Source organism: Ptychodera flava, chromosome 19 (assembly GCF_041260155.1).
Source record: "Ptychodera flava strain L36383 chromosome 19, AS_Pfla_20210202, whole genome shotgun sequence".
Lineage (NCBI taxonomy): Eukaryota > Metazoa > Hemichordata > Enteropneusta > Ptychoderidae > Ptychodera > Ptychodera flava.
The window spans coordinates 30,945,620-31,395,619 of record NC_091946.1 but is presented as its reverse complement, the minus strand read 5'-3'; the positions used below and the strand labels follow the sequence as shown (position 1 = coordinate 31,395,619).

The following is a 450,000-nucleotide window of genomic DNA, read 5'->3' as shown; positions in this document are numbered from 1 at the left end:
CCCCTGCTGCTGTTGGAGCTTTTGAAAAATAGAGATTAAAATGGTGTTATTTGGTGGCACTTGGGGAGTATTTTTGCGGGGGGTGGTCAGGAGGGGTGTCCCCCTCCTGCCGTTGGAGCTTTTGAAAAATAGAGATTAAAATGGTGTTATTTGGTGGCACTTGGGGAGTATTTTTGCCGGGGGTGGTCAGGAGGGGGTGTCCCCCTCCTGCCGTTGGAGCTTTTGAAAAATAGAGATTAAAATGGTGTTATTTGGTGGCACTTGGGGAGTATTTTTGCCGGGGGAGGTCAGGAGGGGGGTGTCCCCCCTGCTGCCGTTGGAGCTTTTGAAAAATAGAGATAAAAATGGTGTTATTTGGTGGCACTTTGGGAGCATTTTTTTCGGATTACACATCTTCCTCTGAAACATGGTCTTCTTGCTCCTCAGTAGCTTCCTATAGTTTTGAAAATTGACTATTTTGGTTTCCTGGCTTCCCTTTCTACTGCGTGGTGAAATGCCTACATTCACCCCACCAAACATCATGCATATCTCATGATTTACAATTGATTTTGACAAGCTGAGAAGCTAAAATAAGCTAAATAATATAGTGAAATTTGCATATTTGTGTTTTTAGAGCAATTGTTGCCCTTTTTTGATCAAAACATCTATTTCTCTGTAGCAGCATGTCCAAATTGATTGGATGTGTACAGATGTGTTGAAATTTCAATATTTGTCTTTTTGGGCAATTTATGCCATTCATGGTCAAAAAATCTGTATTCTCTGAAAGGGCTTGTCCAATTTCTTTGAAATTTGCTACACAAAAACGATTAACCATGCAGATTTATTCAGTATTTGCTATCGAGAAACTTTCAAAGTTCAACCCTTTTATGTGTTTTTGTGTTGGGATTTGTTGGATAGATGGCATTCTACGTAGTGTATTGTTGAATGTTAAAACATGTGTTGCTGTTGTTTTTTGAGGCTGTTTTTTTGAGAAAAAAGAATTGAAAATGCCTTTTTAAAAGCAAAATAATACATAATGACTTGATATGTTGTTTCATCATTATTGACGTGTTTCTACTTGTTCACCCATTCTTGCATTCATCATTGTAATAAAATGCTGTGAAAAAATGAAACTGATGTGGCCTGCATCTGTTTACCTTGATCTTAAAAGGCAAATACAACTTTCTGTCTTGACAACCATACCATAGTTTCAATGTTTTACCTAGTGTACCTGCTTGGTTTGTACGCAGGAAACAAGTAGAAAACAGGCTCTATAATTTCATAATTTTCAAGTGATCAGAATACAAAAGTCCTGAAAAGATAAGATAATCACAACTTCCAGTATAAGGGATACAGTCACTCTAAATGTATAAATTAAAATTAAAAATGTGCCGGGAGGATGTATTAAAAATACAGAAAGTTGCTTACTGTCGGTAAAATCTAAAAAAAATTCAAAATTTTAAAGACTTTTGCAGATTTTTTTTTTTACGCCTTTGTCTTCTTATTTATTTTTTTTTATTTTGCAAACTAGTTTGAAGATTTTTTTTTCCTAACTTTCTGCTCTGAAAATTTTTTTTTTCTGTTTTTGACCACCCCCCTCCCAAGATCTAATGGTCCGTCCCTTACAACAGAAAATGCATCATTAAATCGGCGTGCATGATGTCAACACGCAGTCTTTTTCGGAATTTTCGACTGAAGCGGACACACATTTATTATTTCGGATAAGAAGAGCATGGATGCATGAGCTTACTCTTATTTTTCAGAATAATGCACCTCCCATTTTTAATACAGGAAGTTGAGGAACGTGAAATTTCGGAAAAGCAAGGGCTGATTTTTTTCCAACGCTCCAGATCCGCAGGTTTTTATTACGTTTGAATGTTCCGTTCCAAAATGTAGAGTCCATTCCTACAAACTTCGTTCAAAATAGTTTCGTGTACGCTACACCGATTTCTGCGGTCAGTTTCGACTGTCCACTTCGCTGATGTCTACAGCTCGAGCTCAGTTGTGGCCAAAGGCCTTCAGGGTTGAAATTGGTGCAATTTTCATTATTGTTGTTGTTCGCTTCATTAAAAGAAATAACTCGCTCAAACATTTCGGACAAATTTTCATTTTTTGCATAGTAACGTTAGAACTATCCAAGTCACTGGCATTATCCACATCGCATCCTTTTCGTCGCTTCTGGCTCTCTCACAACCACAAGTTTTACAGTAGGCCTAACAGGTGGAAACCAGATTGCGCCCTCAGAGATGTGTAGTACCAAAACTGTGAGTCTTTTCGAAACGGACACCTTCAACGTTAATCAAACAGGAATAGTATAAAACTCTTACTGTCCCTTGAATGTTTCAAAAACTTGAAATACAATTTTTGTTCCATAGTTGATGGAAATGGACCAAAGACGTACACAATCCCTCAAGGTCACCGCTATCTGACCTTTGACCTCAGAGATCATTCCTACTCTGGAAATGAAACGAATGGCGTCTTGAGCGAGGGAGTTGGACAGCTGACGGATGGAGTCGTTGCCAACGGCAGCAGTAACTGCACAGACTTCGGGTTTGGTACCTGGGTGGGTTGGAACATGACCCAACTTGGCGGTGATTTGGTAATGACCTTCGACTTCGGCGTTGTTCGAGCGTTTGGCACTGTGGACTTCTATTTCTGTTTCAGGTACTGTACTGAAATTGTGATTTAACACATTCATTGTTGTAGTGTACATTCAAAAAGTTCCTTCAGCAAGCAGTGTATTATTTGATGGATTGTTGCAGACTGATTGTTATACATGTAGCTAGATTTTCTCACAGAACGCGAACCGAGTGTGACTCGAAGATGTTCTGTCAACTTCAGAAAAGAAAATTCCTAGATGATGAGAGTTCATTCAATCATGGATGTATGCTATTTTTACCTCCCATTTGCCATACATATATGGCAATGGGAGGTTATATGGTTGAAAAAAGTCTGTATGTGAGATGTCTGTCTGTATGTATGTATGTATGTATGTATGTATGTATGTATGGATGTCTGTCCGTCCAACGCAAAAACTCAAAAACCGCTGCACGTATTGAGCTGATATTTGGTGTAGTGATGCCATATATGATGTAGATGTGCCGTTGTTAAAATGAACTTTTTAGGCCGATAGATATGCTAATGAGGTACAAAAAAAAGCAAAAATGGTCAAAAATCAATAACTCAGGAACTACTCATCTGATCATTGTCATATTTGGGTTTTAGGTACCTTGGGCCCAACTCATTTAAATATATAGATTTGATGTCAATATTTGATGCTTTCTATTTTTAATGATTTTTTTTTCTTTTTTTGGCATTTTAGTAAAAAATCTTTTCCTCTTAAACCAATGGTTGGATCACTTTAAAATTTGGCGTGCTGGTACCTTGTGAAAACTGAAAATAGAATTCATCAAAATTATGGCACAATTTGCATATTTGTATTTTTGGGCAATTTTTGCCATATTTTGTTGAAAAAATCTTCTTTGAAACTGTGTATGCCATTACTTTCTAATTGGGTGTGCAGGTTCCTTGAAGTGACCTGAAGATGACTCTGTGAACTCAAGCTGAAATTTGCAAATTTTGTGGTACTTTTTGTCATGCTTTCAAGTTTGGTACACAGGTGAAATGTACCGGTATTAGGTCATTCATTCAAAGTCAAGTACTGCCTGTGTGTGAATGAGCAGATTATGATTGTGCTGTTCCAGGCTGAGGTGCTATTTATAGGAATGATGCAATGTTAGACGGTAATTGATGTTTTAACTGAATTTGACTTACATTGTATGTAACTCTTGTACTGTATAAACCCTATCAATTCACCCAGAAAAAAATAATTAATATGATTTTAAATAATTGAATTAATGAGGATATCAACAAAGTCAAAATAATTTTAGTGTAGAATTATTAGAATGTTCAACTTTTTTGACAGTTTATGGTGAAATGCTGACCATCTTGGAGGATTAAAACATGTAAAGGCAACTTTCCTGAATCCCAACTTTGACATATTGTGAACCATCATATATTGTGCTCTGTATGTTATCTAAAAGAAATTGCTCATAATAGTTTGTCATGATAGGTTGGTCAAATAAATAGAGATAGAGAAAGTTCCAATTTCCATTTATGGTTGACTTGGTAAGGATAAAATAAAATTACTTTTTGAGGAAAAAAATAGAGTGGTCAATTAAAAGAGTGGTCAAAGTGATACTGTTTTTATGGTAAAGCTGGACTGTAAGCTTCCTCATGTACTATTTATAGCAATTATGCAATCTGTGTAAACAGTGCAATGAAAGTGTAACATGATTCCTTATCATGCTTTTGATGACCTTGAACTTCTTAAGTTGCAAACATTTGTCTCTTCAGTGTGCTTTCTCTGAGTACTTACAGTCTCAACTTATTCAACAGAACTTACTTGAAATGTTAATTTGAAAGTTAAAATGTGCTTGGTTAATAGGATGAAATACTGATAAAGATAACCAGCTGAAGATTCTTTATAACCTGACAGATATGCTGTTTTTTTATGACGTAAATGTTGATAAGCAAGTCTTGTTTACTTTAATTAGAATGTAATTAACTCTCATTTATATTATTATAAGTAGTAGTATCAAGTTGATCAAGCTAATATTGACAAGTTGGTAGGCTGTTGGAGGGTAAAAGCTGTAAAAATAAATGTATGCATGTCTATCTGTTTGTCTGTCTGTCTGTCTGTAGACCCGCGTTTTTTGGAGGGTCTATGATCTGTCTGTATGTATGTATGTATGTATGTATGTATGTATGTATGTATGTTAGTTATTATGTGCGGATGTATGTCTGTCAACATTAAAAACTCCTAAATCGCAGCACCTAACATCTTAGTATTTGGTGGACAGGTGCATCGAGGGGTGGAGATGTTTGTTGAAATAAACATGTCAAAGTCAAAAATATGCAAATGAAGGGGAAAAAAGGAAAAATCCTGCAAATTGCTAAAATTTTGTAACCACTGGCCAGATTTGGTTGAAACTTGGTATGCAGGCTCTTTATAGTGACTTAAGTTACATTTCTTCAAATTGTGGTGAAATTTTGAAAGTTGTATTTTTTGGGCGATTTTCCCGTTTTTTTGTCAAAAAATCTTTTCTGAAAGCACTCATCCCATTGCCTTGAAAACTTGTATGTATGATCCTAGGGTTGACCTTTGTCAGATTTGTTCAAATTGTGGTGAAATTTTCATATTTGTATTTTTGGGGCAATATTTCCCATTTTTTGTCAAAAATCATTTTCTCCCAAAGTATTTGTTGGATTGCTGTAAAAACATGATAGTCTTGATCCTAGGGTTGTTTTCTGTCAGACGTGTAAAAGTCATTATGAGATGGAGCATTTCATATTGCTGGGGTATAAGATTAATTTGGACTTGCAATGGATTTTCTTAGTCAACCTGTAAGAATGCAATGTCATGTGTGTACTAGTAGTTAGTATCGCTGCAAAATGGAGGACAGTGTCATTGACACTATTTTTTACATCCATGATTCAATCATCTTCTGGTACCTCCATGATTCAATCAAGTAGCAGTGCTCTGGTAAATCTCCTTGCACTAGTATGATGACACAGTCCTTGATATGGTTGCATCTGCATAAATGTCATAAGGGACCCCTTTTGCTTTATTTCCAGTGAGTTCATCTTCAGCGGAGGTTTTTGGGTGTCGTTCAGTGAAGACAATGACAATTTCACCACCCCGATATCGATCGACAGGAACGAGCTAAACGAGAACCAAATCCGAGACAACACGAACAGGTCGTCGTCGTTACGATTTGATGGTAGCGGACATATAGGGCGCTACGTCAAAGTTGAGCTGTCAACTGGCCAAGAATCTGTTGTTGTTTTTCTCAGTGAAGTTTCCTTCGAGTCAGGTATAAGTTATTTTATTATTTTATTAGTTATAATTCAAATTGTCTGCATGTGTTTGCAATAGAATGCGTTCCATGCTTGTATAGATGCATGCATAGCAAGGATATGTACAACACAAAGCCCCAGAAATCAAAGCAAACAAACAAACAAACAAAACCAAACAAACAAACATAAAAACAACCCAAAAAACCAAACAGCCAACCAATCAAACAAAAACAAGTAATAACTAAATAACAAATAAATAAACACAAAAACAAACAAATAAACAAACATAAATAAATGAATTAATTAATCCATCAATTAATTAATATGAAAGAAATCACTACATCGAATAAGAATTGAAATAATTGATCTGAACAACACATGCAATATATTCAAAATGCTGCATTTTTGGGCCAGGCATGTCTGAGATATCTGCCTGGACGGACGGACAGATGGACAGAAGGAGGCTAATCTATAAGGCCACCGGACTTCGTCTGCAGCAATTAAATAGCATACCATATAATATTGATCATGATTAGAATACACACTGGATAGTAAAGGCCAAATGAAAAAAATCATGACCTATGCTACAACCAACCTCGCCTATCTCCTGAAGATGTATGAAGATCATATTTTTGGTCTGAAAATTTTGCCGTTATTATCAATTTTGTTGTAAGGCTTCAGAAGCAATTGAGCGTCACTTGGTGTTTGTCAATTGTCCAGCATACCATAGACACAGGCACAACTTGACCTGAGATAACCTTGTGGTCCCTTTCCCTGGACATTAGCATATCAAAAGGTCAATTCTTGAGTGTCTGGGGTCAAGAGTATCTGGTCAGAGGGTCACTTAGGGTCAACAGGTGAATTTGTCACTACTTGAAAAGTTGGAGTGTCAAGCCTTACTGACAAAATCCTTCATGACATAATGTGTAGATTTGTCTTGAAAGAAATTTTTTAAAAGATTATATAAGTCGACCACTAAAATACTACTACTTTATTAATCATATTTGGTAGTACTAGAGAATATCAGTGATGCCTAAAATAATTTTTTTATCACTAGGTTGTATGGTGTCCCTTGGCATTGCAAATGAAGTCATTACACCAAGTCAGATCACCTACTCTACAGTGGTGAATCCTGGTGGACGACTCAACAAGTATTATGGTAAGTTAGTCAAGTTCAAATCATTATCTGTTGGAATCAAATTATCAAAACATATTAATGTTTATTTTATATTTGTCACAACTGGATAAGATAAAACTAATTCTCTTGACTGATAGATGTAACATACAGCAAAGTTGTTGGATATGCTGTCTCAAAGTTGACAGAAAGGTTGGCCTTTACTGGAGCACAGTTGGTTGATAATAGAAGCTCACTTCCAAAACCTGCTTTTATGCAGGTTGATATGAACTTACAGAAAGTATGTTACAATGCTTTATGAAATCAATTTTGCAATGAAGACTACAGTTTGATTGGAGGGAGTGGAAAGGAATCAGCATTGCAAGGAATGCCTGGGTGATGTTTTCATGAAGTGTTTGACTGACAATCAAAGGAAGGCATTAAACTCAAAAAATGGCAGCAATGCCTTTGTTGCAAGCAGACCTGGAAGTGTCAAGATTTTTGTGTTGCCAAACCCACCAAGGCAGTGCTAGTTGTATTGCCACTCCTGATTGATCCTTGCTGTTTGAAAACTGTTAGCGAAACATTGTGCACAAAACTGAAGGCTTTTCATGCATTGTTTGGTTAGGCAGTCTGTGCTATGTCAACCTAAGAAAGTCACTGGACTATGCCACGTGTGATGAATGGGCAAATTTAATATTTTATTTGACTGAACGTCCATGTTTGTTTGAAAGTCTTTCGCAATTGTCAGATCAATTTAATTGGATTGTAACCTTCAGGTATATATAGGAAATGATGTCATTCTAATTAAATAGTAGCGCAGATAACCACCAATTGTTTTTGATACATGACAATTGGTTTATTACAGGTGCATGGGTGCCGGATTCCTTTGATCCTTCACCATACATCCTGGTTGACCTCCAGCATGAGTTCACGATCACCCAAGTAGCTGTGCAAGGAGCAGGTGTCTACGGTGAATACTGGATAGAGAGCTACCAGCTGCACTACAGCTCAGACAAGATCACATGGCTGTCATACGGAGAACCCAACTCTGAGGGCATCATCTATGAAGGAGAATTGATCAACGGCAACGCTGATGCTGATTCTGTTGTAGAAACTGTGTTGGCAAATAATTTTACAGTGAGTATCTTTCAGTCGCTAGAGGGCGCTCTTCATGCTGTGTTCAAAAAGAAAAAACATTTGGGGAAAACAAATTTCCATTTGCATCTATTAATCTTTACGGCCCTGATACGGCTTTTGCGGCCCGAGGTCGTACGGCAGAAGGGCCCGAGCGTGCGAGGGCCCGTACGCCGTACGACCAAGGGCCGCAAAAGCCGTATCAGGGCCGTAAAGGTTTTATCATATACCTTATGGAATGATAAATATGTAGTTTACATAATATTCAACATTGTTGAGGAGATAAAAATGCGTGTGATATCAATAATTCAACGCCATTTGTGTCAGTTTTTCATAAATACGATGGCCGCTTCCCGTCGCGGATTGACATACATAATGACATCATTTGTTTACCTGCAGAATTCTAGAACGCGCAAAGCAACATATCCGTACTGTACTTGACCAACAGAGATCGAGGCTGAAATCGAGGTGTAAGAAGGACAAAAGCGTGATGTCAGTTTCTGGTAATTTATACTGAACAGGCACGCATTAGGATACACAGGATTTCACTACAATTTAGAAATAAAAGCCGATGTCACCGGCGCGGGCTCCAATGTCGCCGCGCGCAGCTACGATCTGAGCGAGCAGGCGTTTTCCAAATCTCGCGCTGGCTTTGTGTACGAATGGAACGTTTGCGGATAGCAACGCGCGCAGTAACCAGACTCAAGACAGTTCAGAAATGCACGAGATTGCCCATATTTGGGCACCGGGCCGGGGCGTGATACGTAAAAAAAATGCACGGATCTGAGGGCGCTTTCTCCCATAGATTTACACAGGCACTTGAATGTAGGTATATGATATGAGGCTAAATTGACTCAAGGCAACACTGATGTGGATTCTGTTGTAGAAATTACTATTGCACCAGTAGCTTCATATTGAGTACCTTTAAATCTGTAGAGGGCGCTCTTCATACTGGTGCTATAATACTCTCTAAAGAAAATAGAGAAACATGCCAATGATGAACAAGGATTTCTGTTGCTGTAACTTGACCAGGTTGTTGTTGATGTAAATCGAGTGGAAAAGAACCTGTTTGAACTTTTAGTCAGAATCAAAGGTCTATTGATTTATGGTGTTTATGTTCTTTCATCTTGAAAAGATGGCTTGTTCGACCTGAGGGAAAACTTCTCTGTGTATTCAATGAGGTATGGAAGTTCAGACTCATAGTATGCTCTAATGACCTTTGAAATCTCTCCTTATCCAAGTGAAAACATTGCACAAAGCTCTTACCCTGTTCAGATAAACACCTGTATGAGTCCCAGTGTGTACTTATCGGGGTTTTTAATTTTTAAAGTTTCATTGCATGGTGTTTCTACTTTCCCTTGTTTTAAGAAGTAATAATGCATTTTATGTGAGCATTTATTTTATCACTTCATTGTTTTCTGAAATTGAATTCTGTGTTTTTATTTCAATAATAATGTATTCAAAAGTAAATGTTTCTTGAAAAATGCATATTTCAGTAAACAGTGTTTAAATGATATTTTCCAGGCTCAGTATGTTGTTATCAATGCAGCGTCTTGGAATGAACTGGCAGGACTACGAATGGAATTGTACGGATGTCTAGTAACTAATCCTACACAAGCAAACAACTACACAACAGTCACTGAAAATATTCAGGTATGAACTGCAAATTATTGCTCCTTGAAATGTCAAAACTTTCAATGGTCTTGAATACTACATCAATAAATCTTCTTTGTATTATATGAAGTGTTGAATATCTCACATCTATTTCAATGCGCAGCAGAAAGGAAATTTGTGAATAGATGAGATTCAAGAACATTCCTGATTTCTTGAAGTAAGTTCTTGAGAATCTCAGACTGTGTGTTCACTGTTGGGGCTCCACTCTGAAAAAACAGAACTGCAAATCTCAGCGCAGCTTTATGCATGTATTCCCAATATATACTATGAGAAATCCCAACGATATATGACATATTCCTTTTCAATCTTGTTTTCAAAGAAAACATTGGTTGCCACGAAACATAAAACTCACAGCATTTTGTTAAAGTAGAAGTGTTGTTTAGGTGTTGTGATTCAAGAACACATCACAGTGTACTGCATTGAATGTGTCTTCACAGTCAGCTGGCCTATAAGGTGTATTAAAAAGCTAATCAAGATCGACGAAGATTCAAGATATTTTGAAAGAAAATGATATCCATTCATCTAAGTTGGTGTACACTGTCTTCTTCTCTTTCTCTGCATCTTTCTGTATTCCTTTACTTGTGCTTTTGCAAATCCCACCAAAGTGTCCTGAGTTTTTTATAATATTAATGTCAAATCTAATTATTATTTTCTGGAGTGTTATGGTACCTATAGGTAAGTATGCTTTGACAGAGATATAATATTAGAGCATAGAAATTATCTAAGAATGTAACAAAGTCTGAAGATGTTAATTAGTGTTGTTCAAATGGCTTACTGAAGATTACATGTCTCTTCCCTAGGACGATACTGTCTGGACACTTGAAGGAAGTCCTTACCTAGTTAATACCAAGATTCTGATTGGAGCGTCAGCTACTCTCACCATTAAACCTGGAGTCAAAGTGATTTTCACCACAGAGGAGGCTGCATTAGCTATCCATGGTGAGGACACTGATAGTTTAAAGCCCCAGCTACTGATCCCAGTGTTCAGGAGTGATTGATAGCTTTTAAAAGTGAATGTGTGTGCAGCTAGGTCCTAATTTTCAAATGGTGTTTATGATAATTCTGATCCTTGCTGATAGTGATGATGATGATGATGATAATGATGATGATGATAATCATCATTTTTGCTTGTAAAACATACTGTACATTTTGTTGCCTGAGATGTATTTTGTATTTATTTGATCACAGGAAGTCTGTTAGCGGAGGGTTTACCAGACCAAAGGATTGATTTTACTTCAGATGAAATTCCATCCAATGAGTTTGCTGACAATTGGTCTGGACTACAGTTTGAAAGTGGATGTAAGTTATACATACCAGCCACAGTACAATAAATTACCCACAATACTCTTTGATTTGTATCCTTGAAGGTTACTTTTCTAAAAACTTTTTCAGTTCTGCATGTAAGCACTAGTGCGCAGCATCCGAATAATTTTTAAATAATATCTAGTATAAGTATGTTTAGATATTTCAGTGAAAGTTTGAAAATAACCACTAAACAACCATAAAAGTCACATTCTGCAGGTACTACAAATGCCATACTTTTTAGGCAGCAAGTTATGACGAATTGAAGGGGTCATTCTCTGAGAAAACACATGGGAGACATAGTAGACTTCACTCAGGTATCTCCGAGGATACAAATCGCAATGAATTATGGGAAATCTACAGTACTGTGCCAGCATCCTCAGTATTATTTCTCATTAGATTGTTATTAATGAAATTAATGTTAAATACTATTTCTGGTTGTTGTTTGAAATGCAGAGTACATAAATGAGCACTTTATGGAAATCCAGCGATACCCATATTACTTTATTTAGCAGGGGTCAAAGGTAACCCCACCTTCTTTGTTATTAATGCCAGTTACCAATTAGTTTGGATAATTACTTTCCTTGATATCATTTCATTAGCCCTAGTCCATATGATCTTTATGAGATCTCAATATGATTTTTGCAAATAAACAGAGCCACAATGTGAGACGTACAAAAACAGGCACTTGAAATCATATGATTGCAATGAATTAACTTACATTTTTCATTAAACTTTCAGACTCAAAGTTGTCTTACATTGATGTCCATCGAGCATCGACTTGCATCACAGCAGCATCTGCAGACTTTCTGGAGATATCCCATGCTAATATTTATGACTGTGGTTCTGATGGTGTAGTCTACGACACTGGAAGCTCCAATGAAAACACAACTGTTATATCACATAGCTCTGTCGTCCATAATGGCCGCAGTGGTATAGTTCTGTCTGGTTCACAAGATCAGCCTTACTTCAAGGTGGAAGAGGTGATCAGTTCTTACAATGGACTGTACGGAATTGAAATGCAAAATGAAATCAATGTACAGATATCCGGAGGTGTTTATTCCAATAACATCGATTCTGGAATTGTGATTACGCCGAAGAGTCAATGTCGTGTCTTCATGAGTGACATGGTTGTCACTGATAACAGAGAAGACGGTATTTCGTATCAGACTACCAGGGCTTTTGGAAACCACGAAATACAAATCAAAAGCTCAAACATTTCCAGCAACGCACTTCACGGAGTGTTCATCAATTTGATAAAACCGGACAAAACGATGACTTTGGCTTCTGTCATCATGGACAGTTATTTTGCTTTGAATAGCAAAGAAGATCTGAAGATCTTTACAGACAATCAACGAGACGCCTTCACTGCTGTCACTGTAGAAGGCAACACCTTTCACAGCAACCAGGGGGCTACGTCTTATTCTTGTCTCCTTGAGCGGCTGTCTGGTCAAGTTCTTCTGAGAAGAAACACATTCAGTCTTGGGAGTGGGGCATTGGAAATTCAGCGATACCAATCATTGTATTTTCCCGCTCAAGGCATAACTAGTAATGCGACAGTTGAGGGAAATCGGTTTTATGGAAACAACTACCCAAGAATTATCAACCTGGAAACTGATAATGAAGGAATTATTGAATTTATTGAAAATACACTTACTGATAACGTGGCTGCCCAGGTTATTCATGTCAATGCTTACTCTATCAAAATATCCCGCAACATTTTTAACAACTCACTTTCAACATACGACTTGTACGTCAGCGCGCCATTTGCTGAAGATAGATACATTGATGCGACTTTGAACTTTTGGGGACAGCCGTACGAAGACGGACACATGGACGACACACAGACGTACCAGCATTTATACACGCGAGTGTGCGATTTCTTCTGTAACATGGGCCTAGGCAGGGCCCTCATCGTACCGTTCTTTGCCGATGAGGAACAAACTGACGCCGTGAATGAAACCAGAAGTACCGTCAGAAACTTCTTCCAGTACGACAATACGATCATCGGCGGTCAAATCACGGAAGAAACCCTGGTATTCAACAACACTGGTACCGTCTACCTGGTGGATCGGTCAATCATGATTCCTGAGAACAAAAAACTTGTGATAGAGCATGGAGTTGTCATGAAGTTTTTAAGAGACAGGGGCATATATGTAAAAGGTGAGAAGGTCACTTTTCAAGGTTATTTGGAAGATCAATGTAAGTAGGGTTACTTTTACAGTTTGGATCTGTCATATAAATGCCAATTCTTGTATTCCCTGTCGTGTGATGGCTTTTTTGTAGAACATTTTGTCATTATAGACTTATTCTGGCTGATGGAATAAAGTTATTACCTATTTCCTTTGACAGCATTAGTACAAATTCTTGCGTTTTAGCGACGAAGTTACGTAACTGAGGAAGCTTATAGAGTTGGGAGAGGCAAAGTTGACGTCATTTCCGTCAACAACTTCCGTAAAACTATTTTGTCACACCACGTGATCAGTGTTATCTAACGACTAAAGCATACCATTCGCGCTGCACTCTCACTATCAGCGAAAATAGTATCGTGTTGGATTGATTGACATTATAATTGAACTTAGAGTGTACGTGTGAGTGTATTGGCTTACATGAAAATGCGATAGACAATGATGCATTTACGTTAGAACGTCCATGCTCGATCAAATTGTTTTTGTTCTGTTCTGAGATTGGGGCAGCCTACTACCTCCATGGTCTGACATGCATGTCGTTTCGATCTCCTTTTTACTGTGCAGGGGAGAATGAATTACGTTCCTCATGGGTTTCAAATATGTCAAAAAAAAAAAAAGTTTTGAGTGGATTTACGATTTCGTTTGCAAAATTACGAGCGAAAATTTAAGCTTCCCATTTCATCGGCGCGACCGTGCAAGAAACCTCAGTCTCCTACTACCTCCATGATCACATGTTGTACCACACGAACATGAAAGGCCTCTGAAACACTCAGTGTGTAAGCCTGTGGAAATTTTCGTAGTGTTTTTTCTCATTTAATTTGGCAAATTATCAGCAAAAACCTCAATAATTCAAGGTAACCCTTTCTTCTCAATCGCTTCCTCAGTGGAGTTTCATAGTGATACCAACGAAAATGAGTGAAAAATTTCGGTGCAAAAATCGTGCATCGGCGAGAGTAGAGACTAAGAGTATTCATACAGAAATAGCCCATGATTCGAGCTTGGTTTTCGTTTGAATTTTGGCCAAATAGTCGCTTTTTAGCGGGTTTTGAAATTTTTAAAGCATCTAAAAACATTAAAATGACTTTTCATTAACAAACGAAATAAAAAACTGAGAAATTTAATTATTTATCTACAAAATAAAAATATTTTTGGCAAGTGAATCATGCAGCTAAAAAGTGAACAATCAATGTTTTGGACGAGTACGTAGTGTGAGCGATTTTCGTGGGGATTCCCCGACCGTTCGTTCATTGCTGTGGCGCTCGAATACGCAGTCAGTTTCTGTGAAACGGCAGGGCTCCCGATACCCGATCGCCAATTAGCCAAATGCTACAAAAAATTAAAAATGGCTACAAAAATTCCAGTTTGGCGAATGTAGTGGCGATTGATTTTCTAGACAGTGCCCCTCAACAGAAAACTACAGCAAACAATCGAAAGTTGTAAGATGTTGAAACATTTTACCCTCCTTCCTACAAAGTTGCAATGTATTGAAACAGTTTACTCTCATTTCTACAAAGTTACAAATTCCCTGGTACGTGAAGCAAACATTGTTGCTGTTCGATACTACAGGGTACAGTACACAGGCTTTGCTTTGGGCTTGCTTTGCCGCTGTACTGTGAGCCCCGTCCATCCTGGAGTCTATCAAAAGTTTTACATACTTTGCTTGAATCAACGTTTGGCCTGCAACTACTCAGTTTGACAGTAAAAACCATAATTTCAAAGGAAACTTTCACAAACGGAGTCATAATACAAAGGAAAAGGAGAAAAACCGAGGTTTTCTGAAAGGTCAAGTCAAGGTCATCTCATCATGTGATGTATTGGATGAAGACCCCTTAAGTACACAATTATGGTTCACAAGAAACCACCTAGGGTGGGCCAATAGCTGAAAGGTAATTTCTGTTGCCTTCCAATTGAAATGGCATTGAGCTTGACCGTCAGTTTTAAATTAAATTTTATTAAGAGTCATGGCAAAGGGAAATTGTCAACAGTAATTGCAGTAAGCATATCCATTTTCATATCATAAAGTTTGTGAATTAAAATTTTGCATGTTAACATTAAAGCAACAATTCAAAAGTAGAACTACTACAATTGTCCATTCGGCCTATTTCAAACTGTTATAACTTATACAAGAAATTATGTGATTCTGAATTATTTTAATATTTTTTGCAGATACCTCCAGTTTAATGATGTAGAAGTGAACATCAAACATTTCTTGATCATATCAAAATATGAAATGAAAATATATCTGAGCTAAAATGTTATCATAATCATTAAAACAATGAATACTCTCAAACATTGAGTAATTTAAATGAACATATATATATCATTGTGTCATTGTGTCTTGTGTTTTACAAGAGTTGTGTTTGGCCCAACCCTTTTTGTCTCAAGAAAAATACATATACTCATGTATATGTGTACAAGCATGTGTACTTGGCTGGACCGATCAAGTTTCTGCAAAAAATCGTTTCACTGTCAATGACAAGCTAAAGTGACGTCTTTAATAAATGTGTCCATTCAATATCCAAAGAAAATCAAGGCTATCAATGACACGAAGAAAGTTTGTCAGTCCCCACGGACGAAGTCTGGGGGGACTTATAGATTGGGTCATGTCCGTCTATCCGTGCGTGCGTCCGTCCGTCCGTTCACGCAGACATGCCCTGGTCAATTTCTTTCAAACTTTGCACAAGGATAGTACCCTACCCCATACAGATGCACGTCGATTTGTTTCACAATGCAATCAAATTTGGCCGTGTTAGACTTGGAGGACTTTTTAGTTTACACCTCCATAGACTCCATGTATAAGGCAGTTCTCCATAGACTCCCATGTATAAGTCAGTTCTCCCTAGACGCTCATGTATAAGGCCAAGAAAAATAAAATTTAGTTTCTCATAGTATTCTAGTGCAAAAAGGATGCAGTGACACAGTTTTTAGTCCCCACGGATGAAGTCCAGGGGGCTTATAGATTGGGTCATGGTGTCCGGGTCATTGTGTCCGTTCGTCCATCCTTTCACACAGATATCTCAGACATTTTGACAAATGTCACGTGACTTCGGTGACCTTTGACCTCAAATATACCACAGGTGTACGGATTTGCCGGTGTACATGCATAGAGAGAATGGGAAGGTTTGACACGATTTTGCCCTCCGGAATCCTGTAGACAATAAAAATCCACGTATATCACCGCATGCAGTCAAAAAACTACTTCCTCCGACAGATAAATACCTTTGACGTTTAATGTCCAACCCTGAGACGTGTTAATTGTATTTAGTCTCTCTTTTGGCCCTAAATTCCTGGTTACGTACATCCTCAGGCTGTTACGTACGTCAGCCATTTTTAACGGGACAAATTACCCATGGTTCAGCGCGCATAAGTGATGAACTCGTGACCTTTGCACGATCAAAACAAACGTAACAATGGTAAACTTTCCCATGACTTGAGTTTGTGCAAAACGCAAAGCTGGACGTTGTGTGCACCAATACTTGTAGCCCGTTTGATAGTGGATTTAAATTTAGCGGTTGCGGGGTCACGGGTTCATGTCGAATGCTAATGACCCGCACTGCACTATGGGAAAGAATCTGGTTATTAAAATGGCTGCCGTACGTAACAGCCTGATGTACGGGGTTACCAGAGAGTTTTGGGCCGATATTGAGACTAAATGCTAGTTTGCCCACTTGAAACTTGAGCGTTAAAGGCAAGAGGTATTTAGCTATCGGCGTAGACCTTTTATTTGACTCTAAACTCCTTATTTGTTTGGATTCACGGTCCGGCGGGCAAAATCGTGTCAAACCTTCCCATTCTCTCTATGCATGTACACCGGCAACTCCGTACACCTGTGAAATATACTATTTGTCCATAACTCAGTAACCACAAGTGCTACACCCTTCATATATGGTATGATTGGATGACGCCACATATTATACCTCATTAATGCACATATCTAATTTTGAGCGAGCCAATAGAGCTAGAGGTCTGATTTTTGGTATATAGGGATAACTTAGCAAAACAATTTTTTTTGACAATATGTCACGTGACCTCAATGACCTTTGACCTCAAATATACATATTTGTCCATAACTCAGTAACCACAAGTGCCACACCCTTCATATCTGGTATGATGGGAGACCTTATGTCGCCACACACTGTACCTCATTAATTATGTGCATATCTAATGGTTCTGAGCAAGCCAATACAGCTGGATGTATGATTTTTCGTATATAGGGATAACTATAGGATAGAAAATTTTTGACAAAATGTCATGTGAACTTGATTTTTTACCTAAAATATACGTTTATGTCAATAAATAATTACCACAAGTGCTATGCCCTTTATATTTAGTAGGATGGGAGACCTTATGACAACACACGCTTTACCTCATTTATTATGCACATATCTAATTCTGGGCAAGCGAATAGAGGTAGAGGTCTAATTTTTGGCATTTAGGGATTTATTAGCAATACATGTTTTTTTTTTTCAAAATGTCATGTGACCTCAATGACCTTTGACCTTGATTATACCTATATATGCATATCTCAGTAACCACAATTTCTATACCCTTCAATTTTGATAGGATATTAGAAATTAAAATGTCACATCTTGTACCTCATTTATTATGCGCATATGTATTTCTTGGCTGGCCAATACAGCTACAGGTCTGATCTTTTTTCCCAATTTAGAACCATAACTTAGACATGCCTCATATGTTTCAAATTAGGAACAACAACATAGACCTATGTGCCCATAGATCTCAACATATCAATCCAGTGATACTTCTTAATGACCACATTTCCCTGCCCCATCAAGACTAATACTCCTATTACTATGTCATTGTCAATGACTTGTTTAGAATTATATTTTCGTTTTAAACTACAGTTCTTTGATGCAGTGTTGTCGTCTGGCAATCCATCATCACGGCAGATGTAGTGCATGCAATACACAGTCCACACTGTCGTCCAATCATGCGTGCATGTTTTCCTGTTATATTCAATTGGGTCAGAATTTTGTAGCAAGGAACATACAAAATCTTGCAGATAAATCAATTTGGATGATCTATGTACATGTATGCAAATTCCAAGTTTGGTGGACATGTGAAAATTATGTTTTTTGCCTTCATGTACAAGATGGCATGTTTACCAAGCTGGACGCTCACTGCTATAAAATCAATAAGGTTTTATTACAGTTTCACATTTCAACCCTTTCTGTTGCATCTTTCTCAGCAACATTCCCCAAACCTCTCTCCTTGCATCCCTACCGCTAAATGCACTGAGGAGCACAGTGTCATCATTGACGCTAGCGTTTTTAAAATGAGAAATTGTAATGAAATATTGTCAAGTGTCACAATTATTGTCCTAAAAGGTATACAGTCACCTGTAATCTAAATATGCCCATATATGGTCAAAGGGGCATTCCTTGGTATTCAAAATGCCCATGTGAGGGCGCTGTTTTTTAAAAGCAGCCTACCGCTTAAAATCTGTGATTGGTTAGATTTTCTCTTTCCATGGTAACTGTGGCAAAATTGGAACAGGTGACAGTATACCTTTAAGTGGAACATCATCATCATTTACAATGTATCTTCTACTGTCACTGCATCATCAGATTTGCTCATCATTAAATATTCCAGGCAGCTCTTCTGTAAGTTCAGTAAATTTTTGCCTCTGTTAACCATCACTGTGACATTGCTATCACTCTATAGGAGTGTTTTCTTGACAAAGCAGCAATTCAACTTTATTATTTTCATCCCAGGTGAATTGATGAACCTTGGTTCAGTGAGTGGAAAAATCACCCTTAGCAACAAGGAGGACGGTGGCTGGTATGGCATTGTTGTCAACTCTAATGAAGGTAAGTGAAAGTATTTTATAAATCTGACGTCACAAAAAAGAAAAAAGAAGCGATCTATTTACCAAAAAATAAAAGTCTGAAAAGACACCAGAGGAAGACACACTGTAGAGTACATGTAATAAAAGTAAATTTGTTGCTCAGTGAAATTTGCATAGCACACAGTGAAATGTTTTGACCACACATCACAGATTAGCAAACCCATTTCCCTTCGTGGATATTTTGTCCAGAGCAGTGACTTTGCCATTGCAATGGTCTGCTGGACAGTGGCTGCTGATTTCGATGTCATATAAAATTATATACAGTAAACTAGATTGAAGGACTTCTATAATATGTTTTTATACTGGTCATTGGACCACAAAACTTGCATAGATTTGCTCTCTTGATGAATGAGAAATGTACAGCAATAACTTGATAAGGTCAAACATCCAACGTGCAAGGTTTGACAATATTGTTTTATCAAACTGGAAAACTAATTTGTATTTTACTTTTGATGTATTCTTTCAGCACTTTTGTTCTGTTTAATAGTTTCTTATTCTACACCCCAATTCGTGTCTGAATACACTGTACCTGGAATTCAACTTGTCAAAACAGTCTGTTATTTCTGTAATGTTCAGTATAATTGTCGTTTAGTAAGAAGAATAAGGAAAATAGTGATATGATGTATCAAAATTGTTTCATTGAACAACAATAATCATAGCAATATTATCAAAAAGTTGCATCTGTTTTTCCTTTAATATTTAATTTTGTAATTATGAAATTCAGTTAATGTAGCATCATATGGTAGATTGAATTTTATTGTTTCAGGTGTTTTATTGACTGGTTATGAGATAACAGCAGCCACGACTGCCATTGATATCAGAAATGCTCAAGACACTCTGGACATTAAAGACATTACCATCCGTGATTCTCGGGCTGGTCTCATTGCCACAGTGGTGAGTGATACCGTCGTGAACATTTCTGGCTGTGTTGTCAGCGACTGTGGCTCCGATGGCATGTGGGTGACGTTTCATGAAGACACGAGCAGCGTGGAAGTGCACGTGTCAGGCACTTCCATCTCCCGAAATCAAGGGTACGGTCTGAACATTGAAGCTGAGGAACGAAATGGTAGTCCGAGACGATATGCGATTGTAAAAGTGACGGATACGGTTCTTGACAATAACGAGCGAACTGGAATCTCGCTATCTCTTGTGGAAATGAATTCGCAGATTTCGGTGGCAACATCGACGCTCGACACCAATGACTATGGGGTGTTCATTGACATCAAGTCTGGCATCGTCAACATCAGAGATTCTTTCTTCCAGTCAAACCAAAAGTACGCAACTTACGTGTCGTTTGAATCGTATGATGGTTATTCCTACAGCAGTGAGTTTAGAAATGTCTCCGTCGCAAGTTGCCGCTATGAAGACAACAATGTCAACCAGAATATCTACATTACAGCAAAGAACTGGGATTACACAGCCGCCCAGTCTTCTCTCCTCTTCACTGAAAATGTTTTCACTCATTCAGGGCGTGACGAAGGCATAGAGCTCCGTAACGTACGGCATTACGAGACAGTCAAAATCACAAATAATCAGTTTAACATTCAAAGTGGTACATCATGTTTCTTGGACATTCTCAATGATGTCGGAGATCTGGTCATTGACAGTAACACCTTCAACCAAGGTTCAACTCAGCTCAACGTAAGAATGGATTCTTCTGCCAATACGCGCACCGCTATAACCAACAATGATTTCCTCAAAAACAGTGGCAGTAGCGCTATTGTTCTACAACCAAATCCCTCCAGTACTTCACCTTTTCTGTTTCATTACAACAAACTCTCTCAAACTGAAAATACTGTTGTGCTCCTGGAAAATATATGCGATGGGTTGTCCTTACAGTACAACTTGTTTGACAATGCGGACAGTCAGTACAATGTCAAGGTGACATCCGGTGACTCGACGGCAGAAGTGAATGCGACTTTCAATTGGTGGGGAACTGCAATATTGCGAGAAATCAGACCAAAGATATACGACCAAGCTTTTGATTTGGCACTTCCCGTCGTGGTGATCTCACCGTTCCTGAAGTCTGAAAACTTTTCTGACATTGCCTACGATGACACGTTATTTTTCAACATCAATGGGGATATCGGAGGGGAGATAATCGGAAATGAAACATTGACGCTGGCAGGCAGTCCGTACCACGTCATTGCGAGCATTATTGTGAAGGACACTGGAATTCTGGTAATTGAAGCTGGTGTACAGTTCCTCTATAATGAAGAATTAAGGTTATATGTTGATGGTATGTAATCTCATCAGATTTTTGAACGTATGCTTGTACTATTTGAAATCCTTCCAACATGAGGTACAAAGTTATGTGCACAAGAGTATACGCTGATATCAAGAATTCACCCGGTGAGCATTGATATTTGTAATGACTCAAAAAGGTGCAAAATGGATGAACAGTTTTTTCTGATGATTTTACTGATTTTTCGAGCTTGATTTTAGAAACTTTGTCAGTTCCTGTTTCTTGAACCTAGCCCCGGCTCGTTCCTCCAACATCAGCTGAGTAAGCAAAATGCGACACACAAGTTGAGTTAGTAGATAAACAATTGCCATCCTTAGTGCCTGCGTATCTAATGATATGATATCTAACTCCAGATGTCTAACCAGATATCTAACTCCAGGGTGTATTTTCGTTATTTTTTAGGTCTGTTGTTTGCCCAAGGTACCGAGGATCAGCCTATCAACATGACATCATATGTGGATGGACAGAGATGGAATGGGCTGCATGTAGCAAGCACACAGGGTGAGAGTGGTTCATATTTTGATGGTTTTATGGTTGTCAAGTTCATACTGGGGTGTATGATGCATCTGTCATGTTAATTTGTGAATTTGGCACCATTGAAAGACCTAGTATGCCAAACTTGAAATGACTTTTATTAGGACTTTAAAATCTTTGCATTGACAGTGTCGTGGACAAAGTTCAAATGGTTGAATCTTAAGGGAATTATATAAATAGGTGACAATATAATATTTTTTTATTCCACAGTGACAATGTCAGTTTTGTCCCACATTGCTATGTACCACACAAATAATGGCCTGCTTGTCGAGGGATCCAACGTGCAGTTACAAGGCATAACATCCATTGACTCATCAACTAACGGTATCACCATCCATGGAAACGAAGTCACAAATCACAACGCCAGCCAAAACTTCATAGAGGGCTGCTTGGTGATGGAGACAGGCTCCCATGGTATAGAAGTCAACTTCAATGGACCAAGTCTGACATCTTTTCAAGTTGTGGACTGCCATATCTCCTATGTTGATGATCGCGCAGTGAATGTCCTTGGCGATGGGTCATTTGAAATTCTCAATTCATCGGTTACGCACTCCCAGTACGGACTGTATTCACAGCTGGAAGGTGGACTCTTGAAAATGGATACAGTTAGTGTAGAATTCAACATCCAAAATGGCTTCTACTCTTTCAGAACCCTCGATGTCTACCACATGCTCCAAGTTGACATTGTGAATTGTGTTTTCAGCAACCACCGTTACCCTCAAGGGGACACCATCTATATCTACGACACAGTTGGCAAACAAAGCAAGTACTCCCTCACAAGCAACACCATTGTCGATGGTGCCGGTTACGGCATCAGCTTCCACGCTGAGAAGTCGGTGATCTTTGAACTTTTCCAAAACACTTTTTCAAGGATGTCATCGAATGTCGTCTTCATTAACAGTGTTTACAACAGCCCTGTGAGTATATCCGGCAACACGTTTATGAACAACTATCTGAACAGCTCTGATAAAGACACTACCGCTGCAGTCAGAATTAACACAATGGTGGAAGATGTCAACGTAGTTGTTGAAAAAAACATTTTCATTTTGAATACCGCAGTGAGTGCATTGTTTGTGGATGGCGGTTCAAGAACACTGACATCCGAGGGTCTGAACATTAATGAGAATGTCTTTGTTAACAACTCCGTCGTTTACACCGTTAAATTGAATGTTTACGAAGCAGAGGTCCATTATAATGACTTCGACAACCCAGGCAGCATCTGTGAACTCCGCGTACCGGTCTTCAGTATTGACTCAGCAGTCAATGCGACTCACAACTACTGGGGCCCGTACAGCTACAATGACATCACATCCAGAATATGTTCCTTCTATCAGGACATGGCATTCTCCTTTGTCCACTACTTTCCATACCTTTCTTCCCTGGGATCTGTTGAGGTAGCCCCTCCGGTATCAGATCCATTCATCCATGATGGACAGACAGGTGGACTACTTCAGAGAAATGTCACCCTGACCCTGGAGAACAGTCCGTATCTGGTGTCAAGGTCAATTTTCATAACGTAAGTATGGGCCATGTCACACAATGTAAAGATACAGCATAAATTCTTACCATGTGCAACATTTGCCTTCTCAATCTGCCATATTATTTGCACCACCAGTAGAGGAAAAAAATTAAATTCCCACTTTTGCATAAAAGTTTGGGAGTTCCCTGCCGTAACATTCTACCTTTGGGCCGTGTTTCAACCATCCTCTTTCAAAATCAAGAATAAAAATTGGGGGTCACTGTGCAAAGTTTGGAACTAGAGAAGCAAACTACCCAACAGTAACTGATATTTGAAATTCAAAATGGCTGCCATCCCTCTGTTATCTCTATAGGGCAAAATAAAATTCCTCATTTTCACAAAACTAAGTTGATGAAAAGTTTTAATTACTCCATAAGCTTCAAAATGAGCCCCCACAAGTAGTAGGCCACAAGAATATTTGAAAAGTTTTAGAGTCTGAATTATCTGTTAATTATATATAAACAATTAGAGCTCTGTGAAAAAAATCTCAAACTCATTGCTGTCTTTAAAAATTGACTTAGAAAAGCTTAAATTTCACCTGCCATTGTTTATCGTTAATGACACAAGCCATCATGTAGCATGTATCAGGATTGAGTCCAGTAATTATATGGCATTTTGCAATTAAAATATTACATGGTAGTGATGCCATTGTGTACTCAACTCTGATACATGCTACATAGGGCGTGTCCCCTAAGAATATTGCATCACTGCCATGTAATATTTTAATTGTTCAATCAATGTGCAACATTTCTTGCGTGACGTCTTGTTGTAACTATTCACATATTGCATGGCAGTAACACCATCATATGCCTTGCAATGCACCAGCCTGGTACCAATGACATGACTCTACCCTTCAGATCTAGATCCTCATTGGTCATTGAAGCAGGTGTCACTTTACTCTTCCAAGAGGGTCGTGGAATCTTCTGTGAAGGTAAGAAAAGTTTGTTTTGTACAAGAACTGAAAAAATATTTACAGCTTCGTCTTTCAACTGTGCTAAGCTTTTGTACTTATGATTTGACATTGTGAGTAGAATAGATCTTTTCTTAATTCCAACTTCAAAACAGAATTATAAAGATTCGGGGAGAAGAGAAAAAACTAACAATTTAAACAATTTTTGATTAACACAAATTATACAATTTCATAAGTACGCAGTATGTTCAATTTTGATGACTTATGCCAAAAGAAATACGGTATTTTCTGTAAAAAGTCGAATGATCATCGGGTCACAACCCTCCATAGCTGAACAGGTTTGACCTCAACTTCTTATGAACAAGACTTTTTAACCTTTGTTTCTACATCCACCAGGTACTTTGGAAACGTTGGGCAGTGATACATCGCTGGTTCACCTTGTTCCAAACAATGGTGATCGATGGGCTGGTATTACATTCAAACAGTCAAGCTTGTTTACAAGTGAGTTTTACGCACAAGTCTTCTTAATTTTTTTATCATTAATGATTTCTATGCATTGAATTGTTTGGCATTTTGCTCTAGATACAGAAATGCTTCGATGAGCTCTTTGCATGTCAAGGGAATTGCATTGATTTTTCAGGACACCCACAAGATAGCATTTAGGTAGCCACATGTGCCAAGTCAGTGAAATCAGTAATGGCGACATCATAAGATAGTCAGCTTAGTTCAGTGATGCATACCATGTTTAAACATAGACCTGAGGGTCTATGGTTTAGATGGACTTTGGTTCTCAAATCACCAAGCTGAGAACAGTTAGCTACATTTCCTGAAACATGCCAAGTTGGTGAAACAAGGTTGTTGCTCATTACCGTTTTTTACTGCCTAGGCAGGATGGTGGCTTACAGGCATGTCATCTCAAAGGGGTTAACTTGGCAGTGGTATTTGATTGTATTTTTCAGAACCCGAAGATCCCATGGTGTATTCTACCTGCAACGATGTCTCTCTGTCTTTGATGATGGACATCCCATTGTACATTGAGTTGCCTGCCTATCCGGGCCGTTATCCAGTGGAAGATGCCATGGATTGCAAGTGGATTGTCCACGCTGATGAGTCAGCGAAGATCAAGTTGACCTTCATGGTGTTTTCAACCGACCTTGGTGATATTTTCAGTTACGGCGAAGGGGATGGCAACAATGCCATCGGTGGCCGTGTAACGGTGTCTGGAAACAAGATCCCAGTCAGTTACTTAAGTGAGAGGTCGGTTGTGTGGTTCAGGTTTCAGAAGTCGGCAAACTCATCCAGTGGTAGATTCCAGGTCAAACTGGAGGCAGTAACATCACTAGCAGATGGTATGTTACCTGAGAAATGTAATGTCCACATCCGGTGGTGAAGTGGTTTTGTAAAATTTTGTAAATATTGACTAACATGGCAGAAAAAGAGGCAATCGGGGTTCACCATGGATTGAAAAAATTACAGGGGCAATTAATTTGATCATTTGTGTGTGTACAATTTTTCGGATATTGACATTATGTGAATAATTAGAAATTTTCAAGCAACATTTTAAAGTTTAGTTTTTTTGAAAATCTTAGGCAGCTTACAAAGAGTGACAAAAGCCATTATTCAAGTTCTCAGAAAGATTTTCTTACCTTCTTCATAAAGAAAATGGTCTCAAGCAATAAAACACGTCATTGTCAAATCAAGTAGACGCTTACCCAGAATGAACCATTATTGCTTTTCTGTACTTTTATGTAATTGTTGATTTGATACTTCTCTTTTAGCATCTTCAGATCTTCGTCACGGAATTCTCAGACAAACTAATATCACTGGAGCAAGAACTGGTGTGAGTTGGACGATTCTCGTCTGTCTGTCGAGCAGTGCATCATATCAGAAATGTCTGGAGATGGTATCGAGATTGGGTCCAACTACAATGACTACCTCCTCGATTTGGACGGAACCATCATTGAAAGAAACGAGCAGTTTGGATTGGTTATTGAGACTGAATCTACTCTTTCATTAGACGTCAAAAATGCTGTGATCAGAGACAACAAGCAAGGCGGTGCGTCTGTCGTAGCAAGGGGTCACATCACCCGGATGAATGTTGAGAGTGTAAGCTTCAGTAGAAATGCAGAGACGTCATTGAATGTTGATTTTCGGAGCAGTCGTACAAAACAGCAAAATCTGATCGTGAAAAACTGTGACTTTGTCGATGATAACGGCGTTTCCATAGATACTGCATATCCTGGTGAGGACTCGCTGATTGAAATAACAGGTAACACGTTTGTTTCCATGACAGCCAAAGCATTAGAGGTCAAAGTTGAAAACAGTGCAGCTCCGTCTGCCATGGTCAGTATCACTGAAAACAAGTTTCAGTCAAACGAAGATGTCTCTTGCTATGTCAGCGTAGATCGCAATTATGTTCAGCTGGATATCGTAGATAATACATTTGTTGGTAACGAGAAAACAGACTTAGAAATCAGTCTTGATAACAGCCGTGTGGCAGACGAAAACACCCAAGTTACAGTCGTTGGAAACACGTTTACTGCAAACACTGGGGAGTCAAGTTTAGTTCTGAAGGCCGACTCAGCTGATGTGGAGATTCAAGGAGTCATCTCGGACAATGAGTTTTCAGAATGTGAATCGACGCGATCGGTTATCTATGCGGAAACAGGTGCCTTTAACATTACCTACAATTTCTTGGAAAATTCTCTGGCTCTTTATGAACTCAGTGTTGGTTACCAAAGTGATAAGGCATTGAATGCAGAGAATAATTGGTGGGGAAGTAACGTGGAAGAAGATGTCGCAAACAGGATCTACGACCGTGAAGACCGATCTTCAGTCGCTGAGGTTGATTACACACCTTTCTTAGACGATGATCACTTTGATTGCTCTCTTTTATTAAACTGTAGTGGAAACGGAGAGTGTGTCCGAGAAAACCAGTGTCTGTGTTACCCAGGATGGGCCGGCATAGACTGCTCTAATCAAACGTGCTTTGAAGTCGCGAACTGTTCAGCCCATGGTGACTGTATCGGACCGAATCAGTGTTGGTGTTATGAGGGTTGGAGAGGTACAACTTGCGACATACCAACATGCTACAATGTCAACCAATGCAGTGGTCATGGCAACTGCATCCAACCTGACACATGTCAGTGTTATCCGGAATTTACATCAGATAATTGCTCGCAGTGCCAGCCAGGAAGATGGGGCGAATATTGTAAACTTTGCCCTCCCTGCGTTAATGGAGTGTGTAGTGTTGTAACAGGTAAGGGAAACATGCACGTCTCAATGCCTTTCAGTACATGTACCATTCCGTCTGTTTGGTGTACGATGATGATTATTGCAATATAACATCAATGTCAAGTTGGTGATATTGTATTACCATCACACCTGCAGTTAATATCAAAGCACAGAAATCTATCCTGGGATTGGTCTACTTCGGAATACAAAGGATGCACAATTTTCTACAGACTCTGTACGTCCAAGAAATCATGTGATGGTGGTACAAACAAACTCACATGTACAAACACCTAGGGAAATATACTCAGATATTTCTATGCACATTTCGGTGTATTGTTTCATTTGTACCATGCTCCATTTATATCCCTGGTTTAACTCACTGTGCTCACTAAGGTTTGACATAATATTTTGATATCCAGGTGATATTTTCTTCATATCTCTTAGCCTGTTCACCCCCAATTCCCTGTGTACAGGTCCATTAATTCTCACCATCAATAACAATTGGTTTTTGGCCCAACTATGGTGGTGAAAGAGGTATAAAACATGTTGTCTTCATACTTCCGGGTAATTATATACAATCAATATTTGACCTGCAATTACATGCGAACTGGGGAAAAACTAAGAAAAGCATGGCTATATTTTGGACAAGTTTGCAATTCAATGTCGGAGTGGATCCTATCTTCTGAAGATCAAACAGTCATGGCCATCCCTCTCATAAGCCCAGGTAGAGGGGTCAGACACACTGAAAAAAAAATGGATTGCAGCGTAGCACAGTGTACAGGCAAATGTCTACTTTTACATATGGACATTTTCCTAACTTTATTTTGACTCTCTTTGAATGATACTGCCCCTTCACAGCATGTCTGATTGAAATGGGGAAAGTTCTTCAAACATAATCATTGAGTTCCAGGAGTAAAGCATGTAAACCCATCCATTTCTCAATTACATGTGATCCAGTCACAATCACAGGGTTAAATACTGAATGGTGGTGTTTAGATAAGAAGCATAAAGAGTGTTACAAAATGAAAATAGCAATTTTAAGCTGGTGTCCGACTACATCATTGTACATATTCATGATTGAAACTTTTTGTAGTTGTTGATATCTTGATGGATAATTTGTATTGACTAGGTCAGTGTATATGTAATGGTAGCAACTGGGATGGCATGCTGTGTGATGCCTGTGCGGACACTTTCTATGGCCCAGAGTGTCTTCCAATTGCAACGGTACTCAAAGTTGTGCCATCAAGAGGTTCGGTTGATGGGCAACAGCTTGTGCAAGTCAAGGGACATAATTTCAAGAACTCATCAGATGGTGCTTATAAGTGCATCTTTGGAAACGTGACTTCAGATGGTATTTGGACGTCAAGTGAAATAGTGGTTTGTGTATCGCCGCCTCATTCAGCTGGTACTGTAACTGTTGAAGTGGGAGTAACTGTGAATGAGTTTACATCAAGTGGGGTGAGTAATTTTGAATCATATTGGTATTGATAAAATCAGTAGTTCATATCTACAGTGCAAATTTCAATAGTTGTTTGGGTAAACTTTCGAATTTTCTCCGCAGAATAGTGTACCATCAAAATAAATGCTTTGCCAAGCATCAGTAGGCTGAAGAAACTCACCAAGTTCCACAGGGTGATAGAAGGTGCAATTGTGGATAATTTACAAGAGTTTCAAGGGGTAGAAATGAAGGAAGTTAACTTTTATGATGGTGTAAATTTAAGAAGTGGTTTCCCCATGAAAACTACAAAGAGATTTAACAAAGTATGTTTTTAATTTGGTGTGACATCTTTAGAAGGGCTCTCCATGAAAAAGTATTGAATTAAAAAGGGTACATACGAAAGGTTTTCTGAGTCCAATTTTTAAAAATGTACTCATTGCATTGTTGCCTTGCCATTTGTAAATCCTTCAAGTGTCTTTACACTGGCACTGATCAGGCAATAGCCTGATAAGCTGTCACCCCCAAGAATAATAATCCTGCCCAGACTGGTTGGTAGGCTGTGATTGGCTTGCTATGATACACTACCTGGTCGCCTAGATGAAAGACAATCTATGTTGCTGCACTTTTGAAAGAAAATCATTCAGATGTGTATTCGGAGCCACTAATAACTACACTTTGATATATTATGGAAATAACGGGCGACGCGCTGACCATTAACGTTATTTGTGGCAAGGGCGAGAGGAAGCCAAAAATTAACGGGCGAGGCTTGCCGAGCCCGTTATTTGGCTTTCCTCGAGCCCGCGCCCACAAATAAACGTTAATGGTCAGAGCGGAGTCTGTTATTTCCATTATATTATCAGCGAACCCGAGAAAACCGTCAAAATTTGCGAAAATTCCGGAGCGAACGACAACTGGGCCCCAGAAACTGAGCAATACGCGATGCACTGTCACGCGTGCTGTAAAAATTGGCAAATCCGGAGATGTTTTCAGAAAAAAGTATCTCAACTTGACCTACAAGTGCTCCATTTTATTTTGTGATTGATTATGATTTACGTTTGAGCTGTAAAGTTACGATACTTTGAGTTGTTAATCTTATTATTCATATTCACGGGCATGTAACAACACATTACTGTGTATTTGTGGTCAGTCACCGGGTTCAGCTCGACCAATCAAAATGCGACGGGCAGGGCATGGTAATATAATAACTTTTATACTCATAAAACTTGATTGATTGATTGATTGATTGTTTGATTGATTGATTGATTGATTGACTATGTTGAAATGTATTTTTGTGATGGGCTTGTTGAAATTCTGTACTGTACTGTTATGTTATGTTATATTTATTTATTAAAGTGTCATGTGTGGTCTTAAACAGCTTGGTTGCCACACCCAGCCCCAAGGCGTTACAAGACACTGAAACAGTAATAAAGTACATAGATATGAATAGCTCGGAATGTAACTTAAGTATAAGAAGCTTCTTGTCTCATTGAAAATGCATGATAGACATAGAATGCCAATCGGGATGGCATGTCGCTCATTAGTAATTTGAGTTTCTGTTGTACATCAAATGAATCAAATACAGAGCACAAGTTTCTGGCTTTAGAGAACAATTGTTTCCTAATAACATTGTAAAGTGTGCAATCAAAAATAAAATGGAGCTCATCTTCTACTACATTTGGACAAAAATCACATAGTCTTTTCCTCTTTAGGCACATTAGTGTAACGCCCAGTTTCAATTTTCAGAGGTAAGATACCAACCCTCAATTGTGCTAAAAGTGATCTTTTTGATCTAGAAATGGGAAACTGTAAATATTTCTCCATTCCATATTCCGTCTTAAACATCAAATATGTTGTACTCTAGGTTACTTTTGAATTCTATGAAGAATGTTCTGTAGATGCATGTGGACAGGACAATGACCCGCCACATGGTGTGTGCGTTGAAGGCCAGTGCTCATGTTCGTTGCCATGGTACGGTGATGACTGTATGGACAGGATGGAAGAACCAAGCATTGCACTTGTGAATGATACCATTCTGAGAGAAGGATTTCCCTATGAAATTACTCTGGAGTTGACTCAGGTAGGAAGAATCGTTGAAATACAGAATGAAGACAATTACTGAAATATATCAAGCTGCAAACAAAAAATTATCATATTCATAATCATCTCTTACGGCAATACTAATGTTTTTTAGCGATGATAGTCTATAGAAGCTATTGGGATGGGTATCCGTCCGGCGTCAGTCTGTATGTATGTATGTATGTATGTCCGTTTGTGAGGTGTCCGTCCACTCAAATATCTTGAGAACCGCTGTACTTACTGATTTGATATTTGTTGTGTAGATGCAAAATATGATTATGAGAAACTTTTGTTTTTAATTATTTGATATTGTTGAAAATAGGCAAATTAGCGCAAAAAAAGTCATTTTTGGTAAAAAATCTTCTTCGTAACTGCTGGTCAGACAGCTTTAACGTTTGGTATATAGGTCCCAAAGGATAACCCAACTTGGATTTGTTCAAATTGTGATGAAATATGCAAATCTGTATTTTTAAGGAATTTTTTTGTCATTTTCTGTCAAAAATTTATTTCATTAAAACCGCTATACAGGTTCCTAGGGTTTATCTTAATGTAATATATTGAAATTATGATGCAATCTTCAATTTTGACCTTTTTTTGCAGCTAATTTTACCATTTTTGGTCGGACCATCCTGAAATGAGCTATCAAAGATACCCACCTTCGTCATCAACACGTGTCACAAAAAGTTATTCTCTACATAACAGCGGAGCTCTGTTGACTATTAGGTTGCTTGTTTTTTCAAAACCGCTGGTCAGACAGCTTTAATATTTGGTTTACAAGTCCCTAGGATGATCTTAGTGAGATAATTTCATACAGACAGGAAATACTCAATTTTGTATCCATGTCTATAGTAGCTTCAGGGACATTGGTCCCATGTTTTATCTTTCATATCAAGTGTTGATAGGGAAAAGCTGTTTTAACCGTGACTGAGTGCTGTAAGTTTTCCCACCAAAATTTTAGTGCAACATTTTGCCAAATTTAATACATTTTTCTACAAGTTGTTTGACAATTTTGGACCAAACAGATATCACATTTCATTGGCTGAAACTTTTCATCAAAATTTTTGCAAAAATCTGAAAAAAATTAACTGCGATATATTTTATAGAGGCAACAAAAATTGACTTTGGCATTCAAAGGGTTAAGATATTTCAAAACTACGATTTTTCTTTTCTATAAATCATACCCTGATGAATCGTTTGCATCATATCAGTCTACCAATTAAATTCAGTTGTCTCCTACCCACAATGCATATAAAAATCATGTCACTGAGTTGACTCACATACAGCACCTACAAAGGGCCGTGCCATGTAATGCAACACCATAGTTTGATGCTAATATTTTGTGATTTTCCTTTAACGTACTAGGGAAGTCTACCTGTGTCTTGGACTTTGGTGTCCGGACCAGAGGGTATGGAACTGGATCAAAGGTCTGGCTTGCTGCATTGGAGGAAAGCAATTGCAAGCAAACAATTGTATAATATCAGGGTGACTTGTACCAATGCCATAGGGTCTGACACAGTCACGTGGACCCTAGATGTGCCATTGTCATACAATGTAACCATTGACTACATTTCAGCTGTGACGCCATTACCATATCCACAGCCTGTGCTGATATCTGGTCATGTGACATTCTTTGAAGGCCTTGAGTATGCAAATGAAAGTGTGGAGGTCCATATAAGGTAAATGACAAAACAAAGTGTATCCAGTAGATTTGGAAAACAAATCCGCTAAAATCATTGCATGATGTCAGGGAATCTTTGTATATAATAGACATATGAACCAATAGAGTAACTGCCAATCATGATCAACAGTGTCAGGTCATGTGATAATTATCGGCCAATCAGGTTTGGTGGTGCAAAGACTTCAAGCCATGACTGTTATCATGGCCTATGTTGTCAAAACAAATTACCCTGGAGAGCAACAGATCAATAATGTCAGCATATACCATCCTTGGATCCAAGATATAATGAGCCAAAATAACTTTAAAATTGTGGATCAATTGGCTTATGTAAGCCATTGATGCTTACATGCATACTGTGGACTCATAAATGCATTTATAAAGGGGATTATTTTGTAGTAATGGATTTTAAAAATTGCAAATTTGCAAGTCTCTCACTTTAAATTTTCAGTTACACAGCTCCACATCGTAAAATGTGCAAACGTGTTTAAATGCAACACAACACTGTTATTCACAACCCATTCAAGTGCGTCATTTTTTTTTGGAAAAAGTAATACTTTTCATTAGATCAAAGTTCAGGAAAAGTTTAAAGGCGCCCTTCTCAATCCCAAGGTTCTCGCATTAGTGAATGTGTCAACAGCCCTTAACAGTTTGTTTTCCATTGAATATTTTATCAAGTAATAATATTTATATTCGATAAATCTGATAATTGAGTGGGGGCTTTAAGTATCAAGTGTTATCTTATGTTTATGTGACTTACATTTCAAGAAGATTTCCAAATATATCATTTCTTTTACAGGGTTACAATCAATGAGAGACTCTATGTTTTGTCAGTAATGACAGATTCTACAAACCCAACAGCATTCCAACTGACGTATTTCCCAACTGCTAATGAATATGGAGAATTTAATTTGGTGAGTGTTTTTTGGCAAGAAGTATTTTACTCATGATAAAAAATCTAAAGGTAAATTTACTGATATCAAGAATAAATTGATGGTAAATTATGCTTGGCACTTTCTTCTCTCTGAATATTTTGACTACGAGTGAAAACAACTGAGATGGTTAGTTTCTGGTTATAATTTGAATGGTGGTCCTTAGTCATCTACCATACTGCAAAATATGTCACCTTCAATTTGTTAAGACAAGAAAATATTTGAGTGTGTAATATGTTACTATGTTCCATATGGATGTTAAACTGTTGAGATGATAAGATTATTTTGACGTTACCTTGTGATGCCAGCTCTTCTGTCATGTGGCATCAAATACTATGTCATGTTTAATCCCACTCTGTCATGTTACACCCACGCTGTCATATGATGTGCACCTCGTGGTCACGTGATTGCAAATTTCGATGTCATGTGACATCTACTTCTTAATCATGTGGTGCCATTTTATCTTCACTCCATGGTCAATCAGATAGTGGCATCTTCAGGCACAGAGGGACAACTATCATATCATGTACAACTCTGGGATGTCAAATATCATGTCATCTGTCTTCTCATGTTTTTTCCTTTGTAGGCTGCTGTCCATCCAGCAGACGACATTTATATCACTCAGATGCAGTGGACTGTGAAAGGAATGCAAGTCAACCCAATGTCAGTGTCATACGAGCGTAACCTAGGCAATGCGAGCTTTGAAAACGTGGCAGTTCTTGTCAATGATGGACCAGTGTCATTGGAAAATATCACATACAGGGTGTGTTGACATCAATTATTCCCCCCCCCCAAAAAAAAATAATACCACTATTTTGTACAATTTGGTTTTGAGTTTCTTGAATTTTATTTTCCTATCAAAAAATGTGACATAACATGATGATGTAATATGATAATATGATAATGTAATATGATAATATGATAATGTAATATGATAACATGATAATGTAATATGATAATATGATAATGTAATATGATAGTGTAATATGATATGCAGTGCCACCAGTTATGCAGTGTACTGGTTGTAATCCCCAGTAATTGCTACAATGTGTTATATGGTACTCCAGTTTTGAAGTAAGGATTTGAACATTGTACCAGAAAACGTTTACTCCAAGATTTTATCTGTATAACTGTACAGCATTATTCAGTAGTCTATTTTTTGTTCTTTTGACTTTTGTACAGACTTCATGGATGCATGATCAGTAAGGTTGAAAGTAATGTCTGTCATTACTTTTGCATTGTGGATATTTGGAAACTATTAAACAAAAAAATATACATGAAAATGTATGCATCACAGTGCTTGTTGATTCAATGTAAAGATCATAGATTTGCAGAAAATTTTATATATTCCAGAGTCAGCTTTATTCAGCAATTGTCTTCCGTGGAGCACAAAAGTTTGGTAAACTTTCTTTCAAAATCAACTATGGTATCGTTAAATTTTTTCAGACATAGACTTTAATTTCTTTTGACTGAGCTGTGTGTATAATTTCATGAAAATGACAATGGCAGAACCAGTTTTTATCGTAAAGGTAGAATCAAATTATCTGATATAGTGCGCATTCATCCTTTAGTCTGGAATATACGTACAATAATGTCTGAAATAAACACCATTATAATGATATGATATGACTTTCTTCACATTGATAGGTGCAGAGTGAACATCTTCCAGCACAAGATATCGTTGTCTTTGCATGCAACATCAGTGAGTCATCAGCTTTCTTCATCGACACACTGGAGGTCGGACAACAAGTTCAAATTTGCATCAATGTTACGTCTGCCAGTCCAGTCGATGATACTCTGATCATTGTCTTCTCAACATCAGAGGGAACGAGGGCATCACTGCGTTTCAAGTTGAAGCTGAATTCACTTCAACCTCTGCTGGTTGCTGAACCATCAGATTTGATTGACACAGTAAAGAAAGGAAGTCTGAAATTATTTGAGGTCAGTATAAGGGTGCCCTTCATTTAGTTTCCAAACTGGTTATATACTTTCTTTCATTGTCTCTAACCAAATGCTTTGTCTATTTTCTGTGTGTCCATATGTTTTCCCATCTATTTGTCTTTATAATACTATTCCTCTTTCCATGGAAAATCACATGGTCAGTGTTAAGAGGCAGAGGATGAGCAAAGCCAATATCATTAACCCTTTCACCACCATGGTTTGGCCCAAACCCATTTTTCTCAATGACAAGTGTGGACCAGTTTAAAGGAAATTAGGGGCGAACAGGTTAAACATATGTATGTGCATCAGGGACAGATATTTAGATTCTCAAAGTTTTACAATACTTTGCATTATGCTACATGTCAGGAATTGTTTCGAAGTTTATTGAGTAAATGAAGTTTTCATGCACTGTCTTTTTTCTGAAAATTGAAAATTTAATTTTTCCAGATAAACGTAACAAAGGGGTAGCAGCCATGTTGAATTTCAAATGTTGGTAAATCTTAGGTCATTTGTTGCTTTAGTAGCAAAATTTGAATGGTACCCCCTGCATCTTTTTCTTAATTTTGAAATAAAATGATTCAAATGGTTTGAAGTTTGAATGAAAGTTTAATCTGTCAGTTATAAGGCAAGTATAACCTGAAATGGGAGTCCCAGCTATCAAGATTAAAATCTAGTGGGACTGCAGCCTATTGTAATTGCAGGTTCCGTGTTCCGTACTGAACAATTGCAGCAGTGTTCACTGTTTTGTCAGACTACCAGAATCTGCTGGTCTGAGAATTTCACTTGGTGAACCTGGACTTTGGATCTGTAGCTTTGCTCATCATTTCACCACAATGCTTCAGCCCAAAGCATTGTTGTCCGACAATGGTGATTGTGGACCTGTCTACAGGGAATTAGGGTGCCGATGAAAAGGTGAAATGTGTAAATCTTTGTGAAATGAAAATACACGTGATAAAATTTTTGAAACTTCTCCACCAACAGATCATCATCAAGAATATTGGCCTCAGTGCGGCAACAGGGGTCACTGCTACCATACACGACATGGCAGAAATATCAATTGTGTCATTTGAACTGACCAGTCCAGCAGTAACAGCTGGCATGGCAGCTGGACAGACGGCCAAATTAGTCATCTCGGTGGTCATCCAAGAAGACACAACCAAGGATGAGTTAACCGGTGAAATTATCATCACCACGGCAGAGTCTGTCAATGTGACCATCAACCTCAACATCACCATCACAGGGTCAGACAAACTTGACTTTGTTGTTTCTGTCAAAGACGAATACAGCTGTTTCAAGGAAGACATGCCCGGTGTCACCAATGCCACCATAGTTTTGAGTAATTCTCAAAGTGATGTCCGTGTCATGGCTGTAACAAATGCACAAGGTGAGTCAGACTTGCATATTTTATACTCAGTATTTCTAGAGGGGTATGAGGGGCAAGAGACTCAAGCTCATCGTTCGTCCACATAGATTGATTCAGGCTATAAAAAAATTCTTTAATTAACAAAGTCTGAGTGTATTTAATAAGGCAGAGATCCTAAGTAAAGAATAGCTAAGCTACATCTTCTACTGGTATACTGAATTGTCATGATAACAAAATTTTTTCTTTGTTTCAGGCTCTGTTACATTTGAAGACTTACTTGAGGGGTATTACAACATGAAAGTCTCTGCGTCTGGCCATTCCATGTACTCCAGCGTAGTTTCTGCATCCCACAGCTCTGGAGATGTGACTGTGTTCTTGCATAGAATTGCTGTTGAGTACACATTGACAGTAACTCAGTCATCATCCAGGGATGAGTACATGTTTTCAATGGAAACATCATATGACAGTGAAGTAAGTGTTCTACATACGCTTTACATGACTGTATGAAAAGTATATGTATCGCTGTTTTTAGATAGAATAGATTTGTAAACTATCTTTTGTAACTTTATAATCAATAGAAAACTCTATTTTATATAGTTTGAATACTGATCTGACATTCAAAGCCAGTTGTTACGTTTTATCACCTGAGTTGGTGATTGCTTTTCAAGAATGGCAGAAACATTTGTCACTCTGTGTTTAAATGCTCAATGCTTTGGTTCTTTCAGCCACATAAACAGTTTCATATAACAATGCTGAGTGTGGCATGCTTTTTAGTGTGTTCATTTTAGGCAGACGCTGGACAAATTGACAACTTATTCACATTTTTGGCCAGCTATTTCCTCATCAAAAATGTTGTCATCCATAATAGCCCAATCCAACATCTGGCCACGGTCCCTTGATCTATCACTGTATCCTGGTCCATTGTTTTTCTACAGTAAAGCTGGACATCTACAGAGGGAACTGGGGTCAAAGGGCATACTTCTTCTGTAAACTCTCCCAAATCCCTTTTCAGGTGTCATGGAAAGATGCCCTTGTTTGGGAAAATTTATGACAGCCTGGGTTTTCCAAGGAAATGCTCAGTTTTTAAGGTAGCTACATACCTTTTAGACACTTTCAGATTTATTTTTTTCTCAATTGAACACGTCCCAAACCCCAATAAAGTATACATTTTCTGAAAGCCCTGATATAGAGCTATCCGACCGTGCACAGTACACGGTCATTATTTGCATAAGAGTCACGTGACAAGCGTTTTGCTGAACCTTCCAAAAACCGGTTTTCCCGCCTTATGCGAACACGCTGCAAGATTTCCGGTTGGAATTTCTTCATTGACAGCCTTGACAATATCCTTCAAAACCGTGTCTGGGATTTTCTTTATATGCCTTTGCTTTTTTTTAATGCGCTCTTAAAGATGTTAATGAAGGTGATTTTCAAGGAATTTTAATTATCACGCCATATAATTTGAATGGAGCCTCCGGGAAAAAATCGCAGACACGGTTTTAAAGGATATTGTCAAGCTTGTCAATGAAGAAATTCAAACCGAAATCTTGCAGCGTGTTTGCATAGGCCGGGAAAAGCGTTTTTGGAAGGTTCAGCAAAACGCTTGTCACGTGACTCTTATGCAATAATGACCGTGTACTGTGCTTGGCCGGATAGCTCTATATCAGGGCTTTCAGAAATGTATACTTATTGGGGTTTGGGACGTGTTCATTGAGAAAAAAATAAAAATCTGAATGTGGCTAAAAGGTATTTAGCTACCTTAAACTTTGGGAGTGATCTGTTGGGTCAGATACCTTGCAATTGGAAAATCATGATATTGTGTTCTGATAATCTTCCGTTTGTGATGTCTTTGATAGGTTTCAATGCCAGTGGTCACAATAGAGCCAGCGTATATTGATCTGATATCTCTAGAAGGCGGCAGAATTGAGTTTAAAATCACCAACCATGGTCTTGTGACTGCAGAAGATCTTGTACTGACTTTGCCCACTCAACATCCAACACATGAATTTGTCAATGTAAGTCAAATTCATTATTATTGATATACGGTACATGTAAATATCTGTACGCTGCACAAGATTTCTTTCACTTTCCAAAGGTCAGGAAATTTGCTTGTTCCAAGATAATACAAGTTGCTTGACCCAAGATACTACTGACTTGTCAGTCACCATTATCTCAAGTAAGTCTTTCCAGATGCCGGTCATTTCAGAAAAGTGCAAAAAATATTTGTGAAAATTGAGTTACTAAATTATAGGAGTTTGATTAGCAAACTTGTTGGACATTTGCCATATAAAATGCCACTCGGTTTCTTAAAAAAATTTAAGTGATGCAGACACAAGAGTTTTTCTTTAGCATATTAGAATTTTTTAAGTTTACAGAGTGTTTTTGTATTGGAAAATAGAAGGTACTACGAAGATTGACAAATTTTAGTCAATTTTTATCTCAAATACAAATTGTTAAGTTTAATGAACATTCAGCAGGGTCTTTGTTTTGTTAAAAGTATGATAAAGTCACCTGTTTTTGCAAATTTTCCTTGATTTTTGTGCTTAACTACCAACTGTTTGTTACAGCTTGATGAATACATTGGTGATTTGGCAGCAGCGAGTACCACAGTGGTTCGTGTCGATATTCAAGAAAGGGCGGAACGTCTTGAAGGAGATACAACATGTTTCCATGCAGTGTTTGATTACAGCTATGTTTGCGGACAGAAAAGAATCATCTCAACTCCTGTACATTTCATCGGCTCAGACCTGAGTTGTCTGTCCAGTCCTGTTGTAGATACAACACAAGGTACTGTATGTGTCTCATGTGAAAACTTCATAATCTTTCATGTAGTATTCCAGGTTTTGCAGCCTTTATACAGAATTTGAGTCCAAGGAGCTAGCATAGCCTAATGCATTTGTTTCCCCTTGCCCATCAAACTTGCCTGTTTTCAAGAAAGTTTTTGAAATATAGAAACATCACAGCAGTAAATGTTGTAAAAGAATTTTGTAAGATGATCAAGTTGTTTACAGTTTTAGTGAAATGAATACAGGGAACCGTTTTTAATAAATGAACTCTTTCCTGCAGAAACGTGTATTGTGAATTTTACTCTTTGGTACATTGCTGTTATGCAACATAATTATGAGCCATGCTTTTGGAACTTTGCTCTGTTGAAACTTTTTACGAACATTACATATTGATTAGTTCAGTGTGACATAGCTTTTGATGTTTTTTTATCACATGAATAATTTTATAATGTTACAATTGACAAGAGATGTTGCAGAAAATAGTTTAAGTAAATTTAAGAAAAACCTTTGGTATTACAAGGATTTTGACATTCCAACTTTTTAAATTTTTGAAAAAATGTTGATAAATAATGTTGTGGTGTGGAAGTGTTAACAAAAGTTCATTGTTTGCTCATTTTCAGACACAACATGCACTGACTGTTTGCCCATGGCACCAAGGTACATTGTACCGGTGACCTTTAACCCTGTGACCCAGGTCACATGTGACAGTGCAGAGATCTATGTAGACAGCTGTTTAGCTGATTATCCTGACGGTGTTTCACTATGCACTCTGGGTGTGATTGACGGCTCTGCTGATGATGTGTCATTGAGTAAGGCAGTGGATTTTGCCATGACTTGTATTGGCAGACAAGATAAATGGCCGGGCGATGTCATCAGGTGAAAATTTCTTTGCATATTCTGACGGATTACGATAATTTGATACCATGGAATTTCTGTGGATTTTTACTTGATGCATAATCATGGAGCTATATTCAAAATTACTATTGAAAGCTTTCAAATGCCCAAGGTGAGTCCCACTGGATATCTGTGGGACTTTAGCCCTAAGGATCAATGTGGGATATATTTAAGGGAATTTGTTGACACTTATAGCATTTTGCTTGCAACAATAACATCTGCTCTGATTTTATTGACTTTACAAGAGATAGTGCTGTCAAAGACTGAATGTAACCATAAGAAAAAAACCAAACCAAGTTCAGTATCTTGCATCTTGACTCCATACTATGGCTGAAATGTCCAGCTTTTGAAATATGAGACATTAATGACATGAAATATGCTTGGAATAATGATTACCGCTCAGCTTGTTGCTTTAACAATATTGTATTTTGTGGTATTGTTTACAACTTAAGAGTCCTTTTGAAGTAATATAATGACTAAGTATTGAAGTGATGGTGAAAGATGGGAGATGATAATATCGGATTTTTTATGCATCACTTGATGATAATATTCTGTCATGATTTCAGATGCTTGAGTCAGACAGACCTTTCTCTGTCTCAAGAGAAGATGGAGAATGACATCATAGAAAATCTTGTCAATGTCAGCGTTGGTGTGCTCAATTACCAACAGCTTGTTGTGGAAGTGTTTGGATCTGAAGACATGTGAGTTCACCATGCTTGTCTCTTATGCAAATAGGATAGTTTTACATGTTTTAGAAATCCAGTGGTAATGCTTCTGTTTCCAAATTAATTAACCCGATATACAAAAAAGAAATCTAATTATTAAAATGACTTTGTTAGCCCAGTAATACTTACCTGCATGCATGCCATTGCAATAAAACAAATGAATGTAAAAGTTTCTTATGAAATTAACATTTCACACATTTTCCTCTTCAGTGTAAATTATCATGGCTAATATGAAGCAACGTTTCATTTAATTTTCAGAGATTTGTCAGTTATTTGTCTAGTCAGGTGCATAAATAAGATAACCTATGAGATAGGCCCCTCCAGGTTGCTGCACACTTACCTCATAAACTATTTTAAATTTCACCCTCCTTTGTTAATTGCATGAAACAAAAAATGTACTTTGACTACATGTGTAAGAAAACTGTTTGAACACATCTCTTGGTTTTGCCTATAGGTTTAGTGTGCCTGACACTTCTTGGTACAAAGATTTCAAGAACTTCATCAGTGACAACAGCATTGATGGGAAGTATTTATCACTTGAAGAACACGAAAACATCACTGCTTTTTTTGCTGACGACAGTGAAAGTCAGGAAATAGTCTCAAGTTTCCTACATCGATGGAATAATACAGTCCTTTGGTATGACCTGGCTGTGTTTGAAAGACAAAATGAGGAAAACTTTATATCATATTCCAATTTTCAACTTCTTGGTGAAAAGCTTTTGATGGATTTACAAGCGGCTGAAGCGGTAAGTGCTGTTTTGCATTCTCTCACTTCCTGTTTGGTTTGGTGTGGTAAACAGTTTTGAACAAAATTTACTTTGAATGAACACAGGATCGTTTGATTTTTGTTGGTAACTGCAGTTTCATTTCATCAAGTTTTCAAAAAGTGATTATACAAGTTACATGTAGGCATTCTGACAGTATATTTATTTTATAATCATCCTTTTTGCTTCCATTGATTTTCTTTAACAGATCGAAAATGGAAATCAATTTGATCAGTTTAATGCTGCGGTAAATAATTATGTGGAATCAAAACGTGATAGGGTAAGTGAGATATTGTTTTCTGGCTTTGCTTTTTTGTGTTCAGTAAGTAGTTTGCTCATCAAAGCGCCCTCATGTGTTCCACTCCTTTTGATGTTCAATAGTTAAGGATCTGGACAGGATGATGGAGTACTGTGTTGTGATGACTAAGTATCAAATGATGATTCATTGTTTGAAAATCTGTGATGAGGCAATGATATATCAATAAATAAATTGTAAATATCATCGAAAACAATATCAGGAGACAGCAACGTAACATTTGTTACCCAACATGACTTGCATAAACAGTTCATGTTAGATGGAGTGAGAAAAACCTCTGGATCGTCTTTTTGTTTGCAGGCAATGTGCGCAAAAGTTGAGCTGGCTGTACTAGAAGATGTCGTTTTCACGGGAGAGAGTTTTCATGTTAGACTGTCCATTGAAAATGGTCCCTTGCAAGACTTGCACAACATCAACGTGTCACTTCAGATCCATCTAAATGAAGATACACAGAAGGAACCACAAAATCAGTTGTTCACATTCAGTAAGTGTTACGGTGTGATCTATGATGGAACAGAAACAAACCTACTCTGCTAATAGCTAGTGAATAATAAGTGGTTCCAGAAAGTTTGTAAAACAGTTAGAACACTGACAAGATTGACCTTCTAATGAAGAGTTTTTAAATGCTTTGTTCGATCCAAAAGATTTTGTATTTAGAATTAACATTTCCATGATTTGAATCTGGGAGGGATAGAGAAATATCTAACTAAACTTGAGGAGCAAAGATTTTGGTTGTACATATCACATATTCATTGGGATCTTGGCATTCTGTTTGAAGAGCCATTGGTTCATCAGTCATTTCAATGATAACTAAGATTGATGATGATAATAATAATAATAATAATATTTTAACAAATTAGTTGTTGTAATACTACTACTACTACATTTTGAATTTGGTCAATTTTTCCTGGTTTTCAGATGATGTTGTTGATCATGAATTTTTGAAATAATCATATTGATGGAGCATTGAGTAGTTGTCAAAAATGTTCATAATTGCAGGTGAAGCTGAGATATCAGGCATGACGGAGATCGATGGGAATGGACAGCTGAGCATTGGAGTGACTGGTTTGGCTGAGTGGGTGCTAGTCCCACAGAGATCAGCAGCAAAATCTGATGTCACAGTGTACGCAGTTGGTGGTACAATGACATTTTATTCAGATGGTACACTGATAACTCTTCCATTACTTCCGGACGCCGTCAAAGTTGTGGAAATGGCTCGCATAAATGTGCACTATTTCCGTGAGCAAGAAATTATGGATTCTGTACCCTTCAGTGTAGTCATTATGGTTTCCAGTAAATCCTACAGCACTATACATGAGTTGTCGATAATTTCTTCTGAAATTCAAATCATGGACTTGAGTGGAGCAATTGCTGCTTTCAGGATTGTGGAGACACAATCTGGAAACACATCAGTGCCAAGGTCATTACAACTTCCATTTGGTGATGTTTCTGCATGGGAAACCAAGAGAGTTATTTTGTCTCTTGTCAGCGCGGTAAATGGAACCTTTGCAAACGTATCCTCAGTGTTTGAGTATGTCACTCCCCTAGGGGATGTTCAGCTACCCTACATTGAACTGACGGAAGTTCATAACGTTGTACATCTCGTCAGAATGACCTTCCCCAGCGATGATGGCCACACGGACTTCCTAGTTGATGACACTACAGATGATCAAAACCTGCCTGACCATGTTTATGACAGTCAAACTGCAGAAGCACATGAAGTGACAGTCTTAGAAACACAAATTAGCAACAGCTATAGTATAAATAGTTATATTGTCGTGGAATTGTCCACAAGCACTGCTGTAGGCGAATGGGTGTACACAAGGATTGACAACAGCAGATTTGATAGCCAGTTCCCTCTTGTACTTGCAGCCCGAGGAATTAATTCCACACTTTTGATAGATTACAATGTATGGATTACTGCCAAGTCAAATGATACCATGACTTATCATATTTTTGATTATCTGGACATAACCAAGATAAACACTTCAGTAACTGTCAACTACACTTTGATATTTGGCCCTGAAAACAGGCACACACCAGTGTTCAATACCAACAGATATGAGGCTGAAATTTCTTTATCAACAGCCATTGAAACGGTCATAGTCACGGTCAATGCTACAGATGAAGATGAAGGAGATCCTGGAAGTCTGTATTATGTAATATTACACAACGGTACTTTTAGCATTGATAAAACCACTGGCGAAGTTAGTCTCAGCAGAAATCTGACAACTGATGATATCACAAATTTTCCATACACCATTATCATATTGGCAATTGATGAAGGACTGCCCATGAAAGTTGGATACACTCAACTGGTTGTGTACTTACAAGAAGAGACAACAGAAAGCATGACAACAATGCAATCAACGACTGAAGAGCCCACAACTGAACAAGGAACGACAACTGGTGAATATGAATCCTTTTCAACGACAATGATTCAAGAATCTACCGACATGGAAGACTGGACATCAGAGGAGTATGAATCCTATGTTACAACTACGATTCAAGAATTCACCGACATTGAACAAAGCACAATGATGTCATCTGCAAGGTCAACCTCTGATGTGACATATGGTTCAACAACAATGTCAGGCACTGTCATGTCATCCCAGATGACATCTACAGGACCTGCATCAGGCATGACTGATGCCCTGACAACAGATTCATATTCTCCAATGGAATCTGAAACATCTACAAGACTTGGAGTGACAGATGCTCAAACAACAGATTTAGATTATACAATGGAATCTGAAGTATCTTCTACAAGACTTGGCTTGACAGATGCTACAGTATCAACAGATTCAGATTACCCAATGGAATCTGAAATGTCATCTACAAGACTTGGCATGACTGATGCACTTACAAAAGATTCAGGTACTCAAATGACACCTGGCTCTACAATCATGCCTGGTTCAACGACATCTCCAGAAGCTCAAACTGTATCCAGCATGTCATCAATGCAACTTGAATCAAGGATAACAGATGCCCCAACATCAGTTTCAGGAACACCAGTAGCATCTTCCTCCGGAATCTCCTCCGGAATAACAGATAGTCCATCAACACTTTCAGAAACTCAAACGGCATCCGATATGCTATCTACGAAACTTTCATCTGACATGAGTGATGGCCCAGCATCAGTTTCAGGCACACCAATGACACCTTCCTCAGGAATGACAGATAGTCCAACAGCATCTGGAGAAACTCCATTTGCATCTGGCTTCCCATCCACAATACCAGCATCCAGGGTAACAGATGATCTGGTATCGGTTTCAGGCACTCCAGAGGCACACACCTCCAGAATGACAGATGGTCAAACAACAAAATCTCCACTTGCATCCAAAATGTCATCTTCAACAATTGCATCCGCCATGACTGATGCTCCAGAATCAGTTTCAGGCACTCAAATGACGTCTTCCTCCAAAATGACGGACGGACCAACAACAACTTCAGGAGACCAAGTGGCATCAGACATGTCATCAGGATTTGCATCAGGCCTGACTGATATTGTCACATCCGAGAGTCAAACAACTGCCTCAGGTGCCCCATTGACATCCGGCATGCTGTCTACAAGACCTGCCTCTGGAAAGACTGATGCTCCAACAACAGTTGCAGGTACTCAGACAGTCTCAACTGTATCATCTTCAAGACCCAGCACTGGAATGACAGATGGTCCCAACACAGCCTCTAGTACATCAATGGTTTCACATGTGCCATCTATGAGAAGTACTCCTGATGAACCGACCGTGGAAACAATATCGGCAAATTTGCCAAATGTTACAGATGTAACATCTTTTACTAAGACTGCAGCAGTTCCAAGTCCAAAGGCAACATCACCTGAACCTCCAGTTTTATCAGATTTGACCTCTACAGCATCAATATCTGATAAACCAGCACAAAATACCGCCACTCAACTTTCGTCGATGGCAAGCGCCACGTCTTCACAACTCACCCCAGTTGTTTTATCAGTCATCCCAACGAGAGGCTCTGAAAGTGGCGGTACTTTGATTCGTGTCCAAGGCATTCACTTTGCGGCTGTTCAAGGCAACAAATACCACTGCAGGTTTGGATCCAATGTGACTGATGGAATACGGGTGTCCTCAGAATTGATCATTTGCATCACACCACCTCATTCTGTTGGTTTTGTCAGCGTTGAGATATCCATAACAAGCGCAATTGAATTCACCTCAAATAATGTGAGTCCTATAATTTCATATTTAGTTAAATTTCTCGTATATCTGTCTCCTAAAACTATGTTGAGAGAGCGTTCCTTGGTTCACTACTGGTCTTCAGCAGTAGATGACACATCAATGAGAATAACATCCATCCTCTCACATTGACCATTTTTATCATGTTACTGTCTGCTTTGTAAATACATGGAACAATTTTGTGTAAGGGCCAGACTAGTATATAGCTGAACCTTTTGATGATTTTTCTTCTATTCTTGTTTTGTATGTCAATTGCAAGTTCTTGTTCTACTTCCCGAAGCAAGGTGAAAAACCTGCCATTTAGCTTGTCAATACAGCATCTGTACATATGTTAAATGCCCTGCCATTGTTTCCATTTGAATTCTAGTCCGGCTCAGAATGCACTGTACACAATGAAAATGCTGTCTACACATATACAGGCTGAGTTGACAAGCTGAATACTGTGTCTCAACATGCTTTGGGGAGTATAACAGGGACTGTAGTTGACATTAAAAACAAAAATAGTGAAAAAATCACGCAAGTTACAATTACTGGACCTTAAAACTCGTTTGTTTGGTACACGGGAGAATATATGGTTTTCAATGTAAATGTTAATATCTCCCAATTCATTTTCAGAATTATCCAGCCACGTTAGGTGGCTGGAAAGGCTATTTTTGCACCAATTCTTTTCTCAGAGTTAATATCAAGTTTCAAGTGTTAGAATCAAGATGTTTAGTTCAAATTTCCAAGATAACTCCCTTAGTTAATACTTTCTCCAAAGAATATGAAAATTGTATATTTGCAGCCATGATTTTGAAATATGACACTAGTAAATATTAAATTTAATTTTTCATTTTTTTTTACATATTTGAATTTGATAATAATTGGATAGTATTAATATTAACAAATTAGTTATAAATATGTTGACACCATTTATTGTAAGATTTGTACGGCAGGATTTGTAAATAAAATTTGTTTTTATGATTTTACATGGATTTACATATCAAAAAATTATTAAAATTCTTTCAAATTTCAAAATGTGATTTTCAAAAAGTACTTCAAATACAGGAAAATTGTGCCATACAAATCTTATCTGTAACCTTGTTAATAGGCTGTAAAATTCCATGTCCATATCTCATTTCTAAGGTTGGATTGATTGGTATACAATTATGTAGGAAAACTGTTGTTCTGTCAAAAATGTTGAAAAGAAGCCATATTTGCACCCCTCTTTTGAAGTCGCAGAGCAGTTTTTTTTGTTAATCTCACTTTTGACACCTCTTTGACACTCAAAGAATCTAAAAATGCATTTACAATAGCAGTCACTCACTCTGAATGCCAGCACCACCGCCTTGTCAAACTTTCCTGAATTGAACAGCAAATAATGACTTTCCCTTTTTTCCCCTGCTAGGGGACCTCTACCATAGTTAATACACTAAGGACTCCCCAACTTCTTCTTATTTGGTCAGTTTTTCAGAAGTTTCAACAGGCAGATTTGAAGACAAATTGTTTGTAAATTGTACGACCTTGAACGTACTGCAGAAATTTTTGTGAAAGGCTACAGAAATTTAATAGGAAGAAATCAAGCAATACTTAGATATTTTGACTTTTTTCACTCACATATTGTTAATTATCACTGTTTTGGCATGGTATTTGTTTCAATCTATTGATGACAATGAACTATTTTACAGGTCCAGTTTGAGTTTTATGCAGATTGCGCTGTGGATCAATGTGGCAGCAATTACACAGAAGCACACGGTGTCTGTGTGTTTGGATTGTGTTCTTGTATTCCTCCATGGTCTGGCACAGAGTGCAGGAACATGCTGATGGCACCAAGGATTACGCAAGTCAGTCACATGGCCATCTCTGAGAGGGTATCATTCACATTTAATCTTACCACTGAGCAGGTAGGTATATATACATTACAGTATGAGAGGAAATTACAAAAAAAGAATTGCAGAAGTGTTGACACTAGGTTGTATTATTACCCTTGAGCACCATGGTTCGGCCCAAACCCATTAATACCAATGATTAGTATAGACTTGGTGACGAGGAATTTGGGATGAATAGGTTAAGGAAAAGTGAATATAGCGTAATGATAGTTAATATAACAAGGTAGATTGTTTCATGCTAGAGAGAAACAAACACAGGAAAATGACAAAAAGGCAAAAGCAGAAACAATAAACCATAACAATAAACGTTCAAAGCTTTGCTACGTTAGTATCACTGTGATGGCAGTAGCTTCCATGGTGACAATTTGTGCAATATTTTGAATCATCTCAAACGGTAGCCAATGCAATAATTGCCTCCCAATTTATATATCACATAATTTCTGCACCCCCCATCTTCAGGAGGATGACCTCCCACAGACATGGCTTCTTCTGGAAGGACCCGATGGACTGACAGTTGACCCAGAGACGGGAGTGCTAGAGTGGGCAGAGCCTATAGCGAGCTATGAGCCACACAGCATCACTGTCAGCTGCAGTAACGCCATTGGAGAAGCTGTCGTGAACTGGACACTGACCGTTGCCCATGCGTACAATGTTACTCTCAACTATTTGTCAGCAAGCTCATTACCATTTGCTCAGCCAGTGCAAATTTCTGGATATGTTACATTCTTTGGTGTAACACAGACATCTCTTACGGTTTCTATCTGGTATGTGTATGTTTTACCTATGTTGCATCCCAAGTACAATACATCACTTTGAGGTGTGACAAATATTTTGTTTTTTTCCTGGATATTTTGATATATATATCATAGCCCAAATATCTGTGACTTTTTACAATATTTTTATTTCCAAAGTAGTGTGAAATCATTCTGTGATATTATTAAGGGATTTGTGTATATGCTTGGTGTTTCTGTTGTAAAAGTAATGAATGGCAAAATTTGAAGGTACACAAATAATATCTCGGGGTGTGCCCTAGAATATGGCCACTAATGTACATCTTCACTCAACATGAAAAGTATACTATCAAAGACAACGACAAAAACTTGTTTTTTCTGAAATAGTGAAACTTGTTTTAATCCGTTCTAGGATATCTAATAATGGCAGAATCCAAACATTTGATATGTGGGCCGAGAGTGATGGCAGTTTCAGCATGGTGTACTATCCAACATTTGGAGAATACGGTGTATTCTCTGTGGTAAGTTGTGTGTGTTATATAGCAGAGTGTACACACAGTTTGATAGTGTCGAACATCATTTGCCCTTCATCTGTACATTCATGAAATCAATGAGGTTTACCCCATATGAATAATGTTCCGTGGACTTCATCAGAAATCTGTGGGAGCTTGAATTTCTATAGAATTCTGTTGAAAATTATTCCCAAAAATCAATGAATTTCCAAAGAACATCTATAGATATCTATAGAATTTCTATAAGAATAACTATAGAATATCTATAGGCTATGAAGCTCTATAGAATTCTATAGAGTCTTTTCCATAAGGGAAATCAAAGAGAGTGATTGTTCATAAATGACAAATGCTGGTACAATTGAAATAACCATTAAATTTGAAGGAATATAATGCAGTAATCCAGATTTTGGACATGCTGCCAAGCACAAGTGACAAACACGCTGGTATCCAAGCAACTCCACTGCATCCTAACCTAAAAAATTAAGAGTTTTTAAATAACCTGGCAGACTTCTGGCAATTTTTATAATGACCCCTCCACACAGATAGAGTTCAATGAAGCACACACATCTATTAGCGCACATCACGAACATAAAATTCTAACTGTGTTTATACATACCGTACATTGTGTGTTCAGGACCAGTAGCTAATGAGACTGGATGATATTTTTATGCGTAAGTTCATAATACAACACCCAAATGTTGACTGGTATTGGAGTCACATTCTAGTTGGAGATAATTTGATCATCTGTGCCAATTTTATTTTTCCACAAAGGATGCAAGACACCCGGGAGATGTTGACGACTTCCAAGCTACAATGTCATGGACGGTCAGTGCCATGGCCGTTATTCCATCATTTGTGACATATCAACGTGACATCAGTGATGGATATTTTTCAAATGTTGCTACATTACACAACATTGGACCAGACGACCTGTTTGACATTCAAGTCCAGGTAAAGGATTTTCTTATTTTCCACAAAATTTTCCTACGCTTATTAACACTTTGAGTGCCATAGTCCATTTTGTGGCCTTTATAAAATGTAACCAAAAAATGTTTTTCAGGGCCAAACAATTTTAGCTCCACTGTCAGCAACACGGAGCTTATCTTCTCGGTGGATGTGTGGTGTTGCTGTTGTCTGGCGTATGTCAATTTTTTACATTCAAAGCTTCTTCAAAACGGCCGATCTGATTCCTCTAACATTTTGAGTACTGGTCTCCAGGGACAACCTTAATCAGAGTTGTTCAAATTATAATGAAATATGCAAGTTGCTGTTTTAAAGGCTAATTTTGCTATTTTGGGGCAAAAATCTTCTCCTTTACAGCTGATCCAACGCAATATTTAATATATAGGTCCCAAGGGTTGACCTTATTCAGATTTGTCCAAATTGTAATGACATATGCAAATTTTTATTTTTAAGGCAATTTTTGTCATTTTTTGTCAAAAAATCTTTAAAAATCTTCGTCAAAAATCTTCTTTAAAACTGCAAATCAGACAGCTTTGATATTTGGGATATAGGTCCCTCAGATGACCAATTTTTGTCACTTTTTGTCAACGTTTTATTTCTCCAAAACCAGCTGTCTGATAGCTTTGATATTTGGTATACAGCTTCGTAGGGATGATCAAAATGTGATATAAAATATGATGAAATCTGCCATTTTGTGTTTTTGGAGCAATTTTTGCCATTTTGGTCAAAAAATTTGTTTTTCAAAAACTACTCGTCTGACAGTACGTGTGTATGCAAAGCTGTTTTTGGCTCTGCCCAGCTGTGTTGACAGTACAAGACACAAAATTGATTTTTTCAAAAGTATTTCGTCTTGTTTTTGTGAAGTCAGGGAAGTTATATCCTTTATTCCCACAAAATATCTTTTTTCTTATTAAGGCAGTATAGGCCTTGAAAGTGAAAGACTTAAACTTTAATCCAAACTTTCATCAATGAAACATTCAAACCATTCTCTTATCAATAAAAAACAGCGTTCATTTTGCAAAGTTTGGTGGTAGAGAAAAAAAATACCTAACATTTACCAATTATCAAATTCAAAATTACCACCATCCCTGTCCTAACTCTATTGAGAAAAATCTAATTTTCAATTGAAAAAAAACTATGATGGTAAAAATTTTTCTTTCTCCAAGAGCTTAAGATTGAATCCCCAAAAATTTGAGTCTGAATATCAGTTTCCAATGCACATTTCACCTTTAACTCTTCACCCCTATGGGATGAAAATTTGCATACATGTCACAGGTCAACAGGGATCAAGGTTCAAAGGGTACAGGTAAAAATAATTGATTCATTTTACAGGAGTCAAGGGTTCTAAAACGTACTTTATGAATTTTTACAGGTTGACAAACATGGCCTGCCCATCGACAGTGTTGATGTCTTTCCATGTGGTCAAAATGCAACGAGCAATCTCTTCCTAAACTCCCTCAGGACACAAACAGAAAAGAGTGTTTGTGTAAACATAACAGCATCATCACCCTTTGATGGCAGTGTGGACATAATGTTTTCTTCATCAAATGGGACATCTACTACTCTAGAATTCAACCTAGAATTCAAAAGCAGGGAAGCAGTGTTTGTTATTTCACCCAGCAGTTTTGAAGCTAGAGTTCAACTCGGCACCCAGCAAGTCTATCAGGTTTGTGTGAGTTCTTAATAGGATTCAAATGTACATTTTATCTAAAATAGTTTTCCAATTCCTTCCTGAATTAATTACTTTCAACAATCCAGAATAGCTGCATCAGCTGTATTTTCACATTCACTCCACAAAGAACAATGACAGTTTGCTGCGTGTGACAGAAAATGTAACATTATTATCCGCTGGATAACCTGCATGCACTGTACTGTTCAGAAGAATAAAGTTATCACCGTTATCATGATGGATGTCAGAATTACTGTTTTGTTGTTTTCATATTTGCAGTTGGATTTTGTGAGCTCTAAAAATGCAATGAAATTTTAAAATGTGTCACTAGAGAACAAGGATAAGAAACAATTTCTTGTCATTTTTGCCTAAACTAAACACAAGAAATGGATGTCTTTTCAGTGATACTGATTATGTTCACACTGGTTGCATGAACAAACCTGTAAGAAACAGTGTTTCCAATATGACAGCCAAAGTTTTCCAAAATGAATAAGTCAGTCTACCATGGACTTCCTATATAGTGATCAAATCTGTAAACAGGAAGAGCAATTTTTACTGAATAATCAAATGATTATGGAGATATTGTGGAGATATTGGTATACTTAGCCTATATTCCTGTTAAAGGTATACAGTCACCTGTAATCTAAATATGCCCATATATGGTCAAAGGGGCGTTCCTTGGTATTCAAAATGCCTATGTGAGGGCGCTGTTTTTAAAAAGCGGCCACCCGCCTAAAATCTGTGATTGGTTAGATTTTCATTTCCATGGTAACTGTGGTAAAATTGGAACAGGTGACAGTATACCTTTAACGTAGCTTGCGGGTAACGCGAATATTCGTACTGCGCATCGTATCTGCGCACGCGTACGAACGTTCTTTCCTCGAGCGTTCTTTCCGGAAGTGGTCTTCTGTCGCGATATAGCATACAATTACTTTGCGGTCCGACTTTCAAATCTGGTTTGTCAAAACAGTTCACACCAAGATAGCAAACTCTGTGTAACAGGCCCGTTTTAAGTGTGACAAATGTGGGATTATTTGCAGTATTTAAGTGAACTAAACTTTATTTAATACCTATTAAAAAAGTTTCGAATATATCAAACTAAACAGGGATCTGTCGCTAGAGGGCGCTTCAGTGTAGCATTTTTTGTATTAAAAATGCCCATATCTTAAAAAATTGTGCGGTGACCCCCATTTTTTTCGTTTGATTCGAAATCTATATATTGTTGGGCTTAATTTACGAGAGTTTAAAGAAAACGCAGATTTCAGATCATGACATTTGTAATGAAAATATCAAAATTTGGCCAAACTTTGCTCTTTTTATAAATGCACTATTCATGAAAACGTTGCTATATTTTCTGATATTTTCAAAAGTAGACCACAAAACTAATGTATTACAATAAGGGGACTTGTGTTGTATAAAATCTGTCAAATTGTTTTTACTTTACTTCAGTTTTATTATTCAATAACACTAGTTAATCGAATAATTCAACATTTTAACCAATTTCAGCTAAATGTTTTCGCGGGACAATATAGAGGGCGCCATATCTCCAAAATTTGCATGGGGACCATATTTTTTTATTTTACTATTTAACATATCTACCCCGGCTTAACATCTGTACAAAGTTTCAGAAAAATCCTGATTTCATTTTTTCTTACCAGCAAGCCACCTTAATGATTGCAAATCCGTTTTTGAAACAAACATTTATCTCAGAGTTCCATTTTGATTTAGACTCCTTACTTGAAGGAAAACATGCTCTGGGGCAGTAGATTATTTACAGGAGGACAATGATATCAATACAAGTTACAACTGAGATCAAGACATCTTAACGACATCATTGGTTCCCAACCTTTGTCTCAATGACAACATTACCTACCAACTCTGATCTTGATGACATCATCAGTTTTTGTGTGGGATGTCATTTAGTCATGACTCCACCATTTTGACAAAAACTGAAATGGCAACACAGTCAGTGATGATAAACAATCCTCGTAAAAATTGTTAAGTTGGCAAAAACAATTAAAAACTGATTAAATCATATTCCTTAAAATGGACCAGATTTTTAGGTTATACTAAAATCATTTCCTCTGCTTCTTCTTCTAATTCTTCCTCAGTTTGTTTTGTCAAACTATGGTGATGAAACATTAGAGGATGTACAGGTACACCTTCCAGAAAACACCACTGCCCTCTCCATAGTCTCATTACATTCTGATGATAGCACCAGCGAGGGCGCTGTTAGTATAGCAGCTGGCAGTTCGGCAACACTGATTTTGCTTCTGAGTCCCTCACCAGATGCAACTCTTAGTGAGTTTAGAGGACTAATTCGTATTACAGCAGGACAGACGGAAATTACAATGGAATATGTTGTTTTCATCACTGAAAGTTCAGAATTTGACCTTATAATAGACATCAAGGATGAGTACAGCTACTTCCACTCGGAGAAACCGCTTGTAGAGGGCGCTGTATTCACACTCACCAATCCACAAGAGGAACTGGAATATAGTGCAGTCTCAAATTCTTCAGGTAAGTTGTTTCTTTTTTAAGTTGTCAATGATATGTTGCCTATCATATTTTTACTGCAAGGTCAAACACTGTAGTCTTAACTGTAAAAGTTTGTATTTTAACAACTTGAGAGACATTTGCATTTTACGCAAGGCCAGAAAGTTAACTATAATCAAAGTATTCTTGTAGGAACCAGCTTTAACATCATTGGATTGTAGGTAAAGATGTTAGATGATATTTACCCATTTAGAGTAATATTATAGACAGACTTGATAGAGTTTACTCTGTATGTGAATATATTCAGTGTTGACATGTCAACAGTGATTCAGTTTTATTGCAACCAGCTTTTTATATGGCAATGTGACTGTTATGCCCATTACCTACAGACTTATTTCCAATTCGCCATTGCAGGGAGAGTTGTGATTTTCAATGTCTCAGCGACAGTTTACACCCTCCGTGTCAGCTCTCCAGACCATGCACCGTATTCCAGGACCATCGGAGTATCATGGCAGACTTCCAGGGAACCAGTAACCATATTTCTCATCAGGACACCGGTAAAATACTCATGGACTGTCACACAAACAGTACCACAGAAGGATTATTCCATCTCCATGGAACCTACGTACGAGGCAGATGTAAGTAGAGTATGCGATATGTTCTCTGTCTTTGAACAAAGATCTGTGGACACTTTGATGTACTGTTCAACATCACCATGATTTTGCCTTCTTTGGGGACAAATCATGTATCCTTTACAGTAATACATGCACCAAAGCAGAAATTTTTTGAATTTTTGGTCAAACTACCATCAAGGACAGATCAAACCATTCTCTTCCATAAACAAGAATAAAAATCAGGGTTCACTTTTAAAGTTTGGGATTGGAGAAACAAGCTACCCAAAATCATAGACCAACAGTAGAGTTTTTCTACTGTCTGTGCTAGAGTTTACTGACATTTGAAACTCATGATGGTCACCACTATCCATGTGTTAACGCTATGGGGAAAAAATAAATTTGATGAAATTTTTCACAATCACAAGAGGACTGGGAAAACTTCATTTAGTCCGCAGGCTTCAAAATGAGTCCATGGAAATGGAAGACCAGCAAAGTATTGCAAAATTTTAGTGTCCTAAAAACTGTCCCCAGGGGGCATTTATGCAACAGTGGTTACAGATTAGTGTGCCTTACTTGAACTGTCCAGTAAAGCTTAATACAATGTCTGTGCAAAACTGTCAACATTCAGAACCTTGTTTGCACTTCTACATGATTTCCATGTCTCTGATGTAAGGCAGAATTTTCTTTTAAGGATAATGACTGTTGAAATTTAATAATTAAAAGTAAACAATTATTGTGTTTATTAAACTAGCAACTATCTGGTATATCCATCAATAAAACATTGCAACACTCCACATGTATGTGATATTGAAATCTTTGTGGCTTGAAAGATGCCATGCAACCATATCTGAATTACACAGAACATATAGTGCAGATGGAAGAAAAGAATTCTGGGATTGATCAGCTGATAATTACTTTTCCAATTCAGGTTGCCATGCCAGTTGTTGTCATAGAACCAGCAGTGGTTGATCTCAGTGTCTATGAACAAAGTGAGAATGATGACGATTATATTCCCTTCAAGATTACTAATTATGGAAACATAACTGCTAAGAGTGTAGATCTCATTCTACCGACTGGTCATCCGACACTAGATTTTGTCAAGGTAAGCTGTGATTCAATCAGGGTTTTCAGTAGAATTTTTTCAAGTAGAGAAATGTACATCATACATGTAAGTAAAGGAAAGGCCTGGTTAACATGGTTGGGGAGCATATGAGAAGTAAAGGGAATGTTCCCATGTGTTGTATGACAGTGTTCAAACAACTGTACTCTGTCAATCATGTTCAAACAACTGTACTCTGTCAATCTCAACAACGAAGCACAATTGCTTACATCGTAACTTTTTGGTCTCCATCTATTGTGACATTGTCATATACTGACTAAAATGTATTTGGATTAGGCAAAATATACCCTATGATATCATCGCTCACAAAAGACTGACCTACTTTCAACAACTGATATAACACGTATGGCTACAGTACTACACTGCACTCATATGAAGTGACATTATCTACAACTTTATAAAAGATGCTGTTTTTGTCGCGCCCAAATATCAGCATTTACGTTTACCTCCTTATGTCTGGCAATAATGTGTGACGATACTATCAATTTCCGTGCTGTTTAATATATTTCTCCTAAGTCCTAGTCAGTGAAAAATGTAACTGCCGTCCAGTTCTGCCAGGTGCCGGCTTGTAATGAAAACACTGGCAGTCTCATCTTTCATGAATGATTTTGGACTCTGAAGTGTAGGGTACTTAGCTACTAGTATCACTATAATCACTTTGTTTCATGTTACCTTAAAAATTTTGCAGTACAATACACTAACATTCCTGTTATAGACTGTGGCAAGTTCTTTCACCGTTTTCTGTATGTTATTTATTGAAGTGTGTCAGCAGCCTTTGATCTCTTTCATTAAAGCTATCAACTGCCAAATTCAAGTAATCGATTTTTCTGCATTTCTGTTAAATTCCCTTTCCAGCCGGAAAATTTTCCTGCCACTCATTTACCAGGCAACACTACAATGACACTACAAGTTAACTTGCGTCGTAAGAACCGACGTCGACGGCAGGTGTCTGATACAGCTTGTTACACCGGTCGTCTTGACTACCACTATGAAACAGACGCACCAAAGAAGATTAGTTTTAGAGTCTATTACGTCCGTTCAACCTTAGACTGTATTCCAGAATCCAGTAAGTTTGAAAGAACTGCTCTAGTCTCACGTTTTTTTCATATCTGTACTTTTGGTTTTGTCGATTTTTCAAAACAGCTGAACCCTGTACCACTCTTGTTATTCATTTATAGGTCAGTAATTTGCAACTTTTTCTTAATGTGTTGCCCATTTTAGAGCTTTGATATTTTTATCCACCATGAAGGTATCTAAATTAATGATATTTGTTCAGATTGCTGTGGTGATCAAATATTTTTATTTTTATTTAATTATGTATATCTATTTATCAAGCTTTCTATCGATTACTATCTTCATTAATCTACAGACTTTAGTCAAATTGTTCAATTTTATTGAAACCAAATAATTACTGTAACAGTTAATTCAGTGTTTTGTCATTCTTTGACATAATCACTCCATTTTACTTTTGAAAAACAGCCCTTACGAAAAATGTTCCATAGACTTCTACAGAATTCTGTTGAATCTTATTTTTCCATAGAATGCCAAAGACAATGGTGCGAGAACTCTATAAACTTCTATAGATATCTATAGAATATCTATAAGGGAGAGAACTCTACAGAATTTCATAGAGTCCTTTTCATAAGGGAAATATTGAGATTGCACCGTCATTTTGCATTTCTGGCTGAGATAGTGGTAATATAATCAACTTACAGTTTCTTTGAAAGCTTTTATTAATCCTTGAGTGAAATATTTTCAGTGTAGGCAACTGAATTGAGATAATTGCTTCGACAGTTTGTTAATTTGGTAGGTTTTTCATGGATTCCAAGCATATTTGGCTCCAAAAAAAAGGCTGCTTCTGTATCAAATCCTATTTTTGTGATGAGTAGCCACATATGGAAAATCAAACATGAACATAAAGTACCTGTTTGGTTAGTTTGAACGTAATGTTTCTATGTCGTGCATTCTTTTCAGACCCAGCAGATGACACAGATACCACATTGACACCTGGCAGTCAACTGTACATACCAATAGAATACAACCCTACCACATACATCCACTGTGACTGCGCTGAAGCTGTGGCAGATGTTTGCGTCAGACAGGAGCTGCCGACGCCTCTCAGCTGTATGCCCGCTGATTCCATTTGGTCGGAGTCGTTGCTGGTTTATACGGATAGCGTCATGCGATGCGCAGGTGATGTCATCGGTGGAAAGCAGCTGGAGGATGATCCTGAAAAACTTGACAAACTGAAAGCTTTGTGGACCACTGCAGGGTACGAACTTTTTACTCAACTTTAACCCTTTCACCACCATGGTTTGTCCCAAATCCATTGTTTTCTATGGTAAAGTTGGACCTGTATACAGGGAACTGGGGGTGAAAGGGTTAAACAATATGGACATGAATTTGATTTGTTGTAGGTGACTTTGAGGTAGTCCCCGCTTCAAAAATAAATGACTTATCTTTTGCTCAAACTTTCTTCAATACTTTCCACTGTTCTCTTTCAAAGTCAAGAATAAGAATAAGGGTCACAGGACAAATTTTGGTACTCGAGAAACAAATAACCCAACTTTTACTGATATTTAAAATTCAAAATGGCCGCCATCCCTGTGTAATCACTATCAGGGCAAACAAAATACCAGATTTTCACAAAACTGTGCTGTACTCCATTAGCTTCAAAATGAGCCCCCAACAAGTGGTAGGCCAAAAGAATGATGTAAAAGTTTTAGAGTCTAAATATCTATCCCTGAGACGCATTCTACCTTAAGTTCTGATAATCAATCATGGACTAACTTCCTGCTGAAACTTGCACCAATTGGCAATGAGGATAAACAAACTGAAAGAGTCTTTTCTAGGAAGTCTGAACCCAAAAAGTCAACTCCATCGAAACTCTTTAAATTTATGGCATTTGACTCCTTCCTATTTGATCCAATGCTCTTAATACTGGCCCTGTTCAGTATTTAATTTTGATCTAAGGTTTAAAGCTATCTATTACAGTTGCTGTATGAAAATGCCTAGGATTTCATCTGTCTGCTGGAAAATGTAATGCTATTATAGTGCAAAGAAGTTTGATGTTAAAAATTTATAAAATTTAGCAATGTGAGATCATGTAAACTACCAAATTATTCTGCACTTCAATTTCTTTCCTTGGGTCTTACATTATCAATATTCCGATAATTACAGACAGTTGAGTGAATAAGGCAAAGTTTTTGGTTTATCTTAGTGATCCAAACTGTTTTCTAAGAAGCTTGATATTTGAACAAAATTGCCCCAAAAAAGATTCAGAAATATTTGAACAGTATGAGACAGCTGGTCATGATGAAAAAAATGTAATTTCTCAAAACACTGTACTGCAAAAAATAACCGATTATGCTTACACCTCAGACGATATAACTTAGTTTTTCTTTATGCTGAGTACACTAATGAACCTTTTATTTATTTGTTACATAGTTGTCTGTGGGAGTCGGCAGATACTTGTGGACAAAGAGAACCTGACAAGAATCAAGATGTGGCCATGAACTTGCTGGATTCCAGCCGTGCTTTACAAAATTACCATGAATTAACTGTGGAGATATTCGGCAGTGACCAGGTGTAAGTAGGCAAATTTGTTTCCAAAATTTTCCTTTGAGCAAAATTCACCAAATGTGTCATCTGTTCTCATCAATGTCCTCATGGATCTTTTGTCTCCACGTAGGCTGTTTTTGACATCGAACACATGGTATTCAACATTCAAACTGGCCATTGATGACCTGAGTGACGACGGCCGGCTTTTGACAACTGGGGAAGCCATGACGGTCATGAATGCTGCCCTCAACCAGAATGATGAACAAGAAACTATCAGGGAGTTCATACTACGATGGAACACAACAGTCAACTCCTGGAGTAACGGTGTATATGAAGGCAATAATGAGTCAGATATCATCTCTTACTCCACGTCAAAGAATTTAGCATTGATGCACGACAAGTACACTGAGGAATCTAAGATAGTAAGTAAATGCCAGTGGATAACATTTAACTCTTTCACCACCGTGCTTTGAACCAAAAACATTGTTTTTTATTGTACAGATGGACCTTTAGAGAGGCAAATGTGAGTGAAAGGGTTAAGTCAAGGCGTTTTGACTGTGTATTTGCACTCAGTGGTATCACCATCAGCACTGCCCTTTTATTTGTTTCAAAAAAATTTGAACCTGATGATAATTTTGAAAAGCAACAGGCTAGTGTTATCAATAAGAACAGTTAACTGCAGACATTGTTTACATTACAGGCAGCAAGTCAGATAAATCTTGTAAGTGCTCATTGTACAGAGTCAGGGTTCTCCCAACAATTCAATGGGTGGTGTTCAACAGCGCCATCTTGTGGCAGCTATCTTTGGCTTTGATAGGAAGCTTATTCTTAGACTAGCTATAGAGCATAGCCATCGTGTGACTTATTATGCAATTAATATTCATGGACAAGATACTATCTATTCTCACCAAAAAACAGAATTTTCTTTTTTTTTTCAGACAAGTATTTTCAAGGCTCATTTTCAGTGTTAGGTAACCGTGATGATATTTTAGAATCTCTCCGTGAAACAGATGTTGTTAGCTTTTCAAAATTTTGTAATAAATTCTTTAACGACATGGTCTCAATCAAAGAACATTGTTTTTAACCAACAGGATGGCTACAATGATCCGTTTGGAAGATTTGATTCCATGTTCCGTGATTATGTTGAAGCCAATCAGATGGAGGTAAGTTGGAATAAGGCATAATTCTTTGTGTAGACTTTTCCTTTCAAATTGCAATTCCATTCAGAATTTAGCCATCCCAAGGACTGGTATAAAGATCAAGGAAGGGTTTCAGCAACATTATGTGGTGGTCTTGTATTCAATCTGTTAATCTTGAACTTTACTCATTGACAAGAATGTCTTTTTTGACAGCACTTGCAAAGAGGGGCAGGCACCATCCAAAGACAATAGATGCTCCTCTATTTTCACATTATACAGTGTTACTATGATATTAAGGATGGTTATAGTTTTAGTCCGATAGACACTCAGACACTCTCTTATGGCTCTGACCAGGACTTCCTGTAGAACTGCTCCTGTAAACTTTGTTTCATTGCAGACATAGCTTTTGTCCAGATGGAACTTGACAGTTGCAAAAAGGGAAGCTGTTGACAAAGTGCTCATGTTGTGTCTGTACGACATAGTTCCAGAAACATCCATATACTGTTCAAATATAATTTCAACAGCAGGAAAATATCACCAAGAAAACTTAAGAAATTTCCATTCTCTATTAGAAGTCATAAAACTGTATTTTGAATGTGTTTACTTTTTTTCTTCGTTACAATGAGCATATGCAATAGTTTCAAACCATTAACAGAAGAAAACTTAAGTTACAAATGAGCAAACATCCAAAACTAAGCAACATTAGACACTGAAATTTCATAAATTTTATTTCTCAAATTTTAATCTGCAAGGTTACCCGTGGCTGTGCAAAAGTCCAGTTCCAAGTTCAAGAGAGTGTGGTATTCACAAGAGATGTATTTCATATCAAGATCATTATTGAAAATTATGAATCAGTTCAGTTGACTGGCATTGACCTACAGCTCAAAATATGGCGACATGGTGACCTAGATCAGGAGGATATGACTCAGCATTTCTCAATCAGTAAGTTAATGTACACATTGCTAATAGCAACTTCCTGTATGACCTATGAACTGCCTGTTTGAACGAATATATAAAAACCAACAATTTTGTCCAATTCAACAACAAACAGGATATAGGTAGCAACAAAGGGGAGATTCAAAGACTTTTTAAAAAAGTCCTATTGCTACATGGTATTATTTCTTCAACTAGTTACCCAATGGTTTTTGCAATTACTTTTACAGTGCTTTAAATGCAAATCACTTTAATTTCCTGTGCTGAAAGTAGAAAGAATTTAGCATATTCAACAATGCATACCACTTAATGTTACAATGCATACAACATAAAAAATATTAGTACTAATACCCAAATGATAATAAACAAATAAAATGCCAGAGTACGGTAGTCTGTCAGAAAAAAATTTATGTGTACCTTCAAAACATTTTACCTTGAAATCTTGAATTTTTTGTGAAGGTCAACTGTTATGAACCATCAACTGATCCTTCTGCAATCTTCACCAGCATAGTAAATGCTCAGATGGCTCACTTCTCTGATATCTATCATTGCAGGTGATCCAAGGTCAACTGTTATGAACCATCAACTGATCCTTCTGCAATCTTCACCAGCATAGTTAATGCTCAGATGGCTCACTTCTATGATATCTATCATTGCAGGTGATCCAAATCTGGTTGGAATAACGTCAATTGATGGCAATGGTACACTGCAGATGAATAGTTCTGCATCTATTGAGTGGTCAGTTGGTGTTCTCAGATCTACCGCGGAGATGACTAGTATGGTGTACGCCGTAGGTGGAAATTTAACATACAACCTGAGTGACACCATGTGGACGGTATCTCTCTTACCGGATTTAATCACCATCAGACCAGACTATCGACTTTATGTGCATTATTTCATGACACAGGAAATCACTGTATATGAATCGACATCTGAGCAGGAGTACATGCCATTCAATTTAGCTGTTTTGATCAAAAATGATGGTTATGATGACGCCAAGAACCTCAAGATATCTTCTTCCCGACCAGAAATTTTGAGCAAAGAAAACATGCAGCTGATACAATTTGAGATAGTTTCCACTATGGTTGGTGCCGAGTTGACTGTGCCATCATTTGTGATCAGCTTTGGTGATTTACAAAGCAGGGATGCTGTCACAGCCTTGTGGTGGCTGTCCGCCAATGAAACTGGGATCTTTGCAAACTTCTCAGCGACTTTTGAAAACGATGATGAAATGGGTAATTCCGAAGTGTCCACCATTGAACTGATAGAGAGACATGACCTTGTACACCTTGTCAAGATTGACATTTCTGAAGATGATGATGACTTGCCTGATTTCTTAGTGAATGATGTTGAAGATGAAAATCATCATCCGGACTATCTGTACAGTTCAGACACCGGAACAAGACAGACTGTTAACCTTCTTGAGACCGCAACATCTGACATCAAACATGAGCAGATGTCGGAGTATGAGATTGTGACAATTTCAACAAATCTACAAGAACAAACTGGTTGGACATACACTTCCTTTGAGATACCGGAATCAATAGCAAACAAAACAATGGCATTGGTTTCAAGGAGATGGGCGTGAAATCATCATCGAATACAATGTATGGATGAGCAAATCTGATGACAAAACAACGATTCATATTTTTGATCACTTTACTGTTGAAACCACAGCAGCATTTGTAAACTATACATTGGTCTTTGGTCCGATCAACGACGAAGAGCCAGCCTTCCCAGATGTAATGCCTGAACCGGAAGTCGAGGTGGACACTCCAGTGAATACTGTCATTTTTGTCGCCAGTGCAAGTGACGGTGATGATGGAGATGCAGGCAAAATAAAGTACATCCTTGAAGGCACAATGGATGACCTACCATTCGTCATTGACAGTATATCAGGAAATATCACAACTTCTAGGAACCTTACTGATGATGATGTACGCATGTCACCTTTTATTGTTGCCATAGTTGCAGTGGATGCAGGCATTCCACAGAAAAACAGTACCACAACCCTGAAAATCTACATCACCGATGGCCCTGTCAATAAAGAGGCCCCGCACTTCAATCGTTCTCTGTATGAGCCGTTGGTTGATGTACATGTACCAGTAGCCACGGTCTTTTTTGCTGTGTCTGCCGAAGACACAGACAGTGGAAATGCTGGCAATGTGTCCTACTATCTCCAAAATAACACCGGTGAAGGGTTTCCTTTCGTAATCGATGCAGCATCGGGGAACTTATCCACGACCAGAAACCTGACATATGAGGATATTGTATCATCACCTTTTATCTTTGAAGTGTGGAGTGTTGATGCCGGAGTGCCTGCAAAGAGTGGATCAACAGTGTTTTCAATCTATGTCACTGATGGCCCAGTCAACAAAGAAAACCCAACTTTTGAAGAAGATCTTTATGAACCTCACGTTGACATCAGTGCAGAAATTGGGGCTACTGTATTTGTTGTTCAAGCAAATGACAGTGACATTGGCGTTGCAGGGAATTTATCTTATTTCATACATAACCCAAGTAACGAAAAATTTCCGTTTGTCATTGATGCAGTAACAGGCACGATTTCGACGACTAGAAATCTTACCCTGGAAGATGTCATATCGTCACCGTTTGAGCTTGAAGTATGGGCTGTTGATGGAGGTGTACCACAGAGAAATGGAAGTACCACCATACAAATCTATGTCAGCAAAGGCCCTCCGAACAGGGAAGCCCCAAGCTTTGAAGATCTGTCAGTTGTTCCTCCAGTTGACATCGATACTCCCGTTGACTCCGTCATCTTTGTTGTCAGCGCTGTCGATGAGGATGAAGGAATTGCTGGACAAATATCGTATTTCCTTCAAGGCGTAAATGGTACTGACACACCGTTTGTCATTGATGAAGACTCTGGCCGTATTTCAGTCAGCAGAAACCTCACCTATGAAGATGCGCTCAACTCTCCATTCTTTGTAGATGTCGTAGCAGTGGACGGTGGTTTCCCACCGAAAAACAGCTCCACAGTGTTAATGATATCTGTCACGGCAAACCTAGATACACCAACATTCAATGATACACTGTCTGAACCTGAGGTTGATTACAAAGCACCAATCGGGACCATCTTTTTTGTGGCACAAGCTAAAGATGGAGACATTGGCAATGCAGGTGATGTGTCTTACCATCTGTACAACCCAAATGGTGGAGAATTACCCTTCACTATCGATGAAACTTCAGGAAACATTTCCACCACCATGAATCTCACCTTTGATGATATCTTATCCTCACCCTTTGTTGTGGAGGTACTTGCTGTGGATGGAGGTATTCCACCGAAAAATGGCACAGTTCGGTTGGAAATATATGTCACCGACGGGCCGCCAATAAAAATTCACCCACTTTTGATGAACCTGTCATTGTGCCAGATGTTGCCCTTGACACCCCTCGAGACACGGTTATCTTCGTGCTCAAGGCGGACGATGCAGATGATGGCAATGCTGGAGAAATCACATACAAGTTCAGAAATCCTGCTGTCAATCTTCCCTTTGTTATTGACCCCACATCAGGCAACATCTCCACAAACAGAGATCTTGTTTACAACGATACAATTTCATCACCTTTCTCTGTTGAAGTGTTGGCCATTGATAAAGGCATTCCAGCGAGAAACAGCAGAATCGTACTGAGCATCTTTATTGTAAGTAGTGGACCGCCAAATGAAAATGAACCAGTCTTTGAAAAGTCTGTCTATGAACCCTTCATTGACATAAACACTGCAAGAGACAGCGTAGTGCTTATAGTGACTGCCCGTGATGATGATGATGGCATTGCGGGAGAATTAACATACTTCATGAAGGGCATCAACTCAACTGATCCACCTTTTGTTATCAACAGCACCACCGGGAGTATACTGACCAGTCGAGACCTCACCAGAGATGATTTGCTACTTTCTCCCATCTTTCTAGAAATTTTAGCCGTTGATGCTGGTGTGCCAGAGAAGAACAGCACGACCAGAGTAATCATATATCTGGTCGATACAGCTGACAGTTCAACAGCGATTACTCCGTCTTCAAGTGAGACAGCGGCAGTCTCAGAGTCTCCATCCGCGGCACCATCATCTCAGACTCAACAGGTGTCTACAGTTGGTGATACAGTTACGCCAAAGATACCACAGACTGTAACTGTTCCATCGTCGTCAGATGGTGCAGTGACATCAGCATCCAGCATGAAACCAACCAGACCACCTACTCATGGTGTATCACCATCAACATCCAGCGTCAAACTGACCACATCATCCACACCTGTCAGACAGCCATCAACAGGCAGCATGTTACCAAAACAGTCCACTGCGGCAACAGAAGTACCATCACAGTCGATCATGCCCAGTAGAATCACAGCTGCAAGGACACCAGAATCACTGACAACTGACAGACAAGTTTCACCCAATGTACCCAGTGGAACAGAATTCACGCCACCTGGAGTTTCACAGCAAATGGCGCTGATCATAGCAGCGGCAGTAGCTGTCGCCATTGCTGCTGTATTATGCCTCGGTATCATCATCTGGATCTGCTGTCTCAGATCCTCATCGAGTTTACCTTTAAAATTGGACCCATATGATGAATAGGGTGCCTACACTGTACAGAGAATCCCCTGACTTTTTTTTAAATGATATGTTTTAGGGGAAACAGCAGGGGAAACAAAATGGTTATTGAGCTAGAAGCATAAAAGAAACAGTCTGAAAAGTAGCCGGTGCCCTTAACCCTTTGAGGGCAGTAATTTTTTTCCCACCAAAATTTCAGTGCAACAGTTTTACCAAGTTTTATAAATTTTTCTGGAATTGGTTTATATTTTTGGACCAAATAAATATAACTTTCCATTGGCTATAGTTTTGGACCAAAAATTCTGCAAAAATCTGAAAAAAATTGTGTAGATCTGAAAATATTGTTAGCGTTATATTTTTATAAAGGGAACAAAAATTGACGTAGGCACTCAAAGGGTTAAATATTGAAGCAAACATTGATCCTAGAAATTTATCATACAATGTAATGTCTCAAGATGCAGAAAGGTACACAAGCTAATTATTGTGTACATTACATCGTAGTAATATCGCATTAACTTCCTATTCATTATTGTTAACTGACATTCATATTGTATGCAGGACACATCTACATTACATGACACCTTTGCTGCTGTTTCTCCTACACTTCTTGAAGATCCAGGGAAGCAGTAACAAGTTCTTATGAACCACAAAGTTCTGAGGTATTCCAGTTTTCAGTAAAGATGGAACCTCAAAACATAAAGTGTACAAGTTTTAAGAAGGGGCAATAATGCAATTAATATAATTAATTATTGCAACAGTTACTGTACAAGAAGAAGAGATAATCATAAAAATTTTGATTTTTCTTGATGTAATATTTTTAAGGGTTTCTCTATTGTAAATATGGAATGTGTAATTTTTTGACATTAGATTTCATATTTATTATAACATTTATTTCATCATTATATACTAACCAGATGTATATCAGGGTTACAGAATCAGGTGAATTTTATCTTGTGTAAAATGGTTGTAAGATAGACATTTGGACAGTTTTAGTTTTGACCTCTGAACTCTTCACTCTTCCATTTGAATTCCCTTTTGATCCCACACAGTTGGAAAAAATGCATTTTTAGAATTTAATATTTTCGTAGTATAGCTCATAGTTGTGAAATTTACATAGTCATTATGTGGGGGATTCAACTAAAAAATTTCATTTAAAAGAATGATAAGTATTAACCAATTTTCATGAAAAAATAACCAACTTTTATTTACAGATTTTCACTGTTCACTCAAAAGCACATTCTTGTATTATCCATTATAACATTATCTTATCCATTTCATAAATAAAAGTGATTCTAGTCAGCAATTACTGCCTTTAAGGTAATACATACCCAAACACTTTGGCTTGAAATTTTGTTAAAATGTTCCTTTAGGAAACTGTAAACTATTCCCTTCCAAAATCAAAAATAAAAACGGAGTCACCATGCAAAATTTGGTATCTGAGAACAAAGTTACTTGTATATTTGCCAACACTTGAAATTCAAAATGGCCGCCATCCCTGTGAGAACACTTGGGTGAAATATTACATTTTCAACAAAAGTAAGATGCCAGAAACTTAATTTATGCCATGAACTTCAAAATAAGCCTGTACAAGGGGAAGGTTTTGTAAAGAGGAAGGTATTGAAAAAGCGTGATAGTCTAAATTTTTGTCCCCAAGATGCATTTTGCAATAAGAAAAATGCAAATCTCGTGGTATTGTGTAAATGTTTACAAGAATGACAACGATCAAAAACCCTACAATAATGAGATTCTTCATAGTGAGTTATAGTACAAAGTGTTGCACAATGGAAGTCCATGTGTTGCACAATGGAAGTCCATAGCAATACCAGTGTATGACTCAATATCCATGTATTTTAATGTATCCATATTATTTCTGTATTTGAAGTAAAATGAGTAAATTTCAGTGATTCTGTCCCAAATTATTGGATAATTCAGTTTACCCATGTGCATGACTCCTGTACAAGACAATAATATGAGTATCATATGATATATTTGTAAACCTTCACATGTTATAAAAAGTAGTATAATTATTTCATCTGTGGTTTTGGTTTGTTTGTTTGTTTTTTCGTTCATTTACATTTACTCCAACCAATGTTAGGATACTTCACCTACATATACTGAGACTGTTTTGGTTTGTTTGTTTGTTTGTTTTTTCATTCGTTTACATTTACTCCAACCAATGTTAGTATACTTCACCTACTGAGACTGTTTACAAAACATAACATTATTCTACAGGGGGATTTTATTGTATGATAATTATAAATTTCGATGTAATGTCTTGGAATTTCATGGTGTATATACATTCAAAATCATATGCAATTTTTTGGAAAATAAAACACATTTGATTTGTTTGTTGAAATTCTAGAATGGATGTCAATTTCATCAGCATTACCATATCAACAATGGTCTGTGCAGAACTGCTCATAAACATTGTTGTGGGTCTGCCATAGATGCTCTGAAATTATCAGGGGTGATCACATGGTATTAATGCAGTGTTGATGACTTTAAAACTCTCATCCTATCAACTGGGGTCAAATTCTGCCCTTTGGGAATTCTTTATCCAGTATATATGCAGGAATTGTTCATCCAATGCATATGCAAGGCTATTCTTGATAAAACTTTTGGTCTATAAAAACGTGTCAGTGGTTGTAATTATTTTCAATGTTTGCAGTGGTTCCACTTGGACCCTAGAAGGGTACATGCATACTTTACATTACATTGTAATGATATGCCCAAGATTTGGCATTTTCACGGGTTGTGTTCATTTCCTGTTAAGATCTAAAGAAGGCAATGTTATAAGATGAAACATTTTAAATTTATGAATTTTATAATTATTTTGTCATAAAATATCAACTTAAAAATGAGAGACCTGATGAACATACTGAGAGGAAACTATGTTGCTGTGTTTGGATCCAAATGGACCGCAGTTGGTAAGATTTAGGTGTGAACTATGTTGGTAGGATGAAGATTAAAGGGCTCATAAAATGGTCTCCCCTTTTTTATGTGTCTGGCTAACTTTATTGGGGATATTCACCATGGCGTTCTGGCCAAATAGCAGAATCAACGATTTGTAGTTGACACGAGCGTTTGTGCTGTCAGGTCTAGCATCAGTCAAGGCACTGTTGGTGATACAGTGGACGCTATTCTGGGATAGCAAATCTTAAACTACTATAGTATAGGTGCTAATGTGTAGCTGCATGACCAATGCATCCATTACCGATCTCTTGAGCCAAAGAAACCTTGCCGACTCAAAGTTTGTGCGATTTTTTTACACTATGACTCTGAACAGTTCTTCTGATTATGGTTAGTTTTATGTGGCAAAGACTAAGATAGTTTTCCTGAGAACAAGCTTTAGATGGTTTTCATAAAAACACAGATTTTTATGCAAAAAACAGCAAAACAAAAGTCTTTTTGAACATGATTGACATACAAAGCTTATAAATACGTTCACCTACAGAATATCATTCCTACATTTCAAATTCTCAAAAGGAATAAAAAAATAGCAAAAGACTATTCAGCTCTCCAAAGATACTGTGATCAACATTTTCCTGTTAAAATTTGTATGTAAATTTTGCATTTAATGTTATTTGGCCTTTTGTGTTTGTTTGTTTAGTTTTTCAAACTCTATTATCTTATTGGTGCATGACAGTAGCTTGCTCTTCCCCTTACTGTGGGGAGCAGCGCATGTTTGACGATAAAGTAGAGCTTGATATTGATAAGGTTGTAGTATATTACCTACTTTGTTCCTAAATGTACACCACTTGTTTCACTTATTGCTTCACTAGCGGCAGGTCCTCAAAGACAAAAATAATAAAAAACTACAAACTCTAATCACACTGAACAACCAGTCACATACTACGGAAAGGACAAAATTCCTCCAAGTGCGCTGGTCATTTGCTTAAATGAAAAGTCATCTTGTCATAAATAATAATAATGGAAATAAAGTGTTAATGACGCAAGACTGTCATCTCATGATCAGCGTCCCTAATCGACATCTCTGTGAGCGCCAATTAAAAACACGCTATTAATTACTTTACTAATCTGTGATACTTATTGCTACCCTCTTAGTTATAATTACTTTATTGACCGTTGAATAATTGATAGCGACGGTATGGAATGCCAACCTGTGGTGTAATTTTCCAAGTGGTATTCCCATGGAGCAAATATTTTCAATTTACATCAGCGATTGAATTTGACGTCTTGTGTAATCTTTCGATGACTTTCTATTGTTCATTACTTAAGGTATAGCAAGCGCTTAGTCGACAGTTTTCAAACTCTCAAATTTTTACAAGTCTTTTTTGGTCTACAACTTGTGTTGGTTCATTTCAAAGCTCTCGGTAACAAGTGTTTTCACCGTCTTAGTTTTTCGCAAAATTTATTTTCCCCCGTATAGTTAACACAGAAATAGTGGCCATTTTGAATTTCAAATATCGGTAAATGTTGGTTACTTTTCCTCTATAGCCAAAATTTTCACGACGCCCCCTGAATTTTATTCTTGATTTCGTAAGAGAATGATTGAAAGTTTCATTGATGGCGGTTTGAGAATAAGTTTAGGGCTTTCATTTTCTAGGCGCGTACTACCTTAAAGGGGCAGTCGTCAATCCCTGGTTCTCGCATTTGTGGTTGTTTACATTGACTGTTTATCTGATTTTAGCCCTTTGTCCTCCTTTGTAAGTTGTGCACTGTTACTCAATTTGCTCAGAGGTACAGCTGATGAAAACTTGCACCTTTAATGAATGTCAATCACCATCAATTTTCAATGAATTGCGGCATACTTTCAATATAATATTTACTAAATAAAGCAATCATTAAATTTCACATATTGTAACACAACTTCGAAAAACAAAAGCAAGATTTGGTAAGAATTTCACTGAACCTATTCTAGCCATTAAATTTACGTAAACGTCACACAGCATGCGAAATTGTGCAAAATTCTGTCAGTTTGTACACGTATCGATATAATTTTCACGTTACCTTGTTATTATTCTGTTTAACACATCGCTTTGTCTTGTCAAACTCAAATTGTTATTATAAAAATATCAAGAAAAGAATTCAAAGTTTTGCAGGCAAGAGTAAGAGATAGACTGTAAAGCCCAGTCGTGGGCGGGCGCTCCGTACCTCCGCCCCAAAAAACACTTCGGGTGCGGAGGTACACGACTGAGCTTTACAGTCCAGAGTAAAAGAGTAACAAATATGCGCATGTATTGCACTTAAAAGAAGTGTTTGTACGTCATTCCAAGGACAAATCATCGATAGCAACATCGCTTTCTCAGTCTGTCTCTACGGTGTGATATTTTCCCCATATGGTCACAGTGACGTGCTTTTCATGTCTGCTCCGCTTTTCTAAGCTTATCGAGAGAACATCTAAACCATTTATTGGAGATTTCAGTAAATGTGACTCGGTTGAGCGAGACAGACCTGTTGCATGTGTGTTATAACATAGACAGTAGAGGGGGGAACGGGGAAGTGCCTTGCTTTTTCTGTGAAATCATTTCAGTAAAGTTGACTTGAGATATGAAATACGTTATCAGTTCGAGCCACGTCAAATTCAACATTTTATTTTTTCGAATCTACTTGTCAACAATGATTATACAAAAGTTAAACTGCACTCGATGTGTTTTTATCGACGGATCTCACAACTAAGCTCCGCAGCAATATCGAACACGTGATCTACTTCCGATCGGAATTTTTTTTGATCCTCGGGAAAATGTTTAATTTGTGCTACCATAGTGCAGTTCTCGTACCGTCTTTATAAAAACGATTTTTAAACCAAAATAATAATAAAGAGGAGTAGATCGAATTATACAACAATAGTGTATCACTGTGAAAATTATGTTTTCATATTATAGGGCTATATCTGCAATGTTCATTCTCATTGTCGTTAAATTGGTTAAAATATACAAGTCCGTGCAAACTACAAATTATAAAATGTGCATTTGATGGAATCCTTTATAATACCTAACCTGAACTTAACGGACATGTTCAATTTAAATGTAACTTTTTACTAGTATTGAATACCGCGAAATGGCAAAATTATAAGATTAGAAAACATTCCAGAAAGTGATCCTTGAAAAGCCAAGCTTGACGATTGCGGCATGGTTACAGCACGGTGATGCCAGTCCGGAATGAGGTTCCGTGTCGTTCAGATTGTGTGAGTTGTAATTCACATCAGGCAGTTTGCTTACCACGCAATCAATTATAGAGACAGCATTCTGCCAAAAGGCAATTGTCGAGCTCATATTTATTAATTCAAGTTTTATTTTAAATTTCTAGGCAAAAAGTCATTTATTCAACAACGTCATTATGTTCACGATGACAACCTGCTGTCTCGGTACGGAGCAGGGTCCTATACGGCAACGTCAAGCAATGTGAATAGCGTGACTATAAATTAAGTTTCATTTCATTGTAATGGCGCTACATAGGGAGGTAATTGATCAGCGGTATTAATGCTGTAATTATGTGATTATTTTGTAAGCACTATCTCCCGTAGAGTCTTTCATGATCTGCGGCGTGAATGCGACCATTGTCCGAACGTTTTCCGAAGACATCTCTTAATTTACACATAAGCGGCCATTTAATTTCCGCCCAGCGGAGACCAGTTTTATGCTATGTCGACTGCCCAATTACCAAACCCTATAGATTGGAGCCCAGCAAAACTGGAAGAAGTTTTGAATTCAGGTACTCTGGATTGGAAAAAATGTATAAACTAATGCTGAAGATGACCATCGACAGCAATATGAGGGAATTCCAATTTAAATTACTACATAATATTCTTTATACTAATGAAAAACTTCACAAACTAAATCCCAAGAAAATGTCCAACCCCTCTGTGTACATACTGCATGAACGAAGTTGAAAGTTATGAACATTTATTTTATGCATGCTCATTTTCAGTGTCCCTTTGGAGGAATCTATTACTTTATTGGGGAGACTCTCTAGAGTTGAGTTCACCACCAAACGAACTCTGCTTGGTTATTTCAGATCCGAATGAATCTCTGTTAGTTAACTTTATTAGTTTACTTGTGAGAAAACACACCTATTGCTGTAAAATGAACGGTGCTAAGCCAAGTTTTGCAGGATTGGTGTCTTTCATACGACAGATATATCAGATAGAGAACTTCATTGCAAAAAAGAACAACAAGATGACAGTGCACTTGGAAAAGTGGTCTCCTATATTATTATTTGTGCGAAAATTGATGTATTTACAGAGAAAAACTAGTACACTAGCATAAAGAATTGTAACATTTTAAGGAAAATACCCAATTAAAAAAAAACTATAGATTGAAGGGCCCAGGCAATAGATACAACTTGTCAGGGACTCCACAAAGTATGTTGAGGTGCAAAGTATGTAACTTCTCAGCACATCTTGTACTCGCGTACACTTCATCATGCTAATAAGCCAGACTGGCATACGGTTCAATAAAGATCTATTCTATTCTATTCTACTTCTATTCTAATCTTGATTGTTGAAAGAATTGTCACAGTGGTCAATTCTAAAGAACAGTGCAATTGCACTGACAGATGGAATTTTTACAAGCTAGATAGAGGGTGTGTCAACGTGCTTTGAGAAGTAGAATCAGAACTTGCAAATGACATGCAAAACAAAAACATTCACCAATAGTTAAGCTACTGTCTTCCTAAAAGTGGAAAATGTCGCTCATCGGCATAAACTTGTGTTAAGTCCTTAAATTCTCCGCTAGAGTGCATTGCTAGTTTGTACTATTTAGAAATCAAAGAAACACCTTCCATCTACTATGTAAAAGTCTTCAAAGTCAGTTGGCAGTACGTTTATTTCTTTTTTACGCAATATACTCTCCACACTGTTTGATATTTCGTGTTGAAAACAAAGCAGATAACAGGCATCAATTCCCTCCGTTACTCTGACAGATTATTTATCTGGAATAGTAAAACAGAGTCAAAAGTTTCATAGCTGGTTGTGTATCAGTCCTTGAATATTATTTGCGAACAATATGATGTCATTTAGAATGGTGGAATTTCGATGACTTCTTTTTTGATCGCATAGATTTTCTGCAAGAACAACATATATACTGCGTAAGCGCTGGTTGATATGTACAGCAGGGACGATGAGGGCGTAATGACATTGTTCTCACAACAAGAAATTGGTGGTATTCTAAAGACTCTTGTTCCCACAACCACAACATAGCGGATGCAATACACGTAGTTGGAAAATCTTATTTATTTTATTATTACTTTTTGCGTATGAATACAGTGTCTGACTGACATTTATGTGATATCATTATTGTAGTTTTTGTAATAGACATGCATGTATCCGCCCACTATTGAGATCGTAGGCCTAAACTACTTTGATGATCTCAATAAAAACTTGTTAAAAAAAAAACCAAAAAAAAAACATAGTTCTTCGGTTCCGGGCACAACATCGTTGCTTTGTGACTAGCAATTGACAAAACGTTTGTGAATATATTCATCCAATACACTTTTCACACTCACGTATTGATCTCGCGAGACTTAGAAAGTCAATTTACCTGTCGGTTGCCAAAACATGTGAAGAAAGTCAAGTTTCTTTTCTGGATGAAGTATCTGTATGATATGGCTCAAATTCAAAGTCTCCGACTCTCAAGGCTATTACCAATTATCATGTACTTTATACCAATGCATTTTGTTCGATGCCCCAGCCATATAATACAACGACAAGTCTCGCTGAGCACAAGAAGTTTCTGATTTTCGAAGAAATCTCGAAATTTTCAGACAGTTGAGAGACCGAATAAAGTATACCTTCATGAAAACTCAATTGAACGTACGTCAGTGATTGATATTTACGACTTGACTTGCTTTCAGAGCGGGTTTCAGAGACACGTTCATGACGAAAATGCAACGAATATTTTGTTTCGTGATTGCTAGCCACGTATATCTACAAGACAAGTTATCACCCTCGATAAAATTGGGCAAAGTTGCAGGGTAACTTTACTTTGTGGACGCGAGATCCCACCGCGAGCAGATAATGAGATTATGAAACGGTTAGATATTTAAAGCAATTAAGCCAGTAATTAAATGTAATGACTGAGCAATAATTATACAATCATACTATACGAGCACAAACTGTAAAGGGTTTTAATAAACAATTTACCCCATGCCATGTCATAATGGAGGCGAAAAGGCAATGTAATTACTGGTAAGAATTATATAAAGAGCACTGTCCTACCCTTACAGCCATAGCGTGTCGAACTGACCTGAACGCAAGCTGAAGATTTGACAGAGGCAGCAAGATAGCGTCTGTGATACAGTCTGTGTGAGTAGATATCAGAGGTAAGAACACCTTCTCTCCATTGCTGTGCATAGATGAGCCTTCTCGGAGGTTCACCTTGACTGTTACAATTGACGTGACAAAAAGTCCTTGCCTTAAAGCTTATTGAACCATATTTTCAATGTTATCAGATTTTTCCGCTTATGTAACATAGTTTTATGTATTTTACTAAAGCAAAATAATGAAAGGTTCTCCAATGCAGTTCGCAATAATGAATCATCTTCAGTTTGGAATATACATCAGTCGTTCTTAAAATGACGATACATGATTGTCGCATTTATTCAAACGCTAATATTGGCAAATTTTATGTACCTAGTCCAACTCTCAGTAACGATTTATAAGTTGGATATAACGGAATTGTGAGGTGATTCGCTGTCCTGAACGAATGTATCAGTCAGTAGCTAAGATTGATAAAACACGTTTTTTCGTGCTAACTTCTGTAGTGTTTGTTTGTGTAGACTTTTTCGCAGGGCTATGCCCTAAATTGCAAACGCAGTGTCGTAGTATAAACCTTATTTTACCAATTCGACGTAAAGAGTAAATTCTTCTCTTCCATGGGAGTAGAAATTGTTTGCAGTCGAGTAAAGGTTTGACTCACTGCACAGGACTCAATCCGGGGTACTGAATTAAACAAATTTTCCTCCATCGTACTTTATTGTTGAACCGTCGACTTTTTTTGTGTTCGACATCAATGACAAGGTGGCGCCTATCGACACGATCATCGTGTCGATAGCGACAACGCAATGACAAACGTTACAGTAAATGAAAAATATCGCCAATATTTTATTGCTACAGCAGTTACCACAGTGACAAGCTAGCTCACTGCCATGGGTAGCTTGACGTACTTGACGATCGTAGCCTGTGCGTTGGCGATTCTGCTGGCGCACAGTTCGGCTTTTCCGAGGTTCAAGACCAAAAAGTCATTAGGAGAGAAGGTTAAGGCGAAGGAAAACGTCAATTCCAATAAGATGAGGTACGTATTGAAAGAGAAAAAAGAACTGACCCGAAAAGCCCGTGAGTTACGTCCCAGCTTCGTAAAGCGTAACACTCAAGCCCCTCTCCTCCATGCTGGTAACGAGAAGATTGAGGAAGAGTACATCGTAAAACTTAAGGTAAGTTAATTCTCTTCAATATTATGAATATCCAAATCTTCGAACCATAATTTTCATCGAAGATTTCCGAACTGAGCATTCATATCTTGCCTTCTCCGTTATAAGGACGACCTTACGGTCGAAGAACTTGCAGCATTCGAGGAAAGACTTCAGGCTTTGTGTGAGGAGAAGGGATTACACGTCGAATTTCATCTCAACATTACCGCCTTGATGAAAGGGTTTGTTGCAAAGGTTACTGGAGAAGCTCTTGACATAGTAAGTAAACTATGTATGTATGTATGTATGTATGTATGTATGTATGTATGTATGTATGTATGTATGTATGTATGTATGTATGTATGTATGTATGTATGTATGTATGTATGTATGTATGTATGTATGCATGTATGTACATACGTTCGTACGTACTTATGTATGTATGTATGTATTTTTGTATGTATGTATGTATGTACGTACGTTCGTATGTATGTATGTATGTATGTATGTATGTATGTATGTATGTATGTATGTATGTATGTATGCATGTATGTACATACGTACGTACGTACTTATGTATGTATGTATGTATTTTTGTATGTATGTATGTATGTACGTACGTTCGTATGTATGTATGTATGTATGTATGTATGTATGTATGTATGTATGTATGTATGTATGTATGTATGTATGTATGTATGTACGTACGTATGTATGTATGTATGTATGTATGTATGTATGTATGTATGTATGTATGTATGTATGTATGTATGTATGTATGTATGTATGTATGTATGTATGTATGTATGTATGTATGTATGTATGTATGTATGTATGTATGTATGTATGTATGTATGTATGTATGTATGTATGTATGTGTGTGTGTGTGTATGTATGTATGTATGTATGTATGTATGTATGTATGTATGTATGTATGTATGTATGTATGTATGTATGTATGTATGTATGTATGTATGTATGTATGTATGTATGTATGTACATACGTACGTACGTACTTATGTATGTATGTATGTATTTTTGTATGTATGTATGTATGTACGTACGTTCGTATGTATGTATGTATGTATGTATGTATGTATGTATGTATGTATGTATGTATGTATGTATGTATGTATGTATGTATGTATGCATGTATGTACATACGTACGTACGTACTTATGTATGTATGTATGTATTTTTGTATGTATGTATGTATGTACGTACGTTCGTATGTATGTATGTATGTATGTATGTATGTATGTATGTATGTATGTATGTATGTATGTACGTACGTACGTATGTATGTATGTATGTATGTATGTATGTATGTATGTGTGTGTGTGTGTATGTATGTATGTATGTATGTATGTATGTATCTATCTATCTATCTATCTATCTATCTATCTATCTATCTATCTATCTATCTATATTCACTTGGATGAAATTCAATATATCTTTGCATGAGTAAATGAAGTACACAAATAAACTTTGTACATACACGCAAAGATCATAAGAGTTTGAGTGACCGCGAAAGGCTTGTAGTTTTTTCCTGCATCCTCGTCTTCTCTATCTACATTCGGCACCAAGTGTGAATAGTAACTGTTCTGTACAATTTCAATTTGTAGCTTCGCTGGATGGACGAGGTGGAATACGTTGAAGAGGACGAGGTTATTCATGCAACGACCACTTGGGGATTGGACAGAATCGACCAAGCAGATCTCCCTTTGGACGACGTATATTCTTCCTCCCCACTTGGTATGTATTGTGAGACAAACAGCAACTTAAAGGGGGGAGGGTGGACGTCGGAACTCTGCCCAAAGGTTGCCAGGGACCCCCACGACCGATGTAAATACTGTATCTAGGGTACGTTGGCGATTGATGAAAGTTGAAACATACTTGTTAACAATGAATATCGTAAACTTTATTTGTTGCAGCTATGTTGAAGTGATGCATATAGATATCATGCATGAAATATATTGCTTACAAACAAGAAAGTCGCACACGCGCAGTTCCGACGACCACCCCTTTACAATGTGCAGTAATCGTTTTCGAAATGAGAAAAAAATTGAAAGTATAAGATTTTATTAACTAAAGAATTAAAACGCGTACAATGAACACAACATTCAAATAGTTATTAGTGTGGTGTTTGTCTCGATATCTTAGTTCCATGTCATCTCCTAAATATGATATATGGCGCAAGGTATTCAACTGTCCTTTCTTTCTCTACCAGGGGACGGTAGTGGAGTCAGCGTGTTTGTGCTCGATACCGGCATACGCTACTCTCACGTGGAGTTTGGACAGAGGGCCAAGTTTTTCTACGATGCTTTTAATGACGGCTATGATGTAGGTGGTGAATTTCATGATAATAGACAACACGTATACCGATATGTTTAATCAGAATGGCCAAGCTGTAGCTGGCACATGCGAGATCATCTCGGGGGAACTCAGTCTCCGATGTTTTCGTCTTGTTTGCTTTGTTTGTTTGTTTGTTTACGAGTGCATAATTAAGTAAATAACAGCATAGCTGAAACATGGAGCGGTAGGTTTGCTCGAATAAAGCAATAAACAAAATTATTTAAATGTAAAAGAACTTCACTGCGGACATCAACAATCAACATTCATAACAGGTCACGTGATTGGTTTCTTTGGAATTACTACCCAACGATATCGCAGGAAAACATACCGGTACCCCTCGTGATGTTTGGTTGGAAACGTTGAAAAACCGGTCGAAAATCGCCGTTTTTCGGCATTGTGGAAGAATGATAGATAAATAGGGGTTCATAATATGAGTGTACTTACTGATAGTTCACACCACGCTAATTTTTTCGGGAGTACGGGTTGTTTTCTTGAGATGAAATTTATGTGTATGACCTAGAATGTAAACATAATTTACACCCTTACTGAGCATATGGACAAATATGTTTGTGATTTCACTTGCGAATCTGATAATGATGATGAACTGTTTCAATGTAAATGAGAACATTATCTCACCTGCATGCTAATATGCTTCAAGCAGTCGTTGGCAAGGGAACATTTCGGACGACCCTTGAGATGTGAGATGACATTACAGTTTACCAACAAATTAACGCGTCATTTCATGAGAAAATTTAAACATTCAGTAACACGGACCAGAATGTTTCAGAGGTCGAAATAGACGCACGCTACGATACTGACAAAACATTACTGTATAATATGTCCACCATGAAAGCATATGTGAAGATGTTATGCTTGAAACTTCCTTGTTAAACATTTTGCAGGGGTATGATTGCCAAGGGCATGGAACTCACTGCGCAGGTACTGTTGGTGGGAATACAGTTGGAGTAGCGCCTGGCGCTACCCTGTACGCAGGCCGTGTTTTAAGCTGTCAAGGTAGCGGATCTACTAGTGGTATTATTGGAGGTGAGCTAAATCCCTATGAGCTGTATCTTCTTACATTTTTTTTTGATAGAATGGTTTTAAAACAAATGGGATAAAGCCTCATTTAGCTGTATCTTTTTGCAGTTTTTTCGAGACGACTTTGTGAAATCAAATGTAACTTGCGTGAAAGTGACCATGTAAGGGTTTGCAAACATTGACGATGACTGCACAACCACGGTTACCCTGGGGTAACAACTGAAATTTTTAGCAACTAAATAATTTTTTGAGTTGCAACTCAAATATGGCGCTGCAAATACACGCGTGTTGAGCGCCTGAATTTAATCGACCAAATCCACCACCAAGTATCGAAATACTGACATTTTCAAAGACAATATGGCTGAATAAACGCAATTCAAAACATGCCCGAAGATTGGATGATATATTTTGGTAAGCAAAGTGCAGAAAGATACAGATATAGTGGAGCTTTAAATTGACGAAAACAGATATTACAATAATGATCGTTTCAAAGACGGTGGGTAGAGGGACTGTGGATCAAGCAAAATAATACCTTCCTAAACCTAAAACTTAAGTTTGAAGCTATCTATAGGAACTGTTCGCCCGTAATATCCTGCAGCTTGTACTTCGAGGTCAAATATTGTGATATGGTAAATTATGATACGTATAGTTGACGTCTTTATTGCATGTTTTAAGATACTGATCGATATGGATGCTTACATCCTTTTATTTATGATGGAACGTCGACGAAAAGTATAAAAAATAGGGCACTGTCAGTTGAAGGTCTCTTGTTGTTCATCTCCTTTCCACATTTATCAACATGACTAAAATAATCTGCTATGAAAGCATCACTAAAAGTTGATAATAATCGGGTTGTTTACGCTCATATACTCCTGGTAGTTGGACGCGTCAATGAGATCCAAACGCTTAACGTGTTTCTGTTTTTCTCATTCAACTAAAGGAATGGATGCGGTCGCTGCGTCCGGAATAAAACCAGGAGTGGTTTCCATGTCGCTTGGTGGCGGGTTCTCCGTGTCTCTGAACGATGCTGTAAAGAAGCTGACCGAGCTGGATACCCTGTCATCGCAGCTGCAGGAAATGAAAATACTGATGCATGTTCCAGGTCACCAGCATCAGCTCCCGAGGTATTGATATTAGTGATGTAGATTATGGGATTGTGAGCTTATGCATCTTATGATATAAAGCTACTTCGCCTCTTGAAAATGAAAGACATACCTTTGCTCACTCTAACTTCAAGTAAACGTTCAACAATTCTCTTCCAAAGTCAAAAACAAAAATCCGGGGTATACGGTACAAAGTTTGGTCCAAGACCAACACATCACCCAATATTTACCAACATTTGAAATTCAAAATGGCCGCCATCCCTGCGTTATCGCTATGATGGAAAATAAAATTCCTAATTTTTCACAAAACTGACCCGTTGAAAACTTAGCGTACTCCATGAACTTCAAAATGAGCCCCCACAAGTGGTAGACCAAAATAATATTGTAAAAGTTTGAAGCCCGAATCTGTCTGAGAGGCGCATTTTACCTTTAATCAGAAGTGAATATCACAATATATTGTTGTGAAGTTAACCCTTTGAGCGCCAAAGTCAACTTTTGTCACCTTTAGAAAATATGTTCCAGTCAATTTTTTCCCAGATTTTGTCAAAATTTTGATAACAAACTGTAGCCGATGAAATATGATGTCCATTTGATCCAAAATTATAAATAAAATTACAGAAAAATTCATAAAAAGTGGTAAAAATGTTTCACTAAAATTTTGGTGGGAAAAATTACAGCACTCAAAGGGTTAACAAAACATTTCTCAGATGAGGTAATGTCACTTGCATAATGGTATTTTTTATGAAATGTAACAGGACTTTGTCAAAAGACATATTTGAAAAAAACCGTAAAAATATTGAAAATCTGCTCACAGCTGCATATTCCACACTAGCAATATTCCGTCTCAGAAGTAGCTGAACCTCATAAGCTTGCAAGGAAAGCACAAAATATCCATGAAATTGTAATTCCAGTTAAGATATGGGGAAAAGGGTTTCACAGTGAGTTGTGTTACAGTCCAGTATAATCCTAGAGACTAACGTTTAAGTTTTTAATGAAGGACTGCAAACAAGCTTAGAGGTATAAATACGAAATCGGCCTCGCGGTTAGGTGCGCCTGACCATACTGGCCAGAATATTTCCGCCATTACCACTTTTTGTCTGTCAAAATGCACTTGCTATTAGTGTAAGAGAAGTTGCCATTCTTATATTTTTTGTAATGAATTCGGGAGTTCTCAAAATAAGTTAAGAGCCCAAAATACAGTTCATCTTGCATCGAGTGAGCATCGAATAGAGCCTCGCTTTGCTGTTACGGTAGCTCATCGAATAGAGCCTCGCTTTGCTGTAACGACATCTCATCATCCGTTGATATTTCTGGTAAGGATCATATGCCACTTTATAGTAAGGCAGAATGCACCTCGTCAAAAATGCTGTATTAAGGCAAAGAGCTGTCTCATTCACAGTGTCGCTCGTATTAAGATTTCATTACGTGTTTTAGACTATATATTTTGGGTTTCGCTCATTCAGTTTTTGCTGAGTCATCACAGTCAAAATTCGATTATATTAAAGAGGAGATGAATAAAAGCATTGCAGCACGGGTACACCTAGCGATAAGTCAAGCAAATATATCGTTAAAAGGTTATTTTACATTATTTGTCTTTTGAAATCATTATTTGTCTTTTGTAATCAACAATTCAGCAAAAAGTAAATGAGCCAAACCTAAAATACTTGAGCGGGGTGCTATGCGCAGAATCAGGTCTCTGAGTATGAAATATAGATAAAGTAATCATCATTTCTATCTCTGTATATTCATTTTTGGCCAGGCAATAACAGTTGGTGCAACCACGTCTTCGGACACTCTCGCTAGCTATTCAAACTATGGTAGCTGTGTCGATATCCTTGCGCCTGGCTCTAGCGTCTACAGTTCCGTGAACACTGGAGACAATGACTACGATAGCTTCAGTGGAACCTCGATGGCAACGCCTCATGTAGCTGGTCAGTATACAATCAGGAAATAATATAATATATATAGCTCATCGGAAAACCTGCCTTTGCCTCTTCAGCAATGCTGACAGCAATGATTATGATAATCACACTATATTTCAAGTTCTGTGCTAATAGAAAACAAAAATATCGGGTGAAGTACTTAGCTTTTTAACAACACATTAATGCATAGGGCACATTAAAAATGAACTTGAGCTTTGAGTATTTAGTGTATCGAGTATAAAATACTTGCGTTCCTTCTGTTTGTAAAAATATATACAACTGTTTTAATATTTTATGGTTGATATTTACATGACAATGAAAATCTCCTTGTTGTATTATCACCACCCACCTCAAACTTGTTAAATATCAGAATGAGGCAGCTCATACATAAAGTAGCAGTTTTCTTTGCATCACAAACATGTGTGTATGTATGTATGTATGTATGTATATATATATATATATATATATATATATATATATATATATATATATATATATATATATATATATATGTGTGTGTGTGTGTGTGTGTGTGTGTGATTATAAATAGTATGTATGTATGTATGTATGTATGTATGTATGTATGTATGTATGTATGTATGTATGTATGTATGTATAACTTGCATATTATATAACATTTCCAGGTGTTGCTGCGTTAATTCTTCAACAAAATCCTTCTTTGACGCCGGGCCAGGTAGCATCGGTTCTGAGATCTGCAGCTCAGTCCGGAAAAATCAGTCAGATTCCTGACAGTTCCACACCCAACAAACTATTGCATATTCCAGATGATGTTAACCCACCCCCTGCAACTGCAGCCCCTCCAACTGATGCACCAACAGATGGTAAGTCTGTGTGGAAAATATTGATATCTTTACTCCAGTCAAACTGTTACTCTATAATTCGACAATGTTCCAAAACTTTCACTGCTCTGAAAGAATGCAGCAAAAAAAGCACAGACACACACTCTCTCTCTCTCTCTCTCTCTCTCTCTCTCTCTCTCTCTCTCTCTCTCTCTCATTCATAGGCTTTTAGGTACAATTACACGATTAACAATAAAGATGTCAGTTGTATTATTCCATGATCTGTTGTAGCCATCATGCCGTGTAACACGATTTGTACTTCACCACACTTTAACCACAGTCCGTCTGCATGTGGAGGGACTGTGCTTTAACCCTTTCACCCCCAGTTCCCTGTATACAGGTCCAACTTTACCATAGAAAACAATGGATTTGGGACAAACCATGGTGGTGAAAGGATTAACGCAGGACCGGCGTTACACCTGCTTTTTGAAAGGACATCATCGTAGCCATGTGATAAATTAAACACATTAACATCACCCTATTGCTTAAAGTGCAGTGGCGTTCCTCGTCGAGATGTATACGCCTTTCTCCTTCATTATTCGTCAAATGTCATCACGTATTGGCTATTTCCCAAGTACGCTTGCAACTAGCTTGGGGATTTAAAAAAACAAAGGGTTGTTAATCTTCGCGTACAATTTTGCGAACATCGGTTTGAAGACGAGAGACAAGGCACAGGGACATTTTGTTTCAGTAAATACAGTAATAGTATATTTAAAAATGATTCTTATCGTCAATACGTTGCGCTGAAGTCCTGCTTTTTTGTATATCCTGAAAAAGGTGAAAGTTGCGAAAATGCATTTTGAATACCGAGGAACGCCCCTTTGACCATATATGGGCATAATTAGATTACAGGTGACTGTATACCTTTAAGGGTCTTGGAATAAGAAATAATTTCACCGTCTTTTTTTTGAAAATCGAATGTTTTATTCATTTCCATTGAGTAAACGGGGATGGTGGCCATTTTGAATGTCAAATATCAGTAAATGTTGAGTAATTTGTTTCTTTGCACGGTGACCCCAGATTGTTTATTTTTGATTCGGTGAAGCAATAATTAACAGTTTCATTGAGGAAAGCTTTAGCAAACGTATTCTCTTTTGAGCGCTGACTACCTTAACGCTTGTAATTCCATTGTCTTGATTTTAATACAAATATCGATGTTTGAAAGAATAATTCGATACGTACAGCAAGCAAGATTTACCCACAGTCACCTGTGGTCTATTCCGCTCTGCTATAGACGTGTCTACATATACCTGTCTTCTTATCAGGCATATGTACACACACGTCTATGGAAAAGCGGAATAGATCACAGGTGACTGGTTTACCCGCTTCAAAATATTAATTTGTATTGTCAATGGTATCATTTCCCTTTCTGCAGGTATATGCGAAAATACTTGCCAATACGCCCACGATGGGGAATGCGACGATGGAGGACCAGGGTCGGCCTATGATGTGTGTGATCTCGGCACTGACTGTGGTGATTGTGGACCTCGTCCTCCACCAGGTATATGCGAAAATACTTGCCAATACGCCAACGACGGGGAATGTGACGATGGAGGACCAGGGTCAGCCTATGATGTGTGTGACTACGGTACCGACTGTGGTGATTGTGGACCTCGAGATCCTCCTACAGATACCCCTACAGACGCTCCGCCCTGTGGTAGGTACTCTCTAAGATTCACAGTTTTTGGTCTACCACATGCGGGGAGCTCATTTTGCAGCTTATGCAGTAAACGAAGATTTCACTGACTTAGTTTTGTGAAAATCAGGAATTTTATTCCCCTCCTCCCCATTGAGGTAACACAGGGATAGCGGCCATTGGAGTTTTTGCAAAATATTTAATCCGAGGCTAAAAATAAATGAGCTGTCGCCTACCGCAGTCTTTTTCTACCACTACTCAAAATATCTTACACTGAAAACATTACACTCCTATGCTATGCTACCATTGAGATTGCGCCCTAGTTGTTACAAACTCTCTCGCTTTGACAACCAAATGTATCAGAGAGCATATAATATTCTACAATCATAGTAGTATATAAGTGGAAATTTTGAAAACATAGTTAAGCTTGACACCAACAAATACAACAAATTACTTTAAAAGAAAAACGATTAAGAATCGGTGTACTCAGTGATCAAACTAGACTGAAAGATCCGTCGCTCCCAGGGCACTCTCTGCGCCCCCCCCCCCCCCCAGGAGAAGCGCAGAGAGCGCCCTCGAGCGACGGATCTTTCAGTACACGATCAAACATCTGCCCCAAAAGAACCGAGCCAATGACACCGATAAGGAAAGGATTTTCTTTTTGTATACTCTTTTCACCACTTCGTTCTCTCTTACGTCTTTTTGGTCTGACTCGATGCTACTGCTTCCTTGCAGCCCAAGTAAAATGTGAGAATACCTGCAGTTACAGTGGAGATGGCGAATGCGATGACGGTGGACCGGGCTCGCAGTACAACGTCTGCGAGTTGGGGACAGACTGTGAAGACTGTGGACCCCGTGTAGTGACGTAAATGATGACGAAAAGGCAGAAATAGCCCGATGTCTTCCAGAAAACCTGATTCCTTTCAATGTAGACATAAATCGTCGTGATTGACACCGTTGATTTATGTGTTTAGCTTAAAAAATAAAAATATTAATTATTATTGCACTTGAATTATCTCTTCGGTCCTCTTTCTGTTCCATGATGCTTTTCGCCAGTGCGAGTAACGTACTGCATTTGTGGCTGTTGCTACACGTCGTCACCAATCGAAACACAACTTATGCACAAAACTGCATTTGGCATTATGAATTATATATAACTTGACACAATAAGTAAACGACAAAAAACGATGATGTATTATTTCAATATAATGTTTCGTATAAAGAGTTTTAAACGGCGGAAGCAACGCATTGTAACAAGAAAAAGGTCTACGCTTAAGTCTTGTTCTTCATGTTCGTGGGGTGAAACTAAAACGAAGGACAGTGAAGGACTACGAAGGACGATACTTCTGGGTACAGAAAATGATGAGAACATCTTCAGAGCAGAATCGATTGAAGGACGGCAAAACATCTCAAGAGTATAGGGTGATGAACGGTGTCATGAGTACAAAATGGATCTAAGGCTAGCATTTTCTCTACTCAATAGAACGAAGGGCAGTATTTTACTGTACACAGTTAACATTTTACGGTCTGCACCAAACATGATATGGATAATATCTTTTTTCTCGTCAAACAGTTACTCTTTAATTCAACAATATTCCAAAACTTTCACTGGTCTAAACGAATGTAGCAAAAGCACAGATATGAGACTAGTCTTTCGTAGAGCTCTCTCTCTCTCTCTCTCTCTCTCTCTCTCTCTCTCTCTCTCTCTCTCTGCCCGTTGGTTGTTAGATACGATTATATGATTAACAGTAATGATAGTAACACTATTGCATGGTCTGTTGTATTTAATTGGCAATCTATCGTGCGGTATTTCCATTCTCGCGAGCCAGAGCAATAATTTCCGCTCCGCTGACCTACGCAAGTCTCTTGACGGGTAGCGCAGAGCTGTTGCCGTAAAGAGGCGCGTTGTTTACGACGATGGGTATTTCGTGATGTATACTTTATTCACTCTGTAGCACATGATCGGTGTTACAGCTCATCAGCATGCATGGCCAGGGGATAAAATGAACATATTGACATGGACATACAAATTTTTATTGACAAAAGGAAGAACAAGAGGCGTAAAGCAAGAAAAACCGGAAAAGAAAAGGAGAAAACAAACAAAACAAAAAGAGAGGGTTTCAAGAAAGCATGATCAGTTGAAACCTTCATAGCATCCCATTTGTCGTGAAAAAAATTCATTTTCCCTTTCCTCTTGGCCATATCTTTTTCTGTAAAAAATTTAATCCTTAACTTTTTCAAGAACTACAGTAAGAGATGGCTTTCTACTAAAAATAGAATAGAGCACAGGTGATATTTTGCTATATATGGCCATACTACTAGTGTGAAAGCGCAGTGGCATTCTCCGTTGAGATGTAGACGACTGTCTCGTGAATTGTGTGTCAAATGTCATCACGTGTTGGCTATTTCCAAAGTACGCTTGCAACTAGCTTGGGGAAGAAAAAACAACACAGGGTTGCTACATTAATTACCTCACTTTTACACATCCGTTGAAGCATTAAACTCTTTTATCAAGTATCCTTAACATCGTTATATCAAGTTTAACAAGAATGTCTGCATGTCCGGAACATTCAAGCTCAGGCACTACTTTCGTTACGGACTATCTTCGTGGCTAACCAAAGCACTCCGGATGACATGTACAGACAACAAATCTCCACGAAGGTTCCGCCGATATATTGTAAAACGTTTAGACAGGCACAAAATAAAACAAAACAACAAACAAATGTATGCAATTTGGATTGACATGGGGTCACTCAGGGTCATTAATCTTACAAGTTCATAGGAGGGTGATGAACAGTGGTATGTGGTACAAAATGGATTGAACGCTAGAATTTTCTCACCTCAGTAGAACGAAGGACAGTATTTTTACTGTAAAATAGGATGAAGCACAATGTTGGTTTATGCAGAGTATGGTTAAGGGCATTAGTTGCATCAGAGCGCAGGTTGAAGGACCATTTTCACTACATCATGGGGTGAAAGACAGTATTTTTATGACAGAATAGGTTGAAGGACAGTATTTTCACTGCAAACTAGTGCGTCGGAAGGACATGTTAATAGTGCAATATATAGGTAAGGGACAAAGTAGTGGGCTTTAGAATTTTTTCATGAATTTTGTTTGATATGAAAAATAGTTTGGTTGACTTCGTGAAATGTATAAATGCTGGTGAACTGCATGTGTACAACCTCATCTCTGCTTCAGTCTGACAAGATTGATCATTCAGAAACATTTTACGATCTGAACCAAAAAATCAAGTTTTAAGTGTACAATTCTCACCATGCATGGCTGAAAATACACTGTCATGAACGAATTTAAATCATGTGTTTTCTCCATTCCACAAAGGAGTATTTTATGACACTTTTGCAGTTATTTACCATCGTAACTTTGTACACCGAGTGGCTGTGCAAGTATTCAAAGTTTTTTTGATACAACTCGACGGATACAACGAAACGAAAACAACACCACTTTTCATATCAAACAAAATTCATAAAAAAGGTCAAAAAAGAGCGACTTTGTCCCTTCCATTTGTGAGTGCCGCCACCAGCTAGCTAGTCCAAAGAGTCGATAGTTTTTCTTTCATAGCATCTAACATTTATCTCTTTTGTGTAAGATACTTCTGTTTGATTCAAACAGTCAATAAAAGTCGCATCTCAGACCAAGGCCGACCACCAGTGACAAGCTTTAAAGTACAGGATTTGAGATCCAGATTAAATGATGTTACTGTCTTCTATTATGCGAACGTTTTATCCAAAGCCTCTTGCATCGATCTAATCATAAATTGCATAGCGATGACAGTAGGATACAATCGGGAATGTTCGGATCTGATAATATAATTACTATCGCTATGTATCGAGCGCCGCTGTTGTGCACAGAGAATTTACAGGTATTTTTAAATGTGCACAAGAAGGGAAAACGATAGAAGGGCGTGTTTGAAACAGTAACCAGCTCCTAAAAATTGATGCTATGAGTAAGCTTAAGATACACACTTTGGTGTAGAACGTGCCAAGAAGAACCTGACAAAATAGTCTCAAGATGAATGTATATTCAGTTTACAGAAGTGGTCTTACACAAAAGAGACTAATGTTAGATACTATGAAAAAAACGTATTGACTTACTAGACTAGCTAGGTAGGGAGAGGGTAGACTGAAATATCCGTCGCTTTCTACGCTCCCCTCGAGCGCCCTCGAGCGACGGATCTTGCAATCTAGGGGAGAGCGTAGAAAGGCGCTTTAAGAATCTTTTTGCAGCTAAACTATATAATCGTTTTACTCTCTACTTCGTATTCTTATTGATGGAGACACCGTACTTCAGCTTTGATCATCGCAGTATTCCCACTATAGCCTCCTCATTCAAGCAACAAAGGGTCGACAAGCCACCGTCTCGCCCATGAAAAATGTCACGAAACTGCAAATTCGATGCCGATTTTTGTTTTGCCTATAGACAGCTAATACGCAATTCAAGGAATGTTAATATATTCATAAGATTGAGGTAGTATACGCCGCGAAGGTGAAAGACAAACTTTTGCTCAAACTTTTCTTAAGGAATCTTTCAGCCGTCCTCTTTCAAAATCAAGAATAAAAATTAGGGGTCCCCGTGCAAATTTTTAGTACTAGAGAAACAAACTACCCAAGATTTACCGATATTTAAAATTCAAAATGGCTGCCATCCCTGTGTTAACTTTATGGAGAAAAAATGAAATTTTCGAAAACTAAGCCAGTGAAAGTTTTTCTTTCTCCAAGATCTTCAAAATGAGCCCCAAAAAGTGGTAGATAAGAAAAGAATTGCAAAATTTTGAGTCTGAATATCTGTCCCCGAGGTGCGATCTACCTTAAACTACACTACCGTCACAAATGATAGTGTCCAGGGCTGTGGTGCAAATGCTGAAGTGACAGCATGGTGATCTTCTTAACAATATTTGGTTTCCTTTGATGTCATGAATTTTTGAAAAGAAAAACTATCATTGTATGCACAGGATGTACGACCTTGAACTTTGATAGAGTCTATACAAGGTGTTCATAGGTTAGGTGTTATTTTAAATCTACCGCCATTATGCAGGTGTATGTTGAAGTATAATGTTCAGTGTTGAATGTTGTAGAAGAAAGACCAAATATTTGTAATTTTAACATAATTATATTTCGCACTGTTCCTTGTGCCCAAAGTCATTCCCCTAGCTTGTCATTGCAACACCCATTTGGCAGCTTTTGCACCCACATAACAAGTGGAAGACTCTTGACCCCACCCCCCTCCATTTAAAGGGAAACAGTCGTCAGAACTGTGCCTGAGCAAGTTTCTTGTTTATAAACAATGCATTTTGTGCACGATATCTGGATGCACCTCATCATCATAACTACAGTATTTAAATTATACAATGCAGATTATGACACAGGTTTTAACTTTCGTCAATTACATTGTACCTTGGATATAGTGTTTACATTGGTGGTATGGGTCCTGTACAACCTTTGAGTGCAGTTCCGAAGACTGTATCCCTTTAACCTAGGGTAAAAGTTAAGTGACAGAAGATAAGAGTCGATCTGTTGAGGGGAGAGGGAAGACCTATAATGGATTTTGGTAGGTACCTACCTGCACTAGCACCCCTCATTATAACAAGTCATTGACAATGACATAGTCCCCACTTGTAATAGGAGTATTAGTCTTGATGGGGCAGGAAAATGTGGTCATTAAAAAGTATCACTGGAGTGTATATGTTCAGATCTATGGACACATAGGTCTATGTCATTGTTCCCAATTTGAAACAAGAGGCATGTCTAAGTTATGGTTCTAAATCGGGAAAAAAGATCAGACCTCTAGCTGTATTGGCCAGCCAAGAAATACATATGTGCATAATAAATGAGGTACAAGATGTGACATCTTAAGGTCTATTATCCTATCAAAATTGAAGCGTAAAGAACTTGTGGTTACTGAGTTATGCATATATATGCATATTCAAGGTCAAACGTCATCAAGGTCACATGACATTTTGAAAAAAAAACATTGTATTGCTAATTAATCCATATATGCCAAAATTCAGACCTCTAGCTCTATTGGCTTGCCCACAATTATATATGGGCATAATTAACGAGGTAAAGCATGTGTTGTCATAAGGTCTCCCACCCTACTAAATATAAAGGACATAGCACTTGTGGTTACTTATTTATTGACATAATCGTGTATTTTAGGTAAAAGGTTATCGAGGTCACATGACATTTTGTCAAAAAATTTCTATCCTATAGTCTATCCCTATATACTAAAAATCATACATTTACCTCTATTGGCTTGCTCAAAATTAGATATGCACATAATTAATGAGGTATAATATGTGGCGTCATAAGGTGTCCCATCATACCATACATGAAGGGTGTAGCACTTGTGGTTCCTGAGTTATGCACAAATATGTATATTTGAGGTCAAAGGTCACCGAGGTCAGGTGACATTTTGTCAAAAAAATGGTATTGCTAAGTTATCCCTACATACCAAAAATCAGACCTCTAGCTCTGTTGGCTCGCTCAAAATTAGATATGCACATAATTAATGAGGAACAATATGTGGCATCATAAGGTGTCCCATCATACCATTATGAAGGGTGTAGCACTTGTGGTTACTGAGTTATGGACAAATATGTATATTTGAGGTCAAAGGTCACCAAGGTCACATGACATTTTGTCAAAAAAATTGTATTGCTAAGTTATCCCTATATACCAAAAATCAGACCTCTAGCTCTATTGGCTGGCTCAAAATTAGATATGTGCATAATTAATGAGGTACAATATGTGGCGTCATAAGGTGTCCCACCATACCAAATATGAAGAGTGTAGCACTTGTGGTTACTGAGTTATGCACAAATATGTATATTTGAGGTCAAAGGTCATTGAGGTCACGTGACATTTTGTCAAAAAAATTGTATTGCTAAGTTATCCCTACATACCAAAAATCAGACCTCTGGCTCTATTGGCTCGCTCAAAATTAGATATGCACATAATTAATGAGGAACAATATGTGGCATCGTAAGGTGTCCCATCATACCAAATATGAAGGGTGTAGCACTTGTGGTTACTGAGTTATGGGTAAATATGTATATTTGAGGTCAAAGGTCACCAAGGTCACATGACATTTTGTCAAAGTGTCTGAGATATCTGCGTGAACGGATGGACTCACATGGATGGACTCACGGACTGACATGACCCAATCTATGAGCCCCCTGGACTTTATCTGTGGGACTAAAAACTGTGTCACTGCATCCTTTTTGCAATATGAATACGATGAGAAACTAAATTTTTATTTTTCTTGGCCTTATACATGGGAGACTATGGACTGCCTTATACATGGGAGTCTATGGACTGCCTTATACATGGGAGTCTATGGACTTCCTTATACATGGGAGTCTATGGACTTCCTTATACATGGGAGTCTATGGACTAGACTGCCTTATACATGGGAGTCTATGGAGGTGAAAACTAAAAAGTCCTCTAACACGGCCAAATTTGATTGCATTGTGAAACAAATCGACGTGCATCTGTATGAGGTAGGGTACTATCCTTGTACCAAGTTTGAACGAAATCGCTCCAGGCGTCTCTGAGATATCTGCGTGAACGGACGGACGCACGGACGGACGCACGCACGCACGGATGCACGGACATGACCAAACCTATAAGTCCCCCCGGACGGTGTCCGTGGGGACTAAAAATCTCAGCCATCATTGAACCAACATTTTAGTTGTTTCTGACCATCTACCTGTCTGTAAATCACCACCAAATCAATTGATACCATGCTGAACCCTATATCTTCTGAACACTAGGCTATATTGCTACCATCTTCTAGGCTGACAGTTTGATGAATAATTCCTGATCTTCTAAGTCACTGGAAATGTGTGTCAGTGCATGGTTGAGTAGACTGAAGTACGCACTGTGCGTATGCTCGCAGGTACGCCCAGGGGCCTGCACAGAGCTGACTCATTCAGTCCACATAGTTTCACAATACGACATAGTTTTGACAATTTACTGCTGCATTTTGGAGTAACATTGACTTCAACAGTATTATTAACGGTACAAAAGAATATATTTTCACTACAAAAGAATATTCAAATTATGCATTGTCATGTAAATTACATGCCTGCCATTTTCAAGTCTGGGGAGAACACTGATGAAATATGAAACTCACCATTCCATATTCCCTTTGGAAAACTTTATTTTTCAATTGTCATAAATTTGTATTAAACTTAAAAGACGAGAGTGAAAATATACTCTTCTGTCACAATGATAAATATAATTTACATGATGATTATAGTACCATAACTGCTCATTGTAGAATTTACAAAGACAGCTATAGAAGACATAACATTTTCTCTGAATTTGAAGGAATCGTTCAACTGTGGACTATTTTTACATGATGAAGACAACCTAAAGATCTAAGAATTATTGAATATGTCAATGAATCTCACATCAAATTGCTCTCATACTACGGTGAGCATGGAAGTGTTGTGTGGTCAGATTGTTAAACATTTGAACAGCGTTTTTGTAATAACAGCGGCTTTCTTGTTTAAAGTTCAGTTTCATGACTTTAATAAGAGCAAATGATTGTAGCAGTTACGATCTTGACAACTGTCAGTCCATTTTTCAATAAATTTGAATGTTCATTAGCTGACTTGGTATCATTGAACCAGGTGCTTCTGGACTGGTGTTTCCTCCTAGGGAAGTTTGATTTGCGCAGAACATGCGTAGTACCCATCCGTACCTGTGGAGTACCTCTGAGATATGTGCAAGCTTTGGAAGTGATGCACTCCAAATTTAAAATCTTCAAATGTCTGCAAAAAATAGACAAACATCACATTTACAAATAAGACATATTAAAGTATTACCATAGTAGGTCTCTTCAGGTAACAGGGTGCCTTTTAGGTAGTATGTGCCTCGAAAAGTGAAAGAGTTAAACTTTGTTCAAACTTGAAACTTTCAACCATTCTCTTTCCAAATGGAGAATAAAAATCTGGGGTCACCATGCAAGTTGAAAGAGAAACAAATTACTTAAGATTTCCTAATATTTGAAATTATTCAAAATGGCCACCATCCCTGTTTTATCTCTATGGGGAAACTATAAATTTAAATTTCAGAAAACTACGACTTTCACACAACTCTCATGAAAGATCCAAGGGACTATGTCATGTTTTTTTTTAATTTACTTAGTGAAAGGCAAACATCTGACATGTTTAACCCTTGCACCCCCATTTCCCTGTCTAAAGATCCAACTTTACCATAGAAAACAATGGGATTGGTTCAAACCACGGTGGTGAAAGGGTTTTAAAGCTCTGAAAATGACAATGTTACTAATGTAACGCTGTTACAGGTGCACGAGGTAAGAACATTTATGTCGATAGCCACTTCGTGATCCTCTGTAAAGAATTTACACACACAAAATTATTAAACAAGAACTATTAGTGCAAGATATGGGCAGATTAGTATTAATTTATGCAAATTATATTAATGAGCATTGTTTCGGTATTGAAATTATATGCTAATGATTCTTTTTCAATATAGGATATTCATCTGCCCCAATTGTGCATGATATATACCAGAACTCACAGATAAGATTTTCCTGGCGTCAAAGGACTCTCTCTCTTTCATGTCTCTCTGTCCGTGGCTTTTACTTCCATGCACGCCACCAGCAGCTGGATCCTTCCGGAATAGTGTGTTCATCACAGTGCAGTGTAGTTTAACTTTCTCATATTCTTTCTGCATCAATCCTGAAGACACAAACTTCTCGACAAGATTGTCAGCTATCACCTGCAATCTACAACACAGAAGTCAATCTTGTTTACTGTGTTGAATTACTATTAGCCCTTTGAGCGTCAAAGTCAATTTTTGTTGCCCATATCAAAATATACACCAGTCAACATTTTTTTCAAAATTTTGTAAAAATTATGATAAAAATCTGAAGCCAATAAAATGTGATGTTCATTTGGTCCAAAATTGTTAAAATTACAGAAAAATTCACAAAATTGGTAAAATGTTGCACACTATAATTTTGGTGGGAAAATTGCAGCGCTCAAAGGATTAAAGGGACATAAGCTGTAACTTGTGGCAAGTTTTTCAGTATTCTGCTTCTGTATATCATCTACCATGTCTGACCCTAATCCATTTATCATGCTGAAATTTCAAGTATTCTTTTTGTCAACACAGCTTGCATGTGTGTAGTGATCATTGTTTATTGTTTATAAATGAATTCTAGTCCGGACTTGAAAACAATTTTCAACAATAACAATGTAGATTATACTCATATAGGTTGTGTTGATATGCTAAATACTTGGCATTAAATTACAGTTAAGGGATTCAATGCAGAAAGTGTAGGGAAACCACAAAACAAAAGTTCTGAAAAAATAGACAAAAGATACAGCCTATGGAGCTTTAAGGTAGAATGCGCCCCAAGGACAGATATTTTGACTGTAACATTTTTACAATTTTTTTCTTGCCTACCATGTATGGAGGCTTATCTTAATGGTCGTCTCTTAAAGTAAGAAAAAATATTCACCATCTTAGTTTTTCAAAAATCAAAAAATTTATTCCCTCCCCCACCCCTGAGTTAAAACAGGGATGGCAGCCACAATACCTATGTATCAATCAAGTTCCACTGGATACTATATGATAAAATTGTCTTGTCTCTGTGACAAAATTGCATCATTGTCCGCTGAAAATACCAATGTCTCATACTTAAGAAAAAAGTGCCCAAATGTGTCTCCTATAATACACCTTAGCTAAATTGCATCTCTTTGGGTCAATCTTGATGGGTGTAGCATGCGAACTTGGTACACTTACCCATTGCTGAAACCTGCTTCCACCACTAAACAGTGCTTCAAGATGACTCTATTGTTATAGTCATTTACTATTTGTTCCTTGGACTTTGCTAAATTATTTATTTACTTTGAATGACACTCATTATGGGACATGTTTTAATAAATAATTTCAAAGTACGTAAACAAAACAACAACAGGATTATTTGTTTTGAGCTGCAACATATATTGCCACACCATGTATCTGAAAATAATAGATTTACACCAGAGTTTTTATGAGTCATTTCGTTACGTCAAGTTCATGAACCACACATCCTGGGAAATGTAAATCTACAACAGTCAAACGAGGTTTGTGGAGATGGATGTTAGCAGGTTTGTGATTCTGCAGCTTTCTGTTGTTTTTTTTTCAATTTTTTACTGCAACTTAGGAGTGTGTAATTCTATTGGTCAAGAGGATCAGATTGATTCTTGCAAAACTGACTGACAAAGAGTTAATACATGACAACTTGACCTGCTTGTACACAGACAAGATTCTCTTTGATATTTGTCATGAAAACTACTGACTTCGACCAGCACTGAAAAATGAGTTCAGGAGATGTGCTATAGAGCTGTTTGCAGTTTCAGGTTAATAGTAAATATAACTGCACGTAAACGACATCTGACACTACTGCTTGAAATTCGGACATATTTTATCGTTGCATGCATGGCTGTTGTTGCAGCTTGTAGTCTGAGCCATAAATTATTAGTGTAGTGTGACCTTTAGTATCCATCTTAACACTAGCAGGTTTAATTTTCTTCGTTCTTGCAGAAAATAGGGACAAATATCATTTTTGCATATATTAGTGAAAGAAAAACAAGCGACCTAGCGGCCGATATAGCTCCGCTGTGTTTATGTAGAGAATAACTATTTTTGTCACATGTTGATGAAGAAGCTGGAAATCTTTGATAGCTTAATGCAGTGGCCAGAAAAAAATTGGCTAAAATAGCTGCGAAATACACATTGAAGATTTCATCATACTTTGAATATATCACATAGGGTCATCCCTAAGTACATGTCAACCAAAGCTATCTGATGAGTAGTTTTTTGAGAATAAAATTTTCAGACGAAAAATGGCAACAATTGCCCCCAAAATAAAAATTGCAGATTTGATCATAATTTCAAAAGATCAGATATTAGTAGAAACCTGTATACCAAATTTCAAAGCTATAAGACCAGTACTTTTTGAGAAACACATTTTTTGACCAAAAATGGAAAAAAATTGCACCCAAAGTTCAAAATTGCAGATTTCATAATAATTTCAATAAATATTATGTAGTTCATCTATAGAAACCTGTATACCAAATTTCAAAGCTATCAGATGAGTAGTTTTGGAAATACACATTTTTTGACCAAAAATCGCAAAAATTGCCCAAAAAATACAAAATTACAGATTTCATCAGAAATTTAATATATATTACTTAACTCATCTGTAGAAACCTGTATACCAAATTTCAAAGCTATCAGACCAGTACTTTTTGAGAAACACATTTTTTGACCAAAAATGGCAAAAATTGCCCCAAAAATACAAAATTACAGATTTCATCAGAAATTCAATATATATTACTTAGTTCATCTATAGAAGCATGTATACCAAATTTCAAAGCTATCAGACGAGTACTTTTTGAGAAATACATTTTTTGACTAAAATTGGCAAAAATTGCCTTAAAAATGCAAATTTGCATATTTCTGCACAATTTGAAAAATCTGAAACAGATCATCCCTAGGGACATATGTACCAAATATCAAAGCAATCTGACTGGTAGTTTTGAAGAAGAAGATTTTTAAAGATTTTTTTACCAAAAATGACAAAAATTGCCTTAAAAATACTAATATGCAAATTTCACCACGATTTGAACAAATCTGACTGAAGTCACCCTAAGTAAACTGCATATCAAATTTAAAAGCAATCGGACAAGCGGTTTCAGAGAAGAAGATTTTTTTACCAAAACACCAAAAAATGCCCCAAAAATACAAATATGCAAATTTCACCACGATTTGAACAAACTTGAGTGAGGTCACTCCTATGAACCTCCATACCAAATTTCAAAGAAATCTGACTTGCGATTTCAGAGAAGAAGACCATTGTTGACAGACAGACGGACGGACAGACGACGACGGACAATCAGCCTATCGGATAAGCTCCGTGTCTCTGACAGCGGAGCTAATGATGCCATTTGCGAACAGCACTATTGGATTATGCAATAACCTACAGACACAGAGTCTCTTGACAAAGAAGCACTCACTTATCTGAACCGTCCTGTGGTCTGATTTGTGCATAGAGTACGTCAACCTCACTTGGATCATCGTTCATATACTCAATCCCTTCAACATCTAGCAACAGAGGTTCGTCTTTGAGAAGAGGCCTGCAATGGGTGTGGAATGCGACCGTAAGTTGAAATCAGAATCAAAGAATGGACGCTCACTGAATTCAATAACATTACTGTGTTTATGGCTGGATGCTTTCATCTGTTTAACAACATACTTAGCAAATTCAAAAGCAGACATTGGGCTGGGGGCTTTTTAGAATCGGCTACATCTACTGAGACATTTGTACCCTAAGCTGATGATCTACAGTGAAACACTTCATACACATTCACGTACTGATACGATAAAACCCTTATAATTCAACCACTCCATTAATTTTACCACCCATACTTCTTTGGAAAAGTAATTTTCATTTTACCTACGATAATTATATTTAGTTAGTAAATGAGCAATTTTTCAAGATCTTCCAATTAATTCAGTGGTTTCAAATCATAACTGTTTTTTCTGGTCGAATTATTAGAGTTTACCTGATCATTTCCTCTTCAAACTCCTTCAACATTGCACCAGCCTTGGCCTTAGTGGAAGAGAAAACAAGACTTTGAAAGTTGAATGGCTGTTATGAATCAAAGACTTTATTCGGATTCAGAAAACATAATTTTTCTTTACTTGAATAGTGATTATCTTGTTCATGACTGTATTGACATTAACAAAATTCTACCCAATCATATCATAAACCCTTCCCACCCGTGGTTTGGCCCAAACCAATCGTTATCAATGGTGATTCTAGACCTGTTCACTGAGAACTGGGGGTGAACAAGTTAAACGGAACAAGCAAGCTCACCCTGTAGGTAGTGAAGACATATACGTACAAAGTAGGAATGGCTGCAAACTTACCACTTCTTTTGAATTAAGTAACACCAATGTACCAAATGTGAGATGTAACTTCAGTGGGTTTTGGAATAAACTCTCTTCAATGCCCTGCAACTGAAAATTGTACAAACAGGCGTAAGAAAAAGGTTAAGGTTCCTTTTGGAATTCTTTAATTATCTAAAAAAAACACATTTTGATACTCAAGTTACACTATCCTTACACTGTTGGCAAATTCGACCCTCATACATGTACTGTATGAACACTCATTAAAAGGTTCACTGATTGAAGGGATAATTATGGTAACCTTTGAAAATATTTCCTAAAATTTTTGTCCTATACAAGTACAGTTTCTTCTTCATGCCTTTAAAGTACTTATGTTGATTAGACTTGCCAACACAAGGAATGACAAATGTAGGTACTATATGCAACAAATTCAGTATTCAAGAAACAAATTGGGTACAATATGCAACAAATTGGGTACAAAATGTAACAAATTGGGAACAGATTGTGGGTACAATATACAAAGTTATTGTTGATTACTTCATCTGGACCAGAATTTAGTTTTAAACTATAACATTTTGCCACTAACACATGTAAGCCTGGTTGACAAGTTGAAAGTTGTTAGGCATTTTGACATGGATTTTGAAGAAGAAATTGGATTTTAGAGAAAATTTGAGAACAAGTGTAGTCTTTTTCACTTGGGTACTACACACTTAACAGTACCAGAAGTATTTGCTTACCCCATGGCATTGTCTGAGCACATCCAATCGAAACTCTTCAAACCCATTCTTGATTTCGTCAGTGCATAAAGGTACTGATACAAAATGTGTAAATGGCTGCCTTTGTCTTGCTGAGTCAACAAGAACATCAATTCTTGTCTTGGCTGAAATAATTCCCTTCCTTTCGTTGCCTGTAATCACTGAATTCAAGTGAGAGAAAAAATTTAGATAGATATTGAAAGATATTATCGAAGATTGTACATACCAATCAGAGTGCAATAAATAGTGATGTGTCTCGAATGCTGGATTTGTAAATACAGGTGAACACACTTGAGCAAAGGCTGTACCCTAAACCAAATTATTAAACTTTGCTTACAAATAATACACTTAATCACATGCAGTGAATTTTTCAACACTGCAGAGGTGCAAATGAGTAGGGGAATTACTGTACTCTATTGCCAAGTGGGCATAAGTCATGATGGTAAAGTGTAAATTTTGTTACGGTTAGTGGTCAAGAGAGTGAGTGGGCAGCATAATGACTGGTATTGTGAACAATTAAAAATTGTTAAAAAAACACAACACTGACCTTAGAATTACATATCAATATTGACCTGTGCATTACATATCAATATTGACCTGTACATTACATACCAATATTGACCTGTGCATTACATACCAATATTGACCTGTGCATCATATACCAATATTGACCTGTGCATCACATACCAATATGACCTGTGCATTACATACCAATATTGACCTGTGCATTACATACCAATATTGACAAGTCATCAATTTGAAGTGAACTTTGTGAGCTTACCTATATCTCCTTCCTTTCCAATTTTTGGTATGTGTATTTGTGTTCTGGTTTCTCGTTCTATCCTGTCTTTTGTTTGTCCTTTTCTGCCAATGATATAACTAAAGAAAGCGCTGGGGATATCAATGGCCAGTCGAAACCCTCTCTTTGTTTCCTCAATTGGCAACATGTCACAACCTTCATCCATGTATGCATCCGCATCATTATCCGGAACTAAATTTGATGTCAAAACAAAATATTGCAAAAATACAATTGATAATTTCAATCTTTCAATCTCTTCACTTTTTTATTCCAATTCATGTATACATATATCTAGTACATCCTTTGAAGGCCAGTTCAATTCCACTGTTTCCATTCCTGCATGGCTATGTTCTGATATAATTTGTATTGTACACGAATAATCATTTTACATTTGTTATACTTTCATAAAGCATTTCACTTTCATAAACTAATTTGATTGAAATATTTGATGAAATAAATTATACAAATTTCTGATTGTCTCTGATAATTTGTGGTGGTTTTGTAAAGTTTTTGACATATTGTTAACACATACTGTAGAAATCTTCTTCATCTTCTTCTGGCCGGTGGGTTGACATCTCAACCGGATTTTTACGATAGATCTGTCCATCGATGCAAATAAGAGTTGGTCTGAGGATATCCATGTTTACTGTGGTATATCAAGCAAAAGCTACACTCTCAGGGATCTGCTCACACCAATAATGGTCACCGATGATGAAAACTCACAAGAATTGCCTGTGTAATATGCAAAAAAGAGGAAATGTATGAACTACCATATGGTAATTTGCAAACATGTTTCACAAAAATTTTGCTTGTAATGCAGAATGGCTATGCATACACGGCACGGACAAGCATCAACATTCAGTATAGAATAGAATATTGTGACGAGAATACTAGTACATGCATTACAAACATGCATCACTGCCCTTGGCAACTTGCCCCGCAGACAGCTCTCTCACTCTGTCAAGGCGGCAAACTGCTTGTTTGTTCACATCAGACACAAAGGCATGTATGAATGGTCCGATGTTGCTTATTCTGGCGACGAAAGCCTAATGATGCATATACAACAACAGCCTGGAAGACCAGGTATCTGTTGGTTTACAAGTTACGCGGTCTCCAACCGGAAACAAGCAGAGCTACGTACGTGCGTGTACATGCTACACTAAATTGCGCAGGCATCAGTGGGCTGGGTAGTCGGCTCGATCAATCGATCGCCTGCTCAGTGCTCCACCCTCTAACGCAACTCGGCAGGTGGATAGTCTGGGAAGAGCACTGGGCAGGCGATCGATTGATCGAGCACACTACCCAGCCCTGTGCTACAATACATCAACACTGGACATATGACAGTGGATACTACCTCCATGGGATACTGAAGTTTCACTTGGTAAACAACCCGAGTAAGAAGTGTCGTTTTCGTCATGTTTGACGTTACTTTGTGGATGGAAAGAGAGCGAGTGGAACATAGACCATTGATAGATATCACAAACCTTTCGCAATGCGCTGTAAAACTCCTCACAACCCTTCCATTATTTAACACCACTGAAATGTAGTTTGAGGATATCCAAGGAACGTTACTTCACATGGGGGCAGCCATTTTGGCAATGGAGGCGCCCTTTATCATTTTACGGCCAGTCTCGTTAGGGGCGCACTTCATCTCGAAAAGCCATGACCAAACGCATCTAAGGGAGCCGTCATTATTTACAGCCGGGGGGGGGGGTCGGAGGAATGTCGAGTACCCCCCCTACCAACCCTGATGAATTTGAGTAATCTCCTCTCTAACACAGAAATTTTGACTGCCCCCCGCCCCACTTAGAAAAGTTAAATAACAAGACATGTATTTGTAAATTTTACAAAAATACAGCAATGGTAAACACCTTTCATATCCTGGTGTACCCTGCTAGATTATCATCAGGTATCTCATGATGGTTGAAGAAGATGAAACCAACAAAATGAAATTCAAAGTCATTAAAGTCATTATAAACTGTAGATATCCAGTAATCTGCCATATAGTATTGTTTAATTTGGATGGGTATCATGACAAGGTTTTCACTAAGATATCTGACAAGGCAGAATAGGGCCGTTCACAGTGTACGTCACTGTTCTCTCATTAATATGCAAAAATAAATATTTGTCCGCATTTTTAGATTATGCTTTTGAAAATTACGCATGCAAGAACGACGAAAATACATCTCAGTGGGCGACTGCTAGTGTAACACTGAATACTAAATAACATATTCACGACTCAGAGTACAAGCTGCAAAACCAGCCACGCATGCAACATTCATAAAATTTGTCCGCATTTCAAGCTGTGTGTCCGATGTCGCGCGCGTACAGCTATATTTAGTAACAAACCTGTAACCGTGAACAGCGCTATTTGAAAGTACAGCAAAAGGACACATGGGAGACTTAGGGAGAAAGTGTCAGAGGAGGTTGTACTCTCTCTTGTGTGAAAAAACTTGAGAAATTGATGTGTGCAACTGTACAGTCTGGTGCAATATGAGAGGTGTTTCAATTTGTAATTTTACTAGGTAAAACTCTGAGAACATTGCCCCAAGGGGGGAGCACATACCCCTCTCGCGCATCGAAAATTTTGAGAAATTAATGTGTGAAATGGTGCAATCTGAGAGGAGTTTCATTTCAGTTTGCACCAAAAAATTTAGTAACCCCCCTTCTTTCTCTCCACATTTTGAGCAACCACCCCTTGTAATTTTCAATTTTTTGAGTAACCCCCCTCACATTCTTTGGACCCCCAGGCCGTAAATAATGATGGCTCCCTAACAAATCATTATAGAGTTCTGAAAGCAATATAAAGTATGTATTGTAATAATTTGGAAACTGTACATAAAACATCAAGGGACACAAAATAATCTTTCAAATTAGCGGGTACCAACACACCATGCCATACCCAGGCACAGGGTCTATAAATATATATGTGCGTTGTGAGTATGTAATTGTGGTACCCTTCTATGCTATTAAATTTTGCACTACTATCAGTGGCTTTGTAACCTGGTGTCTTTTTTTGAGACCTTACCAGCATAGAAGAATAAAGAAAATTGGAAACAACAGTTGTACAGAGTAAACGGTTCAATTTCAGTCCTCACCTTAAGTAATATGTGCATCATTAACTCATGCTTCACACAGCAGTACATAATTGATAACATTACAGAAAGGATTGTTAGACACTTTGAGATTCATCAGCTATGATAATCTGTAATGTGTTCACAGGTGTAATGATCATTTAATAAATGGCTTTTGTTTTCATGTGACTTTTGATTGTTATAAACCCTACGCTCACTAACACAGCACTTGGTATAAATCACAAATACACCAGTTAGACTCAAGTTTGAACTCCTTTTCAGCAGGAGTCACTGTTTGATGTCATAGGTCACCATGAGGTCAAGGTTCAAGGTATTAATGACATCCCAATTTGCATAATCTGCTTCTGCTTCATGTAACATGTAAAAGTAATGACAACATATTGCCATTCACAACATCTGTTTATTTCTTTCATTGTTCATGGACTGACATAAATAATACGGCACATGACCGATATAGGCCGGAATGAATCTATACGTACAGAAGTATTATCTGTGTGTATTATTCATTAAAGAGATACAGTCAAATTTGTCCTCAGTGGTCACCCATACTGAGTGGTCATCTCATAACAGTGGTCACTTTCAGGAAGTCCTGTGACATTTCATGTTTTAGTGACCCTTTAACAACTTGCGACCACCACTCCTATGTATTCAGTGGCCGCCTGTACATGGTCTGATTCAGTAGTAGATTGTAATACCTATGCATTATTTATCAATTTATCAATTAATAAATATTCTGAAATACTTTGAAGTACAGGATTATTTTTATTTTGGTAGGTGTAATGTTTTTATATGTTTGTGGTTTTAGAAATTAAATGTCATTTGTAGTTATCAAAGTGTTTTCCCATGTTCACCATTCAGTGCATAGCCTACCAAAAAGGTAGTGCCACATCAACATCTATCCAGACAAGACAAATCCACAGTGGTCTCTTTTTCTTGGTCCCTTGGCTGGCAAAAGACGGAGAACTGACTGCAATTATATTGCAATTATATTAATCACATACAATCATAAAAGACATGAGAGATTTTTGAGACTTGTTGAAAGTATCATCAAGAAATCCATGAAAAAGACTGATTTAAAACACGTGAGAAGTCTTTGTTGAATGGTTTGTAATACTCTGCTAAGGCATTGAAAGCGTTTTTATCAATGTCAGGGTGAGTGCGACCTTTGTTTTTGCCGAGACAATACCTTTCAGGTCTCTTTAAACAGAAAAACCCCTTCTCTTTATCGAAATAAAAGCTATCTTCAAAGAAGAAGGGCTCAATGTCTAGAAAAGACTGTAATTTCACCATTTCTCTTGCTGGATTAGATTTAAATATTTCTCCGTCGACGACATGGATTTGCGTCAGAGGAAAAACATTCAGCCAATTACGTAGATATTTCACATAAATGCCATTTTCTACAACAGCGCTATTCTCGTTGATGTTCCCATTTGCGTCTAAGATCGTGGACTCAAACGTGTCATTCACCAGATATCCTGCTTTGAAATATCGTTCAAGTCTTGTTTTTTCTTTCTGGTATTTTTCTGAATTGTGTGCTTTCCTCTGTATTGTCCTTTCAGCGTTGATTGTATGCTTGTAAGTGTGAACATAATCAGAGATGGCCCGTTTTGTAGGCTCGCATGCGACGATGATTATTTTAGTTTTCGGTGAAAATTCCTTGTAAATCTTCCCTGGAACGTCTGGTTCTACAAAGTATCTTGGTGTTTTTTCAACAGTGATCTGGTCATCCCGAGCTGGTGGCATCTGTTGTATGTACCAGTCAATTCCGTTGGCGTAGTAGCGATCAAAATAGTGGACTTCTAAATCCCTGGCTACCACCGATGGATGGAAATTCAGGAATGAACGAAGCGGTCCTGTTCCACACTTCTTGATGCCAACAATCATAGCCTGGGGAATGTGTCTTTTGAGCTTGTCGTTTTGATTGTAAACGCGGCCAACTTTACCAAACTTATTGACTGAGACGGAACTGCCTTCTCGACCTCCATTCATCTTTGATTCAGATCTATGGCTTGTAAATGACAGAGGTCGTCCGATGGGAATTAAAGTAAAATACACAAATATGGCTATGGCGAGTGATACCAGGACAAAACCAATGCTTTTTAAAGTGAGCTGGGATACCATGATGACCTCCCTTGCGAAAGGAGGCGATGACAAGGTAGAAATGAAGTGGAATGAGTGCTGTGTCACATCAAGTGTGTTCTTGATCCCTGTAATTCTGTAACCTTGCTATTCAACATCTTTTCATCTGTAAGTATTTCCCACATTGAGGTTTGAAAAATACTATCCGGTACCTGAAAAAAAAATGTGATAAAATAAGTAAAACAGAGAAAGTGAATACTTATTAGTCGTCACTTGGATAAACTTAACTTCATTGGATTAAATTAATTGTTCCAATAATCAAAGATCTGTTAATGACCCTTACAGAATCTGTTTGCTACAATGTAAACAATCATGCCGAGTCTCAACACTACTTCAGTTATCACAAAAACAAAAGTACGTCATCATTTGCCCTTGAGGGTGCTGTAACAAAGTTTGCACTACCATATGAATGTTTTCAATGTAAGTGCAGAAGACAGTAAAAATAGGCATGCAAAACTGTAAGGACTGTAGTTAGACAATGTTTTATTATATACAATTGCTACTTCCTTTCTGAGTTGAGAATGATTTTCTAAATAATTCAAAATCAGAAATGAGAAAAGCACTTTCTTAAGGATACTTTTTTGAAAATCTTCTAACAAGTCAAGGAGTTTCTCTATTCAAAGGGATATGCCTGGCTTTATTTTGGAATCCCTGATTGTATAAGTCTAGAGGAAATTATGTGATATCTATAGTTTTTGTGGCAGCTATCAAAAGGAAATGCGAAAAAATTAATTAAACATGATTGCAAGACTGACTATACTCTTCTAAAATAACATTTACTAAATGGTGCGGATGTCAGAGCATGCTGTGTTTAGTGCAGAGGGTTTAACTCAAGCATGGGTAGGTTTGATGGAATACAAATATCAAATGTGTTTTTGTCAATTTTATTTACACTACAGTGCTCACATAGAGCTTTTCAGGTAGAATGTGCATCGGGACAAAAATTTGACTCAGACTTCTACAATATTATTTTGGCCAACCAGTTGTGGGGGCTTGTTTTGAAGCTTATGGAGTAAATAAGGATTTAAACAGCCTGGCTTTGAGAACATCTTGAACACCCCCCCCCCCACACACACACACCCCCCAAGAGATAACACAGGGATGGTGGCCATTTTGAATTTCAAATATTGGTAATTATTTTACCATGCCCTGTCCATTGCGTTTAATTGGTCGAGCTGAACCACGTGACTGCCCACAAATACACAGTAATGGTTTGTTTTCATGTCCATGAATATGAATAATTTTGTAAACATAGTAACTTTACGGTTAAAACGAAAATTGTGATTTGTGCAAAATTCATAATCAACCACGAAATAAAATGAAACATTTGTGGGCCAAGTTTTTTTTCAAAAAAATCTCCTGTTTGCAAAATTTTTGCAGCACGCGCACTACTCAATGACAGGTTCTGGGGCCCTGTTGTCATTCGCATGGGAATTTTCGCAAATTTTGATGGTTTTTCGGCATTCCTTGATAATAGAATTGAAATAACAGACTCCGCACTGACCATTAACATTTATTTATGGGCGCGGGCGAGAGGAAAGCCAAATTAATGGGCTCGGCAAGCCTCGCTCGTTAATTTTTGGCTTTCCTCTCGCCCTTGCCCTTTATTTCTATAATATTGGGTAATCTCTCTACTATGAGTACCAAAATTTTCATCGTAACCCTCAATCATTATTCTTTGAAGGAGAATGGTTGACAGTTTGCTTAAGGAAAGTCTGAACAATAGTTTTAAGTCTTTCATTTTCGAGGCATGACCTACCCGGATGATTTCATTGGCATCTTTCCTTACTCCTATGTTTCTTGTTGCTAATCTCAGGTGACAGGTTACAAGGATTGAATTAAATGTATGCCAAATGATTTCATCCAGACAGATATTAGATAAACAAAAAAACTTTTTTTCAGATTTTTCTGGTAAAGCAGTAGAGGTGACAGTTGATTTTTTTAAAAATTATACCCAGAACTGAGTAACATTGTGTATCTCCATGGACAAACAAACAATAAGTAATGTCTAATACACATGATTGCATATACAGGTACCATTTACATTTGTAAATGAAGCTTTTCAGAGTAGAACACGAAAATGTTAAAAATAACATGCTTGACAAAAGTGCTGACCCTGAACTGTATACTTACACTTTTCAGCACTGTTGTCCAGCATATTTTTTTTAACATTTTCATGTTCTACTCCAAAAAGCTTCATTTACTAATAAATATGCTACCCAGCTAGTGGGACCTAATGGTTCAGCCTTTTCATTTTACTTTTCTCCATGTTTTGGTTTCTTTGCCAGTATCCCGACACATTTCACGCAATGGTCTGACAACTTTGATCTGTGTAATATTGTACCGTAATTATCAAGTAGATTGTCTTGCACTTTAAAATAGAAACGACATGTTACAATGAACAACACATTTGTTATACTGTAGGGAATCGTCCTAAAAGTTGGAAGATCGTCTATGCAGCCGACACGAACATGAACTGTCTGATACCGGTTACCAAATACTATGAAAAATAGTAAAGAATGAGCTACAAAATCACTATCAGTTTTAAGTTGCTGGTAGAGTAAGTCAGTGACTTATTATAAAATACTATAAAAATAGTAGAAAGTGAGCAACCAGCGGCTGAAAGTTAGTCGAGGAAACCTTAAACTTGTACACTATGCATATCATTAGCATCTCATTGTCGGCTACATGGACAGTGTGCCCGGCAGGTTACATGGAGTATTCAGAGTGCAGTCATAATCCTTCCACTGTGATGGAGGGACTGTGGCGATGACCCCAATGACCCGAGCGCGTTCGATACACCCCACAAGTGCCGCTGCGATATCACAGCTAGTTGTTTAGATGTGTAGATAGTTCAGCTTTGCTGCAATCCCATAGCCCAAACTTTCCTCGATGATTTTATTGGGGATGTTGTATGATTGGGAATGGGCCATACAAAATCGTTGGGAAGAGTTGCGGACCACAGTCTACACTTTCCGTAGCTGCAGTACAGTAGCTCGAGGTTTTGCCTGGGTATTTGGGTCGGACGGCAAAAACAGGCAAAACCTCGAGCTACTGTACTGCAGCTACACTTTCCGGTGTTCACATGGATATACTCTAAATATAGGGCTACACCGGACGTTGTCCAGAATATGTCCGCACGTACTTTTGATATGATACCGTATACAAACGCTGCATTACGGCTGTAGAGTATTGCCTGGACGACAATACATCCCTAGACCCTTCCTACCTCCATGCCTTGTCCCAGAGTTGGCTACTAGACTGAGTACGACATTGTTTACTCAAAATTGAAGTGTAAATGTTTACGTGCTATAAAGGTACAGGGAGGGATGTTTATGCATGACTATCCGTTCCGTTGTCGTCTGATTTCATCTTCAATACTATTTACCTTTCGATCTGTCGAATTTTGAGAAATATGATCACACTACGGTTGTAAGGAACGCATCATTGTTCATGATGGGAAGGCTTCCTCCCAAACTGCTGACTGTCTCGAGTTTTCCATGCCATGCATGCTGTGAACCAGGGTCCCTGCCACTCACCAGTCCGGGTCAGCTCCAAAATTGGAGACGCTATACCATAATATTTCCCCCCCTCTCATTAGCCAATCAGCGACCAGCGCGCCATCAGTAAAAATTATATTTCCTGGCAACCTCCACATGCGTCCTTCGTTACGTACGCCATACTGTGTCGAACTCCCGCGTTCAGAATACCCCATTTGTATCGGAGATGGCAGCGATACAAATTCTACCGTATGGGGAACAGTTGTGTGGCCACTCTGTCGACACATTTTCAAAATCGCGTACCATTTTTAGTCTGCGTTTGACAACTACAAAACAGGTATCGTTTTAAAGCTCTGACATTGCTCTTCTTTCTTGCAAAATGTTATACGCGTACCTACACAAATAACCTTTATAACAGTATTTCTAATAGAGATGACGAACATCGACAAAATGATTCTCGGTACTTGAGCGAAATCGATAAACTGGGGGTAGAAATGAATCGTCAATATTTCGAATATTTGTTCACTAATCGGACTCCTTGTTGGACATGACCTTCTGCAGAACACGTGGATTATGTTGACTGTCGAAATTCGTCGAAATTCACAAGACAGGGGCTTAATAAGCGGCCCAAAACTGCCGATCACACTTGGTGGGTAATTTGTGACCCAGCGTGACCTGTACTTTATTAATGATGTAATCTGGTCGATGATTGGCTGAATGCCGGAATACATTATCATAATGAGTAATAGTCTCGGTTACCCAGACTCCTCTGCGCTACCGGCGAGAAGAGAGTCTGGGGAAATGCTATGGCACGGTTTGTAACACAAAATGGCCGCTGACAGAATTACGGACAGACGCTGATTGGCTTATCCGTCAGTATGACCCTGGGTCACTGCAACTCGACTGAAAACATGGAGACGACGCAGCGGAGACGACACATGCTGTAAGTGACTCTCGGCAATGTCTGTGTGTGTGATTTGTTGTCTTTTCATAAGAGACCGTAGCTGCAGTACAGTAGCTCGAGGTTTTGCCCGGGTATTTGGGTCGGGCGGCAAAACCAGATGGTTTTGCAGTCCGACCCAAATACCCAGGCAAAACCTCGAGTCGAGCTACTGTACTGCAGCTAGGAGAGTTTGTGCAATTGTGGAAAAGATCGCAAAAAATTGAGAGATTGGCGACTAGAAAAAAAAGAATGTTTCCATGTACACCAAATGCGGTATGTATGCAATATACGGTGGTTTCAACTGGGTTCGAACTCACAACGTACGGTACCCAGTCTCCTATATAGCGGAGATATATCTTTAATAGCTATCGATACTAATCACTACCGACCACATACATGTCATCTGTCTTTCCTTCTACCTCCATGATCTGTCTAATGAGTGTTGCCATAAACAGTGAACCACAGTCCCTCTATGGGACTGTGAGCGAACCCATACTTTTGCAAGTTAATTACGTTGCCTACACACTTCTGAAACTTGACCGGAAAAAACTTCCAAACACCTCGCGCAGGAAAATATCACCACAAAGATATTTTTCAAACTTCCCAAAGTCTTACATAACGAGAGGTTGATAGTGCTACTAAGCACGTTTTTTTCAAACACTGTCATGATTGTTCGCCCTATTCTGTGCATCTATATCACAAGACTCAGAAACTACCATGTGGCCCTCAACTGTCTAAGTGCTGCCCTAAGCTTATGGCAGTGTGACCAAATGTTAAATGATATTCTACAGAGGAAACAAGATGAGGGAAAATCAAGCCAATTCACGTATCCAATTTTCATCAGAGTATGTGTTCATTTAGAGATAACTTGCCATATGTTTATGGATCCATTGCAGATCTCTCAAGTAACCACTTCCTGTATCACCCCAAGACAAGTTATGAAGTGAACAAAACAGACACTACAACACAAAAGGTATGTATATTTTCTGTTAAGTTTGATTTTCAAGGCTATTATACCTGCGGTATTGAAGACCATACAATTTTGTACATTTTATTTTTGCTATATCATATACACTTGTGATTCTGATGTGTCTGTACTCTAACCACTCAATTTTCAAAAAAAAAAGAATCGCCAAATGTGACACCACTCAAATTCTACATCTGATGTTATTTTGGACACTGTCTTACTACTTGCACTTTTAAGGTTCAGCTTGTGAATTTTAACCAAAATTGTTAAAACTGTGATCATAACAATTTTATTCTTATTAACTTTTAATGTGATAGAATCTTATAGAATACTATTTGTGCTTTTAATTACATTGTATATATTCAATAGATAGAAACCAATGTCTGTTTTTTTAATGTGATACAGGTAATAACAACTCCGACCCGTATTCCCAAGCCTGATATATCCTATGGTATGGAGAGAGATGCTTGAGGCATTGGAGATATGCTATGCTTGTCTATTATTCTAGTCACAAGATCAAGTATAGACTTGAGGGTTTTCTTCTCCAAGCAAGTACCGAAGCACTGTTGTCACCATGGCTCAGTCATCAAATAACCTGGAATAGGTTCATTAACTTATCGAGAGGAGAAGGAAATAATTTTGACGGTTACTATGTCATGGAACTCCCAAATAGACTTGCTGAGAAAAGAATGAAATCATTGGGACTAAATCACACCAGTGCTGCTGTTGCCAGGATCGGAAAGACTGTGTTGTACTGTGATGACATTGAGAACTTCAGAGAAGCATTAGCTTCAAGAACTCGATGTTGCATTTCAGTCAGGAACACATACAAAAGCTAGTGTTGATAGTGAACATATATGAGGAGTTGAAACATAAGTCAGGGAGGGCACATGATCATTTCCCAAACTTTATGCTGACATTTTCTGTAATATTGATCCCAAAGAATAACACAGGTGGATAAATGGAAAGTAAAAAGAATACTCAACTAGTAAATGGGCATTCTGAAAAAGTGCACTCACAGGCTGTTGTAATTGTGTGCATTTGTGAGATTTGAATTTTTTTGCTATCACAGAACATCTGTTTGAACATCGCATTGCAAATTACCACCAATTTCATTCCGCTCTAGAGATTTCATTGCTGAACATGGATTTTTGTGTGCTATCTTGACTGATTACTCTGATTACTTTTATTGGCATCTTGCAGACACCAACAAGGAACACAAGTGAGGAAACAAGATCCTTTCATTTTGATTCATGTGTTCCATTGTTAAACCCCATGCTAAAGTACAATGTAGGTCTGTGATGTAAACATACAGACATCAAGACAGGAACATTACAAGTCTTGACTTGTAAGGGAGTGTTAATTTTTTACATCTGGGGGAGGGGGATTTTGATTTTTTCCAGGATTATTTTTGGGTGACCCACCCTTCAAATTCTTGAGGAAAATACATGCGCCCCACCCCTGTCAATATGTATGTCATATTTATTGACATGGGTTAGTCAAAAGTAAATAAAGATTTCAAATATTCTCAATACATCTTCTGAGTTTTGTGTAAATCAATAACTTTTATTACAATATTGGAGGCCACCAGCCCAAAAGTGTACATGTCACATAATGAAGTTCAGGTATGGAGGGAGCAAAATCATCAATCACAAAATGAATAAATAAATAATACTGCCTTTAACAAAACACAGAGTAGTTCTCATGATACTCATTCAAATGCAGAGTTTGACCTTTCGAAAGCATGACACATAGACTTGGCTTAATTTTGAATGACTGTCTCATTCTGGTCTAGTAACAGTAAAGAAAACTTTGCACTGTAGGCAGTGTGTAATAGTATTTGGATAAATATTGGACTCTGAGATCACTATACAGTGGGGAGATCACAATACACTGGGAAGACCAAGCAAAATTGAAATTTGTTTTGAATATAACTACACAGTAAGGCCAGGGAAAAAAAATTGTTCATCCAAATCGCCACTTCTACTTTTGCAGATTTGGAATTTTATGTTTTTGAAATTTTGAAAATTTGTTTACTAGGTGGGCTTTTGAAGCTTGCCCCCTAGTGGATCTGCACAACTATTGCTTGTATCCACCATTTGTGTTTAATACATGTTTATTCTAGATCTGCTGCACTCCTGCATGCAATTCACTCTGTTATTGAAGAGTGTTGCAAAATCTTGACCAGGTTATCATTACCAGTGAAATTACTGGTAGATTTTGCTGGTTTGGAAAAAAAAAATTGCTAGCCGCTTCTGAAGCTTGGCGCAAAAAATCTGATGAACAAGAATTTTTTTCCCCTGGGCTAAAGATAGCTGCAGTCATAGCTCTCGTGGGTTGTACCGGAAAAAAACAAGCGCTACAGATCCTACCTATGCCAAAGTACATATTCTAAGCGAACGGAATTCCGTTTGCGCCTCTGCATGCTTTTCTCCCGCTCTGGTCTTATTTTCTTGGCTTTTTCACATTCAGACCAAATTTAGTACCTACCCTGACAAAACAGTCTTGCTGTTAGTACATCCAACTGGAGCACTGCAAAGTAAATCAAAGTTCTGTTGCTGTCTGTCGATGTCCATTAATCATCACAGGGCAAGCCAAGATGGCAATGTGTGAATGGATTAATGGACATCAACCAGTAAATTTTTGATTTACTCTTCTCTGCGCCTGTTGGATCTACTTACAGTAAAGACACTTTTTAGGGTAGGTACTAAATATGGTCCGAACAGTAAGTAAGCCAAGAAAATGAGACCATAGCTGGGAGAAAAAAACATGCAGAGGCACAAATGGAATTCTGTTTGCTTAGAGTAGGTACTTACACATGGGACATGGGTAGGATCTGTGGCTCTCGTTTTCTCATGCAGCTAGCCTAACACCAATCCTTTTGCTCTACAGCCCTCTAAGTCCAGCATTCCAGATCTTGTTCAGCATAGACATATTGAAAACCATGACACTTTTCTGAATGCAAGTATGTTAAGTTGTATGTAAATCCTAATAGTTTCACTCTAATTTTTCACTAATGATTTTCCACACCACTGAGGCAATATGTGAATCAAACACAAACTCTGTGAGTGTATCGTCCTTACAATGAATGTAGGGAATATTGTCTACAATATCAGAAATGACAGCATCTGTCAACCTAGTCATTACTATTGATGAAATCAAAGCCTAAGACATTTAATCTCTATATGTGGTCAGTTCTTGTTTGATGATCCGTTGTTGTTCGTCAGTAATACTACTAATCAGGTGCTCATGTTGTCTGGCATCCTTAGCAGCTGCACAAAGTTCCTCATTGTTAAGTCTCTCTGCGATCAAACCAGAACGTATAGGGCATTCCCCACAGTCACATTGCCCATAGCAAATGTCTGATTCCTGTACAAAGCCTTCAAAGGATCTAGAAGCTCCCCAATGAATGGACATGTAGACATCAGGGGCATCCACTCCATACTGAATGCAACAGTAGCTATGATTACTCTCAACTTAGATTCAGTCTTGCTGAATGATTTTCAACCAATCATGTTTCACTGGTGTGGAGTGGTGGTACATGGTAAACAGTGCATTCTGAAATGTTGGTGACCCAATCCATGATTCTTCATTTAATTCAATGATAAAATACTTGTAAAAATAAGCACAAGAATTGATATTTCTGCAGTAAATTATGTGGTTCTTAGTTAGCGTCTTCATGCATCTCAGAGATTCAAAAAGCCAAGAGAATGTGTCAGCAATTGATGTTGGAGCCTGTATTGTTTGGTAGAATATATTGTGGCGGTCAAGATCACATCTCACCAGCTCACATTTTTCCATGCATAACATTTTCTTTATTTCAGATCTGGAGTTGCTGTTACAGTGAGTGCTACCATGTTAGCTCTTGGAAGAAGACTCTGTAGTTCGCCAATGTGAGCATAGTATTTTACCCTGTACAAGTAAAAATAAAAATAGACATGTCAACATTTTTATGAGTGGGAGATCATAAAGCTGTGTGTGGTCATCTCTATCTCAGCAGGATTAGTAATATTTCATATCAATTTTCAAATTGAAGTGTTTTCTGTTTTCATTGTGCTGAATATGATGATTATCATTGCCACTTCACTCAATTCTCATGCAAAATTGGTGATTTTACCATTATACAATATTTCTTCAAAATACTGAAAAATCTGATGGCAGCTACATTCCTCACTCAGACATTCAATGTGATAAAAGTTTTGAAGTATAACTGAATAATTTATACTATGTATACACACACAACGTAGACATATATTTTTATATACACGTTATTAATTATTGACACATACCACTGAACAACACAGTGTGCTTCATCGACAACTATGGAAAGGTGTCTCTGTACTTTGATTGGCATAGATGATTTCTTCAATTACCACTAAATAGCATTTCTGGACTGAGTAGCATGATGGCACTATCTCTGTCTGTGAATGAAAAATATGTAATACTGTATTTATGAAGACTGCAGTTGAATATGTCATATTGGGAAAATACACATGTTATTTATAGAATGAAATGACAAATCGTATGTAGTTTTGCATTTTGTATTTTGTCCTTCAATAGTTGATACTGCCATTGATAATAACTGTTTTGCACACCCTTACATGTAACACCACACCATCGCAGTACTTGACAATATAACTGTACATGTCTGAGAAAGTTTCGAGTCATATTATTATATGCCAGCTTACACCCATATGGGATGCATGAAAACACTTATTGAGAGATAATATTTCATAAAAGTAATGCAGTTCAGTTTCTATTAAATACATCAAGGTAGTAGGTTTTAAATAACATATGGTCCCACAAGTCTTGATAATAGATTAGTGGATAGATAGTTGCAGCATTCTCAAATTAGGTGATATGATTTATTTGACATTACCATACATTTTACAAATAAAAAAATGGAATTACACATGATCATATAAACAAACCTGTAATAGAGCCTTGTCTTGATCACTCAGCTGTACTGTACGTTGAGACGCTTCACCTGGTCAGCCATAAGGGACACCAGTGTTGAGATCTAAAACAACCTTGTGGTTCATCAGAGGATTGTTGTGATATTCATTTAGTATGTTCAGTAACAAAGCATAGATGATAGTTTTTCAATAGCCGGTCAGCAATACTGCCATGACTTCACTGCCATTCACTAGATGCTTTAAGCACTCCACTTGTTTATCCTGATGGAAATGTATTTATAAAAAATACCAACAAGGTTTTAATAGGCTCTATGTTTAGTTATGAAAGCACAAGATTGATATAAAAGTCATCAATGTAGACAGGATTCTTGAGGCTTCAAGTATTGTCACTTTGTTTTTTTGGCTCTCTTACTTACACCATAGACCCATTACCCTTTGCTCCAGTGTATATGCTTACACACACACACACACACACACACACACACACACACATACACACACACACACACAAAACAACAACAACAACAACAACAACAACAATATAGCAGAAATAATTGAAGTATTTTTTTTGGTACATGGGGTTGTGCACATATCTACTTATGAAAAATGATCGTACAATTTTTGCAGCTAAAGCTTTATTTTTAAAATAACTGTGAACAGTCAGTGTCAAAAACAATGTGATTGGCACTGTTTTCTCCGCTCGATAATATGTATGGGTATGGGTGGTTTCAATGATCGTAGCGGAGGTTGCTCGTCTGGATTGACTTTGTACGCGACCTGGTAGCTGCAATGATTGTAGGGGGCGGGTTGTTCGTCTGGATTGACTTTGTACGCGACCTTGGGGTCGCGTACAAAGTCCAGACGAGCGACTCCTCCTGCAATCATTGCAGCTACGGTACAGGTAATCGAGATATGTAATCTAAGCAACTGATTCAGTTACTGAATTCCAATGCCTGTCTGAGTCTGTACATGGATGTAAAAAATAGACCTTACACCCATGGTCTGTACACCAGAGACCCTCGAGAAAAACTGGTACAACTATTCATTTGTGTGGCAACGAGAAGATGAAGTGTGGCATTGGCAAACGAGCTAGCATTTTGAGAAATTAAACTATGTGGTGATTAACTAGACCAAATAGAACGAGAAATTCCCACCTTTAACGTGTATGATATATCGTACAAGGTCAAAGACGCTTCAATTACAGCGTTCAATCGGTCTCCATCGATGGCTGTCCATGTTTTCAGTCGAGTTGCAGTGACCCAGGGTCATACTGACGGATAAGCCAATCAGCGTCTGTCCGTAATTCTGTCAGCGGCCATTTTGTGTTACAAACCGTGCCATAGCATTTCCCCAGACTCTCTTCTCGCCGGTAGCGCAGAGGAGTCTGGGTAACCGAGACTACGTCCAGGCCGGAAGTACGTCTGATGTAAAGTCTCGCGAGAATATGATAATGTCGCACAGCGTGACTAGATTTGACAATCACTAAAATTGATCAGATTTGATAAATGCGTCTGATTAAATTAAATATTGTGATAAAAGCAGGTCGTAACCTTGCTGTAGTTCCTAGCCCAAAAATGTCATCGGGCGGTGGTTGGGAAAGCGGGGGGGGGGGGGGGGGGGGGGGGAGTTGTACCCAACGACCCAAGGATCGCGTACATGGTTCACTTTTAGGCCTATATGCTGATGATTTGGTGGTTTTATCAGAAACTACCACAGGTTTACAAAACAGTATCAACAATCTCAAAAATTATTGTGAAAAATGGGGATTAGGCATAAACTATAACAAAACAAAAATAATGATATTTAACAAATCTGGCCATAAAATACATAAATACAAATTTTTCTATGATGATAAAGAATTGGAAATTGTTCAAAAATATAAATACTTAGGATTAACATTAACAAATAATGGTAAATTTAACTTAGCAATAAATGACCTCAGTTACAGAGCTCTTAAAGCAAACAACTATTAAGATCAGAAAATATTCTTCCAGTACGAACATTTTTAAAACTCTTGAAGCAGTTATTCAGCCAATTTTACTTTATTGTGCAGAAATATGGGGTCCACAGGTGACAAACTTAGAAGCTTTAAACTTAAACTCTAGTGTTTAAAAGACACAAACAAAAAATTTGAAGTCAGTCCTGCAGGTCCACTGCAAAACAACTAACATTGCTGTCTTGTTGGAAGTGGGTTGTTTACCATTGCAAGCTAAAATCGCACTTTCTATGTTAAAATATTGGGGGAAATTGTTTCAAGTCCTGAAACTAGTTTAATAAAAGAAACATACCAAAATGAACGGGAGTCAGAAACTACTCAGAACTGGGTGTTTACAGTCCATAAATTATTGTCAAGCTTTGGCTTTGAAAAAATTTGGAAAAATCAACATGTAGACAAAACAGATTTAAAAAACATAGGTTTCAAAATAGAAGAACATTTTAGACACAAAATACATAATGTATTATTTAATGATAATAAACAGGGCAATATGAAAAATAAATTAAGGACATACCGCTTATTCAAAACACACCAACATTATGAAACTTACTTAGATATTGTGAAAAATCCACGCACAATTACAAGGGCTTCTCTAACACAATTTAGACTAAGTGCACATCAACTTAACATAGAAACAGGTAGACATCGTTAAATGGGAGCAGAAAAACGTCTCTGCCCATGTTGCAAGAGTAACAAAATAGAAGATGAAATACACTTTTTACTCTTATGCCCATTATATAACAAAGAAAGAATACAAATCCTCCATTTAAAAGACAAGAAACAAAGCTTAACTGAAACATTTATTGAAATAATGACAAACAATAACACAGCTGTCTCTTTGGCAAAATTTATTCATTGTTGTTTTGAAAAGAGAAAATTTTATATTATTCCTGAGTGAATTTGGAAGTTTTTCTCTTTCTTTCTGACTTGTTCAACTTGAAGTTGAATATCTTTATTGTATGTGCTAATATGCCAGAATGGCATACGGTTCAATAAAGATCAATTCTATTCTATTCTACATGTGTGTATATTTAGCCACCCTCACAATTTCTATTACTGGATGATGCCGTACGCTCAGAATTGAAAACCGCAAATGCGAATGTCTACATACACAGATACAGCATACAAAGTTTGAGTAATCTAAATATGATTTTTAAAACTGATTTCTTTCCCTCTTCGCATATCTGAGTGAGCATTAAATAGTGCGGGCGTCACAAATACTAGATTTCACGATAACCAACTTCCAAATGGCAACTTTTGTGTGACGTTTTTCCGAATACACTGAGTTGATAATTCTAGCTCTGAACGGCGCGGCAGGGCTGTGTGTTGCCGGATGCCGGTCATTTGCTATTTTCCCTCCGGTTTAGGGAGCCTTCAGTAATTACAGGCGGTTAGGCGGGAAATTGGGCGTTCACTTTTTAGAAAACTGTCCAAGGGAGAGGGTCATTTTAATAAACTTATCTTGGGGAGGGTCACTTTTAACAGAAGACGATTTTACAGCAAAACCTTTTAATGTTTATTTGATATTTCCTGAATAGGAAATTGCCGACGAAATACGTTGATTCTAAAATACATACACATTATCGACAAGCTTCACAAGCAAAGAAGATGCAGTGGTATCCTACATTAAACACCTTGAACAGTGTTTCAACTAGACAGGGGATGGGGGATTCCCCTCTGTTGACATGTTGCAACCCCTAATAATGTGTCAAGGGGGCCGCCCCCGGTTCCCCCATTTAATGCATGTAATGGTGCCAGTCACTCCTTAGAGACACAAGTATATAGAACACATCTACTGGTGAAATCCCCCGTTAATTTTCTGGTAAAGGGGGAAAATCCCTCCTCCCCCCCCCTCGATGGGGCCTGATGATGCCATTCTGGATGAAACACTGCTTGAAAAGTTAAAACTGATGAAAGACAAGAGAATAAAAAAACATATGTGACCGATAGTATAAAGTGTATATCAATCATCAAAATCTATAAATGCACAGATGTTGTTGGTTTTATCTTTTATATTGCCAAAAAAAACCCATCATATTTCTCAACAGGCCAACTGAAAATTGATAGTTTAAAATATATTTTTTTCACACTTAAAAATAATAAATCGTAATTATGAAGTATTGATATCACATAACTGAGTTCCTATTTCATCCGGGTTGCGCTTCCTTTAGGAGGAGGAGAACTCGATAAAAACGCTGTATGTGTAATCGGCCGCCCGGCGCGGCGCACATGTCTTGCCCTGAGGCCGTCAGGCTAGCGGTGAGGTCTCCTCCTCCTAAAGAACGCAACCCAGATGAAATACTCGGTTATGTGATATCAATATTTCATAATTAAGATTTATTATTCTTAATCATTATGAAAAAATATGTTTGATAATTACGATTTATTATTTTCAATACTTATGAGAAAATATAATATTTTAAACTATTAATTTTCAGTTGGCCGGTGAGTTCTCTCATAGACAACAGTGTATTGTGAGTCAGCATTTCAGTGAAATTCAAAAATCCAATCTCTTGTCACAATCCTTTAATAACAACCCTAGTCTTATCAAATATTTTAATATAAATAATCAAGCATACATAAATCAGATATTTACCTTTTTTTGTATTGGAAAAAAATTATTCAAAGTTTCATCAAAGATTAATACTTTAATACTTTAAAAGTACATAAAGCTAGTTCCAGCTCACATAAATAGCCTGCGAGGTCAACGTTCCAAATCATACATTGTATCAAATTTCTTTTGTTCAGCGCAAACATTGTATCGATTCTGATACCTAAAATATTTCAAAATCAGACAGCGATCGACGATGTCTGTCTGAGCTGGCAATGCCTGAACCATCGAGTCTGGCAAAGCAATCGTAAATTGAAAATCGAGTCTACTGAGTGACTGGACGCATGAGACACGCGACCAGCCATGCGCCTCGTAATGCGTACTTTGCAATCACGCGCGCACGCGACGATTGTGATTCCCGGAACAGTGTTTCGATAACCTGTTCTACATAGGCCGTGAGCCAGAGGGAGTCTAAGTGCACCCCAACAGGATAACAAACCTGTATTTTTCAGAAGCCTTAGGATCCTTAGAATACGAAATGGAATTTTAACAGAAAAAATATAGGGATGCAATAGCTGTTACGGTCGTGCTTTGAAGGTAACTGCAAAATCACGATTTTGCGACTACATGCATTTCGTCAAATCTGTCTTCTTGTAGCCTAAATCATCTGGCCTACTGAGCTTATTTTTTATCATAACCTCACTTGTTTGGTATCATTAAAAAGGCAGTTTATTCTTCTTTAAGATAAAGTATTGTACTATGCAATGTCTGGTACAGTTTTCATGAAATATGACCAAAGCTTACCCCATACCCCAAAGTTTAACATCGCAAATTACAGTTAACCTCAAATTCTACAAAAATTTAGCGACACATAATAAAAAATGCAACGCTTTGTATAAAGTCTGTTTTATTTGGTACAAGTACATGTTAGAAATATGAAATAGACGTTTAACAGAAAAAAATTGGGATGTTATAGCTATAACAGTCATATTTTGAAGGGTACCGCAAAATCACCTTATTACCGACTCGCGTGCGTTTTTGTCAAAAGTCTTCATGTAAGTCATCCACTGAGCTTGTTTTTTTATATTTGTAACCTAGCTTGTTAGGTATCATTAAAAAGTAATTTACTAGTCTTTTAAATGACATAATGTAACATGCAATATCTTGTATAGTTTTCATTAAATATGACCAAAACTTACCGCATACCCCAATATTTATATAGAAAGTACTGTAAATGCTAACGTGATCAAATTCACCGAATGTTTTAGCTAGACATGATAAAAAGGGCAATGTTTGGTATGAAATCTGTTTTATTTGCTACAGAGACATACCAGAAATATAAAATAGACTTTTAACAGAAAAAACTATAGGGATTTTATAGCTTTAACAGCCATATTTTGAAGGGTAACGCAACTGCAGACTGGCATCTTTTTTTGTTAAATTATTCTTCTTGTAAGTCATCTGCTGAGCTTATCTTTTAATATAACCTGGTTTGCTTGGTAAGATTAGAAAGGCAATTGACTAGTCTTTAAAATGACATATTGTAATATCGTCTATACTTTTTCTAAAATTGGACAAACATTTACGACATACCCCAAAGCTTGTATCGGAAATTACTGTTAAAGCTAATCTCAAATTTACCAAAGTTTTACCCTTACATATTACAAAAGACAATACTTTGTATGAACTCTGCTTTCTTTGCTGCAGGGAAATGTCATAAATATATAAAGACTTTCAATACCAAACAAATTTGCTATGCAATGGCTGTTACGGTCATATTTTGCAAAATAACTGTATTGCCGACTTGCATGTGTTAACATTGTTAAACCTGTCTCCTTGTAGGTCATCTGCTGAGCTTATTTCGTTACATAACCTGGCTTCTTGGGTATCATTAGAAAGGCAATTTATTAGTCTTTACAACGACATATTGTAATATGCAATATATTCTATACCTTTTAAGGAAGAGGAACACGATTGGAACAAATTTGGGATGATTTGATTGTGAAGTAATGTCAATTTAATCTACAAATGTTACCTCATCTGCTTTTCTTTTACACACTTGTTTTTATGACTGATTTGCGATATTGCAACATTCAGCTATATGGCACTTAACACTTTTGAGAAATTTGCAAAAAATGAAAATCCAATTACCCTAAATTAGTTCCAATCGTGTTCAGGGCAAAATCTTACTCCATATATACACCGAAGATTACATAGCAGATTACCGCTAATCTCAAATTCTACCAGTTTTTCTCCTAGACATTATACAAATTGCAATGCTTTGCAAGAAATTTGTTTCATTTGCTACGAGGATATGTCACAAATATGATGTAGACTTTTAACAGAAAAAATATTGGGATGCAATAGCTGTTACAGTCAAGTTTTGAAGGGTACTGTAAAGTCACGATTTTGCGACCCACGAGGATTTTTGTTAAACCAGTCTTCTTGTCAGTCATCTACTTAGCCTAACTTATACATAACCTGGCTTGTGGGGTATCATTAGTAGGGCTATTTATTCTTCTTTAAGGAGACACATGGTAATATGCAATATTATTTATGGTGTTCATGAAATAGGGTCAAACTTTACCCCATACCCCAAAAGTTCAAATCGAAAATTACAGCTTATATATCTTAAATTCTACCATATTTTTGCTACACATAATACAAAATGCAATGCTTGTATGAAATTTGATTTGTTTGTAACAAAAGTGTGTCACATATATTAAATAAACTTTTAACGGGAAGATAATATGATTAAGTAGCCATTTGGATTATTTTTGGAGTGGTACCCATATGACAAATGTATGTATTTCAGCAAATCTGCCATGATACCCGGGTACCCTTCCAAATATGATCCAAATGGCTACTAAATCATGTTATATTCCTGTTAAAAGTTTTATTTCATATATGTGACATACTTCTGCAACAAAACCGCAGATTTCATACACCTTATAAACTTTGGGGTATGGGGTAAGTTTTGGTCATATTTTATGAAAAGTATACAAGATAACAAGATATTGAATAGTACAATACGTCATCTTAAAGAATGAATTAACTGCCTTTCTAATGATACCAAACAAGTGAGGTTATAATGAAAAATAAGCTCAGCAGGTGATTTACAAGAAGATAGATTTGACGAAAATGCATGTTGGTCGCGAAATCGTGATTTTGTGGAAACCTTTAAAACATGACAGTAACAGCTATTGCATCCCTGTATTTTTCTGTTAAAATTCCATTTCGTATTCTAGGGATCCCAAGGCTTCTGAAATATACAGGTTTGTTATCCTGTGAGGGGGTGCACGTAGACTTCCTCTAGCAACGAACTATTCTGTTGTATGCCAAAGCCTGTACGGCTAAACCAGCTGAGAATTGAAAACTTCAGCAGCAGGCGAGTCGCGTCGTGAGTGATGAAACCACTAAAAGTTGCAAGACTGGTACTTTTTTCTCTCGTTACGTAAATACATGTGAATATGTTGCATGAGCTGTTTAGTCATGTTAATCTTTTTTTTTTCAATGTGCTTTCTCATATACTCACAAACACACACACACACACACACACACACACACACACACACACACACACATATATATATATATACGTACATACAAGCATATATATTATATATATATATGTATATATGTAGATATATGTGTGTGTACGAGTGTATACATTTGTTATTTGTTTGTATTTTTGTGTTTATTCAACGTCCTATGATATGGTATGTTTGTTTGTTTATCCGTTTGTTTTTGTTTGTCTCTGTGTTTATTATTATTTTTTTATGTATTTGTATGCTTGTTTGGATGTTTATTTATTTGTTTCCCCCTCCGTGGTGTTAGCGGCAGAAACTTACACATTCTAAATCGCACACATACGGTGTTTGGCCGTGTACATCGAAGTTTCAACAGGATGATGTGTTGTTCGACTGTAGAATAAATTGTACGTTGTCTTAACACGCCGGCCGTAATGGCAGCCCACTATGATTTGCCGCTCCGCATTTTTACTGTTTTCACGACGTTGAGTTCTTGTCTTTTCGTTTTATTCTACCATTATCCACTCAACATAACCACGACGGAAATTACCAGCTGTATTTCAGATAGTTTCCACTCCAACTTTCACGAGAATTCACACATCGTGAGGTGTTCCACTCGTCACTCTGTCAAGCTCAAGATGGCCGCCAGTATTCACTACTGTAGAGAAGAATTGTTATAGCATTGCGGTACACAACTTCTCTGCAGAGTCAACAATGCACATATGCAAGACGAGCTTCACGTCGACTTCAGCAACTCATTCGTCGAAGAATACCCAGAGGAAAACGTGCTGGAAGGAGACATTACAAAATAAAACTGATTGTGAACTTTTTCCCGCGCCAGAACTTTTACGATTTTCACCATTGCTCATCTCCCTCGGTTACCAAGTCAAACCTCAGACAGGTGCGTATGATTTCGAGCACGAATTCCAAACGGCATTTATCTTGTACGTTATGGAATGCTCGCTCCATCGAAAAGAAACTCCCCGCAGTTGCTGACTCCATTTTGCAGAATAACACTGATCTTTTCCTTGTGACTGAAACCTGGTTCTTGATGACACCGTTAAAGCTCGTTTTCCTCGATTCTTCCCGGACACTCCATACACCAAGTACCTAGAACTCGTCACAAGGAAGGTGGTACTGCTGTCATAGGTAAGGCCAATCTTCAGGTCACTTTGAACAAGTCATCAACGTTTAAAACTTTCGAGATTCTCGATGCGAACGTTCGCCTTTCATCGGCAATGATTCGTCTAATTGTGATTTACCGTCCCCCGAACTCCTGCCAGCATACTGTGTTAGATTTTCTTAACGAATTCACTCATTTGCTGGAAGTTATTCTACATGCAAAAGGTAATCTAATTATCGTCGGGGATTTTAACATCCATGTTGATGACCCTCGTGATCGTGATGCCCTGAAATTCGTTGACTGTCTGGACTAGAACAACATGTCCAGTTTTCCACCCATGACAAAGAACGCACACTGGACCTCATCATCACCAGATCGTCGGACATTTTCATTTCAACAATCACAAATGACTGGCTGCTACCCTCAGATCACGCATCTCTACACTTCAATATCATGTCAAATGCACCGCCACCGTCTACAATTATGCGTACATCAAGAAGATTTCGCAATGTGAATTTAGACAACCTTAAGGAAATGCTATCGTCTTCATTATCTATATTGCCTTCAGATGATGAGAGTGCTGCTCGTACGGCTGAAAACTACAATTATTTAGGCCTACTTCGTGCTGCGATCGACAATCTTGCTCCTCCTGGATCCTGTTACCAAAGTTTTTATCAACAAGCCCCTTGGTACACTGTTGAGCTAATCGACGAACGGAAGAAACTGCGTAGGTTAGAAAGAAAATGGAAAACAACAGAACTTGTCGTACATAAGGACATCTTCAAAGCTGCTCGTTCTGTATACTCTGGTAAACCACATGAGATGCACGCTAAATACCATCGAGAAAGAATCCAGAATGCTGATCAGAAGCCTCTTTTTACTGTTATTGATGATATGATAGGAAATAAGAAGATTATCGCAAGAATGCTTCCTGACATTGACATTTCTGAGTTGCCTAATATTTTTGCAAAGTTTTTCCAGTCTAAGATTGCAGGAATATACGTCATGGTTTACCATCAGTCGTCCCTTCTGATTTTTGCAATTTAAATCACTGCCCTAGCTCTTTTACACCTGTGTCCATTGATTTTGTGTCAAAACTCATTAACACCTTGCCTCCCAAGTCTTGTGGGGCTGACCCATTGCTAGACTTGGTTCAAGCATGGATGTAAAAAATAGATCCATGGTTCAAGTCTGTGATTTGTGAATGTTTGAGTGGAGTGCGCAATGATCTGTATTTTGTTTTCGTGTGAAACGCACGCGTGAATTGAGTGGACACGATGAGTAGGGTGAACGCTATACAGGGGACTTTCACCCGGAATCAGAATCCGGCAGAAACTAACTCACTTCTGCGCAGACTCAAAGGTAACGCATTCAATTGCTGGGGAAATCTGGCCTGGGCTGCCAAATTCCGAATACGTTTGTACGAAATAGGAGAGACACATGAGAAACTATTATAAATGAGTTTATTTTTTAAAAATTCAGCGACTTGAACCAAGTCTAACTCATTACCAACCGGTTTATTGAAATCATGTTGTGAACAGGTGGTCCCGGCTATAACTCAAATAATCAATGTCTCTTCTTTCTGAAGATTTCCCAAAGTCTTGTAAATCTGCCATTGTTCGTCCTCTTCTCAAGAAATCTAACTTTGACCCAAATGTTCTGAAAAACTATCGCCCCGTGTCGAATTCGCCTTTCCTTTCAAAGCTTATTGAGCGCATTGTTTTCTGTCAATTGAATGCGTATTTATGCCATCACAATTTGTTTGCAAAATGTCAATCAGCATATCGAACAGGCTATAGCACATAAACTGCTCTTCTGAGAGTCCAGAACGATATTCTACGTGCTCTTGATAGACGCAAGGATGTTATATTAATTTTACTCGATTTATCTGCTGCCTTCGACACGATTGATCACAATATTTTATTACACAGGCTGTGTCATAGATTTGGTATCACGGGGACAGTGTTAAATTGGTGTAAATCCTATCGGCGGGGGCGAACGCATTCAGTGTGTGTTGGGTCAGTCGTGTCTGAGGCACAATCTCTCGATTGTGGTATACCTCAAGGTTCCGTTCTCGGACCAATTTTATTCAATCTGTACACAGCACCCTTAGGATATCATTTTCAAGCATAAGTTACATTACATGATGTATGCCGATGACACGCAATCGTATATCACTTGCAAGGCTGATCAAGTCTCGACAACTTCAATTGAGCCATGTGTTAATGAAGGGGATGGATGCGAGACAATTCTTGACCGCGGACATCCGGGAACTTGCGGATTTTTACCTTATTTTTGCGTCACACTGCCGTGAGAACAAATATTGAAGTGCGGATTTTTCAACATTTACAACAGTATTCAAAGTTTCAACATTATGTCAATGATAAACACTAAGTTCTGTACTTTGTCACATAATTTCTGCATTGTTCACTGTCCTGTATAGTCAAATCCCATTTCACCTCACTCGCGTGCGTGAGGTGAAAGTGACGTCACTCCGCGGTCAAGAATATGATATGCTTGCTCTAAATGATGGTAAAACCGAGGTCATTTATTTTTCTTCTAAATTTACAGGTGTAGGCTCGGTTCCTCGTTGTGATATTAGAATAGGTGATGTCTTTGTTCACCCATCTGACACTGTTCGCAATCTTGGTGTCACGATGGATTCTAGTGGCAGTATGTCAGCACATGTTATCAATATCATAGGGTCCTCTGGCTCTGATGGTGATGATCAGATGGTGATGATGATGATGATTAAATATTTAAAAATGAAGAAAAATAAAAATATATTCGGACTCAGTAAAGTTGTTGTTGTTGTTGTTGTTGTTGTTATTGTTATTGTTGTTGTTGATAGTATTTGTAGAAAAGAACAAAGTATGGGTTGCAAATTCAATACAGCCAAACTATACACATGCACTGCAAAATTCAATACAGCCTAACTTTACATACTAAAATTAATAAAATTAATAAAACATAATTTTGACCAGAACGGGCCCCCATACTAAATCGTGCCAGTGTCCCATGCGTGTCCCATGTGTCAGTCACCAGTTGTTTGCCATGCACACAGACTCGATATTCAGTTTGCGCTTGTTTCGGCAAAGACTTGATAGCGCTGATCGCAAATGACGTCACTGTTCTATCTCATTGATATGCATAAGTAAACATTTCTCCGCATTTTCCGCATAAACGACGAAAATAAAACCTGCGAGTGTTAGAATGGATATTTAGCACCACACTTATTCGTATGAATTGATGACTGAGACTACAAGCTGCAACAGCAGCCGCGCATGCAACAACAAAATTTGTCCGAATTCCAGCATATTTGTCCGAAAGTCGCGCGCGTGCAGCTATATTTAGTAACAAATCCGAAATCGCGATCAACGCTATTGTTCAGACATGCCAGACAGACATCACCGATCGCTCTCTGATTGTGAGATATTTTAGGTATCAAAACAGTTACATAGTTGCATTAAACAAAGCTTCGCAAAGGAAAATTGATACAATGTACGATTTGGAACGTTGACCTCGCTGTGTGATACCAGTTCTGCAGTCTTATTTATGCGAGCTCGAACCGGCTTTTGACGAAACTATAAATAATTGTTTCCAATACAAAAAAAGGTAAATCTGTGTTTTTATGTATGCTTGATTATTCATATTAACATATTTGATAAAACTAGGGTGGTTATTAAAGGATTGTGTGCAGGAAATTTGTTTTTGGAATTTCACTGAAATGCTGATTCACTATACATAGACGTCTATGAGAGAACTCACTTTAACATGGTCATCTATGAGAGAACTGTGATAAGGTTTTGGCAATATAAAACATAAAACCAAAACATTTGTGCATTTATAGACATTTGATAATTGATATACACTTTACAATCTGTCCCATATTTTTGTCTCTTGTCTTCCATCAGTTTTAACTGTTTAATGTGTTTAATGTGCATTAAAATGTGTCATTCGGTTACCGGTAATTACACCCCGCGATAGTGAGCCCTCTAGTGACGTCGACAGCCATAGTGTTCAGGTTTGCCATGCTCCTGTTGCCGTTCTTTTTTCGAAACTATTGACACGGCATTTCTACTCAGAGTTTGCCTAATACGCGATATACTATTTTCGTCCATCTCCGTTGTGTCTAATATTGACGTCCTTTGGTGATCTGTTTATATAGTGAAGATGACTCACCTCTTCCGCGCTCTACAAATGACTAGTAGCGCGGCCACCAGCAGCCTGAGCAGGCAATTGTTTTTCTCTCTCATTATCATAGTTTCATTTTCACATGTCCGGGATGCTTTTGCTGTGGTAAACTCCCTTTAATCTTGTGTTTGCCACAAACAATGCACTGAAGACGTTCAATGTAGCTTAAAGTTTGTCAAACTATAAATGTCAACCGTTAGTGACTCCACATCAGGTCATCACTGTTGTGATTAATTGCATTGCGTCTAATCATAGATACAGTATACCAACGTACCAGTGACTTCTATTATTTCGGGTAATTATTGTCTCCTTGTGCGGTATGTTTGGACGTTGAGTTGAGTAAGAGTGTTGAACTTGCCACATTCTCAAAGTTAATTAGCCACTCTTTTTTAGTTTTCACCTCGGGGGACAGATATTCGGACTCTCAAACTTTCACAATGCTTTTCTGATATACCCCTTGTGGGGTTCATTATACATGTATAAGCTCTTCGTGTAAGAAAACTTTTCACCGGCTTAGTTTTTCGAAATTCGAACATTCTATTTTTCTCCATAGCGTTAACACAGGGATGCGGCCATTTTGAATTTTAAGTATCGATAAATCCACAGTCGTTTGGAGAGCTATTCAGCGCTGGGACTATTCGCCCCATAGACGAGTAGCGAGAACTCGTCTATGGGGCGAATAGTCCCAGCGCTGAATAGCTCTCCAAACGACTGTGATAAATCTTGGGTAATTGTTTCTCTATTCCAAAATTTGCACGGTGATCCCCGATTTTTATTCTAGATTTTGCAAGGTAGAATGCGCCTCGTAGACAGCCATGCTGACTCTCAATATTGTACAATTATAACACTTTGGCCAACCACTTGTTCCAAATTTGCTCATTTCGAAGCAAATGGAGTAAATACAGTTTTCTATGGCTTATTTTGTGAAAATTGGGAATTTTATTTCACCCGGAGATAACACAGGGATGGCGGCCATCTGAATTTCAAATATCGGTAAATATTGGCTTATTTTATTTTCTGGTAACAACATTTGCACGATGACCTCCCCGAATTTTACTCTCTATATTTTGAAAGAGAATGATTGAAATTTTAGTGAGAAAACAGTTTGAGCAAAAGTTTATCTTTCATTTTCGAGGCGTATTCTACCTTAATGGTGTAAACTAGACAAAATATTCAGGTATCAATTGAAGATCTCACTTTATATGTCTATTATAAGATATTGGTGTAGACTGAACAGTTTGCCTTCAAATCACATTCTTAAAAAGCACTCACAGAAAACAGAAAAATTCAATCTCCTTGGGTGAAATTTATTAATCGCAATTTGGGGGATTGTAATCATATGCATGTTTTCAGTTCATTGGGAGTGAAATCATATTGTCAACTAAAGAAGAAAATAAAAGAAAATCTTACAAGTGAATATTTGGGTTCATGGAGGAGAAATCTGTTTGATGATGTATGAAAAAATGGAAATGGTAACAAATTACGTACATATGGAATTTTCAAAACTCAGTTTGTCTTCGAAAATTACTTAGAATGCTTGTCTGACTTTACACTCCGTAAACATTTGTCCAAATTCAGATTGAGTGACCATAACTTGGGTATTGAAATGGGAAGAAAAAGTAAACCTTGATTACCTTTGAGTGAAAGAATCTGTCAGAGATGTGATTATAATGAAATTGATGATGAGTTTCATTTATTATTTTCATGTAAAAATCATACTTCAGAAAGAATTTTATTGGGACAAAGTAGTGGTACAGATTTTTGTAAATGTTATAGTCTCTTAGAAAAAGAAGAAGTTGTCAAAAAGTTAATGGAACAAAATGTTCTTGATCTAGCTGTATTTCTAAAGAATACAAATGTATGCTGAACCCTCCAGCATGTCCAGCAGCTCCGGGCTGAAAAATGTCCTGGTAACTTTTGTTTATTTGTTGTTCAGACTTTTACTGTTTTCTTAAAGTACATGTTTATACTGAGCTCAAGCAGCTCCAATGAATGTAATTATTGCATGTTTGATTCGTATTACAGAGTTAAATAGTTGTTTTTTCTTTCTGTGTATTGTTCACTTACATTTGTAACACATCTTGATGCACCATACCATACTCTGTGTTAGTATGTGTCGAGTAAAATAAAGATTGATTGATTGAATGAATGACGCTGGCTACTTTTACTGTCAGAAACTTCATTTTCAATTGTCAACAGCCTCTCCGGTGCATTGTTGTTTGTCTGAGTTAGCTCATAATCGCAAGTAGGCCTTACTTAGTGACTTCTCTAATATTTCCGATTTCGCTTTGCAACACAGACTTTTCGATTCGCAGACGTCGACATTCATAGAGCCAGAAGGGCGAGCCAAAACCTGCGACTGAATAATGCAATTCGTGGATGGTACTATGCATTTTATACGATTGTAGACGGGTATGTCACGGTGAAAAAACGAACGAACGAACAAACAAAAACAAAGAAAAACAAACGAAGAAACCACAAAACAATGACCCCCCCACCCCCGTTCTGAGCATTTTCAAAACATGGTGAACCCCCATGCAAAACAGGGTACCCCCGGCCGAAGGAACTGACCTGTCCCTTACAGCTCGATTATCATGGTGTTCCTTTATATGTTTTTGCGACAATATCAAGATGATTGAAACAACAGTAATATCACATCAGTATTTTTCAACTTTATCAGTAAATAGCGATGCAAAGAAAAAAAACAGTAACCAGATTTCCAATGGCTATTTCTGGTGCATGGTGGAATTCCGAGCGATATAATCCCTGTCGGGTACTTTCGGATAACCTCGGAAAACCTGTTACGAAAGTACGCTATTAGAGATAGGAGGTAATGTCAAAACAGACGAAACAGGTAAGTTCGTTGTCCTAACCTACTCAGACTCGATAGCCCTAAAGCGGTCGTAAATACTGATTGCGGGGCGTGTACCCGTTTAGCGTTAAGACTTTCGCAGGTGTGACTTGGAGTTATTTGTACTGTGCACAGCGCAGTGCAGTGCAGTGCAGCAGAGTGGACGGCAGAAGTGGGTACGCGGCGGCGGCGCTGTCTTTGCACCGTATACAAGGTCATAAATGCTCGGAATCATGCATTGGAAACTGTAGCGCAATGATTTGTAATATTGTAAAACTGTCATCGCTTCATACATCTCAGTGATTGTCACATGTAGTGACTTACCAGATGAACGAAGGAATTAAGAGCGTGCATTTTACAGGATACAAAACGTAAGCGCAAGTCTATGTACATTTGTGTACCAGATTGATGTGTTAACGTGTTGTGGTAATAGTAGTCCACTCTGACTGTGGGTCATGTTACGTAAGTACCGTCAGCGAGTAGTATAACCATTCTTCCTGGGTCTACTTCAAATGGTGAGACAGAAAAATTGTAGGGCAAATTCTAATAAATCTACACATATGACAGGGACATTGGCGTGGAAGTTCTTTTAGGGAAAATTAACTCTGCACTTAGCTGTGGGTCCATAGCTGTGGTGTTTTCAGACGGGATTCCTGCCTTTTACGGGCTGGTTTTGACTTTTCCGATTTTTAAGTCAAAACCAGCCCGTAAAAGGCAGGAATCCCGTCTGAAAACACCACAGCTATGGACCCACAGCTACTCTGCACTATGCATGACGCGACGTCGGGTATAGCATGAGATGCGACCGTACTGGGAGTTGGAGGAACAGCGATCTGTCACTGGCAGAACTTCTCAGGTTGCAATCGCATATGGTTTTTTCCGATGTATTGTGGAGTAGAAATAAAACTCCAGCTCATGAAATGGATATTTTCTGAGCAGCCAGCAGAAAATTATGCTGCAGTCAATGTCAACCCCCTTCACCTTGGGGCATCATATAGTGGGGGATTCGGAAATTAGTCCTATGAACTTTGTCACATTACATTGACTGCTGCAATAGACTGATAGAAATTCATGTATCAGTTTCGATTAGAAAAGTTTGAACGGAATGGAAAAATATTAATTTGCAGGGTCTACTCATATGAAAAATTAGCGTAGCTATTTTCTTCAGTTTTAGAATGTTTTAGCAAAATTCAGTACCAAGCAATTTCTAAATCATATTATAAAAGAACTGGAGGTCTCAGTTCAAATCTCAGCTACCAATATTGCTGTTACAGCCATTCCATTTCGTTTGATGAAATGTTTTCTAATGAAAACACTGTATCAATGAGTGAAAAAGTCGATGAGAATGACAAATAGCCAATAGCAATTTCTCTGTTCTTTTCCAGGGTTCATTTGTAAGCATACAGAGATATCATCATTAGGTCCTGGTATATATTGCATTTGACTTTACCGCTTCGCTGGTGGAGAAAAAGTTTGTTTATAAATTGTTCTAGAATCAGCGTCATGGCAGAGCCACCACAGAAGAAAGTAAAGGCAGAGAATGGAGAGACAGTTCCTAGTGGAAACAGTGTGAAAGTTGAAAACGGCGGCATAGAAGATTTCATTGAGAAGATCGAAGCAAAACGGAGAGCCACCGCAGGATGTGTGAGCGATTTCCGGTTTAATAAGAAACGCATTCGTCTGTTGAGTGACGTGGGTCAAATGCCAGATACAAATAACGGCATTGTGTATTGGATGTCCCGTGACCAACGAGTGCAAGGTGAGACTATCCAGGAAATATCGAAGACCAATAATGAATATTGATAAGGAATGATTTCACTGATGATAGATAACAATGTATCAATGTAAACTTTTATGGTATATTGTATGGTATATCGTCACCTTTAATAAACATTTCAGAAGTGAAAATGTTTCAAAACCAAATGTTGCTCAGTACATTATGTGTGATATTGTCAGGGCTCTGTAGCTCAAGAACATGCATATTTTGATACCGATTTCATTTTAATCAGATCAAATCTTACACATTTTCAACAAAATGATACCTGGTTCCTTACATGCATCTGGTAATCAGTACACTTGTGAAAAGGTTTTCGCAAAGTTTGAAAAATGCTTGGTTAAAAAGAAACTACAAACAAATGTTACTTGACTATAAGCCCATATGTTTCATTACATCAGTGCCGTTAAAAAAACATATTTGGAACCATCCATCAAAGTATTAGAGTCAAATAATATTTCTTTTTTCCCTGCAGATAATTGGGCCTTACTGTATGCGCAGAGACTTGCCCTGAAGGAAAAGGTCCCTCTTCATGTGTGTTTCTGTCTTGTACCCAGCTTTCTCGAAGCAACCATCAGACAGTATGGATTCATGTTGAAAGGTCTTCAAGAAGTTGAAAATGTATGTTTTTTTATTTTTTATCCGATATGCAACACTTAGAGGTTATTACCCAATATCGCCTGTTCCTGTGTCGTATCAGCATGAGTGTCATTTGTGCTGCGTCAGACATGAGACGAAGTTGAGTGTCTGACGCAGCACAAATGACACGAATGCTGATACGACACAAGGAACAGGCGATATTGGGTATTATATCATACCAGTATATTGCAAATACAGCGATCTGATTGGTCCATGATTGGTCGAGACGCGAAAAGAACCATGGTATATTGGCGATATACCACAGCTAGCATGCGCACTAGCTCTCAGCTTGAGGAAAAGTCCTTTTATGATGTTCCCCGCCAGAATTTCAATATACTGTTATGATATAATAGCAATAAATCATACCCAGCGACGGTATACCACTCGATTTTGACCATTTCACTTCATATATTCACTTGCTATCACTCGTGCACATATGTCGTGAACTGGTCAAAATCTCGTGGTATGCCATCGCTGGGTGTGCTTTATTGCTTAAATAACCAGTTTATCATATACCCATGCCCATACTTTTACTAGTAGTATGAAAAACCTCAAATTTTGAGGCTTTACTTTATTACGCTTTGCGCATAAATATCGGAATATTTATGTGAACAGGCTTCATTCATAAAGTATACGACATGTTGACAAAGTCAACATCACGCGCGACATCGCTGCAAGTCCTCCATATCTCAATGACCCCAAAAAGAAAGACACCGGGATCCAAAAATTGTCCTACAGGAGGAACCTTTTAATTTAAGGTGCAATATGCTATTACAATTGTAACCGATCAAAAACTGTCCTTAGCTTTAAATCTATGCTGATTTCGATCGCGCTCGATCGTTGTACGGCATGGAGCTCACGCGGAGAGTGGTTGCCATTTTGTTTGTTTACCCTGAGAGTTGCCATGTCAACAGTCGTCACGCGTGCGACATCGCTGTCACTCCACGCTCTCACTACCTGTTCGGGGGTAGACTGTGCACAGTGCCGGCGCCGTGCGAACAACAGAATTTTTGCCAGAGCTTTGCAACAAAAATACGCGAACTTTAACAGGAAAACCATGGGAAAACATTACAAGACTAAACATGTAATTTCCGTATTAGGCAACTAGAACTACCTGTGTTCCTCGAAGCCCTTCAATTTTTTACGTCGGCGACATCGCTTCGCAGGCGTGGAGCGGCAGCCATTTTGTTTGTTTACGTTGTTTACAAACAAACTGCTAATGTAGTTTGGGAGAACTCTAAAACCGATGACCTTTATCGTGCATATCTCGATGTTTACCGTGAAATATCACGGCTGATATTTTACGGTGAACGTCACTAGGATGAAGCAATGTTTGCATGGGTATATGATAACATAGAATATCTACAAAAGTAGAAGGTTTAATTATCTTCACAACTTGTTGACTATAACTGGTCAGAGATTTCCTATATAGTGGAAAAAATTTAGTGTTTGCCAGATGTGATGAGGAAATTGTTTGTAGATGTGTTTTGAATGGGATAAACTTTTATTTTGGAACCTAATTATGCAAAAGATGAACCATATAAAAGTGGTTTGATGTTTTTTGTGCAGTTTCTGTTGTACACCCTCTAGTGGTGACAATAGAAGAACATGATGAAATCAGTGCAATTTTCTTCTCTTGTGATGGAAAGTTATTGTATCATACTCACTCTATTAATTGTTTTCATCAGTGAGCATGTGCAGTAATACGTACATATATTCTGTTTTCATCTTTCAAGTTGCTACTATTATCACAGAAGATGTCCCAGCTTTCTTACTTTAGCTGAGAAATACAATATTTAATCACAATATTTCTAATTATAAATATTTTCATTATTGCAGGAGCTGAACAAACTCGACATCACATTTCATCTGCTGATAGGCTATGCCAAGGACGTGTTACCAGAGTTTGTGAAATCCCAGGACATTGGTGGTGTCGTAACAGACTTTTCACCGCTACGAATACCGCTGAAGTGGGTGTCAGATGTGGCTAAGGAGTTGCCAGATGATGTACCTTTCTGTCAGGTAAACACAGAAATGTCTCTGTGTTTTACTACAGTAACAAACAAGACAACCATTTGTCGACTGACAGACATTCAATATTGAGAAATGAGATGGTAATGGTCAAAGATCAGTAATCAGTGGTCGTGGAAACATTGGATATAATTTCAAATAAGCTTTTATCAGAGATTGAGAGCCGGCATTCAGTCTCAGGTCTCTGAATATTCTGCATTGATAATGATTAATTATCATAAGATTTGCATACTGAAGCAATATCATAAGTACACTTTGCATGTACGAAAATCATGACTTTTGTGCCTTGACTATTCCATGTGACATTTTGTAGTTACTGTATTATTTACATTTAAATCATGAACAATGCTTAATCATCTCTTTTCAATTTAACAGCAATTATTTTTCAAGAGAAAACGTGATACATTACAGTGCCATATTGAAATGAAAAGTCACCATTTCACATTGTTTATAATTTGTCTTTGATAGATTGATGCCCACAATATTGTACCATGCTGGGAGGCCTCACCAAAACAAGAGTACAGTGCCAGGACCATCCGTTCCAAAATTCACAACCAACTGTCACCCTACCTTACCCAGTTCCCAGCTGTGTGTGTACATCCACACAAAGCAAAGACTAAGTCAGAGGTAATGTTGGCTCCAATTTAACCAAACTAACATGTTTATGACAGATAGATTTTGACACAAGACTACCTAAAACTATCTTAAGATTGCCAATGCAACAAGAACATCTATACTGCCAATCTAACACTGTAAAGGCAATGATATGAAATAGTAGCAGAAACAAAATACTGTAGTTGCTACAGTAATGTGGCGTGAAGTCCTTCCCCATGTATTTTGGGGGCACACAGTACATGAGGGTAAAACTGCAGGCTACATGTCTTCAGTAACTTAAGATGCAGATATTATGCATGAGACTGCAACATCTTCTAACTTTGTACAAAATAATACCTTTAAACCTACGGAATCTCAAGACTAGGTATGGTATGAGGGACTTTTTATTTTTTAATTCAGCCAAACAACACGATCTGTTGTTGGTTTAAGGTAGTGCATACCTGGAAATTGAAGGACTAAACGTTTGTGTGAACTTTCCGTAAAAGAACTTTATACCATCCCCTGTAAAAATCAAGAATAAAATTCAGGGGTCACTGTGCAATATGTCGTACAAGGAAAACAAATAACCCAATATTTTGGTACACTTGATATTCAAAATGGTTGCCATCCCTGTGGTTTACTAACTCCATGGGGACAAATTGAATTTTCAATTTTGAGAGCTTCAAAATTCGTGTCTACAAGTGGTAGATCAAAAAAGTATTTTTCAAAATTAGTGTCTAGAAGTGGTAGATAAAAAAAGTATTTTTAAAGTTTGAGAGTCAGTGTATATGTCCCTGAGGGGCATTCTTCCCTAGCCCTTTCATAGCAAGACTGGTACGTCTCCATTGTGTTCATGAAGCTGGGTGCATCCTATTATTGGGTCACGGGGGGAAAGGGTTGAAGGGAATGCTAGGAACAGGTAGAGGAATATTGGTACATCAACATTTTGATGAATGCATTCACAGATATCCAATATGGAATCTCATCTGTGTTAGTTATCAAAGTACAACTTTGCTCTCTATTTTAACTTGAAGCAAATTATTCCAATGCATAAATGTGTGCAAAATTGCTGGGATTAAGATATTTACCTGTTGTAACTAATCAACTGTGACAGGTAATCTACAAATTCAGCTGTGCGTAAATTTCACTGATCTGTGAAGCGTTTCAATGAAGTTAATGATGTGCTTATCCTTTGTTCATTGCAGACTAATCTAGGGAATGTACATCAGTCATAGCTTTGAAAAGGGCCGACATTAACTTTTTGTTGACATGAATTTTCCAGTGGAATCTTGAATGAAAAGAATAAATTCACAAATTCTGTGTTGTTTATTTTAGCCAATAGACTGGTCAGCTGCCAAGGCAAGCTTGGAGGTCGATCGAACTGTGGCTGAAGTCGACTGGGCAATGCCCGGCACCAGTGCTGGACTCAGAATGTTAGAATCATTTTGTAAACACCGGCTGAGATATTTCAACGCTGATAGAAACAATCCTAACAAAACTGCCCTCAGTAATATGTCTCCATGGTTTCATTTTGGTGAGTAACAAGTTACAGGGACAATAGCCATAAGTAGTATTTTCATTCATTTCTGGAAGAAATATACGTCCTCTTTCAAAAAATATACGTCATCTTCTTTCTGTGAAGTGTTTTGAAATGCAAAATACTACCTTGCAGACACAATATGCAATATTATAGGTGACAAGCTACTTCTGTAGCTGTTATATCAAAATTCAGGTGTCAACAATGACATTGAACTTCACATAATAGTGGTCTACATTGACAAGTTGAAAACTAGGCATTTCACCATGATTGTTTGAGTAAAGCTGTATTCTGCAAAATTAATGAACTTGCATAAAAATTACAGTAACTGAAGCTTTAAAATGCTCAGGCGGTAAATATACATGTCATTTTAGCAAAGTTTCTGTTTCAAAAGTTTGTAAATGGACAATGAAGATAAATACAATGTTTACCTGAAATGTGGACGTCTTGAATCAGTGCATTCACAAGATTTGTAAAATTTTCAAATAGGTAAAACATAAGTTCGCTTTATGAAAGCTGAACTGTTTATGTTCGTAATGAATTAGAATATAATGCTGAAATCAGCATTATGTTATCAGATAATACTTGCTTTGTAACTTGAAAATATTTAAGAAAACTTTTGTTGAAAAATAGGAAAATTTAGTTCTGTGTGTGTACATAATATTCAATGCAGCTTAAACATTCCTCTGGTGTTATCACATGACAAAAGCGTCAAAGTGAAATGTTTTTATTTTGAAAATTATGTAATTTATGAAAATTGAAGAATATTAATTGGCTACTGTGTCTTTTGATTTGCATATTAAGGTCAAGTATCTGTACAGCGAGCTATCTTAGAGGTCAGAGGTTATCGTAGCAAATACAAAGAATCTGTGGAAGGATATGTAGAGGAAGCAATTATACGACGAGAGTTGTCTGATAATTTCTGTTTCTACAACAAGAAATATGACTCTGTAGACGGTAAGTAAAACTTGTATATTTTTCAAATTGAAATAGTGCTGCTTCAGAATTATTCAGCATTTCTTTTGCAAATATTTCCACATGATCGGTAGGTTGTTCAGTTGCAACAAAATCATGGTTGGTGTAGGTAATTGCGTAGCCATCAGTCAAATATGTCAATCCTTACTTTGCAGTTATAAGTCTTTTCTAATTGTAGCATTCCCAATTAATGGCAAGGGAAAAATTTGTAAGTTCTTGAAAAGTTTGTGTAAAATTTTTTAAACCTGATCTTATGGAACAATTGTAGCATACCCAATTTGGGGAACTGTTATGCTATGTTAATGATGTCGGGTGAAAAAACCTGTAACTACATTCCTAGGTGCACATGATTGGGCCAAGAAAACACTCCAAGACCATGCCCAGGATAAAAGGGAATACGTGTACAGTCGAGATAAATTGGAAGAAGCAAAGACGCATGATGATTTGTGGAATGCAGCTCAGGTAGGTTGTTGTGTTAACATCTGTATCACTTGTTTTGATGCTGTTTGCTTGTTTGCTGTTACATGTATGGTTGGTTTACCATAATATGTGCAGTCAAATATACCATACACCTATCTGTGTGTAATTGTCATGTTTTATGGCTATAGTATTACAAGGTTGGCATGATAACTGACGCAGACATTCTAGCAGTACAGGGGTTTTCAAGCTCTTGTCAGAATGCTTGGTGATTTGTACCTATCAGCAGGGTGAGAACTTAGCAATTAGGAAATTGTTGAAATTACTTTGCACCTTACCTCTGTCATAATACATTTGGTAGCGTAGATACAGGAGGACTAATGTAGAGTGTTGACACGTGTTTCCAGTTAGTCAGCATTTTAGCTTTGTACCCATGTACCAACGTCATACTGCATTGTCACATATATCGCTGTGTCTGGCTTCTACATTTGGAATTCCTTAATGTTGGTTTCAAACCTTGAATTAGTGAAACTAATCATTATTATAATCATATACTGAATGAATTTTCTCAACCCTTCCCAGTCTGGTATTGAAGCATACCGACCTACTGCTCTAGAATGTTGAGAACTCTAGTGAACTTGGTAAAGAATAAAAAAGATGATTAACATCAGACATGGTATTTCAGATACAAATGGTCAATGAAGGCAAAATGCATGGATTTCTGAGGATGTACTGGGCCAAGAAGATACTGGAATGGACAGAATCACCGGAGCAGGCTCTGGAATTTGCCATCTATCTCAATGATAAATATGAACTGGATGGTAGAGATCCCAATGGCTATGTTGGTTAGTGTATTTTTATTTGGGCTTACGTAAGCTTTTGAAAGCCGTTTGCAGATATTATAAAATTGGTGCATGATGTCTTAGGTCATCTTGCAGGTCTGGTTGAAAAATTTAAAAAAATTGATTTTGTAGGTTTTGACAAATACTTTACTCGCACAAATTGCGTCTGCACACATGCATGTGCTCACACACCTAATGAAGCAGCAATGTCGTTTGACAAACATGTACATCGAGCAATGCCCAGCCCAGCCAAGACCTATCCAACAAACAGCGAAAAATCTTCATTTGTGAATTTCAAGTATTTTGGCAACTTTGCAAAGTAGATAATGATATTATCTAACCTATCAACTGTGCCATTACTTAAATGATATGTGTAAAACAACTATTTGTCAAAAAATGAAAGTGAGTTACCAGTAACCTAGCTGTCTGAAAGTCCTTGAATTTAAAGCCCCCTGGAAAGTCCTAGAAAAGTCCTGGAAAATTATATTGAGTCGTGGTAAGTCCTGAAAAATTGAAAATCCACCCACAATTTTCAAAAATTACTAGATAATCAGCCATGATAAAGCTCACAGCAAAACAGAATTTTAAAAGGAACTTGGCGTGGGTATTTTCAAAACATTCTTTCATTTGATGTGGTATATTTGAGGCATAGATTCCAATTAAAAATGTAGGTTTTTGACATGTGTGGAAAGCAGGCATTATCATCTTTAAAAGACTGCCCTCGTGTGGCCACTTGACACTATTCTAGTGGTCAACTATGAGTTTTGCAGGGTGGGTGATGGGATCCAGAGGTTAACTATTGGATTTTCCCCTTCCACTGCAGGTTTTTTATAGGTTTCCATCCCACGCTGTTTCTGTCTTACCCTTGATTATGGTGTATAATGTTATTTTCATGTAAATTTTCATAGGCTGCATGTGGTCCATCTGTGGAACCCATGACCAAGGTTGGGCTGAGAGGGCAGTCTTTGGCAAAATCCGATTCATGAACTACCAGGGATGCAAGAGAAAATTTGATGTGGCAGCATTTGTCAAGAAATATAGAGCCAAGAAATACTGAAACAACAAGATTTGTGAAAGAGATGAGAATTATTTCCAGTCATTTTTGTCCTTCACTGACAGTGAGAGAATTGACATGATGAAACTCAGGTCTACTATTGATGATGGAAGTGTAGTTTGTCTACTTAGAACTGTTCAGTAACTCGGAAGTTTGAACAGACCATTTTGAGCTCAAGTTTACATTGAGTTTTGGAAGTTTTCTGAGCTACACCATAGACCCCAGAGCAGTTAGGGTCTATGACTGCACCAACTTTCTCCTGCAAAAATTAAAGAATGTTTTGTTGTTTTCACTCTTTCATTTGAATTTAGAGTACATGAAATGCATTTCAAGAGAGATAGAGTTCAACAAGCGTCACTGCCATGTTACTTTGATATTTTATTAAGTCTTATTTTGATCATGTAAAGAAGAAATCATTCTAGATTTAGATTTTTGATGTTATCTTCTGAGTATATAGTTAATATTAAAAATTGGGAACTGTCATCTTTATGTGCGTTTACAGCCAAAGATTTCTTTATGTCATAACATTTGAGAACGTGCTGATCAAAAAATGGTATTCATTTTGCCAACTTAGTGTGAACGGAAGCAGCTTTCAGGAAGATTCCTGATGGATGGATATGATTTGATATCCAATAATAGTTTGATGTACTGTGCAAGGCATTCACAGCTTAAGCAGAGTAGGAAATAGCTGCCTGCTTAGCAGAATTTGGTAAATTTTTTTGATAGACTGGTGTAATTTTACACTTGCCTGCCTAATGGATAGGTGCAGGTAGATATACTGCCTGGCTTTGAGATCAAAGGCAAATATACTGAATACAGTGTCAGAGACAAAATATATCAGGGCAGGTGTCATTCTGCCCATGCAGAAAACTTTAAATCCGCCCAGATGCGAGGTGGTATTATCCATGAATTTCATACACTAGTTTGGAGTGTCATATTCTTCAAAAGTGACAGGCTCACTTCTTCAGAGGAAAGTATTATGTATAGTTTTGCATATTTATGGAAACATAAATTAAACATTATAGAGAGATTGTAGCTTTCCACCTTCATCAAAATGATGAAAACTAAGCTATGTGAATAAAAGACTTACCTACCTCTGACAGGAGATGTATGAATAAAACTTTCAACCACACATTTGTGCAATTTGAGTTTGTTGTGTACGCTTTGAGAAAAATCTCACGTCTGTGGAGTTGAGTGAATAGAAACAGTGGACCTTGCATATGATTTTTCAACAGTGAACATCAAAGTGTGCTGCCATTGCAGGAGACAGTACTGCAAGGGTGCTTGTTTATTCAGTTCTTGTTGTCTCAGTCTCTATGAATGGAGTGCCATAGGAGGTCGTTGACCTGGATTAATAATGATTGTCGACAAGTCCAATTTGTCTTGACAAAACTGATGTGCACCAGAGTCAGTGATTTGCAAATTAGACCAAAGTACACCTGTAGTTAGGCAGCTAACCTAAGATTTTTGTAAGAATTGTGCACATCACTAATTTGACCAAGTTATTTTGATACGGCTCCAAAGTAGAAGCGCCCTCTGGCGGTCTGAAACGTACAAACTTACCGCTGTTAATTACTGTATTTTCATTAGATATGATAATTATTAATGTTTAATAAATTTCATGTAAACTTATGTACCACATGATGTGAATTTGCACAGTTTCATAATGATTGTGAAATTTTATTTGTAAATCAACATAAATTGACCATATCAAGCCAAAAATAAAGTCAGAAAATAACTTTTCCTTTCTTAGTTACTAGAGGGCGCTGCTGACTTGGCTCCATATCTAAAATGTTCACTATAACTGAACCAAATTTCATTCTTTTAACCAAAAGTGCACAATTTCCATGTTATCTGCCTGACTACTGGTTTTCAAATGTAGACGGTCAGTTACCAAACCAGTCAGTCAATGAAATACTTGTCATCTGTAATTGGCCTTCAGCAGTCAATGGTGCACTAAAGTCACATGAGGGTGGTTCAAAGCAACCAGCCCTTCTGGCTGACACTGCAGCCTTTTCTTGGAATGTATAATCTTGCCATGTAACCTGTTCACCCCAATTCCCTGTAAACAGGTCCACAGCCACCATCATAACATTGAGTTTGGGCTAAACCATGGTGGTAAAAGGGTTACGGCTGGGGACAAGTTTGTTTGCTAATGGCAATGTGTCTGTCAGAGGGAACAACCTACATTTCTTCACTGGATCCAAAAATTACTGATACTGACAAATTTCTGAATGACTGTGTTCTAGAAAAGTACATACACTCGTGTAATTCTCTACACACACACTCACAAATGTGAAAAAAAACACCTGGTTTGTTAAGAATGGGTAATTTTTATTAACATTGTACCTAGAAGTGTAGCAGGCTAAATGTTCATACACCAAGATTATAGACAAAATCAACAATATGGTCAGTTTGGCACCAACTATCCAAAAATGCCAACTTTTTTTTAAAATGGAACCCTAATTTAGTACAAGTCGAGTACTTACACATCAGATGAATTCCCTAAAATACCTCTTACAAGGAGAAATAATATCTACTGCAGATACAAATACACTGACCAAGAAAGCTCATTATTTTCTGAAAGATCCTGAAATGACTTTCTGGCTTCAGGAAAGTTCCTCAGTCTGAGAGTGACGTTGGTGGCGCTCTTTTACTCTGATACAAAAGGAAAGTTCCTCAGTCTGAGTGACGTTGGTGGCGCTCTTTTACTCAGTTACAAAAGGGGACCTCCACAAAGTGTGGCCTGTTGTGTTTACATGGTATTTCTGTTTTGTCTTCACCACATGGTCTTTTGGCGTTTTTGTGAATTTACTTATCTGTTAAACTTCTTCACAAAAAAGCTACAATTGGCCAGTTTATGGTGAAAAGTTCTTCGTTGAACTGAAAGTCAAGTAATTTTTATCCGCCTCGTTGCACACTTTAGTAGCTTATTTCACTAAATTCAATTTTAGCCAAAAGTTGCAATCGAAAAAAATAATTCAGAAATTTATCTGCCATTGGTTGATCTCTTTAAAGACTACAAATTGCGATTTTTTTCATCAAAGTAAAATATTTTTCTGTGAACATATATTAACTATACGAGAACAATTGCCTGACTCCAAGGCGATATTAAACCCAAACTTTTGACAATTGGAAATTTGTAGTACATGTAATTGCTTGTCTCACATCATTCCAGACTAGGACAGATTTTCATTAATGATAGCGAAAAACTAACGTTGAGCGTCAATCTTGACGATCCCTGACCCCCCAGTTCCATCTTAAATTTTACAACTTGAAATCTTTCAATACTCATTGAACTAAATCAACATTAACATATTCAGAGGTCTTTTTCGTTTTAGTATTATGACCAATGACGCTATTCTTGCGTTAGATAGAATGCCAATCCGTTTCCAACTATAAGCATGCTAGCTTTACAGAACCCGTCTTTTCAGGTAGACTCCCAATTTCCAAGAATATAACCAACCTGCACACATATCACCTGTCCTAGCAAAGAGCTAGGGATAACAAAACACTGTGAAGAAAAACCATTTTTTTATCTACATTACAATAAAAAGCAATCAGATATAAGGACAGGGAAAACCTACAGCACCAGTGCATCTCTTTTTAAAAATTTAAACTCCATTTTGAAAGTAAAATTTGTGATACTTAATGTCTTGATTGTTTGAAGAAAAATTTGTGAGTGTTGAATCCCGATTGGTAATGCTCACTGAAACGAACACTCCTCAAATCAACCCAACCACCCCTGCATTGTGGTATCACCCCAAATCAATGCATTAGAAAGCTGGACTTTTCAATCGGTTCAGAGGGTGGGTTGCTGGTGTCAACTTGAAACCTAAGTGTGGCAGTGCAGTTTTCAAAAGTTGCAGCAATACGACATTTTTTGTTTCCTTGCGACAAATCCTAAATTCATTTGGTTTTTTCCTCCTCAGTCATCCCAGTCATTAAAACACAAACACTTCTTTTTCAATTTCTTAAAAATATTAAAGTAAATTTGCCCCCGATCTTTGACATTTGGTTCATAAATATGATGATTTGACCCAGGATGGTGTGAACTCTTTGCCTAGAGAAATGACCTTCAAATAATATGGTGCAACCTCGAGAACACTGAGCCCTATATGCCGTTTGAAAACGGTCAGGTATCCTAAAGGGCCTTCCACAGCACCGTGGAAACAGCTGGACCCCCTAGGAACATGTTGATTTGTAAACTTTGTGAAGCAGCAGGACCCCCTAGGAATATGCTGATTTGTAAAGTTTGTGAAGCAGCTGGACCCCTTAGGAATATGCTGATTTGTAAAGTTTGTGAAGCAGCTAGACCCTTTAGGAATATGCTGATTTGCAAAATTTTTCACTGTGGGCACAGTATTCTTTCGTCTTACCATAAAGGCTAACATCTACGAAAAACTCAAACACCAAAATGTCTCTGGCCTCACAAAGGATTGTGGGTGCTTGCGAAATTGATTTTGAGAGTGCATAAAACTGCTCTGGGGTTGTACATGAATTGTACATCGAGTCAACCTCATGAAATGTACTTATAATATTGAATTAATTGTGAAATCCCTTCTCTTGGCAAACACTAAAATATGTAAACATAGTGTATTAAATTTCAAATCTCTGAGATTTCCCTCTTGAAATGTCGTGTTTCCATGGTAACTGTCACACTTACAGTACACTAAGCACATATTGCATATGGCACTTTGATTATGAATTTCTAAAAAACAAAGGCTGTGTTTCAAACATGTCATGAAATGAGCTTACGACTACAGCTGATGTTTGGGTACGGTATAACCTAATCGAAACGATGACGGCACAAATGAAGGGAACCGGTGACTGCAAAATGACCACAATTTGAATTGTTAAAATAACTAATTACTGTTATCACAACAAATCCAACTGCCTAGAGTAGTCAGTCTGTGTTTTGTTCGATTAATATTTTACCTAAAATGCCATGTCAATTCTCAGAAAAATTACAATATTACATGGCTATGATGACCCCTATCATATAACATAGTAATAACCCATTTGATATCACATGACTATTACCCATGTAATATCACATTGCTACCATCCATACAATATTACATGGCTATAACCCATAAAAACCAAATTGTTGCAAATATTATAGATTGCCCTGATGGGCAGTCAAAGTTTCCTCCTAAGCCTTTTTTCAGTTTTTCCTACATTTTTCTTTTGAGGAGTTTGGTGAAACTGCTGAACGGATATTTATATCTTTTATGCACTTCTCACCTGAAGCACATTTTTTTCCTTTTTCAGTTGAATGTAACGATCAAAACTAAATCTCACAGCTGTCTAATCTGTACATAATGAGCCTACATGTGGCCTTTTTTTAAATTTCCTCTGCAAAACCAACTCTAACAAATCTGAAAACTGTGATCTCTCAACACTAGAGGGCGTGCTTCACTTGTCTCTCCTACACTACAGCCGAATCCATGGAATGTGGTTGGAAGCCATCGGTCACAACTTGAGTTCAAATACAGTAAGAAAAAAACACAGACCTGTGAAATGCATAGTTGATCAATTGTAGTTTCTTTATAATGAATGCTAGATATAAAATTGGGCTATCATATTGAGAATAATGAAAATAACGGAATTTAAAAGACATGAGTTTGGTGTTAACACTAAAAAGGTAGATTACAATGTTAAGCATATATAACATCAGGCCTGTGTTCAGGTTAAAGTTATTAATAGACCCAGCTGACAGGAACCCACTGGGGAGTGGTACAAATCTCATCTATTGCATTTTCCAGGGTTTTAATAGTCTCTTCGATGTCATTGTTGACGATGGTCAGGTCAAAATAGTGGCCGTACGCTTGACGCAACAGTTCCGACTCCTTTGCCAGTCTCTCCAAACTTCCATCCTATAATAATACAAAGAGGTCAAAATAAATAAATCTTGATTCAAAAAAATGTATTTTCCCCCATAGAGTTCATACAGGAATGGCGGCCATTTTGAATTCAAATATCAGTAAATGTAAGGTAATTTGTATCTCTGGTATTAAAACTTAGATTTTTACTCTTGGTTTGGCAAGAGTATCATGAAAGTTTCGTTGAGGAAAGTTTGAACTGGAGTTTAAGTCTTTTACATTGGAGGCGTATACTCTTAGGGTAATAGCATCATAGAAACCAGAATCTCCTCCGGGAGTCTTGAGAGAGGTGAGACTGTAGCTAAGTGGTTTTGATTGCTGACTTCTTTGCTAGCAGAGTAGGTAACTGGATAGAAAATTAATACATGCTCTAATTTGTTCTTTGCCAAACTCTACAAACAGATTTTTCCAATAGTATGTGAGAATATGACGTAAGAAAGCTTAGAAAATCTTAATCATTTTCATCTAATTAGTCTGAAAAAACTTTTCCTTTTCAAAAATTCTGAGAATTACTTCATGGTCACTTACATCGTTCATATGTGCAATCGTTGGTGCTGCGATGAAAACAACAAACGGTGCAAACTCTGCAGTACGTAGAACCTTTAAGGCCTGTCATGGATAAAAAAAGAAAGTAAAAATTAGACACATTTAACCCTTTTCCTGCCAAGTCCATATTTCACCATCAGGTCAAGATGATTAAAATTAATGAAACACATCATATTCCATATAGTGTATTTTAACATAATACTGTACATTTGAAGGCTGTTGAAAACATAAATACTGTAAACTTGATTTTTTTGGACTAAAGATGCTATAACATACCAAGCCAAGCGGGTCAAAATACGTCATGTTTTGGCTTAATACCGCTTTTTACTGACTTGGCTGATGGGGAAGTAATAGTCTTAGTACTGTCTGGCAGGAAAAGGGTTAAATAAAACATGCTGTAAATTTTCTGAACAATGGAACCTTATTGTGTAGTAGCGGTTTTCTATGGATCAAGTCTGATTATCTCTTTGATAGATTTTGAATCTTCTTCGGATCCATGTCTACTTATTTACTATTTCCATGGCTATTATTGTAGTATTTCAGCCTTTTTACTACTTGTTCATCTTGACTGGTGACTAAATTGTACAAGAGATGTAAAATAGTCACAATCAAAATGTTCATTCAAAGTAGATGCTGACAACATCCATGCAATACTGGACACACTTCACAAGAAACATGAAGCCTGATTCAGTGACAATACCAGTCGTCCAATATCTTTTGTCTATGGTGTGTTTTACTAACTCATTAAAACATGTCTCAGATCTTCATTCCAAAATTTTATACAATGCAAATTTTACTTGAAACTTTGTTACCAATATGTATTGTTATGCAAATACAAAGAATGACAGGATATCTCATTTGCTACAATGTAAAACCAATTGAGTTCAATTTTGTACAATGTTACCAATATTTTATGTAAATACACAGATATATGAGAGGCTGGTTTGCTACAATGTAACAATTTCAGATTATTGGACTTTTGATTTTGATGTCAGGCGAAAATCATGCATCAGTGCATTGGGAAAATACCGATTACAAAAACGTAACACAGCAAATAGGATAGGTAAGGTTGCAACACCTAGGTATACTTGGTGTTCATTCACCGTTACCTGTGGCTCCACGTCCAGTATTGCCATCAATCCTTCTTCATGTATTTTCCTTATTGTTTCTAACTTTGTGCCGTACATGGCGTCTTCATGTGTTCCGTATTCTAAATACTCGTTGGCCGCAATGTCTGCCATCATTTGTTCATGGGTTACGAAGTAGTAATTTTTTCCATTTTCTTCGTCTTTTCTCGCTGGTCTTGTTGTGTCTGGTGAAGAAAATTCATTCATGACAATTTCATATTCTGATATTTTGAAATGAAGTAGGAAAAAACATCCAATCAAATTATACTTGACGGTTGACTTAACCTTCAATACTTACAGTAATCATATTGTAAATATAAAAATACCTCTGACAGCCAACCAATAAGGTCATGTCTAGTTTGACCTCCATGATTTACATATAAAATTATCATGCCCATGTTCAAAAATTTTGCCTGTACGTAAAGAGAAAGGGAAATCTGACCATGCAATTCTTTGAATCTGACTTGTTAATACTTTCAAGGCACTGAACTTTGAACCCTGACCTTATGGTACACAATGACATCATGTAGAGATTTAAAATGGGCGCAGGGTGCAAGGGATTACGATCTGAAATGGCCAAGACAAATACAAACTATTGATAATTCATATGAAAAAACTAAAAATATTTAGATCCACACTGTTTGAGTGATCAATTAATATGCCATTTCATATTTTTTACAGTTACATTTGCAATATTGAACTACTCACGTGGGATTGGATATGCAAATCTTTCAGGATGTGTTGTGATCAGAGTGTTCTTAATATGTCTTCTACCAACACCATGTGCTCCTGTGGTGAACATGCAAATTAAGTAATATTTAATTGATTTAAATTAAATCAAACGCGGTAGAAAATACTGCTGGAAGTAAAACAATCACTGTTTCGTTAAGGAGGAGATTAACAATATAATGGGACCAGTTCCTAGATAAACCGTGATATTCATAACTGGGTTTCCAAATGTTTATATCTATCAACTGCACCACAGAAGAAACTCACAAAAAAATTGCATACCTTAATTTTTGCCCATATTTTGTAATCCATATATCAGTGTCAATTTTACAAAGTGTGACAAAATAAGAGTATCCAAAAGGTGACAAAGGACAGAATATTCTGTCTTGATTTACGTGTTGTTGTGAGATCTAACTGTTTGACTTGAAACTCTCAGATGGAAATTTGTTACTGGGATAGACCTGTCCATTGTAATTTTTCAAAATTTTCCATCAATTGAAAAAGTTTCCACAGTCTAAACCCAATGCTGAATCAGTACCGAACTTTTGTCCTTCAGGTGATAAATAGTCTGGTGAGAACAAAACCAAATAACTAACACAATAAATTATAAAATTTGTTACTGCTATTTTTATTCGCAATAAATTCAACAGAAACAGATTTGTCAAAACCAGAACAGACTTTCACTGTATAAATGATATATATGGACTTACCTAATAATACTAGTGTTTTCCTCATAAAAGCTGGCAGTCTAACCACTTCTTCATAAGTTACTAAATCTAACTGGTCGAACACTATCGAAAAATTGAGAAAAAACGTTACACCACATCCTGTTTTGCAGGACACTAAAGTGTATTAAGTGTTACATACAGCTATGATCAAAGGAAAAGACATTTACATACCGATCTTTAGTCTGAAATCTTAGCGTTAGCCCTATATTTACATATTCCCCCTCCATAAATGCAAACAATTAACAGACAATGTACAACATGCAACAGACAAACAACAGACAACAGCAACGGCCACCAGATTTGAGTTGTCCTGGGTTTGAGTTCTTCAAATATGTGTTATGAATAACATCCAGCCAAAAAGATGTTTTGAAACCTCTTAACATCACAATGTATACACCTAATGCACGATGAAATATAGTCACACTTTATTATCACTTTGAGTAGAAATTTTGTTTCATGAAATATTCACTACCCAGTACATCTCTATATTAGATTTGTCTGCATAGATTCCAGTAGTGTGGATGGTTCCATGTTAACAGAAATGGGGAGGAAAGCATCAGGGACAGCAAGTGACTAGGATAGACTATGGAATCTTACCAGCATTGTGTTTGGCTAGGTATTTGTCACGATACTGTTTCTTTTTCCGTCCAAACCATGTACACGTGGTGTGTTGATCCTTCTTGGCTTTCTCAATGGCAAGGCAGGCAACCCTCCTGTCAGGGGAAAAATGAAAGACTCAGTCAGAAACGTGCATATCATCTCCACTACAATAAAGATTTCCCGGCTGACCAAAAAATCAGAAAGAGTTTAACTCATGACTGCTTTTATAGATGGATATATTATTGAGATGGCAGATCTAGATTAATTTTGCTTCTACGGTCAACAATGTCATGACGGTGTGGACTTAATATGTTTAATGCAATGCAAATTTGTTGACAACGATTAATACACAAACTCCGGGTTGTTCTTCTGGATGTCAGGCAATGCACATGGCCAGCACTGTCTTGAAGCCAAGTGGCAGAAAAAACCTAAATCAAAGTATGTCATTATCAAGTGTGTAAAATATTCTGTAGCACATAACCAGATATTTATTCATGTTTTACAATTAAATGTGAAGTTTATTAACACATAATTCTGCATGTCACAACATGAAAACATATGGAAGTGGTTGGCAATTTACCTGCACGATATTTTACTACATCCCTGAGTAACCACAAGATGTCTTAGGTGATGACCTATGCAACAATTATGCGCATATTTAAAAACATGGAACTTCTTAGTGTTTAGGACCAATTTCACATCATATTTTTACAATTGCAGGGAGCAAGTTTACTAATTGCCTGCTTGCGAAAGCCATTATCATCACTAAAGGTTGAATCAAATGTTAATCTGTCTATAGAATTCAGGTGAACTTGATTTTTCAGTTGTGAAACTACCTCTAATTTCCTGTAGACTAGTCCACAATCACCACTGATAACCATGGTTTTGGGCCAAACCATTGTGGTGAAGGGGCTGAAGAGTTGATACATACCATTCTTGTAATTCAGGTGATGGAATCAGACCAGCAGTGCCGTTGAGCGGAGCGCCTTCTTTCCTTGCTTGCCACCAATTGTGGTCGTCTTTGCTAATGATCTGCAGAATGTCACCGCACTTGAAAGCTAAACCGGCCTGCTGACACGGCACCAGGTCATCCTGATATGGGTCATAATCGAATTGTGCCCGGCAATAAATCTGAAATTAAAGAAGGAATGAGTCTATGGCATCAAAAGAGTACAGTGCTCTGCACACAGAAAAAGCCACACTTGTCTTTTCTACAAAACTGTTTAACTGAAGTAACTTGAGGATGCAATCTACGATGGAAATTCTGTTAAAATGACATAAAACTTTTAGCTGAAATAGGTGCCAAAGTTAGCTTTTTGGGTGTATGTGAACATTAGGTCTAAGAGTTGCCAATCTATTAATCTATCTCGGGGGCTACTCTTCTATAAAAGAATTCACAGAACCAAAGGCAATGATACTGGGATCCGTTTACTGTAGAAGGGTTTAAAGTTTGTGAGTGGGTAAGTATAGGAGTGTGACACTACTACCGGTAATATTTGTTTCATAAATGGCGTCAGGTAAAACCTATCAGACACACAGACACATCGTGAAATATGCTGTTTTAACTCAATTTTGATGGGAAAATATCAAATTCCACATGACTTTTCAAACTATGATTCCCTGATTATTTATAGACAGTGATTAATATCCTTATTCAAGTTATTGTTTATAATATAAGTATGATTGATTTGGTTCATTACTGTACAATTATACAGTTCAGAATACCCAATAAAATATGCCACGACTAATTAGAAAACTACAATCACATTTCTGTCCAATTAATCTTTGTGACACAACCAGCACTGATATCTCTACATGAACCTCCACAACAATTGGAAAATAATAAAAAAGAAAAAAGTAATTTTCTCATACCAAGTCTTCATATTAAAAACAGTTTCTGTTCAGGTTTAGTCCAATTACCCACAATACAACATCTGTGACATCCTACAGATGTGTACTGCCCTACTGCATCATGGGAGAAGTACTCACAACTCCGGTAAAATCAGAGCAAAGGAGAGTGAACATCATTTACATTAAGAAAGACAGAAATATTCATCTGGTTTGATCAATGAAATTTCTCACTAAAATTGAACAGATTTAGGGTGTCCTATCACTTTGCCTATTGAGGCCAGAAAACTGAAAATAGGATTATTTTTTGGGGGTGATCTATTTTTGATAGACCTCCAACTTTAAAGTTTTTATTGAAAGTTATTGATTGTTCATAAGCATGACAGAGTTAATATTCTTGATTTCAGCATCCAAAAGACATAACCATTATTGATTACTGATTTGACTGTACCGAACCCCTTCAGTCATGACTCAAATTTCCCATCGTCCATCAAAGCTGCCCGTCCTTCATTCAGACCTGTGTTTTGTATTTCACTACATGGTTCACGGCCAGGACATTGCATCACACATATTGCCATTACTGGTTTTACGCATATTGGGCAACAGCAGAACAGTTTACAATGTCAGTAGATCGGAAACCATATGCTAACGTTCCAAACCCTCTGTACAAACTCTATGAAACTACCTATGAATATTTGTTCAACTGATATTATCAATCAAGCAAATTAAAAATTCATGATCTTTGTCTTCTGTAACAATGACATACTGTGGAGCTACCCCGCCCCCCCAAGTCATTTATAGACCTATTCTGCACATAAATCAGTACTTACATGATAAACACAAAACACTGCATAAAATTCATGCAATACAATCCTACATTATTTACTTGGTTGCATATTTTTCCTTCATCATGCATTAATTATCACTATTATTCACTTTATATTGCAATTAATTTAATATTCATTGAAAAGTCTTTTATTTGTTATTTCATAATTTTTTTCCCAAATCTATTAAAAATTTGAATGCATACTTCTGCTTTTGGTTGTCGGTTGTTGTTTTATTCTTACATTTATCCTTCAATCACCAGACATGACATGAAATTCACTCACCTGTGGATTAATTCTACCCTAGATACCTTCCAATATTCATTTAATTCTACAATACTCCAACTTTCAATCCATTCTAATCTAGGGTCATGTATAAATGCAGAACATGTACACACAGACACAAGATTCTCTTCGAATCAAACACAATGCTATGACTTAGTTGCCATAGCTACTTGGTATCGCAGTATTGTCAGTTCAGATTACCGAGTTCTGTCAAACATTCCAAATTCTTGGAATGATATGTTCATTGTTAACATTTTTTGCCAGAAAACATCGAAGTTGTTATGTATTTAGTCTGCAGCTGCAGACCAGTGAATGAATAAATAAACAGGCCGTAATTATTTGTCTGCTTTCCTGGGTTGTTGTACTCTCTTTCACCAGATTGTAAAATATTTTGAGGCAAATTTTTCCATTTTTGTGAAAAAAATCTGCTATGCGTCATTTCATATTGGTCTAAACACAAAAATAAACATGCTGGGAAATATCAACAAACATAGGGCCAAAGTCCCTGAAGCTACTATAGACATGGATACAAAATTAAGTATTTCCTGACTGTATGAAATTATCTCACTAAGGTCATCCTAGGGGCCTGTAAACCAAATATTAAAGCTGTCTGACTAGCGGTTTTGAAAAACAAGCGACCCAACAGTTGACAGAGCTCTGCTGTGTATGTAGAGAATAACCTTTTGTGACACATGTATTGATGAAGAAGGTGGATATTTGAGCTGGTTTATCTTTTAATATCAGTATTTTCATCCTATTAACCAAGCACATTTTAACTTTTAAATTAACATTGTAAGTAAGTTCTGTAAGTAGTCAGAGAAAGCACACTGAAGAGACAAATGTTTGAAACTTGAGAAGTTAAAGGTCATCAAAAGCATTATAAGGAATCAAGTAACACTTTCATTGCACTGTTTACACAGATTGCATAATTGCTATAAATAGCACATGAGGAATCTTACAGCCCAGCTTTACCATAAAAACCCTATCACTTTGACCACTCTTTTAATTGACCACTCTATTTTTTTCCTCAAAAAGTATTTATTTTATCCTTACCCAGTCAACCATAAATGGAAATTAGAACTTTCTCTATCTCTATTTATTTGACCACCTCTATCATGACAAACTATTAAGAGCAATTTCTTTTAGATAACATACAGGGCACACTAAATGCCGGTTGGGATTCAATTGGGATTCAGGAAAGTTGCCTTTACATGTTTTAATCCTCCAAGATGGTAAGCATTTCACTATGAACTGTCCAAAAAAGTTGACCTTTCTGATAATTCCACACTAAAATTATTTTGGCTTTGATGATTTCCTAATTAATTCAATTATTTAAAATCATATTAATTATTTTTTTCTGGGTGAATTGATAGGGTTTATACAGTACAAGAATTACTTACAATGTAAGTCAAATTTGACCAAAAATGACAAAAAAATTCCTTAAAAATACAGATTTGCATATTTCATCACAATTTGAACAAATCTAAGTTGGGTTATCCCTAGGGACCTGTATACCAAATAACAAAGCTGTCTGACCAGCGGTTATGAAGAAGAAGATTTTTACCAAAAACACCTTTTTTGGCATTAATTTGCTTATTTTCAACAATATCAAAAAATTAAAAAAAAACAGTTTCTCAAAATCATATTTTCATCAACACAACAAATATCAAATCAGTAAGTACTGCGGTTCTCAAGATATTTGAGTGGACGGACGCCTCACAAACGGACATACATACATACATACATACAGACTGACGACGGATGCGGACGGATACCCATCCCAATAGCTTCTATAGACTATAGTCTATAGTAGCTAAAAACACTTTTGAGCTAAAGACCATAACATTTGTCTCTAAAATTGGGCCAACTTGCAGCGATTTCGAAGCTGTTATCCAATTGGTTGGCAGAATCTTACCATTACAATTAAATAATACAAGTAAACTCCCTAAGTTGCTGTGAATAGTGACAATCGACCTATCAGATATAACCTTGCAAACACGCTGCGAGTCAGCCGCTAAAATTTGCTAAAAGTGCAGCTGTATAAAGCTAGAGGGAAAATTAATGTCTTGCATGATCTGTGTTGAGTAATCTCAGGATACTAGGATAGTTAAACAGTTAATGGATTAGAAAATGTACCTTCAGTGCTATCAAGATCTCTACAGTTAACCCCTTTTAGCATCTGAATTAGAAAATTGCAGACGATTCAACATTTACGTCTCTAAAATATGTAGTTATTCACTCTTGCGTTACATCAGATGTCAGCCATGCTTAGACAGCCTCATGGGTTGATTTATGACTTGCACTATCAAACTCATTTCACCATCAGCACAATAAACTATGAAAACTCACCTATTGTTTGTCTGCTGTAAGATCACAAGCTCCAAACAATCATTCTAATATGCAGACTATATGTCAGCAAAGACACACAGACATTTACGTTCACCTTTCTGTTGGCTTTGATGTCAATAGCAAAGCCATTTTTTAGGAATTACAATTTGACATGCTTTATGCCAACTGTGTGTTCACAATTTTATTTTTAATTTATTTTTTATTTACCTCTGGCATCATGTTATTTTCTTGGCTATGAAATGCAAAATTTTAATGAATCTTGTATTTCGCTAACTTTTTACGAGATGTGGCTGCTATTTGCATACTAAGCTTAAGTACCTATTTCTAAACTTGAGTATTACAGTAGCTTATGAATTAACTTTTACTTTTGGGTGGAAAAAAGCAGAAAATCAATGAAGCAGAAATTTATAATCTGTCTGCATGGTGGCAGTGACGGGGCTGAAATTTGTAATCTGTCTGCATTTATGGCAAAGAAAGAGTGAGGCAAAAAGAAATGGATGATAAGATTTTTCATGTTACTATGTTTAGATGCAAAATCTCTCCACAAAAATATTGCCGAAGTAAAAGCCTTTGATAATCTTGGTGAAGGCATGTATTTTTTTCAATGCAAGCATTATCTTGAAAAGGAGCTATCACCATAGAGACAGAAAGAGAGCTGCTTTGACAAGATTTTTCTCGTATGTTTTATGTGAAAGATCAGATATTCTATGAGACTGTGAGAAAAATATATCCAGGAAGATTGCAAAGGAATGGGTGTGGTTTGAGGAGAGTTAAGAAAAGTGAAAAACTGCGCTACATTTTGATTTCATGAAGTTGAGAAGAGCGTTAGTGTTTTTCATGCAATGGTTATCATGCACAGAGAGGGGAGAGTTTACAACAAAAGACAGATAGACAGGTTAGTGTGAGGAGAGAAAAAATCAGATTTATTTGGCAGACAGAGTACAATCATGCAGCCAAGAAAATCCAATGTACAACCTGAAAACAGCCTTGCAACAAAAGTCTTGCGATATGTTTTTGATTTGTGAAAACTGCAGGTGCTTTTTAACAAACTTTGTAACGTAATTCTCACTTCACTAACGCTGATCTAACTTTCTAGGCTAACTTTTCGATTGAATAATTTCATCTACTCAACAATTTCATCTATAAAACTCTAAGACAGCCAAGTTATGTTAAAGGTAAAACCCCTAACCCTGATCTGGAAATTTCCACTGCAAAGAAAAATATACGAATTTATATTTTTATGGTAAATAAAATGCACATGAAAATCTTTAGAAATGATTGCATATTTGATTTCTTCACAAAAAAGTTTATATGATACTCCCCTTCATCATAAAAAGCTCGCTTGCATTTCATTATGAATAATATGATATGAATAATTTTCAAACATGTTCATTGTTATGTAAATAATATCAGTTTCAGTATTTGAATAAAGTTGCCGGCACTGAAGTTAAACACATTTTCAATGTCCACTAAACATTACAAGCAGTTTTGAAAAACATTTGCTCCATGCTGATTCCAATAAACAAAAGAAATGCTCTTGACTTTGTTAGTTAAGGCAACAGCTCAATATGTGTTTGTTTTTTAACTTCTTGACTATTCAGAAAAAAATTTAGTAAACTTTCCTTCCTCATTGTCCCACAATCACAACCTGATTATTCTTACACACATCACATTTGTGGTTATCAATATAACCATAAAATTCAGGAACACAGTGGTATTCACACAAACTACCAAAAACTAGGGAGGACATACACCTCACAAATGATTATTGAACCTGACTCGTTGTAAATGTCTTCCATACAATGAATAACAACATTTCATTCCATCTAAAAAGAATGCAGGTCAAAGTTCAAATACAGCGTCATAGTCTGACGGAACAATCATTAATACACTCCTTTTTGAAATTACTCTATATTTTTTGCATAAATTAGCCTCCAACATCTGTTGAATTTGTAAATTAGGAATCCTGACCAATGGCAAAACTTCAGTTTTTATCAATTTGCATAAATTAACATAATTACAAAAGGCAATGATTCACCATGGTTGTAATATTACTGAACTGATAGAACATAAGTATTGAATCCAACAGAAAAATGGAAGGAATTAAATCTATTCAATGTATCTTGCTAAATTTTCATTGTGACTCTATAAAAAGATATGAAAATTATTACAAAAGATAGACAAACTTTGATGCCCAAGGACCACACATTAATGAAACTGTTGACCTAACTAAAAGAGAAAGATGTAGCATCATCAGCACTACACCTCAACCATACTACATGAAAGTTCAGCTGTAGTAAAAGTAGTGATAAATTGATAATTTTTGTTTTGTTTTTTTCAACAAAATTATTCATCACAAGCCGTGTTACTATATACCTTTTAAAACTAAGCTACCTACTGATAGCCTAAACCCATATATATGAGTAGCTCTGGTAAGTTATGAGAAACTCAGCCCTGAATGGGTTAAGTTTCTCCAACAATCATTATTCACCATCAACTCTATGTAATAAGGTTATTTCAGTGACATATTATACACAAGCATTTCCGACAGAAGTATCAGAAACTTGTCTGTCAAAAATTGCTTCCACTGTATCTCCCTCTGAACAATTATGGTTGTCAATAATTGCTTCCATTGTATCTCCTCCTGAACAATTATGGTATATCATTAATTTCTGTTTGGTACATTTTTCACCCATTCATGTTATGTCATTACTGTGAACAACTTGTAACATTAAATTCAAATGAAAAATATCGCTGTCTAGTGTCAACTTCAGAATCATTGGTAACTACTAACTGAGAAGTGTTAGCAAATCCCTCATCGCTATTATGGTGTACAGAGACGGTGGGATGGTAGGTGGGTTAAAATATAGCTTAATTAATCTTTTGTCTAAGTCTACACAATGCGGTAATTTTTTTTTCTTGACTCGAAAACTTGCAACCCATAGCATAAATTCACCAAATAAGAAGCAACCTCTGAACAAAGTAATAAGCTGGATCAGGAGTTCAGAGAGGTTCAGAGCTGAACACTGTATGATAATGTTGTAAGAATACTCTTTTTGTTTAATTTCTAACTAATCTGCAATAAACAATACTTGAATTGGGTAATTTTTAGCTGCATTGTTGCAATCTCCAATTGAGTAGAACCTCATAACAAAATACCAGAAATGGGCAATTTTAGCTACAATGATTCAATCTCCTATTGAGTGGAACCTCCTAACAAACAATATCTGAATTGAGTAATTTTAGCGACTATGTTGCAAGATCCTACTGAGTGGAAACTCTGTAACAAACAATATCTGAATTGGGCAATTTTAGCTACAATGTTGCAATATCCTATTGAGTGGAACCTTTGTAACAAACAATATCTGAATTGAGTAATTTTAGCTACAATGTTGCAAGCTCCTACTGAGTGGAAACTGTAGCAAACAATACTTGAATTGGGCAATTTTAGCTACAATGTTGCAATCTCTTATTTAGTGGACCCTCTGCAACTCTCATAGAGCAAAAAAGTACATATTTGCACTGTATGACAGCCACAAAAGAGTACATTTAGGCATGGGAGGTTGGTTAAAAACTATGATTATTCTGAAAGTTAGTATCTTCTATTACTTCTAGTATAAGTACTTTTTGGATGGTATACCTCGCAAGGCTGTGGAGCGCTTCGATAACTTGGCACAATCTTAAATGTGATGCTGCCTCGGGCGTCTCGTAAGATTTTCTGTAGCTGTTCCACTGACTGATTGCTAACACTAATTCCATTTATCTCACGGATTTCATCATTGACGTGTAACGTTGCCTGTCTGTGGATCATCCCGCCATGCATTATCCGGGCCACTATACATCGGCCATCATCGTTCATTTTCAGGGTAATTCCCTAGAAGACATGGATATTGAGTAAAAGATCAGTTTACGGTTGTGACGTGAATGTAACAAGATCCTTTTCACAATATGACAAAATCAATATGCTTTTATGACTATTATTTTCCAACCAACAACACTTTACGAGTATGAATACAATCACGATTTGTCATAGGAAAAGGTACATCTTGAAATATTCAATGCAAAGAAATCTCTTGATCACAATGGCACTTTATTTTGAAATTGTTGTGAGATTTTTAATAAATGAAGTTTAGTAAAGAAAGCCGGTCTTCAAAGATTTCCAGCAATCGTCATCTGAAATCCATCTTACTAATCAATTAGTCAAATTTGAATCTCATTTACATATTATTTTTATGTATTAATACTTTATGTGAACCACAAAATAGCAATAATATGCCTTTGTAAGAGTGTGCATAAGTCTTTGCTAACACCAATGTTCACAAATTTAAAATAGCTACAACATACAGAAATGCATAGTCTGACATTTCTAAATTTTGAAAATGTCAAATGTGCATTTTAATGACATATTCTGTTCACCTACCATTGGTTCATCTGTATTTTTCTGAAACTGAACTAAACGAACTCTTGTGACATTATCCATGGTGTCTAAATCTCCGTTGGGTCTGTCGTCATCATCACCATTCAAATACGGACTGGTTGGGGGAGGTGTTACCCGGATTGCGTTCTCTCCGTAAACCTCATGTGCTACAACATCATGGGTTTGGAGTAATGCCTAGAAATTGAAAGAAAGAAGAAAATTCAATAAACGCTATTGCACTGTGAAGGAAACAGTGTTACAAATTTGCTATAGCAACAGGAAAGAATGTTGCAAATGTGTTGTAACATTGTAACACAGGACAAAATGTTACAATGTTGTTTGAAAGTGTTACAAGATCTCATTATGCATGATGACCTCTTCTAATGACCTACTTGTTACATGATTTGTACTGACAGATTGCACTTTGACTGACAGTGGCAGTTGAAAGTATTTAAAACCTGATGGTTGATCCATAACATGAAATAATGCATCAGATTCCAAAGCAGTATCGAATGTAAGAACGACAGAGCAAGATTTCACTTTGACCAAACCATAGTGTGGTGGCAGTCGTTCAATGGAAGTGTTTGAAGATTGACATTGACAGTGACCCATGATTTGAAACGATACATCACAACTCTAAAGCAATATTGACCGTATGAACGACAAAGTATCTGCACACACCGATGTTAGAAGCTCCCTAACGAAATGATGTTACAAACAACATGCTGTCAAAACACTGAAGATGAATGTCCACTCAAACACATCGTTTGAAAAACTAATCACAAAGTAATTTCATACCACTTCATTTTAATGAGTGCCACATGCATAAAGAAAATTTGAATATCAATACCGAGAGATGCAAATGATGTCAATCAAGCATGTTCTCATCTTTCTGTTAGAGTTTCCAAATACTACTGATGAATAGATATATCGTCAAGAAATATTTTTGAACTGATACAAATTTGTCCACAGATTATTTGTCATTCAATTCATAAAACAACTGCCTCATTATGATACCAGAAGTATTGGCATTCTCACAAATGGAACAATATTGTGTGTCCAATGGTAAATGAAGAAAATTGCATTCAGACAGATGGGAGACACGAAGAAAGAAATATTGACTTGGCAATTTTCCAAGCTTTAGTTATCGATAGAAAGTTGGAATGTTATATGACAAGATGGGACCAACACAGCTGGGAATGAAACACACGCATGCATATATTGAGAAGCAGAACGTGTAACGCTGAAATGGTTATTTACAGACATCTGTGAAACTTGATAAATTGGACGGCACTACCATTGTCGCAAATCATTCCAGCATATAATAGCTTGGGTCTATGTCTAACAGACAGGCATAAATTCACGCTGGTAATTCACAATGTTATAAACGGACAAAAAATGACTGCCTCACCATAAAATGTGGTTGTGTTATAATAGCCTGGAGCTCTTCAACATCTTCACTGTCATGCGAATGAAGTCGTACACTGTCTAGCACCTACAAGAAACATAAAACCCGTTTCACTTTTAGTAGAGGAAATATTTTTTTTTGTAAAGCATCGAAGTGAGCAAGATGCATTACCAATATCAGGGCTGTGCAAATTGACAGCTGTTAAGGTGGCACTGTACTGTCTAAGCTTTATGGCCTCTATCAATGAATGAGCAATTCAAGTGACACTTTAAACCATTTTCTCTGTATTTTTGTATCAATTCTTCCACCTGGTGGACTCGACTAGCTTGCACACGGAATTTTAGTATGCTTTTACCGCAGACCTGAGTAATGCACCGAGGACAGATTGTCAGGTCAAAGGTAACGCTTGCAAAACACGGCAATCAAAGTCACTTGCATGGAATAATTCGATTTATGACAAGTAGCTCTAGGCGTGTTATGAAAGGACTGTGAGCAATCGAAAACCAGATTATCGAAATACCAGTCAGCTGCCTTATTACTGGGCTCGGTCGAGCATAATGGAACAGCATGAAAAATCTACACCACTTCTCCTCCCCAACATCTGCCTTAAAATCCACAAATGGGATTGGAATGACAGCGAACTTGAACTTTGGGATAAGGATCTTTCAGTGGAATTGCATGCTGAAATTTTTTTCTGATTTTTTTTAGTGGATGATTGGAGTGGCAATTTCATGGATTGCAAACTCTTGCTTGTTAGCGTTGTCTCCTGGGGGCAGTGCAGTTTGATTGGCTTAAAGAAATCATGTCTAGTCTGAGGTATTGACATACAGGTTTGAGCTTTATCGTCTTCAATTTTGCAAAGTTACCATATGCAACCTACAAATATTCCGTATCTATGACAATGTCACATGGACTTCTACATATTCCCAGGATAATCTGATGATTTCTCTTAGCTCTGATTTTTTGGTCATGGCCATCAGATCAACCAGTGCACAGTGAAAGACTATGAACACAAAATCAAACTGCAGAAGTCTCTACAACTGGTTCAAATCCGTTTCAGCTTGTTGCAGAAATTGTTAGAAAACATTACTCAAATTAACCTACTGAAAAACAAAACATTTCCTTCATAAATATGTTCAACTCAGAATGAAATTTAAATGCGGCATTAGAAATTCAAGAACGTAACCAACTTCAATGTTCGGGAGAATATTCCCACAGAAAAATTTACAGTAAAATTAATGATTTACAGTTGAGTTTCAATCTCATATCACAGTTTTCACCAATAAAAAGTATGTGTGACAGTTGTGAATATGGTCAACATGGGATAACTGCTAAAACAATAAATTCTCCAATGTGAATCCTTCTCCTCTGAGTGTAACATTGGTAAATTCTTTCATGATAAAATGAATTCCTCGGTGGTTAGTATTTAGGCTTATCATTGCAACTGCATTTCATTCAGCAACACTAAATATATGTTCAGTTTTACAAAAAAAATAGTGACAACATCACTGTTCGCTCCCATATAGTTATCAAAACAAGTCAACAATTGTATGAAACATGGACATACATACTGTATACAGACAGACTGACATACACAGACTGGCACAGAGTGATGACATTGACCCCAAGTGTGCCTTGGCCCATGGAGAGTGATAAAGATATAACAAACAGCTGTATGTAATGATAAAATAGTTAAGTGTAGGCCTATACAGGCACTAAGAGTGAATATCTTACAGCAATTTGATTAGTTTCTTTTCCTTTTCTACTTCTGTGATAATCTTTAAGACAATCAATCTGCAAGGCAGTATATGTATTGACAAATACGTTATCTTTTACAAGCACACAGTAAACTGTTCTTGATTTTTCATTTACAATATTTGACATATTAGACTGAAATACATAACATGCAACCAATGTTTACACTTTGCCCATACACCAGATACATGGAGAAATTTCAACATACAATCATCAACTCAGAAACTCTACAGGGAAAAGTAAACATTGTTTTCTTCCAGAACAGCTGGTGCATCCACATTTGGAACAACTTACAAACTTAACCAATTACACAAGGATGATGATACAAGAGATAAAGTTAAACTGTGGTGAACTTGACTATTCCTTTCAAATCTTTACCTAACTTGACATCTTAAACTAAAATACACTGCATGGTTAATTGCGCATTTGATAAGGGGTGGTGTCTGGAAGATCGATGAGGTACATTATCTTTTTTATCCGATCCATTGTACATTCTTTTTTCCCCACTCTCCCACCTTTTCTTTTTGTCAAACCTTCTCTGGCTGAATTTTTTATTGGCATTTGTTTGGAATTTTTTCAAAATCTGCCAGGATTTTTTTACTGCATTTCAACACCAAATACAGTTTACCATATCAAATGCTTACTAAATCACCACATTATATACTCTTAGTTCCAGTAGATATAAAATTACCAAAAAAAATCTTAAAAATACAAAATGAAAGATATCCCAGTAAAACTGACAGTTTCGCAAAGTTGCCCCAAAAATTCAAAATTCCAGATTTCAACTTAATTTCAATATATCTTATTAACAAAAACCCTAAGAACCGGTTTACTAAATATCAAAGCAATCAGACTGGTAAATTTTGAGAAACAAATTTTTGACCAAGGTGCTAAAAATTGACCCATTGGTGCCCCTCTCAAAATACAAATTGCAGATTTCATCCTAATTTGAATATATCTAATTTTAACATAAACCCTAGGAACCTGTACACTAGATATGAAAGCTACCAGATCAGAAGTTTTAGGAGAAAAATTTTTTGACCAAAAAAGGCAAAAATTGCCCCAAAAATAAAAAAAAATTGCCAGTTTCAACATACCTTCAATACATTATATTGAGATTAATCTTAGATACCTGTATACCAAATATCAAACCTATCAAATCAGTAGTTTTTGGATAAAAATTTTTTTTTATTAAAAATTGGGAAAATTGCCCCAAAATTACAAATATGACAATATCAATACAATTTGTACAAGCATGACTGAGGTCATCCTGAGGAACATGAATATCAAGTTTCATAGCAATCAGACGAGTGATTTCAGAGAACAAGATTTTTTGACTAAAAACGGAAAAAATACCCTAAAAATACAAACATGCAAATTTCATCCAAATTTTTGCACACATAATTTAGAATACCTAAAGAAATCAGATCTGCATACCAAGTTTCAACCAAATCTGACCAATGCTTACTGAGTTTTAGCCATTTGCAGGATTTTTCCTTTTTTTCCCCTCATTTGCATATTTTTGGCACTGACATGTTCATTTGAACAAATTCACATCTCCACCCCTAGGTGCACCTGTACACCAAATACTAAGACAGTAGGTGCTACGGTTTAGGAGTTTTTGATGTGGACGGACATACATACATACATACATACATACATACATACATACATACGTACATACATACATACATACAGACGACATTTTTCCACCTTATACGAATACCTCCCATTTGCATATATACATATGCATATATATATGGGAGCTAATAAGTAAAAATCAGGATAATCTAATGTTATACATTGATATCCAAAACTTTTGGACCCCCACAGCTCTGAATAGTTTTGCCCATTTCACAATAAGAATATCACATTGTACATGTATTTGAGGGATGATTGGTTGAGGTCAGGGTGAAAGCAATCAAATTTCCCTTGTCTACGGGAAAGGTCACATTACTATGCAACCTAAGGTAGAATGCCCCTCAGGGACAGATTTTTGGGACACTCAAATTTTTACAATGCTTTTCTGGTCTACTGCATGCATGGACCCATTTTAAAGCCTGTGAAATAGACAGAGATTTTATCGACCTGTTTTCGTGAAAATCAAAATTTACTTTCAGCCGGGTGGAGTTTCAAATATGGATAATTTAGGTGATTTGTTTCTTCAATCCAAATCTTTTGCATGGTAATCCTGAATTTTTCTTCGTGATTACAAAAGAAATTGGTGTCCTTGGGAAAAATTTGATCAACAGTCTATCCATAAAACTTTGTTTCAGGGCATGTATTATTGTAAAAGAAACACAGCAGAGTAAAAGTTGGAATCGAGAATACAAAGTCATACATCAAAGAGCTCTCACAGAAATCTACTGTGGCTTTCTATGAATGATCATGATTCGAACTTGTCACACATGCTGACACAGAACAATCAAATCATGAATAAGTCTGAATAAAGAGCACTGACAATGGATGAAACACTTGCTTACCTCTCGAGCTCTCTGTACTGAATCACTGGGTTGGTTTTTCTGAGCGTATGGCTGGTTTGTTGATTTTGTGTTTATCTTGTCATACAGCTGTAATAGACAAGATACAGAGTGAGGTCACGTTTCTTTTTAGTTATCATCTTTTTGCGGCAGAAATTGCACGGAGCCAGACTAAACAAAAGTGACATTCGACATAGAAAAAATAGGCGCTAACTATTCGACGTGCTTTGGTATGCAGTACAGTTTACCGGTACCACTGATCAGTTGTTGGTGGGTTGGACAATATCCAAAGATCTGACCATCAGCAGGCACAAAAATCTCCCTGTTGTCAGACCGGCGCGAAAAATACAGTCACACATCAGTACATGCCAGCCCTGCTGACCTTTGAACTCCAGAAGGGAACTGCCGGGGTGAATGAAAACATTTTCATCACTGACATTGACAGCTATATTCCTGGTATAGAAGCAGACTGTCGCACACAGGCTGGTTTTTATTAATGTGAGTGGGTGGGATGCATAAAGATAATCATATCTATCTTGTGTTTTTTTTACAGTGGATTAATATCAGACAGAATACCATTTGGTGCTGTGGCTGTACAAAGGCCTTGCTAATTTATCAGAACTCAGCAGTTTACCTCTAGAGGGCAGTACACTCCCCTCAGGTCAAAGTCTGGGCAAACTTAACAGTTGTAACTCATGGTGAAAGTACACATGCTTTTGACAGTTAATTACGTCCACAGGAATTACGGTATATAGTCTACAGTTCTTGTGTTTTCTTTGTGTGACAATTTTTGATTTTAAAGCATGATATCTTTATCGAAGAATAGCAACCATATTAACTCGTTCCTTCCCCTATTTTTTTTTCAAAAAAATCCAGTCATTTTCTTGTTAGAATAAAAGTATTATAAAACACTGTCGTAAAGATAATGGTTTTTGTTAATTTAATATGGAAACAGAAATGAATCAAATTTACAGTGTGAGCTACAGAAGGATGTTTTTGAAGACAAAAATGACAACACAAAGGAGCAGCAAAACTCTTGTGTACAGCTGAGGATTTACACATGTGTATTACAGATGGTGCATTTTGGACCTGTTGACCCCAATTCCCAGTTAACATGTCCACGATCACTATTGCTAACAATGGGTTTGGACTGAACCATAGAGGATGAAGGGTTGATATGTGCTTGCATGTTAAAGTGTGCTTGGTTAGAACGCATCTTCAAACCAAACCGATTAAGCGCTTTTATCGGATGAAGTATGCACTTTAGAAAGTACGTTGATCTCCTACAGCTTGAGAATTTTTCATTCAAAGATTCTGTCGGGCTTTTCGCTGCTGTCAACCTTAAGCTTGAGAATTTTTCATACATTAGCTTATTCAGGGCTTTTCACTGCTTCAAATGTTTGAGCAATCTTAAGGGAACGAGTTCTGATTCTGAATATTATTATAGATGAAATCAAGAGCAAGATTTGGATGACATTTATTCACTTCTTTTCCACATGACGACCCCCTTGCCACTTTTACATTCACAACTTCAAACTGTTTTAAACCACTATAAATTTTACGTTCAGAGGAGAGTATTGTGATGTTAATTTTCAAAGTATTTAAATTTGTTTTGGTAGCTGAATGAGTAAAGTATTAGAAGGCATCAAATAATGCTTTCTTGAACTTTTGGTAATTTTGCACTTTTATCAACAGCACAGAGAAATTCATTAAATATTTACAATACTTCATTTTCATGACCCCTACCTGACCTGGCATGCTTTCACTTTTAAGGTAGAATGCGCCTCAGGGACAGATTTTTGGACACTCAAATTTTTACAATACTTTTTCTTGTCTACCACTTAAAGCCCCAGTGCTGCTAATTTTCGATGGTTTTTTTCATTATTTTCATTTTATAAATCAATTGCAACTTCTTATTCTACTCCCCAAAGAATGTTGAAACACCCACTATTTAGCTTGTCAACTTAGTGTCTATATGTGTAAAATGCATGGTCATTGTTTACATTTGAATTCTAGTCCGGACCAGAAGTCAGTTTTCAACAATAAACAATGCACTTTACAACCATCGGGGCTGAGTTGACAAGCAGGATACTGTGTATATCAACATTCTTTCGGGAGAAGAACAAGGAATTATGGTTCACATTCAAAATAAAAATGGTGAAATTATCATCAAAAGTTAGCAGCATTGGGGCTTTAATGAGGTTCATTTTAAAGCCTTTGAGTAAGACAAATCTTCAGTGTCTTTGTTTCTTGAAAATTGAAATTTTATGTTTCTCCACAGGCAGGGCAGCCATTTTGAATTTCAAATGTTGGTAAATCTTAGGTAATTCGTTTCTCTGGTTCCAAAATTTGCACAGTGACACCAATTATTATTCGTGATTCTGAAAGAGAATAGTTTAAAGTTGTCTACGGCAAGTTTGAGCATAAGTTTAATTTTGTCAGTTTCGAGATGCATAATAATGCGAAGGGGTATTGAATCTTCAACATTTAGATGCATGAAAATATAAGTATTCTCCTAGACAACAGTTACACTTATACTACAGTGAATACAGCTAGTTATAATGGTGTGTTCAAACTTGTAGATCCACAGCAATATAAACATGTACATGTGAAATCATGCTTGGGTCCGGAAAATGCAAAACTGAAAAGAAAGATTAAGTGTAGAAAGGAAAACTTGCATTTTTGTAAAAAACAATTTCACAGAAAAACAAAAAATACTCAGAATTTGACATAAAGTGCAGGAAAGGGGCATCTATTTATGTTGCCATGGAAATTCAATAATATCCAGGTTAAATCTAGCTGGAGAAGCCTTACAAGAAGAATGTGAGTAAATGCCTCAAGCCAAGCTGCAACCTATCCTGAATGTGATCTGACTGACGGATTGGTAAAAAGTTACCAAGGCTCATACGTCAACAGAATCTGTTTGCAGAAGCTGTCTGTTCAAAATCACTCAGCTTGTAGACCTGGAGCATGTCACAAATACTGTGAGAGGGTCCCGGGGAGAGGGTGCCTATGTCAGTTTGATAAATACAGTACAAGAGTAAGGGTCTGGTTCAGGGGGTGAAGGTTATTCTCATGAAACACTGCGCAAATGAAATGATTGACACCACTGAATGGTGAAGACACTTAGCAGACTTCAAATGCTTTATCTCAACCTGAAAGGACTACAATTTATATACTTTGGTTCAAAGATTCTTTGTTCAGCAGCCAGTGACTTCACAGATAACTGAGATCAACAGAGCATTCTAATAATACCTTTATGTTTTTACTAATGGAATAAATTTTCTCCTTTCTTGAGATTTTACATTTTTTTATCACTCATTCATATTTAAAGAAAATTTACTATTTTCAATGGACTTTATGAGAGTGATATCACTTTAAGCCTACAAAAGTACAAGTAAATACAAATTCTCAATTAAGAAAGCGACAGTACATTGAATGGGATGTTGCTATTTGGTGCGCCCTCTAACACAAAGGATTTTTCCTTCCTTTATGGTAAATTTACGAATTTCCAAGTTTTTGTTAGTTATCTTGATAAAAAAAATACAACATGAAAGACTTTTATTCAATCAAATACAGCTACTGAGCATCCATGTTATATTATAGTGATCTGTACAACGTGTGGTCACAAGAAGTTACGTCGTATTTTCTGATTTGGATGTTGATAGTTTTGGAGTTGTTTATCTCTTCTACAAGAGAGTGGTGTAAATGTGCTGTTGACATGGAGACGGTGGCAGTTCACTGTGTTCTATATCACAGACGAGATCTTTAGCATACCAGAGATCTACGATTACACAAGACATAAGGTTACTCCAGGATTCAGACATGCTGCTTTCTGGGCTGACCAAACTATTGCTACTGGGAATAATTATTCTACAGAGCAACATAACAAAGTCTATGAATCACTTATTTTCCCTCTAAAAACTTTACATATATAAAGTAATATCCAATCATCAGCAAGCAGTGTTTTTCAAATATCTCTGTCAGTAGAGCTGAAATGATTCTTTTCACTCAGAGTCTGAATTGAGTTCTTGACACTGAAAATATTGAATGCAGATATCTCCACGAACGGGAACGGATTACGGGAGGTGGGCTAATTCCATGCCTTTTTGACAAATCTTTTTCATATGTTAATAACAACACAAAAGAACCATTTGCATATCATAATGATATGCAAATTATTCACCGTTATGTAAATTAACCCCTCTTCCACTTTTCCTAACTGTGGAGTACACTTGGATGACTTGATCTGTGCAGCTTTGGATCAATATTGACAGTAAAATGTAGTCGGGCATGAAAATGGGTTATCTTCTGGAATGGTAATGGATTCGGCAACCAATTCCAATCAATGAATGGATTGGTGCTTTCAAAACATTCCGTGGATTCTAGAATGTCTCTGTCAAATCATAGATCAGAAAGGATGATCCACTGTAACATTGGACTCGGCTAAATGATAGAATTGGAGGAGTTCTGTGAAGCACATCTCAGTAAATTAATGGGTATACATGTATTACCTTTTTCACTTATCATGTGTATTTGCAAAATGTCCTCAGCATTGGATCGTATTATTTGCTATCAAACTGTAGTAAGAACATTTCTGCTATAAACTTCAAACAGCATATAGATGTGTCTAATATCATACAGATAAAGCCAGCATTGCAAATTTTATTATTCTAGACTAGGAAGACATTTTTTTTTCAGCAATTGTACAGACTAGCATTACTCATCATTATACCATATAGGATCAGTACAGGTAACGTTATGAAAACAGTTTATGTGGAGAAGAAAATGTCAATTGTAAAAGGACACGCTACAGACTATCATAAAGTCATCTATGATGGGTTTCATTTCTACAGAGTTCATAATATCAGAAGGCAGTGTATAAATCGAAGATAATAATCTCCTCACTCCTACTATGCTATCAATGTCTGATGATCCTTCCGTGCTTTGAAGCTACTGACATTTGTTATAATCTTGCCTTCCACTGAAACAGAAATCTTGCATTACTGTGTCACTAATGCCTACTGGCAAAAACAACGCAAGAGGAATTAAAGATTAACATTCGGGAGCTCGCTGAGAAATTTAATTGAAACCTGGCACCACTGGGTTGCAATTTCTTATTTGCCTCTTTTACTTCCGTCATGGAACAGTGAAGAGCACGTAATACAGAAATCAAAAGCAAATTTTTAACAGTTGGGGCAAAATGCAATCCACAGATAAATTTTATTTTGGTTATTTTATGATGTAGTTTTTTTATATGGACTTATTTTGAGACTTGGAGAGAAATTACAGTTGTCTACATTGAACAAATTTCATTTTTCCCAAATGGTACATGTATATATAAACAGAATGGTGAAGATTTCAACTTTAAAATCGTGACAGAACTTGACATTTTCTACTCTAAAATTTACTTGGAGAACCTGGGTGTTTTATTCTTAATCTGTAGGGAATAGTTTGCAAAGTTGGTGTGTGAAGTACAAGCTGTGAGTTTGAAACTTTGATTTTCAATGTGTAAGCCTTCTTGCAACTATTAAAGCTGGAACAGTGAAAAGACAATGGGTACACATACACACTGGGTAAATGGTGTACTTTATCATGAACTTTCTTGAAATATGTGAAGACAACGAAATGTCACTTTTGATTAACCTTCTCTGGTGTACAACACAAGACAGATTAAAACCCTTTTGCATGACATTTGAATCTTGAAAGTACGTCAACCTTCACCTCAACTTGTAAAATAGATCCTGTTTATATAAACATATCTGTCATCCTTGATGATAGGGCCCAATGTACTGGTCAGCTGTAACCGAGTACAAGATACTTACATAGAGAAAGAAAATTCTCTTGCAATATAACACAACCAGCGAGTCAGACCAACCAGTTAAGTCCCCAAAAGATGTTATATATTATTGTATGCCAGGACAACAAGTATATTACTCGACAGAAACAAAGTTCGACTAAATACAGTTCCTGATAAATAAAATATATTCATGATGTAATGAAAGAAGACTTCATGATTTCTGATTCAGCACACAGAAAATGACTCTCTAGAAATTTCTATGGCTTTTCAAAAGAACTTCCAATAAAGCAGAAGTAAAATATGTCAAGGATAGGGAGTATTCTGTCAGTTTCCCTGACAAAACTCTCTTGACCAAAGTCAATGTATATAGCGCAGTGCCATGGTCACACCTCATATCCCTTGGGAATAACAGTGATCTTACTTGTTTAACAAGTACTCATAAATGGACATAAACTTGGCTGAAACCGAACACCGGTATTTGGTAAAGATGGTCAACTTCAAAGAGATACTGCAACATGACTAAACAGACAGAGTGGAGGCAAAGAAACAGTAACTTGACCAGACACACAAAGTTGAGACTTTAGATGTTTATGAAAACGTAGACATAATACCTCCGGGCTACTTTCGACATGTGCTTGAAGAGAGATGCAATCCACAGAACGAACCAGTCCCAGTATTAATATTAGTTGTCCAACTTCATAAGAAGTGATAACAAATATTTCTTTCAAAGAACTATCATTGAAATTCTCAACACAAACAAATGATAACAACATATGTAATTGGAATAAGTGGTAGGGAGAATTTCAGCCAGGGTTATCTCATTACAGCCTTTTGCTGCTATCTTTTGTACATTTGAAATTTTTTGAAAATGAAATGGATACAGTTGTCAAAAATTTTGTATATGCATCCAATAATTTTGCCAGTGAGCTTCACACCCTCAAAGTTTTTGTTTTGGAGAGACGTGGTGAAATTGGTGTGTCTAAATCTATTCTCTGGCAAGGGTTGACAACAAAGGAAGACAGTTCTAAACACTAGTCCGTTGTCACAGCAACTGATGACATAGATGAGTATGATCTATCCCAATTACCCAGTTATGTCAGTGAGCGTGTGCCATCATCTGTCAAATCTATTAACCCCAAAACCTTTTCTAAATCCACACGAAAGTTAACAAATCAGACACCGACATAGTATCGAATCACTCCTCGCTGACAGGACTGGGCCAGAAAACTAATGCTCTGTGTTTCATTGAACAGCTCAAGATTGTGAGTCATACGAGAACCAGCGGTAATTTACCCACCATCCAAAGGTTTCAGTCGACAATAAATGAAAGTTGAACTCACACAACTATAAGGGTTACACCCTATTCAATGCCTGAAGTTCAGCAGAGCTACTACAAATTTTGTTTTAATTTTCCTGAGGAATTCTGTCTACCTTCAACAACTGGTCTGAAACGGTGACTTCCACTGGAGACCACTGAAAACATGGGCAAGTGCATCACTGAAAGCAGTATCATTAATTTGATGTATATACTGTGAGAGAGAGCCTTGTGTAGACTGACAGCTTGTGTTGACATTCTTCTTTGAGACAACACTACTGTTCATGAGGCCCGTCATGTACAACACATCCACAGCTGTTACAAGTAAAATCGATCAGAGGGCAACAAAGTCATAAATCAAGTGGTTATGTAGTAATTACAAGGTAGGTGAGGAGCTCTTCAACAGATCCTACAAATTAAATTCATGTCTGTTTGAGGTCGCCTATATTTTGTTATTTTTGATTTTGTTAGTTTAAAAAGTAACAAATACCATACAATGTCATGGTGGGTTTTTTCTTGCAACTTTGTTGCCAGTTGGCATATTTGAATTGTGAGACATGGCACCATTAAAGACCTCTTTTCAGAAAGAATGCAAGTTGTTATGACCTGTGCAAATAAATTTTCAAGAACATCTGGCATAGCAGAAGTTCTTTTCTCGAGACAGTTAGACAGGCAATGGTATTGCATGATAAATAGTTCTTATCGGAATATTTCCAACAAAAACAATTTTTGCTCATCAAGACAACCCTTCATTTTCTGATGAACTTTATAAGTGAAAATGCCCTTTTCTTCGAAAAAGAAATTTGTGCTCCACTTGTGCTGTTCTGCACTGTCCAACATCAACAAGCGATGTGCATTCCTCGTCAATCAATTTTGATGATACGATAGGGGTCGACTGAAGTGCTAGTAGTGGTGGTGACAAATGATGACAAGAAGACAATGACAGTGATGACAATGCCAGTGACAACCATTACATAATGGTGCCTGTGATGAAGACAGTGACAATGACAATGAAGATGAACACAATGGAAACGATGACCAAGGTGATGATGATGATGATGATGCTGACAATGATGGTGACAGTGATGAAGACTGTGATGATGAGAATGATGATCATAATGGTGATGATGATGATGATGAGGAGGAGGAGGAGGAGGAGAGGGAGGAGGGAGATGATAATGGTGACGATGTGATGATGAAGATGATGGTGATGATGATGATAATAGTAATTATTATGATAATGATGATAATGGTGAAGATGATTATGATGATGATGATGATGATGATGATGATGATAACGATGACATCAATGATAACTTCAAGTAATGCATAAAACAAATGCCCTGTCACGAAAACTTCAAATTGCATTCTACAACATATATGACAAATTACAAACGGTGAAAGAGAGTGTCGGAAAGAAGATCACTCTAGTTAATTACTAGAGAACATAGACCAAGCAATGCCTCTCAAACATTAGCTTCAGCTTCAAGAAAAATTTGTCATAAACATAGACAATAATTTTGTAATATACCACAGGCCCTCTTGTCAATCACGTATCCAATGTTGTTAACAAACTCTGTAATTAACTGAGGGTTATTTCCTGAGCAAGGAGAGTTCCTGAGCACAGTAAAGTCCCTTCTACTCATGCCTGGAGTCACATCAAATGTACTATTGACATATGTCCTCCGATAATCATCTGACATGGCAATTAGGAAAAGGGAAAACAGACGATGGTCGAAAACACGATCGTAAAGTAAATACTTTGGAAAAATGCTGACAGAATGCAAATTGATGGCTGTAGTTGCTTTACTTTAAAAACCGCAACCAAATCCAAAGCAATATACATGAATGGAATATTGATTTTCTTCATGGTGTGGAAATAAAAACAAAGTAACTGCAGAAAGCAGTATTACATTTGCCCAGAGCAAGGCGTTCAAATTTCTTTAACAACATATGATCTATTTCTAGATTCCATTTATCCACTTTTATTTACTCGTCCATTACAAGTTGTGGTATTGACGTTTTCTCTCACTACTTAACATTCATCAGTACCACGTACTGTGTCGTCTAACAAGCCACAGAACTCTGTGCTTGCTACGAGCTGAGTGCTTCAAATAACACCTTGAAGAAATCTGTATTTGTTTTTGGTCAAATGTGCAAACAAAAATGGGAAACATTACAAAACTTCCTTCAATTCCCTGGGGAACATTGAGACTGTGAACTGTGATGCTTCCTTGGTAAATATATGGATATCGATTTGAATTACATTAAAGGAATTCAAATTTACCCAACATGAGGTTTGTGGCGGGTTAATCTATTTGGACAAAAGCCATTTCTGACTGAGAAGGTAACTTAACACTTTTGCTATGTTGCGAGGTGCTATCTTTCAACTCAGGTCACTTTCTTGACTCTGAAAATGGATACAGATAGTAATTATGAAACTGTCACTGGACAGAAGAGACGATCTCAACCATCTCTTCTCGATTGCAAAAAAATTAGAGCTTCAAACCAGGAGGTATGAAGACACAGCTCATACCAGCTGTGTTTGGTTTATGCCCACCAATTATCAAGGCAACAAATCCATTTCATAGATGCTGGCTTGATACGAATGAAATGTCAGACATACACACTGTAGGCTGAATCTGTGAATGTTGAACTCCCGTATTTCAGGCTAAAAGTTCCAAATCCACAAATAATTCAAGACAAGTATGGACGTTTCCTCCGGTATTATTTCCAAAGTCATAATTTTGCTAGGGATTTGTTTCAAGCAGCATGAATTTTTTAACAAAGCTGTGATTGGTTATTCCACAAAACATTCCATGGATTGCAAACGTTTACCCCAGTGACGTTCCGAACTCTCTGGCATTCAACTACCGTACAGCTTCCATCTCTGATCCTGTGCGAGTCATAAAAATCATCTCTCTAGCAGGCAGCTATTTAAAATCAACTCTCCCATCAAAACTGTGAAGGATTTGCAAGCTGCATCACAATGCAAAGCTAATGCTGAGGTGAAAAGTAAAGGACTGAGATTTTTATCTCTGTTTTACATGTTTCTTGAACACAGAATAGCATTTCAAAACAGACTGGAATGAAATGGAATGGACAGAATGGACTGAAAGGAAATGTACAGAGAATGGACTAAATTTAACTAAATAGTAAGATTTGTTGGTCAGTTTTCCTTTAGAAGTTCAAGGGCACTGATGAGAACTGTATGGCTTGTCTGTCATTCATTGATGAACCCCTGCAAGAATTGATAAATCATTTTATTAGAGTCACAGAATTAAGTTCTACCGATCAGTGAGCTAAGGTTTCACCTCACACTATAATAGAAAACAATACTGACACAGTTTCATTGAATAGAATTGTCACTGTCTAACTGAATCACATTGTGTTAATGAATTGTGATGTGACTGCTACAGAATAATGCTGTCACAATCATTGAATGACACTGCTACGGTCATTGAATAAGGCTGTCACGGTCACCCAATGAAGATTTCATATGGTGAGTAAGCAATTTATCACAGACTAATCAAATGATTTTGTCACAACCAAGTTATGCTATGGACTTTTAAGTGTCATAGTCATTTAATCAAGGTGTTTGAGACACTGTGTCAAGTTGTCACAGCCCTAATTAATCACTATGTCACTGAATTGAGCAGCCTGTAACTGAATTGAGCTTCCACATCCACGGAATAAATGTCTGGAACCAACATTTCATTCAGTTAACATACAAGCTTTAACAAAGCTATTGAATCATATTTTCAAATCTCAATGGTCACTTAGCAGTGTTGTCACACTGTCATTGAATCAAACTGTCACAGTGATGAACACTTACAGATCTGTTTGTTACCACCATTGATGAAGTTTGTCTAATAATTGTTGAATCTAAAGCCTTGTTCACATTGGCAACCCAACTGAAATTTGGGCCGACGCAAAATAATCCTCCTTTTGGGAACAGATTTGGTCCGTGTCTGCACTTACCGGTATGTGAGTTTTGCGCCGACGTAAATTTGCCGTCCTTTGTGACCTCTGACCTGTCAAGGTTCAAGATGGTGGATTTGAATACTGGCGCGCTGTTTCTACTGTTCACGATTTTTCCGGCGGTTTTTACGCACAAGAAGGGCAAATATGACTACCACTCATCATTTAACGTCTCCTCCGTGCTCCAGTTAGTCCCACGAACCGCCATACTCTACGCGCCAATGAACATGTGAGGACGTCAACTGGGACCAGGGCCAACGTAACGTGTCCACACAGGCGGTTTGCGTCGGCCCTGCGTCAGCCCTGAACTCCCCTTCTCACCGGGACCAAACTGTGTCGGCCCAAGGCCGACGCAGCATGTCCTCATTGGTTATTTTACGTCGGCCCCGGCCCAGCACCGGTGCTGCACCGATGCAAAGTGGTCAATCTGAACAAGGCATAAATGACTGAATGTTCCACGAATGATCACAGAGCTATTCAATGACAAATTTTGTTACATGAAAGTTACATTAATCATCGGATGACTCATTTGTTAAATGACAATTAAAGTAATCATTCAACGACTGATTTTGTAAAAGGAAAGTTTGAAGATTTGTTAACTGACATTTCAAGTAATCATTCAATGACAGATTTTGTTAAATGACAGATACAGTAATCATCCAATGACTGATTTGTTAAATGACAGTTGAAGTAATCATTCAATGACTGATTTTGTTAACTGAAAATTTGAATATCTTTCAATGGCTGATTTTCTCAAATGAAAGTTATAGTATCATTCTATGAATGACTTGTTGAATTAAAGTTGAGGCGAAAAAATATGACAGTACAATTAAATTGGCTATCAGAGTATGATTCAGTGACCTTGTTATGCATGGCTTAATTCTCATTGACTGTTTAATGGTTTGATTTAGTGGCTATGTGACATTACAGAGTTATTCTATACTCTATCCTACGCCCAGAGTAAAAATAGCTGCCAAACAACCCCTATGAACCTGGGCCAATTCAAGCCAAAAGAATGGAATGTAAAACTCCTGTTTCAAGTGTGGCCAGTGACGGGCAGGAAGAAATGGACGAAAGAAATATCCAGGCCACTTCTATCTTAATGGCTGGGCAAGAATTGCCTACACAATACTGAAATCTGAAAAGGTTGTATATAGCATCAAAACTGAAAACTTTCTCAATGCGACGATAAATAAAATAGTGTCACAACAAATCTGAATAATGTCACTATAGAAGAAAATGATATCCTCATCCTTTGGCTAATTTCATACAAGTAGAAGCCCTACGCGATGGCAAAATGTGTAGTGTGTCTGGTAAATTTTTAGCAGTCCTCTCGCTCTGAAGAAGGAGGAAGGAAAACCTTCATATTTTATTTTACTATCAAAGAATTGATGCATGGAAAGATTTTTCAAGAAACACCAAAGGTTTTAAAAATTTCACGCTTCTCTAAGAAGGTAGAGCAATGCAAACAAGCAAGTACTATTCATTAAAAGGAGAAGAAATCCTACGCTTCAAAACCTGGGATTTTGGTACATTTGTTGTGGACAAGCTAAATTTTATTTTGTAATTGAGATAAAAACATTTCAGCTTCCAACCCACCTTTATCACATTTACTGTCATCATATTTTAATGTTTTGGGTAAATTTGGAGTTATTTTGGCCACTGTAAACTTTCAGGTAAGGTTAATACATGTTCATTGATGTATCACAGGTTTGTTGTTTCATGATGTACACTCTCATTCCTGACTTTGAAGGAAGATAATGCAGAGATGCTGAAGGCTTGGCAGTCATGATTACCGAGCAATATCATTGACAATATTATATAGCAGACAGAAAATTACTTAAATGGATTTAAATTCAATAGAAAACAGTTTCCAAGGTGTTAGTTAAACAGTTACAAATGTGAAACACTTACAAAGTGCTGCACCTGAGGTTCGTTGATATTCTGTGCACAATGACTCATTATAGATGAATATGCACATTCATATATCACTCATTAATGTAGTTTCATAAACAAGTAGTAGAATGTCGTGGTCTGGGGATCGGATGAGAACAATGGGTGTATTGCGTCACGGATGTGTCCTAGAAATGGGTCGTTGATGTCATCACAGAAGGTTATATTGAATGACACTGTATGTGAAGAACCAATGATTATTTGATAAAATGGAGATTTGATCGATATCTCTAAATCTGTTGATCGGATTATTATGAGCTATAAAACAATAAATGGTTGTCTGCCTGACCAGGAGTTGTAAAATGATCGAGAGGATATTAGGATTGAAAAATAAAGTGCAAAATTCTGGGTCAAATAACCAGATGCTGTCAAACATTGTGTTGGCTTTTCTGAAATGTATTAAAACAAATTACATGGTCGATATTCATGACGCATATTCATACCTGATGATATTTGATCATCTGACACTTCAATGCAACATAATCTCAATAGGCCTTTCACTACATCCTGACATCACTTCAACAATGCCTTTGCAATACCTTGGAGACAAAGGTCTTACAGCGGAAGTGCCTTGCCTGGCTTCCTGAAAACGCCCCGGCAATACCTTGATAATGACCAGCATGCTATTCTTGTAGTAATTTGACATTATCCTGATATTAATATATGGTATGGATGATATCTTCATAATGGTAGATGTCTTTCAGCCGAAAGTACCCTGACAATGCATAGACAACACCACACCACCATGATAATGCCCTAACAGCACCATTACTATCCTGACAGCACAAGTATATGTTGATCAGACAAAAATATGATATTATTATTATTATTATAACTTTATTTCAGACTGGGAAAAACCGTCCAAAGAGAAACAAAAACAACTACAAAAACTCCAGTACACAACACAAACATCAAACTACAAAAAAACCCGACATAACAGTATAGTCATTAAGAATATACAGATTAAAATTTAAGGTACAGAAGCTGTCGCCATCGATCTTGTAATCAAAAGTAACGGACGTCAGATGTGAGTATATTCTTTAATAAAACATTTTCAGTTGTCTGGAGTCTCAAGATAAAACTATATGCCGATTTCCTTCTCAGTATAGAAAAGTTGTTGATGCCATTTTCAACAAAAGCCGATGAAATACTAGCATTTCGTGGTAAGACCAACAACCTGCGAAGCGAGTTATTATGGCAGATAATCAGTATATCAACCAGACCAAACATGATAATGCCCTGACAGCACCATATTGCCCTGACAGTACGAGTATATCAACCTGACAAAACCATGATAATGCCCTGACAGTACGAGTATATCAACCTGATAAAACCATGATAATGCCCTGACAGCACCATATTGCCCTGACAGCACCAGTATATCAACCAGACTCAACCATGATAATGCCCTGTCAGCACAGTATATCGACCAGGCAAAACCATGATATTAATGCCTTTGATGCCACCATTATCATCCTGACAGCACCATGATAACACCTTTAACACCCTAATATAATATATGATATCAGCCTTGGCATAACCACAGACAGCCCAACAACATTGATAACATACATGTACCATTATAACAATACTTTGTGAAAGCAACTAGACAATGTACTCTGAGCCAGTCTGAATACACCTGGTAATACCCTGATTACACCAAGTCAATATTGGAATATATTTGACCCCATTTGCAACATTGTATCAATAGCCAGTCTAGATAGGCATATGAACTTCTACACTTTATAATAACCAAACCTGCCCCACATGTGACAATGCTTTCCCACACTTACAATGTAACAAATATTTCAGGTATACACCTTTGACCATAGGAAAATATCTATTCTGATTACCAATGTACTTCAATAACTTTAGTGCAGCTCCAAGATTATGTGTGAAGCATAATACCTACTACAGACTGATGCAATTAAAATGTACATGCGGTATTTTTGGAATCAAATTGATTATAATTTTCATTTTCAAAGAGTGTGATATGATGACCATGATTAAATTTCCAATCCGAGGCCAATTTGACATCTGTTTGCCTCCTGATACAATGAGGATATTAAATCTGATATCAAATTCCATGCGGTGGGATTGTTTAGATCGAAACCTTCACACAACGGAAAATTAAATATCCGGCGACAAAACAATGGAAATTCTTCAGTCATAACGGTTTCAGTAAGTCACACATAACGATCGGGTGAGAAATACAATTTGCACAGTAAAAACACAGCATGGTAGAGAAATGCAATAATTGTTTTTTTCCACTTCAACAAAGTTTGATAAAGTTGATCGATAGATATCACAGAAAAAAAAAAGTCGAGGAGGACTTGGTTACTCAACGGTTTCTGAATGAAATGTTTGAATTGAAGATTATTTGTGAGTCCAACTTTGGCACAGTGACCCCCACGGTGAGATGACCATCACACACACACGCTGGTATTAATCATTTTACAGCACTGTTATATCAAATATAGAACTGGCACAAGGTAAATACACACAGAATTGAGTTACCATAAATACTTTGCCACTACTTGAAGCCAGTGAGAATGCACTTAACCGGTATGCTGACAGGTTTCTTATAAAGCTAAGACACTTATATCTTCATGGAAAAATCCCAATTTCTTGCGAATTATTTTTCAAATTTGCAAGTCAAGAACTTTGAAAACAGTAAGGGCAAAGTTACCGTAGAACTTTGGTCAATATATAAAAAGTACACAACCATTTATTTATTATCAATTCCAGTATTTTAATGGTAATGCCACGATTTGCCATTATGACAAAAAAGTTATGTGACTTAACATTTCGGTGAATTTATGACACAAAAGTTGATCACTATCTAACTTTCTGATAGCAAGAGGTCAACAAACCTTTGGGAGATAGTGAAAGCATAGAAAGCGACATGAATGCAACTACACTGGGACTTGAACTTTGCATCACTGTCACGACAGACAGACGTAACTTCCAAATTCACAGTGAGTTATAACAGCTGGGTCAGAAAAAAAAGGAAAGCTTACCCATTGTAAAAATGCTCCTTCTAAACACTGGTTGTTATTTTCCAGATCTGTTATTCCTTTCATCTTTGCGATTGACAAAATTGTGATCCTGTCCGGCCCGGAATATATATAACTTGCCAACGTAGCTTTACATTACCCAGGGACTGAACAAGAGGCCTTCACGACGGTATGAAACCAGCAGCACTCAGACACCACATCATCCTATCCTCAGTTTGTATGCATTCACAATGATTTGTTATGCGTATGTGTCTCCACTGACGATACCATTTCATACTCTAAACCATCGATGATTATTCTAAGCATACCAATAAAAGACCCCCTAGCTCGCCCACATTTATTCCACTGTCTCCATCTGCGTGTACCGGTACTGGTACTGTCCATGCATGCAAGATCAGCAGAAATTGCTACCCAACATCGCTCGGGGTTACACTCAGAAATTTTACAGCTTATACCCCACTGAATACAACTATTTTAAATGGTCAGATTTTTCTCTCATGAGTGGTACACCTGCAAAGTGTATGCCATGTGTAGCTACAGGGTATTTTATCAACGGCCTACACAGTCTGCCTTGATTGCAATATTTGCCCGACTATTACTTCACACGCACACGCTGTGTCTACATATCTATCTCTGATGTAATCTAACACCAACTTGTAATTTCTTCCACCTTGCCACACATGATATAGGTCTTTATTTCTATGTTTCTCATTTTTTGAGAATGTCTTGTCATCAATGTGATAACAATTTCCACACTGAAAACATAAATTGCCAAAAGTCTCCTGTAGCCTGTACATTCATAATTTTAACCTTCATATAAATAGCTCTGAGCGACACTACTGTTCATTAAAGACAGGTGAAATTCTAAAGAAATGGTGAGTGTTCAATGCTAGGCAACTTGTTCTAATGCTCATACTGATAATATTATGTTTTGAAATGATATTTTGGAAAACATATACTGGGTAAATATTAAAACTTCAGACACAATTTTCACTTTTTAACATCTTTCATAAAACACTGCCTAGGTCTTTCATTAGCAGTAGCCAATCCTCCAACCACACATGAATTTTCAGAGATATTCTGACTTCATTACAAGTGCCTTATAACTCTACAAAGAAATAAATTGAATGCTAGGTAGAATCAGAAACACACAACATACATTGATTGCCTACAGCTTCTACCTCTGTAATGACATCATAGATTTCAATCTCTCACAGACTACCTCTATTATTTATAATAGAAAGGCAGGCATACATTTTTCAGATATTAACAAGTATGCTTAAAAAAATTGGTGTACCCTGGATGCAAGGCTTATTTTTAGGTGGTTGGTAAATGGTTAAATTCTGAAAATTGTGGTAACACAACAGGGAGTTTGGAATCGTTCAATGAAACTCACTCGACAGCCTACATGATATTTTGCAACTAACCTTGGAATGGATAAAGAGTTCATGAAAGTAGCATATGCGCTGATAGAATCAGAGATACGACTCATTTCTGGCAGTATCATACTTATGTCAAGCAAACATAATGAATACACACTAGAGAATTGAATAAAGATGTATGCTGTGTGGGTTGGCTGTGCAGGAGACTGACAGTCATTGATGCTACCCAGTTAAATGTTGTTTCACACCAGATGTATTCAATATTGTTCAGCTTTTTGAAAACAGTCAAAACAGTTAACAATGTAGAATGTCTGCATGAAAGGAAAATATGCACACCAGTGAATTTGGTAACAAGAAAGTCTTATAGGAAAATATTACAAGATCAGAATCATAAAATCCAACTGTGTATGAAAATATCTGAATTATTCATTATATATATTTTGGATTTGTATCAAATTATCTGATTCACACATTTGTGGATAATCACAGTTCAGATTTACTGTTGCAAACTGAAGCAAAGTTAGTTACACTGTTGCAAATTATAGCTGCTGTGTTACAAATTATGGCTTCTTTGTTGCAAATAATGTATACACTGTAGCCAGTTAAAAACCTGCTTTGGATACATTGTTATAAATTGCAACACAGTTGTATATACATCCTTACAAGTTGAAACATCCTCCTATACAGTTGAAAACTGATATAGTAAGACATTGCAAACACTAAGAATGTAGGAGTGCCTGAATTAGGTCAGGTTCACATTGCTGTAAGCTTGGGAGGTGACCTCGTGTAACCTTTCTTGATCCCATGTCACACATGAACAAAGGGTATTGCTTCTTCACATTCCAATGGAAACCTTGAAAGTCTGAACCATGTCATTTCGCACATATCCTACTCAGTTGAAAACTGGAGACTGAAGTACCTCTCTAAGCTTTATGTCTGTAGCTGTTCCAGGATTTTGGGCAAAAGTAAATACATTCACACCGAAATATGGGGAACTGGAAGTGTATAAAATTGACATTAAATCTTTGACGATGGTACATTGGGATGGTACAATCTGGGCAGAGAATTAAAGCTCTAAGGTGCCATTATGTATATTGCACTGTACAAGTTTTATAATACCTCATCCATTCCTTGATGAAGGATGTTGAAAACTTATGCCTCTGTACTATACTCAAAGAATGCTAATTCAAGGCAACAAAATTTTGAAAAGATCCTATTGTTCTTGCACAATGCCACAATATGACTTATGTAATAATGAGAACCTTCCAAAAATACACTTGCACGCTGGGTGTCAAAGAGTTATGCTCTACCAGCACCAGTCATATCCGCCTTTGCTTCCTGTTCAGGAAGGCTATCTTTAAAAATTTTTAAATCTGACTGGTACAAGCGAATTATCCTCTTTCAGATATCAACTCAATGAGCCAGTCAAGCAAATTTGTTTCGCAAAGTTACCATGTTTCATTTTTAAATACAAATAATTGATTATATTAATGTTCAACAAGGGCAAGTTTGATATTCACACATCTGAAAGAACAGAATTTTGTATGAGAGGTGTATGTCAATATATAAAACAGAAACCTTGCTTTGGGTAAAGTACTGACAGTCATGCCCCTGTTTTGATTATTCAACCAGGGACACTAAATAAGCCTTATAAAAACGGTCGCTCTTTCAAAAATTATATATAATTGTTTTATATATTTTATATTTTTCATCATTGAAGAGTAATTTGGACTTTGAGAATATGTATTTAAATCAGCTAAAATTTATTCAGAGTTCGCTGCAGCAGTACTTCACCAAATCAACAAAAGTTATTTTTTTCTATTTCCCACATCGTAGAAGTCACACAGCAATACCATTACAAATCGAACTCAACAAAATTTCACATGACTTTCAGCCTCATTGTCCGAGAAGCAAAATACTTGACACTGATACCTTGGGAAACCACAATTTGCATACAGCTCATTGTTATCAGTGGCGTGGTTGTGCATTGTGGCCTTGTAGTTGGAAAACAGATTACGCTGATATTGGAGTTGAATGGGATAGAACGCATACTACTTTATAGACATAAATGCACATTTAAATTTGCCTATTAAATGTTTAATGGCACAACACTTCCATTCTTCATAGAGTTCTTTGTGGTTAACTTTATCATGTTTTTATCACGCGATGACACCACAACATCTGTCACGGCTAAAATGAAGCAATACCTACTTTGAATACAATGGAGAAAGTGGACAATGGGCGACATTCATTTATTTCAGAAGGTCAAACTTATTCCAAAATTTAAAAAAATTCTTATCCATATTGAATAATTCATGCAGTGGAAATTTTTAAATACAGCATACACAGACAACATTATTCCAAAACATAGAAATAAAGCCTTCCAAATGCCTTATTCGACAATTATTGATATATACAAATGCCACAGATAACCATGGCTTTGGTAAAGTGTTTGTCATCAAACATTTTATTTCTAAAATTGACCTCAACACACCAGATATCATATGATCTGATTATAGTTAAAGCCTTCCTAGCTACCCATTACAGCCTTCAAGTCCAACACACTATTGAAAACCTTTGGCGATCGAGATAAATTGCATAATAGGATGATTAAAGGGGAAATTTACCCAGACTTTCTTAGGTAATCAGGTCGTTATTTAGTGAAAAATAAACAAAATAGCGTTGGTTTCATTCACTTTCACTTGCGCGTATTAGCGCAGTGGCCACAAGCTGAACGCACGGAAACCGGAAGTGACGTATCAAACTTACTAGTCACAGCGGGTTCAAAGCGAGGTCACTTATGACCAAGCTCTTCTACGCCAAGTAGAGTACGCGTACGCGGTACGCAAACCTCAGCGCTCGACTAAAAAGCATAATGGCGAAGATAATCGGTAATAACTTCAAACCTGAACGAGCAATCGATGATCCAAGACTGACATCGTCAGAAAGTTACAGCGACTCGAGTTCGGAAAGTGACTATTCTAGCTCTGATGACGAAGTTCAAATTACTCTCGGCGATCAATCATGCCTGTCATTGTCAACCCAATCGCTGTGAAATCATGCCGACACCGAAGTAATGCCAATGCTCTAAAGAGATCGACATTAATTCTAAAAGTGCGAGCATTTTTAATGTGTTACAGAACACCTCGATGTAGCCATGATAAGTCTAGAACCAGCGGTCCTGTCTACAGCGTTCCGTTTCTAGTGCCTGAGCGTACGCACAGTCCCATATGTACAAGCAAAGCACTTGGGCTGGATATGCCCCGGGCAGTTTTCTTAGGCTAGTAGTTCAGTAGTTGGACTTGCAACTTTCGGTAAAAGCAGTCCTTCTCAAAGTGGTATTCGCAGAAAACTTTATTTCTGCTCGACTTAAACATCGACACCGAGTGCTTGGCCCCTATATTCTGTAGCCATTCTGTACACTGTAAGTGGAAAAGCTTACAGTTGCACACGTCGACTGCTTCAATGACCAAGTTTACGACGTCACTTCCGGTATTTTGTACACCGCTGTTTGTTAGCCAGTGAGTGAAAGTGAATAAAATCGACTCGAATGCCTTTAAATGACCATATCAGTTTAATATGCAAAATTAATTTTCAGGGTAAATTTCCCCTTTAAGGGTTTGAAGGCCCAAAGCAACTGCTTAACACTTTTGCTAGGTTGAAAACTAGTTTTCCTTTTTTTAAAATTGATAAATAAAGTTACTGTTGAAGTTATAGAGTTTGGAATCTCAAAATATTTGTCAGAGAAAGCTTGCATATCAACATTGGTGGATGATTATACTCTGGTCTCTGAGTAACAAATAATGTTCTCTTGTATCATTCTCTTGAAATAAAGAAGAATTTTCAAAATCTTCAGAGAAACACTGTACTTCTTATGGTAGTGAGAATATGTCTAGACTACATACTAGTACAAAAGAAGCTGTTGGGTGTTGCCAAGGCATTGGACCTGTTGACTGTTGCCATGGCACTGTCATGGCGATGGGCCTGTGTGTGATTGGACAATCAATCCTCAAAGTATCAATTTCCTAAACACCAAGGGCTTGTACTTTATCAACTTTGCAATGCTGGATCAAATTTCCTGTAACTTGACTTGGCTGACAGATTAGAGAAGTGCCCAGGAATCCTGAGTGAACATTAAGATATCAAAGTTGAAGTAAAAATCTGTCAATATAGATGAAAGACACGACTCAGTTTCAAACTCTATTGTGGCAAATCAACATCTACAATTCAGACGACCGTTACTGACCACTTTCAAAGTTTCACTGTGCACATTGTAATGCATTGAAACTTCCTCATATTGTTCTGTTGTTGTTCTTATTAAATAAATCAACTTCAATGTGATTGCAGTGGACTATGAATTGTGCATCTAATTACCAAGCTTATAGATACCTAATACTCATTATCCTTCCCTAACCCCCCACCCCCACCCCTACACTCCATTGTCTGTAGCCCAATGAATATCCAAGTTGGCAACAAGCTTTTGATGCTCCATTAAGTCATACAGCTCAGTTGCTATTTGCATAATTTTTATGTTTTGTTTCGTTTTGTTTTCTCAAAATTTCATGCAGGATGGTTTCATGTCCTGTTTATATAACATTACATGTTACTCACATGCTGCTGGTTCAATCCTCACATGATTCTCACACCTTTACATTTTATCAAACAACTGCTTCTGACGTTATTGTAAAATTGCAACATACACTGTACACTGTGATGTTGACACTTCTTGTATAAAAATTTAGACTTTTTTTGAGTTCTCAGTCAACATGGACTATTATAGTTGGGTAAAAAGTAAGAATCTGTCATCTGTTTACAAAATACAACCGCTTTGCTATTGAGGTACACAACACCTCCTATAATCCCTGCTTTCTGTTCAGTAAAACCCGACACACTGATCGATTCTGGGGAAATTGCAAACAGGGTCAAAGGTCACTTTTCCTGTCATGACATACAGAGATTATTGGAAAGCAATTTCCGATGAAGTGGCCCAACGAGAAACACTTAATACATCACCGCGATGTCTGTAATTACTGTCAATTACTATTCAATATCAGAATGAACAGAAAAACTAATGATGTCGCTTAATAAGACATCAAATCTCCGACAGGGTAATGGATTTGGAACGAAAAAAGGGCTAACTTAACTGATTGATTGCAATGTCTGTACATGTACCTGTGTGACTCATTGTCAAGTGCTTTCACCAGTAATGAAACATCCCTAGCCATATGCACATAAAAACGCAGAAGGTTAAACTTTTCTTCTTGTTTTTTTCAGTAATGCAAAACAAGTCAGTCTTACTGAATAATTGCTCATTGCGGAGGGTGACTGAAAACATATGCAGACCTCTGATTTTTTTAACAATTCATCTTCATTCAAAACTTTCTGTAAAATAATCTCTTAATCTAATGGCTTTCATGTGTCAGGCAACTGAAACGGTTGCTTTGGATAAAGTTTTCTTACTAAATATGCAAAAATTTCAAAAATGGGTGCCCTGGGTTGAAAACAGAAGGCAGCCATTAATGCAGCCACTGGAATAAGACACCGATGAGATTACGAATGACCAGTTGATATACCTCTTTTGTTGAAATTTTTGTTATTAATACCGATAAATCACAACTCTACTGTAAACGCTATGTTTTAATGTAAAACACTTGAAATGCCATGGCCCTCCTTTTGATGGAGTCAACATATACTTTTGAATACCTCTTGTAAACCATCCTCTGTAAACAGAATTTAAAACTCCTTGAATTGGGAGCGCCCGACTTTCTCAACAGCAAATGCCATGGTGAAATACATGATCATAACTCACAGTATGGGGTCAGAATTCATGCCAGGGTAATTCATTTAAGTCAAGTCAGTTAATTTCACTATCATTTTTCATATCACAATTTATGGGGTTTTTTTTACCTTTTCATCATGACTGAGATAGATTATCACGGATGCTAGAAATCAACTTGACCCTTTCACCAACATGGTTTGGCCCAGAACTCATTGTCATCAATAGTGAATGTGGACTTGTCTACAGGGAATTGGGGGTGAACAGGTTAAGATCCTGATGCTGGGAGTAATGATGACAAAAAACTAACTGTTCGATACACATACCATATCGATAGTAAAAATATATGTTCACCTGGCTACATGCGGTTGAGACACTCCTGGGCAACAAGATTGTCATGAATCACTAACTTGATTCATACAATGCCACCTGCTAACTAAGTGATAATTTTTCACAATTGAAAGTTTTGAAAAACTCTGAGAACTCGCCTACTTTTAATTCTGTGAAAAGTCTCACAGATATCCCAGATATGCAAAAGTTTGCACAATTTTATCATCTACTAAAATGACTACAAATCAACACACAATTGTGAGAGCACTTGGACTTTTACTGGTGACAGGACGACAGGAGCCCCTTGATTCATGTCTCTGACTGAAAAACTAGCTCCTCTAAAATATGGTATTTCAACATGGAATTACATGACTCATAAATCAACGCCGATTCTTGACACAAAGGCTAGGAATACACACTTGTTGAAATTAATCACAGCTGGAGTTCCGGGGTTCAAACCCGAAAAAATTTCTGCAACTGAATTTTCCGGACGACTGTCAGCAACATACTAATGAAAACAAACCACAAAATTTTACGCGAATTACCGTGTCTTACATTACAGTTTACAGAAAGTCACAAACACTTACAGGCTCATTGTACCTACCACAGATTTTCCATCAAGCATAATATTTGCTGTGATACAGGATGTGATAAATGGATATGCACTTGTGCAAAAATGCTGTGTGTGAAAAAATGAATTTTAGAATGTCCCCAAAAGCATATCTGGAAAAACCAAATGACCTTTCACCTCTTCCTCTAAAACCGTCTGACCTCGGTCATTTTCATCTTTCATACTGATACTGGGAAAAAGTTATCAGTTTCTGATGTTCAAAATATCAGATAACGTTTAGAAAGTGGTGATTAAAGCTCTAACCAGAAAGTTCACTGAGAATATAATGATTATGGCGTAGCTCTAACTTGAAACTTGTACATGGGGACAACTTTACAAATGGCTTTCACAAAGGAAGTGAAATATATACATTTAGAATTACACAGAACTTCTGGTATAAAGCTTTTCGGGGGAAATTACATGACAAGTGGGTATTTAGCAGTGCATTTGGCCTCAAGGGTATATCCAAAGGTTTCACACCTCACATTATTCATTGTAGAGTTGAATCATAGACTGTAGAAGCAAGACGAACTTCTACTGTCTAGGGTTATTAAATTGATGATGTTATAATGAGAGAGCTAAACGGGAATGATATTGAAGATTAATGAGGGGAGTCAAACACAAATAATGACATAAAAAACTCACAGAGTATGCTTGACAAGACAATTCTGGTTGTGTGTACCATCACATACCGATGTAAAGACAGTGAGAAGTCTAGTCAGTGTGGAATAACAGATACTTCAACAATGTATGGAATGTATTCCAAGGAGATGTGAAATGTTAGCAGTGAAGGCCAGTAAACAGTGATTGTATGGACTCGTCTCAACCCCCTCTGAGACAAACAACAGCTGTAAGCTTGCTTCTTCATGATTATGTTTGGCATTTTAAATATCAGGGCAGGTTCTGTGACCCCATGGTTCAAAAGTTGACATTTGACTGATGCTGGGTTAAAGGTCAAGGGTGATATGGATGCTTGGCAGGGTTGTAGGTGAAACCCTGGAGGTAAACATTAGAAGTCACCTTTGGAGTGACACTGGGTCACAGGTCATGCATGGCATTGATGCTTGCAGGTAACAGGTGAAGGCTACAAAGTAACAACTATCCCCCCCCCCCCCCAGTGACTGTTACAAAGTAACAAACGGGTAACATGGTTGTTACAATGTTACCAACATGGTTTGTAACATTGTAACAACCAGTGTATCAAATATGCATAAACTATATGCATGGTATGCTTTGATTATAATGTGCTATAGAAATTGTTCTAGGAAACAACACATTGCCAATGCCATGATATACAATAAAAGCATGATGGGATAATAGACATGCAGGTGACCTATCTGATTGCATAATAGTACACAACACTTCACAGCATTTCTAGATATGATACATACTTATAATTCTAGATACAAACTTGAAAACTCTCAGCATTGAGATAACAACTTGGCACATCCTCTTTACAATCAAATAGTCGAACCTATTTCATTAGCAAATACTAATTTCATTGATATCAGAATTTCAGGTTTAATCTTCACAAAGTTTGATGTCTACATTTTTAATTAATGGATTTAAGCTTGGAGTAAGGAGGCTTGTCTATCATTGGATACCTGTGACCTTTAACCTTTGGTGATAAAGTTACAGATCATGGAGACTATCCCTACATTTATATGAAACTCTTGTGGTTGAGTATTCAAAATCAGTCACTCACAAAAAGCTACTTGCGAATGTATTTCCCGAATGTATTTCCCGAAGTTATATTTTGGGAGTTTTGACGTCCTGAACTATCAACTCCACTGAATTTTTTGAGGTTGGGAAATGGACGCAATGAACGTTCAAAGAATCAACAGGTTGTGCACCTGGAATTTCTCAAGGTGTCATCTCCTAACTTTCCTGTTGGAATCTACACACAGTGGAAAGGTGTTGCCAGACTTTTCACCTTTGGAAACACACACATAGGGTGACCAACTGTCCAAGTCAAGAATACATGAAGTACTTTGAAAAGTGACCATAAACTTCTTGTGTATTTTACAACTAGTTTGTGAGAATGGCATTAATTGTTATGATTTTTACATGCTGTGTGTAATCAGCTGTGAGACATGATCAAAGTACGCACAATGAACATGATTCAGAAGTTAGTTTTCTTGTCATTCTTCTTGAGAGAGTCACTATATCATGATTATACTGGCCATACTTTGGGTAGCAATGCACTCAGGTAAAAGATTTTCTTTTTAAAGTCGGTTGTTTCACTTGTAACAAAGTAATATTCTCTTTGATAAAATTCACTGATAAAATATCTGTTTATAATGATGGAACAAATTAACAGTTTTTGTTATAAAATTCAAAAAAAAAGTTGACAATAATACTGCAATCTCTGTACTATAATTTTGTAGAGGCAAATACGATAATATATTCCTCAGAAAGTAGACATGATTGTCAATGTGATTTTCTCAATCTCTGTCAGGGTTACTCTGGGAAATGTGGGCAGGAACTTAACAGAGATCTTCCTTTGGATGAAGTAGCAGCAATGCAAGGCTGAAGGAAAGGGGAAATAGCTTTTGTCGCCTGTGGACAACATGACAAGTCCATTAGGTTCGGAGCGCTGCATGTACTGATGATACTGCACAATATAATAACATAAATAGTCTGAAACAGCCACAATAACTGCAATTACGGTAAAGAAAGTTACTCACGTCTAGTAGAGCGTGAAGCTGCGTATCTTCAAATATGCTGTGAAGAAAATCCACGTCTTTCTCTGTACCATCTGATAAGCACTGGATTTCCTCTAGGCTATCTAGGACTTGGGAAACTGCACCTGTGGAGAACAGCAAATAAATGACTCTCCGTTACTGGCTCCGAGTATTTTATCAGTCACTCAGAGCGGGTCAAATTGGCTTAATTGGACTTGTCCATCAAAGTTCCATTTCAATACTGACTTTCCATGCTTTATAGGAAAACCAGCAACATTCATGCCTCTTCTTTATAGAGTGACTGTGGATTGCATCCTTATTTTCAGATTCACACTTTTGATGAAATGCAAACTGTGAATTTGCAAATCGATCTGAGACTGACAGAAATTTACCCTGAATTCAATAATTTCAGCAAAGAATGTCATAGTGACATTGTGCCGAGGTCAGAGTCACAGGCTGGTGGAACTTTCTTATCGCCAATATAGCTGACAAGACCCTACAAGACTAGGTGTTTCTTATCGCAAATACAGCTGACAAGACGACAAGACGAGATGTTTCTCCCACAACGTAACTCGGTTATTGAACCATTCTTTTTGTCAGGGTGGGATTTTAGCCGAGCGATTTTGACTGCAATGTCTTCACTAGGTCAATGGTACCGTACATTGAGGGTTTGGATCTGATTGAGAATTTACCCAATTTTCATCTCTACAAACATTTTAATAAGTTCATGTCTGAATCTTTGGCAAGATCATATGAAACATTCTAAACGACATGAACACTGAGATTTGACCACTGAGGTAAAATAAAGGTACAAAAAATAATCTTTCACCTCTGAGTACCATTATGTAAATAATTCAATAATTGATACAGATTGTTCTCGGTCACACAGACTTACTAAAACATCTTGTTTTATACATATTCTACTGCTAAGATGAACAGAACCACGGTACGATGCACATAAATCAAAGAAATTGTTTTTTTATAATGTACTGAGAAAGATAAGACTTTTTTCCAAGCTGTCAATCTTGAGTGACATACAGATGTCATTCAAAGGCCATGAAAAAACTCCTGCTGATAAAAATTACATTTGTAAATAATGAAGTGATAAAGAAGCTGAAATCCTTAGACAAAACAAGAGATATGTGTTCATGTCAGATACAAAACTTGCAAAATCAGCTGCAATATGTGTAAATACCAACAGATCCTCAATCATATAAAACATCGTATCATAAGCTATGAAACATTTTCTGCAACGTCAGTAAAAATTTTGCAATGTCAGTCAAAATCTCTCTGACATGTCATACACTTACGTACACACGATTAGGCGCCACATTAACCCTCCACTGTCTGTACAGTGGCGATAAGAATGTAACAAATTGTCGTGATAGCAATCATGTATCACTGATGCTGTCAATCACACCATATTTTATAATTCTCAGAAGCAATGAGCGAAAGGTCACTTCAGGACACTGCTTGCCCAGGGTATATCAAGTAAAATAGATCTATTAAATTCTAAACATAAGAAATCCACATTGTCCACCATCTGCCAGCTACATAATACATACATCATCTTGCTTTCAAAATGTTATTTTAACCCAATATTACGCTTCCACCACCACGAAATTCAGCTTCACAACTTTCATATTGTAGTCAAAAAATTTTATATTTTAAGGTTTTGCTCGGGACTGTTTGCTTTTCATTGTGTAAGTCAACATACGATACCGGTAATTATTATGGATAGGGCACATTTTTACTTGTCATTTGAAGCCCCTCAGTTTAAACATTTCTGTTTGTAATTAATTATTGAAGTTCTGAAAAAGAATTATTTTAATGGGCAATCACAAATCAATCACTATATGCTGAATGACACACTCACACTGTAAACATAAAATACAGATCTAAACGACCAAACTACAGCGTACGTTTTTATGGTTATGCTACTATCATTGTGAAATTTATGTGACAATTCCACAACACTGCAAGGTTTCATGTGATTCTGAAATATTTATTTGCATCCTGTTGTTTCTTTCCAAGTTATGATTATTCAATCCTACAGAACATTTGAAAATTTCAGCGATTACCTTAAAGCCGATCAAACCATGAAGTAGAATAGCTTACTGCTTTCCTGAACGCATAAAATATTCACACACTTTTCCGCAAAGCAAACTTGAAATGCAATTTCTTTTATGAACTGGAGATTTCTCAGGCCAAATAATTTTATACCATCTGCTGTTCTGTCATTATTTTTAACCTTTGGCTTAAAATGTCTGGAAAAATATTTTTTCTCTTCATGCAAAAAAAATTTCTTTTCAACACAAATTTTTAGAAAGTAACTTGCATTTTCTGCTGTTTCATTTTTTGGTGATATTTCTTTTCCATGAGCAAATTATTTAGTTTTGTTTTTAAATTAGACCTTCAGAAAATTTTTTTTGGTCATCCTTCTTATTTAAAACCTTACAAAACACATTAGCATCAAGAATGAATCTTGCTGAAGTTGGTTCATGAACTTTTTAAAAAATTCTCTCACACAAGCTATACTTAGTCTATTATTTACCATTGGATTAAAGCTGCAGCCTAGGTTAATGCTGAAAAAAGCCGTTGAAATCTATACATAACATGCATTTTCCATAAAGAATTTTCAAGACACACACAGCTTCATGCTCTGTTGGGCATTAGAAAATCTGTAGCGTATGATAATTGGCATTATTGTCACTATTTGAAAATGCTTCAGTAATTTAAACTTGAAAATTCACTTAACAGTTTTGCATACTTCACTGACCTTGAATAAAATGAGGAGTGACAGTTTTAATATTTATGCATACAAGGAAGTATTGACTTGAAAAGAGGGTTTCAGCGGAATGTGTTTCCCACCTGTATCCCGTCTGGTTGAACTCATGCATTTTATTACATGGCAATTAACATTTTGTATTATTCATAAAATTGTCCCTTCTAAGTTGGTGATAGTTCACATGCTAAGATTTTGTCGAGTTGAAACATAAATGACTGGAATTGTACAAAACTGGTCAGGACCGGCTGTGTAACCAGAACCAATCAAAACAGAGGTAGGGTCGCCATACACAGGTGTGGTGAAAAATGACAAAAGGCAATTTCATCTAGGTGAAGGTTCAAAGTTGTAAAACTCTTGAACTCAGCCACTCTAGATAAATAATGTCTCATCAGAGATATGCCAGCCTTATTTGATCTCAATTGATTATGTCAACAAAACCCACCTAAAATGGGCTTCCGACACCTACAGTGGCTAGTTTCAGAGCTATCTGGTCAGGTATGATTACAACACAGCAGGTGACCCATGTACATACAGACACTGCCAAATTATGAGTCCCACATGACAGTATGTGCTACCTGACAAGCAGCACTGATTGACTGATCGACAGGAAAAAATTAATTTGAAAATTTTCATTCATAACAAATATACACAAACACTCTCCATACTTGACTCAAGAAAACCAATATAAAAAAGAATGAAAGTACAACCATCAGATCAAAAAAGATATTTCAAATTTTTTTTCTGTAAAAAGTATACAATCAGCAGCTGTGATTATTCACTTTTCCTCAAAATTTTGATAAGATGATTTTGCACACTGCTGACTTTTAAGATTATGAAACCAAATTTTTGAAGCAATTATTTCAAATCGAAAAAGAAATGTTTGGAAAATCTACAATTTAAAAGTGCTTCACATAACTGTAGATATCTCTGTAGAATTGTTGACATAGAGGGCGCTGGTCACAACTGCCATGCGAGCACAAAGCACGAGAAGTTGGAAACTATTACTTGAAGAATGATATTATCAGAAAAGTAATCGGCAAGTTTCAAAAGCACAAAATAGTTTGGACAGTGGTATGCCATCACATAGCACATTATCACTGTCAATTTGAAAAAGGTCAAAGGTCAGCAAATAAAAAAACACATCATCACAACTGTGGAAAACCTACCGACTTTATATTGTTATTTGTTTGTTGTTTAGACCAAAACTTAATTCTGTTTATTGTGTTACCGCGTTTATTTTGATTCCAGAAATTTGGCAAATATGACATACTACAGTCGATGCTTTGAACACATACTGCGCATGACATAAAAACTTTGCTCAACAGAGACTTTTCTAGAGCTTGGACACAGCTTTGAGAATCTATGTACAGGCGATGGCTGAACTTTGACCGAAATGCACATTTTTCAGGACACTCATCACTGTGCATGTACAATGATTTATTTGCGCGGACTGTGTTAACATGGACATATTTGTCACAAAGTTTCCGGCAACAGTTGCTTCATAGTTTAATTTATTCGTGTTATTTTGTCGTGATTCTGGGGTTAAATTCTCATTACTACCAGATTTTCCCATCATGCTTTTTAAAACCTACAATGGCAACGCACATGAATGCGACGTGCTGCTCTGTACTGTGAGTTTAAACGTAATAAACCAATGTTTTTGGTTGATCGAGAACTGTGAGTTTCTTCAGTGTCACTGGGAATGATCGGCGGCCAATATCTCTACACTAAATATTCCCCACACTGAACGGTGGCGACCACGACGGGAGAAAGATACTGGAAAGAGCGTGAGTACATCATATAGGACTAAGTGTTGTACACAGCATTGCATCATCAATCAAATTAGATGAAAGTTACCGTGGGAAAGCAGAACTGACGCAGTTGCTACGAGGTTTTGCAGTCGAATAACCGATTGATCGCAGTGCTTACAAACGTGCACAAAACATGGCATTTACCGAGGAGAGATTCAAACGACAGTTGGCAATTGCTGAAATCAAACTTGATGAAATTGCAGAGCTATCCAACAGTGATGACACGGTAGATATTACCACGGCATATGAACAAATAGGAGAGTTGATCAAGCGATTAGACAAATTAAAAGACGAGACAGCCGAATATATGTTGGAAGCAGAGTCAGACTTAGAACATGTGAAGGAGTGGACATCAACACAGAAAGTGTCCATCCAGGCATTTAGGGAGGCGCGGCAGCGTATCAGAAAACAGCTGGACGAAGCTGTGGAAAGAGACGTACAACTCAAGCTTGAAAAAGAGCTACATATCCAGCGCATGGTAAATGAGCAACAATCAAAATACAGAGCACAACAACAAATGGAAATTGAGATGGCAGCAACACGCCAACAAAAACGAGAGGAAGAGTGGTATAGACAGAAATTAGATTTCGAGAGACAGATTGATGCCAGCCGTGCTGAACGAGTTGACCACAGGGGGGAGCATGCATCTTCAACAGCGCCCTCAACACAAGCAGTGAAGCTTCAGAAATATACTATCACGCCATTCTCAGGTGACTACAAGGATTGGTTGCGCTTTTGGAATCAGTTTACCGTAGAGGTGGATGGTTCTAATCTCGCTGAAATCAGTAAGTTTAATTACTTACTAGAGCTAGTGAAAGACAAACCAAAGGAGGATATCCTGGGGCTACCACATACCTCAGAGGGATACCAGGAAGCCAAAAGAATACTAGTCGAGACATATGGGAAGGACATTAAGGTGCACAAAGCCTTGATAAAGGAACTTGAGGAACTACCGGTAGTGGCCAACATTCACAAGTTGCGTGACATTCATGACTTTTATAACAGGCTTGCCAGGATAGTTCGCACTCTCACAACAATGAGGAAACTGACTACTGCACAAAGCTCAGTCTACACTCTGATGGACAAGCTTGGCCCAGTTCGAGAAGTTCTTGTACAAAAGGACGATGATCGGGAAGAGGGGGGTTTGGAACAGCTTGTTGAAAATTTACGAAAGTATGTCGAGAGAAATCCCCTGAGAGTTAGTGACGACAGGGTTACCACAGGGAGAAGAGATGATACAGCAAGACACACGTCATGGAGGAAAAAAGAAGAAAAGTTACTTCTTGGCAGTAATGGAGAGTCTAAACAAGGTCGCAAAACTAAATGTGTGTATTGCAGTTCAGAAGATCATTCGAGTAATGGCTGTATGAAAGTACTGGATGTGGCCACCAAGAAAGCAATACTGAGAAGAAACAGGATGTGTTTCAACTGTACAGGATTTGGTCATCTTGCAGTCAACTGCAGATCCCGGGGATGCAAGAACTGTAAAGGAAAGCATCATACATTAATTTGTGACAAGAAGGGAAATCAACGCTGATGTGTCGGACAATACCAAAGTGGAAAAGGGATTGAGCTCAGTGATGGATCATGCCTCAGCATTACATGCCACTGTTATTGCCAAAGTGGGAAAGGAGAAAGTTCGAGTCATGTTTGACACAGGTGCAGGGAGTTCATACATATGTTCAGACTTGATCACAAAATTGCACTTGAAGCCAGCGAAGACAGAACAACGTTGTATTGAACAGATGTACGGCACTGTAAGGAAGATTGTTAAGGTTTACAGTATCACATTACAGTCCTTAGCAGTTGATGGTTTCTCAATCAATGCGGGGTGTGTGAATGCTGAGAAAGATATATTAACCCACCTGCCTAACCCACGCATTCCGGCATTGAAGAAACAACATAGACGACTCAGCCGGTAACATTTCAGCGAGGAAGAGACAACTGATGTTTCAATGCCAGTTCACATTATATTGGGAGTCGCAGACTACCAGAGGATTCGTACAACAGAACCTCTAGTCCTTGGAACCCACCCAGATAAGGATCCAGGAGCAGAGTTCACGATGCTGGGTTGGACAATTTCTGGACGGCAGTCAGGGAGAGAGAGTCAGACAGAGAAACAGTTCTTTTTGAGATCCAGCCAAGAAGAATTTGAGAAGCTGTGCTCACTGGATGTTCTTGGAATCAAAGACATAGATATAAAGGAAAGTGCAGCAATTCACGAAGAGTTCAAGAAACAGTTGACTAGGGCAGAGAGTGGATACTATGAAACAAAACTACCTTGGAAGGAAGATCATGTTCCACTTCCTACAAATAAGAGCTTGTGTACAGCTCGACTATACAGCACAACAAAGAGACTAGAGAGAATTGGGAGATTAGAAGAGTACGACAAAATCATGAGAGAACAAATCAACATGGGAGTGATTGAGCCTGTACCAGCCAATCAAACAGGGGAGACAGTACATTATGTCCCACATCAAGCCGTCATTCGAGATAAGGCAGAAACAACAAAGATGAGAATAGTGTATGACTGCTCAGCGAGAGCCAACGTGAGAAGCCCTTCACTCAACGACTGCCTAGAGACAGGGCCACCACTACAACCACTTTTGTTTGACATCATGGCAAGAAATCGCATGCAAAAGTTCTGTATCACAGGAGATATTCAGAAAGCTTTCCTGCAAATCAGAGTGCATGAACAAGACAGGGATGCACTGCGAGTATTGTGATACAACAATCTACAAGATCGTAAGGTGACAGAGTACAGATTCACACGAGTGATTTTTTGAGCGACATCAAGTCCATATATTCTTGGTGTAACATTGCAGAAGCACATTGAGGTCTATCAACAGGAATATCCAGCAACAGTACACAGCTTGCTGGAAGATACATATGTTGACGATATTCAAGGAGGTGGAAACAAAGAAGATGATGTTGCGACTTTCAAGGCGGAGTCCACCAAAATACTGTCAGAGGGTGGTTTCAATCTTCACAAATGGCATAGCAACATCGATCACCTCAGCGCAGAGAATGACAAGAAGGAAGAAGAAACTTACACAACAAAGTTTGTTGGCAACACATCTGGCAACGAGACAAAGATTTTAGGTATTCCATGGAACAAGGAGGAGGACACATTGACAATCAGTTTTGAATCATGTCAGAGGGGCAGTGAACCAATCACTAAAAGGAAGATGTTAGCTGATATCAACAGCATCTTTGACATACTTGGATGGAGTTCTCCAGTTACTATCACTGCGAAGTTGATCTTCAGTGAAGTGTGCCTTCTTCAGCTACATTGGGATGAGGAAATTCCAGATGAAATTCAACGGAAATGGCAGATGTGGATAAACAGCTTGCAGCGTACACCAACCATAACTGTACCACGCTGTGTGTTCACTGGCAACCCAACACATTATGAGATGCATGGATTTGCTGACGCAAGCAAGACTGCTGTTTGTGCTGCAATATACATCGTTGCGTATGAGAACTCAACACCGGTCAGCCAGAATCTACTCACAGCTAAAGCAAGAATCGCTCCTAAACACATAAGCATTCCAAGGTTGGAGTTGATTGCCGCACATACCCTAGCCAAACTACAGAATAACGTCAGCAAAGCTTTGTCCAATTTCCCCATCACAGCTTGTCACAGTTGGGTAGACAGCACCACTGTTTTATACTGGCTGATTAACCGTGGAGAGTGGTCAACATTTGTGCGCAATCGGGTCAAGAAGATTGACGAGCTGACAGAGTCCAAGTGGAGATATGTGCCAACAGCAGAAAATCCAAGCGACCTTGGAACTAGAGGGTCAGCACCAAGTCGACTCGGGACAATGTGGTTTCAAGGGCCAAGCTGGCTCTCAAGTGAAGGTGACAGACCAGTTCAACCAGAGATTTCCGAGTCAGAGGGAGCAAAGTCAGAGAAAAAGTCAACGAAGAAAAGAGAAGTGATGCTTCTACTGGAAGATGCAACTCAGAATGAGACGATAGCATGGTCACAAGAGCTTCTGAGCAAGTTCAAATTCTGGAAGCTTCTACGCATAACGTCATATATGAAGCGTTTCATAGATGGCTGTAAGGGGATGAGACGAGTGGGACCACTCACTAAATCAGAGATCACAGCATCAGAGAAGATATGGATCCACATAACACAGCAAACAAACGACATGACTTCAGATGTCATATTAGCAGCAGATGAAGATGGAATACTGAGGTGTCATGGCAGAGTGCCAGGCTACAACCCTATCTTCATCCCGAGAAGATCTGCCCTTGCGAGGCGTATCATTGAGCACTGCCATCTTCAGACATTACACGGGGGAGTTGCAACAACAATGAGTAAGGTCAGAGAGAAATACTGGATCCCAAAGCTACGATCCATAGTCAAATCTATACGACACGAATGCAGCTACTGTGCGAAGTATCGTGCAAAGGTGTTGGATGCTCCAGCTACATCGGCCTTGCCCACCTACAGAACGGAATTCACTGAGCCATTTGATGTGACAGGTGTGGACTTTGCAGGGCCACTCATGTACAAATCAGAAAAGCATGAGACCAGAAAGGCTTACATTGCCCTCTTCACGTGTGCCAGCACTAGAGCTGTGCATCTCAAGCTTTGCAGAGACCTGTCTGTGAATGAATTCAAGCGACAGTTGAAGGAGTTTGTTGCACGAAGAGGATCACCAAGAGTCATGGTGAACAACAACGCAAAGACCTTCATCGCGACCAAACGGTGGTTGTCGACGTTACAAAAGGATGAAGATTTGTTCAACTATTTGACAACACATAACATAGAGTGGAAGTTCAACATGTCACGTTCTCCATGGTGGGGTGGATTCTTTGAACGACTCATCGGCATCATGAAGAGAAGTCTGTCGAAAGCTATAGGAAGAGCGCTACTGAAATTTGAAGAGCTCGAGGAAGTTCTGCTCGATGTGGAGACGTTCATGAACAACAGACCATTGTGCTATATGGAAGAAGACTTCGAGCAAGTAGTGATCACCCCAAACCTGCTGTTGCGTGGACAACCAGCGCGGTTTCTGGAGGAGAGCATCGATGACATGGATGACTCGAGAGATGTGATGAGTAAGCGGCTGAAGTACTTACGATCCTGCAGAGAGAACGTTCGTAAACGTTGGTTGAATGAGTACCTTCACGCCTTGCAGGAACGTTGCAGTAAGAGAGCTGAGGACAAGGATCAGGAGTTACCAAGAAAGAACTCGATTGTTCTACTCAAGGACACGACCAAGAATCGAGCAAATTGGAAGATAGGACGGATTGTAGACAACATAGTGGGTAAGGATGGAGTGATAAGAGGATACAAGATCCGGACAGGTAGTGGCTATGTTGTTGAGAGGCCACTCCAGTTGGTGTGTGATCTGGAAGTCAGCGGAACTAACGACGCAACAGGGGTTGGCACTATAGCTGAACCAGAAGCTGACCCTGTGATTAACCAGACAGGCACTTCAGCTGACGAAGAGGAAAGAGATCAAACCAACCAAGAGTTTAGACGCCCTGCTCGTCGGGCAAAGACTGCTGCGGTAGATTGCCTTGTTGGTGTCATTGCTAACGAGAATGAGGACGATTAGGAAACCTCTATATTAAAGTTGAAGTAACTTTAATAGGGGGAGGGTGTGGAAAACCTACCGACTTTATTATTGTTATTTGTTGTTGTTTAGACCAAAACTTAATTTTGTTTATTGTTGTTTACCGCGTTTATCATGATTCCAGAAATTTGGCAAAATATGACATACTACAGTCGATGCTTTGAACACATACTGCGCATGACATAAAAACTTTGCTCAACAGAGACTTTTCTAGAGCTTGGACACAGCTTTGAGAATCTATGTACAGGCGATGGCTGAACTTTGACCGAAATGCACATTTTTCAGGACACTCATCACTGTGCATGTACAATGATTTATTTGCGCGGACTGTGTTAACATGGACATATTTGTCACAAAGTTTCCGGCAACAGTTGCTTCATAGTTTAATTTATTCGTGTTATTTTGTGTGATCTGGGGTTAAATTCTCATTACTACCAGATTTCCCATCATGCTTTTTAAAACCTACAATGGCAACGCACATGAATGCGACGTGCTGCTCTGTACTGTGAGTTTAAACGTAATAAACCAATGTTTTTGTTGATCGAGAACTGTGAGTTTCTTCAGTGTCACTGGGAATGATCGGCGGCCAATATCTCTACACTAAATATTCATCATCACAACTGAACAAATGCACACTTGTGTCAGAAATAACTTTCCACTGGCATACACAAATTCTTCTAGTTCTAACAAGATACAGACACAAGTTGTAAAGGTGGCTAAAATTCAAATAAGCGATGTCAATCCTCATCACACACAACAGGTAAAGAATACACTTTCTCTAACAGCTGTTCGTATTTTGACAAGTAGTAAGTTACTTGAGATGGAATGTTCACTTACCAGAAGATGTAGGGTCGTCTTCCATAAAATCATGTATATGAGACGTGTTTGGATCGCTGTAGAAATTCGTAAATTTATGGCTTGCTACAGCTGCCAGCACAGCACCCTGTAAACAACAATAAACAAAATTGTCAGTTTGCATACAGTCCTGTAAGATACAGCCACACGGGCTGCATAATGAAATTGAAAGTATTACATTGAAACAACAGACTGTATATTTCAGTACCTAATCGTCAGACAGAACATACAGGTATGTAACTTGCGCTTTCAATTTGTAACTGGAAACTGACTCAGGGAGGGGGGACAAAGAAGTGTCTGTTGCACAGAAGCTGTGTCAAACCGTCTGTCACAGTAACCATGGCGATGGGACTGGAGGGCAAACCACAAGAATTGAGGCATGTGTTTTGAATACAGGATGACAAGCCACTCTGTTCAAATGCATGGCCTTGAATACATAACATCCTAGTGTCCATTTTCAACAAGAGCAAGCTGTGAATTTTGGAAGCACTCTCCTTCAGTTGTAAGTCGCTGGAACCTTTCACCCCCAAAGTTTGGAACAACCCTACATATTCCTGTGGCAAAGTTGGACAATTATACAGCAAAGGAGGAGTTTATTAATTTTCTAGGTGTACGGCTACTCCCCAAGGCGTGCTGACTGCAGTGTTTCAATAATGGAAAATGCTCACAGTTACTTTATATCGTCCAAAACTTTTCTTTATATGCCCAAGCATGTTGTCTCTTTTAAAACATACCAGGAATCTTGAGAGAGAAAGATTCATAGGAAGCATGTGCCACTCATCTTGAAAGATTGTTTGATTTTGGTGCTAATTTTGAACATAGTCCTATGTGTGGCTCATTGTCTCTTAGAAATCCAACGGTAATCCTATTAAGTTTCCGGTCCCAAAGTAATCTTATAGGATTCCTTATTTGAAGTTGTAACACTGGGTGACTGACAATTCAGTTGTTATTTCACTAATTATGCCCACTGCACTTGTGTAGGACGAGTGTCAATCAGAAAAATTTGAAAACTTCTTGACCTATAAAGAGACACCGTACTTTGGGAGTTTGATAATTGGAACAAAAACGCTGAAAACACATACTAGATTACAGCTACCATGCCGTAAATAAATTAACAAATGGAACACATTGTAGAAACATGGATCTTTGAAGCATAAAAAAACACAAGGTGGAAACGTTTTTCGAAAAAATAAACTTGCCTGTAGGCATGTAAGGAGATATTTGTTGATATAAAACAACGCAATTACAAGGAAATGTATGACAGCTAGCTATCTCTATTTACAATTACTAGATCTACACCACTGAATGGTTCCAGACAGTAGGTGTATATACTGGGTACACACGTGCTTGAAAAGTAAACACAGACCAAACAAGGTCAGGAAAAGGTCATGTAAGGTCACAGGGTAAAGAGAGTGTGTCAACGATGGTACTACGAACAAATACAACTATTGTCCAAGGCATGGGTGTAATGTATGCCTGCAAGTGACTTCTATTTCCAACACGTTTCCAGTTTTAGGGATGGCTAGTCATGACCTGTTCTGAAAATCAAATGAATTTGCAAGGTTCACTAATTCCAACAATGTGACGTCAAAACTGGTATAACAATTTCTCCTACTCTAGGTAAAATACTGCCAGATCCGTGAAAGGCAATTATTTGTTACAAGATGAAGTAGGACCACCAGCAACCACAAACAGCAAATTGTGGTACCAGGTATACAGAGAGGGTCAGTGACCCTGCTAGCATGCTACACTTGCCCATCAGCCTCAGTCGATAATTGTCAAATTTGCTGGTGATGCAGCTAGTATCAAAAAAATCAGCGCATCAAGTCAAAATTAAACTTGTCGATACACAAACAGCTCATACAATTCCTTGAAGTCCTGTATACCAGAACAAAATTCAATGAAACTCACGGTCAGTGCAAGAAATAGTAAATTCTGTGATGAGAATTGTTGAATAAAGAATAACTTACACTTGCCTTTAACTTACGCCTTGCATTAAACTTCTTCAATTCTTCAACGCTCTCATGCAGGTGGAGCTTGGGGGCCATTCTCTCTCTTTCCTGATGAATAGAGAAAAAAACAACAACCCCTCTTTCAGAGATTTATCAAAAATTTTCATAAAAAGCGTACAAAACAATTCAGCAAAAGTGCGAAACGCTGGAGTGTTTGTTTCTGCTACAGGATGACCTTGCAGTTCACTGATTGGGCAATGCCACTTAATTTGTTCAGACACTTGAGATAACTCTGTCAAGGCTGTATTAACCCTTTGGGCGCCAAAGTCAATTTTTGTAACCTTTATAAGTTATACTCCAGTCAATTTTTTTCATATTTTTGCCAAAATTTTGATAAAAAACTTTAGCCAATGAAATATGATTTCACTTTGGTCCAAAATTATCCAAAAAATTACAGAAAAATTCATAAAAATTTGCGAAATGTTGCACTAAAATTTTGGTGGGAAAAACTGCGGCACTCAAAGGGTTAAAGTTGAAAGAACTTGTACCAGGTTCAGGAATATTCATTTTAATGTATTTATTTCTGAATGACTTTTGGTGGTACTGCACAAACTTTCAAAGGACTCGTTAACTTGGTACAAGGACAATGTACTATGACATACATTGTAATTGTACTAAGTACGAATTAAATTGGTTTACGTACGTCTTCGTAACGGCTCAGGACGTGAAAAAAAAACACAACAAAATGGCAGCCTGGTGACCACATTAGATTTACCACAGCATAAATTCACATGTATATGTATGTCATCATAGTTTTTTCTTGTACCATGTTTGAATTAAATTGGGGCAGGTATTTCTGTGATTTCTGTGTAACAGCTTCAGACTTTTAATAATCCTAACAAAATGGTTGTCTGACTGTCACATTGGATTACATCACAAAATAAATTTACACGTATATGCACCTCATAGCTCAAGATACAATGTTATTGTGCAAAGTTTGAATGCAATCAGTTCAAACATCTCTAAGTAAAGACTGCTGACAATCTGGACAGGTGGATGGATGGATGGACAGAGCCAACCCGATCCATCAGTCTCTGTGGACGGAAATCTCCATAAAGCCAAGAACCAAAGTTTCTGTTCGGTCCTTGACATTTGGCAAAAAGTGGCGCAGTAACATATTTTGATCTTTTTTCCTAACCATATTGTATGATACTATAACTATAATGGTTATCATTTTTTGACAGACTGAAAAAACACTGCTCTTCTTGTTTAGCATTTAACGGGTTTGGAGGGAAGGCAGCTCTACACATTGTGTTGATAGCGATAAAATATCGTGAATCGGATGGTCCCATGCCATGGGCTTGTTAGTGATACTATGGCACAGATTTTGTTGAATTCATGTATACCAATGAAGGGAAACAAAGACATGGCATGTACGTCTTGAAGTGATACAGGAAATAACTAGGAATCTGTCTAACTTTTGAAGGGGAGGCTCGTGAGTTGGCAGGGGCATTCAGATATGCAGGCCTGTGATTCAAATTTTAGTCCCTCGCACTATGATCTGACTGTCTTGTCACCAAATAACAGCTTCCTTGAGAGGGAAGGACAAATTTGCATTGTTTGAAACACCTGACATATCAACTTTCAAGATAAGAAGAGGCCACCTATCTTTAGTACAATCTCCAATCAAAGATGCATCCATTTAAAAAATAATTATTTTAATATAACTTTTAAGGAAAACATGAAGGAAGTCTATTACTTCTTAGCATGTCCAAAACAGAGCACGACAACAAAAGAATACAATTATTGTAACAAAGCCACCCTCATTTGCATACATATGACCACACACTTTTCATTACCATATAATGACAATTAACCCAATCAGGATTCACCCTTATTTGCATACAATAGTGTTCCATTTACATTGTTGCTAATGTACCTTATTTGCATGTAATGTTGCAAAAGTTAGAAACAGAATAACTACTCAGCCCTATTTGCATACAGTGCTGCTCAAGTCAGAAACGTTGTAACCAATTACATATATTTGCATACAACATTGTGCTCTACAAAGAGTCCACATTGGCAAGTGTTTTCTTGCAGGCTTGGGATGGGCAGAATGCTTCAAGTGCATTCAAGCTGAATTTGAAGATATAATAACATGCAAAGAGGGGGAAAAGGGAGAGATTCATGCATTCTCGAATAATACCTAAAAATAATCATAGATATACTGCTCTGGCCCAGCATTCTTTTGTCATACTTGACACAAGAATTCAAGCAAAATGAGCCTTGGTTGTACATTAAACTTACTATTTCCATGCAAAGCAAAAAGTGATATCAAGCAAGATATCTTAAGTTGCTCTGAAGAAAAGGATTTAAAAGGCAACCTAAATTACTCAGGACTATATTGAGATCAACTTACTCCGTACCTCGAAGCTGTAATGTATTCATATTTTTATTGATATTGAATTATGTAACGATGGCTACAAAATCACAGCAAAACATCTTTCACAAAAACTTTAGTAACTCTGGAGTCATTTTTTTTTAGGGATCCATGAAAAAATGTTAGAGACAGAACAGCTTCAAGTGAGAAAGTTTTTAAAATGTATGTACCCCCCTGAAACACACAGCACACCGCTACACCTGAACCCGCTCTGTGGAGAAATTTTTTAACATGTTGGCGCAAGGTGGTCATGTGTCAACTAAGTGGAAAAGTTTGTTGAAAAGTGGCTGATAAACTAGGTTAACCTTGATTAGCGTGGGTAGAATCGTGGTGACACAGCTGGCTTGAGATTGAAACCTTGATAATGCAAGTACCATCTCAGCGTTTATCGATGTCCAAGTTTGAATGTCAATGAGCATTTTCTCACGTTTAAACCCTATCACCACCATTGTTTGGCCAAACTCCTTGTTATCGATGGTGATTAGGGTGAACAAGCTTAAAAAAGTTATAATAAATAAAAATTCTGTGTTACCTGTGCTCTGAACATGCTTTTATTCCTACTATTGAGGTATCACAATAAATACACAATAAATAATCCTGGTCTTCAAAACTCATTATGAACATCATGTGATGCTTTGAGCTTAAGTAATGTAACGAAAGTGAAACCATCCTCTTTAACTTATTCAAACTTATTCATACCCACTTCCTTTATTATAAATTAAATTATAACATAGCAAACAATGGAGTTGAAGTGAAGTTTTAAATCAGATTTCGTATTATTTGCAACTAAGTAATAGGTAGTTCAAACGATATGTGAAGCTCTGAAATCAATTTGCGTTTTGAGGAGCTTCTCACTTTGGTCTCAAAACTTAAATTATCTTCCAAATTATCTTTGAAAGAAGTTAAGGTTTTGAAGTTAATTAGTAATGTTCAGATCATCTTACTTGACAATTAATTGTGATTTACATGTAAGCGAACCTTCAATCATTATGTCAGAAGGGTATGGTCGAGTTCCTCTTAAGCTCTGTTAAGGTAGAAGGCACCTCAATTTCAAAAGACGAAATTTTGCTCAAACTTTCCTCAAGGAAACTTTTCCCTTTTGAAATCAAGAATAACAATCAGGGGTCACTGTACAAAATTTGGTGCTAAAGAAACGAACCATTCAGCATTTACCAACAGTGGAAATTCACAATAGCTACTAAGTTAGTGTGAACTCTACTGGGTAAAATTTTGATTTTCACAAAAATAAACTTGTGCAAACTTTATTTACTAAATGAGCTTCAAAATGACCCCCCCTGAAAATTGGCAGACCAAACAGATTTTGTAAAAGTTTGAGTCTAAATTATGTCCCTGAGGTGCATTCAACCTTAACCCTTTCACCACTATGGTTTTACCCAAACCAATTGTTATCAATGGTGATCTTGGACCTGTCTACAGGGAACTGGGGGTGAATAGGTTAAAATACCAGGTGCTTTATCGAAGTCCGTACACGTCAAGTCAATAAGAAACAAGTGTGTAACGGTGGTAAAGTCGATGACACTTGCACTATCAAGGTGTTGTGGACTCCACTATTGTTATAATTGTTATTATTGAAGGAGCATACTACAACATAACCACACAAAGGGAATAATTCGATGGCCTACCTGATGGTCAGACTTTGACAACTAATAACCAAAAAGAGAAGAAACATTTAGTGATTATCAAATATATTCCACTCACAGCCGTCCTGTGCCCCCTTGTATTCTCTGTGAGATGGAACGACCCTCACTGACAACAGACAGGGCCATTCCATCCTGTTGAGATACTGGGGTGAACAGCTTATGACAAGGACGAAACATTATATGATTTGAATGCACTAGAGCTAATAACATACAAAAAGACAGAGTAAATTTGCATGCATTTAGAGCTGTTACACCACGATTATACCAGTAGTTTGGCACGGTTAGGGCACAGTAGCTTTACTTAATGACCTACCTGTAGCCATGGATGGCTTAGGGCACCTTCCACTGTAATTCTCTCCAGTGAATCAACACATAACATCTTCTGTAGCAGATCTTTGGCAGCTTCTGATATATGATCCCATTGTTTGGTCTTCATCTGTGAATACATTTGCATGTTAATTAGAAATTTGCATACTCATCACCGATTCAAATTCATGGGTACAAAATTCAGTCTTTGTGAATGTATTGATATAATAATGAGCATGTTTGTATGTTAAAATTGTGTCACATCATTTTCTTTTTTCCAAAGGGTCTCATATATGACCGACATGAATTTTGTTGGTTAAAACTGTAAATATTGATGAACATATTACTTTTTTATGATATAATCATAAAATGCTAATTTGATAGCTGCATATGAACAGGCACAAAAATAATATGATATGGAAGTAATTTCAATCTGTACTTTACAAAACGAACAAAAACAATAGAAAATACATCAACAGACATATCCAATAATGGTTTCATAAACCATATTCTATGTACTTGAGACATACAAACACCTCGTATGACTATGGCATTTACAGCCTAATATAGGACAATGTTTTTTCACGGGGCAAAGTGTTCGAGAATGCACAAAATTCCTCATCTCACTAATTTGTACAGACATATCACACATTACAAAGCTGAGCTTGATTCTGATGCCTGGCGACCAATCAGTTATATTAATATTTTAATCTCCCAAGATATCAAGACAATTATAAATATCATTTTTTGTGATTTAGGTAAACATGATAGAAAATATTCAAGCGCGGATATTGTAGTTTGCATACTGTCACCCTTTCACTCCCTTTTTCTATATTGGAGTTAAAATGGACGACTGTTCACAATAGGGCTAAGCCATACGGTTGCCAACAAGGAATGAAAGAACGGATCATCATCCATGTACTTACATGAAACCTTCCTTTCACTATGGTGTCAAATAACCGTTCTTTTGTTCCATAAAAGGGAAGATTTCCACTCAAGAGAATGTAAAACATAACTCCGCATCCCCAGATGTCGATTGGTTTACCGTACGGCTCTCTCTTGATCACCTCTGGAGCCATGAAATGAGGTGTACCAATGCGCCCTGATGAGATAACAATGTCTCATGAGTAAATAAATAACCAACCAACTCACGATCTTTTGGCACCATCATGTAAAACCCATAATCTGCTCTCCCTAGTGCAAGTGTCAAGTTATCTTTTGCCCATGCTGATATCAACGGATTACGCTGCCAATAATTTTTTAACTTTTAACAAAAATATCTTACAATTTTGTATTACATGATCAGCAGGCAGATTGGCTTTTATAACGCTGGCAAGATACAGCAAATCAGAAAAATCTTACGATCAATCAATCAATACTGTATTGTGTTTCAAGGCACCACTCTCACTGCAGATGCAGGTTGGGTTTCTGTCTGAAGTTCTATACATGAAGCTAATGGACACTAGAGGGCGCTGTTGACTTGCCTTCAGATCATCATAATCGAGTAGCTTACACTATATCCACTTGTAGTATTGCCAGGAGATATTACTTTTGAAGACGGTGAGTTTTGCTTATCAACAGCTAGAGAAAATTCCCGGCTCCATGGCAACGTCCCTCTGACCCTAAATAACCTTCGAGATTAGTCAAGCTTCCTTAGCAACAGAACTTCTAACACAACCACCATTTTTGTAGTAAGAAGGTTCAAATTTAACAGTTAGACGAACACACGAATGAGACTGATTTTAATCCATAACAGCTTCCTACGGAATTTCAATGTGGCGCAAGAAAATTACAATAAATTAATGAACCGCCAAAAGCAAATAATCAGAGTTTTGTAAAAATGGCACTAGCAGAAAATATTAACTCTTTTATGAAAAATGGACTGGCACCTAATAGTTAATGTTCAATCAATTATTCATCAGTATTGCTAATAACATAAATTATAGAGTACAATGCAAAGTTTGCAGAATTAATCAGTACTGTACTTTGATGCAAATTACTTTATAATCCGAATACTATACAAACAGAGCTGTGTTTTTAAAATGAAACGTGAAACGCTTAAAAAGATACAATTTTTAAAAATGTTTTATGGTTAAAATGATAAAAAGGTAGACTTCAAATTATACTTATGGAATTTAGCAACTCAATTCAAATGAAGGAGAATAAAATATCTGAAAGCTATTAATGGGCTTTATATCAAATGTAAACACATAATACTTTGGAATTTACTATTCATTTGGAATTACAAGAAGATCGTCATCAATTATCGTCTGCTAAAGTAGGAAAGCATACAAGTAATTTAGATTATTTCACCAACGTCAATGGAATCCGGTATAATGTAAGCATTCTTAATGCCAAAATTACTGAACGAATTATATTATTGAGGTAGAATACAGAATGGAGATCTGACATCATACTTAAAATAATCACTGTATTTACTTTTGTAATGAATTTTTTTTGTCAAAAATCCCATTCTCCTTAATGGTTTATAAAAAGATGCAACTCTCTGACTGTCAAAAGCATTAATAAGAAATATTTGATAAAAGCGGTAAAATGAAAAAAATTCTCTGATGCAAATCTTCATAAATGTCATATAAAATCAATGCTGCCACTGGGTATACAGCTTAGTAAAGAAAATGGAGAAATTGTGTCATAATCCACTGTTTCTCAATATCAGTTATAATAAAAGATAGTCGGAATTCAATGTAAACAGTCATTTAATCAAGTATTTGCACATTAAAAATTTAATATCATGAAAGACTAATATTCAAATAAATTTCTATCGAACATTTAACGTCAGCTTAGGGACGACCGCTCAGTGCATTATGATTAAAATGACAAATTATTGATCCATCTTTATCCAGACAAGCAAAACTAACGAATTCTGATGGCGGCAGTTGAACGAACGTGTCAAAGCAAAATTGGTTTTATCGAAAGAGGTTAATTTTTATGTTTCATTTTCAAGTAGTGCGCAAAAAAACATGCTGAGTGGACAAATTAACAAATAAAATACCGCCTAAGGCATTGTTTGTTTCAAGGTCATTTTCAATTGATATGTTATGATCAAAAATAGCCTATGGCTTACCCAGTGTCAAGGTCATTTCCTGTTACTGTGGAGGCACATTTTTACACAGCTGGTGACAACTGTACTGAGACAGTTTTTAATATTGGTTTGCTTCATTTGCAATGTAAAAACAACAAAATTCCTTAAAACATATTCAGTGTCACCACAATTCAAAATACAAGATCTTGGAAAGCTTTCTGTGAAATTCTGACATATGCAAAACGGTGAGATTTGTCACCAAACTGGATTGAGTGCCTCGATTTCCACATTTGAAAGTTTTGCAGATATCTTTTTTCTCCCCCTAAAGAAAGATGGGACAACATATGAACTTTGACCCACCTGACGTGATGTATCCAGTCTCTGGTAACTGTATGGCGATGCCAAATCCACCAAGTTTGACGGGAGCCGAATTCTCTTTGGTTGCCAGCAACACACAATGTGGCTGTAGAAGCAAGTGATCCAGAATAAAAAATTACTATCGCCACAAACAGTCAAAGGGTATAACAATATTTTCTGATGGATAATATGTATTTACGAGTTTAAATGCGCTAAGTTGGACATTATTTCAGTGGGTATTTTGTCACACATGAGTGATTACGTACGATATAAAGACATGTGTATCTTATTTATGTCTGAGCTGAGCACAGCTCTTATTTTGAAGTGAAACACTGCACAGTTATGAATCAGGGTATGATACAAGACAGCTTGCTGCACATTTGGTTTATAGTTTTTTTCATTTTTCTCAATTTCTTTTACAATTTTTGAGTTTTTTCTGGAGATATTACACCAAATCCAACCCTGCCAATGCTGGTTCACTGTTGTCCATCCTTTTTTCTGTATCTATCATTGCATTGTACTGGAAAATAGAACAAGCTGAAGTGAAGTGGTGCAGCTGATTCATCATCATCCATTTGAAAATTCTGTTCAGGGAGAGCATGACACTTGTCAATGAACTGCAGTTCCTGTTTGTGTGCATGTGTTGGTATGTCTTATGCAGATGACAGTTTTTGAGAAGCATAATGGTGTTTTAGAAAACTGTGAAAAACGACAAAAAACAGTAAAATCACAGGTAAAATAGCAGTTGAGAGAGCGCAAAGTAGAAAGGTTTTGCCTGAAGCTTGCTATTGTTAATGAGATGAAACCTCTCATAGGTATCGATAACGGCCTGAGGGTGACACCTTGTTTGTAAACTAAATAGCTTAATTTAGAGTTACTGTGCATGTACAGTTGTGATCAGAATTGCAAATTTTACCCACAATGCAACACTCTGCAGACTATCACATTGCAGAAGTGTGCAACCCTCCCCTGAATATACATTGTATATGCTACAATGTACTATGCGTAGGTTTAAACCTTTCATTACCAGGCTTTCACAAATTCCCATGGTTTTTCCATAGGGCAAGTGGAAGTGAAAACGATATGCAACACGGAAGAAAAAGAAGTTGAAAGTTCTACAACAATTGGATATAAACATTGTATTTTTAAACTGACACATTTCATCGCTAGGATAACTAAATTTTTGAAAATATGGTTTGAAACCATGAAATCAAATTGGACATGACTGAGGTCAACGATGGGGTCATATTTGATGTCATGGCCAAGGTCGTCCTTGGTCTCTTTGTGATAATGGTTCCAGGGATTATCTCACCTTCATATCTCTATGAATGATATCGTTGTCATGGCAGTAACTCAACGCTTCCAGTATCTGCCTCATATAATGACTGAAATGAAAAAATAAATTACATTGAAATATTACTCCTTTAATAAATCTGGTGTGTGGAAAATCTACAAGAAAAAGGCCAGGTTACCAGGCCAGCTACTTTTGCCTGAACCGACACATTGTACCATGCAGACCAGCACAACTGACTTGACTATAAAATTGTAATGTAGACCAGACCAAGTGAAAAGTTGATTGAATTTTGGGGATTACATGCCATACAAACTTGTACTCAACCTCACATTGGTTTGGCCAAAAAACTATTGTTATCAATGGTGATTGTGGACCTGCTTACAGTGAATTTGGGATGAAAGCTTAAATCCCTTCCACAATATCTTGGCTGCCACAAATCAACAAGAAGACTTGTTTGTTATTAGCACAGTCAAGGACTGATACACATCAAATGTATAGCACCATGAAAATTGCTACCTGAAGGCTATTTGATATGACATCAACCTTGGCGACATGTTTCATTTTGAACGAGGACAAACTCTGAATTTCACAGTACTGGACAGTGTCTTGAAAACTATTATGGCAGTGATCGAAATAATCGGTGGCAATGGTGGCATTTGCCACCAAAAACTGTCAATCTGCCACCAAAATTTTTTTCTGGTGGTACTTTTCTGCCACTAAATTTTGGGTCATCTTGTCATCGATCCTACAGCTTGAATGAAGGAACACTAGTCTGATGGAACACGCGTTGTCTGACGGCGGAAAAACTCATTAGTCAAAAAAAACCCCCAAACTAATTGCGACATTTTGGCATGAATGAAAACACAGCGTGAATCCAAACTTGTGATTGGCTAATCTCCATATCGATGACAGCAGCTTTTGTACACTGGACATGTTCTTGCCCTCTGTGATAGCCGCATATGCAGTTATACGACACAAGATAAAAGCATGTTGTAACATTTTGAAAACAAAGCCAAACTGCAGCCTGCATGAATTAAATAACAATAAATACTTGCAATTCATTAGCCAGTACAGGGCTCAAAAATTCCTATCGCCAAACGCCCGTGGCTAGTGAATTTTGCGTTCGGGCAAGTAAAATCAATATGCTTCCCGTCCGATGGGCAAGTGCACCAGCGGTTGAATTAACCATGAATTACTAACTAAGTTCTGGACAATTCAAGCTTGAAAACGTATTTCATTAGGTCTGTACATGCCTACAATCATTGTAAGTCCTTCAACTCTCAAAAGTTTTTTTCTGAAAACCCTTGAAAATCCGCCAGACATCGCAATATAATCGTTCTTGTTGTTGTAAAACACAAAAAGTCATAAAAATACAGTTTTGCGACATGTTCTCTCCGACGACATGGAGTGAACTCACTGTTTTGTATGTGTGCCGTAAAGTGGTATGCTCTTGACAGTGGTTGCCATTCTCTTTGTGCAAGTGCAGCATGAGTCGTATGACAGTCTATCGGCTTCACGCGATAGTGTAATTGCACCCTGTGCTTGGTAAATGGATATAAACTTATTTGAAGCCATGGATCTCGGCAATGCGTACTGTTCAACGTAAATCAACACCCAGATGAAAAAGTACAAGTTTACATCGTAGTCGAAACGGGCTCAGTCAACCAAGGAGGCCACATATTGCAGCTACGTAGTGCGTGAGATGCAGACAGTTTCAAATTACGTGACCTTGGTTGTTAGGGATCGGCTCTCACTTACAGAAAACAAATCTGCACTGAAGAGTAACGAAAACGAAACTTGAATCTGCTCTCTTGACGAATACATTTATCAAAATAAAACTTTGAAAGACGGCTGTGCTCAGTGAGTAAACATGTAAACAAAAAGGCTTGCAGATGTACATGTGCGTATGCATTGGCAGATACACACTAGCAGAGCAGTTGTTAGTGATCTCAGCTTGATAATAAAGAGCAGCAGCCAGCTATGCACATTGTAAATCACACAATCTTATTACTCTTATGCAAAGATTTTAATTTGAATTAGGTTGTGGAAAAATTCCAAATTCAAAGATGTTTTCTAGATGGCCAAATCTACAGAAAAAGTAAAGTATTCTCACATTTCTTCTGCGACATTTCAGATTTGGTAATAGTCCTTCATTTTAACAAGAATGTAGTTCATGTTTGAATCTGTTTTTTCCCTCTTTGAATTCACTTCATATGGCCAAACTCTTGCTTTCTGTTCAAATTACTAGTACAGTTATTAGAAATTTAGGGCAAGTAATTTTTCCTGTCGGGCAAGTAAAAATGAAATTCACGTGTCCCACGGTTGGTAAGTTTGAAAAAAAATTTCGAGGCCTGCAGTATGTGTTGATTTTTTGTGACGTGTACTCACCATATTTTCAAGAATTTATAAATTAGACTAAGTATGTGGCAATGACAAAATGTTGTATTATACCGATCACAAACTGCCACCAGATTTTTCATAATTGCCACCTGATTTTAAATCCGGTGGCAAACTTTTGCCACAAGAAATAAAAAATAGTGTCAATGACACTGTCCTCCCATTTTGCAGCGATACTAACTACTAGTACACACATGACATTGCATTCTTACAGGTTGACTAAGAAAATTCCATTGCAAGTCCAAATTAATCTTATACCCCAGCAATGTGAAATGCTCCATCTCATAATGACTTTTACACGTCTGACAGAAAACAACCCTAGGATCAAGACTATCATGTTTTACAGCAATCCAACTAATACTTTGGGAGAAAATGATTTTTTGACAAAAAATGGGAAAAATTGCCCCAAAAACACAAATATGAAAATTTCACCACAATTTGAACAAATCTGACAAAGGTCAACCCTAGGATCATACATACAAGTTTTCAAGGCAATGGGATGAGTGCTTTCAGAAAAGATTTTTTGACAAAAAACGGGAAAATCGCCCAAAAAATACAACTTTCAAAATTTCACCACAATTTGAAGAAATGTACCTTAAGTCACTATAAAGAGCCTGCATACCAAGTTTCAACCAAATCTGGCCAGTGGCTACAAAGTTTTAGCATTTTGCAGGATTTTTCCTTTTTTCCCCTTCCCCTTCGTTTCTTTCAACAAATTCACATCTCCACCCCTCGATGCACCTGTCCATCAAATACTAAGATGGTAGGTGCTGCAATTTAGGAGTTTTTAATGTTGACAGACATACATCCGCACATAATAACTAACATACATACATACATACATACATACATACATACATACATACAGACAGACCATAGACCCTCCAAAAAATGCGGGTCTATGGACAGACAGACAGACAGACAAACAGATAGACATGCATACATGCATACATTTATTTTTACAGCTTTTAACCTCCAACAGCCGACCAACTTGTCAATATTAGCTTGATCAACTTGATACTACTGCTTATAATAATATAAAGAGTTAATTACATTCTAATTAAAGTAAACAAGATTTGCTTATCAACATTTACGTCATAAAAAACAGCATATCTGTCAGGTTATAAAGAATCTTCAGCTGGTTATCTTTATCAGTATTTTCATCCTATTATAAACCAAGCACATTTTAACTTTCAAATTAACATTGCAAGTAAGTTCTGTTGAATAAGTTGAGCCTGTAGGTACTCAGAGAAAGCACACAGAAGAGACAAATGTTTGCAACTTAAGAAGTTCAAGGTCATCAAAAGCATTATAAGGAATCATGTAACACTTTCATTGCACTGTTTACACAGATTGCATAATTGCTATAAATAGCACATAAGGAATCTTACAGTCCAGCTTTACCATAAAAACCCTATCACTTTGACCACTCTTTAATTGATCACTCTATTTTTTCCTCAAAAAGTAATTTTATTTTATCCTTACCAAGTCAACCATAAATGGAAATTGGAACTTTCTCTATCTCTATTTATGTGACCAACCTATCATGACAAACTATTATGAGCAATTTCTTTTAGATAACATACAGAGCACAATATATGACGGTTCAGAATATGTCAAAGTTGGGATTCAGGAAAGTTGCCTTTACATGTTTTAATCCTCCAAGATGGTAAGCATTTCACCATGAACTGTCAAAAAAGTTGAACTTTCTAATAATTCTACACTAAAATTATTTTGGCTTTGTTGATATCCTCACTAATTCAATTATTTAAAATCATATTAATTATTTTTTCTGGGTAAATTGATAGGATTTATACAGTACAAGAGTTACTTACAATGTAGTCAAATTCAGTAAACATCAATTACCGTCTAACATTGCATCATTCCTATAAATAGCACCTCAGCCTGGAACAGCACAATCATAATCTGCTCATTCACACAGGCAGTACTTGACTTTGAATGAATGACCTACTACATTTCACCTATGTACCAAATTTGAAAGCATGACAAAAAGTACCACAAAATTTGCAAATTTCAGCTTGAGTTCAGAAAGTCATCTTCAGGTCACTCCTAGGAACCTGCACACCCAATTAGAAAGTAATGGCATACACAGTTTCAAAGAAGATTTTTTTAAACAAAAATGGCAAAAATTGCCCAAAAATACAAATTTGCAAGTTGTGTTATAATTTTGATGAATTCTATTTTGAGTTTTCACAAGGTACCTGCATGCCAAATTTTAAAGCAATCCAACCATTGGTTTAAGAGGAAAAGATTTTTTACTAAAATGGCAAAAAAAGAAAAAAAATTCATTAAAAATAGAAAGCATCAAACATTGACATCAAATCTATATGTTTAAATGAGTTGGACCCAAGGTACCTAAAACCCAAATATGACAATGATCAGATGAGTAGTTCCTGAGTTATTGATTTTTGACCATTTTCGCTTTTTTTTCTACCTCATTAGCATATCTATGGGACTAAAAAGTTCATTTTAACAACGGCACATCTACATCATATATGGCATCACTACACCAAAAATCAGCTCAATACGTGCAGCAGTTTTTGAGTTTTTGCGTTGGACGGACAGACATCCATACATACATACATACATACATACATACATACAGACAGACATCTCACATACAGACTTTTTTCAACCATATAACCTCCCAATTGCCATATATGTATGGCAAATGGGAGGTAAAAAGTATTTCTATCCCTGTATGGTATATCCAGCAATGTGAACAGTTACCTGCCGTGCAAAGTGAAAACATTACACCCACTGCAACCTTTACAACACAAAGACGTGAAATGAGTTTATTGAATATTGTAGCAGAATTTATATTTTGTTTGACTCAGTAAACCATACTGAATATCGGAATCAGTCCCACAACTAACAGCAGTGGTAAACTACATACATATATATACAGTGTCACAGAGTAACTTCTTGTTAAGCGGCTCCAAATGTTACAAATTTGACACTGTATTGACCCGTACTATGTAGGTTATGTTTGTAATGGTGTTTTTACTTCAGACTACTGCATAAGTTCTTATTTGACTTCAGACTACATATGTTGGTATTTTGACTTCAGACTATTGGCATATACATAAAAATTTAGTAAAGGCGATAAAATATGGTGTTTTGTTTTCAGAACAAAAAAATTTTAATTACATTTCATCCCATCTTGTATTTTTGAATTTCTCTGATAATTCGTGAGCAATAAAATGAATGCTATCGCTAAACACCAAGTCACAAAAAATGTATTGTACGTTGTAAAAACATGAGGCCTACAAAACATAGCTGAATTGGAGTATATAAAACCTAAAATGGGAAAAAAACTTGAATGTGTTCAGAGTATGCTAGGAATTTATGACAGTAAAAACAGATGTGATGTTTATACACAGCAGTGTAACTTGCTAGTTTGCGTATGCGATTAGGGCATATTTTGATACGCCTGGTGTTTGAATGCTTCACTGCCCTATTTTACCCCTTTTTATTGTCCCCGTCTTGATGGATGAAACTATTCAAAAATTCTGATCAAATGAACTTCTTTGAAGGGCATTCAAACATTCAGAAAGAACAAACAGTCGAACAAAGACAAACTGATATCGCATACATCATTGAAATATCACCCACCTACATACAACGTAATAATTGATACTTCAGTAACCGAAAAGCATGACAAAATCAAGCAATTATTACAAAAAAACATGAGACAAATGGGTAATCATCTTCTCCAGTGCGATGACAGTTTGAATTGGTTACATGTGGTGCGTGACCTAGATTGATGAGTGACTGTCTTTGTATCAATGTTTTCCACCAATCAGAAAGCAGTATTACGCGAAGCATATCAAACACATGATTGATTCCACAAAACCTGCAATTTCGGTTTCCAAAAACCAATCTCACTGGGAATGAAAACTACACTAACACTTCATAGTTCTTTTTGAAATGACAATATTTCCACATTTGTACATTTTAATTATCCTAACTTCAACATATCCCATAGTACATTTTTCAACAGCACATTGTTTTCATGTGGTATAATTGCGCATTGATCACTATCTCAAACAATGATGATAGAGTATGGTCACATATTTTTTTCTGGTGACATGGGAATATCTTTTCTGTGAGAGAATCCAGAACATCCTCACCTGTTATTAAAATTTCAAAAATCTTATCAGACTCATCAAGAAGCTTATCAGTGAGAGATAATAGCTATCCTTCTTTGTATTCAATAAACTCACTGCCTCTATGAAAAACAGCTACCACAGACATACAGTACAATCCCTGTGGATGGACTATTAGATAGGGATGGACCATTAGATCTGGGGGAGGGATAGGGATGAACCATTACTCAGCTGTGAGGGGAGACAGGGACTGACCATTCAATCTGGGGAGGGACAGGGATGGACAACTAGATCTGGGGAGGGATAGGGATGAACCATACGATGTTGGAGAGAGATACAGGGATTGACCATTCAATCTGGGGAGGGATAGGGGTGGACCATTAGATTGCAGGGTAGGATAGGGTTGGACCATTACATCTTGGGAGGGTCAGAATGTGGTAGAGTATTTGAATTTTCATTGGTAAAAGATGACCATGTATCAAATAAATTGAAATGTCAAGTTTTGTTTTATATAATGTTATAATTTTCTGGCAAATTTATCCTCCAAATTTGAAATGTATTATACAAGTATTTAGACATGCCCTTACAACACAGTGTTAGTATTTCAAACACGGCTCTAAACTAGTAACACATTTTTTATAATCATGATTTTTCATTTCATCAAAGAGCATTATACTACACAGAAACAGAGATTTCCTTTATTTCTATTTAACAAAATTCGATTTCCAACTCAACACATCAAACTGTCAGTATAAAATATTTTGCTGGTACAAGGACGGCACATTCAGCAATCTCAAGTACATATTATCTGATACCCATGACACACTACCATCTGCTAAATTTTTCGGTTTCAACAACAACATGTATATCCTTGGTTCACACTGTCTATCAACAAACTATTAGATTTTTCATTTCAACAATACATGTACATCCCACACACGGTCCATCAATAAACAGCATCTTTGCCAAATCAAGAACCTTACAAATTTTGATAGGATAAATTTAGCCATAGACCCTATGATTTCACCTCTTCACCATCATGGTTTGACCCAAACCCATTGTTATCAATGGTGATTGTGGATCTGTTTACAGGGAATTGGGGTGAAAAGGTTTATGTATGTAAGAGAAGCACTGAGCCAGGAACATCAAAGATTCGACATTTGACATTTCTAAGAGGATTAACAATGTTACAAAAGTTGAAGTGTTTGTGACATTTACGAGCAAGTTTGCGGAGGCAGATGTGCTAATAAAATGAAACGTGATAATTTTATCTCAATTATTAAAGATACATGTAATTGTTGATAATACTTTGCTAGATATTTTTTGCAGCAGTACGGTGTTATTGAATAAACCAGCCCACTCAGTCGTTTTTGTAGCACAATTCTGTCATCTATCTACTAAGAATACAACAAAAAATGCAGTTGTGAATGTTGATAACACTCGGCCAACGACAATTTTAAAATCTTTTCTTAGAGTTGAGAAAAAATAATACATTTATTTATAAATGGTTACTTTGCAAAACAAAATATGTTTCCTGGAGATATGCACTACAATGTAATGGATCGCGATCCCAGCCAGGCATCAACACCTGTACATCAGACACAAAACCAATTTGGCTTGCATTGGTTAAATAAAGTGAAAAGGGCTTCCTTCCTGTGGTTTGAGGTGGAAACGTGGCTTTCTGCTCGGAGGTTTCGAAGCCTGAAGCAGGCGTTTATCACACTGTCGTCTCTTTATGATGTTTGTCCGCTGAGACAAAGGTTAACACTTAAGGCTCCGGCACCTACGTGTCTGCGCATACGATTGTCATCGCCATGGTTTTTAACCGAGATGAGTATTTTAGAAGTACTGGCATCAGCTGCTTCATTACACCAAGGTTGCTGAACCATCTAATAGGTTTCCTGAAAAGTTCTTACCCAGGCAGTATCTCTTAAAGTACTCATATTAACAATTTAGAATGAGCGACGAGAAATACAAAACATGTCTTATCTGTCCGTCTTGCCAGCGTAACATACCTAACAGGTGTATCAAACTGCCCAAGTTTCTGTTGAAATGGATGGCATTTTTCCTCAAGGGGCCGTTCTACTCTGATTTGATTTGAGTGACGCCGCAACGTGAACGAATCTTGCACAGCTAATTAAATAACACTGAAGTACAAAATACGGATAAAATATTCATGAATCACATTTAAGGATGCACACCTCCATTATTTGTGAAGGAAATTTTCCTCAGAATGTACAGCGGTACATGGATAATCACAATGTTACCTGCATAAGGAGATTCTTCACTGGATTCAATGGAAAAACTGCCGGAGTGTAATGGACCAGAATATCGCTCTATGCACTTTTGATGACAGCAGTTACAGAAAATAATTACAGTACCATTTCCAAAAACAGTTTTGCAAATCTTTATGTCATTTGTCAATTTTGTCTTTAACCCTTTGACTTTAGAACCAAAGTCAATTTTTGTTGCCTTTACAAAATATACCCAGTAAAATTTTTCCTGATTTTTGCCTAAATTTTGAAAAAAACTAGTTAATCAAATGTGATGTCCATTAGCTACAAAATAAGCAAAACAAACATAAACAAATTGATATCAATTGGTAAAATGTTTGTAAATTTTTGTGGGAAAAATTGCAGAACTCAAAGGGTTAAGATTTTCTTCAATGAGAAATGCGATGAAACGATGACACTACAAAGTGTAAACGAAAGCTAGAATGCAGAGCATGTGTGCCAAAATAGACACAAAAAGTCTAGATTTATTACTTTCACTAAACCTACTTAATCATCCCAAATTACAACACAGTGAGAATGTCAAGGAATACATCACAGAGAAAAAAACACTTAGCCATCCCGTTTGTTTAATATGAAGTCTCTACTCTCCTGGTGTTTTCATCATCAAACAGAGATGCATTTTGCCCGCTAGGGTATATGCAAATAAGCAATGAAACATTATTTGATGATAAAAACCCCTTGCAGCAATCTCTGTGGCATATGTGTTTTTGCCTATCAAGGATGGAAAAATTTGATCCCTGGACACATTTGATGCAATTAGGTTAATAACACAATCAAGACACATTATATCAAACCAGGAGCCTTTAATAACAGTGTATTCAATGGATACTTGTTATTGTTTTAATATATGTGTCACGACAAATACCATTACAAACTAGGCTTTTTCTAACATTGCTATTTTCTCGTTGGAATTAACAGAGAGATTTTGCATAAATTCAAAATAATATAAAGTTATGTCGAAATAGGTTTACTTCAGCTAAGATGTTCATCTGCGTAAACTTCTCAATACACATGAAGCTTTCACATTCCTCAGGGCCAGCTGTGTCATTTTGTGACAAAAACATTGTAGTGTAGAAATGAAATTACTTAATTTTTACCAAACTGTATGACTGATACCTGGTAATGAGCAGTATCTTGGAAGGCTATATCTGATTGGTAGATTGTCATTTTTTTACAGCAACTTAAGGAGTCTGAAACTAGGGCTATTGAAAAGTGATTGGCTGTTCGGAAATAATTCAATAAAGACAATGAATTTGGGTCAATCAATTGGTTCAAATCTTCTGAGATGCTGCATAATAGCCCCTGGCTAAAAGAGCAGGAATGAAGTCAATAGGGTATGCGGATGATACTGAACAGAGCATCAATTACATCAAATAAGTTGACATGGTGTGCTTCCATGGCTTTGATACAGGTAGAGTGCCTTACATATATGATATGGATATGTAACGTGTGTAGCCATACCACATCACGCAAAATATAAAATGTCCAATTACTGCAGTTGACTTCATTAATCAGACAGAATGATGAATCTATTCAACATAGGAACACTGGCAGTACAGAACACTTATCCAATTCCTTGTCCCCTAGACACTGAGTGGAAATGACCTGACTGCATGGATTTTTGAACCTCAGTTCAACTGGTATCTGTTTACATTTCCCATCTCTAAATTTACACATACAAAGTACAAGTAACATAAATGATATACTACATCAGGAAGTGTAACATTCACAGAATCTCAAATAAAATTTTAGTTTTCTATTTTGATGACTCAGCTATGCTATATAACATTACGTACATGTATGTACTTATTTCTGGATTTAACTGATTCCCAGAAATGAATTTCCCATGAAAAAACATAATGCAGAGACATTTACCATAGCAAGATGACTAGTGACAGGACCACTGCAACTACTTCTGTCTAGTGGTAACACTAGAAGCACTACTTCTACTGGGACAACTAGTACTGCTACCACTACTCTTTTTAATCAAACAGTGTGTAATGATGAAACTATTAGCACAGGTGCAGCTACCACAGGTACTGCTAAAATTACCACAGCTGAAACTACTAGCCCTGCCGGAACCACCAGTGCCACTGAAACTACCAGAGTTATTGGAAGTACCTGCTAGAAGTGCTACAGGAACAAAGTGTTATGCTGATTTTTTTTGTACTACTGTAACTTTTGAAACTTAGTGTCCTAGATGGAATTATGCTAACATCACTGCAACTGCTGAAAATGCTTCAACGACACAAGCTGTTGAAATCAGTACCACTAGTACTGAGGCTTCTACAACTACTAGTTTTCCTCAAACCATCAATTCTATCAGAGCTAAAAATAAAACTGAGATAATTACGTACTGCATGAGTCACATTTCAATAAAATTTGTGAGCTATGTCTCTTAAATGACAGCTTTGTTACTGGATTATCAGTTCACATTTATGTTTCTTCAAGCCATCACAGCAACTCACTAAAATCCGGTCATTTTACCATTTAAATGATCTGTTACCAACCACTGTCACAAATCAATAAATTCTACGATAACTATATCTATTCAACTTTATAAAGGAAAACACTGATATGGTTTTCAAAAACTGATAACTTTTTAAACCTTTCAATGAGTGTTAGTGAGCTACCTGACAGGGTACTACCTGATAGGAGATACTATGTTTCTGCATGTTCTGCAATAAAAATCAGATTTATCTAGCTTTATTGTCCGTCTTTTTGCCCTTTGCATTTTCTCTTTAGCTGAAAATGCATGCCTTTCTTTAGCTTTCATGAAACTTAAAGACATGTATTATAACTAGTCTTTCATACAACACTCCCTGCGGACTCACCTGACAAAGCAGCACCAACACTAAGATCATTTATATGAATATAGTGCTTCTCTTTCAAACCAGATCGAAGGCACTATACATACACTCCCAATAGCCCACAAGCCAAGGAAAAATGTTGGAATTTACAAACAGTGGCAATTCGCATACTCAATTACGATTCTATACCACAGAGACGACTAATAAGATTAGCCGAGCCATTTAAATAAGCGTTGTCATTCTCGTTTTTCCATTCGCCATCTCCTAAGTTCATTTCAGAGCATTTGCTAATCTTCTTTAACTGACTGGAAAATCTACCTTTCATGACCTCACTACATTTTTAATACAGATCCCAGGCTAATTGATGAAATTCACTTCTATTTCAGACACACACAAAGAACAGAAGGTACATCTTCCTTGTGATGGCCGTCTTCTTGTCCAGGGGTGCCTTTTTTTACTAGTAATTAAATACAACAATACCCCTTAGGACAATTTTGAATTGTAAGACGGCTTGGCACAAACCCAGAACTTTTCAACCCTTTACCCCTATTTCTTATACATGCCTTCATTGAAAACATCTATTTCCACTTTCAATATTCTATGACTCTGCTAGTTTTTACTTTTCTCCAACACATCCCTTGTCATGATACAAGTACTGTAAGCTAGAAACCCGAAAGGATGGGTGTTGTTCTGAAGTTTCATTTCAAAAATGTTGACATTTATCCCTATGTTTGCTGGTCAACACCTCACCATTAAAACTGCCCTCAGCTACCTGTCCAATAATACTTCAGGTTCATGGGTCAGAAGATGCAGTTGCTGAAGTCAATTATCAGCATCTAATTATCAGCATCTTGAAAACCATGACGACAGAAGAAAACATATTTGTGTTTGCTACTTTTATTACCATGACAACAGAGCTCTTTTTAATTAGCGGCTACGGTGGCTGTATTCTGCTGGGACGTAGCAACTTTTACATGTGAAAGTTAAAAAAACGTACGATGACTCTGCCCCTTTTAGTTGGCAGTGATTTGCTCCAAGTTAGCAAACTTACCTTGCTACAGCCTCACTGTACACGAATCCAGCATTTGCTCTTTTCACGATTTCAAAACACAGGTCAGCTCCATCCATACTGAAATGACAAAAAATATCAAAGGTGAAAATCATGAAATTAGAGTTTATTCCTTGTGGCATCACTGTTCTGCCATCAACGTGCAAAAATGAATACTTGTCTAAAATTTTCGGCTAGACTTATGGTAATTAACAGTGAACTCTGCAGCGTATAAAATCAAAGGGTGACCAATTTACATAACATTGCATAATTTGCATATTCTTTGATATGGAAATGTTTAATGTGAATGATTATTGACATATGAGTAGATTGCTTGAAAGACTGTACGGTTGTCAGCCCTCAAAATCCACTTGTGGAGAGCCCTGATTATGCTGATCTGATTGCTAGAGGAACATTGTACAACTCAGATACTACCTATGCTATGATGAGTAGCAACATGGTCAAGGGATTCAACCATAGGAACAAAGCTGTGAAAACTTGTCCATGTTTCTGTCGGCTGCAAAATGTTGGAAATGCAATGCTCAATTTTCAACAGTAACACAAAAATTGTGATCAGTGGAGTGATACCAGTGTGTAGACTGTTACAATCCAAGCTATCATATATCTGTCCAAAAACACAAAGTAAAAGTCCTTAAATTTGATAATTTTATGTGCAGTTCAGGCTGATGGGGGGGGGGGGGGGGGGGGGGGTTGGATTTGGTTTGTGTATAAGGTTATTTTCAGGGCCAAAAGGATACATGTACATGTAGCTATGTCAGAAAATTTTCATCAGGTGATAAATACGTTATCAATTGACAACTGCAAAATGTCCTGTTCTTTTAATGGGGCAAGATACATGTACTTCAACAAGAGATAAAAGGTTATTACAACCACCGCCAATGATATTACCAGTGTCAAACTACTTCAGGGCACTTAGTAAGGCAGTTTTCTCTGATTTGTGGCAAATAAATGACACCGCCGTGGCGATCACAAAAACGGTACCTTTGGCAAAGTCATAATTATCATGGCACAAAGCTTTCCAATAAGCATCTCTTAAAATTCTACAAGGTTGCCATCAATGACCTCTGGAATATGGCAATTTAATCCCAACCCAGCCTACATGTAGAGTGTTTTTGTTAAGGCCGGTACCCCGGTAAATGTTACCGGGGTTCCCCAGTCATTTTACCGGGGTTCCCCTTGGTATATCAATGCAATCAGATTAGGGGACAGCAGCAATGTTACCGGGGTTCCCAAATCATTTACCGATATTCCCAAACCTTAGCAAAAACACTGATGTAGTAGTCCTGAAGCATAGCCCTGTATACTTTCAGGAAAACAGGGACCCAGCTCGGTAGTCCTTTAAACTACTATATCAGTATTGTATGGTGTACATATAAAATTGTGATGAAATCCTGTTTCTGCTAGTCTTAAATGTACAGTACAGGTACACTACATGATTCAAATTTAGTGGTACTGTAGTCTCTAGCCTGACTTAGTAGTCTTTCAATCAAGCCTAGTGGTCTTGTACGCTGCTATCTAGCCTGGCTGTCACCTCCAACCTTACCCAGTTTGTAGAGGAATTTAGCAGCATGTCCTCTGGCATGCAGTTTTCAGAATAATTTTATTATCCTCAGAGGATGGCGAGAAGCTTCAATTTGGCATTTTATGGTAGTAGTCCTGATGACTTCACTACTATTCATGCAGCTACTGTACGTGATCTAGCTTCACTGTTCTCCCAGATTTATTCAAGAGTGACTTAAAGGAAAGTGAGAAAGCTAGCAGTACTGCAAATTTTCCAAGTGTACCGCTGACCTTCACAGTGCTTGCAGATTCAAACACTAACAGCCTGCTGGCGACAAAAGTACAGTGACCCAGTCTGATTCACTATTTCCCCATCTTTGACAGTAGAAAATGTCACACGTATGGTACATCACTATCCGATGTGACGGACAGCATTGTACTCATTCTGTGATAGATGAGTGAACTCAAACAATAGTGTCAGAGAAAGTCAGCTCATTTTCACGGTTACATGATTGAACTCCAATAAATTGATGGATCTACCTGGTTGTGGATAAAACTCTGTTGAATCATACAATGAGAAACAAAAAAGGAAACAAACTAAAGAAGCACACTGACCGACGGTTTAACCCTTTTCCTGCGAGCGCCCCTGTCCGTTATCCTGCCAAGTCGGTCAAAACCGGCCCCCTTTTCCGTGTCTACAGAAGATAGGCTCTCCTGCACGCTTTCCTGCCAGGCATTTGGCGGGAAAATACCGCATTTTCGGGGTACGATTACCGACCATATACGTGTTAGACTTCAAAAATTTTTGCATGCCCGTATAGAGGGGCAACCGCTGATGAGGTTGTGTCCAGAAAATGACGAGGTCACGGGCGTTGTTTGCCCCGGGGGACGTGCACTTTTATGCCCTTTTCTAGCTTACTTTCGCGGAAGTAAAGCTCGTTCGCCGGCACGCACGGCCACACCGGGGAAACGTCACCTCTCTCGTGGGTTAGTAGAAGACCCAGGGGTTAGTGCTATGGGTGCGGCAGCACCCTCAAACCTGTCCTGTTTCCCCTGGGTTGTGTCACTTGGCCACGTACTTTGAACGACTTGGAAGAGTCGCACAGTGCAGTCTGCTTTGACGTAGTGTCAACGACATAGTTCCGCCATTGAAGGAAGGCGTGTACGTAGTTTGGCCAGTTCAGTGAACACTTAGCTCGTTAGTGTTACCGTTTCCTAACAGGTTAGTTGTGCAGTTGTTACTAAGGTGCAGTTTGTACCACCTTAGCTCTGGACAGTGCAACTGCTCTATGCACTAACCCCAACGACAGATGGTTGGTACAACGTCTACGTCGCACGAGCACAGCCTCCGTTGGGCTGTGCCCCTCCCACGTGATACAACGCACGTTCATCCATTACTATAGCGTCCTTACGGATCTGCCAAAAACGAAAGTGGGGGTAAAAACAAAACAAACGAAAATATGCGATCATAGATAGTATTTTATTCGGGAATAATTTACATTATGCCGAACAATAAATCTCGGAGTCTGTCTCGACGTCCGAGTGCATGGTCCGTGTTTCAAAAAATTACAATCGGGGTGGCAGATCCGTGTTTCAAAAATTATAATAGGGGGAATTGTACAAAATAATCCGTCTAAACAAAACAAACGAAAATATGCGATCCATAGATAGTATTTTATTCGGGAATAATTTACATTATGCCGAATAATAAATCTCAGAGTCTGTCTCGACGTCCGAGTGCATGGTCCGTGTTACAAAGATTACAATCGGGGGATTGTACAAAATAATCCGTGTTTCAATTACAATCAGCGGGATCGTAAAGCACAAACAAACGGCACAACCGTGCTCAAAATGTGATCATGGTCCGTGTTCAGAATACAGTCAAGCCACTGTTAGGCGAAGCTGTCCCCTGTCCGTTATTTACATCGGGTTCTCTTGCTGATGGGTGTCGTCGGGGCTGTGTGAGTAGAGGTCTGCACGCCAATGCTCCTCTTACCTCGTAGCATCATGCGATGATGAAAAGCCGCAAAACACTCGCCCTCGTGAAGATGAACCCCGCACAGACTACATCCTTTGGACGTCTCAGACAGTCGTCCGCTCGCAGTGGTCTTACCCTCTCTGCTGCATACTTTACAGCATTTCTGCCGCCCCTCCAAACGGCTGACAACGTGCATCGGCTGATTTTGTGGATTGATGTACGAGGCAAGAGAAACAGTGGCCTCGACCTCTCTCACACTGGGCTGCGATCGCCCACAATAACCGCCAATGAGTTGTTTCCCGACACGCAGATGAAACATCTTATGGGTCAGCTTACTATCAGGGTGTACATGCTTGAAGCATATATATGCATTTACCAGGGCAACATCAATCAGGTAACATGCCAGATATGTCCACCATCTGTGGTTCTTGCGCCCAGTGTGAAAGTACTTGCGCTTCTGGTTGGCTCGGTCGACGCCTCCCATGTACCGGCGATAATTATACAGCGACAGAGGCACTTGTCGCCGCTCGTCTCCCTCCCCCACTGGCACGCACTCCAAGGGTGGATAGACCGTATTCAAGATCAGCACCTGAGCGTTACTATCCTGATAAGCAGTGATGTTAAGACGAGAGTCCGTTCTGGTCGTGGCTTTCATATCCCCAACAGACAGAGAAGGCGCTTCCTCTTACCCGGCGGAATTAATTGAGGGGGCATGGTGCGACGATTACGGCGGTTAAAACTCCCGACCATGTAGATCCCGGTCTCCATCAGCTCTCTAGCAGTAACGACCGTGCTAAACAGGCTATCACAGAATAGGCTGTGATTATATCCACAGAATGGCTGGACCAGCTCCATCGTAATTCTTTTCACCACACCTCGCTCCTGCCGTCTCCCATCAGTCCGATCCCGAAATTTCACACCTAGGTACGGTGCAAAGTTAGCGATGTATGCAGTGGTGGAGTCGCACAGCTGCCATATCTTGAAACCGTCTCGATCAGGCTTATGCGGTAATCTCTGCTTAAATTTAGAACGGCCCTTAAATCGCACCATGCCCTCGTCGATGGAGATCTCTCTACCCATCTTATAATTATTTACGCACCGGTCAACTATGGGCTCCATCCATGGATTGATTTTATACAGGGGATCCTCCTGACACCGACGTCGGCGGCGTGCCTCATCAGGATCACGACGTGGATCGTTCTCTGGGTCTGCCAGATGAAAGTATCGCATAAGCTGCTGAAAGCGACTGCGGGTAATCACAGTAGAAATACCCTGGTTCTCAGAAAGGGATCGCTAGACCAATTATCCTCCACTGATGATTTACGGTCGACACCCATACAGACTAAGACGCCAATGAACGCCTGCACCTCTCGGTAGTCAGCGTTACGCCAGTATTTATCTATTTTCCTAGCGATATGTCGCTGGTGGAATTTGGCGTATTTATTAGTCTCGTCCTTGGCCAATCTGATCAGTGTAGCTGGAATAAACTTAAAAAAGTAATCGAGCTCACAGGAGTGGCTGGGCAAGGTGAAAGTCGGTCCTCTCTCATGGTCAAAATCGGTCTCCTCAAATATATTAGCATCGGTAGTCTCCGACATACGCCAGACAGGAGGGGTGTCGTCCTCCGCCAACACAGCAGCAACGTCATCATCGTCGTCAGAGCTTGCCTCACCTACATACTGCCTGTCATAAAAGTCATCGTCCTCTGCCGCATCCTCGTCAACCTCCAAGTCGGACTCAGCGGTGATATCACCGTCGTCTGGGCGTCTGGGCCTGAACTCGCCCGTAGCGGCATCAAGGATCATATCTGGCTCAAAATCAGGTGGGCTATCCTGATAACGAACCCTCCGCACTATCTTTTTCGGCGGGGACATCGCAGCACACGAAACTATGGCAGGAGCGGGCTGGGCAGCCTCTGCTGATGACGAGGACTCAAGCTCTTTCGCACTGGGCACAGGAACCTCTCCTGACGCAGGATGAGGGCTCATAGTAGCAACAGGTGGTGTCTCTCCCGGAGCAGCCGGGGGAGAACCAATGGCATCAGCCGTCTCGTTACTCACTGTCTCACTAGCAGCAGCAGACGTAGTCTGTGCAGGTGAAGTATCTCCCACAAGAGCAGATGTAGTCTCTGCAGGTGAAGTAGTCTCTCCCGGAGCAGCCGGGTGAGAACCACTGGCGACCGGTGACCCGTCATCATCCTCATCGCAGAACGATCGCTCTTACGTTTACGCTTACCACTGGGTTTTTCAGCCGGAGATAGCTTCGCCTTACGGGAGCGTTTCTTGCCCGACTTCTTAGAACGTTTACTAGGGACATCACAACGATCGCTACCACTACCGCCCGGAGACTCTGCATCTTTGAGCTTCAGTCGTCTGCTCGCCTTCAGAAAACTTTTGCGGTCCGTCAAGCTCATGTCTGGAACAGTGTCGACAGACTAGCAGGTCCCTCCCTTTTAAAGCCACAGGGAAACAAAGCCCTGGACATGATTGGACGCAGGGGTGTTAATATATGCATCCACCTGTTATTATAATGGACCTACGGCAATCAGTCCACCAACCGGCGCTGACATTCCTACCCGTCATGTAAATTGCCTGTCCGCACCATTTGATATGCTAATAATACTCATTTGCGATGCAAATCCCTCGAGCACTTAGCATAACATAGTCAATGTCATTAGCATCTCAACTTGACATTCCGTCCAGCTGGGTACGTGGCATGCGCACCTGCCACCCAAGGACGTTGGCCCGAGCCCATGTTTAGTACGGGTGGGAAACCCGTATCTTTAACCTCATGTCCCTTCTAAGTACGCCTGCGCAGGGCGTATTGTCATCCAAGTCGGTGACAAGCCAACCCGACAGATCGCCCATTAAGCAGTAATGGACTGGCCGTCTCGTTCTTGTACGGCAACGAACAGTGCTTCAGCGGCTTGTTTAGGTCATAACCGTCGCCTGCCGAGCAGCTTACCCAACTAAGGCGGTCAAAGATGAAGGATGCCAAAATTGTCAACGGCTGTCTCGGCCTCGTCCGTTGGGCAAACATGGCTCCTTCAAATAACGTGGCCAGCACGTCTACGTCATCAGCGGTGATGACGACCCGTCATTGACGCCCGAGTGCGTAAAACTCGGAATATACCGACAGGTACCTCTACCTGAGTCGGTCATACTACGGTATAAACCAAACACAGGTCTGCCAACTCCCGTTAGACTCGGCCGTTAGCCAAACTTCACAGGGACAACATAGGCGTAACAAGTCGGTGAACAACGGTTCACGCACCTAACCGCAGCCGCCAAGTCGGTGAACAATGGTATCAAATTTTGAGGCCATGTTCCTGAATGGCAAGGCTGAGGCGGTGTGTTTCGTTGCACGGCTTGAACGTCTAGAGCCAAGTGCAGCCGACAACGTCCGACATCTGAGTGGGTAGTCTTTTCGAGAAGGTAACAAGTCGGTTAAAGCGGTGGTTACCCTTCACAAATGTCGCTCAAGTCCGTTCGGATCAGTTCCATGTCAGGGACTAATCAAGCCGAGTCCGTCAAATCCGTCCGCACTTCCCGTCAATCAGGACCAAGTCCGTGATTTTCGTCTCGCACCATTGGCAAAAAATTGCACCGCCAGCTGAGGCGGTCTTAGGCGGTTGCCTTACAGAAAGCCGAGTCCGTCAAATCCGTCCGCACTTCCCGTCAATCAGGACCAAGTCCGTGATTTTCGTCTCGCACCATTGGCAAAAAATTGCACCGCCAGCTGAGGCGGTCTTAGGCGGTTGCCTTACAGATTAGCGTTGCCGAGACGGTCAATTTCGGCCGCAATCTATGTAGTGCCTCAGAGCCAAGTTACCCCAAACTCCGCTAGAATACGTCAACGTGCTAACCTGCCAAGTACGCTACTCGTCCCCCAAAAAAACCAGTCCCCCACCGGGGTGGGGGACTGGCTGGGTAGCTTCCGCACCTTCCCTGTCGTTGGACTCTCTGTGAACCCATTTCGAGAGCAAACGCCGTTCCTCGCCCAAAACCTGTCCTCGAACGACCCCTAGCGCGAGCAAGGGTTTGCTACACGTAGTTCCGTCGACTAGGCAGGAAAGGGGGTACCAAAAAGTAGCCCGATTTCCACCGCCTTGGCAGGATAACGGCCGTGGCTGCTCAGATTCTAGCTACACCGAATTTCAAGCGGATTTTCACCGACTTGGCAGGAAAAGGTTTAACAATGAGACTCACAAGATATAAATTTGTTCTGAAAACTTCATACTGTAATTTACATGACTTTGTCGCAAACCCTCCATTATTTTAAGTTGGAGAAATTGTAGTTTGATGATTATCAAAGTGTTGGTTGATAATTTCACCAATTAAAATTCACTTTTGCATTGTGAACCTCTTCATCGAAATGGTTTGGTCCAAACCAAGTGTTGTTACTAGTGATTACAGACCTGTTTACTGGGAATTGGGGGGATGAAAAAGTTGATGTTTAAAGTTGAAATGCATATGGTTCCCTAATGATTTGAATCTGTTTATTGATGGGAGTAACCATTACAATTTGATTATGTCAAAAAATAATGATACAATATCCAAACAGGAGAGTCAATCTGATGATGCAGCTGTTTGGTCTTCATGACAAATTAATATTTAATTTTCAAGAAATGATTTTAATAAGGCAAGCTATTGCTTTTATACTCTTCAAAATCATGAATAATAAAATTCCTGCTAAAACAATGTAACACATTACAAATCACTGCCAATTTATGCAAATTAATGCTAATTACATTAAACACCTGGGATGTACATGTCTGTTTATGTCGCATGGCTTCTGAAATCTGAATGAATTTTGACACCACCAACAGCTTTTGCATATTTATAGGGGATCTTGATGTTTTACAGTGGCATAATATTTTACAGTTCACACACTCACTGCAGTCTGACCTGGTATGCTCCAGATTCTTGTTTTTAGCAGTGATTTCAACAGACTGGTGTATTTTTAGATAAAGCGTGTGCAAAAATCAGCGAAGTGGCTTCTATGTGGGATAATCACTTGCTGAAAACCCTTCATTTATAGTCGCGAGATGAGAACTCACTCAAGCAGAAACAGTTATGGCAGCAATGAAACCACTAAATATTTATGGACTGAAAGGAAACTATCAAAAGTGAACATTTAAATGGCTGCCTCTTGTGATTTTAAAACCATAACACTGGTGGGTAATTTCCAACGATAAACTCAACCAATACAATTTGAATCCCTGATGTTCAGGATATTGCTGTGTTTTTCTTTTCTATAAAAAATTTCTAAAAACTCTAATTTGCGACTAGAACGGTACAAAGACATATTGTGGAGGACATTTTTTTTTATCAGTCAAAGCATTCAATACAGTTACAACTAACCTGACCATCAAAATATGTTCAAGCTTTTTATTTTTTTTTAATTCAGCCTGCACACACACACACAATAGAGAGGATGCAGATATTTTAAAGACCTGAATAAAGATGGATACAGTTATTCTTTTGATGAAAGTTTTATCTCTCCTGATTTTTGCGTGTGGTTTTTTAAACCCTCTGAGTGCTGTATTTTTCCCACCAAAATTTTAGTGCAACAATTTACCAATTTTTATGAATTTTTCTGTATTATTTTTCGATAATTTTGGACCAAATGAACACAGCATTTCATTGGCCACAGTTTCTTACCAACATTTTGGCAAAAATTTGACAAAAATTGACTGAGGTATATTTTTTGAGGGCAACAAAAATTGACTTTGGCACTCAAAGGGTTAAGCTTACATAGTTGTCAATGATTATTTTTTGTAATTTTCATACTAGATTTTCAGTTCTGATTTCAGTGAGTTGTTTACACATTGAATAGAAAAGTGACATCCAGAGTTGCAATTTAACAGGAATATACTGTCGCTCTGAAAATTAAGCGAAAAAAACTAGATATCATAGATTTGGACATGTATGCATATTGACAGGCTAAACACCATTGTTGTTATCAAACAGCCATGATGTGGTACTTGTAAATGGTCTATCTGTTATGTGATTGACAGTGATGACTGAAACATGATGATGGGGTACTGAAACTGACAATGATGATGATGATGATGATGGGATAATGAACCTAAATAGGCAATTACTATGCCAGAAACTTCAAGCTTTTGTTTTTTCCAGCTTTGCACACTTGGTGGGATCATGGCTCCCTTGGCTAAGTGAGAGGGGGATGTCTTTTCAAAGGATACCCTGTTTTGACATTTGCATACATGTATGTTGCATTTAATTGGTTCTGTATCATTTTGCAAAATATCTGTTATCAACTCGTAATTAATATCAATCTCATTATTTGTAATAGGTATATTAAGAAAATCCCTGATAAAACGATACAGAATCAATTAAATGCAACATACGCGTATGCAAATGACAATGGTGATAAAAATGATGAGATAATGAAACTAAATAGGCAATTACTACGCCAAAAACTTCAAGCTTTGTTTTCTCTGGCTTTGCACATTTGGTGGGATTGTGGCTCCCTCAGCTAAGTAAGAAGGGGTATTTCTTTTCAAAGGGTACCCTGTTTTGACATTGCATAAACGTATGTCGCATTCACTTTATTGTTTTGCAAAATATACATCTGTTATCAACTTGGAATTAATATCAATCTCCTTATTTGCAATAGCTAAATTAAGGAAATTCCACGCAGAATCAAATTTCTCTTGTGCAGAAATGATTCTTGTGTAGATGATGATAATGATGATGATGATGATGATGATGATGACATCAACAACCACACTGAAAGAACTACGGAATGATTCTCTCTTTTTCACATTTTTCTGATGTGAAAAAGATTAGAAGAGCCAACACCTGTAAAACAGCCAACATTTTTATACTTGGCCAGAATTTCAATGAAGTGTTTTTTATCACATATCATGTTAAGCTAGTGTCATTTTCACAATGTTTGCTATAAACGCCGGTGATACAAAACACATGTGAAACTTACAACAGGTAACAAATAGCAGCTGGTTTTCTCAATAAAATACCTGTCATTACCAGAGACTGTTGCTATGCTAGTTGGAGATATTTCAGCAAAATCAGGAATCACACATCACTCCTACATATTTCCAAACGCCAATAATTCATCACATACATGTATGCATTATTTCTGAGCTGATACTGCAATTTTTTGCAGTGTGTAAAATGTTTTCCATTGTTACAGCAATTATGATGAAGTATTAAATTAACATGCCCAATCCATCACATTTGGCTCAAGTTTAGACACTTTTTTCCAAAAAATCTCCCAATTTGCAAAATTTTAACAGCATGCATGACAGTGCGTTGCGTACAGCACAAGTTCTTGGGCCCTGTTAGATTTTGCATGGGAAATTTTTATTAATTTTGGATGGTTTTCTTGGGTTTTGATAACATATTACAAATAACAGACTCCGCCCTGATCATTAGTGTTAATTTTTTGGCGTGGGCAAAAGGAAAGCCAAAATTAACAGGCTCGGCAAGCCTCGCCTGTTAATTTTTGGCTTTCCTCTCGCCCTTGGTCAGGGTGTTGTCCATTATTTCTATAATGTTAACTTTTGTCTTTCATTCATAAAACATTTGTTACAAGTGCATCCCAAATTAAAAGATTGGAGATTGTAGTTGTACTCATCAAATCATGCATAAAATTATGCTGGCAGGATATCATAAACCAAAGTTCCATCTCAGTCAGCTTTATACAGCTGACGCTTTTTCTTCCTGGTTGTAAACTGCAAAACCATTTCACACCAATTTCCATTCTCAGAGGCCCTATTCTTAGCATGGAAATCGGCAGTGTTGTCCCATAATTTGGTGATGACAGGGTAACAAAACCAAACTACATCAGTTTTAAGAGATTAAACCCCTCTTGATGAGATCAATCTTGTTATTTTTAGAGACAACACAGGCAAGCGGTTTCAAACTAGGATCGCAGTTGTCATGGCAAATTGAAAGTTAGAAGGCATCCAATCCTCTGCGGCATCATTGTAAAACAACAGATTGCTTTCAGCTCATTCAAAACAGTCTGTCTACCCAGGCGCCAGTTAATTTAGAAGTACGGTTTAATATGCATCCAAAGCTATCTGACTCTACACCAAATCCACACTTCCGTTCTGCCTGCATTAGTTACACATTAGCATGGCCGCCTGTCAGAAATCTATCCTGTGTTTCTCTCTTTATCATTCCGCGCAGCTAAGCGTATCGCTTACCGTTGCAAGCAATTCAACACTGTTTCCTTCCTATGCGCAAACACAGACATTTCTACTACCCCTATTATGTAACCTAAAAATTCCATATCCAGGCCATTCTGCGATGAACCTTGTGCATTTGGTGAGACTGAACTGCTCACCTAACACGTCACATGACTGGTCACATGACCCAATTAGCCGTGAAACAGTTCCCTCCTTTGGCACACCGCCAACTTCAATTGTAAGGATCTTCTAAACCCAGGAAATGTGAATATACACATTCATGTAAACTGGTCCAAACAACATCGTGTAATCAAATACCAATTTACAAAATATTGACAAGAAATTATTCTTTGAAAGTGCGACATTCAGATTGCTTTACTGACAATTACAATGTCTCTCCTTTTTTAATCGTATCTCTTTCTATAAACTCAATATCATTTTCTTTTTTTCAGTGATGATGATATTTGTATCGGCGGTTTTATATCAAGGCACATTATGAAGTATATGCGAGTGAATAGGGTAGCGTCAATGGCAAGCTTTGAATCTAACTTGCAGTTTATAGCAGCTTATCAAACATACGAAGCCAATAAAATGAAATTAGGTGGTTTGCTGGTGCAGCGAATTTCCGTGAAGTTATAGTCGTCCTTCAATTTCCGCATTTGCACTCAGACTGTCACAGTTTTATGTCACTATTAATTGAGTACCGATTTTCTTGCCAACGATCAACTGATAGTAGATTTCACATGAGAATGGTTCGCAAATTTGGTCAATGCAGAACTGTAATGCTCGACATTTTCATTTACATCAGTGATTCGGGTTTCTTTGAAAAATGGACAAAGGTCGTTTTTATCGACTTGTTTTGCTAGAGGTGGACTGCAGTCTACGCAGCTGCATTTCATGGCTGTCTCATTACATGTATTCATGTTCTGAACCAGCTGTAGATATTCACTCTCAAATCATGAAACTATCACCTACATGATTTTACAGAAAGAAATAAATTGTCTCAGAATACATTTGTCTCTGAAGGTAATCACAATGTTGCTCAATGTTATGCATAAACATATTACATGTTTGCATAAACATATTATATGCAAATGGTATGCAAATAATACTTTTGTGTCTGGTTTGTGTACGATTAAAATGAAGAGACTCTATGATTTTATTCTGACATGTACTGTGACATAATACAAATACTGACTACAATAAATGTCTCTGCATAAAATTATATGTCCAATACATGATAACATATACAAACACTATATGCAAATGATATGCAAATCTATGCAAATTGAACTTGGCATTTACATCAGTTTATTTGTAAAATTTGATCAGATACAAACTATATACCGCAATCAGCTAGGACTTGGACGTGTAGAAATTTCAGTAAATATCTAAGAAATCATTCATACCAAATTTGTCATCACATTTTCTGTTGAAATTGTTTTTTCTTTGGCAAAATTCTCACAGACATGCTGCACTGTGAAGGTCATTTTTGATGTAACACCAAACATATCGTCTTTTCATGAATATTCATGTTCAGTTTTTGTCTCATGCAAACTTTCAATTTGGACTTCTACGACAAATCTCACTCTAATGATGACAAACCTTTAAGTAAAGGGCAGCATTAGGGCATGGTCCCTGAAAAATTAATCATGTGATTGGAAAAATTTATTTCCTAACTTTTGAGAATGACAGTTTCCATACTTCATGCCAGCCAGTCAAAGCATTTAAAGGGCATTTCAGAGATGAAAGTGTGTTTCACTTGTTACAACACAAACACTTGGAGCTATGTGTTACCATTAAAAGATCAAAGAAATTAAACTATAAAGCAATGGCTCGTATTAAAATCGACGAAAGGAAGTCTACACGTAGTCTTGCAGGAAGTGTCCTGTGAATGCGTAACCTTTGTACACACTCATCGAACACATCCTCAACACAACACAAATCATGCATTTTTGTCTTTTCTTAATCATCCAAGACATATCAAGTTTCATTTGAGTTTCAATCTGGGTATTTCTAGAACATCATATATGGTTGTGTGCTGTATTTATTTATTTTTATTTATTTATTTATTTATTTATTTATTTATTTATTTATTTATGAATATTAACTGTGCAGAAAGGTACAGTGGATTGTATCAGGCAATACTATGTGTTCTCTCATTGAATTCAATATGTAAGGGTAGGCCTAGAAAGCTACAATCACAAAGCACAGGTACTGTATAGAGTCAGCACAAAGATATTTATCTCTTTCAATAACCCTCAAAGAATAGCTTCTGGTATTTATCCTACATAAACAATACAGAAACGAAAATCCAAACTGAACATACAAAACATTCCAAGCCTAATGCCTATGAGTATGGGCTAGCAATTTCACTGTGATAACCAAAACTGACATTGACTGATAACTATCCTTATTTTTCCATGGAAATTTGACCTTAAAAGAATTCTCAATAATCTTTCTCAATCTCCAGACAGAAGATGGTACACTATGAGGTACAGCAACTTCCTGGTTCTTAGGATGACCTTTGACCTTCCTAAACATGGGACATGCTTCCAAAGAGGTGATAATTAAGAGCAGCCTGCCCTCTAACTTTCTAAATTTCTCAACTCTGAGTCAATTTAGAATTTCTTGAATTTTCCTTTGAGTCAGCCCTACAGCAATATGGATAATATGAACAACTTTCTTACGTCAAAGAGAGCATTTTGGAGTCAATGCAGACTCAAATTGGCTCTAAGGGCAAGCTGATCAGCAGACAGGTCAAAAATGTCAAAATCATTGACTTGCTGTCATAACTGTCAATTATTTCAGATCGGAGTTTAATGATTGGTAGTGATGCTAAGATATTTTTTGCTTTTCATAGCTAAAACATTTGACATCTTTGGTTGATGAATTTAACTGAGTCATTAATTAGGAATTACTCAGAACTGGACGATCATTCAAAAATCTTCAAATCATGCAATTAATTGAACATAGAGTTGTTGCAAATACTGGAGTCAATGTTTCCCCTAGTGATCCGCAGTATCCTCTTAGTCGTCAAGGTAACAGAGTTATGAGCTCTTCAGAGCCTCAGAATTGAGACTTGCTGCATCATCTGATTGCTTTTTTTTATTTATTTTCTCCAGTAATGGCCTCAATGGGAAGAGAGAGAGTCTCAGAGATCTCATAAGTTCTTGTGTTGTGTTACAAAATAATGTGAAATATACTCACTACTCAAAAACCATATAGAGCATGCCATCCGCGCTGTAAGTTTCCAGGAGTTCTACGATGTGGGGATGCTTTAGCATATGACATATACTGGCTTCCCGTTTCAAATCTGAAAATCGATAGAATACTACAATTAAGTACAGGGTGACCTTGCAGGCTGAATTACACAATCCAGAACACCGTGAAACCAAGCGTGTATGCGTCAGCCACATCGTGTTAACATTCGTTCTTTCTGTCAGAATTCTAAAGAGCTGATACAAGGATTAGAAGGAAACTACAAAATGTCTGTGTCAGTGCCCTTGGAAACATTCCCGTTTCCCTGAGCACACAGTTCTCTGTTGACAAAACATTCTGCAAAGCAAGCAAGAGTGTTAGTTACCATGTTGGGGCTGCCAGAAAGTAAATCAGATGTCACATTGCCAACACTGACAGCGAGTCATAACAAAACTGTATCTTTTTTATCTAAACTACATCAGGGCAACCAACAGAAAAGACAAATATCAAAAATTCACTAATTGGAGTTTCTCATCTTCATGATGACAGTTACTAAAGATGGCATACTGACATCAACACTAAGTGATTAGCAAAGCAATTGCACATACAGAAGGATTTTCAGTTCTTTTTTTATTTAGATTTTCCCTTCAGAACTCTAACTATTTGAAATGGTGGGTGTAGTACACACAAGAGAGCTAAGTTTACACCGTCATTGAAGAAAAAATATACTTAAACAAATTAAGTGAGGTAACTAAAATTTGGAAAAGGATATCAAAGGATTGAATCAAATTAGCTTCCTACTATCCCATAATATGTCACTGTCACTGCCAGGTGTTGATAGTTGTATCTTTCGTAAATGACCGCATGTCTTCACAGTTCACTTTCTTTTTATCTTTCAATAATTCATTGTCCTTGGCTACTCAACAATTAAGCAATCGCTTTACTTTTCTCTTTTAAGATATGGTGAATCTCTTTTTTCTCTCAGTGAGTGGGTGTGTGTATGAGTTTGTATGTGTATGTATGTATTATACTATGTAGCTATGCATGTACTGTATGTATGTATGTATGTATGTATGTATAATGTGTATTTATGTATGTATGTATGTATGTATGTATGTATGTATGTATGCATGTATGTATGTATGTGTATGTATGTATGTATGTATGTATGTATGTATGTATGTATGTATGTATGTATGTATGTATGTATATATGTATATATGTATGTATGTATGTATTTATGTATGTATTTATGCATATTTATGCATAAAAAACTTCCAGGTATCTTTTCAGGGAAGGAAACTTGACGCATAAGTGCTGAGCTGTGTACAAAACGTAATTCAATATTAATTAAGTTTACTCTTGATGAGGTGAATTTACATTAATGTAAGTATGAAAACGTGTATACAGTGCTCAGTTGTGCACATGCACACACATACATTATATATATATATATATATATATATATATATATATATATATATATATATATATATATATATATATATATATATATATATATATATATATATATATACATTTTTGTTGCATAGTATGATTATCATAAATATACAATATACGCATATAAAATTCATTTCTTGTTTGAAATACTGGGTGAAATAACATTCCATACATCCAAAATTGTATGCTTGCCAGAACTAGAAAAAGCGGAGAAAAAACTCAACATATGATGGAGTCAACCCAATCTAATCAAATACAGTGATTCTACAGAATGAATGTATGAGTTACAATGGCCTTACGCCATAGCCATTGCAGACAGCATGGAATGGTTTATTTTGATACTTCACCTGCCAATATTGTGGTTAATGACAGAAGTCTGACGGGCAAATAGGAACGGTTTGGCCATCAAACCAATCTAATAATGCTGTATTCAGAATCTGAATCAGATATCCTTTATTGATTTTTTCCATGGCAACATGCAGTTTATTCAAATCACAAAGGTAAAAAGCCGATCAGTATGCGTCACTCTTCCGTATTGCACCCGCACGCAACAACAATACACCAAAACGCATGATTCTGTTTCCATTTAAACTTAGTTAAGCCGATAACATCTGCCAGCGTCTGCCTATCTAAGCAATAAATATGAAGAGGTGCCTACATTTATGATGTAACCATGAATGCCATAATGTTCAAAATGGATGTTGAAGAAATTTACAACAGATCATAGATTCCTACACCGCAAACTCATATCACGATTTCCTACCGCTGCCAGCATCACAGGTGTCCTCTGTGTATTTGCAACATATCACATTGCCATTCTTAAACAGCGGTGTGCAAATACACTTGCTACAAAATTAACCATCATTGCGTTGACATCATCGTGAACTGACAACTGACCGTCTTTTCAGGAGAGAACGACATTTCCTTTCGACAGGCTATTTTGCCTCCCTGATTCAAAAGAAGCAATCCATCTCTGAAAGTGTCTTTCTGACCTGGGTCAGTTTACAAGAATGTGCACCAACAACTTTCTAATGAATACACTATTGTAGCTCCATAATGGACGGCACTCTATTCAGAAAGCTGCGCGCATTCACACACGTGGCGGTGCATCTTGGGTGAACTGCTTTTAAAGTGTGAATTGTGGCTGATCACTGTTGACTGCTGAAAGAAAGGCATTCACAGATTTTGTGAAGAAATGGACGCGCTTTTCCCTCCAAGTAACAAGTCATCGTTGATGACACAGTCCCCACTTGTTAATGTGTGCTTTGATTACAGGTCCTCAGAGAGGATAGAGTCCTCTTCATTAGGTCTGTGATAAAAATACTTTTGAATAAATTCGCTTGATACATGTCAGTTGTAGTTCAGGAGATGAAAAAATCGTAATAAAATGGCCACATGGTGGCCATATGCATATTGGATCGAATCACAAAACAAATCAATGTGCATATGTATGACATAGGTCAATGTCCTTGTACCAAGTTTGAATAAAATTGGTTGAGATATGCCTGAGTTATGGCTCGTACATGAAAAAATCGTAACAAAATGGCCGCATGGCGGCCATATTGGATCGTATCACAAAACAAATTGATGTGTATAGCTATGACATTGGTCAATGTCCTTGTACCAACTTTGAATAAAATCTGTAGAAACATGCCTGAGTTATGACTCTGTACATGAAAAAATCGTAATAAAATGGCCGCCTGCTGGCGGCCATATTGGATCGTATCACAAAACAAATCAATGTGCATATGTATGACACAGGTCAATGTCCTTGTACCAATTTTGAATGAAATTGGTTGAGATATGCCTGAGTTATGGCTCTGTACATGAAACAATCGTAACAAAATGGCCGCCTGGCGGCCATATTGGATCGTATCACAAAACAAATTGATGTGCATAGCTATGACATTGGTCAATATCCTTGTACCAACTTTGAATAAAATCTGTAGAAACATGCCTGAGTTATGGCTCTGTACATGAAAAAATCGTAATAAAATGGCCGCCTGCTGGCGGCCATATTGGATCGTATCACAAAACAAATTAATGTGCATATGTATGACATAGGTCAATGTCCTTGTACCAATTTTGAATGAAATTGGTTGAGATATGCCTGAGTTATGGCTCTGTACATGAAAAAATCGTAACAAAATGGCCGCATTGCGGCCATATTGGATCGTATCACAAAAAGAATCGACGTGCATATCTATGACATTGGTCAATGTCCTTGTACCAACTTTGAATAAAATCAGTTGAAACATGCCTGAATTATGGCTCTGTACATGAAAAAATCGTAATAAAATGGCCGCCTGGAAGCCATATTGGATCGTATCACAAAACAAATCGACGTGCATCTGTATGACATATGAAGTAATCCTTGTACCAAGTTTGAATGAAATCGCTTCAGGCATCTCTGAGATATCTGCGTGAACGGACGGACGGACGGACGGACGGACGCATGCACGCACGCACACACGCACGGACATGACCAAACCTATGTCCCCCCGGACGGTGTCCGTGGGAGTAATAAAATTACTTTCTCAGAATGAAATTATCAACCTTGCAGAGCGAAAGGAATCCAGTAATCATCCTTTGGTAGTATCTGAATTAAAATATTGCATCACCGTGTTGATTGCTATTAAGTTTGTGATGTATTTCTGGAAAGCAACCACGATTAGAAAAGGTTGGTATCACTTGAAGAGGAATTTTCTTTGTTGGACTAACTTAATTTTATTGACAATGAAAGACATTTACACATTCTGAATCTGTCAATTGCATGAACTAAAATGTGACAGCAAAACAGTTGTCTTGGTTCAACTCTAATGTTATGGTAAAACATAGACCTTAAAAACGGAAGGACAGGCAACTAGCTATTTTCTTTCATGTAATCCTGGTTATAATCCGTGAAAAACTTGAACACTCATTAACATAAACAAACGTAACTGTTTATCTCTCGTATCGCAAGCTCACGGAAATTCCCGTGATTTGAGAGACTTGTCAGACGCGAGATTATGTTAATCACTACAACATTGCGATCAGCGCATGCTCAAGCTTTCGCGTCTAATTTCAAAGTGTCGTGTTGTAAACAACAATAGCCGATTGAGTCGGAGACGCGTGAATTTAGTCCTAGTTTTACAAATGTACGTATGACTTCCTCCCAAAAATACTAGTTCAAACACGAAATAAGACGCGTAGAAACGTACATTAGCACTGTCATGCATTATTATTACAACAGAGAAACATGAGACGGCAAGAAAAATTACTCAGAGGAAACGCACAAAATGTCGTGTTCACGGTGTTGTAAACAACAATGGCCGATTGAGTCGGAGACGCGTGAATTTAGTCCTAGTTTTACAAATGTACGTATGACTTCCTCCTAAAAATACTAGTTCAATCCACGAAATAAGACACGTAGAAACGTACGTTAGCACTGTCATGCATTATTATTACAACAGAGAAACATGAGACGGTACGAAAAATTACTCAGAGGAAACGCACAAAATGTCGTGTTGTAAACAACAATGGCCGACTGAGTCGGAGACGCGTGAATAGTCCTAGTTTTACAAATGTACGTATGACTTCCTCCAAAAAATACTAGTTCAATCCACGAAATAAGACACGTAGAAACGTACATTAGCACTGTCATGCATTATTAAGAGGGTAAAAAAATTACTTAGTTAAAACGCACAAAAAGATCGTCCATCAACAGCAATCATGATGGCCGATCGAGCTGGAGATGCCTGCACGTGAATTTGGTACAAATTTGGTGAATTTGGTACAAGTTTTACAATGTAAACATGATTTGCCCCGCAAAATACTAGTCAGTTGACGAAATACCTAACGTTGAAACGTTTACTATCATTGACATGCATTATCATTACAGCAGAGAAATATGACAGGGTATGAAATTTTCAGTTGAAACATGAAGTCGCTTCGTAAACAACAATGGCCGATCGGGCTGAAGACGCACGAGTTTTTAAAAATACTACAGTGCCGAAGTGCAAGAAGTACATAATGAAGTAAAAGAAAGTTTACAGCATTACACATGAATCAGAAATAAACGGAAGAGTTATCAGGGGTGTACAATGATTAGATTGCAAAATTAACTTTGCCGACTCGATCATGAATAGACGGGAATTACAAAAAACAACAACAATAAATATACCTAATAGTGACTCATCTGTCGAAAATGGTAGCAAAATTGTCTGTAAAAATCAATGGGTAATACAATGCTTGAAAACAACGTGAACTAGACCCCGGAACAGAACGCGACTTGACTCGACAGCACAGGTATAGCGTCTTCTGTGTAGCTCCAGTGCTGCCAAGACGTCACTGTGTCATCACGTGACGTGTTTTGCGTTTACATAACTGCGCAGAGGATTATAACCCAGATCGTACGGGTAAACACGCAAGTTTCTTTGTCTTTTCTGGCAGTTGCCTGTCCTTCCGTTTTTAAGGTCTATGGGTAAAAGTTGTTCATTGTCACAAAAGATGAGATATTTATCATTTCTCTCTCTTTAACCCCTTGACTACCTATGGCGCCGGATATATCCGGCGCCATATTGAATTACCATATACCTAGAGTGCCGGAAATATCCGGCACAGTTAAATAGGCGTATTTGCTTCGTTTTTGTCGCTAAAAATCCCGTAATTTCGGCGTCGGCACGCAGCGCGACTAAGACTGATGTATTCCGATCTGGCCTGAATGTGATTGCGCCCCCGTACGTCCGAGTATGGCCAAAATCCGGAAGCAAATGTCGTGACCCATGACCTCGACCCTGAAAGGCCAGGCTGATCACAGAAGCGTCGCGCTGATTGTTACAGTTTCAGAAGTACGGACGATCGCGAAGATGTTTATGGTTTGTTTTTTTTAATGAGATGAAATGTTTATTTATTGAAAACAAATGATTTATATGTAAATATGTTCTATTAACAGCAATATTCGTGAATGAAACTAGAGGAAATACAATTTTTTACTATAAGCCAGTGAAATTTTATAGCAGCCATATTATCAATATGACTGGTCACATGACTGGTCATGTGTTTGGTCATGTGATATTTTGTTCCCTAAAATGTATTTTTAAATATTGTGAATTATTTTTTGATAAATCATAACCATTTTAGATGCATGTTTCTGCAAGGAAGACATAAAGCAGGTGTTTACAAATATAAACTGTGTTGATTTTCAAATACAGAATCATGTCAGATGCTGATGTTTGTGGTTCATTTACTCTGCCTTTTGTGAGAAAAATCTCAAATAGGTACATGATAACATCTATAAATAAAGTAAAGGGTAGTTATTATTACATATATGTAAAGACAATACCATGAAAATTGCAACTGTATTCAAATTTGCGTCATTTTATGGATTCAAAACACGTCCTGATGCTTCAAATATTCATATTCTTTGCCAACTCTGGTCACATGATGTGTCATGTGATCAGTCACGTGACCTGGAAATACAAAACTTATGTATGAAAAAGTGGGAAATTTCGTGCTGATTCAGAAAATATATGGTTTATTGGTACTAACTTAATTTTTACTCTAAGCAGTGTTCACGCAATGACCACACCTAAGATTTTATCAATATTTCCATAAGGGCCCTGGTATATAGGAATACATTGGCCTTGGTAGTCAAGGGGTTAAACAGTGATCTATCCTAAGCACGAGCAGAGCAAGAACCTGGGGGAAACTAACTTAAAACGATAACACAATATGGAAAACTTTCTGAGCAATATGAAACACAAATGTTATACTGAAACACAATTAATTCACAGTCAATTAGCATGGCAAAGGCAAACAGGCTGCAAAGAGTACAGAAATGAAGGTGGAGAATGAAATGAAGTGGAGATTTGGAAATCAAAAAGTCATCGTTGATGACACAGTCCCCACTTGTTAATAATGGGTACTTTGATTACATGTCCTCAGAGAGGATAGAGTCCTCTTCATTAATTAGGTCTGTGATAAAAATACTTTGATACAGATGGCGCTCAATGGCCAAGAATGAGTTCCATGGTGATGAAAACAAAAAACCAATGTAGGCCACCATCCTAAAGTTCATAAAATGAGTCAACTAGGAATTAATCAACAGGATGTTGCAAAACATTTTTGCATACAATTCTAACACTTAACAGATTATCGCTGGTACAATATTTCATAAAGTTTGATGCAGTATTTACAACACTATGAGATCAACATCTGTATCAAGTTTCATCACATTTGACGTTGTATTAATTTGTGGCTATATCACCCTAATTAGGTAAGTTCATTACTTATGCAATTACAAATTAATTAAAATGACACTGATAAATGTCTTTTTCAATGTTAAAGCAATGTGAGCTTAACATCGGTTAACATCTGTATAAAGTTTCATGAATTTGATGCAGTACATATTTCTTGACATATCAGCCTACTTACGAAACTTCAATAATTGACATGTTACTGCTACATGACGTGAAACAAATTGACGGGCATATGTATGAAATACGTCAATGTCAACTTTGAATGATACTGGTGGAAATATGTCTGAGTTATGGCTCTGTACGTGAAAACATCGTAATAAAATGGCTGCCTAGCAACCATATTGGATCGTATCACATAAAAAATCAACATACATATGTATGACATAGGTCAATGTCCTTGTACCAACTTTGAATAAAATCAGTTGAGATATGCCTGAGTTATGCCTCTGTATATGAAATAATCGTAACAAAATGACCACACAGCAGCCATATTGGATTGTATCACAAAACAAATTGACGTGCATATCTATGACATTGGTCAATGTCCTTGTACCAACTTTGAATAAAATCAGTTGAGATATGCCTGAGTTATGCCTCTGTATATGAAAAAATTGTCATAAAATGGCCGCCTAGCGGCCATATTGGATTGTATCACAAAACAAATCGACGTGCATATCTATGAAATTCGTCAATGTCCTTGTACCAATGTTGAATAAAATCGGTTGAAACATGTCTGAGTTGTGGCTCTGTACATGAAAAAATCATAATAAAATGGCCGCCTGGCAGCCATATTGGATCGTATCACCAAAAAAATTGACGTGCATATCTATGACATTGGTCGATGTCTTTGTACCAACTTTGAATAAAATCAGTTGAAACATGTCTGAGTTATGGCTCTGTACATGAAAAAATCGTAATAAAATGGCCGCCTGGCGGCCATATTGGATCGTATCACAAAGAAAATTGACGTGCATATCTATGACATTGGTCAATGTCCTTGTACCAACTTTGAATAAAATTGGTTGAAACATGTCTGAGTTATGGCTCTGTACATGAAAAAATCTTAATAAAATGGCCGCCTGGCGGCCATATTGGATCGTATCCCAAAACAAATCGACGTGCATCTGTATGACATATGAAGTAATCCTTGTACCAAGTTTGAATGAAATCGCTTCTTGCATCTCTGAGATATCTGTGTGAACGGACGGACGCACGCACACACGCACGCACGCACGCACGCACGCACGCACGGACGCACGCACGGACATGACCAAACCTATAAGTCCCCCGGACGGTGTCCGTGGGGACTAAAAACATCACCTTCTGTGCTTAGACCTGGGCTTGATGTGAATTTGGCAACATCGACTATTTTGACAGCAAATTGTTGATTTGTCTCTCGATGAATACATCTTCTAACCTCACTGAATGGACCCCTGTAAAGAACAAGAACAAGATATTTTACTTTGAGAATCTCATCATTTTTGCTTTTTTGACAAATGCACAGCAACTAAAGATCAATTATCTATGCATGACATTCTCTGAGCGTGGTAAAGTCTGTTTCATAAACTACACAATAAATTTGCCACTATACAATATTATTTGCATAGCAACCTCTGCAAAGCATGTACTTTGTTCAGTAAATCCAACTTATAACTTGGTTCAATTTATACATCTATTTTTATGTACTTGCATGTATTGCATCTTCTGAATAGCAAAATTCTGTTTGGTAAACTGCACAGCACAGTCAAATTCTTTTAAACAGATTGCATAGCAAATTCAAATTCTTTTTGGTAAATTGCATATTGCAAATTCAGATTCTCAATTTGGAACCGCACAGAAAATTTAAGTTTTTTTATTTAAACTGCACAGCAGAATTCAATTGCGTTTGGTAACCTTATAGCAAATTCTGTTTGATTTGAACTGCATACAAAATTCAAATTGTGTTGGGTAAACTGCACAGCAAATTCAAAATGTGTTTGGTAAACTGCACAGCAAGTTCAAATTTTGTTTGATCTGAACTGTTCGGTAAATTTCATATCTACTTCAAATTCTGTTTGGGCAATGGCAAAGCAAATTCAAATTTTCTATTTGGTAAATTGCAGAGCAGATTCTGTTTGGTGAATTGCACAGCAAACTCCTATCAGCTACATTGTCTTTTCATGGCATTCTCTATGCATATAAGCTGGGTAAACTGTGCCACTAACCAGGCATTCACATGTACCTCTATGTAACATTCTACACAGATACAACTGCGCAGCAACCTCTTTTGATGTATACACAAAAATACCAACCAGCAAATTATTGATATCTAACACATATAGGCAGTGTTGTGTCAAATAGGTTAATAATTTCTCACTCATTTTATGGCTCACAAACACCAGATGTACCTCCCTAACAGGTGGCCTTACTTAATGTCATCAAGAATTGAACAACTGGGTGCTCCTTGCCGTTAATATTTTATCAAAACCACGTAAAACATTTCTGCACATTATAACACTGTCATCGGTAAATTACAGCCAGAATGGGAACACATTATCTGACAGTAAATTTTCCATTCACACGGGCAGGATGGATATTAGTATTCTCACAATGCTAAATGTGCCATGATTTATTTCAGAACATGTCAACAGATGAAACTGCTGAGTTCGGAAAAAGGATGAAATGGATATACGGATACGCCCTGGGTCCTACGTAATGGACATGTATATTGACTGTAAATCATTCCTATGGTTTTCCAGCGGATGTGAGTCTGCGAGTGTTGTGCATAGATATGCACAGGTTTCATCATTCTTTATAACATCGCGTCGTACATCAAAATGGTGAGGTTTTGCCATAAAGCTCTCTGCATACCTTTGCAAAGGATATTGTCTTAATTTGCATAACAATAGCTGAAATCTGTCAGCCAATAATCTGCCTCGTGTCCGATTACATCATAAGAAAAGCACAGTGGGAAAGTGAAAAGGTGAAAAAGACAACAGTGACATTCTCAAGCGCTGACTTTTCATTTTTTTCTGCACGGACATGTCTGAATAAAGACAAATGACCTTACGCTTGCTTTGCTTGCCACAGATTTAAACAAGTTATCGGCAGCATTTTCATAACATTTTCCCATCAGCTGTGTCACAAGGTTTAGATGCATTGAATTTAAAGGCAATTTCAGCAGCCAACAGAACACATCACCAGGTTAAGGGTTCTGTCAAAGTGAATGTGGTGATTGGCCAAAACAGAAAGTCAAAATACACAGTCCAGAACAGTTTATCCATACCAGCTTTGAAGTTGTAAATGATTGAGCAACATTGTAGGACAGGATAATTTTCTTGACTCAAATTGATTTATGTAATATTAGCCCTTTCAGCGCCAAAATCAATTTTCTGTTGCTTTTATAAAATGTACTCCAGTAAAATTTTTTCAGACTTTTGCCAAAATTTTTTTATGAAACTGTAAACAATAAAATGTCATGTCCGTTTGGTCCAAAATTATCAGAAAAATTACAGAAAAATTCACAAAACTTGGTAAAATGTTGCACTGAAATTTTGGTGGGAAAAATTACAGGACTCAAAGGGTTAATGCTTGTTCGAGTCTATCAAATTTTATATTTTTGGTTTCAGGTCAATGATACCGGTAGCTTCTTCAGGTCGCCGGTGAGGCAGCTTACTCTTGATGATAAACACTACATCAGAAACGGTCGAAAGGACGAAGAATTTATAGTGTATGACAGAGGAGGAAAAAGAGCTCTAAAGAAGGCGATAGAGAACACGAGTAGCTTGCACACACAATTGAAGTGGAATTTGAACCTTGCAGCATTCACAGTTGTTGATGAACAGTGACAACATCCACCGATAAAAGACACGGCAACTCCACCGAGCTCTGTCTGCCTTAAGAGGCGCGGGAGTCTGTCGGCTAAATATTGACATGACTCGGGTCAGCGGATCTCACAAATCAAGCCGTGTGGAACTAAGCATGGTCTACTCACACTTTAATGTTTGCATATTGGCAAAAACCTGGCTGTTGAAGCTGATTGTGTAGACAAAGCGCAAACCATGCAAAATATACAGCTAGAGAGCTGTAACACCATTGGAATACCGTACAGACAAGAATTGTACACCCTGTGTATTGTACATTGGGTATTTTAGATAAATTCTCATTATGTTACTGCAATCATATTTTTCTATCCAATTATCCATATTAAAAATCCCAAGTTCTAACCTTTGTCAATGCGTGATACATGCATCGTACAAACTACATTAATTTTCTTAATAATGTATACTATCATGAACCTTTATTTAATCCCAAACTGTAGACTGGTGATATACACCAGCTCGGCCATACTGACAACCTGAAATTTCAGATATTGCTGATTTGGGTCACGTGTGCCGTGTCTGCACAACATGCTCCAGTAATTGATAAAAGAAAAGCCACCGCTCTACGACAGCGTGACCCTCACATGGTACGCTTACTACATTATACAACAATTACCCGAGCGCTACATCACTTCGGTGTATTTTTGGAACAAAAAATGAGTGGGATTTTCAGCGACCACAGAACGATTTCATGTCACCTTTGAGGCAGGTAACGGATTACTGTGAAAACCACAACAGTGGCACAATGCATCATGGGTAATAAAAAGCACTGAGGATAATTTAAATGGTCATATGAATGACTGAGACATTAGAAACTTACAGACAAGGTAATTAATGTACATATGATGTCTATCTCGTGTTAGATTGCAGGTACACTGAACAGTGAAAGCAACGTCAATGTGGACCATGTGTTCATTTCAATGACGATGCCCTTGGGCGATGACAAAGGTGATGCAGAGCATACATGTACGCGTAGGTAGCAAAGCAATGTCTGTATACAGACTGACATGTGCTATGGGGAAATAATAGCATGTCTAGTTTCTCAAAGAAAATCAAAATATCTAATAAACACTTTGGTATATTTAAGTGCGAGGGAAGATGTACACTCATTCTGCATTTTTTGTACAGCAAACTTTGGCGAAAGTTACAACCCCTGGTGTGATGTTATATAAAATCTATTTGAATAGGCATACTGGCAACCTATCAAACATCAAACTTGGAGCTGTGTAAGTATTTTGAAAGTTGTCATTACAGAGAATGGAAAAAAAACGATGCACAAAAAAATATTGTGGTAAATGCAAGACACTCACTCAGAAATTGCATTACGGTAATACGCCGCCTGATAATCAACAGTACCCAATCAGGAAGCCTGTGTCATACCAAATCACACCTCAATCCCATTACTCAACCTAAATCATCGACAAAGTAGCCAATAAGGAAGCCTGTCTCATACCAAATCACACTTCACCAGGTTGCTCTATTAGAAGCTTCAATGCACAGCAACATCACACACAAAGTAACCAATCACGTAGCTTGTTTCATACATCTACTACATCACACCTCACTGGGTAGCTTTACCAGATTACCTGGGGATTGGACATGTCTATACTTTTTAATGGTTTGGTCAATGAGGAAAATCAGCTCCAAAACCCCCATCAAGAACCCCCTAACTGACAATTATCTGTTCCAAACCTCTATCAAGAACTCCCTAACTGACAATCATTGGTCACAATGTGTGTGGATATGTTTTCAAACTGCATATCTAAAAGGTAGATCATTTTTTAAAGCTAAGATCATGAAGCTGTTATCATATACGCATTTCCCAGGAGATACATCGTACACGGCACGGGTTAAGTACAGAAACATAGACTGGCATTTCTCCATGTGAGATTTCCAATATTCATGACTTGGTGTACTTGCACTTTGTGAAAAACTCACACCGATTATAAACAATGTCATTTATCAGCTCTCTCTGCGAGGCGATTAAGAAAGTCACTCGGAAACAACTCCCTTGAGATTAATAGCAATCATTTGAAATTTAACCACACAAAAGAATATAATCACCAAAAGAACATGATATTCAAATTACACAGTATAATACTCTGATCAAAATATGCACATATATACTCACAATCTTGAGTTTCCAGAAAGTTTTGCGGATTTACAATACAATCGCAGTTTTCGGGTTTCTGCAATGTTACATTGTATCTTTTGAAACCTTACACTGTGGCAGGATGGGACAATTTTGTTGGGAAAAAGTTCAAGACTGCCTGATGAAATACGTGACTTGAAACCCTTTGTAATGTGAAATTTTGTACAAGCCTTCAGTGAAAGGCTGTGGTGTGGTTGGGCCCATACAGTGAATGGACGGGTGTGAAAGGGAGGTTGAAAGTAGGTCACGGCAATATAAAGCAAGATTTCTCCAAATTTAAATTTTGTGCCAGATTCCTTCAAAGGGCAGCTGCAGGGCAAACACAATACACAAGTCAGTAGAAAACAGAGGTTTTTTATGCCCAGTAATTTACTGATAGTAGTAGTGCACAATTATCTACAGTATGAGTAATCAAGAATAGGATTTAGTATATCTGGTTTTACTTTTTTTTGATGCCTTTCGTCTTGCACCAAGGATTGTTCAGTCAGGAAAGTTTGAACTATTACACTGTTTCAGCAGACAACGGAATTGAGATACCAAAACACCACATTTATCCCCGTATGCATGGTATCACAGTGCAGAAGTGAAAATTTTGACTTCTGTGTTTCAAAATAACATCATCATTCTCCTGACCTAGATAAAATCACGCCCATTGGTGTCGTATTTCAATAACTTCTGGGTCACATGCAAAGGTCACTGCGGGTCACAGGTCAATTAAACAGCTATGCTGATCATGATTTACAGCAATAAATACAAACTGTAACCGATGCTTTTCCTGTATTTTATCATTTGACAGTTTATTTTTTAAATTCTCAACAATCTGCGTATTATTCCCCTGGATCAATACCCTCTGCATTCCACACTTTCAATACCATCACTGATCAAACCAAGAGTTCTCTACAGCTTGGAAAAACAGAGGGTGATAATTTACATGAAAGTAGATAATTTGCATATTCTTTGTCGTGAAAATATATATTCTTTTTTACAGTTATTAACATATTCATATTGCTACAAAAACAGAGGGGTGCCTCAATCCTAACAAACCCCTTTGTATTTGGAACGGAACACACAAAAGCTTAGTAATGACATGTATGATAGAATTGTTGAAAAAAGTAAAAGTACTTCTACCTCTTTATACTGAGGGACTGAAACCATCAAGCATAAACAGATACATTGAGATATAAATCTGGCCATAAATTTCTGTTAATGACGATAAAATTTTATGATTTTTTTTGTCTTATTCCAGTACCATCTGTCAGCGTGCTACCAAAAATGTACAGACAGGCAAATATGTTCGCTATAAATACTGTTGGTGACCTACTTTCTGCAGCTGGTCTTTTTGAGTTCAACTTACTGATCATTGGTGAAGCGTTGAAAACATGCATTGCCTGGGATAGCCAAACAAAATGTTAGATGGCAAAAAAAAATATTTGGACAAAATTAGTTGAGGACTCGATGGATAATATTTGTGGATAAAAATGTAAGTCAAATCTCAATGTAGCAAAGTCCTGTTGATCTGTTATGCTGAGTAGATATTGAGGTATCAGCAGATTTTTTAACAATTTCAGATTTTATCAATTTGAAAAAATCCCTACAATGCCATAACATCACTTCTTGTGGGCATATGCATTTCTCACTACCATTCCAAAATAGCTGCTTTGTATTCTCGAGAGATGTCGTGATAACATTATGATTATTACAGTAATCTACACTTCACGTGATTTACTATGGAGTTGTAGTCATCTAACACCAAAAGATGTTTCGATTGCACTGGGTCTCATCTTTAGCAGACTCACTGCCAGCAAATGTTAACCAACACTGGATCACTTTTTTCATGCTTGATCCTAACAATGTAATTGCTGTAGTTTCCTGATATTAACTCAACACTATCAAGCCATGTAACTTGCAGGCCAAATGAAACACTCAACTCCCAGTGACATACTGAGCCTATATCATCTGTTAATGTCGTATGTGTCATCTAAGGTTAAATATTCATCACTGTATACGATGATGGAGGAATTACTTTTCTCAGGATAACAATTTTTATTACCTTTCTATAAAATTTGACTGATAATTTTTGATCTCCACTTCCAAAAATTTCTCTGTATGTTCATGAAACCTCAAAATCACATTAACCCTTTGAGAGCTTTAATTTTTCCCACCACAAATTTTAGTGCAACATTTTACCATTTTTTATGAATTTTTCTGTAATGTTTTTGATAATTTTGGACCAAACGGACATGAAATTTCATTGGCTACAGTTTTCATCAAAATTTTGGCAAAAATCTGAAAAATTTTCATTTGGGCACATTTTACAATGACGACAAAAATTGACATTGGTGCTCAAAGGGTTAACAGAAACTATTTCTGTCAATACTGATGAACATACATGTAGCAGAATCATACAGTACAAGCAATTCTGTGTTATCACAGTACATGTCTTTAGAAAGCTAACACATCTCAATTTTGGCTTCCAAGCCTTTTTGCTGTGCCATTTGAAACACAAGGCAGAGCCAAAATGTAGACATCATGTCACAAATTTTTCATTCACACGAAAGGAAGTGTTTTCAGTGTATAAGAAATACAGATCTTGATGTAGAAAGAGTAACCAAACTGTATGTAACATGACAAACACATCTTGGGGTACTATGATACTAAATTAATGAAATAATAAAATATCAGGCAGTATTGTTTTTCTTTTAGTTAAATTTGATAATTTGCCGCACAACAAAAGGACAGAAATAGTGCTATATATCAGCGGTTTCACCATTTGAAGACCTTGGCAATGGCATTCCTGCATATTCACTATCAAACCACTGTTTTATATGTCCATAGCCTATGCATTTCTGTGTTACAGTTTAAATGTATGAAAATGTGAATGATTCCTGTTATGTACATGTACTTTGTGTGAAATGATAAATCATTTAATGTGACTAAAGGTCTCCCTGCCAAAAGATAAATGTTCCTACATTAGTTTTTTTCTGAGATGATAAATAATGAATGGTTATTACAGGCTTTCGATCATGAGATACATCGTAGATCACCGAAGTGAAACAGAACTCATTAGCTGTAAGTTTGGATGAATCTTCCTTCGTTCTGTTTGTATAAACTCTGTTTCTTGTTCTGGGTTCAACATCATTTTGAAATGTTCAGTATAAAACTTGTCGATACAGACTACATGTGTTTAATGTGTGGTGTTATTTTTGACATATGAACTAGAGTTCATTTGTCAGCAACAGCATTCCTTACTGTGAACACAGTCCGTTGGCAAGGTAATAGGCACCTTTTTAATGGCAATTCACACACTGTAGGGAAAGTAGAAGAAACAATTTTTTTCCAAAAAATAAAATAAAACATTGATCAAAGGTACAGGGGTACAGGGTACTTTCTCTTTAATTATGCTTCAAAAATACACAGAATAATACTAACAAGACACTCTGTATTCCATCAACAAGAACAAGCAACCTTTCCATGAAAATTTCAAGCCATTCCTACAATTTATTCAAAGCCTATCACAAATTCTGACAGAGCTATTACATATTTCTCTTTCAGTACACACTTAGTGTGATATTTGTGGCACATGTAATGTGATACTTGAACTAGATTCAACAAAACACGGCTGTATTTAGATCCATTAGATTTTTTTCAACATGACTATTTGAACCCTCAATCCCTTTTTTTTCCATCTCTGTGAAAGTATCGGATCAGATAACATCATGGTCGGAGCCACAGGCAATTTTCAGCTTACATTCACTTTCACACACTTCCACGACGTAAATGTAAAATTTGTCGTCAATCTTGGAACAATGTCTCCCTTGCATAGCTACTGCATGAAGTGTCAAACTTCTGAATTTAGCATTCACACATCTTGTTAGGCATTCAGAAATGACGCTAAAAAATATGGGTAAAAGCTACAATGTAGCTATGTCCTTTTGAGTAATCATATTCTACATATTAAACCTTTGAGCGCCGAAGTGAATTTTTCTTGCCTTTAATAAAACATATACCCAAATCAATTTGTTTTCAGATTTTTGCCAAAATTTTGATAAAAACCTGTAATGATGAAATGTTACGTCTATTTGCTTTAAAATTATCGAAAAAAATTCACTGAAAAATTCATAAAAAATTTGTGAAATGTTGCACTAAAATTTTGGAGGGAAAATTACATTTACAGCACACAAAGGGTTAATTGGCAGCACAAAAAACAAGAGCACCTATTACAGGTGACATGTCAGGTTTTGTGGTCAAGGAACCTCATAAACCTGATAAATAACCATCACAATGAACTTGTACACACTACTAATGACTTACTAAGGAGTATTTGTAGCACCACTGGTCTTTCAGAACGACCTATGACCTTTGCCAAATATCCACTCAGAATGCTTGTTTGGATTTAAGTATAGAGGGCAGATAGAGTTGTCAATTAAAATTTGGCAACTGATTTACAATATGCTAGAAGAAATTCCATTTGTAGTAAGCTGGTGGGAAAAAATGATGGGATAGACAACATAAAACATTTCATCAAAATAAGACAATCTTTTCACACTGAAAAAATGCAATTACTAATTTTGCTGATCATATTTGACAGGAAAATTATAGATTGAATTCTGCTCTAGCAATAGTAAATCAATAAATTGAAGCCATTCCAATCAATAACACACGATGTTTTGCAGATCATAATTCAATATTTCAATATTTACATGGATATTTATAGGTGACTTATTGATGTAGGTCATGTCAAGACTGGAGTATGTAGTGCGCTGAATGTTGGCAATGTACAGTTATGCAATGCGATCCAAAGTTATGTAATGCAATGTGAGGTTTGTATGGTGCATTGCAGAATAAATGCGGTGTATAGTGTTTGATGTACAGTTCATGAAGAGCAGTGCAATGACACTGCCATGCAGCAAGATGGAGTGATAGTGCAATTTTTGGCCTATTCATTCAAATCACCATATGAATCAGAATACAATAGAGATAGACTCCAGTGACATACATGTATGATAACAATAAAGGTCTAGTTTGTAAAACAGTGACATACATGTATGTTATGATAACAATAAAGGTCTAGTTTGTAAAAATAATTGTTTATAAATGTCTTTGCTGGACAAGGTGACAAAGTACACATCCATGTATTTATATTGACAGGGTATTGAATGTTCACGTACAATCAAAGAGATTCCTCATATTGGACAGTTTGTGCGTTAGTTTATCATCCATTTGACCTGACAGTGTCACTGAGTGATGAACCTGGCTGTGCAGAGTGAGTGATGAACCCAGTGAGAACGGTTGTCTCATGTGACCAAAAAATAAGTGACTCTTAACTTCATTGAAATACAAGTTTCACGTGAGCACTCTGGTAGACTTAGAGCTGTTCTTTTCTCTGGAATTTGACTCAACAATGCGGCTCAAGTGGGGGGCCCTCAAACTCAAATCCCTGTTGGTTTACCTAAGCCATACATAGCATTGTACTTTCTGTTCTGAATCAATGATAGCCCTTACAACTTCCTCTATTGTATGCTGATTAATGTGCCTTTTTGTTGGCTATTCATCAGTTAGGCACACCGCAAGGGCAGCATTCAACCGAAGCTCATTAGTAATTTACCTAATGTTGTTGACATTCAAGGTTTTCTTGCATTTTTTCCCTAACAAAATGTTTCTTTCTTAATTCTTTTCACAATTTAAGGTACTACATACCTCAAAATTGAAAGACTAACTTTTGCTAAAACTCACCTCAAAACTTTGAACCATTCTCTTATCAAAGCCAGAAAAAGTCAGGGGGTCACCATACAAATTTTGGTCTGGAAAACAAATTACCTAACATTTACTGATATTTGAAATTCAAAATGGCCACCATCCCTGTGTTAACTCTTTGGGAACACTTCAATTTTGATTTTCACAAAACTCAGACAGTGAAAATATACTTACTCTAAGAGTTTGAAAATGTGCCCCCCCAAACAGGTAGACCAATGAAGAATTATAAAAATTTGTGTCTGAATATCTGTCTCTAAGGCATATTCCACCTTAACCTACATTGATCAAAAAAAAAAAACATATAGAAGTTCCCAATATCATTACCATGTAAAACTTACTGAATTTCATCACATCCCATTTTGATATGTATATTGGTTGAACTTGATGTTTGCAAATTGTTGATTATTTGAAACATTTATTGAAACCCCAGTCTAACTTTTCATCAAATATAAAAGTAACTATACATGACTGATCAGAAACAGATACATCACTGCCCGATATAAATATTTTACTTTGCCAGAAACTAATTTTTGTCAGCTAAGCTCAAAGGACTGGTAATCCACTACTTTTGGTAAAGTAGATCATTTTTCTGACACTCCAATGTCTTCATGTCAAATACCCACATCACGAGTCATCAAGGCATACAAAACAAGGCTACCATAGATATGGAAGGCTTCAAAACATGGAGCTGGCACTCATATACCAAATTTCCCAGAATTGTTATTCATAGTTACATATACCGCTACTGAAAGTGATACAAAATTAAAATTTGACAACAGATGAGAGTTAAAATTTGTAAAAATATTGCGTGATTTTCTTGGAATTGTTAAAGTACAAGTATGGTGTTGAATTTATTTATTTATTCACGGATAAAACGAATTAATATTTCATTTCAAATTTGGATGGGAATGAATCTGATTTAGGAATCTCCATTGTGATTTCATTGCCTGTGAGAGGTGTCAATGCCTAGTTCATTCATCAGCCCGATCAAAGTGTGGAAGGGTTTACATCTCCAGTCGGGAGAAACGCGGTGAAAACTGTGTGTTAGAGTTTGATGATCAGCCGTAATGGTTTACAACACTTCAGACGATGACTAACACGTGTCATCACTGTGGAAAGAGAAAACCCAGGGCATACACACTGATGACAAAGACCGAGTCATAAACCGGGGTGACCTTTCCAAAACATCACAGTGAAATGATGGAATCAGCTTCTACATACACATCCACATCTTTACACCACGGATGACTAATTATTCACAGAAACATGCAAGTCATCCGGATCTGACCTTTGACCCTCTACACTCGCAGAGAATGTCATCTCAACGCTGTTATAGTGTTATTTCTACCATGAAAGGGTGCAGGAAGCTTTTGATGATGAAAATTTTAATGAACGACACGTGTACGTCTGTTTTGAGTGATAAAACAGAATGGCTTTAACAAAGAGGATGAAATATTTTATCTTTGATTCATACAACAGACACCCGTGGACATCATTCACTACATACACATACATGCACGTACACACATATGCCATACCGCATATGTAGAGCACGCGAATGATGAGGACACTGCTCAAACTAACTCAAATGCTGCGTACAATGTTAATAGACAGATCTACACAAAAATTATAAGATTTCATAAATCATTGTGATCACAATTTCTGTCAATGGCATTGTACATGCACATAAAGGGGTATGGTTGGTGGGATCCCCGATTCCTCTCCACGGTACATGTATCATGGTTGAACTCTTTTGCATAATAAACACAACACACCTGGTCACCAATTTCCAAGTAACAAACCAATGAGTAACCTTGTAACTTGTATGATGGATTAGTTTTTACAAAGTATCACCACTTGATTTCAATCATTAGCTTTTTATTGACCCTAACGTCATCCAAATTTCATATAGCACTTGCTGATGCTTAAACTCCCTGGACACATAAATTGAGTACTCCCCTAATCACTGTGTGTGAGTCATTGAAAGGTATTAAAGTGGTGGCCCTGAGTCAATTTCAAGGATGAAGTCGCTCTCTTTTGATCTTAGACTTGCTTTTTGTTAACTTTGAATTTTTCTTTTGCGTTGGTCACAATATATTATGTATGATAGTAGACGACATAATATAAGGTAACTTCAGCACCTTCACTCAGAGGAACATAACAAAGAATACACAGACGTAATTATCATCCCTTTCATCATAATGGTTTAGCCCAACCCAATTATTATAAATAATGTTTGTGGACCTGTCTACAGAGAATTGGGGTGAACAGGTGAAAATGTAAACTTCACTGAGTACTACAAAGGTTAGATTTGCACACGTCCAAATCAAACACCAACGCTATTTAAATTTTTGATTTTGAGAAAAGGTATTTCCTCTTGACGTAAAAGCACCTCAAAATACGATCAACACAGTCCCTCCAGGGAAGGAATACTGCACTGAGTCAGAGCGTACATGCGTCCAGGAGATCTGGATCAAATAACTTATGAATGCTTCTGAAATTTTGCAGCTGTAAACTCTTGGCGCCTTGAAACAAGGCTGGATTATGCCTATTGGGGAATTCACATTGTATTCAAATTTCAGAGTTATATTCTACATGTATGTTCCAATACACTGATCACACGGCAACTCTCAGAGTATCTGTTCATATATAAGGTCAATGGTGAAACCAGATTTTCCATCAACTTGCACTGCTGATTATGAAAGTGTATAATGTTTAATTTGCAATTTTGAAAATAATGATTGTTCAAAAGGCATAGATTAATGTTTTGCACCATCTTTCTAGTTGACATATTGTATTGGATTCTCTATGAAGGATGGCTCAACCTTTTTTCTTGGCAGTAGAATGTATGTCAATACTTGACCAAAAGAGCCAATTTATTAAAATAATTATGGAAAATTCTGTATTAGTATGTTAATTAGCAATCTGCTTGAATCTGTACCTTAGGACATAATTATGCTGTGTAAATGAAAGCAGTCCTGCTCTCTGTGCTCCAGAAATTCCACAAAGATTATGAAATGTTGTTTGTGTGCAGTATGTAATTCCTCATGCACCATATATAAATAGGATTTCACTGAGAATGGTGAGGCTAGCATAAGGCCTGTCTTTTTTTCTTTAACCCTTTCACCCCAGTTCCCTGTATACAGGTCCAACTTTACCATAGAAAACAATGGATTTGGGACAAACCATGGTGGTGAAAGGGTTAAAAGTTTACATAACTTGGCAAGCATGAGTTACTTATCCGCGTGCTCAAATCGACAACAACAGTAACTTTCACAGCAGGGCGCACCTTTATGAATTTTCGAACAGCATGTTGATATTTGCCATGGACGATTTTTGCGGCTCTCGTGTCACTGCAGATATCGGAATGGCATGGCATGTATGCATTGGTTGAGTTGTGAGGCATTAACAAGAGGTTATAGGTCATGCCACAACCATGCCTTGAACATCTGATGACCTTTGACCTCATTGGCAACCTAAACGACTGATCATGAGTGGGTTAGGCACACTTTGACATGCAGTTACAAAGCCGTGTGTGTATGTAACTGATAACAGGAAAAGATTTTATAGAGTGATAAAAACTGAATTTATAGTTAAAAGTTCATTCTTGTAGTTTTGACTTGACTAAAATTATTGCATTAATGTGCATTACTAGTTAGCCTTGCTAAATATGTTTCTAAAGATATACAACTGTACATCATTGGCCAAACTAGCACACGAGACTACCTACGAAATATTTGAATAAGTGTTTGCATTTTCTCGAATGAAATTCGTGATCCTTTAGCAAATTTTTATACAAGTACAATGTGAAGAAACAGCCTTGACCTTTATTTGAACCATAATTATCAAGTAATTCTTTAAAATTGAGAACTGCCCTGATACAGTAGCATACAGAAACTGTATCTGTGAGTGAAAAATTACCGATAATTTTGCCCATCAATTGATGATGGTATTTTATTTATAACTTGAAATTCCCGGAAGAATCTATGGCATGTCGTGAGCCATTTGTGATGTCGCTCGAAGATACCTCACTAATCTCATTGGATACAGATGGTATTGAGACCGGTCGACCCTCGATTGTTTTAGAATTTTATGCCTTGCACAGACGATTATCACTTGGGACGATAATTTGCCTTGATTCGTTGAATGACTTCCAATAAACCTCATATTTGATCTCCGATATAAAGTGGGTCAGGTTGCAGGTTTGAACTGCTGCACAGCCACAAATCCTGACCATGTCATCAATTATGGATCTGACAATACTAGCAACGCAACTGAACAGAAAATACAGTTTGTAGGAGTGAAAATTTTCAAAAAAATATTTTCTTTTTTAGAATTTTTGACAACTTCTAACAGATATTCTGATTGAGTTTGATGGAATAATTCCTCATCTTTATTTTCCAGTGCTTCCATTCAATCTAGGTGACTGCAATTTCACGAATGGAGTGTACCAGTTTGTCATTTTCTCTCCACACATCACAGATTAACACAATGTGAAATTTGCTCGCTGAAAAGGAATGACAATGTGCTGAAAACGTGGGGAAAATTTAACGAACTCAAACAGACAGACAGACAAACAAAATGAATACTTTGACTATGTGTTCATTGATGTCAATTATTGCCAAGTGAACTGAAATAATGTTGAAATAATGTCAAGGAAAATCTTACTATTAGCATGATTTTCTTTTCAAGATCGAGGACTTTACTTTTTCATTAATTTTTGGACTAAATTTTTATGACGCTCAGTCGCTAGTCAAAGAAATTTTGCAAACTGCCCTGTCTGTTGCCAAGAGGGACATGCAGATGTCATGTCTGTGTGTCGCACATTGCATCTGATTTTGCAAGGACTTATAAATTGAAAATTACATCTCATTAATTCAAAACTATTCAAAACAATACGCTTAAATTACCCGAGATTCGCTTTTCTCTCAAGATGTACGTTGTTACAACAACCATCTTTTTCTTATACTATTTGTATCGTGAAATATAATAGAAAATTGCCCTCTACAGGGCTTGACAATTCCTATCGCCCCGCGCCCGGGACAAGTGAAATTTACGTTCGGGCAAGTCAAAAATAAAATCTGGTCGCCCGCCGGACAAGTTGTTTATACAACTTCTGGCGCAATCAACGCGAACCTAAGTTGAGGTTTGTGCACGTGTCGCCCGATTTGCGTTGTCGTTCACACAAAATAAATGTCAATCACTGACTTTTTTAGATACAATTGTGACGTTCTTCTGCGATTCACTTGCCGACTCACACAATGTTGCAATTTTTCGATGATCGACATGAAATGTTTCATCGTCCAATTAAAAAGTCGCTTAAAATTTGGCGTAAACAGCATTTCTTTGTTGTATGCTGACTGCTCCGCCCCAACAAATTTGGTAAAAAATTGCAAAACCCAATGCCATAGCGCTTATTGGCAATCGACCGTGCAGTACTTAAAAATCATTTATGCGGCCTCGCGAGGTAGACGAACATTGTTGGCAGATAGTTTGTGGAGTGATCGCTGTAAATATGAGTATTTTACGGTAATATCTCCACTAATGCAAACAAGGCATTGTGCATTTTCGCGAGCCAGAACGTAATTTCCGCTCCGCAGACCTACGCAAAAATCAAGCAAAGTTGTTGCCGTAAAGAGGCACGTAGTTTACGACGATGGGCATTGTGTAACTCTGAGAAACGACATTGTGATTATTTACGACGGCGCCACGAGGGCCAGCGTGATCGACGACTCGATGTGATGATTTAGAACGATGTTTCTGACAAAAGATCTAAACATAAGCGTTATGATGAGGAAAAACGCCGTAGATGTTATCTCCCGAAATGGAATTTGGAAAGCACAGTGGCCTTGGTTGAAATGACGGTTCCAAAATGTTCAGTACGTCGTGTCTCAAATACCCCACCATTGCCAAAGCATGGATGTAGGAAGAGACTACCTCCATGGTCAAACCAAGCGAAATGCTTTGCTTGACAGATACGACATGTTTCGCGTTGAATCGATAAGGTCTCACGAGTTTAGTCAACCGCATTTGGACTGTTTGGCACATCGCAGATGAGATCGTGACGGGGACAATGATTGTGGAAATTTGTGGGTCCCGCTGAGCCCGATAGTACGGTTTCACTTGCCAACAATCCGATCGCATGCACTCGCAATGCGTGAACCGAATGACGAGGACCAGCGACAGAAACTGACCAATCTTTTTACGACGGCATTTATGCTTGCCAAACACGGGAAGCCGATGTATGATATGTACCTTCAAATTCAATGTTAGCTCTGCGTACAGGTCTGTGTGTTCCCGGCGTTATACGGCCTCTTGTGGTGGAGGCCGTATAACGCCAAGAACACACAGACCGTACGCAGGCCTACTTCAATGTAAACTTTTGAAAAAAATCGGCGTAAACATCGGCGAAAATTACCAAGATAAGAAAGCCCTGAAAGCCGCTACGGAATTCGTCGCAAGTATTTTGGTCTTGATTATTACAAATGGAGGACAAGTAAAATTTTTGAGAGGACAAGTGAAATTGAAAATCCACTTGTCCGACGGACAAGTGAACTGGAAAAAAAATTGTCAAGCCCTGATCTTGCAACTGTTGGAATATTAACTTTTGCGTTTTTTATGTATGTGTATATACATGTATATGCTCTGATTTTATTGTTGATGCTATTACAGCTGGGTCAACTGCTCTCAAAATAGCCCTGTGTTTGTTTTTCAAGGCATTTTAGGGTCAACAGAGGCCACATCAAATGTGTGCAGTCAAATAGCAAGTTTGATCAGATGTAGGAACTATTCCCTCGACATCACAAATATCCACGTGAAAAATGTACATCAAACAAAAGGGGAGTTTTTCTGATTTTTCACTTCAAATAATCTTTGGTTGCATAGGTGTTCATAAAACTTGCATATCACACTCTGCTCAAATAAAATTTTATATTCTCTGAAGTTTAAAATTGAATTTTTTAGACCTTCCATGGAAATCCGTAAAATAGAGCTTTAACAATAAAATTACCAATTTTCTAATTTTTCAAAATCAAAATGACTTCCATCTTCGGTGTTAACTCTGAGGGGAATTTTTTTCATTTCCACAAACACAATGTGTTAAGTACCACCAGTAACCTGCAAATGCATCATCACTTTTTGGAGTATATTAAAAGAAAATTTGAATAATACAAACATTGCTTCTGTGGCTTTTCAAAGCCAGTGAATGGGGAATATTTCTCCCAAAGCCTTGTGGGAGACATTTGAAACATTCTTGCAGGAAAAAACTCAGAATGTCAATACACATCAGGCTTTTTTAACTTGAAAAGCTCAGATTTATCATGATTTTTTGCAAAACGAAACAGAAAAACCAAAAAGATCAGTTAGAGCTGGAGTCTGGAAAATGCAGACACGATTTTATGCAAACACTTTGATATCCAAAGGAGAAGCCCACACAAGGGTCTGACCAATAGATCACAGGAGAGGGATAGTCAATATGCTAACTTGTACTTCTTTCACAGCATGCACATTTTCCCCACTTCAAGCACTTTTACCTGCACTAACCTTCATGTGAAATTCCCCCCTCCCCCAAAATGCAGCATGATTGTAAAAAATTTTTGCAGAATTTTTGCTTTGCAGATTTTTTTACCACACTTCAAACTGCCCTTCCAAAAGATTTACCAGAATTATCATCCATTTGGGTGCCGTAATTTTTTCCCACCAAAATTTTTAGTACAACATTTTACCAATTTTTGTGAATTTTTCTGTAAATTTTTTGATAATTTTGGACTAAATAGACATTATATTTTATTTTCTACAGTTTTTTATCAAAAATTTGGCAAAAATCTGGAAAAAAAAATTACTAGAGAATATTTGAAAAAGGTGACTAAATTGACTTTGGCGTTCAAAATGTTAAGCAGAGCAGACTGAATCCACTGAAACTTCAGATCTCTTTCTCCAACATGCTGAATCAAACAGGGAAGATTGGATTTCCATTCACAAAGTGGTACAAATGTAACTGGAAAAGCAGAGCCTTGGCTGACACAAAGAAAGTGTAATTGTGTTTCTAAGGTGTCATGTTTTTGGTGCAGTCCATTTTAGCACATGGCTCGAGGCGTTTCATGTCTCACTTGAACAGACTTCTTCAACCTTGTCACAGGAAAACTTTGTCAAGCCTTGCTCATATGAAATTCTAACTTCACACGAAAGGACTTCAATAGCAACGGCATCTATTGAAATACAGGAATACTACATTGTAATATTTTTACATCTCGAGACTTCGTTCTTTTTTTTGCAGAGAACTTGCAACATTGGAAACTGTAATTTACTTGGATTACATTATTTATTCCAGCGTGTTCATTTTTAGCCGGATGCCGGCCAAATTGACCGGCTACTTTCCTATTTTGGCTGGCTACTTTTCAGCACTGTTTTGCTCTCTGGCCCGGAAATTCTGGTTTTGATAACAATATTTTGATTTTTTTGGTGGTCTTGCAAGCCCGAGACACTATCTCAGAAGTGCCGATGTGGCTATATGTAGTCTAGCAATTTACGCGGTGAACTTGTTGCTATCACAGTAGTACCGTGATCAGCGAACGTGTTGTATTTTAATACAGGGAATCGCTCTCGAGGTCAACCTTACTTGTCCGATCACAGGCCAAATTATTCCGACGTTCACATCGGGTATAGCTGAAAATTGGACTAACTTACAATATTGTTATGCCCGCGAATAGCCGACCATTTCCGAATGAAGCCGACTTTTGTTTCGCTCAAAAGCGGAAGAGAAAGTCGACACTTGAATGCTTTGGTTTTCTGCGTAAGAATAGGGCCTTGTCTGATGGGTTTGGTAGGTTTTTGATCAAATCTAAAGCGACCAAAAGTTACTGAGTCTCAGTTTTCATACTTTGAAACGCCATGTCAATCCATCAATGGTCAATCACCATGCCAATATTCAAGTCGATCGACATCGCGTTTTGTGGAGGGGCCGTGGTTGTGTGCATCGCAGAAGAGAAAGTCGACACTTGAAAACTTTGATTTTCTGCGTGAGAGTAGGACTTTGTCTGTTGGTTTTGGGAGGTTTAGATCAAATCTAAATAAACAAACAATTACTTGGTCTCACTTTTCGTACCGTCGATCACAGTGTCAAATTTCAGGTCGACCGATATCGCGTTGTGTGTACTGTGTTACAATTGACTGCCGGTGCTTTGTACACACACGGTGTAGTACAGGCTGGCGTTCGGTGTCGTTAGTTTGAGGTTTTATCAAACATGAACACTGAAATTTAGCTCTCTTTTTCAATTATATTCAACATCACCAAAAAATCCATAATCAGCTCGTGGATTCGTTTTATTGTGAAATTAGTACAGTGAATTAAAATCACTGAAAATTGTGTTCCTATAATTCATTGAATTGAATAAACTGTTTGATTTTACTGTATCTTCAATCAAGTTTATTTAAATCAGTAAAAAACTTTGTACAGCCAGGCTGGTCAGGATTCTAGCGGATCGTTTTCTGGGTTGTGAAAACCCCTATTCTATGATGTATTTCAAAATGTTTGTTCAAGTCATGAGCTAAACATAATTCTACACAACAGTCTGGTGAAATTTTGCTATTATCCTTGTCAACTGAATGCGGTGAAATTTTGCTATTATCCTTGTCCACTGAATGCAGTTGACAGGCCAGAGTGATATCAAATTAATTTTTCTGACGTTTTTTAAAAACTTTATCCCTTGAAAACATGTAATTGACAATGATAATGATTATTCTGTATGCTGAAATGGTCTTTAATACTGTACAAGAATGCAAAAACTTACTCCAAAATGTCTTCAAAATTTAAAAATTTCTTGCCGTCCCTGAAACCCTCCCCCTGTGTGTATGTTGGAATAGCCTTTTATACACTGTATAAGAATGCATGAAATTGCTCAGAAATGTCTTCAATTTAAAAAAAATACTTAAACACCCCCCCCCCCCAGGGAACCTGGTTGCACACAGAAGCTAACCGCCTACTTTTCTGAATTTTCCGCCTACTTCAAAAATTTTTGAGAACCCTGCTTCCTAAAGTATGTGGTTTAATATGAACTGTTGGCCACAGTCTAATCCTATCATTGGCAACCCCTTCACCACCATGGTTTGGTCAAAACCCATGGTTATCAATGGTGAGTGTGGACCTGTTTACCAAAAATAGGGGTGACCAGGTTAACTTATGTTTGAAGTTTGCACAGAAAGAAGGGAATAAAGGTCTACATTTTACATTAATGTTTTTTCAATTTTATGACTGACATCATTATATAACGTAAGTGTCACTAATTTGCCCATCAATATTAGTCCTCACTCATTGTTAATGTGTATGCAGTTCCATCCTATATTTCCATTTTCTGATTAACAGTTTTCACTGACCGGTTCGGAGATATTTTCATATGTTGACATCTGAATAATGTTATTATTTCAAATCACATGGTTATTAGAATATCAACGACAATCAAGTTTCAACACAAACTGCAACATGCTTGAAGTCAGATTATAAACATTATATTCTAGTCTGTTAAACATATAAGTGTTTCCCCGGAGCAATTAGAGCATACATGCAGAGGCTATTACTTTTGAATTTTGGTAAAACAATAGAACTTCATTAACATAATAATCAAATTGTTATGCAAATTACTCATGCTATCCAAAATTCCTGGGGATTACACTGAATATCATATCTTTCAATTATGAAAATTTTGCAAACCCACATTGATGTTGAAACTCAGGAAAGAAACCACATATGAAAGCATAAATACACACACGTCAGTCTCATCATAAAATAAACGTCAGTTCTGTTTCCTTTGCATACATCAACACACAGGCATGTACAGTATGTGTAGCGTGTGTACAGCAAATTTTCTGCTCTTCAGTTTCTGAGTAGCTATCTTCATGCAAATTAGGTGTTTGATGTCTGTTGCTAAACTACTGTAAGACCCATCACTGGTGCATTATATCAACATTGGAGTCAAGAGAATACCTGCCTTCCATCATCCATATGTAAACATGTCAAGACAGTAACCCGTATCAAAAACAGGTACACGTACATGTAGCTTGAAGTATGTTTTATCCTCACATATCCCAGACCCCTACGATTTGCAAAATCATTTGTAGGTAAAAGGTAAAAGTTTGAAACTACATATACACCATGCAAATTCAGAAAAACGCTGCATATTTAATTAAAGGTTTTGGTATTTCAACCCTTGAAGCCTGACCTTCCCACACGTGAGTCTGCCTGACATGGTGACAGAAGAGGAGACACACGGAAGAAATACCGAAGTCTGGTTATGACAGCGGTTAAAAAATACAACATTCTCAGTATTACCTTTGAAATCATGAATAGAACTGGTATGTTGATATTTTTTCCTATGATATGTCATTTTCTTACAACTAATAAAAGTTTCTGGAGTTTCATAGTCTCTTTCTGTGAGTTCAATGCAAGTACATCATGACATCACTTTCTGAATAGCTGGACACTATTAACAGAACGCTCTTTGTACGGAGATATCGTTGACCTTTCAGAACTGATATCAAACACTAAACACAAACTTATCAAACTAATTCAGACACTTTTTGGAGCGGGCCTCCACGCTGATAGGAAATCTAAATGGATGAAAAGGTGTGCTACTGACCTGAGATACACCAGTGACTACAGAAACCCAGACTTCAGTGCATGCTACCAATCAAAAATGTCCATCTCTGATCACATGATGTTCACCAACCAATCATAACAAATCACTTGAGATTAACATTTTTTGATTGGCTCTCTCCTGACAAGGGGAGGTACTGACTTGTTTTCATCTGTATAACTTATTTACCTTTGGTATTAAAATGTCATCTCCAGCTCATTAATGCGAGCACATTGCCACTCCTCGGTTTGTATCGCACGTTCATTTCACTCATTATTCAACTAATTATCACAATATGCCTGTAATTTACCCCGACCGAATCCCAAGATAATAACGATGTCATTATTATCCTGGACCACTTATCTCTGCGATAATGAACCCTCCCGATCGATATCCGCAATATTGCACACCCTGACTCAACTGAAGTAAAAGCGCGCAAAACGCCACCTTTGATAACCATTAGGCCATCATAACAGTTTTCCGGCACATCAAAAACAGATCAATGGAAAGGAAACTACACAGGAGACTGAATTCAATTATTGCAGACTGTTATTACGGCATGGATCTCCTAGGAATCTGCAGATATCATCAGTTTAATCCTCCATGGAACTCTCCTGATAATTATTTCATGATCATCATATCAGGGATGGGAACAATATTGCCCATGATTATAATTTCTATAGCATCACAAAACCTCCCTTGTTCTGAAATTAAAACATCTTCATCTTCAGTATATTAGTTTTGGGAATACTTAACCATGCAGTGACAGATAACGATACTGTAATATTATGGCGCGAGCAGAGGCATGTCTTTAGTTTGAACCCCAAGGTGCTGCCTTTCAATGCTTCAGAGAAATTATTGTAAGATGAAAGTACAGCACTGGAGGATTCTATTGCAAGTTCTCCATCAAAGTTCAATAGCATTTGCAAAGGGACAATAGTTGTGGTTTTTGAAAAGTATTTTCATCAGTTTTGTCCTAGAAAATAGCAGTTTCTCCCTGTTCACCCTGTGCGAACACATCACACTGTACACAATACATGCAATTTTCTTGTCGACAAATAAATTCCCATCCAGACTCAGAATTCATTTGTCAACAATAACACTCCAGATGTGGCACATACAATACATTGTACACAGAGTGTGTTTACAAGTTGAATTCTTGGCATTTTTCTACTACAGTACTCTGGAGTAGAACAAGCAACAGTAGAGTATTTAAAACTAACAGGAAAGACATACATCTATTGATTAGTAACACTGCACTTTTTGAACATCACAGACAGGCTGCGGGTATCAGGTTTTCATATTTTTGACCAATTTGAACATTCTCCTCATCTGCATTATGTATTTGATGGATAATTACACTGAAAACTCTCTTCATTCACCAAGCAATCTATCTCCAACATAATAACACACAAACTCCATAGGCATTCCACTGTCTATGCACTGACTAGCGATTTAAAATTCTTTAAAAGGTCTCATTTGAATAAAATGACAGCCGCTTTACTCTAATTGAAGTATTTCTGTTGCCTGATCATTGCAAAAATATTCTGGTTTCAAATTAAAATACCAGATAATCAATAACAACTGTGTCATATTAAATCCTGGAGAGTGACTTGCCCTAGGGAATCATTACTGTTTGTTTAAAATCTAAAGTATAATGTTAATGGCTTCTCCATTGTTGCGCGACTTGCAATACGTTCATACTGAATATGTAGTTGCGTGCAAAATCGTTTTTTGTACAATATTAGTAACAAGCACCTCTCACCTATAATTGTCTCTTTATTTTGGAATTATTTTTTCTGATGATGGTATAAATTCACTGGAGATCACGATTTTGGCTGATTAGGAAGATGGAAAATTCGTGATTTGGTGGTATTTTCCGCAGGGACTGAGTTCTGTCTTGGAAGGCATCAGCGAGGGTGATGTACCTCAGTGATCGAACAATGTGAAAACCAGGTCAAGGAGATAGTGTGTTTACAATGGGTAAATACTGCTGACTTGAACTATGTGAAATGTGGTTTGGCTTGCAAATGTCTGATTGCTTGTAAAGTCTTAATCTCATATACCGGCCATAGTTCGTCCTTGACAAAACGGACCCACCCAAATCAAAAATTTTTTTTTCACAAAGCTTTGAAACCTAATTTCTTTTTCACACTTCAATATTTTTATCAAACACCTGCAGAAGCACGTGAGTGAATTGCTAAGAAAACTATTACCAAAATCTCTAAAAAGCTGACAGAATGCAGCAAGCTGTCTTATCCATTTGAATTCTGTAATCCGTATTTCCTGTGACAGTAGTTAAACTGTCACACAGAAATTATTTGGGTTAAACCAATATTTGCTATAAAAGGATGCATGTACAAGTATAATGTGAAAGGAACAAAATTAGAATTTATGTCAAATGTGTACAGACTGCCTTCACAAAATAATATTTTTTTAATATTTCACACAAAGATTTGAAATTCCGTCCACAGCAACATCGGTGATGCAACTGAAAATAAACATGGAAACATTGCAATGTGGAGTACTGTGGTACACATTCCTGTTTAAGCCTCTTTCATCAAGAGTGTATTTCTTAAAACATTATAAGCACTTGTCAGTCAGTGCCTTTAGGAAGCGAAAATGTTTATTTGTGCCAAATAGTATTTGCGTCAGCTAACAAACTTACACCACAAGTTTCTGGTAAAATTACCGTCTCAGAAAATTGCACTGTGATAATTGCAGAGGTTACTTGCATGTGTAACAGGGATGTGAACTTTGCCATTTTGCTACTTCAGCACTCTGTATTTTGTTACATGAGGTTCTTCAAATATTAAGAGAGACTAATCAGCTTTAATTAGCAATTAGCAGAAAGTATTTGCAATGATTGATGCGTCCTACATGTAATTGTAGGCGCTGCCCTGAAGGCACCCTTTCGTTCCAGCACCCCCTGTTCAACCAGGAACATTCCTGGCTGTCTGTTTTAATGCAGTCGCATTGATTTGCTTTCAGTGAATTTGAGCGTTTTATCGCATTATCTTGCTGCAACCCTGCTTCACCTTGGACTTGTTGTCATGGAAATGAAAGTGGCTGAGGCAGTCTGTTATTTGGATATTAATTCAGTACTTTTGATCGCCAACTAGATTTTTGTCAAAATTTTCACTCCTTTTAGTGCTGTAATTTTTCCCACCAAAATTTCAGTGCACCAATTACCACATTTTGTGAATTTTTCCAAAATACTTTTCATAATTTTGGACCGAATGGACATAACATTTCATGGGCCACCATTTTTTATCAAAATTTTGGCAAAAATCTGAAAAAAATTGACTTGGGTTTATTTTATAAAGGCTACAAAAATTAGATTAGTTGGTGCATTACTTTGGTATATGCTTTGTCCAATATGTGTGTACATTCTACAGTTCCATGGATTTACCTTATCAACACACATCAATAAAACATATACAAATGGCTACCCTAAAACCACCCACCTACTAAAATCAAATCATAAATAACACAATCATGGCAAGGTCAAGGGGAGACCTATTTGCTCAGAGAGGCATAAATAATAAAAATAGCTGAATTGCCATGAATTAATCAAAAGCAGGAACGATGTGTCTGTAACAGAAATGGCCATACTTGAATACACCAATACATTGTAGTACCATTGGTACGTCCATCTGTAATATTTAACTTTCTTCCAAAGTTTATTCCCCACTCTTTACACATTTGTCAGTTGATACAGATAGCTTTAATGTAAAAGAATTCATACATGTCCACACTGCTTGTGCATGCAATTCAATATTTTGATTCACATTATAGATTTCATTTAGGTGTACTGCATTTCATTTTTGAAATCAGAGTTTTACATTTATAAGAAAACTGAAACTATTCATAAACAGTGTTTTTGCTAATTACTTGGGACCCAAAGTCATGTTATTGTGTTCCGTTTGGTACATTAATGCAATAATATTGGCTAGCAGTCAACGGAAATGTTACTACTGCACTCTCACAATTTACACCAGAGTTTGTTAACCTCAGACAAAACACCGAGAAAACTCCAGTATCTACAATGTCTGTTGTGAGAAACATTGAAAAGGTGCTCCCATCTAAAAGCAACATCCATTAAAATGTTTTGCACATGATAATAATCACCGCGGGTTTTTGGCAAGATGGACAGAGTGAGACTATAATTGCTCAGTGTCTGTGCGTTGTCTGTGACGGAACCTAATATTTCTCATCCACTGCATACCTATAATGGAGCACTCAGCTTCAAAATAGAAATGTCTGCTTTGACAGGCAAATATTGGAATGGCCAATTTCAATTAATATTTAGATTAATATTTCCCTTTTCTTCATGATACATACATTTGTGGAGTATTTACGGTTCCATTAGCTGCATCGTTAGATTTATTTTCCAGCCTTTTTGTTCCGCTTGTAAAAGAGTTTCTCATACCCACTCCAAGGAGCATATCAGAATGCAAGTATTTCAATTTATTAATACTACAGCCTGTATACGTGTGTGTGTGTATATATGTGTGTGTGTGTATGTGTGTGTGCAATACCCACATTTTTTGACGATTTTTGGATTTGAATTCATTTTTCAACGATAACATGTCATATGGCACACAATCACTGTGTATTTCGACATATTTTCAGGAAAAGAATATGAAAATTTAGTAGTTTCATAGAATGCAAGGGATGGAAGTGTTATCAAACGTTCAGGTATTGTACGGTACCTTCACTTATGATGACAAGATAATTTCTCATATCTTTTGCACATTGTTCTACAATAATTATCAATATACTCCAACAATTTAGTTATCCAATAAATGATTGAAGTCACTCTAACATACATGCATACAACATTCATAATGAAGTAAAAACATAAAATTATTTCATACTTTTATGTACTAAAGTGCCTACTCTATAGCAACACTGCTAGAATTGCTGTGTAAGCACATTTCTGTACTCAGATTCATCAAAACTGATGTCACAGACAGAAGTATCATAATATTTGATCAGCAGATCACACACACCAGCTCTGAAAGCTATTGTACATGTACATGTAAACTATCATCTGCCTATACACAGACCTTCAATTTTTTAGAATTCTCTCTGCTACTGGAAAGGAAAGGTTCATTGAAATGCAATGAACCAGACAGGGGAAAGTGGCCGATGAAGTAGCTAGTTGGACAATGTCTCACTACTTGACAGGATGTTGGAATTTGTCAGCAGAGAGTAAATGACCAACCTGACCAGACAAGTTTGATGATGATGATAATGATGATGACTTCCGACCAAAATGATGGTCAGTTTGGTCACGCTAATGGTGGGGTCAGTTTGGCCACATGGACTGACATGGACACTAGAGTGATTACTTGAACCATGGAGGTAGTCTCTTCCTACCTCCATGCTTGAACCATAATGGTCATTTGGGTCACTCTAACCCCTATGACGGTCAAAAAGGTCAATCCTCATCCAAAACAACATTGGCAGTAACCATATTAATTCATTTGTCTATTGAATACATTTTTCAAAGTTATAATCGGTTTCCTTTTAACTTTTGCCATACAGTTGATTTTATTAACTATGTTTTTTGCATTCAGAACTCTTAACCCTTTGAGTGCTGTATTTTTTCCCACCAAAATTTTAGTGCAACATTTTACCGATTTTTATGAACTTTTCTGTAATTTTTCTGAACACAATATTTCATCAGCCACAGTTTTTTATCAAAATTTTGGCAAAAATCTGACAAAAATTGACTGAGGTATATTGTATACAGGCGACAAAAATTGACTTTGGCACTCAAAGGGTTAATGTGTTTGAGGGAGATGTATAGCTGTTGACAAGAAAAGCTCCCTCCAACTATAATATAAATACAAAGGTCAGGATTTTACATTTTGTGTATCCCTCACTTGTAGCCATTGGTCTCTGGTTTACAAACATTTAATAGGTTGTTTGTAAACAATAACATATTACAGAGCATGAATTTTGATTAATTTATTTTGTATACAAGATGTATAATGTATTAATATAAAACTTACTAAGGTAATATTGTTCACTGTGTTCTCCACAGTAAGAAAAATCAGAGGGATGATCAATTTACATGACAATTTAAATTTGAATATTCATTTGTTGTGAAAATTTATTCTTTTATACTGTGATTGACATATGCATGGATCACTTGAAAAAACAGAGGGGTGGCCCACCCTTCAAACTTACCTAAGTGGAGAACCTTGTATACTTTATACATTGCCTTTAAGTATCAAAAAGTACACAAATAACATGGGGTAAAACTAACAAGCATTTTACAAAAGCTAAAATGTCAAAACCCTTTACACCGAACATTGCACAATAAAGTAACTTATGTGTTATTCTGTAATTGAATTATGACATGTAGGAGAGTGGTTGTGTTTTAATAAACTGAACTACTGCCAAACAAAGCCCACTGAACAATACCTCTCCCTGAATACCAACGCTGGCTTTTATTCAGCTGTCATACGTCACAGTTGATCACTGCATACATAGATATACCGCAGTATTTTATTACAATACAAGGTAATAGGATACTCCTTGAAGACTGCCAGTCACAAAGCATTTACTTGTTTTGATATTTTCTCTCTACACATGGCGGCATACATGGCGTAAGCATGTGTTGCGGCTTGTCGCCTCTTTTGAAACACAAAACTTCTGTTCCTTTTTCAGGTTAAAACAGTTCCTGTTTTAAATGTAATCTTCTTTTCAATAACAGGATTCCATTGCACACCTTCCACGTTTAATTTTGTTGAAAGTATATTCAATGGACTTGCAGAATTTGGTTCTTTCACATAACAAAACTGTGTGTTTTGTACTGATGACTTTTAATTTCATGTCATTTCCAGTTTTGACTTCAATCATTGTTATCTAAAATTCTCTGCCACAAAACAAGGCAACGATTATTTTCGAGATTTTGGACTCATTTCTTTCATATTCACTAACCAGTATTTTCCCCATGATACACATATCCCATGTGCAAATTCTAAAATAAAATTTCTATGTAGATTTTAATTAATGTTCTGAAAACCCAATCATCATGGGATTAACCATGAATTTCTGACTTGCAAAAACTGAGAAATTCTGGTCAAAAGCAAAAGCTGAGTGACAAGGACACGGTAAATTATAAATCAGTCATGGCATGGAATATCTCCCCAAAGAATTACCATCAATTTTAAGTATACTTTTGATTCGTACGACATCAACATAAGGTGACCATCTGTCAACGTTTCAGCATTTCTCAGCATCCTGTCCACATTTCACATTCAGTTACTGTACCCACGCATCCATTTCAATTACGAAACTCAGGCGTCTACCTGAACTTAACTGTGACTTGCGCCGAACTTTACGAGGCACGGTGTGAGATAGTCCCGATAACAACCGTAAATTGTCATTCCTTGCGCGCAATACACACAGCACGAATGAGTAACCATTGCAATGAGACAGAAAACATCACAGCTGGTGTATATTCTATGGAACTACACATGTGAAGGAAAAACTATTCACTGTGGATGTATACTTCTGTTGATCCATCTGGTCTGATGAATGTTTTCCTTTGGTGGATAGAGGACTACGTTTTCAAATGTCCGACAATATCATTCACATAATTCATAAAAGAAAGAATTGGAACATAAGTGTGCTTCAGTACCTTTTAAAATTTAACTCGTATGGTAAATTTTCAACTATGCATTAAGGTGGATAAAAATTGGCATTTTCTGAGTTCAGCCACAAAGCAATGATAATATTACACATTAAAGAACTGCACAGACCATCTATCTCTTCAGTTCAAAACAGAATTTAATTTTAAAAAGTACACATTTTACAAAAGAAGCTGGCAAGCTTAGCTAAAACAGCCAGCATATAATTTTTATTTTCTTGGCTACATAAGAAATAGGCCAAACCTGAATTTCAATCGTTCATCCAACCATTTAGACATGAAAGCTCCATCCGAAACAGGAAGGAGGGGGTGCGATATTAGCAAACAGGAAGCTTGAAAGGATTAGGAGATCAGAAAAGGGGATTGAGGTGTCTGCAAGCAGGAACACAGGCAGTACTTGTTTTAATCCAGAAATCCCAATGATTATAAATACTTAGCCTGTATACACCCTCATAGAAGACACCCACCACACATATGTATAATCACACAATCACTACAAATCTTGGTATTAGCTACATCCATTTTGCACTCAAGACCAGTATTTTTTACTGCAAAACTGTCAGCCAGGCTATAGACGACATTGTGATTCCTGACAAACCAATCAGATATTGACTGGGTTCTAGTTTAACAAGAGGACATACAAAACATTAACAGCAAATTTGTTTGAAAAATGCGGGTAGAAAGAGTCTTTTCATTGCTCTGAGGGAGATAACCTGTATAGTAAGTAAGGGGCAAACCTGGCATACTTCAAATACAACTATCACAGCATCAGTAACAACATTCAATCATCGGAATGGGTTTTCAAACCAATATTTCCATCATGATTGATTTGATTTCCCGTCGTGACCTTTGACCCCTGACCCCTTTCAATCATCTCTCATAATCCTCTTATCTTCACCATTAACTTGTCAGGACATCACTATTTTTCTCCGTCGTCTCCCATTAACTTCCAGTCTTTAAAGAAATGATCTCGTCCTGTTCAGAGTTTATGTACCATGCCGGGCCAAATGAGTTCATCATAAAATTGAGATTTCGGTGGACAGTTCCATAGTTCCATCAATGATGGATTGCTCAACTCAACTGCAGGTCAGGTGACCTCACTGTATAACCTTTGACCCCACTTACAAAGTACTACTGTGTAAACACACGTGGTGATAATTTTCTTTGCAACTTAGTTTTCTTACTTACCACTCTCCTGTTTCAAATCAGAAAGCATATCCCAATGACATCAAAATTTATGGATCAATTTATTGAGGAAGTTAAAACCAAACACAACCTACTTTCCAATTCTACCGTTTTTCATTGATCTACTGTGGAGTCAGTCTGAAACATGCTCTCTACGAAATGAAAACTGTGAACACATAATTTTGCAAACCAAGCACAATTTTCATTGTTTGTCAGTAGGAACCCCTGCATCTAGTGTATTACACTATTAAAAGGCGACAAAAGATAAAACAACTTGGAAACCTGAGGAACATACAAACCTACTCACATCGAAAAATCATTACGGCCACAACTCAAATCCACAATTCATGCCAACTCTGAAATTAAACCCATTTGATTTCTTTATGTTTACTCACGCAGGCGTGTTTAGATATGATTATGATTTCAATATTTTAAATATTGGATTAGTATTGATTCTGGACCAAGATAAAGCTGGTACATGCAATCTCTACAGATTTACAGCAAGTACAATGATATTGCATTAGCAACCACTTTGATTTTCATATGTTTTTCACAGAAAACAGGATATTAGAATATAAAGTCTTTCAGTGACATTTTTCTCAACAATGGAAAGCTAGCGATTACAGAAGATCAGAAACGCTATTCCGGACAGAAAGATAATATCCAGGGCAAGCACAGATGAATGGCCGAACTGTGTATATATCACAATGGAAACTAATCATTGAAAGATAAATACTGCACTATGAAGTACATGCTGGAATCAGTCCGTGCTATGTTCATGATACATACAACAGCCGCACAGTAGCTCACCCCTGAACTGGGTGATCATGGGACCATCTGGCTCAATAAATCATGGACTGGCCTTCACCCCTATCCGCGGTCCCTCTTTTCCCTGATACAATACAGGAATACTTCAGAACTGTGTGTCTATTGTAATGAAGAAATCTGAAGAGAATAGCCGAAAGCCTCAGAGAAACTCAACTCATTCATGTTTTTCTTTCCGACAAAAACAATTTGCATAACTATCTGACTGGTTACATACTGACCAGCTCTTGTATGTTTGTAGTGCTTTAAAGAACAATGCAAAATATTCTCTCTTTCATAGAGACCCTTTAACTTGACGGTGATATGCAGCCATCAAAGGAGAGTGATTATATTCAAATTGGGTCCATTGTTATGCAAACGCCCCTCCCCCTTGCACCAGTAACTATGAGACCATCTGTTTGTCAGAGATAAAAAACTTATTTTCAGATATTTTCCGCCTTGAGAATCCTTGGAAGTTAAAATAAAATTCTGGAGGTTGCTGCAGCTTTCACAGGAAGGCCGCCACCCAGCCTCACATGTGCAGTTCAACATCTGTGTCTGTCTGTGTATGTGTGAAAATGATAACAGAATTCCAGGGGTGCTAGAGTCGTGAGAAATATTATCAGCTTGAGTCTTTCCATCGTTACCTGCATTATTCAGATTATTTGATATTGAATATCAAGTCAACAAATAACCTATACCGAGAGCCAAAGCTCTTCCAGAATTTTAATTTACCACCTTGGTTCACCGAGTCCTTCACAGAAATCTGTTTTGCAGCAATGTTGCCCTCCGGCACTTATTTATTTTCAATAACTCTGGTCTGAAACGAGGTTATCTTTGCATTTTGTGTTTACTTAGTAATGAGGGAGGCTACCTGTAGGTCTCAAAATTTGAATAGAGAAAAAACTATTTTTGGATATGCTGAGAGATAATATCTCAGCTGGGCATTTATATAGCTCATGGAGTTGTCCTCGATTCAAAAAATAAGTACAATATAAAACTTTCACTGTTTCACAATGTACTATAAATATAGGAGGTGCCGTAAAGTGTGAAAGTAAACATAAATTGAAATTTTTTATAATATTAGAGAATATCAAAACTTGCTTGAATCAAACTGATTTGACTTCATTAGATATCCTATATTATCATTTGAGAAAAAAAAGTCATGCAGAACCAACTTTGGATTTTTTGTCAGACTATGTCAAACAAACCTGATGCATCTACCTGGGCAGTGTTAGTGCTACCCAGCAGCGCTATTATTGCTGCATGCTCAACTCTGCAATCTCCATGACGACATCCAGCAGAGTAACCGACACGTCTACCACCGGAGCATTTTAAAACATCCGACCATCAAGCAGTCGGTGTGAAAGAAAACTGTCGGCGGGTGGGCTGGAATTGTTTCGGCTTTGATCATACTTCCTCCACATTGTCAAAACTTGCAATTGTCCCGAACACCACACAAAGACTTTCCAGATTGCTGATTAAACAGGGTTGAATCATTCACACTCGAAAAACTACAAGAGACGTGATCACTTTGACAAAATTTTGCCAGAGAAATCTTACTAACTCAATCACTTGAAATGATGATTTCGTACTGCAGGGGCTTTTACTGTTCCCAATTTTCCTGACTGACCTTTGACTTCATTTGTGTACAGTATGACCTTTGACTTACTAGTATCTGCTGAAAGTTAGCCTGACTGCAATGGATATTCTACGGACATGATGATTTAATATTGCAATAGATGGAAACAAGAAAAACGAAAATGTTTCACCTGATCATAATACAAAATATTGCCTTCAAACCATAAAAAGTTTTTATGCTGTCAAGGCTAAAGTTATCAGTTTTGGATATTTTCTGGCCTGGCCATCTGTCAAAACTTACAAAGAAACAGACTATTTGGTAACATTATATGCGATTTTGCAAAAACTCCACAATACCCATTCACTGCATGGGTAAACTGTCACATGGACCAATCACTATACACACACATATTGACGTAAGCAAGCAAGGCTACACAACTTGCATACATGTATATAATTTCAAAACAAAGTTTAAAACCCAGATAAGAGTGTGTAATCAGCTTTGTATGAATGATAATTTTCAAATTTTAAAGTAAAAAAGTTTTGCCACAATAGCATTTCCAAAAGCTAGACACTGCATACTGTTAAGAGATATCCTTGTGAAGTGGTACTATGCTACAGCTTTCTCTACATGTACATTATCGTCCTGTTTTTTATTATCTTAGAAAAGTGTTCTTATTCCTGCTATGGACTGGGTTGAGTTACAGATGTTTATAGCTCATATTTTTCATTAATACTATTATTACAAATACATGGGACGTACTCAATCACTAATGTCTATACGCTGTGATGCACACATTGTGAATAACAAGAAAACTATGTTGAATTATTTCAAAATTAGAACATTTTCAAGTTCAGCGCGGTAATGTAGTATAAATACACAATCCATCAAGTGAATTACAATCAGTTTGAAAAAGAATTTCTTAAAATTAATGTGTTTCATTTTGATTCGAATCCTCAAGTTCAAAATCTCTTTGACAACTGGTTATTTGGTTAAAGCATGAATAATGTAAACATGGACAGTACACAAGGACTGGACAACATGAATCAGCAAATCCTGTATTGTGCTCAACCACACACACAGACACTGTACTGCACTTGTTCTCACTTTGTTATGCACTCCTAATGTGGAAATACTAAGCAATAATTTACCACAGTTCCAGGTTTCAATCCTGATTTTGATACAAAAGATTGACAGAAACTATCAAAATTATCTTTTGAGGAAAATTGTGTTCCATCTCGATCAAAATCATCTTTTTGGCAAAAAATGTTCTGCTGACCAACGCCTTACAACTCATGTGACCGTGTTTGTTAATAAATTCCAGCAACAAAAATAGTAATCCTTGGTGCATGTACATGTACATATTTTTGTCACAGTCACGGGATATTTTTAGGATTATGTTTACTTGACATTTGTCCAAAGAACATCATCCTTGCTCACCGTATAATCCCCCTGGATGTTGTATCTTCAGTCGGCTAAGCAGGGAGTCGTGATTCCGATATATAGGATAACAATGCAGTTAATCACGCAGTTGTTGCGTCTATGAAATTAATTCAGTCATGGTAAAAGGGAAAGGGTCTAAGCAATACATCTAATCTGGATGTACAGATGTATACAGTGCTTGATGGCAAACACTATGGACATATACAATGTATATCACTTCAAAATTGCAAAAAATTCTAAGTTGTAGGCAAATTACATTCATAACGATTGCTAAGGCATATTGTAAGTGGTAAGCAGTTATATTTTATTGAGAATGCTCAGTTATACACAAGTTATCCCTGAATCCTGTCTCTTGCAGAACTTTCACTTTTTTGTCAATTGTGTATAAAACAACTGTTACTTGTATCCATGTTAGCACTTGTGTACTTGTGTATTAATAGATCACAATGAGGCAAATGCAATACCATTACTATTATTATGAGTTATATATATATCCTTGCATAATAAAGGACAAACTAGTTGTCACGCCATGTAAAAGTCCATTACGTACTCTCCGACAGATACCGAGCGCACTGCTTCACTTTGTACACCTGCAATTAATGCCATCATCATCAACTTTGAAACCATTTCAGAGGTGATACCTTCTACAGAGCATCATTCCAAAATTCACACATTTTTCAAGTAACATGCTGTAAACTACATCATGATTAAGATAACCCTTTTTAAAATCAGGCACATGGTCATCAGCTAAGGTGTTCAACATATAGCAAAGAAGACTTAGAGTTTATGAATTACAATTTGCTGGAAATTCTGAGTGGACTAGTGAGGGATCATCTGTTTTCCTCTTATACATAAAGTCACGGTTTCTCCTTTGTGTTGGGACAGTCATCAAGTATTATGACTTCAAAAAGTTCACAGTAAATTCAAAGTGATCACTTCCATTATGGACTCTCGTTTTCTTGTTGTTATGCTTCAACCACATGGCAGTGCCTTGTTAAATATTGTCCATAATTGGCATAAATAACTTATCAGCACTACCACACAAGTTGACTCAAAAAATTCAACGCAACCCTTGCCAAATTAATACATTGTGGTCCAAGTTTAAACGATATCTGGTTCTACCGGTTTACCATGGATGTAAAAAATTTTTTACATCCATGGGTTTACCAACTCGCAGGGTGTGTGCCAGTGTTAGGACACTTCTGTGCAAGCCCCGGGGGCGCAAGCCACATTTACACCACTCACAGACTATGCACATTTGGCGGATAAATCAGCCAAGTCCACATGGGTCCTTCAGAATTGTGTATTAAATGGTACGTGCGCGCATTAATTAAATTATCTGTGCTTCCAGGTGTCCAATACACAAGAGACCCGAGATTTCCTTTGTTGACGGGAATATGTGCCTCGTAAACCGCGATATATGCAGAAAGACGTCCCCAGCCGGTTGACACAGGATGCGAGTCTCACCTGAAAAAGCTGAACTTAATTCTCAGAGGATACAACATAGGTTTATACTTACTTGCCAATCACTTCGCATAATTCATAAACATCTTGGAATAAGAGGTCGTCATCTGCCATCTTGGATACTTTGATTTCCTACGATGAAATGCACTTCTACCGACTGTTTATTTCAATATTTGTTCTGTCACTCTATTAGCTTAATTAAGCTTAGGGGAAGAAGAGAGTTACCCACAAATTATGGCTGTTCGTAGTAAACTCGCTCCAGCCGGCCGACAAGCTACACCCCGCGTTACACAATCACCATAGGTCCATGAACGCGCGATCGTTACGAATACCACATTACACACGTCTCCAGTCACATCAGTAACCCACATACGCTCGAAGTCCTGCGAAATATTTTCGGAGAGTCCAATTTCAGAGTGTTTCCAGAAGGTCAAATATCGTCGGTGCACCACCGGGAACCAATGTATGACAATGGGCGCATGCGTGGGCACTACCTTTCAACTGCACGATGGGTAATGACTAATCTAAGAGACCCCTTATCTCATCGAAAAAGTCTGGCTATGGATTGTCAGAGTAAAAACCTTGGAAGTACTCAACATGTGTGAATAGCAATAAATATTCATACTTACAGTTACTTGTGCTTGTTACCTCTCCTCTTTTGAAGGTCTTTTTTACCTGCGCATTCTCTTTAACTTTTTCTTGCTTTTCCTAGAGCTCCACACAAAAACTACCGGAAGCCAAGACTCTTGGTATAACTATTTTATAGAAGCACAGAACAAGTACATGTTACACTTCTGCGGCGCCAGACATAGCCAAAGAAAGTCAAAGTGGAGAATTTTGATTTTCGCTGGAGTTACATTTATTAAAATTAATACCATTCCATAGCTGTTAAACTATTCAGGCAAGAATACCAAAAAAAGTACTGGTTCTCTATATAGCTGGAGTTAGTCACGATAAATGTGTGGCGTAGGGGATAGCTAAAATGAGGGTTTGGGTATTATCACAATTTTTGTCTCGGTGCCCTTATCCCAAACATCTTTACATACTCGTGACTGTGATCTGTCACGTAACATCACGAGTTTGTTATTACTCTCGGAAGGTCGGGTTGTAGGTCGGACATGTTTCGGCTTTGCTCAGAAAATTACTGAAATATGGCCTGTGGTGGCGCTCATACATGTTGCTGGTGGGCAAAACTTGGGTAATGTAACATCCATTTCGGAGCAGGAATGATGGCTCATAGCAATTTAAGTTTCGCAGTTCACCCTGCCATACACATTTTATATTCCAGAGTACGGCTGTCTACGTCATGTTTGTTATATTTTATTTGTTTCAATAATGTTGACCAATTACAACTATTATTGTTCACTTTGTGAAAACGAGAAATAATAAACAACCTGCACAGCTACTTTGATACTGCGGGTGAATTTTGAAAAAAAAAGTGTCGTTCTTTACCCATAGATATTTTCGCATCCTTCATTGTCACAGTAACACGCATTTAAGGTAGTATGCATCTCGAAAATGAAAGACTTAAACTTTTACTCAAACTTTCCTCAGTGAAACTTTCAACAATTGTCTTACCAAATTGAAGAACAAAAATCAGGGATCGCTATGCAAAGTTTGAAACTACAGAAACAATTTACCTGACATTTACCGATGTTTCACATTCGATTCGATATGCCCGCCACTGTGTTGACTCTAGGAAAATATTTTTTGAAACTTTTCTTACTCAGAGAGCTTTGAAATGAGCCACAACATGCAGTAGATAAGAAAAGAATTGTAAAAATTTGTGAGTCTTAATATCTGTCCCGGAGGCGCATTCTACTAGACTAGTGCCTTAATCAAATCTCTAAATTTTCTCCTCGGGTCGTCCTGAGTTATTGGTAGTTTTAATGCGACCAGTAGCAAAACAGTCACAAACCTGCTCACTCTGATTTCAGTTAAAGCGATGAAATTCGTTTCTTCGCTTCGATAAAGTGTGTATGTGCGATGTATGATAGTGAGCATGCGTGCGTGAGTGCTTCACGAACTCTACAACGTGTTGAGCGGTCTCAGTCAGAAAAATGTAACAACTTAGCCGGCTATTGAACCACTCTTTTTTGGGAGTGGAGATTTAACCGAGCGGTTCTGTCTATGGCCTCTCAGCTAGGCGACTGATGCCGTATGTTGTGGGTTCGAATCCGATTGAAAACTAGCCGTATTCATTCACTTTCCTAAGTAAACATTGCTACGAAATTTGATAAATTTTAAAATCAGCCGTTTTGGAGAAAGTATCTAATTTTTAAATATATTGACTAAGTCAGTCATACCAGCCACATCCATATTATTCCATGGATATGCTAAGTTACATCAATTTTCATCGTTTACAAAGAATATTTCATTCCCGCCACAGAAACATACAGGGTGTTTTGTTTTTGTCATAGTTGTTGTCACTAAGCTATTTAATTTGCCGGTGTTACGAAAAATTCTTCAAGGAATCCGATGTGCCGACACATCTATGGTTTTTTGGTGATAGAACTAGTCTGATTTATCGATAATTCTCTGCAAATTTTGATAATGACAACAATCTTTCTGTACCTAGAAAAATGATAATAATTCTGTAATCACTGCTTTACAAAAACTGTTGGCATGTTTATGCTTTCAAAGATTCTGATGGGCGTCACTAGGTATTAAATAAATTTAGAATAATAAAATAACCAGAAATTAGCCTCTTTTGGGTATTTGTATCCAAAAGGGTCGACTTTTGTTTTATGGAATTTCGTAACCGTGACACATATATAGTGTAGTAACACGACCAATGTGAAACTTAGGCATGATGTCACAATTTCAATGAACTGTGAGGCTCTCTTTGTTTTTTGTATTCTTTGTATTTCTTTGAATTTTTCAAAAACTTGAATTGGCGTTGATTAACAAAGTGAAACTTTCCTTCCATATCCTGATGCATCGGTCCGTGCAGTGTTGGTTTTAGACGCGGTAACTGCAAACACACCATTAACCTGTTCAGTTGTGCGTGACATTTCATTTTGTACTGTCCATCCGGGTACCATTAGCGGCCAAAGTGATCCACTGAGGTTACTTGAATTGTGTCGTTCATTCCTTCCATTGATGCTGTAACTCAAATCAGTCAGTTGTAAACGAATTCCCTATTCCTTCAGTAGTTTGGTAAACGTATGTCCATTTGGTGTCCCTCAACGGTTAATTTTTTAATTGCGTTTGTTTTTTTTTCTCACACCAAAAACCCACGGCGAGTCCCGTACCACTGCACTGTTATCTTATTTGTCGTGTTTGTGTGCGCATCTTTGCTCCTGGCTTGTCAAAAGTGCGGTTCTGCCAATGAACATTTTAAGAGATGGCTTTTACTTTAATTCTCTATTCATTCTTATCAACACCAACTGCTGGTCTTTTTAGAGGGCAATATTGGTGAAAGGGTTAAAATTTAAGCATTGGACATTTGTTTGCCCATATGTACCGTTGCCAATCAATTCCTTCAACACTTTTCATTTTCGTCTGCTTTGTGGCGATCGATATACACAACCACTTTATTTCTGTTGGTCAACCATGCAAATCAATGTCACAACGTGTAGTAATATGGCGAGATACAGCGAAATCCAACAGCTGGTAATCAAACAACCAATGAAGACATTCTGAACTGAAACCTTGATTGATTTCGACATAATCGAAATAGTTTTGTAAAATTTGGTGTTACGTTGCCACTTTCTGCGCACGCGGTAGTACGAGCATGCAATAAGATGAACGTCAGCCATGTGTCGTTAACGTTCCTTCACAGTTGAAATAATTCACCATTATCTTTGTTTGTTGTGTTTTATTTGTAAGATAGATGGCCTAATATTTTCTTTTTGTTGAATTCTCAGTGCAATGACCCACTCACTGGTCGAAACACTGCTTCGCAAAAGTTGTAACAATACTGAGTCGGAGTGTGTGTCTTTGTTCATTGCGTATCGGGATGTTTTTTCTGAGGAGTGTTGAAACAAACTCATAAATCAACGTATTGCATTGAAGCTGAACTATCTAGGGACTTGTACAAAACCAACCCATGACCAATGATGTCTCGACGGGGCAAGCTGGCCATCTTCTGACAGTACTGGATAAACATATCTTTTGGGAGTACAAAATGGTATAGGTTTTCAAATTTGCTATTTATTCTGTTGCATTTGGAGATTACACAGTTTTAAATATTTAAACTAAGACCAAATAAAGGTAAAATTAAACCATCCGAATATTTAGCGACATCAGAATAACAAACAAACCACTGACATCTTTTTCCAGCGGTCAGAAAATATGACCATAGAGACAAAAAAGGTCAACTGAGGTCACGAGAAGACGTTGGTCTCATTGGAGTCACGAGAAGACGTGCCGCATATTGACATGGCGGCATTTACAGATAGCAGCGGTTCTAGCAATGTGTTCAGCTTTACCCCAATTTCATTCCGTCTCTTGAAAGAGTTTGAAGATGAAATATAAGGTAACCGATTTTTTCTTTCATAATAAGATTTTGTTTCGTTTTGTTTTGTGTCAGGATCAATGAAGGGAGAAGTTCCTACACAAGCCCTTTTCAAGACGAAGTTGAAATCGGAAACTGACAGGCGTCAATATCTCTGGTCGAAATTATCATTAGACTCACTCACTGTTTCTGAAACTGTTTGAAATAGAGCAGAGAGTCATGTTTCCATGGAAAAAAGCGAGGAGCAATATTTTGAACTTTCTTCTCGATCTTGAGCATGTTTATCTTGCAAGTTTTGACGTTTGCCTCTAAACTTTGTTTTGAGTTTAGAGCGACACTTAAGACTGGAAATAGATCAACACTTTATTTTAAGATACACGTTTTTTAAAACTCTGTGGTCGGGATGAACTCGATATATTACAAGTTCAAGTGAGACTAGTAGTGTCAGCTTGCTGCGCAGACTCTGCATGCTCGATACCATCAGATAAGACCAGAGTGATCACCATCGCCTATTGAACTTCACATGCATTCATATCACGTAAAACAAATACTGAGTTACATCGTTGCTATTGCAAAGCAATTTCTTTTTCAGATTCTTCGACTTAAACCACGTCTGAATCCCATGATGCCACTTTCTAAAATTCACCCATGGAAATGGATTTGATTTCTTCTATTTTTCCTCGTACGTTCTGTCGGGTTGAATACATGTTTTTCAATAAAAAAATCTCTCAGTAAACATACCTAATATCTGTGTGTTTAAGTCAGCTTACATGCATTACCTGCAACAAATTCTACTGCAAGAGTTCCATTACTGTTCCATACAGTCTGCAACACAGACTTTTCCCGCTTTTGTCTTCGGTTTGAGTTTTTTCAGACTAGTTAGCCCAGTCTTTACAGAAATATTTCATCTACGCGTGTAAGTATTGTTCTGATTCTTGCATTCCCTTGACAAGTTTTAAAATTCGCCAAGAACCGCTATGCAACCATATTGCAACATGTACCTAATTAATGTTACCTATTTTGTCAATCAAATGCACTTCCTTTCCGAGTTTGCAAAGCTTATATTAGTGGGTGCTGGTTTGCAATTGGGTGTATGTAGCTACATCGACACACAGAGATGTTGTCGCGTTTGTCTTTCTTCACAGTTTCACAGAGCGTTTAACCTTTGCACCCTAAATTCACAGTGAAGAGGTCCACATTCACCATTGACAACAATGACTTCGGGCCAAACCATGATTGTTAATGGGTTAAACCAAGGTACTGTTTTTTTCGCAACAAATGAAGGTGGCTTTCTTCTGTGATCTTCGGAGATCGATCACCTTTGGGCAGTGACCCTATCGTTCTTCAGGCAAAATAGAAACACTATTTTCTCCGGGGCGCGTTGCTTAGCAATTCTTTCCGTTGTACGTTCATCTACGTAAAATTTCTAATAAATTTCAAGCTTCATCTCATGCATGGCAAGAACAACCGTACTCGACCATATATACGAGCAGACTTTTGATGTCTATTGTTGATAATACATGGCGCTGGGTACTTTTGCGTTTCGAAAAGAAGTGTGGTAGGAGATTTAATTTATGATGATCCGCCTTCGAAACAAGGGTACGAACGGCCCTGCCCCGTACAATATGTCAACTGGTTCACTATCCCAGACACAACCTTTCCAGTGAGTTTATCTCACAAAACCAAATGTAAAGAAAACTTTAAATTTTAAAAACAGACTTGAGTTAATATGTCAATATTACTCGAGTGGAAAGCGAATATAATAATTATGTTGTACGAGTAAAAACATGTAAGATACCTGCATAATGGTTGTTTACAGCGGTCAGAAAATATGGCCATAGAGACAAAAAAGGTCAACTGTGGTCACGAGAAGACGTTAGTCTCATTGGATTCATTAGAAGACGTGCCGCATATCGACATGGCGGCATTTACAGACAACAGCGGTAATGGCAATGTGTTAGGCATTACCAAAATTTCATTCCGATGTCTTGAAAGAGGTTGAAGATGAAATAGAAGGTAACCATTTTTTCCTTTCATCATAAGACTAATTATTTTGTTTTTTGGTCAGGATCAATGAAGGGAGAAGTTCCCACACAAGCCATTTGCAAGAGGAAGTTGAAATCGGAAACAAACAAGCGTTAATATCTGTGGCCGAAATTATCATTATCATCACTTAATGTTTCTGAAACTGAAGTTTATATCAAGTTCATGTTTAAAATAGAGCAGAGACTTATGTTCCTATGGAAACAAGCGCCGAGTAACATTTTTAAACATCCTTCTCGATCTTGAACATGTTTATCTATTGCGAGTTTTGAAGTTTCCCTCTAAACTTTGACTGTGGTTAGGATGAACTCGATGCATTACAAGTTCGTGTAAGACAAGCAGTATCAGCCTACTGCGCAGACTCTGCATGCTCGATACCGTCAGATAAGACCGGAGTGATCACCATCGCTAATTGAACTTCACATACATTCATTTCACTTAAAACAAATACTGAGTTACACCGTTGCCGTTGCAAAGGAATTTCTTATTTTAGATTCTTCGACTTAAAGCCACAATAGCTGCGAATCTTACGCATTATTTTCATGATTTCAATTTCAAACCAAAGTTTGTTTTTGTAAATGTGCTAACTGAAGGACGTGTATATAAGAAGTATCACTGCTCACTGATTTGGAACATGCCTACACGTTTTAACATGATGTTAGATAATAAACGGGTGCCGCACTCATAAAATGGTACCCCCCTGGAAAAGGACAAAACATGCAGTATTTCCTGCACGTACACACATCGTGATTATATAAGAAACAAGTCATCGTTGATGACACAGTCCCCACTTGTTAATGGGTATTTTGATTACAGGTCCTCAGAGAGGATAGAGTCCTCTTCATTAGGTCTGTGATAAAAATACTTTTGAATGAATTCACTTGATACATGTCTGAGTTATGGTTCAGGACATGAAAAAATCGTAACAAAATGGTCGCACAGTGGCCATATTGGATCGCATCACAAAACAAATTGATGTGCATAGCTATGACATTGGTCGATGTCCTTGTACCAACTTTGAATAAAATGTTCGAAACATGCGGATATGCCTGAGAAATGGCTCTGTACATGAAAACATTGTAATAAAATGGCCGCCTGGTGGCCATATTGGATCGTATCACAAAACAGATTGACGTGCATATGTATGACATAGGTCAATGTCCTTGTACCAACTTTGAATAAAAACGGTTGAGATATGCCTGAGTTATGGCTCTGTACATGAAAAAATCGTAATAAAATGGCCGCACAGCGGCCATTTTGGATTGTATCACAAAACAGATTGCCGTGCACAGCTATGACATTTGTCAATAAGCTTGTACCAACTTTGAATAAAATCGGTTGAAACGAGCCTGAGTAATGGCTCTGTACATGAAAAAATCGTAATAAAATGGCCGCACAGCGGCCATTTTGGATCGTATCACAAAACAAATTGACGTGCATATCTATGACATTGGTCAATGTCCTTGTACCAACTCTGAATAAAATCGATAGAAACATGCCTGAGTAATGGCTCTGTACATGAAAAAATCGTAATAAAATGGCCGCCTGGCGGCCATATTGGATCGTATCACAAAACAAATTGACGTGCATATCTATGACATTGGTCAATGTCCTTGTACCACCTTTGAATAAAATCTGTTGGAACATGCCTGAGTTATGGCTGTGTACATGAAAAAATCGTAATAAAATGGCCGCCTGGCGGCCATATTGGATCGTATCACAAAACAAATTGACGTGCATCTGTATGACATATGAAGTAATCCTTGTACCAAGTTTGAATAAAATCGCTCCAGGCATCTCAGAGATATCTGCGTGAACGGACGGACGGACGCACGGACGGACGCACGCACGCACGGACATGACCAAACCTATAAGTCCCCCCGGACGGTGTCCGTGGGGACTAACAAGCATGATGCCATTTACTTGAAAGCACAATACACGATGCCCAACATGTTGTCGTTGTAATCGTTATTTTCTCTGTCACATGATTAGTTTTAACACGATTGGAACTAATTTGGGATAATTGAATGGTGAAGTAGTGTTCATTCAATCTGCAAATGTAACCTCATCCACTTTTCTTTTCAAGTTACACACATGTTTTTATGAGTAAGTTCTCATATTACAACATTCAGCTATAGGGCACCTAACACTTTTCATAAATTTGAAAAATACGAAGATCCAATTATCCCAAATTAGTTCCAATCGTGTTTTTTGGAAATGACGGGAACTCTCAAATGATGTAAAAACGTTCGAATTTACATGCCACTTTCGACACTTATGACAGTGTAATACACTTTTTCGGTCTTTAATGGGTCTTACATATAACTCTTGGAATACTGAGGATATTTTGGGATCGGTTTATTACACATTCGCAGCTATTGTGACTTTAAACCAAGCCTGCATCCCATGATGCCACTTCTAAAACTCACTAAAGGCAATAGCTTTGTTTTCGTCTATTTTTCCTTGTACTTTCTGTCGGGTTCAATACATGTTTTTCGAAAAAAAATTCTTCAAGTAAACATATCTCTGTGTTTAAGTTATCTTACATGAATTACTTGCAACAGACTCTACTGCAAGTATTCCATTACTGTTCCCTATAATCTGGAGCACAGACTTTCCCCGCTCTGTTCTTAGGTTTGAGTTCAAGTTTGTGACTAATTAGCCCGGTCTGCTATGCTACCATATTGCAACTTGAACTAAATTAATGTTATCCATTTTTTTCAATATTTACTCACATGCACATTTTCTCAGTTTGTAAAGCTTATGCATTCTGGTCTGCATAGCTATGTCGACGCATAGAGACATTTTCGCTTTTCTGCTTCAAAGTTTAACCTGTTCACCCCAAATTCCCTGTGAGTAAGTCCACACTCACCATTGACAACAATGGCTTTGGGCCAAACCATGATTGTGAAAGGGTTAAACCAAGGCACTTTTTTTTCGCAACAAATGAGGGTAGCTTTCTTTTGTGATATTCGGAGATCGATCACCTTTGGGTCATGATCCCATCGTTATTCAGATTAAATAGAAACATTGTTTTATCCATGGTGTGTTGCTGAGCAATTCTTTTCATTGCACGTGCATCTACGTATAAATCTTTAACTCAACTAATTAATTCCAAGTTTTTTCTCATGAACGACAATAACAGCTCGAACATATATATGCTATGTCTCATTGCGTCGGTCTGGGGAGTTTACTCACTGCTGAGAGATAATTCGAGATCTTGGATAGAGTAGACATTCACAATATATAGTTGAAGATCAATCGATTGTGATTTTTGGCTGAAGTCCAATGCACGTTAGAGATGCCAAGCTGAACTGAAAGATGGTCTGTTTACCTTTCTTTTGTAAAAGGAACCCTTGCATTCTATCAATTATTATACAAATATTTTGTAATTATTCCATATTTATTTTTGTGTACTTTTCCCAGCGTCTTGAAGTGGGAATTAGGTGTCAATGACGCAAATTCACTGCTCTACAACCCTTGAAATTAAATGCCGACACAATCAATGTCCCTGACACCGAAGTTTTCCCAAGATGAGGGTAAACTTTCATCGTTCACTGACTCTACACACCTCGGGATTACAAAATTTTATTCAGAGCGTAGTAAAGTTTTAGTCCGTAACATATACGCTGTTTTTTAATGTCTGTTGTTGGTAATTGATGGCGCCATGTACTTTTGCGTTGCGAAAAGAAGTATAAGAGATTTAACTCGACAAAGGAAGGATCCTCCTTCGAAACAATGGTACGAACGGTCATGCTTCGTACAATCTGTCAACAGTTCTAACGTTTATAATATTAAAATCTTAAAATACGTTTCTATTTGCTGGTTCACTAACCCGGACGCATCTTTCCAATGATTTTTATCTCACTAAACCTGACGAAAGGAAAATTTTAAATTTTAAAACAGACTTGAGCATTTGATATGTCAATATTACTCGAGTGGAAAGTGGAAAAAAATTACTTGAATAATGCTGTTGTACGAGTGAAACATGTGAGATGCCCGCCGTGGATTGTTTGAGGAACAATCTTTTGAGTCAACTCATGCCTTGAATCACGATCGTGCTGTGTCTGTCCCTCTGTCTATCTGTATGTCTGTGCGTGTCTTTGTGTCCACGTCTGTCTGTTTGCAGTGTCTGTCTGTATGTCTATCCGTCTGTCTATTGGTGGAATATCTGATCAGATCGGATTCAAATTTGATACGTAGACGCTTTTGATATTGATTAATGCGTTTTCGCATAATAGATTGTTCACAGTTTACATATTTTCAGAACGACTGCATTAAAAGTTGACGAACCTTGCTAGACATATATCGAACCAACAAATATTTGACCGTTATCGAGATCATTTTGAAGTATTATGCCAATGACATTATTATGAGGGACATATATCTGATACGACTCGACCAACTTTAATTAACTTGCTGCGTATGTTGATGGTAGAAAGATGTGATGAAAGACGTCCTGCAACTGACTTCCATGTCAGTTATACTTATTTTGCATATTTTAGTGATATTGTAATTGATGCTATATATCAATGGTGGGCGCACAAATTTAATTGAACTTCGCATACAGATACTTCATATACTATATTATCATATCTATCAATCAATTATATATATATATATATATATATATATATATATATATATATATATATATATATATATATGCGCCCATATATAAAATATATGGCCAAAATACACCAAGATATATTAAAAATTTCCAAAAGAATGCGTGAAGTCGTGCCCCACCCACCTCTTATTTAACAAATAGTGTGCGCAAACCTTGGCCAACTCATTGTTAGACATAAATTAACATTGAACGTAGTGACAATATAAATTATGGTTCAGGACCATGTGGAGATAGTAAATGTAAAATAATGTGTTCACATATGGTAAAAACGGACAAAATGACTAATATCCATAATGGAAAAATATTTCAAATAAAAGGGAATTATAATTGTAACACTGAGAATGTTATATACTGTATCTACTGTGATAAATGCATGTGTCAATATGTTGGACAAACCAAGAATAAAATCAGATATAGAATGGCTGGACACAGGAGTATGATTAAATCTAATAAGTCTGACCCTAATAACCCTGCAATGTTCGTGAGCCAACATTTTAATTCATCTAACCACTCCGTCAAAAATATGAAAGTTGTAATTCTTGAAAAAGTACACAAAGATGACAAATTCTCCAGAGATTCACAGAGTCCAAGTGGATATTTCAACTCAACACTATGTATCCTCAGGGTTTGAACAGAGAGACACCACAAAAATTCTAGATGTGTAACCAGATTTTACAGCTCTTTCTTCATTAACATTTTGACGATTTTTAGTAGGCATCACTCTTTCAGCAGTATTCTTTTTTAGTTTTCTTTGTAACTGTTCCAGTTTGATGTATTGTAGAATTTCAGTTGTTACATAAGTGTCCTTGGATGTACGCTATTGTCCACGGTTCATAATTTCACCTGTTTGAGCTGTATTTTTAGAGTCGGATATTTTTAGTACGTCATTTCTGTGTGGTTTGCACTGCCACCTTTCCTACACGTTAATATGCAAATGTCTTTCAAGTATAAATAAGCCTTGACGTTGTTTTGAAACAATACCCACACTTTGACCATTCGACTCCTGGGTTTGAAGGAAAGCGGAGCAGTTTTCTGCTCGGCTTTTTCGTAAGTTGGCGCCAATTTTTATTTTTAACTTTTACACGTTTTCCAGCCTCTGTATGATTCAATCTTTTTTAGCATGTGTATTTTACTTTAAGTTTGTCGTTGTTATTTTATTTCAGATTGTTTTAACCTGATAAAGTGGGATTACTCCCACGAAACGTCGGTGTAATAAATTTTATAATGAAGAGCTTGGTGTCCTGAGTTGGTGCGTCTTGACCTGCTTTGTTTATATATATATATATATATATATATATATATATATATATATATATATATATATATATATATTAAACGGGAAAGAAAATGTGACAACTTTTTTCTTCAATAAATATCTAAATTCAAAATTGATTAATCAAGTGCACAAAGTATTATTACGACATTATGATTGTTAATTAAAGCTACATCCATTACAAAGAGGGCGTTCATAATCTGTACAAATGCAATCGCTCTTTCAGTCATACCGCAGTCGTTTTTGTCTGACTCCCGTGACGTTTGTGGCTTCCTTGAGATGCATCATGATGGTCAAACAGTCATTTCTCTCACAAAGAACATCCGAATTCATTGAAAGTCGTTCGAATCGCTTCAATAGCAATGTCAAAGAATTGAAGAAGATTATCCCCCGGCAGTACCAGATTCACACACGGTACAAACATCCGACTTCCTTTTACAGTTTAGCATTCCAACGATAACATCTTCCGATACAAGCAGCTTCTGAACAAACTCGCTATGAATAATTCACACGATCTTTAGATGTGTTTAGTTACATAACATCTCTACGGTGTTACAAGACTGTCGCAACAGTGTTCCGTAAAGCAGATAAGGGCCAGTCCAACAGATTGGATATGGAATCCTAGATTATGTCGTCCTCTATCCTATGTACACGTATTACAACCGTTGTTGTATTTCAGATAGTAACACCGATAGGGAAGGGCACGGTAGCTCATGCATCTTGAAGAAAGCAGCGGACGAAGACACTGTGAAAGAAATGGATACTGTTATAGTCGACCAGACCGACAACTCAGGCGTGAACACCAACGTTTACGATCCAGGTAAAAAACATCTTCAGGTATTATACTTGACCCAATTTTAATCCATTTCTGATTCTGATATTTGAATATGCTTTTGGAAACATTCTGGTACTACAATCCTATTCCGATACATACCTTCTACGAGCTACCCTGTAACCGAGCAAATCTCGACAATATCTTGTGAATCATTTTGCTAGGTTTACGAGTATTACGGGGTAAGCGAAACCTTTCAAGACAATGTCAGCCAAAAATAGGGTGTGCACCGTGTGCGTGTGTATAAACATTGTACAATCGGCAGCTCAGTGGCTGCAATGGTCACGGTTCCTCGGACTTCTATGATTTGGCGTCAGTTGCCATGGTGAATGCTTCACTGAGCATGCTCTCAGCTGTCGCACGCGTCGACTGCGCCCAATATCGAAGCACAGAGTGGCCATGTTGCAGCAGCCCGATAAATTTTACTCGTAACCTGCAAAAGGAGCTGTGCTAAACGTGTCGGAAAGCCCTGAGATGTTTCCTCGTGTACAGACTGAGAGCTCGACGACTGTGACTTTTGTTGAAGTCAGTCGGAACGTCAGGAACAGGTTGGTCGGGTTGTCGAAGGTCGAGTTCAATGTAAAAGGTTTGCAATCAGAACGAAGAAGTGGTTTCGATCTGTTTAAATCATGGAGGTAGTAGAGACTACCTCCATTTTTAAGTGAGAACATTTGCACGAGGATAACATTACGAAATTTCCATATCTCGAAAATGCGTCAAACGAGTTTGCTTCATTTTGGGTATTAAAGGCCGTTTTTTACTCACTAGACGAAAACAGGTTAACAAAACACACCAAAAAATAAACCACAGTCGACGGCGCAGAATGACCGCCATTTTACACAACCTGCACGGGGTTAGCCATGCGGTACTATTCATCATAACAAAAGTGACTTCTGGCAAGAATGAGACCCTTACATAACATGTCAATGTGATGTACGTATTGAATAGATATATAGCCCACAGTAAGTAACTATTACGTTATGTTTTGAGTATCCGTATCGATGGAGATGAATATTTGGTCTGCAAAGCAAAAGACCAGGCTCACAGTAGTGTACATATACTTAGAACACAGGGGCTCACAGTTGAACATATACTTAGAACACAAGGGTTCAGGCTGTATAAACACAAAGACCAACATTTCATTGGTTAAACCTCTGTGATAGACTATTCATTATTATTTGAGAGGGGAATCATTCCGTAGCAGGGTGATTAAGGTATGTTGACTTTAAGTGTCACGGTTGCTCTACTGTACACGTTTGTCAAGGCATAATGTTTGTCATAAGCTTATATTTGTTGCAGTTAAGTCTGTTTGTTATCTACTTGACTTTATGATTACTTGTTTCGTCGTCTTGTTGTCTTTTTCTATTGTCTCTTATTTTGTTTGTGTTGTTTGTTTCTTAGTTTATGTTTGTTGGTGCCTATTTGAATATTAGTAAACCAGAGCGCCCCCCCCCTCACTAGGAGATGCTGTGTGCCTGTGTTCTCCTAGGGAATAGATGGTGCATGGAGAGAGAGAGAGAGAGAGAGAGAGAGAGAGAGAGAGAGAGAGAGAGAGAGAGAGAGAGAGAGAGAGGGGGGGGGGGGGACATATGATAGATGTTGGTCCATAGCTGTGATTTGTGATAGTAGTGGTGGCGGCGTCAAAAGTCGTAGAAGTCAAAATCAGCTCATTAAAGCCAGAAAACCTGTCTCTGTAACGGTGTTTTCTGTCTTTGATGTGCTGATTTTGACTTCTACGACTTTTCATGCCGCCACCACATCCTTTGCAAACAGTTTCACGTGGTCCAGTTTCTACACAGTATACGGTTTACTTTGAATTACGTATGTCTGACATAGTTTTTGAGATCTGAACGGATGTCTACATGAATGTCGAGAGTGCTTGGAGTGATAGGGTGGCGAAGCCAATATTATACCGTGTACTCCCGGCGAAACTTTGAAATAGGGGAGGTAGAATACTCCCGCAGTTTCAAATTGGATCACTGATTGTGAAGTATAACAGGTGTAATAATGACGTATCCAGATACATCACTCACCATACGATCGAAAGAAGACAGAATTCAGAGTCTAAAGAACAAAAAAATAATCGATAGTGATTCTACATCTTTTTCAGATCAAATGGATGGCAATGCTCGTTTGGTGGAGTATTTGCAAGGGTTTTACAAGAGACAATTTGAGTTCAAAGCCCTTTCGTGGCAAGAGCGCCCCCTAAGTCAGATGTACGTACCTGCACAGGTGACAGAAGTTGACAAAAGTGGCGAAGGACAGACTATTAGCAACCCTGTCCTGACGAGTAGTGACGTATTTAGAAAGCTGACCAATGGGAATGAAGCAAGGAGAATTATGGTGGAAGGAGAAGCAGCCGTCGGAGTGACTTCGTTCTGTCAAAAATTGGCGTATGACTGGGCGATTGGAAAATTGAAGAAGTTTTATCTTGTATTCTTTCTTGAAATGAAACATTTACAACAAACATCTATTATAGATGCAATATTTAGCAAACTTCTCACAGATGGTGTTGGTATTTCAAAAGAAGAACTTTGGCGTTACGTCATTGGTAATCCGGATTCAATTTTGTTCATTTTTGATGACGTTGATATAATCTACAATGATACATCTGATAATGACGTCATTCGAATCTTGACCAATCGGCTTCTACCCTCGAGTACAGTACTGATGACATCAAAGCCGTCTCAACATCGCTCCAAAATAATGAACTTCGAGTCAAAATTCATCATCACCGGGCTCTCGTACGAATCATGTCAAATGTATATTGATCGATATTTCCGGGACAATAAAGAGTTGGGCGATACTATCAAATCATCTTTGAAGGATGAAGAAGCGATGTCATATTTGTTGCATCCATCCGCCAAATCATTGCGATCGCTGTCAAGCCAGTACATTCCATTGCATTTGTCATTTCTCTGTTTGCTTTGGGAAGATCTGCAGGATTACTTCCCGCGCCGATCAGCAGAGCTTTACTCCGCTATTCTACTCAGCGTCTACAAGCGCCACAACATCAACCGTGGACACGAGTCTTTCATCGACGAAAAAATCAACAGGCAACTCAAAGATGAAACACGGGAGCTTGCCCGTGTGGCGTTCAATAATCTGAAAGAGGGCAGACTACATTTCGACGTCAACACGGTGAATAAATTCCCAGGGTGGTTACGTCATTCCGACTTACTTCGCAACACGATTTTACCAGCAACCGGGCAACAAGAAAATGCGTCCTTTTACCACAAGTCATGGCTTGAATATTTTGCTGCTGTCCACGCAAGCGAGCGTTTAAAATCCCCGGACGTTGCGGTTATGAGTGAATTTGGCTTTCTCTTCGATGATCTGAAGGGTAATTTCCAAGTTCTGCTGTTTTTAGTAGGGCTACTCGGCAACAAAGCTGGTCATGTTTTTCGAGGAATCGGCAGTCAAGCCCTCAAAGCATGGGGACATGATAACTCATCACAGCGAATGGAAAACTGCCTCCACCTATTGTTCGAATGTAAATACTATAATAGCGAAATTATAAGTCATATATCACCTCACATGACACAAGTTGTATGTTTACGTCAGAAACCGTCAATTTCCTCGGTTGTGTCTCTCCATCAAGACCGTCTTTACGATTGTAAAACTTCACCCAGGGTTGTGAAAGTCAGTGTGTTGGACCAGGGACGGCTTTTCCCTGCGGTGATGGACCTGTTGAAACACCAGTGTACTTTCTCCAGGCACTATCCAATAACTGTTAAAATCGAGCATCTTTTACTCGGATTCCGATCTCGCAGGGAAGTATTGTCATTTTCGAAAGCGCTTGAAAATGACGAAATTTCCCTGCGGTCGCTGACTTTTGATTTGAAATCGGTCACAGAGATAGGGGCGTCTGACTGTTTAGTTGTAGCTCTGCGGGAAACTTCATCACTGAATGAGATTGTGTTGAAGTCTGACGTCGACTCGCCTGTTTTGACAGATTTGGTGCACAATGCTTGCCAAAATAAAGAAATAACGGGAATATCCGTGGACAGTGTTCAAAGTAGATACTTCACTTCCATTCCGTTCGAGACTCTGGAATGTAACGGACCCGACGAACTGAGTATTCAGTGCGACAGTTGTGATCTTGACGAAGCTGTCATGACTAAAGTTTGGCGGCTTCTGCGAAGATGTCGAAAAACCCGGAAAATCAAGTACAAATTTCACGCGATGAAGAATTCCAACACCCCAGATAAAATCGATCGATTGAAGGACAGCCTCAAACATCCGAGTAGGACGGTGACGTCACTGACCCTGGCGCTGCCGAGGGCACCAGATGCCAAAGTTGCGACGTGTGACGTCATCAATGACGTGCTGCACATCCTGGCATCTAACGCGACGCTTGAGGAGCTAGAAATAGGTTTAGAGCCGTCCAACATTCCTAAACTCTGCGATCTAATCACGCATAATGGTAAATTGAAGTCAATTATATGTTGTCTGGATATGAATGGCTCCAACTCAATTCCGACCAACACGTTCAATTTGTTGACCAAAGCGCTCCAGAAGAATCACTCTTTGGCATCATTTACAGTGCGCACAGCGTGCAGGAACAGGGATGTACAATCTCAAACGGTCAGTGATGAGGATCTCCTGAACGCACTGGTTGCCGGGTTACTGCTTCCAGTGAGTGACTGGATAGAGAAAGGTAAAATAATGCTGACGACGTTCACGTGCGTAGTAAGATGTGAAAACAACGTACGTTTTGATTTGGTCTTCTCCAAATTAGCCGCCAACCTTCGCTGCATCAGATGGTCCTATAAGGTGTTTGAGTTTGACGTTTCTGAGAACGCACACACAACTAAACCTCTGTCAACGTATTACCATCAAATAAGCCTAACGGTCAGTCAACAAACCAGAAGTCGGGCGTGTGAAATACAGTAGGAGTCGCGATTACCAGATACACCAAGTTTGTAGGCTTATTACAAACTGTAAATGTCCAGTTGGATAAATTGAATCAAAGGAATAATTATAAGCAAAGTCAGATGTTGTACCGCGGTGCGTAGAAGAATTAACGGGCATCAGCCGAGGCAATGGGGTGTTATCGCGAAAGCCCATACGAGCCACTAACATCTGTATAATAAAGTAAACACAAGAAAAACCCGGAGGATTAGAGCTTACCAAGAGAAAGAAGAAAGTATATTTCACACGCAGACGAGGTGTGAACGATCAATTCACAGTTCATGATCTTTATTGAAACATAGACAATCACAGAAGGAGTAGTAGGCTTGTCAAATCAATCCGATTCGATACTACAGTTTCTGATTAGCTTCCATCGGTAACTGCAAATCAGTAATGTCCAGTCACCGACTCAATGTGCAAATTCACATGTTGGAATGAAACTTTTGTAAATTAAGTAAGACTATGTAATATATGTAAATTTTGTAAATACTTATATGTCAATCAAATACAAGATAGTATGTGTTAACCACTACCTCATTTGCGATGTATTTGCTAGGAATACACAGAATGCCATTAATTTGTCGAGTGGCATAATGACTGTGAATGCACAGGGACTGGTTTTCTTTTTGTCAGAAGTTTAGTTGCCTTCCTTGCCCCTAAATTTCTGGCTACAGGATCTGACAACAGGATGTAACCAACGTCCAATGGCCTGGTCGGTCACAGCAAGTTTCATAGCATATATTCCAAGTATCATCTACTTATGGAATGCAGTGTACAGTTTTTGGCGACGCACTTTTTTGCGAGGCCCCGATGAGACATATGAGACCACTATATTAAGGTGACTGAAATCCTTTAATCATAGCAACAGTGCTATCATGTGATTTCGTCGATATTATGGGAAGGTAACTCAAATCTCCCATACAGACTTTCATTTACTAAGGAGCATTTAATCGTGATAATTATAAATCTCAATTAAAATGTTGTAATTTCCAAGTAATGTTTGTTGCGTTTCTTCGTTATCTACACGGATGTTCTATTTATACACCCTTGTATGTATCATGTTAAATATCACTGTTTGTGATATGGTCCGTGTTTCTAATCTCCACTACTGATGGTTGATCCACTGATGCTGTTTTTTTGATCTTCGAGGAGACCATACAAGAATGTTCAAAAAACGAACAACCTATGATTGGCTAGTCATGACATCATTGACATTACGGACGTAGCCCACATGTGAGATGACTAGCACAATTCGAAACTGTTTCTAAAGATATGACAAATATTCCTGTTGGCCAACAAAGAAGCTCATGGGAAATGCCATCTTTTAAAATTTTAGTCATTAATAGTTGGTTCCATCTCCCACAAATTTAAAATCTATTTCCAAATGATAAATAATTGTAAGCTAGTAGTACACTGCATTGTATTTTAGGATATCTTTGTACTTGCTCTCATTCGGATTTGTGGTAGTACATAAATAACATTGTTGCAAGGCAATTACACGGTCCTATTAAATGGCCAACGAAATGATCTTCTCCCGTACATATATATTCATCGGAATATCTTTATCGGGGTGTTCACGATGTTATTCCTTTGCAAAGTAAGTATAGCGGAGCAAAAACCAAAAGCTCACGATGTCGGACACGCGGAGGCCCTGTCTCATTGCCACTATCAGATGAATTGTTAATACTTTATTTTTATACAATCTTTGAAAAGGCGGAAGTTGACTGGTAAAACTTTTAATGACGTGTCAATTTCACACTTTATTCATCTATTATCCAGCAAAGGGAATTAATTACCACAGGAAATGAACACATCACATCCAGGGCCCGTTGAACGTTTGTTTCTGACCATTTTATGGACCCTCAAATTTCAGAATAAAGCTTTGTAAGTACACGGTCCCTCCGTGGTAAGTACAACCGCCGGATTTGCCAAGTCTAAAATTCTTCCCATTACCACAGCACAATTTCTCCAGACAATTCCACTCAGTACATATTCTTTGGTGTATGTTTCCAATGCAGGGATTAGGGAAAGTCTGGATTCAAAGGCTGAACATTTTTCAATTGGTCACACTTATTTTTTCTATTTCCCAGATAAGTTATTCCCCAAGCAATTGTCATTATTGCAGGATATCTTTTGCAAGCACCTGTCACCATAAGCTGCAAGATAACTTGTGCAAATATTTGCCATGACTGAATTTCTCCAGACAGTGGCGTTTCTTTCAGGATAATTATATCAAAACAAGGCCTGCAAGTGAAACAACGTGATGTGTTTGTCACACAAGTATTGTACACAGCAGGGTAGTAGTGGTCAGATGGGATGTGGTCAGTAGAGTGGGTATGAGGGTTGAAAATAGACTGGTCGCTTGAGGGCGCTCTCTATGCTCCCCCTCTGGGAAGCGTAGGGAACGTCCTCGAGCGATGGATATTTCAGTCTAGGTTGTAAACTTCATAAGAAATTACGACTCTTCAGCATACCACTTGACAACATAACTGCAGAAGATAAATTTAGAACAAAATCAACCTACAAACTAAAAGAGTTGTTACTTTCAGCATTTTATTTTATTAGCTTAAATACAATAAATTACAAAAAAGATGTTATTGATATATTATTAATAATAGTAATACTGACTCAAATTTAGCAAATTGTATACATCTCAGGAACAATCAGTAAAAATCTATTTTGTATATCTTTCAGTGTTTGAAGAATACAGCCTACCAGTTTCACAGAGAAGGTTTTTTTAAAAATTCTGTCTAAAATCTAGTCAGCAAGTAGTTGTTTTTCATCAATTTCAGCCCCTCGCCTGAAAATCAGTAAATAACTGCTTGTAGCAAAAAATTTCATCCTGTTTGAAATACAAAAAACTGAATCTGGAGTACTTTTATTCTCAAAATCAAATTAAAAAAGTTGAAGATAGTACTTATATACATTGGCGCAGTAGTAGTTGTAGATAGACTACTACACATATGCTATAGTCCAACCTCTGTTATAAGATATAAATCATATATATATATACTACACTAAAGGTTTCTAACCGCCATTGACACTATGCTATAATGCCTATGCTGAAATTTCTTTACACTAATAAAACATGCATGAAATCTATTTTCTTGGCAGTAAGTGGAATAATCAGGGGATTTTAATTTTCTGAGAGTTGAATAAAACTAACACAAATTCTATGGTGGAGGCTGCTTCACCTTTTCACCAGCAGGGTTCGGTCCAACCTTTTTGTTTTCAATGCAGTTGTTGGACCTTAACACTTTGAAATAGGGGTGGAAGTTGAAATAGAATCATACATGGTACATGTCACAACAAGGGTTCATGATATGTCAGGGATGGGTTTGCCCACTTAGCCAGAATAGAACAAAGATAATTATGACAATAACTGCATACGAACTATGTATAGTTAGAAATGGAGGTGCTCATATCAACTGCTGTCTTTAAAGGGCCAGTAATGCTGACTTTGATGATTTTGTTCATTATTTTTATTTTGAATATCAATTGCAACGTCTTATTCTACTTCCACAGAATATTGGAACACCCACTATTTAGCTTGTCAACTTAGTGTCCATATGTGTAAAACGCATTGTTATTGTTTACATTTGAATTCTAGTCCGGACCACAAGTCACTTTTCAACAATAACAAAGCAGTTTACACGCGTATGGGCTGAGTTAACAAGCTAAACACCGTGTAAATCAACATGCTTTCAGGCGTAGGACAAGGAATTATGATTCACATTCAAAAGTAAAATGGCAAAAAAAATTATCAAAAGTTAGCATTACTGGCCCTTTAAATAGTGTCTTCACTACGTGATTAGATGAGGTACAATACGAGTTTGAAACTGATCCAGAGTTTACTGAATAAAGTGCAAATAACTGCATAGGAAACTTACACGCTGGGATTTGATAAGTAAGATTTGTTTGGAAAAGACACAGTTAAGTAAACTTGTCCTGAGTATACTAATATAACAAATGTCTGTACTCAACAAAATTCACTGTGATATGGTCATCTTATTAATCGCCAACGAAAGAGTCTGTAATCTTCAAGAGATTCAGAACCTGTGCAAAATCAGCTACTTCACCACTTGATTGGAAATTTCACACTTTCTAACCTAATAGGATGTGACTTGTGGGTAAGTATATCATTTGAGAGATTTGCATTTCTACATGAAACATTTCATGGCATCAATGTCGACCTCATGCATTTTCAATAGTCAAAAGTTCATATTTCAGAAATACAAATTTTACCTATCAGTGAAAATAGCTGTGTCTATGTGCCAATAGATTGAAAGCTTCAGTGATGTGTGGGCCCTCAGGTGGTCCTAGACCCTACAATACACTAGTGTAGGGTCAAAGGTCGCCGAGCGCCTATACATGACTGAATGTTTCCATTACGTGGCAACTATAACTTCTAACTGGATACAGCAATGACTCATCTCAACAGCTTTCTCTTTGACTCAAGTAAACTTGAAATATGTACTTGTAGAGGGCTGACTAACAGAAATTTCATGAATTTCTGAATTGGGTCAAAGATTTCAGAATTTTGAAAAATCAGGACGCAGAATGAGTTGTATCAAGAACAAATGACATCTTTCATTCAAAATGAATGAAATGACTGGTTGGATAGGTGTAAATCATACAGGGAAGACATTGTGGCTGTTTTGAGCAAAGTCAAGGTTGTGCACCAGACTACCATGTCTGTTCCTTCCATGCTCTGCTGGCATGAAGTGAAAGTCATATACAAACAATGCCCTGTCTGTAGAAATCTGTATGGTTGTGAACGTGTGTGGTTTGTAATGAGACAAGACACTGGACTGACCTGTGACAGAGTGTGTGATATGAATTACTGGTACATGAATTTTCAATAATGCACAACACTTACCAATACACTTAGTGTAGATGACTACCATAGTGTTGCACTCAGAGAATTCAATTATAGTTACTTTGTATGCTTTTTTATAGCATACTGAGAAAGCAAATGTGCTTTTCCTTTTGTGTCTCAGCTTTCATTTACAAATTATTTCAGGTATCTCAGGGCGATTGGCAAAGTACTACAGGATACAAATGGTTGGTGAAATCAACACACAGTGTACACGTGTCATATGATACAATTAGATGTCATATAGACTGAAAGATACGTCGCTTGAGGGCGCTCTCCACGCTCCCATCTCGTAAGGGGAGGGGAGCAGAGAGAGGGCCCTCACGCAATGGATCTTTCAGTCTTGATATCATATAGCTTTGACATTACAGTATTGAAGTTTGCATTACAGTAAAATGTTCATTGAATGAAATCTTAGTGTCACGGTACCACAGCTTCAACAGCTCTGACTTTACCATGAAACTCTGAATTCCTGTATTAATGTTTTGAAGGTCCAAATATCGCGTATAAGTTGCTTGAACTTGACGTGCCCTTGTAACACACAATATTACAGATTTGTGTGACAGTACCAATGCTTGAAAGGTCCTGACATAACAGATACCACTGCTCGTTGCAACTTGGCATAACAGTATTTTAATTTGAATAACGGTTGTAATGCACAGGGGGTCCTGATGTTACAGCATACAGCAGCACAGTTTTAAAAATTCTCCAACACACACAGCATGGCTGTTAGTGTCTGAAAGCTCCACATGAGGCTGCTTTTGTGATGAAATTCTTCAAAGTGTTCTCGTCCAACTTGGAGAATGCTTCAGTGTGCGCAACGGCTGTCAAGTGCTTCACTTTAAACTCAAAGCAGAAGTCTTCCAACTCCTGTAACACAATGGAACAAGTTTTCTAAGACCTTTCTAATTCCAATTTAAAGATGTTAACAGCTACCATGGCAACCCTAGCTGATATATATTTCACAAGCTTGGTGTCCTGTTTTGAGGTATGTCATCTGCTACACAATCACTGAAATATTTGTATTAGCTAAAAATTCACAAAAACTATACTTCCAAGATTTCCCTGATAAAGTCTTAGCATTTATGATGTTTATCACTGTTATATGTTTGCACTTATCAGCCATTAATCTTTTCTCTGAGCATTTGTGTTTCACTTCTCTCAACAACAACAAGCAGGCCCAATGCTCAAGGACTTTGCAGTTTAAACTGTCTGACTCCCGCAGGTTTCACTTCATTTCAGTTGATATGAAAGCCACAAAATGCTTAGCAACAATCTAAATATCAGTGTCTATCTTCAAAATACTGGTATCACAATCACACAGCATGTAGGGCAATTGTATTGACCTAGGATTTGTATTGTTTTTCAGGTGATTTTGTGCATAGACAGGAGCTAACCTGTTCATCCCCGATTCCTAGTAAACAGATCCACAAATACCACAGATAACAATAGGTTTGGGCTAAACCATGGTGTTGTATGGGTTAAACATGATTCATTGGCCCCAGAAGATGATGTCATGATAGAATCGGTAGAATGTGCCATGGAAACAGATATTCAGACTCAAATATTTCATTACTTTTCTGATCTACCACTTGTGGGGGCTCACTTCAAAGCTCTTGGAGTAAAATACGTGTTCACCATCTTACTTTTTTGAAAATAAAAAGTTTTTTTTTTCAATGGATGGTGGGTATTTTGAATTTCAAATATCAGTAAATTTGAGGCAACTTGTTTCTCTGGTACCAAACTTTCCTCGGTGACCCCTGATATTTATTCTTGATTTACTTAGACAGTGGTCGAAAGTTCCATCAAGGAAAATTTGTGCAAAAGTTGAAGTCCTTCACTTTAACAGCACATACTATCTTAACTCATGAAGTTTTGCAACGATGGCATACCTATCATTTTTCACCGATCAACCATGACAGACAATTGACTATGCATGTAATTGCAATGAGAGAATTTTTCTCACCTTAGCTTCATATTTGATGGCTGCAGCATACAACATTGCCCCATTTTCAACCGTAATTCCTTGCTTGATAATTCCCTCACACAGCTTCTTCAGGTGGTTCTCACAGTAAGAATTGGCAAGATCTAATAAACCTAAAACAAAAAAAATTAATCAAGTTTAGTCATTTCTTTCTGTTGTACACTGATAATATGATCATGAAAACACTGGCCTCTGTGTAACTTGTATGTCCTCTCACTGGTTGAATATCTAACACTACAGGTTGTTGATAAGAGTCTAGCACAAAATGGCAAATAACACTAAAGGTGGGTGGATGTTGTAATCTCAAATACTATTCACAGGGTTTCATCCTAGCTTGGTCTATGCTTGTAGATGGAATGATACTAAATTTTTAAAACCTTATGCTGAAAAGAAGACAAGTCATCGCTGATGACACAGTACCCGCTTGCACCATTAATTGTGATAAACATGCACACTACAATACAATGACTGTGTGCCAAGTTTGAATGAAATCTGTTCAGGGATAGTTGAGTTTTGGTTAAAAAACATGAAAAAATCACAACAAAATGGCCGCCAGGCAACCATAGTGGATCATATCACAAAATAAATTGACGTGCATATATATGCCATAGTACTTTATCTGTGTACGAACATTGAATGAAATCGGTTCAGGGATAGTTGAGTTACGGCTCAAAAACATGAAAAAATCGCAAGAAAATGCAGACGGCCATATTGGATTGTATCGAAAAATAAATTGACGTGCATATGTATGCCACAGTACTTTATCCTTGCACACAGTTTGAAAAAAATCGGCTCAGGTATAAGAGAGAAACGGCTGATGATGGACGGACTGATGAAAGGATGGATGGACGGATGAACGGGACCCAATCTATAAGTCCCCGCCGGACTGCGTCCGTGGGGACTAAAAATTTCACATAAATGACAAGTTGGAAATCAAAGTTTCTTTGCAGTTTGTAAAATGATTTCAATTAAATTAGAAAGATTGTGAAAGTTTTAATTTTTCAGAAAATACAGCTAACACATCAGGAAATGTTCTACATTAATAAATCACTCAAGAAACAACAAAACTTACCTATGGCATCTTCAGGGGGCAAATCTACACTGTCTGTGTATAAATACTTGAGAAATGCATAGTAGACAGGATATGTGAAGTCACTCACTTCAATAACACTGTGAACAAAGAATGAGTAGATATCAATTATCAATTATACGGAACAAATCTGATAAATATAGAGTTGATTTGTAATATTGTCACTGTTCTATATTTAATATGTAGAAATAAGTATTCATTATTATAAATGATTGATAAGACTTAAGACATTACACTGATAAACTTGAACAAGTTTCTTTAATTTGTTACCGTAAATGTTGAGATGAAATGTAAACATTGCATGCCAAGGGATAAGAACGCTGGGAGCAGAAATAGCTTTGACATAGAACATATAAAATTTGTCTGAACATCTGTATGCAGCAGCCAATGTTGTGAACATGATGTAATTGTCAGTAATAAATCTACAATCTCAATCAGTTTGTATTTAATATTTAAAATCCTATACAATTAATGCGAAATGTCAATGTTAAAGATATCAATGAGATTCACACACTGGCTACTGTAGTGCCTATAAACCCTGTATCTGATTTAGGGTAGAATGTGCCTAAGGTAACATGGTTTCAAGTCAATTGAGCACAAAATTATCATATCATGAACATCAAAAATACTGACACAGGTGTGAATAATTAGCATAATTTACCATTCATAGTAAGGCAAGAATGTCACATCATACAAGCAGTAGAATACTTCAGTCAGAGGGCCAGTCCTAAATTCCTGCCTCTCCCATCACCTTTTTGTTAACATTGAGTATTTACATGATTTTAGCCCTTTTTTCATTGAAAGTTTTATCAGGTTGGTCACTTAGCTTTCAGATAAAGCTGACAATAAACATCTTGCCCCTTTAAACTATGACCATTGGTTCAACTAATGGTAAACAGATCAAGAACTTCTGTTGTCCAAAAACATAACCATCACCACTTCCAAACCTATGATTCTACAGCCTTCTTATTATCAAACTTATTCAACACCAGCACAGCTTTGAAGAGAATAGAGTACTGGGGGTATGTTAAGTCCAATGCCACCCTAAGCACTAGATACTGACATGAAATCACACTTACTCTTTTCCATTTTCATCCCAATGTGCCTGGAACATCGAACGGAAATGTTCACATCTGAAAAAGACAATTTTTAAAACGATCTTTGTCTTAGAAAGGTGAGAGTAAAATGGACATTTTTGTTCTCTTGGCTTTGACTTTTTCTTTTAGAAATAAATTTTTAATGGATTTTTTGTGTGTTTTGACTTGAAGAAATAAAGATGATGATATTTACAGGAAGGTTACAGAAAAGTGAACAAATTTGAATGCCAAACTTCTTGTAAACAGGTCTAAAGCAGTTTAATTCATCAATAGCTTTGACTTTAAACCCTAAAACCTGTCAAGGAACTTGGGTTTTGTTGTCTTTTGTGACATCACAGCTCATATTTAACATTACCGTGTGATAGCAGTAAACTAATATTCTGATAGCTAGACCATGTCAGATTTGTGTCTGCTTGTCAAGACAGGATAGGCTGATGATACAAGAATGGTGTGTACTTGATTTTGGAACATTTTTGATGTCAGAATCAGCATCACATCCTTGCAAGATGTTCAGTGTTGTAACGCTGACAACTTATCAAATATGAGTTAATAGGTTGAAACCTGGACTCAAGTCAATATCTCACCAAGTGTTTAGCTCTTGCAAGTGAACAGACACTGTACAATGTTAATCAATTGGAGTAAGATGACGGTGTCTATCCCTTAAATGTACAATTCTTCTCTATAAATTCACATGATTGCGATCGCTAATAAGTTCTAAATCTGAATATAACTCTCACCTGATTTTCAATACAGCTCTGTGTACACACACTGTTTTGTCTTCTATTATGAACTTCAAATCAGAAGTCTCCTGCAATCATTAAGAAAAATTTCAAATTTTTTACGAAAACTTTGTCAAAAGGGAAAAAGAAATCCTCCCAGGAAATTATGCTATTAAACTTAAATGGAATTGATGTACAGGGAGAATCTCGGATGACGTTAAAGTCTGGAGACAGCCGCGCTTCACTAATCATTCACACGTTTAAATAACTTTCTTGTTCAAAGATCACTGTACAGGTCAAAAGAATGAAAGATACTGACAAATTTCTGTTTCATAGAAACGTCATTTGGCAATCCTTACTTACATGAAGAAGACACAGTTTCTTTTAAATTGACTCATATAAATTGCATAAGAGCATATATTGTAAGATGTTCAAGCCAAAAATTTAGATTTATGTGTTTAATACCTTCTGTGAAGACTATTGATGTGGTGAGCATGAGTTAATTATATTTGAAGCTTGAATTTGAATTTGAATTTGATTTAAAGTATGTATATGTACCATGTGAATAGAATTTTACCATTTCACCAAGAAAGTTTGGTACAACCGCATGGCAAGTTGGACCATTACAGTAGGCCATAGGGGTGACAGGTGTACAAGAACACTTCATTAAAGATGGTTTGCATAGCCTACTTTCAATTCACCAATGATATATAGAATACTTTTACGGACAACTAATCTTTTACTCACTTCATTATCAAATGCATCTTGTATACTTTCCGGAACGGTCTTATACATGATAGGTTTATCTGTAAAGAGGTTTCAGAGACGCAAAAACTATTAGAAGTGCACTTATTTATTCATCGAAAATTTCTATTTCAGTGAAATCAGTCTTTACAGAGAACTCTCCGATTAGATCCAGGGGTTTCATTAAGTTTTGAAGTAGGGGGCCAGAATGAAAAAGTAGGCGGCTTGCAGCTGCCATGACAACAAAACGGTCGTCGTGGGGGGGGGGGGGGGGGGGGGAGGGTCTGGGAAGGGGTGTTCCCCCTCCCGGCCGAAGGCCGGAAACCCTGAAAAATGAGTTAAATTTCACTTTTTACAGCTCACAGGCACTTGAATTTCTAGTATTTTCAGGAGAATTGTCAGCGGTGTTCCAGGGCAATTTGTGTTCATGTCATAAAGCCATTTTCCTGGGATATTTGAGGCTCAAATATGATAATTCATAATTAAAAATGAACCTCTATGCTTTAAGGAGGTAAACTATAATAATTCACTATTATTAATGATATACATTTGATATTGTAGATGATATTATACAGTGTTACATCTAGACAGGGGGATAGGGGATTCCCCCTCTGTTGAAATGTTGGTACCCCAATTAATTTGTCAAGGGGGACCACTCCCCTAATGAAATGGTGCCAGTCACACCTGAGAGAGGTACAAGTAGAACACATGAACTGGTGAAATCCCCCCGAAATTTTCTGGTAAAGGGGGAAAATCCTTCCTGTTGATGCCATCCTGGATGAAACACTCATATTTTAAGCCACAGTAAATGAGGAACTTTTCATTAATGTATAATGTTATGCATACAATTAAGAAGTTGCACTGATGTTTGGTATGAAAATCTGTAGATGAAGAACTTTTATACCACTGGGAAGGTAAAAAGGATAATTTACATAACAATAATGATAAAAAATGACAATCATTACCATATTTCGCAAATAGAATCAAAGACCCTCAAGGTTATTTGACCATGTGACGATGCAAAGTAAGAACCTTGATACAGGATATGAAAATTTGTACGTTCAGAAGCTCACATTTAGATTTAACCCGAGGATTGTTTTTGAAGTGAATTTAGAGGTCTGGTCGTATTTTAACCACTCCTGGCGACGTTCTTATTGGCGTCGATAGACCAAAAAGCAGTGCATATCATACATCCCGCTTGTTATATACCTTCACATTTACGCCTGCCGCGGTGCAACGCACGTCGGCTTACTAAAATTCGAACTGTAGTCGGGCAGTTTTTTCGTGAGAAAAAATCTGGTCTTTGCCTTCGAAAACAGTTTAAATCCACGTAATTATCCTCTTGTTTCTTGGTCCACTTCAAAACCGAAGATCGTACAGCGAAGCTTGACCTTGCGATCGTTTCCGTCTTCATTTGTTCATCGACCATTTTGAATTGAGCTAACGACGGCCGACAGGCGTAGTACGCACGTTTTCATTGGCGTATATATAGGTCACCACATAGGAATCGGCAATTCAGTTAGCCAATAGAATCGTCCGTTGCAATTCTGATTTTTATTGAGGCAGTATACGCAAGACCGTGCTACATCGTAGTAGTAGTAGTATAACTGTACAAGGCGATCGTAGTAGTCGCTCGTCTTCTAAAGTTTGTGTCACATAAAAGCCGTTGGAAAGTTTGATTACACACTGCTTGAGAAACTTGTCCGTATCATTTCAGAAGGTAAAAAATATTTAAGCAATGAAAGAGTTCAAATTTTCCGAAAAAGTAGCCGGCGAAATCGTGAGAGTAACCGGTCAATTTCGCCGGCTGCCGGCTCTTAATGAAACCCCTGAGATCACTTCTTCAAAACTTAACCTGTTACCACTGTGGTTTGGTCCAAACCTATTATCATAATTAGTAATTGTGGAATGGTGTACAGAGGAATGGGTTGAACAGAAAGTTGAATAGAAATCTACTTATCTGTAAGGACACCTGTATATTATGGTAGAATGCACCTCAGGGGACAGTTTATCAGATATTCAAATTTTTGTAATATTTTTCTGGTCTGCTGCAAGTGTGCATTCATTTGAAGCTTGTCTAGTAAACGAAGTTTTAACTGTCTTGTTTTTGTGAAAATCGAAAATTGATTTTTTCCAAGAATTCACACAGGGTTAGCAGCCACTCTTAATTTCAAGCTTCGGTAGATTTTGGGTAATTTGTTTCTCCTATGCTAACATTTACATAACGACACCTGATTTTTATTCTCGACTTTGAAAGAGAATGATTTGAAGTTTCCTTGAGGAAAATTTGATCAAAAGTTTATTTAGTAAGTCTTTCATTTTGGGGGTAAATACTACCTTAACAGACACATTTCATTGTATGTTTGATGTTGCCTCCAAACACTGTAGTACCTAGGGACAGATGAGGTATAGGTACTGCCGATACGACAGACTTTCAACACAAGAATGGCTGATACATTCACTGGACAAAATGCTTTGGGGGTTAACCACAATAATTTATATCTTACCTACTACCAAAGGTTCATACGTGATGGGCGGTGAAGCAAAGCAAGCAAAGACATCTGATAATACGTTGAATTGCGTCTCGGTCGGTGACGTGACTGACTGACCCCGACACTGTCCCCACATGTAGACTATGCCAGTATGTGTCATGGCCGCTGACACATGGTTGTAATGGGTGGCTGCAATGTCTATGAACCTAGTAGTAAGATAAAACACATCTATAGTATGAAGATCCAGCAAAATTCATAATTGCAAACTGAACTTTAACCCTTTCATCCCCAGACTTTGGTAGCTTTCCACTGTACAAAATAATGTTGGGTGAACCCATATGCAGTGAATTGGGGGTAAATGGGTTAAATCAACACCTGGTGTGTACACCTCTATGGAGGAGTAAAACATACAGTTCCATATTGGAAAGCACTGTTCACAATGTTTCAGTGTTGAATCTTGCATGGGCCAATTAGGAAAGCAATGAAAACATCAGGATATGAAATTGAAAATGACGACAATAATCTTTTACGCGCAATTTCAAAATGGCATGTGGGTAAAAGTGTTTTGCCAGGAGTTGGGAATGTATGGTTTGAGGTCAAGTGCAACAACATTCCAGCCATCTCGATATAGAATTGGTTTCTGATCACCGAAAACATCAAGGTCAATCATTATATAGAAAGTTGTATCCTGATGACATGAAGTCAAAAAGTCCTTTACTGGCTAACAGCTGTTTTAAAACACTGGATAAAATAACCAGTTCAAAATCAGACTTCAACGTAAACGTGAACAATCACTGCCAACCAGACTGCCACCAAATCAGTGAAGAACTTGACTTACCTGTGTTTATCAACAGTTACACGACTGGCTGTCACTAAGTTAGATTTGTTACCAGTGCCTAGCTGTCCATAGGAATTGGCACCCCAGGTGTAAATAACGCCCTCGTCAGTCAATGCCATGGAATGGGCATACCCACATACAATCTACAAAAGATCCAAATAACTCCCTGTGAGTAAAAAAATGCCCTCACTACAGTAAATGCCATGGAATGGGCATACCCACATACAATCTAGAAAAGATCCAAATAACTCCCTGTGAGTAAAATAATGCCCTCATCAGTCAATGCCATGGAATGGGCATACCCACATACAATCTAGAACACATCCAAATAACTCCCTGTGAGTAAAATAATGCCCTCATCAGTCAATGCCATGGAATGGGCATACCCACATACAATCTACAAAAGATCCAAATATCTCCCTGTGAGTAAAATAACGCCCTCATCAGTCAATGCCATGGAATGGGCATACCCACATACAATCTAGAACACATCCAAATAACACTCTGTGACTAAAATAACATCCCTCTGTCACAACAATGGTATATGTATCTTACTAATTTGTTTTATCAATATTCTTGTCAGAGCCTAGTTTCCAACATGGATATGTAATTTATTTTTCACTGCTAACATTATCAAAATGAGACACATGACTTTGTAATAGACAAGATTGGCATGAGTAAAATATGTTATTTTTGGAATTTTCAAACTTTTAATAGTTACAGACCACCTCAGTACATTTAATGCCATGTTCATTGCTGTTGGTATTTCAAAATTAATACTCTGTATGTTAAAATTCTATTAAACAGGAATCAAGATTATTTCAAACATCATGGTATGGTCTCAGAAAAGAGACAGACAGGAAATACAAGACATTATTTACCTTTGCTATGACATAATTCTGTAAACTGGTTACTTTGCATGGAGTAGATTGGTTGACGTTGTTACCTATACCAAGTTGTCCATTCCCATTATAGCCCAGCCATACACCTGCAATGTGACCAGATCAGATAATATGACAATATGCAAATTTTATAATGAAAATCACATGCTTTTGAGGATACAACAAAGTATAACCCTTGGCTGTTGAACCAAATGTTATGGCCTTGACACAGCTTTTGTTGGCAAACATGGTATGTCAGATCACGGTCCCTCCAGCCACCTGTGGTCAAATGGATTAAACCTTGGGATGACATGTGCACCATGCAATCAGTAATCCCCCCCATCCCCACCCCTAAAAAATAAGTAGCCTGTAAAAATTTCACTTTATGCCTGGCACACACAGTAATGATTAAATACATCTGTGGAAAATGTGGACAGTAAACTGAAATTGTATAGCTTTTTGGTTCAAAACGCCAGACTGGCCAAAAGCTAGATCACCTTGTGAAAAATCTGTTTGTACACAATATCAAACGGTGAGTATGAAGTGCATGGCTTTTATCAGTGATGTCAGACATTTCTTGTTTATGGCTTAACAATTATTTTGGCTTTCCTGCTTTGAGACTATGATGTGGTGCCAATGATCACTGCCACCGTTAAAGACCCTCGAGTGGGGGACTTTATGGCTAGCAGAACTGCGCCCTCTATCTTTGGTTTTGCATGACTGACTTTAAGGTAGAACGCACCTCGGGGACAGAAATTCAGGCCTTCAAATTTTATCAATTTTCTTCTGACCTACCACTTGTGGGGGCTCATTTTGAAGCTCTCGGCGAAAGAAAGGTTTTCACCGTCTTAGTTTTTCGAAAATCGAAAATTTAATTTTTTTTCATAGAATTAACACAGGGATGGCGGCCATTTTGGATTTCAAATATCGAGAAATCGCAAGTTATTTGTCTCTCTAGTACAAAAATTTGCACGGTGACCCCTGATTTTTATTCTTGATTTGGTAAGAGAATGGATGAAAGTTTCACTGAGGAAAGTTTGAGCAAAAGTTTAAGTCTTTCACTTTCAAGGTGCATATTACCTTAAAGTAACCTACAAAATGTACTCACCTCACCAGTGTCAGTGAGAATCATGGTTGACGTCTGTCCACATGTGACAAGCTTCGCTTTTTTGCTACCTGTGAAAATATAATAGTGATATCACAGCACATCTCATTATACATACATATCCAAGATTTGTCCCCTGTCACAAATGTTTGACAAAAATTTAGATTGTGAAAATTAGGAATGACCAGCACTGTGCTAACTGTTTGCACCACAGTCCCTCCACAGACTGTGTCTGTACCATTGCTTTCAAAAAAGCATAACATCTGGCATACAACAAAAAAAATGTGCTATGTATAAATAATGAATCTTACTGTTGATAATGAGTTATACGTTCATTTGCTTTGCGCACTGAAAGAGTTCTCATTAAAATACACTTGGCATTGACATAATTATTCATTTGTGTTTCATGAATTATCCGACTTGTCGGCGACAGAATAGCGAAGTTTGTTTTGAACTGACCTATATTATGTGTGACTTTTCTTGGCGTTGGTTGGTTCGTTGTTGATCCTGTTCCAACTTGGCCACAGTTGTTATAACCCCACGCATACACCTAGAACAAATACATTGATATTAATGTTGGTAGGTTTGAATGTTTATAAAGTCACATGCATGACTTAAAACGTACAGGAAGAGCTTGTAGCTTAACAAACAAACAAACAAAAAATAAATAAACTAATAAGGGAGTTAATTCACGGTCATATCAGGGCCTAACCGACTAACACTAGTGAAGATCTTTAGCAATTTCTTCAATTTATTGGAACAATTTTGAAAAGATAATTTTGCACACACTGTACAGTACATGTTTACCACTTTATTGCTGTCAAACATCTTTTGTCCGTGGAAATTCAAGAACACTATCTGCAGCATGTCACTGAATATGCTGGCAGTATGCAACCATGAGTCTTAAAATTGAAAGGACGAATGGCCATGGCTGCAGTACAGCTGGTCACCAGACCTCTGCCTGACAATGTGATACATTCTATTTAGAAACTGCCATATCTTTGCCATATGTTCCTTGACAGCAAAACACAGGCTATTGTTCAAGACTGATGAGTCTAGACTCTGAACAGGTGCCTTTATCTATGTCTGCTGAGTATACGAATGTGTGTGTGTCTCTACACAGGTAGCTTTCACAAAACTTTTTGAAGTTTGTAATTTTGTAATTATTGAGAGTAGTGTTTATATATCTGGCCAACAATAAAGAATTATGTACGTGTTAAGTGTTCAGTGCTGGAGGTTTTGTTGTTTTGTTCTCTCTTGTGAATGAATTGTACATGTAAGACCATTATCTGCCCAAATAATTCATTGAACATGCGTCAGTCGTTCTCAGAAAAATTCTACTCAGAGGAGATTCTGGTTTAAAGAGGACTTGGCAAAATGAGAAAAGGGAAATAAGCTTCATTGAATCACAATAACATCCCACACTCCGGTGATGGCCTTCCAACCAGTAGGTTGCGTGGAGGCTCTGGCGAAGCAAGCTATCACAGTGTGCCAAACCAGGCTCTCTAAATAGTCTGTGTTGGGCAACAGGCCAACAAGATTAGGCAAGGTCTAAAAAGGAAGCTACGACTGACCTAAAATTTGAGCTGGGCGATAATCATGTGCATGGAGATGTTCATAATGTGTTATTGTGAGACTATGCAATGTCCTACCTCCCTGTCCTCAGTCTGGGCCACAGTGTGGTAACTTCCACAGGCTACTTGTATGATCTTGCGTCCCATCAAACCATTGGATATGGCAGCTGGTAGCGGGGACTGAGTTGTGTTACCATTGCCAAGTTGATTGTATCCATTGTGACCCCAACTGGCAACAGAAAATGTACCAGGAAATTAATATGTAAACGTTTTAAAAAAATTATGAGTATATTGCTGACTGCAATCATGTACCTTCGCAGTGTCCCCTCTTAAGTTTTAAGATTTCTGCAATATGTCTTTGTTAATTTGAGAATTTTTGACATTTCCTTGAGTCTACCCTTACTCTAATACATGTAAAATATACTATCTTGAGGCATAGACCCTCGAGAAAAGGGTCTATGGCTAAATGTACACAGTTTTTATCATCTGGTGTTTTCCTGTTGGCTTCGGCTAGAATCAAAAACATGATCTTCATCGGCATCAGAACATTCACCGTGACTGGTATAAAAAAAACCTCAAAAAATCTTTGTGTCATTACTCGGAATGTGCCATACAAGAGCAAGTGTACCAGTACATATGCACATTGTCAGTTTGATCGTTAATGAGATTAAATGTCAGTACAAAGTATTGTTGTCGGGGACCACTTGGCAAATAAACATAATATATTCCAAGTGAGATCATACAAGAAACAACAGCAGTTGCCTGTCCTGTTTTTCTCGAGGGTCTATGCTTGAGGTAAAGGGAACAGTCTTGAGACAATGGTATGCTAAACTGGTGTACAAGCACTTTTGAGCTAGAACTGAATAGCTCCATACTGGAATGTACTGTCTTGAAGCCTGAAGCATATAGAGATGTGAATAGGCTTTCATTTCTGATTCGTTTTCCACTAAAAGGCATTGCTATGCCATTATCTATGGTCATGTCTACTGTTATACAGACTCATGAATCATAAATGCATCCATCTACCGTATACCCTTTTACCACCATGGTTTAGCCCAAACCCATTGTTATCAATACTGATCGCAGACTTGCCTACAGGGAATTGGGAATGAACAGGTTCATAAGATGACACAGACAAGAAATAACAACATTGCCACATTTATCAGCTGAATGACTTACCTGTATAATTCACCTGTTCCAGTAAGAGCTATCACGTGTGGTCCACTACCGTATGCAAAATAGATCACGCCTTTACCGCAGAGTTCCTCCACTTTCCTGGGTTGCAGGGAACTCTGAAGATCCCCAACACCGAGAGCACCACTGCAGTTTGTTCCCAGAGCATAAACTTCATCCTCCTTGGTGACGTAGATAGCTTCATTAGCCGAGCTGCCGTACACACAGGCTAGTCGAATTGACTCTATTGTGGCTTCATCTAACAGACTGAATATTGTCCACTTATTCACATTCAACATATTTCTGGAAAAGTCAAATTATTGGGGAAAATTTTTCTTAATATTGACATTTTAGGTGAAATGAAATGGCTGTTTTATGATGTAACTATAGCTATCAGTTTTTGGCATTCCAATATGAGCGCACGACAAGTTAATAAAAGATTATGTAACCATACATAATACATACATGTACCGGAACATCTTGGCTGTGGTGAGTGATATGAATCACCTCAGGTCCAGATTTCAACATGCGTACATCAGCAAACTTAGACACTTGTTTGAAGGTACTGAACTCATGCTCAAACGTTTTGTTTGTTGCAATACATCTGTCATTACAAAATGACATTGAAGAACACCTGCTAGCTTACATCTCTCCTTGTGAACTTGAAAATGTCTTAAAAGGGTGACACACAGCCATCAGGAACAGGTGATTTGACCTTCAACTTTAATGACTCAGACATAAATAGATTGTTACCTCGGTATTGTAATCTGTACCCAAATATCTAAAGGACAAAAGGATTGATAAAGTTTGCCATCATCACTGAAATTAATCATAATTACCACACTACGAAAACCAAATAAACAGAAACCTCAAACATGAATGATAAAAAACATGGATCCGTAATTGAGAAATGCTGAAATATTCAAGAAAAGAATGTGTTAAAGTAATAAAACTCACAAGATCTTACAGTTATGTTATTATAGGAAGGTACATGCCGTTAGGTTTTTTACTTATTTTAAATGACGGTTTTTGGAATTCAATAGAAACAACAGGTGGGGTACAACAACAGCAATGATGAAGTAATTTCAAACATTGATCCAACTGCATTCTAAATTACAAAAGAGTGGTACAGACACGATATGAAAAGACTTACAAAAGTCGGGAAGAGTACAAGACAAGCAAAGGTAACATCCTGCGGTCGATGATATGGACCAGTGTGTGCTGTTTAATAGAGCTCCAGAATCCAACTCAAACTAATGAACAGAAATCCATCCTTTGTGTCCTTTACACCCCTTTTCCCAATGGACCAGTCTGACCAAACTACACTTGGAACACAAGTCACAGGGTTATCCCTTTATACCCATTCACAGCATAAAGTTCCGACAGCATAAACACTTGATAAACTATGGATGAACGGCTCGATAGAGATTTACAGAAATAACAATCTCTACAAATGCCACAAATCTAGGTTCTCAATTCTATAAATCTTACATTAATGCATTTGACCAGGGTCACTCAACACTACACAACAAAGTTGCTAGGTAACTGCAAAGTGCTTTTGTCATACTGACTTGGATAACACCCTGATAAAAACAGTTGATAAGAATTTTTTTGTACACATTTTCTTCAATGAGTTTGCCGATTCCAACCATAAGATGTGGAAGACTTGTGGTTCCACTGTAAGACTGTTTCATTCATACAGCTAAGAATACTTTACTAAGACTTAGTAAGAGATGTATAGAAGAGGATTTTCATCACTGGTGTTCACAACCAGTTCTTTGACACAAGTATTTATATGATGGCCTAGACTACAAAGGCTAGCTTCAAACATTTTATTGAAACAGGAAAATTACAAACAGTTCAGTTACGAATATCCAATGAAATTGTAGTATTATTCTGAAAATGTGTCAAACATCTATTTGGTGAACGAAAAAAGCCATTGTGATAACATATGTCAAAGTAGCATACATAGCTTTCACTTCGTGGAATTATTACATTTACCTCACAACAAAATTCATAATCATTATACACATTTTTGAATTCACTACGGAAGCACATATATATAGTATAGCATATTAGGGTTCAAGGCTAATCCCTCTATCTCTGTGTGCAAACACTGATTAATTATAACTGTCAGCTATCAGCTGTCAAAGAGCATAAAATTGGTGAAGTTTTCAAAATTGGCTTAGGAGAGGGGATATCTCTCATGTACTCTCCCGAATAAGGAGTCTTGTTTGCGGTATTGTATTTGAAAAGAGAACCTATTTTGAACAATTGCCTTTCATTGATTGCACATAAGGGTACTTTATATGTGAAATCAAAATTAGTTAATATTTTTCAAAATTGTTATATGACACAGCACACACACCCTCTGCTCATAGTCTTTGCCCTGCATTTTTCTCTGCCTATAATAGTGTAATGTACATTTCTCTGCCAGAAAAAATATCTCCTGAAAACCCTGTATGTGGTCCAGTCTTCAAAAGTAGCTTTCCTGTAAGTGTGTGTGTCCTATGCAAATATGACATGCAACTGACAAAAACATCAACTACATTAATATATATCAGCATTATTAATGTTGTACTGTCTCTTGGAAATTTTATGAAATTACTAAACTGACCCAAAGCGCTGAGAAATCTTGTGTAATACAGAGCGGCACCTTTCTTCTAGATTTACGAACTGATTTGTCATGATGGTGTTGCAAAGGAGCATGGGTACTGCATGCAACCAATACTTGTTTTCCCAGTATTTTTATCTCTGGTGGATTGTCATTACGATCTCTAATCTGTGAATCTGTACACAGACCTTGATGATGCTGAAAAGCCAATTTTTCTAATAATAAAAATACAGATGTAAATCTTTGCACTTCACCAACAAGCACAGTACAGAATTTATTTTTATCATAAGCAGAACCAGCTTGTTCACAAAGGATGAATGGAAACTGAAATCAATGCTGGGAAAGTTCTATGACTAATGTTTGACAGAAAATGTTTGGTTACGGATTGCTACGTTAGGGGAAAATTTATCCATTAAATCAGTTGTACTGCAATGACACAAACTTAAACCTTTAATCCAGAAGAAAGATAGCATTCAAGAAGTGGTTTAATTTGAAGTAAGTGAAGTCATAACAGGGTCTCTGTGTTTTGTCTATGGAAGGTGTGATGACGTCAGTTTGGGGTCCTAGGTACCACCCCTGACAGTGAGATTTTTAACGTTGCCAGAATAAACATGTCTTTGAATTTTACCAGAATAAACCTGCTCTCGGTGATCAACACAGTTGTTTCTATATATAATACATCATCATATCCATGAACAATGTCATAAAAGCATAGCTACAAGTCCTGATGGAATTTAAAGGGGAAGTTCACCAAGGATGATTTTTACATATGTGGTAGCTCTGTGGTCATTACCCAGAAAAGCTATTTTCACCATTATAACTCGCCCGATTTTTTACAAAAACGATAAAAATAGTACAGGAAGTGCCCATGTAATTTGAATCATGGGAAAAAAGCCCCAAGCTTAGAGCTTGCATCATGTGATATGGAAGGGACCATCTTCGGATGGGTATGGCCCCCACATTGTCCACTCACAGTAACACAGTAGTAAACAGCAACACAAATCTGACAGTGGACAGTTTATTATAAGTGATTCATCGTTTATGCAAGGATACTCAGTATAAACAAAAGTTATGTAAATACGCACAGCCTGGTTTAAGCATGGGTGAGTGGACAATGCCATACCCATGGGAAATGGTGCCTTCCATATCACATTATGCAAGCTCCAAGTTTGGCGCTTTTTCCCATGATTCAAATTACATGGGCAAACTTCCTGTACTATTTCTATCGGTTTTTGTAAAAATCGTGAAAGTTATAAATGGCGAAAATAGCTTTTCCGGGGTAAGTGACCACAAAGCTAGCACATATGTAAAAATCATCCTTGGTGAACTTCCCCTTTAAGGTCCAGCCATATTTGATGACAATTTAAAAATTCGTTTGATTCTGCGCTCTCTCTGGTAGCATTGAATCAAACACAACAGCCCTTGTTTTCAGTTTCCAACAACTTGTTGTCAGAGAAATCTTATAAACAAATTGACCAAACAACCATCAACACCACAAAAGCCACTTGGTGTGGTGTGGGCGTAGACACCTCCATGGACACACACTGAATCTGTCAAATCTGTCTGGTACAGTGGTATGCAGCAATGGCCTTTGTCATTCTTTGACAGGTACCCTTATAGACTCTAAGGAAAAAGAGGGTCTGTGGGCATTGCACCTATTCAAATTCATGTACATGTTGGTTGGTTTTTGAATCTTGGCATTATCATCAAGGGGTACTTGTAGACAGGAGAATGGTGCTACAATCATTCAAAGCTTACCCATAGAGGTGAAGAGGGACGCCATGGTTGAACCTCTCTCTTGTGGTGGGGACAATTACTAGAGGGGCTACAAAGATTTGGTTTCACAATGACGGCAAAAGTGCTACAGTTCTCTCCCCTACTCTCTAAAAAGCAACCAAAGGTAACCGGAGAAATCGGCCAGTTGCGAACTCGGCCAGCGCCGGTTGCCGACCAACTCGGCCAGTGGGAGAAGTCGGCCAGGAGAAGTCGGCCACTCGCAACAAAGCAATATGATTGCATACGCATTCTCCTCACAGTTGAATATACCAAAACAATTTTAACTTTTTACTACCATAGTTTTTGTTATTTTGTCGGTTTAATACTACTAAGAACATTCAGTAAACAATTTGAAGTCGAAGAGCTCCCACGTCCACCCTGCAAAACATGTACGGTCTGCCTCAGTGTTTCTGCAGATCGCACGCGTACCGGCAAACATTATGCCATTTCTTCAGTAAAATTCATGGCTTGATGACTCTTAACTAATTTACTTCACCATCTCCTATGACTTTTTAACGAACTTCAAGTGTAACTATGACGAAGGCTGCAAAACTCGCTACCACGATCGCGATACACCGCCATCTTTTACCCAATGGCAATGTGTGTTCATACGTGCGTTGAACTGTGATCTGTGAAGTTTGCAAACATTACGCTCATCTTATGAATGACATTTAGATCGCTTTCGCATATAACTTTAGTGAGACTTCAAAAAAAAGAAACACTATTATGGAGCATATATTCTAATTGGGTGCATACTGTACTGGCCGAGTTCGCCCACTGGCCGAGTTCTCCAACTGGCCGAGTTCGTAACTGGCCGAGTTCTCCAACTGGCCGAGCTCGCAACTGGCCGACTTCTCTTGTATTCCAACCAAAACGTACATCGAGCCCTTACAATCACTTCTGGTATAATACCTACACGGCGGACTGCCCCTGTGACCTAGCTGTAGTACAGTAGCTCGAGGTTTTGCCTGGGTATTTGGATTGGACGGAAAAAACAGATTTCTGGTTTTGCCGTCCGAACCCAAATACCCAGGCAAAACCTCGAGCTACTGTACTGCAGCTACCTGTGATCCAGAAAGTCATTCTTGCGTAACGGGCTGCCCGCCGTATCGTAGTCACTTTGCTGCGGTTCCTTAGCCCAAAAATTATCCCAGCGATCTTTCACAGTGAGAAAAGTAGCACCAAAATCGCTGGGGAAAGCTGTGGGCTACGGAACTGAAGCAAGCGTGGACCACAGTCCCCCCATTATGGCCATATTGGTATATCCATGAAGGTACCAAAAGATATATAAACCACCAGCGACTGTGGCGCTAGCGCTGCCTACAACGTATAGATGAGGTCTTTATGTAGGTAGGTCGTCCTTCATGTCGAGATTCATCGTAATTCGTCCAGATCTGCAGACCGACGAACTGGATCATGGAACATTGTCGACTGCATGAATAAGTATTACACATACTTACCGTTTAGGGGTTAATTTTTCTTTCGTTACCAAAACATTCATCAGTCACCTTCGTCACAATCGTTCGCGTACTAGGTCGCCATTTTACATTTTGTTGATAGTTCCGATGCTTGCCGCAAGGGGGCGTACTCATAACAGCTTTGGGGTCACGCTAGGTCATTCGCGTGATGGTTAGCGAGTACAGGTCTGCAGCACAGGAGGAAGTATCCGGTGCACTGGCGGGAGCATTTATTGTGGCCTGTGTTGACTGATAAAATATTGACTTGCCTCTGTCAAAATCACAGAATCCTTACCCACTCAAAATGGATGTTCCTACGAAAATAATATATTTTCCTGAACCCTAGAGTTCGTATAATTAACTTCTCTCTGCGTGAACGTCTGGCTTTCTTCATCAATGGCTTTGATATGCCAGGGCGTGATTTTATAGTTTCCAAATCAATTAAACTTTTTCTCTCTGTTTCCCTTGTTTCATTTCCTACTTGAAATATAGATGCACTTCACATGCAGTCATTTTAATTTCTCTCCATTTCCTCTTTAATCACAGATTTCAACAATATTCAGAGAATTCTGCACTGCAAATTGCCACTGCAGCTTGCTTTTAAGCAAAACTTTGTATTTTTAAAAAGATGCATTTCCTCATAGAATAACGGTACTGCACTCTGAATGCTGATAAACCCAGAAAACAGCCATGAAGTGAGTGTGAAAATGGCTGACCGAGGTACTAACTGCTCCCAGGCAAGGGAGAAAAACAAAGGGAAGTAAAAGCACCGTGTTCAATGACAGCCTGACAGCATTCCAGCCATGACAAAGCATCGAGCACCTACCCGCCGGCGAGCGGGCTCTCGAGTAGGGCCATCGCACGGTGATATTACATGAAGTATACTTTCTGACTTTACAACACATTCATGTATTTTATTTAAAGAAGTTAAATACTAACTACATGGCTGTATATATTCTGAAAAGAGTTACGATACAAAAAAAACCCAAAAAAACAAAAAACAAAAAACCCCCAAAAAACAAAAACATACAAACTTTTTATGTTTCTGAACTCATTGCCTTCAAATGTTGATGCTAATTGACAACAAGAAACAAAGTCTAACAAACTTTTCATTTATATTTATTTTATTTCCACTATGGTGGTACAATTTTTGGCAAGAAATACAACTTTATAAACTTAATAAGGCAAGATGTTGTATTTGTACTATACTGAAATGATTTACGCGGAGAATCTCCTCTATTTCACTGAATAGTTTTGTACACTGAAAATAAGGCTTTTTTTTACAGGATTGACATATTTGACAATGAAGTGGCCCTCTCTGCATAGAGAGAGAAAAAAGCACGACCCAGTTTGTAGTGTTTTAATTTCAGAAGACCCCTCTCTTTCCCGGATTTTGCCAGCCCACTGGCATCCCATGATAATTGGGGGCAACCCATCTCTTGATTTGGGACTGATAGGCGGGTCGAATGAGAGATGGATAAACAGAAACAATCAATTTCACATTCATTTAAACTTTATTCACATCTCAATCATTTTGTTGAGGGACTGTGATCAATGTGTAAAAATGTGACGGCTCTCATTTTATATATAACATCAGACAGCATATATAAGCTGATGGGCCTAAAGACAAAATCTTTTACCACAGCATCGTATGTAATGTTAAACTGTCAAAAGCGACTCTACAATAAAATGTTAAAATTATGTAAGTATATACGAAAGACCATGCAAGAACATGTTGATTATGAAAATATGTCTGCTAAATCAATTCGCCATAAAAAGTTTGGAGCGAAAGCCGAATGTGGATTCTGATCGGTGAGTTTCAAATCACGGTTGCGGCACACAAGGGACCGTGCTGTTATGTTTGATTAATTTTTGCCCGTTGCATCTTATAATAATTGAAATTTGAGTACATCGATACTATCATCGGTGGTAATTGTGGCACTAGACCAATTCTACAATACCAATTCAGACGCAAAATGACGTTGCTCTACATGATTTGCTTCCAAAGTAGCAACGAAACCGTAGACTTCATTCACATGAATTAATCAGCATGTTATTATTCCTTTGAATTCTTTGTTGTTACGTCTAAATAAATTATACACAATTGCTAAATTGCTTTTGAACATCCCCTGGGAATTGCAAGATATAGAGCTTAAGACATTCTCAAAATGTTTAAATACTGCTACAAAAATGACTCATCTAGAAGGAATCCAGATACGCCATGATTGGTAACGTAGGTCTTCGCGAACTTTGTTCGATATGAATACTGTGCTCACAATTTCGTAAAACGGTTAAGAATGCAAAGTTGGAAGTTTGCTGACAATCGTTTAACGTTGAAAAGAAACTTCATTCACTTTGCATTTTGACAAATGATGGGTCAGAAATTTTCTAGCAGATAGTGATGAGAGATATGCTATTTTAAAAACGAGGAAAGATAAAAAACACTGCAGTGTAGGCATAATTGTTTTAACTGAGAAACGGTACAGATATAATCACAACTAAAAAGCTGTCATAATGATAATATCATAATAGTATAACTATTACTGAACACACAACGCAGCGGAATAATTTTCAGCTTTCCAAGGAAAAAACCCAATTTATTGCACGTCTACCTTAAAACTATATTTATTTAGTGTTGCAGAATACACAGGTCACAGCACGGCATCTGAAACGACGCCTTCAATAATTTGGGCCAAACTCTTGGGGGGCTCTACCAATAACTGTTAGTGCAGCTTTCTTGGCATCTACACTCGATTGAACAATTTCCGAAGACGCTAAACTTCACGTTGTCGTTGAATTGCTTCAGCCAAGTGAGGTGAGGTAATAGGAAGATTGAGATTACGCTACGTCATACAGGGTGTCGTATATGTCATCATTGTCTGCATAAAGATAAAAGTTCATATTATTAAATGATCGAAAAATGAACAATCTTTTAACTTTCTCTAAATGGACATTGTATTGGAGGACAGCCTGTTTTCTGAAACGTCTGTAGTCATCTCCTGATCGAATGAAATGTCTGTTGCTTGCGAGCAAGTCAAATGATTATTTACCCTTGTCAGCGATGTCGAATAGATGTGCACGTATGTCTCGAATGGGAGTTTCAGCACGTTGTTGTGCATACTTGAAAAGTCGTACACATTTGGTTACACATCCATCCCATGACATTACCTATTGCATGAACTATACTTATCTAGCTACTTTCTGAACTCGGTCTGGTAGTATAAATTTTTATACAAAGATAATAATTGTTTTACCTCCACAATATTTCTATGCATAACAACAAAATAAAGTTTCAGCACAAACTGTGTCACATAAATACCTTTATCTTGAAGATTCCTGGAGACGTCGGTTGCGGAAGTTGCTCTGTGCGGCAATGGCGGTAATGACAGCGCATGCCTTGAAGCTAAATCACCCGGATCTGATTTGGTCGAGTCTGCGGTGGTCAAGAGAAAAGTGAACATCATCATAAATGGAAGTCAGCATTGAGGTCATGAGAAAAATGTTCGAACAAACAATTGCTGGATAGTACTGAGTTTTAAGAAAATTGAAAAGTGAATCGGTCTGGTGAAAGATTTTCAGATATGACAGTATTATTTTGTTTTCGCTCTTTTAGTTTTTGTTTTACTTAGAGAGACCCTTGTGGCAATTAGCCTGTGCAAATCTTGTATTTTAAAGGGGTAGAAATCACAGTTTAAGTTGCCCATAGTTTTGAATTTGACATATTGAAAAAGACAAAAATACTATAATTTCCCTCTCTTCCAAGAAGAACTGATCCAAATTTACTTATGCAAAGTTTGGGGCGCTACAATCTGCAATAAGCAAAAAAATAATACCACAAAGGTTTAAGGCATCCCCTTGCCTCGTCTACGTCTATTACAAAATCATAATCCAGTTATAAAACATATTTGATGACCCTATTCATCATTTGCTATGAAATTACAGTACTCTAGTTCTATTTAGGATATTTTATTCATTTAAACCCTTGTTTGATATGTCTGTACTCTCTTCATTTTATTGACGACAAACATATCACCATCATCAGCACAACAGGCGCCTGGATTGTCGCATCGCGAAGCCAATATGATACAACAAGTAATCATGGGGGCTTCGCGAGGCGACGACCCAAACGCCTGTGATTACCAGCACCACCATCATCATCATCATTATCATCATCATCATCATCATCATCATCATCATCATCATCATCATCATCATCATCATCATCATCATCATCACCACCATCATCATCATCATTATAATCACCATCTTCCCCATCATCAGCAGCAGTTATAGCAGAGGCTGTGGCAGACATGTGTATTTCATTTACCTTGTCTTACATTGTTGCCCGTCATGTCTACATACATTTCTTCATACAAAAGAGGTTCTTCGGGAGTAATTTTCTTCCTGGCTGCTCCGGGTGAGTCATACAGGGTTGGGGGCCTCGGTGGCAGTTCTGGTGGAGACTGTTCGCTGGATGACGTAACCGATGACGCCGATCGGCTTGTTCCACTTGTGCGGCTATCATTGGAGGCAAAACTTCCTTTCCCTGCTTGGCCCTTGTTCGAACTCAGACTTGCTTTGCTAGTCTGGCTACCGTCTGGGCGGGCATTATCTGTAAATAATGAGTCCAAAAAATACAGAAAGTTAGGGTTGTTTTTTTTCGGGACAGCGTTTGTAAAACATGAAAAATCAAGACTTGTATAAGATGGTTTGAATCACAGTCGCTTGTGAACCGATACTGTGTGGTATGCATTGGAAAAGTAGGTCCAGAAGCGACTTTAGTTTGAACACAGATGGAGATCACAAAGATCAATGGAAGTTCTGAAAGCATGTGAATAAAGGCGTTAGTATGGAAAGTATCGTGACTGACTGCTGAAAGGTGGAATTCAATTTAACTTCACATACAGACATGTCAGCTTAATTTTGCTTTCAAATGACGTGATTTCCGGTATACCAGAGTGCTGCAGGCAACGGCTTTTCTAACAAACTGCAAATCTCGGCACACAGGCAGACGAATTTTTCCTAGTATCACGGCCAAACAAATGTTTTTATTTTCAGCCTAACTATTCACAACCCAGAGTTGTAGCCCATCGGATTACTGAAATCAGACAAGCATATTATATTCTATATCACACCACTCATCATACTATATACACCAATATATTACGCTAGCAATATTAAATTCGATGCAGATCAGGAAGGGGAAACACCAGCAACTGTTTATGGTATTTGCATTAATTTTATTCTGAAAAGCAAATACATTTTATTTGTCCTCTCCCTAAACGATATTAACATTTTAAGTATTAACCTTACAAAGATAACCCACATGGAATGTTATTTTTGTATATTAGTGTTGACGGAAACAGAATTAGCTAGTCTCCTTTACAGGCCTATTAGGCCTACCCTATAAAGCCAAAGAGAACCTTTATGTATTTCTGATATGTCACATTTATCAAAAATATAGGGTAACATTCAACGAAATAAAGTGTTTATCGGGTGATTGTGACTGGCAAATCAGTCGCTGACAGCAGGGCTGTTACTAGGCGACCGCTCTAAATTTTCCTCGTACAAAGAGGAGGGGTATTTGTGTACCCTCCCTCCATTGTCAAATCTTCCAGTCTCACATGAATGCTAATCAGCACTAAAATTTAGGTGAAAACAAAACATGAACATTACACACATACATGTTGTATCAACATGTTAATAACTGGCATTCGACACATTTTGGGGATTAAACAAAACGTTGCAAGTTTACAGACAGAAGTAAAATTATGGGAGAAAGGAAAGTTGGTATTTCGTATTTTGATCTAACAGTTTCTCCTCAAAACAACTACCATACCCCTGTAACGTTTGTAATAGAGCAACCATATTTTGAGTTGTAAGCTCTGTCTATTTATTGTTCATATTGTTCGGTACATGTTAATGTTTTACAACATCAAATTTAAATTTTTTCGTTCTTACCATACTGCTGTTCGTCGGGCGTAACTGTCATGGCGGGCTGTGCAAGTGGTTTTTCGCCAGAATGTTCATTCCACGGCTGATATACGGGAGAATAGCTTGGGTCATAAATCGAACTTGGCGGTTTTCCGAGCTGAAGATTTTCTCTCGCTTCGTTTACGATCCGTTCACTATCCTCGGAACCTGTGATGCAACAAGGGTACAGTTATTCTCATACAGAAAAATATTCAACTTCTTATCAAAATGACGCAATGAACCATAAAGAAAGTGTGAAGGTTTTAGTTAATCGTCGACGCAAACTATTGTTTCACACAAGTATGAACTAACTGGGTATTAATTTACTCATGGAAGAAGAGACAAGCACCTAAATCCATAATTCTGCTTTGCCATAATACTGCCCATCATTGTTAAGGTAGTTCGAAAGTGAAAGACTTAAACTTTTGCTCAAAATTTCCTAAAGGAATATTTGAACCTTTCTCTTTCAAAATCAAGATTTTAAAACGGGGGTCACCGTGCAAATTTTGGTACTAGGGAAATAAATAACTCAAGATTTACCGATATTTAAAATTCAAAATGGCCACCATCCCTGTGTTAACTCTATGGAGAAAAATAAAGATTTTCGAATTTCGAAAAACTAAGCCGGTGAAAAGTTTTCTTACACCAAGAGCTTTAAAATGAACCCCCACACGTGGTATATCAGAAAAGAATTATAAAAGTTTGAGAGTCCAAATTTGTGTTCCCGAGGCGCGTTCTACCTTAACTTTGGTTAAAATGTGAACATTGTGAAAGGAATAGAGTTTTTTAACTAAATATATGAACAAATGCGACTGATCAAGCTTCCTATTTTAAAAGTACAAAAACAGAAGAAAACGATTAGGTAATTGTTGAAGTTGTCATTCCTTGAAATGTGTGAAACACACCATAGTCCATCGGTAATGTAAATTTAAACGACTACACTTAGATTTATAAAACACGTGGCTAAAGTGTTTGTGTACAGCGAGAAGTCAGTGTGATTACAAGCCGTTGTCGAGATATGTCTTTTTCAATATCAAAGGTAAAAGTAGTGTTTTGCCCCTTCTTGAAAAAAGTCAAGTCGAATTCTGTATTCTGTAGAACCACATAGTGGTGGGAAAGTGTCCTGATGAAAATTCTGCATGTGCACCCAACAGCTGGATAAGACGCCGTGTCATTTGAAATATTTTGGCTGTCATAATACTGGAATGTATAAATGTACGTACTGTACACTTTCTTTTTGCTTTGTTGTGTTGGAACATTTGGAATAAGATCGGCCAAAGCTGCCTGCGCCTTGTAGATCTCCATGTTCTTCTCGGTGATTTTCAGATAAGTGTTAGAGTGGGTGACAAGCGCTTCTTTCACCATCATGGCCTACAGAGACAAAAATAAATGTCAATAAAGTTTATTATTCTAGTCCTGTTGGGTTATTTTTCGTATTGGGGACCGGATTTTATAAACGGACATGTCACAAACAGCTTCGAGGAAGGGGAGGAAGCACGAAATGAACTCGGTCACCGGACATTTGCGCACATCCCTATAGGGTATAAAAGAGCTGTGTCAGCAATATTTAACACGATTGGAACTGTCATTTGGGATAATTGGATGGTGAAGTAATGCCGATTTAATTTACAAATATAATCTCATCTGCTTTTCTTTTTACAGTACACACTTGTTTTTGGGAGTAATTTGCAATATTGCAACATTCAGTTATACGGCACCTAACGCTTTTGAGAAATTTGAAAAATAAGAAAATCCAATTATCCCAAATTAGTTCCAATCGTGTTAATTTACTCATGGCTCTTAGGTAGCAATTGGGAGTAGGGCGCACTTTTCTCGTGATCCCCACTTAATTAATGATTGACTTCTATAGATGACTAAATTGCTTTTCAGTTTATTATTTCCAGATTCTATGAACCCACAGACTTTTTCCCGAATGACCAACAACTTCGCGTAAAATATACAGAATAGAGATTTTTTGGTAAAGCTCACAGTGTGTAATTATGCATGGTGACTGACTCATTGATAATTTATAGGATACTATTAATGACAATTTTTCACAATCTCACTACTTCTAATGACTACTTAAGAGGTATCAGGCCAAACGATGCCGGGGCATCTCAAGACTGCCTATATCAATAGCTTTTTGAAAAATTACTCGGAATTTTGCGACCGATATTCCAAAGTAATTAGCAAACAGACCGAATATATGCAGCATATGAATATTTAGAAGATCCTTTATGGACATACCTTTTGTTTTTCAAGTTTATCCCTTCTTTCCTCCAATGCCGCACCAGTGTCTTGAGCTTTAGCAATAGCCTTGAAAAACAAACACACAGAAACTTACTTGATCAAATCAACTCATTTATGAAGAGAAGAACTCTCCCGATACTTTCAGCTTAGTTGCATTTTCGCTGTCTCCAATAAAAAAATTGCAACTGAATCCTGAGATGTCAAAACCTGCAGTTGGTGAAGTCTGTCCAGGTCTGTCCAAGATTAGCAAAGGTATCTCAATGTGGAAGGATAGGGTAGATCCGAAAACGAAAAGTAACGTGATTTCCACGAGTAAACCAAAAAGAATACAACTGTCTTAAAGCCATAAATGTTGGCGAGTCAAGCGTATAGGGAGTCAGTCATCTGGGAATATAAAGATTTGAAAGCTGAAGAATAAATAATAAGCATTATCATATGTTTTGAAGTTGATATGTTTGACGATAAATAGAATAAAACCGCCTCCTTTTCCCTTTTATAATATAATATAATAACGATCACCTTCGGCAACCTTCAGCATGAATTTGAAAATGTCTCGACACTTTTGAAGATGCAGTAATAAGTCGGCCATTTTGAATATTAAGTGTCTGTAAATATTTTGTAATTTGTCCCTCTAGTACCCAATTTTGCACGATGACCATTGATCGCATGCTTGATTTCGAAAAGGAATTATCTACGGTTTCCTTATGAAAAGTTTCAGCAAAAGTTTAAGTCTTTCAATTTCTAGGCCCATACGCCCTTAAGCATAAAAAAAAATCAGAGGTTCAGTACGCAGAGATCATGACTCATAGATCATATGACCCCGGGGACTTTTTTATGTCATACACTTACAGCGGCCAATTCACCGTCCAAAGCTTCAATCTTCGCCTTCTCTGATTTCTTGGGTTTAGAACTTTTTGTGGATTCAATCTAAGAATTAATAAGAAACACATTTTATCTGAAGAAATGCATAATATTGCAATTAATTACTCAAATTGTATCAAGCTTAAACGGAATCAACCGGTAATTTAGAATTGTCCACACCTCTAATATGTAAAGATTCATACACTGCGCAATACTTGGCCAAATGGTCCATGACCGGTCAGTCCGGTAATTGTTTTTTTGTATGATTTCCTGGGAAGGCCACCTCTCCTCACCTGTTTTTGTAATTTTTCCACCTTGGCTTCCGAAGCTGCGTGGGTTTTCCTGATCTCGTCAACGCTCTTTTCTTCGGCGAGTAAAGATTTAAAAACTTTCCGGTAGTTCACTTCCTGTTGGAAATAAGACGGAAATTTGGACCACAGTCGTTATAATTAACCAGTGGCAGAGGTTTGCTAACATTACTCTGGACTCTGAGCGTGCACACGCTATCATAATTCTTGTAAGTTGGGATGGATGGACCGGACAGGGGTTTGCAAATATGCATCCACGTGTGCACGCATGTGCGCATATTTGTACATTCACTGATTTAAAACTTGTCATACTTTTGTCAATTACATGCCTGATTTCTGGGCAAAATCAAATTTTGATTTCCATCGATATATCTGGAGTCCAGAACTAGAAAGGCATGATTTCAGTACGTCCGGCAAGCTAGACACTGTTTATATTGTAAATGTTGATTCAGTACTGGGAGATATATGTGATGTATATATTTTTGATTCATTGGTTGTCTCCTAAGCATATATGGAATTCTGAACTACATGAAAGACAAAAAAAGTTGACATTTTATATCCCTGTGCCTTATACAGATTATTTGAACATCCAGGGCATACCTGCTGTCACCTGTTAAACACGACTTCATATTTACATGGGCATTGCTGCAACATAAGTTCTTTATTTGTTGTTAACGTGAACCAACCTGACAAAGGTGCACAGAACAAAACTGTCACAGCAGGGCAAACACCCTAGTCTGAATATTTCTCGAAGCCAAGACAATGGTTACCCGTTGAAAACTTGATGTCAGGGGTATGAATAATTGAGATTTACCTCAGTGACAATATCATGCATAATCTTAGACCACATCCATTCCAATTCAGCCATTCTAGCGTATACGTCTTTGACTGCAAAGTTTTCTTGTTCAGTCACCCATTTCAACAGAGATGACATCACTGAAAATAATACAGATCATCGCAAAAAGTGAATATCAAATTGACAACGTGTGAGCCTTGCATGATCTTACAAGCTCTACTTTTGTTGGTACATGAACTTGAACTGCAACACTAGTTATCAGAAAGATAATATTTTGCCCAGAGATAGGTGTTAGTTGCATAATGGTAAAAATTGAGTGAATATGAACGTCTGTTCCAGGGATTTTTTCTACGATAGAACTGGCCAAGTGGAACTTTTGTAAGAACCTGTCGAGAGCATGTAAAGTCATTTAGGGATCGTGAAAATGAAGGGCTACATCTCAGTGTCTCAGTGATCGATTTGTCCAGAAGTCTGTTTAATTAAAGGGGCAGTCTTCGATCCCTGACTCTCGCGTTAGTGCTTGTTGACTATTTACTTGTGTGTTATGTTAACCCTTTGTTCACCTTTGAAAGTTGTGCACAGTCAGTCAATTTGCCTGGCGAAAAAGATGATAAAAAACGCCCCTTTAAACTTGATGGCCTTTCATATAAACTCTCTGATATTCTGTTTCAAAGGAAAATATCGTGTTATCTTACTAACTGTCGACGTTAACACCAGAACTGTACATGTCTACATGTATAGTCTAGTACGATGCATCATTTTATCCGCTATTGAATTAAGTCTCTTTAATTAATTACTGTCTTATAAAAATCAGTCTGACAAAATCAGATAAAGAAATTTATAAACGGTATCATCACTAAAGGCCAAAAAATGTATTTTGGACCCTAATCAGCCTAATCCAACACATAAACCTCTGGCAATTACAACTCATCGACAGCATCGCCCAACCTCTATCGTCTATGACGTCATCCCAACTGTGACATCTTTCTACCATCCCATTGTGTCTTACATGATATTCACCAACCCCTTTGACGTCACACCATCATGGCACCAAATATTACATATTCCTCGTTTCGGTCTTTTTAATCATGGTAAAATAACAACAAACTAGTTCTTTGACCCCACGCCGAATTTCAACGTCACCATAGCAACGAATAACGTGACTCTCCGGATGGAGGAGATTTCGGGATAGCAGCACGATTCGGAATGACGCAGTCAGTCGGTTGGGTGTGGAAATGGTGGACATTACACTCTTTGACCTCTAACACTCGAAATGCCGCTGCTTGTCTTACCCGTGTGACGTGACCCAACATCAAGTAGACCTATCTTGTATCTTCTGTGTTACATAATCCAAGTAGTGGCTACTTGTTGATATCCGATTATTAATTGCATTAAAGAGAATACTGTTGTTTGTCCTAAACAAACTAAGTTGTTGATTTAGAATCATGCAGGTTCTTCACTGAAAAGTCAAGTTGGCACACTTCATCACGAGACCCACGACTGAGAACTCGAAATTTGCCTTACCGTTCGACCTCAAGGTTATCACCTTCAGCAACTCTTCATGGTAGGCCTTCTGTTCATACAGAACCATGGATAACGATCCATGTGTGGACGATTTCGTCGTCAGTTCATAAGCAGCTCTCTTTATACCCTGCATCTTGGGTTTCTGTCAAGCAAGCAATATTCGATGGGGGCACTGTGGCTATGCGTAAAAGGACAGGGCGTTCAGTGCAGTAGTCAATGTTTAACGCAACCGATAACCCACCTTTGGATGTTGGTTGAGTTAACCCCATGAATCACTCCCTCACTTTGTGTTTGTAAAACACCGGCACACGCAATTACACCGCGTTAATATTAACGCACAAGTAGACCTTTTGTGAAAATACGGTAGTCAAACTGTACAGCATACTGACCTGTGTTGACTTTATAAGGCACAATTCTTTCAAAGCAAAACGGCCAATAAATCTTAAATTTCATGGTGTCCACGCAAGACTTAATTATCATATTCAATTCGTCAGTTTCATCCAAAGATATGGCAAACTGTCACAAGCGACGAACGAAGTTTCACCGTGACTTCGATAACCTGATAACAGACCCGTTGATGTCTTTGTCTCGGTAAACAGATTTTTTGTGTCCATGGCCTTTGCATCTTGACGGATACAGTGGTATTTTGGTGTACGCTGGCAAAGTTTTTGCCACTGATTAATTGATTTGGTGTTGAACTCAAACTATTTGACCAATCAGTCGTGCTTTGCACACAGTGTAAAAGTATATCACACACAGTCACTGTCATCATCCAGTTACGATAACGGAGCAGGGATAACATTTGTCACCATGGTGGTGAATAAATTTTGTTTGTACAAAATGGCGAGTCGGAGTGCTTACCTGCGTATAACGACTAGACTGAGCCTCGCTGTATATGTTTTGTACGAGTGAAAGACGAATAATCAAAAGTAACTAATACGATATGTCGCCAAAGGGAAAGAGAACATTAACGAGGCAATTGTAAAAATCGCTTTCGTCTATTAACACTAATTGATTTCTTATGCACAATATTAATTTATGAAGAGTAGTGCAAACATTTCTGGTACAGAATAAACAGTGGATAACCATGTTACTTTTGTTACATGGTAACCGTTAACAGTTTTCATGTTCTGAACAGTCTAAGTAAGTCAAGCACAACGGAAGCACCCAATAATCTCCGGTGTCGTCCACCAATTATCATGTGGCCATGCACGTAATTAGGCTATAATCTGAAATTTCATTTCTTTACTTTACAGAGAAAATCAAACTTTGTAATTCTTTTCTAAACGTAGACGAGCCAACAAGTCGCTTCGAGTTTCTGTTTTACTTTCAATAAAGATTTTCAACTAATTCAGTCATTCCCTGTCTCCTATTCGTTTAACCGTTTTCATCTTTTGCTGCGTTACGGCACAGGCACAGGGAACCCAGAAATCTGGTTGTTGTTGTTGTTGTTGTTGTTGTTGTTTGTATTGTTGTTTATGTTTATTTGTCGTGTTGTTATTGTTGACCAATAAAATTCAACGAACATAATTGTTGTGTCGTTGTCGTTTCAGACGTAGTGTAGACTTTATAAGACTGATAAGAAACGCTACAAGGACACTATCATTACGTGGCCCTGTACAACTCTCTGCTAACTTTAATACACTCTCTTCAAGTGTATGAAGAGAGTGTACGTTAGTAGAATGTTAGTTGAATGGATTGTACTGATAAGGCATGTGGCAAGTTTTCCATGTCACTGTAGTAAACGCGAACTGCAGGGGAAGGAGATTTGCCAATAAAAGATCTGAATTAATGAAAACATCACGCAAAAAAACCCCGATCAGTAAAGTTAGTTTAGAGACGAAATAAAACCAATCCGACTCGTAACAAGGATTTAAGAGTACACGCAGCCCATGTGAATGATATGCTCGGAGCCCAGTCAATTTACGACTACTTGACATGATATGACGAGACAGGTATAGGTCACAACATGACAAGACATAACATAACAAGAAAAGACATGACAAGAACACGACATAACATGACGCCATGTGATATGGCATGCAGGATCAGGACATGAAGCCAACACATGACTTGGCATGGTATAACTTTAACCTTCACCAATTCATTCCGTAAGGCATTTGTGCACATGATGATGCTTGTATAATGAATTTGATGAACTCCACTATAAGCAATACTACATGCAGTAGGCCTACAGCAAACTATAAAGTTGCCGTAAGTTTTCAACTTTAATTCAGGAATGTTACAGCAGTTTGTATGAGATTAGGAAGATATATTCTCAAAGAATGAAAAGAACAAGTTTATTTAAAAAAAGGAAAGAAACAGGAATTACCTGAATTAGGGTATAGAAAACACCAAAATATTGATTGAAGTTTGATATCACGCTAGTATTGTTCAATTATATTCATCCTCATTAAACAACAGAATCAGCTGCGCAAAATCCGCTGTGATCCCGAGCTTTAAAACTGAAACCGCATGGGTTTGTACTTTTGGAGTTAAATGTTCCCCCAAATTGGGGTTTGAGTAAAGAAAGGATACTCCTCGTTTGCAAATTTCTGGTTTAAAAAAAATTACGTGCAAATTTTTGATTTAAAAAAAATTACGTTGACTACTAATTAACTATTACCTATATTGTAAATGGACATTCCTCCGTTTAACTGCTTTTTTTCTTTAGGCTAGGCCGATCCGTGAGATGGAGGAAGAATTTGCCCAACTTAGAAGTGTCAAATTTGTGATGAAAAAGTAGGCTAAGTAGGCCTAGGCCTATAAAGGCCTTAGAGTCAGGAAAAGGATGCTCATGCGTAGACTCCGACACTCAGCAGACCAAAATTCAGTCTGATTAAAATCGATTGTTTCCCTGTCCCAATAAGACTATAGTCGCGCCAGCGGCTTACTGACTACGCATGCGCTTATTCATAATATACTATGCGAGTAACCGGAAGTGTACCCTTCTTTCATGGGCGCCGCCATGTTTTTTTTTGAGTACTCGTAAATAAACAAATACGAAACAAATTACCATGATATAACATGCCTTTTATAAAATATACCTCTTTTATTAGTTAGTAAATGTTATTATACACCTTGTCGCTGATACAAAGTATCGTTGATATAGATAAACGGAGAAAACTGTCGTGCATATGAACGGGGGCATACGCAAAGAATGCTGGGATTGAATTATAGAAGAGCGCCCCCTGTGGCAATAATTAGATTCAAAAATTGCAAGTTTTTAGACGGAACGCTATAGTTTTCAGCTTGCAAGTGGAAGGTGGGCAGTGCGGTTACCATTGCAATGATAATTATTGCATAATACGTCCCTTGTTTAGCGCAATAGGCTGTTATCGTTGTAAAAATTGCCAATTTTTGTCCAAAATTTTTACACGCTACAGAAAATCTATACCTGCCCTGCTGCAGGGTTTGACGTCGTGTAAGTACGTGAACTGCTTTCATCAGAGGGAAACTGGGCATAGTTGTCATATAAACGTTTATAAAGTAACAATTACAGTTTATCATGAATCAATACAAATAACATTGCCAATCTTAACCCCTGGCGCGACAACAAGGGCTGAGCCCTATATTAATCTTACGAGCATCGACTTCGATACTGGCTGTATAGCAGACGACATATTGCCATGGAAACTGACAACCAACTCGTCTTCAGATGCATTGAGACCCGAAACACATTCGGGCGTTTCTTTTTATAAAACCCCTGCTCGTTAAAGGTGCTTGTTTCAAACAATGGGGATAGAATTAGTTTTTTTACGCACAAGTTTTACTTGTCGCTAAATGTTGTCACATTGTGTCGACCTTTTGTCACCTTTTGACGTTGAAAAGGCGCCCCATAAAGCATTGCGCGACAAAATGGCTGCCTTCAGCCAAAGACAGACTATCGTACTTTGACAGGAAAGATTATCAGACTTTTAGCATTGCTTTATAACGCTACATTTCAGGAAATGTCATCGATTACGACTTCACCGACCTGTCGCACCTAGCAGCACTGTCATCGACCGAAGTGGAGTCATACGCTTTCGATTAACACCTTTGGTTACGGCGCCAGGTGCAGCAGTACAAGGCGAAAGTGAATGTGTCTGCCGGCGGTTGTCGAAGGAAGTCGGGTTTATCGTTTGCCTCTCCTGCTAAGTGGATACTCAGCGTGAACCAGAATGTTTCGTCCGAGACCCGGTAGATCGTTTTCAGTTGTACACATGTTTTTGAACATGAGATGGGGAAGGCGGCAAAAGACCATAGCAATGATCTTGGTTTGCATAGGAGCATTCTGTTACTATCAAATGTTCGTCAAGTATTTCCTCCAAAGCCAGTTGATGAAAACTAATTTGGAAGACCCGAGATTCAACGGATTTGATAAATGCCCTGCATGTTTTGGGACATCTCTGTGCGAGGATATTAATAACAGAAACCTAAGGTTCACGTCGTACTCAAGAATTCGCTTGTTTGACTTGATTAACATCAAGAATGTCTTCGAGGGCGTGTATATGGACAAGGAAGTTGTCCTCAAACGCCTTGGTCATAACTCTGAGTGGAGAGAAAGCGATGCGGCGCTGTGTGAAAGCGCTGGACTGGAGCCACCGTTGTGCAAGGTCTCCTCCGCTGCATACAAATCAAAACTCGCAAAACTGAATAGGAGAGATGGAGTGTTGGCAGACGACGTCAAGGACTTGTCGGATGTGGTGCGATGTCCGTCGCAGAGACTGTTGGACAGAATATGGTCTTCCTACAAGAAGAATCTCGGTCATCCCACGGAATCTGTTTCCCCAGAAGAGAAAATGATGTTAATGATGGCTTTGTCTTTTAATCCAGAACCAGTATTAGCTCAGGCAAGTTTCACTGTATATATCATTAGTGTATGAGTGCTTTTTTTTGGCTTCGCAGGAAGACCACAAATGATGCATTACTCTAGATAAATAATCCTATTACTCGCTCTCATGATCTCTAGACGTTTCCAAGACGTTCGGCCTCCCGATTTCAGGCCCCAAGTCGTTTCGGCACCGCGACCCAGGACGTTTCGGCACTGCTCAGGGCTATCTGAGGGAACTAGTGCTGGAGCGTATTAAAAAAATGTTGCACATCCAAGCACTAAAAAAGTAGTGTCAAATAACATTCATGTAAATCATGCTTCACTTTGTGAGAACATAGTAAGAGACCGTAAGAAAAAAACTTCATATCATTTTCAAATCTGTGACACAAGTTTATCGATAGCAATAGCCGCCGACACGGCAAATGTTTGAAAGCGGTGCCAAAACAGCACGGCAAATGTCACACAAATGCACAGAAAAGTACTGGTCAGAACGCAAAGGTCACGCTTACGAATATGACCGGTAAGTCAATTACTAAATACTTTGAAAACAAATCGAAACAGGGATGCCGAAACGTCTTGGGTTGCGGTGCCGAAATGACTTTGGGCCGGAAATTGCGAGGCCGAAACGACTTGGGCCGAAACGACTTGGTGCCGAAACGACCAGTTACCGCTCTCATGACTATGAATGGTTGTAACATTATAAAGTTAAAAAACAGGTAAACAAACAAACAAAAGAATTGTGTTCGCTGTAGGATCACAAAGTCAAAATTTTGTTTTCCTTCTGGCTGGTATTTGGTTTTGCTTTGTTCTTTTCTCACTTGTTTTCAAGTTTGTTCACTGGTATGATATCACAACAGATTGCTTTTCACTGCAATGAAAAGCAATCTATTGTTTGCACATCGTGTACCTCTACATGTTGAAAAGAACCCAAATTCTTGCCTTTTGGCTTATTTTACCATAGATGGTAGTGTCTCTCCCCCACTACTGTTTATGATTTAATATGCTCTGTATACTCAAGAAATGAAAGTTCAAGTGCCGTGGATCACATTGCAAATTACAAGAGAAAAAAACAATGTAAGCAAATTGACAGTTGGCGATTTAATTCCAGAGGAGACAAACAAAGTATTGGGAGACAGAAGTATTTTTATTCTGCTATGGTAAATTACCCTGTCAGTGTCTTGTGAAAATTTCTCCCGCACTTTGTGTGTCCGTTGCATGAAGTTTCTTTGACTTTCTACAGATGTTTCCTGCATCAGAAGGGTGGCCATTCCCCGCCTACCTGGGAGCCTGTGGACGCTTCATCGTCATGGATAACATCGGCTCATCCCTCCTAGAATATTATGAAGCACCGTGGTCTGTCAGGGTGGACTTGGCGTACCAGGCCTTTGCTATCGCACATCAGTTTACAAACAATGAGGACGAATATGCGCTCTATATGACTGATATCATCTACGACAACTTTGCTGTCACCAAGGACGGTCAACTCAAACTCATCGACCTTGAGAATGTCATTGTTGTTGATAAAAGGAAAATTAGGGAAGGTAAATTTTTCACTGTGGCATATCTTCCAACCCTTTCACAACTGAAGTTTAGTTTAATACCCTTTTCAGTAATAGAGCGCGAAGCCACTGCAGTGAACTGCAATAAAACTGCTCACACTAATTAGTTTCAGCTGTAGCCAGCTGGCAAAGTCGACAACATTGTATGTCCCATGCAGACAGTTTGTCTGGGGAAGTTGAAATAAAAAAAATTTGTACATGGACCAGTGCATGGTAATGTTACATTGTATCTTAATCTTGAACACAGGGTGCCAATCGTAAACTCTCATTTACAACTCCAGCCTCAGACAGAGCTAGTTTTGCCTTTGTACAAGCAGACTTTTTGGTCTTTATCAAGTAGCCTTGTTCAACACCAAAGTGGCCACGGCTACAGCTGAAACTAATTAGTGTAAGCAGTTTTATTGCAGTTCACTGCAGTGGCTTCGCGCTCTATTACTGCAAATAGTTGTAATAGTTGTCTGTGGTAAAGTGGATCACTGAGGGATGCATAAATCAAGCCCCTCACCACCAAATTTAATATAACTGTATTGTTTTCTGTGGCTAAATGGACGTCTTACAATCACAAACATGGGCAAGAGTTTGGTTCAGAATATAAACCCTGACTTTAGCCAATCAGATGGCTGTATTCAAACAAGGCTTATTAATATTGCTATTATAATTGTGTAATAGCACGTAACTTCCTTAAGAGGACACTGGCTTAAGCTTTGTGGTAAATCTTCAGAATTTTTTCTATAAAACAAATACATGTTACATATTCTTCTCCCTAAAGTATGTTAAATACACAGTATCAGCTTGACAAATACAATGCATTATGGGTAGGTTTTGATGTATTTGTTTGCAACTGAATGTTTGTCTGCACCAGAATTCAATTGCCAACAATAACATTAGATATTACTTGCATGAAGGCAGTGTTAGCCATTTCAACTCTGGGGCATTTTGACCTGATTTCAGGAGTGAGACAAGAAAGTGTATAGTAACAATGGAACAAAAATACTGGAAAGCACATCAAAATTGACAGCTGATGGATTATTAGCTCTGTGAATCTGATATCATAGGAAAGTCTTATCTTTCCTTTTTTTTTATATCATTTTTGACAGATAAACCATACGGTTGGGATGAAAAGCTGGAAAGTGCCCATGATGACTGCACCGACACTCCAAACTGTCTGTCTTTCAGTACTGATGACTTGTGTACACATCTTGAAGCAGATCACAATTATTACGCTGTCTGTCATGGTCTACTTGGTAAGTAACATATCTAGCTTTGGTATTGCTCAAAACCAGTTATTCACTTCAAGACTCGTCACTAACGAAGATAGTTCAGGTGAAAAATAGTGAGGAACTTTGAGTTTTGGTATCTGCATTGGTGTGCGCTTTGTTTGAACTTTAATTTTTAGTATTTTTGTAAGACTAATTGTCTGCCTGAATCAAAATGCATACTGTTGTGAATGATGGCTTTAGCATTCTGTCGTAATATAAGGAGTATAGGGCCCATGAAAATCATAGCAATAAGCTTGAATTTGTCAAAAACAACACTGAGGGCGCTATTTTCATCACTAACTCAAAATTTTAATGGACTTGCCATCAACGAAAAATTTCGCTGAGTGTTTTAAAATAAGAAAATTAAACTCAATGCTACTGTGGTGCCTATGGGAAATTAATTACAGGTCTTATGGATAATGATGATCCTGTAGGTAAAATTTTCAGTATGTTAGAACAGCTGTCGACTCATTGGCATTGACTTCAGGCAGCGATATATCTCTTTTGTTAGCAGTTCTCTGTGCAACAGGGTCTTTCAGTATTATTTTTCTGTTCTTTCTTTTCAGATGCATAGCAATACAACCAACCTCGCAAATAATACAAAATCAATAAAAATGATTTTCACGGATAGCAGCCTATATTCCTTTTCATTTAATGAAGTTCAACTCAAAGCTATTTTTGACTCATAATGTTACTTGATCAGATTGTGCAACATTTTCATGTTTTGACAGTGATTCAATTCATGCCGTTAAAAAAGGGTGCCGTCTATGTCTTACTTCAATTTTCTTTCCCAGAGTGCCTTGTGTTCTCTTTCCCTTCGCACAGATGCCTGAATCAGACTTTTTCTGTATGTACTGGGCTCTTATTGGAGGAGATTAGTTTCAATCCGAACTAAATTCTTCCTTGATGTCTTTCTTTTTCCAGGAAGCGACGTCATCATGCATGGAAAACCATTCGGTTTATTGACAAACATTCCGTCTTCGTTGAAGGAAAGCGATGAATTGGAAAAACTTGTGAATGAATGCCAGAAACCATCAGAGAAATATGGAAGATTTACGACTGCTCCACAGTTATTAGCATTATTACAGAGACTGTCCAACAGAATATGATAACACATATGCTTGCTGTAAAACTGTAACTCATGATATGGGTGAGTGGATGTAATCTGTGTAAAAGATGTATAATCTGATCAGCATCGTTTAAAAAACTGTATTGTCTGAATGCAAACTTGTAATTTTTGTCAAAAAATTTTCTTCTGGCCAACAGGGTTTTATTTTTTATTCGAGTCAAAACTCTGAAAAGAAAGATTGGTTTTTTATTTATTTTACCCTGATGACAAAGTCTGTAAAAAATCTGGAAAGTTACATCAATTGGGTATAGATGATTGAATCATTAGACATTAAATTTTACAGTGTGATCTAAGAAAATTTAAGAAAATTTAGGAGAATTGTTTTCTTAGCATAATCCAGAGTCCTGCTGAAAGTTAACAGATCAACTTCTTTTCATATCAAGTAATTTATTCACAATGGTTATAACAAAATCTAAATACCAAACAATCACTGTATCCCACACCACTTTGATGTGCATCATGGCTATGAGATCTTGTCAAGAGAAATAATTTCTGGATACACCCTAGTAGGACAAGATAATGTTGTGTCTATGTAATTTATGCTTTTCAAATAATTGGCTGTCCAGTTTAAAGGTATACAATCACCTGAAATCTAAATATGCCCATATCTGGTTCCTTGGTATTCAAAATGCCCATGTGAGGGCGCTGTTTTTAAAAAGTGGCCACCCGCTTAAAATCTGTGATTGATTAGATTTTCTCTTTCCACGGTAACTGTGGCAAAATTGGAACAGATGACAGTATACCTTTAGCACATACAGTGTGTTCCACATCTTAAAAAAGCAGAGGTGTGACCTAGATACATAACAAATCTCAATTTGCATATTCTTCAAGTTTGTCATGAAAAACTTTTCTTTTGTGTATCTATTAACATATGAATAGATGGCTCAAAATACAAAGAGTGGCCCACCCCTTAAAATCACCATGTGGAGAAACCCGTATGTTATATGTTTCATACTCTACTGGCTTCAACCAACATTGCCAGATTGTGACAGAATAACATGACTAGAAAAGGGTTGAGCTTCAAGGGGTAGTGGGACATCAGGACAAACCTTGGGATTCAAGCTTTGTATCCTGTGTTAAACCTTTGTTGCTATTGCTGAATGCTTGGATTTATAATTTTATTGTCAGTGGAGCAAACTTCTATGTTGATGATATATAAATTGATGATATCATGGTTAACCTTAATCCTGCCAAGTTCATGTCACCATCAGGTCGTTGGTTATAACCAACGAGGGAAGAACATGTACTGTATGTTGCATTTCAAAAAAGACTTGAACACTTGAAGGCCCCTGAAATCAGAGATCCTGTAAATATGATTTTTACCGACTTAACCTTTTATACCATACCCATGCCAAGTAATTGAAAATACATGTATATTACTCAATACCACTGTTTACTGATTTGGCAGATGGGGAAGTAATACTGCCTGGCAGAATTGGGGTTCACAAATTCCAAAGAACATATCAGTTGATTAGAAGTTTTGTCCTCAACTCTGAAAACACCAAAACCACTTTTGTGACCATTATTTATTTCATTGTCTTCTGTGAGATTATAGCTCTGGTAATTTTTTTTCTCCGGTACAAACAAACCATAGAATCAGTTACAGAGGCTGAGGAGTTTTAAACTCTGGACCAATAGTTTGTATCGGTTATAGTGATGTCCCGTTATGTCATCATGGATCACCAGTAGCATGATCAAAGTTGTCCAAAGAATCGTGTAATGGAGTTTTGTTTTCTTTTGTTATAAATGTATTGTTAGTCTGTATGCCTCAACCCAATACTTGCCTAAAAAGTTAAAAAGTTTTATTATTATTATATATTATTTAATATCCGTGCTGCAAATTAACAAAGTGTGAAGCCATTGTCAAATTTTAAAGTTTTGTATGTTCTATGTTGTTTGTAAAGGACTGCATTATAATTTTTACACTGCAAAATTCTGCTAGGCTAAAAACTTGTATTAAACTCCTTAAGGGGGAGAAAGAAGAAATGTTCTCATATTATGGTTGCCAAAAGCTGAAATTGTTATCAGATGTTGTGGCCATTGCCCCTTCCAGCAAATTCACCTGTGGTCTTAGGGCGCAACTGCAGAAGAATGGACCCATGGCGTTAATCAGTATATGTCTAAGGGTGCCATTCATGATGAATAAACACAAACATATCCCCTAGGATAGTGTTGAATTGTACCACAGCTTTGCATGGGGTTGGTTTTTTTCAGCCTTGCCAGCCCACGGTGTCAATCTAATGGATTTTTTTATCCTGAAATGAAGCATGAGATATATACCCTGCATCAGGAAAGAAGTACATTATATGCTGTCAACACATGTTAACCCTTTCATCACTATGGTTTGGCCCAAACCCATTGTTATCAATTGTGATTGTGGACCTGTTCACAGGGCATAGGGGTGGATAGGTTAAAGGAAAAAAGTGTCAAAAGTTAAATAATTTTTTCAAAATATTTATGTATGTATCTCAGTAACTTCATTTGTATCAAATTTAGCATATTTCTAGAAACAAGAAACAATAGTATGAAGTCAAATAATTCTACAAGTGTGATGAGTTTTTGAAGCAAATAAATTAAGATGTTATGCAGTTTTAACCACTGAACATGGATTTTGAAAACGAAGATTTTCTAAAAGATTCATTGTTGGTGAATTTTTTGTGAAATACTTGAGGTGATGAAATCGCCGAGTTGCTATATCTGTATTTTTATGGATATTTTTAGGACATATTTCTGTAGTTTGAAAGTGTTGTCATTCCAAGAGATGCAAATTTTGTTCTGAGTTCTCATGTCTTTCCAAGAATTTCATCACTAAATGTATTGTATTTTGTAATCTGTAATGTTACACTGTAAGATAGAGTGTATTTTCAAGTTTGATTTAAAGGTCAAAGCTGACAGACTTAAACTGTTGCACAGAAATTTGTCAAGAATCAATAATTGGGATCAACGTGTGAATTTTGATACCATGGAAACATTACGTAATATTTAACAGATAATTTAAATTCAAAATGGCTGCTATCATCCCTTTGTTAACTCTACTTTTGAGAAACTGAATGATTAATTTTCACAAAACAAGGTGGAAACATTATTTGTCGAAGAGCTTCAAAATCAGCCCACACAATCAGTAGATCAGAAAGTGCTGTGGAAAACCTAAGAGATTGAATATCTGTCCTGGAGGAGTGTTCTATCTTTTCCAATGTCAAGCAAATATCTCACCCCAGTATCTGTCCCCCCCAAGGAGCATACTACCTTAAGAGTCGGCCAAATATCTTACCTTAGTAGTAACATTTCATACACAGAGAGCATATTTTAGGATAAAGCCTGAGTACGAGGGCTCTTCTGGTATATAAAGTCCAACCCAACGATAAAATGTCGAGGCCGCAGGCCGAGACATTTTATCGTAGGGTTGGATTTTATATACCAGAAGAGCCCGAGTACGAGGGTTTTATTCGACTTAAAAAACTATCGCCCCTAACTGATATATTTTCGTTTTCAAAGTGTTTACGTCAACCGTCCCCTTTGTCAATGTAACATGTTTAGGATATGAATTAAAACTTTTATTTGTGAAATAGCCTTCCAATGTAATGAAACATTCTATAAATGCCCTAGTGCACATTATATAAATGCCCTAGGGCACAGCAGATTTTGTTTTTCAGCTGGTTTCCGCTGTGTTACCAATTTGAATATTAAAATGTACCAGATGTCTACAGAATATGACATGTTCACCTGTGATTGGACAGTACTTTACTACGGCACTGTCATTCGTTTTGGAATTTGGTGACCAAGGCTTTATGAGTAAATAAAACACCCTGAATTGAGCACTCTGATTGGTCAATCAACAGTAGATAGTTTTAAATATATATATATATATATATATATATATATATATATATATATATATATATATATATATATATATATATATATATATATATATTCAGTCCCTGAATATTGTACATGATGAAATTTTTTTTCCTGTTGGTGATTGTCTAGATATATGTATTTTAATAGGGTGTAATCAAAGGTTTTGTCTTTTTTGTATTTATTTTGCAAAGGTATATGTTTTCTTTGCAAATTTAAGCTGTTTTGGTCGAGTCATTGATTGACTTATTTACATATAAGCAGAACTATTTATTATTACGAATCAAAGCAACTGATAAGATCATGTAGGCTATTGCCTATTTGGTGCTTTTTGCAACATATTTAGAGGCTGTTTTGTGGTTATATTACTTAATCCGTATGGACGTACGAGAAACAGAGAAATAAATATGTTGGCCTCTGAGGTCAGAGATGATGATCTTTCAGTGACCTTTTTGTGTAATTTTAGCTCTTGTGATGTCATTTTCCCTTCATGTTAATCCACATGCTTGCAGAACTACATTCGTGTCTCACCCGAACATCTATGTGATATCACTATGGAGCTATTAGCAAAATCAAATAAAAAATCAAATAAATTGCTTGTTTGTCTGACGAATGAAGCAGTCTTTTTACCCTATGAAGAATTCTGTCCAAAATATTTATATAATGGTAATATCGGAGCCCATATAATGTACATAAACCGCCATTTTATGGAAGGGACTCTGCTTCGTACATTTCACTGACACAGTCATGAAGAGCCGTGTGATATCATAGGAACCCAGAAATATGGTTGTTCTTGTTGTTTGTATTGTTATTTATGTTAATTAGTCGTGTTGTTGTTGTTGTTGTTGTTGTCGTGTTGTTGTTGTTGTTTTTGACCAATAAAATTCAAGGAAGATAACTGTAGTGTTGTTGTTTCAAACGTAATGTAGATGTCATAAGAAACGCTACAGGACACGTATCATTATTTAACCCGATGCAACTCTCTGCCAACGTAAACTCTCTTCATACTTAAACGAGTATATGAAGAGAGTTTGCGTTGGCAACAACAACAGCACGACTAATAAACATAAAAAACTTACAAACAACAAAAACAACAGATTTCAGGGTTCCCCATGGTGATATGAGTAACCAATAAACAAATACATCTCTTGTCGTACTAAAATATTGAAGGGTGAAGATCTTACAGAAACAAAAAACGAAATTTATGTTCATTCATTCTGATTATGGATAAAACAGGTAAAACCAAGTCATTGGAAGTATCATAAATTATTGACTCAATATTCTCGATTGTATCAGTGTTCATTCTTTGGAATCGTAAGGTTTAAAGTTAACCTTCTCGCTGTTTAAAATGTCAACAGGCTCAAGATCTCTCTTATGCTCACGATAAGTTCAAACCCTGTGCAGATGTAAGTCTTCCGTCATCGAAAACGTTGTGTAGAACGATCTGCGATTGCTTTTCTGTATGGTTCAAGAGCAATTATCTGAAGCGGGATAAGATTAGGCGAAGACTTTCTTTTCAAATATCACAGAATTTTGTCGTATATATTCGAAAGTGAATATGGTAGCATGACAACCGTGCGCCGTACTGGAGAAACCAAATAAGCAACAATCGAAGAAGAGGGTCACTGTCCTCGCCAAGAAAATGCTGCACTTTGTTTTGTTTTTTTTATTTATCATTGACCTGTGCGTGATTCTGTTGCACATTTTCCCAAGTTCATGGACACAGACTTCTACACATGGTTGAATATTTACAAGCTCAAGCCACACACAGAGATGATCAACAAACAAAGCAAACATACACACCACAAAACACAGTCAAATCCATGAAAGAAAGATGTATGGACTTCTTAAAATATGAACAATAAAGAAATATGACTCGTATTTAGCCAAGTAACTTCATTGCTATTCACATGGTATAGGGTTCATTTGATATGTAATTTGCCTGCAAATATATGTGCAAATTACCAATCGATTTTCTTCTGATGTGCACAAAGTGAAAATGCTTTGTATCAATTGCACAAGCATTGGTTAGATATTCTCAAACACATTCATAAATTTTAGAAATGAATGAACCTGTTGAGACTTAATCATTGGTGTATTTTATCATACTATTTAGGGTTTTTGATCCTATATCCGCATTAACCTCCTACCACTTCAATGCACCTATTATGAAAACATTCTCATATTTGTGAATCGGTAATTATGAAACCGAACCATTGAAGAATCAACGACTGACTTGTTACTTTCGAGAATTCGTCCACATTGTCATACGAACAGACACAGCAGAGCATGACTGATTCCGTGGAAACAAATTCGCTTGAAACGACTGAACGACAGTTTTTCAAAAAAGAAATGGGTTTACAAAACCCTACAACTGCAAAAAATGTGCCGCTGTATTGTTTATTCGTACATGTACATTTGAGACCGCTGGCTGTCAGTTGCTGCGCGAAAAAAAGATGAGGAAGTGAGATCTTTTGTACAGTATGCGGAATGGAGCCAGACTGTGTCGCCGTCTTGCAAAAGTACATGTAGATTATACACAAAGTTTTGTAGCATAAGAGTTTGTCGCTTTGAGGTTGGACTACTGTATACTTGTGCTGGAAACGACAAACACTAGTGTTCTATACACCTCCCTTTAGTACTGTCTCGAAGCTTCCTGCCGGGTGTTGCTGAGGGGATCCAATCACGTGACTAAAACGACGACAACAGCACAGAAGTAATGTGCCCTCAAAAACACTCCTTCCAAAGCTGTTTTGAAACTCCTTCCGTTTGGCTTCAGGGTTTACCGTCTGTAACAAAGAGAAAATTCGTAATGAATTTTGAAAAATTCATAATGAACGTTTTCCGCAATATCAATATCTGATGCCGTGACAATTAGATTTTGTGTGATCAATTGTAACAGTCGTGCACATCATGTCTTAGCAAATCTCATCTATCTTGATCAGCAGCCATGATGCCGGTTACATGATATGCATACACGTTATGGACAGCACAGACGTTCGGCTTGTAGCACCGTGTGGCCTCTGTCACAGGGTCCAAAGACATAGAAAACTTACAATAAAAGAAACATACATACATACATACATACATACATACATACATACATACATATCTTCATGCACATACGTCATTATCTGTTCTTATACACATGTACACATGTAGCCATGCAGTACAGACAAATATACAGACGACGGTGATGGAATGACTGTGTACAGGCATAGCTCTAAAAAATCTTGCAGATTTTCTGCGTGACATTCATATCATCAACACATGAAGGAAAAGCTATTATGACACACACACGCAAACACATACACGCATATCCTGTAAATAACGCAAAAACGTTCTGAACACGCACTTGCATGGTCTTATAGTGCACGGTCTTCACTGTCAGCTGCTCATACGTCAGAAAGACAAACACGCACATGTATCAGGGACACTGAATCGTGTGCATTGCAACAACAGCGACGGTGAACAAAACATATATTTGAGATTATTAAACGCTATTGGTAATTGTCTTCAGGCCAAAATGTGGTTGGAAGCATAAAGTATACATGTGAATGAATAGTATGACGATATGTCCAGTAACGGAAAACACAATGTACCTAGTCAAGGGTACAAGGGTAGGAGGAATATTTAGGTACATTGTCTTTCTGTATGGCGCGGTTATATTTTGTACTTTGCTACAGCAAAGCGCATCGATACATAAAGAAACAAGTTTATCACGACTACTGGTACCGGTGATCAGTCTACACATTTCATAGCAAAACGAGCCGAGGCAAGCGTAAGGCTTTTCAAATTTTAAGAACGTTCTCGTTCACAACTTGCGAATCACTCGTGACTTCTAGCTCCATCTTACTGTTTGGCTCTTTTCTGAAGCTACATACACTGGTGGCTTTTATCTTTTTGTCAAATTCATGGGAAGACGCTCGAGTATTGGACATGCGCATTTGACTAAATTGTTCAGCGCGTTTTACCGTGATTAACTTGCTCATCATTATAGAACAAGGAAATAAAATTTTTATGTCCTGTCGCGCCAACCCATATGTACAGTGTACTCCAATGTGCCAAACGTTTGCCAATAACCCTGTCGTTTAGAGATTGAAGTACATATAGTTTGGTGCTCTGGGTCATCGCGATGCATTGGTCTTGTTGGCATATTAAGAGCTCATATCAAAGGGCCTTTTCGTCCCTGTCAAGAGCGTCATTTTTTGATCGAAAGGCACAGCCAATATGCCTGCTATTAAGAAAATTAAAAAATTCAGCCCCCATAAATCTATGTATTTCAGCCGAGACTCTGTCACATTAAATATTAACGAGAAACACGACGACAACATGGGTAACAAACAAACTCCGTACCATTTGACGCTCTTGCAAGTTTAATCGTGGATGATCCGTTATTTCCTCATCAATATGCTGAAGTTGATGATACTCTTTCACCTGCTCGCCGTCGATGTTTTTGGTAAGTACTTGAATTACTCATACACCATTCACCTCTGAAAAGAGCAAGAAAGCTACGTAGATACATACATACAGAACACACATATGTGCACTTCAGTATATAAGTGTCTTCGTGTCAGAGAGAGAGAGAGAGAGAGAGAGAGAGAGAGAGAGAGAGAGAGAGAGAGAGCAAAATAAGCATGAAAAGGACTAGTCTGTACAGGGCTCATTTGTTACCAAATCGCATTCAAGAAAAATTCCGCAAGCGTTTAACAGTTCCCGACCAAGATATGTTTTGAGGGATGTTTAAACGATAGTACAAAACTTATCAGGTAACACAAATCGTTAACTTATATGGAGTCTGACGTCATATATGTTTGATGTTATATTTAATTATTAAAATAGGAGCTGTTGTCTTGATGTGCCTTTGTTGAACTTTCCAATAAGAAGCTTTGGGAAATGTATTCTCTTTTGTAGGTTACCCTCGTAACGCGGAACTATTTATATACGGTAGTAACTGAAAAAAAAATTAAGAAGGGATATTGATTTTGCGATCTGTGATTGAGGCATGAACAGCTGAACCTTGTCTCGATTGTCAGAGTATTTCTAGAACTGTTCAAAGTTATGTGTTAACTGTAAACTATGGCGTGACGGCATTATGTTAACATTAAATTTAGACAAGGATAATTTGATCATACAATCCACAAACCGCTCCACTGTTACGTAGAAGAGATAAATTGTGAACACCAATGCAATTTCGGAGCATGAACCATATCTCAGTATAGAAATATTTTCGAAGTTGTTTAAAAACAACTTCTTTGGGAACAGGTCTGGGTCAATATCCATTCGAATACATGTAGTTTATTGTGTTGCTTTTGTTGCTTAATAAAATGTCATGTTTCTCCAATTAAAAAGGCACTGATCGTCAAAAATCGACAATCTTTTCTATTTAGACAGTGACGCCATAGAGAAGTCTTCTACAAAATTTGATCAGGCAAGTCAATTAGCACGCATGATAAGTCACCTGTGTCATATTTCCGGCTGATTTATCACAGGTGAATACTTTAGCGAATAGTATTTCAGCGATAAATATTTGCATAGGATAGCGTAGGAGAATGTTTTGAAGAGAGAACTCTTTTTCACTTGCGTTGCCAACGTTGCAATTATTGTAATTGCACTACAGCGATGACACTGGAGCTTTTTCTCTGTACATGTTCCATACGTGCAGGATTAGTGGTACGAAAGTGCACATTTCTGGCTAATTTTTCCTAAGATTTCCCCATTTTCATGTCAGTCTGTATAATGGATCCGGTTGACTGGCGTGACGATGCACAGAGAAATCCCCTGTTCAACAACATTCAAACAGATGTTGTATGTTGAGAGGTAACTAACAATCGCGAGCAGTATCGATCGAAAGTACCTGGCGCGGTGTCACGATGATGTCACCGACGCTACACAGTGCACTGGTCAGTTGCACTTAGTAAGTGCGATGTTTCCAAGTTCAACAAGTGATCATGTCGTGTTCGAAAAAACCCAATGGAATGGCAAGAAAATGCCCTAAAATCTTAAAAGTCGACAAATATTTAGGTAAATTAAGCTTTGCTTGTGATAAAATGAAAATGAAATGTAATATAGGGTTATTCACAAAATACGGCCCTGTATGGACGAGGGCTCGGCTCGTCCAATACGTCCGTCACTCACTGAGCCCGAGTCCATACAGGGCCGTATTTTGCGTATAACCCCATTATTATACACCTCCCTCCATTAATCGTCCGTATAAACTAATTCTATGGTAAATTTTGAGGGATGCAGCACGCGCGATATGAGTGGAACGCGCGCAATTGTTGAAATAAAATTGCTACAAACCCCAAACATGCGCGTCGCGCGCCCGGGTCGCGCGTCTTCCGTATTCGGGACTCCGCGTACTACACAAAATACTGAAAGTTATTGGACGGTCAAACTCCCATAGGTTACGGCAGTAGGTGTATAATAATATAAAGTAATGTAATTCCCTTATTTGATATAAGGAAAAAGTTGGAGAATCAGGCCTATAACTTGTTTATTGTCCATATAGTTGTTCCATGGTAAAGCTGCATCACGGTCCCTCGAGGGACCGTGGCTGCATCCAGCAATAAACTTGAACTTTTGCTCATACATTCATCAAGGAAACTTAATGTCATTCTCTTTCGAAGTCAGGAAATAATCGGATGCCACGGTACAAGGTGTGTTCCTGGTGAAATGAATTACCTAACATTACAAAATTTTGATATTCAAGATGTCCTCCATGGCTGCAGTTGTGTTAACTGTGTGCGGGAAATATAATGTTTCTATTTGTCACAAAATTAAGACGTGAAAACTTATTATGTAATCTAAGAGGTAAAAAATGCTTACGTCACGTGTCCTTGACTGGTCCACAGATTGAGTGGACTTACTTTGATGACGTTTGTTTTCAAGTGTGACCGAAGTTCCAGCCAAAGTTTAATACACGCGTACTTTCATCTTCGTGGCGAGAACGACGTCAAATTACTAATATCACATATAAATCCTTTGTTCAATTGCTGGAGAGAGGTATGTGCCCCGTGTTTGGTTTACACGCGATCGACTTTTGTCCCCTCCGTGTACATGTCCAAATAATTTTCACCTTTGACCTCGGTATTATTGTGTAAGGTGTCTCGTTCAAAGTTTGGCTGACGGTAAGTCGATACAAAGTCAATGTAGACACAATTGTCCAATGTTAACACGTTTGTATTATGACATGATAACTTAGAATGTCTTATTTTCATATCCGTCTATAAATTGCTTTTAGAAATGTTTTCATTCCCAACAATGCATGTCAAGTAGCTGATATTGAGCAACGGCGAACTGTTATAAAATTAGGTCACTACCCTTGCTGTCCATTGTTCATATAGCCCACTGTCATCAGCTCCCTGGTGACTGGTATTTTGTTATGGTGTGATATCTGAGTAAGTTCTTTGGGTATGGCCAAAAGCACTTTGGTGTATCATTCATTGGCAGCAAGGATTCATGCTGCTCGTTTCTATTTGAGGTACCTTAATCAGTACCTCTGCGTGGCAGGGTTGTGTCTTACCGGCTATAAGGTGGGAGCACGGGAGCACTACCACTCAGAGCTAGGTAACCCCTAGTTGTACTACATGTAATTGTAGCCCATGGGCCTATGTTTGCCGCGTTGGCTATTCAGCCCCGGCCCGTAGGGGCTGAATATCCAACACGGCAAACAAAGGCCCGTGGGCTACAATTATTGCAGCTAGGTAACCCCTCCATGGTTTCATGCATAGACCTACACCTCTTCAAATATGTGGTCTGCAACCAGAATTAGAAAGAACGTGAACCGTTTAATTATTAAGGAGAAATGAGCTATATAGATTAGCTTCACCAACTTTATCATGATTACTGAAGTTCCATGTTCTCCATAAAGAAAACTGAAGCCGGCGCTCGATGGTATAGATAGTCATGTGGGCGTTTGCGAGCACCACTTGTTTAAAGGAAGGATGTCATCCTGTCTGCGGCTGCGCCACTTTTAAAGTTGATAAACATTGCCTTTTCCCAGAAATTGGTGACCAATTTCAAGTAAATGTGAAGCAAATTCAGCATTTGATGGACATTCGTAGTTCATCTGTTTTGTAGCTTTGGAATCACTTGAAGATTTTGCCAAAAAAACTTTGGTTGCGTTCTTTCGTTCACATATATGCTTCGGCCATGGTCACCAGTTTCGGTACAGCGCCCATTTTAATAAAAAGGTTAGGATATTCACAAGGGATGCTGGAATATTTCGTGCATAGCGACAGACCCTTCGTATTGGTCCCATACATGCATGCATGCATACATGTATGTATGTATGTATGTATGTATGTATGTATGTATGTATGTATGTATGTATGTTGCTAATGAAATTGTCTATTATTTTTGGGGAGTCAATATATAATATAATAACTGTTATTAAACTCATTGCTTATATATATGTATTCCTTATTAACAGAACATTTAGAAGATGGTGACAGTTGTTTTGATTGTTATCGCCGGCGCCATTTTAGCGTACCTGTCTTATTGTCCATTGCCTTCTGGGATAGCTGAACCTTGGCGCATTAGATGCACCAATGTCAGACACATAATTCCAGATCTTGTGGTAGGTCTCTCCATTGCTCTCCTCTACCGTCTATTGTCTGTCTGTTTCCGTCTGCCTTTCAGTTGGTCTTCTCGCCTGCCTGCCTGTCTGTGTGTCTGTCTGCATATGCCTTCCGGTATGTCTCTGTCCCTTTGTCTGTCTACCTCTGTTGGTCTATCTGTCCGTCTTCCTATACACACACACACACTCTCTCTCTCTCTCCTCTCTCTCTCTCTCTCTCTCTCTCTCTCTCTCTCTCTCTCTCTCTCTCTCTCTCTCTACCTACCTACCTACCTACCTACCTACCTACCTACCTACCTACCTATCTACCTACCTATTGTTTTTAAAGCTTAATTTCTGCACATTTATCTTTATTGATTTCACGGTCGATTCAAAATATAATCTTGAATATTACACAGGCAAGAGGAGCGGTTTACCTCGGGTTTGCAGACCCATTGAGTGCCCTGAGGAACTACTATAGTTTTGATAAATGGTTGGTCTCCAAATTTTGCAAGGACGAACCAAGCGTGACCTTTACTGACACCAAGTTCGATGGGGTTAGCGTGCGAATATACCAACCCCTTGAGAAATCAGAAAACCCAATACCTGCTATGGTGTACATTCACGGTGGCGGATGGGTCCTCGGTACAAAAGGTGGGCTAAACAACAAGGTCGAGATATTTCCATGTTATTTGGTATCCAACTTGCAATTGCATAGATTTTGTGCATTTTTATGTTTTGATCGTAACGGAACAGTGAACCTGGGTCCACTGTATCTACGGCTTCGTTCATGTCCAGAAAAAATGTAAATCTAGACTGATTGACAAGATAGAATGCCCCACGAAGTCAGATATTGACTCAAAAATCTTACAAATCTTTACTGTCTGATATATGATGACTTGGACTATTTTGAAAAAGTGTTTACAGTACAATTTCTTTTCACAGTTGTGTCTTGATTCGGAACATGAAGGTAATTCCACGTGACTGCGTTGTGGCATAGATCGTAACATAGGGTCTATGATTGTAGGCATGTGTCATTCACGTCAATATTGGAAGAGCGGCTATCACCATATCTCATATCTATGTTACCTCTGACCTCATGCAAAACCCTCTAACCTCAGGCCTCCGTGCTCAGACAAGTCTGCTAAGTCTGCTGGAATTTGTTCGTTTGTAGATCAAAGAGGTATATGGCAATCCGCGTAAGCTGCGCAAAATCTAATCTCGCAGATTCTTAGGTTAGGTCTACACATTTCGAACTTACATTGTGATGATTCGAATTTGTCGGATTCGAAGGTAGTTCGATACGATCCGAAGTTAGGACGAGAGGAGTCGAAGATGGTTGTATAAGATCCAAAGTTTAATTTCTTGAATTCGAAGACTAGTCGATTGAATTTGAAGGTCAGATGCGAGGATTCGAAGACAGGTTAACCTTTTAGTTAGTACCTTCCACTTTTCCCATCATGCTCGAGAAATTACGTAATACGGTAATCCGGCATGTTACTACATACATCGTAATTTTTAATTACAATGAGATGTTACTTCGACGTTGGTGACAAAAATTAACCAATATTGCATCCATTGTAAACCGATCGCCAGGCTAAATCTGATTTTCTGTGACGACAATTCGGATTATTTGTGCTCTGAAGTGTACATAAATTGTTTTGTGCATGTTTCTTGCTTTTAATTATGTACGTCGTGACCTTAGCGTACTTTTTGTGACGAGTCGTCACAAAAAGTACGCTAAGGTCACAGGCGCTCGGGTCGTTACAAAGAACACGGTCTTAATGTACCGGTTTGAATACATTTACACTCAATAAAGATGCTAATATAAAGTTTGGTTTACTACATGAAACAAAGGAATGGAAGAGCAGCCATATCTACATGTATGCTGTGCCAAATATCCCTCTGTTCTGCGACTTTAGAGTGGTGTTCGTCCGGGTCGCACACTTAGTGAGCGAGCCGAGCGGCCAGACAGCGAGCAGAGACAAGCGGCCAAGCATCGCTCTGGATACAGAAAGGGGATATATTCGGCACAACATAGGCGTGATTGCCCCTTCTATTCCTTCGTTTGAAAAGCGTACACCGACTTTCATGATTTCTATTCACACGTTTATTGAGCATGCATAAATGTCACGGTACTCCAGCAGTAATGAGCAGAGCGCCTGCGCGGAACAGACTTGACGCTTCACCCTGTCACAAAAATTGGTTTGTAGGTAAACTCGACAACAGTACCATTGTTGGCCGACCAACTAGGAAACGAGCAAAATAAATATAAAAGCAGGGGATAGCAAACTGAGCCGGGTGTCATTCTGCATTGAAAAAGAGGGAATTCTGATATTTTATTCCATACACATGGACACAGGTATCACACTGACTTCTCGCTTCTCAAGGCAAGGAAGTGAATTCACATGTACAGACCTTTGAGTAAGTCAATGTAGGGGTCAAAATTTGATCTCACACGAATTCATTATTTTTCTCTGTACAGTTTACATCAGATTGTATGTCACCGAACGTTAAAAAGATTTTATTGCTCTTCCTTGAACAGGCAAGGAAAGCCGAGGTCGGTTTATTTGACACTTCCCCGTGGTGGCTTTCGCGCCAGTCAATGATTTATGAAGTTTTTTTTAATCTTTTCTTCAGATGACTATCACTACGTGGTGAGATACATTGCTGCCAGACTTGGAATTGTTCTTGTGAATATCGAGTAAGGAAACCCTCTCCCATTTATTATACCAGGAATAAACATATATCAATATTACCAACCAGCCCAAAGGTTGACTTGATACTGTAATACAAAAATGCATAATTCATAAATAAATAAATAAATAAATAAATAAATACATAACAAATTTCTTACACGTAATAAATTTGAGACAAAACTTGCACAATGAAATTCCCATCGTTTTGTCCAGAATTTCTTAATGTACTGTGTATACTTTCTAAGTAAGAGCAAGATTTCTATATGTAAATCAGAGGCATGGAATCGCTCCTAACTTATGGTTGTAATATGGTTTTTCAATCAATGTTTCATTCCGCAGCTATCGCTTGTCTCCTGAGTACCCGTTTCCAGTACCAATGGAAGACTGTACAAGGGCCACTGTGTGGTTTCTGCAGAATGCGGCGGCGGACTTCAATGTGGATCCGACCAGAATCGCCTTGTGTGGCGACAGCGCCGGAGGAAATCTGGCTGCTTCCACTTCGGCGAGGTTGACTTTCGATGAGAAATATCAAAATATGGGGTTGCCAAAGTTGAAGTTTCAGGGACTGATCTATCCTGCTATGCAGGCGGTAGATTTTCTGACACCGTCCTACCAGCAGAACGATATAACGTTGTTATCCAAGGACTTAATGACCAAGTTCTGGTCGTGGTATCTCAGCGGAGATTTGAGGCACGCAGAGGCAATGAAAACAAACAACCACACCTGTCGGCGAGTGAGAGTAATCCAACAGCGCCTCCTGAAGCACAGCCTCGTTCCAGAAACATTTAGAATGGAAGGTTACAACTTTGCCCCGAACGAGGAATCTAACGACAGTAGGGTCTGTAATGAAATTCAGGATACTTTGTTGAATCAAGATTTTGCGCCGTTGATGAGAGAAAATTTGACAGGACTACCACCAACATACATAGTGACTGCTGGTTTTGATGTACTTAGAGATGATGGTATTATGTATGCTGAAAGACTGGAACAAGCCGGTGTACCGGTAACATGGCTACATTACGAAGAGGGATTTCACGGTATTTTTACAGGTTATAACAGTTACAATATAGGCAACACGTGTATGAGAGACTTTCTTCGGCACTGCAAAGAAAACTTATGATGATGAAATTTCTTCTGTTTAGGGCCACTTGGAAGATTAGCTTTAGGATAATGGCGTCACTCTCGCCAAAGAAAGTCTACTCCCTCCCTCCCGTTGTGAGCAGTACATGTAATGATATAAATGAATAGCAAGCATTTTCTTACAATGTTCCGGATACCTCCATCGCTAATGAATCTCAAGACAGCGTGTTCAAAGAAGAGTGCGACTCGGGGACAGACAATTCGGACTGTCAAATTTTTACAATACTTTTAGGATCTACAACTAGTGTGGCTTCATTTTGAAGTTCTTGTAGCTGAAAATTCCAACGTCTTTTGTTTAAGTGGAAATTTAAATTTTCCTTATATAGATAACACAGGGATAGAGCCGTATTGGAACCAAATGTCGGCATATTTAATGTAATCTGTGTGTTTGATGACCCCCAATTTTTATTCTTGATTTTGAAAAAGAATGGTCCAAAGCTTTAGAAAAGTTTGAGGAATTTTTAAAGCCTTTCACTTTTGAGGCGCATGCCTCCTTACAACAAGCAAATCGATGTGTGATATTATAGCTGACCGGGGTCCAATCTGATTGAAATCAGATGTAGAGTACGGTGACGTCTTTACTTACGCAGTATTCTCTTGCTGTCGCCTCTCAGCAAGAGAATACCATGCCGAGAATACCGTAAGTATAGACGTCGCCGTACTTTACATCTGATTTTAATCAAATTGACCGGGGTCCAACGTGCAAGGTCTTGACGAGGATGTTATGATGTCTTGTGTTATACCTGAGTCATAACAAGTCGCCGATGAACTCGGAAATATATGAAACCAAATTATCTGGTGAAACAAATCAAGGGAAACGCACTTCAAATGGATAGAAATCAAGTAACCACATGATGCCTTCTTCAATTTTCAATTTATTGCTTTAATATAATGTAACTCAATGGCTAATTGACCGTGCTATTTTCCTGTAGCCTAACTACAATCTGATTGTTTGCCAGCATTGTACATGGCACTAGAATTTATCACAGTTCAATAAGTATTTTGGTAGTTTTTTACAGTGATGTTTCTATGTCAATTAGTTGTTTATTGAAATAATATTGAAATATTTGTTTCCTCTTGTCATGTCAAATTGTGATTATACTCTGAGTGATTTATAACACGATAGATAAACAATAATTTTGAAGTAAGTGAATCAGCTTAATGTGTCACACCATTATAATCAAACTTTCAGTTTCGAAATTCAAGATGAATCAACTCCACAGAGGCAAAACGCAGCAAGGCTATGGAAAGCAACATCACGTTAATATCGAATAAAGTGGCTCGACAATCCATCATGTAACAAAGTGACAATCACACAAAAAGTGGAAAAAACGTTACCTATTCGCATCACTTTCACTAGAAAATGGTACAGATATCGACTCCGTTGTATGGCACAAATTATCACTGATCTCAACATTCACAAATGTAACGAAACTAGTCATGAGAAAATCATGATACACCGACAGTTATATGACAAGTACTGTTGTTAGGGTAACGGGACTCGACGTACTCACCATCGGAGCATGGCGAGTCCAGAATGACGAACTCACTGTCGAACGATGATGAGCTCGAGGCACCATCATGGTGTTGTGCCCTTGAACAAGGTACCCTACTTCTAAATACTGCATTTGGTACTTAATGGATAATGGATCGAAAAGGTCACCGTCACATTCTGACGGTAGAAAACCCCTTTGTCCGAGTTGTCACATAGTTGTCACTTTGTTGCCTGTAAACTAAAATGATGACAAAATTACCACTGCCATATATATTCTATACTTAGCCAACCCTATCACTATTGCAAATCGGGAGGAAGCCACTGAACAGCATTACAGGTCACGTGGAAGTCAGGTGACATTATTACTCTACGGGAAAATCACCACCGCATACGTGCAAAGCAAATGGCGAATATACAAACATATCTACTGAACGGCCAGCAGAGATCTACTTTGAATCTTCGTTGTGGAATAAACCTTATCCGCGTTTTAAGATCTCTGTGAAATAAATAACTGTATTAGACTTGGTACCTGTCGTATAAATCTCATACAGTTTAGCAAATGGCTGAAATTAGCCGAGCCAGTTGGTCTTAAACTGTGCAAGCAATGCTAATGTTAGGTCTGTATTTTTCTTTGGAGATTTCAAGTCCAGTCTACAATGATACCTGACCTGCAGCTGGTAGTTTGACAGACATTTGCCCAAAAATCATTGTAATGAAAGCACGTACTCTTTCAAGTGGGTACACAAATATGAAGCGTATATCTGAACTCTGAACTTTCGCGCTCGTGGGAACTACATAGTTTATTTATTTATTTATTCATTCATTTCTTTATTTTGGCGTGAAAAACATAAGTATTTTTGATTGATCACTCGATTGATTGATTGATTGATCGATCCAGAATGATAATATTCAACAACACACTCGGGAAGATGTGGCTTTGATGTCGACGTTCAAAGCTAAATATGCACGTAGCAGTTTAACCGTGACCTTTTTGTGAATTCCTAAAAACAGTGCTTCCGCTGAGGTATGTGGTCTAGACGAGTATTAGACGACCTAAGTGGGCATGAGCCCCTTAAGCTCGGCTGAATTTATCACACTGTTTTCAAAAATACCCCTATTGCTCTATTAAATGATTTAATTTACACTATATTGACACATGCGTACTAGGCGTGAATGTTCAATATCATAATTACGCGATATTAATATTTTTTTTTGGTATTTCATCAGGGCTGAGCTCTCATTTTACTCTATAATACGTGGAAATTCACTCCATGGGTAAAGATCACACATGAAAAACCCGTCGACGGCGCTTCCAATATGATGTGGGTGTCCTTTTATACTACTACTATACTTTATTGGACGCCCCGAACACGACGTTTTTAAGTGTGATCCGTACCGTTCAATGATTTTTCAAGTGTTTACAGCAGAAAGAAAGCTCAGTCCGGAGGTAATGCCAAGAACGTCAGTATTAATGATATTCATAATGATATGAATATAGTAATTCTAAGACTGTTCACGCCTAGTTAGCCTGTGTGTTCATAGTATCATTCGAACACAACTTGGCAACATCACTTCACCCAACCAATCAACACTGATGCGCTGGTGCTTAACTTTGCTGTTCGAAATGAACGCCCTCGTACTAAATGAATTTTTCATTTAGACTCTCCTTTGTCTGACAACTAATACACTATTGAACAGAACGACAAAAATTTTAAAAAGTTACAAATGATGACTATGCGTTCATAGTAGCATCTACGAATGATGTGTACATAATATCGTCAAGTTGAGTTGATTAATTGTCTATGGAATTATTTGATTGGTTGTTGCGTGTTCTGGATTGACCTCATTACCTCCGCAAAAAGTCATTTTCAAACCTACACGAAACTGGCGGTATTTCAAGGCGTATATAACCGGGTTGACGGTGCAGTTGCAGTAAAGGAGTATCACGGTGAAGTTCATCAGTCGTTCGTCATAGAACAGTGCTGCACTAATGTTGTACAGCAAGAAAAGAACCTGGTTTGGTGTCCAACAGACCACGAAGGCAGCGAAGACCAGGCAGAGTGTTTTGTAGATGTTGCGACGTGCTCGAACCATTGAAGTGTCTTGTCCGAGCGAGGATGGCTGAGCTGGGAGATCTTTCAACTCCTTTCCCATGCGCACGTAGGCATAGGACATGCTGAACACGGGAATAAGGTAGTTTATCAAAAATACAGCCGTTCCCATAACTCTCTGACGCATCAGGCCCAAACTAACGCGTGCGCAGTAACCATCTCCACGGACGACCAGCGAAAAGGCGAAGGAGGCGTAAGAGAAACTCAACACCCAGGTGACGAGCATCGTTAGTATAGCTTTGTTTTTATTGAAGAATGCGACGTACTTCAACGGATAGAGAATTGCGAAGTATCTCTCATACGTCAACACCAGGAGGTTGTAGGTTGAGGCGTATAAACTACCCCACATTACAAATCTTGATACCCAAACACGACACAGAAATTCACCAGCGAGACCGTCGGGAACGGAGTTAATCGGTATGAGATGAACCAACACTATGGCAACGGAGGAGACTAGGTCTATCGCAGCCTGACTCACGACGAAAAAGTTTGACAGCGTCCGTAGAGTCTGGACTCGATAAACGACCAGAAAGACCAGGCCGTTGTTTATGACTCCGACGAAGCCGACTGCAATTATCAAGCTCTGTATCATTTTCTCGTAGTTAGCGTCCTTCACCAACACCACTTCACTTGGACCTTCACTGGCAGTTGAGTTGTTGAAAACAGCCATCTCTACCCACACCGTACGTTCTCCTTTAAATCTTGTTCTGGTAAATAAAGAATGGCGAATTTTAAACGCGTCAAACAGTAGTCAACGAAGTGCGACAGTCACTGTAGATTTGTATTATTATAGACCTTTAAAAAGGACTTTAGGACCTATCGTATGATCGCCGATTCCTCTAGCATGTATCTAGACATAAATCAATAATGATAATTTCTGAAATAATAAAAACAAAACTAAACGAATGTCTAAAGACGAAGGTTTGTCCCTATGAAAATTGCACTGCTATAAATAGCAGCCGGTTATTCGCATTGAAAACAGCACTCTCAGTTCGGCTTATCGAACGATACCTCGCAAATCAGATGTCAGTACGCACAAAACTTTGCTGAAGACATCGAAATTTTAAATACGGAAAAAAATTGAAATTTAAAGAATCATTCTAGACACAAACAGTGCATAGTGTCATTTATGCTTAGGGATGCAATAGCACCAGTATATAGAAGACTCTTGGCATAGAAAAAACATTGAACAGCCTTCACGTGGTGAGATCAATGCAGAAAATTACTCCATAACTTACCTTTTCGTGCAAGAACGCGGAGACTTCAAATAGCCAAGTCAACATATCATGCAAAATGTCGACTTTCCCCGATTTCAGGTAAATATTAATATCGGTCTCCAAGATGACGTCACAGGGATTTTACACTCCGGTCTAAAATCCTGAGCAATTCGGGAACCAATCAACAAGCTTTATGATAATACTGTAAGTCACATTGTTACAGAAAGGCACTCCACACGTTATTAACCCTTTCACCATCATGGTTTCGCCCGAACCTATTGTTATCAATGGTGATTGTGGACCTGTATACACAGAATTGGGTGTAGTGTGAAAAGGTCAAACTTAGTTATGATCACGAAGTCCCAAAACATTTTTAAAAGTGAAGCAGTTACATTTTGAACAATATCCATTCAAGTTAAAATGTGCATCGAATGTTTGATTTTTCTACAAAGATAAATTCACAGACATTTTCTCATTTTTCTCATCAAGTGGAGCTAAAATATGCATAGAATGTTTGGTGTTTAACCGAAGATGAACCTCAAAGAAATATCATTTACATACGCTCTGGTGCCGTGGCGGCGGAACTTCGTCTTTGACAGAAATGGTCCTATTATAACGAAGCTCTCTCTTACACAAAAGCGACCATCCCTTGGAGGTAAAAATTTAAACCCGCCTGACTGCATGCAGGTATAGGCTATTCTCGGCGTTCAGTGGACAGAAAATTCAACATTTAAAACCTTAGGACCTTCCAGGCTGTTATTGAATGGCACAGTCACAATGTATAAGACCTTCTGGGGTAGTTTTGTGGATGGAATATTCGGATCAGTGGCTCGACGGCAGATCTGTAAGGCGGCTCAGAGCGAAGAGTCACCGCTTTGCAAAAGAAGCGACATGGTAAATGAATAATTCTCTGAGAATATCGCCTTAGGTAAACGAGATATGACGAGAGAGATACATATTTAAAAGACTGTATAGCATCGCTTAAATGGCACCGTGACGAAGTTTTTGGGTCGAAAACTTAGTCGAACGGCTTATGAGCAAGCCTGCTACGCCTTTAGCAAGAGAAGTGACTTTTGAATTCAAGGAGGGGAGTAGCTTATTTAGTAATGGGGTATTGCTGTATTAACAATATCATTGAGTTTTCCACTACTCCTAGTTCCAAAACCTTAGCACAAAAAGCAACTTGTATATTACGATCCATCGGGAATAATTGCAAATGTTCTATTTTCGAAAGAAAAACAACAAAGTTAAAAAAAACCCGAGGTGTATTTCTTCATCTTTCTCATGAATGAGGTTTTTTCATTGAGGCGCTTGCACGTAGACCGTCTATTATTTCTATAGCGTGCGAATAGCATTGTACTCAAGCATGTTCAATGTTCCATTCTTACAAATAAAACCAATGAAAAGAGTGGCGGGGGGGGAGGAGGGGGTTATATGCAGGATATGAAGCTTCAGGTTTTATTGAATAATCAAGCAAAAAACCCCAAAAAGTATTGAAATGAATAAGAAGGAGATATTCAAGATTACTGATACGTACAAATACATGCTGTATGCTTTATTTTTGTGATATAATTGAACAGCAACGTGGCATATTTGCAATTTCCGACCAACATCATGCCTAAGCCTCTCTCTCGTGGTGCACATTCATAATTTGGTTACCCATCAATCACTAGTCGAAAACTTACAATTGCCAATTAAATTGAAGTGAACCCGATAGGCCTAGAGACAGACATGTATGTACGTGACTGTAACTGTACCACGATGGAAACCCTTTACCTAAGCACTTGGCCAACACTTTAGATTCGTTGACGTAGAAACGCTTAGGGGGGGGGTCTTATAACGTTTTCTTAGCTAGCCTTATCAACTTGAGCCAAAGAGTGCCAATTCCTTTCTTAGCTAGCTTTATCAACTTGAGCCAAAGAGTGCCAATTCCTAGAAAGACAACCTGGTAAAAAAGAAAGATATGTGGCTTCATAATTATAGCAGAATCTACTCAAAACTATCCACAGAAAGCTTCTAAGATTTTCTCAACTTTTCTTTTTCGAGCACCTGGCTCAATTACGCGACGAATTAAGAGAAAATCGCATGCAATATACTACAATAGGTCGACTTCACATACTGTGAGTATTGCCTGTAAATTTATCGTCTGTCTGTCCACGTGTATGTATGTATGTATGTATGTATGTATGTATGTATGTATGTATGTATGTATGTATGTATGTATGTATGTATGTATGTATGTATGTATGTATGTATGTATGTATGTATGTATGTCTGTTTGTATGTATTTATGTCTGTCTGTCTGTCTGTCTGTCTGTCTGTCTGTATGTATGTCTGTCTGTCTGTCTGTCTGTCTGTCTGTCTGTCTGTCTGTCTTTCTGTATGTATGTAGACATTCAATATTCGATACTATAATATTTAGGTGTCACGTCTCAAAAAATCATCTGTCAATTCATGTAAGTTAACCATGCGTTCGTTTGAATTTTCCGGTAAAGCACACATTGTCACACCCCTAACAAAAGGTATTTTTCAAATTACGGGTATTAACTTACAAATCATGGCATTCCCAGTCACGATTCTTTATCGATGTATTTTCAATAGGCCCGGTAGATCTATTCTTCAATCATCCGAGGACCGTCCACAGGAGTAGCCGCGTTCGTACGTGACCATCGAAGAGCAGCGAACGATTTAATGCTGGCGGCATCCGGAATCGTTTAAGGCAACGAACTGGTCCGTGATTTTAAGATCGAAAAGTGTGAATGGACGTCATAGAAAGGCCTGCAACTGTTGTCATGGTATTGTGCGCTATCCTCTCTTCTTGTATCCATAGAAACGTCCCTCGTCTGGAGTTCTGGCGCACGGGTTGAACAGAAATGCACTCGGGGTTTCTCCGCCGTGGTTGGCGAAGAGGAAAACTTTAGAATGCGGACAGGATGGGTGTACCGACATCATATAATACTAACCGAACAAGTCGAATGTCTCCCGCACGTACAGCGAGCTCTCCCGATGTCTAACAATCTTTAATTCTTGCATGTTTTGCTACAGAAGGGTTTGTCAAACTTCACGAGGATTTCAGAATTGGTTCCGAGTTTGTTGAAACGTCAATAGGACTCTCGCAGCTGTGGAAAACACATTCAAAGTAATATTCCATTCATTACTTAACCTACAGCGAACTGTTTTACAGTTAGCATTTACAATCTTTCAGGAGATCAGAAACGAATTAAAATTGCAAGTCATTTAGTTTTCGCAAATTCCATCCGTTTTCGCTCGGATTCACCATAAACTGCCCGACTAACATGTTCTCGAACGACGAATGGCTTATTTCTTGGAAATAATTCAGTTGTATCAGTCCCTCGGAAAAAATGTACTCAAATCTCAAATGTCAGTTTTTTTGAATACGTTTCATCTCAAACAGGTTAACTAGCCCAGAAGAATGCGTCGAGTTCTGTTCGCAAAGAAGTAATACAAGATTCGTCTTTATTTTCATAACCTTCTTCCGATTGCCTGCCATCCAGTTCAACTAATTAGGCACACACCCACACACACACACACACACACACACCCACCCACACACACACATACCCACACACACACACACACACACATATATATATATGTGTGTGTGTGTGTGTGTGTGTGTGTGTGTGTGTGTGTGTGTGTGTGTGTGTATATATATATATATATATATATATATATATATATATATATATATATATATATATATATATATATATATATATATATATATATACACAACTGAGTTGATCAGGATAATCTAAAATATTACATTTCCACTACAAATTTGTTTCGTATAGGCTGCAGAGCCGCCTACACTCATCGGGTGGCTGTGATCGACTGAAACTTTGGGCGGGAACGATTTCTTTTGTTTTGTTTTTGTTGGCTGATTCAGCCATCACACCATACCAAGATGCACTCAAAAAGAGCGGCTACGACCACCAACTCACTTTCAAACCCGTACAACAACAGGAAAAACGCACAAGAACACGACACATCATATGGTTCAACCCACCGTTTGACAATAGCGTCAACACCAACATCGGGCGCAAATTTCTACATTTAATCGACAAATGTTTCCGCCACGATCATCCACTCAGGAAGATATTCAACAGGAATACACTCAAACTAAGCTACAGCTGTATGCCGAACATGCAAAGTATTATCACTTCACACAACAAATCAGTACTTGCCAAAGAAATAGAAAACAAGAATACAACCGCCACCGTCGCCACTAAATGCAACTGCAGACAAAAGAACAAATGTCCACTGCCAAGAAAATGCCTCACTGAGCGTGTTGTTTACCGAGCAACGGTCACCAGAGAAGACAACAATACACACGCAACATATATCGGCCTGACGGAAACTCCATTCAAAACAAGATATAATATCCACATGCTATCATTCCACAACACAAAATACAGAAACAGCACTGAACTGAGCAAGCACATCTGGTCACTGAAAGATGCAAAGACAGAATACAGGATTGACTGGAAAATAATAAAGCAATGCAGTCCATACTCCAACGTCACAAAAAAATGCAATCTGTGCCTCCACGAGAAATTCATACTCCTCAGATATCCAGAAATGTGCTCCCTCAACAATAGAAACGAATTAGTATCGACCTGCAGACACAGGAGAAAATTTCTCCTGTGCAGTCACTAATTATTCAAGCTTTTGCAACAAACAGGTGCCAACAAAAACAAAACAAAAGAAATCGTTCCCGCCCAAAGTTTCAGTCGATCACAGCCACCCGATGAGTGTAGGCGGCTCTGCAGCCTATACGAAACAAATTTGTAGTGGAAATGTAATATTTTAGATTATCCTGATCAACTCAGTTGTGTATTTAGCTCTACTCTAGTATTGAGCACTCTACTCCAGCTGATCTTGAACTAAACAAGTATATATATATATATATATATATATATATATATATATATATATATATATATATATATATATATATATATATATATATCCGCTACCTTGCACACTAGATACCGAACGCCGTTGCTCTGCTGTGTGTGAGTTCCTCTTTCTGTATATATCAGTCGTGTCAAGTGAAAAATCACGAAACAATAAAATATTCACGTTCCGAATTCATGATCTTAACTTGACACGGTATCTTAAATTACTCGATTGATTCGACCATTGATAAGGGTCGCAGCATGGATATAAAGTCAGTCTGACCTTGAGAGAGTTCAGCCTCAGGAAACTTGCTGATATGGCGAGTCTGTTAATGAAGAAATGATATTAAAAGAAGATAAAGTTCAAGGCGACCTGAAAACTAAATTACCATGGAACATGGCCTGTGTAGGGATCTATCACTGAACAACTTGACTAAAAATTGCAAATCGTTGGTACTTAAAAGTCGATATTTATATTATTCTGGAGGTTACTGATGAATGCTGATTTTCTGGTAACAGACACCTCCCCTTACCATATAAGGACTATTTCAAAGAGAATCACGAACATACACAAATTTCAACATTATTCAAGTAGTCAAAATAAGATATATAGAGAGTGCAGAAAGGAGCTTTAAAATACAATAACGTAAACAAATAATGTTTTCAATCTAGTACTGTGAAATATCGTTTAAAATAGAATGCGCCCCGGGACAGATATTTGGACTCTTAAACTTTAACAATTCTTTTTTGATCTACCACTTGTTGGGGCTCATTTTAAAGCTCTTGCAGTAAAAGAAAAAATTTCACCGGCTTAGTTTTCGCAAATTTTGTTTTTGCCCATAGAGGTGAAAAAAGGGATGGCGGCTATTTTGAATTTCAAATATCGGTAAATGCTAGGAAATTTGTTTCTCTAGTAGCAAACTTTGGACGGTGACCCCTGATTTTTATTCTTGATTTGGTAAGACAATGATTGAAATTTCATTCATGAAAGTTTGGGTAAAAGTGTAAGTCTTTCAATTTCTAGGAGCGTACCACTTTAGTAGCCCTGTCCTCACTGCAAAGTGATGTTCAGTCGCAATTTAACTCACCAATTAAACATTTTGTTTGAGAAGAAATGTCTCACTGTGCAAGTCTGTATGCAAACCATACATATTAAGATGTCGCACAATGAAATATACATGTATATCTTAACGTTTGTATCTATTCTTGGACACAGTTTCAAGATGTCTTATTTACACATTGTCGTTTTGTGTTAGTATTGTGCTTTTGCAATCCGGTGCGAAATTTCGCTTTGATTGAGTCTCTTACTCTGCCTTTCTTAAAACCTGTTACAATTTGTGTGCAGCCCCTCAGTACAGGCAAGTCTCTTAGAAAACTATAAACAATTTTTACATTAGCTTTAACATAGTTCGTGATACAGAAATGAAAGTTTGTGTCAATATATATGTTGCATTACTGTATACAGCTCTGTGCAGATAGACATGCTACAGAATCTGAATTATACTCGCATGATTTCATATGTACCGTTACACAACAGACCTTTCGTTTCATAGTCCAAAAAATTCCTACACGTTTATGATTTTCCAGACCCTGCAACAGCTCTTGAATTCGACATCAGGTACAGCTCAGACTTCGCATTCATGTTTAAAACGTATGATCACGACACAGAAGGAAATCAGAAATCAGATTACTGTCTCATCAACAGACCGCAAATGACCAAATACATAGTAACATATTTTTCGATTGTCATAGTTTTGAGTAATGCTAGTTTGTATGGCTTATATTTTTCCGCCCTCCATCGTGGAGCGGTGATAGTCATGAATACATAATTAGGTTTAAATAAAAGAACAACCATACCCAAGGGCAACGTAGATGTTCATTCGCATTCTGCATAAATTATAAGATCTTTTATACTGCTGCTGCATTTATTGATGCATTTGTTCGTTACCATATCAACGGCTGCATTTCTTCAAGCAGTCATATATCTCAGTTGCTGCTTTAATGCATCCATATTTTCCTCCAGTGATTTCATAAATTGCGTACATCGTCCCCTCTTCTGGCATTAATGTTCATTTCATCTCCTTGATACACAAAAATCATTTGTTGTTGACATTACCGATATTTTCGATTGAAATAATGTGTCAAATAACGGGAACTAAAAAGGCACGAATGGCTTGGGGCAGAGACTTTTAAAGGAAGGTTTTATCCTCACGCCCCTTTAAAAATGTATGTACAACTTTTGTGCAAACAGTTCTGCCCGCCAAGTCCCACGTAGAAAACTACATTTACATATGATTATATGATCAGTGAAATACGAAATGTTGAAAGATTTACGATAACGGTGAATGTCTCAAATAATATCATCAGTAATCCAACGGTCCCTCCACAAAATGTTGAGGGACCGTGGTAATCCTTACCGAAAAATCGAGACTTCTTGATCTATGTTATAAACAACCGCTGAATATCATACTTTGAAGGTCCTGATTATTATACCTACGATACACTGTTAAGGTGTTTAACTATTTCATGTTATATAAACTAAAACATACATTGACGTTCATCTGCATGATTTATCCCCGGGGCTTTCTGAAGCCTAATTAAGCGATGCATTCAGCATTCATTGCCTCGATTGAGTTCGTGGGCGATGTACTCTAGCGTGTATGTATCAACGTTAGCTTCATTGAACTGTACAACTGTGTGGAGGAGTATCGGTCAAAAATCGACTTAGCTCGGTTATCACCGTTTTTTTCGGGGGGGGGGGTAGCCAAGCGGCTTTAATTGCCGACTTCATCGTTAGGTAAATAGGTACAGTAGATTGTGAGTTCGAACCGGATCGCGATATTACTAAGTAATTTTGATGTTTCATGGTGTGTTCTGTCAGATTACTGCTGGCTTTGATGAAATACATAAGGTGTCAAAGCAAGCCATTTGTCTCCAGAACAATGTGAGCAGTCTCACAAAAAATCAAACGCTAACCGAACATAAGGTATCTAAAATACAACCGAGGCATTTCCTATCTGGTTGTACATCCGTGTTCCAAGATACATGTTTTTTTTCCTCTATTACCCCCCAAAACCCTGCCCAGAATCTGGGACAAGATTTCAAGATCACGCATGCGCAGTGGTTCCGTTTAAACCGCCTACAAAACAGCGGGATAGCTGTGGGCAGAGAACACACACAGTTATTATGATGTACAAAGTACTGTGTAACAGAATATATCTGCATAAAGGAGTCTGCATCATTGCATATCATGTCCAGCACAAGCTTTTCGTGTATGCAGGGCACGAAAATATACCATCTGGCTCAGAGCAAATGTATTTAAGAAACAAAATTAACTCCCGATTTCGACTATGTAAACCAGCCTTCTAAGCGGACGTGATATATTTTGATAAAGTTTATAGCTAACACAAGTTCCTTGATAACATTTTGCGAATATTTTCGTAACATTACCTGTGTCATTTGAAACTCTACACACTTCCCGTCGCCATCGGCTACACCCTCTTTCAACGCCTTATGTGGATCTGTATACACGTACCAAACTCTGGAAAACCTAGTTTAATTACGACCATTATCTACAATTTGAAGGTGTTTTAATGACTGGTAAGATAAAATGCGCCTCGAGACCTGATATTAAATTTTAGCCAGTACAGCAAGCTTTACGGGACAAAACACACCATACCCTGAGATAGATGGATCATTTTCATGTACAGTATTCCGTCTCAACCGAAACGTCTCTGTATGTAGTTCATCTACAGTGAACCCAACAGTTCAAATTCTAATGAGCTCAATTTTCAATCCGCACAAAGACACATAATAATACAGTTCCTATGAATTTGCCGCAACATATTTTAAATCTGCAGAGAAAGGGGGCACATAGAAACGGGGCTAATGCGAAACGATATTTTCATTTTCCACTCTGAGATTCCCCTTATGTAGCTGTATCGGTTGCCTCAGCAGCACAGAAGGTTACAGACATGTGCAGTGGAAATCATGCACATCAATGAAATACCAATCGGAGAATCGGTGGCATGTCACTGCTGGGTTTCCTTCAACACTATATATTTTTATATTCGTGATCAATATTGATCAGCATTGAATATCCTTGTGTATCTTTGAAAAATGTATAGTTACCTACGACTTCAAATCTCACTAAAAGTGTTATTAAGTTATTGTTTGCCTTTTTTCTCTTGAAAATGTTGAGTTTGGTTCTCAATCGGCTACCCAGTTCGGCAACATCGCACAAGTGGTATGCTAAGAAGTGATGATTCCAAAGTTGTGTGTGTGTACTTATGGAAATGAGGTCAAAGGTTACGTTCTAAAAGGGGCGATAAATTATTTTTAGGGAAAGAGTAAGGAATGGGACCTTGAAACTTACGCGTCGGAACTTACGCGAGCGAAGTTCAGACAATTTGGTCATCTAACCCCAATTCCATGCTTTCACTGTGTTTCACCTACACATAAACTGCCAGCCAGAAATTGTGAAAGGGATCGAAAAATATGGAAATTTATTTTATTTTAACGTTATTAATTATTAAGTGCCGTAATTACATACGTCTGTGTTTTGTGTATAGCTGTGTTGACGTCAACACTTTTTGGCAAATCACTTTTTCATCTTTGCCCATAATTCTTCTCTGTGTTGATGGAACCTTTGTTCGTGGAACAACGTATAAGCGAACTCGTGCTATGTCTAAAATGAATTGTTCTACTGAAAACACCCTTGCCTTCATATTGCATTGTTTGAAGCAGAAACGGTATATGAAACAAACTATTGTAGGTTGTAGGGAAAAGGTTTTAACACAGTGGCCGTCTAGAGCCGCTTCCTGGCTTGGTCTGCAACAACGCCTTTCTTTGACATGCATAGAACATAAAATATTTCGTACCAAGCTCATTGTCATATTTGAATACTGATCAAACTTGAAACAGATTGTAGCTGCCCCCGACTCGGGGCGGACGCTTTAGCCCGGGGACCCTCCCTCTCCAGCTGCCGTGCTGTTGTTTCTTCCGGTTTTTGTACCAACTCCAAACTTCAAAAGATTTTATTATTCCTTGCCAACCAGAGTAAATTCTTGACCCGTTTCCAACTCACAACGTACGGTAAAAAGGGGAAATGGAGGCCATAAAGTCTTCTGCGCATGACTGAGAATGTACTTTTTTATTCATGGTTCAAGTAGCTACAATATTCTTCTGACACGGCCGTCTGTAACGTATAAGACATTTGCTTGAAATACTGAATGCATTCGACCAGCCACAAGTTGTTGCCATTATTGAGTATCAACAAAAGAGCAGAGTCCTGTAACCTTTCACGAAGTTAGAAAAGAAAGTTTAACCATTTGTATACAAAGTGCATTTCGTCATCCGTATGCTTTAGGATACATACTCTACTTAATCTGCATACAGATTCAATATCTCAGGAAACATGGCTCCAAATCTCCAGGCCTGACCACGGATCATGAGAGCTTTGAAAGGGTTTATTAGCACAAGAATTTGAAATCGTTGGTTTTCAAAGATTCAATGAATTCGTCACCGGTGGGCACGGAATGCATAATTCTTTCCACTTTTCTTTCATGTCAACGTTTTCGCGAAGAAGTGAGTTTGACTTTTTAGAAGATTTCCACTTCACAATTTTTCCATTTAGGACTTAATCCTTCTATCCAGATATACTTGTCTATACTTTACGACATTCTATTCCTGTCGTATACGAATGTGATGTAACATAGTAAAATTACAACTTCCGATCTCAATTGTATTTCATTTTCATAACGCAATTTAAATATATTTGCGTCGACAGGTACAATAATATTCAAGTTTGTATATACAAATATTTTCAACCAACGGCTGAATAATTGACTCCATCTACGTGCCACTCCGGAGGCTCTCTGCAAAGTCACTCCAGCTGGGGGTTTACCGCGTTCAAAAGCATTTTGAAACGCGCCGTTTCTTATCGGCGGACAAAGAGAGTGTCTTGTTTCCAACTGTTTATGATTTGAACGATGACATAAAAGGATATTGCAAAATGGTGTAAATCAGATTGCGTCTGTAAAAAGCAGAAGTTTGACCTCAGAATGCCAGTTAAGAATATATGTCCCATATTTCTATATGAGTTCACGAGTGCAATTTGGCACTTGTGGCCTATAGAGATTTTTAAGAAAGTGCGGAGAACGGAAGAAAAATATCATTAAGCTTATTAACATTTTAGACTTATCTGACAAAGTGGGATGAGACCGGTTTTGGGGTTGAAAGGTATTATGTAAGATGAATTATATCAGAAATATTCGATGTCTTATCTCAAATCTTATCGATATCAATTTCACCTGTTCCAACTGACAACATTACAACTTTCTAATAAGCGAAATAAAACTACTGTTTATGTCTATTGCAGTATTGTTAGGCAAGGCATGAAACTTTTCGCGACATCAACAATGATTAACACAACTTGATATCAGCCGTGATTCGCTGAAGTCCTTACTTTTTCAAAATCTTCACTGTGCAGTGTGTACGCAATAGGAGATGATTAGGCAATGAATGAAATCACCATGACTTGGAACCTGCTAGGAAGTCTGATTTTCATGAAAGAGTAAGAGCCAGGCTCCATATTCTTCCGCTTTCCCGTTCACTGCTCAAGGGTAAGGCACAGATGAGTAAATGTGAATTGATTTTTCTTGATTGTATCATCCATATTTAAAGCAAATATGTATAAACCAAGCACAAAATACTCCCAGGATGTTGCACCGGTTTATAGTATATTCTAGGTAATGTGGAAATGCTTTGAGCTACCTTTATTTAGAAATGCCCAAAGTGAAGATGTATCTAATTTTAAACGTCTCTGTCATCTTCATTCAAAATAATGTTGTTTGCAGTTACCGGGGTGATTATTGAATAAAAATTTAAATGTGGCAAAAAATTGATTGCGCCAGGTGCAATTGGATGAAGAAACTGATTCCTGCCCGGGGGTGTGGTATATGTAATTTTCTCTTTATCGATATGGGCGCCCTCATTCTTGCCATAAGATTTGCGAATCAAAAATTAAACCGTGAATTCAAAGTGTAATAACCGCATCAGTGCGAGTGTGAAAGAGATTAAATTTTGGTACTGGAAAAACAACGGATAAATACTGGGTGTAAGGAGATAAAAATAACAGATGTTACGGGTTCGATCTATCGTCAGTGAATAAAAAAACCAGGTGTCAAGTGCTAGAAGCGAGAAAGCATGGACAAATACATTAAAAAACGAACAGTCAATAAACGACAGAAAAAGAAAACAGACATCCAACAGGACACAGAAACTGATCATGTGAACACATTAAGACGAGGCAAGGATGGAGCCAATCAAGGGACAGATAAAAGCATCAAACTGGGCATTGATACAGTGCTACAGGTACATTGATGACATGCATTGTTGAATGATGGGGACAAGTTCGACTGAAATGACCCCGATGTTGACCGAAGGTCTCATTCTTTAACAATGAACATCAAAATACGCGTACAGCATTTCTTGACGTCGATACTACCTTTGGAGATGTCATAAGTGTCAGCAAACTCTGTGAACAGAAAGAAGAACATCTCTGGTGATATACATTTATTCCACATGTGGTGAACCATTACAATCGGGTCGGGTGTTGCCACGTAATAGGGACAAGATATGGACAAGATATTCGATATTTTCTTAAAGCTTTTAAAGCAAATCTTTAAATATATATATATATATATATATATATATATATATATATATATATATATATATATATATATATATATATATATATATATATATATATATATATATATATATAACACCAATTACTTCAAGTACGATGTAATGATTACTTTGAGTTATTACCCTTGTGGTGATTATTACTTTACATTTGAAAGTGTTACTATTTATAAAGCTCTGTTTTTAGCACCTAGCACTGTACTTTCCCATGAGGAGATATATTATATATATATATATATATATATATAAATATGATATATGTATATATATATATATATATATATATATATATATATATATTATATATATATATATATATATATATATATATATATAATTATCCTTGTAAATTACACTTGATTACGTACAGTGTTTGTCAAGTTTCGCTAGAGGTTTGCCGCTGATCTGAAACGCCTTCAACAGAAACTAGAACGAGGGACTTTCCAGAAAATGACTGCAGACGCTACAAAGACACCCTGAAAACTTGCACCTGTCATATACAAGTCTCTTTATAATAATGAATTTCATAGTTAGCTAGGATCTACAACATCAAGTTGATATTAAAATATTTGATCGTCATGATAAATTATTTAGGTCGACATCCGCGAATCCTCGGCAAGTATGAAAGCGCCACCATCGTCAAAGAGGGCATTACAACATTACAACACGTCAAGACAATAGTATGTTACACCATAGACAGTAGAGGCCTCCCTCTACAGTCTATGGTTACATTTGGTAGATTTTAAATGAGTTCAGAGGCTTGTGAGAACATTTGTGAATAAAACCATTTAGAACATCAGCAAGTGTTTCTAAATTTCTAAACGCTCACTTGTTGATGAATTCTGCGTTGTTACGACTGTGCCACATAAGTTATACAATGGAAACATTGCTTTTACTTTCGAACTGTGTGTAAAAGCCTATTTAGGACAAAATAATGAAATATCTAAAAACACAAATGCCACGCAGCCATGCAGGCACAAGAATGGCATCTATTTTACACCCATTTCAATAGCCAGTGATCTAATGGCTAATGTGGATTAATGAACTAATTTAATACATAGCCAACTGTCTCTGACACGGACGTGAAAAGTGCAAACGCCATCACCGACACAGCAGAGCAATGATAAACCTTTGGTATGGACACAAGGGATATAAAGCAAGTCAATTTGTACAAATGTGGCGAAGATCTCAAAGACAAAAGACATTGCTTAAAAACGAACACATGTTACATGTCGACGATGTTTACCGAGACAAGGTGCTTGAAAAACAGAGTACTTATGCGAACATTTACAAGCAGATGTACACAGCCATTTTTGTAGTATTAACCATACAGATATTTGTTAAAAATTCGAATTCCTCGGTAATTGACGGATATCATTGTGAAATTTACTTCTATACATATGTCGGAAAGTGGAAGAATTATTATCACTGAAGTTGGCATGGAGATATGAACATGAGATAATGTGAAAGGTATGATATATTCATAAATGTTCAAGGGTGTCCTTAACAAGGTTGAAGTTCAAGTGTATTATTATTCATTGTACTCTTTTTTTTCCATCTGCTCGCTGTCCCCCAAATTTTTTCTTGAATATTTTAATTGATGAAATTGTTATCGTTTCTATGTTTTGTCCACTCTAGGAATTGGTAGGATCGGCATGAAAGTATACTGTGACGTCACGATAACACGACCGAAATAGCTACTTACATCAGACATTGATAGCACCAGTGTACTTCGCTACGCCGCACTTTCGAACATTCATCTATGTACGAAATATGATAATTTTAAACGTGAATACGATAATGCTACTTTAGGAATATGGTAATATTACACTGAGGGATATGACACCATAATAATGAAGCGAACATTCATTGCAAAAATTTCATTTTTCTCGACAGATATCTGCGCATTATTACCAGTCATGTACTCATGCATTCTATGGCTTCTCTTTACGTTTTTATGCCCTGCAGGTAATGTGAATATAATGCAGAGAAATTCTTTCTTCTCGCGATCTATATCCGAAGTCGTGATGTTGCACGATCAACGAGCCCCTAGCTGTTTAACAGCTCGATAGTCAATCTACGAAATGTTACCAGTCGTGCAGTGTATTCTTCCGCTCTTCTTGTTCGTGTTTTACACCAAAAGATAGACCGACTATAACACAGGGATACGTATAAATGTCCTTCTTCCTGGATACCTTATTCAAAGTCGTGATAAAAAAACCCAACCAGCTTCATACCCTCAGCTCTTCCACGGGTCAATAGATGATTTTAGAAAACTTTTTTCCGTCCAGGAAATCTTTCCGTTTGAAAACAATTTTCTTGGAAAGTCTCTGGGATAAGATGAAAACGACACGCTGAAACTTTGACAAGGGTTTTCAGTTCAACGACATTTATTTACTGTAAAGTGACTGTCATTTTCATGATTGCAATCATCTATGTGCAGGAAACTAAAGCCCCCTTCCAACATTGCGCGGCGTGATCCGCCACAGGCGGTCATATTAAGAATACCAGCTCTCGCCAGAGTAGCGGCAGATGATGGACTTCGGAAATTGATTTTCTAAGCGAAGTAATCAAAAGCAGCAAACCGTACGCCGCAAAGGGAGTTTTGATCACATTATTTTTCGAAAAACAGATGCGACATTGAGGTGTCTGACTTGTTCCCTTCGGTAACCATGATTTCAGTTTCTTACCCTGAGAACGTGTTGTCGTTCTATTCCAAATCCACTCACAAAACTCCATTAAGGTAGTATGCGCCTCGAAAGTGAAAGACTTAAACTTTGCTCAAACTTTCCTTAAGGAATCTTTCAACCATTGTCTTTCAAAATCAAGAATAAAAATCAGGGGTACCAGAGAAACAAATAACCCAAGATTTACCGATGTTTAAAAACGATATTCAAAACGGCCGCCACCCCTGCGTTAACTCTATTGAGAAAAATAAAATTTTCGAATCTCGAAAAACTAAATCGGTGAAAAGTTTCCTTAAACCAAGATCTTTAAAATTAACAAGTGGTAGATTAGAAAAGAATTGAAAAAGTTTTAGAGTCCTAATATCTCTCCCCACGGCGCCTTCTACCTTAAAGGCAGCCTCATTTGCCCAATACATCGGGAGACGACACTGCTACATCACCAGTCATCTCCTTGAGTTGAATATAACACAATGCAGACATTCAAACTAACGAAATGTTTACTTGGAGAAGAACGCACTAATGCGAGAACAAGGGATTTAGGCCTTTGTCTTTCTGGCCTTGTCTATATAATAGTCATAATTATGAACACAAAACGCTAGAGGGCATAGTTTCTCAGAAATGTAAATTGTCATGCTTCAATGTCTCGTGAACGTGTTTCCAAGCTTCACGATAAAAATACAGTAGAGTTACGGTGGCAGCTGAAAAAATTTACCGACGAATGTCTTTCTGTCGCTTTTATTCATTTATTTATTTTGAACTCCAACACAGATATGATACAGTAAATTCAGAAACCATATACATCCGCACTTACAGGAGGACTTTAGTAAAAAAACAAATAACATGATGTTACAGGACAAGAAAGCTAGTTAAAACAAATGACATGCAACGAGGACAAAGTAAAAAATCAAAAACAAACGCTTTTAGCTTTTCTTTTAAAACTCGAAACAGAAATATTAAAAATTGGCAGACATTGATAAAAATTTTATATAGCCTTGGAATGCGATTAAAATGTGAATTGCTAGTAAATTTAACTCTACCACCAGGTTCATGAAATGTCCTTTTCTATCTAGTTGATCGCCCAGGAATGTGTAAATTAATAATTGGTTGGCAATCAAGAAGGGCATGAATTGATTTGTGAAGAAAAACAAGGTCAAAATAAGTGCGCCTTTTAGACAGCATTGGTAAATTAAACATAACACACAGATCATCATATGAATAATCATCAAACCTTACTTTTACAAGATAGCACAAATATTTAACAAAGTTACGCTGTACAGCTTCTAGTTTGTCTGAGTACACTTTGTCAATGCTGTTCCAAACAACTGATGCATGCTCGAGTTTAGTTCTAATGAAGGTTTTGTAAACCACGAGCAATGCATCCACCGACAACCTTTTGCCAAACCTTTTTAGCATGCCAAGTAGTCTTCGAGCATCAGTGACAATGGAAACATGACAACGTGAGTTGAAAAAGTTAACTGTGTGTCTAGTGTCACGCCTAGGTCACTGTAACTATAAACAGTCTTCAAGTTGTGAGCATCAATATTATAATCCCTCTCAATGGGCAATCTTTTCAATGAAAGACGAAGTACTACACATTTGGCATAATTAAGGTGCATTTTCCATTTCTCAGACCATGTGGACATGTAATTAATATCTTCTTGTAACATTGAACAGTCATTCACACTATGTATTATCTTAAACAACTTCAGATCATCTGCAAAGCCTAAGGATCCACATTTAAAATTACCATATCATTTAAATAAAGAATGAAACACAGTGGTCCCGGTTGTGACCCCTGCGGAACCCCTGATTTAACTAAGACAGGGTCTGATCTACACCCTTTAACATTAACTACCTGGGATCTATTAGTTAGGTAGCTACTAAACCAGTCAAGGAGGGCGTCTTGTATTCCCTACTTACTAAGTTTGTAAACTAAATATTTATGATTCACTTTGTCAAATGCTTTGGAAAAATCTGTATATATAACATCCAACTGTCTTGCCTTATTAACAGCAATACGAGCTTCATTAAGCAAGACAGATAGATTAGATTCACATGATCGCCCAGGCAAAAAACCATGCTGTTGTTCAGACAAAACACACTTTACGTGGTTATATACATGTCTTGATATCATTTGCTCACACATTTTCGAAACAATTGATAAGAGGGACACTGGGCGATAATTTCTAACGTTAGTTTTTATACCCTTCTTGTGTATAGGTACAACCAAAGGTTTCTTCCACTTTGTCGGGAAAACTCTCATGGATAGACCGATTATATACTGAAATCAAACCCTAACAAAAGTACATAAATCGTGATCAAGCACAAGCTACGACTTCTAAGATGATTTCAACAAAGCATTTATTCTTTGAATAGTTTACCGTTCTTTAGATTTACAGTTTAAAGTTCCAAAGGGTGAAATGAAGATGCCGCATTGACAAAGAGACAATTCGACAATGTACTCTTTTCCAACATTTTCAGAGCATATTTCAGCACAAGTTTTTGTCAGCCATTGCCTCGAAAACTGCCAGGAATTTTCGATTGGTATCGGTGTATAAAGAAATTATCCTGCCTAAGGCACTTCCATCAAGATGTCGACCGCCGCTAGAGATGCGTCACGTGGTAGAATGGATTCGGATCCAGGTACGCACACACCATATAATATATATTTATCAAATGCAGTGTTTAAGGCCGTTGGACATCGCTTTTCACAAAGGAAATAATGTTGAATTGGTGTATTTGTCGTTGTTTATAGAGTATATATGGATCCATATAACGTTTGCCATTCCCTTTTTCATTTTTGAGTGTAACCTTATTTGATCGATCGAAAGAGAATTTCGCATCACTTTATGGGTAACATACGCCATGTGACAAAATTATAGATTTTATAGACACACCACAGTACTGATCAGGGAGTACTTTGCTTTGCTTTGCTTTCACCAATAATAGTCTCTACAATTATCATATTTCGATAAGAAGAGCGTTTATTGTTTGAAAGAAGAGTTGGCGAAAATAAATTACTTATACCACATTCTTTAAGTTGTTCAATATCGTCCAACCTTCGAAACATCTGACATCACTTCTAGTTGTTTAAGAGGGCGCTGCACCAACATATTCTTCGTATTAAGTAACAATAATAGTTCATGACAAAGAAATCGCTCGACTTTTTCAACTACGGCACGACTGATTCCAATCATCACTTGAACCAGAATTGCACAGCAAGTTGCGCATTTAAGAAAGTTTATTACTTATCTTTAGTAACATCATTTATCATAATGAGATATTTCTGTTGACATAAAAAGGAATCACACGCAAAAGGTTAATCGATATAATATACACTAACTGTAAATTATTTAAAACTTGAATTTTGAACCTTTTGGACCTTGATATATGCCAGAAATGTTGAAGAAAATTCAAATAAGAAAATATTATTGAATTATTTGAAGTATTTCGGTAATTTGATGGAATGAAAGATAAGTACATTATCAGTGAAAAAGAAATATTGAATAAACACATTAATGCACAATATATTTCATAAAAAACATAATCTCTCCATCGATAAATAATGTGTCAAAGTTGTTTGTCAAGCCGGTTATAGTATTTTTATTCTTTAATTAACACGATTGGAACTATTTTGGGATAGATGGATCTCCATATTTTTCAAATTTCTCAAAAGTCTTAGGTGCTCTAAGGCTGAATGTTGCAATATTACAAATTACTCATAAAAGCAAGAGTATAAATTGAAAAGAAAGGCAGATTTGCTAACATTTTCAGATTAAACCGACATCACTTAACCATCCAATTATTCCAAATTAGTTCCAATCGTGTTTTATGTAGCAGTTTTATAATAAAAGTCAATTGTGGATAGCCAAACACATGCGTCCAAGAGTGTAATAATATCTTAATAAGTAGTTCAGTGTGTGCCGTAACTTTACGATAAAACAATTTCAATGACCTAATGCCTCCCTGTAAGTACAAATGGACAACTTAAATAAAATTATTTTAAACGGCAAAGCTTTTCCATACTGTATCCTTGGAAGTGAATACATAGACGTTTAAACGACCCCGTATAGGTCAAGACCTTCCATTCCCAGAACCTTGTTTGCAAATAGAAATGATTTTTTTTCGAGCGTTGGTAACTGTACACGCTGTAAGCTTTAAGTACCCTTAAAATAAGTGCCAACTATTTGAAAAGTGCCATTACTTTGAATGCGATAAGCCTCTTGAGAGTTAAATACTGCTGTAGTGTAAAAATTCGAACTACAATAACATATGAGTATATTCAATATAATCATAGGAATGCGGAAATTCTTCAAGTATTAGCAACCTATTGTGGCAGTTGTGAATGTTAATATGCTTATTCCAAAAACAAATATTCAAGTGCACAAAGACGATAAAGTACAAGTAGTTTTAGCCGCGAAAATATACCTGTTAATGATAAAAATTACATACCGTTACTCGTTCAATGGCGTTGTTTTTTTTCAGATGACTTAGCAAATCATAAATTATTATATTTCGTAAGTGTAAGTCAAGTACACTAGCGCGTTGCTCTGATTGGACGAAAGCTCATACCTTTTTAAGCAGAATATAATATACTAAAGTTAAAAGGGGCCATCAAAAATATACATCTCTTCCGAAAAAAATGCCGAAAAAAATGGTGATTAGTTAAACGGAAGAATTAAGTAATAAAAACATGATTATTGACATCTTGATACTCGAAATGCGCTTCATTATATCACAGATGTATTTTTTGTCTATTTCAATTTCACTGTTACGGTCGAGTAAGCGACAAATTTTGTAAAATTCGTTTTGTAAAACCTGGTAAAATTCTCTCTAAAATGAACTCGCCTAGCGGCTCGTGCTCGATGTCGTACATTGTGCCCAAATCTCGTTTTTACACCCACCTGCCGTGCGGATATTGATGATTGTAATTATAGTTACGTCAATACCGGTGAAGTTTGTGACGTCATACCCTCAGATTATTAAATGATAATGTATCCGATTATCTAGCATTGTGTCCCCAGATATTTTCGACCTCTACAAATTCACCGGCATCACCAAAAATATCAAATGATAGCAATAATGTACCCCATCCCTGCCCATAATGGACCCAAGCAAACTTTGCACTCCATAATGTATTCTGCTTCGCCTCGTACATTATATATGTCGTGCAAAGTTTTCTTTCGTCCATTATAGGCAGGGAGGGGGTACATTAATTGCTAAACGATATTATACCAGTATACCGCTGGTGCAAATAAAGTGATCTGATTGATCGAGACGTGAAAATAAGCGTGCTTTATTTGCAATAGGGCACGGTGTGAATGCACGCAAGCTCTCAGCCATAGAGAAAAAGAAATCCTTTTTGACGTTTCACGCTAGAATTTCAATGTACTGTTTTGATATAAAAGCAAAAAAAACACCTGAGTAACGGGTATACCACTGTGTTTTTCGACCAGTTCACTTCATATATCTACTCGCTATCGTCGTAAACTGGTCAAAATCTCGTGGTATACAATCGCTTGGTGTGGTTTTGTATAAGAAATGTATGTTATGAAGAGTGGAATATCGATGTCAGACAATGAAGGATCAACAGATTGAAAAAGGCTTAATCTCCCGAGGGATTAAGACTTAAGAGAATCAATTCTCAAAGTCAAGAAGTGTACAAATGTGGCAACTGGATATCTGTCAAGTAGTGTGCCTAAGTCTTGTTGGTTATTGCACGGAAATATGCGTGCCATGTACGATATATGGTTAACTAAAAAGTTATATAACTAATTTAAAATGAAAAATACATCACTGAGGCAAATGATGAGATATACACGCAAAGTAAAGTCTACAGAGGTACTAAATATTAAAAGTCTCTCATAAGTATTTAACAGTAACTGACTTTTTATTGTTCTTAAAATAACGGTAGCTTTTATTTGTTTATCTATAAGTTGAATTAGTGTCTCCTAAGCCAAATTGGCCGGATGTGATATTTAAGAAATAAAGCACACCCAGCGATGGTATACCACGAGATTTTGACCAGTTAGTCCGGCAGCCAAACCCACTTTTGTCCCGAACCTTGTGTTAGGGTCTTAAGTTTTGTTTAAACCGGATTTTGCTAGTCAAGATAACCAAAGTGAAATAAATAGTTACTGGATCTCTGTCATTATTGAGCAATTTTAGATAATTAGCATAAACAAAATGGCCGCCAAATTATCACAAATTACCATTGGAAGCAGTAGAAGTAGGCTTTATATTGTTAAAGTCTGCTAGTAAAAGCACATTTCTATTAGTGCTTCAACTAAAAAAGGTAGTAGTCATAGATGAATAAATTTAAATACTAATTTGCATACATTAACACAAAATTATCGCAAATTACCATTGGAAGCAGTAGAAGTAGGCTTTATATTGTTAAAGTCTGCTAGTAAAAGCACATTTCTATTAGTGCTTCAACTAGAAAAGGTTAGTAATCATAGATGAATAAATTTAAATACTAATTTGCATAAATTAACACAAAATTATCGCAAATTACCATTGGAAGCAGTAGAAGTAGGCTTATATTGTTAAAGTCTGCTAGTAAAAGCACATTTCTATTAATGCTTCAACTAGAAAAGGTTAGTAATCATAGATGAATAAATTTAAATACTAATTTGCAGAAATTAACACAAAATTATCACAAATTACCATTGGAAGCAGTAGAAGTAGGCTTTATATTGTTAAAGTCTGCTAGTTAAAGCACATTTCTATTAGTGCTTCAACTAAAAAAAGGTAAGTAATCATAGATGAATAAATTAAATACTCATTTTTAAATACTCATTTGCATAAATTAACACATAAACCAAATTTTATAGGAAAGCTTGAACTGTACCAAAGTAGATTATAAACAATGCTACAGTGAATGCTAAATGAATTGGTGCGGAAAAGGGGAAGGCAGCTCCACACACCATACTACTTTTGCGGATATTCAGTGTTTTCCTATGTTACTCGTAATATGTTTTATATTTTCGTCTTCTATAATTTTGGACACAGTGTTGGGACACTATGGCGAAGCAAAAAGTTTACAACGAGGTAAAAGTAGGCTCCGTGTTTCATACAGCTCTCTCAACATTATACACGTGCCCGAACACAAATATAACCGGTCTAATAACTGGCAAACGAAAATACCACAACAGTCTTACAAGGAATACAATCTCTAACAGAAAGAGACCAAATACAACAAGCAAAGAAGCTCCTCGGACGTTTCGAAGAAGAAGTCAAATAACAACTTACACATAAACTCAAAATATAAGTTGTTACGTACAAAAAACTACTTCCCCAAACCAAACCAAAGGGCTCTTTTTCAGGGCCACCAAATTTTTCAGCCAAAGAACTACCATTGAAATACGATGGCCAGGCCGCCATCATATTCAAAATACACACAGAGAAAATTTAACAGATTGAGGAAATCTTCTCTGATAATGGAAGCAAAAGAAAAGAATTAATTAAAGAAACAAACAAAAATAAGACGCAAACAGGCGTACCAAATACAAATCCCTAAGAACACTAAATGTATTAAAATATCTCTCGGAATATAAACAGCACAATTGGAACTAATTTGGGATAATTGGATTTTCATATTTTGCGAATTTCTGAAAAGTGTACATGTTCGGTGCCATATAGCTGAATGTTGTAGTATCGCAAATTACTCATTAAACAAGTGTGTAATATAAAAGAAAAACAGATTAGATTACATTTGAAGATTCAATCGACATTACGTCACCATCCAATTATCCCAAATTAGTTCCAATTGTGATAACTCCTGAAATAACATTGAATAGAAGCTTAAAATTTATTCCTGGAAAATTCCGAAATTCATTTCAATACAACCAAATCTACCTAATATAGGCAGAAAAAATGCCATTAAACACTATCGAATTGAACCATAACATTACGATAAAACCATTCGATAAAGACAGGGGAAATGGAATAGAAATATCAAATTAAACAGATTACATTGAAGAAAGTCACAGACTTTTAAGCCAAAAGAGATTACGATACAAAAGCGCATGTAAATGACAGCGACAACACAACCAGAAAACTACACGGACATGTACTAAAATAAACAAATAGACAAATGATACGTTCAAATATCATGATCCCTTGAATACACATAATATGCACACCAACGCAGTATCCACTCCAAAAATTCAAAAAAGTCACCAGCATCAGCAAAATTCATTTGTCGTCATGGTCCAAATTATTTATGGCTGCTCTAGCCCAACACACAAAATATCGGAATACATAAGATAGACTATTTCTTAAAACTGATGGTACAAAACCAGCCAATATTAAAGACGCATCGGACTTTACCAACAAACTAAGCAAGATAACAATACAACATAATGCATTACTAGTCACTCTGGATGTAATCTCGATGTACACAAATACTCCATAAACTGAAGCAAGCTGTCACAAACGCACTTGATTCAGTTTCAAATATCAATTACAGCTGTAAATATAAAGAAAAGATCGAAGCGTTCCACTAAAGAATGACTAACAATATTTCTGCAACATAACACGGTTGGATTTAACAGAAACGTCTATCAACAGTTTTGTGGCTGTAGCCTGGGTTCACCAGTTTCGCCGGAAATCGCTGATACAACATTCTACAACCTTGAAACTGAGGACATTAAACTACACAAAAGCAGACTTTCCTTTTGGAAACGATTCAGACATGATGTTTTCATGGTCTATACGGGAACAGAAACTGAGCTGAATTTGAATTTATGGCTAACATCAAGAAGTTACACTGAACTTTCAAATTTACAATAGAGTATTCTCCTCAAAGTGTCATTAATGATTTACAAAGTCAACGATACAATAAAGGGAGAATTCTCGACACAAAAACTCACACCAAAATAACTGACCATTTCAATATCTAGCCAGAAACTCGTGCGACCCAAAAAGGTATTTTGACTGGTTAATTAAGGTAAATTGCTGAGATATGCCCGTGTAACAACATATAATAATACCAAGACTTTGACAAGAAAGTTGAATTTCAACAAAAAACAAAAACAAAACAAAAACAAGGTTATAAGACCACGTAAATCGCACAATCAGAAAAAGGAAGTTGGACACACAAAGTGCGAATCGTACCTCAAACTAGGGAAAATCAATAATAACAAAACTAATATACATACGCAACCAAATACAGTCCACAAATTAGAACAATCGATATAATAGCACTAACGATGAAATGGAAAATAATTAAAAGCGATGAACGTCTTCAGCTTTTGTTCCATGAAAAAACCAATAATAGCATACAAGAGAAACAAAACTTAAAAGATGAATTACTTGTAGTAAGAGCCAAAATCAACGCAAAGGATCAACGAAAAAGAGAAAAAACCCCGAATGAACATATAAGTAAAGAACAAGAGGGTTCAACAACATCCAAAGGAAAACAGGCCATACACAGACAATACAAAAATACAATCTCACACTGGATGGGATTCAGATCCAAATATATCAGTAATAGTTTCGTTACTTAATGAACAAATGTAATTCTGGAGGTCATACACGAACAAAATAAGGATAACAATATTAAGATACTGAAGAAGAACTCACCTTTCAGAGTTTCGAATGCACGTTAAAATGGATCACAAATGATTTTTGACACCACAGACCGAACGACGAATCGTCATAGTACATCAAAAAATAATTTCCCCCCCCCCCCCAAATACACATTTAAGAGTAACATAGGGAAAAATTGAACATCCCCAAATATAGTATGGTGAGCCGCCTTCCCCTTTTTACCTTTAGAGAACCCGAGTAACTTGGAAATATCTTCTATAAGTTATTGTACTCCAAACCCATAGTCTTTTTCTGATACACAAAGTGTGACTGATCATGGATTCAATGTGATGTCAGCAGATTCAATATCAACCTCGAAAGTAGTGTAAATCACAACGTTTTCCTTAAATGTACATCAAATGCATTGATAGTCGAGCTAGGAAACAGTTCCCACCTTACTTAATCATTGTTTCGGTTAGAAAATCACAACTCAGGTTGGTTTTAGTCAAAGCATAACGATCACTAACTTACTTAGAAACATAACAGAGTCTCTTGGGAGAGTGAAACACAATTACCAGAACACTGTCCGCATCAGTTTATATCTTTTTACCAGTAAACAGACAAGTACTCGACAATGGGCGAAGGCTAAACTAGTCGGTTGCTTATATGTCTGATTATCAACATTAAATTTGCAACAGAAAAAGAAGTTTATGTACGTGCAACTATTAAAACTGATGTAAAAGCTACTGTGTTAAAATAACTGCACAAAGTACAGTAAATGATAATAATGTAGAGTTACGCTTAACAACGAATTGTTTACAGCTGGCCGCCATCTTGAAATTATGCAAATTAGCATGTCATTCAAATAATATATGCCAACATTTATGTTCCAGTTTGCCGTTAGCAACTGCTTGGTGATTAAACGAGAAAAACAAAGTTACAGTATGTATAAAGCAATTTGAGTCTTCTTTCTCATACAAAGTGCAATAAGCTGGCGGCCATTTTGATTATGCTAATTTTCTCAAATTGCTCAATGCTGACATAAGGCCAGTAGTTATACTTCTTTTTGTGGTGGTCTTGGCAAACGAAATCAACCAAGAAAAAAACTTAAGACCACAAAGCAAGGTTTACCCCACTGGCAGCTGGCTGCCGGACATGTTTACAGCTAGCCGCCATCTTGAAATTATGCAAATTAGCATGTCATTCAAATAATATATGCAAATATTTATGTTCCAGTTTTCCGTCAGCAACTGCTTGGTGATTAAACGAGAAAAACAAAGTTACAACATGTATAAAGCCATTTGAGTCTTCTTTCTCATACAAGTGTAATAAGCTGGCGGCCATTTTGATTATGCTAATTTTCTCAAATTGCTCAATGCTGACAGAGGGCCAGTAATTAACTTCTTTTTTTTGGTGGTCTTGACAAACGAAATCCACCAAGAAAAAACTTAAGACCACAAAGCAAGGTTTACCCCACTGGCTGCCAGACTAAGTTCTTGATATATATGCACGAGCGATAGCGAGTGCATATATAATGTGAACTGGTCAAAATCGAGTGGTATACCGTCGCTGGGTGTGACTTAATGCTATTATATCATACCAGTGTATTGAAATTCTTGCTTGGAATGTCATAAACGGATTTTAGCTCAAGCCGAGAGCTCGCGCGTATGGCAGCCGTGGTATATCGCCAATATACCACGGTTCTTTTCGCGTCTCGACCAATCAGATCTCTGTATTTGCACCATCAATACACTGGTATGATATAATTATCAATACTGTATATATAGTATATGTAAAGCCTGTGCACTTGAAATCAAGTGCAATATCACCAAATGTTAAGAAATAGTTTTTATATTATAATAATAATAATAATAATAATAATAATAATATAATAATAATAATAAGTAGTAGTAGTAGTAGTAGTAGTAGTAGTAGTAGTAGTAGTAGTAGTTTTGGAAGTAGTAGAAATAGTAGCAAATGCAAAATAATTCTTATTACACATTCAATACACTGAAGTTATCCTTTGTCTTAACATTATTTGGGAAAGCACAGAAGCTGATTTCTATTCAAAAAGCCTTACTTTCTCAAAATGTTTCTCCTTTACATTTTAGATACATGTATATTTTTATTATTACTGAGGCATGAGTCATATAAACAACTTTACTCGACACGTTTAACCTGCCGGGCCATTTTTACGGCAGCCGTTGTTATTACCCTTTTACGGGCCATGACGTCACAGACATAGGTATTACCCTTATACTTAGAACTAACATCACAATGGTATGGATGGCTCACGTCAAACAAGTAACATCGAAACCACAGTTGTATTCGTTACTCTACAAATTGTAACTAGCGTGATATTCGTACATGTAATCCTTTTGTGTGCAACTTCGGGAACAATTGTTGACCGTTTCAACAATTCTTGACACCTTTCATCAACTATGCCAAGCAAAACTTTTACAACATTATCAGTAATTACCCTTCTTCTACATTATGCTGTCCTCACCTAATGTGATCATTTAAACATATTAGTCGTAGGTGCGTATATTCTATTATTACACTGAGGTTCAGTTACTGATGCCCACATACTACACAGAATGTATCTACAATAAACATACATACATACATACATACATACATACATACATACATACATACATACATACATACATACATACATACATACATACATACATACATACATATAATAAACCTCCAACAAAGCTTACGTACTTGAACGATAAGCTTAGAGCTTCCATGGAAATTTGATCTCGTCATTCCTGTTGTCACGGTTACTTTTCACAAAGCGTTCATCTGAAACTTGCGGAGATTACAGAATTAAAGTTTTGGCAAACAGAATCAAGGACTATCATAATAAATACCAACCCAAATGTTCTCACTGATATCTTCAAAACTCCGGAGAATCACTTTGATCACAATACGACAGAATATTATAGATTTTTATTCTCGGTACTCACTTATGAATTAGTAATTTCGGTCGGAAGGCTAAAGGTATAAGGAATAAAATGTCTCATTGTACAGGGCGCCGAAGAACATCATTACAGGAGTTAGGAATTAAACATATTTGTCAGAACTTTACAGCGAGGCAATTTTAAAAAATCGATCAAGTGAACGAATAAGGTGAGTTGGATAACAAATCACATTATAGACAATGTTTTCCTTATATTGTTACTGATATCCTCTTCCTCTATTCCACGGCACTTCTTCCTCGATCGACATTTTCGCAAATCAGGGGCTAGCTTCAGCAGTAATCGTATCCGGAGCTACACTGTTGCTAAAACAGAAAGCCACCTTCAGACCCGCCCTGAATTGTCGGTACTTTAATGCATAAATGACAGGGTTCACAGCACAGTTGCAGTACACTAGAATGATGGTAAACATCGTGAGGCGTTCATTGTAGACCAGCCCGCTGTTAAGGTTATACAGCAAAAACAAGATCTGGTTAGGAGAAAAACAGATGGCAAATGCGATGAAAACAATGCACAGTGTTTTAAAGACGTTTCGACGTGCTCTTAACATCGAAGGGTCTTGGTGACTCGTTTCAGACGTCCCACGGCGGTCGTTTGAGGGCGTTGTGGATGGTTGTGGCTGGGGTGGCAACGTCATCTTGGTGCTCAGGGCCATGCTTATGCGGATATAACCGAATAACATACAGCACATAGGTATCAGATACTGAACAACAAAAGACAAAACACCTATTACCATATGCGATACTGTCCCCAAACTTGTACGTGCGCAATAACCATCTTTCAGTTCTATCAGTACCAGGGCATATGAACTGAACGTGAACGCTAATGTCCACACAACGATAAGGAGAACAGTGGCTTTCTTAACGTTAAAATACGCTACGTATTCAAATGGATAGAGTATAGCGAAGTATCTCTCCATGGTCAGCGTCATCAGGTTGTAGGTCGAAGCATTAAAACTGGCCCACATCAGATATCTTGAAACCCACAGGCGACACAGAAGTTCTCCCGCTATGCCACCAGGTACTTCAAAGACTGGAATCAGATGCAAGAAGAAGACGACAGACGCACAGACAAAATCTATAACTGCCTGACTGATCACGTAGAAGTTGGACAGGGATCTCAGGGTCCGGACACGGGCCACGACGAGAAAAACGAGCGTGTTGTTCAGAATTCCGATAAACCCGACGGATGTTATCAAAATCCTGACCATGTTATCGTAGACAGTCGTGTGGCGCCACTCATCGAGTGATTCTTCAGCCAAGGATGTGGTGTTGTTGTTCGGAATCATTTTTCTTTTGAGACAGAAAGACGTTTGGTATCTGGAACACAGAGAATTAGGATAATAAATGTAGTAATTTTTATATAGTGTAAAAAGATCACAGTTTCAAGTCCCCGAGAATCTATCTTCAAAAATATACGTATGCAACATAGACGTTCTGCAGCCCCTAGTAAACACCTATTGCCTGGTAATGAGGGCTATAGCGCCCGTCTATTACCCCGAGGCCGTAGGCCGAGGGGTATAGCGATGTGTTTCTGGTAACACACGGCCACGAGGGGCAATGGACGAGCGCTATAGCCCGAATAAAGACCAGGCGATAGGTGTTTTATAGCACACCACATGCTCATGTTGTATTGTTATATAGTTTTTAATGTGTTTTGATATTTTGCACCACAACAATCCATTGTAACAAGTTTACTTATAGGAGGCATCATGGGCCAGTGGCTAGAGCAGTGGACTCACGATCAAAGGATGGCGAGTTCGAGCCCCGGCATGGCTGTGGTGTTGTGTCCTTGGGCAAGACACTTTATTCTCATTGCTTCTCCCCACCCAGGAGTGATGGGTACCTGGTAGGACAGTGGTTGTAATGTGTGTGTTTAGCTCTGCTGCGCTTATTGGCTGCACATGTGTTATAAGGGAGTTGAGTGGTATCATATTAGGTCCAGTGACCAGGGGTAATAATAATTGTAAAAGCGCCTTGATCACATGTACTTGTGGATATGTGCGCTATATAAGAACCCAATATTATTAATATTAAATATTATTTTACTGGGCGATGTTTCCACAGCGGTTTCAGTTGTACGTGGTAGTACCACTTTCTTTCAAAAAATATTCTAAGCATACCTAACGACATCTTTAGTTGCACTTTAATCTTTTCCGTCGATGAGCTGTTCAAGTTCCTACGCTTTTGGAATGTTGGAAAATGTTGGAAAATCTGTTTTAGAGATTGTGTCGTCACGTATCCCGAACGCACATCACGTTCCAGTCAACCGCCATTGTTGCAAAGCTGCAGACGACACCACGGTCACGTGACCAGACACTTTTCCAAATTTGGTCAGGACTATTTCCCTAGGGAAATAGCTTTTCAAAAAATACCCTCTGACGTCACTTTTGTCAATCCGATGGGGACTAGACGTATCTACTTTCTCGTCACGTGACGTATTCTAGCGAATTGCGACAGGAAATGAGCATGTGGCGTGTTATAATTCCTCCTAATGTTCTATCTATACGTGTACGGTTACACATGGACACAGTGATGACGTAATTGCCTGCACAAACTGGAGTTTACGTCATCGACTCTAGTTTTGCAAGTTTTACCTGCAGGGCGCGAGAAAAAAAACTTGTGTTTCCGTTAATAAACCCTCAGGAAATATGATAGGTTGGTCGGGAACTCCTGTTTCAGTTCTTAGTTTTACTTCACTGTGATCCTTCAAAAAACGGCAAAATTCGCGAAATCACGCGTGATTTTTGAAGATTAGAAAAAAAGTTAAGGGTCGATGGGTTTTAAATAGGGTAGGTTGGATTACCCGAAACATACATATTTTTTATTTGGTCTGAGCAGGACTTTCACTTTTCCATGGTGACTGTGCACATGAAATTCAAGTCAAAGCAGCAGGATCGCTATTTGATGCCTCGTTTTTTGTACCGTGACAAAGTAAAATTATTCTTGAACTCAACCATGAACACGAATAATGCCAGAACAGGAAATAAAATGTCAAATGAAACTTCGCGGGGCATCATGAGTTCTGATGATTGAGTGAGCAGCCAGTGGAGGTAGAGGTGCACGAAATATTTACGCCATCATTTTCTGTCTGTATTATTGGCAAAATGTGATTCAATGTCTCAGATTTCTTGTGTGTTAGCAATTTTTCACGATGCAGAGTGATTATAAGCAATATACGACATTTATGTCTATACAAAGGAAAAGACACTTGCGGCACTTGTAGCAGTGTATGTCTCTGTGTCCATTTGTCAGTCTGTCTGCTAGTCTATCTGTTTCTGTTAGTCTGTGTCTGTCCCTTTCTCTGTATCTGTCCCTGCCATGCTCTGTCAAACTCACATTGTCTGTCTGTCTGTCTGTCTGTCTGTCTGTCTGTCTGTCTCTCTCTCTGTCTCTCTCTCTCTCTCTCTCTCTCTCTCTCTCTCTCTCTCTCTCTCTCTCTCTCTCTCTCAGAGAAAAATTCAGGTACTGACATTTACGTCCTGAAATACTGGAATTGACCATGAATAATGTATTCAGTAATTCGAGAACAAATGAACCGTAACATAGTCTTGTTTGCATCCTTTGGTATCAAATTCTAATCGCTCTTCCTTGCGTTTCATATCACAGAACTGCGCATGAGGTACACAATGCATTGGCCGCGATTACATCGCGTAAAACCTTTTCCACCCTCATGGTAGTTGAAGTACTGTCACGAATGGATCACGATACCGCCAACAAAAATGTACGAACCATATTTGGTGTCAGCTAAACGAAAAGACTGAAGTTTCGTTACTGTTTGACTTGCGTGTACAGAACGCCCCTCCCTGGCAGGAGATAGTCAATTTATCTATCGTATATTTTCTACATCATCCAGGGTGAAGAGAGAGGATCGAGGCTCGTTTCTTTGAAGATACGATAACATTTATGGAAAATTAATTTTGTCAAATCACGGAAAAATTCAGTGCCATTTGTTTCGAACGTTTGACGATTTTGCTTTTCTCTGCAAGCAACGCTACTATGCATCTTGTAGTGCATAGAAAATCCATTTTAAGTAAAAGTCTTTGTTTTTGTTATAATTTTCTTGTCGTCCCCAGAATCCGCCATTTTGACAAACTGCAATGCATGGACAAATAAACTGAGCTTTGCATTCATTGGGTGAACACGTTGGTAAAATACTTGATACATGGTTCTTTTCAACATACTTAATTTTGGAAGGGGTTACAAAGAGACAAACAAACAGGGAAATAAATAAACTAAACTATATTGTCATCAGATATTTGTTCGAGGACCATTCAAATCTGTCTTTTTCTCCGGCGTCCTGCAGCGAAGAAATCGACCAGTGATAGCTTTTTGCATTATTAATCTATTACCAAACATATATTTTCGGTGGGATTCACCACTCCTGAAATTCTGCAAATTTCTAAATCATCATGTTTTTGAGGATCATATTAATTAAGCAATATGGAAAAATTAACAATAGAGTGTGATCATTTTTTTTTGTTTTAAAAAGAAGAAATGGTTTATAGTGTTATTATATCAAAAACGAATTATCATATTTTCACAAATTTAGCATGATAACATTGTCCATTTTTAGCGATAGAAAGTGATTGTCTCGTTAGTATGCATGCTGTAAACAAGGGATACTTAAGTTTATCAGCTGGGTAGGAGAAACACTATAAAATTTTGCCACATTACGGAGTAGTATAAGTCTGTGGATGTGATTTGTAATCAGTCGCCAGAAACCATGCTAGTTATTTCTTGGATTACCTGAAGCGATTTCCGATCCGTACTCAATCTTAAATATTAAAACGTTAACTTTCAGAAAGTATTGTATTTCCGATCATTCCGTTATAATGATGGTATTACAGAATTAAGATCGGTTACAAAAGCAAATCCGACTGACGACTGATACTGTAATTGCATGGAGAGATTACAAGTACATGCAGAAAAGGATCGCTTTGAGTGAAATGACATAGATAACCATGACAGCTTAGCAGAGCTGCGATATATCTCTGTCCGGGTAGGTTTCTAATTGCCTCAATACGAAGCATTAAGCGCAGAGTATGGTTAATTTCTGGCGCGAACAGAAATGTAAGCAAGATTTTTTTTAAATGTGCGACTTTGTCACTTTCAATGCCTTTGAAATACATTGCTCATTTTAATTATTCCGGTTTAATGAACAGACAAATGTTAAAGAATCACATAAGTCCAAGGCTTGTTTTCAACTTTTTCGCCCTCATAACACAAAAAACGTTTTCTTCAAACTTTCTCAGGTTTGATAGATGTAGTAGTCAGTAGAGAGTTTTTGGCTTTCAGCCCAGTTTTGCTTGAAAATACATAAGCTCAATCATTCTTTCAAACGAACCAACACAAGCAGCGCTAAGGGAGATGACTTTCATCCGATTTAACCCTGTTACCACCATATTTTGGACTAAACCCATTGTTTCCATAGGTGATTTTGGACCTATTTACCTGGCATTGGGGTTGAAGTCATGAACACGTTGAAAAACTGACAAAGTTTGATACCACGAGAAACATATACTCCTTTCGTATGTTTGATAAATTTGCCACACCTGTAAGTTAAATAATTTTTACACTTCATGGAAGTGACGTCGTTAAACACGGCGAAGTGTGCATGCGCAGATGAGCCCTATCCCTCCACAAATTTACAGGATAGATGAAAGCTGGCTCTCCGCTGAATTGTCATCACAAAAATGACACCCATCGTTCCAGATTTTCAATTCCACGTATTGTTGATCAAAATGTCCGCCGCTAGACAAAAAAAGTAATTTCTTTAACGATTTTAGTGGTCAACGAGAGTGCAGAAAGAGAGCCATCATCAAATCTACGTCATTGTCGGACAAGGGGGAAACATAGGCAGCGTAATCTTTTTGCGTTCTTCAAATTTTCAACGAAGAGAATCATAGCATGGCAGAGGAGATTTTAAGATTATTATTAAATAATATATGACCGGAATATTTTAGTTTGGAGTTAATATCAAAAATCCACTGACATACCGAGCAAAACAGCAAAATTTGCTCACGAAAATCTATGGCTAAGTAATTTGGCGCGTTAGACAAGCTCTCTTTGGTATAGCATTATGCTTCTAGATACAGTGAGTAGTAAGACCAGCCACTGAACTAGTCGTTTGGTGTTTTTTATGTTTCAATAAATATTCTCAGCTGATTCGGTTATTTCCCGTCTCCTATTCGCATTTACAATTCGCTGCGTTTTGGCTGCCAAGTGGGCCGACGCGATCACACAACTATCATGCGATCACACCAATCTGAGCGAGTTCACTCCTCTTGGCAATTATTGCCGAAATGCATTTTAGTGTGATATAATGAAGCCCACACACTTGGGATAAGTCTTAATGAGTAATAGAAGTCAGAGTAAATGTTTGGCTCTTTAACTCTCAAAACCCGGAACCTATTGGATATATCTGAACAGACAATTGCTTTTTTCCCTAGATCGGACACACACAAACGTAATGGGTAGCATCATTTCCATATGTTGAAAGAGCGTCAAGACTAATAGATTACATTTACATGTTACATTTACCTTGCATCATTAATTATTCAAGCCACGCCTACAGGAACTAATCAGGCCTAGGGGCGACGTTAAAAGTTCCATATCTGAAAAATAACTTAATCCTCTTAACAAGTTTCTATTGTGCAAACCGATTTACTAACTAGGAATATTAATAATCGACAAAACAAAGCACATTGCCCATTTCAAGTTTTAACTCAGCAGACTGCAGTTTTTGTTCGAACATATTTGCGACTTCCCCTACTTTGTTTTCGGATCAAATCGCGTACTATTGACCCTTTTGCACCTGAGATTGTGATCTGATGGGTTTGGGAAATGCACATTTGTGTATAGTTCGCAAATGTCTGTTCGCTACTATCTGATTTTTCCTCCAAGCCCAGTAGTTTTGCTGCTCTGACATACTTATACATATACCGTAACAGAAGAATTCGTTCAGGGTTGTGTTTCTCGATAAGCTTTGTTTCAACAAACATGTTCTTTGTTAAAGGTAAATTGTTTTTATATTACATTCACCCCTGGAATAAGCCATTATTGGTTTTATTTTGTATAAAAAGAGCTTGGCAGTGGGTTGATTCGAGCCAATGAAATTTCTAAGGTAGGAGAAAACTTTGGAAATATGGTTGTCTATTTCACATTTAACTAATGAGCTAATCGCTGAAGTTTCGTTTGAAAGTCTACGCCCTATCTTGGACCAACTAATATTTTTTCTTAGAATATAATTTGCAGCGACATTCTACACTTTAGCAAAGGTTTTAAAACTTCCAGGTGAAAGTCGCAATGTGAATGTATTAGATAAAAAGAGAGAAAAAAATGAGATAATAAAAAATGAAAGCGTGATGATAACGCCAAAAAAGATTACAGGATGGTTATGATCAAGCTATGTCTTTAAAATACCATGTTCAAACAATCTAAGAGCTATCATCTTTCATTGGCATTGTGATAGCCATAAATGTCTAAAGAAGGTAAACTTGTCCAGACTAAATCCCATTGCAACGAGCATCGCATGATATGAACTAGTGACTTGTGCGCCACACGGTGAAATGTTATGAGAAACACGGGCCATAGAGTTTGTCTGGTCTATGCTGGAGATTAAAATAATCAACATCACGATAACAGGCATTTATTGCGTTGGATTATCTCAGAAAGTGAGACAACTGGTTTAATGGGTTTGAGATATTTGCATAATGGCACGATCATGATCCTTTCCCTACAAATAGTTTTGTATCACGCTTGACATGAAGTTGTTTGAGTAGTTTGATGACTCGCTAGGACCACTTTGGTTGCTCTAGCTTCAACAGTTCTTTGTTCACACTTGTGAAATAGGATATACATACATCAAAATATTTGCATCCAATGAAAACGTGCATTAATTTTCAAAAAGATATTTAAATTATGTGTATTCCGTACAGGGTCTGGTTTCAATATAGGCTATGATAAGGGGTCTATGATTTCAAGTAAAAATGATGAGACAAAATGTAAACTATTTTTCGTAAGTAATCCAAAATCAACAAAAATCAATTGGTCAATACCTAAAATCCTTCCTTTGATCGTATATCATTCTACTTCCTATCAGGCAAAATAAAAGCAATATCAACAAATACGTAGCCCAATACCCTCTTTCTTACACGAAGCACGTTCTTTGCTGTATAACAATTATTTTGATTTCTTTTGAAGGTTTAATCACACTACGTATTTAGTTGTCCGTGCACAGGGATAAATTTAAAGCCTATTTCCTTGATCCCTAAATCTCACTTTAGTTCTCAATAATATAATGATTGTTTTCCTGTGTATATTTCATTAAGTTAATAAATCTGCTTTCAGGGTGAAGCTGGTAAAAAGTCTTGCCTTAAATTGAAGTATTTTCTGCGAATATGTGATGAGTCAAAAACTTACCCAAGTGTATCAGCTTGAAGAGTTGGTAGACTCGGTTCTGCAACATACACTTTCACGCCGTTTTCTCTGACTCTTTCATCCCAAGCGCTGCCAAACGATGACTCCAGTTTTTTTATAATGATCACGACTCTCCATCATGTCCCATGATGCAATGTGACCTTCCACCGCGAGTGACGGAAAACAAAAGCTGCAAGCCTCTGGGACAGCATTTCAGATCATCTCATCTGATTGGACGAACATAAATGCAAACGGTATCTCCGACTAAATACAGGAAGTCCGGTATGAATAGGTTGAAAAGAACGCTGCATTAAAACGTGTCACAAGAAAAAAAGAACTACCGAATTGGGAGACTTTCACGTTTTGAGCGAAACACATTGATATCATGGCGTGGTATTATACAAACTAGAAAACGTTATCACAGAGTTAAAGAGGGCATACCTCGTAGAGAATGCCTTCTACTGTTGTGGTGACTTCATGGACAAGTCACGCTTGTATACTCGCGGAAAGGTAGCATAGAGCGCAATGAAAGCCGTTCTCTTCGAACGTTTGGTTTCTCAGTTTTGTACGTGTCAGGAACAAATGAAACATGTTCTCTGTGATGTAATATCGTCTTGATGTTAATCTGCACACAATCATACGACACGCATCACATATACAAGGGCGGAGGGATAAAAACGCAAAAGTCATAATCCGTTTCATTGAATTTCACCACAGATACAATAGTTAAATGTAATGGATCTGCAGTTAGTGAGCGACTATACTTTACAGTGTAAGTAAAGCAGTATATACTTTTGAAAACGTCGTGAAAATGGAGATTAAAGTTTTGAAGACTGACCACGGTGAGAGGTATCTGCAAGATCGAGTACTGCAGCTTCACTACGTTATCAGAATTGGGATAAAATTAATTCGAAAAAATACGATTTCATGCGTGACCAACATGCAAAACAACTGAACAAACTAAATTAAATGATAGATAGATAGATAGATAGATAGATAGATAGATAGATAGATAGATAGATAGATAGATAGCTAGATAGATAGATAGATAGATAGATAGATAGATAGATAGATAGATAGATAGATAGAGATGGATGGATAGATAGATAGATAGATAGATAGATAGATAGATAGATAGATAGATAGATAGATAGATAGATAGATAGATAGATAGATAGATAGATTGATTGATTGATTGATTGATAGATATATAGATAGATAGATAGATTGATTGATTGATAGATAGATAGATAGATAGATAGATAGATAGATAGATAGATAGATAGATAGATAGATAGATAGATCGATCGATCGATCGATCGATCGATCGATCGATCGATCGATCGATAGATAGATAGATAGATAGATAGATAGATAGATAGATAGATAGATAGATAGATAGATAGATAGATAGATAGATAGATAGATAGATAGATTGATAGATAGATAGATAGATAGATATACTGCTTATCAGCCCAGGTACAAGACTTAGTATGTCCTTCTTTTCTTAAACAAGGTGTTTGTAGTTTCTGCAGCATGAGGTGAAAATTCAATTTTGAGTGCAGTTACGCTGACTGAAATTATTGCCTGATGGTCATTCATCGTTAAATGTTCCCTGAACAATATGCTGCATCAAAATTTTCATTCTCCGGCAATGGTGATGCTGGTGGAGCTTTAGTTTATCTTTGTAAGTGTATCAAAAATAAGGTGACGCATCGGGAATGAAATCTCGCGCCTGTGGTCATTGTTAAGGTGAACTGCATGTACCTCTGAGTATTTTCGATAACAGCCTGGAGATTGATAGCACATTTCATTAAAATGGAGTGATTCCATCAGAATTGGGCCGAAGCCATCGTTCACATGATCATTCGAACCATCGAAACGTGATTGCAATGCGGAGGCCCGCCAGCTTTTGCATGACTTGTAGTTTCCGCTTTCTCGCTGATTGGACGCCGTCCGTCTGTCTGTTCGTCCGCGGTAATTACAAAGACATGCCTAAACCAATGCTCTCTTGTATCCTTGTACAAGGACAGTATAGTGTAAAGGCACACCAATATTCTCGCGAGCCGCGTCTTTTTTCATACACAATACCTCTTATCGGTAACGCGAGTAGCTGAGGTCTTTGTTTACGACGATGGCGCACCTAAATAACACTTTTCCCAATCATCTCTATATGAAAAACATGTCTTTTCTTTCTGGTCCTCCCATAGCTTTATGAAGCAACGAGACGCCCCTAGGGTAATGTTGATTTTAAAAATTCTTCAGTCAGTACCCGGCATTCTGCAGTCTTGCCTGGCTGACATGTAAACGTTACTTGTTTTTCAATAGATGATAAATATGACCATAAGGAAGCAAAGCCGTAACTGTTTTTCATTATTTAGAGTGTTCAGCATAAGTGTGGTGCACTCGTCTTAATTGAATTTTAATAAGAAGACAATGAATTTGTATAGAGATAGAATTCAAAGTGTGCACGAAAGCAACTTATGACTTTTCAACACATGTACAATTCAATCCACACATTTGATTTTTCAACGTTGTACACAACCATCCCACATAACAAACTTAAAGACAGGCTATCATCTCTCGTGAAGAAAGCCTTCTTTTACAAGAATGGTAGTCGTAGGTATGAATACATTGCCATCAAGCGCAACTTAGGCTATTTCACCAACAACAGTGATGCCAAACTCAAATACAGTGATGTTGAGGTGATTCATATGCTATATTTCCTAATTGACAACATATTTATCAAGTTTGCTGGCATGACATTCAGGCAAACCATAGGCATTCCCATGGGCACAAACTGCGCCCACTTCTTGCAGACTTATTTTTGTATTCGTATGAAGCAGAGTTCATGCAATCACTTCAGAAATCTGGGTGTAAAAGGATTGCCAAGCGATTTAACAACACCCACAGATATATTGATGATCTCATCAGTTTAAACAATCCTGGTATATCCAATTATCTACATCACATCTACCCAGATGATTTAGAAATAAAGAAACAACTGAAAGTGTGGCCTCGGCATCATACCTAGATGTATTGTTTGAAATTAGACATAATACACTATATACTAAGCTGTATGACAAAAGAAACGATTTCAATTTTGAAAACATAAACTTTCCCTTTTTGTCGAGCAATATACCATCATCTCCGGCTTATGGTGTGTATATTTCACAACTCCTCAGATACAGTAGAGCATGCCATTCATATGAAGACTTCGAGTTAGACACAGCCTATTAGCTCAAAAGTTAGTGAGGCAAGGATTCTCAGAAAGTAGATTAGTGAAATCATTTAAGAAGTTCTACGGTAGATACGGAGATGTTGTATCAAAATATGACCTGTCTGTTTCTCAAATGATGAGTGACAGCATACCAAACTTTGACTCACAAAAGTAATTTGGTGAAATCACCAAATAACAATGAATTTGCCACTTTGGGTCAATCTTGACGGGTGCGGCTAGCTGGCAGGGTACGCTTACCCATTCCGGACACCTGGTACCACCACTATTTCGTGGTTCAAGATGGCCCCATTGCCTTTGTCATCATCTATATGTTCCTTCGACCTGGTAAATTTCATAGTTTACCTTGAATGATAACGATTATTGGACCTGATTTGATGTCTATTGCTTCTGGTTCGATACACGGCGAGGGCCCCTGAAACGTTAGAGATGAAGTTCGAAGATGTGTCCTTTCATTCCCATAATCCTTTGTCACTGAGTGATCCAAAATGGCGGATTACTTCTGTTCGATTACTTGTAAGTATATTAGTCAAATGCCGTCACTAAAGACACATGTGAACCAAGGTATTCAAAGGTTGATTGATAATCAGCGACTGCCAGTTTATCGGAGACTGTAATAGTATAGTAAATGTAAAACGAGCGTTACAAATTGCATAATATATTATGTAACTTTATTTTCGCCAAAGTCGTTCCTGTATCTGTGGGTTTCGATGGTTCAGTGGGCTGAACCTCAATGGCCTGAAAGCAATGGGACGCATGCCTAGTACATCAAAGTTTATGTGCGAAAGCAATTCAGTTAGAGGAAATAAGTTATGCATTTCATAACAAGACAAAACAAACAACAGCATCAGCATCATTATTATCATCGCCGTCGCCGCCGCCACCACCGCTACAGTAATCGGAAAATCATGTTTTACCACTTTTTGAAATAGAAGAAAAACAAGGCGCTAAAACGACTTAAAACAGCATTTTTGGAGGGTCCAGTTTCACTATCAGGAATAAAGGGCTAGGAGGCGGCAAGGTCAGTAATTCTGTAATTCTCATGTAGCGAGGAAGGCTCACCGAGAGATAGTGTTGCTATTAAAAAGCTCAACAAAGTCGGTAATTGTAGAACTGCAAGGTTTATTGAGCATAAGGTCGCTTGCTCTCTGAAACTCAAATGTCTGCTTGAAGGCAAAGTTGTTTTTGAAAATGTGAGCCTTCAAAATTTGTAGTGAGGACAGATCCTTAAAGGAGAGCAGGATGTACACAGATCATAAAAGAAAACGAAAAAGACGAGATCGAGTTTTACCTTAAGGTATGTGTACACCTTTAGAGTTCTTTATCCGAAAAGACTTTCATATCAGAAAACACCGATACTGTTACAGCCTTGTATTTGGATGTCATGGCCAAACTGAGGTATAGGGTTCAGGCTATAAGGTATAGCTATCCAGATAAAAATAGGTGGAAGTGAGAGCAAACTTTGGCATGAAGCATTATATCTTTAGAGATGGTAAGAATGCAGGCACGGTCTCTCAGTGATACAGTTATGCAAATGATTTTGCCTTCGAAGACCGTTCGAAGATAAAAATCTTTCCCAGCGATTGGATAAGAGTTTATCTCGTTTATTGGGCGCTAGTCGAACATTCATTAAATAGATAAATTTCTGGCTAAAATCGGTGATATTTATACAGTGATGTACCTTTTTGGGTATGCAAAGCGCTCGACAGCCATAAAACATTGTAAAAACATGACTCCCGTGACGTCAGTGATAATCTCGAAATGTCACGGAGTGAACTTGTACTGCATGTGATCATGGTGATGATCACGCACTTGCATGATGCATCATTAAATACGAATTAACGAAATTTTAAGCATGCGAGTATGAAAGAAGTAACTGGAGAGTGGATACTTGTTTTGAACACTATAGGTTAACAGCTCTGCCGCACACGGTCACTGACCTATGCGGCGTCATAGCAAAGATTGGATGTTGAAATACTCATGTGTGGGCCACAGTCTCTGCAAAGGACTGCAAACCACAGTAGCAATCGGTAACCAGACGGAAACGTCTCCAACCAGACAGAAACGTCTCCGAATTTAAAAGTAAAAAAGTGTGAGACACCGACGGCCCAGGGTTGTGATGAATGCTGGCATTAGGACAGAAACAAAACTTAAAAAACGAGTGAGGCGGTCTAAATTGCAATGGCAAAGGTGACTTCAGTGAATGGAATCCGAATGTCAGCGTGGTAAATTGAATGCTTCTTACAACTTTTGTACAATAAAAGAATAGGCAGCTGGTCAGAGTATGAAAATCAAAGAAACACAGGCCACGTGTTCAAGTGATATAAATACCAAACAAGTACATTAGGTTTTACTTGTAGCATGAAATTTTCCAACTCAACAGGACCTTCAGATTGTCTAATTTTAATGCTGACCGGGATATGAAATCTTTCTGTTGCCCCATCGAGAACATGCGACATAGGGAGCTTTGCTTTCTTCGAGAGCTCTGCCCCGAATGTCGGCCATATCACGAATGCGCGTGCGCTATGGCCCTTCTCTGCCTGCCCTGCTGTTTCTATTTAATTTATAACAGTTTTGATGTTGTCAGTTCACCTGTTGAGCGACGTTCCGTCAGGGCTAATGTTGCGATAAATTACCAAACAATTTTGAAAGTTGAAGAAGCCATCAAGATCAACACCCTTGTTGCTGATTTGGGCCGTGAAATTTTCTTCACCGTTCCAAAATTCGATTTTGTGAGAAGAGACGTCGATGACACCGATTCTTCTTTGTTCCGGTGTTCCCTGGGTGGTAAAAAATGGATGAAAGAAAACCGAGAATATTGTCTTGAATTAGCCTGTTGTCATGAATCCATGTAGAGTTTGTATGTTTCGGCCAGAATAAGTAAATTCTTTGTTTTACATTCACTAAAAATTCCGAAAGGTAGGCAGGTAAGTGGCTAAAACACATTAAACATTTCAGCAGAAGTCAACATGTCATTGTTGACAGTTTTCTTACATAGCTTGCTCATTTCTGTAACTAAATGCCTCGAGAGGATACAATTTGACTTCACCACATGGTTCAATGTCTGCATTATGACCGCCGTAAGGAAGTATTTTGTTGCAATGTCAAAGTCGCGGCTTTGTTTACGGTACAATATCGTCAACAGTGGAAAACTCTGTAGGAAAAGTTTGGGTTTTTAACGAAAAACTCTGAAAACCTAAGCGTGCCGACGCAAACCAAAGAATTTACTTACCCTGGCCTAATAATTTATCGTTAGAGGCAAAAAACGGCGGTTAACAAAAATAGTAGATTTTATCTCATGGGGTTGTGTTTTTGAAGTATCTCTATTCATTTCAAACTTTAAATACCATTTGAACTCAAGGCGACAGCTGGGATCTTATAGCAACTCCGAGAAACACACCGTTTTACAGATATCCCCCGCCAGTTCATTGAGCTAGCTGTTATACCGTCGCATCTTGATTCAGCATTTTAGGGCTGGAGCAGACACCGCCCGTGGACAACAGACCTTTTGTATGTGGGTATACGTAGAAGGCGCCTCGGAGATCGGCATTCAATTGATGTCGTAAGCATTGTAGTTATCTACAAGTGAGCTGTTATATCCAGACTGAAATTCGATTGTTGACTACAATGATTCAGTACATTTCTCATTCTCGAACTGATTCGAACTAAAGACAGCAGGAAGTCTCTTCTTCTGTCTGTGGTCGAACTCACAACTTTTGTTATCACCCAGCACAGCAGTCAACGACGAAAACATCCACACAAAAATGTATAGTCTTCGATTGATGGGCTTGTGAAAATGCTTTGGAGATTTAATACATACAGCAGTGCATGTGAAGGTCGAATATCAGAAACTTAAGGTGACATTGTACAGGGGGAACAGGCCGAGATAGAGACAGTGATAGGCAAACAAATATGGATAATACTAAAGAGAATTGGAGGAGAAAAAGGATTGAGTTCTATTTATCACTTGCTTCATCCTTTATTCTGTAAAAACAATCTCGACGGCAAAGAAACTTATAATCATAGACTTCAACGACTCGGTCTTTGCGGAGGGAGCTTATTTTGTCGTCTGGAAAGGGGCAACAGTGTATATAATATCACTGAATGTCCATTTGAGGTTTTAAGCCAAATCATATTTTTAGTTGGATAGAGGTTCCTTTACATATTTACCGAAAAAAAAACGTTTACCAACTTTTCGAGGATGTCTTATGTTTGACGACAACCATCTAAATCTTAATGTGAGAACGATACATGATAAATCAGAATTATTTTAACAGAAAAATATTGCAGGGGTCACACGGTGAGTGAAAGTGGGAAGTGTTCATGGCAACACTAAAATTGTTGAACTTGTCGTGAGCGACATCGATATCGTAGTCGTTGTTGTCGAAATCGACTGTGCTGGTCTTTCTCGCTTGAAGTGACGTGCAGGCTGCTGGCATGAACGAGAGCTTTGAACCTAATTGAAATGGATACTGTTGATCGTCGATAATATCTAATGGCTGCAATAATGTAAATGTATGAATAACAGTGATTTGTGGAAAAATTGATGCCAAAAGTCAAAGTGTGCCAATTCTCTGATCATTTTGTAAATCTATAAATTATATTAAAGATCCATTAGCTGTAACTTTGGTCATTTTTTATTTTGTTTGTTCTGTGTATCATCTGCAGTTTCTGGTTTGAATCCCTGAACCATGGAGAAATTCCTAATATTTAGTTCATAAATATACCCTATATGAGTATAATCTGCATTGTTATTGTTTAAATTTTGTATTCAGGTCCGGACTAGAATACATTTATCAACAATAACAATGGTCATTTCACACACACAGGCTGTATTGGCAAGCATGGCACCGGGCATTGGTCATGATGATCAGATTATAGTAAAATTCTGTAGTTGCTACATTGAAACAGAGTAGTGAAAAATTAGTTAACAGTTACAGCTAATGTCCCTTTAAGGAAGTATGCGCCTCGAAAGTGACAGACTTAAACTTTTGCACAAACTTTCCTTAAGATCTTTCAACTGTTCTCTTCAAAACCCACGAAAAGAAATCAAGGTCACCGTGCAAATTTTACTTTTAGAGAAACAAGTTACCAAAGGTATACCGATATTTGAAATTCAAAATGGCCATCCATCCCTGTGTTAACTCTATGGAGAAAAAAAAAATTTTCAATTTTCATAAAACTAAGATGGTGAAATTTTTTCTTCCTCCGAGGGCTTCAAAATAAGCCCTAAAAGTGGTAGATCAGAAAATACTGGGAAAAGTTTTAGAGTCCAAATATCTCTCCCCAAAGTGCATTCTACCTAAATTTCATCAAACTGAGGACGGTTTTTCTGAAGACTTCCACAACACTAATTTTGTTTTACCAATCCAATTCTTTTCAGTTATTTGCACTCGGTGACTACACTTTTCCACCAAAATCAAGTTGAATCTGATCGAAAGTTTCTGAGAAAACGTCTTCACGGACAGACGGACGTACAGACGTACAGAGAGACAGATAGGCAGACAGACAGACAGACAGACAAACGGACAGGACATGCTGACAAACAGCATTGCAGTGCGACGCCAACATGGGAGCTAAAATGACAAACACCATTTAATTATTTGCGCTTTGAATGAGCAACCGATTCACTTAAAGTAAGTAATATTCTTCGGGGCTCACGAAACTTAAAGTATACAAAGGCTTACAAAACTTACAGTGAAATAGATACCAAATGAACCACTAAAAAAGCAGTGAAGAGATAACACGTACAAGATTCCTCCAAATTCCACATAATTCCTCCAAATTCCACATATTTCTGACAATAACTTATTAAAAATACCGAAAAGGAAAAAAATTATTGCGGAATCTACCAAACTTTTGTTGCTCGATAATGAAAACTTCTTTGCCTAATTTCACTGACAACATGGTTCATAAAATTTATGTTGAAAATCGGAACGTGTCTGATAAAGTGTTGACATGGCTTTGAGGAACAAATACATTACTGAGATAAAAATGAGCGTTTTTTGTGACGCATTTGTACATAGTGACGGCTAAATATTAAAACAATCTCTGTCTAATTGACATAACATCAAATTGAGTAAACAAATCTGCTGACGGGAAATCAAAAGGCAAATCAAAAAGTACACGTAATGCTCTCTTTTACGAGGTATAAACTTTATCAACGTTATCTTCAGTCGTGTTCCCATAGCTATACAGCAATAATCTAAGGCACTTTGAATCAAAGCATGGTATAATGCTATACGGTTACCCATTGGGATAAAATGACGAAGTCTACGAATTAAAAAAAATTCTTTTACTCAATGAACTACGTAAATTATCGATAGGAATGTTCCAGGACAAAGTGTCATCAAGAGTAACTCCCAAAATGGAACCATACTGTACACGAGAAATATTTGTACCAGCAATATGAATAGAAAAAAGGATCACAATTTTCTTTGACACGTCCTTACTTGTAAGGGGACGTTATCGGAAGACGTTTTATTTTAGAAGCATTTATACACATTGCATTGGCAGTGACCCATTTCGAAATTGGAAGAATATAATGTCTTTGTTCATTGCTACATTTAGATCCGGGATACTTTTACCCCTTACAAGCAACGTTTGATCATTGCAAGGAGTTTGCATTAACAGATAATGGAAGATCAATAATAAAACTCATAAATAAAAGTGGGCCCACAATGAGACCCTGTGGTACACCAGTAGAAACATAAAGACGATCAGAATAACAGCCCGTGTAACTAACAGTTTGTTAACGATTTGACAGATACGATTTGAGCGATCAATTATATCCAAAGACAAGTACAACGTTGAGTTGCTGTGTGTCACTGTGTTTGTTGAAGGGTATCATAAACATTGTATATATCGAAACCTACTCAGTTCTCATTAACCAAACCAGGCTGTCGGCCACTATTGTAGCCGACAAAGTGTTAGACCTTGACAGACTTGATTTTCTAGAAATCAACAACGTCTTGAAAAGTTGAGCAATTGTTACATTTTTTTAAAATGCAAAATGCAGAAAAATGTTCAGAAAAGAACAAACTTGCAGGCAAGTATTGCAATGAATTGAAGCAACGATTTACTTTCAGTTGCTGTCAAACCAAGTTTCATTTACACGTTTCTGAGTATAAACAATAACACTAACAGATAGAAAATGCAAATTCATACAATAGTCACAAGATATTGTCGATCTGCTCTCGGAGAAAGTAACCCTTCTTTATTTCCGTTTCATGTTCTTGGTGCATTGTATATTTTAAAATACTATGTAAATATGTCGGCTAGGTATGAACTTAAAAAAAAACTTTCTTCCAATAGTTTTCCTCCCCTGAATTCGTAAAAAAGAGACTTGACAAAACTGACATTTCAAGTATTTTAACAGACAGCACTACTTCTAGGCTTTGAGGTGTTTTCAAATTCGGATTCGAACTCACAACATACGGTAGGCCTATAACTAGCAAAGCAATCAGCGGTCAGAACCATTAGGCTACATTCCACTTCAAAGTGTAAAGTCAGCGAGTGTGGGTAGTTAGACAAAGATTGTACTTCTCAGACACGTTGGAATAACTTTTGATAGGTTGGGCCATGATATCTTCGTAAGTTAATTTCTTACTAAATGAAAAAATCTGTTGTACTCAATTTTGCTTTGGTGGTATTGTAAAACTCCAAGCTCCAATCACAGGTGGGATTGCATCCAGGAGTCATACAATCCAAGTACTTTGACTCTCCCACGGACTTCCTGCTGAAGTACCAATCTGAGAAGGCCTCCTGTGGAGTGGTGCCATTGACAATGTAGTTTGTCCATTCTCCATTTGACGCCTGCGAGTGTGCATAACACGATGATATATACACGCCATCCTTTGTTGAGCTGAACACTTGTTGCATTAATGCCATAAACTCTTTCTGATAATAAGTGTAGTAATATTTTCCTTTGGTGTCACACTCGGAATGGTAGCATCTCAAATCCAAAGCATACCATAAAGTCCAGTAGTCATATGCAGAGTTGAGAACAAACATAGGGGTCTTGATGTATTGGAATGAATATTGCGGGAAAAAGCATTTCCACTGGCTGCTCCTATCGTTTGCATCTAAACATGCCTTGTTGAGACTTCCTAAAACAACAATAACATTAAATTGTTCTCATTTGCGTACAATGTTGTACCTCGGTCTTGAATTAGATGTGACAATCTAGCCATCTGGCAGTCATTTTGCTTTAAAATTTATCTGTCCAGAGCCATAACTCAGAAATTCTAGGACTGCTTTCAATAAACTTGGGACAAGATTACCATGAGTGGAATTGCAACGTCAATTATTTACTGTGATGATCAAATAGGGCACCTGGTGGCCATTTTGTTTTAATTTGCGTCTTGCTGGAACCATAACTCAAACATAGCAAGACCACTTTCAATTAAAACTTTTCACAAAGACAAGGTGCTAATAATGATTATGTATACCTATGCTTACCAGTCACACTTTTGTTGCATTCTTGATAAAACATTTTTCCAATGTACCTTTTTATAAATACATTTTCTGAATCATCTCTGAAATGTACTTGGGCATATTATACCTAAATCGGTATCCTTGTTTTTGACTCCGAATCATAGAGTAGATGCTGTGCTTTTATTTTTTCGTAGTTCTCTTCACATTTTGTTTGATGAGTTTCCCCTCTCCCGCCATTGCTTGAGGAAATTTTGATTTTTTTGATATTTCAATATTTTGTAATCGTGTATAAGTTTCAGTAATTGTTGCTGTTAACATTTGTTTTTGTATATTTTGGTATTTCAATATTTTGTCACTCTGTAAAATCTTTAGTAATTGTGGCTGGGTACAGTTGTTTTGTTACTTTTATACATGCATCAACTACTATTTTTTTGTCTACTTCCGATAACAGATTGTAATCTTCAAATAAACATAGCATATGAAATGTATTATCCTAAATAAATGTTATATTGATACACATTCATCACCAGGTAAATGTATGATGTATGTAAATCATTATATGATTTGTGTCATACTAAGTCTCTAATGTATAGGTATAGGCAACAATAGCAATGGACTATTTTCCACTGTTCACTGATACCAAAAATTGGAAGACACATGTAGCGTGAAACTCTGAAACACGCACATTAGTCCTGTTTTCTACTTCTAATTGTTATCAATTTTACCGTATATATATATATATATATATATATATATATATATATATATATATATATATATATATATATAATATATATAGAATAACACAAATTACTTCAAGTATAAAGTGATGATATCTGTTTCTTAAGTTTCATGCATCCTGCAACCTTCAGGCAGAAGTGAAAGGGTTTTTAGCTGTCACTATCATTTATATGCTTGGGACGTACCATTCTGTTTGAAGTAATTTGTGTTATTATTTATAACACTCTGCTTTAGCATCAAGCACTTTAATTTCCGACGATGACATTTGTATATATAATGGCAAATCAAAAATCTCTTCAGATGCAAATGAATATAACCATGGCTATATGAATCATACTAACCTTTTACTTGCTGGAAATTATAAATTCTCTGAAACACAATTCTTATATTTTGAAAATTTGTAATGTTCCTAATGTCAGGAATATAGCCAGCATCTGAAAACGCCTGTACAGTTGTTGATACAGGCAACTTACTCTTGATGTAGTCAGCATGAATATACACAGCAATACCCCCAGCTATGGAAATACAAGGAATATGATGTTAGTTTTATTTATGATTGGAACTCCGCACAATTTAAAATAGACTTATTTGCAAAAAGGTCAAAAAATTACGTGAACATTGAAATTTCTAAATTTATTTATCTTATTAGTAATACACTTTTAACTCGAATATGTGATTACTATAAAACCATATCATGATTCACACTAACACAGAGGTTTAGGCAGCAGTCAGTTATTATAGCAAAGAGTTGGTTGGCAAATTCTTCTTACACCTTTGTCAAAATTTTAGAACCTGCAACCATCTCAAAACGTTTTTGATGGCCCCTATAGGGGAGGATAAAAAAATGGCTAGCGCACCCCCAGACTCATTGCCAGAGGAAATTTTGACATCTCCATATTTTATTGTGATATATCTACAGTACCTTTTGCACTTTATAGCTTCTGGTTGCCATGGCATGTCTTTATAATTGCTCAGAATTGAAAAATCACAAGAAATTGGCCTCTCTGTGGCCATATCGGATCGTATCATGAAAACATTTGAACTTTGAATGTTTATTTGTCTTCAGGCCACCGGCCAATATAACAGTTACTCAGTAAGGTATTACAGAACGGAATACAGGATCAAAAAATAAATAAAACACAAACAAGTCACCCTCAAGTTTCCATATAAACTCTTCCCAAACTTATGGCTTTATGAACACATTTGCCAAGATTTCTTCACATAATGTGCGACTTCAACCTCATCAGTGCGAAAAATTTATCATTGGAAGTAAAATCACTGTTATCAAGTCGTGACAAATATCTTAAGTTCTGATATAATGGACATAAAAATGTGGCATGAAATGCATCCTTAACGCCTTCTGAACGTATTTCACAAAAATCTTATCTTCAATATCAATGCCAATATAACTGCCATCCTAAACTCTTAGACAAAGACATGAGCATCTCATTCTGGGCAAGGCTTGTCTATATGCCGACTCTGCACTTCAAGCCTGCTTTTGAAATTACGGTATGTACTGAGTTTGTCTCTTGTTCATATGTTACTGTACTTTTCCTGTTTGTAAACATTAGGAACACGTTGTTTAAAATCAGCTATAAACGAAAAATATATCTCCCACCCCTTCTGATAGCCAGACAATGCCATAACCATATATTATCCTTGCGCCAAGTTTGAAAGAAATTGTGCCAGGTATGCCTGAATGGACGGACGGACGGACAGACAGATTGAAACCAAACTGTAAGTTCCCTGGGACTTTGCCGCGGGGACTAAAAAGTGGTTAAGAAACTACTGGCCGTAGGACTTTAAAATATGGTTCGTATATTTCCATTTCGCAAATTTCACTTTCATTTTATCAAAAATGAAGTAAGCCAGTCCTAATACCGTGCATTACACATTTGAAAGCTATGTGACTAACACTTGTTTAGAAAAACAAGAAAGCTGTCCAACTGTACACCTCTCTTAGACCTGGTGAAGTGATCAGTTCTACAGATGTTATAGAATAATAAGCTGCACATTCTTATTTGATTCAGTCTGTTAACATTTATATAAAGGAATGCATGATAATGCCATTGACAGTGCTTTTTGGCAACTATGAAACAGCTTAGATGTTAGTAAGTAGTTTTTTTCTGAAACCAACATTTTATCTTTTTTGTCTATACAGTGTGCCGTGAAACAATTTGAAACTTCTACACTGTACTATGTAAAACAATTTGAAACTTATGTGGGGAGAGAATCAATAAGTATGAAGACTACATTGAGCCAGACCAAAGAAAATGAATGTAATGAATGTCTAAACTTGTATTACCTGAGACTCCACCGATAATAACTCTGTCAGCCTCTGACAATCCATGTTGTAATAGATAGTCTAACAGCAAGTCTAGAACTCGTTTGCCACGGAAGTATATATTTCTGTCCTTGTACTTTACTGGCATATCTGCATTTCCTAGTGAGAATAAAATACGTGGCATTAAAGATGCAGTAGTCATATAAATGTTCACATTAACAATAAAAATCAACAATTACTTTTTCAACAATTTTCCAGATATCTGTTGACCAATATTACTTCACCATCATTTCCGTCAATGTTGTCCAAATTCATTAACCAAAAGGGGATTGTGTCATTGTAAATGGCTTGTCCCTCTTATTTATATTTATTCTAACTACACTTTCAAAACTAAGTAAGCTCAAGAGTTGATGAACGTCTGTGCTACAGCTATGAGAAAATTGATTGATATTTAACATGGTAATAGTTAAATAATGAATTTGTAATCTGTTATAATCATCTTTAATTTAAGTTTCCTTTCATATGATACATGTAGGTCATATGCTAACATGCAGTATTGATCAGTTCATGGTTCTGTACTTGTTATGAGTATACTTTAACATGGAGTCTACACTTAACTGCTGCGAAATAATTATCCTCTGCCATGCCCTTTACAAGTTATGTAGGACCTGATTACTATACTATAAAGGCATGTATACAAACCCTATAGAGCATATGCATGGCCCCCTAATAAGAACGCTATAGGATTCAAATATGATTCCTAAGGGCCTAAATGGATTTCTGTAAGAAACCTGTAGAATTCCCATATCATTCCTATGGGCCCTATGTAGGTTTCCATAAGACCCCTGTCGAAGTCACATAATGTGACTTGTAGGTAAGATGTCTTAACGGCCTATGTAGGATTCGTACACGATTCCTATAGGGCCCACGTATGCTTCCCCATAAGAAAGCTGTAGGGGTCTTTTCCTATACCATGGACCTTGCCTGCCATATAGGAAAACATTCTATAATACTACACTCCTATCTTTTAAGAATCATATATGGCGTTATCCTACAGGAATTCTGTAGGGGTTTTGTAAGTGGAGTAATAGAGACATTTATTAATGGTTTCATTTTACCTGAAAATGATGCGCCATCACAATATGCAAGATATGCAACATTCCAGTCATAAAAATCTGCGTTTGTCTTTTCGTCATTGGCCAAAAATCCATCAAATAGGACTTGAGTGGGAAAGAACTTTGATGAACCAAGGGCAGAAAAACTTCTATCATGGCAGTCAGAAATATTGTAGCACCAGCCACCTCCAGCTAAAAATAAAATCCATGAGTTCTTCCCTTCATTTCTGCCTGTGAATTAAAAAGTACACATTTATAATGATGAAATCCCTACACGTACATATTTTCAAACATTTATGGTTTAAAAGTGAATTAAATCGAAAGGTAGAGCTTCATGGTAAGCATTAATTAACTATGTTTGAATCTTATTAAGTTAAACGTTCCTGAATTTCCCGTATTGTCCCTCTTTTGTCAGATATAACACAAACGATACCTCATCCTGCTGATACCACACAGAAACAGGAGTTATTGGGTAATAAACTCTGCTTATTATAAAAGCAATATTAAACTGCCGCATATTTCATAATTTAAAAAACTACACAAATACAGCCTTATCACTTAGCGTGTCTAGAACATAAAGTTAGTGATGATGAATGTATTTATTGGAATTTGTGAACGGAGAGGATCAGGAATGTCACAGGAAATACAACCAACCTTTTCTGAAATAATATCCTGGTGGTGAACCATCCAAACAATAGGCACCTTTTTCATTGGCAAGTTCCTTTGGCAATACGACAAGATTTCCATACGGTGGGTCTTTTTCTGCAGAATGATGGACTTTCAGGTACCATATTAACCACACAAGCCATGTCAAAAACAGCACACCAAATATAGTCCATTTGTTCAGCACATGTACCTTTCCTATGCGGCACTGTGAACAGATCTTTATCTTTGCTTTTGAGGTGCTTCCATTAGTAAATCTTACATATCCATCTGTCAGGCCCCTCATTTTTTCTGGCATTATCAGCTCAATTGCAAATTATTTTTTGAAAACTTTCACACTTGTATCATGTAATTAACTCATAAATACTTAATAGTAGGCAGTTTTACAATCAATTTTATATTCCTTGTTTTAGAATTTGTCAGTTGACTCCTAAATATTCCTTTCACAAAGTAGTTTATGGAGATACTTTGTCCTGAACACCTCCTTTGATACCTCTGAGTTTGCCTGATGTATGGGATATATACGGCATTCTAATACACCTCTAGTCTTCGAGCTTCATTCCTCTCAGCATAGCCAATAATGAAGAGCTATGCTTACTTCTGAAATGGAGAACAAACTGTGAAGTAGTAAGTTTCATCATAAAAATTGTTGTATGATACTGTATGCAAGAGAGTAAGTCCATTTTGGGCTTATTATGTTTTCCCATTCTACAGTATTGATATAATATGTCGTGTAAAACAGCTGTCCTGTATAGTCTTTTCAGTTTTTTGTAAAAAGAGTAAACTAAAACCAATTGGTTTTCCTGGCATATATTGTACATGCATGATGTCTATTTAAAGCAACATTACTGCAGCCAAGGGTTGGTTAGAGAGACTATGCTACGCTGATCTAACCAAGCTTTCTGGACCGTACAATGATTTAAAGGGAACAGCAATACCTATAACTATTGATAATATTAATAATATTGATAATATTTACTGTCTGTTCTGTGCTTTTTTGTGTCTATGTTTACAACTATTGTCTTACGAATTCTGACCTATTGTCACTGGATTATGGATTGGTATGATTGCGATTATTAACATTATTTTTTTGTCTTTGAAAACAATGAGATTTTCTTTGTCTTTTCCATAAAGGCTATAACTTACACAATACCGGATTCCTTATACTGTACATGCGATGCTATTGTTGATATATAATTTATAATACATACTACAATGCAGCTGTCAACAATACATCTAATTACTAATTTGCATATTCAACGAACTTTCCTAACTAGAGAAATATATCCGGATTGGCTTAATTAAAATTGATAAAACGTGCTTTGTACGTACATTGAAGATGCTAAGATATAACATTTTTGAAACCATTTAGCATTTTTACTTTAGCTAATCACTAATTTGTATATTTTATCGAACTTTCCTAATTAGGGATATATATCATGATTGACTTGACCAAAGTTGGCGAAACTTGCTGTGTATATTGTAGATATTATGATATAATATTACCAAAGTCAGTTTTGATTTGATTTTTTAAAACGTCTTGTTACTAATTTGCATATTTAACAAACTTTCTAATTAGGGATATACCTAGATTGACTTGACCAAAGTCGATCAAACCTGCAATGTACATTGAAGAAATATCTAAAATATTGATGAAAGTTGTTTGACATTTTTACATCAGCGAGTTACTTATTTTCATATTTAAATAACTTTTCCAATTAGGGACTCATAAGCCTGAAAAAAACTCTAAAAAGGTTTATGAAACTTGCTATGTATATTGATGAGACAATTATGTCGTATTAGTGAAAGATGTTTTGTTTTTTCATGTCAGCTAATTTATAATTTGTATATCTAATGAGCTTTCACAGTTTGGCATATATAGCTTGGACATGACCAAAGGCAATTACACTTGCTATATAAAGTGGTGATACAATGACAGCAGTCAAAGAAATTTAGTACTTTTATTTAAGCTAATTACATATGTATATACTTAATGACCTTTGGAATTATTCTGTGGTGAATATTGTTCATGATATTGATCATAACACTTTCAATGAAGTTGCAAACATGTGGCAATAGTTTAAATTACAGACAACTGCAATATATACTGAAACACGTGAGCATTTTCAGTTCATATCTGGTATATATTAAAGTTCTGATTCTGAGGACCCCCTTTTTGACCAAAATGCTGAAAACCTCCGCCGTCGGACATGGTGGGACAAATGCGAAGTATTAGCTAAGTGTCACATGCCACAACCATTGTATGGCGTTACCTGCACACTAGGAATATTATGGGATATTATGCAGTGAAAGAGTGATATTGGGATCGGACACAGATCATGTTTGCATGGCTATATATATATATATATTATATATATATTATATATATATATATATATATATATATATATATATATATATATATATATGACCCGCTCTGAAAAACATTCCATAGAGGTACTGATAATTCTGTTTGCTGCAAATTGTAGCGGGCTTGCCAAATTTCCAGCAGCAGCAGCCTTGCAGCGCCCACTTGTCACTAGCAGCATCAGGGAGAACACAAGTTTTCTCTTAGAAATTCTGTCTTTAGTTATATTATTGGTATTGAGGTATGAGATAAAAGTTTCCATTCCCAAACATCTGTCCTTATGCTGTTATGTAAACCATACTGACAAAGTAAGCTATCCTTGCTGTAACAGATTTAAGGCAAAGTTCAATGATTAGAGGTCAGAAATGACCTCTGATTGAAGTAGATTGTCTGGCTAAGCCTGTCCTATGTTTATTTTACTGATGCTAGCTGGGTAATGTCTGAGGAAAGGAGGCTATTGGGTGAAACCATAATTGAAATTACCCATCATGCAGCTGCTGTCTGATTGAAAACTCGTTAAGCATTGACTTTGCCTTAAAATACCTCCTTGCCCATATTTCGCATAACAGCATGTTCTAAAAAGTATTAAAAGTGTATATTTGCAGGTGGTTTCTTGGCAGAGAAAGGGCAATTTTTTTCTCTGATTAGCGGGTAGGGACAGGGCGGGCATGCATTCTACATTAGTGGCGGGTGGGCATTTTCTCATTAGTGGTAGGCAGGGAATTAGTTTTATTTTGTTCAGAGTAGTATCCGTTTGTCTGTGCCGATTTGTAGAATGAAAGACTAAATTACAAGGCAGGCAAAAGGCAGTGAGGACTGCGAAAGGATAGAACTCTGGACTTTCATTTTCCTCTTTAAATTAGACTTTTGTTCAAAATTCCTTAAGTTTTATAATTAAAATGAATAAAAAACTTCCACTACCGCTTCAATCAACGGGCCCAAGCTAAAAATTATATGAATGAATAATTTAGTAAGAATACTGCATCAGAATCATGACAGCTGTTGCCTTCTGAATGCGATAACAGTAAACTGATCACCCGATTATCATGTTTGCTACATTTGCTGAAATATTTATAAAATGTCCGTAGGTTTTCTTGTTATTTCAGACAAATCATCAATGATCAAAGCTTCCCATGAGAGGATCGTCAGTCAGCATTGATATCAGAAACAAATGACCAAATAACTGTTGTCATTGTAACTTCAACCTGCAAGGCATTATGGCAACTAGAGGTGTTTCTAAGAGTAACAAAAATTGAAATAATTTGATCTGAGTAACAGTGACATCAAATGTGATATAAATAGAGCTTCATATTCACACAATTCCTGGTGAGAAACACTGCTACTGTACATCGCAGATTTGGAAATACAGAAACGAATAAGGACCAAAATCAAGATTTCACACAACACCGCCATTCCTAGTGACACACAGTCTGGAAAGAAATTAAAAATACACGTTGCTACCTAAGGGGAGGACCATTTGATTTCGGGGGGACTGGAAAAACATGATTATAGCTGACCAAAGAAAAATGTTTTTCACAAAATTTGGGAAATCTGACTCTCTCATTCGCTCATTCTCTGACATTGTAAAAATACATGAGGAAGCTCGATGTCTCTTTTGGTAGTATTCGTAAGGTAAATACACAAGAGAGTAAGGTCAAAACTTGTTCCACAAAAGGCTTTAGTGTATGCTACGTCCTGGCAAACACATTTCGGTTTTATATTGTAATAAACATTGTCATGATAAAAAACTTAAATAGAGATCTTGTCGATGGACTTGCTCAGTATAGTGAAAATTTATAACATATTACAGTATTCATAACACTGCTTTTAAAATGGACATATTATTATTTAGTAAATATTCGAATAATTAAATAAACAATTGTCTACTGAGAATGAAAATAAAATAAAATAACAACAAACAAACAAATGCCAAACTTTCAGGATATGAATACCTTTAAACAGGATATATGATTATTCAGTCAATAAAGAAATAAATGATCAAGGTTTATACCGAGAATGAACATACAGAAAAAGCAAGCAAGACAATGTTCATACAAAGTACTGCGTGGCAGTGTTTGTGTCTATAGCGCAGAATGGAAGTGTCTTTGCCAGATTCATGGTAATGGTCTCTTTGATGAGAAAATTCAGATCCAGTGACTCGTCTTCAGTTCAGAATAAAATAAAATCTTGTAATCACGAAATAAAAATTGCGTTGCTTAAATATGTTGGGGAAAAAATTGATGCAGGACAGAAGACAGAAAAAAATTGCTGCCATACCCATTTCCTCTAGCCCCCACCCCGCCCAAAATCAAATGGTTCTCCCCTAAAGTGCAGCATCAAGAGGAGCGGAAAACACAATGTTCCAGGATACAAATTAGATAAAATAGTTTCAAATAATCACCTGTAGATAAAAAACAGATGTCCTAGTAGCCGATGACTCAGACTGTTGTTTGTTGCTGAAAAGCAATATGGAAAGAGGTGGAAGGCCTACTTTGTTGAAGACAGCTGAAATGGCTGTTCAATTCAATTGAATTTCCGACAAAACTGAGAAGACATCACATGGATTGGAAAGAAAATCGACCAAAACATTTATATATCTTGGGCAAATTTCATCGACTATCAAAATGAAACAATAAAATCTGTTACAAACCTGTTCCATACTATTATTAATGTTTCATTTTATGTGCCCAAATTTCAGCCCCATGTATTAAAATTGGAGGAGTAAGTTGATCATAGCTTAATAAGGCAAAATGGTGTGGAGATCATTTGATGATTCATCGTAATATAAATAACATTTAGGCCTAGCTCCCTTACTTTTTAGCATGAAATTGTTAAAGTTTAAAATAACAAAACTCCCTAACTGCTCATATTTTCATTATAAATTCTAAAGTTAATATTATTTAGGAGCCTGTTATTAATATTAAAAACCCTAGCCTTTGCTTTGTTAATGTTTATAACAAGATTCCACTTCATATCAAGCGCAGATGCCGGTCCGTGTTCCGGCATGCGAGCCAGCGGCGATGTACACAGTCGCTTGTGAATCGATACATGACGGCCGCTGTGTGGTATAAATGCCACAGTACAGCAGTCGTCGTGTATCGATTTACAAGCGACTGTGGTGGCGGTGTAGCTATGAATGCCCAGCGGTGCTGTGGCATATCGATTGTGCTCGGGTCAAGGTCGATACGCCACGGTATCGCTGCGTATTCACAGGTTTTTCTAAACCTCAACCCTTTCGAGGATCATCTTTTGCAAAAAGTACCCCTTTTTCGTGTTTTCACCGACCTAGATGATGAAGAAAAACATCGGGTATTAGCACGTGCACGCTGGATTTATCAGACAGCTCGGCTACGCATCACAGTCGTTTGTCTATACACGACAGCATCTGTGTGGTACGCATACCACACAGCGGCCGTCGTGTCTGTGCTACGCACATATAACAGCAACGAGCATACACACGTACAGAGCCAAACGTATGCCATTAAACCATGATAACTACGACGAAACTACCTTATTTTGAAACCCTGGGCCAAGTATGCTTAAACAGCGTCTTTAAAATGACCGCGATATGCTAAAGTTCAAGTTCTCGAATTGCAGGATTCATAATACCACCGCAACATATGTTACAATATTGCAATATATTATACGTATTGTGAAAACATATTTAATAGGCGCGATGAAAAAAGCTGTGGCACATTATTGAGACCGTCAATGGCTAGAATATGGATGCTAATTTAACACAATTCATCATCAGAAATTGCACGTAAACCTGGTCAGTTTGCAGTATAAAGGCGAGATGGATCCTTGTACTTACCGATCTGTGGGTCTTTGTGCGGCTCTAGGCATTGCGGCATTGCGCCATGTTCTATTACAGAAACGAGTCCTTATTTTCATAACAATGGGGCGATGGTTATTTTAATTCTGGATTGCTCGACTCTGCTTTGCATATTAAACGTACGGGTTGATGTTTTAGGGACTGGTCAGGTTCTTCAGCCCGGGGGCGGTGGATATATTTTTGCGGACATCAAAAAGTGGCTGATCCCGTATTTCAACTTTCGAAAACAGGGCGAAGGTAAAACAAAAAGGTGGTATATATATATATATATATATATATATATATATATATATATATATTAAAATATATAATATATTATATTAAAATATATACATTATATATACATAAATATGTATATATTAAAATTATATAGTATTTTTAGTTATATTTAGTTATATCATTGTATGTATTGGTGACATTGTTGAAATGCCAGTTGCAATATAGGAATTTCAAATTTTAAGTTTGAATACAGTATTTTGAATGAGCTGTAAATGTATTTCACACTTTCTATGCATAACCAGATGTCCAGAACTGTTATACAAATATGATGTCAATCACTAATATCAAAGATAGAACAGCAGTAGAACAAAAATTTCTGTGGGTATTTAGACTGTTGCCAGCCATCCAATTAGATCTCCTCAGAAGCCATATAGAGCTATTTTTATTAGTTGCAGTCAAATCTTATGTTCACAGTCATTGAAACCATAAAAGCAAAGTTTATAATCACAAAAACTGCTTTCTGTTAACTTTTATTTTTACTCATGAAAATAAAATACATTTCATTCGAAAACCTGTGACAGGAAGGAAAATAGTTGCATCAACGAGAACGAAAAATGTCTTGTCATTTTTCTCTTTCTAAAAATATGCCACTGTATCAATGTACGTACTGTGAAATATTAGTGCATGTTGCTTTTTTATATTGAGTTCTCATAGAGAAAACAGAAAAGGATCAAGATTTTGTCATTCTTTTCATATGAACTGCAGATTTCATAATGATTAGTACACTTTGCAAAACAGACTATCAATATGCAAACATTCAGATATCTCTGATATATATTTAAGTTGTGCACCCGAAGTAAAGCCAAAAACTGCAACTGAATGACGTAATTCGTGGCTGGTATCAAGCTTTGGGAAACATACTTTCAATAGGCAAACATTCAGATATATTTGATATATATCTTTAACATGTCAAAGTAACGCGCCCATACAGCGGCCGAAAAAATTCAAATAAATGATACAATTCGTGGCTGGTACGATTTATTGTAGGCATGTATGAGCCAGTGTTTTCATTAAAAAACAAACTGACACCCCCCCCCCCTTGAGCATTTCAAAAACACGGTGACCTCCTCCCCATCATCAAAGTCAAAGTAAGGGTGACCTCCCCTTGGATCCACTCCCAGGCTGAAGAAACGGACCTGTCCCCCACAAACGGAAAAGAACAACGCTGCGACAATTTAGTGCGCGGCAAATATCTGTACGGTTACCCCCGGTCAACAGACGCTTGTGGTTCGATAAACGACAAAGGCCGCTGTGTGCATTAGAAATGTTGAAATGCATACAGGGGCGTTCGCCTTTTATCAAACCACAAGCGACTGTGCCCCGGTCCATTCCAAATACACCCCCATACACACACACATACACACACACAAACGCACAAGCTTTTAAATAATGACTTGCAAGAAATCATAAAATTCGTTCGCACACAAATTTTGCTAACGGATATTATGAACTCTTCAGGTCTTCATTATTCAACGTCGTCATCCTTGTATGATGTAAGCTTGCCAACCCAATTGTGACCGTAATTTGTTAGAAGTTTTGTGTGACATGATCATTACTCTCTGTGAAGAAGGTGTCCTATTTTGCAGACTTTGTGGTCATGACAAAGTGAGTACAAACGGGTGTAAAAGTGAACAAAGAAATGATCATAGGAAACCATTCGCGCAGTCACTTTTATGAGATTGTCCTGTGTTATCGAAATCAGTCGCCTAGGCTTCACTGGCGAACCCTAGTGTTATTATAAATGGCACAGCTAACTGCGATGATCCATCCTAAACGATTTGAGTGCGAGACTGCTATAAGCTATAATGTGTATACGCAAGGAGTGCAGTAAAAATATGTTGTTCACAGGAAACGGTGCAGAAATGTAAGACTATACTATTCCTTTTTCGGTTGAGAATATGAACAGTGTTCCACTAATTGTGGTTCAAACGACAAATTTTGTAATATTCAATCTGTCGAAATCGAATTCATCTAATGTCTGTAACAGTATTTCGAATGTACTTTCTGATCCGCGAAATGCTCTCGGTTCGGTGTTGAATTTTAAAAATGACACCATGATATTTACGACTAAAAAGAAATGAGAAATAAAAGAGGAATACCAGAAAATAGATAAAACAAGATGTCAGCGTTTTATCATTATGTCGCTGGCTTTTGTACAACGGGTATCGATTTTGAGAAAGCGAGAAGCGCGGCAACTTGATATCAAGGTAGAGTGAGCCTCGGGCACAGATTTTGAATCGGATGCTCAATCAATCCCGCTATTCCAAAGTTTCTTGCAACCCGCCATGAAAATTGGAAACGGAAGCAAGGAATTCATTCCTCTTTACATGAAAGTCGGGAAATGATTCTGCCCTTGGAGATTGACACGGCCAATATTGCTGATAATGCATGAGTCAAATCTTGGTAAATAATCTGAAAATATTTGCTTATTTATTCAAAACACATTTCCGCGCCCTTTCTGAATAGAACACGTTCCCCATGAAAGTCAATAAGGTTATAATTTGAAATGAGGCGAAGTTCAAACAGTGGAAGAATAAACTCATACAAAACATATTTCCTTGACTATACTCTTCGATTTGACCATTCTTTGGGTACGTGCGCGTGAAGCCTTTTCTATTATCAGATTAATAAAGATGGCGGATAGGGGACCGGACATTTTGTTACAGGCGGTAAGAGGGTGATCGGCAACAGAAGTCTGTCGGACTCGGAGATGGCATATCGAATAATTATCGCGGCATATCCTTTGGTATAGGTAGCCACGAACAGTTTGAACTATCTTTTCCAAGTTTAAATAACCTTCGTTTCTATTGTGTGTGCTATGATCACCCACAGTTGTTTAAGAAATATAGAGGGTTAATTCTTATGGCACAGCATCATTCCAATACTGGAGGCTACTCTGTGAAGTTACTATAAAACACCACGTGACAGGGAACAAGCAAAGAGAGACCGCAAAGAAATGTATACTTCTAATATTCCAATGACGTCATTGTATTTTGCACCCCTGTGTGCTTCCACCTAACCCCGACAATTTCACAAGGCGCATAAACGCAATGTGAGTTTACACAAGGTGGTATATTTTATCTCCCGCTCTCTTCACTTTTGTTCAACATCCCGCGCATTCGTCCCTTTTCGATATACAACTCAACGAGACAACACATATCTGAGAAATAGCTGGGGGTGTAAACACTCATTTTGGCAATCCAAGCTCAGGGGTTTACTTCAAACATGAAGGTCCCTTTTTAGTGACTGCAATTTTCAAGTGCTAGAATCAACACAAGTCAGTACAGTTTGGCGCGTCTTATCATGACTTCCTTTCACAACACATTACATTTTGTTGTGTTTTGAATAAAGTTGAAAACATTGTACATGCCTTTCTGGGCGAAAATGACGGTGAAATTCGTCAAGAAATAAGCTGGCGGGACACTTAGTGAATTAAATTTCTTCTTTAGCCCGTTTACCACCATGGTTTTACCCAAATCTATTCTTATCAATGGTGATTTTGGACCTAATTATAGAGATTCGGGGGAGAACAGGTTAAAGAAATTCAGCCATTTGTATTCAATGAAGCAAGTCATTAATTTTGTACTTCGGGTCACGGTCACTCCACAAAACGTGCTAGGGTGAAGTTCAAATAGAGCCCGCTAACACCATGGCGCGGTTCTAGCGTTTCACGCGTAATTATTTCCCGCGATATGTACTTTTGTCTACTAGCTTTTTAAAATGTGCCTTTGTCTTTCGCTTTTTAAATGCAGTTTTTAATTATTTGTCTACTTTCTTCATATTTTTATATTTTAAAATTTAGCGTTAAAGCGCGTGGGGTAGAGTAACCGTGATTAAAGATACAGTAATTATACTTTTGATGACATTTTCACTATCTTTGTTATGTATGTTAACTTCACGGTTTCATGTTCTACATCCTAAGGCATGTTGAAACAAAATGTAGCTTGTCAACACAACGTCCATAGGTGTAAAATGCAACATTATTGTTTACATTTGAATTCTGGTCAGGATCCAGAATTTACTTGTCAACAATAACAATTCAGTTTACACATGTGCAGATTAATTTATCGCGAAATAAAGTAAAAATGATACAATACATAAAATAAATACGGATCTTTGCAAAACCTGTACAAAGTCATATATCTTTTCATTTCGTGGCTCCTAGTATCATATTTCAATTTTTAAGCATTTAAGCAACTTGATATTCAACGTGATATTCAATGGCACAGGTAAATTGATAAGATCGGGCTCTGCTCTAGTGTACTGAGAAAGAGCCGTTAACTTCGTTTAAAAACTATCTACTGTTGATTGACCAATCAGAGTGCTCAATTCAGGGTGTTTTATTTACTCGTAAAGCCCTGGTCACCAAATTCCAGAAACGAATGACAGCGCCGTAGTAAAGTACTGTCCAATCAAAAGTGAACATGTCATATTCTGTAGACATCTGGTACGTTTTTTCCCTAATATTCAAATTTGGTAACACAGCGGAAACCAGCTGCAACACAAAATCTGCGGTGGTACAAACATAAACTAATGTGCCCTAGGGCATTTATTGGATGTTCCATTACATTGGAAGGCTATTTCACAAATAAAAGTTTTGATTCATATCCTAAACATGTTACATTGACAAAGGGGACGGTTGACGTAAACATAGAAAACGAAATTATATCAGTTAGGGGCGATAGTTTTTAAGTCAGATAAAACCCTCGTACTCGGGCTCTTCTGGTACATGAAGTCCAACCTTACGATAAAATGTCTCGGCCTGCGGCCTCGACATTTTATAGTTGGGTTGGACTTTATATACCAGAAGAGCCCTCGTACTCGGGCTTTATCCTATACATATTATTAGTTCTATTCGGTGAAGCTTCATACAGCCGGGCGTATAGACGGCTTGCACTACGTGATTTCATAGTAAAATGCGTCACCTCCTGTGAAAAACATTTGGAGCAGAAATTAGGTTAATAAAATTCAAAAAATCGAGAACGATATCATTCAGGATTTGATAGATAAAAAACCCCGTTTTGCAGTCATTTGCGTACTTGGTTCAAAGTCTGCCATTTACATCAAGTTTAAAATTCTTCCCCTCACTTTCAAAATCTTAACCGGTAAATGTCCAGAGTATTCGAAGTCACTGATAGATATTCAGGTTCAACGACGTGTTCTCCGTTACTCCGATAAACCATTGTTAATTCGGCGTGATACGAGGAACACTACTGTAAACTATGGTTTTCGTGCTTTTTCAGTTGCTGCTCCAATATTATGGAATGAACTAGCGTTTACTAATGCAATTTTAAACTGTTCGGTTCAATCCTTTAAGCGCCAGTTGAAAACTATCTTTTTAAGGAATGTTACTGTGTTTAATGATATGTATTGATTTTCTTCTCTTTGTCATTCTTATTTCATTGTTTGTGTACAGAGCACTAAGACGAAGTGTAGTGCGCCTGTTAGGAAATAAATAATAATAATAATAATAATTTGATAGTAAACATTCGACCGGGCAAGATATTCCGAACATTGAACTCGCCAGGCTATCAATGTACTTATGTTACTTCATCTTTTACCAATTGGGAAGTTTCACAAGTGCTTTACTTACAGAGTTGTACTTTTAGTTGGATTCCCTGCTTAAGGTAGGGATGACGTCAAGAGTGTCCTTTAAGACATCGGCTGAGTATCCCTTCAAATGTCACTCGCAGTCCTTGATTTAATTGCCACTCCATCTTCGATCTTTAAACTCTCAAATATTTCTCAGTCTATGTTGCCAGTCACCTAGCTGTGGGTCCATAGCTGTGGTGTTTTCAGACGGGATTCCTGCCTTTTACGGGCTGGTTTTGACTTTTCCGATTTTTAACCCCGCCACCACAGCTATGGGATATTCCATAGACTAGCGTCCAAATCCGCCGCAAGCACCCTTTGCGCAAGTTTGCTCGACGATATTTCGAAAAATTTTCCATCCAAATTACAAATTGCCAACACTCATCGACAGCTTGGTTATTAGGGACTCACCAGACCAGAAATCCGCTCAAAATTCACTGAAATATCGCCTTTTTTCTAAGTTTGCGCGACTATGACTACACGTAGACCGCCATTTTGCTAGCGTAAAACTGTTGGTCGAGGATCCCTGCAGTACGTCACTACAATGACGTAGGGCCGTGACCTCTCAACTTCTGAACACAAACTAACTTACGGCCAGCATCCGCGCGGCGCGCCACGAATAATTATAGATCCTAGGACTGAACTTTTTTCCCCCAAGTAAAAGTTTGGTTTCAGTTTTGTGAGACTGGGAATGTCCATAAGACGAACGATGGTCATCGATATCACACGATGAATCTCTCAGTTTGTGTTTAGAAGTTGAGAGGTCACGGCCCTACGTCACTGTAGTGACGTACTGCAGGGATCCTCGACCAACAGTTTTACGCTAGCAAAATGGCGGTCTACGTGTAGTCATGTCGCGCAAACTTAGAAAAAAGGCGATATTTCAGTGAATTTTGAGCGGATTTCTGGTCTGGTGAGTCCCTAATAACCAAGCTGTCGATGAGTGTTGGCAATTTGTAATTTGGATGGAAATTTTTCGAAATATCGTCGAGCAAACTTGCGCAAAGGGTGCTTGCGGCGGATTTGGACGCTAGTCTATGGAATATCCCATAGCTGTGGTGGCGGGGTTAAAATCGTAAAAGTCAAAACCAGCCCGTAAAAGGCATGAATCCCGTCTGAAAACACCACAGCTATGGACCCACAGCTACCAGTCACCATGACTGTTGCGACCCACAGTATTACCCCGAGAGGCTGTGAGTTGCTGGAATATATTCCTGTTTAAGCTCGTGTTGCTACATTGTACAATCTAGTCAGTGTTGGTGCGGTTTACCAAATGCTTGAATCTCTGACAAATCTCGTCAAATGTAGCGATTTTTAATATTTTTTTGGAAAACAAAAGAAATCCAAAAAGGTGGGTTGATTTAATCGAAAAGAGATCACAAAGGATTGTGTTCCCGTGTTATATATAGATCATGTTTCGGTAGAACAGATGGAATTTCTGGACCAACGTTTGAAACATTAATAAACCCGTATTGCCTGGCCATGAAGGCTATAGCGTTCGTTTTTACCCATTTCTACCGCTGGCTGCGCTGTGCCTATTTCGTTAACACAGCGCAGCAGACGGTAGAAATGGGACAGGGACCAAAGTGAATGCACGATCTCGTGCAAAGCGCCACCTAGCACTAAAATGGTCTGCTTTCGAGAAGATTCATTGGTTATCAATAGAGCTAAATTAGGTTCACGTCGGAAAAGGAAATGTATATCGTGATCGTTTAAAATAGCTTCTCGACCATCTATTTGTCTTTTATACAAAGCTATTTGTTTTCGTCATGAGCGCTTAATTACCACGAGAAATCCATGGCGAAACCATCAGAGTGGAGTCTGCGCAGAAAGCTAGTGTGCAATCTACCTAGTTGCTCCCAGGGTTTCGAGAATAACTCACCAGAATAACATTCACCTCACCGAAAAACATTCATACGATCACATAGAGAAATGATTCACATAACTGACTATAACAAGAAGCATGACAAAATGGTAGACTTTGAACCAAGTACGCAAATGACTGCAAAACGGTTTTTTTATCTGTCAAATCCTGAATGATACCGTTCTTGATTTTTGAATTTTATTAACCTAATTTCTGCTCCAAATGTTTTTTTCACTGTAATTAAGCATGTCTACAGGACGTGACACATTTTACTATGAAATCACGTTGTGCAAGTCGTCTTTACGTACGGCTGTATGAAGCTTCACCGATTGGAACTAATAATACATATACCAAACTAATGACTCGTTCTACACAGAAAAAAGAGCCCGATGTTATCACTTTACCTGTGTCATTGAATATTACTGCGCATTGCACTGTGGCAGTTGTTAAATGTTGTTTCAACAGATTAAATAATTGATTAAATTAATAGTTTTTGAAGAACGAAACTGAATTTTCGACATATTGTATCTCGGTACTTTGCTAACGTGTGAGTGATTACATTTCTATTACTTATCTTCTACCACTGTCATATCTTACAGATCGTAAAGAAGGGCTGGAGTTCAATGCAGATAAACAAACGTGTTTTAATATACCATTGCACTGACACTGGGGTACCCGGTATGTGAGGTATTTGAGAGGACATCTGAAATACAAGTACTTCAGTGCACAAATCCGTAACCGAACAAATATCAGACAAGCCTGAGTATTACACTCATATTTCTTTAATATTCTATGGTATGACGTATATGAACACTAGATACAAATGTGTCAGGCTACAGTAATAATATTTACATTTTGCTTGCGTCAGAGAGAAATGACATGGAAGTAGCAATCTATATATAGAAAACAGCGATAAGTGAAATGAGATTGATTAGGTTTTAATACCGTTGAATTGAGATACAACATTTTCAGCCCACTAAAATACAATGACAATGTATTAAGGCAGAATGCGCCTCGGGGATAGATATTCGGACCCTCAAATTTTTCCAAGACTGTTTTGGTCTACCGGTTGTGGGGACTCATTTTAACGCTAGTGAAGTAAGGAAAAACTTCACTGTCCTAATTTTTTGAAAATCGGAAATTTTATTTTTCCCCAAGACCTAACAGAGATGGCGGCCATTTTGAATTTCATTTTTTTTGATTTAGTACCAAACTTTGCACGGAGACCCCTGATTTAAATTTTTGATTTGGTCAGAGAATGATTGAAAATTTCATCGAAGAAGGATTGAGCAAATTTAAGTTTAAGTCTTTCACTATCTAGGCGCATACTACCTTAATTCACACTACATGTTTTTGTTTATTTATCTTGACATAACACGCCCATTTGAATTGTTTTGCATTTTCTTAGCACTTTCAATACCATACATAGATAAGTGCATGAAATGTACAATTCGAATCTTTTTAAAAATAATTTATACTGAGAGCTGAAATTGACACTTAATTATTGCTTTCTTATACACACATGAATATCTTTGTAAACTCAGGACAAGCGAAACGTGAACATATACATGTCTTTCATCTTTTGACACTGTACAATCTGAAAATAGTTCTAGTGTTTCACTTTATATGATACATGGGTAAATCATAGTTTGGATCGAAGCAATCAATCTAGAAAATTAATGAACATAGATATGTTTTCTCGTTGAAAGTGTTTCGGAATGTCTTAGAATTGTGTCTCAAATCTATTTTGTTTGATGGTGCATTTATAGTATATTTAATGCCCTACTAGCTCTACATATTGGTTGTTTTCATCTATTTTTGTCATGTGTGTTAAGCGCATTATTCATACGTTTTCCTCCAAAATTTTGTCGAAATGCCGGGCGTTCGACTTGTCGATGAAGCCTGCATGTGTGCAATGATCGTTACTGTCGTGTAGAGAATTTCATTTTGGACTGTAATTCATTTATCAACAATAACATTGCATGCTCTACACAACGCACAATGTTGACAAAGCTAATACTTTGTATTTCAACAAATTTTGTTGAGAAGAAGATTAAAACGTACTCGTCTTCTAGAACAAACAAGAGAAAAAAAATGGCGGGAAGTTACCGCCAATGACTATACAACGTGATCATTGTCTGGATTGGCCTTCAGAATGATCGTTTTGTTTTCAAAATTTGAAGTCACGAGTCATGCGTTTTCAGTGATACATTTGGTTTCATATTGCTTTGAGAAATGACGTAGTTGACTGATTCAGTAGTTTCGTTGATTAATCGTCATTTCAATTCACCCCTTTTGCAGAGTGGAAGATTCGTTCGATGATATGTCACGGCGGTGAATTTCGATTATTCGTAATTCGTTGCTAAAGAACGCCTTGATACCATATTTGCTCATCGTAAAGGGTCTTTGAAGACACCTGAGGTAATAAACGCCTTGAAAATGAGAATTTCATATATTTCTGAAAGGAAACTATATTTTATCTGTAGAAATGGGGTCAATCTAGAATTTTATTCTTTTGGGCTTGTGGCCTGACTCTGTTGAGAGAACACACGTTTGACATAGAAGAAAATTCGAAATGCTTTGAAGAGGAAAATTCGAAAGCCTTTGATGACTGTCATGTTTCAGATAAAATGATTCTATGAGGTTTTATGATAACATTTAGAACTAAATATGACCTATGAACTAAAAATGACCTATGAACTAAAATTGACCTATGAACTAAAAATGACCTATGAACATTAATGTAAGAAGACCTAAGTAATTACCTTTATCCGTTTGACAATACATCTAGCATTAAAGGTATACTGTCATCTGTTCCAATTTTGCCACAGCTACCATGGAAAGAGAAAACCTAACCAATCACAGTTTTAAGCGGGTGGCCGCTTTTTAAAAACAGCGCCCTACATGGGCTTTTTAAAACTCAAGGAACGCCCCTTTGACCATATATGGGCATATGTAGATTACAGGTGACTGTATACCTTTAACGCTGTCTAACTCAACAGCTATGTTGCAATGTTTTACGTGTATGACAGCTCTAAGAAATGTGACAATATCACAGCCTTGGTGAAGGCCATTGGTTCATTCTTGTTCAACGAAACGTGATTGAAGTTCGTTGGAATTGACAAAATGCAGGTGCGACATTGTATAAGAATTCCCGATGTATAATTAATGATTACGGACTGAATTTTGTCAATGTTTCCTTTATAGTATGGACAGACTTCTTCTGTCACTCGCCGGTTCGTTGTTTCCTCTTGTACATGTATGCCGTTTATCCGAGTGTATACTCGTACCTGCTCTGGTATGATAAAGCTGAACTGACTACGATCGCCTGCCCGCGTAGGGACAATTTTAGCATCCACACTATTTGTATTTGCCATTGGCAGGCTCATCACAGTTTTACAATTTGTTAAAACATTTTCAAAAGCAAACTCAAACTCAAACACAAATCTCCTACAAGACGGAGTGCAAAAGTGGCTGTTGTTGTTGAAAGTCATGACAAAGCTTGCAAAATATGACTCAAAGTTGGCAGTAGAGACTGGATATTTTACTTCCATGTTAAAAGGGGAGGGATTGATTATTAAGGGCATTTTCTAGGTTCTTTGTCAAACTTGAAACTGTTATTGTATCAGCTATATATATATCGATTATACATCAAAAGAGACCCATTCATTCAAGGAAATGGACTAGACTTACACACAATGGTACAAATAGTGCTAATTTTTGTTAAAACTGTGAAAACTAAATGATCACGACTTACGAGAGTATAAAAATTCCCACTTCCATTATAAGCCTTGACAGCCTTGCAGTGGCCTTCTTAGTCAGGTGGCTTAGCAACAAAAAACAGCAAGATCGTTACAGGGATGACAAAAGTGCCAAATTTGCTTCAGAGGTTCACATATGTGTGTAGATCAAAATTAGCTATTGCTCCAAAAATTTGGGCCATCGGAAAGGCTCGATGACGTCATAAATTCAAATGGCCGCTATTATATTGCTTAAAAATCGGTAAAATACGGGTTATTCGGCCAGTTTTCAATATTCTTTTAAATAAACTGACACAAATATTCTCAATTATAAATAAAACATCAAATTGACGCAAATCAATTATTATGATGACGTCATCAAGCCAAAATGGCCGACCATATTCAAAATGTCCGCTTTAACATTGTCTAATTTCAGCATTTTATCGCCTGAACTGAAATTAACATCCCAAATTACAGAAAATACATATAATTGATGCAAATCAATTATTGAGATGACGTCATAAAACCAAAATGGCAACCGAAAGTTACAAAATGGCCGATTCAGTTCACTATGCAAGGTATAATAACCCATTTACGTGGCAAAATGATAGTTTAACGGTAATGTTCAATTTGTATGAATATTCCATAAACTCAAAATAAAAGATAAATATACCAAAACTTCGCCAATAAGTTCAACACAAGTAACAAACTCTTATGAGATTATTTATTATTACACAATGGTCTGTGTTTGGAAAATCGAAACTATATAAAAGGAAATAAAGGCAACTTCACACATTGGTTCTACCTTTGTTTGTGATACGGTATAGTGAGTAGATCAATGTGGTTTCGTGATAGGGAAAAAGTAAGAAACCAGTGATTTTAGTCTGGTAATGTGACCTTGGTCCCAGAAAAAGGTTATGTTTTTGATTCCTCCTAGCGGCATTTCGGGCCAAAGTGGAGTCCCTTCAGTCACTTGAATGGTTTTGAGAGATGCTAAGATCATTATGTTGTGGTCTGATTTTTGCGTGAATTGGTGCTCAGACCGTTCATTTGTACTCTCTCTGTGTCTGGATTTTGCTTGAAGGAGGACATCTTGTATGTTTTTCTTCCTTTTACACGTTATTATAGGTTTTCTGGAAAACCATGGCCACTGTTTAATCGCCCTTCATTATTTTCCAGTTTCTTATCACATTGTTCGATTAGGCTGGTTTTGATGAGGTTGTGCTGACAAGTTTTTTGTTACATCATTACTCTTATTTTTGTTGATGAAGGATGGCTGAAGTTTTGTTACTCAATGACTGAAGTCCTGCGTTCATTTTGATACAAGCTATGTCTTTCTTTTTATAATCTCATTGTTGAAGTTTTTGCGTTGAGAAATTGACCTTTTTATGAAGTCCATATTGTTGTTGCATGTGCTAACATATCTGAGTAATTGACCATTAATGAAGCATTTGAAGGTTGGTGGCAGATAATTATCGTCAGATGGTTTTGTATAGGTTTTACAGTCGAGCCACCAAGGTCAAGGTATTAGATTTTGTCGATAGAATGATCAAATATGAAATCCCAAGTTGAACGTAGGGTGCAGCACTCCTCGAATGTTGTAAAATGTTGTAAAATGTTACAAATGTTGTAAATGTTAGAAGTTGATATTCTGTTCCTGAGTAAATCATGAAAATGTCACCTTTTAAATTTCCATAGTTACGTAATATTTGACCGGATTGGGGATTTAATACAACTTTCTGCGTTTCATGGTATGTGATTTCAGCTCTTTCTGGTGAGCCCATGCTGCATCATGAATTAATTTATCTGTATTCTTCTCAGTTGAATTAAAATATGTTGCGTTTCAGAATAATCGACAGTAAGGCTTTCATGTACGTTGTTGTGGGGTTTCTTGGTATCGTATGTGTTGCCTGGTATGTCTCAGAGTCCAACTCTATGATCGCTGCATTTATGGCTTCATTTTTGGCATGTTTTTCTACATTGATACCACGTCTGATGTTACCAGAATAGAGTTTGCTTGTATTTTTAGTGATTCTAACTAGTTTTTATGAAGTTTTTGTGTCCCTGACATATGTAAGTCGTCTTTGGACGATTGGTTTTATGACAAAGTCTAGAAATTCCAAGATTTGGTTTCTGGGCTCGAGCAGCCATTTCTATTGATACGTTTGATAATGATTATTCCTTCTGCTTGGGTTCTGTGTATTTTTGGCAGGAGGTACCATCGTGATGTACAAATTAGTCTACTTATGGGAATGGGGACACTGTAAATCACCTCGTCAATGATCTTCTTGTCGCAGATAACTGATTCCATATAAAATTTGTACAATTTGAATCTATATACAAAATGTTGCCTTAATGTACAGTAATAGTGTAAATTTCGCAGCTGTCTATAACTTTCTTAAATGTCATTTGTCGCATCACAATTGCTATGCCACGTCCTTTATTGATGGGTTTTTATTGTGATTTGTTTGATTTAGACAGATTGTTCCGACAGACAAAGACGCTTTTCACAAAATTCACGAAAGCTGCAAAACAAACAAGGTAATCTAGCTTCAAAAGGCAAAAAAAATCTTCTCTTGGTTCATGAATATAAATAGATTTGCTTCATTTTGGAGGATAGCATATCCTCCAAAAAGAAAACTACTGTAGCACAAAACTATGTGTCTGTCACCACAAATCGGGACATAAAAAACCCAGAAAATTCAACAAACGAAAACGGCTTCTCAAACAAAAGAAGCAAAAGACCAAAATCACAAACATCAAACCTTTTTTCGGGGACCATGGTCACATGACCAGGGTCAAGGCATGATTTATTCACCGGTTTCTCGCCATGTTTTTCATTATCATGAAATCACACTACTATTGATCTACTCACTATATCGTAAGACTTTCAAAGGTAGAACCGATGCATAAAGTTGCTCCATTTCCTTTATATTGATTCAGTATTTCAGACACAGGCCATTGTTAAATAATCAATAATTTCATAATATTTTGTAACTTGTGTTGAGCTTATTGGCTAAGTTTGGTACATTTATCATTTATTTTGAGTTTATGGATCATCAAGACAAATTGTACATTACCTTTAAACTATCATTTTGCCACGTAAATGGGCTATTGTACTAAGTATAGTGAACTTCATATAATAGGCCATTTTGTAATTTTCGGTTGCCATTTTGGTTTTATGACGTCATCACAATAATTAAATTGCATCAATTATACTTTGTCTGTAATTTTGGGTATTAATTTCAGTTCATGCACTAAAATACTGAAAACAGGCTTAATTAACAGTGTTTGAACATCAGCAGATGACATTATGGGGGATATTTTGAATTTGGTCGGCCATTTTGGCTTGATGACGTCATCATGATAATTGCTTTGCATCAATTTTATGTTGTATTTGTAATTTGGGATGTTTGTGTCAGTTTATTCAAAAAAATATTGAAAACTGCCTGAATTAGCCGTGTTGTAACATTTTCTAAGCAATATAATGGCAGCCATTTTGAATTAATGACGTCATCGAGCCTTTCCGGTGGCCCAAATTTTTGGAGCAATAGCTAATTTTGATCTAAATATATATGCGAACATCTGTAGCAAATTTGGCACTTTTGTCATCCGTGTAACGATATTTTTGTTAAGCCACCTAACTATCAGTACAAACACACTGGGAGCGTTATCTCCGTCTCATATGCGTTGAAATAACAAAGACAAGAAGCTAAGCCTTGTCACTCGTGCGGCTACAATTCCTATTGTATGCAAACTGAGAAAGTACACGTGCTTTCATGAGGGTCTAAGTAAACTCCAATTTCAAATCAGTTACTTTCTAGAAACTCCTATTCAGCTAGATTTTGACATGTAGTGAAACTAACATCTTAACATTTTGACTAACTCTTATTTGTATATACAGGATCTTTTCAAAATACTTTTCTTTCTACAGGTAATAACTAAGATATAGACTCAGAAGAAAAATGTCTAAACCATCCTTAAAATCGCGGCAATTCGTCTCGCATGTTTGTAATGAATTATTTAAAATTGCCATTCTCTAGCACGGAACAACTAAAAGAAACGTAATTCATCTCCTTTAAAAATGGTAATAATCATGATAGTTTTGTTTTTTCTTTTTTCAGTACTTTACAAAAAGAATTGCGGTTATTGAATACATGCTGTTGTAGATTGCATTGCTCTTCAGGGAATATCTTGTGTACATAGAATTCAAATCGGCACTTCCAGTGGTTATATTTTCATCATGTTGATGCTTCATCCATTTTCCGTTCAGGTAACTCATGATGGATTCTTTCCAAAAGTTTATAGTTACTAGGAATGTTTCATGACGTAATTTCATCTGCGATGTATGTGATATGTGCAATGGCAACTAATCGCCTTACAGGTACATGAAAAAATGTCCGCGGTGCATGTTGATGTGTTCCCAAGATCTTGGCGATGATCCGATCCTACAGTATCGTGCACTCCACGCCTTTATCGCATATGGCCCCACACCCTGCTTCAAGACACGATCCGCAGTCGCCATCGCCGCAACAGCAACACCCGTCGCCGAAATCACAGCATCCCCCGCCATCACCAGCCGCCACGGCCTCTCCTCCACCCCCGGCGGCGATTTCCCCACCAGCAGCGCCACCAACCACAGCCTCTCCCGCTCCCATTTGTGACGCAACGATGTACCCTGGCAACAGTACTCCCGCTCCGCCGGCTCCGTCGCCGTTTCCATCACCACCGTTATCTGCTATTCCATTAGCCTGGCCCACACTTGTTGCCATGGTGATTATACACAGCGAGTTTGTCTTTTTTCTTTGTAAAGTTATGAAATTCGTGTGATAATTCCAAGGACCTATAAATTTAGTAGGTCTTCCACTTCTACGATGTTGCGACCTAAATAAACAAAACAAGAATATCGATTTCTGTAAACAAAATCTTGATTAAGGACTTACAGCTGCAATTTACGTTACAACCCAACAGGATTGCCTTTCAAAGCACTTTCAAATATCACAAATAAATTTGAAATGATAAAATGCAAAATTCATTACTTGTCTAGGTCTGTGAAATTTGTATTTGTTTTATAACCCTTATCGTTTTACATGGCCTACCCCTGCAATATGTCATTTTAGAATAAACCGCGTGTTGCCACAAATTCCTTTCGTGAAAGGTCTTTTTCCCATTCAGGATCGAAAACTTGGAACAGTCTGCCTGTCAACCTACGCCATATGGATTCACATATTTCATTCCGCCCTCAAGACACATTTCATATGGAATTTTGTAATTTCCTTTTGAGATTAGGCGCATTATATATATTCTTTATTATTATTAATTTGTACAAACTGCTGTTTTCCTTTGTAAGTTTATCTATAGAAAGACTTCTGTTTATTGCAAGACTGTTCTCAGAGTGTTTTTAATCGGCCTTTGATGTGT

The 450,000-nt window shown here is 37.5% G+C and overlaps 16 protein-coding genes, 1 long non-coding RNA gene and 1 pseudogene across 25 annotated transcripts in view; 9 read left to right on the top strand and 9 right to left on the bottom strand.

The window, feature by feature from the left end:
- LOC139118153 (uncharacterized) overlaps positions 1-26,486 on the top strand; it is a 28,205-nt gene extending 1,719 nt beyond the window's left edge. The window contains exons 2-17 of the mRNA XM_070681446.1: positions 2,355-2,643; positions 5,617-5,855; positions 6,896-6,997; positions 7,821-8,092; positions 9,614-9,742; positions 10,564-10,702; positions 10,952-11,062; positions 11,807-13,228; positions 18,990-19,085; positions 19,890-21,362; positions 21,771-21,869; positions 22,113-23,418; positions 24,279-24,352; positions 24,728-24,832; positions 25,291-25,680; positions 26,110-26,486. Of these exons, the coding sequence (XP_070537547.1) occupies positions 2,355-2,643; positions 5,617-5,855; positions 6,896-6,997; positions 7,821-8,092; positions 9,614-9,742; positions 10,564-10,702; positions 10,952-11,062; positions 11,807-13,228; positions 18,990-19,085; positions 19,890-21,362; positions 21,771-21,869; positions 22,113-23,418; positions 24,279-24,352; positions 24,728-24,832; positions 25,291-25,680; positions 26,110-26,348 (6,485 nt within the window). The 3' untranslated portion in view covers positions 26,349-26,486. The remainder of the gene's footprint in view (positions 1-2,354; positions 2,644-5,616; positions 5,856-6,895; positions 6,998-7,820; positions 8,093-9,613; positions 9,743-10,563; positions 10,703-10,951; positions 11,063-11,806; positions 13,229-18,989; positions 19,086-19,889; positions 21,363-21,770; positions 21,870-22,112; positions 23,419-24,278; positions 24,353-24,727; positions 24,833-25,290; positions 25,681-26,109) is intronic.
- Positions 26,487-33,700: 7,214 nt separating this feature from the next.
- Positions 33,701-49,364, top strand: LOC139118152 (uncharacterized). Its single transcript, XM_070681445.1, has 15 exons — positions 33,701-33,718; positions 34,273-34,449; positions 35,334-35,627; positions 36,609-37,011; positions 37,244-37,461; positions 38,844-39,002; positions 39,555-39,774; positions 40,394-40,649; positions 41,234-41,368; positions 41,847-42,138; positions 42,365-42,436; positions 42,773-42,956; positions 43,472-46,668; positions 48,348-48,563; positions 49,008-49,364. The coding sequence occupies exons 1-15, from the start codon at positions 33,701-33,703 to the stop codon at positions 49,362-49,364; spliced, it is 6,198 nt and encodes a 2,065-aa protein (XP_070537546.1).
- Positions 49,365-49,696: 332 nt separating this feature from the next.
- On the top strand, positions 49,697-63,874 carry LOC139119264 (uncharacterized). Its single transcript, XM_070682973.1, has 13 exons — positions 49,697-49,800; positions 50,563-50,742; positions 52,127-52,420; positions 54,535-54,943; positions 55,334-55,557; positions 56,462-56,635; positions 57,509-57,719; positions 58,628-58,925; positions 60,101-60,241; positions 60,345-60,636; positions 61,306-61,377; positions 62,106-62,295; positions 62,946-63,874. Exons 1-13 carry the CDS (start codon positions 49,726-49,728, stop codon positions 63,872-63,874), a joined length of 3,489 nt encoding a protein of 1,162 aa, XP_070539074.1. The 5' UTR covers positions 49,697-49,725.
- Positions 63,875-75,999: 12,125 nt separating this feature from the next.
- Positions 76,000-87,147, top strand: LOC139119263 (extracellular serine proteinase-like; annotated as a pseudogene).
- A 7,142-nt stretch (positions 87,148-94,289) lies between these two features.
- Positions 94,290-103,252, bottom strand: LOC139119275 (activating signal cointegrator 1 complex subunit 1-like). The gene is made up of 9 exons (XM_070682982.1): positions 103,124-103,252; positions 102,172-102,371; positions 101,622-101,831; positions 100,823-101,001; positions 100,107-100,196; positions 99,740-99,786; positions 99,191-99,310; positions 95,703-95,910; positions 94,290-94,930 (listed from the first exon to the last, which is right to left on the bottom strand). Exons 2-9 carry the CDS (start codon positions 102,278-102,280, stop codon positions 94,814-94,816), a joined length of 1,080 nt encoding a protein of 359 aa, XP_070539083.1. The 5' UTR covers positions 102,281-102,371; positions 103,124-103,252; the 3' UTR covers positions 94,290-94,813.
- A 1,862-nt stretch (positions 103,253-105,114) lies between these two features.
- Positions 105,115-110,996, bottom strand: LOC139119273 (heparan sulfate glucosamine 3-O-sulfotransferase 1-like). Its single transcript, XM_070682981.1, has 2 exons — positions 110,262-110,996; positions 105,115-107,025 (listed from the first exon to the last, which is right to left on the bottom strand). Exon 2 carries the CDS (start codon positions 106,853-106,855, stop codon positions 105,782-105,784), a length of 1,074 nt encoding a protein of 357 aa, XP_070539082.1. The 5' UTR covers positions 106,856-107,025; positions 110,262-110,996; the 3' UTR covers positions 105,115-105,781.
- A 97-nt stretch (positions 110,997-111,093) lies between these two features.
- LOC139119274 (uncharacterized) lies at positions 111,094-113,817 on the top strand. The gene is made up of 3 exons (XR_011548882.1): positions 111,094-111,316; positions 112,213-112,289; positions 112,689-113,817. It is a non-coding gene; the product is annotated as an uncharacterized lncRNA (long non-coding RNA).
- A 19,518-nt stretch (positions 113,818-133,335) lies between these two features.
- Positions 133,336-144,439, top strand: LOC139119262 (deoxyribodipyrimidine photo-lyase-like). Of its 2 annotated transcripts, none has more exons than XM_070682971.1 (10): positions 133,336-133,447; positions 134,830-135,203; positions 135,694-135,839; positions 137,697-137,879; positions 138,357-138,515; positions 139,818-140,016; positions 140,824-140,976; positions 141,335-141,456; positions 142,097-142,256; positions 143,162-144,439. In XM_070682971.1, exons 2-10 carry the CDS (start codon positions 134,948-134,950, stop codon positions 143,308-143,310), a joined length of 1,527 nt encoding a protein of 508 aa, XP_070539072.1. In that variant the 5' UTR covers positions 133,336-133,447; positions 134,830-134,947; the 3' UTR covers positions 143,311-144,439. The 2 variants fall into 2 exon arrangements, with proteins under 2 accessions (XP_070539072.1, XP_070539073.1); XM_070682972.1 differs by lacking the exon at positions 133,336-133,447 and adding an exon at positions 133,694-133,815.
- A 1,181-nt stretch (positions 144,440-145,620) lies between these two features.
- On the bottom strand, positions 145,621-290,544 carry LOC139119261 (peripheral plasma membrane protein CASK-like). Of its 4 annotated transcripts, none has more exons than XM_070682968.1 (23): positions 290,094-290,544; positions 253,819-253,931; positions 244,808-244,913; positions 229,923-230,000; positions 217,259-217,331; positions 215,950-216,052; positions 213,473-213,648; positions 212,554-212,676; positions 212,223-212,243; positions 208,164-208,247; positions 206,170-206,275; positions 195,140-195,261; positions 168,292-168,378; positions 164,057-164,140; positions 162,649-162,840; positions 161,869-162,102; positions 153,854-154,053; positions 152,920-153,035; positions 152,305-152,385; positions 151,574-151,654; positions 150,848-151,050; positions 149,721-149,801; positions 145,621-149,186 (listed from the first exon to the last, which is right to left on the bottom strand). In XM_070682968.1, the coding sequence occupies exons 1-23, from the start codon at positions 290,150-290,152 to the stop codon at positions 149,010-149,012; spliced, it is 2,700 nt and encodes an 899-aa protein (XP_070539069.1). In that variant the 5' UTR covers positions 290,153-290,544; the 3' UTR covers positions 145,621-149,009. The 4 variants fall into 4 exon arrangements, with proteins under 4 accessions (XP_070539069.1, XP_070539067.1, XP_070539071.1 ...); XM_070682966.1 differs by having other exon boundaries at positions 208,158-208,247; positions 290,094-290,512; XM_070682970.1 differs by lacking the exon at positions 212,223-212,243 and having other exon boundaries at positions 290,094-290,541.
- A 12,471-nt stretch (positions 290,545-303,015) lies between these two features.
- Positions 303,016-309,186, top strand: LOC139119260 (uncharacterized). 3 transcript variants are annotated; one of them, XM_070682963.1, is made up of 2 exons: positions 303,016-303,263; positions 305,386-309,186. In XM_070682963.1, the coding sequence occupies exons 1-2, from the start codon at positions 303,089-303,091 to the stop codon at positions 308,169-308,171; spliced, it is 2,961 nt and encodes a 986-aa protein (XP_070539064.1). In that variant the 5' UTR covers positions 303,016-303,088; the 3' UTR covers positions 308,172-309,186. The 3 variants fall into 3 exon arrangements, with proteins under 3 accessions (XP_070539064.1, XP_070539065.1, XP_070539066.1); XM_070682964.1 differs by lacking the exon at positions 303,016-303,263 and adding an exon at positions 303,611-303,823; XM_070682965.1 differs by lacking the exon at positions 303,016-303,263 and adding an exon at positions 304,086-304,489.
- A 1,536-nt stretch (positions 309,187-310,722) lies between these two features.
- On the bottom strand, positions 310,723-332,702 carry LOC139119271 (RCC1 and BTB domain-containing protein 1-like). Its single transcript, XM_070682980.1, has 14 exons — positions 332,613-332,702; positions 326,769-327,065; positions 325,668-325,818; positions 324,475-324,565; positions 324,015-324,086; positions 322,911-323,017; positions 322,030-322,172; positions 321,207-321,397; positions 318,703-318,761; positions 317,974-318,044; positions 317,219-317,272; positions 316,122-316,219; positions 315,032-315,162; positions 310,723-313,935 (listed from the first exon to the last, which is right to left on the bottom strand). Exons 1-14 carry the CDS (start codon positions 332,651-332,653, stop codon positions 313,795-313,797), a joined length of 1,647 nt encoding a protein of 548 aa, XP_070539081.1. The 5' UTR covers positions 332,654-332,702; the 3' UTR covers positions 310,723-313,794.
- Positions 332,703-334,711: 2,009 nt separating this feature from the next.
- On the bottom strand, positions 334,712-344,544 carry LOC139119265 (uncharacterized protein DDB_G0284459-like). Its single transcript, XM_070682974.1, has 10 exons — positions 344,322-344,544; positions 342,816-342,937; positions 341,987-342,100; positions 341,682-341,759; positions 340,830-340,898; positions 339,806-339,953; positions 338,571-338,750; positions 336,937-337,221; positions 335,929-336,042; positions 334,712-335,488 (listed from the first exon to the last, which is right to left on the bottom strand). The coding sequence occupies exons 1-10, from the start codon at positions 344,452-344,454 to the stop codon at positions 335,448-335,450; spliced, it is 1,284 nt and encodes a 427-aa protein (XP_070539075.1). The 5' UTR covers positions 344,455-344,544; the 3' UTR covers positions 334,712-335,447.
- Positions 344,545-348,158: 3,614 nt separating this feature from the next.
- On the top strand, positions 348,159-357,386 carry LOC139119259 (divergent protein kinase domain 2A-like). 2 transcript variants are annotated; one of them, XM_070682961.1, is made up of 4 exons: positions 348,160-349,153; positions 350,375-350,675; positions 351,791-351,937; positions 352,877-357,386. In XM_070682961.1, exons 1-4 carry the CDS (start codon positions 348,482-348,484, stop codon positions 353,059-353,061), a joined length of 1,305 nt encoding a protein of 434 aa, XP_070539062.1. In that variant the 5' UTR covers positions 348,160-348,481; the 3' UTR covers positions 353,062-357,386. The 2 variants fall into 2 exon arrangements, with proteins under 2 accessions (XP_070539063.1, XP_070539062.1); XM_070682962.1 differs by lacking the exons at positions 351,791-351,937; positions 352,877-357,386 and adding an exon at positions 351,139-351,774 and having other exon boundaries at positions 348,159-349,153; positions 350,375-350,726.
- A 6,557-nt stretch (positions 357,387-363,943) lies between these two features.
- LOC139119258 (neutral cholesterol ester hydrolase 1-like) lies at positions 363,944-370,623 on the top strand. The gene is made up of 5 exons (XM_070682960.1): positions 363,944-364,069; positions 365,374-365,520; positions 365,919-366,153; positions 368,140-368,203; positions 368,538-370,623. Exons 2-5 carry the CDS (start codon positions 365,386-365,388, stop codon positions 369,316-369,318), a joined length of 1,215 nt encoding a protein of 404 aa, XP_070539061.1. The 5' UTR covers positions 363,944-364,069; positions 365,374-365,385; the 3' UTR covers positions 369,319-370,623.
- Positions 370,624-372,633: 2,010 nt separating this feature from the next.
- On the bottom strand, positions 372,634-373,614 carry LOC139118150 (kappa-type opioid receptor-like). The gene has a single exon (XM_070681444.1). The coding sequence runs from the start codon at positions 373,612-373,614 to the stop codon at positions 372,634-372,636; it is 981 nt and encodes a 326-aa protein (XP_070537545.1).
- A 28,962-nt stretch (positions 373,615-402,576) lies between these two features.
- Positions 402,577-403,292, bottom strand: LOC139118149 (D(2) dopamine receptor-like). The gene is made up of 2 exons (XM_070681443.1): positions 402,801-403,292; positions 402,577-402,660 (listed from the first exon to the last, which is right to left on the bottom strand). Exons 1-2 carry the CDS (start codon positions 403,290-403,292, stop codon positions 402,577-402,579), a joined length of 576 nt encoding a protein of 191 aa, XP_070537544.1.
- Positions 403,293-420,856: 17,564 nt separating this feature from the next.
- Positions 420,857-433,194, bottom strand: LOC139119257 (uncharacterized). 2 transcript variants are annotated; one of them, XM_070682959.1, is made up of 7 exons: positions 433,084-433,190; positions 431,671-431,725; positions 426,893-427,501; positions 426,242-426,469; positions 425,145-425,282; positions 423,181-423,354; positions 420,857-421,770 (listed from the first exon to the last, which is right to left on the bottom strand). In XM_070682959.1, the coding sequence occupies exons 3-7, from the start codon at positions 427,197-427,199 to the stop codon at positions 421,271-421,273; spliced, it is 1,347 nt and encodes a 448-aa protein (XP_070539060.1). In that variant the 5' UTR covers positions 427,200-427,501; positions 431,671-431,725; positions 433,084-433,190; the 3' UTR covers positions 420,857-421,270. The 2 variants fall into 2 exon arrangements, with proteins under 2 accessions (XP_070539060.1, XP_070539058.1); XM_070682957.1 differs by lacking the exon at positions 431,671-431,725 and having other exon boundaries at positions 433,084-433,194.
- Positions 433,195-448,219: 15,025 nt separating this feature from the next.
- LOC139119256 (paraneoplastic antigen Ma6E-like) overlaps positions 448,220-450,000 on the bottom strand; it is a 19,575-nt gene continuing 17,794 nt past the window's right edge. Inside the window, exon 2 of the mRNA XM_070682956.1 lies at positions 448,220-449,463. Coding sequence (XP_070539057.1) covers positions 449,028-449,351 — 324 coding nt within the window. The 5' untranslated portion in view covers positions 449,352-449,463 and the 3' untranslated portion in view covers positions 448,220-449,027. The remainder of the gene's footprint in view (positions 449,464-450,000) is intronic.

Coding starts and splice junctions, on each gene's coding strand:
- LOC139119273 (XM_070682981.1), bottom strand. CDS start 106,855: ATGGTATCCCAGCTCACTTTAAAAAGCATTGGTTTTGTCCTGGTATCA.
- LOC139119260 (XM_070682963.1), top strand. CDS start 303,089: ATGTACACGTATTACAACCGTTGTTGTATTTCAGATAGTAACACCGAT. Junction 303,264..305,385: donor CACCAACGTTTACGATCCAG/GTAAAAAACATC, acceptor CATCTTTTTCAG/ATCAAATGGATGGCAATGCT.
- LOC139119259 (XM_070682961.1), top strand. CDS start 348,482: ATGTTTCGTCCGAGACCCGGTAGATCGTTTTCAGTTGTACACATGTTT. Junction 349,154..350,374: donor CAGAACCAGTATTAGCTCAG/GCAAGTTTCACT, acceptor GACTTTCTACAG/ATGTTTCCTGCATCAGAAGG. Junction 350,676..351,790: donor TAAAAGGAAAATTAGGGAAG/GTAAATTTTTCA, acceptor CATTTTTGACAG/ATAAACCATACGGTTGGGAT.
- LOC139119257 (XM_070682957.1), bottom strand. CDS start 427,199: ATGCCAGAAAAAATGAGGGGCCTGACAGATGGATATGTAAGATTTACT. Junction 426,470..426,892: donor AGGATATTATTTCAGAAAAG/GTTGGTTGTATT, acceptor TTTAATTCACAG/GCAGAAATGAAGGGAAGAAC. Junction 425,283..426,241: donor TGATGGCGCATCATTTTCAG/GTAAAATGAAAC, acceptor TATTCTCACTAG/GAAATGCAGATATGCCAGTA.
- LOC139119275 (XM_070682982.1), bottom strand. CDS start 102,280: ATGGATATCCTCAGACCAACTCTTATTTGCATCGATGGACAGATCTAT. Junction 101,832..102,171: donor AGATGAAGAAGATTTCTACA/GTATGTGTTAAC, acceptor CATCAAATTTAG/TTCCGGATAATGATGCGGAT. Junction 99,787..100,106: donor TACTTAATTCAAAAGAAGTG/GTAAGTTTGCAG, acceptor TCTTCCACTAAG/GCCAAGGCTGGTGCAATGTT.
- LOC139119271 (XM_070682980.1), bottom strand. CDS start 332,653: ATGAATGTTTTGGTAACGAAAGAAAAATTAACCCCTAAACG. Junction 327,066..332,612: donor GAAAAATTAACCCCTAAACG/GTAAGTATGTGT, acceptor TGACTTTTCCAG/AAATATGTTGAATGTGAATA. Junction 324,087..324,474: donor AAAAGTCACACATAATATAG/GTCAGTTCAAAA, acceptor ATATTTTCACAG/GTAGCAAAAAAGCGAAGCTT.
- LOC139119258 (XM_070682960.1), top strand. CDS start 365,386: ATGGTGACAGTTGTTTTGATTGTTATCGCCGGCGCCATTTTAGCGTAC. Junction 365,521..365,918: donor ACATAATTCCAGATCTTGTG/GTAGGTCTCTCC, acceptor AATATTACACAG/GCAAGAGGAGCGGTTTACCT. Junction 368,204..368,537: donor ATTGTTCTTGTGAATATCGA/GTAAGGAAACCC, acceptor TTCATTCCGCAG/CTATCGCTTGTCTCCTGAGT.
- LOC139119265 (XM_070682974.1), bottom strand. CDS start 344,454: ATGCAGGGTATAAAGAGAGCTGCTTATGAACTGACGACGAAATCGTCC. Junction 340,899..341,681: donor TGGACGGTGAATTGGCCGCT/GTAAGTGTATGA, acceptor TTGTTTTTCAAG/GCTATTGCTAAAGCTCAAGA. Junction 335,489..335,928: donor CAGGAATCTTCAAGATAAAG/GTATTTATGTGA, acceptor ATCTTTATGCAG/ACAATGATGACATATACGAC.
- LOC139118150 (XM_070681444.1), bottom strand. CDS start 373,614: ATGGCTGTTTTCAACAACTCAACTGCCAGTGAAGGTCCAAGTGAAGTG.
- LOC139118149 (XM_070681443.1), bottom strand. CDS start 403,292: ATGATTCCGAACAACAACACCACATCCTTGGCTGAAGAATCACTCGAT. Junction 402,661..402,800: donor CGTTCAGTTCATATGCCCTG/GTACTGATAGAA, acceptor TATCCGCATAAG/CATGGCCCTGAGCACCAAGA.
- LOC139118152 (XM_070681445.1), top strand. Junction 40,650..41,233: donor TGGCCGGGCGATGTCATCAG/GTGAAAATTTCT, acceptor TCATGATTTCAG/ATGCTTGAGTCAGACAGACC. Junction 48,564..49,007: donor TTAATCTTACCACTGAGCAG/GTAGGTATATAT, acceptor CCCCATCTTCAG/GAGGATGACCTCCCACAGAC.
- LOC139119262 (XM_070682971.1), top strand. CDS start 134,948: ATGGCAGAGCCACCACAGAAGAAAGTAAAGGCAGAGAATGGAGAGACA. Junction 137,880..138,356: donor ATGATGTACCTTTCTGTCAG/GTAAACACAGAA, acceptor TGTCTTTGATAG/ATTGATGCCCACAATATTGT. Junction 140,017..140,823: donor GTCTCCATGGTTTCATTTTG/GTGAGTAACAAG, acceptor TTGCATATTAAG/GTCAAGTATCTGTACAGCGA.
- LOC139119264 (XM_070682973.1), top strand. CDS start 49,726: ATGTGGGCCGAGAGTGATGGCAGTTTCAGCATGGTGTACTATCCAACA. Junction 60,637..61,305: donor ACACTGAGGAATCTAAGATA/GTAAGTAAATGC, acceptor TTTAACCAACAG/GATGGCTACAATGATCCGTT. Junction 61,378..62,105: donor TTGAAGCCAATCAGATGGAG/GTAAGTTGGAAT, acceptor TTAATCTGCAAG/GTTACCCGTGGCTGTGCAAA.
- LOC139119261 (XM_070682966.1), bottom strand. CDS start 290,152: ATGGCAGATGACGACCTCTTATTCCAAGATGTTTATGAATTATGCGAA. Junction 212,677..213,472: donor TAGTGAAAGGAAGGTTTCAT/GTAAGTACATGG, acceptor ATGTATTCACAG/ATGAAGACCAAACAATGGGA. Junction 162,103..162,648: donor AAAATACAGATGAACCAATG/GTAGGTGAACAG, acceptor CATGTCTTCTAG/GGAATTACCCTGAAAATGAA.